The 533,622-nt window shown below is 43.0% G+C and overlaps 1 protein-coding gene, 1 non-coding gene and 1 pseudogene across 9 annotated transcripts; 1 reads left to right on the top strand and 2 right to left on the bottom strand.

Moving 5' to 3' along the window:
• Positions 1-49,292: 49,292 nt before the first annotated feature.
• LOC140730027 (cyclin-dependent kinase-like 4) lies at positions 49,293-89,807 on the bottom strand (annotated as a pseudogene).
• A 6,833-nt stretch (positions 89,808-96,640) lies between these two features.
• Positions 96,641-372,310, bottom strand: map4k3a (mitogen-activated protein kinase kinase kinase kinase 3a). Of its 8 annotated transcripts, none has more exons than XM_073051530.1 (35): positions 371,802-372,307; positions 313,301-313,358; positions 255,796-255,886; positions 244,201-244,265; positions 242,556-242,611; positions 241,799-241,846; positions 234,848-234,890; positions 233,321-233,393; positions 216,894-217,025; positions 212,088-212,150; positions 211,924-212,005; positions 211,725-211,835; positions 180,430-180,504; positions 174,900-174,978; positions 174,585-174,643; positions 173,905-173,967; positions 169,022-169,080; positions 165,670-165,708; positions 165,363-165,413; positions 163,683-163,725; positions 153,594-153,867; positions 151,420-151,541; positions 150,227-150,268; positions 136,215-136,299; positions 136,055-136,134; positions 135,644-135,704; positions 118,720-118,837; positions 117,213-117,271; positions 108,160-108,263; positions 104,252-104,423; positions 103,456-103,524; positions 101,308-101,400; positions 100,076-100,146; positions 99,577-99,632; positions 96,641-98,297 (listed from the first exon to the last, which is right to left on the bottom strand). In XM_073051530.1, the coding sequence occupies exons 1-35, from the start codon at positions 371,901-371,903 to the stop codon at positions 98,210-98,212; spliced, it is 2,886 nt and encodes a 961-aa protein (XP_072907631.1). In that variant the 5' UTR covers positions 371,904-372,307; the 3' UTR covers positions 96,641-98,209. The 8 variants fall into 8 exon arrangements, with proteins under 8 accessions (XP_072907631.1, XP_072907635.1, XP_072907632.1 ...); XM_073051534.1 differs by having other exon boundaries at positions 153,696-153,867; positions 371,802-372,301; XM_073051531.1 differs by lacking the exon at positions 165,363-165,413 and having other exon boundaries at positions 371,802-372,310.
• LOC140731297 (U5 spliceosomal RNA) lies at positions 259,067-259,181 on the top strand. The gene has a single exon (XR_012099774.1). It is a non-coding gene; the product is annotated as a U5 spliceosomal RNA (small nuclear RNA).
• Positions 372,311-533,622: the final 161,312 nt, after the last annotated feature.

The following is a 533,622-nucleotide window of genomic DNA, read 5'->3' as shown; positions in this document are numbered from 1 at the left end:
CTATTTTTCATATCAACAGCCCTTTTCCCTCCAGTAGGCAAGAAGTTAAAATGGGTACATGAGGTGGCGTAGATAAGATGAATGGTCACAATCTTTTTCCTAGAGGAGGGGCTCTAAAATTAGAGGGCAGAGGTTTAAGATCAGAAGGGAAACGTTTTAAAGGGTGCCTGAACAGCAAGTTTTTTTCACACGGAGGCTGGTGGGTGTATAGAATGAGCTGCCAGAGGAAACTGTAGAGACAGGTACAACTACAACTATTCTTTCTTTTTAAGTCTTTTTATTAGTTTTCTTTTTTTTTTAAATTTTATTTTATTAGTTTTTCAAAACATTTTACAAAATTAAAAACCCCAAATCCCAATGAGGAGCATTAATACAGAGCAAGGTTAAGCATACAATATCAATATGCTACAGAGGAAGAGAATTTAACAAAAAAGCACCTAAATTAAAGACAAGTGAGCTTAGTGTCCTCCCCAAACCCCACAACACAAGAAAAAAAACCAACAATTCCAGACCAACCACCACACAATATAGAGAGTATAAGTCCGGACAGTCAAACTCCCAGACTGTGAATACGCTTAGCAACAGAGGATAATAATGCCTACTACCAGAAAAGAAAGGGAGCTGAAAGCAAGGGACCGAATAGAAAAAAAAACCCTAGTCAAGAGGAAGGTTATGAAAGTACTCGATAAAAGGCCCCCAGATCTTATGGAACTTTAAATCCGAATTGAGAACTGAATAATGAACGAATATGAGTTTCTTGGAGGAAAGCAATGTCAGCTTTGAGTTGTTTAATATGTGAGAATACCTTCCTCCTTTTAACAGGGTGGTTCAGTCCCTTTACATTCCAGCTCACAAATTTAAGTGCACTAGCCATTATCAATTACTAATGCATAAAAGGCAGCAGGCATATAAAAAAATCAAGCGGTACAATAGCAGTCTGGGAGCAGAGATGTAAACATAGATTCGTAAGGTCAAAATATAAACATGTCCTAACCAATAAAGAAATGTTGGAACTGACACCCACACAACCCAAAACTAGACGGCTACCAAAACAAGTAGCTAGCTCTACCAAAGAAATTAACCCAAATACAACTTCCAGATCTGTGTCATTGACAGCAGTTCCGTATAAATGCTATAACAAACAGTAACTAGTTTATGCACTAGGAAACATAACTACAGATTAGAACACCTTCTGCCGAGATATACAACTTAATACAGAGAAAATCGGAAGAAAACCAAAACTAATCTACCCGCGAAATATTATAGAAGGATAAAGTAAGAGAAAGGGAAAAAAAGGTAAGAAGGAAAAAAAAAAAAAGAGGAAGGGGAAAATTGTAAATTCAAGACGAGTATTTATCAACCGTTTACCGAGAAGGGAGAAAAAAACATTCAGAGAATGGAAAAAAAAGGGGGTGAAGAAAAGAAAAAGATAAAATAAATAAGTATTTAAAACAGAGGAAAAATAAATCAGCAGTTGAACTGTGAACCCACAAACAGGGAGGCCTTCACTAAAGACTTCAAACCTCCAAAACAAGTTAGATTTAGTTGTAGAACTCTGTAGGTAAAGTTATACAGAGGTGAAAATAGATTACACACACACCAAATCCCGGGAGAGATTGTCAACAGCCTTTAGAGTTTCAGTGAATAATGTCTGAGTGATTCAAGTGAATTCTGAGTCCAGAGAAAGTAATTTTACTACGAGGAGTACTTATCCACCATTTTAGGAAGTCCGATCAGATTCCGAAGATGACTGGATAGCCGGAAGACTTGCCACAAACGCTTCGGCTTCCCTCGCTGATTTGAACCACTTGAATTCCCCGGTATTAAACTTGATTCTTAGGTCAGCAAGATTACGAAAGGAAGGTTTGAAACCACGATCAAAAAGCACTTTCATTACGCCTTTATACTCAGCGCGCATCTTTAAAGTCTGGGGTGCAAAATCTTCCACAAAGCGAATGGTTGTATCCTGGAAAGAAAAAAGAGCCTCTGTGATGTGCCTCCACAATCAGACTGTGTTTTACCTGGTATTGATGGAAACACAAGATTACTGGTCGTGGACGGGATCCCAGAATTCCGGGAGAGACATAGACTCTGTGTGCCCGTTCGAGCTCGGGCGAGTTTGGAAGCAGATCCTTCCCGAATATCTCACAGAGAAACTCGGCGAAAAACTTCACGGTTGACCCCTTCTCAGTTGCCTCTGGTAATCCCAGAATTTTGATGTTGCAGCGTCTGCTGCGATTTTCGAGATCCACCATTTTGGAAAGAAGTTTATTAGATTTTTCCTCAGAATTCTGATGTTGCAGCGTCTGCTGCGATTTTCGAGATCCACCATTTTGGAAAGAAGTTTATTAGATTTTTCCTCTAAGCTGGAACAGAGAGTCTCCAAGTATCGAACCCGACTTTCTAAAGCTTCAGAAGTCGAATCGATGCGAGATAAGTGTTCAGCATGTTTGTCCACTTTATCGTTGAACCGATCCAGTTTGTCTTCTAACTGTTTGAAAGCTGTTTTAATTTCCTTTAAGATTTCATCTCGGAGATTTGCAAACGCCTCCGACGAAGTCGTAGTTTCTTTTCTCCCGGATTTAGAACTCTTGCTAGACATTGTAGGTTAGATATATTCACAGGCAAGTAAGAGATACCGAAATAATTCCTATCTAAGCTTTATAAAATGGAGACATTTAGTGCAAAGGTAGCGACAGTAACGGAACAAAAGTTCGGAGCAGCTAAGCAATCGCCATCTTACCGGAAGTCCCCGTCTTTTTATTAGTTTTCAAACAAACGTAAGAAGAGAAACAACAAATACAGAGAGCTTGAGAGTACATAATTAACAAGGCTAAAATACAAATATAAGCAGTTAATAACCCAAATAACCTCCCAAACTCATAGTATGTTACAAAAAAATGGGAAAAAAACCACAAAAAAAACTAACCTAACCGACATGGGCTATTGTATCATATCAAGTATACACAGTAGTGTCAATAACTCCACACCTCTATCCAAATAATTAAAGATGATGAGAAAAAGGTTTGGGAAAGGTCAGTTTAACTCATATGAAAATGGATAAATGGTCTCCAGGTTTCTTCAAATTTGACTGAGGGGTCAAAAATGACACTTCTAATTTTTTCTAAACTCAAACAAGAAATAGTTTGAGAAAACAATTGAAATGTAGTTGGAGGATTAATTTCTTTCCAGTTCAACAGGATAGACCTTCTAGCCATTAATCTGACAAATGCAATCATCCGCTGAGCTGAGGGGGATAAACAACTATTATCCACCACTGGTAAACCGAAAATTGCAGTGATAGGATGAGGTTGCAATTTGATATTCAAAACTGCTGAAATAATACCAAAAATATCTTTCCAGTATTTTTGCAAGCAAGGGCAAGACCAAAACATGTGAGTCAATGAGGCTACTTCAGAGTGACATCTGTCACAGATTGAATTAATAGAAAATAGACAATAGACAATAGACAATAGGTGCAGAAGTAGACCATTCGGCCCTTCGAGCCTGCACCACCATTTTGAGATCATGGCTGATCAATTCCTATCAATACCCGGTTCCTGCCTTGTCCCCATATCCCTTGATTCCCCTATTCATAAGATACCTATCTAGCTCCTTCTTGAAAGCATCCAGAGAATTGGCCTCCACTACCTTCCGAGGCAGTGCATTCCAGACCCCCACAACTCTCTGGGAGAAGAAGTTTTTCCTTAACTCTGTCCTAAATGACCTACCCCTTATTCTCAAACCATGCCCTCTGGTACTGGACTCTCCCAGCATCTGGAACATATTTCCTGACTCTATCTTGTCCAATCCCTTAATAATCTTATATGTTTCAATCAGATCCCCTCTCAATCTCCTTAATTCCAGCGTGTACAAGCCCAGTCTCTCTAACCTCTCTGCGTAAGACAGTCCAGACATCCCAGGAATTAACCTCGTGAATCTACGCTGCACTTCCTCTACAGCCAGGATGTCCTTCCTTAACCCTGGAGACCAAAACTGTACACAATACTCCAGGTGTGGTCTCACCAGGGCTCTGTACAAATGCAAGAGGATTTCCTTGCTCTTGTACTCAATTTTCCAATTGTACAAGATTGGATACCAATTTTGGATACCAATACCAATTGGATACCAATTTCCTTGCTCTTGTACTCAATTTTCCAACATTCCATTAGCCTTCTTCACTGCCTGCTGCACTTGCTCATTCACCTTCAGTGACTGATGAACAAGGACTCCGAGATCTCTTTGTATTTCTCCCTTACCCAACTCTATACCGTTCAGATAATAATCTGCCTTCCTGTTCTTACTCCCAAAGTGGATAACTTCACACTTATTCACATTAAATGCCATCTGCCAAGTATCTGCCCACTCATCCAGCCTATCCAAGTCACCCTGAATTCTCCTAGCATCCTCATCACATGTCACACTGCCACCCAGCTTAGTATCATCAGCAAATTTGCTGATGTTATTTTCTATGCCTGCATCCAAATCGTTAACGTAAATGGTAAACAGCTGTGGTCCCAATACTGAGCCCTGTGGCACCCCACTAGTCACCACCTGCCATTCCAAGAAACACCCGTTCACCGCTACCCTTTGCTTTCTATCTGCCAACCAGGATTAACATGGGAATAAAATCGAGCAAGTTTGTCCTTGGACATATGAGCCCTATGTACCACCTTGAATTGTATTAGGGCATGTTTGGCACAAATAGAAGAGGAGTTAACTAACTGTAGAATTTTCTCCCACTGCTCTGTAGGTAAAAGACAATGAAGTTCTTTTTCCCATTCCTTCTTAATTTTATCTGACATCCCTGGTTGTATTTTCATGATCATATTGCAAATGACGGCTACTAAACCCTTCTGATGGGGATTTAACCCTAGAAATTTTTCCATAATATCAATTGGGCATAAATTCGGAAAGGACTGCAGCATATTATTCAAAAAATTTCTGATTTGTAAGTATCTAAAAAAATGGGTTTTAGACAAATTATATTTATTGGACAGCTGTTCAAATGACATAAAACAATTATCTGAAAATAAATCACGAAAACATGTTATACCTCTCGTTTTCCATAGCACAAAGGCTTGGTCCATAAGAGAGGGCTGAAAAAGAAAGTTAGATATAATAGGGCTTTATAAGATGGACTTATTCAAGCCAAAGAATTTACAAAATTGAAACCATATTCGTAATGTATTTTTAACTATAGGGTTAGTTATTTGTTTATTCAGTTTAGATAAGACAAAGGGAAGCGGAGATCCTAAGATAGAGAACAATGAAAAGCCATGTACAGATTTGCCCTCCAAATTTACCCATTGTGGGCTTTGTAATGCCACCAATTCCTGCATCTAAAATTCTGCCCTGTCGTAAAATCTTAGGTTTGGCAAAGCCAAACCACCTTCCTTCTGAGGTTTCTGTAAGTATTTTTTACTTAATCTAGGATTTTTATTCTGCCATACATATGAGAATATTTTGGAATCAATAATATAAAAAGAAGATTTAGGAATAAAAATTGGTAATGCTTGAAATAAATATAAAAATTTAGGTAAAACTATCATCTTAATAGCATTGATTCGACCAACCAATGACAAAGACAATGGGGACCATCTAGTAACGAGTTGCTTAATCTAGTCAATTAAAGGTAAAAAGTTAACTTTAAATAAATCCTTATGTTTCTTGGTAATTTTAAGACCCAAGTAAGTAAAGTTATCTGTAACTACTTTAAATGGTAGATGTTTATAGATTGGAACTTGCATATTTTACAGGAATAATTCACTCTTATTAAAATTCAGTTTATAGCCAGAAAAACTACTAAGGATAACATAACAGGAATAGATCTCTCAGGATCAGAGATATATAGTAACAAATCATCAGCATATAGTGATAGCTTATATGTCCCTTCCCCATGGGTAACACCAAAAATGTTAGGTGAGTCATGAATAGCAATGGCTAAGGGTTCCAAAGCAATGTCAAATTGTAGAGGACTTAAAGGACAGCCTTGCCTTGTGCCACAAAACAGCTGAAAAAAGGGAGATCTTTGATTATTGGTAAGAACCAAAGCCAAAGGCTTATAATATATTAATTTAATCCATGATATAAATGTCGGGCTAAAGTTAAAATTCTGAAGCGTAATAAATAAATATGGCCATTCAACTCTGTCAAACACTTTTTCAGCATCTAAGGAAATGACACATTCTGGGATTCTAGATGAAGGAGTGTAAGCTATATTAATTAATTTTCTAATATTAAAAGATGAATAATGATTTTTAATAAATCCAGTCTGGTCCTTAGAAATGATTTGAGGTAATATATTTTCCAATCTAGTGGCCAAAATTTTGGTAAAAATCTTGGAATCCACATTCAGCAAAAATATAGGCAAATATGATGCACATTCAATAGGGTCTTTGTCTTTTTTAAGAATTAAAGAAATGGAGGCGTCATAAAAAGATTGTGGTAATTTACCTACAGTTAATGCATCCTTAAAAAATTTACGTAACCAAGGAGAGAGTATAGAAGAAAATGATTTTAAAAATTTGACAGTATAACCAGGGGCTTTACCTGAATTCATTGAAAAAATAGCCTTTTATTTCAGTTTCTGTAATGGATGCATCTAGTAATACGCAATCCTCGGCTGTTAATTTTGAGATATTCAGTTTCCTTAAAAATTCATCCATTATGGAAGAATCAACAGAAGCTTCTGATTGATATAAAGAGTTATAAATGTCTTGAAAGCTTTATTTATCTCTTTATGATCAATCGTCAAAGTACCATCTCGTTTACGAATCTTAATGATATGCCTTTTAACCGAAGCAGTTTTCAATTGTTTAGCCAATAATTCACCAGATTTGTCCCCATGTATATAAAACTGAGTCCTAAATTTAGTTAATTGATTTTCAATCGAAGAGGATAATAGCAAACTGTGCTCCATTTGAAGTTCAACTCTCTTTTTATAAAGCTCCTTACTAGGAGTCACAGAGTATTGTTATGCCCGCAGCCCCCTCCTTTGTGAGAATCGCAAGGGCACTAGTGGGTTGGGTCAGAGGACCCAGGAAATGGGAGAGAGACATGCAGGATGCCTCGTTCCCCGGTGATGCAAAATAACGCGACATTGGCCATTGTCTCTTGGAGACACATTTGTGGATTGGGGACTATGCTACGTGCAAGCCCTCGGGCAAAGTGGGCTGGTTGAGAGAGAGATTGCATCACCCCCAACCTGATTGACATCTACTACCCTGCGAGTCAAGATAAAAGAGGGGCTGTAGAGACGGCCCTTCAGACGCACCAGAAGAAACGCTAGCGATCCCGTAATAGCGGGCAGCCATTTGAAGGAAGCCACGTGCGTTCGGTTCCCTTGCCTGGGAGCCGGTGGCTGGTACCACGGACGACAATTTTTGAACTAATAACGGGGAACCCACTCCCCCGACTCAACGGATCGGCCTCATAAAAGACACGGACAAGTTTAAGACTGTCTCTCTCACTACAACCCAAAAGAGCTGCATCTTTAATGACAATTGACTTTTATTTCTTCATCGGACAATACAGTAACCCCTAGACAAACAATAGAGTTATTTCTTATTGATGATTATGATTATTCCCGCACTTTTAGATTGAGTATTGACGACATATATTATCTGAATGTTTGTATTAATCTTATTTTTGTGCCCCTTTATAAATAAAAGCTATTAAAAATAGTACCATCAGACTTTAACGGACCTCTCTATCTTTGCTGGTAAGTGACCCAGTTACGGGGTACGTAACAGTATGTCTTATCAATTTCTTTAATTTTATCAACCAACATAAGTACTTCAGTGTTAATTCATTTTCTGACTCCCGTGGAGTATGAAATAATATGTCCATGGATAAATGCTTTAACAGTGTCCCATAATATTCCACTAGAAATCTCTTCTGTAAAGTTTGCTGATAAAAACAAATCAATTTGTTGTTTAATAAAGTTGAGAAAGTATGAGTCCTGAAGTAGAGTTGAACCGCCATGGTTTAATACTTGAGGATGAATCTGTTGTCTTCATAGATAGCTTCAAAGGTGCATGATCAGAGATAGTAATAGAGTCATAGTGACAGTCAGTAACGTCTGTAAGTAAACGATGATCAATAAAGAAATAGTCAATTCTTGAATAATTATGATAAACATGAGAGAAATATGAAAATTCTTTATCCTTGGGGTGTAGAAATCACCAAATTTCAGAGATTCCAGAATCAACCATAAAGGAGTTAATGAGAGAGGCCAATTTATTTGGAAGAACCTGAGTGGACTTAGATCTGTCCATCGAGGGATTTGAGCAACAGTTAAAATCCCAACCCATTATCAACATATACTCATTTAAATTAGGGAAGGATGTCAATAAACACTTTAAGAATTCAGGACAGTCAATATTTGGAGCATAAACATTAACTAAAACAACTTTTTGGTTAGAAAGTAAACCAGTAAGGAGCAAAAATCTACCTTGTGGGTCTGAAATTGTTTCATAATGTATAAAAGAGGTTGAGGAGTCTATAAAAATAGAAACGCCTCTTACTTCAGTTTGAGAATTCGAATGATACTGTTGGCCCTAAAACCTAAAAAAAATTGACTATCCTCCTTCCTCACATAAGTCTCTTGTGCAAAGATAATATTAGCATTCATTCTGTGGAATACATTAAATATTTTTTTCCATTTAATCGGATGATTTAAACCATTTGTATTCCAAGAAACAATCCATATTGCTAATATTTATCATAGCAGACGCACAAGGTTAAGCAGAAGATAAACTCATGAATCCAGAGGAGGAGAGCAGGTTCAAAGAGGAACCGGAAGTTACGACACTTCAGCCATTTTGGTAGTTTCCATGAAGGAAAAACTAAGCGAAAAGCAAAAGAGAATCCCCCCCCCCCCACCCACGTAAACCCAAGAGAAAGCCAGAGAGAGGCGAGCAGGCAAACTAACACTAATTTTACCCCCATCTCTCAAGAGGGTGACTCAGGGGGAAAAAAGTGAAAAAACAAACACAAACCACCCATATTCAAAAAATAAGTAAAGGGTTAGTATAACAGGGATTAATCCATAAAATTAATATTATTGAAAAAAAATGACAAGATTAAGAAAAAAAAGAAGAAAAATACTAAACCATTAAAACCTAAAACAGGACAGCATTATACTAATATTTCAAAAGAAAACCATCAGTCTTGTTCAGACACACCCGAACGGATGTGACGTGTCCAAGAACTGAGGTCTTATGGGAAGAAGAAACTACATCTTGGAAAGAAAAAGTTTTTTTAAAAACTGAATACTTCTGCATAAAAGATATAAAACAAAAATGTATACAAACTTAAAAAAACATTTAATTAGTAGCTTTCAAAACTAAAAGAATAACAGTAAAAAAACTCGAAGTAAACCAAAAACAGACTTTACTTGAACATGTAAAAAATACACTATCAGTCATCACATAAGGATCTTCAAATTATGAAAGGTCTGAATCTGTAAGCTAATTATTAGCTTAGAGGAAAATGCCAAAACAATAAAGAGCCATTAAAAACGGATAATAAAAATACAATACATTAATCAACTCGTAGTAGAAAGGTGCTGTTCTTCAAGAAATCTTTGGGCATCACTGGAGATTTAAACAGCCGACGAGAGTTATCGGGAAGAAGGACTCTCAGTTGTGCTGGAAATAACAGCACTTGTTTGTAGCCTTTCCGATAGAATTCCGACATAACCAGTTTAAAAGCCATTCTTTCCCTCAGAACTTCAGGACTGTAGTCTTCCAGAATACAAAACTTGAAATCTTGAAAGTTGATCATATCCTTCTGTCGGGCAGCTCGAATCAGGCCATCTTTAATATGAGCATAGTGAAGCCGGAGAATTACTGGCCGTGGTTTCTCACCTGGAGCTGGTTTTAAGCGAGAAATGTGGTGTGCACGGTCGGTTATTGAAAGGGTATCCAGAACATCTGAGCCGAAAACATCCATTAAGAATTTAGAGAAAAATACAACCAGATCACTCTTCTCAACATTTTCCGGGAGCCCGATTATCCGCAGGTTCTGTCTTCGAGATCAATTTTCAAGATCAATAATTTTGGATTTATAACGTTTCAACAGTTGAGAAGCTTTTGTTCCAAAGTTTCAATTTTACGTTCTCTCTGGCGTGCGGCATCTTCGAGAGCTGAAATTCTTGCTTGTTGTTGTTGAATATCCGATGTAAGTGATTGAAGACTTACGTCGACCGTCTTTAAAGTTTCATCAAGTGAAGAAAACTTTGGGGCGAGTTTATTTTCCAGTCTCTCAAGTCTCTCATCCATAAGTTTCCCGATTGCATCCAAAGTTAACGATTCTTTAGTCAGTTTCGCTTATTTAGCTTCTCGTGATTTCCCAGCCATTTTGACGAGTTGAAAAATAATTGAAAAAGTTGAAAAGTATATCTTAAATATCAACCCCTTTAGTGTAGGTATAAATAGGTCAGTTAGGGGATGATTGCAGGTAGAAAAAGTAAAAGGATTGGAACGAAGCCTAATTCAGCCTCACCCCATGAGCGCCATCTTGGGAGTCCCACAACTGCAACTATTGACAGATACAACATTGGGATCAGCTGATCAGCTGTACCCAGCAAATCATGACCTCTCTTCCTCTCTCTCTCTCTCTCTCTCTCTCTCTCTCTCTCTCTCTCTCTCTCTCTCTCTCTCTCTCTCTCTCTCTCTCTCTCTCTCTCTCATTGGAGGGGGAGAGCTTGTTGCCGATTTTCGAGTCAGAGAACTCAGAACGAAAAAGCAACGAGACGAGCTTTATCATCGCAAATCAGCAAGTTGTTTCGTTATGTCTCTCCTCCCGCTGTGAAGGGGGGGGCACCTCTCTTTCACTTTATTGGGGGAGAAAGAGCCTGGGGAATGTCGAAATGTCAGGTGAATGACTAGTTTTTGTTGTACTGTAGATCATGGTCTTTCTTGGGGGCTCGGTGGGTGGGTGGGTGGTGCTGATGTTTTTCGTTTGCTGAGGGAACTGAGGGAGAGAGACGTTTGAAGCTTTGCTGGTGCTTGTGCGTGGGGGGTGGGGGGCTTCGGGGTTCTAACGTTTTTACTGTCACTCATTCTATGGGCTGCTCCTCTGTTTTCGTGGATGTCTGTGAAGAAGAAGAATTTCAGGTTGTACATTGCAGACCTCTGAAATTAAATGGAACTATTGAAACTTAAATTATAATACTTAAGAAATAGGTAAATGAAAAACAAATGTTTCGAGGGACATAGGCCAAATGAAGGCGAGTGGGACAAGGTGAGATTACAGGGGATCTTGGTCATTAGCAAGTTGGTGAGGAGTGGTGGGTGGATGGATTCCACAGCAGACCAGAATGGGGTGACGCATTTTGGTAGGACTTACACAATGAATGGTCAGGCCCTGGGGAGTGTTGCGAAGCACAAGTGAATACATAATTTGTTGAAAGCTGCATCACAGGTAGATGGGATGGTGAGAAAGGTATTAGCACCCTGGCCTTCATCAGACAAGAGATTGAGTATCAGAGCTCGGACATTACGTTGCGGTTATACACGTCATTGGTAAGGCCACGCTTGGAGTACTGTGTAGAGCTTTGGTCACCGTGTTGTATAGGAATGACACGGTTCCACTGGAAAGAGTGCAGAAAGGATTCATGAGGATGTGGCCAGGACTAGCAAGCCTGAGTTATAGGGAGAGACGGGCAAACTTTTCCCTATAACTATATCATATAGGGGTGATCTTACAAAAGTGTCTAAAATTGTGAGAGGCAAAGATAAAGCACTTTATCCAGAGTAGGAGAGTCCAAACCGAGAGCTTTAGGATGAGAGGAGAAAGATTTAAAAGGCAGCTGAGGGGACCTGTTTTTAACACAGAAGGAGGTAAATATATGGAATGAGCCGCCTGAGGAAGTAGTTGAGGTGACTCATTCTATGTAAGGTAAAAGAGGCACTTGGATAGGCAGTCAGAGGAAATTGGATCTAGCTGGGTGGGCACCTTGGTCAGCATGGATTGGTTGGGATGAAGGGCCTGGGTCCATGTTGTATTGTTTCTGTGACTCTGTGACTCTCACATGGGCGGTGTGCACGAGCTGGACTGGAAGGCTTGTTCCCCTGCTGTATACATGCATGATTATAATTATCATTATATGACAGAATTCACCTGCAGTTTAAGGAGAAGCTAAAATCAGACATATCAATATTACAGTGCAGTAAAGGAAAGGCATGAGAGGGGATCTGGCCAAAGTTGATGGAAGGGAACACTAGCAAGGATGATGATGGCACATCAACAATCGCTAGCGTTTCTGGGGGAGATTTGGGAACACAGGATAGATACATCCCAAAGATGAAGAAATATCTAAAGGGAGGATGAGGCAATTCTGGCTGGCGGGGAAGTCAAAGACAGCAAAAGAGAGGGCATATAATATATCAAAAATTAGTGGGAAGGTAGAGGATTAGGAAGCTTTTAAAAACTTGCAGAAGGAAAAGGTGAATTATGAAAGGAAGCTAGCGAGTAATATCAAAGAAGATGCTAAAAGCTTTTTAGGTATATAAAGAGTAGATATAAAGAGAGTCAAGAGTAGATATAGGGCCTATAGAAAATGATGCTGAAGCTATTGTAATGAGAGACGCAGAGATGGCAGAGGAACTGAATGCATTTTTGCATCATTCTTCACAGTGGAAGATATCTGCAGTATACCGGACATTCAAGAGTGTCAGGGAAGTGAAGTTTGTGCAGTGAAAATTACGACTGAGAAGGTGCTCAGGAAGATTAATGGTCTGAGAGTGGATAAATCTCCTGGACCTGATGGAATGCACCCTCGGAAGGTGAAAGTGAAGTAAGTAGCTGGAGAGATTGCGGAGGCTTTAGCAACGATCTTTCAAGAATTGATGGAAACATAGAAATGTAGAAAACCTACAGCACAATACAGGCCCTTCGGCCCACAAAGTTGTGCCGAACATGTCCCTACCTTAGAAATTACTAGGCTTACCCATAGCCCTCTATTTTTCTAAGCTCCATGTACCTATTGAAAAGTCTCTTAAATGACCCGATCGTATCCGCCTCAACCACCGTTGCCGGCAGCCCATTCCACACACTCACCACTCCCATCGTAAAAAAAACTTACCCCAGGCATCTCCTCTATACCTACTCCCCAGCATGTTAAACCTGTGTCTTCTTGTGGCAACCATTTCAGTCCTGGGAAAAAGCCTCTGACTATCCACACAATCAATGCCTCTCATTATCTTGTACACCTCTTTCAGGTCACCTCTCATCCTCCAGATTGGACTGGATGACTGGAAAATTGCAAATATTACTCTGCTATTTAAGAAGGGTGGGAAGCAGCAGAAAGGAAACTATAGGCTTGTTAGCCTGGCATAGTGGTTGGGAAGCTGTTGGAATTGATTGTTAGGGATGACAAGATAGGCCAAAGCCCGCATGGTTTCCTGAAAGGATATCCTGCCTGACTAACCTATTGGAATTTTTTGAGGAAATTACATGGAGGGTAGACAAAGGAGATGTAGTAGATGTGGCATACTTGGATTTTCAGAAGGCCTTTGACAAAGTGCCGCACATGAGGCTGCTTAGCAAGATAAGAGCCCATGGAATTACAGGGGAGTTACTAGCATGGGTGGTGCATTGGCTGATCAGCAGAAAACAGAGAGTGGGAATAAAGGGATCATATTCTGGTTGGCTGCCAGTTACCAGTGGAGTTCCACGGGGTCAGTGTTGGGACCGCTGCATTTTACAATGTATGTCAATGATTTGGACTATGGGATTAATGGATTTCTGGCTAAATTTGCTGACGATACAAAGATAGGTGGAGGAACGGGTAGTGTTGAGGAAACAGAGAGATTGCAGAGAGACTTAGATAGTTTAGGGGAATGGGCAAAAATGTGGCAAATAAACTATAATATTGTAAAGTGTATGGTCATGCACCTTGGTGAAATAAATAAATGGCAGACTATTATTTAGATGGGGAGACAATTCAAAGTGCAGAGATGCAAAGGGACTTGGGAGTCCTTGTGCGGGATAACATAAAGGTTAACCTCCAGGTTGAGTCGGTGGTGAAGAAGGCAAATGCAATGTTGGCATTCATTTCTAGAGGTATAGAATATAAGGGCAGGGATGTGATGTTGAGGCTCTATAAGGCACTTGTGAGACCACACTTGGAGTATTGTGTGCAGTTTTGGGCTCCTTATTTTAGAAACAATATACTGACATTAGAGAGGGTTCAGAGAAGATTCACGAGAATGATTCCATGAACAAAAGGGTTACCGTATGAGGAATATCTTGCAGCTCTTGGGCTGTATTCCTTGGAGTTCAGGAGAATGAGGGGGGATCTCATAGAAACGTTCGGAATGTTAAAAGGCCTGAACAGATTAGATATGGCAAAGTTATTTCCCATGGTAGGGGAGTCTAGGACAAAAGGGCATGACCTCAGGATTGAAGGACATCCATTCAGAACTGAGATGCTGAGAAATTACTTTTGTCAGAGGGTGGTAAATCTGTGGAATTTATTGCCACGAGTGGTTGTGGAGGCCAAGTCATTGGGTGCTCCTTATACATATACATGACCAGATAACAACCCTGAGATTCTTTCTCTGAAGGCACACTTAGCAAATCCATCTATAGATTTAACTGTAAATGCCAGCAACTATAAACTGCAAACAAACTGTGCAAATGCAGATATAAATATGTAGCAAAAAATAATGAGCATGAAACAGCAAAATGACAGAGTCCCTTCAATGAGTGTTCAAAAGCCTGATGGTGGAGGGGTAGTAACTGTTCTCAACTACTGATCCAGAAACTATCCCTGCCCCACATAAATGAAGAAAATAAGTACCACATAGTGTTGAGGCCAGATATTTCCACTTTAGTCTCATCCGACCACAAGACCTTCTTCCACATTTTTACAGTATCTTCAAAGTGACCTTTTTTAAAGTCTTAGCGGGCAAGTATATGCTTTTTTGTAAGCACTGTGTGTGGTGTAAATCTCATACTGCACATCAGCTGGGTAACACCATCTCTGCTGTGAAGTATGGTGGAGGTACCACACGCTGTGGGGATGATTTTCAGCAGCAGGGACCGGAAATCTGGATCAGGATCAAAGGAAGATGAACGTTGCTAAATACAGAGAGATCCTGGATAAAAACTGCTGTCCTCTGCCAGAAAGCTTAAACTGGGGAGGAAGTTTGCCTTTCAGCAAGACAACGACCCAAAGCACACTGCCAGAGTAACCATGGAGTGGCTTCAAATGAAGAAAATTGATGTCATTGAGTGGCCCAATCGAAGTCCTGACCTTAACACAATCGAACATCTCTGCCAAGACCTCAAGATTGCTGTCCACCGCCATTCCCCAGCTAACCTGGCACAACTTGAGCAAGTTTGCAAGGAGGAATGGGCAACTCTTGTTCCATCACCTTGTGCAAAACTAATAGAAACTAATCCAAAAAGCTGTAATAGCTGTGGGAATTGGCCCAACAAAGTGGTGAGCTGCTTTTGAACTGCTGACATTTCAGGTTTTTTGTATTTTTACATGCTTTCATGCTTTACAGTTTTTTGAGCTCTACTGCGAAAAAAGGAAAGTGTGATTTACAAATAAAAATTCTCAACTAAATTGCTCAAAACCCCGGCTTGTAGTACTTGTTTATGTGAAAAGACTGACAGTGTGGTGACAGGTGTCATTCTGTTCCCTGACAATGTGGTGACAGGTGTCATTCTGTCCCCCTGACAGTGTGGTGACAGGGGTCATTCTGTCCCCCTGACAGTGTGGAGACAGGGGTCATTCTGTTCCCTGACAATGTGGTGACACGTGTCATTCTGTTCCCCTGACAGTGTGGTGACAGGGGTCATTCTGTCCCCCTGACAGTGTGGTGACAGGTGTCATTCTGTTCCCCTGACAGTGTGGTGACAGGGGTCATTCTGTTCCACTGACAGTGTGGTGACATGGGTCATTCTATCCCCCTGACAGTGTGGTGACAGGGGTCGTTCTGTTCCCCTGACAGTGTGGTGACAGGGGTCATTCTGTTCCCCTGACAGTGTGGTGACAGGGGTCATTCTATCCCCGTGACAGTGTGGTAACAGGGGTCATTCTGTTCCCCTGACAGTGTGGTGACAGGGGTCATTCTATCCCCGTGACAGTGTGGCAACAGGGGTCATTCTGTTCCCCTGACAGTGTGGTGACAGGGGTCATTCTATCCCCCTGACAGTGTGGTGACAGGGGTCATTCTGTTCCCGTGACAGTTTGGTGACAGGGGTCATTCTATCCCCTGACAGTGTGGTAACAGGGGTCATTCTATCCCCCTGACAGTGTGGTTACAGGGGTCATTCTATCCCCCTGACAGTGTGGTGACAGGGGTCATTCTGTTCCCGTGACAGTTTGGTGACAGGGGTCATTCTATCCCCTGACAGTGTGGTTACAGGGGTCATTCTGTCCCCCTGACAGTGTGGTTACAGGGGTCATTCTGTCCCCCTGACAGTGTGGTGACAGGGGTCATTCTGTTCCCGTGACAGTTTGGTGACAGGGGTCATTCTATCCCCTGACAGTGTGGTAACAGGGGTCATTCTATCCCCCTGACAGTGTGGTTACAGGGGTCATTCTGTCCCCCTGACAGTGTGGTGACAGGGGTCATTCTATCCCCTGACAGTGTGGTGACAGGGGTCATTCTATACCCCTGACAGTGTGGTGACAGGGATCATTCTGTTCCCCCGACAGTGTGGAGACAGGGGTCATTCTATCCCCTGACAGTGTGGTGACAGGGGTCATTCTGTTCCCGTGACAGTTTGGTGACAGGGGTCATTCTATCCCCTGACAGTGTGGTAACAGGGGTCATTCTATCCCCCTGACAGTGTGGTTACAGGGGTCATTCTGTCCCCCTGACAGTGTGGTGACAGGGGTCATTCTGTTCCCCTCACAGTGTGGTGACAGGGGTCATTCTGTTCCCCGGACAATGTGGTGACAGGGGTCATTCTATCCCCTGACAGTGTGGTGACAGGGGTCATTCTAGCCCGTGACAGTGTGGTGTCAGGGGTCATTCTGTTCCCCTGACAACGTGGTGAAAGGGGTCATTCTATCCCCTGACAGTGTGGTGACAGGTGTCATTCTGTTCCCCTGACAGTGTGGTGTCAGGGGTCATTCTGTTCCCCTGACAGTGTGGTGACAGGGGTCATTCTATACCCGTGACAGTGTGGTGACAGGGGTCATTCTGTTCCCCTGACAATGTGGTGACAGGGGTCATTCTATCCCCCTGACAGTGTGGTCACAGGGGTCATTCTGTTCCCCTGACAATGTGGTGACAGGGGTCATTCTATCCCCCTGACAAAGTGGTGACAGGGGTCATTCTATCCCCCTGACAGTGTGGTGAAAGGGGTCTTTCTATCCCCCTGACAGTGTGGTGACAGGGGTCATTCTGTCCCCCTGACAGTGTGGTGACAGGGGTCATTCTATCCCCCTGACAGTGTGGTGACAGGGGTCATTCTGTTCCCCTGACAGTCTGGTGACAGGGGTCATTCTGTCCCCCTGACAGTGTGGTGACAGGGGTCATTCTGTTCCCCTGACAGTGTGGTGACAGGGGTCATTCTGTCCCCCTGACAGTGTGGTGACAGGGGTCATTCTATCCCCCTGACAGTGTGGTGACAGGGGTCATTCTGTTCCCCTGACAGTGTGGTGACAGGGGTCATTCTGTCCCCCTGACAGTGTGGTGACAGGTGTCATTCTGTTCCCCTGACAGTGTGGTGACAGGGGTCATTCTGTTCCACTGACAGTGTGGTGACATGGGTCATTATATCCCCCTGACAGTGTGGTGACAGGGGTCGTTCTGTTCCCCTGACAGTGTGGTGACAGGGGTCATTCTGTTCCCCTGACAGTGTGGTGACAGGGGTCATTCTATCCCCGTGACAGTGTGGTAACAGGGGTCATTCTGTTCCCCTGACAGTGTGGTGACAGGGGTCATTCTATCCCCGTGACAGTGTGGCAACAGGGGTCATTCTGTTCCCCTGACAGTGTGGTGACAGGGGTCATTCTATCCCCCTGACAGTGTGGTGACAGGGGTCATTCTGTTCCCGTGACAGTTTGGTGACAGGGGTCATTCTATCCCCTGACAGTGTGGTAACAGGGGTCATTCTATCCCCCTGACAGTGTGGTTACAGGGGTCATTCTATCCCCCTGACAGTGTGGTGACAGGGGTCATTCTGTTCCCGTGACAGTTTGGTGACAGGGGTCATTCTATCCCCTGACAGTGTGGTTACAGGGGTCATTCTGTCCCCCTGACAGTGTGGTTACAGGGGTCATTCTGTCCCCCTGACAGTGTGGTGACAGGGGTCATTCTGTTCCCGTGACAGTTTGGTGACAGGGGTCATTCTATCCCCTGACAGTGTGGTAACAGGGGTCATTCTATCCCCCTGACAGTGTGGTTACAGGGGTCATTCTGTCCCCCTGACAGTGTGGTGACAGGGGTCATTCTATCCCCTGACAGTGTGGTGACAGGGGTCATTCTATCCCCCTGACAGTGTGGTGACAGGGATCATTCTGTTCCCCTGACAGTGTGGAGACAGGGGTCATTCTATCCCCTGACAGTGTGGTGACAGGGGTCATTCTGTTCCCGTGACAGTTTGGTGACAGGGGTCATTCTATCCCCTGACAGTGTGGTAACAGGGGTCATTCTATCCCCCTGACAGTGTGGTTACAGGGGTCATTCTGTCCCCCTGACAGTGTGGTGACAGGGGTCATTCTGTTCCCCTCACAGTGTGGTGACAGGGGTCATTCTGTTCCCCTGACAATGTGGTGACAGGGGTCATTCTATCCCCTGACAGTGTGGTGACAGGGGTCATTCTAGCCCGTGACAGTGTGGTGTCAGGGGTCATTCTGTTCCCCTGACAACGTGGTGAAAGGGGTCATTCTATCCCCTGACAGTGTGGTGACAGGTGTCATTCTGTTCCCCTGACAGTGTGGTGACAGGGGTCATTCTGTTCCCCTGACAATGTGGTGACAGGGGTCATTCTATCCCCCTGACAGTGTGGTGACAGGGGTCATTCTGTTCCCCTGACAATGTGGTGACAGGGGACATTCTATCCCCCTGACAAAGTGGTGACAGGGGTCATTCTATCCCCCTGACAGTGTGGTGAAAGGGGTCTTTCTATCCCCCTGACAGTGTGGTGACAGGGGTCATTCTATCCCCCTGACAAAGTGGTGACAGGGGTCATTCTGTCCCCCTGACAGTGTGGTGACAGGGGTCATTCTATCCCCCTGACAGTGTGGTGACAGGGGTCATTCTGTTCCCCTGACAGTCTGGTGACAGGGGTCATTCTGTCCCCCTGACAGTGTGGTGACAGGGGTCATTCTGTTCCCCTGACAGTGTGGTGACAGGGGTCATTCTGTCCGCCTGACAGTGTGGTGACAGGGGTCATTCTATCCCCCTGACAGTGTGGTGACAGGGGTCATTCTGTTCCCCTGACAGTGTGGTGACAGGGGTCATTCTATCCCCGTGACAGTGTGGCGACAGGGGTCATTCTGTTCCCCTGACAGTGTGGTGACAGGGGTCATTCTGTCCCCCTGACAGTGTGGTGACAGGGGTCATTCTGTTCCCCTGACAGTGTGGTGACAGGTGTCATTCTGTCCCCCTGACAGTGTGGTGACAGGGGTCATTCTATCCCCCTGACAGTGTGGTGACAGGGGTCATTCTATCCCCCTGACAGTGTGGTGACAGGGGTCATTCTGTTCCCCTGACAGTGTGGTGACAGGGGTCATTCTATCCCCCTGACAGTGTGGTGACAGGGGTCATTCTGTCCCCCTGACAGTGTGGAGACAGGGGTCATTCTATCCCCTGACAGTGTGGTGACAGGGGTCATTCTGTTCCCTGACAATGTGGTGACACGTGTCATTCTGTTCCCCTGACAGTGTGGTGACAGGGGTCATTCTGTCCCCCTGACAGTGTGGTGACAGGTGTCATTCTGTTCCCCTGACAGTGTGGTGACATGGGTCATTCTATCCCCCTGACAGTGTGGTGACAGGGGTCGTTCTGTTCCCCTGACAGTGTGGTGACAGGGGTCATTCTGTTCCCCTGACAGTGTGGTAACAGGGGTCATTCTGTTCCCCCGACAGTGTGGTGACAGGGGTCATTCTATCCCCGTGACAGTGTGGCAACAGGGGTCATTCTGTTCCCCTGACAGTGTGGTGACAGGGGTCATTCTATCCCCGTGACAGTGTGGCAACAGGGGTCATTCTGTTCCCCTGACAGTGTGGTGACAGGGGTCATTCTATCCCCCTGACAGTGTGGTGACAGGGGTCATTCTGTTCCCGTGACAGTTTGGTGACAGGGGTCATTCTATCCCCTGACAGTGTGGTAACAGGGGTCATTCTATCCCCCTGACAGTGTGGTTACAGGGGTCATTCTATCCCCCTGACAGTGTGGTGACAGGGGTCATTCTGTTCCCGTGACAGTTTGGTGACAGGGGTCATTCTATCCCCTGACAGTGTGGTAACAGGGGTCATTCTATCCCCCTGACAGTGTGGTTACAGGGGTCATTCTGTCCCCCTGACAGTGTGGTGACAGGGGTCATTCTGTCCCCCTGACAGTGTGGAGACAGGGATCATTCTGTTCCCCCGACAGTGTGGTGACAGGGGTCATTCTATCCCCTGACAGTGTGGTGACAGGGGTCATTCTGTTCCCCTGACAGTGTGGTGACAGGGGTCATTCTATCCCCTGACAGTGTGGTAACAGGGGTCATTCTATCCCCCTGACAGTGTGGTTACAGGGGTCATTCTGTCCCCCTGACAGTGTGGTGACAGGGGTCATTCTGTTCCCCTCACAGTGTGGTGACAGGGGTCATTCTGTTCCCCTGACAATGTGGTGACAGGGGTCATTCTATCCCCTGACAGTGTGGTGACAGGGGTCATTCTAGCCCGTGACAGTGTGGTGTCAGGGGTCATTCTGTTCCCCTGACAACGTGGTGAAAGGGGTCATTCTATCCCCTGACAGTGTGGTGACAGGTGTCATTCTGTTCCCCTGACAGTGTGGTGACAGGGGTCATTCTGTTCCCCTGACAATGTGGTGACAGGGGTCATTCTATCCCCCTGACAAAGTGGTGACAGGGGTCTTTCTGTTCCCCTGACAGTGTGGTGACAGGGGTCATTCTATCCCCGTGACAGTGTGGTGACAGGGGTCATTCTGTTCCCCTGACAATGTGGTGACAGGGGTCATTCTATCCCCCTGACAAAGTGGTGAAAGGGGTCATTCTATCCCCTGACAGTGTGGGTGACAGGGGTCATTCTATCCCCGTGACAGTGTGGTGACAGGGGTCATTCTGTTCCCCTGACAATGTGGTGACAGGGGTCATTCTATCCCCCTGACAAAGTGGTGACAGGGGTCATTCTATCCCCCTGACAGTGTGGTGACAGGGGTCTTTCTATCCCCCTGACAGTGTGGGTGACAGGGGTCATTCTATCCCCATGACAAAGTGGTGACAGGGGTCATTCTGTCCCCCTGACAGTGTGGTGACAGGGGTCATTCTGTTCCCCTGACAGTGTGGTGACAGGGGTCATTCTGTCCCCCTGACAGTGTGGTGACAGGGGTCATTCTGTTCCCCTGACAGTGTGGTGACAGGGGTCATTCTGTTCCCCTGACAGTGTGGTGACAGGGGTCATTCTGTCCCCCTGACAGTGTGGTGACAGGGGTCATTCTGTTCCCCTGACAGTGTGGTGACATGGGTCATTCTGTTCCCCTGACAGTGTGGTGAAAGGGGTCATTCTGTCCCCCTGACAATGTGGTGACAGGGGTCATTCTAACCCCCTGACAGTGTGGTGACAGGTGTCATTCTGTTCCCCTGACAGTGTGGTGACAGGGGTCATTCTATCCCCCTGACAGTGTGGTGAAAGGGGTCATTCTGTCCCCCTGACAATGTGGTGACAGGGGTCATTCTATCCCCCTGACAGTGTGGTGACAGGGGTCATTCTATCCCCCTGACAGTGTGGTGACAGGGGTCATTCTGTTCCCCTAACAGTGTGGTGACAGGGGTCATTCTATCCCCGTGACAGTGTGGTAACAGGGGTCATTCTATCCCCCTGACAGTGTGGTGACAGGGGTCATTCTATCCCCCTGACAGTGTGGTGACAGGGGTCATTCTGTTCCCCTGAAAGTGTGGTGACAGGGGTCATTCTATCCCCCTGACAGTGTGGTGACAGGGGTCATTCTATCCCCTGACAATGTGGTGACAGGGGTCATTCTATCCCCCCTGACAGTGTGGTGACAGGGGTCATTCTATCCCCCTGACAGTGTGGTGACAGGGGTCATTCTGTTCCCCTGACAGTGTGGTGACAGGGGTCATTCTATCCCCCGTGACAGTGTGGTAACAGGGGTCATTCTATCCCCCTGACAGTGTGGTGACAGGGGTCATTCTATCCCCCTGACAGTGTGGTGACAGGGCTCATTCTGTTCCCCTGACAGTGTGGTGACAGGGGTCATTCTATCCCCGTGACAGTGTGGTAACAGGGGTCATTCTATCCCCCTGACAGTGTGGTGACAGGGGTCATTCTATCCCCCTGACAGTGTGGTGACAGGGGTCATTCTGTTTCCCGTGACAGTTTGGTGACAGGGGTCATTCTATCCCCTGACAGTGTGGTAACAGGGGTCATTCTATCCCCCTGACAGTGTGGTTACAGGGGTCATTCTGTTCCCCCGACAGTGTGGTTACAGGGGTCATTCTGTTCCCCTAACAGTGTGGAGACAGGGGTCATTCTATCCCCTGACAGTGTGGTGACAGGGGTCCATTCTGTCCCCCTGCCATTGTGGTGACATGGGTCATTCTGTTCCCCTGACAGTGTGGTGAAAGGGGTCATTCTGTCCCCCTGACAGTGTGGTGACAGCGGTCAATCTGTCCCCCTGACAGTGTGGTGACATGGGTCATTTCTGTTCCCTGACAGTGTGGTGAAAGGGGTCATTCTGTTCCCCTGACAGTGTGGTTACAGGGGGGTCATTCTATCCCCGTGACAGTGTGGTGACAGGGTCATTCTATCCCCTGACAGTGTGGTGACAGGGGGTCCATTCTGTTCCCCTGACAATGTGGTGACAGGGGTCATTCTATCCCCCTGACAGTGTGGTGACAGGGGTCATTCTGTTCCCCTGACAGTGTGGTGACAGGGGTCATTCTGTTCCCCTGACAGTGTGGTGACAGGGGTCATTCTATCCCCCTGACAGTGTGGTGACAGGGGTCATTCTGTTCCCGTGACAGTTTGGTGACAGGGGTCATTCTATCCCCTGACAGTGTGGTAACAGGGGTCATTCTATCCCCCTGACAGTGTGGTTACAGGGGTCATTCTATCCCCCTGACAGTGTGGTGACAGGGGTCATTCTGTTCCCGTGACAGTTTGGTGACAGGGGTCATTCTATCCCCTGACAGTGTGGTTACAGGGGTCATTCTGTCCCCCTGACAGTGTGGGTTACAGGGGTCATTCTGTCCCCCTGACAGTGTGGTGACAGGGGTCATTCTGTTCCGCTGACAGTTTGGTGACAGGGGTCATTCTATCCCCTGACAGTGTGGTAACAGGGTCATTCTATCCCCCAGTGTGGTTACAGGGGTCATTCTGTCCCCTGACAGTGTGGTGACAGGGGTCATTCTATCCCCTGACAGTGTGGTGACAGGGGTCATTCTATCCCCCTGACAGTGTGGTGACAGGGATCATTCTGTTCCCCCGACAGTGTGGAGACAGGGGGTCATTCTATCCCTGACAGTGTGGTGACAGGGGTCATTCTGTTCCCGTGACAGTTTGGTGACAGGGGTCATTCTATCCCCTGACAGTGTGGGTAACAGGGGTCATTCTATCCCCCTGACAGTGTGGTTACAGGGGTCATTCTGTCCCCCTGACAGTGTTGGTGACAGGGGTCATTCTGTTCCCCTCACAGTGTGGTGACAGGGGTCATTCTGTTCCCCTGACAATGTGGTGACAGGGGTCATTCTATCCCCTGACAGTGTGGTGACAGGGGTCATTCTAGCCCGTGACAGTGTGGTGTCAGGGGTCATTCTGTTCCCCTGACAACGTGGTGAAAGGGGTCATTCTATCCCCTGACAGTGGGGTGACAGGTGTCATTCTGTTCCCATGACAGTGTGGTGACAGGGGTCATTCTATCCCCGTGACAGTGTGGTGACAGGGGTCTTTCTGTTCCCCTGACAATGTGGTGACAGGGGTCATTCTATCCCCCTGACAGTGTGGTGACAGGGGTCATTCTGTTCCCCTGACAATGTGGTGACAGGGGTCATTCTATCCCCTGACAAAGTGGTGACAGGGGTCATTCTATCCCCCTGACAGTGTGGTGAAAGGGGTCTTTCTATCCCCCTGACAGTGTGGTGACAGGGGTCATTCTATCCCCCTGACAAAGTGGTGACAGGGGTCATTCTGTCCCCCTGACAGTGTGGTGACAGGGTCATTCTATCCCCCTGACAGTGTGGTGACAGGGGTCATTCTGTTCCCCTGACAGTCTGGTGACAGGGGTCATTCTGTCCCCCTGACAGTGTGGTGACAGGGGTCATTCTGTTCCCCTGACAGTGTGGTGACAGGGGTCATTCTGTCCCCCTGACAGTGTGGTGACAGGGGTCATTCTATCCCCCTGACAGTGTGGTGACAGGGGTCATTCTGTTCCCCTGACAGTGTGGTGACAGGGGTCATTCTATCCCCGTGACAGTGTGGCAACAGGGGTCATTCTGTTCCCCTGACAGTGTGGTGACAGGGGTCATTCTGTCCCCCTGACAGTGTGGGTGACAGGGGTCATTCTGTTCCCCTGACAGTGTGGTGACAGGTGTCATTCTGTCCCCCTGACAGTGTGGTGACAGGGGTCATTCTATCCCCCCTGACAGTGTGGGTGACAGGGGTCATTCTATCCCCCTGACAGTGTGGTGACAGGGGTCATTCTGTTCCCCTGACAGTGTGGTGACAGGGGTCATTCTATCCCCCTGACAGTGTGGTGACAGGGTCATTCTGTTCCCCTGACAATGTGGTGACAGGGGTCATTCTATCCCCCTGACAAAGTGGTGACAGGGGTCTTTCTGTTCCCCTGACAGTGTGGTGACAGGGTCATTCTATCCCCGTGACGGTGTGGTGACAGGGTCATTCTGTTCCCCTGACAATGTGGTGACAGGGGTCATTCTATCCCCCTGACAAAGTGGTGAAAGGGGTCATTCTATCCCCTGACAGTGTGGTGACAGAGGTCATTCTATCCCCGTGACAGTGTGGTGACAGGGGTCATTCTGTTCCCCTGACAATGTGGTGACAGGGGTCATTCTATCCCCCTGACAAAGTGGTGACAGGGGTCATTCTATCCCCTGACAGTGTGGTGACAGGGGTCTTTCTATCCCCCTGACAGTGTGGTGACAGGGGTCATTCTATCCCCCTGACAAAGTGGTGACAGGGGTCATTCTGTCCCCCTGACAGTGTGGTGACAGGGGTCATTCTGTTCCCCTGACAGTGTGGTGACAGGGGTCATTCTGTCCCCCTGACAGTGTGGTGACAGGGGTCATTCTGTTCCCCTGACAGTGTGGTGACAGGGGTCATTCTGTTCCCCTGACAGTGTGGTGACAGGGGTCATTCTGTCCCCCTGACAGTGTGGTGACAGGGGTCATTCTGTTCCCCTGACAGTGTGGTGACATGGGTCATTCTGTTCCCCTGACAGTGTGGTGAAAGGGGTCATTCTGTCCCCCTGACAATGTGGTGACAGGGGTCATTCTAACCCCCTGACAGTGTGGTGACAGGTGTCATTCTGTTCCCCTGACAGTGTGGTGACAGGGGTCATTCTATCCCCCTGACAGTGTGGTGAAAGGGGTCATTCTGTCCCCCTGACAATGTGGTGACAGGGGTCATTCTATCCCCCTGACAGTGTGGTGACAGGGGTCATTCTATCCCCTGACAGTGTGGTGACAGGGGTCATTCTGTTCCCCTAACAGTGTGGGTGACAGGGGTCATTCTATCCCCGTGACAGTGTGGTAACAGGGGTCATTCTATCCCCCTGACAGTGTGGTGACAGGGGTCATTCTATCCCCCTGACAGTGTGGTGACAGGGGTCATTCTGTTCCCCTGACAGTGTGGTGACAGGGGTCATTCTATCCCCCTGACAGTGTGGTGACAGGGGTCATTCTATCCCCCTGACAATGTGGTGACAGGGGTCATTCTATCCCCCTGACAGTGTGGTGACAGGGGTCATTCTATCCCCCTGACAGTGTGGTGACAGGGGTCATTCTGTTCCCCTGACAGTGTGGTGACAGGGGTCATTCTATCCCGTGACAGTGTGGTAACCGGGGTCATTCTATCCCCCTGACAGTGTGGTGACAGGGGTCATTCTATCCCCCTGACAGTGTGGTGACAGGGCTCATTCTGTTCCCCTGACAGTGTGGTGACAGGGGTCATTCTATCCCCGTGACAGTGTGGTAACAGGGGTCATTCTATCCCCCTGACAGTGTGGGTGACAGGGGTCATTCTATCCCCCTGACAGTGTGGTGACAGGGGTCATTCTGTTCCCGTGACAGTTTGGTGACAGGGGTCATTCTATCCCCTGACAGTGTGGTAACAGGGGTCATTCTATCCCCCTGACAGTGTGGTTACAGGGGTCATTCTGTTCCCCCGACAGTGTGGTTACAGGGGTCATTCTGTTCCCCTAACAGTGTGGAGACAGGGGTCATTCTATCCCCTGACAGTGTGGTGACAGGGGTCATTCTGTCCCCTGCCATTGTGGTGACATGGGTCATTCTGTTCCCCTGACAGTGTGGTGAAAGGGGTCATTCTGTCCCCCTGACAGTGTGGTGACAGGGGTCAATCTGTCCCCCTGACAGTGTGGTGACATGGGTCATTCTGTTCCCCTGACAGTGTGGTGAAAGGGGTCATTCTGTTCCCCTGACAGTGTGGTTACAGGGGTCATTCTATCCCCGTGACAGTGTGGTGACAGGGGTCATTCTATCCCCTGACAGTGTGGTGACAGGGGTCATTCTGTTCCCCTGACAATGTGGTGACAGGGGTCATTCTATCCCCCTGACAGTGTGGTGACAGGGGTCATTCTGTTCCCCTGACAGTGTGGTGACAGGGGTCATTCTGTTCCCCTGACAGTGTGGTGACAGGGGTCATTCTATCCCCCTGACAGTGTGGTGACAGGGGTCATTCTGTTCCCGTGACAGTTTGGTGACAGGGGTCATTCTATCCCCTGACAGTGTGGTAACAGGGGTCATTCTATCCCCCTGACAGTGTGGTTACAGGGGTCATTCTATCCCCCTGACAGTGTGGTGACAGGGGTCATCTGTTCCCGTGACAGTTTGGTGACAGGGGTCATTCTATCCCCTGACAGTGTGGTTACAGGGGTCATTCTGTCCCCCTGACAGTGTGGTTACAGGGGTCATTCTGTCCCCCTGACAGTGTGGTGACAGGGGGTCATTCTGTTCCCGTGACAGTTTGGTGACAGGGGTCTTCTATCCCCTGACAGTGTGGTAACAGGGGTCATTCTATCCCCCTGACAGTGTGGTTACAGGGGTCATTCTGTCCCCTGACAGTGTGGTGACAGGGGTCATTCTATCCCCTGACAGTGTGGTGACAGGGGTCATTCTATCCCCCTGACAGTGTGGTGACAGGGATCATTCTGTTCCCCCGACAGTGTGGAGACAGGGGTCATTCTATCCCCTGACAGTGTGGTGACAGGGGTCATTCTGTTCCCGTGACTGTTTGGTGACAGGGGTCATTCTATCCCCTGACAGTGTGGTAACAGGGGTCATTCTATCCCCCTGACAGTGTGGTTACAGGGTCATTCTGTCCCCCTGACAGTGTGGTGACAGGGGTCATTCTGTTCCCCTCACAGTGTGGTGACAGGGGTCATTCTGTTCCCCTGACAATGTGGTGACAGGGGTCATTCTATCCCCTGACAGTGTGGTGACAGGGGTCATTCTAGCCCGTGACAGTGTGGTGTCAGGGGTCATTCTGTTCCCCTGACAACGTGGTGAAAGGGGTCATTCTATCCCCTGACAGTGTGGTGACAGGTGTCATTCTGTTCCCATGACAGTGTGGTGACAGGGGTCATTCTATCCCCGTGACAGTGTGGTGACAGGGGTCTTTCTGTTCCCCTGACAATGTGGTGACAGGGGTCATTCTATCCCCCTGACAGTGTGGTGACAGGGGTCATTCTGTTCCCCTGACAATGTGGTGACAGGGGTCATTCTATCCCCCTGACAAAGTGGTGACAGGGGGTCATTCTATCCCCCTGACAGTGTGGTGAAAGGGGTCTTTCTATCCCCCTGACAGTGTGGTGACAGGGGTCATTCTATCCCCCTGACAAAGTGGTGACAGGGGTCATTCTGTCCCCCTGACAGTGTGGTGACAGGGGTCATTCTATCCCCCTGACAGTGTGGTGACAGGGGTCATTCTGTTCCCCTGACAGTCTGGTGACAGGGGTCATTCTGTCCCCCTGACAGTGTGGTGACAGGGGTCATTCTGTTCCCCTGACAGTGTGGTGACAGGGGTCATTCTGTCCCCCTGACAGTGTGGTGACAGGGGTCATTCTATCCCCCTGACAGTGTGGTGACAGGGGTCATTCTGTTCCCCTGACAGTGTGGTGACAGGGGTCATTCTATCCCCGTGACAGTGTGGCAACAGGGGTCATTCTGTTCCCCTGACAGTGTGGTGACAGGGGTCATTCTGTCCCCCTGACAGTGTGGTGACAGGGGTCATTCTGTTCCCCTGACAGTGTGGTGACAGGTGTCATTCTGTCCCCCTGACAGTGTGGTGACAGGGGTCATTCTATCCCCCTGACAGTGTGGTGACAGGGGTCATTCTATCCCCCTGACAGTGTGGTGACAGGGGTCATTCTGTTCCCCTGACAGTGTGGTGACAGGGGTCATTCTATCCCCCTGACAGTGTGGTGACAGGGGTCATTCTGTCCCCCTGACAGTGTGGAGACAGGGGTCATTCTATCCCCTGACAGTGTGGTGACAGGGGTCATTCTGTTCCCTGACAATGTGGTGACACGTGTCATTCTGTTCCCCTGACAGTGTGTGGTGACAGGGGTCATTCTGTCCCCCTGACAGTGTGGTGACAGGTGTCATTCTGTTCCCCTGACAGTGTGGTGACATGGGTCATTCTATCCCCTGACAGTGTGGTGACAGGGGTCGTTCTGTTCCCCTGACAGTGTGGTGACAGGGGTCATTCTGTTCCCCTGACAGTGTGGTAACAGGGGTCATTCTGTTCCCCCGACAGTGTGGTGACAGGGGTCATTCTATCCCCGTGACAGTGTGGCAACAGGGGTCATTCTGTTCCCCTGACAGTGTGGTGACAGGGGTCATTCTATCCCCGTGACAGTGTGGCAACAGGGGTCATTCTGTTCCCCTGACAGTGTGGTGACAGGGGTCATTCTATCCCCCTGACAGTGTGGTGACAGGGGTCATTCTGTTCCCGTGACAGTTTGGTGACAGGGGTCATTCTATCCCCTGACAGTGTGGTAACAGGGGTCATTCTATCCCCCTGACAGTGTGGTTACAGGGGTCATTCTATCCCCCTGACAGTGTGGTGACAGGGGTCATTCTGTTCCCGTGACAGTTTGGTGACAGGGGTCATTCTATCCCCTGACAGTGTGGTAACAGGGGTCATTCTATCCCCCTGACAGTGTGGTTACAGGGGTCATTCTGTCCCCCTGACAGTGTGGTGACAGGGGTCATTCTGTCCCCTGACAGTGTGGTGACAGGGGTCATTCTATCCCCTGACAGTGTGGTGACAGGGGTCATTCTGTTCCCCTGACAGTGTGGTGACAGGGGTCATTCTATCCCCTGACAGTGTGGTAACAGGGTCATTCTATCCCCCTGACAGTGTGGTTACAGGGGTCATTCTGTCCCCCTGACAGTGTGGTGACAGGGGTCATTCTGTTCCCCTCACAGTGTGGTGACAGGGGTCATTCTGTCCCCTGACAATGTGGTGACAGGGGTCATTCTATCCCCTGACAGTGTGGTGACAGGGGTCATTCTAGCCCGTGACAGTGTGGGTGTCAGGGGTCATTCTGTTCCCCTGACAACGTGGTGAAAGGGGTCATTCTATCCCCTGACAGTGTGGTGACAGGTGTCATTCTGTTCCCCTGACAGTGTGGTGACAGGGGTCATTCTGTTCCCCTGACAATGTGGTGACAGGGGTCATTCTATCCCCCTGACAAAGTGGTGACAGGGGTCTTTCTGTTCCCCTGACAGTGTGGTGACAGGGGTCATTCTATCCCCCTGACAATGTGGTGACAGGGGTCATTCTATCCCCTGACAGTGTGGTGACAGGGGTCATTCTATCCCCTGACAGTGTGGTGACAGGGGTCATTCTGTTCCCCTGACAGTGTGGTGACAGGGGTCATTCTATCCCCGTGACAGTGTGGTGACAGGGGTCATTCTGTTCCCCTGACAATGTGGTGACAGGGGTCATTCTATCCCCCTGACAAAGTGGTGAAAGGGGTCATTCTATCCCCTGACAGTGTGGTGACAGGGGTCATTCTATCCCCGTGACAGTGTGGTGACAGGGGTCATTCTGTTCCCCTGACAATGTGGTGACAGGGGTCATTCTATCCCCCTGACAGTGTGGTGACAGGGGTCTTTCTATCCCCCTGACAGTGTGGTGACAGGGGTCATTCTATCCCCCTGACAAAGTGGTGACAGGGGTCATTCTGTCCCCCTGACAGTGTGGTGACAGGGTTCATTCTGTTCCCCTGACAGTGTGGTGACAGGGGTCATTCTGTCCCCCTGACAGTGTGGTGACAGGGGTCATTCTGTTCCCCTGACAGTGTGGTGACAGGGGGTCATTCTGTTCCCCTGACAGTGTGGTGACAGGGGTCATTCTGTCCCCCTGACAGTGTGGTGACAGGGGTCATTCTGTTCCCCTGACAGTGTGGTGACATGGGTCATTCTGTTCCCCTGACAGTGTGGTGAAAGGGGTCATTCTGTCCCCCTGACAATGTGGTGACTGGGGTCATTCTAACCCCCTGACAGTGTGGTGACAGGTGTCATTCTGTTCCCCTGACAGTGTGGTGACAGGGGTCATTCTATCCCCCTGACAGTGTGGTGAAAGGGGTCATTCTGTCCCCCTGACAATGTGGTGACAGGGGTCATTCTATCCCCCTGACAGTGTGGTGACAGGGGTCATTCTATCCCCCTGACCAGTGTGGTGACAGGGGTCATTCTGTTCCCCTAACAGTGTGGTGACAGGGGTCATTCTATCCCCGTGACAGTGTGGTAACAGGGGTCATTCTATCCCCCTGACAGTGTGGTGACAGGGGTCATTCTATCCCCCCTGACAGTGTGGTGACAGGGGTCATTCTGTTCCCCTGACAGTGTGGTGACAGGGGTCATTCTATCCCCCTGACAGTGTGGTGACAGGGGTCATTCTATCCCCCTGACAATGTGGTGACAGGGGTCATTCTATCCCCCTGACAGTGTGGTGACAGGGGTCATTCTATCCCCTGACAGTGTGGTGACAGGGGTCATTCTGTTCCCCTGACAGTGTGGTGACAGGGGTCATTCTGTTCCCCTGACAATGTGGTGACAGGGGTCATTCTATCCCCTGACAGTGTGGTGACAGGGGTCATTCTATCCCCTGACAGTGTGGTGACAGGGGTCATTCTGTTCCCCTGACAGTGTGGTGACAGGGGTCATTCTATTCCCTGACAGTGTGGTGACAGGGGTCATTCTATCCCCTGACAGTGTGGTGACAGGGGTCATTCTGTTCCCCTGACAGTGTGGTGACAGGGGTCATTCTATCCCCCTGACAGTGTGGTGACAGGGGTCATTCTATCCCCTGACAGTGTGGTGACAGGGGTCATTCTGTTCCCCTGACAGTGTGGTGACAGGGGTCATTCTATCCTCCTGACAGTGTGGTGACAGGGGTCATTCTGTTCCTCTGGCATTGTGGTGACAGGGTTCATTCTGTTCCCCTGACAGTGTGGTGACAGGGGTCGTTCCATCCCCCTGACAGTGTGGTGACAGGGGTCATTCTGTTCCCCTGACAGTGTGGTGACAGGGGTCATTCTATCCCCCTGACAAAGTGGTGACAGGGGTCACTCAATCCCCCTGACAGTGTGGTGACTGGGGTCATTCTATCCCCCTGACAGTGTGGTGACAGGGGTCATTCTGTTCCCCTGACAGTGTGGTGACAGGTGTCATTCTGTTCCCCTGACAATGTGGTGACAGGTGTCATTCTGTTCCCCTGACAGTGTGGTGACAGGGGTCATTCTATCCCCCTGACAGTGTGGTGACAGGGGTCATTCTATCCCCTGACAGTGTGGTGACAGGGGTCATTCTGTTCCCCTGACAGTCTGGTGACAGGGGTCATTCTGTTCCCCTGACAGTGTGGTGACAGGGGTCATTCTATCCCCCTGACAAAGTGGTGACAGGGGTCATTCTATCCCCCTGACAGTGTGGTGACAGGGTCGTTCGATCCCCCTGACAGTGTGGTGACAGGGGTCATTCTATCCCCCTGACTGTGTGGTGACAGGGGCCGTTCGATCCCTGTGACAGTGTGGTGACAGGGGTCATTCTATCCCCATGACAGTGTGGTGACAGAGGTCATTCTGTTCCCTGACAGTGTGGTGACAGGGTCGTTCGATCCCCCTGACAGTGTGGTGACAGGGGTCATTCTATCCCCCTGACTGTGTGGTGACAGGGGCCGTTCGATCCCCCCTGACAGTGTGGTGACAGGTGTCATTCTGTTCCCCTGACAGTGTGGTGACAGGGGTCATTCTATTCCCCTGACAGTGTGGTGACAGGTGTCATTCTGTTCCCCCCGACAGTGTGGTGACAGGGGTCATTCTATCCCCTGACAGTGTGGTGACAGGTGTCATTCTGTTCCCCTGACAGTGTGGTGACAGGGGTCATTCTATCCCCCTGACAGTGTGGTGACAGGTGTCATTCTGTTCCCCTGACAGTGCGGTGACAGGGGTCGTTCTGTTCCCCTGACAATGTGGTGACAGGGGTCGTTCTGTTCCCCTGACAGTGTGGTGACAGGGGTCATTCTGTTCCCCTGACAGTGTGGTGACAGGGGTCATTCTATCCCCTGACAGTGTGGTGACAGGGGTCATTCTGTTCCCCTGACAATGTGGTGACAGGGGTCATTCTATCCCCTGACAGTGTGGTGACGGGGGGTCATTCTGTTCCCCTGACAATGTGGTGACAGGGGTCGTTCTGTTCCCCTGACAGTGTGGTGACAGGGGTCATTCTGTTCCCCTGACAATGTGGTGACAGGGGTCGTTCTGTTCCCCTGACAGTGTGGTGACAGGGGTCATTCTGTTCCCCTGACAGTGTGGTGACAGGGGTCGTTCTGTTCCCCTGACAGTGTGGTGACAGGGGTCATTCTATCCCCCTGACAATGTGGTGACAGGGGTCATTCTATCCCCCTGACAGTGTGGTGACAGGGGTCATTCTGTTCCCCTGACAGTGTGGTGACAGGGGTCATTCTATCCCCGTGACAGTGTGGTGACAGGGGTCATTCTGTTCCCCTGACAATGTGGTGACAGAGGTCATTCTATCCCCCCTGACAAAGTGGTGACAGGGGTCATTCTGTTCCCCTGACAGTGTGGTGACAGGGGTCATTCTATCCCCCTGACAGTGTGGTGACAGGGGTCATTCTGTCCCCCTGACAGTGTGGTGACAGGGGTCATTCTGTTCTCCTGACAGTGTGGTGACAGGGGTGATTCTATCCCCCTGACAGTGTGGTGACAAGGGTCATTCTGTTCCCCTGACAGTGTGGTGACAGGGGTGATTCTATCCCCTGACAGTGTGGTGACAGGGGTCATTCTATCCCCCTGACATTGTGGTGACAGGGGTCGTTCTGTTCCCTGACAGTGTGGTGACAGGGGGTCGTTCTATCCCCCCTGACAGTGTGGTGACAGGGGTCATTCTGTTCCCCTGACAGTGTGGTGACAGGGGCCGTTCGATCCCCCTGACTGTGTGGTGACAGGGGTCATTCTGTTCCCCTGACAGTGTGGTGACAGGGGCCGTTCGATCCCCCTGACAATGTGGTGACAGGCGTCATTCGATCCCCCTGATAGTGTGGTGACAGGGGTCATTCTGTTCCCCTGACAGTGTGGTGACAGGGGCCGTTCTATCCCCCTGACAGTGTGGTGACAGGGGTCATTCTGTTCCCCTGACAGTGTGGTGACAGGGGCCGTTCGATCCCCCTGACAGTGTGGTGACAGGGGTCATTCTGTTCCCTGACAGTGTGGTGACAGGGGTCATTCTATCCCACTGACAGTGTGGTGACAGGGATCTGTTCCATTCCCCTTGTGTCCAAGTAAATAAACAGTAATTGAAGAACAAGTGAATGTTTACTGAGTCCAGTTAATCGTCGACAACCTCAATGGCAATATGCTGAGTCTACATGTCAGAAATGCATTTCCACAACAAAACTCATACATATAATCACAAACCAGAGAAATCCGAGTCGCACACAAGTTTGTTAAGGAATAAATTATGAAGAGATGGAAGGACAGGTGTGACGGAACTGGCATAATTTCTCCCCTGGGAGACCCTCTCAGTTTGATGTGGTGAATAGCCTCTTTCTACGTTGATCTAGAGATAAGGCAGCCATCGCAGGTTTTACAGTGCAGAAACTGTCACTTTGGCCCACTGACCCCACAATATTTACTTTGACTAATTAACTAACATCCTGTACATCACTGAGATGTGGCATGTAACCAGAGCACCTGGTTTAAAGGGAGATCTTGTAAATGTCACCGACAGCACTGGAGCTCTGGTGCTCGAGTGCTGAGACAACAGTTCCATGAGAATCGGACAGTGGAACCTATTTTGAATGCCAGTTGCAAATGTCAACAGCATATTTGAATTGACGCACATCTGTGCACATAGAATATCTTCGGACAGAGATCTCTGCATAGGCAAAGCAGTATGGCCACTGACAGGAACAGCTCACTTAACAGAACATTACAGCACAGCACAGGTCCTTCAGGCCACAAAGAAGTGCCAACCTTTGAACCTACTCTAAAATCAATCTGCCCCTCCCTCCTACATAGCTCTCCATTTTTCTATCCTCTATGTGCTGATCTAAGCTTTTCTTAAATGTCCCTAATGTGTCTGCCTGTACCACCATCCCTGGCAGGGTGTACCATGTACCCACCACTCTCTGTGTAAAAAACTACCTCTGACATCCCCCCCTCCCATTACTTTCTTCCAATCTCCTTAGAATCATGCCTCATTGTATTAACAATTTCCACCCTGGGAGAAAGTCACTGGCTGTCCACTCGAACTATGTCTCTTATCATCTTGTACATCTCTATCAAGTCACCTCTCATCCTCCTTCACTCCAAAGAGAAAAGCCCTTGCTCACTCAACCTACTTTCATGAGGCATGCCCGCTACTGCAAGCAGCATCCCAGTAAATCTCCACTGCTCCCTCTCTAAAGCTGCCATTTCCTTTCCATAATGAGGCAACCAGAACGGAACATAATATTCCAAGTGTGGATTTTATAGAACTGCAACATTACCTCATGGCTCTTGAATTCAATTCCCTGGTTAATAAAGGCCAACACACCACATGTATTTTAATAACCCTATAAACTTGCACGGAATCTATCAACGTGGACCCCAATATCTCTCTGTCCCTCCACACTACCAAGACTCATTTCATTAACCTTGTATTCTGGCTTCAAATTCAACTTTCCAAATGAATCGTCTCACAGTTTTCTGGGTTGAACTCCACCTGGCACTTCTGAGCCCAGCTCTGCATTCTGTCAATGTCCTGTTGCAAACTACAATGGCCCTCCATACTATCCACGACTCCACAGAAACATCTCCTTTAAAGGCATAATCTACTGTACTGATAACTGCTAGAGAAGATAGCAATGTAATCATCTTCTCATATTTTTCCACTCTTTGCTTTGGCCCTCTTCCCAGCTGTTGCAATATCCAGTTAGGCATCAGAGGCTCTGAATCTGTCCTGTCTACCCCATCATTACATCATTTATTAAAATTAAAAAGTAGGGATTTTTAAAAATGGGATTTATGTAGGTTTTGTGTAAATTAGTGGCTGATTTTTGGTGTAAACTCGCTGTGCTGAAGGGCTGTGACTCTATTAAATTGTCAAAGCCCCACCTCTACTTTTGCTTTAGCTCCGACCCTATGTGGAACATGACCTGGGATCTCTTGCACAATATCAGCCCTCAAAAATCACTTTTTTGAATGATCCAACCAAAGAGATAAACGTATTTCTTATGTCAAATCTGTTGCAAACATTTCTGTCCATGATGACACTAACAGAAGTAATCACTGCACATTGCCCAATAAGAAAAAATTCCATCCTCACACTGTGAACCATCATGTTGTGTGGAACTACAATTGTCTACATGAGACAGACTTAGAACACATGCCGCAGTTCAAAACTGGACATCCATAGGGCAGAAGAAATGTACATTTGCACAATCTATAAACACATGGTCCAACATACTCGGTATTCCAACATGAAAGTATACCGTTTACCAAAAATGTTATAACCATATAACAATTACAGCACAGAAACAGGCCATCTTTGCCCTTTTAGTCCATGCCAAACGCTTACTCTCACCTAGTCCCACCGACCTGCACTCAGCCCATAACCCTCCATTCCTTTCCTGTCCATATACCTATCCATTTTTTTAAAATAATAATACCGAACCTGCCTCTACCACTTCTACTGGAAGCTCGTTCCACACAGCTACCACTCTCTGAGAAAAGAAGTGTTACTCCTCGTGTTACCCTTAAACTTTTGCCCCCCAACTCTCAACTCATGTCCTCTTGTTTGAATCTCCCCTACTCTCAATGGAAAAAGCCTATCCACATCAACTCTATCTATCCCCCTCATAATTTTAAATACCTCTATCAAGTCCCCCCTTAACCTTTCTATGCTCCAAAGAATAAAGACCTAACTTGTTCAACCTTTCTCTGTAACCTAGGTGCTGAAACCCAGGTAACATTCTAGTATATCTCCTCTGTACTCTCTCTATTTTGTTGACATCTTTCCTATAACTCGGTGACTAGAACTGTACACAATACAAATTTGGCCTTACCAATGCCTTGTACAATTTTAACATTACATCCCAACTCCTATACTCAATGCTCTGATTTATAAAGGCCAGCATACCAAAAGCTTTCTTCACCACCCTATCCACATGAGATTCCACCTTCAGGGAACTATGCACCATTATTCCTAGATCACTCTGTTCTACTGCATTCCTCAATGCCCTACCATTTACCATGTATGTCCTATTTTGATTAGTCCTACCAAAATGTAGCACCTCACACTTATCAGCATTAAACTCCATCTGCCATCGTTCAGCCCACTCTTCTAACTGGCCTAAACTTCTCTGCAAGCTTTGAAAACCTACTTCATTATCCACGATGCCACCTATCTTAGTATCATCTGCATACTTATTAATCCAATTTACCAGCCCATCATCCAGATCATTAATGTAAATGACAAACAACATTGGACCCAGTAAAGATCCCCGAGGCACACCACTAGTCACCGGCCTCCAACCTGACAAACAGTTATCCACCACTACTCTCCGGCATCTGCCATCCAGCCACTGTTGAATTCATTTTACTACTTCAATATTAATACCTAACGATTGAACCTTCCTAACTTATAGTACAGTTACAACACTGATGTTTACTGTTCAACAGGGTGCAATGTCCAGGGGCATTCGGTTGACAAGGCAGGCCAACTCCAGTCGGGTTAATTATTGCCTAATCTGCCTACTCTCAATCATTAGCAAAGTGATGGAAGGTGTAGCTTGTGATGCTGCCAAGTAGTACTATAGTCGCCAGTAACCTGTTCACAGATCCTCAAGCTAAGGATTAAGCAGGTCTACTTGTCTCCATGATCTCAACACATCCTTTACACGGGCCAAGAGCTGAAGTGAGAGTCAATGGATATCAAGGGGTAAACACCCCAATGGCTGGATACATATCTCAGACAAAGGGAGATGGCTGTGGTTGCTGAAGGTCAATCATCCCAGCCTTAAGATATCACAGCAAAGATTCCTCTCAGCAGGTGTCCCAGTCTTGAGCAGTTGCTTCATCTGCAATCTTCTTTCCAACACATAGTTGAGAAAAAACAGCAAAAGATGTTTGTTGGTGATTGCATAATATTCAATTCAGTTCACAATTCATCAGAAAATTATGCCTGTATGCAAAAAGGCATAACTCCACCTTAGACAGTCCCAAGCCCAGCTGTGAAAAGCGAGTTAGGTATGAGACTACCAGCCCCATCCCATAACAACCCAGAGCAACAGATATGCCAATGACCTCATCCCTGGGAGAGGAAGGATTTTACCAAGAAGATGGGCTACACCTGGGTCAACTTGAAAGACTGGCCCAGGACTCTGGCAAGCTGTTGTTGACAGCGTATGCCCCAGTGGGAACAAGAAGAAGAAGAAGACAAAAAGGGATGAACAGAAGAATTAAGAATTCACAAGTGGCAAGTAATGTTTTTTCCATAAGAAACCTAGACTATAACTACTTCCAATGAGAAAGAGTATAATTTACCTTCTACTAATTAGAGAGGGATGGTGAAATTATGCATTCTCAGGTACAACTCAAAAAACTGAGTGAAAATCCACAACAACATAACAAGATTATAAAAATGAAAATACGATTCAACAGGAATAAAGAGAAATGTTGAGAAGGAGTCTCAAAGAGTCAGCTTTATAGATCAGAGGTGAAGAAAAATCTCTCTGTGAGTTGTAAAATTTATGAATCATCTCACCAATAGCCTGAACAAACTCCACAACTATACCTATTTCATTGTAAGACTGATTAATTTTGGGACCCTATGGGAATTAATGGTGGGGATGAAGCAGGCCAGCTGAGCTGAGATTGAGGATCAGCCATAATTAAAGTTAATATAAATTAGATTAGATTCAACTTTATTGTCATTGTGCTAAGTACAGATACAAAGCCAATGAAATGCAATTAGCATCTGACCAGAATTGCAAAAGAATAATGTTACTTACAAAATAACTGTGAATAAAAAGTAAGTGCTACAGCACACAATACTGAGACAGTACAATATGGGTGCAATACTGCTTAGCGCTGTGATGTGAGATTCAGCAGGGTCACAGCCTCAGGGAAGAAGCTCTTCCTGCACCTGCTGATGTGGGAGCAGAGGCTCCTGTAGCACCTACCGGATGGGAGGAGAGTAAAAAGTCCATAGTTAGGGTGAGATGCATCCTTAATAATGCTTTTCGCCCTGCCCAGGCAGCACTTACGGTAGATGTTCTCAATGGTGGACAATTGGGTGTTGATAATCTGCTGGGCAGTTTTCACCACATGCTGGAGTGCTTTGCGGTCTGATACAGGACAATTGCCATACCACACTGAGATGCAGTTGGTGAGTATGCTCTCAACGGTACAGTGGTAAAGGTCCATCAGTATCCTGGGACAGAGGTGAGCTTTCTCGATGCTCCGCTGGAAATAAAGGCGCTGTTGTGCCTTTTTGATCAGGATGGAGGAGTTCAGGGACCAGGTGAGATCCTCGGAAATGTGGACAGATTTGACCAGACAATAAACCAAACCTGCATCTTGCTTAGAAGTTACTCAACACTGGAGTAAGGCTGCAAATATCTGATTATAGTTTTCAGATACTGCTCCTTATATACTGATGAAAATGAGTACACTTTTAAATAGAGCCCCTTCAAAGGGTCAGAAATCACAACCTTCATTATCTTGATCTGAGGACATAGTCAGATGTTGTCCAGAAGTGACTTCATAATTAATTTTTGAACTAGCAATAACGATCACAGAAAGATGATTTGTGTTTGGCTTGCAATGTTTTGAGCTGCTGTAGATTGGACCTGCGATGACTGCATCCAGAGTGAGAGGAGCTTGAAACAGAAGATCCCAGGGGATCCCGGCAGAATGAATAAAGTGAGGATGCTCCCTAATCAGTACTGAGGAGTCTTTGTGAAAACTAGTTAAGGCAGAGCAAGCAATTTTGCTTTTGTCATACACTGTCCACAGCAGCTTTTGGCAACTCTGTTCTGTAAGAAATCAAGCAGAGTCTGTGAATATTTTTAAGGCGAGGGTGAACGATTTCCACAGAGAGAGAGGCAGGTAGAGTGGAGGTTTCAAGCAAATCAGTCATAATCTTTTTAATGGGTGGAGTAGACACAAGTGGCCTACTTCTGCTTCTAATTCATAGCAACACACACAAAATGCTGGAGGAACTCAGCAGGTCAGGCAGTGTCTATGGAGAGGAATAAACAGTCAACGTTTCGGGCTGAGACCCGTCATCAGGACTGGAAAGGAAGGGGACAGAGGCCAGAATAAGATGATATGGGGATGGCGGGGAGGGGAAGGAGTACTAACTGGCAGGTGATAGGCAAAACCAATTTGAGGGGGAAAGAGGGTGGCTGGGGAAGGGGGGGGGATGAAGTAAGAAGCTGGAAGGTGATGGGTGGAAGAGGTAAAAGGCTGAAAAAGAAGATTCATAGGAGAGGGCAGTAAACCATGGAACAAAGGGAAGGTGGAGGGGAACCCGAGGGAGGTGCTGGGCAGGTGAAGAGAACAGGAGGCATAAGGGAGAAGCCAAAAGAGAGAAGAGAGGGGAGAAGTTACCAAAGTTACAGAAATTGACGTTCATGCTATCAGGTTTAAGCTATCCGGATGGAACATGAGGTGTTGCTCCTCCAACCTGAGATTAGCCTCACTGTGTCCGCGGGGGGGCCATGGACCAACATGTTGGAATGGGAATTGGAAGTAGAATTAAACTGGGTGGTCACAGGGAAATCGGCAGACAGAGCAAAGAAGCTCAATGAAGCAAACCCCCAACCGGTAGGTTCTTGAGCGATGGGTGAGTTCCACCCCACACCCTCCACAACACCGAGAATTTTTACAATGTACCATAACTCTTTATACCTTATGGCCTCTGTCATTACTCTCCTTGCTTGTTTTATTTAATGGGAATGAATAACTATATTATGTGCTTTATTGATATTACCCAAGAAGTTGATTTTTTTTTACATTTTACACCTTTGGTTTTTTGCCCATTGAAATGCTGAAAGGTAGCTCTGTCAATACTGCAGGAGACCACCAGTGCTGGATTGTACTCCCAGTTCTGAAGTGGGTTTGCATACCACAGCGGCCAGACTTGGGCACGAGCTTTTATTGGGCCATTTGGAACATGGGCAAGAAATATGTTTTAAAAATCGGAACCTGTTAACTTAGAATTAATATTGAATTGTCATGACTTTGGAATTCACCAAGTAACTTGGATATATATACAGAAGTCTTAAAATAACTTCAGCTGCACACTAAAGCATCTTTAAATTGCTGTCAGCAAAATAAAATAGCCAGCTTTTTAGGTCCACTTGGGTTTTCCTAGATTTTAAGCAACACATAAAGTTCTTGCTTTCCAAACTTTCATTTCCAACATTTGAACATACAGTGTGAATAAAGAATTGTGCAACCCAAATTCTATAATTCCTGATAGAAATCCCTCTATTTGCTTTGCAGATTTGTGCAAGATTGTCGAGAGCATCTTCTGCAAGTTATGACGAACGCAACCTGATTTTTACTGGTCAGTGATTGATGCTGTAACTTTAAAAACTGTTCTTCTGCTGTCAAGCTGTTTCTAGTTTGATATACTTCTCTGAAATTGATTTGGGAATACAAATCTGGAAATCAGAGATTAAACAGCTGGACAACTGTCCTTTTCCTTCACCAATGCAATAAGGCTTTAAAATTGTTTTTGCAGTAATAATAAATAGAATTTATGATTTTAGATAACATTAGTCGCCTATCCCTGCTCAAATGTTTGAAGAAATTCTTTACTCTCTTGTCGGTAGCATCCTCTTCTGCCCTGAGTACTGTATTTCTCTAAAACAATTTTTTCTTATACCAATCCCTATCCTTTGCAGGTTAGTGAGTAATTCTGAAATAAAACTAAGTTCGGTAGAGCAGCACTTCTGGTAATAAACCAGTTCCCGAGATAGTAACTTTGCGATAATCTAGCATTTTTGTGACTCTTGACTAGCAGGGTTTCTGGACTGCTGGGAGTAATTCCTTTATTAAATAGCCTTTATTTTTAATGTTACATGGTATTTTATACATTTTCCAGTGAGGTTAAAGAGAGCATTAGAATCAGACAGCTGTTTCACCCCACCCTGGCAAGTTTCAAAGTCTAAAGGAAGCTTGGTATGTGGGGGCTTGGTGTGTTTAAAGGAAACAGGGACAGCACTGCAGATTGTTAGGATTTCTGAGCACAGATTGGAGTTTTACTGTGTTTGTCTAAAAATGCATTAGTAATCTTTTGTTACTTTGAGTACGCAGTGCAAAATACAGTACTTATAATCATTAAACTGTTCTCAATGTGGTGAATATTTAAAACCAAAGCTTCAATTTTCAGCTTGATAGCTGTTCTAGTCTAAGACAACAGCAGCAGCTTGCGATTGTACCATAGTTTTGGGTGGCAAATCCCCAAACTGCTGTACATGATTAATATCAGAACAACATTTGACTCAATGTCATATTACTTGAAGTGTTCAAAAGAATGGTTAAAACAATAGTTTCAAGGCGGGCTTTAAGGAGCCACATATGTGGAAATGGGATACTAGAGGCTAGTGCTTTGGCACAGCAGCCAAAATGATGGATGATACAGTAAGTTCCTTTTCAGATGAAATGTTGTTGCTGAGATGGAATGATTTAGTGCTAACAAAAAAAGATATAATTTCCAATTTTTCAGAGACTACATTGCAACTTCAACATTCACTCAGTCCCTTGGAAGAATGAACAACTTTGCTGAGGGATATACATACTTGTCAAGCAAACATGTGAATTACTGCATTGAAGTGGTTAGGAGTTGTCTTAATACTGAATCTCCTATTGACTTATTACTGAAAGTCCAATCTGTACTATCCAATCAAGACTTTATTTTCTTATACAATTTTTGTTAAATATGATTTGCATTGACTATGTAGTGGCAATTACAATACCTTCTACTAAGGCTAGTAAAGTGTCTCAACATAAATTTGGAACTATGACTGAAGATGTTGATATCTTTCTGGGCTTCCACACCTCCAGCTCATCACAAAGGCTTTGCTGGCATTTTACTTTTCATGTAGGATTTCTCATACTGGTAGTTCAACCCCAGATTTCCTTGCATAGCATTCACAAAAAAGCTTGGATATAGGACACTAAGAAATATACAGGGTATGGGCATTTGTACACTCCTGGAATGCTTTGATAACTAACAAAAGTGAGATGAGACAACATCAAAGTTGGCCCTCAATACATGTACTGAGCACAGGTATTTTAAAGATCTAAGATTATCTGTATTTGTCATGGGTAGATTGAAATATACAGAGAAGTATGTTTTTTTGTGTCAACGATCTACACAGTTTGGCAGTTAAGCAAGAGTCCCAACGTTGCATGTCCACAACTCACTAACCCTAAATGTATGTCTTTTAAAATGTGGGATGAAATTGGACCACCCAGAGGAAGCCCACGTGGTCACCAGGGTGGTATAGATGGAGTGTATTCTGCCTGGAAGTTAGTGGCGTTCCACAGGGATCTGCTCTAGGACTCCTGCTCCTTATGATTTTTATAAATGACTTGGACGAAGAAATTGAAGGCTGAGTTAGTGAGTTTGCAGAAGGCACAGAGGTTGGTGGAGTTGTGGATAGTGTGGAGGGTTGTTGTAGGTTGCAAGGGAACATTGACCAGATGCAGAGCTGGGCTGAGAAGGGACAGATGGAGTTCAACCCATAGGTGTGAAGGGATGAATTTTGGAAGGTCAACTTTGAAGGCAGAATACAGGGTTAATGTCAGGATTATTGACTGTGGAGGAACAGAGGAATATTGCGGTCCACATCCATACATCACCGTGGAAGTTGATAGAGTTGTCAAGAAGGCACATGCCATTTTAACCTTCATTAATCAGGTCAAAAGCCATAAGGTAAAGTTACAGCTGTATAAAACCCTGGTTAGATCACTCTTGGAATATTGTGTTCAGAACTGGTCACCTCATTATAGGAAGGATGTGGAGGCTTTAGAAAGGGTGCAGAGGAGATTTACTAGGATGCTGCTAAGACTAGAGGTCACATTTTATGAAGGTAGTTCAAGCAAGCTAAGATATTATGTTTTTGGAGTGAAGGAAGGTGAGTTAGAGGTGTAAAGATGATAGGAGGCATAGACAGAGGTAACTGGAGAAAAGCACAGTGCGGGATGTCAGAGTTTGATGGCCGGGCTCATGGAATGCCCTGCCATGGATTGTGGTAGAGGCATTTAAGAAACTCTTTCATGAGCATATGGATGATAGGAACATTGAGAGTTATGAAAGAGGGAGGGTTAGGTTGATCTTAGGGCGGGTTAAAAGATCAGTACAACATTGTGAGCTGAAGGGCCTGTACTGTGCTGCAATTTTCTATGTTCATGAGGAGACCATAACTTCTTACTGACGGCGACAGGAATTGAACCCCAATCAGCGATTGCCAGCTCCATAAAACACTGCACTCTCTGCTTCCCCACTGTGTCGCATACAAGGGGAAAAAATTCCTCCTTTGTATATGCTAAGATGTATGATACAAAATAGAAGTTTGCAAGACAAAATTTGATTAGTCTGGATTTGGGAAAGTTTTAAGGAAGTACAAGGGAACAGGTCCACAGCATTACTTTGAAAACTTACTGCGAGTACCAGTCTACAGACTTGTGTGTAGATAATGCTGAAAAAATTGTTTACAAGAATACTGCAGTAAATATTATATTTGATTTCTGAAGGGAACTTGAAAGGTAATTTCTTTGTGCAAGTAGGGAACCTTCTTTTAGGCCAGGTTACAATTAGCACTAAGAGTTGGAAATAAAGACAAGAATTATCGCGAGGGAGAGAGAGAGAGACTAGAAAAGCTGTTGGATGTCTATAGTTCCCTCCGGGAAGTATATTGTGTGGAATGGCTTAGTGATTGGTTGCTAGTGGAGTCAAGGGGTATGGGAGAAGGCAGGAACGGGGTACTGATTGTGGATGATCAGCCATGATCACATTGAATGGCGGTGCTGGCTCGAAGGGTCAAATGGCCTACTCCTGCACCTATTGTCTATAAGTATTATTTTGTCATTTTTTACTATATTATTAATTATTTTCATTCTTTCTGGTATTTTATTCTTTATATAACTAATAAAGTAATTTCTTATAACCTTTCACACATGTACAGTGATCCTTGTTTACAGATAATTCTTGCTACTGAATCAGAAAAGAACAAGGAACAAAATTTTGAAATATTTTAGTTATGCCTTCATGGTAATAGACTTTAACCTGTGTAGGCAAGGGGAAACATTGCTACCCTAGGCTTTAAGTTTTAATTTTCACAAAGGAAAAAATAATAATTTGAAACCAAAATCTCAAGAAATTACTTTCTCAAATATGTTTGCCACATGTAAAATCTAAATATTAATTTCCAAAAATTTACCAGTCTGAGTTAATATATTTGAATATGAAGTGTACATAGTATTCTGGGATAGAGAATTCCAAAGATTCACAAGGAAATGACTAAATAAATAAATTCCCTTCCACCATTCCTAAATGGACTGCCCTTTTTCCTTAGATTATACCGACTAAGTTCAGGACCACTCCAGCCAGTGTAAATGGCTTCTCAACATCATACCTGTCAAACCCACTGAAAATCACTTCTCTATAGGATCACTTTTTAGTCTTTATATTCTAGAAAGTGTGAGTCATAGCTTACAAACAGGCCCAACTCATCCATGCAACCAAAATGCCCATCTAAACTGATACCAATGCCTGCGTTTGGCCCAGGTATCTGTCCAAGTTTCTATTAAATGTTGTTATTGTACTACTTTCTCTGGCAGCTTGTTCCATATACACGTCACTCAATGGAATAAGTTTCCCCTTAAATTCCAATTAAATCTTTTCTTTCTCATCTTAAAGCCTTACGAGCCTGATTGAATTTTTTTGAGGATGTGACTAAGAACATTGATGAAGGTAGAGCCGTAGATGTATGTATATTGATTTGTTAAGGTATCCCATGCAAGGCTTATGGAGAAAGTAAGGAAGCATGGGATCCAAGGGGGCATTGCTTTGTGGATCCAGAACTGGCTTGTCCACAGAAGGCAAAGAGTGGTTGTAGACAGGTCATATTTTCCCAGGGCTGAAATGGTTGCCACAAGAGGACACAGGTTTAAAATGCTGGGGAGTAGGTACAAGGGTAAGTATTTTACTCAGAGACTGGTGAGTGCGTGGAATGGGCTGACGGCAACGGTGGTGGAGGCAGATATGATAGGATCTTTTAAGGGTCTTTTAGACAGGTATATGGAGCTCAGTAAAATAGAGGGCTATAGGTAAGCCTAGTAATTTCTAAGGTATGGACATGTTCGGCACAACTTTGTGGGCCGAAGGGCCTGTATTGTGCTGTAGGTTTTCTATGTTCTATGTTCTATATTCTACATGAGGCCGGTGACCAGTGGTGTGCCTCAGGGAGCTGATTTGGGACCCCTACTCTTCGTGATTTTTATAAATGACTTGGATGAGGAAGTGGAGGGAGGGGTTGGTAAATTTGCCGATGACACAAAAGTTGGGTGTGTTGTGGATAGTGTGGAGGGCTGTCAGAAGTTACAACGGGACATTGATAGGATGCAAAACTGGGCTGAGAAGTAGCAGATGGAGTTCAAACCAGATAAGTGTGAGGTGGTTCATTTTGGTAGGTCAAATATGATGGTAGAATATAGTATTAATGGTAAGACAGTGTGGAGGATCAGAGGGATCTTGGGATCCGAGTCCATAGAACACTCAAAGCTGCTATGCATGTTGACTCTGTGGTTAAGAAGGCATATGGTGCATTGGCCTTCATCAATCGTGGGATTGAGTTTAAGAGCCAAGAGGTAATGTTGCAGCTATATAGGACCCTGGTCAGACCTTATTTGGAGTACTGTGCTCAATTCTGGTTGCCTCACTATAAGAAGGACATGGAAACCATAGAAAAGGTGCAGAGGAGATTTACAAGGATGTTGCCTGGATTGGGGAGCATGCTTTATGAGAACAGGTTGAGTGAACTCGGCCTTTTCTCCTTGGAGCAACGGAGGATGAGAGGTGACTTGATAGAGGTGTACAAGATAATGAGAGGAATTGATTGTGTGGATAGTCAGAGGCTTTTCCCCAGGGATAAAATAGTTCGCATGAGAGGGCATAGTTTTAAGATGTGTGGAAGTAGATACAGAGGAGATGTCAGGGGTAAGTTTTTTACGCAGAGAGTGGTGAGTGCGTGGAATGGGCTGCCAGCAGCGTTGGTGGAGACGGAAACGATAGGGTCTTTTAAGAGACTCCTGCATGGCTGCATGGAGCTTAGAAGAATAGAGGGCTATGGGTAAATCCTAGGTAGTTCTAAGGTAGGGGTATGTTTGGCACGGCTTTGTGGGCTGAAGAGCCTGTATTGAGCTGTAGGTTTTCTGTTTTTCTGTGTTTCTAAGGTAATTTCTTATCATCTTTAACATGCATATTTTTCCTTTGTTTGCGAATATCTCTTGCTGTTGTATCAGAAAAGAACAAGAAATAAATTTAAATGTTTTTATCGTAGGCCAACAAATATTTATCTGTATCTTTCTCTCAACCCAGGACTGAAATTATTCATGGAAGCAATCTCAGCTTGGTCCAAACAATCCTATCTGAGGGCCAATGTTTTGTTATTTCTGATACATTTCCTCCCTGCCCCTCTCCCTTACCAACTTGCCTGCTAAAAGGCTATTATTTTCCTGCTCTCAGTCCCTCTCCATATTGTTAGCCATTTTACTCCAATTCTTTCCCCCAAATATACAGTGAATCATTCCATTCCTAATACTGTCCTCAAATACACTGCCACTTTCCTGTTTCTGATCTTTTCCCAGGAGATCACTAGTTTTTCCACAGCTGCTCCCTTTATGAGTACATCATCCATCTTTCTACAACCAATCCATTCTTATCAGACCGAACAACCCACCCAAATCAACCCCCCCCCCCCATCCAGTCCAGGTATATGACAAGTAACCTTTGATCCTGGAGTAATGTGTATCTCCTGATCTGTATCTGAGGCCCAAACAATGATTTTTTTTTTGTGTCATAGGTACCTTGACTACACCATTCTAGTAAATCCGCATTGCTGTACTAGGGCTTCTAGACACCTATTTCTGACCTTTAATCAACCCTAACCCTTCCATGCTAAGATGTCACTCTTAACTTCATAAGATTGCACTCTGTGTAACAAAATTTGAAATTCATACATTCACTTTTCCTTTATCCATCCTGAAAGTTACAGCTTGAAAAGTAAGAATTGAATTTGTAAAACATTATTTCCCTTTCATAAAGCTATATATAAATCAACCTAATAATATTAGGATATTTTAAATTGACTTGTATAACAAAATGATTATACCTTTTTCTTTTTTGATTCAGCAGCAAAAGGTATTCACAATCAAGAGGCACTATATACATACTTGCTAAAGGTCATAGAAAACTACTTTACTAAGGTTATATAAATAAATACAGAAAGAAAGTAGAATATTTGATAAAAATAAAGAAGGAAACAAAACAATATTTGTCAACCAATCAACGAATGGATCTATATAATGCTAGAGGAAACCTTGGGAGTCTGCAATCTTTCTCTGTCTCTTAGGGCCAGTCACAACCCTGCCTAAGACAAGATTCCAACTTGCACAAAGTTACCCCTTCTCATACCTTTCAATACTTAACATAATTCCCACCCAATATTTTTACATTTAGTCATGGTACCAGTTTATATCCCCTTATCTTTTTGTCACCTTCGATCTAGGTACATATCCCGAAGACAGAGACAGCGTGTCTGCAGAAAGACTTGCTCAACAGCATTATCTACTGTCAAGGCTGAATATCAGTGCCTCTGTACTGCATTCTCACAACATTCCCACGTTCCGAACAGGCACATTATGTTTTACAACCTTCATTTTGTTGTAACAACCTTATGCACACACTAAGGAGGAATCAAATATTGTTCAATTTCAGCTTACAACTTGTTACCACATATTATACCAAATTCCTGCATTTTTTGATAACCAGTGTCACATTTACCTAAAGCTTTAAACATGTTTTCAGGTTGACATACATGTTCCTACCTTTACCTTAAAAACCTTCCAGGTTGAAAACAGACTTCCACGATCTTTGGAAAAATTAGCTGATTTGATTAAAGATATGCTGCCAAAACGTGGATTGGGTCAGGCACCGTCATTGAAAATTTCTGGCAATTTTCAAGTAGCAAACTCATAGACATACAAAAGCATATCACACCTCTGTCAAAGAATTGAAATTGAACTTTTAATTCCATATTTAAAATAATCATATTTTGAGCTTAAGAAACACAAACATGAGATCTGTTCAAGATGTTGCTAAACATAAGAATAAAATTCACTGAATATAACATAACACATCTATAAAAGCACTTCAGCCATGTATAAATCTTCCCTGAGAACATTTCATTTATGTTTTTCCTTCATTTCAGAATCACACTGAAATTTGATGGGGTTGTTAGATGGTTGGAAGATGATCGTTGGAAGATGACGAACCTGCTTTCTGGGGTCTGCTGCAGGGGACCCATTATTACCTGAGAGCTGAGGCAGAAGCTAATGGAAAAGAAAATGACACAATAAGCAGACAGGAAGTGTATATCTTGTGAGCCTTGGTCCTTGATTTTAATCCCTTAGTTCCCCAAAGGGCAGGAAGTCTCAGCTGATTAAATGGAAATGTCTCCAGGTTCTCAGCCAGAGCAATACTGAAGGTCAGACTATAGAGAGTTTCATCTAAAAGCAGACAAGGCCCTACATCACCTGCAATAGCCAGAGCTAGTATTGCTATTCTTAATTCTTGTATAACCTCTATTCTGTGTGTTGTCTGAATCTATGTACCTGTGATGCTGCTGCAAGCAAGATTTTCATTGTACCTGTACCTCACTGTACTTATTCATGACAACAAACTCAGTTTGACTTGGCTTGATAGTGTCCTGTTGTACAACGACATGGAGAGAAAAAACTGACCGGAAGATGATGAGGTAAGTCTTAACAAATTCTCTTCTGCTTGGACTGTTTGTGGAGAGATGCCCCAGCCCAATCAATTGGAGAAATTCCACTCAAATTTCAAAGGAAATGCTAAGACCTGTCATCTCTTGATTGAAATCCCTTTCTCCCATTACATTCTGGGGATTGTTCTTGAGAATTCCTGACAGCAGCCACGTGGGAACAAATTTCCAAATTTGTCAGATGGTAAATCTGGAGATGTCAAGAATTCTGGAAATTAAACTAAAATAAACCACTGTGCTTAAGACCTACAGAGCAACACCAATCCACGTGGTCTCATTAACGGTCTCCCCATACCCCCATATCCTTTCTAAGCACTCATGGAACCATTGTGTTATTTAGTTAGTACTACTTTCAACTTGAATCAGTATTTGCCACAGTTTAATCAGATTGTTAATTTTGAGTTTGAATTTTTGCCTGATACAGCATAAGTTACAGATAAGAGCGCTACTGGAAGAATAAAGCTTACAATTTAATTGATTCCACGGAGTATAGTAAAAATTCAAGTTTTATAATTAATCCGCTGGATTGTTCATTTGCACTTGTCTAACTTTTTGAGACAAAAATGCACAGCAAAAAAAGTCATTTTAAAACCAATGAGGAGACTAAGTTTAAACCAGCAGATTTTCACTAGAAAAATTGTTAATACTGTGCAATTCTAATATTCCACTACACCTTTACTTCACAAAAATAAATGAATTAAAACTGTATTGGGGTACTAGTATGAATAACATTCTACCAGTTTGGCACCACCAAAGCCCCAAACTGCTGGATTAATGGATCCTCTTTAGAGCACAATCTTTAATCAATCTTCTTCACATCTTTTGTCTGGTAAAAAAAATTCAAAGACATGGATGCAACTGAATGAGTGTTACTTTTTTAAAAACATATTTTGTACTATTCTTCTGAGGATAGGCTTCAAAAGTCAGCCACAAGTTCAGTTGAATCAGTGGCCAGTGATAGAAGGAATGTTTTTGACATAAACTTGTTCGATCTGTAGTTTGGGCTGTCACAGAAGGCCAACATTTCAGAGGTGTTAAGTAGAAATGACTCAGAAGCAGGTATTTAAAGTCAAGGGGGAAGGATTTCAAGGCAGCTCTTCATGTTTTTGCTCAGGAGAGAGTTCACAGCATTTGGTGATGGGAGAAGTGGGGAGGAAATGGGCTACAGTTTTCATATTAACACTAGGGAAATGCTAGAATCTATTCTTAAAATTGGTAACAGGACAAATAGAAAACTGGGCAAGTTAATAGATTAATGAATGGGAAGTAATGTCAGCTAAATGGACAGAGACTTCTTTGACCTGGGCCTAATGGCCTATTTCATATTTCGGTTTCCGATGGCCTTAAATATTTTAATTATTTACAATTTGGCTCTGTGGGATTAAAATCACATTTTGCTGGAAATGCCCAAATGAAGAAATAACATCATCAGGCCATAACACGGGTGACTCACAACAAGTAGGGTCTGGTCAAAAGTCACCATTCATATGTTTTGGCCCAAAAGTTTTCTACAAATATAACTTATTCTAGGCAAAATTGCATAGCATTGAAAATAACCCATGTCATGTGACCCAATTTCTAGGTAAGTAACTCCTTAGGGTCAATGTCTATTTTTTTTTCAAATACACTAAATAGAAGCCCACAGAAATGTTTTTTTATATATTAAAGGCACTGTTTGTAAAGTGATAAATAGGCTAGCCACAATATGCTGTGTGTAAAAAAATCATAGCACATCCTTAATAAAAAGCCATGTTTAGTGCTAGCATCAGTGCTACATGGCTAACTGCTACTCAAATTAAAGAACTAGGTTTAGGCTCATCTTAGTTCAGGTCTGGTAGTATTATAACTTGAAGTATTATTGTCTAGCTAAGGAAAGATTATAGCAAATGTTAGCCAAAGCTATTGCTGATTGCCAGTTAATAGTTTTGCTGGTGGAGAACATGGAAGCTGAACTTGTTTATAACATCTATCTGGTAACATAAGAACATGAGATATAAAAGAAAAAGGAATAAAGGCAGGAATAGGCCATACATCCCCAACGTAGTGGTCAGCCATTCAGTAAAATTATAGGCTCATCTGACCTTGGAACATAAAGTAAAATTTTACCTCAAATTTGACTTTAAGATTTTAAAGTTATTTCATGTTATTTAAATTTAATTCAGTTTACTCACATCTCATTTATTTTTAAAACAGTCGATGTATAACTTATATGGTAAACTCAACAATGTATACCTGCTGTCTTTTTTGATTCCGGCCATCAAGCCACTGCTTGGATTTCTCATTTTCATATCTATATATATCAAAATAGGGGTTGTCAATCAACTCTTCACAGTTACATCTGTCCGCTGGATCCATTTTCAAACAACTCTAAATTAAAATGGACACAAGTCAACCACTACCACAATAAACAATGTCATTAATGTAATGCCAAGAAATTGGATCCATTAGAGTTTCTTTCTTTTATTCAATAGTGATTTTTCCTAGATTAGATTGTTTCAGTAATCATTTGTAGGTAAAAATGAACCTACCAGGAAATAGGGCATCAAACCAGTTACTTCTGAGTGTTATTCAGCTTAGCATGTCTACCTGGTATGTCTGTCAGGTATGATGTTGTACCTGGTACTGCGTTGAAAACTTGTGCCAATCTACAGGCTGGAGCATTCAAGGATATCTTCAGTCTTTCACTGCTGCAGTTGGAGGTTCCCACCTGTTTCAAAAGGGCGACAACCCTACCTATGCCCTAGACGAGTAGGTGAACTATTTCAATGATTATTAACTAGCTGTACTCACATCTTTTGTGATGAAGTGCTTATAGAGGTTGATCATTGCTAGAATTAGCATTTTTATAAGCAAGGACCTGGGCCAGCTGCAGTTTGCCTACAGCTAATGCTTTCCACTTGGCCTTGGCCTAGCTGGGCAACAGCAATACCCTCATCAGTCTGCTGTTTATTGATTACAGCTCAGTGTTCAACTCAATGATCCCCTCAGTAAGCTTCAAAATCTGGGCTTCTGCAACTGGATCCTTGACTTCCTCATCAGGAAACCACAGTCAGAACAGATTGGAAATAACACTCCTTACTGACAATCAACACCAGCACACCTCAAGGACGTGAGCTTAGCCTGCTGTTCTACTGTCTCTACACCCATGACTGTGGGGCTAGACACAGTTCAAATGCCATCTATAAATTTGTCAATAACACAACTGTTGTCGACAAAATCTCAGATGGTGACAAGGAGGTGTACAGGTGTGAAATAGATCAGCTAGTTGAGTGGTTTCACAACAACAATCGCACTCAATATCAGTAAATCAAAGAATTTATTGAAAACTTGATGAAGGGGAAGTTGAGGGAACACACACCTGTCATTATTGAGGGGTCAGCTGTGGAAAGGAGAGCAGTTTCAAGTTCCTGGATGTCAACATCTCTGGCATCTATCCTGGGCCCAACATACTGATGCAATTATAAAGAGGGTATACCAGCAGCTATGTTTCATTGGGAGTTTAAGGAGATTTGGTATGTCACTCTAGCAAGTTTCTACAGCTGACCGTGGAGAGCATTTTAACTGCCTGGTATGAAGGGGCCACTAGACAGGATCAGGAAAAGCTACTCAGCCAACTCCATACCAGACACCAGCCTCCTCACCATCCAGGACATCTTCAAAAGGTGATGCCTCAAAAAGATGGCATCCATCATTAAGGATCCCCACCACCCAGGACATACTCTATTCTCAGTACTACCATCAGAGAGGAGGTATAGGAGCCTAAAGTCACACACTCAACATTTTAGGAACAGTTTCTTCCTCTCCGCCATCAGATTTCTGAGCAGACAATGAACCCATGAATACTACCTCATTATTTTTGTCCCCTTTTTGGACTACTTATTTATCTTTTCAATAATATGCAGGATAACTTTTTATTATAATTTATAGTATATTTATGTCTTGCACTGTACTGCTGCTGCAAAACAATGCATTTCATGCTGTATGTTAGTGATAAAAAAAACCTGATTTTGATTCTGAAATGTTCCAATGGCATCTAATAATGCCACATATAGCACACTAACTTTACCTTCATTAATGGCATAAAGCCCAGCTTCTCAGTGGGTCTCAAGGGAATAATTACAGCAGAAAAGAAATTGCCATGTTTCCACTGGAAACGTCAACAATTCCTTTCCCCAAAAGAGGTGCTATGTTAAACATTCACACTAAACTCAAGATTACGTTGTCCTAAATGATTGCATTTGTGTCAATTTGGCAGCCACTCTACTGACATCAGGAGCTTAAGCCAGACAGCTTCAGAACTTATCGCAGGCTACCTAAGCATCACAGATGGTGTGGAAATGAAGAGTGGGAAATTTTATTCTGACATGCGCAAGGGTACTTGAATAATGAATCAGAATCAGGTTTAATAGTGTGTGTGTGTGTGTGTGTGTGTGTTTTTAAATTGAAGAGCAGTGCAAAAAGATAGTGTTATAGTCCGGTCCGGAGCCTGTATTCTGGGTCTTGATCCGGTCTGTGGACTCTGGACTCCGGGTCTTGTAGCCGTCCCTCCTTTCACCCTTAAGCCCAAATAGGATCAACTTGGCTTAAGGAGGTGCACCTGAGACTGATCGGCTGGCAGGTGTATATAAGGGGCTCTGGGACTGAGTCTAGTTGGGGGTTGTTCTGGTTGCCTGGCTTGGAGTAATCATCGAGTTCTGTAAGTCTGTTCTTGTAGTCACCCTGGACTGAGTTCCTTTCCTATCCCTTGCCTCTGTTGGGTAAGCAGGTTGGACTGCTGTTGCCTGGTGGGGGGGACTTTGACCCTTTCCTACCCCTCTCTTCTGATGGGTTGTGCCCTGCATCCTGCCCAGGTGCTCTGTATCTTGCCCAGGCCCCTGTGTTCCTGCCTGGGAGGTTGGGCCCTGCCCAGGAGTTATGTGGCCTGCCCAGGGGGCTATCCTCCCAGCATTCCTTGTCCCATAGACCCATCCTTTAACCTTTGCCATGAACTCCAGGGTCCAGCCTTTGCCCATGAACTCTCTGAACCCCAGGATCACTGTTGCATGCCATGGTCTCCCCATCTTGTTCTATCCTTTAGTTGTTCCTGTCCTGCCCCAGTACTTCAGTGCCTGCGTCCTGCACTTGGGTCCAGTCTCCATGTCCCCTTGTGACAGATAGGGGAAAAACACTGAGGTAGTGTTTCTGGGTTCATTCATTCTTGTGATGTCATTATGATAATGACTAGTCATACAGACTAAATAGAGGACCTTGGAGCAAGAGGCAGGAGGCAAAGATATTCCCATCACTGATAATCTGTTCCTGTACAGTCTTCAATAGACCTATGATGAACAAATAATTCTCCAGGTTTTCCAAGGCTGCCATTGCTGGGATATGAAATGATTCTGGAAGATTTCCCCATGTTCTGTTAGTTACACTGCTTCCTTAAGAATAAAGAGTGCACCCACTCTAGGTTTCCTCACCACAGGATCCATCCAACCAAGCAGGGCAGATCTCTGATACATTTAAAATTTGACAATCACTGCAGGATCAGAGAGGTCACTCAGACCCATGCTCTTGTGGAGCTGGTGTGTCAGGCACTGGGATTTCCAAGACTACAAACAGCCTGGTGACCCCACTCTGTTGACTGTAGGTAACCTGAACTTTGCAACAACAGAAGTTTCCACTCCCTTATAATGCTGGAAGGTGTGAGGTGCAGTTTGTAAACCAGCAAGAGTGAGAAGAGCCAAAAGAGCACCACCAGCCACATTCCCTATTCCCTAACAGTGTGATGTGGGGTGGGGTAACATTAACTGGAGAGACAAGAATGGAATCCAAACAGAAATTCTTTCCATTAAGAAGCTGCAACATTATAGTCTGCCATCGAAAGTAATCCATTCCACTCCAAACCTTAGCATCAATGTATTTCACAAGTAATCACCTACGAAAGCCCTACAAAAGCAGCCCTCTTGGTTCACTCCATATGTGCCAAACTATCTTTTGCCCATCTATCCCAATCCTATTTTCCTGCATTACCTCTCTATGACTTTCCATTAAAGCACCTGTCTAAATACCTTGCAAATATTATAATTGTATCTGCATCAATCACTCCTTTGGTAGCACATTCTATATAGCCACCAATTTCTGCATGAAAATCCTACCACTTTGATCTCCTTTAAATTCCTCCCCTTCAATTTAAACATGTGACCTTTATTTCTAGATTTCCCTACCCAGGAAAAAGACAGACTATCTATCTTGTCTATGCACCTCAAATTCTTATAAACCTCTGTAAGGTCACCTCTCTATCTCAGGTGCTAATGACTAAATCCAGCCTATTCAATCTCTTCCTGGCCCTTGCACTTGTCTACCTTCACAGAACTTTCTCTGTAACTGTGACATCGTATTCTGCATTCTGCGAATTTTTTAACTACATCAGTGTACTTATCAGATGGAATTATCTGTCTGGATGGCATGCGAGCAAAGATGTTTCCCTCTATCTCGGTACATGCAACAATAATGAATTAATTACCAATTACAAATACAGAATCTTGGAACAAGAACAAATTGTCTCTTAACTTACTGGGGGTAGGTACCTCCCACCAGCCTCTTCCTGTGGTGGTTCTTGTGGGTCCCCATGACTCCCAGCACAAAGCACCCACTTCCTGATATTTATACAAAAATATATGATCTCTTTATCTCTCTCTCTGACTTTTCCTCTCCATTGGTGGATATTATGTGTCTCTGGCTGTCATGGGAAGCATACCTTTCAAGGCTGATATCTTCTTAGACAACTATGGAGCAAATTATTGGATGCTGTATTAAATTGGGTGAGGTTCCATTGGGAGCAGCATAATTTTCATTTGCACTTTATTCTTGGCATAAACCACCTTAAAACTAGTCTAACACACACACAAAAAACTGGAAGATCTCAGGCAGCAACTGTGGAGAGACATTTGTTTTTGTGTATTGCTCTGGATATCAGCATCTGCACTCTTTTGTGCTTCCTAAAGCTGTTCTAATTCAGTTTTAGCTAAATTCTTGATTTTTACAGAGATACCCACTAGGTATTGCTTCTATACAGAGGGCCAGTTTAGGTTGCCAACCAATTTGTAGGCTTAATTTTCTAAAAGTAAATAAAACAGTAAAACAAAAACGTAGATTTTACATGTTTCTCACCTTCATGAAAGCCAGAGCATGAGGATTTAAGTCTGGAAACATCTCTTCTAGGGGCTCCTACAAAAATGGAAATATTCTATAAAATTATGAACATACTAATAAGACAATCTAACTGTGAAATTACTGCACTTAATATCATTAATCCTTGTGCAAGGATAGTTTTCAACACAATTGACTAAAATTTAGTGAAGCTTTTCCTAAGTTTAATGACAAAGGCAACTCAAATTCACACAAGGTCTACACTCCGCTACACTGCATCTTATAGATGCTTATTCATTTTAAAATTTAATCTCAATCACTTATGGAACTTTTAATAACCTCCATTGCCATTTCACAACTTGTAAACTGTGTACATTGGATGAATGAACATTTCAGGTTGCCCTTGTTATTTCCCAGGAGCATAGAACATAGAATAGTACAGCACATTACAGGCCCTTCGGCCCACAATGTTGTGCTGACTCTCAAACCCTGCCTCCCATATAACCCTCCACCTTAAATTCCTCCATATACCTGTCTAGTAGTCTCTTAAACTTCACTAGTGTATTTGCCTCCACCACTGACTCAGGCAGTGCATTCCACGCACCAACCACTCTCTGAGTGAAAAACCTTCCTCTAATATCCCACTTGAACTTCCCTCCCCTTACCTTAAAGCCATGTCCTCTTGTACTGAGCAGTGGTGCCCTGGGAAAGAGGCGCTGGCTGTCCACTCTGTCTCTTCCTCTTAATATCTTGTACATCTCTATTATGTCTCCTCTCATCCTCCTTCTCTCCAAAGAGTAAAGCCCTAGCTCCCTTAATCTCTGATCATAATCCATACTCTCTAAACCAGGCAGCATCCTGGTAAATCTCCTTTGTATCCTTTCCAATGCTTCCACATCCTTCCTATAGTGAGGCGACCAGAACTGGACACAATACTCCAAGTGTGGCCTAACTAGAGTTTTATAGAGCTGTATCATTACATCGCATCTCTTAAACTCTATCCCTCGACTTATGAAAGCTAACACCCCATAAGTTTTCTTAACTACCCTATCTACCTGTGAGGCAACTTTCAAGGATCTGTGGACATGTACCCCCAGATCTCTCTGCTCCTCCACACTACCAAGTATCCTGCCATTTACTTTGTACTCTGCCTTGGAGTTTGTCCTTCCAAAGTGGACCACCTCACGCTTCTCCGGAAGTGTGAGGAAGATGAGGAAATTAATCATTGGCACTGACCGTGGTCATGGACAGAGATCCTGAGGAAGGAGGCAAAGAACAGCTGACTCTCAGAGACCATATCCTTCCAGAATCAACAGAGCTTCATGCTCCTATCTCAACTGCTCTAAGGAGAAGTGTCTCTTTAGACTACATTATAGAGATCGTTTGTGGTCTATGACTAGTTTCTACTTTTCCTTTAACGCAGAAGATAGGTCAGAATGATTTCTTGCAGTTTTAAACATGTTTTTCAGAATCCAGGTGTCAATGGCAAGACAAAAGTCATGGCAAACTGCTTTCTTGAACCTTTGCAGATGGTGATATTGCCAAGTGCCAGCTGGCCTTGCCCTTCTTGGTGGGAGAGGTCACAGGTTTGGGAACATCTAATATACATTGTGCACAGAACAACAGTTTCTATCCCAATCAAATGAAACACCCTGGCTTCCTTTGCTGTGTACGTCTAGGGAAGACACTCTCAAGTCCCACCAAACGTGTGAGATTAACACAGCTCATCCCACCCCAAACCCTGGTTTGTGTGGATGCTGTGTAATTTGCTACTCTGTTACAAATTAGTACCATGAAATCTCAGACACTACACTGCATACGATTAAAGGACTTATATTTATGAATCTTAACTTAACTCAAGGGTTAATAAAGAATAACAAAAATGAAAAGGACCCATTTTAATTAAACAGTCAAATGTGCACAAGTTGGAGCTCATATTGAACTTCTCCGTCACTCACACGATGGGCCCTCGGTCAACATGAACGCCCTCACCACTTTCTGAACGTCGCTTGCAATCTGTCTCAAACACACGGGTCTCCCACTGGATCAGATGCTACGACCGGTTCTCCCCAGCACCTTCTCTCTCCATCTCCCGCCAAACACAAGCCCAAGACCAACCTTATTGTCCCTCACCGAGAAAACCTCATGCTAATTCAACCATCCTAATTGGATGGCACATTTCTCCCCACCCCTTATCTTCAACAATAACCCAAACAGGCTGAAAACAGAACAGGCTGCTCTTACAGAACTGCTAAATGAGACACATACAGCATAACAGTAAAAATATGAACCAGGGCATTACATAAATAATGCTCTTTTTGGATTATGTTTTAATTTCTGATAAGAAATTAATCTTCAGGAGACCTTGGCATTCTTCCATTCTCCACTGGTGACAAAGCAAGCAAAAGCAAGTAAATATTGTCTTAAAATTGCAGAAATGCACTTTAGTAACTCATGAACCATTGATTCCAAGGGATCAATCTTCTTGAATACATTATTCCAAATGGTAATGCACTCTGTAAATAATATTTGAGGGCATAGAATGTTTCCCTTTGAACAAAAATGACAAATTCAATCTTCAGGTAACTCTTGTTTTTATAGTAACAGAGCCTGAGGTTACTTTAATATTAAAGTCTTGGGCTATTACTTCACAAGTTATACATGACCTTTCCTAACTGAATCATCAGTATCCATCAGAGATACTGGCCAAAGACCCTTTTCTAGTGAAATTTTAATGATTCATTAAAATCCTTCAGGAAAGGACACCTCCTTCCTGCCCACTCTGGCCGCCAATGTGATTCGATTTTTAAGTGTCCCCACATCTCACAGGCAATAGCTGGACAGTAAATGCTGACCTTGCTAGTGAATGTCCACATCTTAGAAATGAATGAATTAAAAAAAAGAGAGCCCTGACATAATAGTTGACAATTGTGCCTCTCCAACCAATGGCAACAGTGCTTTTTCCAAAGCTGAGAAATGGCCTTACCTTTAGTTATGATGTCAGCAATTGACTTAGCAGCTACACTATCCTTCAATAATTTGTCAATTTTCTTCATGTTGTAGTCGGTACTCTGGATTAAAATAAGGACTTGCTGCACAATGCATTCATCTGTCAGCATTACTGTGTAATGTTTCAGCAAGTGTAAATATCTTACCATCTCAATTTTTGTAAGGTCAAATTTGCCAGTAAAATTCCTTTCAATATTTCTCTATGTGAACAGGGCAGCTTGCACCCTCCTCTCTTCAACGCCTGGGAATTTGCAGCAAAAGGTGTGGGGTCCTTTGACAGCTGAAGCCCTGGTGTTATAGGTTGGTGGCTAAACAATATTAGCTGTACAAAGATCCTTTGGGTATTTTGATGGGGCGCAACACTTTGCAATAAAGCAATGTCTTTTTAAAAAAATCCACCTTAACAACTTTAAAGTCTGCATCAAGGTAAGGTGCTGCAGAGTGTTAAGACCAAAATAATTTCTATGCTACAAACCTACCATATCTTCAGGATCTGGCTCAGGTATACAAACACCCAAGAAAAGCTGGTTACTCTGGAATACAAGCTCATGTCTTGGGATAAGTTTACCTAGTAAAAAAACATGTAAATGATGTAATACAGTATATATAAAATGCTGACATGTTAACAGAACGTAATTACATGATTGATCATTAGTTTACCCAGAGTCTTTATTATCAGGCAGATTTGGTCTATGTCTGATTTCCCAGGCCACAATACCTGTCCAGATATGAGCTCTGCAAAGATAGTACCTAGCGCCCAGATATCCACTGCAGCCTCATATTGTGTTTCTCCCACAAGTAGCTCAGGGGCTCGATACCACTGGGTCGCTACATTGTCTGTGTCAGCACCTCCTGGAGTCACTGCAGGGGAGGATAAAATTAATATATTCACTAATAAAAAAGGTCTAAAAATTATTTAGCATAGCAAAATGTTTTAATGCATTTTCTGATGGAACTCAATCCATGAATGTAACTTTGGAAGCATACACCACACTTCTGCGGAATGATTTTTGAATCTGCATGTGTATCACATGGTTACATTTAGAGGTGAATGTCTGTTAGAACATTATGCATTATTGATGATTCTCTCACAAACTAGTCATGAAATGATTTTCAAGAAGGGCATAGATGAGTAGTTCTCACCTGGAAAGTAAGGGAGGGCTGTGCATTTGTTGAAAATCCTGCAAAGATCTTAGATCTTAGCTGAGAAGCTGGCATATGGATCGTAATGCATGAAAATGTGAGGTAATCCATCTTGGGAGAATTTTTAAATAAATTATTATTTAAATGCAATTAAACTCCAAAATGTTGCAGAACAAAAGGTTCAGAGAGTCCTAGTGCATGAAATACAACAAGTTAACATGCTGATGGCTTAATACAATGTTAGAGCAGACACCAACAGAATCAACAAACTCACTCGCAAGGCCAGTGATGTTGTGGGGGTGGAACTGGACTCTCTGACGGTGGTGTCTGGAAAGAGGATGCTGTCCAAGTTGCATGCCATCTTGAACAATGACTCCCATCCACTCCATAATGTACTGGTTAGGCACAGGAGTACATTCAGCCAGAGACTCATTCCACCGAGATGTAACACTGAGCGTCATAGGAAGTCATTCCTACCTGTGGCCATCAAACTTTACAACTCCTCCCTCGGAGTGTCAGACACCCTGAGCCAATAGGCTGGTCCTGGACTTATTTCCACTTGGCATGATTAACTTATCATTATTTAACTATTTATGGTTTTATATTGCTATATTTCTTCACTATTCTTGGTTGGTGCGGCTGTAACGAAACCCAATTTCCCCTCAGGATCAATAAAGTATGTCTGTCTGTCTGTCTGTCTAGAATGTAGAACATAGATCGGTAAAGATCGGTAAATGTTGTGCCAACTCTGTAACCTTCGTTAATCCAAGATAAATCTAACCCTTCCCACCCACATAGTCCTCCATTTTACTTTCATTCATAGGCCTATCTAAAAGTCTCATAAATGTTCCAAATGTATCTCCCTCTCCAATCACCCTTGGCATAACATTCCACACACCCACCACTCTCTGGGCAAAAAAAAACTACCTCTGATACCTCTCTACGCTTTCCTCCAAATATCTTAAAGTTATGCCCATTTGTAAAAACAGTATCTACCCTGGGAACAGGTCTCTGGCTGTCCACTCTATCTATGCCTCATATCATCTTGTTGGGGTCTATCAAGTCACCTCTCATCCTCTTTCACTCCATTGAAGAAAAGCTCTAGCTCATTCAACCTTTCCTCATACAACATGCTCCCTAATCCAACAGCATCATGGTAAATCTCCTCCGCACCCTCTCTACAGCTTTGACATCCTTCCTATGCTGAGGTGATCGGAAATGAACACAACACTCCAAGTCTGGTCTAGCCAGGGTTTTATAGAGCTGCAATACTAACTCACGGTCTTGAACGCAATCTCCTGACTGTTGAGGGCCCACCCACCATATGCTTCCCTAACTACCCAATTAAATTGCACTGCAACCTTGAGGAGTCTATGGATGTGAACCCAAGATTCCTTTGCTCCACCACACTGTTAAGAATCCTGCCATTAACCCTGCATTCCACCTTCAAGTCTGATCTTCCAAAGTGAACCACTTCACACCTTCAACAGACTGAACGTCATCTGCCACTTCTCAGCTAGTTCTGCATTCTATCAATGTCCCTTGGTAACCTTTGTAATCTTCTACACTATTCACAACATCACCTACCTTCATGTCACTTGCAAACTTACTAACCTGCCCTTCCACTTCCTCATGTTAGCCCTTTTGCAATGGATATGGAATTTACAGAGCTCTAGTGAAACCACAGCTGAAGTACTCCATATTTTAAAATGCATGTGTTTGGATTGGGGCACTGCAGAATATGTTCCCTCGGTTGATTCACAGGATGAAGGGTCAGTGTACAAAATGAAGGTTAAGCAGGTTGGGCCAGTTCCTTTTGGGAGTAAAAATAGGTAATCTTATTGAAACGTATAAGATTCTGAAGGGACTGACGGGGCTGATGCTGATGGAATTTTTCTCCTAAGAGGGTTATCCAGAAATAGGGGACATTGTTTCAGATGGAGATGAGTAATTTCTTCTCCAAATAGGTTTTGAAGCTCACAAAGGCAGAGTCATATATCATGCATTAAACTGGGACAACCATGGATTTCCATAAAAGACCCAGAATTGTCAAATTTAATCCATATTGTGTCCATTGTGCATTCTATGCTTCTGCTCTAAAGAGGAAACAGCTAATGCTCTTTTAGCACTATGGAAGGGGGAGGTTCTGTATCGTGACTTCACCTGCATTATCCATGTGGCTGAATAAGTCAGAAGATGCATCAGTAAACTGGCTATCACAGCAGCCTTGTGAGAGTAGATGGGTCATGTGTATCTAATATTTCAGTAATATTTGAACAACCTTGAGTACTGTATACATATCGGTTGATTAAGCATTCTTGTTCATTTAAATAATTCATTTTGGGTTGTATGTATAAGTATGTGCATGCCTCACTTAAAGTAAACTCAAAGTTAGACTCACATTTCAGATTCCCATGTCTTCCTTTGAATTAGTTTAATGCTTTGAAGTTATAAAGTATAACAGGTCACAGCTGTCTAGAACAGACTTCCTGTTTATGACCCAAAGACAGCCAAGATTGCCCTCTTTTCTCTGACTTGTTTACATATTGTACAAAGCTTTTCAATGAGTCCTTCAACTAGGTAAAGATTATGAGAGAGTTGATTATTCCAGACAGCACTGGCACTCAGGCTAAAGCCTCCCTGTATACAGTCTTATTCTACACGAGACTGCAGAATTAAGGACATAGCTGGGCACAGCACAGAAACCATCTCCCCTCCATGGACTCACATCTCTTCACATCTCACCAAAATAATCAAAGACTCCACCCACCCCGGATGTTCTCTCGTTTTCTCCCCTCCCATCAGGCAGAAGTTTGGAAGCATAAACCAACAGAATTAAGGACAGTTTCTGTCCTGCTGTTATAAACTATTGAACAATCCTCTAATACAGTAAGATAGACTCTTGACCTCACAATTTGTCTTGTTATGGCCTTGTACCTCATTGTTTGTCTGCACTGCACTTTCTCTGTAATTGTAACACTTTATCCTGCATATTGAGGGATGAAATTTGCTTCATCTCAATTATGAAAAAGTCATTAGACCTGAGGTCCTCTCTGTGTAACCTAGAGCAGCTCAAAGTCAGAATCAGAATTGGTTTATTAACACTGACATATGTTGTAAAATCTGTTGTATTGTTGAATATAGTGGACTGGCACATTCCAAGATTGAGGACCATATGCAAAGGGATGTGCAAAAACTTCATACTTCTCAAAGGCACTATGGAGAAGGCAAATAGCTTAAGATCTTTCAACTATTTCACAGGGAGAAGATGGAATTCATGCACAAAATTCTTGGACTGTTTGTGAAATTTATGGAGAGGAAAAACTGATGCATTACTTTTAATGTGAATCATATACAGAGATAAATTTCAGATAGTTTGACATCTGCAGGTAGAGTGATCTTTTTTTAACTTTTATTGGCAACATATGAAGATATTGTATTGTAAGCTTGATAGTTTTATGAGTAAAGTATTTTGAGGGAAGAAGATAATGCTCCCTGACCTTTAGCATTATCATGGAAAAGGATAGAATCAGAGAGGACAGGAAAATTTTTAATTGGGGAAGGGCAAATTATGAGGCTATAAGGCTAGAACTTGCGGGTGTGAATTGGGATGATGTTTTTGCAGTGAAATGTACTATGGACATGTGGTCGACGTTTAAGGATCTCTTGCAGGATGTTAGGGATAAATTTGTCCCGGTGAGGAAGATAAAGAATGGTAGGGTGAAGGGACCATGGGTGACAAGTGAGGTGGAAAATCTAGTCAGGTGGAAGAAGGCAGCATACATGAGGTTTAGGATCAGATGGGTCTATTGAGGAATATAGGGTAGCAAGAAAGGAGCTTAAGAAGGGGCTGAGAAGACCAAGAAGGGGGCATGAGAAGGCCTTGGTGAGTAGGGTAAAGGAAAACCCCAAGGCAGTCTTCAATGATGTGAAGAACAAAAGGATGACAGGAGTGAAGGTAGGACCGATTAGAGATAAAAGTGGGAAGATGTGCCTGGAGGCTGTGGAAGTGAGCGAGGTCCTCAATGAATACTTCTCTTCGGTATTCACCACTGAGAGGGAACTTGATGATGGTGATGACAATATGAGTGAGGTTGATGTTCTGGAGCATGTTGATATTAAGGGAGAGGAGGTGTTGGAGTTGTTAAAATACATTAGGATGGATAAGTCCCCGAGGCCTGACGGAATATTCCCCAGGCCGCTCCACGAGGCGAAGGAAGAGATTGCTGAACCTCTGGCTAAGATCTTTATGTCCTCGTTGTCCACAGGAATGGTACTGGAGGATTGGAGAGAGGCGAATGTTGTCCCCTTGTTCAAAAAAGGTAGTAGGGATAGTCCGGGTAATTACAGACCAGTGAGCCTTACGTCTGTGGTGGGAAAGCTGTTGGAAAAGATTCTTAGAGATAGGATCTATGGGCATTTAGAGAATCATGGTCTGATCAGGGACAATCAGCATGGCTTTGTGAAGGGCAGATTGTGCCTAACAAGCCTGATAGAGTTCTTTGAGGAGGGGACCAGGCATATAGATGAGGGTAGTGCAGTGGATGTGATCTACATGGATCTTAGTAAGGCATTTGACAAGTTTCCACATGGTAGGCTTATTCAGAAAGTCAGAAAGCGTGGGATCCAGGGAAGTTTGGCCAGGTGGATTCAGAATTGACTTGCCTGCAGAAGGCAGAGGGTCGTGGTGGGGGGAGTACATTCAGATTGGAGGGTTGTGACTAGTGGTGCCCACAAGGATCTGTTCTAGGACCTCTACTTTTTGTGATTTTTATTAACAACCTGGATGTGGGAGTAGAAAGGTGGGTTGGCAAGTTTGCAGACGACACAAAGGTTGGTGGTGTTGTAGATAGTGTAGAGGATTGTCGAAGATTGCAAAGAGACATTGATAGGATGCAGAAGTGGGCTGAGAAGTGGCAGATGGAGTTCAACCCAGAGAAGTGTGAGGTGGTACACTTTGGAAGGACAAACTCCAAGGCAGAGTACAAAGTAAATGGCAGGATTATTGGTAGTGTGGAGGAGCAGAGGGATCTGGGGGTACATGTCCACAGATCCCTGAAAGTTGCCTCACAAGTAAATAGGGTAGTTAAGAAAGCTTGTGGGGTGTTAGCTTTCATAAGTCGAGGGATAGAGTTTAAGCGACGCGATGTAATGATACAGCTCTATAAAACTCCAGTTAGGCCACACTTGGAGTACTGTGTCCAGTTCTGGTCACCTCAGTATAGGAAGGATGTGGAAGCATTGGAAAGGGTACAGAGGAGATTTACTAGGATGCTGCCTGGTTTAGAGAGTATGGATTATGATCAGAGATTAAGGGAGCTAGGGCTTTACTCTTTGGAGAGAAGGAGGATGAGAGGAGACATAATAGAGATGTACAAGATATTAAGAGGAAGAGACAGAGTGGACAGCCAGCGCCTCTTCCCCAGGGCACCACTGCTCAGTATAAGAGGACATGGCTTTAAGGTAAGGGGAGGGAAGTTCAAGGGGGATATTAGAGGAAGATTTTTTACTCAGAGAGTGGTTGGTGCGTGGAATGCACTGCCTGAGTCAGTGGTGGAGACAGATACACTAGTGAAATTTAAGAGACTTCTAGACAGGTATATGGAGGAATTTAAGGTGGGGGGTTATATGGGAGGCAGGGTTTGAGGGTTGGCACAACATTGTGGGCCGAAGGGCCTGTAATGTGCTGTACTATTCTATGTTCTATGTTCTATAAGAATCACTCACAGGGCCTTGGTTAAAACTAATGGGGATTCATGCAGAATGATTCAATACATATGTTTACACATTGGACAATTTATTGTCAATGGCTCCATATGTGATATGACATGAAGACAAGGAGATTTTTTAAAAATCACACATAATACATTTATATGTGAACATATTTGGAAATAATTTGACTATAGATTGTTTGCAGGTAACCACTAAATTCTTGTTCAGTTCATAAAAATGTTGGATTTATTGTCGGTAACTTTATTTTTGTTATTTTTTTGTAAGTACCTTGTTTCATACTACTGCTTTGATCCAAAGTAATGGAAGCTACAGATCAATGAACTGCTCCTTTGTACAAGCCAATCCATGACTTGGAGATTAGAAAGTCTAGTTCTATGTGTTAATTTCCTAAAGTGTTTGGCAAAAGGCAAATATTTAAACATTAGGCAAGGATTTAATTGGCTGAAATGCCTATACCTATCAGACTCATATTATAATTGTACAAGATGAAGACTTATCTTAAAATAGGAAAAAAATATTCACATGTGAAGAGGTAATAAGGGATAGAAATTTAGGGGGAAAGTTAAATTGTTTTCCATATAATATTGAATTCATTTAGAATGTTTTTTTAATCAAAACATTCAATGTGAAGTACAACTTACTAAGCATTCGGGCAAATCCAAAGTCACATAGCTTGATAATCCCTTGTTTAGTAATCAGAATGTTTTCTGGCTTGACATCTCAATGAACATACTGGAAGAAACATTAAACTTTAACTCAACAATGAAAATAGTTTATTGCACTAAATAAGTTCCTCTTAATATTAAAATTATTGGAAAATAGCACAATTATAATCTATAAAATAAATTTTCTATTAATGATATTCACAACTGTCAACATACAGCTCTGTCTGGAAATAAAACAGCTGACACTTTGTAGGACCAATAGGTTTAGAAACATAGAAAACCTACAGCACAATACAGGCCCTTCAGCCCACAAAGCTGTGCCGAACATGTCCCTACCTTAGAACTACCTAGGCTTACCCATAGCCCTCTATTTTTCTAAGCTCCATGTATCCATCCAGGAGTCTCTTAAAAGACCCTATTGTTTCTGCCTCCACCACTGCTGCCAGCAGCCCATTGCATGCATTCACCATTCTCTGAGTAAAAAACTTACCTTGACATCTCCTCTGTACCTCCTTCCAAGCACCTTAAAACTATGCCCTCTTGTGCTAGCCATTTCAACCCTGGGAAAAAGCCTCTGACTATCCACACGATCAATGCCCCTCATCATCTTATACACCTTTATCAGGTCACCTCTCATCCTCCATCGCTCCAAGGAGAAAAGGATGAGTTCACTCAACCTATTCTCATAAGGCATGCTCCCCAATCCAGGCAACATCCTTGTAAATCTCTGAGGCAACCAGAATTGAGCACAATACTCCAAGTGGGGTCTGACCAGGGTCCTATATAGCTGCAACATTACCTTTCGGCTCTTAAACTCACTTCTCTAAGACTTACATGTAACACAAGCCCATCCAGTATACTGCAAGAAACAGAATGATTATCTGACAATAATAATGTCAATATAATAGTGACTTACATTGTGTTTATAACAAAAGCTAACAGCTTGAAGGATTTGCCACATAATGTTTTAACCATGACTTCTGGTAACCTAAACCAAAGATAGATAGATAGATAGATAGATAGATAGATACTTTATTCATCCCCATGGGGAAATTCAACTTTTTTTCCAATGTCCCATACACTTGTTGTAGCAAAACTAATTACATACAATACTTAACTCAGTAAAAAATATGATATGCATCTAAATCACTATCTCAAAAAGCATTAATAATAGCTTTTAAAAAGTTCTTAAGTCCTGGCGGTAGAATTGTAAAGCCTAATGGCATTGGGGAGTATTGACCTCTTCATCCTGTCAGAGGAGCATTGCATCGATAGTAACCTGTCGCTGAAACTGCTTCTCTGTCAAAGAGATATTTGACATCTTTAGGATCAGCAATTGTATCTTCTATGTTTATGCCCTTAATGTAATAAAACATATTAAGTTTTTCACACGTGTATGATTAAATAAAATTTGACACTGAATTACATTGGAACCCCCATACTTACACACATAATCAAAGACTTGGTCAAAGAGAAAGGAACTCAACAAGGCAAGTTACCATTGAAAATTGCAAGTTTTGTTACCCAGGTGTCCCAGTAATCCATGACTTTTTAAATCTCAGACAAAAATTATCTTAGTTCATGACAATTTGAATTGGCTTATTATTCATACTATTATTTATTACTTATTTATATATTATTATTATTATTATTATTATTATTATTTTACTTTTCTTTTTGTATTGGCACAATTTGCTGCCTTTTGCACTTTGGTTGCTTGTCTGCCTTAGTGTGTAGTTTGTTATTGATTCTATTGTGTTTCTTTGCATTTACTGTGAATACCTGCAAGAAAATGAATCTCATGGTAGTAAATGGTGACATACATGTACTTGATAATAAATTATTTTGAACGTTGAATTTGAACTTTATTATTGGCACACGTACCAAGGTACAGAAAAAATCTTTGTTTTACATGCATTCCGTATAGATCATTTCATTACAACAGTGTGCATCAAAGTAGTGTAAGGAAAAACAATTAACAGAACGCATAATGAAGTGTCTAGTGCAGGCAGACAATAATATGCAAGGAGTCTGTTCAGTAGTCTTGCAACACAGGCGAGAAGCTGTCCTTGAGCTTGATGGTGCATCTTTTCATGCTTTTGTATCTTCTGCCCAGTGGAAGAGAAATGCTGAGGTTGGGTGGGATTTTGATTATAGTGGGTGCCATAAGGGACCTTGACAAAGGCCTTGCCTTAGTCCATGTAAACAATATCCACTGGCCTACCCTCAACTACCCTCTTGGTTTCCTCCTTGGAAAACACCAAGAAATTTTTCAGACATAACTTGCCATGCTCAAAGCCATGCTAACTATGCCAGGTCAGACCCTGTTTCTCCAAACGTTGGTAGATCCTGTCCCTCAGAATCCCCTCTAGCAATTTACCCACCACCAATGTCAGACTCACTAGTTTGATGGCTCATGTTTGCTACACTTTTTAAACAATAAACCACATTAGCCACTCTCCGGTCCTCCAGAATCTCTCACTTGTGGCAGAGATGAAGCAAAAATCTCTTACAAGGACCTCCACAATTTCTTCTCTAGCTTCCCAACAGGTCCAAGAATAGACTAGGTCAGGCCTTGAGGATTATTAATTAAGAGACTCTTAGATACACATAAGACTATGTGGAGGAAGGGGTTATTGATCTTAAATTGGGTTAAAAGGTCATCACAATATCGTGGGCCAAAGGGCCTGTATCGTGCTGCAGCGTTCTATGTTCTATGATCCGTCTGGATAGTGCAGACAAAAGGTTTTCAGTTTCTCGGTGCATGTGACAATAATAAATCAATTCCAGTTCCTCTTGTGTAAAGGAGTATGGCTGTGATAGCAGGATATCAATCATTCCAGCCATGGTAGGTTACTGCAGAAATTCATCAGGGCACCTAAACATAATTTATTTCTGTGTTGCTCCTGCAAAAAGTACTTTATACCCTGGCTATGTATGCCCACGACTATAAACTTGAACTTAATAACTTGCAGCGTCTTCAGCTCAACCATCTTCAGCTACCTCATTGATAACCTCCCTTCTGTCCTAGCAATTGAAATAGGAATGTTCAATATTATTACAATATTTAATTTCATTCATAATTCCTCAGCAAATGAAAATGTCTTTTCCCGCATGCAGTAAAACCTAGACAATATTTAGGCCTGAACTAATAAGTGGCAAGCAAGAGTTATGCCATGCAATTACCAGTCAATGACTTTCTTAACAAGACAGAGTCTAGCCACTGACTCGATTTTCAATGGTATAACCTTCATCAATAAGATCCTCTCGTAGCAGATGCTGGGGGTCACCACTGTCCATATAAACAGTGTGGCTGTAAGAACACATCAAACACTGGAGCTGTTCATCATCTATAAGACACACATCTGAATCATAATGAAATATTTTCCACTTGAATAAAAAAATGCAGCCTAAATACCACCCAAAGAGATCACTAACATCAAGAACAAAACAACCCACTTAATTGTCACCATTGTCGCCATATCCACTATTCTAAACTTTCATTGCCTTCACTACAGGTACAATGTGTTTGTAGTGTACTCAATCCATGAAATTATTCACCTAGACTATTCTGACAAGAAGGCAGCAAGTGCAAGGGACCTAACCATCTGTAGATTCCAGTCCAGGTCACACACACCATCCTGACATAGAAATATGTATTCCTTCATCACTGCTGGGTCTAAACTTCGAAAAGCCCTACCCTAACTGTATTGTGGGAGAACCTTCACAAGAAAATAAAACATTCAGCCCACAATGTTACGTCAAACCAGTTAAAAAGCAAATCAAGAACACCCAAACACTAATCCCTCCTACCTACACCATGTCCATATTCTTCCATCTTTCTTTCATCTAAACGTCTCTTAAAAGCCTCTACCACTATACTAGGATGTGTTACTCTCTGAGTAAAAACTTGCCCCTCCTGGAGCAGTTTAAAAAGAAGCTTCACTATTACTTTTCAAGGGAAACTGGGGTGAGCAATAAAAGCCAGATTTGCCAGCAAGGACCATGTTCTAACAACTGAATATTTTTCAGAATAAACTTAGAATCAGAAGGCAGGGGAAGATAGCATATCACATCAAGGACCATGAAAGGTTTTACTGTAATATAACATACAATTCTCCAGGGCCATCTGCTTTTGTGGAAATTGAAAAGGAGTTGCCTGTCACCAGTCAATGAGAGGGTTAAATGATGAACAGCAGCTATCTTTTAATACTAGGTCATTTAAAGGCATCTCAAAAATCATAGTCTAGGATTCTTAGAGGCACTATACTCAAATTTCCCAACAAATTATAAGAGGTTCACAGACACGTCTTCAAACTTTATTTTTTTTAAAAGATGTAAGAAAATCCATTGGTTTGCTATCTCCAAGAGCCCCATAATGTGGACAGTTGTCTGCTGTGACCTTCACCATATTATTGTGGCTAGATTCAACATTTCAATGGAACAGGAGTAAGGACCTGTCTGCCAGGACTGAGGATTGACAGACTGTGTCATATTCTGCTGCTCAATCCACGAGTCACTGATGAACTACTGTTCATTAACAACTTAATGGTAAGTTGTCAGTTGTAGTAACTATTGAATTTGTTGTCACTTTCCAGGTCTTCCTGCTGTGCTCAGCACAACCAAATAGTCCTCTGCCTGGAGTTGCAGTGTTATCATTTTTTTTGGCCCAAGAAATCCTAATGGATCATTTAACCCAGGCATGGGCAAACTACGGCCCGGGGGCCATATGCGGCCTATTAAGCTTTTTAATCTGGCCCACAGAACTTGATGAAATTATATTAATAAACCTTATTAACGTTTTTTTCCCCGCAATTCTGGCGTTTTCGCCACAACAAAACTAAATCCAGACTTTGATGCGCTGGCTAAAAACGGAGACCAACAACACTGTTCCCACTGAAATTAAAAATAAGTTTCTTCGTTGTGTTATGTAAAAAATACATTTGAAAATATTTTTTTCAATAAGCCTTACATGTTACATGTCATTTCTGTTAAGTGATGGACATGAGTAGTGCGCAGGTGCACGTACGTTCTCAAAATAAAAAATGCGCTCCAGATCAAATAACGCGCTCCGCATACTGGTGCGCTGTCACTGTTCTGTCCTTGTGCTGGTCGTTGTTGAGTTTTGGCACAGGGGACAATTGAATAAGAAGGAGCAGGACAAGTAGACCTGCATCTCCTACCGTTTTTGAAATAAAGACAGTCAGGAGGAGAGTGATGATGATAATATCTTGAAGATAACAGAATTTTCAGTGCTTTAAAATAATAACTGTTACTATTAAAAAAAGTTGTATTTTATTCATTTAATTTTCAGTGTTTTAAAAGTCATTTCAATAAATAGCTAAATACCATGGGACTTCAAAGACAGATATTTTGTTGTAATGCATTTGTTCATTTTCAATTGAAATTAAAGCACATGTTTTCTACATATCCCATGATATTTTATTTTCTCTTATGACGTGTATTACCAAAACACTCCATCCATCTGCTCCTGGTCCAGCCCCCCTGTCAAATTTTAGAACCCTTTGTGGCCCACAAGTCAAAAAGTTTGCCCACCCCTGATTTAACCTAACTGATCTTTGTAAATTAAGAGGAGCTTTCATGAGACCAGGTGCTGTTTTTATCTCTTTTGTTTTGTTATTGATCAACTCAAAACCTTTGCTGCAGCGTGTCTTTGTGTAAAGACTCAATATTGATGAATGAAAGTAATAATACTAGTGTTGTATTTAGACCGTTCCAAAGCCATGTGATGAAAGAGACTGGTGGATATTGTCACAAAGAGAGTGTTGAGATTGGCCATAGTTCAGATAAATAAATATTGATAAATTGATGGTCTATACAAGGCACTACACTTCACGTGCTAGTACATCATGCAGCTTCACTGCATTTTCATAATTTATGCACAAAAATATTCATCTATATTGTGCTCAACAGCATTGTGCAATATGAACAAACTTATAGTTCTCAAGGACAGGAAAAGGAAAAGCAGTTGGTGTGAAAGGGAAAGCAAAGAAGCAAGCGATAAAGGAGGAACTGGAAGTTACTAAACAGGAGACGGAGAAGGGAAAACGGGAGAGAAATAATGAATAGTGCAGGATGTGGCAGGGTCTCAATATCCCTTTTCCTCTAAAGATGTACCTGACCTTTTGAATTCCTCAAGCAGTGCATGAAGAATAGTGGAAGAATTTTGAATCTTTGTTACTTTTTACATTGCAGAACTATCTTTCATTTTCATGAATATCAATGGAAATTAAACCGTTTTCTCCTACCATTTGCTTGATTTTTAAGTATTCTCAATCCTGGTTTAGGTATTTTTCTCATTTTGGTCCTGGTGATTTATATAACTAATGGACAACATAAATCATGCCGAGGTTTTTTGTAGACCCCAGCTTAAACACAAGCCTACAACAAGCCTGAAGTTGTACTAACTGGTCCAACCAGAAGGTGGTTTTAAACCATAAAGTGTATCCCAGATTATGCCAATTTGAGTAATGGAAATTTGCCCTTAACACAATTCACATCACTATTGAAATTTTTGAGATATGGTATTGTATTTAGTACTTGGTAAAAGGCCACTAGAATTTAACATACAGTACACCCCACATTATGAAGGGTTACATGCCTAGAAAACCACCTATATCATGACTTTTTACACAAACCCTTGAAAAAAATGACAAAATTCGTTGTTTTTTTATATTGTGTTTGTTTAGTTTCTTTTCGCAAATTCTGTAAGAGTACATTTTTATCAAATTGTTTCAAATTTTATGGTAGTGGTTTGTGAACTCCCTAAGGGTGAATTTCCATTACCCAAACTGCCATAACAAAGGGGTTCACTATATTTTACAAGGAAATTATTTTGGCATAAGAAGATAACCAATTTGTTTTTGCTTGGTAATCTGGTAAAAGGAAGATGCATGCCCTAGATTCAATGCAGTGCATAGTATCATGCCAAAGCCAATCTCTACAGAAATCCTTATGAAGTACCAGAGAATACAAGGTGCAGAATATAACGTGTTTGCCAGTCATCCTAACCTAAAGTGATAATGAAAAGGGAACACTTCTCACCTTCAATGTCATCTTTACTTTCACTTTCTATGTTACCTATTGCATAAATTATGACAAATGAGATAGGTGATGCAAAATTCTTGCTTAACTGTTAGGAAGAAGCAAAAGAGGATACAATAATGACTACAAAGAGCTTCTATGGAGATACACAGAATGTTACGAAGCCCACCGATCCCTAAATGTAGAGGGCAGCTAGCTAAGGTTGCTTTTGTTTATGGTTAAGATTGTCCAAGATTCAGGATTGTTTAATATCATTCCCAGTACACAAGTGTAAAGGAGAACAAAATAATTGCTACTCTAGATGTGATGCAGCACAAAAAATACACAATAAGATAAAGAAAACAATAATAAAAAACACAATAAATATAAATACATAAGATAGTATATATATAGATTGATTGTATATCCATAATGTGACACTAGGCACAGGAGTGTCTGCACATAAGGTGAATGATAGAAAATGATAAAGTAGTAGTGGTTGGGGATGTGGAGGAGTGGATTAACGGGTGGAGGTGTTGATCAGCCTTACTGCTTGGGGAAAGTAACTGTTTTTGAGTCTGGAAGTCCTAGTGTGCATGCTATGTAGCCTCCTCCCTGATAGGATTTGGACAAAAGTCCATGAATAGGGTGGGTGGGTCCCTCATGATGTTACTGGCACCTTTCTGCATATATGTCCTTGACGGCAGGTGGGCTGGTGCCAGTAATTCATTGGGCAGTTGTGACTATCTGTTGTGGAGCCTCTTGCCTGCCACAGCACAATTTCCATCCCAGGCAATGATGCAGCACTTGTAGAAGTTTATGAGTCTGGATGTGCAGAGTCCAGCTCTCTTCAGCCTCCTCAGAAAGTAGAGGCATTGGTGAACTTTCCTGATTGTGTAAGGATGTGTTCTGGGACCATGAGAGATTGTGCAAGATATGCAATCTCAGAAGTTTGAAACTGCTCAGATTCCACTGCTATGAGGCCAATGCAAAAAGGGGTGTGAAGTCAATAAACAGCTCCCTTGACTTGTTGGCATTGAGGAAGAGGTTATTTGCTTGGAACCAGGCCTTGAGCTCTTCCACCGCCTCTCTGTAGGCCGCCTCATCATTGTTGGTGATGAGTCCCACCACTGGTGAGTCTTCAGCGAATTTGACAATGTGATTACTCAGGTGCTTGGCCGTGCAGACACGTGTGAGCACTGTGTACAGCAGTGGGCTCAGCACACAGCCCTGGGGTGCCTATGTTGAGGGTGATGGGGAGGGAGGAGCAGTTGTGCATCCTGACTATGTTAATTAGGAAGTCCAACTCCCAGTTGCACAGTGGTGTTTGCTGACCAAGGTCTGTGGGACAATAGTGTTAAATGGTGAACTGAAATCCAGAAACAGCATGGGGCAGGGATGGAGTTTTTGATACATGCTATTATCAGCCATTCAAAGCACTTCATGATGATTGGCATTAGTGCCACTGAGCAGTAGTTGTTTCGTTCTGCAGCTGTAGCGATCCTCGGTAAAGGGATGACTGAGGCTGATTTGAAGCATGTGGGCACAGTGGCCTGGATGAGAGGTGTTGAAGATGTCTGTGAAAGCGTCGGTGAGCTGAGTACTCGGACTGGGAAGCTGTCTGACAGGGTTCGCTCTCTGCAGTCCTTCTCACGTCTGCTGCTTGCATAGTCAGTAATGCTTTTGATGCCCAGCCACATACCCTGGGGTGTGTTATCAGGCAGGTGTTTGGGAATTTTTTGGAGAATAGGTCTTTGCCCTCTTGATGCTGAAGGTGAGGTTTCTCCTGGCTGCTGTGAGAGCTGCTCTGTCTCCAGACTTGAAGGCAGTGCACCAGGCTATTAGTAGGGAGCACACTTCCACGTTTAGCCAGTGCTTCTAGCTGGGCCGTGAGATGACCGTTCCTGAGGTACCAACTTTGGCAGACACTGTCTGACGTAGCCAGTGACAGATGAGGCATATTCCTCAAGGTCTGTGTCTTCTCCTCTGAACATTATGCTAGTTATTCTGTTCAAAAGTCCTGAAGCACAGAGATTGCCTCATTAGGCCACACTGTGATGGTCCTCTCAGCTGGTTTCTCCGTTTTCAGCATTATGAATTATGAGTAGAAAATGCTTAGGAGAGGCTGTTTTCTGTGGAAGAGAGATGGTTAACTTATGTGTATAAAACTTTGAGAGGCCTAGATAGGGAAAACTGGAATGGTCTGTTTCCTTTAGCAAAGAAGATAATTATTAGGGCATTAGGATTTAAACTAATTGGTAGAACAAATACAGGGTGATTAAGGAAAAATGTTTTACTGATTAACAATTAATGGGGCATCTTGAACTCACTACCTGATGAGATAATGCAGGCAGAAATTATCATCACTTTTAAAAAGAACATCAAGACCACTTGAAGATCCAGATCAGTAGACAGCCAGTTAAGATTTTAGCATCAATGTAATAAATGCTTTAAAGCACGCAGCTGGAAAGTTTAACACCTGATATTATCTGTACGAAGACAGAAGCATACACTAACAAAGATCTTAATAGTTTTCTGTTGAAAGACTGCAAATGGAAAATGTATTTTAATTATATCGAGGATTCAATCAGTTTCATAAAATTTCTTCTTCAATATTCAGATCGTGCTCAACTGAGTAAAATCTTGACAGTCAAAATGGCAGCTTAGTTTGAATGCTTACCCTCTGGGATACCTCTCCAGCTCATTTAATACAGTGTGATCATAGTACCGTACTCATGCACGAGATGCAATTCACGTGTTTTTCTGAATACTTCAAGAAGGTTCACTAAGTTATTATGTTTTAATTGCTGTAGCAAAGACATAAATAAAATAAAATTAAATTCATCAATTTCACATACAGCAACTATGATATATTAACAATGAATGAGGTGATTTTCAATTGACAGACTAATAAACAGAGTTGGATTGGTCCTTTTATTTTCGTTGCTTATTTCATTTTACATACAACATCTTCATGTTAATTTTTACCATCCATTACTGAATATCTACTGTATGCTTTGTTTTTCTTTATTTTCCATTACTGATATCTCTCTTACTGATCCAGGATGTTTCCAAACAACCATGCAGTAGCAGTAGGTCATATGGTCCTTCAAATTATTTAATCAGATCATGGTGTACAGTATTTCTATTAACACATGGTAACCTATCACCCCTTGCTTGTGAAGTATCAATCTAACCCTGCCAGAAACATATTCAAACTACCTGCTTCTACTGCTCTTTTGAAAGAATTCCAAAACTTTGAGAGAAAATTTCACTTTGCTTTTACCTTAAGTGAGTGACACTTTATCTCTAAACCATGATCCTTAATTTTGGAATCTCCCCTAAGAGGAAAGATCTTTTTCAAATGCACCCTATGCAAATCCCTCAGCATTTTATATGTTTCAATTAAGGACATAAGAACATGAAAAATAGGAGCAGGAGTAGGCCATCTGGCCCATCGAGCCTGCTCTGTCATTCAATAAGATCAAAGCTGATCTGGCCATGGACTTATCTCAACCTACCTGCCTTTTCCCCCATAACCCTTAATTCCCCTGCTATGCAAAAATCTATCCAACCTTATCTGAAATAAATTTACTGAGGTAGCCTCCACTGGGCAGAGATTTCCACTCTCTGGGAAAAGCAGTTCCTCCTCATCTCCACCCTAAATTTACTCCCCTGAATCTTGAGGCAATGTCCCCTAGTCCTAGTCTCACCAACCAGTGGAAACAATATCTTATCTATCCCTTTCATAATTTTGTATGTTTCTATAAGATCTCCTCTCATTCTTCTGAATTCCAGCGAGTACAGTCCCAGGCTCCTCAATCTCTCCTCATAGTCTAACCCCCTCATCTCTGGAATTAACCTGATGAATCTCCTCTGCACCGCCTCCAAAGCCAGTACATCCTTCCTCAAGTAAGGAGACCAGAACTGTACCAGATGCAGCCTCACCAGTACCCTGTGCAGTTGCAGCATGACCTCCCTGCTCTTAAATTCAATCCCTCTAGCAATGAAGACCAACATTCCATTTGCCTTCTTGATAGCCTGCTGCACCTGCAAACCAACCTTTTGTGATTCATGCACAAGCATTCCCAGGTCCCTCTGCACAGCAGCGTGCTGCAATCTTTCACCATTTAAATAATTATCTGCTCTTCCATTTTACCTTCCAAACTGAAGTACCAACATTGTACTCCATCTGCCAGACCCTTGTCCACTCACTGAACCTATCTATATCTCTCTCTGCAGACTCTCTGTATCCTCTGCATAATTTGCTTTTCCACTCAGTTTAGTGTCATCAGCAAACTTAATTGCACTACACTCTGTTTTCTCTTCCAGATCATTAATGCACATCATAAACAGTTGTGGGCCCAGCACAACCCCTGTGGCACACCGCTCACCACTGATTGTCAACCCATGTATTCCTACTCTGCTTTCTATTGGTTAATCAATCCTCTATCCATACTAATACATCACACCCAACTCTATGCATCCTTATCTCATGGTTATCCATGTGGCACCTTATCGAATGCCTAGTCAAATAAACCCAAGTAAATAACATCTATCTGTTCCCCTTTACCCACTGCACTCATTATATCCGCAAAGGACTCCAGTAAGTTTGTCAAACAGGACCTGTCTTTGCTGAATCCATACTGCGTCTGCCTGCTGGATCCATTTCTTTCCAGATGCTTCACTGTTTCTTCTTTAATGATAGCTTCAAGCATTTTCCCAACTACAGATGTTAAACTAACCTGCCTTTTGCCTACATCCATTTTTGAACAGTGATGAGACATTCACCTTCTTGCAATCCGCCCAGACCTGCCCTGAGTCCAGAGGATTTTGGTAAATTATCACCAAAGCCTCAGCCATTCTTTCAGTACCCTGGGATGCATTCCATCAGGACCAGGGGACTTGTGTATCTTCTAAATGCAGACCTGAATTCTATCAGTATGCTCTCTCTGCTGCTCAATCTCTTTATCAAAACACTTTCACATTTTATCTTCCCAATGAACATTATCCTTATTATAAATTATATACAGCAATAGAAACTTTGTACATAAATACTGATCATGTAAATATTCCAAGATACATAAAGTGTAATCCCATTTTTGTTAAACATTCTGCATAAATAATGTCCTTTCATAAAATATGCTTAACATATTTTGTAAGGAGTGTCATTATACGGAAGGCTTCCTTTCTGCAGATGCACTTTGCTCATGTGCTACATGTGCTCATAGATTCTGTGTGTGCTTGTCAGCAACGTTCCCCTGACCTGTCTAATGTACAGCTAGATGTACGCTGGATATTATAAAGTAATTACTAAATAACACTTTTAGATTTGCTGAACTGAATTGCCTCTGCTAATCAGTACCTGTAAGGAAGGCCCTCTAGAACATAAACAGTTCCACGATACTATATTAAGGGAATTATCCCCACCCCAACATTTACCTTTCAAATGCATCTTCAATCTTCAATAAAAGGAATATTACTGGGGGCAAATTGGTAGTTACATTTCCTACGCTGAAATTGTAATGGCTTCACTGGTTGTAACACAATTGTAATTGTGAAAAGTGCTTTTGAATTGAGAAAAATCAAGCCTTTCATTAGGTGAACGAATAAATGGATTGGTCCTCATTTCTGTAAGATATTATAAAGTAATTACTAAACAACACTTTTAGATTTGCTGAACTGAATTGCCTCTGCTAATCAGTACCTGTAGAATAATTTGCCCAATACAGAACTTGCTTCATAGGATGGCTAACATGCAGCCTTCTCACAGGATTTAGCTTTGCTTTCATACTTTTACCATTCCTGAATGTTACTGATTTTTACTTTCCAATCAGAACGGCCCTGTGAAACAATTAGCTTCATTTTTTCTTCTTCCCAAGTGTCCAACTCACCTATGAACTAGAGGGGATGGTACAATGCTCAATTAACTATCAATTCACACACCTTTCAATATGGGTTGTTGACTGGAGTACTGCGCAGAAACAACAGAAGCATTCTCACGCAGGTCCGGTGAAGAGGTTTAAAAAGCAGGAAGTTTTTTCAGCGGGAGTCATTGATTAGAGTACCGCGCAGATACAACAGAAGCATTCCTGTGCAAGTCCGGTGAAGAACTTTAAAAACCCAGTCTCTTAAAAGGGGGGTACATTCTAGTGAAGCAGTCATTGTGGGACCGGCCATCGTCGGAGTGGTCTGAGTCAGAGTAGTAAGGCTTTGACTCAGCAGGGCTTCAGCGAGAACAGGCAGAGGCAAGGTAAGTAGGTAAATTCATTCCTTATTTCTTATTTCTTTTTCTGAATTAACTTTTGAGAGAAAATGGGATATGTCTACAGAGCCAGTGTTCTGTTCAGGGTATCAGATGTGGGATTTCCAGGAGACTTCTAGCCTCCCCGATGGCCAACACCTGCACCAGGTGCATCGAGGTACAGACTTAGAGACTGTGTTACAAAACTGGACGGCAGCTTGATGACCTTCGGCTTGTTAGGGAAAGTGAGAGGTGATAGACAGAAGTTTCAGGGTGGCAGTCACCTACAGGAGACAGATAAATGGGTAAATGTTAGGAGAGAGGAGGGAGAGTGTCACATAGTGGAGAGCACCCCAGTGGCCACCCTCTTAACAATAAGTACTCCATTTTGAATACTGTTGGGGAAGACAACCTACCTGGAGGAAGCAACAGTGGCTGTGCCTCTGGCAATGAGTCTGGTTCTGTGGCTCAGAAGGGCAGGAAACTGAAGAGGATGGCAGCAGCAATAAAGAACTCTATATTTAAGGGACAGATAGGTGGTTCTGTGGATGCGAAAAGGAAACATAGATGGCAGTTTGCTTCCCAGGTATCAGGGTCCATGATGTCTCTGAATGCGTCCACAATATCCTGAAAAAGGAGGATAACTAGCCAGAGGTCATGATACATATTGGTACCAACAACATAGGGAGAAAAAGGAAGGAGGTCCTAAAAACAGAATAGTAATCTCAGGATTGCTGCCTGTGCCACACAACAGTGAGGATAGCAATAGAATGAGGTGGCAGATAAATGCATGGCTAAAAAATTTGAGCTGCAGCAGGGTTTCAGATTTCTGGATCATTTGAGACCTCTTCTGGGGCAGGTGTGACCTGTACAAAAGGGACGGGTTGCACCTGAATCCAAGGGGGGCCAATATCCTTGCAGGCAGGTTTGCTAGAGCTGTTGGCAGTGGTTTAAACTAATATGGCAGGGGATTGGGAACCAGGATGATAGAGCTGAGGATGAGCCAACAGGTTTGCAAGTAGATGATGTAATATGAATGTTGTTGTTGTTCGTCCTTCGGAGTTGAAGACGACCACGACTTCTGTCAGGTGGAGGGTTTGTGACCGTGGGTCCGGAGGTGACTGGTGAGGCCAATCCAGGCCCTGAAAGCTCGCCCACATGTGGGACACACGAGGGTAGGTACTGCAGTGGAAGTGGAGGTAGCTCGAGCCTTGCATTTCCTCTGAGCCTCTGCGTTGCGTCTGATTTCTGCTGCATACGCTCCTTTAGTGGTCCTGCTCCACCAGGTTGGGCGGTCCAGAGCAAGCGATTCCCAGCTTGATGTTGAGGTCTTTGAGGGACACTTTGAGGCAGTCTTTGAAACGTTTCTTCTGCCCTCCATCTGAGCGCTCACCCTGGCACAGCTCTCCATACAGCAGCTGTTTTGGTAGTCGACTGTCAGACATCCTGACAACACGGCCAGCCCATCTGGCTTGGGCTTTCTGTAGGAGGGTGTAGACGCTGTGGGTGCTAGTCTGCTCCAGGAGCTCCGTGTCTGGGACTTCGTCCTGCCATCGTACGCGGAGAAGTCTGCGGAGGCAGCTCAAGTGGAAGTGGTTGAGCTGTTTAGCGTGTCTGCTGTAGACAGTCCAGGTCTCGTTGGCATAGAGGAGGATGGTAAGAATCACTGCTCGGTAGACCTTCAGCTTGGTGGTAAGGCTGAGTCCTCTCCGCTCCCATACATTCTCACGGAGTCTCCCAAAGGTGGCACTGGCTTTGGCAATTCTGTTGCTGATCTCTGCATCTATGTTCACCGCTCGTGATAGAGTACTGCCCAGATAAGTAAAGCTGTCGACTGCCAGTAGCTTCTGCCCCTTTACTGTGATGTGTGGTTCCTGGTAGGGCTTTCCAGGTACGGGCTGGTACATAACTTCGGTCTTTTTGGTGCTGATTGTAAGTCCAAGGTTGTCACAGGTTCGTGAGAAGCAGTCCATTTCTCGCTGCATCTTCTGCTCTGTGCCGGCGTTGAGGGTGTAATCATCAGCAAATAAGAGGTCTCTGATGACGGTCTCCTTTACCTTTGTAACAGCCTGCAGACGCCGGAGGTTGAATAGCCCACCACCAGTCCTGTACCTGACGTGTATACCATCCTGACAATCGCGGAAGGCATCAGTCAGCATAGCAGAGAAGACCATGCTGAAGAGTGTAGGGGCGAGAACGCATCCTTGCTTCACACCGTTCATCACTGGGAAGGCTTCTGACTCGTTACCATCATCCAAAACTTTCACCATCATGCCATCGTGGAACTGCCGAACAATCGTGATGAACCTGCTAGGGCAGCCAAACTTCTCCATTATCTTCCATAAGCCATCTCTGCTGACCGTATCAAATGCCTTGGTCAGATCGACGAAGGTCATAAAGAGGTCGCTGTGCTGCTCTTGACATTTTTCCTGGAGTTGGCATGCAGCAAATATCATGTCGACAGTTCCACGCTCTGCACGGAAGCCACACTGGCTTTCTGGGAGGAGACCTTGCTCAAGGTGTTGGAGAAGGCGATTAAGCAGGACGCGAGCCAAGATCTTCCCAGCTATGGACAGGAGGGAGATTGTCACAAGACTGGCGGTTGCCTTTCCTCTTGTAGATGTGGACTATGCTGGCATCTTTCAACTGTTGCGGGACCTTTCCTTCGTTCCACATAGACTGGAAGAGCTTAGTCAGCTTCTGCATCATGAATGGGCCTCCTGCTTTGTAGACTTCAGCAGGGATTGCATCTGATCCTGGTGCTTTGCTACAAGAAAGTTGCCTGATGGCTTTTCTGACTTCTTCTTCTGTGGGGAGGTTGTCAAGGTCCCGGTTGATCTCCACCTGAGGTAGGCGAGCAATGGCCTCATCATTGATTACGGCAGGGTGGGTGAGGACCTGGTTGAAGTGTTCAGCCCATCTCTCCAAAATCTGCTTTTTCTCTGTCAGCAGCCGAGTCCCATCTGCACTGAGGAGGGGGGAGGAGCCAGAGGACTGAGGTCCATACATAGCCTTCAAAGCATCGTGGAAACGCTTGGTGTCATGACTGTCTGCGTAGCCCTGGATCTCATCGGCCTTATTGCTGAACCAGACATCCTGCATCTCATGGAGTTTCTTCTGCACTTTCCATCTTGCACTGGCGAAGGCATCTATCTTTGCTTGTGATGTGGGATCGTTCTGGTGCGCTCTGAACAGTTGGTGTTTCTCTGACAACAATGCCTGTATCTCCTCGTCGTTCTCATCGAACCAGTCTTGATGTCTACGGATTGCTGGTCCGAGGTGTTCGAGAGCGGTAGAGTAGACTGCATCTCTGAACGCCGTCCACTGCTCTTCAATGCTGGTGTGGTCATCCTGGGGTGTGTCAAGCAGCCTGCTATCTAGGTCTTCACAAAATTCTTTTGCACCTACGCTGCTCTTCAGCTTGGAGACATTGAGCCTCTTTGCAGTCTTCTGACCTTGGGGTCTTCTCACAGGCAGGATGCGAAGTTTAAACTTGGACACTATGAGTCGATGATCTGTCCAGCAGTCAGCACCACACATGGCCTTTGTCACTGTCACGTCTTGCCAGTCCCTCTTTCTGGTGATGACATCGTCAATCAGATGCCAGTGCCTGGAGCGTGGATGCATCCAAGATGTCTTGTTACGGGTAGGGAGACGGCATAGGGTGTTGGTGATGACAAGGTCATGCGTAGCGCATGTCTTGAGGAGCAGCAGGCCATTGCTGTTACACTTGCCAATACCATGTCTTCCAAGAATCCCTTCCCAGGTCTGGTAACCTGTCCCCACTCTGGCGTTAAAGTCCCCAAGGACAATAAGCTTCTCTGACTGTGGGACTGCTGCTATGAGGGCGTCAAGTTCTTCACAGAACTTACCTTTGATGTCCTCGGGGTTGGTCATTGTTGGGGCATATGCGCTGATCAGCGTTGCACTCCTCTTATTGCCAAGTGGGAGCCAAAGCGTCATCAGGCGATCGTTGAGGCCCTCTGGAAGCTTGGCAAGTTTACGAGCGAGGTGGGATCGGAGGGTAGCCGATGGGCCTCAAACCCTCGGTGAGTTAGGGCTTGTCTACCTATGCTTGCGAAGACTGAATTCGGGGGACTACGCGGAGGAGACCACCACTTGGCGGTCCAACGAGTAGAAAGGCGGACGCAGCAAAGCGTTGTGGAGCGCAATCAGGGCACAGTGAGACACGTAAGACACTGCTGGCCATCCACTGCATCCCGACTTATCTCCAGCTGTCTCGACTCCATCTTGCAACTGGATACAGATAGGTCGGGATGAGAGAGTGAGGCTGACGATTTGCGCAACTCTCCCTCACTTTAATCCAAGTCAAGCGCAAGTCATGACTCCAAACCCATTCCGCTAAAAAACTTCAAGTCCTGTGGCGATGGGCGAGTGGCGAAGCGGCGGGTGTGGATACACTGGAAGCTGTAGTCACAAACCTGCACACAGGTGGCCCAGGGCATTGGGTCGTTCTCCGCTGGAATGAAGCAGCAGTGGAGCTCGGCAGCCCCCTGGGTGTCTGAACAGTCCTCTTTAGGAATCGCTCTGCTCACCTCCATGGAGGAAGGGGCTAGAAAAGGAGCCTCAGACATAGCCTGCTTCACCTTACCCTGTCCAGCACACCGCGGCTGGCGGGGATCCCAGTCAGCGGTCGAACTGCAAAGAAGACGAAAGTGAAGGTGCTCAACCTTAGCACGTGGAATGTGTGAACTCTGCCTGACGTCACCAAGGCTGTCAGACCAGAAAGAAGAACAGCACTGGTCGCCAAAGAACCAGCCCGCTATAACGTGGACATTGCAGCACTCAGCGAAACACGCCTAGCAGACAATATGAATGTAAGGAGGGACAAGCCAACAATTGGGTACAACTGCAGACAGAACAAAGTGTTAAGTTGTACCACAGAAGCAAAATTCATAAGGCAAAGAATGCAGGACTGAAGACGTTGTACTTAAATGCTTGTAGCATCGAGAAAAAGGTGGAAGAACTCGTGGCACAATTAGAGATTGGTCAGTATGACGTGGGTGTCACTGAGTCATGGTCGGAAGAAAGTCGAAGTTGGGAGTTTAATGTCAAAGGATATACTTTGTACCAAAAGGACAGGCAGGAAAGCATAGGTGGTGGTGTGGCTCTGTTGGTAAGAGATGGAATTATATCTTTAGAAAGAGGTGACATAGGGTCAGAGAATGTCAAATCTTTGTGTGTGGAGTTCAGAAACTGCAAGGGTAAAAAAAACCATTTTGAGAATCATATATAGGTCTCCAAATAGTAGCCAAGATGTGGGGCTGAGATTGCAAAAGGAGCTGGAAAGGGCATGTAATAAGGGTAATGACACAAATGTAATGGGGGACTTCAATATGCAAGGGGATTGGGAAAATTAGGTTGGTGCTGGAATGCAAGAGAGGGAATTTGTTGAATGCCTAGAGCAGCTGGTGTTCAAATCTAGCACAAAGGCTATCTTAGATTGGGTGTTGTGTAATAACCCAGATCTTATTAGTCATCTTAATGTAAATGAACCTTTAGGAGGCAGTGATCATAATATGATTGAATTCATACTGCAATTTGAGAGAGAGAAGCCTAAGTCACATGTATCAGTATCACAATGGTATAAAGGGAATTACAGAGGCATGAGAGAGGAGCTTGCCCAGGTGGATTGGAGGGAAATACTGGTGGGGATGACGGCAGAACAGAGGTGGCTGAAGTTTCTGGGGATAGTTCACAAGGCACAGAATAGGTATGTCCCATAGAAAAATAAGTTATCAAACAGCAGGACTAGGCAACCGTGGCTGACAAGGGAAGTTAAGGACTGCATAAAAGCCAAAGAAAGAGCATATGAGGTAGCAAAGTGAGTGGGAATTTGGATGATTAGGAAACTTTTAAAATTCAACAAAATGCAACTAAAAAAGCTAAAAGCAGGGAAAACATGAAATATGAGGGCAAACTAGCTGATAATATAAAGCAGAATACTAAAAGTTTTCTCAGTTATATAAAGAATAAAAGGGAGGTGAGAGTTGATATTAGACCACTGGAAAATGATACTGGTGAGATAGTAATGGGGGACAAAGAAATGGCAGATGAACTTAATGGGTACTTTACTTCAGTCTTCACTGTGGAAGACACTAGCAGTGTGCCGGAGGTCCGTGAGTGTCAGGGAGCAGGAATGAGTGTCATTGCTAATACAAAGGGAAAAATGCTAGGCAAACTGAGAGGTCTTAAGGTGGATAAGTCACCTGTGCCAGTTGGACTACATCCCAGAGTCCTGAGAGAGGCTGCTGAAGAGATAATGGATTAATTGGTCACGATCTTTCAAGAATCACTTGATCCTGGCATGGTCCTGGAAGACTGGAAAATTTCAGATGTCACTCCACTCTTTAAGAAGGGAAGATGACAAAAGAGAGGAAATTATAGGCCAGTTAGCCTAACCTCAGTGGTTGGGAAAGTGTTGGAGTCCATTATTAACGACGAGGCTTCAGGATACTTGGAGACTAATGATAAAATAAGTCAAAGTCAGCGTGGTTTCTGTGAAGGGATACCTTCCCTGACAAATCTGTTACAGTCCCTTCGAGGAAGTAACAAGCAGGGGACAATGGAGAGGCAGTGGATGTTATTTAATTGGATTTTCAGAAGGCATTTGATAAGGTTCCACACATGATGAAATCCTATGGCATTACAGGAATGATACTGGCATGGATAGAGGAATGGTTGACAGACAGGAGGCAGTGAGTGGGAATAAAGGGGTCCTTTTCTTGTTGGCTGCCCATGACTAGTGGTTTTCTTCAGGGGTCAGTATTAGGACCACTACTTTTCATATTGTTTGTCAATGATTTAGACAGTGGAACTGATGGCTTTGTGGCAAAGTTTGTGGATGATACAAAGATAGGTGGAGGGGTAGGTAGTGCTGAGGAAGCAATGCGATTGCAACAGGACTTAGACAAATTGGAAGAGTGGGCAAAAAAGTGGCAGATGGAATAGAGTGTTGGAAAATGTATAATACATTTTACTAAAACGAACCATAGTGCAGATTATTATCTAAATGGGGAGAAAATTCAAACATCAGAATGGACTTAGGAGTCCTCTTGTAAGACTCCCAGAAGGTTAATTTACATTTTGAGTCTGTGGTGAAGAAGGCATATTCAATATTGGCATTTATTTCAAGGGGAATAGAATATAAAAACAAGGAGATAATACTGAAGCTTTATAAGACTCTAGTCAGGCTGCACTTGGGAGTATTGTCAACAGTTTTGGGCCCTTTATCTCAGAAAGGATATATTGTCATTGAAGAGAGTCCACAGAGGAGGTTCACTAGGACGATTCTGGGAATTAACATATCAGGAGTGTCTGGCAGCTTTGGGCCTCTACTCTGGAATTTAGAAGAATATATGGGGATCTCATTGAAATCTACCAGTTGTTGAAAGGACTAGATAAGGTGAATGTGGAGAGGATTTTCCCTCTGGCAGGGGTATCCAGAACTAAAGGGCACAGCCTCAAAATTGAGGGGCAAACTTTTCGAACAGAAGCAAGGAGGACTTTTCTAGCTAAAGAATGATGCAACTAGGGAATACTCTGCCACAGACTGTGGTGGAGGCCAAGTCCATGGGTATAGTTAAAGTGGAAGTTGATAGATTCCTGATTGGTCAGGGCATCAAGACATCTGGTAAGAGGGCTGGTACGGGGTTGAATGGGGTCTGGGATCAGCCATGATGAATGGCAAATCAGACTCGATGGGCTGAATGACCTAATTCTGCTCCTATACCTTATGGTCTTATGGGTCTCTGGATTGTGCATCCAATAATTGAACTGCTATACCACCATGTGCACAGATGCATGTGATTATATTTCAGCGCACCCTTCATTCCTGATGGTGTCAGGTTATCATTATCCATGTTTTACAAAATTGCCTTGCTCCTTTTTAACTTCTTCTAATTTCTCTACATTTGAAGTCACTTATCCCACTTTGTCTATTTAGGTCTCAGCTGGAAAGGTTCTGATGAAGAATCTCAGCCCAAAACATCGACTGTTTACCCTTTTCCATGAATGCTGCCTGGCCTGCTGAGTTCCTCCAGCATTTTGTGTGTGTTGCTTTGTCTGCTTAGGTTAGGGCTTTGTTTACAGCCCAGGTTGTTCGATTCCTTGTGACGCGCTAACCCAAGCTTGATTTAACTTTTCTAATGAAACTGTGCTCGTCTCCTCAGAGGCAATTTAACATTTTAGATTGTAGGTACTCCAAAGGAAACCCATTTGGTCACAAGGAGAACATACAAACTCCATAAACACAGCATCCAAGATCAGGACTGGACTCAAGTCTCTGGCACTGAGGCAGTGACTCTACTAGATGTCCTCCTGTACTACTCCATGGATGACTCACACAGTGCAATCAAACCACAATTCACAAGATTATTTACTTTAATTGCAAAATTAGTCAACAGCCCTGAACAGTTCAAATATAAGAAACAGAAGCAGATAAAGATAGGATTACTAAACATGATGTAGAAATGTATTGTAAAGTGATCTAAGATATAAATGAAGATAATAATTTGGCATTTCTGTTTATCAAAACCAACACCAGTTATTTGAACAAACTGTTGAAAAAAGCTGCACTGATAAACTATATTTTAATGATAACAACTAAGTCCATAAACATTATTTGAAACCATACCTTTAATATGCGGATTTCCCTCATAGCTATCTTCTTTATGAAGGGATCATCTTCTGATTCCACAAATATCTTGATGGCTACAGCTTGACCTGTATCCTTGTTTCTGCTTTTGAATATAACACCATAACATCCTTCACCGATTTTTACAAGTTTCTCATACTTTTCCATTTGTTTCCAATGAATATTTGGGTATGTTATTTGATTATTGTCGTTACTGTAACTTTACATGCAATTCAAATTAAATTGCAAAGTAAAGCCCAGCACAAAAACAGATCTGATATTTTCTACAGAAGCATGTCAGATTGTTTCCAAAGATGGGTCAACTACTTGCAAGTAGAAAGAAAATATGTGAAATCACTGGAGAAACTAGAATCTGCAGATGCTGGAATTTGGAATGAAAAGGAAACCATCAGAGGAACTCAGCAGGTCAGGCAGGATCCAAAGAGGGAAGTGGACTCTACGGAAGCTTTCTGACCCACTAAATTCCTCCAGTTTTCCTGTATATAAAATCACTGTAGGCTTTAATTCATCCACTGTTGGGAGAGTACATACACTCACTCAGAGGCCACTGTATTAGGTATACCTGTACACCTGCTCAGTAATGCAAGTATCTAATCAGCTAATCATGTGGTAACAACTCAATGCATAAAATCATGCAGATATGGTCAGGAGGTTCAGTTGTTGATCAAAACAGAATATGATGGAAGTCATAGTAACTATTAGCATTAGAGAATAGAAGTTTCCAATTGTTCCTTGGTTTCTTTCCTATTTCTGGGCCTGCAAAGTGATGCTTTCTCACAGTTCCAGCAGCCCACCAACGGTGCTGTCCGCGAGGAGCTTACAGCTTCTCCAGGTGACTACATGGGTTTCCACACATGCTGATTGTGTTACTCCCCCCCCCCCCCCCACCACCCCATGTTGCAGACAGGTGGTGAAGAATCAGAGTTTAGTTTTTGCTGAGTGCTTTGAAGATGAAGAATGGCTGCAGAAACTAGACCAGTTGAACAAGACTCTGCAAGGCCCTGGAGAAAATGTTCTGATTTCAAGTGACAAGATTATTGGATTTAATAGGAAACTGATCCTTGGAAAAATCATTTTGCAAAAGGAAATCTTGAAATGTTTCCACTGCTGCTTGGGCTTGAGAGTGAGGAAAGATATCAGAAAGCCTTGAGTCTTATTGAAAACCACCTGGAAGAATTGCAGAACAAAATTGAACAGTATTGTTCCTTCTTTTCAACACAAGAGTATGACTGGGTGAGGGCTCCTTTCTCTGAATCGTCTGATCAGCCTGAGAACTTGACTTTGAGAGAAGAGGAAGAACTTTGTGAGTTGCAGTCTGATCGAGCACTCAAGATGAGATTTACTGACCTGCCCCTGGACAAGTTCGGGATTTCTGTTAGAGTACCCTGCCATTCATAAGAAAACAATGACCATTTTGCTGCCGTGTTCAACCTCTAATGTGTGCACAAGCTTTTTCTTGTTTCATTTCAGTTGAAGGTGAAATCCGTGTGTGCTTATCTCAAGTTTGGCCCAGAATTGAGAAATTTATTATGCTTGCCTTATGAATTTTTAAAACTTATGAAAGGGAAAGAAAAGTAAGCTAAAAATTCATTCTCTCCTCAAAAGAGCCTTGACAATTATTTTTGAATCATTGTATCTACAACTTACTGATCACGTTAACATACCGTGAGCTGTAGATATAATATTTTTTTATGCAGGGAGTCCCTGAGACCTGAAAATTATTTCAAGGGTTCCTCCAGGGAAAAAAGGTTGAGAAAGGCTGCTTTACAACATCTGGAGACACAGATATTCCTTCCAAAGTGAAGCAGCCATTCAGGCACACTTCCAATTCAGTGTATAACCACTGCAATTTCTGCTGGCAGTTTGGTCTCCTCTACACACTGGGAGGTCGTTGCTGAAGTATTCCCAGTCTACCAAATTGGTGACCCTGAACTTTCACATCGTCGGGACAAAGACAAAAATAAGCTCAAAGAACTGAAAACGTTTTTGAAATAACCGGTCCTTTCTGTCTGGGTCAAAGTTGGCCCTTGGTTGTCTATTAGGCCTCTCCACAGATATTGCCCGACTTCCTGAGTATTTTGGCATTTATTTGTGATTTCCAGCAGCTGCCATGTTTCGGGTAATTCCACTGCAGAGTACCGTTGTGAAATACGAGAAGTGGAAAGCGCTGAGTGTGGGAATTTGCCTCCGTGGGCCCGCCCGAAACAGCGGTCACCTCGCACCCACCGCCATCGCCAACGGCGACCTTTCCCGTCGAGGGACCGTAACGTGTCATTCGCGCCCACTGCATGTCGATCGCCGAAGGACCATCCCTCGCTGAGGCATTTCCCGGGAGACGCGGATGCTCGAGAGCAGCGGCGGCGACGGGAGGGAAGAGTGGGAGATGTGCCTGTGTCTAATATTTGGGGAGCAGGGGTTCAAGGCAGGGAGATGGTGTGAGAGGGAGACGGGGAGTGGAAGTGGCAGGGAGGGACATACATCCAGCCTGTCAAACCAGCCCCGCCATTCAATAATATCATAGTCATGGTCAATCCAGTCTTTCTTTCAACACCTCTGTCCCATTTGCCCTCGACTCCCTTGAAATTTAACCATACTTCCGGTCTCCGCCTTTCTAATATTTAATGGTTCTCTGGGGGAATGAATGATAAATATTCCTCTCAATTAGAAGAGCTTTTCATCTATGTCACTTCTCTGCTGTACTCCAATGTAAGCCAATTTCTTCATACATCAACACTTACATTCCCAGGAATCAACTTCATGAACTTGCTCTATAAATTGTAAATAAATCCTTCCCTACAAAGAAAGGCCAAAACTGTTGGCAGAATTCCAAGTACCTATGCCCTGTAAAGTTCAACCCACACTTCCCTATTTAGCTGAATGGAGTGTTGGTCTATTCCATGCCCTCTGCAATATACCAGCACTCCATCTGCCTAAGTACCTGCTGTATCCTTATGCCAACTTTGTGTGTTTCATGTGCGGAGGCTCTTAGATTCCTTTGTACCACAACATTTTGCAGTCTCACTATACTTAAATAATATGCTTCTTATTCTTCCTTCCACTGTGGAAACATTTTCCCATGGTCTATTAATGCTGTGTTCATAATACCATAAGATATAGGAGAATTTCATCATTTGGCCCACTGAGTTTCCTCTTCCATTCAGTCATGGCTGGTATTTGTTATCAATCTCATCCCCCTTAACACCTTCTCAGTCTCTTCCCTATGCCTTGGCCTCTGCAGCAACAAATTCATCAACTCGGGCTGAAGATCCTCCTCAGTTCTAACAGGACTTCCCATAATTCTCAGCCTTCCACTCTATGCAGTCCTTTCTATAATGCCCAAGGTAGAAGCAGAAAGTGGAGAGAATAGATGGCTAGGACTTGAAAACCTGATAAAGAGGAGCATAAATGATACAAATTCAAATGAAATAAAACTAATAATATTTCAAACAGTTTATATCAAATATCTGCTCAGATTCAATGAGTTCTTAAGTAGTCTGCCTGTATGCAGTAATCAGATGTAGTAGACTAAACAATAAGCATAACAGTATATTTAAAGAACATTGTTATAAATACAAGAGATTCTGCAGATGCAGGAAATGTTGAGTAACACAGCAAATCAGGCAGAATCTATGGAAGAGAAAGTTTCTGGCCAAGACCCTTTGTTAGGATTGGAAAGGAAGGGGGAGGAAACCATAATAAGTCGGTGAGGGGAGGAAAATGAGTACAAGCTGGCTGGTGATAGGTGAGACCAGGTGAGGTGGGTGGGGGGGGGGAGGGTTGAAGAAGAAGGTGGAAGAGGTAAAGGGCTAAAGGAGGAGGAACCTGTCAGAATAGGAGAATGGACCATGGGAGAAAGGGACATAGGAGCACCACAGAGGGGTGTTTGGCAGGTGAGAAGAGGTGAAAGGAAAAGGAAAGAGGGGGGAGAGGAGAAATGATCAGATGTTTGAGATGTTAATGCTGTCAGGTAGGAAATTACCCAGGAGAATGTGAGGTGTTGCTCCTCCAGCTGGAGTGTGGCCTCCACATTCAGTAGAGGCAGCCATGGACTGACATCTCAAAATAGGAAAGGGAAGTCAAGTTGAAATGGGTGGCCACCAGGAGACCCTGCTGTTCACAGCGGACAGAGTGAAAATGCTCGACAAAGCAGTCCTCCACTTCAACTTTTGTGCTCCATTTCCTCTCATTACCATTTGTCTTCAAAACCTATCAAGCCTGGCTTCAAATATTCTATTACTGAAGTAACAAATTTCAAATATTTATGATTTTGTAATAAGATGATGCTGTTTATTGACCATAGCTCAGCATTTAACACCATCATTCCTACAGTCCTGATTGATAAGTTACAGAACCTAGGCCTCAGTACCTCCCTCTGCAACTGGATCCTCGATTTCCTAACCAGAAGACCACGATCTGTGAGATTGGAAATAACATTTCCATCTTGCGGACAATCAACACTGACACACTACAGGGATGTGTGCTTAGCACACTACTTTACTCACTTCTACACCCATGACTGTGTGGCTGGGCATTGCTCCAATACAACCTATAAATTTGCTGATGACACAACCATTGTTGGCAGAATTTCAGATGGTGATGAAAGGGCATACAGGAATAAGATATACCAGTTAGCTGAGTGGTGTTGCAGTAACAACCTTACACTCAACGTCAGTAAGACCAAAGAGCTTATTGTGAACTTCAGGAAGGATAAGACGAGAGAGCACAAACCAATCCACATAGAGGGGTCAGAAGTGGAGAGAGTGAGCAATTTCAAGTTCTTAGGTGTCATATTCTGTAAAGTCCCAACCTGGATGCAAGACAGCGGCTATATTTCATTAGGAGTTTGAGGAGTTTTGGTTTGTCAACTAAAACACTCAGAAACTTCTACAAATGTACCGTGCATGGCATTCTGTCAGGCTGCATTGCCGTCTGGTATGGGGGGGGGGGGGGGGGAACTAGATAGATAGATAGATAGATAGATAGATAGATAGATAGATACTTTATTCATCCCCATGGGGAAATTCAACTTTTTTTCCAATGTCCCATACACTTGTTGTAGCAAAACTAATTACATACAATACTTAACTCAGTAAAAATATGATATGCATCTAAATCACTATCTCAAAAAGCATTAATAATAGCTTTTAAAAAGTTCTTAAGTCCTGGCGGTAGAATTGTAAAGCCTAATGGCATTGGGGAGTATTGACCTCTTCATCCTGTCTGAGGAGCATTGTATCGATAGTAACCTGTCGCTGAAACTGCTTCTCTGTCTCTGGATGGTGCTATGTAGAGGATGTTCAGAGTTATCCATAATTGACCGTAGCCTACTCAGCGCCCTTCGCTCAGCTACCAATGTTAAACTCTCCAGTACTTTGCCCACGACAGAGCCCGCCTTCCTTACCAGCTTATTAAGACGTGAGGCGTCCCTCTTCTTAATGCTTCCTCCCCAACACGCCACCACAAAGAAGAGGGCGCTCTCCACAACTGACCTATAGAACATCTTCAGCATCTCACTACAGACATTGAATGACGCCAACCTTCTTAGGAAGTACAGTCGACTCTGTGCCTTCCTGCACAAGGCATCTGTGTTGGCAGTCCAGTCTAGCTTCTCGTCTAACTGTATTCCCAGATACTTGTAGGTCTTAACCTGCTCCACACATTCTCCATTAATGATCACTGGCTCCATATGAGGCCTAGATCGAAGTAAGTTGCAGAAACTTGTAAAATGAGTCAGCTCCATCAAGGGTATCAGCCTCCATAGTACCCAAGACACCTTCAAGGAGCGGTGCCTTAGGAAGGCAGCATTCATCATTAAAGATCCACACTGCCCAGGACATGCCCTCTTCACACTGTTACCATTGGGAAGGAGGTACAGAAGCCTGAAGGCACGCACTCAGCAATTCAGGAACAGCTTCTTCACCTCTGCCATCTGATTTTTAAATGGACATTGAACAGCATCTCACTACTTTTTAATTTGTTTTTTCTGCACTACTTACTTTTAACTTAATTATTCAGTAGACATATATATATATATACTTAATGTAATTCAGTTTTTTTCTATATTATGCATTTCATTGTACAGCTGCCATAAACTTATTCACAACATATGTTGTGCTATTACGCCTGATTTTGATTACATAAGGACCAAAACTTTACACAGTACTTCAAAAGGTGGTTTCATAAAGTTCTCTAGAACCTCGGCAGGACTTCTATACTTTCATACTCCAATCCCCTTAAAATAAAACCTAAATTCTGCATCACAAATTAAACCACAAGGCAGAGGAGCAGAATTAGGCCATTCATTCCATCGAGTCTGCTCTGCCCAATCTTCACAGTAGTCAATATTTATAGTTTAAACTCTCCCTCCACTTACTGAACTTGTTTAATTTGCAGTCTCTGGGGACAGGTAGCAGCCAGTAGAGAAACCTAATGTGGAGCCACAAGTGGCCCAAGGAATATTGATAATTCTGTGACCCAGGGAGTATGTGTATTCTTCAAAATAAAGCAGTTCATGATCATATTTTCCATGCACGATCCAACGTAGCAAAATAGTATGTTTGTTGTAGTTGGAACTTGCAAATATCCATTGCACTGTTTGCATTCCTTCTGGTTACAGCTTAATGCAGAAATGCCATTCATTCAAAAGAAAGTAGATTGCATAATTCAGTGTTAAAATCTAATCTATTGAACTGACTTTAAAACATGGTTCTTTATGTTTTCACTGCCCTCTGATTATCACCACTCTGGTGATTTGACACTGTGTTAAATAGGCAGGTACTGTAAGTGCACAAAGACACGCACTATATAAATAATCTTGGCTGGCAGTTTTGATTAATTCTTAATATATTGCATGGCAATCAGTACGGAAATGTTTTTTGATCCAATTTAGGGCTGCAATTTGGTCACGAGCAAAGCAAAAGGTAACAAATAGATAAACTATTTCAGCCAACGTACTTTCAAAAAAAAACTTAGGTGTAACCTTTCAATGTAAACCCTTCAAATTTATTTTACAATATGTACATAACCAGAAACAATAGAATCTTATCAGTAATTTGGCTAATCAATACAAATCATAACTTTTGTTCCCAATGACCATGATCAAATGAAAACATGGAAATGTATAAAAACGTAACATGACTAACTGTGCAACTATGTTGATAATTTATACAAATATTAGACACTTCAAACTGACTGAGTCAGAAGAAAATCTCTAATACCAATAATGCTTTAGTGCTGAGTGTTTCCCACAAAAATAGTATCTACATGAGGTAGAAACACTTAACTAATTTTTGTTGTGTGTAAAGGAGCATATAAGAGTTTGGGGAAAAATGCTGATGAATGCATGTCGATTTGGCAAAATGAGGCTTATACAAGGAACAGTTTCAATTAACAAACTGAAAGTGGATGTTTCAAACCCCTACCATTTAGAAAAGTTAAGTCTTTGTTTAATTACAAAAATTATTGGCAGCTGAACATGTATAACAGGATGATATTAATGCAGTGGTATAGTGTTACATTAAAAGTTTGAATAATTTTATGAACAAGACTTGCTAAAGATTTTGTATGTTGGTACCATGGTTAAGTTTAAGCTTTTTTTTAAAACAGTGTTTTTATTTTCCCATATACAAAAGATAAGTTGTATTTGCTTTTGAAGTCATGCTAAAATAGGCCACATGACTTCAGAGCAGAGCAGAAAAAAAAATTTCTGTATTTAATTGTTGCTCTGTAAAATACAGATGTTACCGGGATAGTAAATGTTTGCTAACTCAATCCAAATTTCTTTGTATGTTTAAAATATGATAATATAAAAGACATCAACAGCCATTAAACAGTGGCACTTTTCTGCTGCGTTTGAAAATAGGACAATTAAATCCAAATGGATGCTCCACATATCACTAGGTAACTACATGAATAAAATACATCACATTTTCTCAGCATTACTGTGCAAACTTAATACCAGTGTACTTGCAAGAAATCTGTTAAAATCAACAAGCAAACAAATGAAAAGTTTGGATTACAACCTTCAAGATTATTCCAAATCATGTCTAAATTACACTTTAAAATACAACAGTGTTAGTCAGATGATTACATGGGTATACTGCTCATTTCTTGCTGCAAAATATTTACTAATCTCAACAGAATAAAGGAAAACCCAAATAATTCCTTAAAAGCAGTACCCAAATTAAGTTTTGCATCATGCAAACCTTTCCACATCTGTACAGTAAAGATACTTAACTGTACATCATATGCACTACTATCTACATTAATCTGTGCAGCTTCAACAAGATGAAGACACTGGAAAACTACACTTTTATGTACATAGATTACATATGGTAAACCAAGCACTTGTGTAGCATTCTGAAATTAAGGTGGCTGTGGCATTTAATGTCCCCCACGTTTGATGCCACAATAAATACACCATTGATTTCTTTATTGTCTATGACATAGACAGTATTGTGACTTCTGATCATTCTCAAACATTCTTCAATGCGAAAGAAACCAGTCCTGAAATTTCTTTTGTGCACTCTCATGCAAAAATCTGACACTAATTAATAGCTGTTTTCATGGCCAGCCAAGATGTACAAGTTACTATTGGCAGTCGGGTTGTCTGTCGGTCTACTTTCCAGCACCACAACTCTACAAAGGAAATACAAAGCATAGTTTATTAAACTTATTTTGTTATTGAATCAACATCCAAGTCAAACTTTATTTACAAAAATAGTACAACTTCCTCATGGCTTGCCCTTGGTTCCCAAGTTTAACAGACGCGTTCCTCCTGCAATACCGAGTTCACAGAGCGCAACAGTAATAATCAGGATATCTGAAAACTCAACATGCAGGAGCCAGAAGACAAAATGGGAAATAGAAATATTCTTAATATTTGCTATCCAGCAACTCATGAAAAGCCGTGTAAGGAGTGAAGAATCAACTATCTGTACTGTTCCAGGTTTAATCAGACATCAGCCTTGTCTGTTAGATGATCTTTTACAGTATAGGTAGAAAAATATTGATCAATTTAATTATTATTAAAATAATACACTAACTATATATATATGTGGAGAGAGAGAGTGAGAGATAGAGAGGGAGAGGGAGAGAGTGATGGAGAGGGGGGAGGGGGAGAGAGGGGGTGACAGAGGGAGAGAGACAGGGAGAGAGACAGAAAGCAAGTGACAGGAAGAGAGCGACAGTGAAAGAGAGAGCGAGAGTGACAGAGAGCAAGTGTGCGAGAGAGAGCGAGAGCAACAGTGAGAGCAAGCGAGAGAGAGAGAGAGAGAGTGACAGAGAGTGTGAGAGAGTGAGAAAGAGTGACAGAAATAGGGAGAGGGTGCGAGAGCAAGAGAGCATGAGGGAGAGGGTGCGAGAGTGAGAGAGCACGAGGGAGAGTGAGAGCGCATGAGGGAGAGGGTGCGAGAGTGAGAGAGCGTGAGGGAGAGCGAGAGAGAGCTAGGGAGAGGGTGAGGGTGAGAGCGGCTGTGGGGGGGAGAACCCGACAGAGAGGGGGGAGGTGACAGAGTGGGCGTGAGAGAGAGTGAGAGAGAGAGACACTGATACGAATCCACCTCAGATCTGCTGCATTATTATATTTTAATTCTGCTCAACTACACATCTGAATATGCATATTCCTACATCATAACTGCTCTATATCAAAATAAAATAATATATAATGATATGCTTATATTATATAAAATGATAATATTAAACTATAACCCAGTTTAACTTTCATCTGAGGCTTTCTTTGCCATCTGACAATGCAGAGAAACTCACATTTTATTTAAAATGTTGTGTTTCTTTAATACTTTGCCCAAAATTATTTATCTGCTGAGAGGATTCAATGTAATGTACACATACATTATTTTGAAATACTGAGCAAAAAATGTTTCTGTTGCATTATCAAACATTGTTAGTACCCGCTCACCTGTCAGAGCCTAGAAGTTTGAAGATTCTTGTATTATCACAGATTTCTTGTGTTATCTGTGGAAAAAGAAAATCCAACATTAACACTTGCAACATATTAACTAGATCTCTGTCTACACAAAACATATCTTACTACCTATTAATAGTAGTTAACAAACTCTAGTTGATGTCCGATTAATCCATCATTCTTTAGGTACAAAGTATTGTTCTGAGAATGTACTGAGTAATGATCTAATATAACAAAATATTGGGTGAGATAACAAACGTAAACATGTGATATATTATTTTATTGCCCCATCTGGATACTAGGACATAAACATATCCAGTAAAAGTGTTACTCAAAGCTGACTGGGAATCCGTGGTAGTTACAGAAGAGTCCATAAAGTTTAATGATGTTAACTGAACGGTAAAATGCTGTACTAGATTACACTTACATTTTGCCAGTTTTTTTTTCCCCAAGAGCAGGGTAAAGTACAAAAGTCAGAATGCTTTTTCATTACCTCATTTGACTTAAAACTTCTTCCCTGCATGCCATGTTTCCAGAAAGCAAGCACACTATCCTGTAAACAAACTAACCAAGGGAGAAATGACAAATTATTTCTTTGCCAAATTCTAGCTTGTCAAAACCAGTCTAAATGTAAAACATAAGTAATAGAATTCAACAAAAACACATTCTTAAGGATTGAAAAGGGTGATCTGCGATGTTAAGTTAAGCAGAAATGCAGTTTGAAAAAAATAATTCAACCCATTTCACATTCAGAAAATTTTTGACTAAATGACGGATTCACTCCTTTTCCTCACTGCATGATGGGTAATCCGTATACCATATCATTGACCATCTCGACCAATCAGCAGTGGGAACAGATAAGCAAGCTAACCCAATCAATGTATGTCAAAGAAGGCATGTAATACATATTACCATAAAGAATATTCTCATATTCTCTCTCTCTCTCTCTCTCTCTCTCTCTCTCTCTCTCTCTCTCTCTCTCTCTCTCTCTCTCTCTCTATATATATATATATATATATATATATATATACATATATGAGAGACACAGAGAGAGAGAGAATATGAGAAGAGAAAAATATATATATATATATCTATCGGTAGCACTTTCACTTCATAAGATTAAAAAATTAAAAGGGCTTGCTCTGGGATGACTACAAAACTAAAACTCTTCATGGGCCTTCGCTTCATCCTCGTTTTCATTTGCTTTTACTCTGAATAGAAGTTTTCAAAAGGAGGAATTGCCAAACACAATGAAAAGCTGTAGCTACTGAATATACAGTACATAGTTCAGATTTTGTTCTAATTGTTCCATCAGTAACAGAATAACTAAACTGTTGAATGCAGACTGATCAACATAATTTCAGCAGATGGATGGCAGGTGGATTTCAGAAGTCATAATGAATAGGAATAAAGGGAATCTGGAAGGAGTTGTTAATTTTCCCTGTGCAGAAGATTGATTTTAAGGGCATGCTTTTGGTGGACATGAAAACTGTATTTCACATTTAGTCTGTTTGGTGCTCATTACTGAAAACATTCATATCAAAAATGATTGAACAAAATAGGTAAATAGCTCTAATATAATGCCTTTTGGTTAAGATAGTTCATCAATCCAGCATGACCAATGTGCTTAATTAGCAATAAATAAAACAGAAATCACACATGTACTTATCCACATTGTTTCACTGTAATCATTATTCTCACAAAGGATTAACCAGAATTTCTTACCTATAGACTCAATTTGAAAAGTAAATGTTAGCTCTGAAGACAGTTTTCTGCTGGATTTCAATCTACCTCGAAGATTTACAATCTTTAAACATCCTACAATATTGAAATAATAGAATAGCATAAGAATCTGAATAAAACAATTTATATTTCCCAAGGTAATTACTATTAAAAACAAGTCCTTTAAGTATTCTGAGTACCTGTAAAATTTTATTCCTGCCAATTAACTCAGAGGAGATATTTACAAAAGTTGACAGTTCACCCACAGAATTAAAATTCCTTTTAAAATTATGTTCAAAGCATCACAGGCTGAAGTCAGGATTTGTCTGATCTCCACTACATTTTATAATATCAAAACTAAGATTATGTGGCTATTGTTCAAATCAGCAATATATCAATATTCCATCTACTTTTTAATGTTATGGTCTCTAGTGAATGAAAGGTAAGTGTACTTTATTCTAGGAAAAGAAATGTTGAAGATTACCTCTGGTTCATCTGTTAAGTATAGTAAAATTAATTATGTCATGCATACTGATGCCTGTATTCAAATATCAGATGTGGTTGTCTTTCACAATGTCTAGTCTGTCAGAAGGCATGGGAAACTTGAATATTTTTTTGGCCATTACTATGGGTTCAACAAAAATACCCTGGTAGATTATTTCCAAGCTTAACCTAGCACTACATTTTAAGTCCTTTCAAGAAACAGTATCTTTGAAAATGTCATATTAATAAAATTATTTATTTAAATGTTACATTTTTGCATCTTATATACACAAGATTATTATCCTTGGAAGAAGCTCAAAATGAATGTTTCTTGTACATTTATGTCCCAAAATCATTGCCTGCTCTGAAGTATCAGATTTCCAAGGAACATTCATGGGACAGTTGAGGATTTAGAACCATAGAACACTACAGCACAGTACACTTCAGCCCTCCATGTTGTGCCGACCCATATAATCCTTAAAAAAAAGTACTAAACCCACACTACCCCATAACCCTCTATTTTTCTTTCATCCATGTGCCTGTCCAAGAGGCTCTTAAATACCCCTAATGTTTTAGCCTCCACCATCATCCGTGGCAAGTCATTCCAGGCACTCACAACCCTCTGTGTATAAAACTTACCCCGATGTCTCCCCTAGACTTCCCTCCCTTAATTTTGTACATATGCCCTCTGGTGTTTGCTATTGGTGCCCTGGAAAACAGGTACTGACTATCCACCCTATCTATGCCTCTCATAATCTTGTAGACCTCTATCAAGCCCCCTCTCATTCTTCTATGCTCCAAAGAGAAAAGTCCCAGCTCTGCTAACCTTGCTTTGTATGACTTGTTCTCCAAACCAGGCAACATCCTGGTAAATCTCCTCTGCACCCTCTCCATAGCTTCTACATCCTTCCTATAATGAGGTGACCAGAATTGAACACAATACTCTAAGTGCGGTTTAAAACAAAATTCAAAATCTTTAAGGTTAAAAAGTGGAAAGCGAAGTTTACATTGCAGAGCTCTTCAACCCCTCATCTAGTAGCACAATGGTGTGGCTACTAGAGCTGTTGGCTCTAAACTCCAATGACTTGGTTCAATTCTGATCTCAGGTACTGCCTGTCTGGAGTCTTCTCATTTTCTGTGACCACATGAGTTTCCTCCAACATTTCAGAAATGTGTGGGTTGGCAGATTAAATGATCACAGTGAATTGTCTCTGGTATCTCGGTGAGTGATAAAATCTGTGTGGTGTTGATTAGAATAAACTGAGATTAGTGTTGGTTGAATATAAATGGATTCTTGATGGGTCAGCACAAGACTTGATGGGCTGGGGCAGGGCATTTCCATGTCCCTCCGTATCTCAGGCTAATTGGGTGAAAGATTTCTAGTTAAGGGTTTGCATCTTAGCTGATACAAATATGAAGCAGCATTAATGGAACAATCTGGCTGTAACTCAGAACAAGCATAGCATGGGACACTGAGGATAGTTTAAAAGTTACTTGTTGGGGAATGATTGCTAACATGACACCTCATCACAGAATCACACAGACCATTCAAGCTTTTAGGCCTGCAGTACCAATTCACTCAAAAATTTTGACAGTTTTTAATACAGTAAATGGGTTCAGAACAAAGTTAAGAAATAAATGTAAAATTATTTTGCTTTGGAAACTTACGGTCCATGCAGACTATTATTGTATCTCTTTCAAGCTGAGTGACATGGATGACATTTGCCTGTGGCGTATCTGTGAAAAATATTATCAAAGAATTATACATAGTCATTTTATTTACAGAGGTTCTTTAAGCGTTTATTTTCCCCGAAACAGACTAATGTCTCTGACCTTTAAAGTTTGTATTTCCTTTCATGAGCGATGTTATTCTTAAAAAATAATTACCATTTTGATTGTACTATTAATTGAATTAAACAAGCACATACTACATTAAGCAGTAAACAGACAGTATATACTACATTGTGTGTGATACTACATTAAGTTACAGTTAAAAAAGACAAGCCACAAAAATAAACTTTCAAATGTCAATTTTGAATCTTTAATAGAAAAAATACAGTATATCTAAGTGAAATTACTTAATTCCTCTAAACGAAGAAGGAAAATAAAGCAGCTAATAGTTTATTTAATCCATAACTTTAATACTTCAATTCCATCCATGTTTTTAATAAATAAAAACTTGGTGGGCCCATGTAGAATTAAGTTCACAAGTTCTCCTCATTCCAATGGCTTCCGAGCATAGTTGTTTTTATTCTGCGCAGTGATTTAGAAAACTACACTTTTCTTTACAAAATCAAAATGATCATAACCTCAGGAAAATAATCCATGCGCAACTCCAGACAAATGTAATGGGAGGCAATCTGGTCCAACGCTCTGCCAAAAATGACAAAGAAAATCCTTCCAATGTCTTTTAAACCTTGAGTATTAGCTGAACTTTGGCTGGTAATTTCCAGAGCTGACATACCTGTTTCTGTAAACCAGGACGAAGTTGAGTTTGGATTGACAGTTTCAAATCGCACAACTTGATTAAGTTCTGTTCCTTTACTGACAGCAACACATAATAATGGGTACTCTTGTTCTGGAACCACCAGCAATTCAAAGACTTTCAAAGGATTTGGAAGAGGAAAGTCAACATTCTAGGGTAAAAACAGAGAAAATACATTTTTCCCCCAAAGTTCAAGGCTTTGTACAATACATATTGCCTTACAATTGAGGGTACTAAGACTGCAATAAATTGATATTTTGGTGAAAGGAGTTTTCATGCAGAAAATCTTTTGATCCAGACATTACAATACACAATGCACTTACTTTTGCAATTAACTTATATTTCCTTTCATGAGTGATGTATTTTTCTAAATAATTTTGGCATTAACTTAAACTCCTTTGATTAATACTATAACCATATAACAATTACAGCACAGAAACAGGCCATCTCGTCCCTTCTAGTCCGTGCCGATGCTTACTCTCACCTAGTCCCAGTGGCCCACACTCAGTCCATAACCCTCCATTCCTTTCCTGTCCATATACCTATCCAATTTTGCTTTAAATGACAATACCAAACCTGCCTCTACCACTTCTACAGGAAGCTCATTCCACACAGCTACCACTCTCTTGAGTAAAGAAATTCCCCCTCGTGTTACCCTTAAACTTTTGCCCCCTAACTCTCAAATCATGTCCTCTTGTTTGAATCTACTGGTTGATTTACATTAATAATTTATACCCCCTTCTAAGCTAATCAAACAAGATCAGTTCAAGATAATTAAAAAACCTGCTTATATTTGAGTATAGCCTTTAGAAACTGTCCATTTCTGATAAGTATAATTGAGGCTTGAAAGTAAAAGTTAAATCAAAGCAGACTTAAAAATGGGATCTAAGGAAAATACAAAATATGTTTGTAAACTGTTGAAGCATTTTACCAAACTTTAAAAAAAAATATTTCCAGATTTTCAATTTTGTGATGGAATAGCCAGCCTAAAACACTGGCTCCATTTCACTCAACATGGTTGCAACTGGGTCTACTGAGTGCTTCGAGTGCTTAGGTTAGCTTTTTCGGTTTTCATATTTACAGATATTCATCTGCATATAAACTAACTACAGACGAGAAAAGGTAGGTTCACCCCATTACAGAAAGGCCCAACAGTAGCCTTTTCTTCCAGCATGGCCCAGGAATCATAGCCAGTCTCAATCTTTAGCACACACATCCACTCCGCCCCTACCCAGAGATTATCCATCACTGTTCCATAAAATTCCGACCATCCACGCCTGTCATTAATTTCCCTCTTTTAACATTTCACATCCGAAGAACAACATTCATGAATAAGTACGTGGTTTTCATCTATTGTGTGCCAACTGATAATGGAGATCAAATTGTTAAAAAAAAATTAGTATGAACAACGTAACAACTCTACTCGGTACACAAGACTTAATCTTTGGTGATAATTTGCCATTTTGCCTGCTTTTCTCACAACCAGGTCGAGAGCCAAGAGGGTCCTTTTACATCATGGAGTATCTATTGTGGTTTCGGGTTAATTGGGCCATCGGTTAATCAGGACAGCCTCTTTTTTGGGACCACTCTGAAAGAACAAAAATGAATTGAGAAAATATCCAGGATTCCTTTTGTTATTTGGGACACTATCCCACTTAATTGGGGCAGGAGAATGTAGCCAAAAAGGTTCTAACCCACATTAGTCTCATTCACTTGTGTGGTCATTAGATGCTACATTGTGCTTAGAGCAAAGTTTTAAAATAGCGTGAAGTGCATGTTTGTGTTCAAAAGCAGTGATTTTTATCATTTACTGTTGTCGAGAAATAAGCAATAAGATACAAAATATGAATTTGAAGGTATCAACAATCATTTTGAATGTTACAATGAAAAAGATTTAGAGTATGGAATTGTCAATAGCATTGTATGAAGGCAGTCCATTACCTACACTAGACATCTGCACTAATTTTGTTCATTGCGTACAATGGATGAATTCCTCTGTCAATAATTATTAGGAACTAATACACAGTTCTATACTGTAATATATTTCCCCCCCTCACTACAATCTCCCCCCCCCAGCCCTACCTTTCTTTCTCTTTTATTTCCCATAATTCTCCACCTTCCCCCTAGCCCATTTCCCTCCAGCTTATCACTTCCCAGCTCTCTACTTCATCCCTCCCCCCACTTCTTATCCCCCTTCGACCATCCCATGTTACTTCACTCCTGATGAAGGGTTTCGGCCCGAAACGTCGTCACTACCTCCTCCCATAGATGCTGTCTGACCTGCTGAGTTCTGCCAGCATTTTGTGTTTTTTATTTAATTTGCTCTGTATTTCATTTAAATATATAATTTACTACTCAGTTTGCCTTCCTTATGCCTTTTTTAAAAAACGATTTCCATGAAACTTTGGCTAATTGGAACAGCTGCTTAACTGATCTAAAATGTACTCGTCCCGATATATCCCAATTAACCAGAATCCACTGCATTTCCATATTTCTTCAGCCCATCAAATCTATTCTGGTTCACAGAGCAATTCCATTCCCTACTGCCTTTCTCTGTAACCTGTTCTTTCCCACAGGTCTCATCAACTCTCCTCCCCATAAACACAAGGCAATTTACAGGCAGCCTCTACTGATTTGGGGAGAGAGGGGAAACTCATACAGACACTGGGAGAATGTGCAAACCCCATACATTCGGCACCCAAGGTCAGGATCGACGTTCCCTTTAAATTTTTTATAGCTTTGCACACCAACTGTTGCTCTGAGTAGGAAATTTTAACAGCATGAAAACTGCATGGCACTTTAAAGTTCCTTGTAGTATGCATACTATGAATATTTAGAATGAAAACTGAAAAATTACATACCTTTGATTTAACTTAGATTATGACTTTTTTGAAAAATTACTTACCAAAAAAGTCAGAATATAGAGCTTTTCAAATCAAACACAAACCAGAACTCACAACACAAGTGAATGATGTCAGGCAGTCAAAACAACTGACAGGCAAAATGGCAAAAGTGAAATGTTTTGACTATATGGAGTTGATGTTCAGTGGACCGGCAGTTTATTAACAATGAGCTACTGACTTCCATTCTATGTTTGCTACAAGTTGTAATAGTGTTGTAACTTGAAACACTGACAATGTAAATACATTGAAGCTCTAAAATGCTTCACAGTAAAGGTTGTGGTACGTTTATTATTTAGAACATTTATGGATTATATTCATTAACACATAATTACAGGGTATTTCACAGTTGTATTAACAGATTTCAAAATTATATTAACATTACATGGAAGAAAATTCCAGCTGCGCAGCATCAAAGGCTATGCACGTGGGAACATTTCAGTTACTCCACAGCCACACAGCTTCGAGGGAACAGTGGTCAGGATTGAACCTCGATCACTGGTGCAGTGAGACGGCAGTACTATTAGCTGTGGCACAGTACTAAGCCAAAGGGAAAAAAGGTCAGGTTTTTCAGTAACAATAATCTTTAACAAACTATTTCTATTGCATACAAGATTAGTAAACAGTGAAAAACAGACTCCCTGGAGACAGCTTCAAGTTCAGAATTATTTGGTTTATGCAAAAAAAGTTTCACAGTACAGATTATTGATTGGTAAGGTTATGGGGAGAAGACAGAAGAATGGAGTTGAGAGGGATAATAAAATCAGCCATGATAGAATAGCATAGCAGACTTGATGGGCCAAATGGCCTAATTCTGCTCCGATGTCTTATGGTCCTATAATATCCATCAAACCAAAAACCCATTTAATAGTTGTTAGATCTCTTATATTGTAGTCCCCAGGCAAGTTTCAGTTGCATCTGACAGGAAACAGAGCTTAGACTAGATGAGCAATGTGAGCTGCGGAACTTGTAATCTGTGCCACTTACTTTGATCAACATGAACTTCTGCATCTGCTCGACCCATTCCAATAAAACGATGCTGGATTGCAATGCACCACAGAGATACTTGTGTCCTGTGTAAGGATTCCTCACTGTAACAAACAACTGCATTTCTCAATTTCTGTACACAATTTACTGCACTAACCAATCAACATTATAAAAAGTTGCATTATTTTTTAATTTTTTTTTAAATATTAGTTTTTCTATACATTTTACAAATTAAAAACCCCAAATCCCAATGAGGAACATTAATACAGTGCAAAATTAAGCATACAATGACAATATGCTACAAAGGAAGAGAATTTGACAAAAAAGCACCTAAATTGAAGACAAGTAAACTTAGTATCCTCCCCAAGCCCCACAACACAAAAAAAAAACAACTCCAGACCAACCACAACACAATATAGAGAGTATAAATCAGGACAATCAAACTCCCAGACTGTGAATACACTTAGCAACAGAGGATAATAATGCCTACTACCAGAAAAAAAAGGGAGCTGAAAGCAAGGGACCAAAAAGAAAAAAAAACCCTAGTCAAGAGGAAGATTATGAAAGTACTCGATAAAAGGTCCCCAGACCTTATGGAACTTTAGATCCGAATTAAGAACTGAATAATGAATTTTTTCGAGGTCCAAGCAGGCCATAATGTCGTTAAGCCATTGAGCATGAGTGGGCGGGGCAACATCTCTCCATCTAAGGAGGAACAAGCGTCTAGCCAGGAGAGAGGCAAAGGATAATATTCGGCATTTGGTCGGACTCAGACGTAAATCTGTCTCGCCCCAGAAACCGAACAAAGCAATTAAGGGGTTTGGTTCTAGGTGCTGATTCAGAATACACGATAACGTAGTGAAGACACCTTTCCAAAATTTCTCCAAGCTAGGACAGAACCAGTACATATGGATGAGAGGCCACGCCCCTCTTGCATTTATCACAGGGCGGACTAATGTTAGGGTAGAATTGAGATAGTTTAGATTTAGACATATGGGCTCTATGAACAATCTTAAACTGTAAAAGGCAATGGCGAGCACAAAGAGAGGTTGAGTTAACTGATTTGAGAATCGAGTCCCAGCTCTCATCGGATAAGGAGGTATTTAAATCCTGCTCCCAGGCCATTTTAATTTTATCCACAGGGGCCTGTCGTAAGGCTGCTAATTTATCTTGAATAATTGATATTAAACCTTTACCTAGTGGATTAATGGAAAGAAATAAGTCCATAGCATTTTTTGCAGGCATTTCAGGAAAGTTAGGAATTAAAGGAGCAATAAAGTGTCTAATTTGGAGATATCTAAAAAAATGAGCATTGGGCAGATTGAACTTAACAGAGAGCTGCTGAAAAGAAGCGAAGCAATTATCAATGAAAAGATTTTCAAAATGTCTAATGCCCTTCCTATACCAAACATGGAATGCTGAATCGTACGTAGTAGGTAAAAAAAAGTGATTATGTGCGACAGGGCTGGAAACGGAAAAACCATGGAAACCATAGCATTTCCTAAACTGAGCCCATATACGCAAAGTGTGTCTAACAAGAGGATTAGCTATTAATCTGGACAGACTACTAGGGAGTGCAGAGCCAAGAAGCGCAGAGATAGATAATTCTTTAGTGGAGCTCAACTCCATTGCCACCCAATTAGGGCACTCGGGTTGGCCGTGGAAGAAAGACCAAAAGGTAGCACAACGTATATTAGCTGCCCAATAATATAAACGAAAGTTAGGTAAAGCCATGCCACCCTCTTTTTTAGATTTTTGGAGATGGATTTTATTAATTCTAGAGTGCTTAAAAGTTACATTATTTTATTACCACCTTGGTTAAGGCATCAAACACTACTTCTATAAAGATTTTAATAAAAGAATATACAGATAGCCTTCATGAAGAAATTAGTTAAGATTTCAGTAAAGCATAATAATGAATATGCAAAATTCTTGTAAAATCTTCATTGATACAGTGCTTTGCAAAAGTATTCAGCCTTTGTTCACATAAATGAGTATTACAGCCAAGGATTTTGATCAATTTAACTGAGAATTTTTATTTGTGAATCACACGCTCCTTTTTTTCACAGTGGAGCCCAATAAACGGAAAATTGTAAAGCACGAAAAATTAAAAATGGAAAAAAATGTAAATGTCAGCAGTTGAAAACTATTCATATCCCTGTTCTCAGTACTTAGTTTAACACCTCTCACGCCTAGTACAACCAGTAGTCTTTATTTATTTATTGAGATACAGCACAGAATGGGCCCTTGAGCCATGCCACCAGCAACTCTAGCTTAAAAATGGGACAATTTACAACCACCAATTAACCTACCAACCACTATGTTTTGGACTGTGGGAAGAAACCTGCACACCCACAGCAAACCCAAGTGGTCACCAGAAGAACAGTTGGGTGTTTTGGATAGGTCTCTATTAGCTTTGCACAATGTGATGGAGCAATATTTGTCCCTTCCTCCTTGCTCAAGCTGTGCTAGGTTAGTTGGGGAGTGGATGGTGGACAGCAATCTGACAGAGATGCTTGACTGGGTTAAGGTCAGGACTCTGACTGGGCAACTCAAAGGTATTAATTTTTTCCATCAGAAGCAACTCCATGCTGCTCTGTTAGCATGCTTTGAGTCATTGTCCTGCTGAAAGACGACCTTCCTCCCCAGCTTTCTGGCAGAAGCTAGCAGGTTTTTATCCAGGATCTCTCTGTGTTTAGGAGCATTCTTCTTCCCATCAATCCTGACCAGATTTCCAATCCCTGATGCTGGAAAGCACTCTTTAGCATGATGCTCCCTCTGCCATACTTCACAGCAGGGATGGTGTTACCTGGTTGATGTGCAGTATTAGATTAACACCACACATACCACTTAGTGTTGAAGCCAAAAAGTTCCACTTTAGTTTCATCTGACCACAAGACCTTTTTCCACATCTTTACAATATCTTCTAAGTGACGCTTTGCAAAATCTTTACTGGCAAGGATATACCATTTTTTTAAGCCAGTGCTTCTTCCTTGCCATTGTTTCATAAATATCCTTTATCTGTAAGGCCTTAGAAATTGTGGAGCCTTGAACTTCATCTCCAGTTGCAGCTGCTGACTTCTGCAGCTCACTCAGTGATGGTCGGCCTCATAGAGGCCTCTCTTACAAGTGCCTACGACTAAGTTTGGGGGGGATGGCCTGACCTAGGCAGTGTGGCTAAGGTTTCATATTTTTTCCATTTTTGTTTTTACGATGAGTTCAGTGCCAGTGAGATGGTCTTGTACTCTTCCCTAGATCTCTGCTTCTTTATGATCATTTCCCTCACTTGCCTTGAATGCTCTTTTCTCTTCATTTTGTTTTGGTCTGATGAAAATCTACCATACTGTTGGACCTTGCATAGAGAGAAGATATTTATTCTTATAAATTCATTGAAAACAGGTGATCCTCCAATTTTCTACATCAGCAAACTGGGTGAGTGGTAAGATGATTGCAGTATTGCATCTGAGGAAAGTCAGCATTGTAATTACAAAGAAGACGAGAACTTCTTCAGCCTCAATTTTGGTTTCTAATTTTTAGTAAATTACTGAGAGGTTTTAGTACTTTTCTTTTGATTTGACTTGAGGCAAAATGTTTTGTGCAATAGCTCAAAAATCCACATCAATAGATTTTAAATTTAGAAAACGTGATAGTAAAACGTGAGAATAGTTGTGAGGGCTGAATACATTTTCAAGTTACTGTATGTGCTTGAACCTTGAAGTGCAATGATAAATATTACTTCAAGAAATTCTGGAATTGTTTAGAGATTCATCCTGTGGATAATTCTCATTGTTCCCTTTGGTGGAAGTGATTGGGATAGATGTAGATAAACGACAAAGAAGTACATCCCAATTTTCCCTGATGGTTCAGTAAATAGCAGCTGAAGCAGAGACTGAGGAGAGCAGCATGGTAGTGCAGTGGTTAGTGTAGCACTACCACAACACAAGCAAGCCACGTTCAATTCCCACTGCTGCCTTCTCCCTAATAAATTGGTGGGTTTCCTCTGGGTGCTCCAGTTTCCTTCCGCATTGTTGAGACACACGGGTTAGTAGGTTAATTGGTCATATGGGTGTAACGGGGGCAGTGCAGTCTTGTTGGGCCAGAAAGGCCTGGTACCGTGGTGTATCTCCGCAGCTGATTCCCCATTGTTGCACCTCCAAAGGGAAACGTTAATTTCTGTTAAAATAGTCTCCAAACCATGGACAATGGTGGGGATGATTAATTCTTAAAAATGCCAATTGTGATTGGCAGATTAAAATATAATGGGATTTGACTCTTGTTCCCAAACTATTGACATTTAATTACCAGTTATACGCAACAACTAACTGGCAGTCAGCTATTTGGAATAATCAGTATCTTTAAATAAAAAAAGTGGAGAAAACTAGCAGAAAAGAAAAATGACCTCAGACAAGTAGTCACAGCATCTGTTATTTTAAATTTAAAGTGAACCTGATGAAATGGAATTTGAGCTGTACTATTCAGTGAATGCAATTTCCCCTGTACTAAATGTCATTCATGATAAACACAGCATCAACTGAAGTGTTTACATCTGAAAGCAAGTTTAATGTCTCAGCACACGATTAAACCATGATGACCATCAGTCTAACATGCAATCTTTAAAATTTAAACAATATAAATGATTTCATCCAAGTGACATGTTAGAGGGTGTTTAAATGAACTTAGGAACTGGAAAACCAGATGTACTCAGTATCTCCTGCCCACGTCCCACAAAAGCACCAAGCACCACACGCCATTGCATGTACCCACACTTCAAGGAGCCACATAGAGGAACTCCTCAACATTCTCACATATCAACAGTAAGCAAAACAGTCTTGGGGGTCCTGTCTCTGGAATCAGTATTCAGACATATTTGTCCAATAAGATCAATAAATATTTAGGACAAAGATCCAGAAGACTTCGGAGTAAAATGCTATAGGAAAGGGATTCTGCTACTTTATTAGATGACTCAAGATGGCAAGCAGAGCTAAATCAGGAAACAAAGGGCAGGCGGGGCTAAACCAGGAGACAAAGGGGGTGGAGTTAAACCAGGAAACAAAGGGGACGGGGCTAAAGCAGGAAACACAGGGGGCGGGGCTAAAGCAGGAAACAAAGAGCAGACGGGGCTAAACCAGGAAACAAAGGGCAGGCGGGACTAAACCAGGAGACAAAGAGGGTGGAGTTAAACCAGGAAACAAAGGGGAAACGGGGCTAAACAAGGAAACAAAGGGGAAGCGGGGCTAAACAAGGAAACAAAGGGGAAGCGGGGCTAAACAAGGAAACAAAGGGGAAGCGGGGCTAAACAAGGAAACAAAGGGGAAGCGGGGCTAAACAAGGAAACAAAGGGGAAGCGGGGCTAAACAAGGAAACAAAGGGCAGGCGGGGCTAAACCAGGAAACAAAGGGCAGGTGGGTCTAAACCAGGAAACAAAAGGGGTGGGGTTAAACCAGGATACAAAGGGGAGGCGGGTCTAAACCAGGAAACAAAAGGGGTGGGGTTAAACCAGGAAACAAAGGGGAGGCGGGTCTAAACCAGGAAACAAAGGGCAGGTGGGTCTAAACCAGGAAACAAAAGGGGTGGGGTTAAACCAGGATACAAAGGGGAGGCAGGTCTAAACCAGGAAACAAAAGGGGTGGGGTTAAACCAGGAAACAAAGGGGAGGCGGGTCTAAACCAGGAAACAAAAGGGGTGGGGTTAAACCAGGAAACAAAGGGCAGGTGGGTCTAAACCAGGAAACAAAAGGGGTGGGGTTAAACCAGGATACAAAGGGGAGGCGGGGCTAAAGCAGGAAACTGTTGGTCAGAAAGTACTACAATCTACTAATCAGTGAATAGTAATAGGGCAAGGGTTGTAGTAACAGAAAGAACCAAGAGCCTTTGTGCTTGCCATTGCCATTTTGTGAGACTGTCCTTGCAGTGCCATTTTGTGAACAGTTTAGTGAACTGATTCTTTTTACAGGATAACTTAAACCAGAGCAGCTACGTGTCAACATACCCAATGTTGTGCTGAGACCATTTTCAGATAAGAAGCTCTTTATTATGTAACATGCAGGCTCACAGAAGAAACAGCCTGTTATTTGGTTGATCTGGTTAGACTGCTTTGAACCACTGTGTTGGATAAAGCAAAAGTCATTCCCTAAAGGACAAGGCTTGAAGAAGAGCCACAAAGCAATACGACTTGTATTCCTGGGCCACTTCCAATCAGAGGCTGACACAAGTCAGTGAGGTGATGTTGAGTCAACGAAACTGAAACACCATTGATTGATCTGATAACGAAAAGACTGGAGGACGTTGGGAGCACAGGCAGCAAAAACTCCGGGAGATTTGTCCGTAAATACTCTGCTTAACTGATCATTATTGAGGTTAATCCTCAATTCTTTTTTAACCGGGGCAGTGGGGGGGGGGGGGGGCAGGACACCAAGGGTGGTGGGGGCCAGGCTGGGGTACCAAGGAAACTACAAGCCTGTGATCTTTGTGTCAGTTGTGAGGAACTTGGAAAAAATCTTTAAGTGTAGGATTTATAATCACATGGAAAGACAGGGACTGATTAGGGAGAGTTAATATGATTTTGTGCAAGGGAAATCCTGCCTCACAAATCTGATCATTTTATTTAAACTGAGGTTACCATGAAAATTAATCAAGACCAAGTGAAAGAAGCAGAATATGTGGACCTTAGCAATGAGATTCCACAAAGTAGACTGGTTCAGGAAATTAGGGAAAATGAGGTACATGCTGTTTAGTAAACTGAATCCAAAGCTGGCTTGATGATAGGGGATACTGAGCACCATTGGGTACATTTACTTGGACTGCAGCCACATCAAGCAGCACCCTAACATGCTCTCTCCTTGCTACTACCATTAAGCCTTGGGCCCACACCACAGGTTCAGGAATAGTTACTACCCTACAATTGTCAAGTTCCTGAACTGATGTGGGTAACTTCATTCTCCACTACCCTGAACTGATTGTAGGACCTACAGACACATTTTCAAAGATTCTTTATAACTCATGTTCTTAGTATTATTTATATTTGCACATATGGATCAAAACATACATTGAAATGTGTCTTTTGTTTCGAGGATGTGCTGGGGATGTCCTGCAAGTGTCACCACACTTCTAGCGCCAAAATAGCATGCCTACAACTCACTAACTTGTAAGTTTTTGGATTGTGGGAGGAAACCAGAGTACCCATAGGAAACCCACGCAGTCACAAGCAGAATGTACAACTCTTTATAAACGGCAGTGAGAATTGAACACCAGTCTTACAGCTGGCACTGTAAAATGTTTTGTTAACTGCTACGGTGCTGCGCTATCACACGGTGGTAAAGCAAGGAAATATCTGTGAACGGAAATCACCCGTATTTTCAGTTTTGTTTTACTTTACAATTCCATCAGTCATTATCTTTTTAACCTCATGTTTTCATTTATTTCCCACTCATACCTCCTCCAGACAGACCAAACCTTCAACCAGCCTCACTCAGCTGACACCATCACTTGGGTCATTCAGTTCCCTTTCGTAGTTTTATTTAGAGGTACAACACAGACCAGGCCCTTCCATTCCAACAAGCTGCACTGCCTAGCACCCTAACTAATTAACCCTTGCCTAATCACAGGGTAATTTACAATGACCAATGAACCTATGTACCGATATATCTTGGGACCCTGGGAGGAAACCGGAGCACCCAGAGGAAACCCAGGCACTTAAGGGAAGGATGTATAAACTTCTTACATACAGCATTGGAACTGAACTCCGAACTCCAACAGCCCGAGTTGTAATAGCATTGTGCTAAACACTATGCTTTGACCTCCACCCCATTGCAGGTATTTCCTTGGCTGTTTCTACCCCTCTCCCTTCTCTGCAATAAGAAACTTCTCCCATTTCTCAAGTCATTGACTTGGATAATTAACTCTCATTCTCTGTTTACTCATTTTTGTTTTAATTTTGTCCAAAATTTTGCTTTAATTTCAGTTTCTCATCTGCAATTTTTATTCATATCTGCAATTTTTTTCTACAAATAGGAAATTTGGTCTGTTACGACGTATGGAATTTTGTTTAAAATGGTCTTTCAATCTGGGTTCAGAAACAGTTGTGAGCTAATCTAAATTTGTTTTTGTCTTTTCAACTCCTTTGTGTTAATCATTTGATTAATTAATCACCATGGCACTGTCAATATAGAAATAAAATTATGCAAATTAATGAACTACATGGAACACATATGTATCTAAAATAATCTGAGTAAACTTGAAAATCACTGGACTGCAATTTCCATGACATAAGCACAACTCCTTGACATGTTTTATTTTCTTGTAACAACTCTACTTTTAAATGTCAAATGATCAGTAACTGTTTTCATGTTCTCGTACACAAACCACTGGAAGTTCGGAGACAAGTAGGTTTAGCAAAGGATAGCAAATAGGCCTTTTCCACAAAATGAAATGTATCATAAAAGATGAGATTTTGTAGAAGTTGTATGCACTTTTAAATTAAACCCCCTCAGGTAAAATGTTTTCCCTGAGACACAGAGATTATCAGGATTTATTGATGAGGTAAGAAAGCAGTTGAGAATAGACTGAATAAACTACACCTGAATTCTCGTTTATTGATTTATTCAGTGATACGCACAGAACTGCCCCTTCTGGCTCTTCAAACCACACCGCCCAGCAAATCCCGATATAACCCTAAACTAACCACAGGACAATTTATGATGACAACTGAGAAGAATCAAAATAGATCACAATGAAAAGAACAAACTTAGGAACAGGGTTTCTGCTGAGATCCCATTTTCCCCAGTTTACAACCTTAGAACAAGATTGGCCATTTAAGGCTAACATGGAAAGTTTTGTTCTGAATTTTTTTGTAATTTTTTAAATCTGAAATTGCACAGTCATTCAGCACGTTTGGCCAGATATGAGCATCAAGAGAGTCAACGGACATGAGTAAATACAACTAATGGTCAGACATGAACTTACTAAAGTATGGAGCAGGCACAAGATGGAACATTTCTTATGTTCCTTTTCTCTACTTGGCTAAAAACAGCACAGTAAATGGAGAAACATCCTTACCCACACAACATTTTTGGCAGCCTTTTGTATCTGGAATTTTTGTAGATACGGCATATTTCCTACAAAATAAATGTAAGCATTTATACATAAATGTTACTATCAACTTGACAAATGTCAAATTCTATCACACAACTATCACTCTTCCTCGGAGGAAAGTGCAGATGTAAAGCACTAGGTGCACCTTCGGCATCTCTTCCATCATCCACTATTACAGCTTAAGAAAATACGGTTGATAATTATGGAATTCTCCATTTTCCTTAGTGTTTCCTTCACTGGTGCTGTTTGAATACAAATCAAACTCAACTTTATTTCGTCACTATTTAGCAGTTAATTCATTTTTAAAATCAGTCACTTCTCTATCTGATTCTCTCTATTTGATCATTATTCAAGTGTAGGTTGCTTGTTTTATAAAGGTACACCTTAATCCAGTCTCATCTCCAAACCAGCCTAAAAGGTTACAGCAACAAACTAATACACGTTGAGTACCCCTTATCCAAAATGTTTGGGGCCAGAAGTATGTTGGATTTTTTTCCAGAATTTTGAATATAGAAGATTGACATAATTTCCAGTTCTAAATTTATATGCTACCTGCAAGCAGTCTTTGCCTTAGCAGGTCAGGCAGCATCCATGGAAAGGAACAGTCATTGCTTCAGGCCAAGACCTTTCTTCAGGACTTCATGGTGCCACCTGACTTACTAAGTGCCTCCAGCATTTTGTGTATGTTGCTTCAGACTTACAGCATCTGCAGAATTTCTTGTGTTAAGTCTTTGTCTTACACTTGTTCATCACATGCACTCATTGCGAAAATGATTACATACATTAATAAATATAACGTGTGCAGGGTAACAAAAGCAGCTCAGCACCAGCGGGAAAATACCTGAATCAGTTGTGCAACAACAAACAATGGCAGGCTTTCGGTCCCCACCTACTATGCTGTGTTTCAATTAAAGGGTTACAGTACACTGTATTGGTAATCTTTTTAAGTTTTACGTAAGATATAAAAACAACCAGCATCGTAGACTTGCTCTGGTGTTAGATTTTCGTTATTAGCAGACACTTGAAAAATTTGTGCCTTTTCCCAAACTTCTGCAATCAGTATACTGAAAATTCACAATTGCCCTCAATTTTCAGTTTGTCATGATAGATCTTTGCTTGTTTCATAATCACCATACTGTTAAGCAGCATATGTTCACTCCAATGCTGACGAAAGATGGTCCAAGATCTAAAATTTTCATTTTTGCAGTATTTTTCTATTTCGTCATTAATTTCTGTTCCTTACATATGTGAAGTCATTTCTCAGAACTGTCTGCTGCGTAGAGATCTGTGCATTGCCTGGGAATCTTCCCAGCGTCTTATGGAATTTTCCATTTGTGACGTCACATCAGCGCCCCAAAATAAATTGAATTTTGGAGGTTTTCAGAGTTTGGAATTTTGGATAATGGGTACTCAACTTACACTTCTCGATGCAATAAAAAAACAATTAACTACAGTAAGAGTCCCCTCTTACCTTGGAAGTATCCTGTCTGGAAGCTTATAGGCAGGAATGGATACTGGCAATTTTTGCATTTGTCTGGCATATTCAAAAAGACCCAACAAGTTGTGAGAATAAAGTTGTGAAGCTTTTCCTAAAAACAGAAAAAAAATTACTTGAAGAATTACTGAACGTCATTTACATATTTAATCAGATAACAAGGAGGAAGCTCTTTAAAGTTATATATCCCATTTTTTAATTTCACACTGAAGAAAATTCAAATTCAATACCACACATTCAATTACAGGATGTGGAAAGCAATGCCAAGACTAGCATTTAATTCCAAACCCGAATTACCCTCAAGAAGGTTGTGAGCTGTTTTCTTGAGCCACTGCAAACTGTGTGATGAACAGATACCCAAATTGCCTTTAGGAATTCCAGGATTTTAACCCAGTAACAATGAAGCAATATCATTACTTTTGCTGGCTGGGATAGAAGAAAGAACAACAGACCTCAGGAACTATCCCTTCAGCTCTTGTCTTCACCAACTACATAACTAATCCCATCTGCCTGTACATGGCCTGTATCCTGCTGATCCCTGTCTTTACACATGTCTGATCTCTTATATGTTGAAATTTGGCATCTCCCAATGCAACAGGGAGAATCTTGCAGGAAATGGCTTTCCCAACCTCCTTGGTGGTAGAGAGCATGAATTGGGGCTATACCTCTACTTTCTTAGTTGTTTTCACAGATTCAACATGTTCGAAAAAAACTTCTAGAGCTGCACAGTGGACAGTATCCTGTCTAGTTGTATCATGTCCTGGTATGAAAGCACCAATGCCCAAGAACACAAAAGCCTAACAAAACGCAGTAGATATCACCCAGGTACCTCACAGGTAAAGCCCTCCACACCATGGAGCACATCTTCAAGCAGCAATGCCACAAGAAAGCAGCATCCATCAAGAACCCCCACCATCCAGGCCATGCTTTCTTCTTGCTGTTGCCAGCTGGAAGGAGGCACAGGAGCCTCAGGTCACACCGCACCAGGTCCAGGAACAGTTATAATGCCTTCAACCATCAGACTCCTGAACAAGGTGGATAACTTCACTCACGTCAAACTGAACTGATTCCAAAAACCATGGACTCACTTTCAAGGACTATACAACTCATGTTCTCAGTATTAACCATATAACCATATAACAATCACAGCACGGAAACAGGCCATTCCGGCCCTCCTAGTCAGTGCCGAACTCTTAATCTCACCTAGTCCCACCTACCCGCACTCAGCCCATAACCCTCCACTCCTTTCCTATCCATATACCTATCCAATTTTACCTTAAATGACACAACTGAACTGGCCTCTACTACTTCTACAGGAAGCTCATTCCACACAGCTATCACTCTCTGAGTAAAGAAATACCCCCTCGTGTTTCCCTTAAACTTTTGCCCCCTAACTCTCAAATCATGTCCTCTCGTTTGAATCTCCCCTACTCTCAATGGAAACAGCCTATTCACGTCAACTCTATCTATCCCTCTCAACATTTTAAATACCTCGATCAAATCCCCCCTCAACCTTCTACGCTCCAATGAATAGAGACCTAACTTGTTCAACCTTTCTCTGTAACTTAAGTGCTGAAACCCAGGTAACATCCTAGTAAATCTTCTCTGCACTCTCTCTAATTTATTGATATCTTTCCTATAATTCGGTGACCAGAACTGTACACAATATTCCAAATTTGGCCTTACCAATGCCTTGTACAATTTTAACATTACATCCCAACTTCTGTACTCAATGCTCTGATTTATAAAGGCCAGCGTTCCAAAAGCCTTCTTCACCACCCTATCTACATGAGACTCCACCTTCAGGGAACTATGCACTGTTATTCCTAGATCTCTCTGTTCCACTGCATTCCTCAATGCCCTACCATTTACCCTGTATGTTCTATTTGGATTATTCCTGCCAAAATGTAGAACCTCACACTTCTCAGCATTAAACTCCATCTGCCAACGTTCAGCCCATTCTTCTAACCGGCATAAATCTCCCTGCAAGCTTTGAAAACCCACCTCATTATCCACAACACCTCCTACCTTAGTATCATCAGCATACTTACTAATCCAATTTACCACCCCATCATCCAGATCATTTATGTATATTACAAACAACATTGGGCCCAAAACAGATCCCTGAGGCACCCCGCTAGTCACCGGCCTCCATCCCGATAAACAATTATCCACCACTACTCTCTGGCATCTCCCATCTAGCCACTGTTGAATCCATTTTATTACTCCAGCATTAATACCTAACGACTGAACCTTCTTAACTAACCTTCCATGTGGAACTTTGTCAAAGGCCTTGCTGAAGTCCATATAGACTACATCCACTGCCTTACCCTTGTCAACATTCCTCGTAACTACTTCAAAAAATTCAATAAGGTTTGTCAAACATGACCTTCCACGCACAAATCCATGCTGGCTACTCCTAATCAGATCCTGTCTATCCAGATAATTATAAATACTATCTCTAAGAATACTTTCCATTAATTTACCCACCACTGATGTCAAACTGACAGGTCTATAATTGCCAGGCTTACTTCTAGAACCCTTTTTAAACAATGGAACCACATGAGCAATACGCCAATCCTCCGGCACAATCCCTGTTTCTAATGACATCTGAAAGATCTCCGTCAGAGCTCCTGCTATCTCTACACAAACTTCCCTCAAGGTCCTGGGGAATATCCGGTCAGGACCCGGAGATTTATCCACTTTTAAATTTCTTAAAAGCGCCAGTACTTCCACCTCTTTAATTGTCATAGGTTCCATAACTTCCTTACTTGTTTCCCACACCTTACACCATTCAATATCCTTCTCCTTAGTGAATACCGAAGAGAAGAAATCGTTCAAAATCTCTCCCATCTCCCTCGGCTCCACACATAGCTGACCACCCTGATTCTCTAAGGGACCAATTTTATCCCTCACTATCCTCTTGCTTTTAATATAACTGTAGAAGCCTTTCGGATTTACTTCCACCTTATTTGCCAAACCAAACTCGTAACTTCTTTTAGCTTTTCTAATCCCTTTCTTAAGTTTCCTTTTACATTCTTTATATTCCTCGAGCAATTCCTTTACTCCATGCTGCCTATTATTTATTTACTTTTTTTTTGTTTGTGCAGATTGTCTTCTTTTGCACATTGGTTGGTTGTCAGTCTTTGCGTGTAGCTTTTAATTGATTCTACTATATTTATATGTTCTACTGTGAATGCCTGCAACAAAAATACACTTAGGGTAGCAGATGGTGGCATATACATAATTTGATGATAAATTTACTTTGAAATTTTGAACCTTAGCACAGTTCAACAATGCATTTGTAAATGGTAGCATACCACTCACAGGTGTGCGAGAGATAGAGAAAATTAATGCTTAAAGTAGTAAATTGGTTGCTGATTAAACTTTTTTTAAAACTGAGTTTATTTTTGAGGGAGACTTACTTTGCTGTGTCTATATACTCTGGTAGGAAGCCGATATCAGATCACAATTTATAATAAAACAGAAAATGATGAAACGAAGGGAACAGAGAACTGATCTGGCCAGATGCCAAACAGCATGACTTTGCTCTTCCTATGGCTAACTATAGCTCAGGGTCAGTTCACATGGTTCACAGACACTAACTGATCATGGATCTGAACAGTAGAAGAAGGCTGATGTCATCCAGGTAGAGGGACTCTTTGATTTGATGGCCCCACTGATAAAGATGATTAAAGATTAACTTTATTTGTCATTTGTACATCGAAACATTCAGTAAAATGTATCACTTGCCTCAAAGACCATATAGTCTGAGGACTGTGCTGGGGGTAGCCTGCAACTGTCACATTTCCTGCATGAAAACAGCACGCCCACAATTAATTAACCTTAACCCTGTGTCATCTTTGGAAGAAACTAGAGCACTTGGAGGAAACTTAGAGCAGCGAGAATCAAATCTGGTATCGTCAGCCTCTTATACCCACTTCCTTCTTGATGAATTTGGCAGAAGACTCTGTGCATCAAAAAAACAAGGCATGGGAGAGCAAGCAACCTTGCCCAACTCCAAACTTGTTGGAGATGCTCTTTATTTTTCACCCAGTTATTTGGACTGTGCTACAGATGTTTGTGTAGGACAATTAATTACATCCAATTCCTGATTCCCTCCCATTTTGGAGAGTACATTCATTATGCAGCACCATTAATCTACTGATGAAACTCCATAACCTGAGAACAGGTTGGGAGTGGACCCTTGTCTAGTCAGCATGAACCAGAAGGCCATTGACAGGATATCACACATGTACATGGACCTACAAAAACATAAGATAATGCAGATGCTGGAATTTGAGGCAAAAAGATGCTGAAGGAACTCAATGGGTCAAACACCGCCTGCTGTAGTGGAGGTGAAGCAATTGTAAATGCTTTGGGCTAAAACCCTGCTTGACGACACCCCTGCTTCTACCACCATACTGACAGGTAATCCTTGACCTGCTGAGTTCCTCCAGAAGACTGTTGATTTTTCCTCAGATTTAGTTGAGTGAAGGCCTTTTCTCCTTGGAGTAACGGAGGATGAGAGGTGATCTCATAGATGTGTACAAGACGATGAGAGGCATTGATTGTGTGGATAGCCAGAGGCTTTCTCCCAGGGCTGAAATGGCTAGCACGAGGAGACACAGTTTTAAGGTGCTTGGAAGTAGGTCCGGGGGGTGGATGTCAGAGGTAAGCGAGTGGTGGGTGCATGGAATGCACTGCCAGTGAAGGTGGTAGAGACAAATACAAAAGGGTCTTTTAAGAGACTCTTAAAAGTACATGGAGCTTAGAAAAATAGAGGACTATGCAGTAGGGTAATTCTAGGCAGCTTCTGGAGTAGGTTACATGGTTGGCACAAGATTGTGGGCCAAAGGACCTATAATGTGCTGTAGATTTCTATGTTCTATTCCAGCATCTGCAGTCTCTACAGTTTCTTAAATTGTTTATCCTGCCTTGTCATCTGTAAATATACACTCAGTGGCCATTTCATTAGGTACCTCCCGTATCTAATAACGTGGCCACAGAGTACATCTACGTGGTCTCCTGCTACTGTAGCCCAGCCACTTCAAGGTTCAACATGTTGTGCATTTAACAGTGCTGTGCTCTTGTGCACACCACTGTTGTAATGTATAAAAACACAAAATGTTGGCAGAACTTGGCAGGCCAGACACCATCTATGGAAGGAGGTTGCAACAACGTTTCGGGCCAAAACCCTGATGAAGGGTTCCGGCCCGAAATGTTGTCACTACCTCCTCCCATAGATGCTGTCTGGCCTGCTGAGTTCTGCCAGCATTTTGTGTTTTTATTTATTTCCAGCATCTACAGATTCACTCATGTTACTGTTGTAATGTATGGTTATTTGAGTTATTCTTGCCTTCCAGTCAGCTTAAAGCTATTCCACTCTGACCTCCCACATTAACACGGCATTTTTGCCCATAAAACTGCCGCTCATTGGATATGTTTTGTTTCTCGCACCATTCTCTATAAACTCTAGAAACTGTTGTGCATGAAATCCCAGATGATCAGCAGTTTCTGAGATACTCAAACCAACCAGTCTGGCACCATCATCCCCTTAGTCACTGAGATTACATTTCTTCCCCATTCTGATATTTAGTCTGAACAAGACTGAACCTCTTGACCATGTCTACATGCTTTAATGCATTGAGTTGCTGCCACATGATTGGCTAATCAACAAGGTTTACAGGTGTACCTAATAAACTGGCCTCTGAGTGAAGATCTACAACACAGCATGGTCTTTATGTTCTTACATTTCCTCTCCTCATACTTCCCATGAAAATACCATACTTCACACTCTGCTGTATTAAAGTCCATCTCAAATATCTACCCTTTCTGACACCCTGGTTTCTTGTGGTCCATTAACATTCACCTTGTTACTAAAATTTTACATTTTATATCTTTTACAGATGTTAACTTTATATTGTATATCCTATTCCTTATTCCAGTCTAAACTGACATTCAACATAATGTTGTGGCCAAGATACTTTAAAGGCACATGAAATCGTGAGCTAAAAAACTGCAGTTGTGTAGGTCCGTTCCAGTATCTTAAAACAAACAAGATAATTTGCTTGCGATTCAGAATTTTGATGTGATGAGAGTTTCTACATCAAGCAACTTTTCAAAGATTCCAGATTGAAAGTACTTTTTATTATCGAAGTCTGTACGGAGTACACAACCCTGAGATTCGTCTTCCCATAGACAGCCACAAAACAAAGAAATCATGGAACCCATTCAAAGAGAAAACACCGAAACCCCAATGTGCAAAAAAAGTACTAATCACGCAAATGGGAAAAACCAAGTGAACAACACAGAATATAAAACACCAAACCACAAAAGCAATCGAAAGAGTCCAGAGATGTTCAGTTCACCTCAGTTCAATCTAGCGTTGTGTCGTTCACTGACTGCAGGCCACAGAGCCAGTCTACCCCGATCAAAATTGCACAAAATAGCAACGAAGAGAAAGAGGCAACCACAAACGTGTGACATGAACTACAGAGTTCAATCCACAAACCACATCAGTTAAACCTTGCCCAAGACTCAAGATTCCCGCACCATCGAGCAAAAGAGCAGGAGAGACCAATTGAACATAGGCATCTTCCTCCGGGAGCAGCAAGCGAGTGAGACCAGTTAAAAGCAGCCAGATGGCAATGAACACCCACTTGTCTTCTACTCTGTCCTCGTTGATTTCAATCTTCCTCAATGCTTTAATCATTGAGAAATGCAGTCAATCATAGGCTCATGTCCCGTCTCCACACTTCTTGGACTCCAGGCTGCACACCTCGTTTGAAACCTCATCTTATTCCCTCGGAGACATTCTTTTCCTCCCTTTACTGATTTGTGTCACGAGTTCACTGACCTTGTTTCAAATGCCACGGGCATTCAGATAAAGTTACTTACACTCAATGTCCTGTTAGAATCTAGAAACCTTCACATTCTTTCTGTATTTCCACCCTTACTCCTCTCCTTTCGAACCTTTGCTTTGGTCTTTGCAATGCTTCCTTCTTGTCTTGTCGTGTGGATTCCCATCCTCTTGCCATATTAACTTAACCCTTTCCCAATAGCAATAGGCCTCCCAACAACCTGGAATAAGACCGTACCAAGTCAGTAAGGATGACGTGAAGCCACTGCTGTAGGACCACTCATAACAGACAGACTAGCTCCAGATGACGTTTTGGGCTAAGACCTTTCATCAGGACTGGAAAGGGAAGGGGAAAGAAGCCAACATTGGGTGCGTGGAAGAGAAGGAGTATAAGCTAGAAGGTGATAACTAAAGTCAGGTGAGGGGAAAGGTGGGTGGGAGATGGGAGATGAAATGAGAAGGTGAAAGGTGATGGGTGGAAAGTTAAAGAGCAGAAGGAATCAGACAGGAGTGGAGAGTGCACCAAGGGAGAAAGGGAAGGAGGAGGGGCATCAGAGGGAGGTGATAGGCAGGTGAGAAGAGAAGGGGAGAAGAGGGGAGCTAGAATAAGGAATGGAAAAGATGTGAGGGGGAGGGAGGAGAAATTACCAGAAGTTAGAGAAATCATGTTCATGCTGTCAGGTTGGAAGCTACTCAGGCGGAATATGAGGCGTTGCTCCTCCAGCCTGAGAATGGCCTCATCATGGCAGTAGAAGAGGCCATGGACTGACATGTCAGAATGGGATTGGGGAGTGGATTTAAAATGGTTGGCCACTGGGAAATCCTACCTGTAGTGATGGAGCGAAGGTGCACAACAAATCAATTTTGTGTCTCACTGATGTAGAGGCTGCTACGCTGGGAGCAAAGTAGCTATATATTTTTTAAATCTGGTAGTTTCAAAGCCAAAAATATTAAATAATTAAAATTCCAATTAACAGGATTTAAATTCCTTGGCTGCCATGAAGGGTGTGTGGGTGGTGAGATATAAATCTCAGTTGATAATACGGATATTACCATTAAGGTCAAATTTTAGTTTCTATCTAAGAGACATTTAGATTGGCACATGAATGTGAGGGAAATGGAAGAATATGGACATTGTGTAGGCAGAAGGGATTAGTTTAGTTATTTGATTACTGGTTCAGCACCACACTGTGGGCCGAAAGGCCTGTTCCTGTGCTGTACTGTTCTGTGTTCTACTACCGTACTGTTCCGTACCGTGATGCCGGTGGCTATGGCCACCCAAGGAGGACGGCATCAGAGGCGGTGTGCAGTCCAACAAACGGTGCAAGTGATTTTCTTGAATGTTTTTCTTGTGATCACAAGACCCTGTTGGACACTTGTAATGTAGAACACTGCAAGTCTGGTTCGCTGGTGAGACCGACGGCGGGGGAGCTATGTAGCCTCAGTTGTTGCACGGACCAGGCCCTCATGCTGTTGCAGCCGCCCAGGGGAGGAGACGCCAGTGGTGTGCGGTGTGGCTGGTCCCTCCCATTAGTGCTGCCTCCAGTGTTCGCTTGGTGAACACAAGCTGGATTGCACTCGTCCGCAACTACACTACTGCATGAAGAACTGCTGCATACTTGTTCTTGCAGAACTGTGGCTCCAGAACAACAACCCTCTACAGGCCATGACACTCAGGGACTTGGGCTATATATGTTTGTATGACTGTATGTTTACTGCTCTCTTATATGTGCTTTGCACTGTGTGCGACTGCCAGTACTGTGTCTTGTGCCTTGGCCCCGGAGGAACACTTTTCCGCTGTATTTACGTGGATGGCTGAAAGACAATTAAGCTTAAGCTTGAAACTGAACTCCAGCTTTATGTTCTATCACTACCGACAAGCAACTACTTGCATACACTTTTATACTGAACTAAACGTGGCTTCTGGCTCCAACAAATTTTCATGCACAAAGCATGAAATTGTTTTTAAAACATTATTCAATTTAAAACTGAGATGATGTATTTGAAATTAGTAGCAAAAGAGTCCTAATTCTCAGAATCAGACGCCTTCCTTGCTCTGACCACACAGCATGTCTTCTTTTAAGATGTACATTCCATCTGGCACAGTGGGATAACACAGTTATTCCTGGGAAGAGGGCGATATCTATAGACTCCATAACCACTTCACACAGGAAGTCACAAGGCCAGTAGACTGGCACATATATCTATGCTAGAGCTCTGCCAGGAATGTTATTTGGAACTAAATGACAGAACTTCCTCTGAGGATCAAAATATCTCCCCAAATGTTGTTCAAGATCCCTGAAAGGTTCCAGTTGCAACATCTCAAGCATACCAACTGGACCATGCCACCTACCTGCAGCTACCATCGACAGGAAGATACAGAAGCCTGAAGTCCCTCACCAGCACGTTCAAGAACAGCTACATCCTTTCAACCATTCTGTTCTTGAACCAACCTGTACAACCCTAATCACAAGAGTTCAGCAACACCATAATCACTTCGAACTAAAGTGAACTTTTATTTGTTTCAACTGTGGTCTTTCTTCTAAACAATTGTACGTTTTTTTTTAGTGAATCTTGCTTATATGTGCCTGTGATGTTTTCACTGGACTTGTACATATGACTGACCTTCACCAATCTGGCTGCCATATAATACAACTTACTATTAAAAACTCATTCTATCAGGTAGGCCACCAGTACCTTAGGACGATGTAACATAAAATATCTCCTCTGTCATTTGTTTAATCAAATGCCTGTTAATCATCTATGACAGTATGCCCCAGCTTCCCTTAACCCTAATGCCTTTTCATGTCAATATTATCTTATTCTGACACATAGGTATGGTAAACCAACACAACTGGTTTGTGCATCATCTCAGATGGACTGGAACCTCATGCGATACCAAAGTGTCAGAAAAGAGTACAAGAGTAAAGCAATGTAAATAAACACTTCAAAATTTACACAACTACCCTAACTTTACAAGTCACCTCAGTCAACATCATAGAGTCATAAAAGGATAGAGCACAGAAACAGACCGGCTGACTGTCCATTCACTGCCCACTTACATTCATCTCATTCCCCTTATTATCCAATCAACCCTCCAGACGTTATCACGGACCAACATGCTAGGGGCAATTTACAATGGCCAATTACACTACCGCTCGTGGAAGGAAATTGAAGCACCCGGATGGAACCTACACAGTCAGAGGCAGAACGTGCAAACTCCCCACAGACAGCAATGAAGGTCGGGGGGGTTGGGGGCAGAGGTCATACCAGGTACACTCAGGTACTGCTACACTTCCAGCAAAGCACCGAACCCGATGTGCATGACTCATCTCGGTGCCAAGTCCATGAATGCATTCCAAGCATTAAGGGATTAGTACGTCCTTGTTGCTTTTTGTTACTTTAAGCTTTTTGCAAACATTAATTTATCCACCAATAACCAATGGTAACGTGTGACCTCCAAGCATGATCAAGTTATTCCAAATGAGCTCCATCATAAACAAAAGGATGAGGAAATGGGAACAGTCAGCCAGAAAAGCTCCATCTTTGGGGATGGGTGGGGGGCTGGTGAGGGAGATGGACAGGGAACTGTACAGCGGGATGAGAGGTAGACCGAATGTCAGTACTTGTTAGAAGGCTGGAGCAGGGACCCGTTCTCCATTGTGAGTGCCAGCAGCTACTGCAAGGCAACTAAGTTTATGGGACTGTTGCAGCAGTTACTGTGGCAAATGCTGACAGGACTTGAGTCAACATGGCACCTGGTAGATAGACATCAAGGCAGAGGAGTTCCAAGGCCTGTCCAACTAACTCGGGTACGAGGGTGCATCACTCTAAGTGCCAAACAGTTTTGAGAGGTCAAGAATAGTTTCTTTGGTAGCGAAATCTAGGCCCGAAACCAATCACTGGATGGCGGGGCCCGGGTTCTAATGGAAGGCACGATCTGCTGTTTGGACAATTTAAGTGCCAGCCCAGATAGACTGGAAGGCAGGGTGCCTAGAGTCAGGCCAGGTTTCATCATTCTGGATGCCAAGCCAGTTTGGAGAGGTTGAGAACACCTTCAGAAGCAAAATCTAGGCCCGATGAGATTCGTCGTAGTGGAGCCTGGGTCCTAATGTGAGGTACAATCCACTGTTCAGACGATTTAAGCGCTGGCCCAGATAGGCTGCAAGACTGCCCCCGGCTGCTCTGCTTCATGTCTACAAACTTTGCGGCCATTTGCCCCACTAACAAGATGACTTGAATTCCAAGGCTTTGGACCTATTCTGGGGATCAGGATCTAAGGACTCCATTTGATTCAGAATGCTGTTGTTGTGCTTGCTTCTATTGTTTGCATAATTTATTTTTTTCTGCACATTAGGGTTTTTAAAAAAAAATTGGGTTATTTCAGGTTTCTTGCTTTGTGACTGCCTGTAAGCAAACTAATCAAGGTTTGATAATAAATGTAATTTAAATCTTTGGATCTTGGAAATGTTGATTTCCTCTCCCAATGAATATTACAAAGCATGCAAGAACTTGAACTTGTCCACCTTGGCAAACCTGCTTCAAACCAGGTGTACATTCTGATGAAATACTGAGTCAGGATGCACAGTGCTGAACCAGGCAGCATCATGGGAGAATCTCTTCACGGGTGCTGCCTGACTTAATGAGTATTTCTAGCATTCGCGAAGATGTATAGGTCTCACTTTTCTTTCTGCATGTCAGGACAGGTCCATCAGGAGGAAAAAATGTCAATTTATGTCAGATTCATATTGGGCTGCAGGTGATTAGGTTTAATTTCAAGTAGGCTTCTGATTCTAACTTGTTGGAATTACATGCCCCCTAGTGTGTGATAACATTAATTGCAGCTGCTCCCACACAACAAAGAAACAAGTACGGGTCCCTACATGGTGGCGAGGCACTTTGGGTTAATTAGATTGGCAAGGTATTAGAAGAATATGTTAATAAGGCATGGCAAAGGGAAGTGGAGCAAGAATTCTTTTAATCCAATAAAAGCTCTTTTCTTGTATATGAATAGATAACAGACAGACAAGTAGACTGGCTTTCTCCATCAAGGAAAATGCCTCTAGTACTAAGGGAAGAAGCCAGGAGAGCAAGTGTAAGTGTGACAGTTCATGTCTTTGTCCCTAGTATATCACAGCCTTTCCCCATCAGCAAAATAAATTAACCATACGTATAGAACTACAGTGCTTTTAACAAATTAGCACTGCCACAGAGGGGACAGGTGAAGCTCGCTGAGTAATACTGTGCTCAGAGTGTGGGTGTCATCAGGAAAGCAATGACTTCACAAAATCAGAATCAAGTTTATTATCACTGAAATATGTCATCAAATCTGTTGTTCTGTGGCAGCAGTACAGCGCAATATATAAAATATAAATAGATAGATAGATACTTTATTCATCCCCATGGGCAAATTCAACATTTTTTCCAATGTCCCATACACTTATTGTAGCAAAACTAATTACATACAATACTTAACTCAGTAAAAATATGATATGCATCTAAAATCACCCTCTCAAAAAGCATTAATAATAGCTTTTAAAAAGTTCTTAAGTACCATAAATGTATATGGTATACCTTTATATACCATAAATAAGAAATATATACATTTTAAAAATTAAATAAGCAGTGCAAAAATAGTGAGATAGTGTTCACGGGTTGTTCATTGTCCAATCATAAATCCGATGGTGAAGGGGAAGAAGTTGTTTCTAAAATGTTGAGTGTGTGCCTTCAGGCTCCTGCACTTCCTTGCTGATGATAGCAATGAGAAGAGGGCATGCCCTGGGTGGTGAGGGACTTTAATGATGGATGCTGCCTTTTTGAAACATCATCTTTTGAAAATGTCCTTGATGGTGGGGACAGTCTCGGTAGTAAAGGAAAGCACAGGCGTACTTCCATGGTTCATTTAGCAAGAGTTTACAATGAGGTAACTGAGTCTGCTCCGCCATTTCATCATGGCAGATACATTTCCAATCTCCTCCCTTCAGCTCGTATCCCATCATGCCCTGAGTAATCAGGAACCTATCAAACTCTGCCTTAAATATACCCAATGACTCGGCCTTTACAGCTGCCTGTAGCAAAGAATTCCACTGATTCACTACTCCCTGGTTAAAGAAATTCCTCATCTCCATTCTAAATGGGTGTCCCTCTATTCTGAGGCTGTGCACCTTGGTCTTAGACTCCTACACCACAGGAAACATCTTCTTCACAATCACTCTATCGAGGCCTTTCAACATTTGATAGGTTTCAATGCGATTCCCCCTCCCCCCATTGTTCCCAATTCCATCGAGTACAGGCCAAGAGCCATCAAACGCTCCTTTCATGAATCATTCTTGTGAACTTCCTTTGAACTCTCTCCAATGTCAGCACATCATTTCTTAGATAAGGGCCTAAAATTGCTCAGAACACTCCAAGTGAGGCATCACCAGAATCTTATAAATCCTCAATATTACATCCTTGCTTTTATATTCTAGTCCTTTCAAAATGAATGCTAACATTGCATTTGCCTTCCTCACCACCAACTCAAACCTTCAAATTAACTTTTAAGTAATCCTGCATGAGGGCCCCCAAATCCCTTTGCAACTCAGGTTTTCGAATTCTCTCTCCATTTACAAAATAGTCTGCGTTTTTATTCCTTCTAACAAAGTGCATGACCATACACTTCCTGACACTATTCCATCTGCCACTTCTTTACCCATTCTCCTAATCTAAAAGTCCTCCTGTAGCCTCGCTGCCTCCTCAACTACCTGCCCTTCCACCCATCTTTGTATCGCCCACAAACTTGGCCAACAAAGCCATCAATTCTGTCATCCAAATCACTGACATATAATGTAAAAAGCAGTCCCAACACAGACCCTTGTGGAACACCACTAGTCACTGGCAGCTAACCAGAAAAGACTCCCTTTATTCCCACTCTGCCTCCTTCCAAACAACCAATGCTCTATCCATGCTAGTATCTTTCCTTTAAAACCATGGACTCTTAACTTATTAAGCAGCTTCATGTGTGACACCTTATCAGAGGTCTTCCGAAAATCCAAGTACACAACATCCACTGATTCTGCTTTGTCTATCCTGCTTGTTATTTCTTCAAAGAATTCCAACAGATTTGTCAGGCAATATTTTCTCTTAAGGAAATCATTCGGATTTTGTCCTATTTTATCATATGCCTCCAATGTCTTCCCAACCACTGAGGTCAGACTAACTAGCCTGTAATTTCCTTTCTTCTGTCTCTCTCCCCTTTTGGAGTAATATTTGCAATTTTCCAGTCCTACAGCAGATATCCTTTTTTTTATTGTTTTTTAATGCATTTTCTACAATACTACAGATAAGAAAAAAAAAACCCAAACCAAAATAAAAAAATTAATACAGTGCGAAAATAAACATACAATAATAATATAATACAAAAAAGATAATTGAAAAAGCACCCAAATTGAAGTCTTGTAAAGTTAGAATCCTCCCCAAGCCCCACAGCAAAAAGAAACTCCAGACCAACCACAACACAATATAGAGAATATAAATCAGGACAATCAAACCCCCAAAACTGTAAATACGCTTGAAAACAGAAGGTAATAATGCCTACTACCAAAAAAAAGCTGAAAGTAAGGGACTGAAAAAAAACCTTAATTAAGAGGAAGGTTATGAAAATACTCAATAAAAGGTCCCCAGACCTTATGAAACTTTATATCCAAATTAAGAATTGAATAATGAATTTTTTCAAGGTCTAAACAGGACATAATATCGTTAAGCCATTGAGCATGCGTGGGCGGGGCAACATCTCTCCATCTAAGGAGGATTACAGCAGATATCCTAAGGGCAGATAATTTAAGGGAATGTACTCTGTTGAAAACTGAAACAAAGGAGGGTCAAACTGGATGAGTCCCATCAACTCTTTATCATGGCAAACATTTTGGAAGTCACTAAGAGTTCTATTGGCAACATACAGTGGTGTAGAAAGCTTATATATCCTGAAATGTGATCAGATCTTCAGGCAGGTCCTAAAACCAAATAAAGACACAAAACAAAACACAAACAAAATTATACTTGTTCATTCACTTATTGAGAAAAATTATCTAATATTACATGTACTTGATGGAAAAAGCATCTAAACCTTTGCTTTCAGTAACTGGTGTGCCCCCTTGTTCAGCAATAACTTCAACCAAATGTTTCTGGTATTCTGCACATCAGCTTGGATTAATTTTAAGCCATTCCTCCTTACAAAACTGCTTCAACTCTGGGATATTGATGGGCATCCTTCCTTGAACTACTTGCTTCAGGTCCTTCCACAACGTTTCTATAGGGTTATGATCAGGACTTTGACTCAGCCATTCCAAAACACAAATTTTCTTCTTTTTTAAACCATTCTGCTGTTGATTTACCTTTGTCTTTCAGATCATTGTCTTATTGCATTATCCAACTTCTATTAAGCTTCAGGTGAGACAGCTACCCTAACATTCTCTTGTAAAATGTCTTAATACAATCTTGAATTCATTGTTCCCTCAATGACTACAAGCTGTCCAGGCCCTGAATCAGCAAAGCAGCCTCAAACCATGATGCTCCTTCCACCATGCTTCACAGCTGGGATGAGGTTTTGGTGTTGGTGTGCAGAGCCCTTTCTTCTCTAAACATTTCTACCAATAAGTTAAACTTCTGTGCCACCTGTCCACAGAACACTGTCGCAGAAGCATTATAGAACACCCAGGTGGTCTTTTGCAAACTTAAGACATGCAGCATATCCACCATGGAGTCCTTCCACAAACACCTTTTTGTTCATTGTTCTTCTTATAATGGACAAATGATCAGAAATTTCTGCAGGTCTTTTACTGCTACCCTTGGGTTTGTTCCTTTTTACCTCCTTCGGCATTGCACCTTGTGCTCTTGGTGTGATCTCTGCAGGATGCTCACTCCTAGGGAGAGTAGCAACAGTACGGAGTTTCCTCCATTTGTAGATAAATTCTCTCACTGTGGGCTAATGAACACTCAAGTGTTTAGAAATGCTTTTGTAGCCTTTTCCAGCTTCATGAGTCTCTACAATTCTTCTACTAAGGTCCTCTGAAAATCATTTTGATCAAAGCATGGTGCACATAAACAGATCTTTCTTGAGAAGAGCAGGCTCTGTCGGAAACCTGACTTTGTGTGCCTTTTTTTAATATACGGCAGGGCATTTCTTCAATCCACACCTCTAATCTCATCCCATTGATCGGAACACCTGTCTCCAAATAGCTTTTGTAGAAGGTTCATATACTCTTTTCCAACAAATACATGTAATATTGGATAATTTTTCTTAATAAATAAAATAAAAAGTATAATGTTTTTTGAGTGAGCAAACACGAGGAAATCTGCAGATGTTGGAGATTCAAACAACAACACACACAAAATGCTGGTGGAACACAGCAGGCCAGGCAGCATCTATAGGAGAAGCACTGTCGACGTTTCGGGCAGAGACCCTTCGTCAGGACTAACTGATGGGAAAGATACCAAGAGACTCTTATCTTAATATCTTAGTATCTTTCCCTTCAGTTAGTCCTGACGAAGGGTCTCGGCCCGAAACGTCGACAGTGCTTCTCCTATAGATGCTGACTGGCCTGCTGTGTTCCACCAGCATTTTGTGTGTGTTGATGTTTTTTGTGTTATTTATTTAATTAGGTTCTCTTTATCTAGTTTTAGGACCTGTGTGAAAATGCGATCACATATTTCTGCAGAAATAGAGAAAATTCTACAGGGCTCACAAACTTTCTAGCACCACTGTAAACCTCTGCAAGTAGTCTTAAAGCAAGAGAACCTCAGCCAAACTGGTACGAACAAGCCATTTGCAGACATGTAAGCCAAATACAGGAAACGCCGAAAATCTGACATAACAACAGAAAATGTTTCAGTCAAGTACTAGCTCAGGTAGCATCTATGCAGTAAGTCTCCTTTTTACATTTTGAAGTAAAAAAGGAACTTTCAGAAATCGAAAATAACATTTGCAAAAAAAAATTTGAAAAAGTGCTTAAGAACAGTTTAAAAAGATTAAAACATTCCATTTGAAAAAGTTCAACTTACCAGATATCGATAATAACGAATTGTTCATCACATACAACCATGTGCACCTTCTCTGTACAAGCTAGAATGAAAATACAAGCTCTTTGAAATAACAGATTACATAACTTAGAGATTAAAATGAGTAAAATATGCTTCCTATTAACTCCACCGTGCACAGTCCCAAGGAGGAGGCTAGCAACTCCATCCCATAAAAGCCTAGAGCTACAGAAACTCCAAAGACATCATTCTTGGGAGAGAAAGGATCTGTGTGTCAGCAGGTTATGCCCCAGTAGGGGTGATGGGTTTAAGAAGAAGATGCTTCATTCTGCCACCACTTCACACAGTAAAAAAACACACCAATTCCTTTTACAACTTTATTGTAGTAAACTAATTAAATGCTTAAGTAATTTAATTTGAAGACAAATTGCTTACCTGTTCCATTGATGTCTCATGCAATTCATTGAGGTTTAAAGTGTAAATGCCTTCTTCAGCACCAAATATCAGGTACTGGTCTGCAAATGGAAAAAAAAATGCATAGATGTGGAAAACAAAAGAAAGAATTGCACCTTTTATTTCTGAAAATGATAAATACCTCTTGTATCTGGATTAATCCATGATGTTGCACAGTGGATTTTCAGAGGGCAACCATTAAAAACCTTAGAGAAACATGCACCCATCTGAAAAAGATAATTCCCATTTTATTTAAAATGTCTTACAAAATCCAGTTACAATAATGTTTTATTTGCAAATACATTAGGATACTACACCAGACATTTTCTTTCATAACTGTATTGTGGTTGTTTGGCTCCTACATAACTTGGTAATTAATTCACTTCTCCAAGGAATACTTCACAGTATTTGCTCTTTTCCCCTGCCATTAACATTCTAAGCATTTCACAAGTAAATACAAAGATAGGTAATGCATAACTTCCTGAAACAGCAATCACAATGTTTTAATTTCGCAATTAGTAAACCCTGGAAAAGGTACAGGGAAAAAAATGTTCAAACTGCAGCCACAGCAAAATTCCATCACTATTAGTATTTAATTCTCATCCACCATGCTACGCCCATGTATTATGTCATGTTATTTGTTAAATAAATCAGTTCTGTATTTTGATTCCTCTAGCACCTAATTCCAACTTTTACCTTGTTCTGCAAACTTATTTCTTTATGTAGCATTACTACCTAAAAAAATCAGAACAAAATAATATGAACTATATTCCAGGCTTGTAGAGTGAATTTCAATTACAATTTATTTTATTTATAAATGTCATGCATTTTGATAATGCCAGTACTCTTCCATATGACCATATAACAATTACAGCACAGAAACAGGCCATCTTAGCCCTTCTAGTCCGTGCCGAATGCTTACTCTCACCTAGTCCCAGTAGCCCGCACTCAGCCCATAACCCTCCATTCCTTTCCTGTCCATATACCTATCCAATTTTACTTTAAATGACAATACCGAACCTGCCTCTACCGCTTCTACTGGAAGCTCGTTCCGCACAACTACCACTCTCTGAGTAAAGAAATTTCCCCTCATGTTATCCTTAAACTTTTGCCCTCTAACTTTCAACTCATGTCCTCATTTGAATCTCTCCTACTCTCAATCAACTCTATCCATCCACCTCATAATTTTAAATACCTCTATCAAGTCCCCCCTCAACCTTCTATGCTCCAAAGAATAAATACCTAACTTGTTTAACCTTTCCCTGTAACTTAGGTGACCAGGTAACATTCCAGTAAATCTTCTCTGTACTCTCTCTATTCTGTTGATATCTTTCCTAAAATTCGGTGACCAGAACTGTACACAATACTCCAAATTCGGCCTCACCAATGCCTTGTACAATTTTAACATTACATCCCAACCCCTATACTCAAAGCTCTGATTTATAAAGGCCAGCATACCAAAAGCTTTCTTCACCACCCTATCCACATGAGATTCCACCTTCAGGGAACTATGCACCATTATTCCTAAATCACTCTGTTCTACTGCATTCTTCAATGCCCTACCATTTACCATGTATGTCCTATTTGGATTATTCCTACCAAAATGTAGCACCTCACACTTATCAGCATTAAACTCCATCTGCCATCGCTCAGCCCACTCTTCTAACTGGCCTAAATCTCGCTGCAAGCTTTGAAAACCTATTTCATTATCCACAACGCCACCCACCTTAGTATCATCTGCATACTTACTAATCCAATTTACCACCCCATCATCCAGATCATTAATGTAAATGACAAACAACATTGGACCCAGTAAAGATCCCCGAGGCACACCACTAGTCACTGGCCTCCAACCTGACAAACAGTTATCCACCACTACTCTCTGGCATCTCCTATCCAGCCACTGTTGAATCCATTTTACTACTTCAATATTAATACCTAACAATTGAACCTTCCTAACTAACCTTCCGTGCGGAACCTTGTCAAAGGCCTTACTGAAGTCCATATAGACAACATCCACTGCTTTACCCTCGTCAACTTTCTTCGTAACCTCTTCAAAAAATTCAGTAAGATATGTCAAACATGACCTTCCACGTACAAATCCATGCTGACTGTTCCTAATCAGACCCTGTCTATCCAGATAATTATATGTACCATCTCTAAGAATACTTTCCATTAATTTACCCACCACTGACGTCAAACTGACAGGCCTATAATTGCTAGGTTTACTCTTAGAACCCTTTTTAAATAATGGAACCACATGAGCAATACGCCAATCCTCTGGCACCATCCCCGTTTCTAATGACATTTGAAATATTTCTGTCAGAGCCCCTGCTATTTCTACACTAACTTCCCTCAAGGTCCTAGGGAATATCCTGTCAGGACCCAGAGATTTATCCACTTTTATATTCCTTAAAAGTGCCAGTACTTCCTCCTCTTTAATTATCATAGTTTCCATAACTTCCCTACTTGTTTCCCTTACCTTCTCCTTAGTGAATACCGAAGAAAAGAAATTGTTCAAAATCTCCCCCATCTCTTTCAGCTCCACACATAGCTGTCCACTCTGATTCTCTAAGGGACCAATTTTATCCCTCACTATCCTTTTGCTATTAATATAACTGTAGAAACCCTTTGGATTTATTTTCACCTTACTTGCCAAAGCAACCTTGTATCTTCTTTTAGCTTTTCTAATTTCTTTCTTAAGATTCTTCTTACATTCTTTATATTCCTCGAGCACCTCATTTACTCTATGCTGCCTATATTTATTGTAGATATCTCTTTTTCCCAACCAAGTTTCCATTATCCCTTGAAAACCATGGTTCTCTCAAACTTTTAACCTTTCCTTTCAGCCTAACAGGAACATAAAGATTCTGTACCCTCAAAATTTCACCTTTAAATGACATCCATTTCTCTATTACATCCTTCCCATAAAACAAATGGTCCCACTCCACTCCTTCTAAATCCTTTCGCATCTCCTCAAAGTTAGCCTTTCTCCAATCAAAAATCTCAACCCTGGGTCCAGTCCTATCCTTCTCCATAATTATACTGAAACTAATGATATTGTGATCACTGGACCCGAAGTGCTCCCCAACACATACCTCCGTCACCTGACCTATTTCATTCCCTAACAGGAGATCCAACACTGCCCCTTCTCTAGTTGGTACCTCTATGTATTGCTGCAAAAAACTATCCTGCACATATTTTACAAACTCCAAACCATCCATCCCTTTTACAGTATGGGCTTCCCAGTCTATGTGTGGAAAATTAAAATCTCCCACAATCACAACCCTGTGCTTACTACAAATATCTGCTATCTCCTCGCAAATTTGCTCCTCCAATTCTCGCTCCCCATTAGGTGGTCTATAATACACCCGTATAAGTGTTACTACACCTTTCCCATTCCTCAATTCCACCCAAATAGTCTCCCTGGATGAGCCCTCTAATCTATCCTGCCAGAGCACCGCTGTAATATTTTCTCTGACAAGCAACGCAACACCTCCCCCTCTTGTCCCTCTGATTCTATCACACCTGAAGCAACGAAATCCAGGAATATTTAGTTGCCAATCACACCTCTCCTGCAACTATGTTTCACTAATAGCTACAACATCATATTTCCAGCTATCAATCCATGCTCTAAGCTCATCCACCTTTTTTACAATGCTCCTAGCATTAAAATAAATGCTTTTAAGAAATTCTCCACCTCCTCCTCTCTGTTTATCTCTAACAGTACAAAGAGCTTTACTGTCTTCTTTTTCTTCCTACTCCCATACATCTGTTCCTACACTCTGGTTCCCCTCCCCCCTCGTATCTAGTTTAAATCCACTGGAGCCTCTCTAACAAACCTACCTGCAAGAATATTTGTCCCCCTCCAGTTCAGATGTAAACCGCCCGGCCGGAACAGGTCCCACCTTCCCTGGAAAACTGCCCAATTATCTATAAATCTGAAGCCCTCCCTCCTGCACCATGTCCTCAGCCACGTGTTGATCTGCACTATCTTACTATTTCTAAACCCACCTGCACGTGGCACTGGTAGCAATCCTGAGATTGCTATCCTTGAGGTCTTGTCTTTTAACTTGGCACCTAGCTCCCTAAACTCACCTTTCAGGACCTCCTCACTCTTCCTACCCATGTCATTGGTCCCTACATGGACCACGACCACAAATGAGTGTGGTTTTGGAGTGAGGCTGCCACCATATGCCACTCTATTATCATCTCACATAATCAGAATCCAATTAGTTATCACTTATGACATGTGACATAAAATTTGTTGTTTTGTAGCAGCACAGTGAAATGCATTTTATATATATACACAGTACTGTGGAAAAGTCTTGGGCACCCTAGATTTTATAATATAAATTATATTTAAAATGTTTATTTTTTTATCTTCAGTATTAGTGTCAGTAGAAAAGTGCAAATTTTAGAATTCCAAATACTCATTTTCCAAAAAATTAAATCATACAGAATTTGTTTGTATTTCATTAAAGTAAGTAACATATTAAGTAATGCACCACTTTTCAAAGAAAAACTTGATTACTTTGTAGTTATATAGCCCAGTGCATGATTAAACAAAGATACAAAAAGGATGCTGATGATCAATGACATAATGAGCAGAATGAACTAAACAGATTAACTGAAACAGAAATGGGTGTAGAATGAGGGGCGACTTCATTGAAACCCATCGAATCGGGAAAGACCTTTGACAGGTGGATGTGGAGAAGATGTTTCATATGATGGGATAGTCTAAGACCAGAGGACATAAGCTCAGAATAGAGGAATGTCCCTTTAGAACAGAGATGAACAGGAATTTCTTTAGCCAGAGAGTGTATTTGTTGAATTCTTTGTCACAGGTATCTGTGGAGACCTGGTCTTTATGTATATATAAGGCAGAGGTTGATAGATTCTTGATTGGTCAGGGCATGAAAGGATATGGGGAGAAGGCAGGAGATTGGGGCTGAGAGGAAAACTGTATCAGCCATGATGAAATGGCGAAGCAGACTTGATGGGCCAAATGGCCTAATTCTGCTCCTATATCTTATGGTATTATAAATGAAACTGGGTGAAAGACAACCAAACTGAAGGTGAGGGTGTGGGAGATGTGACAGTTTAATCATCAATTCTTTCACCTAGGCAAGAGTAAACATAGCAACAAGACACCAAGTTGTCATCCTGCATCAACAAGGTCTCTCCCAAGCAGAAATTTCGTGGCAGACAGGAATTTCAAGATGTGCTGTACAAGTTCTTCTGAAGAAACACAAAGAAACTGGCAAGGTTGAGAACCAGAAATGTAGTGGTTGGCTACAGAAACTGAGTGCAGCAGGTGGGAGATATCAAACTGACGTCTGTTCTAAATCAAAAGTAGTCCAACACTGCTCTATTCTCTGAACTAACAGAAACCACTGGAAGTCATGTACACCTCTCTACAGTCTGGGGAATTCTTGTCAGAAGTAGTTTCCATGGAAGAATTGCTGATAAAAATCTTTTCATCCAAAGTGGAAGCAAAGCCTAGAGATTCACCTATGCACAAAAACACAATGACTGGGGTGCCTAACAATGGTAGCAAGTACTTCGGACTGACAAGTCAAATTTTGAAATTTTTGGCTCAAGTAGGAGGCCAGTTCTTGATAGAAGACCTGGAGAGCACTACGTGGATGAGAGTCTGTAGCCAACAATGAAGCATGGAGGAGGTTCCCTGCAGGTTGGTGCTGCATTTCTGCAAATGGAGTTGGTGATCTGGTCAAGATCAGCGGAATCCTCAATGCCATGCAGATTCTCATTCATCACGCAATACCATCAGGGAGGTGTCTGATTGGTTTCAACTTCATTCTGAAGCAGGACAATGACTCTAAATACATGGACAGGGTCATAAGGAACTATCTTTAGTGAAAATAAACAAGGAGTTCTGCCATAGATGGCACGGCCTCCACAGATCTCAACATCATCGAGGCTGTTTGGGATTACCTGCAGACACAGAAGCAGCAAGTGAGAAAGCCAAAATCTGCAGGAGAACTGTGGCAAGTTGTCCAAGGTGCTTGGGACAACCTACGAGCTGAATTTTTTGATATTTAGAAACTTCTCATTATTTTTGAAAACATCTTCACTTTACAGAATTTTATTTACATGTGCCTAAAACCTTTTCACAGTACTGTGTATATGTACGTATGTGTATGTATGTATGTGTGTAAATTAAATTAGAGCAAGAACAGACAAATATATTGAGGAAGTACTCATGGGTTCATTGTCCATTCAGAAATCTGACAGTGGAAGGCAAGAAGCTGTTCCTAAAACATTGAAGGTGACTCTTCAGACTGCTGTACCTCCTCCTTGGTGGTAGTAATAAGAGGGCATGTTCTGTGTGGTGGGGGTCCTTAATGATGGATGCAGCCATTCTGAGGCATCAACTTTTGAAAATGTCCTCAGTGCTGGGGAGGCTATAGACCAAAAATTCTTAAAAATTAACTATTGCAATAAAAAAGGAGAATGAGATAGTGCTCATGGACCATACAGAAATCTGATGACAGAGGGGAAGAAGCTGCTCCTAAATCATTGAGTATGTCTCTTCTTCCAATATCTACCAAGGACTTCTAGTTTCCATTCTAATTATTTTATTTGTGCTATAGAAACATACATTCTTATGTACATACATGGTATTACTAAATTCAGTACTGAAATGAATTCACAATCCTTGTTGCAAGCAAATTCCAATGCCCTCAAAGCAAAATGACTGCTTAACATTTCCCTTGGGCTATAAGAACGGATGGAACACATTTTAATCTGATTCAGTAAAAAATCACAACTATTACTTTCTCACTTCAGGTCTAAGCTGCACCTTCTGTAGATTCTTACTTTTAAATTAGACATGGAGCCTAAAGAAGCTGTTTCCCATGTGTAATATTTTGAACAACTTCATGACATCTCATTGACTTTATAAGAATTATTTTTATAAGTAAAAGCTCAAGATAACTAAAGTAAAAATACTACGCAATGGAAGCTGTACAAACCTGAGCAGTGAAACAAATACTTATGTCAATTTGCAAATGACTCATGTGCTTGTGAAAGTGTTTTGCTTTAACTCTAGAGCTGTGGTGCCGATCGTGGTAGAGCGTGGCTGAAAAGGAGCATAATCAGCATCATACTTGAATTGAGTTTGTTGCTCCAGGAATTCAACTCAACCTGCTTTCCCCCACAGCCTTTAATCGGGCTACCCCCTCCTACAATGAAATCTGTACTAGTCAAAGTAAATTTATCAAAGTACATATATATTACCATAGACAACCCTGAGATTCATTTTCTTGTGGGCACACTAGATAAATCCATAATAGAATCAATGAAAGACCACATCAACTTGGGCATTCTTCCAGTGTGCAAACCACAAGCAGTGCAAATACAAGAAAGAAAGAAAGAAATAATAATAGTAAATAAATCAGCAATAAATATCGAGAACATGAGATGAAGGCACCTTGAAAGTGAGTCCATAGGTTGTGAGAACATTTCAGTGATGGGGCAAGTGAAGTTATCCTCTCTGGTTCAAGAGCTTCATGGCTGAGGGGTAATAACTATTTCCAAACCTGTTGATGAGTCCCACACTACCTGTACCCTCTTCCTGATGGCAGCAGCGAGAAAAAAGTATGGCATGGGTGATGGGGTGGGGGGGTGTCCCTGTCAATGGAATCTACTAGATTAAATCCCTGCAAGAAAGTTTAAAGCATTCAGAATTTGTTAAAGCGGCCTTCCAATTAATAGCAGGTAAGTCGTGGAAGTGTTAAATCTCAGGAAAAGCATTTTCAGAACACTGTTTTCTAGGCCACATCAAATTCATGCTGGCTCCTTGTGGAGGAATCTATATGAGCCACTACCTGTTGTGACAGTAAATTATGTTGATCTACAGGGTCACAGGATGAATCCACTGAGTTCTTTGGTCTTAGGTTTCACCATAGTGGAACATTACAGTTAAACAACCTTTCAAAGTAAATTTATTATCAAAGTACATGACACACCATCATCTCATCACCCTGAGATTAATTTTCTTGTGGGCATTCACAGTAAATCCAAGGAACACAACAGAATCAATGAAAGACCAAACTCAACAATGTGCAAATACAAAAGGAAAATAAATAAGCAATAATTATCAAAAACATGAGATTGAATGCTTGAAAGTGAGTCCATAGTTTGTGGGAACAGTTCAGTAATGGAGCAATTGAAATTGAGTGAAGTTATTTCCTTTGGTTCAAGAGCCTTATGGTTGAGGCACACTAACTGTTCCTAACATAGTGGTGTGGGACCTGAGGCTCATGTACCTTCTTCCTGATGGCAGAAGCAAGAAGAGAGCGTGGCTTGGGTTATGGGGGTCCTTGATGATGGATGTTGCTTTCCTGCGTCAACACTCTGTGTAAATGTGCTCAATGGTGCGGAGGGATTTACTCCTGATGGACTGAGCCATATCTACTACTTCTTGTAGTGTTTTCTGTATAAGGGCACTGGTGTTTTCATACATGCTATGGTGCAGCCAGTCAATGTACTCTCCACCACACACCAATAGAAGCTTGTCAAAGTTTTAGATGTCACGCTAGATCTTTGCAAACTTTAAAGAAGTAGAAGCACTGCCATGCTTTCTTCATAACAGTGCTTACAAGCTAGGTCCAGGACAGATCATCTGAAATATAACACCAAGGATTTTAAAGTTAATGACTCTCTCCACCTCTGATTCCCTGATAATGACTGGCTCACGGAACTCCAGTTTCCTCCTCCTGAAGTCAATAATCAGCTCCTTGGTCTTGCTGACATTGAGTGAGAGGTTTTTTGTTGTGACACAAATCAGCCAGATTTTCAGTCTTCCTACTACCTGCTGATTTGTCACCACCTTTGATTTGACCAATGACAGTGATGTCATCAGTGAACTTACACGGAGCTGTGCTTGGCCTCACAGTCGTCAGTATAAAGTGAGTAGAGCAGGGGGCTAAGCACACACACTTGTGGTTGACCTGCGCTGATATAGAATGCAGAATGTGGACTAGATGCTGTTGCCAATTCGAACAGACTGGGGTTTGCAGGTGAGAAAGTCAAGGATGCAATTGCACAAGGTGGAATTGAGGCCTAATTCTTGGAGCTTATTGACTATTAATTTCTTCCATCCTCTCTCCTTTTCTAACCTTACCCCCACCTCCCCTGAATGCACTGCCCTCTGTGCGAATCCCAACCTCACCATCAAACCTGCAGAGAAACCGGGGTGCTGCTGTAGTGTGGCTGATTGCCTCCATCTTGCCGAGACCAGGTGGCATCATTTACTGACCTTTTTTAAAACAGACTCCTTTCAGGACCACCATCACCAACCTCATCAACTCTAGAATCTCCCATTCACAGACCTCATGGCTCCCTTACCCCGCACTGCCTTCTATCCAAGATCTACAAACCTGACACTCCAGGTAGGTCCTTGTTTCTGCCTGCTCCTGCCCCACTGAACTCGACTCCGTATACCACACTCCATTTTATCCCCCTTGGTTCAGTCCCTTCCCACCTACATCCGCAACACTTCACACGCTCTCCATCTCCTCAACAACTTTCAACTCGCTGACCCTCACTACCTCACTTTCACTTTGGATATACAGACATTTTACACTTCTACCCTCTATTAAGAAAGTCCTAAAGCTCTCCACTTCTTTCTTGACAGCAAACCAACAACCACCCACCTCCATCTGGCGGAACTGGTCCTCACCTCAACAACTTTTCTTTCGTCTCCTCTCACTTTCTCCAGGCTCCAGATACAGCCATGGGCACCTGCACGGGTCCCAACTATGACTGCCTTTTCATTGTCTATTCACCATTCCCCATCCTCCATACAGGGCTCCAAACATCCTTCCAAGTGGGCCAACACTTCACCTGCTGGGGTCATCTACTGTATCCAGTGCTCCCAATGTGGCCCACTGCTTTGATGAGCATCTCTGCTCAATCCTCAAAAACAGAACTTCCATTTTAATTCCTATCCCTATTCCCATTTCAATATGTCAGTCCATAGCCTCCTCTTCTGCCACAATGAGGAAGCTCTCACGTTGGAAGACCAACACCTCATATTCCACCTACGTAGCCTCCAACCTGATGGCATGTACATCGATTTCTCCAATGTGGTAATTTCCCCCTCCCCCTTTCCTCCTTTTCAATTCCTCACTGTGACCTCTTTCCTCCTCCTCACCTAGCTTTCAACTCCTCCTGGTACTCCTCCTCCTTCCCTTTCTCCCATGGTCCACTCTCCTCGCCTATCAGACTCCTTCTCCAGCCCTTTTCATTTTCCACCTATATCACTTCCCAGCTTCTTACTTTATTCCCCTGCTCCCCACCCATCTGGCTTCACCTATCACTTTCTAGCTCTCCCCCACCTTCTTACTCTGGCATCTCTCCCCTGCCTTTCTGGTCCCAATGAAGGGTCTTGGCCCGAAACGGCAAATATGCTGCCTGACTTGCTGAGTTCCTCCAGTATTCTGTGTGTGTTCTGGTATGAAATTCTGTTGTTGATTTTATCCCATGACCACAAGGAGGCGATGGGGAGCACTGCAGCCAGGGAAAAATTTACCACCGGGATGCAAGTTACTAGTCACGGAAAAACATTAAAAACAATGAGTGCATATGAGTGGGGAAGAAAAAGAAAAACTTAATGTGGATCACATATGGTGAATTAAAACACAAATTTATTAAAATGATAGGCACTGAAACACACTGGTAAAAATAAAAAGGCTACAGCTAAGTATTTCATCTGAAGTTACATTAGGCGAAAGTGAAATGCAGTCATGTGGAAAGTGCCCAGCAACAGAATGATTCAGGAAGTATAGAGTTCAGGACACAGCTTAGCACATCACCGAAACCAGCCTCCCCTCCATGGCCTCTATCTACACTTTGCTGCCTTGGTAAGACCACATCCACCCTAAATATTGCTTCTTCTTTCCCCCCACCCCCCACCCTGCCATCAAGCAGAAGACACAGAAGCCTGAAGGCAGGCACCAAAAGGCTCAAACTCCGTTTCTATCCTGCAGTTATTAGACTAATTTATGATAAAATGAATTCTTGATCTCACCATCTACCTTGCACCTTATTGTCTGCCTGTGCTGCATTTTCCTTGGAACAGTAACACTTTATTCTGCATTCTTTTTCTCTTGAACTACATCAGTTGTGATGAAATGATTCCATATGGATGGCATGCCAAACAAGATTTTCACTGTCCTTCAGTACATGCGACAATTATAAACCAGTTCAATTCAATAGTTCTTCAATATCTGGAAAAGCACTTTAAGGCAGTGGTGGTTTGTGGTTAACCAACACTGCTTTTTGTCTGAGAGCACACTGCAGCAGAATTCTGAATTCCACATCGGGACTGAATTTAAATTCCATCAGTTCCCATGGTGGTGGTGGGGAAGCATTTGAATTCGTGCTCTCTGGATTGCTAACCATTCTTTATCTGAACTATAGCCTAATTTCTGACAGCAGGAACAGAAAGTAGTTTGATAGATGGGCATTATTTATTGTTTTGTTTCTAACAATAAAGTGGACTACTCCTTTACAATAAATGAACACATCCTGTGGGGTAATTTGCGTTAATCACTGTTTCTCAGATTGGCAACAACTCAGAATCACTGGCACCACCCCAGCATCATGAAGACCAACAGGAAATAAACAACTTCCTTTCTCTGTTTCCTTTACATTCATAAAATTTAATTAGTATCTCTCTAATGTTTAATAGATATAGAAAATTAATTAAGAGATCATTTTAAAACTATATTTGGAAAATTATTTCTACCAAAATGGTATATTTTCCTTTTAAAATGCTACTTCAAGCAATTGCAGAAGTTGTATATGAGATAGTGTTATCAAAATAACAACCAGACTAATAACTCACATAGTATTTAGGCAAATGAGACAAATATATGGTTACATTAAATCGGGGGTCCCAACCTTCTTTATGCCATGGACCAATACCATTAAACAAGCTATCTATGGACACCAGGTTGTGAACCCCTGTTTCCCCAGCTGTGCCACTCCATTCACTTAAATGTTTGCTTCAGCACTGAAATGCACTAAATGGGATGTGTGGTCAAAGGATTTCCACGCTGCATACAAGCAAACCCCTAAAAGAATTACCGTAGATTCCGGACTACAGAGCGCACCTGATTTTAAGCCGCTGGCACTAATTTTAGAAATAAAATCATTTTTTTAAATGTAAAGGCCGCACCGGATTTTAGGCCGCACCGGATTTTCGGCCGCAGGTGTCCCACGTTGTAATATGAGATATTTACACAGAAAGATATTACACGTGAGGATTTTTTTAACTTTTAATTAAATCCATATGGTAACAAAAACAAATACATATTGCAAATGCTTTTTTTCGAACCGTGCCCGTACGCGGCTACTTTTAAATATACGTTGCGTATACTTCTTTACTGAACAACATTCCAATATCTCCTAACGACTGGTAAAAAATATATATACTGCAGCCTACCAGGAAAAGTTATTGATACCTTTAACTTAAAAGCAGAGTTCGCTCGGATCCAAAGCCGCTCGCGTAATCCGCTCCCCCCCTCCTTTCCGTTTCATCGCAAACGGCATTTAAAAGCAGATTTCGCTCGGATCCAAAGCCGCTCGCGTAATCCGCTCCCCCCTCCTTTCCGTTTCATCGCAAACGGCATTTAAAAGCAGATTTCGCTCGGATCCAAAGCCGCTCGCGTAATCCGCTCCCCCCTCCTTTCCGTTTCATCGCAAACGGCATTTAAAAGCAGATTTCGCTCGGATCCAAAGCCGCTCGCGTAATCCGCTCCCCCCTCCTTTCCGTTTCATCGCAAACGGCATTTTCCCACAAGACGCCGCGAAACCGGGTGTGACGTCATAGCATCCCGCGATGTAGTACAGAAAACAAATATAGTTTAAACTAAGTAGGGTAGGTAGCACAATGCTTCGAGTGTTTTCCATGTTGATGAGGGTGAGTACAAATGACTGATTTACAATAATTTAATTGTGAAAGTGCGCTTGATTTATCGTACAATTTCATTGGACCTCTGTGAACTACTCATCAATTTTATTGGTCTACTGTTACGAGGCAAAATGTTTACGAGGCGGCATGAAAAAAATAATGTATTAGCCGCTCTGGATTATTGGCCGCAAAGTTCAAAGCTGTTCAAAATGTGGGAAAAAAGTAGCGGCTTAAAATCCGGAATCTACGGTAGGTCAATGCTACAAACTACCTTACTGTGTTAAATACATCCAGCAATTCTCGTTAGTGCTGAAAATGATTATAAATGCAGAATCTCCTTTTATCTGGTTTTAGTTATTGTTAGTGATTAGAAATATGAACATTTAATGTTTAAATTTTTAAAAGATCACCGATATTTTGTGCTCCCTTCCCTTTCTCACTTGGTCCACTCTCCTCTCCTTTCAGATTCCTCTTTCTTCGGCCCTTCTACCTATCATCTCCCAGCTTCTCACTTCACTCCCTCCACCGCCACCTACCTACCTTCTGCTTCACCCGATTTCACCAATAACTTTCTAGCTTGTACTCCTTTCCCCTCCACCACATCCCTTCTCATCCTGGTTTCCTCCCTTTCCTTTCCAGTGCTGATGAGGGTCTCAGCTCGAAACGTCAACTCTTTACTCTATTCCACAGGTGCTCCTTGACCTGCAGAGTTCCTCCAGCACTCTGTGTGTGTTGCTCTCAATCTTTCTACATCTGATTGACCTGCAGAGTTCCTCCAGCACTCTGTGTGTGTTGCTCTCAATCTTTCTACATCTGATTGACATTCACCCACTCTAATTTACGATGTTTGCATTCTTTAACTTCAGTTCTTCAATGTGACAAGGAATAGAAAGTTGCTTTGTCTGGATAACCCCATAAAAATATGCAACCAAAGGCAAACATCATTAAGTCCCCTGCTGCATAAAATTATGCTCCTTTCAGCCTCAAGAATCCTAATTACAGCATTTGATAATTTTACAATGGGCAGAGAAAAATCGCTGGCAAGTTAAATGTAAAGTGTTTTCTTGGTCAAAATAAACTCAACTCTGGTGTTCTTTCAGCAGTTTCAACTTGTAATGAGAGACAGACCAAATCCAGATCAATTTAACAAGCCTTTCAAGCATCCAGAACCTATTCTTTCTATCATGCTTCTACCAGTGGACACTCACATGCACTTTTGGCGTTGGAGGAAGACCATTACTGATAGGTTTCTGTAAAGAAAAAAAATAAGCACAAATCAGAACAAAGACCCACTTTCTGACAGTATGATCACACTAATCTATATTACAAAAGGGCAAGAAACTTCATATATTGCTTTTTATTGCCCTACGCAGATGGATGGGCAACATATTACTGATGTCTGAATGCAGCTGCAACTGACCTTCAATCCACTTCAGTACTCTGCATAATGGTATTAACGACTAGATAAATAATGCATATTTTGGGAGCTTAGGAAGTCCCTAAATGCGGATCAAATGTCACAACTGAGATTTATTTGTGAGGCTTTGGAATAGCTCAACAAAAGATGAGGGAAATAATAAAAAACTAAAACCAAAGAACTACTCAACATTGATTCAGACATGACAAAGGTGTTCATATCCGATGACCAACTTCTACATTGGGAGAGCTGTTCCATCTTGTAGATTAGACAAGCAACAGTCCAACACAGAGTCAAACTCTGTAATTTACCTTCCAGCCAGCATCCCAGAATCTTCCCCATAATCCATATTATTAAACTTTTAGCCAGGATAATGCCAACTTGTCATGAGTCAAGTTAAGCCTTTAAAAAGCTTCATGTAGTAAAAGTCAGATCTCATAACCTCTCAATACTATTTATTCCATTTGTCACAGATACTTGTTTGTATTTTTTCATTGTTCTTCTAAACTAGGCTCCCATTATCTTCACAAATTGAGGTTCATGAGAGCCAAAGGTCATGGGTGTGAATCTCAGCCTTAACCAACCATTACTGAGCAAGCTGACATCCCAAGACCATTCCGTCACGTTTCACAACAGGAACATTTTGCAATAACTTGGTGTGGGAAACAACAGAATCTTTACCACATTGGAAGTCATGCACGCTCTTCCTGAGCATGAGGGAAATCAAATGCAAATTCCGAAGGCAGAAACAAAAGTCGAAAAGAGAAATGGAGGAGGGAAAATTGCTATGTTGCTTTCAAGGAAATATCATAACACTGATCACTATGTAATGATGCCCTTTGGATTATGAACTTCATTCTCTCTCCAATAAAGAAACGTAAGGGTGTATTGCAGGTGTCATTGTGGTATCATTGCAACCACTGAAAAGGGAAAGCCCTCCCAGAACTGCACGTGACAAACTTCACAAAGCAGTAAAATACTCACAGGAAGGTCCTTCTTATCCTTCCTCGGAGGAAGCCCTGGTGGATAACTACTTCTGTTTTCATAATGCTGTTGAGGGCTGCTGTCCTTCTCCCCATTCACCTGCGTGGAGCTTACCCCATTTGCTGAATAGAGAAATACATACATTCAATAAGCATCAACATCATATCAGAAATAGTGAAACACAAACATCAAAAAAATCTTCAATGATAGACTTGTGGCCAAAGTAGCAAAGGCACATTTTTGGACTGTACAGATATTTATCATCCAGCTGAAAAATAATCTCTGACGGGTTTGCAGTTTACCGTAAGGAAGGTATACAGCTGTTGAAAGAACCCTGGGGAAAAACCCTTGTTGAGATTGTGTTACAGCCACACTTACTTTCATATGCAGATGCCAAAGCCAAGGATGCTGCAACTGGGGTAACGAGATCTGTGCCTTTTTACTTTTATAGCACACTTTTCCATCATCAAAGTTTCATGGCCCAGAGTGAGCAGGCAGTCAGCTAGTGGGCATCAGTTCGGTAGAACATGCAGCTAAACATTCTTGTTGCATGGTATACAAAGCAAACATGCAGCAACTGCAAAGCAATACTCAGGTAAGATTTGCCAAAAGCTTCTGCATAATGTAAACTGATTAAAGAGCAAAGTGCAATGATTGGAAGCAGAAGTGGCAGTGCCCTGTTCCCAATGTCAACATCTTCAGAAGTGCACAAAGTGATAAGGAACTCAGCAGGCCAGGCAGCATCTATGGAGAGAGATGGACAGCCCATACTTTCTCCATAGATCCAGCCTGACCTGCTAACAACCTCCAGATGCCAGCATCTTTTGCATGGTCAATATCTTCATTGCAGTATTTTCTCCAAAACAGGTTGATATAAGCTTGTGCTCAACAAAATATGATAATCATAGTTAAAAGGATAAGAAAATTTAGATATATTATCTCTCAAAAATCCAGAACTTCAAGGGACTCTAATAAAAATTGAAAGACAGGGGCAAGTGGAAACACCACTTTAAACATGTTTTGGTTTTAAATGTTAAAAAATGCATCTGCCTGGATTTATATTTATGGAACATGTCATAGAATCTTAAAAGATTGTCAGGACAATTTTCAAAATCATTTTTTTCTGTGGCTTGGAACTCTAAGTTCATTCTGATTTTCTGATACTGCAGCCCTCCACTCCTAAAGGCACTGACTTTTTGCCAGCATAAGGCTGGTTATGCACAAGTCGTCTTCTAATATCATCAGGTTCCATTCAGCCTTTATGACTTTGTAATATTCTGGTTCTCTAATTCGTCATATTCAAATTCCTTCATTGCCCCAACCTTCCATTTTTCCTGTAGACCCACTGAATCTACAGCACTCCTAGAAGGGTATAATCCTCCAAATAACTAGATATTTCACAATCCACCTCAACAATGAATGCACTTTCAAAGGTGCGTCATGAAATCCCCTCCATCAATCTGCCTGCTCTATTCTCCTCTAACAGTTCCAGGAAGTTCAGCTCAAATTGTATTTGGATTTATCTGACTGCACTTCTCTATGTTCCTCTAATACAGGGATTCCCAACCTGGGGTCCGTGGACCACTTGTATTGGTCCATGGCATAAAAATGGTTGGGAACCCCTGCTCTAATGGAAGACATTATCTAAATTGATGTGAATACAGCCATTATCTGCAAGTCTCGATTCTAAACACTAATAAATATTAGAGGCCAAAATATTCCGACCTAGATGTACCACTATAGTCTTGGATGAAACAGAGTCAAAGACCACTGTCATCGGATGAAGGGGAGCCCTGGGCACCTGCCCAGCATAGACCTACAAAAGTCTGTAGCCCCAAGAGAGAAGAGAACATGCAACAAAATTTGGGCCACTGTTTTGCTAACAAATATCAGAATATTTAAATGGTTCTCAATATAAAGTTCATAGAAGATATGATTTTGCATAATTAATATTGAATGGAGAAGCATGTTGAGAGTTATTTCAACATTACCAAATTACACGTCCTTTACTTATGCAAAACGAAAAGGAACTTGATAAAATGGAAAGGATGACTGAAACTAGGCTCAAAGATACACATTTCAGCTGTATCTAGTTATGTTACATGAAGATGAAGAGCTGGCTTAATTCTCATTACTTTGCAGAGAGGTGGTAATTGGAAATGCCTTACTCTCACCAGCCCTATCATGTAAGTCTTCCAGCCACCTCTTGAATAGCTTAAAGGCTCCTGTATACTCCTCCGCATCACTCGAGCTCTCGTTATCCTTGTTGTCATTACCTAGGGCAGTGTTCCTGGTATAATTGCTGTTGGGAGGTAACCGGGGAGGGGGAGGTCTTGGGGGCACTTGAGTGCTCGGCCGTGCAGGGCTGTCAAGTGGACATCTTTTGATTGTTCCTTGATTCTCTTCTTCAGTGTAACTGCTTTCCTGTGGTACGTAGATGGACTTTGGCTGAAAAGAATGAAACAAAACCATTTGATTAAAGGAAGATCTTTACAATTGAAAACAACAGAAAATGTACAGGTGCACAACAATACACAGAGATATCAAAGTGTACAAGTGCATGCAGAAAATACAACTGACCTAACATTAAAAAATATCAATGTAACATTATCAATAAAAATAGGATAAGGCTGACATACAGAGTCCAGCTTCAAATGTGATAAGATTTTCATTCATTCAAGGTGCTAACAGACTATTTGCCTATGGATTTATACCTCTCATAACTGTCTGACAGAGATAAGCAGAAAGCAATGTAAGAATGTTTGACAAATTTAAAAAAAACAAGAACTTACAATTCACCTGTTTATCGCTACGTGGAAATAATTATTTTGGTGGGCTGAAATGTTTTTTATTTTAATTTTAGTACTGAAATACCACTGGGGGCAGCATCGCTCATTTAATGACTAAATTCAAATAAAGATAACAAAAGAAGTTGCAATTCCGACAATTAAGATATTTTTACATCTCAACACTCCACAGTGTAACATACTGTGCAGCATCAGTGAAAACTTGCGTAAAATAAAATGACATCATTGGACATTAATCAGCAAGTTAATTGGATGTTTTGTTTTTAAAAGTGTTCCCTGTCTCCCAGTCTGTGATTTTTTACAAACTATCTCTGCTTTCAATTATTTTGGAATTGGAACATCAACTTCAAGTTGAATTAGACCTTTGTACATGATCTAGGCAACTTCTCAAACTTCATTGTTCTAGGTCTTGCTTGGTCAGCATCATATCCAATCTCAGCTTTCCTTTTCACCCAACTCAAAAGCCAGTTAGCCAACAAATACAACTTTCTGCTTTTGGAACCCTGCTCTCTTTTTCTGTCCTAGTGCTAGAAAAACTGTTTTTGGTTACTTTTACGACCAGCATCCCTTTCCTAAAATCATTATGACTTATTGATGCTCTCAATTACTCCATAAATACACTGAAATCATTACATTATGAAAATTAAATTAAACTTATCTACCAAGTCCAATCAATTATTACAGTTGCATTATTAACAGTTAACTGTTGCAAGCTCTGCTTTCCACCAAGCATAATCAAATGTGACACATTACTTTGGGCTATTGAAACTTGGATTTTAAAAAATAAAACCACAGTGACACAAGAAAAGATTCCAACTTGGAGAAAGGCCAATTTTGATGATATCAGAAAGCATCTGACAAGTGTTTTATGGGACAGGTTGTTTTCTAGCTAAGGAGAGCTTGGCAAATGGGAGACCTTCAGGGGACAAAATTCATATGTCCCCTCTCAGAATAAAAGGCAAGGACAGGTTTAAGGAACCTTGATTTTCGAGGGATACTGAGGCCCTAGTTAAAAAGAGATGCATAGCAGGGATAGGCATCAAGGAACAAACAAGATACTTCAGGAGTATAAGAAATGGCAAGAGAACACAGGGAGAAGGCACCAGTGGAAGTGTGGGAGAGAACAGGGGCACAGCAAGCGTGGTGGAATCTGTTCTGAGTTGGGGGCTGACTCACCCATTGGTGCTGCCCTCTAGTGTTCGCACTGTGGAATGACAAGCTAGATTGCATTCATCCGCGGCTGACACAGCACAAGATGAGGAACAGCTGCATAATTGTTCTGGCAGGAACGTGGCTCCAGCACAACATCCCATACATCATCAGTCTTCAAGCCAAGTCACTCAGGGACTTGTGCTAATTTTTTTTTATGACTGTATGTGCTATGGCAATTGTATTTGCTGTGTGTGACTCCATGTACTATGTTTTGCACTTTGGCCCTGGAGGAACGACTCAATTAAAAGTATACATGCATATGATTGAAAGACCGTTGAACTTGAGGGAAATCAGGAGGGCTAAAAGAAGGCATGAGGTTGCTCTAGCAGACGAGGTGAAGGAGAAACCCAAGGGCTTCTACAGATATATTACAAGCAGAAGGGAAAAAATGGCCAAACTTGGCCCTCTTGAAGATCAGTGTGGTTATGCATGGAGCAGAAAGAGATGGGGAGATCTTAAATGGATATTTTGCATCTGTATTTACTCAGTAGATGGACAGAATATATAGAATAGAGGGAAAACAGCAGCCAGGTATGGACCATATATAGATCACAGAGAAGAGGGTATTTTCTGTTTTAACACAAATTAGGGTGGATAAATCTCCAGTGTCAGACAATGTGTCCCCTCAGACCTTGTGGGGGGTGCCAGAGGACTTAAGGATAGCTAATGTTCTTCCATGGTTTAAGAATGCCTAAGAATAAGCAGGGAAGTTATATAGGGAAGTTACTTGACAGATAGACCTCAGTATGTGCGGTTGGGAGACTGTAGGTCTGACACGGTGGTCAGCAGCACAGGGGCGCCGCAGGGAACCGTACTCTCTCCGGTCCTGTTCACCCTGTACACATCAGACTTCCAATATAACTCAGAGTCCTGCCATGTGCAGAAGTTCGCTGATGACACGGCCATAGTGGGGTGTGTCAGGAATGGACAGGAGGAGGAGTATAGGAAACTGATACAGGACTTTGTGATATGGTGCAACTCAAACTACCTGCGTCTCAATATCACCAAGACCAAGGAGATGGTGGTGGACTTTAGGAGATCTAGGCCTCATATGGAGCCAGTGATCATTAATGGAGAATGTGTGGAGCAGGTTAAGACCTACAAGTATCTGGGAGTACAGTTAGACGAGAAGCTTGACTGGACTGCCAACACAGATGCCTTGTGCAGGAAGGCACAGAGTCGAATGTACTTCCTAAGAAGGTTGGCGTCATTCAATGTCTGTAGTGAGATGCTGAAGATGTTCTATAGGTCAGTTGTGGAGAGCGCCCTCTTCTTTGTGGTGGCGTGTTGGGGAGGAAGCATTAAGAAGAGGGACGCCTCACGTCTTAATAAGCTGGTAAGGAAGGCGGGCTCTGTCGTGGGCAAAGTACTGGAGAGTTTAACATCGGTAGCTGAGCGAAGGGCGCTGAGTAGGCTACGGTCAATTATGGATAACTCTGAACATCCTCTACATAGCACCATCCAGAGACAGAGAAGCAGTTTCAGTGACAGGTTACTATCGATGCAATGCTCCTCAGACAGGATGAAGAGGTCAATACTCCCCAATGCCATTAGGCTTTACAATTCTACCGCCAGGACTTAAGAACTTTTTAAAAGCTATTATTAATGCTTTTTGAGATGGTGATTTAGATGCATATCATATTTTTTTACTGAGTTAAGTATTGTATGTAATTAGTTTTGCTACAACAAGTGTATGGGACATTGGAAAAAAAGTTGAATTTCCCCATGGGGATGAATAAAGTATCTATCTATCTATCTATCTAGGCTGACGAGCGTGACATCAGTAATGGGTAAGTTATTGGAAGGTATTTTCAGGGACCAGATACTTAAGTATTTGGATAGACAGGGACTGATTAGGGATAGTCAACATGGCTTTGTATGTAGTGGATCATGTCTAACCAATCTTAGAGAGCTTTTTACGAAGGTTGTCAGGAAAGTTGTTGAAGGAAAGTCAGGAGATTTTGTCTGCATGAACTTTAGCAAGGCCTTTGACAAGGATGGCATTCAGGATGAGATAATAAACTGGATTCAATATTAGCTTTGCAGGAGATTGGTAGTAGAAGGTTACTTCTTACAGCAAACAACATTATGAAGGACCCCATGCACCCCTCATACAAACTTTTCTCCCTCCAACTGTCTGGGAAAAGGCACCAAAGCATCCAGGCTCTCATGACCAGACTATGTAAATTTCTTCCCCCAAGCTATCAGACTCCTCAATACCCAGAGCCTGGACTGACACCAACCTACTGCCTTATTGTCCTGTTTATTATTTGTTGTAATGCCTGCACTGTTTTGCATACTTTATGCATCCTGGGTAGGTCTGTAGTCTAGTGTAGTTGTATTTTTTTCTCTCTGTGTTGTTTTTTACGTAGTTTAGTCCAGTTTTTGTACTGTGTCATGTTACACCATGGTCCTGAAAAACATTCTCATTTTTACTGTGTACTGTGCATAGCCGTTATGGTCGATATGACAATAAAAGTGACTTGACTTGACTGGAGGCCTGAAACTAGTGGTGTGCTACTTGTTGTCTGTCATCTAAATCAATGACCTAGATGATCATGTAGTAAACTGTATCAGATTTGTGTGTGACACCAAGACTGGGGGTGTTCTAGACAGCAAGGAAGGCTACCAAAGCTTGCAGGGGATCTGGACCAGGTGGAAAAATCGGCTAAAAATAGTGGATGGAACTTAATGCAGACATGTGTGAGGTGTTGCACTTTGGGAGGTCAAACCAGGGTAAGACTTACACAGTGAATGGTAGGCACTGAGGTGTGTAGTAGAGGAATACAGATTTCTAATTCCTTGAAAGTGGCATCACAGGTAGATGGCATCATAAAGAGAGTTTTTGGCACAATGGCCTTCATAAATCAAAGTAGTGAGTACAAGAATTGTCTAAGATGTCGGTGAGACCTAATTAGGAGTATTGTGTGCAGTTTTGATCACCTATCTACAGGGAAAATATCAATAAGATTGAAAGAGTGAATAGAAAAATTTTCATGGATATTTCTGGGGTCTTGAGGGCATCAGTTTACTGAAAGGTTTGGACTTTATTCCCTGGAGCATAGGAGAATGAGAGGAGATTTGATATAAAACCATAAGGGGTACAGATAAGATAAATGTAAGCAGGCTTTTTCACTGAGGTTGTATGTGATGAGAACTAGAGGTCATGAGTACAGGGTGAAATATTTAAGAGGAAGATGAGGGGGAATTTCTTCACTCAAAGGGTGGTGTAAATGTGGATTGAACTGCCAGAGGGAGTGATGAATGTGGATTTGATAACAACATTGAAGAGAAATTTAGTTAAGTATATGGATGGGAGGGGTAGGAAGGGATATCTATGATCCAGGTGTCGGTCAATGGGACTAGGGAGAATATTAGTTCAGCACAGACTAGGTGGGCAAAGACCTGTTTCTGTGCTGCAGTGCTCTGTCTCTAAAATAGGAGCAGTGCAGACCATCATTAAATGTCATCACAAATGATCACTGCCATGCCTCATCACTTATAGCCCTCAATCCCACAATCTTATAACAGTGCATCTCCCCCCTCTTCAACCATCTCTGATGATTTAACCTCTACAATCCTCTGAGGCAGAGAATTCCAGAGATTCACCACCTTCTTGAGGAGTTCCTACACAACTCAATTTAAATCAGTGATGCTATACATTGTAACGATGTCCCCTTGTTCAAGATTCTCCCTTTAGAAGAAACATCTCTATATCAATCCTATCATGCTCCCTTGTGATATTACAAGGGATATCACATGTTTTATGATATATATGATATATATCCTTGTGATATATATGTTTCAATAAGATCACCAATATCATCCTCCCTTCCCCAACCAAATAACATTGATTGAACATCTTTTGCCACTCTTTCCAGAAATTAGACTAGTGAATTTTTTTTCTGCCTCCAATCACAGCAATTTCTTTCTTAAATACAGAAACAAAATTTGCACACAAGACTCCAGGTGTGACGTCATTAGTACCCTGTACCATTTTTACTGTTACCCACCTCTAACTTCTGTGAAATAAAGGCTAATATGCTATTTGTCTTCTAATTTTTTGTGATCAGTGACAAGACCAAGATTCCTCTCCTTTCCTCGCATGCAATCTTTCTCTATTTACATAATACTCTGCACTCAGATTCCTCTTGCCAAAGTGCATGACCTTACATTCTCCTACATTAAACTTTAATTGCCAAATTTTTGTGCATTTATTGAACTATCTCTATCCGTTTGCAGAGTCCTAAAATCACCATCACAACATGCCTGTTTTCATGTTACTGGTAAACCTGGATATCTAACACTCTTTCCCATCCTCTAGGTCATTATGATGTTCGTGCCATCTGGTTGGAGGCTACCCAGATGGAATATGAGGCATTGTTCCTCCAACCTCATTGTGACTGTAGAGGAGGCCAGAGATCAACATGTTGGAATGGGAATGGGTGGCCACCAGGAAAACCTGCCTTTTGTGGCACTGGAAACACTGGATACAGTAGATGACCCCAACAGACTCGCAGCTGGAGTGTCACCTCACCTGCAAGGACTAATTGGGGAAAGGTGGCGAGGGAGGAGGTGTAGAGTCAGGTGTAGCACTTGTCCTGTTTGCAGGGATACGTACCAGGACTGCTAAGAACTAAAACTGAAAGTTCCCAGCCTGAAAAAGACCTGTTTGTTCCAGCTCACAACCATCACACTTCTTCCAATACCATTAGCTCTAGACTTGTGCACCATGGGGATATTGACCTTATGCATGAAGCACAAGTTAGCAGGCAGTTGCAGTAAGTGTTTGGGAGGGCAAGTGGCATACTGACAGCTTGGCAAATGAAACACATACATCTACTAGACTATTCTCCATTGACTTGGCTTGCTACATCCTTGAAAAACTTTTGCAAATTTCTTAGACATAATTTACTCATCATAAAACCCCACTGATGATTTGATTACATTGAGCTTCTTTAAATAACTTGCTATTTTTCATCAATTACAGACTCCCAGCATTTTGCCAATTTTCAGATGTCAAGCTAATGGGCCTTTCACAGCCTGTTTTTTGCCCCCCCCCCTCCCTTCTTGAACAAGGGAGTCACCTTTGTAGGTTTTGAATATGCTCCCACCTTCAATGAACTAAGCGAATTTTGAAAAAATTCACTCAATGGCTCCACAGGTGCAGATCACTGGCCCCGGGAATTTGTCTGCAATTAGACCTATTCGATTTCTCAATATTCCGTCTCTCGTGGCAGAGATTGTTACATGTTCGCCCAAACTATCTGAAACTGGTCAGTTTCTTCAGGTCAAATATCTTTAGGATATTTGCATTGGTGTCCACCATGTAAAATATCAATTTAACAGCCACATTTCTGTGTTTCCAGGTATTAAGGGGTTCCACACTGAGAACAGTACAGCCCTTCAGCCCACAATGTTGTGCCTATCTTTTAACCTATTCCAAGATCAGGCTAATGCTTCCCTCACATATAGCTCTCCATTTTTCTATCATCCACATGCCTATTTAAAGAGTCTCTTAAATGTCCCTGATGTCTCTGCCTCTACCACCTCCCCCAGTAGCACATTCCACATACCCATCACTCCCTGTGTAAAAAAATCTACCTCTGACTTCCCCCTACACTTTCCTCCAAGCACCTTAAAGTCATGCCCTTTTGTAGAAGCGACTTCAATCCTGGGAAAAAGTGTCTGGCCATCCATCTTTATATGCCTCTTATAATCTTGTATAATTACTCATCCATTGACTTAGCCCTCAGCCTATTTAACCAATCCACTTCAGACTCTACCTACATACTCCTGCAACTGCCCTTACTTAAACTGTGGACAATGTTTATGAACCCTGGGTTTTCCCTTCAAATTCTATCACAATTCCCAACATATTCTGCTCTCTACTCCCTAAGGGATCTAATAACTTCCATTAATGCCAGCTCATTACACATGACTAAATCTAAAGTAGTCCATTTCCAGGTGGCCCTGCACTGTACAGTGGCAGGGAACAATCCCTGACACAATCCACAAGTTCCTTTTCCATCATACCTTTGCCAGTTTAAATAGTTCAATCAGTAAGCAGCTTCAATTTGCACAGTTACTGCACCTCCCTTCTGACATGTTTTGATACGTTCCTACTTGTGCTTTGGCCCATTGAGAAGCAACACCCTGAGGATCTATAGGAAACCCATACCCTTGTCTTCTTTCCCTGCTGTTCATCGCTTCCACTCAAACAGGCTGTTGTCATTTTGTTGCTGTTGTTCTGTGAATATGGTGACCACTGGAAGTGTGGCGACACTTGTGGGCTGCCCTTGTACATCCTTAGGCTGTGTTGCATGTCACTGTACACATGATACTGAATTGGAATCTGAACATCACTATCCACTGTGCCAACTCCTCCCTCATTTGACATACTTCACCCCTTTTTGCCTATTGCTTTGAATTCTTGAATAACCTTCAATATTGGGTTCACAGTCCTGTTTGTCCTGTAACATCTGTTAATGCTATTTAATCAAAGTCATGTGCTGCTATTTCTGATTTTCAATTCATCTACCTTATTCCAAATCCTATGTGCACTCAGATTAAGGACTGAAGATTCTGACCATCTTTACTTCCTCAACACTGGGGATTTAGCCTGCCCAGCACAGAAGGCATCTTCAAAAAGCAATGCCTCAAAAAGATGGGATTAATCATTAAGGACCCCCATCATCCAAGAGATGTCCTCTTCTCATTGCCACCATCAGGGAGGGGTTCAGGAGTCTGATGACACATTTTAGGAAGTTTCTTCCCCCACCATCAAATTTCTGAATGAACAATGAAGCAACCCACAAGCACCAAACCACTATTTTTGCTCCCTTTTTTCGCACACTTATTTAATGTTTTTAATCTACATTTCCTATTGTAATTTATAGTATTTTTATGTTTTGCACTGTACTGCCTCTGCAAAACAATATATTTCATGACCTATGTCAGTGACACTAAACCTTCTGCATACCTGTTCTTATATTGTCTGCCTCTTCCTGTCATCCTTTACTTTTCTTTTTCCCATTCACTATCCTGTAGCAATGCTAAATCTCTTTTTGGGTTATTAAAACTTCTGATGGTAGAACTCTCCTTCTGCACTATTAGTTTAAAGCCCGTTTGATATCAGGATTTATTTCTTCTCGACGCAAAATAAGACCACTTCCAGGAATACCTAAACATATTTCCAAATGTGTATTCATCTCATTCAAGATCCTCACAGAGCAATTTCCGGGACTTTGCCGGCAAAAGTATGAAGTTGGTAACCTCTGCATACACATAGTGCAATCCAGGAGTCCTGACCTTAGTGCTAGTCCACAGTTTATCTCTTCCACTATACTCTTCATTCCTCAGCATTAATTTAGAAGGAAAATTGTTCTCAAATCCTAATCTTCGTCTCATATTTGGCATGGGATTTCAGAACGAATGTAGGGCCACAATGTAGAAAGGCAAGATGATGTTCCTCTATGTTACATAGAGTTTGGTTGGGGTTATTTTTCAATATCTTAAAGTTACTCCTAAATGTTTATGGTTGGTTTTCCAGAATATAAGTTTATAATTATTTTCAGGTGCTGATTTAATTTCTTTAGTCATTAAATAACAATTAGAAACATTCAACAAGTCTGACAGTTCGAGCAGCTTGCAAAACCTGGGGGGTGGGATTTAGCCAGCTACTAAGGGGAATTGTGTGAGAAAGGGTGGCTCTTTTCTTCATCATTAAATGCCCTGCTGTCACTCAATTCAGGGATGCTTCATGCCAAAATGTGGGGCCCACTCTACCACACCCAGTACATTCAGGCAACTACAAGCAGAAAGCAGAAAATAAATTCCTGCCCCTTTTAACAAGATTTGCTGAACTCCTATGTATATTTTTCAGCTTCACAGTTTCCTTGACATTCCTGAGTCATACGTCAACATCAGGCTAAATATAGTGTCAAGTTTGTTCACAACCAGAATGGCTCAGCCAACACATCTTTCAGCTTTTACAGGCTTTAGAAGATTAAACCTTTTTTGAGCATAGAATGAATATTAGAACTACCTTGCATCTAGGAAAATTATATTCAAAGAAAATCAAATAAGTTGTAAGTGCCACTACTAGAGTAGTGTCTGGCTTTCTTTTCTTACCATAATATTGATAAAGTGGCCACTAGTATGATTTTTAGTTATTCTAGGACTACCTCAAGTTCTACGTTTGGGTTATGACATACATAGCACACAGGAATGTCACTAACTTACCTTGGGAGGAAGAGGTGGTGGCACTCTGGGTTTCATCGTTGAACTAGAAATTCAAAATAAAACCAGTGTTTAAGCAAGTGAGATGAAGTATTGCATTCAACAGTTCATAGATTTTTGCATGCCAACTAGCTAAAATGATTAAAGGCTTTTGTGAAAATGAAGATCAACATAAAGTCAAGTCTGGTTCCACTAGATAGTGAATTCCACATTACAACAGATAATAGAACATTCTCACAGCATATTAAGGCCTCACATCCGTATGAGCTTTTGAACTGCACGTGCTCATCTCAAATGAAACACCTGCCCCTCCATCTCCTCTGCAGAATCTGGAAAATTTCTGAATCATTGTTCACTAACAATTACACTTCCTGCCATGCAAGACTAAATAGCTAAGGTTTTTTTTTAAAAAAAATAAGCTTTTGTGTAAAAACAACTGTCTTCAAAATCAGTTGTAAAAAAAATCACCATCATTCTCGGGTACCTTTCCCTCCCTTAACCAAATGCAAGGCAACAACAACATTTATTTTGTTGATAATTACTTCCAGAAAAAAACACTTTCATCGCTGCTTAGAAAAGAAACTATTTGTTTAATTTGTTCTTCAGTGAAGCTGAGTTTGTGTGGTATATATCTACAAATCTCTTTTGTCAAATAATTACTTTTAAGTAGCACTTATTATGAAGGGAGAATTAAACATTTCTATTCTTGCTACTCACAAGCCCTAGATATTCTGGCACACACCATGCAGCCCAGCTACAATGACATAAAGAAACTAGTTTCTTTCTCTGCTGTAAAACAAACAAAGATTGTCTATAAATTGTCAAATGCAGAAGAAGTCATAGGACAAAAGAGAAAGAGATTTAAATTGTACTGAAGACTCCGGACAATGGTGAGAAGGGAGGCTGGTGTCAACATTCCTGAATCTAAATTGTGAGAATTAAAGACCAGTTTTGGATTTAATCTAATTTAAAATGAATTTAGATTGCAATCTTCAATCCTGATTATTACTTCATTCAACTCTCCAATTATATCACAGGAAGGAAACAAATCAGCTAAATCTCAATGGAAACCAAAAGCCTTCAAAGCTGAAGGTTACATCTATATCAAGCTCATTAATTCTGCTGTCAGGTTTGTTCACATCATCGCAACCAGAGCAATCTATCTAACACAAAACCCATTTACGATGGAAATAATTATCCCATCAGTGACTAATATTATTTTCTTCATTCAAATATTTTATTGTCAGGTTATTACAGGAAAATGAACTAGGAGAATTCCCTGTTCCACTGATACTGGCATGCTTTATCATGTTATTCTCAATTTGTTTGATTTTCCTCTCACTACACAAGCATTCTGGAAGTTTTGAGAATGGAATTTACTTCAACATTCAATCTGTCAATTAATTCAGTTTTCAGAAGGCTAACAAATGATACACAACACGATAAAGCAAAACAGCAAACAAAATAATGGATGTATTTTGACAGGTAATACTGCAAAGCCACCACACCATCAAAAGAAAAATATAGCCAAGCAGGATGGAGATTAACTATACCAGAAGTTTAGCTAGTTTGAATGTTAATTTATTGAATGCCACACAGAACTCGAGATTATTCCAATTTAGCCTCTTATTTCCATTCAAAATAAAACCTAATTCAGCTAAACTAGAACAAGAAAAGACTTACTGTTCAGTTTCATCATCATCACCATCATCATCTAAATGTGCCACGTGTCCCCTAAGGAGAGGAACAAGGTACTTATGGCTCAGTAGATTTCAGTGGAATTATTTCAGCTTAAGTAGAAGAACTGTGGCATGCACTACCTTTAGGGATTGGAGACATCTTTTTTTAAATGTTTTTATTCATCTGAATGGCTGAGAAAGTTAGATTTCTACAAAATCAATTTGACAAGCATTCAAGCAAATCATTACTAAAAATCACAATTTTTTAACAGGAGGACTTTATTTTAAAAAGGCAATAAGAGAAAAATTACCGCTGATGCAGTTCCTCTTCCACCGACTTTAGAAGACTCCTTTAAATTTTAAAACAAAAAGGTTTTCTCTTAAACATCACGGAGTAGATAACAAAACATCTGCAGCTTTAAAATTAAAATGCACCATATAAATGCAAAAATTGTACAGAATGTCAACAATAGTGTAAAATATTTTGGCAATAATGCTTAAGGCTACTTTTTGTTTACTCATAGTATAGCCTTGTTCAGAACAATTCATCTTCCATTCAAAAATATAACAGTGATCACAGTAACTATTTTACCTAGTCAATCAAGCAGTACAATTTGTTGGTGCTGACCAGCTTTTGACACTCAATAAATCAGCTGCAGGACACTCTAATGGAGCAAGCTAAGCATATCCTATGGCTTATCGATCAATTTCCCTTGCAACAAATCACTGTATAAACAAAGTTGAAATTTTCAGCACTTCATACCCTTTCTAGTTATAACAGATAATAATTTTATAGATTATTTTGCACAGAATAGTGTTCTTGAACTCAAGCACCAATGCACTGGGAATAAAGGGCCATTTGTGACTTTGCAGAGAACCATAAAAACAGAAATTAATAGAAAAACTCCACAGATCAGGCAACTCTGTGGGGAGGGAAACAAAGTTAACATTTCAATCAAATGCTGACCTACTGAGTATTTCCAGCATTTTTGATATGTAGAATCTGCATTTGTTTTACCTTCACATCAACGGAACAATTTGATTAGAGAGTGGAGTAGGATGTGATGTCAAACTTAAAGCTCCAGATGTACTCAAGGACCACTGTGTCAGAATGTCTATTCACAGATACATAATCAGCAGCTAGCGCTTCCAGTTCACTGGCTATGGCATTTCCAATCGGAAACATAAGAACACACTGAATGCATCATCTGTTGTGAAAGCTGATGCCCCGATTAGGAACAGGCTTCCTTAAAATAGTTCAATTAGTGATCTATTAAGAATACCATCACATCCCCACAATCTGAGTAATGTCAAAAAGAACCCGATTTTGCTCAATAAATGTTGAAGATAGCAGATCAGACCCTTGATCTGCAAATAAAACCTGATTTAAAGGTATGCATCACCAGCACCAGCCTACCCACTATCAATGACACAGGAGCAAATTCTGAAATCGGAGGTGCAAAGGGACCTGGGAGTCCTTGTACAGTACTCCCTAAAGGAAGCCGAATGCATTATTAGCTTTCATTTCGAGGGGACTGGAATATAAAAGCAAGAATGTAGTAATGCTGAAGCTTTATAAGGCATTGGCCAGATGGCATTTGGAGCAGTGTGAGCAGTTTTGGGCCTCTTATCAAAGAAAGGTTGTGCTGGCATTGCAGAGGAGGTTTGCAAGAATGATCCCAGGAATGAAAAGGTCAGTATATGAGGAGTGTTTGATAGTTCTGGGCCTGTATTCTCTGGAGTCTAAAAGAATGAGGAGAATCTCACTGAAACTTATCGAATATCGAAAGGACGAGATAAAGTGGATGTGGAGATGATGTTTCCAGTAGTGTGGGAATCTAGGACCAGAAGGCACAGCCTCAGAATACAAGGACACCCCTTTAGAACAGAGATGAGGACTAATTTCTTTAGTCAGAGGGTGGTGAATCTGTGAAATTCATCACTACAGATAGCTGTGGAGGCCAATTCATTGGGTATATTTAAAGTAGATGTTGATACGTTCGTGATTAGTGATGGCTTCAAAGGTTACAGGGAGAAGGCAGGATAATGGGATTGAGAGGGATAATAAACCAACCATGATTGTATGGCAGAGAAGATTTGATGGGTCAACTGGCCTAATTTTGCTCCAATGTCTTATGGTCTAATGTGTACAGAAAAGTGCCAGAAAAAGGCCAGTAATATTGTGAGGGATCCCACCCACACTGCTTATGGACACTTATCCTACTCCCACCCATGCTCAGACCAGAAGGCTCAAAAACATTTACTTCCACAAAGCCGTCAGGCTGATCACCACCTCCACACATTAACCACTCCATCCACCTCCAAATCCACATAGCCATGCCCCTCAGCACCCTCACCCCCACCCGTGACTGCCACTTTACACTTACACTCCACACCTCGTACCCACACTGAGTCAGCCATTGTCCGACTGTGTTTTCACATGTCCTGCTGCTACCTGGAAGAGTTCCTCTTGCCAAGAGTCACTTGGTCACTTTATCTAATTTCCTGTCAGAGGCTCAGATACTCCTGCACCTAGAGTCACTTTATGTACATTGCGTCCAGAAGCCAACCTTATGTATATACACCCACATTCAAGTTATTTGTACATTGTGCTTTATAGGACTGTTTTTATATCTATTGTTTTATTATGCTTATTTTTGCTTCATCGCATCTTCCTTGCTCCTTCACAGTCATGTACTGCAGAATGAGAATAAACAATCTTACATCTTGAACTAAGCTCAGCAGCGAAGAAAGATCCTCCACCCTTCCTCACAAAACATTCTGAAATTTAACATTTCATGTACTCCCCCTTTCCTGTCCTGATGAAGGGTCTCTATCCAAAACATCAGATGTTTATTCCTCTCCATAGATGCTGCCTGACTTGCTGAGTTTCTCCAATATTTTATGTCTGTTGCTCCATTAATCTGTCAAATGTATGATCCACTTTATCAATCATCAGTGCTTTTTTTGGTAAAGCATTACAATTCACATCAGTTTTATTTGGTGGTGGAAATTTCATCTGAGTCACAAGCCCAAGGATCCCAAACTAAACTCAAGAATTTGGGCACAATATAAAACCTGTCTGTAGCATAGTGGGGACACTGCACATTTCAGATCAGTTGTGAAACCATACCCACCTCTCCTCTCCGATGAATATGGAAAATCCCACAGCAATATTTAAACAGTGAAGGATTTTGCCCAATGCCCTGACAAGTGCTCACTCAAGCAATGCTTTCAAAGCAGTTAAAATAATCAGTTGTTGCTGCATGTGAGGACCTGGCCTACATAATAAGAGATACTAACTCAAATAGAATCTGTTCACGCACTCTGGGTTGATACATAAATAAAAGCTCATCTCTCCTGCTAGTGATTTAGGAAAGCATACAGTACATATCCTCAAGTCTAAAACAGGGATTCTCAACCTGGGCCCTACAGACGCCTTGCTTAATGATATTGGTCCAAGGCATAAAAAGGTTTGGGAACCCCTGGTATAAAATACAGTTGTTATTGCCTATCTTTGCAATGCACAGAAAGGATAAAGGGGTATACTTCTACATTCTTCCAAGGCATTTAAAAATGTACAATATCTATTTTTTAAAATTATTTAGCCAGGCATAACACATACAGTAAAATACAAAGCAGAATCAACTGTATAAGGCTTACTTATTTCCACTAAAAAAATAACTGCTTTGGGGTCCTTGGCCATATTCCAGCTGTAGATCCTGCAGTTAAAAGAAAACAAAAATCAAGTAAATATGATTTATGTCCACTATAATGTAAAACACAGAACAGCCTTATGCACCTCTAACAAAGACAAAAATTAATGGAAGAGTGATTCTGTGTTAGACAGGATAGAGTTGCAAAAAGATTGAAGCAAAGAAACTGAACTCTAAACATTGAAGCTATTAGCACAATTCACTGGCAAGTATGTAAATTTGATTTGTTCACAATCTATGTACAATAGCTAATATTAGGCACATTGCTCTAGTGAACCTCAAGAAGAAATCAACCATGAAAGACAAGTTTAGCTATGAGTAGGGCAACTGATTGACACTGTCCATTAAAAAATGCCCAATTTCCATAGGTGAGAATAACTTTCCCCAGTAAGATCATTTGCTCAACAGCACTTCAACTTAAGCCAGCAGAATGCTTGAATGCTTTCTCTCTACCTCAGTCAGCTCATTCACAAAGTGAAGACAGTTGCTGCAGCTTACAGCGATGGTTGGCTAGATAATACACCTGCCAAGTTCAGAAGGTGTAGGTTCCACACAAACTCCAAAGTTTTCAATTAAGCCTGCCAATCCACGGCAGCACTGACACATGCATACTGTGTCAGATGAGGCTTGCAATATAGGTGGACTTTGAATATCCCATGGCACTATTTGAAGGGCAGCGGGGCAGAATCAGAATCAGTTCTCACAAGTAACCTGCTCATCATTTTGCCCTATCATCTAAATCAGGTTCTTTCGCAGGACCTAACTATGGACAAGATGTTTGCCTTGGTCAGACATTAGATCTTTTGTTCTCTCTTTTCAGCACCACCCGACTGACAATTGATTTTCTCATGCTGCGAATCACAGCAATCAGCTTGGGTCTTCATCTTTATCCCAGTGGGCTGACAAATCCATGAAGCTGGCACATTAACACATGCTGCTGAGTTAGTTACAGGAGAGAACAAAAACTGAGGGAAAATGTTAAAAAACAATTCCAATAACCCAACCCATCAGACACCTAGCCCATCATTTGCCCTAGCCATGAGCCAAATCACAGATTTTCACAGAATTCATACCTGAGCATTTGAAAAGTGAGCACATAGCAATACTTTATTTTAAGGGGACATCAACATGAAGACTATTCTTGGTATTGCATTGTGATCCATGGAAAATCAGAAGGAAACTGCTTGGAAGCTTTAGTCCCATCTGTCTCAATTCTGTATGTATCATTTCAAAAGGGTCAGTAGTACTTTAGTCCTTAGAATTGTAAAAGATTTTAAAATGCAAGTTCTCAGAAAGGAAGATTCAATGAAAACGGTGATGCCCAAACTATTAACCTTCTTTTTAAAAATTATGTTGCATTCTACATTTTTTTTGTCATTTTCATTCCAAAACGTCCACCATCATCCCAGTGCCCAAAAAAATCAGCTGTGAAGTGCCTGAATGACTACCGCCCTGTAGCGCTGACACCCATAGCCATCAAGTGTTTTGAGAGAATTGTGCTCTCAAGACATTAAAGCTATAATCCCACCTGATCTGGACAAGCACCAGTTTGCCTACCGGGAAAACCGCTCCAGAGGATGCAATCACAACAGCCCTCCATATTGCTCTGACTCACTTAGAGGAACCGAACACTTATGTGAGGATGTTAGTTGTGGACTTCAGTTCTGCATTTAACACAGTCATCCCCATAAACTGGTCAGCAAACTTAACACTCTTGTCCTTGGTTCCTCCCTGTGCTCATGGGTCATGGACTTTCTCACAGACCGACCACTGTAAGTCAGAATTGGTAAGCACACCTCCACCACCCTCATCTTCAAAACAGGCACCCCGCAGGGCTGTGTGCTGTGCCCTTCATACATGTCTGCACCCCCATCTACACCTCTGACTCAATAATTAAATTTGCGGACAATACCACAGTAGCTGGCCTGATCTCAGACGAGGATGAAACAACCCACAGGCTTGAGGTGGATCATCTGACAGAATGCTGTAAGGACAACGACCTGGTCCTTAACACTTCTAAAACAAGAGATGATCATTGACTTCAGGAGATCAAAGGACAGAGTACACACCCCCTTCCATATACATGGAAAGGTAGTGGAAAGTGTGGAAAACCTAAAGTTCCTTGGAGTTATGTTGTCAAAACAGCTGACATGGACCACCAACACCTTGCTGCTTGTAAAAAAGGCACAACAAAGACTCTTCCTCAGAAAGCTGAAACAGGCCAAACTCCCACAAAAGCTGTTGCTTAACTTCTACAGAAGTACAACTGAAACCATTCTGACCAACAGCGCCACAGTGTGGTATGCCAGCTGCACAGCCACTGGTGAAGGCGGCCCAGCGAATTGTCAGGATGGAGCTCCCAGGACTGGACACCATCTATTCCAGCAGACTCAGGAGGAAAGCAATCAGCATAACCAGAGACATGACACCCCGACCACTCCCTGTTTGACCCACTGCTGTCCAGCAAAAGGTTCAGGACACTAAAAGCCAGAACAAATAGACTGAGGAACAGCTTCTACCCCAGAGCTGTGGCCTCCATCACACCACTCCCACAGAACAGTGACTGAAACTGTGAGCACACACAAGGACTCAAATACTCGCACTAACAGCACTTTGTGCATTACTGTGATATTCTGGTGCTGCTGCAACTTATTTTTTGCTACTATCTATTTAATACTGTTTTTCTATTACTGTCTTGTTTTTATCTACCGCTTTACTTAATTGCCTGAGAGTAAGCCAAATAGAGTTTCATTGTGTCTATGTATAACAACAATAAAGATCATTCTAATTCTAAAATTTCTATCCCTTTACCTCCATGTTCCCTATTCCACAGCTACAATTGCTACCCCACCCTTACACAGTACGAGTGTGGATTAATGGAGAACAGCTTCTTTATGTCTCACTTTAATGAACTCGGTCAGCAAAGACCGCAAGCCACTCAAGAGTGCAAGGTGACACGTTCAAACTCAGTACAACCCTTCAAAATATCACAAATTAAGAGCATCAAACCATCAACCTGCGTAGGGAAGGTTCAGCAAAAATTGGGATTCATTTCAGCATCGAAGTTGATGAGCTCAGAGAAAAGATTCTTCCCTGAACCTGCCATCAGTCTTTAGATTAACAGTGATTAAAAATAATTAAACATTTCATAGCTATAAACCCATTGATGTTTGCTGTCTTCCCCTTTAAATAAAGCATTACTGAATCATGACATTACATCACAGAAAGAGTAAGAACAATGAGACCTGCATCTTCTCTTGAATATGTTGGTAGGACAATATATCATTTCAATACCACTTAGCTCAGAAATACTTACATTTTGTTTTGCCTTATACCATGCTTATTTAGTATTTAGGTGGTTAACAGAGAAGATTAAATGTTTAAATTTTTTTTACATTATTTTCCTTTGAAAAACAAATGAATTATCACAATTGAAGCTTCAGTCATTTATTTTCCAAAACAATGTTAAAGACATTTTGCCCAAATTATTTATTAATCTAATATCAAGGGAAGAGGTTTGTTTTAAAACCCCAGGTACTTCCATTCTCTTAGACCAGAATGACAATTTCACATCAGATGTACATTCCTGAGGGATGCCTGAAATATATGGGTTTCAACATGAATACAAGTATTGGTATTGCGTTGCGACTGAAGGAAAATCAGAAGGAAACTGCTTTTGCTAGCTTTAGTCCCAAGAAAAGCTGGGTTCAATCCTGAGCTTCGTGGGGTTGGTATGTGCTCGTTGTAACTACGTTGGCTTCCTCCAGCTGTTCCTTGCCCATAAGCCAATATATGCTGGCTGGTAGATTAGTTGGCTGCTGTAAATGGTTACTGTGTGCCAATGGATGACAGAAGGAACAGGCTGGAGTTAATGGCATTAGAGAGAGGATACACTGAGGAAAATAAGCAGAGGAATTTAATTGATGATACTGCTCTGCAAGTTGATATAATCTCAATAGGCCATATATTTCCTACAACATGGAAGGAGGATATATGAAACTTAATGAGCAAGTTGAGTCTAAACTGCTCACTCTTCATTAATTATTAGTGTTTTTCCCTATTCCCACTCCAATGTTCAACAAGTCCAACAGGTCCAGTACTGTCTGGCACTATATTCTCACTAAACTAAAGATCACCAAACAACTGATTTTAAAGCATTCAATTGTTGGCAAAGTCACTCTTCAAATCAGTACAAGCACTCCAATTAACTTAAAAGTACAGAACTTGCATTATGTTAATTTGTGATTACAGAGATCATTCCAGAGAGTGCATTAGATACCAAAAGGTGAAGACTCCAATTTCTATACCTCACTACTTTTTTTATTTGTGTTTTTTTTTCGCATTACTTATTTTAACAGGCAGGCAAAGGATTGGTTTCACGAAGATAAAGACACTAGACAAATGACAAATCTTCCTTTGAATATAAATAGAAAGTATTTTTAAAGACATTAAAATTAACAAGGATTTTTTTTCAGCAGACATAATTTATGCACCATTTTAAAATATAATTGTATAGGTTATTCCTATCGAGTAATACATCAATACTACACAATAAAGAAGAGATTCATGTCAGGGACTATAGTAAAATTAAATAAATCATAAATAAGCATGGTAATGCAAGTATATGGATACTCCCAAATGCAAATTCTAAACATCAATGTATTAAAGTTCAAACAGCTTTACATTAAAAATTAATTACAGGATAGCTGTTGAGTAGGTTTTATGTTCCCTAGCATGACCTATGAAAGAATCACAAAAGATGAGGTTTAAGAGAGAATGATTGACAGGAAGCAGACACCTGAAAATGACAGACAGGAATGTGAAAAATACCAGATTAGATCTTGCTGTGTAGTAGATCTCTTCTGAAATGTCGAAAAAATCATCACAGTTGGGCTGTTCAGCAGACAAAGATCAAAAAAATCTGTTACTTATATTAAGCCCAAGAAACAACCAAAAGGAAATCATTTGCTATTAAATTTCCCTTAAACTTAACCATCTAACCTCAGGAACACTTACATTAAGCAGAAAGGTACACGGATAGGAAAGGTTTAGAGGGATATGAGCCAAACACTGGAAGATGCGATTAGATTAGATGGGAATTTTAGTTGGCAAGGACCAGCTGGGTCAAAAGCCTTCTTTCTTTGCTATATGACTCTATTAGAACTAATCTCTGCATTATGTTTGGGATATATATTTAGTTATAGCTTAGTATACAAGATATTTTGAACATGACTATAAGGATCCATGTCAGAAGGTTATGCATAATGCAACTCTTCAATGGACTGAATCTTAAAAATAAACCTGCGTAAAAAATACTATGTCTTATTTCTATCACTGTTTTAATCACAACTTGCTATGAATCCTGTAACTTCAGAAAAGGTGGAGCTGTTTTCATCAGTTAAGATTCAGAATTAAAAACCTCTTAATCACATCACATCTGTGAATACAGGTATGTATACGTAATTAATTTAATTGCTTAAACAGTGTCCAAACCCAAGTACCTTACTTACAAGTTCATGATGAGGCTCGGTCTCCTTTCGCATTGGTGGATCAAATTTTATTTGTCCAACTGCAAAGAAGTTGACAGTCAGACCATCATACATTGCAAAAACACAAGAGTGCAGTCAGTGCAAATACCAAAGAATTAAACTGCAGCCAAAGCACAAGGGAATGGGGAAGAGGAGGCTAGTAGCACAAATGAAATTGGAGACGGGGTGTAGGTAGAGACAAAAAGTACTTAAAAAATTGAACTTTTAAAATTTCCAAAAAAATTGTAGCAATTCATCTTTTCTCCTGAAACGTCCATTAGGAGATTTAGAACTTACAGTTAATCTCTGACCGTGTCTTCTCTTCCCTCACGTTTCTGCTAGTAGACTGAATTCGATGAGGAACCGAAATTGGAGGCTGAAGAGAAAAAGAACACAAAGTTAGGGCTCTTTTTATAGATATTACTAAATTTTCCACTATAAATTGTTTCCACTGATAAAATAGCTACCTTTTTACTCCATGTTACATATAGTACCTATACAAAACAGGATTACCAGGCCTAACCTAGAATCTGTTTTACTGTAAGTTACATGCAGTTAGTTATTTCAGAAAAGAGGCATGCGTGGAATATAGATTCCCAACATTGGATCATATTCATAATGCACATTTAATATCAACCACATATTCTTTGTATATTTACTAAAGAATTGATAAAAGTTTACTCTACTATCTCTTTAATCACTCTACTTTTGATTTAAGTCATTTATCTGGGGGCACTTCTTAAATGAAAAAAGTCTGGAAAAACTAGTATGTTTCCATATCAATATTTCCTTTACAGTTAAACTGAGCAGCTTTAATCAGAAATGTACTTGTATTCATTAATTAAAATAGAAAAGGGCACATTGTCAGACCTCAACATTTCACTTGATTACGCCACAGCAAGTGTTTGAAATATAAATCTATGCTCTAACATGCTGTATTAGAATTGTTGACCAATTAATAACTAATTAAACACTGAAGTTTAACTTTCAGCATAATTTAACAACATTGCATTGTCTCTTGACTAAATTCATATCAAACGTAACAATGTGAAAAATAACCAATAGATTCTGAGAACATCTCTAATTGAAATAAAATTTAATTTAATAAATGCATAGGGTACACATGAAGTGTTGTTGTCCAATTGGTTAAGAAAGAGAAAGTTCAAGGGTTGCTATCTACTTTGTGCTGTTTAGTTAGTGACATCAATAATGGGCGATGTTTAGGAGAAGAGAAAATGGTTAGCATTTCCTGGAAAACCACATACAAGTGTGGAGTAATAGGATTGAATTGAACATAGCCACTTAAACTACTGATAATCATGATGTTTACAGCAAACAATGGTAACTTTAATGAGATATTGGAGGATGACTGATGTCATTTAATCACAAATTAGTCATAAGTAATCAAGTTTTCATAAAGAAAGAAAAAAAGACTGGAACAGAAAACAGCACTGATAGCTTTTTGGCCCTATTCCCACTCTATCCCAGAATCCCGTGATGCTGTGTCGAGAAAGCTATCTAGCTCCTTAAGAATATTCAGTGCTTTGGCCTTCACAGGTAGAGTATTCCACACGCTCATCACTCTCCAAATGAACGTGTTTCCCACTGGTTCTCCTAAATGCGTTACCCAATTTCCCCGAGTATGTGAGCTCTCATTCTGGACCTCAAGCCAGCTTTCCTGCAGCTGTTATGTCTGAATTTTTTGAACATTTTAATGAGATCCTGTTGCCTAAACTCCAGTGAATACACATTTGGTGGATCTGATCATTCCTCGCAAAATATCACGAGGTAGTATGCACAAAATTGGCCGGAAGCAAAGGAGTCAAAAGACCAGCATAAACAATAAGAACGATCAAAAGTGCTGCCTTCCCTTCCATTACATATCAACTATCAAAAAGCTATTTTTAATGAAAGGAAGAAATTGGCCCATTTTAATATTTTAGTACACCCAGTGTTCTAAGTAGATCTGCAATTGAATTGAAGTGAATTTGGGACTACACCATACACATCACAAACAATCTGCAATTGATTTCAATTCATAATGACTCAGTACATAATCACGCAATCACTTTAATGTTAATTACATCAACAACCTCTTTCAGGTTTGAAGCATCTGCAGTTTTCAAATTTTCAGCATTTTTAATCAACCCTGTTTGAACAGCTATTCATCAAAAGAACAGAAATCAAACAAATAAAAGCAATTAAGAACTCTCTCAAAATACAGGCAGCAAATGTTCATGTTTCTTTACAAATAGGTCACACTGGTATAAAAAAGAACAGTTCAATCTGGTACTTTACGCTGACTTAACGTACCACAAATTTTCATCAAGTTAGAACTAGATATGACTGCACAAATAGATTTAGATCAATCCCATGTTTCTATAATGGAGGAAGGAATGTTAAATATGCAAGCAGTATAATGATACAAGAATATTAACATAATTGTATACAATTCATGCACCACAGCAATGTACTTTAAACTGTGTTTTCGCGAACAGTGGATGCCACATTTTCTCAAGGAAATTGTTATGCAATACAAAAAAAATGTTAAGGTTCAATATAAAATGCAGGAAGAAGTAGAATCAAATTCAATACAAGCTAATATTTGGCATGAACTCTCAAAGCAAAAATAAATAGATTAAGTTTCACTTCATTGCCCAAGTGTTTGAGTTTGCCAACTGATGTGCATTCATCACAATTAACTGCAGGAAAATCGATATGACACATTCACTTTGTTTATTTTGTTAAGCATACAATTGATTCAAGCTCACATCTCCATTATTCTTTAGCGGGAGCCCATTCAAGAAACGGCTGCATTCAATATATAGTGCAACAATTTATTTTTTTTAAATAAAATCTTATGGACCATATATTTTAGTAGATAAATGCCTGGGAACTCATCTCCTGTAACCTATATAAAAAAATTACATGCTTGCAAGAGCATTAAGCACAGTAAATATCTTCCTGATTTATTCCACTAGCGATACTAGTGAATATCTGAGATAAAGGTTGATTGCAGGGGTTGGTATTGGTTACGCTACCTTCACATTAAACCTTAAATGATCTGGATGTGGCCAAGCCTACAGACAATACAAAGATAGGTGGAAGTGCAGGTAGTGTTGAGGAGGAAGGGAGTCTTCAGAAGGACTTTGGCAGATTAGGAGGATGGGCAAAGGAAGAAGTGGCAGATGGAATTCAGTGTAGGGAATTCTTTGTTCATGCAATTTGGTAGAAGGAATAAAGATGTCTGGACTACATACTAAACGGAGAACAAACCCAGAAATTGAAAGTGCAAAGGAACTTGGGAGTTATAGTGCAGGATTCCCTAAAGGTTATCTTGCAGGTTGCGTCAGTAGTAAGTTAAGCGAATGCAATGTTAGCATTCATTTCAAAAGGACCAAAATATAAAAAAGCAAAGATGCAGTTCTGGTCAGGTCACATTTGGAGCATGTGAGCAGTTCTGGACCCCATATCTAAGAAAGGATGCACTGGCATTGGAGAGGATCCAGAGGAGGTTAACAAGAATGATCTCAGGAAAGAAATGGTTAACATATGAGGAGCATTTGATGGACCTGGGCCTGTATTTGCTGGAGTTTAGAAAAATGAGGGAGGGATCTCATTGAAACCTACTCAATATTAAAAAGCCTAGATAAAGTGGACATGAAGAGAATGCTTCCAATAGCAGGACAGTCTACGACCAGAGGGAACAGCTTCAGAATACAAGAACGTCCTTTTAGAATACAGATGTGGAGAAATTCTTTAGCCAGATGGTGGTAAATCTGTAGAATTCATTGCTACAGACCGCTGTGGAGGCCAAGTCATTGGGTATATTTAAAGTGAAGGTTGATAAGTTCTTGATTAGTAAGGGTGTCAAAGGTTACAGGGAGAAGGCAGAAGAATGAGGTTGAGATAGCAAATAAATCAGCCATGATCTAATGGCAGAATGTACTTGATGGACTGAATGGCCTAATTCTGCTCCTTTGTCTTAAGGTCTTAGAGAGAACAATATACTGACACAACTACATTGCACATCTGCTGCTATTAACTGGGGATAAATATCCAAGCAATAATGAACTGCTTTCCAATCACCTCTAAATTAATGTGCCAGAACTAATAAGCTACAAATTTTACTTCAAGCATTTGTTATAATTCTATATTTTTATTGTGATTCTAAATTATTAAAAATTCATACAGTTTTCATCATGGCAATTTTACAGCAAGACAGTCATTCCAATTCAATCACAAGCAAAGTTACATTGACAAAACAGAACAACGGCATTACTTGGACATTTGCCTGTAGTTGTGTGTATGCAGATACACTTGCATGTATGGAGCCTAGTGATACAAATGGACATTTCAAGAGCTCCAGCTGATTAGTTTAATATCCAAACCTTGAGCTGATTAGTTTTATATCCAAATGTCCATTACTCACAACTACTTGCTTAGATATTTCAATTACATCATTAATGCTATCAAATGATACAGCAAATAAGAGTGTTATTTGTCCAAGAAATTACAATAGGACAAGAGAAAACTAATACTCCTGGGCTGATCCTATCTGGGAATATCAACTTCCAACTGCTCAAGATCATAAATGCAGGAACTTTTCAGACTCCTAAGTTCACAGCAATGTATTTGCAACAGGTTGAGATGGATGGAAAATAAAGTTTTGCACATACATTTAAGAGAAATCTGGCTAGCTACAAAGACAGGAGGGGTATGTAGGGCTATCATCCAGTTGCAGGTCAATGGGATTAGATGGACTAAGGGCCTGTTTCTGTGCTGTAGTGTTCTATGACTCAATTACTCTATTTTGGGTCTGATTAAACAATTTGGCTTTGTAGGTATTAAATTATTTTAGCTTTTTTGAAGAAACTTACAATTAACTCAAATACCAATATCACAAGTAGCCATATTTCACACACAATAATTGATTTAATAAAGTTAAGGACAATTGATACAGCTCATTTCTACTGAACTGGCCAATAGAGAAATAATTTGCCAACAAGTGCTCTTCATTTTTAATAACAAAAGAATACTCCAATACTTCTTCCAAAAAGTTCTACAACCTTCACAAAAAAAGTAACAAAAAGACAGAGTACAAGGACCACAGCATTGTCCTAAAGCCCAAACTTTACCATGCACCATATTCCTTTTCAGAAATGTGAAAAGTTACGATATCAGAAATCTTTAACAAGGTGGTATCATAGATAGAAAAAATATTTTGTTCTATTGCTTAAAATAAACATCAGTCTTGAGATGGAAAGAAAATATGCCAGAATTTTACTCCATTAGCCAAATCCATATAAACTCATATCTGACTCAAATAATTTGATCGAAGTATAAACATTCCAATGCATCACACAGAAATCTTTCAACATTGTAAAAGCCTGGTAGTGTTTTTACACTATTAACTATATGCAACATATTTCAAATGTATTTAGTAGAATATAGTGGTTACAAACTTTAATACAAACTTATACTTGAGGCCTGGTTAAACCTTGATATAAGGATTAGAATTAGTTTAAGTTTGTAATAAGGTTTGGAATGCTTGCATTTTTTCTAAACAAAGTATTAAATTTGCAGTAGCATTATCAGTGCAAGCGCTTGTAGATCTGAGTTTTGCTGCAAACAAGCTAGTTAAAAGCATGATTATAATTTTGTAACTGTTGCATGGTCTGGGAGGACTATTAAATAAGTTGATTATAAGACCAATCATTTTTAAACAGCTGTATATCTGCAGCAACAGGATGGCAGCAGTAAGTTTCAAGTAAGCAAATACACAGCCGAGGTTAATGGAATGCTCTGCAGGATATCAACAAAGTACCTTATTACGAGCAGCAAAACGTGCGGCTCGGCGTGCAAGAGGAGAAGCAGGTGAAAAGATTCCCAAAAATTTTAGCTGAGTTGGGAGAACAGGAAAAAAGATCAGAACAATCACAATAAATGAGGATGTGACTTCTACAAATAAAGTTAATTACGTAAAAAATGAGTGGAAAAGCCATTGTAATGCAGTGTCCCATTTAGAGGTTTATATTACCAACTGTATTAACCACATACAAGTACACCAGCACTCACCAACATTTAAACAAACCAGTTAAATTAGACTTGAAGACCTTTCTCAAACAAAGTTTGATTTTGAAATGCCAAACTCAGATTTGAAAGTATCTGAAACAGGCTCTCAGGTCAGAGGGGTGGGATTTACAGCTTCGTTTGCAACAAAGCATATAATTGTACAAAAGATTGTCCTTTCATTTACAAATTGTGTATAAGAATATCTTATCCCATTGAAAAACAACTTTTCCCAATTTGTAACCATTTAGAAAATACTCCACTTTCTGCTCTGTGCAGTTTTCTCACATTATATTCCATCTGCCATGTGCTTGCCCTCTTTGAAGCCTCCCTATATCTTCCTATCCGTTCACGATCTAACTGTATCAGAAAGCGAGCTAGGTAATATGAAATAACGGCAGTAAACTGCAAACTCGATACTGATAAATTACAACAAGCTGCTAGAATACATACGGCAGATGGAGTATAACGTGGGGAAATGTGAGGTGATGTATTTTGGTAGGAAAAATGAGGTGAAGCAATACAACATAATGCTGCCCAACCTGCTGAGTTCCTCCAGCTTGTTGTGTGTATTGCTTTGACAACAGACAATAGACAATAGGTGCAGGAGTAGGCCCTTCGAGCCAGCACCGCCATTCAATGTGATCATGGCTGATCACCCACAATCAGTACCCCGTTCCTGCCTTCTCCCCAGCATCTGCAGTGTACTTTGTGTTTACAACATAATGTATATTGTTTTAGGAAGTGTATTAATGCCCAAGTTATTGAAAATGGCAAGACAGGTTGAGAAGGTAATAAGGCTCACAATTCTGGGCTTTATCAACAGTGGAAATGCAAAAGGAGATGTGCTGAAAGTTTGTAAACACTCGTCCAAATGGTCTACCAGGCCCAATTCTGGTCACATCATTATATGAAGAATATGAAGGAGTCCAGAGAAGATTTATGATGGGATTGCAGTTACAAAGATAAATTTGAGGGACCGGAGTTTCCTTTAGAGAAAACAAAGGGGAAAATCAGACGCAAGTGTGTAAAATGCCAAGGGGTGAGTATTGGGAGATTGCTCCTTTTGGCAGAGGGATTAAGCACTAGCCCTCACAGGCATGAGATAAAGGTAAAATGAATTAAAAGTTACGAGGGAATTCCTTTCTCTTTACCCAGTGTAGTTGGAATCTGTAACACAGTCTGCATTGGTCATGGAGGCAGATTCCATTGCAGTCTTCAGGAAGAACCAGATAAATCTACGACGTGGAAAAATTTACAAAGCTACAGAATTGACTAGGCTGGTGGTTGGGGGTGGGTAGAAGTAATGAGTCCCACTGGTAGAGACCGACGCCAAATGGCCTCCTCCCTGTGGACTATGATTTCACAGTGCCTTTAGCCAAACTGTTGATATACAACATAGATAGCTGGAACAATCCCTATAATAAATATCCCACTAATCACAATCTGTCGTCCCAAGAAAGACTAATTTATTCTCACACTTTGCTTTCTGTCTGACAAACCCTCCTCAACTCTGCGCAATTCATTACCCTGAATTCTATATGCAGTTTCAGGTGGCAGGAGCTGTTACATGGAGTGAAAGATGGCGGATTTAAAAAGCTGTGTCTTTTCAGTTTCAAATAGCAAGAGCCTAAAAGAGGTGCAACTGTGAATTGACTGGGTAGTTAAGGCTCAAAAGAGGATGTACTTTTTGCAGCAGCTGGTAAAATTTGAACTCTACACTGTCATCATAAAGTATCCTCACATCAGCCATTACTGTTCGGTTCGGTGCAGCAACCTCTTACAATATGTAAACTATAGTGAACTGTCAAGTCAGCAGAAAAGGTGATTGGCTGCAGTCTACCACCTCTAGCAGTAAAGCCCCTGGATCAGACGCAATACCAGCTGAGGCCCACACTGAAGATGCTGCAGTGCTAACAGAAAAGCTCCATCAGCTCTTACAAATCGTGGCAGTAAGAGACAATTTCACAGGAATTTAAAGACGTATCTATCATCCACCTGTGTAACAGAAAGGGAAACAACAGTCTTGCAACAACTATCAGGGAAGATTCTTGCTGGCTATCGCAGCCAAGATCTTCGCCAGGCTTCTTCTCAACCGTTTCACATCACAGCTTGACCATGGTCTCCTACCAGAGGGCTAGTGAGGATACCAGAAAGAGCATGGGATAATTGACATGCTGTTTGCCGCAAGAGGAATTTCAGGAGTAAAACACTGAACTTTACAACATCTATGTCGATCTAAGGCTTTCAACATAGTTAACAGAGAGAATCTGTGGAAGAGCAACGTCCAAGGAAATTCATCACCATGGTGCTGCAATTACATGATGGGCTGCAACTTGGTGCCAACGCTATTTAGTCTGTTTTCTACCATGCTGACTGATGCCTTTAGAGACAGCGACGTAGGCATTGGCATTAGATTCTGCACTGATGGGAAACTGTTCAACCTCAGGAAGCTTCAAGCAAAAACTAAAGTTATGACAGATATCACCAGACTTCCTTTTGTCACTGCACTGCAAACAATTTAAAACACTTTTTATAATACTGTTTATATCATAAATATATGCTAGTATTTATGTATTTATGCACATTTTATCCATGTTCATGCTTTAAACTCTAACTTTATTGTTTATATCATTCTTTAGTCTTTGTAACTGTTGAACATGGCTGCATTTTGTTGCATGTTCCACCCTGACCAACACACCAGAGCAAATTCCTAATACCTATAAGTAAATATATATGGTGAATAAAGCTGACAGATTATCCTTGAATTGCTAAGGGCCAATAAAAGGAAGTTAGGTTCAAGCAGAGCGGTATTGTTGAAGTGAACAGGGTTAAAGTTCAGAGCTGAGGCATTGGCTCGGGGGTTTTGGCAAGTAGAGGCAGAGGTTCTGGTAAGTTTCTCTTCCTTTCTTCTGCATTGCAATTAGAGCAATGGGAATGAGTGGAATACTCCTCTTGTGGGATTTGGGAAGACAGGAAGTCCTCCAGCATCCTTGCTCTGATAACTACACCTGCAAGAAGTGCATCTGGCTGCAACTCCTTACTGACTGTGCTAGGGAATCGGAGCTCGAGCATTTAGGAGACAGAGAAGTTTCAGACAGGCAGTTACTCCTAAGTTGCAAGATGCAGGTCAGTGGGTGACCTTCTAGAGTGGCAGATCAGCAAGTGGAGGGGCTGTAGGGATAGCATGTGTTAACTCTAAATGAAAAGACAGAATCCAAAAGGCTGAGCATGGAGGGACTAATGTTCAGAGCTGCGTAGACTTCAGTGAAGTATCGCAAGTAATGCAAATAAACTTAGAGCATGGATAAGCACATGGAATTACGATATTATAGACATTAGTGAGACTTAGTCATTGGGAGGGTAGGTCTGGCAGCTCAATCTCCATTTCTCCTTCTAGTTCCCCGCTTACCCATTCCCTTTCCCTCACCTGCCCGTCACCTCCCTCTGGTGCTTGCCCGCCATCCCTTTCTCCTATGATCCATTCTCCAGTCCTGTCAGGCTCCTCCTTTTTCAGCCCTTTGCCTTTTCTACCTATCATCTTCCAGCGTCTCACCTCATTCCCCCTTCCCAACCTGGTTGCACCTATCAGCTGTCAGCATGTATTCCTTCCCCTCGCCCCACCTTATACCACTCCCCTTCCTTTCCAGTCCTGATGAAGGACCTCAGCCTGAAACATCAACTGCTTATTCCTCTCCAGAGATGCTGCCTGACCTGCTGAGTCCCTGCAACATTTGTGTGTGGATAGTTCAATGTCCAGGGGTTCTGTTGTTTTAGACATGATAGAGGGGAGATCTTAGAGGGGGAGGGGTGGCATTACTCAGTGGGGGAATGTCATGGCAGTGCTCAGAGAAGAGGCTGGAGGGCTCATGTACTGAGGTAATATGAATGCAACTGAGGAATAAGAAAAGGGATGACCATGTTAATGCGATTTTACTACAGACCTCCCAATAATCTGTGGGATTTAGAGGAGAAAATGTGTAGAAGTAGCATAAACTGCAAGAAAGGTAAGGTTCTGATAGTAGGTGATTATAACTTGTTGCATATTGACTAAGATTCAGACTATAAAAGGACTGGATGGGATAGAGTTTGTCAAATGTGTTAGAGGTCCCAATACGAGAGGGTACAATACTGGTTCACAAAGGATGAGATAGGGCAAATGACAGAGTAACGTTGAATATTCATCTTCAGACTCCTGTACATTCTCCCTGATGATAGTAATCAGAAGCCTAGTTTGGAGTATATTGTGCAGTTCTGGTCACCTACCAATAGGAAAATTTACAAGTCCTGAGAAAATTTTCAAGGATGTTGCCGAGATTTGAGCAATAGGGAAACGTTGAATAGGTTAGATTCAGACTTTATTCCCTGGAGTGTTGGAAATGAGGGGAGATTTGATATAAAAAATTCTGAGGGGTACAGACAGGGTTAATCCAAATACGTTTTTTTCCTGAGGGTGAGACTAGAACTAAAGGTCATAGGCTAAGGGTGGAAAGTGAAATATTAGAAGGAACCTAGGGAGGAATTTCTTCACTTAGAGGTGCAAGTATGGAACGAGTTGCCAGCAGAACTGGTAGAAGAGGGTTCAATTGCAACAATTAAGATAAGTCTGGGTAGGTGTGGAGGGCTGTGATCTACATGCAGATAGATGGGATTATGCAGAAAAACAAGTTGGCACAGTCCAGTTGGACTGAAGGGGCTATTTTGATGTTGTAGTGCTCTATGACTATGCTCTGATCTTGCTGACCATCCTCTTAAACTGATCTTCTTCAAAGCCATCTGAAAATTTAAATGTACCTCATCACTAGGTTTGTTTAATTATTGTTAAAAATCATGTTCTCTTAAAGAAATCCAAAAGATTACCCAAACACAAGCCTTTCCATTTGTAAATCTTTGCTTTGTTCACTCAATCCTTTTATTCTTTAGAGGGTGCTCTTTGTTATACCATTATTGAATCCAGCATTTTCCCCTTTAATGGATTAGTAGCTTTTGCCCCCTTCCTTCTTTTCTCTCACACTTCCTTCGTAAATAGCAGGGTCACTTGTTATTACACTCCAATCTGCAGATACCACTCCAAAACTACCAGTAATTATGGCTTAATCTGTAATTAGAAATTCATTTAAATCATGTGCAACATCACTAAATACTTCAGGATTTTTTTTGACAGCGACAAACTCAAAAATGTCTTTCATTCCCATTAATTCAACCACTTTCCCTTGATTCTGGTAGCAAAAACTTCAATAGAGATCAGACTATGGTGAAGGAAATCTAGAAATCACAGTACCTTTCAAGGTATAAAATTAAAGTCAGAAATGTTGCTGTCAATTTAAGAGCAAAACCAGGCTGAATTATCCTTAACCTCATGCCCAAGTCACTTGATTCCACCCTCTCCTTCTGCCCTTAGGAAAAGAAAGCTAGAAAGCAGCAAAGTCACACTTCACTGGAGCAAACAATTTCAAAGGTTACAGGGAGAGGCAGGAGAATGGGGTTGAGAGGGATAATTAATCAACCATGATGAAACGGCAGAGCAGACTCGACAGGCCAAATGGCCTAATTCTGCTATGTCTTATGGTCTAAATTGAAGCTAAAATATACCAATGTACATTTTATAAGAGTCATCTTGCTATCATGTGAAAGGGAGCATGCTTTGAACAAAATGTACACTTTAGTTATATAGAGCAGGGATTCCCAACCTTAATGTTAGGGGTCCATGGCATAAAAAAGGTTGGGAACTCCCAAAATAGATATCACCCAATTATCCATTCTATGCACACATATTATTTGCACAACTCTGGGGGGAAAATATTGAAGATCTCCTACTTTTAAAATGTGTCCCAACTATTTCAGAAAGCTTGTTTTGAATTGTTCAAATTTAATTGTCATTTAACCATACACGAATACCCATGAATACAGCCAAATGAAACAGCATTTCTTTGGGGCTAAGGTGCAAAACACAGTACCAACAGTCATACATAACACAAGACACATAAGATAGCAATAAGCATACTGTCACACAAAACTCTAGCCCAAGTCACTGACTCCATGAATGCTGCATGCCATAAATTCCAAATGCATTAGAATTCCCATGTTTGCTCTATAAACAGAAGGGGAGCAGGAAGTAAATCCTGACAGAAAGTACAGGATGGCAGAGGAAAGGAACCTTGAATTAGAAAGTTTCAATATCTTCAACTTACAGAGGGGACATGAATATACTGATCAAGAAAATGAATGTGAATTCACAGGTTTATACAGTTATATAATTAATCTGATTGTCAAGCACATTATGCTTGAAAGGTAAATTATCCAAATGAACAGAAAACACAACAGGAGCCATCAAAAAACTGCTCAAGCCAAAAGGTTTTCTGACATAGCACCTTCAGGTATGTGCTTATTAAATAACCGAGCCACACATATATTTAGGTATCATAATGCCACAGATTTGATCTACAATCAGTCACTACACAGGCAACAGACAAAAGAAGGCAAGCCCCAAGGTGTACCTATTGTAACATTAGTGTGTTAAGTGAACTGAATCCAACTCATTCCCTCCATAGTCAAATTCCACATCTGAGAAAGGCCATTAAGGAGTAGGATCCTTGCCCAATATTCTTACCTTTGAAGCTCCAACTCCAAGATTACAGCTCAGACTTGGTTGTTTTTTTAAAGTTTGTAGGGTTGGTATTGGGAAAAGAGAGGAGAGTCAGAGGTCAGATTAAGGTTTAGTGACAGGGAAGTGGAAGAGTTGGAGGTCCAGCCCCCGCTCTAAGCTTGAAGTCCTGCAACATGGAGGGGTGACGAAGGCCATTTACAGTCCAGGCCTCCGCTCCACACGTAAAGGCCAGCAACATAGACAGGTAATGAAGGACCCCATGGATGTTCTATCTGTACTTGTGAGGTGGAGGCACAAGAGCCTGGAGTTCGGGGTCCCACCACAGACTAGTCCAGGGGTCAATGCCGAAGAGCAGAGCCCAAAGGTCGAACAGAAGCCAAAGCCTGAAAATCAGAAATCTGTCCTGGAGTTTGACGGTTGTCTGTGTGTGAGAATGGGTGGGAGAGAGGGGACAGGGAGGAAAGGGGCTTGTTTTGCTGCTGCTGTTTTATTTGCTTGTTGTGTTCTGTGTTGTTCACATTGTGGGCAATCTACGTTGGCCCGAATGTGCGGTGACACTTGCGTGCTACCCCCAGCACATCCTTAGGTTATGTTACTTGTTAATGCAAAATACACAATATGTTTCATAGAACATAGAACACCTACAGCACAATACAGGCCCTTCGGCTCACAAAGTTGTGCTGAACATGTCCCTACCTTAGAAATTACTAGGTGTTTTGATGTACATGTGATAAATAAACAAATCTGAATTCCCTTTTCCCAGCTTCCGATACTAAGCCTCATCTTCCACCTCAATGCAACACTAACCACCTTATACTAGGCCATGATATAACACCTAACCAGATAGAATCAAAGGGTTAAAATTTCAGAAACATACCTCAAAAGCAGTTCAAGCATAATTCACAAGTGAACACAAGGAAAACTGCAGGTGCTGGAAATCCAGAGCAACAAACACAAAATGCTGAAGGAACTCAGCAGCTCAGGCAGCACCGATGGAGGGAAACGAACAGTTGATGCTTCAGGATGAGACCCTTCATCAGGACTGGAAAGAAAGAGGGCAGCAGCCAGAATAAAAGGGTGGGGGAGGAACGGAGCTGACCGATCGTGGGTGAATCCAGGAGGGAGGCAAGGTAGGGAAGTGGGTGAGGGTCAAAAAAAGGGAAAGATGTGAGAAGCTTGGAGATGATAGGTGGAAGTGGCAAAGAGACTGGAATAAGGAAGAATATAGGAGAGGACAGTAGACCATGTAATTAAGGAAGAGAGGTTGAGAACAGGAGGGAAGAAGAAGCAGGTGATGGGCAAATTGTGGGGATGGGGAGGGGAAAAGAAGGGGTAAAGGGGAAAAGGGAAATGGGGGGGGAAACCAGGAGGGCTGTTTTTTGCAAACCAGGACAGAACTGTTTTTTGCAAGTTAAAGAAATCGATGTTGATGCTGTCAGGTTGGAGACCACCAAGATGGAATATGAAGTGTTGCTCCTCCAACCTGCACTTGGCTTCCGCGAGGTAGTAGAGAAGGCTGTGCTGTGGGACCCAGAAGTTAGAGAAATCGATGTTGATACCATCAATTTGGAGACTGACAGGTTAGCCACAGCTGGCTTGGAAGATGTATTGTTTCACAGCAGGAACCTCAAGGACCCAAGCTTACTATGTTTTTTGGGATGGCAAGGGAAAGAGGTATAGAAACAGACATCGAGGAATAGAGCTAAATAAATAAATAATACAAAAAAGATTTAAATTAGTTTCAGAAAAAAAGCAGCACTTATTGTTTCCCTGTTAAAAGCCAATTCAAGCTGCAAATTTTATTTTTAGGTATAGAATGTGGACAGTGACCAGCACCTCCAGTCACAAAGAAATGATGGTAATGTTAACAAAATTGTCCAGCTCTACAAATAGCAGAATTACATGCTTGATTTCAAAGCTGAATGTAGAATCAGTAAGCTAGCAAGACACACAGAAAAAGAAAACATTTTATTTAAAGTCAGGTGCTCATTCATGCCTTCATTTCTACTGATCCAAAGAGGGGATAAATATTCTAAATCTGGTCTGACCAATACCTTTAAAGCTTCAGCATTACATCCTTGATTTTATGATCTAGGCCTCTCAAAATAAATGCTAGCATTGGATTTGCTTTCCTTTCCTACTATCACCCAGATCATTGACATTTAGCATGAAAAGAAGCAGGCCCCAAACCAACCCATGTAGAACACCACTAGTAGTCACCAGCAGCTAACTAGTAAAGGCCCCCTTTATTTCCAGACACACCAGAGATCGGGCACTGGTGTTAAGACTGGAAGGAGTAGCCCTGAAAACTTTGAACATTAATTCCAGATCTTGTGCAGCTAGATCCTGGACTTCCTGTCAGATCGCCGGCAGGTGTAAAGAGTGGGCTCCCTCACCTCTGCCTCTCAACACAGGAGCCCCTCAGAATGGTGTCCCAAGCCCCATCCTTTACTCTCTGTATACCCATGACTGTGTCACCACCCACAACTCCAATCTGCTAATTAAATTTGCTGATGATAATACACTGATTGGCCTAATCTCAAATAATCATGAGGCAGCCTGCAGGGAAGAAGTCATCACCCTTTCACAGTGGTGTCAAGAAAATAACCTCTCCCTCAATGTTGCAAAAACAAAGGAGCTAGTTGCAGATTATTGGAGAAATGGCTAACCTCTATTGACACCAATGGATCTGGGGTTGAGAGGGTGAACAGTTTTTAGTTCCTCGACCTACACGTCACCGAGAATCTCACGTGGTCTGTACATACTGGCTGTGTGGTGAAAAAAATTACAACAGCACCTCTTTCACCTCAGATGGTTGAAGAAGTTTGGTATGGGTCCCCAACTCCTAAGGACTTTCTACAGGGGCACCATTGAGAGCATCCTGACTGGCTGCATCACTGCCTGGTACGGGAATTGTACATCCATATAACCATATAACAATTACAGCACGGAAACAGGCCATTCCAGCCCTCCTAGTCCGTGCTGAACTCTTAATCTCACCTAGTCCCACCTACCCGCACTCAGCCCATAACCCTCCACTCCTTTCCTGTCCATATACCTATCCACTTTTACCTTAAATAACACAACTGAACTGGCCTCTACTACTTCTACAGGAAGCTCATTCCACACAGCTATCACTCTCTGAGTAAAGAAATACCCCCTCGACTGCAGAGAGTGGTGTGGACAGCCCAGCACATCTGTAGATGTGAACTTCCCACTATTCAGGACACTTACAGAGACAGGTGTGTAAAAAGGGCCTGAAGGATCATTGAGGACCCGAGTCACCCCAACCACAAACTGTGGCTCTGCTACCATGTGGGAAAAGGTACCGCGGCATAAAGCGAGGACCAACAGGTTCCTGGACAGTTTCTTCCACCAGCCCATCAGACTGATTAACTCACACTGATACAATTGTATTTCTATGCTATATTGACTGTCCTGTTGTACATACTATTTATTACAAATTGCACACTGCACATTTAGACGGAGACGTAACGTAAAGATTTTTAATCATGTATGTGAAGGATGCAAGAAATAAAGTCAATTCAATTCAATGAGGTTTCAGGCATCAGGTCAAATTCAGGTAAGGAAACTTCATCTCCTCCTCAAGATTATCATCTCCCATCTTCCCTCAGCAGATGAATTGTATTCCTCCATGTTGAGAAATACTCTAGGAGGAAGCCAGAATACAGAACTTACTCTGAGAAGGGAAACCTGAATGTCTATCACCAAGAGTGACTTCAGCAGCAGCAACAAAGAACCAGCCAAGGGTCCTTAAGGATCAAACGGCCATATTGGGTCTGCCATGCGTACTGAGTGAACAGACATTGCAGCCAATCTACCTATGGCAAATGTATATACAGCTTTGGGGAAGACTATCCTACCAATCCTTCCAAACCCTGAAGCTCCTTGCCCAACAGCATAATACAAAAGTTTTTACAGGAAGACCAACTGCAGCTATTCAAGAAGACAACTCAGCACCACTCCCTCCAGGGAAGGATGGGCAACAATTTTTAAAGGTCCCCATTTATGAAGCACTGTGACCCAGCAAAACTTCAGGACCAGCAGTAGCCCAACTGACAGAATCTGCACCACGGTCTTTCCACTTCAAACCCAAAATCTGGGCCAACGTTCCATGCACATTTACAACACACTGTACAGTCAGAAGCAGAAACCACAGGCAGAAGAAACAATCATCAAAAAGGCAAGCTGGATTCAAAAGTGAAAGTAGTACAACAAAACAGATAATTCAATCTCCGAGTACTGTGCGAGAAATACAACCAACATCAACAGGACATCTTTCTTATGTTCACAGACTTCACGGCATTCGATAGGGTGTGGCATGATGCACTCTGGGCCACAATGAAGAGATACAACACAAGCCAGAAGCTGATCCAAACCATCAAGCAGCTCTCCACCAAAGCAAGCAGTGCGGTACTCATTCAAGGCACAGTTGGAGAGTGGTTCCATACATTAGTTGGAGTCCAACATGGCTGCCTCCTTTCACCCATGCTGTTTAACATTTTTGAAACATAGAAACATAGAAAATAGGTGCAGGAGTAGGCCATTCGGCCCCTCGAGCCTGCACCGCCATTCAGTATGATCATGGCTGATCATCCAACTCAGAACCCTGTACCTGCTTTCTCTCCATACCCCCGATCCCTTTAGCCACAAGGGCCATATCTAACTTCCTCTTAAATATAGCCAATGAACTGGCCTCAACTGTTTCCTGTGGCAGAGAATTCCACAGATTCACCACTCTCTGTGTGAAGAAGTTTTTCCTCATCTCGGTCCTAAAAGGCTTCCCCTTTATCCTTAAACTGTGACCCCTCGTTCTGGACTTCCCCAACATCGGAAACAACCTTCCTGCATCTAGCCTGTCCAATCCCTTTAGAATTTTATACGTTTCAATAAGATCCCCCCTCAATCTTCTAAATTCCAGTGAGTATAAGCCTAGTCGATCCAGTCTTTCTTCATATGAAAGTCCTGCCATCCCGGGAATCAATCTGGTGAACCTTCTCTGTACTCCCTCTATGGCTAGAATGTCTTTCCTCAGATTGGGGACCAAAACTGCACACAACATTCTAGGTGCGGTCTCACCAAGGCCTTGTACCTCCCTGCAGTAGAACCTCCCTGCTCCTGTACTCAAATCCTTTTGCTATGAATGCCAACATATCATTTGCCTTTTTTACCGCCTGCTGTACCTGCATGCCCACCTTCAATGACTGGTGTACAATGACACCCAGGTCTCGTTGCATCTCCCCTTTTCCTAATCGGTCACCGTTCAGATAATAATCTGCTTTCCTGTTCTTGCAACCAAAGTGGATAACCTCACATTTATCCACATTAAATTGCATCTGCCATGAATTTGCCCACTCACCAAATCTATCCAAGACACCCTGCATCCTCTTAGCATCTTCCTCACAGTTAACCCCGCCGCTCAGCTTCGTGTCATCCGCAAACTTTGAGATGCTGCATTTAATTCCCTCGTCTAAACCATTAATATATATTGTAAACAACTGGGGTCCCAGCACTGAGCCTTGCGGTACCCCACTAGTCACTGCCTGCCATTCTGAAAAGGTCTCGTTTACTCCCACTCTTTGCTTCCTGTCTGCCAACCAATTCTCTATCCACATCAATACCATACCCCCAATACCGTGTGCTTTAAGTTTGCACACTAATCTCCTGTGTGGGACCTTGTCAAAAGCCTTTTGAAAATCTAAATATCCATGCTGACTTTGTCCGATGATTTCACCTCTTTCCAAATGTGCTGTTATCACATCTTTGATAACCGACTCTAGCATTTTCCCCACCACCGATGTCAGACTAACCGGTCTATAATTCCCCGGTTTCTCTCTCCCTCCTTTTTTAAAAAGTGGGGTTACATTAGCCACCCTCCAATCCTCAGGAACTAATCCAGAATCTAAGGAGTTTTGAAAAATTATCACTAATGCATCCACTATTTCTTGGGCTACTTCCTTAAGCACTCTGGGATGCAGACCATCTGGCCCTGGGGATTTATCTGCCTTTAATCCCTTCAATTTACCTAACACCACTTCCCTACTAACATGTATTTCCCTCAGTTCCTCCATCTCACTAGACCCTCGGTCCCTTACTATTTCCGGAAGATTATTTATGTCCTCTTTAGTGAAGACAGAACTAAAGTAGTTATTCAATTGGTCTGCCATGTCTTTGTTCCCTATGATCAATTCATCTATTTCTGACTGTAAAGGATCTACATTTATCTTGACCAATCTTTTTCTTTTCACGTATCTATAAAAGCTTTCACAGTGAGTTTTTATGTTCCCTGCCAGCTTTCTCTCATAATCTTTTTTCCTTTTCCTAATTAAGCCCTTTGTCCTCCTCTGCTGGTCTCTGAATTTCTCCCAGTCCTCAGGTGTGCTGCTTTTTTTTGCTAATTTATGTTTCTTCTTTGGACTTGATACTATCCCTAATTTCGCTTGTCAGCCACGGGTGCACTACCTTCCCTGGTTTATTCTTCTGCCAAACTGGGATGAACAATTGTTGTAGTTCATCCATGCAATCTTTAAATGCTTGCCATTGCATATCCACCGTCAACCCTTTAAGTATCATTTGCCAGTCTATCTTAGCTAATTCATGTCTCATACCTTCAAAGTTACCCTTCTTTAAGTTCAGAACCTTTGTTTCTGAATTAACTATGTCACTCTCCGTCTTAATGAAGAATTCCACCATATTATGGTCACTCTTACCCAAGGGGCCTCGCACGACAAGATTGCTAACTAACCCTTCCTCATTGCTCAATACCCAATCTAGAATGGCCTGCTCTCTAGTTGGTTCCTCGACATATTGGTTCAGAAAACCATCCTGCATACATTCCAAGAAATCCTCTTCCTCAGCACCCTCACCAATTTGGTTCACCCAATCTATATGTAGATTGAAGTCACCCATTATAACTATTGTTCCTTTATTGCACGCATTTCTAATTTCCTGTTTAATGCCATCCCCAACATCACTACTACTGTTAGGTGGCCTGTACACAACTCCCACCTGCGTTTTCTGCCCCTTAGTGTTATGCAGCTCTACCCATATCGATTCCACATCCTCTAGACTAATGTCCTTCCTTTCTATTGCGTTAATCTCCTCTCTAACCAGCAATGCTACCCCACCTCCTTTTCTTTTCTGTCTATCCCTCCTGAATATTGAATATCCCTGGATGTTGAGCTCCCATCCTTGGTCACCCTGGAGCCATGTCTCTGTGATCCCAACTATATCATATTCATTAATAACTATCTGCACATTCAATTCATCCACCTTGTTACAAATGCTCCTCGCATTGACACACAAAGCCTTCAGGCTTGTTTTTACAACACTCTTAGCCTTTATACAATTATGTTGAAAAGTTTTGCTAGAGTAAATAATGACAGATATTGGCACAGACCATATTGGCACAGTCAGTATCGGAGGGGAGTTCATAACCAATCTCAGGTTCACCGATGGCATTGATGGGCTTGCAGGAAGAGAGGATGAGTTGGCCTGCCTTGTCAACCATCCGGACAATACATCTACCAGATATTGCATGGAGATCAGCATAGAGAAAACCAAGCTAATGAGAAACAGTGAAGAGCCAATCATGACAAAAATCAGTCAGTGGACAAGACCCAGAGACTGTCAAATGACTCAATTATCTTGGTGCCATCATCAACCAAGAAGGATCAAAGTCTGAAGTCCTTGCAAGGACAGTCCAAACAACAGCAATGCTGGCTAAACTAAAACTAATCTGGAGAGACAATAACATCACTCTCAGATCCAAGTTGAAACATGCACTTGCACTCTGCATCTTCTTACACACGTGGATCAGGGACTTTGACAGCAGAACTGCAAAAGAAGATTCAAGCAACTGAAATGAGATACTTCAGGAGGCCCCTCAGCATCTCCTATACAGACCATGTCTCAAACAATGAAGTACGGAGAACCATCACCCAGTACATGAGACACTATGAAGATCTACTGTCCATAGTAAAGAGGAAACTGAGATGGTATGGCCACATAAGATCAAGAGGACTCTCAAAGACCATTCTTCAGGGAACAGTGCAGGGGGGAAGAGGGGCAGACGGGAAGAAATGAACAGACAACATTGCAAAGTGGACTGGAGAGAGCTCTGCCACAGCCCAGGCACTCGCCCACAACCGTGAGAGATGGCGGCAACTGGTGCAGCATTCATCTGTACAGCGCCCCTACTAGCCAGGCAGGTTGTGGGATCCATAACTATAACTTTCAGAGGTGCTCTTTTAGAAGTGAAATTAAACAAATTCCTCTTGCGACTGCTTGCCCCATCTGCCCTCTCATGTCAATGCAACATCACTTTGCTTGGAGTACTGATTGCACTTCAAAATTATTTCATTGGCTGATAAGTGATATTGCGTGTCCTGAAAGGGACGTAAAAGGTGCAACACAAATTCAAGTCTTCCTTACGTTTTGTCCATTTGACATTGCTATTGCACTGTACAAATAAAACAATGCATAATGTTGTAGGGATTCATGATCTTGTGAAACTATACAGCATTCTGCAGCCTAGACTGCTAAAAGCACACTGTTCTCTTTGAATGGTTTCATTGTGAAACACAATTGCCAATTGACACGCAGTGATACCCCAAGAACAATAAATGAAAAGTGTTTGGCAGCATTGACTGACAATGGGCCAGAATCACAGATGAATTATCTAATCATTAAAAATAATTGTCATGGGCTCTTCTGCATTCAACTCAACAAATAAACTAATTCAAATTTCAGCCACCTTCAAAATGTAGGAAGTCAAAGAAAATCCTCCGTTTAGCTTTAATGTAGTTTGTTATACACACATCCTGGAATTGTGACTTAATCCTACACTTTGATTCAGAGACAAGTGTTAACTGTTGAGTCATCCTTGGACTTCAGAATTTTTCTGCCCTTTTCCCAAGATATGCCTCATTACCTACAAGGTCAAAATTAAGGAGTCTCATGACAATTTCGTAGTATTTTACATGAGTACACTTGGGACTTTGGTGTACTGGTGCATGAACCACTACAAACTAACACGCAAGCATAGTATATTCAGAAAGTAAACAGTGCCTTTTGCTTTGGCTGCAAAAACGGCTGAAGTAGTCAAGTAAGGAAATGATTATGCTATTGTTAAGATCACAGCAGGAAGAGAAAGTGTAAGCTTGGTGTACTCTGCTGACACTTACCTTGAAATCAATACAGTGTAGATTCAATGAATTAAGTGCTGGGATTAGAGGTTAATTAGAATTGATCAGAATCACTGAAGAATAAGAGGATTTCATTGAGATGTACATGGTTCTGACAGGAAGCGGAAGGCTAAGATTACAATTCCTTTGTCTAAAGAAATTGAAATTGCCATCTAAGTTTAGAAGAGATATGGTGTCTAGGAATGAGGAGAGAATTTTTAAAAAATATTTTTATATGTAAAATCAGGATTTTTGTTTACTTGACGCTGTGAACCTTCTATCACTAAGATTTCTCAAGGCGGATATAGAGATTTTTGATTGAAGATAATCAAATGATATGGGAATTGGAAAGGGAAGTAGACAAAGACAGGATCATGTCATGATTTTGTGGTGTTCAAGGGGCCTACTTTTACTACTGTCTCTGATGTGTTTTAAAATAGATGTACTGTCATTTAAAAGAAATAATTTTTAAAGCAGTTTTATCAAATCTACAATCAAGTTTCATCATCATGCATATACAAAACATTAAGTAATTCAATGGTGGTCAAACATATAGTGCCTTAAAAAAGTATTCAGCCCCCAACCCTTTGTTCACATAAACAAATATTACAACCAAGGACTTTGATCAATTTAACTGAGAATTTGTATTTGTGAAAACACATGCTCCTTTTATTCTCCCACAGTGAAGCCCAAAGAACAGGGAAAATTGTAAAGCACAAAAGATTAAAAAATTCAAAAACTGAAATGTCAGGAGTTTAAAAGTATTCGTCCCCCTTTGCTCGGTACTTAGTTGAACCACCTCTCGCAGCTTTCACAGCCAGTAGTCTTTTTAGATAAGTCGCTATTAGCTTTGCACAACATGATGGAGCAAGATTTACCCATTCCTACTTGCAAACTTGCTCAAGTTGTGCCAGGTTAGCTGGGGAATGGCGGTGGACAGCAATCTTGAGGTCTTTGCAGAGATGTTCGATTGGGTTAAGGTCAGGACTCCGATTGGGCCACTCAATGACATCAATTTTCTTCATTTGAAGCCACTCCATGGTTACTCTGGCAGTGTGCTTTGGGTCATTGTCTTGCTGAAAGGCAAACTTCCTCCCCAGTTTAAGCTTTCTGGCAGAGGACAGCAGGTTTTTATCCAGGATCTCTCTGTATTTAGCAACATTCATCTTCCTTTGATACTGATCCAGATTTCTAGTCCCTGCTGTTGAAAAGCATCCCTAGAACATGACTCTACCTCCACCATACTCTACAGTAGGAATAGTGCTACCTGGCTGATGTGCAGTATGAGAAAACGTCACTTAGAATTTACTGTAAAAATGTGGGAAACGGTCTTGTGGTCGGATAGGACTAAAGTGGAACTTTTGGGCCTCAACACTAAGCAGTATGTGTAGCTTAAATCTAATACTGCATATCAGCCAGGTAACATCATCCCTTCAAATGAAGAAATTTAATGTTAATGAGTGGCCCAGTCAGAGTCCTAACCTTAACCTGATCAAGCATCTCTGGCAAGATCTCAAGATTGCTGTCCACCATCACTCCCCAAACAACCTGACACAGCTTAAGCAATTTTGCAAGGAGGAATGGGCAAATCTTGCTCCATCATGTTGTGTAAAGCTAATACTAGCTATAATAGCTGCAAGAGGTGGTTCAACTAAGTACTGAGTAAAGGCGATGAATACTTTTGAACTGCTGACAGTACTGTTTTAACTTTCTCATGCTTTATAATTTTTCTGTTTATAGGGCTCTACTGTGAAAATGGAGCATATGGTTTACAAATAAAAATTCTCAGTTAAATTAATCAAGGTCCCTGGCTGTAATACTCATTTATATGAACAAAGCTGACTATTTTTTCAGGGCACTGTAATAGCTAAGACACAAACAAATCATCTCTTCAGATTTGCTACACTTTAACATCCCTCATCTTAGAAAAGATGTGATGGCATTGGAGAGGGTTCAGAAGAGGTTCACAAGGAGGATTCCAGGAATGAAAGGGTTATTATTTGAGGAACGTTTGATGGCTCTGGGTCTGTACTCGCTGGAATTCAGAAGGATGAGGGGGGATTCCATTGAAACTTTTTGAATGTTGAGACAGAGTAGATATGGAAAGGGTGTTTTCCATGGTGGGAGAATCTAGGACAAGAGAGCACAGCTTTAGGATAGAGGGGTGCCCTTTCAAAACAGAGATACAGAGAAATTTATTTAGCCAAACGGTGGTGAATTTGTGAAATTTGTTGCCACATGCAACTGTGGAGGCCAGGTCATTGGGTGTACTTAAGGCAGAGATTCATAGGTTCTTGATTGGACACGGCATTAAAGGTTACAAGGAGAAGGCCGGGAACTGGGGTTGAAGAGGAGATTTAAAAAAAGATCAGCCATGGAGCAGACTCGATGGGCCAGATGGCCTAATTCTGCTCCCATGTCTTATGGTCTTATTTCATCACTTTACAGTCAACAGAAGAGCAATGGCACACAGGAAGTTGCAGGGTTGCACCCAGATTCTCCTGTTCTGAAGACATCCAAATATTGAATATGTTATTTCATAAGCCACCACGTGGACTCAGTGTGCACCAAATGCTATTACAGTTGCCCTTCCCTTTGAGCACATGGAAAAGAATGGTGACAATATTGATTCAAGACTCCATTTTCCAGGTTGATCATTTATTTACCCAACTTTTTTATTATTATTATAATATATATATATATGCTTATTCTAGGAGCTTTTCACTATGTCTTGATTACGAGCCAGTTTACAAAAATGGATCCAGTTCCCTACTTAGCTCATGACTGTCTTTTCAGCATATTAAAAAATATCACATTTTGAAAGTATGAAAATAGGTGGAAAACATTCCCTTTAAGACTGTGGCTCTAGTGAGGTGCTATTTTGGGAGTGTTATTCTCATTTCCAAACAGAGCTCCAAATCTGTCACATACTCAACTCTTTCAGCAAAAAGTCTGTGCAGAGGCTGAAGAAGTTTATAAGCACATCAGAGCTTGCAAGTATTTATGGAAAACAATGTAAATGGGGACTAAAGATAACTGTGAAGTAGTCAGCTAATGCACAAGCAATGATTATTTGTTAAATATCCTCATACAAGTAAATTCAGCTAAAATTGTTCCAATTTAACATCAAGGTCCATCTGATATACTCCAGCAATTCATAGGCAATTGATTTTGAGAGCAAAAGACATACCAATGGCAGGGTCAGGGGCAGACAGAACAAGCTTGATGATCCTGACCAGCTGTAAAACACTAAGTAGATCACAAATTGCTGCTGAGTGAGGTGTAATCCGAATCCATTACTTAAAATGCTCTTGGTTCTACTCTTCATGATAGACTAAGCGCCTCTTTCAAAATGAAGCCAAATCTTTTTCTGTACTGTTATCTCCCAAGGAAGATGCAGCTTTGACATTATAGTTTCATTAGTACGGATCCCTCCTTCCTCCTTGTTCCCACCTGTGACAAAACAGTTAATTCTGGTTAACTGGGACACATTGGGACCAGTACATTTAAGACGCTGCCCCAACTAGCTGTTTCATGGAAATAGTTTAAAAAGACAAGCTACTGTTTAACTGAGTAACAATTTAAGTACTTAAATGAAATATAAAACAAATTAGAACACTACCAATACCTCCACAGTACTTCAAAACTATGTATTAGTTCCTAATAGATATCAATGGAGGAATTCATTCATTGTATGTTGTGTGTTCTTTTGATCGACTGTAAATGAACAACATCCACACAGACACCCAGTGCAGACAATGAACTGCCTTCATGCAGTGCTTTCAACAGTTGCATCTTCAAAATCTTCATTTTCATTGTAACATGCAAGCTGGTTGTAGTTACCTAAATGTTCATCATAGTTCCTAACTTAAAGTAGTAACATTGTTTCATTTTCACTCCCAGCTGTTTCAGACATCTCCAAGCCTGAAACTGCAGTGAGCAAAACGGTTTTGAATTGTTTTATTGCTTATTTCTTGCCAATGAGCAGTGACAAAAATCACTGCATTTTAAAAAAAAACACACAACTTGTGCTATTTAAAAACTTTGCTCTAAGCATGGCTAAGATCCACACAAGTATACGTCTGACACTAGTTAGAAAAATGTTCAGCAGCAGTCGCCTGTCCCAATTAAGCGGCATGGTGTCCCAAATAAACAAAGCGAATCCCAGCAATTTTCTCAATTCATTTTTTTCTTTCAGAGCTGCCCAATTAAGCAATGGCCCAATTAACCAGAATCCTCTGTATATGAAATGTTTAATATAACAAGAACTCGCTCAAGTTTGGCTCCAAAAATGCAGAGATATTCAGCCACCACACCAACAACTAGTTTTAAGGCTGTCTGTCTTTAAGCTAGAAAGGATACAAAGAAAATTGATAAGGATGTTATTGGGCCTAGAGATCTTTGAGTTACAAGAGGAAGCTGGGACTTATTTCCCAGGAGCATTGGGGGCAAAGGGGTTTATATAGGTTTACAGGGTTATAGTCTTATAGAGTTTATAAAATCATGAGAGGCATAGATAAGGTGAATGGCCACAGTTTTTTCCCCCTCCCAGGGCAGGGGGTTCTAAAATTGGAAGGCATAGGTTTAAGGTGAGAGAGGAAATATTTAAAAGGTATGTGTGGGACAATTTTTCCACACAGAGGGTGGAGTGTATATAGAAAGAGCTGCCAGTAGAAGCTGTAGAAGCAGGAATAATTACAACATTTAAGGTTTAGAGAGATATGATCCAAACTCAGGCCAATGGATCAAGGGCACCTTGATTAGCTTAGACTGAAGAGCCTTTTCTCTATGCTGTACAAATTTATGGCTCTATATATGCAGCAAAATAAATTAATTGTGAAAAGATAGTGGCACTTTACTGCCCATGATAGTATTTTGATTGTACAGCTGAAGTAGCTGGGTCCTAAACTATCAAGGATTTTGTATTGCAAAGTTCAGCTGCTGGCAAACAGCAATTTCTTACACAAGTGTGTGGCATCCATTTAGGCAGGCAGCACTAGCTCACAATCTTCAAGTAAAATTGATTACTCTGAGGGCAGATTGGGTGGCTACTTTACAAAACTCCACAGCTTAATCAGCATGGATAACCTGAGTTTTTAGCTGCCTGTCACTTTTATTCACCATCATCGAAGGCCTACTCTACTTTCCTTCCATTATCATCCTCGCTCTGTCACATACACTCAGTGGCCACCTTATCAGGTATACCTGTGCACCTGCTCGTCAATGCAAATATCTAATCAGCCAATCACGTGGCAGCAACTCAATGCAGACATGGTCAAGAGGTTCAGTTGTTTTTTCAGACCAAACATCCAAACATCCAAACAGGTAAGAAATTGGATTTAAGCGACTTTGACCGTGGAAAGATTGAAACTCTGATCTCCTGGGATGTTCACACACAACATTCTCTAGAGCTAACAGCAAACAGTGCGAAAACCAAAGAACATTCAGAGAGCTGCAGTCCTATGGGCAAAAACAGCTTGTTAATGAGAGAGGTCAAAGGAGAACGGCCAGACTGGCTCAAGCTGACAGGAAGGTGACAGTAACTCAAATAACTATGTGTTACAACAGTGGTGCACAGAAGACATCTCTGAAGACACAATGCATCAACCCTTGAAATGGACGGGCTACAGCAGCAGAAGACTACAAATATACACTCAGTGGCCTCTTTAGTAGATACAGAAGGTACCTAATAATATGGCCACTGAGTGTAAATGCAAGGTATTAAACAGATAGCACAAGTAAATCATCTGTAAGCTCATTTGGGGTTTAGGATGTGACAAACAGGATGCTGGAACTTTTGTTGAGAGGAAGGGAAAAGATAGAAGGGTAAACATGACAGCTCGTGTTTGCATAGGAAAGTGCTGTCAGAAAGGTGGTCACCACCGAAGATAGAAGAATATAAAGTTGGATAGAGCTTTAGTGACACAATAGAGCAGGGGTTTGCAACATTTCTTATGTCATGGATTAATACCATTAAGCAGGGGGTCCATGAACCCCATGCTGGGAAACACGTCTGTGAACAGTGTTCAGTCCTGTTTCCTGAAGAATGATGAAGCTGTATGCTAGATTATTTCCTGTGACGGGAATCAGTCCTGAGAAGAAATATCAACTAGAGTGATCGATTAGGGGAAATGTCAAAGACCCTGTGTATGTTGATAACATGATATTGGAGGCATTGGAAATTAAATGAGGCAGAACAATAAAAGAATGCAGAATAAACTATTACCGTTACAGAGAAAGTGCAGTGTGGAGAGACAGTAAGGTACAAGACCGTGATGAGGTAGACTGTGAGGTCAGGTGTCTAATTCATTGTACAATGATCTTATAGCAGGATAGAAGCTGTTCTTGATGGTGAAGAGGATGACCCAGTGATTGTGTAGACTGGTAGAATGTAAGAAAAGGGAACTCCATCCTGTTTCTGGAAAAGAGTCATCAGGACCCTCAGCTGTGGCAGTACCACTTCCATCACATCAGGTCCGACTCTTTCTTCTGCCGAAGATAGTGTGCTCCTGATCCTCATATTCCAATTAGCCTGAGACATTAGCTCTTCCTCTCTCCAGAGATACTGCCAGCCTGAGTATTTCCACCATGTTGATTTATTGCACATTTCCAACAAATGCAATATTGTATGCTGGGATTACTGAAATTTGGCCATCCTTATGCACAAATCACCAAGAGTTTGCACAGAGATGTCCAAAGAAAAAAAGAGGAATTATGCTGGCCTTCACATGGAGGTTAGAGTAAAAAAAAGACTCACTAAAGTCACTCATTAAGTGACACCATACCTGGAGCACTGTGCAGTTGTGGTCCTTGGAGACAACTTACAAATAGAAACCATTTTGTGGCAAGGGGCGCCAGCCCAGAGAGGAATGATGAAGTGGAATGGGCTACACTCACCAGAATTTAGGAGAATGAAATGCAATCTCAATGTAACTGCTGACATACTGTTTTTCTTGGATGGAGAGTCTAGAAAAATGTGGCATAATGTTCAGATAAGTGGCAGATATCTATGACTGAAGATTCAGAGGTCTGTCAGTCTTGGAGATCTATGAGTGCTCACTCAGAGTGTATTCACTGCTAAAATCATTAGATTTTTTAAAATTCAGGACAATTCAAGGTACATGGGGATCCAGTGGGCAAACAGAATTGAGGGTCTTGTCAGGTGGCAAAGACAGAAAGGGCTTTCTTATCTACTCCTTTTCTATTTCTTATGTCTTCTTTAAAAAAATACCATTCAGTAATACAACTGTGAAACACAGTATTGTCATTAAGTATCACAATTACTTACTACCTTTAGACAGGCCTAAACGGCACCTTACAAGCAGCAGCCAAGAGCTATCAGAATTTTTAATACTGGTCTCTGCAACAAAGCATAAAGCAAATGAAAAATGGAAGCTTTCTAAGAGCCAGACGTACACCATGGACCAGTTAACCTATTTTGTGCTGTACGATTCCAACACTGGATTTAGTCCCTTATCAGCAACAATACAGCCACACTCACAACTGAAACAAAATCTTATTAGTTAATGGTCAGTTACAAAGTTAGGAGGCTCAAAACATCACTCTGAAAATAAAGATAATTAGCAAATTGGTATTAAATGAAGATGATACAATGAATACAATTTTTGAAATTAATCCCATTTTAAATTGGGGTCAAACAGGTAATGGAGATACCGATGAAAGAATACGCCCCATTAAAATAAGTACTAAAGAATCACTTGGTGGCAGTTTGAGCCTCTGTTCTAGATTAATTTCAGTGAGCCTACAGAGATCACTTGTATCAAAAAAAAACTAAATATCGCTGCTCAAACCCAATTTGTACTTCTATTTCACTCTTCTGCTTCCCCTTGATCTTTTGTCTTGCTTTAACATTTCTCTCACTTTTTTTCTTGTCTGCCTACCCACATTTTATGGTTTTTCCATTTAAAAGTGCCCAGTGACCAGATTTAATCTTTCCATCTTTCATTGCACAGCTATCAACGGTCTGGATAGGAACACATCTCTCCCAAGTGCAACCCAAAATTGCACAGGATATACCCACGATAAGATGCCTCATCTACAAACTATCCCTGTGCAAAGAAAGGGAGATAGCAGCCATTACATTCATAAAAGGAGAGGAAGTTTAGGTGTAAGTGGCCGGGGCTGGAGTGGGGAAATGAAAGGGAACAGTACATGGAATGTTGGTTAAACTGAAAAAATATAAGAAGGGAGAAAGAAAGTTGGGTGACATTAAGAGAAAGGTGATGGATGACAGTAAAGTAGAAGAGAGGGAGTCTGAAGTTGGCAATGAGACACAGAATAAATAGCAGCATAGCAATACAAAGAATATAGTAGGTGGAGACCCCAAAGAATACAGAACATTAAGGGAGAATTGGGTGACACTGGAAGAGCTCCCACACTCATTGTTGACATCAAAGTTCAAAGTAAATTTATTTTCAAAGTACAAATGTCACTATAAGCAACCCTGGGATTCACATTGTTGCAGGCATTCACAGTAAATACAAAGAAACACAATAGAATCAATGAAAGGCGTCACATAACAAGACAATAAACTGTGCAAATACAAATAGAAGGGAAAATAATAACAAATAAATAAATAATAAACATTGAGAACATGAGATGAAGGGTCCTTGAAAGTGAGTCCACAGGTTATGGGAACAGATCAATGATGGGGTGAGTGAAGTTATCCCCTCTGGTTCAAGAGCCTGATGGTTGAGGGGTAATAACTGTTCCTGAACCTGGTGATGTGAGTCCTGAGGCTACGGTACTTCCTTCCTGATTACAGCAGCAAGAAGAGAGCATGGCCTAGATGGTGGGGGTCCTTGATAACAGATGCTGCTTTCTTGCAACAGCATTCCATGTAGATGTACTCAATGGTGGGAAGCGATTTACCCATGATGGACTGGGCTGCATCAACTATTTTGTGTTTCAAGGACATTGGTGTTTACAACCAGGCCTTGATGCAACCAGTAAATATATTCTCCACCGTACATCTACAGAAGTTTGTCAAAACATTCAGGCTGCTGCTATCAGAAAGGCACTGAACTGTTCCCCACAACCTACGCACTTACTTTCAAGGACTCTTCATCTCATGTTCTCGATATTATTGGTTATATATTTATTTATTCATTTATTAATATTTCTTTGTTTCTTTTTGTATTTACACAGTTTTTCTTTTGCAAAGTTGTTGTTTGTCCATTCTATTGGGTGCAGTCTTTCATTGATTCTGTTGTATTTACTGCGATTGCCACAAGAAAATGAATGTCAGGGTTATGTCTCTGTACTTTGACAACAGATTTACTTTAAACATGCAGAATCTTCACAAACTTCTAAAAAAAAAAGCAGTGGTGCTGCTGTGCTTTCTCCCTAATATCCCTTAGGGACAGAGGACAGACAGTCTGAAATGGGAACACCAAGGAACTTAAAGTTGCTGACCCACTCCACCTCTGATCCTGCACTGATGACTGGCTCATGAACCTCTGGTTTCCTCCTCATGTAGTCAAAAAATCAGCTCCTAGGTTTTGCTGACATGAAGTGAGAGGTCATTGCTCCGGCACCACTCAGCCCTCCTATGCTGAGTTGTCAAACAACAGTGCTGTTGTCAGCAAACTTAAATATGGCACTGGAGCTGTGCTTAGCCTCACAGTCTTAACTGTAAAGTGAATACAGCAGGGGGCTAAGCACACAGTCTTGTTTTTGGAGCCAAGAATCTTATTTACGTGGTTTCAAAATGGTAGACAGTTAAGTCAGGAAAAGGAAGCAAGATTAGGACAATGCCTCAGAACTTCAGAACCTGGAAATAACTTCACTTGTTCTCTAAGTTGATTGGAATGAGGGCTTTGCAGGAAACACCTGCAGGCATCAATGCCTGAACAAGGGTAAATCCAAAATGAAATAAGATTCAGCACAAAACATTATTTTTCACTTGAGGGAAAAATCGTTACATGACCTGTGAGCCTTTTTAAGTTGGATGGCATGGAATATTTTGAAGCAGCTCAAGAGTATTATTTGGACATTGCAACAGAGGTATCTGATCTCAAACTGTTTCATGGGAATAACAGTGCAGCAAATCATGCCCTGGTACCTCACCATGAACCCATTCCTAGGAAGGCATCAGCACTTAGTAAGAGCTATACATTGTTGACAACATTGTCGTACCAGGAACCTGCATGTTCTCTGCTCTCCCCATCACTGTTAAGCTGCCATACTGAGAATCTGGTGCAAATCCAGCAAGGAATTCTCTTCCACAGCTCAAGTGCAGAGAAGCTGCCAACGAAAGATAGCATTCAATGAGATCAGAAGAATAGTACCACCTCTCAGGCTGTACCCTGGCCAGATGGGCGAGCGTAGGCCACTACTGAGAAACCTGTTCCACGTTGATGGTTTCCTCAACTGCATGTGTTGGAGATGATGGCTGTCTCTCTGTGTGGTCACGTAACTTCCTCTGGCCTGGAAACCTTTCTACGGCAAGTTCAAGTGAGAGGACAAAACAACACATCCCACAAAATGTGGATAGATTATAGGATCCAGGCAGTTTCTCGACACTAGTTGCAGCTGTTGTAAGACACCGCACAGTCCACAATCACCAGCCAGGGTGCAGTCCTGAGTCCCCATCTCAGTGCCCAGTGATCACGTCACTCAACACAGCCCATCAAACACCACCTCTCACAGAGAGCCTCTCTACCAACCATGAGGGGATTCACTACCTGCAAGGCAGGAAGCAGCTGAGAGGATGCTGCCTTCTTTCAAGAAGCAGATTACACTACATAACTCCGAGTGTGTAGCAAGTCAGCCCACTGTAGGATTGGGCTAAATAGAGAACCAACTGTTTCATTTTAATGAAAACAACATACACTGGGAGTGGGAGGGATATTAACATTATTTGTTCAACCAACTTAACATTTCCAGCTAACTTCTTAAATGCTGTAATTGTTACTTTCACTAATGTTTGATGGGTGAGCGCAAAAAAACTGAAGGCGTTGCTTCCTCTTTAAAACAAGACTGCAGAATCACTGTCGGTTTCTGGAACCATTCAGAAATGTCTAAGGGTAAGATGTGCCAATGAAGTATTGTGCAGAGTCCGCTACTCCTTGGCTTCTTACATTCCTGCGTATTCAAACTGCCGTACCAGACCATGATGCACCCAACACACAAAATGCTGGAGGAACTCAGCAGGCCAGGCAGCACCTATGGAAAAAAAAGGTAAGTCAACATTTCGGGCCGAGACTCTTCATCAGGGGGAAGGGTCTCAGCCTAAAACGTTAACTGTTTACCCTTTTCCATAGATGCTGCCTGGCCTGCTGAGTTCCTCTAGCATTTTGTGTGTGTTGCTTGCATTTGGATTTCCAGCATCTGCAGATTCTCTCATCCATGATGCAACCAGTCAGGATTCATCCAACACTACACATGTAGATGTCTGTTAGTGTTCGATGACAAGCTGAGCCTCCTTAACCTTTTAAGAAAGGAAACACACTAGCATGCTTTCCTTATGATTATATCTTATGTGCAGGGCTAGGGTCAGGTCATCAATATGTTAATACTCAGGAACTTAAAGTTTCTGACTCTATCCATTGCTGACCCCTAATGCAGACTGGAACATGTATGCCTTCCTTCACCTTCCTGAAGTCAGCTCTTTAGATTTGCTGATGTTGAGCAAGAACTTGTTTGTGCAGCACCACTCAACAGGGTGACCCATCTCGCTGCAGTAAGCAAACTCATCGCCACCTATGAAAAGAAAAATATCTAGGGTGCCTAAGGCTTTTGCATAGTACTGTATGATTTGTCTACCAGAGTAGAGTCATCATTGAATTTGAAAATAGCACTGGAGCTGTGCTTTGCCACACAGTTACGTGTGTGTGGAGAGAGTAGTGCAAATGGATGAGCACACAGCCTTGAGGTGCGCTTGTGTTGATAGTCAGCAGGATTATCCAAAACTCCAGCTTCCTATATTTTACCATTCCTCCATCACCTGTTCTCCAACCTTTACAGGCTTCCCAGGTAAACAATGCTTCAATTTTAAAGTCTGTTGTTACCCACCTTTCCAATCACTCCAGGCCCATTCACTTGAGGAATATCTGCATTTCTTCAATTCTTTTTGATCATTCCAGATTTAGCTACCCTTGCCACTGTCTTGGATAGCAACTTAAACCTAACTTAACTGTTATTTCCTTAAGTTTCTCCAAATTTCCCAAATAGTCACTGTTGCAGAGTAAATTAATGAAAAACAATTTTCTTTGAATGAGATCAGACAGCTACAAAACTAGCTTTGGTACTTTTGACTTTATAGTTTCATCTCCATTATTCCTTCATGCCAACTGATTACATGCTACCTAGGCACAGAGAGCAGACAGCTGACAGGCTGACTTGTGTTTGTTACTAATGCAAATGTCAGTTGGAAATTACACTTTGGTTTTAAAGATTCCTAATTGTATAAACCAGCCAATGGACACTTTGATGAATTCAAGTATTGGTACCAATTCCAATACTGCAACAGATTTAATTAGGACAGATGACAATGCAATTGCTAATATTACACATAGTCAGCATACTTTGCCAATTGGAATAAATCAAACAGAAGTTTCATTTACAATTGATTCAATAACCATTTGCAATGTGTACAGCAAATCTTCGGCTTCCATAAGGCAACCTCTCCATGGAGTCAAGTGCTGCCCTAAAAGCAGCTGCAGAGGCTGAGCACTGCACTGATGTCAGTGGATTTTCCTGGCACTGTCCCATTGTTAGTCTGGGTCCCCCCCCCCCCCACCCCCATATGAGCTTTCATATGCCAGTTAATCAAACAGATAAGTAATTAAGGTAAACTTATTACCCTAAATGGAGAGAAAATACAAAAAAAAAGAGATGCAAAGGGACTTGGGAGTCCTTGTGCAGGATTCCCTAAAGATTAACTTGCATGCTGAGTCAGTGGTGAGGAAAGCAAATGCAATGTTAGCATTCATTTCAAGAGGACTAGAATATAAAAGCAAGGATGTTGAGACTTTAAAAAGCACTGGTGAGGCCTCACTTGGAGTACTGCGAGCAAGTTTGGGCCCCTTATCTTAGAAAGGATATGCTGAAACTGGAGAGGGCTCAAAGGAGGGTCACAAAAATGATTCCAGGATTGAATGGCTTGTCATATGAGGAGTGTTTGATGGCTCTGGACCTGTATTCACTGGAATTCAAAAGAATGAGAGGTGACCTCACTGAAACCGATCAAACGGTGAAAATCCTTGATAAAGTGGACGTGGAGAGCATGGTTCCTAAGGAGGGAGAGTCTAAAACTAGAATAGAGGGGCTTCCTTTTAGAACAGAGACGAGGAAGAATTTCTTTAGCAAGAGAGTGGTGAATCTGTGGAATTCTTGCCACAGTCAGCTGTGAAAGCCAACCCTTTATGCATATTTAAAGCAGAGGTTGACAGATGCTTGACTGGTCAGGGCATGAAGGGATATATTGAGAAGGCAAGAGATTGGGGCTGAAAGGAAAAATGGATCAACCATGATAAAATAATGGTGCAGACATGATGGGCCAAATGGCCCAATTCTGTTCCTATATCTTAAGGTCTTAAGAGTATTACATTATTATATATACTGTCTTTTTGCATGTATGCAAGAAGAGCTGTCATAGTGTTTTGAGCTTCTGTGCATGTCCCTCACAGAACTTGGAGATTTACTGTATATCAATTTGTAGGATTTTTAAAAATGTCATTGATACTATTTAACAATTGCTGCAAATGAACTGTACATATTATTTTACCACAGACACTTCACCTTTTGGTAAAAGAGGTGAAGGAAAGAAAATGACTGAAAATTTCTTATTTTGGACCTTATTTCAATATTATTTGCCATGAGCTTATTCAATACACAATGTAATTTAGCAAATGACAACTTTCCATATTTAGAAGAAATGATGAATCAACAGATTATGTAAAAATCAAGTAACCAAGTGGTAAAAGATGGAATATTGGAGCTATTACTAGATACTTAAAAGCTTTTATTGACATGGACATAAGCCCCAGATGATGCACCTGAGAGAGCCTTGCCATTACTGTGCTCTCCATCAGTGGAGACAAGACGAGACCCGGCTGAGGGGCTGCTCCTTAATCAGTCTCTCAGGACAGACAATTAGGTTAAACATAAAGATGAACTTCATTTGTTACATTTACTTTGAAACATACAGAGAAATATGTTGTTTGTTTCAACGACTGACACAGTCCAAGGATTATGCTGGGGAGAGCTTGTAAGTGTTGCCACACTTTACATGCCCACAATTCACGAACCATAAGCCAAGCACCTTCAGAATGTGGGAGGAAACCAGAGCACCTGGAGGAAACCCGAGCACCTGGAGGAAACCCATGTGGTCATGGGGAAGACTCCAGCTCTGTGGTATGATAATGCCTGGACAGAAATTCTTTTAACACAGGCTGGGGAGTGCACTCCAGCTTCAACACAGTCATAACAGAGCAAAATCTTACTTCATGGTAATGAGACCCCAGGTCATTTTACACCAGGTCCTGCTGCACAGATGTCACACAACCACAAATGCAAGTATATTGTGACCACACAAACAAATAGAGAGACACACAGTTCCACCCTCCGCACCCTTTTCCTTAACCACACTTCCTTCAAAACCCCACTCACCCCACCCTCATCTGTTCCCATCTTTATTCTTTCACAAGCCTCCCTATCCACTTCTTCCATTTAGGTCCATTCTCAATTTCCTGCCCACCCATTCCTTCAATTCCCATTCCCCACTGTGATGGATCACTCTCTCCAGTGCCACTGGCTGGCATTTCCCTCTTGCTGTTCCCTCTCCTTGACCAGCTGAGTACATGAATAGATTCAAGATTCAAAAACTTTATTGTCATTCTAACCGTACATCAGCTCTGCAGGGCAGAATGAGACAGCGTTTCCCAGGGGCAAGTATAAATATAAAATAAATTATTTTCATCAGAAAGAACTAGAAGCTCACAAACACTTTAAGTAGGACATTACTATTCACTTCTTTTAAAATAAAACCATAGGTAAACTTTTACTCAGATTTAAGTACATCTGTCTTTAATTAAATGAGCACATTGGTTTCAACATATACAAAACAAATAACAACTACTACACAAAAGACTTAAAGTCAGATTTCTGTTTTCTTTAAGCCTTGTAACAACCCTGCTTCACAAATTAGTCCAAAGTCTGCTATTCAGATGACAAAAGTAAAAATGTCATAAGTTTCACCAAAAATTTTTTTACCTCAGGATCATCATCATCAAAATCATGGAAACTGGAATGATCTGGGTTGTTCAATTTATCAAGCAATTCAATAGCAAGAGTACGACTCAAAGACTGTGTCACAAATGGATGCTGAAACACAATTAAAAAGCAGAATGTAAGGTCATTATCAGAACGTTAGTTACACACAGACTAACAAAACAAAGCATAATAAACTTACCTGCAATAGTTTCTCAGCAGTTGGTCTTTTCTTTGGATTTTTTGTAAGTGCCAGCTTTACAAACTGATGGAAGTTAGTAGACCTGAAACAGCAACATTCTGTAATGAACCAACTTCGAAACAGTAGACTTGTAAAAAGAACGACAATCTCTAAATGCTCCCTACCATTTTATCTTGTCCTTCAACTTTGGGGGCTGGAAGTTGCTTTTTGTCATCAAAAACAAAGCCCTAAAAATTAATCAGAAAGCCATACGTTATAAAAATGAAGATCCATCATTTCTCAAGTAGGAGAGGTTAAATATGTAATTTCTTTGTTTCAAATGTTAGGGGATGGCAGTGGGGGATGGGGAGATAAAGGAATCAGGCTACCTTCACTTTCAATGTGGCACTGCTGTCATACAGACTTTCAAACTTTTATTTAAAAGGATAACAGAAAGTATTATCTGGAAGAGTAAAAGGGTTTAAGAATCCACAATTTAGGAGAAGATACTTGTTCACTTAAGTCCATGTCAATAATGCCACAGCATTTCTGCAGAAGGCACTTATCACTAAGTGAAGTAAATCCAAAATAAATTGGCCAAAGGGTTTTGTTTGCTTTAATATCCGCAACCGAGGGATACAATTTAATTTTCTGCTTTCATTCCAACACAAAGCAACCACAGCTTGAATAGCCAGAGATGAAAATATGGAAATGCAAGGACTATGCTGGAGCATCATTATCTTTAGCCAGTGCAAAACTGAACCGACTCCCCAAAGATGGCCAACTATTGTGGGCAACCAGCAGGTGGTATGTTTACCAAATCTTTAAAGGGTAGTGGGAATAATTAAATCCACAGAGCAATTTCATAGCAGATTCATGCAGCAGCTGTAGAATCTTTCTTTAAAAATATCCTCTGCAATAGTAACATTAAAATGTAAATAACCTGATAGCTATTTCATACCCATGAGGAATGAGGTAATATGGGTCAAAGACAAAACAGATATGTTGTGCTTGATTCAGATTCATCAAAATACCAAAAAGTCAATTTTTGATCATACAACATCAAGATGGTGCTTACACATTTCAAATTGATCAATGTCAGTATTCTCAGCCATGCCTGCCTTTTCGTTGGCTACATAAACAGTCCATGTTCTGAGCCGTCCCCAGTAATACTCCCAACACTTCTTCTGCTACATTGACAGCTGTTTTGGTGCTACTCCATGCACCCATGCTGAGCTTGTCAATTTCATCAATTTTTGCCTCCAACTTCCAGCCTGCCCTTAAATGCATTTGGTCCATTACTGATGCCTCCCTCCCCTTTCTCGAACTCTCTGTTTCATTCTCTGCGGACAAACTGTTGACAGACATTTTTATCAACCTACCAAATCCTTCAGTTATCTTCACTACATCTCTTCCCACCCTGCCTCCTGTAATACTATTCCCTTTTCTCAGTTCCTTCACCTCAGCTGCAACTGATTGCAGGACAAGGCTTTCCTTTCCAGGACAACTGTCCACCTCCTTCAAAGAACAAGGTTTTCCTCCACCACCACTGAGGCTGCCATCACCTGCACCTCCTCCATTTCTGAATGTCAGCACTCACCCCATCTTCCCACCTCCTTAACAGTGATCGTTCTTGTCCTTACCTACCACCCCATCAGCCTCCACATTAAACACAACCACCTCCACAATTTCTGCCATCTCCAAAGGGATCCTACCACCAAACATATCTTTACCTCTGCCCCACTCTGCACTTTCCAAAAGGATTGCCCTCTCCATGATTCCCCTGTCCATTCATCCTTACCCACTAATCTCCCTCCCGGCACTTATCCCTGCAAGCGGCTAAAGTGCTATATCTTCCCATACACCTTCTCTGTCACTTCCATTCAGGACCCCAAACAGTCCTTCCAGGTAAGACAACACTTCACCTGTGAATCTGTTGGGGTCATCTATTGTGTCCGGTGCTCCAGAAACAGCCTCCTCTACATTGGTTAGACCCATTGTAAATTGGAGGACTACTTCATCCAATACCTCCACCCCATCTGCCAAAAGAAGAACTTTTCAGTGGCCAAACGTTTTAATTCCAATTTCCATTATGACATGTTGGTCCATGGCCTCCACTTGTGCCATGATGAGGGTGGAGAAGCAACACCTTATGTTGTCTGGGTAGCCTCCACCCTGATGACATGAATATCAATTTCTCTCCTTCCGGTTAAAAAAATTCCCTCCCCCTCCCCTCTTCTTCTATTCCCCACTCTGGCCTCTTACCTCTTCTCATCTGCCTATTACCTCACCCTGAGTCCCCTCCTTCCTTTTCTCCTATGGTCCACTCTCCTCTCCCATCAGATTCCTTTCTCTCCAGCCCTTATCCTCTCCTACCAACCTGGCTTCACCTATCACCTTCTAACTATCCTCCTTCCCCTCCCTCCATACTTTCATTCTGTCATCTTCACCCTTCCTTTCCTGTCCCGAAGAAAGGTTTCATCCCGATACATCAACTGTTCATTCATTTCCATAGACGTTGCCTGACTTGCTGAGCTCCTCCAGCATTTTGTGTGATGCTTTGGAGTTCCAACATTCTAGATCTAGTCCCTTTCTGCTTCCTCTCTAGAACTCAGATCCCTGATCCTATCTTTCATCCCAACAACTTCCAGATCCAGTGAATCAGCTGAGCATTCCCTACACTCCCAACATACAGTAACGTCACCAGCAAACACATAATCCTTCACCTCTCAGCATTCTGAAGATTATTCATACCAAGGCATATCCCTGTACAGCCCTTTAAAAGCTAAAGCATGAGCTGTAAATGCCCTTTAAACTTTCCGCAACCTAGGAAAACCTCAAAAGTACCAAATAATGATGTACTTGCAACTTCATGTTTAGTGCCCTGCATTCATTACTAACAACGTGGTCTTTTCAACAAACAAGCAAACACACACTGAGTGACTGCGAAGTAAGGTACCTCCATTTAGTCTGCAAACATGCCAATGTCAATCCAATCTGGGGTTTTTTCCCCTTTCCATTCCACTGTCACTCTTACCCTTACCCTTGTTTCCATTGTATCACATCCTGGTATGAAAGCACCAATGCCCATGAATGGAAAAGTCTACAAAAAGTAGTGGATGCAGCCCAGTCCATCACAGGCAAAGCCCTCCCCATCAGAGCACAGTTACAAGGAGTGCTGCTGCAGGAATGCAGAATCCATCATTAAGGACCTCCATCATCCATCCATGCTTTCTTCTCACTAATACCATTGGGCAGGAGCCTTAAGTCCCACACCCGCAGGTGCAGGAACGGTTATCAAGCGCTGAAAGCAATGTGGATAACTTCACTCACCTCAACACTGAGCTGATTCCACAAACAGACTCACTTTCCAGGACACTATAACTCTGTATTATTAATTTACTTGTTTATTATTTGCACAATTCATCTTATTTTACATATTGGTTGTTTATAAGCCTTTGTTATAGTTTTTTTTAATAAATTATATTGCATCTCTATTTTCCTGTATATGCCAGCAAGAAAATTAACCTCAGGTAGTATACAGTGACATACAAGTACTTCGATAATAAATTTCTTTTGAACTTTGTTCTTTTGCCCTGCACTGTCAGCCAGCTACAGTTCCACCATCAATATCAAGTTAATTTCTCACCATGAATCCTTTCAACATCGTAGTTTTATTTCAGATTTCCTTTTGTGATTTCAGTTGAGGATACTGTTTCATGTATGAGGCCTCCTAATTTGTTTCTTTCTCTGTCCCGTTAACACCTTTTTTAACCCTTGTTTTCTCAGCTCCTTTGTCACTTAATTTCTTCTGCCTTCCAACCCATTCCAACTAATTTGAAAACCAACTCTTTGGAAATCCCAATGGTTCAGCATCTATCTCACCAGGTAGGTATTTGCACACTCCTTAACACTCACTGGACCCTGATTCGAAGGCTTTCTTTCAACTTAGCTGGTTCACTGGTACACTTATAACAATACTGTATAACATCAAAAAGAAACATTTCAAAAGTGTGTTGTGGCATTAATAGAAATAACATCCAACACAAGTAAGTCTAAGAACAAGAAATAGAAGTCCTGAAAATCTGCCTCACTGGTACAAAAGTCCCAATTATAATCGGAGTTTTATTGTAAATACTTGTCTAGGTTGATCCCCTCCCAACTCTGAGCTTCTTAAAATGCTTCTAAATTCATTCAGTTCTTAAAGAAAACCACTGGCTTGGACATTAACTGTTCGTCTACCAATACTGCTTGATTCACTTCTAGCATACTGTAATTAATATTTTAAAAAAGATGACAAGTCAACAAGTCACTAAATTATTATTTCCAAAAAAAATTCTAATTTAGAAAGAAAATTCACAATAAAGCTAAATATTGGGAGTGTTGTGTTTAAATTCAACATTGTCATCAAATTATATAATCTTTCTGCTGATGACAGAGAGGGTTTCATTCTTCATTTTAACAGGATTTTAAATTTCCAAAATCACACAAATATGGACTAATAAAATTATTAGCAGAACCAACGTTAGTGCATTTGTCTGTTTCTCTGTAAAGAACACTGGAATCTTTATCACTGGATACTGTCACACAAGTTAATGCAATGGTCAGTTTTCTGCAAAAGAAGCACTTTTCTTTCATAAATAAAACAAATTTTAGACATTTTGATCAGAAAATAATCTCTGTTAGACATGCAATCACATATGACCAATCATGCCTGAATTGTCACTTATTTTCAAGAATACTATAGCCTAAATAGGGCATTACTAGTAAAGTAGCTACACCACATCTATTAAAGAGGGTCAATAACGGCTCTGTTCCAATCACATCATAGGCAAAGAACAAAACTTGCACCTGCTTTGCTGCAGAGATGTTTGTTAAAATTACACTTTCAGAATCTATGGCTTCTCAAACCAAGTTACCAATAAAAGTTACTGAGAATATTTTGCCAGTGTGAAGACAGGGTTGAAAATCCACAAGGCAACAGTTCTCACCTCATTGGATGCAGGTCAAACATTGGTGGCTGAAGCTCAGCGAGCTCAATCCCAGTTATACCAACCGCCCAGATATCACACAATTGGTTATATCCACCTTTCCTCTCCACTGCTGCAACTTCTGGGGCCATCCTGCAGTACAAAGTTCACACACTCAGTTGTTTAGTACATTTCCACAAAAATTTAAATTAAGAAGCAAACAAAATCAATATTTCAGAACCAGATACAATTTCACTTTCTAAGTCAACACAAGTGAATCTGCAGATGCTGGAAATAAATAAAAAACACAAAATGCTGGCAGAACTCAGCAGGCCAGACAGCATCTATGGGAGGAGGTAGTGACAACGTTTCAGGCTGAAACCCTTCATCAGGAGTGCTGATGTTTCATGAAGTTATCTCCCAGCAAATACTACAGTGGTGAGTTACAAAATCAATTCCACACTTTTTGGTAATGGTATATAGTTTAGCGATCAATAATGTTATTTTATGTATCACAAATCCACTTCAATTAGCATTAATGGAGTTGTAATGACCTACAAATCATAATGTTAGTTCTAATCAACAATGACTCATTCAGCCCTTCTGAAAAGCCATAGAGGCATTTTCACCCGGAATGAATCATACCCTTGGGCAAAAGAACCGGTTTTTTTTTCTGCACAGCTACACAATTTCCTGGGATAGACTTTGCCTAAGATTGAGCAAGATCCAAATGTCACTGGCATTGCTGGATACATTTCAGAGAAACAGGCATCAAATCTGCATACAACAGTGCAAATACCAACATGTTCATTGACAAGCATAAGATATTCAAGTACATCATGAGCCTTTAATTAAAGTAGACATGCTGAATATCAATAAATATTACCTCAAAAAGATAACTAATAGTCCTCCTTTAGGCAATAGAGATCATGTTAACATCTAATAAAAGCAAACCCTACAATATTTTCTTCTACAATGGGCATATACAGTGGCATGCAAAAGTTTGGGCACCACTGGTCAAAATTTCTGTTACTGCGAATAGCTAAGCGAGTAAAAGATGACCTGACTTCCAAAAGGCAAAAAAGTTAAAGATGACACATTTCATTAATATTTTAAGGAAGATATATTTAAAGAAGATATATTTTTATGATGAAGGGTCTCGGCTCGAAACGTCAACTGTACTTCTTCCTATAGATGCTGGCTGGCCTGCTGCGTTCCACCAGCATTTTGTGCGTGTTGCCTACTTTCTTATTTCCATCTTTTACATTTTCAAAGTAACAAAAAAGGAAAGGGGCCTGAAACAAAAGTTTGGGTACCCTGCACGGTCAGTACTTAGTAACATTGTCTTTAGCAAGTATCACAGCTTGTAAGCGCTTTCTGTAGCCAGCTAAGAGTCTTTCAATTCTTGTTTAGGGGATTTTCGCCCATTCTTCCTTGCAAAAGGCTTCTAGTTCTGTGAGATTCTTGGGCCGTCTTGCATGCATTGCTCTTTTGAGGTCTATCCACAGATTTTCAATGATGTTTAGGTCGGGGGACTGTGAGGGTCATGGCAAAACCATCAGCTTGTGCCTCGAGGTAGTCCATTGTGGATTCTGAGGTGTGTTTAGGATCATTATCCTGTTGTAGAAGCCATCCTCTTTTCATCTTCAGCTTTTTTTTAAACAGACGATGTTTGCTTCCAGAATTTGCTGGTATTTAATTGAATTCATTCTTCCCTCTACCAGTGAAATGTTTCCCGTGCCACTGGCTGCAACACAAGCCCAAACCATGATCAATCCACCCCCGTGCTTAACAGTTGGAGAGGTTTCTTTTCATGAAAGTCTGCACCCCTTTTTCTCCAAACATACCTTTGCTCATTGCGGCCAAAAAGTTCTATTTTAACTTCATCAGTCCACAGGACTTGTTTCCAAAATGCATCAGGCCTGTTTAGATGTTACTTTGCAAACTTCTGACACTGAATTTTGTGGTGAGGATGCAGGAAAGGTTTTCTTCTGATGACTCTTCCATGAAGATCATATTTGTGCAGGTGTCGCTGCACAGTAGAACAGTGCACCACCGCTCCAAAGTCTGCTAAATCTTCCTGAAGGTCTTTTGCAGTCAAACGGGGGTTTTGATTTGCTTTATAGCAATCCTACAAGCAGTTCTCTTGGAAAGTTTTCTTGGTCTTCCAGACCTCAACTTGACCTCCACCATTCCTGTTAATTGCCATTTCTTAATTACATTACGAACTGAGGAAATGGGTACCTAAAAACGCGTTGCTATCTTCTTATAGCCTTCTCCTGCCTTGTGGGCAACATTTGTTTTAATTTTTAGAGTGCTAGGCAGCTGCTTAGAGGAGCCCATGGCTGCTGATTACTGGGCCAAAGTTTGAGGAGTCAGGGTATTTATAAAGCTTTGAAATTTGCATCGCCTGGCCTTTACTAACGATGACTGTGAACAAGCCATAGCCCTAACAAACTAATTAAGGTCTGAGACCTTAGTAAAAGTTATCTGAGAACTCAAATCTCTTGGGGTGCCCAAACTTTTGCATGGTGCTCCTTTCCTTTTTTTCAGTCTAAAATCGTACAAAACAAAAATAATACACTAATCTTGTTTAAAATGTTGAAAAGAATGTTCCATCTTTAACTTTCTGACTTTTGGAGATCAGTTCATCTTCTACTCACTTAACTATTCACAGTAACAGAAATTTTGACCAGGAGTGACCAAACCTTTGCATGCCACTGTATATACCTGGCAGACATACTGAAATATGAAGTATATGAAGTTAGGATGGCTAGTCATGGAGAGGTTTTCAGAGTGCTTCCCATATAGCACCATCCTTTAAGGTAATTCAAGAGAGATTGAGATTGTGTGAAGGTACAGCATAAAAGTCACCCTTGTATGGTCTTATCACAATGTATAAAGCCCCAAGTGCTGGTTACTTATATTGATAAGCTGAATCAGTCCCCTAATCCTTACAAACATGCAGCAAGGCCCAACAGAGCTATGACAAAGGATAGATAGAAACATAGAAAACCTACAGCACAATACAGGCCCTTCAGCCAGCAAAGCTGTGTCGAACATGCCCTTACCTTAGAACTACCTTGTCTTACCCTTAGCCCTCTATTTTTCAAAGCTCCAAATAGCCATCCAGGAGTCTCTTAAAAGACCCTATAGTTTCTGCCCCCAACACCACCACCACCACCACCAGCAGCAGCAGTAAAAAAAACTTACCCCGACATCTACTCTGTTCCTACTTCTAAGCACCTTAAAACTACGCCCTCTCGTGCTAGCCATTTCAGCCCTGGGGAAAAAACCTCTGACTATCCACACAATCAATGCCTCTCATTATCTTGTACACCTCTATCAGGTCACCTCTCAACGTACATCAATTGTACACCTCTCAACACCTCTTGATGCTTTCCAAAAGCTCATCCTTCGTCACTCCAGAGAGAAAAGGCCGAGTTCATTCAACCTATTCTCATGAGGCATGCTCCCCATTCCAGGCAACATCCTTGTAAATCTCCTCTGCACCCTTTCTATGGTTTCCACGTCCTTCTTGTAGTGAGGCGACCAAAATTGAACACATTACTCCAAGTGGGGTCTGACCACGGTCTTATATTGCTGCAACATTACCTCTTGGCACTTAAACTCATTTCCACGATTGATGAAGGCCTACACACCATATGATCCACAAAGCAATGTCCCCTTGGATCCCATGCCTCCTTACTTTCTCAATAAGCCGTGCATGGGGTACCTTATCAAAAGCCTTGCTAAAATCCATATACACTACATCTACGGCTCTACCCTCATCAATTTGCTTAGTCACAACCTCAAAAATTTCAATCAGGCTCCTAAGGCACGACCTGCCTTTGACAAAGCCATGCTGACTATTCCTAATCATATTACGCCTCTCCAAATGTTCATAAATCCTGCCTCTCAGGATCTTCTCCATCAACTTACCAACCACTGAAGTAAGACTCACTGGTCTATAATTTCCTGGGCTATCCCTACTCCCTTTTTTGAATAAGGGAACAACATCCACAACCCTCCAATCCTCTGTAACCTCTCCCGTCCTCATTGATGATGCAAAGATCTTTGCCAGAAGCTCAGCAATCTCCTCCCTCGCCTCCCACAATAGCCTGGGGTACATCCCATCCAGTCCCGGTGACTTATCCAACTTGATGCTTTCCAAAAGCTCCAGCACATCCTCTTCCTTAATATCTATATGCTCAAGCGTCCCTAAAATCGCCAAGATCCTTTTCCGTAGTGAATACTGAAGTATTCGTACCTCTGCTATCTCCTCCAGTTACACACACACTTTTCCACTGTCACACTTGATTGGTCCTATTCTCTCACGTCTTATCCTCTTGCTCTTCACATACTTGTAGAATGCCTTGGGGTTTTCCTTAATCCTGCTCACTAAGGCCTTCTCATGGCCCCTTCTGGCTCTCCTAATTTCATTCTTCAGCTCCTTCCTGCTAGTCTTATAATCTTCTAGATCTCTATCATTACCTAGTTTTTTGAACCTTTCGTAAGCTCTTCTTTTCTTCTTGACTAGATTTACAACAGCCTTTGTACACCATGGTTCCTGTACCCTACCATCCTTTCCCTGTCTCATTGGAACATATCTACACAGAATCCCATGCAAATATCCCCTGAACATTTGCCACATTTCTGCCATGTTTCCCTGAGAACATCTGTTTCCAATTTATGCTTCCACATTCCTGCCTGACAACCTCATATTCCTCCTTACTCCATTTAAGCGTTTTGCTAACTTGTCTGTTCCTATCCCTCTCCAATACTATGGAAAAGGAGATAGAATTGTGATCACTATCTCCAAAATGCTCTCCCACTGAGAGACCTGACACCTGACCAGGTTCATTTCCCAATACCGGATCAAGTACAGCCTCTCCTTTTGTAGGCTTATCTATATATTGTGTCAAGAAACCTTCCTGAACACACCTAACAAACTTCACCCCACCTAAATTCCTCACTCTAGGGAGATGCCAATCAATATTTGGGAAACTAGTATCTCCCACCGCAACAACCCTATTATTATTACTCCTTTCCAGAATCTGTCTCCTTATCTGCTTCTTGATGTACCTGTTACTATTGGGTGGTCTATATCCAGTAGAGTTATTGACCCCTTCCTATTTCAAACTTCCACCCACAGAAACTCCGTAGACAACCCCTCCATGACTTCCTCCTTTTCTGCAGCCGTGACACTATCTCTGATCAACAGTACCATGCCCCCACCTCTTTTGCCTCCCTCCCTAAAATAGGATAGGTGTGAACATTTAAACAATGGTTACCCCATACTGCAGAAACTGTAAAACATACATTAAAAGGATGCACGCACTATTTCAAGCACGCCAACTGCTGCTCACAGATCTATCAAAAATCTTTAACATGTTAAACATCGCAAGGGCCAACTCCCAAAATCCTCAGTTAAGTAGTATCAAAGAACACTCACTAGTCTTCAGCATATATCACTGGGTTACCCAATATCTACATCAAACTGAATACCAGAAAGGCATTAACCTCTAGGGGTGTAGTGAACACATTTTTAAAACTATACTTTGCATTTTCATCATTATTTAGAAATCAGAAGGTAGAGCTTAGAAGGGTTAATGGCGTCTAACAGTGACTCCTTTGTTTGCATCTTCGGAAACAGCTCTATTTCTGTCTTTAATATCTCTGTTTTTCCTTTTCAGGGTTCTTTTGAAGACCCTGACCTGGAGTTACACGCTGACTACGGTTCTTTGCAGGAATGGGACCCACTCTCGGGGTTCCATAACTGGCCGTTGTTCGGCATGCCAAAGGCTCCGCCCGAGAGTCCGGCTCGGATTCGGAAGCCTAGGATCTTGGGACTCTGGAGACGGACAGTTCAAGGGTCAGTGTCACGACAGGAGACCCGTGTGTCATCGGGGGAGTCGAAATATCTATGGCTGTGAACCTGGAGACCCGGGATCTTTGCGATCTTCAGGCACAAAGCTAAAAAAAAAGCGACGTAACGGACTTTTAACATCATAAACCAGCGAGTGGTATGTCTTGCCACTCTCCGGGAAAATAGAGACACCTCCTTCTCCCTTATTAGGGAGAGAGAGAAAACCTGCTGTATGTCAAATACCGGGTGAAATGCAAAGTCTTTGGGGTAACTGCAAGTCTGTGTCATTGTTATTGCTTTGCTCATGCTTGAATGCTCGGTGACAATGCCGATGCTTTTTTTGCCAGTGGGCATGGGGGGGATTGTTGCTTGCTGCTGCTGCTGCTTATGCGCGGAAGGGGGGAGCTGGGGGGACTTTGGGTTTTTAACATTTAACTGTCATTCATTCTTTGGGGCACTCCTCTGTTTTCATGATGGTTGGCGAAGAAAAATCATATCAGGATGTATATTGTATACATCTCTCTGACATTAAATTGTACCTTTGAACCTTTGAAATCCAGTGCAGAACAAGCCCTTCTGGCCCAACGAGCTGCACTGCCCAGTAACCCACCTTCTAAGAATAGCATAATCACAGAACAATTTACACTACAAATTTGTTGAGGTTGCCTAGTGTATCTGATGCAGCCTCCTCCAGTCTGGTGAGACCTAATGTAAATTTGGGGACCACTTTGTCAGACATCTCTGTTCCATCCTCCAAAAGTGGAACTTCCCAGTAGCCAAACAATTTAAATCCTATCCCCATTCCAGTTCCTACATGTCAGTCCACAGCCTCCTCTTCAGTCACAATGAGGCCACTCTCAGGGTGCAGGAGCAACACTTCATATTCTGTTTGGGTAGCCTCCAACCTGATGGATTAAACAGCCATTTCTCCTTCCAATAATTTATTTTTTCTCCCCCCTCTTCTATTCCCTACTCAGGCCTCTTACCTCTTCTCTTTACCTGCCTATCACTTCTGTCCTTTCTCCCAAGGTCTACTCTCTTTTCCTATCAGATTCCTTTTTTTCAAGCCCTTTACCTTTCCCACTCACCTGGCTTCATCTTCTAGCTAATCTTCATTCTCCTCCTGTCCCTCCATGTTTTTATTCTGGTGCCTTCCCCCTTCCTTTCCAGTCCTGAAGAGGATTTTGGCCAAAACATCAACCATTTCCATAGATGCTGCCTGACCTACTGAGTTCCTCCAGTATTTTGTGTGTGTTGCTTTGGATTTCCAGCAGCAGCATAATCTCATGTTTACAATTTACAATGACCAATTTACTATTAACCAGTGTGTCTTCAGACTGTGGGAGGAAACTGGAAATTTGCAGGCTTACAGGAAGAACATACAAGCTTCGTGCAGATGGCACAGGAACTGAATTCCGAAACACCCTGAGCCATAACAGTTTCGTGATAACTACTACACTACCATGGCATATAAAACCAACAATCTCATCTCAACGAAGAAGCAATGCATAAACAGGGCATACATTGTCTTTACGTATATAAAATCACCTCTCCCCTTCCTATTATCTAGGCGCACCTGACACTCTTTACAGGTGAGGCATCTTCCAATCTAATGTACAATACAATGTGATCACCTTCACATTGCAGTACAGGTGATAACTTTGCAAAGTAGTTGCACTCAACCTGTAGATGTCATCCCCAAAGCTCCTTACTTGCCACTTGATTTCTCCATCCATTATTACTTGGACATATTTATCTGTGGCCCCTGCACTGTTATAACAAGGTCCAACACAAGCTTGAGAAACAACATGTCATCCTGTTAGGGCAAGCTACAGCCTTTTGGACTCTAGTATTACAATACTGTGCAAAAGTCTTAGGCACATGTAAAAAATTCTGTGAAGAGAAGATGCTTTCAAAAAAATGAAAAATTTCTAAATATCAAAAAATGTACTACAAACAGCAGTAAACTGTAAAAACCTAAATCAAATCAATATTTGGTGTGACCACCCTTTGCCATTAAAAGTGCAACAATTCTCGTAGGTGCACTGCCATGCAGTTTTATAGAAAATCAGCTGATAGGTTGTTTCGAGCATCTTGGAAAACTTAACACAGTTCTTCTACAGACATTGGCTGTCTTGCTTGCTTCTGTCTCTTCAGGTAATCCTAGACAGCCCCTGAGATCTGGGCTTTCTGGAGTCTATACCATCTGTTGCAGAACCCCTTGTTCTTTTTTTTTTTGCTGAAGATAGTTCTTTATGAACTTGGTCGTGTATTTGGAATCATCGTCCTGCTACAGACTGATCAGACACACCTCTCTGATGGTATTGTGTGATGGATGAGAATCTGCATGCACTTCTCAGCATTGCAGATTCCATTATTTCTGGCCAGATCACCAACTCCATTTATAAAAATGCAACACCAAACCTGCAGAGAACCTCCGTCATGCTTCCTGTTGGCTGCAGACACTCGTCCATGTAGCACCCTCCAGGTCTTCTACCTACAAACAGCCTCCTGTCTGAGCCAAAAAATTCAAAATTTGACTTGTCAGTCCAAAGCACTTGCTACCATTGTTCAGCCCCACCAGTCTTTGTGTTTTTGTGCATAGGTGAATCTCCTGGCTTTGTTTCCACTTCAGAGGAAGGGCTTTTTTGGTAGCAACTCTTCCATGAAGACCATTTCTGACAAGATTTCTCCAGAATATAGAGGGGTGTACTTGAGTTCCAGTGGTTTTTGTCAATTCAGACCTGATAGCAGCGCTGGATGTCTACCAATTTAGAATGGACGTCAGTTTGATGTATCTCTTGTCTGCTGCACTCCGTCTCCGTGGCCGACCATTGCATTTCTGGTCCTCAACCCTGTCAGTTTCTTTGTGCTTCTTTAGAAGTGCTTGGACAATACATTGAAACTTCTGTCTGCTGCAAAATTTCTGCTTGGGAGAGATCTTCCTGATGCAGGATGACCACCTTGTGTCTTGTTGCTATGCTCACTCTTGCCAAGGTGCAACAACTCATGATTTGAAGGTTAAATTGTCATATCAGCCACACCCTAACCTTTTAGCTTGGTTGCCCTTCGCCCGGTTTGATTCCTTCTACACCCATTTCTACTTCAGTTAATCAGTTTAGTTCATTCAGCTCATTATGTCATAGAACATTACATCATCCTGTTATATTTGTTTAATCATGCACTGGCTATATACCTCCAAAGTAATCAAGTTTTTATTTGAAAAGTGGTCCATTACTTAAAATGTTACTTTCTTTAATGAAATACAAACATTTCTCTAACATTTCATTTTTTGGAAAATGAATGTTTGGAAAAATACAATTTGCTCTGTTCTATGCACACAAATACAGAAGGCAAAAAGTAAACATACATAAAAAATTTAGGGGTGCCTAAGAATTTTGCACAGTACTATAGATCCAAAGTTCAAAGTAAATTCATTATCGAAGTACATAACACGTCACCACATAAAACCCTGAGATTCATTTTCTTGTGCACACACTCAATAAATCTAATAACCTTAACAGAATCAATGAAAAACCAGACATCAACAGGGCAGACAACCAGTGTGGAAAAGTCAATAAACTGTGCAAACACAAAAAGAAAGAAAAGAAAAATAAACAGTTCAGCGATGGGGCAAATAAAGTTCAGTGAAGATATGAAGTTATTCTCACTGGTTCAACCTGAGAGTTGAAGGTTAAATAGCTGTTCCTGAACCTGGTGGTGTGGGTCCTGAAGCCCCTGTGCCTTCTTCCTGATGGCAGCATCAAGAAGAAAGCATGACCTGAATTGGGTGATGGGGGTCCCTTACGTTGGAGGTTACTGTCCCGAGACAATGCCCCGTGTATATGTGCTCAATGGAGGGGAGGGCTTTACCCATAATGGAATGAGCCATATCCATTACTTTTTTTTGGAAAGATTTTTGTTTAACAGAATTGGTGTTTCCATACCAGGTAGTGACGCAACCATTAATATACCACTATAGAAGTTTGTCAAAGATTTAGATGTCATGACAAATCCTTGCAAACTTCTAAGGAAGTAGAGGCACTGCTGTGCTTTCTTTGTAGTTGCACTTATGTGCTGGGCCCAGGACAGATCTTCTGAAATGATAACACCAAGGAACTAAGTCTTTGATCCTCTCCATCTCTGATCCTCCAACGGGAACTGGCTCATGGAACTTTGGTTTTCTCCTCCTGAAATCAATAATCAGCACCTTCGTCTTGCTGACACTGAGTAAGAGGATGTTGTTATGGCACCACTTACCCAGATTTTCAATCTCCCTCCTATATGCTGATACATTATCACCTTTGATTTGGCCTATGACAGTGGTGTCGTCAGCAAACTTAAATATGACACTAGAGCTGTACTTAGCCACACAGCCTTGTGGTACTCCTGTGCTGATGCAGAATGTGGAGGAGATGTTGTTTCCAATCCAAAACAGCTGGGGTCTGCAAGTGAGGATATCGAGGATTCAAATGCACAAGGGGGCATTGAGGCCAAGGTCTTGAAGCTTATGGATTAATTTTGAGTGGATGATAGTACTGAATGCGAAGCTTTAGTTGATAAAGTATCCTGATGTATGCATCTTTGCTGTCCAGGTGTTCCATGGTTAAGTGAAGAGCCAATGAAATGCTATCTGCTATGGACCTGCTGTGCTGGTTGGCAAATTGGAGCAAATCCAAATCACTTCTCAGGCAGGAGTTGATATGTTTCATCACCAGCCTGTCAAAACAATTCATCACAGCGAATGTAAATGCTACTGGACGATAGTCACTGAGGAAGGTTACCATATTCTGCTCAGGCACTGGTATAATTGAAGCCTGCTTGAAGCAGGTGGGTACCTCAGACTGCTAAGTGAGAGGTTAAAAATCTCAGTGAACACTCCAGTCAATTGAACAGCGCAGGTCGTTAGTACTTTGCCAGGTACCCACCCTGAAGGATGCTCTCACATCGGCCTCAGAGAGTGAAATCACAAGGTCACTAAGGGATGTGAGAGTTTGTGATGGTTCCTCCATGTTTTGATGATCAAAATGAGCATAGAAGACTTCCAGCTCATTTGGAAGCGAAGCCCTGCCACAAATGTAGGGCATACTTTGTTGATTCAAGTTTAGTCCAGAATTGCCACTTTGCCCGAGATGGCTTCCCAAGATCATACCTGGGCCTCTTCTAACTTTCTTAGTCACCAAGAAATGCCACTGATCTGGCCCTCAGCAGATTGCAGATCTAATAGTTCATCCAGGGTTTCTGGTTGGGGAAGACTCTGAATGACTTTGTAGGGACGCACTCGTCGGTGACACCTGCGTACAATGCTCCCATCGTTGACATCTTCTGGATAAACCATGAAACCATCTATTTCATTTCTTTTATGTCTTTTATGTTTGTTTTTCATCTTGAATGTGATTCTGGAACTGTTGGAGCCTGTGATTTGCAGTCTGGAGATCGTTTGGGTGTTTCTCCGAGAGGATTCGAGAAGGCAGAGGCAGCGTGCACGAACCTCGTGGCAAGAAGACTGTGGGACAGGATATGACCCAATGTTTGACTCCATTTTGCCAATTAAACCTTCCATTGTTCACCGATTAAAGAGGTAAGGGAGATTGAAACAGAGGCCAAAGCAGAAGGCGAGTGTTGGCTACCTGTGTTTTGATCGCTGGTGGGATCACTCCGCTGCCAGACAGGGGAGACTGCCTTTTGACAGCTGGTGGGATCACTCCGCTGCCAGACAGGGGAGACTGCCTTTTGATTGCTGGTGGGATCACTCCGCTGCCAGACAGGGGAGACTGCCTTTTGATCGCTGGTGGGATCACTCCGCTGCCAGACAGGGGAAACTGCCTTTTGACAGCTGGTGGGATCGCTCCGCTGCCAGACAGGGGAGACTGCCTTTTGATCGCTGGTGGGATCACTCCGCTGCCAGACAGGGGAGACTGCCTTTTGATCGCTGGTGGGATCACTCCGCTGCCAGACAGGGGAAACTGCCTTTTGACAGCTGGTGGGATCACTCCGCTGCCAGACAGGGGAGACTGCCTTTTGACAGCTGGTGGGATCGCTCCGCTGCCAGACAGGGGAAACTGCCTTTTGATCGCTGGTGGGATCACTCCGCTGCCAGACAGGGGAGACTGCCTTTTGACAGCTGGTGGGATCACTCCGCTGCCAGACAGGGGAGACTGCCTTTTGACAGCTGGTGGGATCGCTCCGCTGCCAGACAGGGGAAACTGCCTTTTGATCGCTGGTGGGATCACTCCGCTGCCAGACAGGGAAGCTTGTGTGACCTGTTGCTGTGCCCAGAGAAAACTCAACTTTTGTGTATTTTGGATCATGAACTTGGACTATGGCTATTTTCACAGTCTTATATTCTGTGTTTTTCACCTGATCTTTCTTGTTTTTGTGTGTGGAGAAGGAGGATTTGGGGGTTGATGCGCCTGATCAGGATTTTGTTCGTCTTTTTGTGCCGGGGGGGTGGGAGGGTGATGATCGTGCTGCCATTCTCTTCATTTTTTCTCTCTGGAGTAGCTATCTGGAGAAGAAGAATTTGAGAGTTGTATACTTTGATAATAAATGAACCTTCAAAGTCCGTGATAACCACAGTGTATTCATTCAGATCCACTGACTCGAAGCTATCCTGTAGCTGCTCCTTTGCCTCCCATGACCATGTCATCGTTGTCCTAATCTCTGGAGCCTTGCTCTTTAGTGTCTACCTGTCGGCAAGTTGAAGGACAGCCAAGTGATCAGATTTGCTGAAATGCAGTCTGTGCATGGAATGATAGGCATCCCTTGTCCTAGTATAGCAGTGGTCTAGTAGACTTCTGGTGCTACAAGTTACATGCTGACTGTAATTGGGCAGATATTTCTTCAAACAAGCTTGATTGAAATCTCCAACTATGATAATGAAATGCGTCGGGCAAACTGTTTCTTGTTTGCTGACAGCATCATGCATTATTTCAGGTGGTATTACACTGCAGTCAGGATCATAGAGGGGAACTCTCTTGATGAATAGAACAGGTAGCATTTGATTATTATGTGTTCAAGGTCAAGGAACATGAGTATGACAAAACCATCACATCAGAGCACTAGATTTTAACATGAAATACACTCCCACTTTTTCCATTTCCGAATCGGCAGTTCGATTTAGATAGATAGATAGATAGATAGATACTTTATTCATCCCCATGGGGAAATTCAACTTTTTTCCAATGTCCCATACACTTGTTGTAGCAAAACTAATTACATACAATACTTAACTCAGTAAAAAATATGATATGCATCTAAATCACTATCTCAAAAAGCATTAATAATAGCTTTTAAAAAGTTCTTAAGTCCTGGCGGTAGAATTGTAAAGCCTAATGGCATTGGGGAGTATTGACCTCTTCATCCTGTCTGAGGAGCATTGCATCGATAGAAACCTGTCGCTGAAACTGCTTCTCTGTCTCTGGATGGTGCTATGTAGAGGATGTTCAGAGTTATCCATAATTGACCGTAGCCTACTCAGCGCCCTTCGCTCAGCTACCGATGTTAAACTCTCCAGTACTTCGCCCACGACAGAGCCCGCCTTCCTTACCAGCTTATTAAGACGTGAGGCGTCCCTCTTCTTAATGCTTCCTCCCCAACACGCCACCACAAAGAAGAGGGCGCTCTCCACAACTGACCTATAGAACATCTTCAGCATCTCACTACAGACATTGAATGACGCCAACCTTCTTAGGAAGTGCATTCGACTCTGTGCCTTCCTGCACAAGGCATCTGTGTTGGCAGTCCAGTCCAGCTTCTTGTCTAACTGTACTCCCAGATACTTGTAGGTCTTAACCTGCTCCACACATTCTCCATTAATGATCACTGGCTCCATATGAGGCCTAGATCTCCTAAAGTCCACCACCATCTCCTTGGTCTTGGTGATATTGAGACGCAGGTAGTTTGAGTTGCACCATATCACAAAGTCCTGTATCAGTTTCCTATACTCCTCCTCCTGTCCATTCCTGACACACCCCACTATGGCCGTGTCATCAGCGAACTTCTGCACATGGCAGGACTCCGAGTTATATTGGAAGTCTGATGTGTACAGGGTGAACAGGACCGGAGAGAGTACGGTTCCCTGCGGCGTCCCTGTGCTGCTGACCACCGTGTCAGACCTACAGTCTCCCAACCGCACATACTGAGGTCTATCTGTCAAGTAGTCCACTATCCAATCCACCATGTGAGAGTCTACTCCCATCTCCGTTAGTTTGTGCCTTAAGATCTTGGGCTGGATGGTGTTAAAGGCACTAGAGAAGTCAAGGAATGTAATCCTCACAGCACAACTGACCCCATCTAGGTGAGAGAGTGATTTGTGCAGCAAATACGTGATAGCATCCTCCACTCCCACCTTCTCCTTATACGCAAACTGAAGAGGATCCTGGGCGTGCCTGGTTTGTGGCCTCAGATACTGTATTATCAGCCGCTCCATGGTCTTCATCACGTGCGACGTCAAGGCAACAGGTCTGAAGTCATTCAACTCCTTTGGTTGTGGTTTCTTCGGTACCGGGACAATACAGGATGTTTTCCACTGTCTGGGTACTCTTCTCTGCTCCAGGCTCATGTTGAAGATGCGCTGTAGTGGTTCTCCCAGCTCAGTCGCACAGGCCCTCAGTAATCGTGGGGAAACTCCATCCGGTCCAGCCGCCTTGCTGGTACAGATCTTCCTCAGTTGACCTTCCACCTGTGCAGCCGTTATCCTGTGTATTGAGAAGCCGTTGGGTCTGATCACCGTATCTGGCATACTCTAAGTACTATAAAACACAACAATTCCTCATTTCCCCGCGATAGAGCACCTGTACCCTTGAAGTCCTCAATTTTGTTCTCAAGTGACTGCACATTTGCCTTTAGGTAACTTGCTTTCTCTCCACCCGTATCAGAATTGGCCATTGATAACAGTCATTCACCTGTTTTCATTCTCCACTGGTATGGTGCGGGGCATGTCCCATATAAGTCAACAACACATACACAAAGAAGTGTCATGTGCTTAAATTGCCACATTAACTCATTTGTTCTCATCCTATCAGAAATATTCCCTTTATTGTACACATACCTCTACCCAACCTCTATTACTGAAAGCCAATTAGCTTTCTCTTTTCTCAGACCTGAAATATTAGCTGTGTCTCTATCCACAGACGTTTCCTGCTCTGCAGAGTGTTTTCAATATATTTTTTTTATTAATGGAGAGAAACCTTGGATTTGTCCAAAGAATCGCTCGTGCAAATCTCTGAAGGCTCATCAACAAGTGCATACTGTATCAAATAATCCTGCTGCAGATTATAGCTCATTATTTTCTAGAAATTTTTATCTTGTTAACTTTCACACATAAAGAGAACCAATACAGTGGTACAGAACAGAGCAAACTTCCACACTTGATATTGGCAGTCGTCACAGGCAGCTTTAAATTATTGGGTGGTGTGGGGTGGGGGGGGGGGAGCTGAATCTATTCTGGCTTTGAGTGCAGAAATCTGGGCCTAGGTCCCTTTCTGACAAACTTGTTAAGAAGGGAAAAGGAAAAAACAAACACAAAGAGTAGTACAATTTTAAAAAACACAATGAAAAATGATCCATGTATAGAAATGGCCACCTCATCTTCATAGGATGTGATTAATTTATCCATTTATATTATATACCTTGAACTAAAGATTAATAATACATACAAAATAGGAGTTGACCACAGAGGCTGACCAGTTTCATACTTTCCAGTTTGACTGCAAATGACTTTCCACATTATGGCAAATAAAACAAAAATAAAGTACTGCTAAAGAATACTTCCAGGTTTTGTAAAACATTTCAAAGATGACTGTCCTTCAAACTACATCACCCGGATCAGGTAATTACCAAGCTCACCAGTACAATATAAAGCAAGCATGCAGCACATTTTATCCACTCACAAGGCCAGCTAGGACATTGTCTTCATTAGAACAATTAACAATTCCTAATTAATTAAGATGGTAGTTGGGATGTTCAAGAGATGAAGGATGCTGAATAAATTGCCTTCTATGAACACATTCTGATTTACTTTGAAGAATGCTCAGAAAGTCAGTCAGCCAGAAAAATGAAGACTTCCCTGATCTGCTGCCAATCTAAGATCTCATAGTATATGCCTTGTTAATACAATTTAGATTCAAATGTGAACAATAAACTTCAAATAAAAACAAACATTTGACCTACAAGAGTATCAGGGGATGCAGGGAAAGAGTGAGAAAGTAACATCAAGTTCTGCAATAGATCAGCCTCAATATTATTAAATACGATTCAAGAAGGCACTCTTGTTCCTCTTTCTTACTTCCATATAAAAGAAGAATGTAAAAATATCTGATAACTAGCTGAAGAATAACTTTGGAATAAATAGGATACCATGGGTGCTGTAGAATGAGGAAGTACTAAACTTACTAACTTAATTTATGAATCTTGAGGTCAAACACTGGGATATATCAAAATCTGTATAAGTAAAGAGAAATCAATTTCTGTAGTCGGCTGTAAATTTTAACATATCCGCTGTGCTTAATTATCCCTACAGCATTAACACCTCATAATCACAAATAAATAAATCACAAATAGAGAAAAATGACATTACCAATATGGAGTACCAATAAACGATTTCCTTTTTGCTATAGTTGCAGTAATCTGTGCAGAAACTCCAAAATCAGCTGTAATGCAAAAAGCAGGATAACAATTACATTAAAAGATGTTCCATTTATTTAACCTGTTTCTAGTCTTTGCATCCTTCCCTGATGTGCCAGTGCCAAGGGTCTACATTTTAATTGTTTCACTCAGGTCCTTTCTGCAACCAACATGATATCAGGTCATTCTGATGTCTCTACTTCCTCAGAAAGCTAAAGAAATTTGGCATGTCCCCGTTCACCCTCACTAATTTTTATCAATTCACCATAAAAAGACATCCTTTCTGGGTGCATCACAGCAAGGCATGGTAACTGCTCTGCCCATGACCACGAGAAATAGCAGAGGTGTGGACACAGCTCAGCACAACACAGAAACCAGCTTCCCCTCCATGGGCTCTGCCTACACTTCCCACAGCTTCAGTAAAACAGCCAACATAATCAAAGATCCCGTTCAACCCAGAAATTCTCTCTTCCTTCCCCCTCCCATCAAGCATAAGATACAAGAGCCTAAAGGCTGAAAGCTTCTTTCCCGCTGCTAAGAGACTGTTAAATGGTGCCTAGTTTGATAACATGGACTCTTAACCTCACAATCTAACCTATCATGGCCTTGCACCTTACTGTTTTGTCTGTACTGCACTTTCTCTGTAACACACTATTCTGGATCATGTTATTGTTTTCCCTTGTACTAACTCAAAGTACTGATATTATGAAATGATCTGTACCAATGGCACTCAAAATAATTTTTCACTGTACCTATCATTTTTATTCACCAATTTGTGATACAGCACTGTGCAATAAAAACAGTGCAATGCTTTCCATTCACTTCTTATTGAGAAACCCAAGTCACATTGAATTGTAGGTATGCAACAAATATTTTAAGGGACTTGCAAACAAAGGCCCTTCATTAAAATCTGACTTTTATTAAAGCTGCAATTGTTATAGTGAAACAAAACAAAACTCCCTTTGCACTATAAATTTAAACAGGGAATTACTGGAACAGCTCCATTAAACCAGAATGAATAGACATTCAGACCAAGATATCTGAAATTTCATCCCTTAATCTTTCTCTTTTTGCCTTTAAGAATAATACTTTTGGTCATCATGCTATTTCACTCGGTGCCCAATTTAGTGAACATTCCTGTGACTAAGTATTTTACAAATAAGTCATTCTATTGTAGATTTATAAACAAGTTTAAATCTTTTTTTCAACCCTGACAGTTTAGATCTTTTCAAAACCTGGCTTACAATTTCTGTTCCACTCTTCCTGATCTGCTTTACAAATGCGAGCACTCTGATTTTCCAATTTCCTTTTATCCTTCGACTTCTTTACTCTCATTTTTAAACCTTGCATTTGGAATAATATTCATGAATATGAACAAGCCACAATATGGAAACCCCAATTCCATTTACATTAAAAATTTGCAATAGCCAGTAACAATCATTAATAATTTATTAATTCTGAAAAGAGAATATATTCTTACCTAATTTCACATGGCCATTATCTGTCAGAAGAATATTTGCCCCCTTAAATGGGAAAATGTAAAATTCAATATACTAAATACTTTGCTTACATATTTAATATCATATAGTTAGTTTCCAACTGATATCAAGTAATCGTATTATTATAAATAGAATTACACATTTTTACAGAAATTTCTGGGTGTTAGTTGTTTAATAGTTCGTTGATTCACGGTAGCAAACTTAATGGACTACAAATGTACACATCACATTCAAAACACTGATGTTTCCTTTATCCACAAGTGTTCCTTAACCTGCTGAATTTTTCCAATACTTTGTTTTTGCTTCAGATTTCCAGCATCTCTTTTCCTCCCCCTGATTTTCTTATCATATCATTTGTTCTTAATCAACTCAGGAATGTAAAACAAACATACATGGGAAACAAAATCACTGCAATTGTTGGGCATCTAAAGAAGTACTAAAAACAAGTTAGGCAGTAGCAGATTCTAATTTGGACCAAAATATCAATAAAAGTCTAAGCAAGAATATCAAAGCATTTCTCCCTGATAAAATACAACATTATGATTAATATGGATGAAAAAGTATGCGACTTCAACATTCTGATTAAATCAACCATTGAAATTATCTCTACTTCACAATAGAGTCTGACACTTTACAAACTTGGTTACAAAGCCAAGGCCCTTCTCATCCATGTTGCGACCATGAATGAGTAACACTATTGTGGGACTGATGATAACAGGATTCCCTCTAAAGTCTTCCAACTTGACTGTATTACCTATCCAAACTACCATGTTTGGTTGTGTGATACATACCAAAAATTGCTCAGAGCCCTCTGTGATAATTTGTGTTTTACTCTTCATTATTTAAAATCCACTCAATCCCAACACTTTTTTCCCCAGGTACTGTCTTTTGCTCACATATTTCTCTTCCTTCAGAATTTCAAACTCCGTTATATTTCACCTTGCAAATGTTCCCCTGTACTCAATGCTCTGATGTCTGCCTTTAATTTACCTCTCTGTACAAACCAAATTCATAATCAGCCAATCTTTACTATCTCACCTGGCTTCTAATTCTCTCATCTCAATCTCTAACAGCCAGCTTTCATTTCTACTTTAACAATCTTCCATGTCCACTCTTACGGATCTTTCAAATATCCCTCATAATGCCACTTTCACACTACCACCTATCCAAACTTTGTTATCCTACTCACCAGGAAACTTCTGCAGCTACTGATTCATTCAATTACACCCTCAATCTCCACCAGAGAATTGAAAGTCTATATCACCAGCTAAGTCCATTCTCCTTCCTTGCACGCACTGTTCCTCCACCTTCGTTGCATTAATTCAGAACTAGCCATACACCCCAGGTTTTCTGGATTATATAAAGCATCATTTACAGTTTCTAACTTCTGGCAAAACAGCTCATTACTCCAAGATCATTCTGTAAAGATAATCCTTAAATACTTTTCGTCCCTCCTAACCACCTGCTGAAAGCACTCCCCTGTGATCTTTTCACTTTCACATAAGAAAAAGCATGGGTCTGCTTGCACTGAGATCATCTGCCCAGTCACCATTTTTCATCAAAGGCTGCTTTGCCTTAAGCATGCATCTTCCCCAGATTCTCAATTCTCCCTCATTCTTCCCCACCCCCATCTCATGATCTCTCCCAGCTCATATGCACATGACCTACACTGTGCGCGTTCCACATCCTCTAAGCTGGCCATACAACTTCCATTCCGAGTTTCCATGTTGTATGATTTAGATAATGGTTCACTTTGTAAATTAATAGTGCTCCTCAAATGTAACACCTTTATCATTTCTCTTTTGCTTTCATTTGTGTCATACATTACTTCATTTTCAACCTGCTCTTCTTCTACAATTGTGCCTGTATCTTCTCAGATCAGTGCCCACATTCTCTGTAACTGCCTCCCTTCTCTTCAATCTTTAACACAGTTGAAGATACAATCATCCTCCATTGTCTTTCCAAATGAAATTCCCGTTTCATGGTTCCACATTCTGTCTACGAGATAGATAAAGATCTCCTGCCACTACTTCCATTTCGTCAAAGATCTATTCTTGAATTCACCCATTTTAAACCTACAAATCTTTTGGCAGCATTATCAGAAAACAAAACACCAGATTCCTCATGAACACCAATGTCATTCAGCCCTCTCTCAGTATTGTTTGCAGCCTGCTTGTGCAATATCCTACTTTGCATAAGCTGTTAGTTTCCCTTTAGTAATCAAGACTAAGACACTCAAACAGCATTCCTCTTTCGTCATTTCCATCAACTTGTCTCACCACAGTCTCATAGTGAAACTACCTTTATATACCTCAGTTTCTTATTAATTCCTGCAGAATCTATTTTAAAAAGCCTTTTGACTATTTAACTACTTGAGAGACAGCCAAGATGGTAACAGTGAACAGGGGTTAATAAAATTCAGCGATTTAAAAAATTTATTTACTCAGTGAACTTCCATGTGTTTATTGAAATAAAACAGAATTCCTGAAATAATGTATTTGTGATTCCATTGTATTGTTGTGTTGGATATACTGTAGATATTAATGTATACCACCCCCCCCCCCCCCCCCCAAGACAGCATGTTTCTATTTCTGGGTCACAGAGAGGCCATGAGATTCCCAACAGAATGCAACAGACCTTTGTTAGTCAACATTCCTCTGACAACAGCAAAGCTAAGAGACAAATTTTGAAAAAGGACCAGGCGCTGGAGAACTGTGTAAAGTGCTGCTCTGGGAGTTAGAAAAGGAAATTGAGTGAACACATTGGAGAAGTCTGCTCAAGCCTTTGTGTATGCACTATGGGGAGTTAAAGTTGTCCACCAACATTAGCATTATTATCAAGTTGTACCGTACAAAGTTTTAAGATTTCCGTGACAAGATATGGCTAGCTAAAGCATCACTGTTCAGAATTTGCTGCTGTTAGAATTAATAAATACAATGATTTAAGTTCATCCAGGTCAAGTTAGGTATATAGTACCACATAACAATTGATTAGATGTTAAATAAAATTCAGTTGCAATTATTGTATTTCATATCCTATTTGTATTTAGGTTCTTTCCAAAAATTCAGTAACTAATTTACTCCCATAACACAGCAATTTTATTTTTTTTTAAATCTCAGGTGAAAATTATTATATATCAACCTTTTGAAATATAATCTCTATTCATAAAACACAGACCCTCCATGCTCTTATTTCGTAGCATGCTTATCCAGTTTATCTTTAAATACAGCAAGATTATTTGCCCTAATCACTCCTTGCTAATTATAATTTTTACATTACTGTTTCTTCTTGGTTTAAGAAGTGTCTTCTAAATTCCTCATTGTACTTATCAGTGACAATCAGGGACACCCACTGGTGGAAAGATAGCCTTAAGCCTATCCAGGAGATTATTACATAGCTTTAAATAATTCAGTCGGGTCATTCTGCATCTCTCCCATCTCGACATAAAATAGTGACACATACAAAATGCTGGAGGAACTCAGCAGGTCAGGCAGTATCTATGGAGAGGAATAAACAGTTGACATTTCAAGCCGAGACCCTTCATCAGGATTGGAAAGGAAAGGGAAGAAGCCAGAATACGGAGGTGGAGTGAGGGGGAAGAGGACTAGCTAGAAGGAGATAGATAAACCCAGGTGGGTGGGAGAGTGGGTTTGAAGTGAGAAGCTGGGAGGTAATAGATGGAAAAGTTAAAGGGTTGAAAAAGAGTCATAATAATAATGATGATAATTATTATTAACACGTAGAGTCTGAATACAAGTATAATATTATCCTTGTAAAGCTCTCTTTTTTTTTTAAACAACTTATTAAATGCTTTTTGTTTCAATTAAGATATTCATAAGAGGGAAAACAATAAAAGTTCACAAAATGTATTCCTGGAGTAGATTATTTATTCTATGAGGGAAGACTTGAAGGAAATTTATATTAGGCAAGAAACGGTGTTGGATAGACTGTTGAGTCTGAAGGCTGATAAGTCCCCGGGACCTGATGGTCTGCATCCCAGGGTACTTAAAGAGGTGGCTCTAGAAATCGTGGACGCATTGGTAATCATTTTTCAATGTTCTATAGATTCAGGAACAGTTCCTGCTGATTGGAGGGTGGCTAATGTTGTCCCACTTTTCAAGAAAGGAGGGAGAGAGAAAACAGGGAATTATAGACCGGTTAGCCTGACGTCAGTGGTGGGAAAGATGCTGGAGTCAATTATAAAAGAGGAAATTACGACACATTTGGATAGCAGTAGAAGGATCAGTCCGAGTCAGCATGGATTTATGAAGGGAAAATCATGCTTGACTAATCTTCTGGAGTTTTTTGAGGATGTAACTATGAAAATGGACAAGGGAGAGCCAGTGGATGTAGTGTACCTGGACTTCCAGAAAGCTTTTGATAAAGTCCCACATAGGAGATTAGTGGGCAAAATTAGGGCACATGGTATTGGGGGCAGAGTACTGACATGGATTGAAAATTGGCTGGCTGACAGGAAACAAAGAGTAGCGATCAACGGGTCCCTTTCGGAATGGCAGGCTGTGACCAGTGGGGTACCACAAGGTTTGATGCTGGGACCGCAGCTGTTTACAATATACATTAATGATTTAGATGAAAGGATTAAAAGTAACATTAGCAAATTTGCTGATGACACAAAGCTGGGTGGCAGTGTGAAATGTCAGGAAGATGTTATGAGAATGCAGGGTGACTTGCACAGGTTGGGTGAGTGGGCAAATGTATGGCAGATGCAGTTTAATGTGGATAAATGTGAGGTTATCCACTTTGGTGGCAAGAACAGGAAGGCAGAGTACTATCTAAATGGAGTCAAGTTAGGAAAAGGGGAAGCACAACGAGATCTAGGTGTTCTTGTACATCAGTCAATGAAAGCAAGCATGCAGGTTCAGCAGGCAGTGAAGAAAGCTAATGGCATGCTGGCCTTTATAACAAGAGGAATTGAGTACAGGAGTAAATAGGTCCTTCTGCAGCTGTACAGGGCCCTGGTGAGACCCCACCTGGAGTATTGTGTGCAGTTTTGGTCTCCAAATTTGAGGAAGGACATTCTTGCTATTGAGGGAGTGCAGCGTAGGTTCACAAGGTTAATTCCCAGAATGGCGGGACTGTCATATGTTGAAAGATTGGAGCGACTGGGCTTGTATCCACTGGAATTTAGAAGGATGAGAGGGGATCTGATTGAGACATATAAGATTATTAAGGGATTGGACACGCTGGAGTCAGGAAGCATGTTCCCGCTGATGGGTGAGTCCAGAACTAGAGGCCACAGTTTAAGAATAAGGGGTAGGCCATTTAGAACTGAGATGTGGAAAAACTTTTTCCATGCAGAGAGAGGCGGATATATGGAATGCTCTACCCCAGAAGGCAGTGGAGGCCAAGTCTCTGGATGCATTCAAGAGAGAGTTAGATAGAGCTCTTATAGATAGCAGGGTCAAGGGATATGGGAAAAGGGCAGGAAAGGGGTACTGATTATGTATGATCAGCCATGAATGGCGGTGCTGGCTAGAAGGGCCGAATGGCCTACTCCTGCACCTATTGTCTATTGTCTATTGACTAAGGAAAGCACACCCTATACGCCAGCAGTTTAGAAGAAAGAGAAGTAACCTAATCAAAACATGCACAATTCTGACTGTTTGACAAGTTAGATGCAAGGATGAGGTTTCTTTCTCCAGTTGAATTCCATAGAACCAAATAGAACAATCTCAAAATCAGTGACGGATATAAGCCAAAACAAAATTCTTTCACACAGAGCATGGTGAATCTTTGGAATTCTTTACTCAACAGAGTAAATGTGGAGATTCAGTCACTAAGTACATAAGGGGATAAGGATCAATGTGAGAAAATAACAATGAGATAAGAGTAGCCATGATCTTTTAAACGGCCTATTCCTCTATTCCTTTGGTTCTATATCGCTTTCACAGAATGAAGATCATAGGTATGTGCAGCTCTCCAAAACAGCATAACCAGTGACTGATACATTTCAGTTCAATCATCTGAGATATTAATTCCAGTTCTTTGTTGTGCTTGAAAAAATACAAGAATGTTCGTTGTTAATTTCCTGATTTATGCAACTGTATGTCAACCCCCTTCTACCAGATAACCTAAGCAGTACGTGGCCTCTTCAAGCTTCCTATCCTAATGTAATATTGACTGTGGTCTATTTTGAAACCTAATTTGATAATAACACTGCTTACTCATAATCATTTTGTATTTTGTTGCTTATTTCTTTAGCAAGAACTAAGCCACCAATTACACTACAGAGTACAATTTTAAATTATGCTTCTGATTCCAGAGACAGGTCGTTTTGTAAATTGAAAATGGCCATGTTACAGATACAAGTCAATGCATAACACCATTTCAACGTTTGCCTGTTTAGGTTGCTACCTTTAGCTCCTATTCTTTCCAACTTGCCTTTAATTCTGCAAAATATGAGAAATGACGACTGAAAGAAAAACATTTCTGGAGGTTTGGCATGAAACGACTCAAGCAACTTAATGAGTATTGTGGACCAACTATTTTGGGCTTTGCCCTCCTAATCAACTATAGCTCAAATCATTTGATAAACTCTAATTGGAATTGAAAGTTCAAGTACAAAGATTAAATGGCAAACCATGGGAGTACTGGAAGTGCCTTAGCTTGTGAAAAGCCACCTGTCTTCTGAGCAAACTTTGAGGTCCAATATTGAATATTTATATTAACTTGGCAAGGTGAATATAGATGTGGAGGAGACAGTCAGAGGCAACATTACTCCAGAGAATTATGGAGAATCACAAGCGGCGATCTAGTACAAGAGATTTTAAAACTTATACTCTTGCACATTCTACTTTAATCAAGTCAGTAATATACAGAAATTACAGAAATGAAAGAAAACTTGGCATGCCTTGCAATAAAAATTGATCGACAACCATTCAACAAAAGTTATCAACAATTCATTTATTTACCTTTATGTCTCTGTGCATTTTTCCTTTGCTATGAAGATAATATAAACCCTAACAAAAAAAGAATATTTAATGAAGTGTATTGTTATCATTTTCAGCTAATCAAGCAGATTTCAAGACACACTTGAATATTGTTATTGATGAATGGAAATGCAAACTGGGATATTTATTCTATTTAACAGATTCAAAAAAGCCCTTAATGATTTTCATTTCAGTTAAGAATTTACGGGGGCTGGGAACAAATCCTTAGAAATAAACCCAGCAGTTTAGGTGTGATATTAGCCAATTATCTTCCCTCAACTAGTTGAAATCTAGAACAATTACCCATCACAATCATTCCTCCCTTGGGAATAAAGTCCTAATCTATTCAAACGTTTCCCTATAACTGAGGTCCTCATGTCCTTGCACCATCTTTTCCTATTACAAATAATCAAGATCTTGTTTAACTTATGGTAATTATCACTTTAGGTACTATGGAAAACTATAAGAACACAGGGAATCAAATATGACCAATTCTTTCTTCAGTGTTGTAAGGCAGGATATTAGATACATAAACCATATCCCCTAGTTAGATGAAGGCAATTATACTAGCAACCATCCTAATCCTAAATGAGATAAACTAGCAGATAATCATTCATCTTGGAACTTTCCAGGCTGGAATCCGCCATACCAGACTAAAACTAAAACTAAACAGTTGACAACCATTCCAAGTGAAATTAGGAACTTCAGAAAAAATTATAGAAAGACTCAAATAAGTTACCTGTAGTGTTTCTCTGCACACGTAAGCTATCTGTAGTTCTGATAAAGGTCCTGTCACTTTTTAAAAAAAGCATAATCAATGTATGATACTAGTTTAAAATCATAAAGCATGCTCAATTACATTCAAACGTCTCTAAAAATTATAACATGAAAGACAAGGCTCTACATTTAGAGTATTTGCTTCATTTAACCTTGCCCCTTTTCAGAATCCGATATGTCAGCTCATCCATCTTCTTCCACCCTGTATCTCTCCATTTTAAATGAATTAGAAAGTCTCATCCCTTCCTAAATGCTTGACAATGACCATTAATTGAGTGGTTTAAAGTCAGAATGAAAAAATCTTTTTCAGTGATCACATTTGATGAATTGTCAGATCTGTTACATCCTCTGTTACATCCACTTCCGGAACTTTGACAGAGTCAGGAACAGTTATTACCATGCAACCATCAAGTTCCTCAACCAGTGTGGATAACTTCACTCACCCCAACACTGAACTGATTCCACAACCTATGGACTTACTTTCAAGGATTCTATAACTTATGCTCTCAAAGTTTGGTTGTTTATTTATTACTTTTTTTTTGCAATTGGTACAATTTGTTGTCTTTTGCACATTGGTTGATTGTCCGTCTTTGTTGTGAACAGTCTTTCATTGATTCTATTGTGTTTCTTTGTATTTACTGGGAATACCTGCAAGAAAGAGAGTCCAGAGGAGGTTCACAAGAATGATTCCATGAATGAAAGGATTAACGTATGAGAAGCATTTGATGGCACTGGGCCCATAATCACTGGAGTTTAGAAGAATGGGGTGGGGGGGGGGTCCTCATTGAAATCTGTCGAATATTGAAAGGCCTAGATGGAGTCGATGTAGAGATGATGTTTTCTAAATGGGGGAGTCCAGGACCAGAGGGCACAGCCTCAGCATACAGGGACATCCATTTATAACAGAGATGAGAAACAAATTCTTTATCAAGGGGGTGGTGAATCTGTGGAATTCATTACTACAGATGGCTTTGGAGGCCAAATCATTGAATATATTTAAAGCAGAGATTGATAGGTTCTTATTTAGTCAGGGTATCAAAGGTTACTGGGAGAAGGTAGGAGAACAGGGTTGTGAGAGTAGACTCAATAGGCCGAGTGGCCTAATTCTGTCCTGTCTAATGGTCTTATAGTCTAAAATGAATCTCAGAGTAGTATATGGTGGCACGTATCTATTTTGATAATATATTTACTTTGTACTTTGAAATCCATACTGCACACTCTCTGGGGTGTCAGGATTATAGCACCATAGAATTTCCAACAGTTTTTAAGTAATGAGGTTTATAAAGTTGAGAACCAAATTTGTAACAACAGCAATCAATTGTTAATTTACTGAAAATATTAAGCAGGATTACAAAATAAATATTTACTAAGGTTAAAAAAAACAGCTCTCAGGCACAAAATGTGATTGTATAAAGGAATATGTAAAACATACCATACTGTTACATTTGATGAAAACTATGTTTCATAAAAATTATATTAGAGCTCATTATGAGTGAATAAATTACGTCTTGGATGTAGAGTTTTCATTTGGGGGAAAACATTTGTAATTTTCACACATTTCTATTTATTATTCAAGCATCATTTTAAAAATAGATTTGCATACTCACCATGATAAATATCTTGTAATGACCCACCACCACAAAACTCCATACAGATCCATAACTTGTCGCGTCTGAATTAAAGGAAAAAGACAACTCCATTTCTCAATTCCGAACAATCATACCCCTCAAGACTTTGCACACAGTCATAAAAAGCAAAAGTTTTTACTACGGCTTTAGGGAGCACTTCTAGTATTGAAGTCTTAAGATCCAGCATTTCTTTGAAATAGTTTCCTAGGGTCTGGGATGACACCTTGCCCACCCTTCAGCTGCAGTAACATTAAAACATGGAATACACAAGTACAGCAGAGTACAGGCCCTTCAGCCTAAAACGTTGTGTATATACATACTCAACGATCAATCTAACCCTCCATTTCTCTTACATCCAATTGTCTAAGAGTCTCTTAAATGTCTCTATTGTATCCACCTCTACCACCATTCCATCTATGCATTCCAGGAACCTAAAACCCTGTGAAAAAAAATCTTCCTCTAATATCTGTCTTAAATTTTCTTCCACTCATCTTAAACACATGCCCTCTAACCAGTGCTGCCCTGGGAGAAAGGTACTAGCTGTTCACACTATCTATGCCTCTCATAATCTAATACACTTCTGTCAAGTCACCTCCCATACTCCTTCACTCGAAAGAGAAAAGCAGTAGCTCCCTGAACATTTCCTCATAAGACATGCCCTCTAATCTAGACAGCACCCTCCCTAAAGCTCTCACATCAATAACATGAGGTGACAAAAATTTAACACAGTACTCTGAGTGGTCTAACCAGAGTGTCATAGAGCTGCAACATAACCTCACACTCCTGAACTCAATCTCAACTAATGAAGGCCACTGCCCCATGCCTTCTTAACCTGATCACGTGAAGGTGTTGGGGATCTGGTTCGGAGGGGCCGAGGCGTGCAATAAGAACTGGCAGGAGCGGACTGCCAAGGTGAAACAGAAACTGGGACTGTGGGGAGGGCGCTCCCTATCGATAGCGGGCAAGAACATGGTCATCAGGTGTGAGGTGCTCTCAGGGCTGCTGTACTTGGTGCAGGTGTGGCCAGTCCCCCGCTCCTTCAGCTTGGTAATCACCCGAGCTGTCTTCAGATTCATCTGGAGATCCAAGGTGGAGCGGGTCAGATGGACCACCATGCACAAGTCCCTGGACAACGGGGGCAAAAACATTCCCAATGTCGCCCTCACCCTGATGGCCAGCTTCGTGTGTGGATGCATCAGGTTGTGTGTGGATCCCAGGTACGTGGGCACCAAGTACCACTATGTGCCCAGGTTCTACCTGTCGCCCTGGCTACGAAGGATGGGTCTGGCCCCTTTCCCACGCAACACCCCTGTCAGCTGGTTGTTGCTGCCATACCTGTCCTTCAGAGAGAAGTTCTTTCAGGTCAACGCCTTTGACCACAGGGCCATCAGGCAGTGGTCAGCACGTAAGGTCCTGCAGGCACTACAGGAGAAGGATGAGATGGACACAGTGGGGTGGTTCCCTGAGCAGACGGTCCAGTTCATCTGGCAAAATGCCTCATCGCCAGACCTCACCAACAGGCACCAAGACCTCGCCTGGCTGGAGGAGAGAGAGGCCCTCCCAGTCTGATCCCTCCTGTACGCCCGGTACGTCGTCTCCACACCCCTCTGCCCACGGGAGGACTGCAGTGAGGAGGAGTCGGTGACCCACCTCTTTGCACACTGTGGGTTCGCGGAGGAGGATGGAAGGGACAGTGTCGAGGTTCATCCCCAGCAGCTGCGTAACAGAGGACTCTCTGATCTACGGGCTGTTCCCGGGGACGCACACAGAGACCAACATCCGGTGCTGCTGGCAGATTATCAACTCGGTCAAAGACACTCTTTGGTCGGCCCGAAACTTGATGGTCTACCAGCACACGGAGATGTCCGTGGGGGAATGCTGCCGACTGGCACATTCTCAGCTGCAGGAGTACGTGCTGAAGGACGCACTCAAACTTGGTGCAGCCACCGCAAGGGCCCAGTGGGGAAGGACCACAGTCTAGTGGCTTTCTCCCGCGAGAGTTGAGGGGTAGGGTGTTGGGGTGTATACCCCTAAACAAGTGTATGTAAATATGGAATAACAGAGTGCCAAGTGGGTGGCAAAAAGTGTGAAAATGTAAAGACTGTAATGGAAACATTTGTAAAGGATTGAGACTTAAATGGTTTATTGTATACAATACTATTTTTGAATTAAGTATATTTTGTTTTAAAAAAATGCCTTTTTAACCACCCTAGCAACCTGCGCTAGGGTGACCCCAAGATCCCTCTGTTCTTCCACATTGCTAAGAATCCTGCCATTGACTCATTCTCCACCATCTAATCACACTTCTCTGGATTGAATTCCATCTGCCACTTCTCCACCCACTCTGCATCCTGTTTATATTCCATTGTAACCTATGACAACCATCTCCATCCACCACACCTCCAACATTTATTTGTGTAACCAGCAAACTTACTGAACCACCCCTCCACTTCCTCATCCAAGTCATTTATAAAAATCACAAAAAACAGGAGCCAAGAATAAATCCCTGTGGAACACAGAGATGGGAAAATCTGCAGGTGCTGGAAATCCAAGTCACACACACAAAATGCTGGAGAAACTCAGAAGGCCAGGCAGCATCTATGGGAAAGAGTAAGCAGTCAACATTTTGGGCCGAGACCCTTCATTGGGACTGGAAAACAAAATGAGAAGTTAGATCAAGAATGTGGGAGGAGGGGAAGAAGAAGTACAAGGTAGTATAGGTGATAGCTGAAACCGGGGAAAAGGGAAGGTGAAGTACAGGGCTGGGAAGCTGATGGTGAAGAAGATAAAGTGCTGTAGAAGGGGATATCTGATAGGAGAGGGTAGAAGACCAGAGAAAAAAGGGAAGGGGGAGGAGCACCAGAGGGAGGTGATGGGCAGGTAAGGAGATGAGGTGAGGGGGGAAATTGAAATGGAAATGGTGGAGGGGTGGGGGGGTGGTGTGGAGAACAATTTCCAGGAGTTTGAGAAATCGGTGTTCATGCCATCAGGTTGGAGGGTTACTTTGTCAAACATCTTACTAAAATCCATACACACATCACACCCACCGCTTTACTTCCATCTATTTGTTTTGACACCTCCTCGACAAAACTCAATTTGATTTGTGAGGTACAACATAGCCTTCACACAAAGCTATAATGACTATCCCTAATAAATGCTTCACCAAATGCTTATAAATCCTATCCCTCAGAGCCCTCTCCACTAGTTAGCCCACCACTGACATACAACTCACTTGTCTATAATTCCCAAGATTATCGTTTTTTTTTCTACTACCAATTATATTAAGAAGTCTGGTTCTAGTATAGTGATTATAACTTTTAAAGTTTGGGTGGGTTTTTTTATATATATCCTTTATATATGGAGTGGTCTTCCGCTGATATGGCGGTAGGGTTAGTTTCATTTTTGCTTTTTCCCAGCCTTTTTTTGGCTCTGGTTTTTTTTTCTCTTTCTTGAGTGGAAGGGGGGTGGTCTTTTTTCTAATTCTATATTTTTTTTATCAGTTTTTTTTAGTTTTTTCATTTGGGCTGATTTTGAACTACAAATATGTCCGCGATGTCGTCACTTCCGGGTCCGCTTTTTATTTTTGTTCTTCTTCCGGGGGCATGAGTTTGTAATTTGGTTAACCCTTTTTATACCAAAGGGTTGATTTTAGAACTATGGCTCAGACCATTAATTTTGTTTCTTGGAATACTAATGGTTTAAACCATCCGATTAAACGAAAGAAGATTTTCAAAGTATTCCAAAGACTTAATGCTCATATCATTTTTGTACAAGAAACTCATGTGAGGAAGGAGGAGAACTATCGCTTTTTTAGGTTTTGGCGGGGTCAACAATATCATTCGAATTCGAATGCCAAAGTAAAGGGAGTTTCAGTTTTTATTGACTCCTCTATTACATTTGTCCAACATGATATCTTTTCGGATCCGAATGGTAGATTTTTGTTAATTACGGGTTTACTTTTTAATAAAAAGGTTGCTATGGTTAATGTCTATGCTCCAAATGTGGATTGTCCTGATTTTTTTAAGTCCTTATTTACTTCTTTACCTAATCTAAATGAATATAAGTTAATAATGGGTGGTGATTTTAATTGTTGTTTAAATCCTTTGATGGACAAATCTATATCTACTCAGACTGTACCCAATAAGTCGGCCACTTGTATCAACTCTTTTTTGACTGATAATGGAATTTTTGATATTTGGAGATTTCAGCATCCTAAGGACAAAGAATTTTCTTTTTTCTCACATGTTTATCATTCTTATTCGAGAATTGATTATTTTTGTATTGACTCTTGTTTGATTCCTTCGGTAAATGGTTGTTATTATGATAGTATAGCTATTTCTGACCATGCTCCATTAAAACTTTCTATTAAATTTATGGACACAGTTCATAATGCTAGACAATGGCAGTTTGATTCTACCTTATTGCAAGATCCGGACTTTATTAAATTTATGAATGAACAGATCGATTTCTTCTTCTCAACCAACTCCACGGAAGATATTTCTTACGGAACACTTTGGGACACTTTTAAAGCATATATACGTGGACAGATTATTTCTTATTCTGTTGGTCTGAGAAAACGCATAAAGAAGGAAACTCTTTTATTGGTTGATAAAATTAAAGAGATTGACAAGAAATATTTGATTACTCCTAGTAAGGAGCTTTACAAACAAAGGGTTGAACTTCAAACAGAATATAGTTTATTACTTACATCTTCGATTGAAAATCAACTGATGAAGTCCAGATCTGATTTTTATATACATAGTGATAAATCGGGTAAACTATTAGCTAGTCAATTGAAGAATGCTTTGGTTAAACATCAAATTACTAAGATCCGTCAGCAAAATGGGGATTTGACAATTAACCATGATGAGATAAATAAATCATTTCAAGATTTTTATACTTCCCTGTATCATTCTGAATTTCCTCAGGATTGCAGTGCCATGTGTGATTTTCTTGGGAAATTGAATTTCCCAGGATTATCACCAGATAATATTTCAATATTGGAAACTCCTATGACTGACGCAGAAATCAAAGGGGTTATTTCTTCCATAAATTCAGGGAAAGCACCTGGTCCGGATGGGTATACAGCAGAATTTTTAAAATGTTTTTCCACTACTTATATAAGGTTTTATAAGGTTTTTGAAGAAGCAATTAGATTGGGCAATTTGCCACAATCTTTTTATAGAGCTTCTATTTCTTTAATATTGAAGAAAGATAAAGACCCTACTGATTGTGCATCCTATAGACCAATATCCTTACTGAATGTAGATTCCAAGATTTTTTCCAAGTTACTTGCATCCAGACTGGAGAAGTATTTTGGGAAATAATCCCCAAATTATTTCGGAGGATCAAACCGGTTTTATTAAAAATCGTTATTCTTTTTTTAATGTTAGGAGGTTATTGAATATTGTGTATACTCCTTCACATAATATTTCAGAATGTGTTATTTCATTAGATGCGGAGAAAGCATTTGATAGAGTTGAATGGCCATACTTATTTAATGTGTTGGAGAAGTTTAATTTTAGTCCGACATTCATTTCCTGGATTAAACTGATTTATCATACCCCAGTAGCCTTGGTGTTTACTAATAATCAAAGATCTCCCTTTTTTCGTTTATTTCGGGGCACTAGACAAGGCTGTCCTCTTAGTCCACTATTATTTGATATTGCTTTAGAACCCTTGGCAATTGCTATCAGAGAATCACAGGATATTCTTGGTATTAATCGTGGGACAGATATTCATAAGTTATCTTTGTATGCAGATGATTTATTATTATTTATTTCCAATCCTGAGAAATCTGTTCCTGTAGTTTTATCATTGTTGGCTCAATTTAGTGATTTTTCTGGGTATAAGTTAAATTTTAATAAGAGTGAATTGTTTCCTTTAAATAGACAGGTCCCAATTTATGGAAACTTACCTTTTAAATTAGTTAATGATTCTTTTATTTACTTAGGGATTAAAATCACAAAAAACAACAAAGACTTATTTAAGGTTAATTTTGTACCCTTAATTGATCAGATTAAATGCTTGTTTACTAAGTGGTCACCATTATCTTTATCTCTGATAGGTCGAATTAACACTATTAAGATGGTTATTTTACCTAAGTTCTTATATATTTTTCAAGCGGTACCAATTTTTATTCCGAAATCTTTTTTTACTAATGTTGATTCAAAAATTTCCTCATATATTTGGCAGAATAAAAATCCTAGGTTAGGTAAAATATACTTACAGAAGGCAAAGAAGGAAGGTGGATTAGCATTGCCCAATTTTAGATTTTATTATTGGGCAGTTAATATCAGATATTTGATATGTTGGTTGAAAGATTGGGATGGATCTTTTAGCCCTCATTGGGTGAGCCTGGAAATTAAATCAGTACCAGGTTTTGCACTGGGTTCTATTTTGGGGACTTCTCTCCCTTTTGCTCTTTCTAAATTGCCGAAACGAATTGACAACCCGATAGTTAAACATACTTTACGTATATGGTTTCAATTTCGGAAATTTTTTGGGTTGACTCAGTTTGTTTTAAATATTCCTATTGTATCCAGTTGTTTTTTCCACCCTTCAATTATAGACCAAGCTTTTTTGGCTTGGAAGACTAAAGGAATACTACGATTTTCTGGCTTATTTTTGGATAATTGTTTTATGTCTTTTGAGTAATTATCTAATAAATATAATTTGCCTAGATTTCATTTTTTTAGATATTTACAGATTAGGAATTTTTTAAATACTGTACTTCCTACTTTTCCAAACTTTGTGTCTTCAGGCATTTTGGAGAATTTGTTTGAATTAAACCCCTTTCAGAAAGGGCTTATATCAAAACTTTATAATATAATTATGAAGATACGTTCAGAGCCCCTTTATAAGACAAAAAATGATTGGGAAAGAGAGCTCAACATTATTATTCCTATTGAGAATTGGGATAAAATTCTTCAATTAGTTAATACATCATATATATGTGCTAAACATTCATTAATACAGTTTAAGGTTGTACACAGGGCTCATATGTCCAAGGATAAATTGGCTCATTTTTATTCCTATATAAATCCTATTTGTGATAGATGTCAATCTGAAATAGCATCTCTAACTCATATGTTCTGGTCGTGTCCGCTTTTGAAAAAATATTGGAAAGATATTTTTGATATTATCTCTGCGGTATTGAATATTGATTTACAACCCCATCCTATTACCGCAATTTTTGGTTTACCAATGATGGACTCACTTCATTTATCTTCTTCCGCTTATCGAATGATTGCATTTCTTACACTAATGGCTAGAAGATCTATTTTGTTGAATTGGAAGGAAATTAATCCTCCTACTGTATTTCATTGGCTTTCTCAAACTATGTTATGTTTAAATTTAGAAAAAATTAGAAGTGGTGTATTTGACACTTCTACTAAATTTGAAAAGATATGGAGACCATTTATTCAATATTTTCATATGATGTAATAGGACCCTGTTCCAGGCCTATTTGATTTTCCAGTTTTGATTGCATATATGTCAAGAGGATCGGAGTTGACGACACTGATGATTTTGTATTTTTGTCAGATATTATAAACAGCCCTTTTTTTTCTCTTTTTTATTTTTTCTTTTTCTCTTTTTTTTGCTTTTTTTCTCTTCTATTAGTTATTAGATTTTTAGATTAGTTTTTTGCATAATGATTTTTTTCTTTTTTTCTTTTTCTTTTTTTATTTTATATTATGATACACTTAGGTTTGCCTTATCTATTTGTATATTGTATCATTTACGAGTTGGGAATACTCATTTATACTGTAATCATTGCTCTTGTAATCTTTTATAGTTAGTTGAAATATGTATGCGTGTAATCTCATTATCTATGTATCAATTTTATTTTGTTGTTATTAATAATGATAATAAAAAGACTCCAAAACTTCCACGTGGGAAAGCACATCAGTTCCCTACAGGATCATGTGATTCTAGACTTCAGATTCTCACCTTTATGCATCCAAGTATTCATTTTAACAAGCTGACCAAATATGTGGACAGGAAACTAACTGCTGATACATGCATTGCTTAGTGATTTATGACCTTGAATAAAACCATTTTCATAAGCCTGCAGAGTCACCCTCACAGAAATACTCAACATTCATCGGCATGCAATTCCCAATCTTGATACACAATTGGTTGGTGTAGATCGTTTGGTTGTCCTGTTTTCCGTGAACAACAGCTTGTACTTATATGGCATCAGCAATCTGGTAAAAAGTTCCCAAGGCACTGCACAGTGTTATGAATGTACCACAGCTCTGAGGGGCCGAAGGGTGCGGGACCAGCCTCTTCCTTCCGGAGAATCGCAAGATCGCTATTAATTCGGGTCTTGGACTCAGGAAATGAGAGACAATGCAACGGATTTGACCATTGTTCTTAGAGGCACCTGTGTGAATTGCAACTCTATAGTGCGTGCCAGCTATCAGGGACATGGACGCCCTCGGGCAATGTGGGGGTGGGGATTGTATCACCCTACCTTGATTGACATTTACAAATCTGCCAGCCATGATAAAACAGAGACTGCGGGAGGCGGTACTCCAGCGACGCACCAGACGAAGACACCATCACTGATCGTTCCCATAAGAACGGGAAGCTGCTCGGGAGCCACGTGTGATTTGGTTCCCCTAGCTAGGGAATCGAGTGGCTAATAACCCCGAAAAGGATTCCGAACTGACAACGGGGAACTCACATTCCCGAACACGATTTGAGTCCAACAGGCTGGCAAGTTTATTTTCTCTCTCCAACCCGTGAACACCCAGCGGTCCCTCAAACGGCTAAAAGCCTTCATGAACTGGCGAGACTTTTTATATTTCCATCGGACAATCATTTTACCCCTAGACAAACGATAGAGCTACTTCGAATTGTTGATTATTACTATACCCGTGCTTTAGATTGAGTATTGACGACGTATATTATCTGAATGTTTGTATTAACCTTACTTTTGTGCCCTTTTATAAATAAAAACGTTTAAAAATGGTACCATCAGACTTCAGCGGACCTCTCTATCTTTGCTGGTAAGTGACCCAGTTATGGGGTTCATAACAACAGAAAAATTATCAAACATGATATTTAAGAGGCCAGAATGGGAAGAACACGCATCTCGGAGGGCTGAAGAATATTGCAGAAATGGAGAAGGCAAGCATACTGACAGTTCTGAAAACAAAAACATAATTTTAAACCAGTTGATACAGTTCCAGAAGCACAGGCATGATTAGTGAATGAAGTGACAGAGGCAGCCAAGTAGAGCTAAAGGTTGAACAAAGGGGGCTTTTGATGCCAGTGTCAAATCTCGAGGTAACACAATATGACTGAGGGTTTCAGCAACAGATTGGCTAAGGTAGAACATAAAAAACAGGCAGATGAAAATCAACAATCAGATGAAAATGTACAAGCCAAAGCTCAGGATCAAAACAGATCTATTCTGAAAGTTCAGAAACATTTTATCAAGTAGTTCCACTTTTCCCACTTGAGTGGTTTCATCCTCAAGGCTATTAGATCTGTCAAAAACAATTTGCCCTTCATAAAACCAGGACTAATCATAATGATTTATCAAATGCCTAGCTGCACATCTTTGATGATGAATATAGCCTGCAGATTCTGGTCTCTGTGATACAGTCTTCCTGGATTGTTCCAGAATCCAGGCAACTTTAAAAAATCATCACTAATCATTCAATTGTTTCTGCATTCACTTCTAAGAGTGCCGAAAGCAGACATGGGATTTGTATGAATTTAATCGCCCTAACTTCTCTACACAGTTCCTTTTTAATTACTGTCATTAAACCCTTATTTCCTTTTCATTTGGTTACAATTATCATGTATACTGCCGTAAAGGCAGAGATAGATTTCTTCCACTACTCTGCGACTTCTTCATTCCCATTATTCTTTCTACCTTTGTCTTCAAAGGACCTACATTAATGTTTATGATTCACTTTTTAAAAAACACATTTTCTCTTTTGCTAATTTGTGCTAATTTACTCCCATATTTCATCTTCTCTGTGTTATCAACCTTGTTTCCCAAAACTCCTCTTAACTGAAATGTTGTAAGCTTTTTAACTATCATCCTTAACTTCTTCATCTAATGGTTGATAAATCAATTTTTTTAAACAATTAACTGTGGAACTCCGATCCCTTAAGGATTTTGTATTTTTCTAATATTTGCTGTTCACTATTTATTGACTGAAACTGGCAAACAGATCTTAATTTCCTGATTGCTGTCTGTGTCTGTCTCCCTCTCCCTCTCAAGCTGCAGACAAAATCTTTTCATGCTTTGATCATTCTGCGAATAAGACCATAAGACATACGAAGTGAATTAGGCTCCACTATTCAATCATGGCTGGGTTTTTTTCAACACCATTTTCCCACCTTCTCACTGTAACTCTTAACCCCACCCCCAATTGAGAACCTAATTTCTGCCCAAAAAGCACCCAAAAGATTGGCTTTCACTCTCTACCTGAAGAAACTCCTCCCTTTAAATCTATTATCGTTTTTCGTAACTGACCCTTATCTCTTCCCTCCCACCTTCTTGGTTTAAAAGCCCGCTCCATAGTCCTACTTATCCAATCTGCCAGGAAACTGATCAAAATCTTGCTTAAGTAGAGCTTGTTACAAGGGAGTACAGTACTGTCACTTACCTCTCTACTATTGCCAGTGCTCCACCAGGTCACAACTATTTTTTAACCTATGACTCAAATGTTTTCCAGGACAAGTGGCATCCCTTTACTCATTACTTCCCAAGTCCAATGAAGCTTTCTCCTCTTTCTAAACTACAATCAAAATACCTGAACATATTTTAAATGCAGGCACATGTAAATAGGGAATTTATACATTTTGCACTATGTCTCAACCTTTCTTCCTCCATGTCACAATCAATGTGGCCCCACTGCATTTTGCTCCTTTACCACAGAATCCTTTTCTTGTAAACTCAAACAAATAGGTTTTTTATATTTTGCACTGTACTACTGCCACAAAATAAATAGTGATAGTGCACCTGATTCTCGGTGACACAAGAGACTGCAGATGCTGCATTCTAGAGCAAGAAAGAAACTGTTGAAGGAACTCAATGGGTCAAGCAGCACCCGTGGAGGGAAATGGACAGGCAAGCATTTGGGCTGCGACCATTCAAGCTGGACATGAAGATGTCTAACTTGAAATATTACTTGCTCATTTCCCTCCACAGATGCTGTCTCAGTTCCGCCAGCAAGTTGTGGGGTTTTTTTGCTACAATCTCCTTCAAGCTCACACTTCCCTGTATCGAGACACTGACCTTAAATTTCTTTTCTCTCCTCAAAGCTTTAAGTCTTTCTCAAAATTCTTCCAGCACCTTTATTGCTTTGTATTTACTTCCTCAATTCTGTTTATCACTGAGGAGCTTGGGGTACTTATTATATTGAAGCTGCCATATATAATTATTTTGCTGTTGGACACCCAAATTTGAAACTGAGGTTCATTAATAATTCAAGTGTTCATTCAATAATTCAATAATTAATAACTTCAAGTGCAGGTTCATATGAAAGCACAATAAAGATAGCTGTTACATAACAAGTAGTGAAATATGTAAACTGCTGCAAATACCTGCGGTAACTGCCAAAATACGCGACGATATTTGAGTGCTTACAGTCTTTCATCATAATAATCTCCTGCTGTACAATGGCAAAGTCTTCACCTGACAAGGAAACATTTTAATTAAACATTAATTGACCAATGAATGTCAAACTTCCACTCTAAAACACTAACAATTCAGCATAAATAATTCACATGTTCTGCCAACTAAACAAGTAACTATTGTTAAGAATTGTTAAGCAGTGGACATCCTTCAGGATTTATTGAGGTAGCAGCAAATAATTTAAAAAACAAGAACCAGCTTTGTCACTGTTTCAAATATGGCACACATCAATACTTAAAGATCATTGAAGCCATTTGTACATATATTTGTTCTGTCAAAGAACATTTGAAGTACTTGTACATCTAGAGGGCCATACCTCAATATAGTGTTCAAAGAACAAATATTTTGGGTGTCTGGAATCCCAAAGGTATTTGAATATTCAAAGTTGCCTGGTCAGTTAAAATGCAATCCTGTAGTACATATGTAGTTCTATGAACCACTTATCTATACTCGAACACTGAAGTAAACTATGTAACAGCAACTTTGAATCTGCATTTAATCACCTTTTGTTATTTTTGTGCTTAAAAGAGTAAAAAACCTCAAAGTACTTTATTGAGATGGGAGATCCTGATACCATCAGCGAAATGGTTTGATTAAAAGTAGGATGATCTATCTGCAGCTAAGAATTGTAACATTAACGTATACCAGAAGACTGCATCACTTTAGGAAGAGGAATTTCTTAATTAAGAGGCCAGTGAATATTGTGAATTCTCTCAGAGAACAGTGAAGGTACAGGAGCCTTCAGTCCCACACCAGCAGGTTCAAGCACAGTGTTTCCCTACAGCCATCAGGCTCCTGAACCAATGTTGATAACTTCACTCACCTCAACCTATAGACTCACTCTCAAGGTCTGCCCAACTCATGTGCTCAATATCATTTATTATTTATTCTGAGGAGTCGGTGACCCACCTCTTTGCACACTGTGGGTTCGCGGAGAAGGTGTGGAGGAGGAGGGAAGGGGCAGTGTCGAGGTTCATCCCCAGCAGCTGCGTAACAGAGGACTCTCTGATCTACGGGCTGTTCCCGGGGACGCACACCAAGACCAACATCCGGTGTTGCTGGCAGATCATCAACTCGGTCAAAGACGTTCTTTGGTCGGCCCGAAACTTGATGGTCTACCAGCACATGGAGATGTCCGTGAGGGAATGCTGCCGACTGGCACACTCTCGGCTGCAGGAGTACGTGCTGAGGGACGCACTCAAACTCGGTGCAGCCACCGCAAGGGTCCAGTGGGGAAGGACCACAGTCTAGGGTCCTTCTCCCGTGGGAGTTGAGGGGTGGAGGGTTGGGGGTATAACCCCTGAATGTAAATATGAAAGAACAAAGTGCCACGTGGGTGGCAAAACTTTTGAACTTTGAAAATGTAAAGACAGTAATGGTACCAACTGTAAAGAATTGAAAGTCTTTGAATGGTTATTGTAAATAATTTTATTTTTGAATAAAGTATATTTTGTTTAATAAAAGAAATTTGTATTTGAAGTCTGCCATCATTTGCATATTGTTTTTTGTCCGTCTTTACGTGCAGGTTTTCATCAACTCTATTGTTTTTCTTTGTAACTACCGTGAACACCCACCAAAAATGGAATCTCGGGGTAGTATATGGTGGCATATATGTATTTTGATTATAACTTTACTTTGAAATTTAAACCATCTGCTGAAGCTGTAAGGCTGTAAAAAGGAGGGTCACCAAACCCTCAGCTGCCAAGAGGCTGAATGCTGAACCTGTTTAGAGAGGCCAGTCACATAAAAATTCTGCCCAACTGGAAATACATCAAAGCCCAAAGAATGAGACAAGGGGAGAGAGACCTTTTGAAGGAACAATCATAATAATTTTTTGCCCAAGATGTGCTGAGGCAGAATCATTGCATCTCAGGGTAAGGGAGGTGGATTTTTTGTTTCCAGGAGAGTGAAGGGTTATGCTGAGCCAGAAGGAAAGAGAGCTGAGGTCAGGTCAGAGCAGCCATGAGTTTACTGAAGGGGGTCAGGCACGAGGGGCCAAATGGCCTCCACTTGCTCCTTGTTTTATGGTCTGAATTTACCGGCATTTTCTGTATTTATTTCTGATCTACAATATCTGCACTTTCTTTTCCCTCTGTAACTGGTTGTGTTTTCCATAACATAATGGAAGAGAAGTTCAGTCAGTACTTGATCACGCTGGTAAACAGACAGACAGACATACTTTATTGATCCCGAGGGAAATTGGGTTTTGTTACAGCCGCGCCAACCAAGAATAGTGTATAAATATAGCAATATATAACCATAAATAAATAATTAAATAATAATAAGTTAATCATGCCAAGTGGAAATAAGTCCAGGACCAGCCTATTGGCTCAGTGTGTCTGACACTCTGAGGGAGGAGTTGTAAAGTTTGATGGCCACAGGCAGCAGGAATGACTTCCTATGACGCTCAGTGTTACATCTCGGTGGAATGAGTCTCTGGCTGAATGTACTCCTGTGCCTAACCAGTACATTATGGAGTGGATGGGAGACATTGTCCAAGATGGCATGCAACTTGGACAGCATCCTCTTTTCAGACACCACCGTCAGAGAGTCCAGTTCCACACCCACAACATCACTGGCCTTACGAGTGAGAGTAAATGCTCTGGTAATGTCCCTCTGAGGTGTGTACACATACACATCTTTTGCTACTAGTGCACAAAGGAATTTCAACTGCACACAAAACACATGTTTTGACATGTTAGGTGGATTTCACGATCGTACACCATCACATTTCCTTTTCCAGTTTCTGACGCAGACAGTATTGACGATGTGGAGCTTGCAATGATTTGTCTGCAGATTTTACAACTGGCTTATTTATGCTGTTTTTATTGAAGTTGTACAGTGTGCGCATTTTGTCACTGGCAAAAAAACTACACAGCCTAAGATTTTTGCACACACTGTTCATTACAAATTAGAGGGAACATTGCCTCCAAAATCCTGATGGTTGGTGAGTGCTTCCAATGATGCCCCGCCTACTTATTTACATACCAGAATGCTTTGTGCAAACTGAAATTAGTTTCATGCTAAGATTTGTAAATTAACTTTTTTAGTGTTTGGAAAAATTATGTAATATCATGGTTGCTCTTCTATCACGGTTTCAGTTACAATGGTAGTTGGTCGTATTAACTTTAGAGGGGTAGGGGATGTGTGGGGAGAGAATGGCGAAGACTCAGTGTCAGTTCACTCTGGTTTCTCTTCAGATCGAATAAATCTTTCGCCTTTTACTAAAGATTTCCGTGGAGAGGAACACTCAGAGTCTCAGACAATTTTTTGTTGCCCTGCTTTAAGTAGGGTTTGCTTTATATGAAAAACAGAAAAGAATGCTTATTGTCAGCATCAGTTTGTGGTGAGGCTGCACACAAACCTTCTGATTGGTCAATTTAGCATAATCTCCAACCCAGCCAACCCCATTCTTTCATGGCCTTCAGTCCCAAAACATTGACTCTTTTCTGAGTTCCTCCAGCATTTTGTGTGTGTTGCTTAGTTTTCATGTCTATGATTCGTGTATCCTGATACTGTTACTGTTCAAGTCCTCAAAAGTTTTATAGTACCTAAAGGTGGATTGATTTCACCACACATTTCATGAGTACAGAGAATATGAGAAAACTTGGAAGATGTTGAATTAATGTAAATATTTGCATATTTCAAAAACTAGTTCATTTTTGAAACAAACTTTTCAACCCGATGGCCTCCCTTGGGTGACTACATCGAGCTGTGGCTAGTATATACAAACACATGTGTCATACTGCAATGGACTTTGTCAAGTTCATCCCAAGCAGCTGCACACCATGGGGGCTTTCTCACCTCTGGCTTTTTTTAAGTACAAATACTGAGACGAATGTCAAGTGCTGCTGGAAGATCAACTCAGTGAGTGCAAGATACCTTGTGGTCTATCCAAAGCCTGTTGGTTTTGTAGGTAAGAACCACAATCCACTTGCAACTAGACACCACAGTACAGTACACTAGTAACTAGACATCAAAGGCCTGTGTAAAACTCTCTCTAGTACATGAAGTTTGTATCATCCAAGTAGGTCACATGAGAGTTGATGGCACCTGGTACACAGAATGTGTTGAAATACTACAAACGTATAGGCAGCCATGCATTGTTTTCTTTTGTATGCTTGTACATATTTTAATGAAAGTTTATTATTGAAATATTAAAAATCCATTATCTGATACATGCATTATCTACGGGCCATATATATTAAATGAATTTCAAATACAGCACTCATCAGTATTTTAGAAGAGAAATGAGACATCCTTACTGTAAATCACACAGGAAAACACAGATAAATATTTTGTATATGTCTTTTCAATTGGGAAAGTGGTCCTGACTGGTTATTCCTTTTTTTTAATATAATAAACTTTATTCATTATGGAAAAAAAATTACAAGAATAAATCATGCCATGCCTTTTCATTCATTTACAAAGTCAAATGCTTTCATTACATTCCTACAAACCAATCAACAGCACTCAAGTGGCCCCATGGGGTGGTATCCTATTACAATAATTGAGGGCTCTCTCCTGCAATGCAACTCATCCTTCTCCAGTAGCAGAAGAACCCTACACCGTGATCCTTCCCCACCGAGCCCTTGCTGTGGCTGCAGCAAGCTCAGTGTGACCCTCAGTACGTTCTCAGTTGACAGCATTCCTCCACGGACATCTCAATGTGCGGGCAGGGCAACCACTTTTGGGCAGACCGAGTGTATAATCAGCCAGCAGGACTTGATATTCGTCTCCAGTCCATAGACCAGAGAGTCCTCTGTCACACACTTGCTCAGGATGAACCACGACACAGGCCCTTAAACCGTTCTCCAGACCCTCTTCACAAACCCAGTTTGTAAAGAGGTGAACTACTGTCTCTTCTCCACTATAGTCATCCTAAAGGCTACACGCTGTGTAAGTGATGCCCTGGACATGCAGGAAGGATGCGACTGGGAGGGCCTCTCTCACCACTAGCCAAGCGACATTTGAGCGCCTGTTGGTGAGGCATTCTGGACAGTCTGCTCAGGAAATAATCCACTGTGTCCATTAAGTCCTTTACCTACAATGCCTGCAGGATGTTCTGTGCTGACCTTCTGGTTAAAGGTATTGATCCAGAAGAACTTTTCTGAAAAGGACAGATATTGCAGCAACGTCAATCTGTTCGGGACACTGCTCAGCAACAGGGCCAGACCTATTTTTCGCAATACCGGAGACAGGTAGAACCTCGGCACATAGTGGTATGTGATGCCCACACACAAACTCCATTGTTCAGGGACTTGTGCATTGTGACTCATCTGACCTCCTCCACCTTGGATCCCCAAATGAATCTGAAGCCATCTCGGATGACTCCCAAGCTGGATGAGTAGGGGTCTGGTCACATCTGCACCAAGTACAGTAGCCCTGAGAGCACTTCTTACCTGATGATCAGGCTCTTCTCAGTTACCAACAGGGAGCACATTCCCAATTTCTGTTTTACCTTCCCATACCGCTCCAGCCACGTCGGCCCCTCCAAACCAGATGCCCAGCATCTTCACGTAATTGGACCTGATGGTGAAGGGGATACTGGATCACTTGGGCCAGCTGACAAAGAGCATCCCTTAGTGCAGTTAACCCTGGCCCATGATGCCAACTCAAACAGGTTGCAGATGCTTTTGAATCTGTGAAATGATATCAGATCCAAGCAGAAGACAACTTTTCCATAAACATATTATCAGAAAGAATTGTTTTACCAAACAAAACTTGGAGAGCGTGTGCACCTAGATAGCCATCCCACAATAGTGGCCATTTGAAGTGTCAACAGGAAAAAACCTCTACATACATTGATTTCTGAGAAACCGCTCGAGATTTGTGTCATTCTGATATCTACAATCACATGGTTCATTCAATATCACAACATTAAATAACTAATTTACATTATGTACATTATGTACTATTTTGGAAGAATTGGAGCTTTGCTTTCTGTCTAATATAACAATGTTCCTTTAAACAGCTACAAGTCCTAATTAACATTAACATTGCAGCGAAAACATCAAATTCTGTGTCAATTATCCAAGTAACAACCTTTATCTTTCTAAAGTTGCCTCAGAGGCCCTTGCATAATCAGAATTTGAGACAGCAAAACAAAACCTCACCAGGTTAAACGTAAACTACTTAAAGCTTTAACTTAAATCTAGTTTTGTTGTAGTAGCAAAAAAAATTGAACACAGCATTCAAATTCCTTCAAGAAAACAAAATACAAAGGTACACTTTTCCATAACCTGAACATCAGTGGGAGAGTTTGTTCCCCCACCCCCACCCTTCAGAGGGGAAAAAACTGCAATCAAGAAAAATGTTTGGCTTTATTTAGCTTGAGTCTCAGGCTGTAAAATTATGTAGGCATAGACCGATAAATTTCTAAATCCTGGTCCCTTGGGGGAAAAAAAATTATAAAATAACATTCATTAACAAATCTGCCTTCACAGAATGATAGCATGATTTAATCAGCTGAATTGTATCGCCACATTGCTGTTGGCTCCCTGTAGCACTCTCTGACGAGGGGACCATATACGGTCTTTCCCGGTGAAAACCAGAAGATACGCTGAGAAGTAGGGGTGCTGGATGAGTTTTCCTGGCCATGGTGTCAACATGGTTGGAACAGTGAGGGTGCAGAGAAAAGCCTAGTAAGAATGTGGCAGAAAGAACTGAAAAACATCACAGAGCAGAACATAACTTGTATGCAGATTGGCGAGATTATTATTCTTCACTTGCCTTAAATCAGTTCTAAAGTTTTCCACAGAAGTGTTTCATTAGAATGGAAATTAAACCATTTGCAAATATTAAATTTGAATAGCTAACTCATCATAAAGAGTACACAACTCTCACCAATGTTTGGCAAATACAGTAACTATCAGAATGTTTATTTTATTTTTCTCTTGCGATGTCAGTGTCTTTATTCTCTGTCCACAACTGACCAAGAGAATATGCTAAAGGACCATCTGAAATATCTTTTTGATATCATTTTAGTATAACCCACTGGCCTATAGCTCAGAGCCCAGTTATAAGAACTGAGAAATAGAAGGAGGAGTAGGCCTTCTGGCCAGTTGAGCCTGCTCCATCATTCAATAAGATTATAACTGATCTGGCCACGGACTCATCTCCACCTACTTGCCTTTTCCCCATAACCCTTAATTCCCCCCACTGTGCAAAAATCTTTAAAAAAAAAAGTAAAGGTGCATGTGAGTAAAGGAGACAGACATCAGAAAAGATAGCTACAGCTTCCTTCCCTAAAGCATGTCACCATATATTACCTTGAGCCCATTTTCTTGCAGGCATTCACAGAGCAGTGAAATACAACAGAATTAAAGAAAAACTACACTCAGAGACTGACAAACAACCAAAGTGTAAAAGACCAACTGTGCAAATAAAAATAGATAGACAAATAACACCAAGAACATGAGTTGTAGAGTTCTTCAATGTAAGTCCATTCTTCTGGTATCCATTCAGAGTTGAGTTTAGTAAAGTTTCCCACACTGGTTCAGGAGTCTGAACGTTGTAGTTAATAATTGTTCCTGAACCTGGTGTGGGACCCAAGGCTTATGTACCTCCTTCCTGATGGTGGCAGTGACAAGAGAGCGTGGCCCTTCTCTCCATGCACCTGCCTTGTTAAGCGTTAAGGTGAATTAGTTGGTCTGTTAGAGGAAAACCTTTATTTCCAAATTTACAAAACAATCCAATTTAAATTCCAATTGCAACACACACAAAAGGCTGGAGGAACGCAGCAGGCCAGGCAGCAACTATGTAAATGACTGAACAGTTGACACTTTGGGACAAAACCCTTCTTCAGGACTGAGAAGGAAAAGGAAAAGATGTCAGAATAACAAGGTAGGAGGGAGGGGAAGGAGGCTAGATGGAAGATGATAGGTGAAGCCAGGTGGGTGGGAAAGGTCAAGGGTTGGAGAAGAAGGAATCTGAGAGGAGAGGAAAATGGACCAAATGAGAAAGAGGAGGAGGGAGGGACCCAGGGGGAAGTAATAGGCAGGTGAAAAGAGGTGAAAGATCAGATTGGGAATGGGGATTTGTTTACCAGAAGGAGAAATCGATATCCATGCCATCAGGTTGGAGGCTACCCAGGCGGAATGCAAGCTGTTGTACTTCCACTAAGGGTGGCCTCATCTTAGCACAGGAGGAGTCAATGGACCAACACATCAGAACAGAGATGTCCCACTGTCAGTCTGAAATCTTATCTTTTCTGTATTATTAATCCAGGCCTCTTGACCAATAGCACAGCACCACACAAAATGTAGATAATAAATTGATTTAGTTGGAAATGAGGCAAAAATCATGGAACGACTGGTCAAAGTACAAATCAACCCCAGATTATAACAGGGTTAGGTTCCTTCATAGCAGAGGATGCTAGCAGCTGACAAATCCATCCAGCCAGTCTCCCGACCATTCACTCGTATACACGGGCTGTACACAGTTAGGTGTTCTCATGCTGGGGTGGTCCTGTATGTATGTCATCATTATGATTAAAACAAACCCAAAAGATAGTCTGATTTACAGTGGCATGCAGAAGTTTGGGCACCCCTGGTCAAAATTTCTGTTACTGTGAATAGCTAAGTGAGTAGAATATGAACTGGTCTCCAAAAGTCATGAAGTTGAAGATGAAACATTCTTTTTAACATTTTAAGCAAGATTAGTGTATTATTTTTGTTTTGTACAATTTTAGAGTAAAAAAAAAGGAAAGGAGCACCATGCAAAAGTTTGGGCACCCCAAGAGATTTGAGCTCTCAGATAACTTTTACCAAGGTCTCAGACCTTAATTAGTTTGTTAGGGCTATGGCTTGTTCACAGTCATCATTAGGAAAGGCCAGGTGATGCAAATTCCAAAGCTTTATAAATACCCTGACTCCTCAAACCTTGTCCCAACAATCAGTAGGTATGGGCTCCTCTAAGCAGCTGCCTAGCACTCTGAAAATTAAAACAAGCCTGATGCATTTTGGAAACAAGTCCTGTGGACTGATGAAGTTAAAATAGAACTTTTTGGCCGCAATGAGCAAAGGTATGTTTGGAGAAAAAAGGGTGCAGAATTTCATGAAAAGAACACCTCTCCAACTGTTAAGCATGGGGGTGGATTGATCATGCTTTGGGTTTGTGTTGAAGCCAGTGGCACAGGGAACATTTCACTGGTAGAGGGAAGAATGAATTCAATTAAATACTAGCAAATTCTGGAAGCAAACATCACACCGTCTGTAAAAAAGCTGACGATGAAAAGAGGATGGTTTCTACAACAGGATAATGATCCTAAACACACCTCAAGAGGCACCAAACTGAAGGTTTTGCCATGGCCCTCACAGTCCCCCGACCTAAACATCATCGAAAATCTGGATAGACCTTAAAAGAGCAGTGCATGCAAGACAGCCCAAGAATCTCACAGAACTAAAAGCCTTTTGCAAGGAAGAATGGGCGAAAATCCCCCAAACTTTTGCATCAAGCCCTTTTCCTTTTTTGTTGTTTTGAAACTGTACAAGATGGAAATAAAAAAGTAAACTTGCTTAAAATATTAAAGAAATGTATCATCTTTAATCTTACGCCTTTTGGAAATCAGGTCATCTTTTACTCGCTCAGCTATTCACAGTAATAGAAATTTTGACCAGGGGTGCCCAAACTTTTGCATGCCACTATATGTTGTTTCAATCAAGTGTTTTCTGCTCAACTATCAGGATTTAGAACCACTGTTTACTAGAAACACGTACCTCATAGCAAGACAGCAATACGTTTGTAAAAGCAAAAAAGCAGAAAGATACAGCCTAAGTTAATTGATATCAAATACATACACACTCGGATAAAAAGCGAATTCCGGTTAAGGCAGGGATACCACACTGTAGGTAACTGAATCAAGTGCAAAAGAACTGACGTACTCAAATTATTCAGCTTTGATTCATATATAAAAAAACACATTAATACTGGAAAGGTAACCATAGTTTTAACATTGCTATCACACAGGGAGACTCCCCACTTCTCTAGACATGCATTGCTGATGCCAGTCAACTGAAGTTAACATTTTCTCCCAAGAAAATAGCAGCAGCCATCTGGCCTTCTCATACAGATACAAAGTCCCTCCATTGCACAATTCATGATCCTAAAGTTTTCACTTTCTCCACTATCTGGAAAAGTAGGACTTAAATCCAAAATTATTTAATCTAAATATGGGACTTGATCCAAAATTAAATACATTTGCATTTGATATTATAAAACTGTTGATTGTAAAACCTTCTGGTGCTTTTTCATAGTTGAACATGTAAATATCTCCAAGATAACTTTATAGATGCCTTTCAAAGCTGAAAAAAAAAATGAATGACTCTCATCCTTCCTCATAACCTCAAACTCCCAAACTAGAAATCAACTTCATTGTTCTTCGGGCAGGACAGTTTGAATCCCTGAGCAGAGAACAGTATGATAGTATAACTGATTATTTATTTTTTTGGCTCAGAAACTGAAAGCATTTCAACTATTTTCCCTCCTTTATTGTCACTGAAGTTTTTCCAGAACATTTAGTTGCTGTTATTATTAACTGCTCCAAACTTTCTTTGCAGGAATTGCAAGTCAGACCAACCCCAAGCTGATGTGCTTGAAAGAACAGACACAGCCAAGTTATGCCGTTGATTTGAGTTGCTTGGTCTTCCATCAGAACCAGCACACACAGTAAAACAGAATGGTTAAGATGAACTAAAACTAACAAAATATGAATGAATTACTCAGCAAATCAGGTTTCTTTATATATTAGATTTATTTGTCACAATCACATCAAAACATACAATGAATTACATTGTTTTTGCATCAAAGACCAACAGTCCGAGGATTGTGCGAAGGAGCAGCCCACGGTATCAGCCTTAACCCGGAGGTCATAAACAAAAGAGATTCTGTAGATGCTGGAAATTCAACATGACATACACAAAATGCTGAAGGGGTGCAGCAGGTCAGGCAGATTCCAGGGAAAAGAACAAATAGTTGACATTTTGGACCAAGACCCTGCTTCACGACTGGAAAAGAAGAGGGAAAATGCCTGAATAAAAAAGTGAGGAGAGGAGAAGGTGCTTGAAATGTGGGAAGAAAACAGAGCATGTGCAAGAAACCAATGTAGTCACAGGGAAATCATATAGACTCCTTACAGACAGCAGCTGAAATTGAACCCCATTGGTGATCACTGGCGCTGTGAAGAAATCACATAGACCAAATTACCACGAAGCCACTCGCATGCCTTTATAGAGAAAGTTCACATTTCCAACTGATGACCTACTAATGAGAACAGCTTAAAATCATTCACTTGAAACATTAGCTTTCTTCATAGATGTGGCAATATAATATAGAGAACTTTTTGTTCTATTTCCAATGTTCCAGTATTTAGATTATTTCACATTGTAATATTTTGCTTTTTACAATTACCAAAAAAAGAATGCAACAATTAAAAGGTAAAAATGGCCAAAAGCACATATTTGAGGCATTGGGATTATGCAATGAAATGGCATTGCCAATGCACCATATAATTTAAAAAAACTCAAGGTAGTTTGACTCCCCAACCCAATTCTTTGATCTTAATCACTCTCTAATACAGTCAGTTTCTTGCCTGCGTTCAGGATTTTCCTTTAATTCCCATCTCACACATTAATGGAAACCACAGAAAGGGTGCAGAGGAGATTTACAAGGATGTTGCCTGGATTGGGGAGCATGCCTTATGAGAATACGTTGAGTAAACTCAGCCTTTTCTCCTTGGAGCAACGGAGGATGAGAGGTGACCTGATAGAGGTGAATAAGATTGTGAGAGGCATTGATCATGTGGATAGTCAGAGGCTTTTTCCCAGGGCTGAAATGGTTGCCACAGGAGGACACAGGTTTAAGGTGCTGGGGAGTAGGTATAGAGAAGATATCAGGGATAAGTATTTTTTACTCAGAGTGGGGAGTGCGTGGAATGGGCTGCCGGCAACAGTGGTGGAGGCCGATACGATAGGGTCTTTTAAGAGACTTTTGGATAAGTACATGGAGCTTAGTAAAATAGAGGGCTATGGGTAAGCCTAGTAATTTCCAAGGTAGGGACGTGTTTGGCACAACTTTGTGGCCCAAAGGGCCTGTATTGTGCTGTAGGGTTTCTATGTTGCTATGTAATCTTTACGGATGAATAGAGATCAAGAGGAAAACTGGGCGCTGTCAACAAACATACAGAAGCTCGTTTGCCATTACACGTGGAATCTAATAGTCTTGGCAGAAAGAGACCATTTGGGACCCTTTAAAAGTGCAGTAACTATAAACAGCCTCAAATTCCACAGACTTCTCTCCTTGGAGTTTAAAATCATTTATTCATTTGTCTTGCTTACTCCTCCCAACTCCTCAGAGCATTTTCTCACTATCTGTGGACAGAATTTTGTTCACCACTTCTGCAGTCACTTCCTCAGTGATACCTTCCATTAGTTGATGCCTTTACAATCTACAAGGTCAATTTTAATGTATTTAAATTTCTTAGTTATGATCTTTACATTTATCCAAATCCTTGAAAGGGCCTGCCATGGAACCCTGGAGAAATTCCATGTCAGAGGCATCCTCTCCTTTTGTCAGTAAGCTTGAAATACTGTCATGGCCAAAAAATGTTAACGTCCCATTTTATCAAATCGACAGTTAAAACAGAACCAGGATGTGTGAACAGTAACAAAGTAGTACCACTGGGTGACAGCAGAGCAACTGATTATTCTCAGCAATTGACATTCATGGGATGACAAAAACAGTATCTTTTCTTTTTCAAAAATAAACTGTATTCATAATATAGCTATATAAAAAGTAAGAAACAATACATCTTTTGCCGCTCATGGTCATTACATTCAAAGTTAACTTTTAAAAAATAAATTCAACTTCTTTAGCCTTTGCCACCTCTTTGCCACAGCAATCCTGTTAGTCACCACTTCCATTTCTACTTCTGACACCTCTTCAAGTAAGTTCTTGTCCAGTTCTTTATTGAAACCTTAATCGCCTCCTAGCATCCTTTCCAGTAGTGAATTTCACAATATTAGTATCCGCCGCATGCAAATAATTTTTCTAAACCACCACCTTAAGTCTAATCCTCTGGTTCCACCAGAAGAAAAAGTTTTCCCATTTACCTTCACCAGGCCCTTCACGATCTGCACACCATCAAATCTCCTCTCAACCTGCTCTGCTCTAAACAAATCCTAGCTCTCCAGTCTAGTCACTTTATAGAAGTGCCATTCTAATAAACCTTCCCTGTAATATTTAAGTTCTTAATGCCGTTCTTAATCAGTAGAGCCAGAATTAGACTGCATTACTCAAAGAATCTAATATCATGCCACCCAAACTTGCAAAATGAAAGGTACAACAAAACCTACACAATTCAACATCTGAATTATTTCAAATGCTGGGACATAGTGTTACAGCTGTGGAGGACATTGGTGAGGACACACCTGTAATTCTACCATTATAAGCTAGTGCAATGTTTCAGAATCTATGTAGAGAGCAGCGTTATCCATTGCCCAATGAAATAATTAATATTTTGCATAACATTCCGACTGAGATGGCCTAACATTCTATATAACCTGTTGAGTGTAATTGCTTGTAATTTATGGAATATATCCATTTATTATCCACAGCTGATTCCCACTATCAGAAATAAAATTCATTAGTCAGGAGATTGACTTCAAGAGCTGTGAGGTAATGTAGCAGCTCTATAAAACCCTAGTTAGACTACACTTGGGAGTATTGTATAGAAGAGATTTTTTTTCTTATTATTAATGATGATAAAAATGTCACCAGAATTCCAGTTATATTAGGAATATTCTAGTTATATTCCAGGAATAAAGCAGAGTATTTTCTAAATGAAAGCATTACTGTACTGAAAACTCTCTCAGGGCAAGAGAGATCAAGGTGCCCCGCTCAAGAAGTACAAAGTCCAACCTAAGCAGCAGCTCTCTCACGCAAATATCGAGGTCAACGAGTGGCAGCAGCTGGCTTGTGACAGAGACCACTGGAAAACACCGATCCACGGAGCAGCCAAGAACTTTGAGGAATCCAGAAGAGCGACTGCTGAAGAGAAGTGAAGACGCAGGAAGGATCCTACTACCCAAGCGCCCATATCCCAGCTGTTCTCTCTCTCTCTACTGCCCCAGGGTCTGTAGCTCCAGAATTGGCCTCTACAGTCACCAGCAATCATGCTGTTGCTCCTGAGGATCCTTCTTCCCTCCTCATCTTTGCAAGTGAAGAACCAGCCATCGTTTTTTAAACAGGCAGCAAATTCAGAAATCAGAGATGCAGAGGGACTTGCAAGTCCCCGTGCAGGATTCCCTAAAGGTAAACTTACAAGTTGAGTCGGTAGTAAGGAAAGCAAATGCAATGTCTATGCCCCCCTGCTCATTCAAATACCTGTCTAGATGCCTCTTAAGTGTTACAGTTACTGACTCCACACCTCCTCTGGCAGCTCACTTCAGCTAACAATTCTGTGTGAAAAATATATACTCTCCAGATCTCCTTTAAACCTTGTCCCTCTAGCTTTGGGCACCCCTACCATGGGAAACAAACAATCCCCATCTACCTGATCAATGCTTCTCATTATTCTACATACCCTTGTTATGTCACTTCCCCGCCTCCTTCAATCTAGGGAAAACAGGCCCAGCTTTTCTTATCTTTCCATATAATGAAGCTTTCCAACCCATGCAACATCCTTATCATTATTTTCTGCACCCTGGCTTAATCATTTTTTTCCTGCAGCGTAGTAACCTGAAATAGACCCCATATTCCAAATGCAGCCTAACCAACATTTTGAACATCTCTAACAACTCTTACTCTTAGTGTCTCAGTTGATGAAGGCAAGCGTGCCATGTCTCTTCCTCACCACACCATTTACATGTGTGGCCTTTTTCAGAGAAATTGACACTTGTACTTCAAGGTCTCTCTGTTCAACACAAGCTGCTATTCACTGTGCAAACTAATCTAACTTCCAAAATACACGTTTCTGGAGCACAGAACATAGATTACAACACAGCTCACAATATCGTGCCAACCTTATAACCTACTCCCAAGATCAATCTAACCCTTCCCTCCTACTTGGCCCTCCATTTTTCTATCATCCATGTTTCTGAGAGTTTATTAACCACCCCTAATGTATCTGCCTCTGTTACATACCCCGTAACCGGGTCACTTACCAGCAAAGATAGAGAGGTCCGTTGAAGTCTGATGGTACTATTTTTAACAATATTTATTGATAGAAATACACAAAAATAATATCAATGCAAACACACAGATAATATACGTCGTCAATACTAAATCTAAAAGCGCGGGTATAATAATAAGAAATAGCTCTATCGTTGTCTAGGGGATAATGTATTGTCCGATGGAAATATAAAAGTCACTTTAGTTCAGTCAAGCTGTAGGCTGCAGCCTTTGGTTGGAGAGAGAGACGGGTTAAAACTTGCCCATTCCTTTTATGATGTCAATCCTTCGAGAGTCGTTGGGAGTTGAGTTCCCCGTGGTTAGCTAAAAAACCGTTTTTCCGTGGCAAAGGCCACCGATTCCGGGCAAATGGAAGCGGACGCACGTGGCCTTCCACCGGCTTTCGCTATTACGGGATCGCTAGCGTTTCTTCTGGTGCGTCTGAGGGGCTGTTCCCACAGACCCTCTTTTTATCCTGACTCACAGGGTCTCAGTTGTCAATCAGGTTGGGATGATGCAATCCCTCCACCAACCTCCCCCTCGGTTCATTGCCTGGGGCTTCGATGCATAGTACAGAATGCAATACACAAGTCCGTCTCCAAGAGACAATAGCCGGTATCAATGGGTCCGCCTTTCGGAGGCCAGGACACATTCCAACCCTTTTGTGGATTCTGCATGTCTTTCTCTCATTTCCTGTGTCCCCTGAACTGACTTAATAGTGATCTTGCGATTCTCACAAAGGAGGGGGCTACCCCGCACCCTTCGGCCCCTCAGAGCTGTGGCACATTCGTAACACCTCCACCCCCACCCATGAAAGGGCATTCCACATACCCACCACTCTGCAAAAAAAACTATCTCTGATATACCCCATACTTTCCTCTGATCATATTAAAATCTGCCCACTCATATACCCATTTCCGCTCTGAGAAAATGTCTGTTTTCCACTCTATCTAAGCCTCTTATCATCTTGTACACCTCTATAAAGTCAACTCTCATCCTCCTTCACTTCAAAGAGAAAAACTCGAATCGTTCAACATATCCTGATAAAACAAACTCTCTAATCCAGAAAGAGAGATTAGAGATATCCCTCAGTTCCTCCACTCTGCTCGAAATCCTGCCATTAATCCTGTGTTCAGCCTTCAAATTCTAACTTCCTTTTTCTTTTTAAATCTTTTTATTAATTTTAAACAAACATAAATGAAACATGAATAGAGAGTTTGAAAGTACATAATTAATAGGTTAAGTATACATTCATATAGATGATAATCCATATATAACCTCCCAAACTCATAGTAATTACGAAGGGAGTAAAAAAAAGGGAAAAAATCCCCAAAAAAGGGGAAAAAACCTAACCAACATGGGCCATTTGCATTATGTCAAATATACACAGTAGTGTCAATAACTCTGCACCTCCATCCAAATAATTAAGGATAATAGAAGCAGGGTTTAGGAAAAGTCAGTTTAACTAATACGAAAATGTTGGATAAATGGTCTCCAAGTTTCTTCAAATTTAACTGAAGAATCAAAGACAACACTTCTAATTTTTTCTAAGCTCAAACAAGAGATAGTTTGAGTAAACCACTGAAATATAGTTGGAGGATTAATTTCTTTCCAGTTCAATAGGATAGATCTTCTAGCCATTAATGTAACAAATGCAATCATCCGTCGAGCTGAGGGGGATAAACAGATATTATCCACCATTGGTAAACGGAAAATTGCAGTAATAGGATGCAGTTGCAATTTGATATTCAGAACTATTGAAGTAATACCGAAAATATCTTTCCAATAATTTTGTAAACAAGGGCAAGACCAAAACATGTGGGTCAATGAAGCTACTTCAGAATGACACCTGTCACAGGTTGGATTAACATGAGAGTAAAATCGAGCAAGTTTATCCTTGGACATGTGAGCCCTATGTACAACCTTAAATTGTATTAGGGCATGTTTAGCACAAATAGAAGAGGAATTGACTAATTGTAAAATTTTCTCCCACTGCTCAGTGGGTGTAAGACAATGAAGTTCTTTTTCCCATTCCTTCTTAATTTTTTCTGATACTTCTGGCTATATTTTCATGATCATATTATAAATGGTGGCTACTAAACCCTTCTGGCAAGGATTCAGAGCTAAAAAAAATTCCGTAATGTCCATTGGACATAATTTCAGAAAAGACTAACATATTATTCAAGAAATTTCTAACTTGCAAATATCTTTAAAAAAAATGAGTTTTAGGTAAATTATATTTATTTAATTTCAAAGCTGTTTGAAGAGAGCTGTTCAAAGGACATAAAACTATTGTCTAAAAATAGATCACAAAAACATGTTATATCTTTTGTTTTCCATAATACAAAGGCTTGATCCATAAAAGAGGGTCGAAAAAAAAAGTTAAGATATAATAGGGCTTGATAAGATAAACTTGTTCAAGCCAAAAAATTTACGAAATTGAAACCATATTCGCAATGTATGTTTAACTATGGGATTAGTTATTTGTTTATTCAATTTAGATAAAGAAAAAGGAAGTGAAGATCCTAAAATTGAAAACAATGAAAAGTCTTGTACAGATTTACATTCCAAATTTACCCATTGTGGGCAAGATGCTATAATCGATCCTTGTGTTCAAAATATTAAATATCGAATATTGACTGCCCAATAGTAAAACCTCAGGTTTGGCAAAGCCACCCTCCTTCTTAGGCTTCTGTAAATATTTTTTACTTAGTCTAGGATTTTTATTCTGCCACAGATACGAAGATATTTTAGAATCAATAATATCAAAAAAAGATTTAGGAATAAAAATTGGTAGTGCTTGGAATAAATATAAAATTTTGGATAATACTATCATTTTAATAGCATTAATTCGACCAACCAATGACAAAGATAATGGGGACCACCTGGTAACAAGTTGCTTAATTTGGTCAATTAAAGGTAAAAAAATTAACTTTAAATAAATCCTTATGTTTCTTGGTAATTTTAATACCCAAATAAGTAAAATGATCTGTGACAACTTTAAATGGTAAGTGTTTATAAATTGGAACTTGCATATTTAATGGAAATAATTCACTCTTATTAAAATTCAGTTTGTAACCAGAAAAGCTACTAAACTGAGCTAGCAAGGACGAAATAGCAGGAATAGATCTCTCAGGGTCAGATATGTATAGTAACAAATCATCAGCATATAATGATAACTTATGTCCCTTCCCCACAGGTAATACCCAAAATATTAGGTGATTCACGAATGGCGATAGCTAAAGGTTCCAAAACAATGTCAAATAGTAAAGGACTTAAAGGACAGCCTTGCCTCGCACCACAGAATAACTGAAAAAAAGGAGATCTTTTATTATTGGTGAAAACCTAAGCCAAAGGTTTATAATATATTAACTTAATCCATGATATAAATTTCGAACTAAAATTAAAATGCTGCAACGTATTAAATAAATATGGTCATTCAACTCTATCAAATGATTTTTCAGCATCTAAAGAAATGACACATTCTGGTATTTTGGATGAAGGAGTATAAATAATATTAATCAATTTTCTGATGTTAAAAGATGAATAACGATTTTTAATAAATCCAGTCTGATCTTCACAGATAATTCGAGGTAATATATTTTCTAATCTAGTGGCCAAAATTTTACTAAAAATCTTAAAGTCCGTATTCAGCAAAGATATAGGCCGACAGGATGCACATTCAGTGGGGTCTTTACCTTTTTTAAGAATTAGAGAAATAGAGGCATCATAAAAAGATTGTGGCAATTTACCTACAGTTAACACATCTTTACAAATTTTACAAAGCCAAGGAGAGAGTATAGAGGAAAAGGATTTTTAAAATTCCGCAGTATAACCATCCGGACCAGGGGCTTTACCTGAATTCATTGAAAAAATAGCCTCTTTTATTTCGGTTTCCGTAATAGGTGAATCTAGAAATACACTATCTTCTGTAGTTAATTTTGGGATATTCAATTTTCTTAAAAATTCATCCATTATAGAAGAATCCTCAACAAATTCTGATTTATAAAACGAATTATAAAAATGTTGAAAGGCTTTATTTATCTCTTTATGATCAATCGTCAAAGCGCCATCTCGTTCACGAATCTTAGTAATTTGTCGTTTAACCGAAGCAGTTTTCAATTGATTAGCCAATAATTTGCCAGATTTATCTTCATGTACATAAAACTGGGTTCTAAATTTAATTAACTGATTTTCAATCGAAGAGGATAATAACAGACTATGCTCCATTTGAAGTCCAACTCTTTCTTTGTAAAGTTCTTTGCTAGGGGTCACTGAATAAATCTTATCAATTGCTTAATTTTATCAAACCAATGTTAATATTTCCGAATTAGTTCGTTTCCTAACTCCAGCAGAGTATGAAATAATCTGTCCACGAATAAATGCTTTAAAAGTGTCCCATAATGTTCCACTAGAGATCTCTTCTGTAAAATTTGTTGAGAAAAACAAATCAATTTGTTGTTTAATAAAATTAAGAAAGTCTGGGTCCTGCAATAAAATAGAGTTGAACCTCCAAGATTTAGCATTAGAAGATGAATCCATTGTCTTAATAGATAGTTTCAAAGGTGCATGATCAGAAATGGTAATAGAATAATATTTACAATCAATATCTGTAAGTAAACGATGATCAATAAACAAGTAGTCAATTCTTGAATAATTATGATAAACATGGGAAAAGTATGAAAATTCTTTGTCACTGGGATGTAAAAAACGCCAAATTTTGGAGATTCCAGAATCAACCATAAAGGAATTAATAAGAGAGGTCAATTTATTCAGAAGAGCTTGGGTGGGCTTAAATCTATCCATCGAAGGGTTTAAGCAACAGTTAAAATCCCCACCCATTATCAGCATGTACTGATTCAAATTAGGAAAGGATGTAAATAAACACTTAAAAAATTCAGGACAGTCAGTATTCGGAGCATAAACATTAACTAAAACAACTTTTTGATTAAAAAGTGAACCAGTAATAAGCAAAAATCTACCTTGTGGGTCCGAAATTGTTTCATAGTGTATAAAAGAGGTTGAAGAATCTATAAAAATGGAAATGCCTCTTACTTTGGCTTGGGAATTCGAGTGATACTGTTGACCCTTCCAAAACCTAAAAAAGCATTGACTATCCACCTTCCTCACATGAGTCTCTTGTACAAAGATAATATTAGCATTCATTCTGTGGAATACTTTGAATACTTTTTTCCATTTGATCAGATGATTTAAACGATTAGTATTCCAAGAAACAAAATTAATAATCTTATCCATATTGCCAATATTTATTACAATTAACATATAAGGTTAAACAAAAGATGACCTCATGAATCCAGAAGAGGGAAGTAAGTTCAAGGAGGAACCGGAACTCATGACACTGCAACCATTTTTGTAGTTTCAAGTCAGCCCATGAAGTAAAACTAAGCGTGAAGCAAGCAAAAAGAAAAGTCCCCCTCCCTCCACCCTCAAAACCCCACGAAAAAAGCCAAAAAGAGGCAAGCAGGCAATCTAAAACTAATTTTACCCCCATGTCTCAAGACGGCAACTCCAACAAAAAAGTTTTTTAAAAAAATAAAAACCACCCATATTTTAAGAAAGGGTTAATATAACAAAGATTAAACTATAAAATTAGTGTTTTATATTTATATATATATATATATATATAAAACAAAAGGATTAAAAGAAAAAAAAACTAAAACGTTAAAAGCCATAAATGGATAATATTGTATTAGTATTTTAAAAGAAAGTCCTTAAACTTATTCAGCCACATCCGAACGGATGTGATGTATCCAAGCACTAAGGTCTTTTGGGGAAAAGAAACGACATCTTAGAAAAGTTTATTAAAAAAACCTAATATTTAAGCGTTAAAAATATTTTAAAAATGTATATGAACTTAAAGGAAGAACCTAATGAGTTACCTTCAAAACTAACAATAATATAAAAAAAACGAACTCAGGATAAACCAAAAAAAACGGACCTTTACCGTGTGTAAGAAATACACTGTTAGCCATCACACAAAAATCATCAAATTATAAAAGATCCAAATCTTTAGGCTAATTATTAGCATGAAGGAAAGAAAATTTAATACAAATAGTAAAATTACAATACATTAGTCAACTCGTCGTAAAAAAAGTACTATTCTTCAAGGATTCTTTGAGCATCCGCTGGAGATTTGAACAGCCGATGTGTCCCATCTTGGAGAGCAACTCTCAATTGTGCTGGAAATAACAGCGCTTGTTTGTAGCCTTTCTGATGAATTTCCGACATAACCGATTTAAAAGCCATTCTTGCCCTTAAAACTTTGGGACTATAGTCTTCCAGAATATGAAATTTAAAATTTTTAAAGCTGATCATACCCGTTTTCCAGGCAGCCCGAATCAAACTTTATTTGGTATGAGGATAATGAATCCGGAGGATCACTGGTCGTGGTTTCGTACCTGAAGCTGGTTGAAAACGAGAAATGCGATGTGCACGGTCGATTATTGGAGGGGTATCCAGTACTTCTGAGCCGAAGACGTCCATTAAAAATTTAGAGAAAAATACAGTCAGATCACCGTTCTCAAAATTTTCCGGAAGCCCAATTATCCGGAGATTTTGTCTTCGAGAACGATTTTCAAGATCAGTGATTTTAGATTTCTAATGATACAGCAGTTGAAAAATTGAAGCTTGCTATTGCTGCAGAATTTCAATTTTGCGATCTCTCTGGCGAGCGGCATCTTCAAGAACTAAAATTCTTGCTTCTTGTTGTTGTAAATCCAGTGTAAGTGATTCAAGTTTTGCATCGACTGTCTTTAAAATTTCATCGAGCGCAGAAAGCTTTGGGGTTAATTTATTCTCCAGTTTTTCAAGTCTCTCGTCCATAAGTTTCGCCATTGCTTCCAAAGTTAACAGTTCTTTCGTCTGTTTCAATTCCTTAGGTTCTCGTGGTTTAGACATTTTAATGAGTTGAAACCCCTTTAGAATAGGTATAAACAGGTCAATTAGGGGGTGTTTGTAGGTAGAAAAAAGTAAAAGGATTGGAGCGAAGCCTAAAACAGTCTCACTCCATAAGCGCCATCTTGAGACCTCCCAAATTCTAACTTCCAAAGTGAATTTCTTCACACTTCTCTGGGCTGAACTGCATCTGCCACTTTTCAGCCCAGTTCTGTATCCAGTCAATGTCCTGTTGCCCCCTGACAACTTTCTACATGATCCAAAACTACACCAACCTTCATATCACCTGAAAACTTACTAACCCTTCCACTTCCTCATCCAAGTCATTTATAAAAATTAGAGCAGGGGTCCCAGAACAGAACATTGCAAATGGAACACCACTGGTCACCAAACTTCAGACAGAATATGCTCCATCTACAACCAGAGGCCTTCAATGGACAAGCCAATTCTGAATCCACACAGCCAATTTTCCCTAGATCTCATGCACCTTGACTTTCTAAAAGAGCTGACCATAGAGAACCTTATCAATTGCCACACCCACTGCTCAACCATCATCAATGTGCTTTGTCACATCCTCAAAGAATTCATCAGGCTCCTGAGGCATGGCCTACCCCTCACAAAGCCATGTTGACTATCCTTAGTCAAACTATGCTTCTCCAAATGCTTGTAAATCCTCTAATTTTCTTCAAAAATTTGCCCACCACTGAAGGAAAACTCAATGCTCTATATAATTCCCACCATTATCCATACCCCCCCCCCCAACTTCTTGAACAAAGGAATAACATTTGCCACCTTCCAATTATCTGGTATTACACTTGTGGCCAGCGAATTCCATCTAATTTATTACCAGACGTCACGGACCCTGATTTTGCAGGTAAAGACTATTGGCTTTTTTTGGTATTTCTGTGTAACTAACAGCACTGTGCTAAAAGTTACCAAATTTCTCCCAGATGCCAGAGTTCTCATGGAAAAGGGAATTTCAGTTACTTGCAAAGCAGGGATCCCCAAACTTTTTTTTAAAAAACCAATGGCCATTAACAAGCACATACTTGCTCTCCTGTGTCTAACGGAGCAAGAAATGTGACTACTTGCTTTTTTCTGACTATACAGACAATGTCTGTGCTGTGTATCTAATATTTCAGTAATATTATAAATACTGTTTGATTAAGCATTCTTTATTGTTTAAATAATTCATTACGGATTATACGGTATGTAAAATTACGTGAATTGCATACATCATGATGCTACTTGATATGTGTGTGCCTTGCTTAAAATAAAAATAAACAACACATTTATCTCCTGGCTCCTTGTTTTCCTTTTAACTAGTTTTTGTGTTTTGGAGTTACAAAGCATAGCAGTCTGGAGTCATACTGGAGGCAACAGTGTGTATGTTCCAACAGGCAGAAGTACATTAAATAGTCTTGGACCTGACCTTGATTTGACAACCGTTCACAAATGCTTGTGCTGCTGAATATTCCTTGCAAACATGAAAAATTGTTACTTGGGGTTGCTTAAAGTATACCATCAAATCACTTTCACTAAAGTTATTATTCAATGCTCTGATTGTCTGACATTAAGGAGTTCTATTTGTACAGATTCTGGTGCTAAATCAATACAGACAGGAAATGTACTTTCTAAAGGCTGTAATCAGTGTCATACCACTAGAATCTCTCTGAAACTGCACTTGTAGCAGTGCTGATTTGGTACAAGGAATAATGACATGGAATATTTTTTTCTAAACAGACTCTGCTTTCAAAACAGAAAGCAAATTCAGAAATCAGAGGTGGAAAGGGACTTGGAAGTCCATGTGTAGGATATCCTAAAGGCTAACTTGCAGGTTGAGTTGGTGGTAAGGAAAGCAATTTCAATGTTAACATTCATTTCAAGATGATTAGAATATAAAAGAAAGGAGGCAATGCTGAGGCTTTATAAAGGCAGACCACAATTGGAATATTGAAAATTTTTGGTCCATTATCTAAGAAAGGATACACAGGCATTGAAAAAAGTCCAGAGGAAGTTCACAAGAATGATCCCAGGAATGAAATGGTTAATGTATGAAGAGCATTTGATGGTTCTGAGTCTGCATTTGCTGTAGTTTAGAATAATGAAGGGGGATCTCATTGAAAACTATCTAACATTTAAAGGCCTAGAAGATACAGTAGACATGGAGAGGATGTTTCCTTAAGTGGGGGAATTTAGGAGCAGAGGACAGCCTCAGAATACACAGACATCCCTTTAAAACAGAGATAAAGAGGAACTTCTTCAACCAGAGGATGCTGAATCTGTGGAATTCATTGCCACAGATGGCTGTGGAGGTCAAGTCATTTGGTATATTTAGAGTGGAGGTTGATAGGTTCTTGATTAGCAAGGTTACAGGGAAATGGCAGGAGAATGGGGTTGAGAAGGATAATAAATCAGCCAATGTGGAATAGTGGAGCAGACTCAGTGGGCTGATTGTCCTAATTCTGCTCCTTATGGTAACAGTATCAATGGGACCATCACTCAAGTTCTCTACCCTTCCAGTAATTGTGCCTGCTGACAGACTCGACACTTTAAGGAGATGGTTGCTGGAGCACAGCTTCCTCTATAAATGGCTTCAGTCAGCTGAGACAGTCCTGGCTCTTAGGGTAATGCTTTCCTCCAATTTCCTCTTGGAGGTTTTGCAGTCCTGTTATGGATATTTTCCCCCCAACTGCTCAAGTTTTCACCTATACATTCAGAGAACTTGTCCTGGTCCCATAATGCCTTCTAGTCATATATACCTTGTAAGAGCAATGGTTTCTTAGCATCTTAAGGGATTAATTTTCATATGAGGGACACTATTATTACCCTGAGCACTTTACATTAAACTAGCAACATTCTGCATTGATCAAATGCATTATGGGTTCTTATTTTTCTGCTGTGCTGAGTCAATTTTTTTATCCTTTCTATAGGCTGAACCTTAATACTTAAAAAGCTGCTCTGTGCATCGAATCCTTTAAGCGTTTGTCGGCACCAAACAAAAACAATTCACTGGGCTGCATTTGGTTCACTGGCCAATCTTTGGGGGCCCCTTCTTATAACTAAAGTTGCAAATGTAAATGGACACCTGGTCTGCTCAGACAGGAATATTCTCCCTTTGATTTTAATGAAAAAATAGACTTCCAAACTAAGTTATAAACAATCTCAATTAGTTTATATTTTTAATTTTTTCAAAGTATTTAAGCCTTTTCCACTGTAGTGTACTGCATTCAATGTTTACAATGTGCTCTTTACACTGCAATAATGAAACACAGATTGATTACGAAGCACCTCTTCACCCCACAGGGGTGATCATAGGTTTACTGTCGCCTGGCACTTCAATTCCCACTACACTACATCCCATTACTCTATGGCCTTCTGTCACAGTGAGGCCCAACATAAGCTCAAGGACCAGCACCTAATTTTCTGTCTGAACACAGCATGACCTTCTGGACTCCACTGAAATCAATAACACTGGGCAACTTGATTTTGCAGTTTGCATCAATCATCCTTCATCTTTTTTCTTTTTCCTTTTATTTCTCCAAGGAAGTGGAGGACATACCCAACCTGGCCTATTGGATTATTCCTCCCCTGCTCCCACCCACCTACACTTCCTCTCTTTTTCCCCACGTTTTTATTCTGGCATCTGCCCCTTCCTTCCAGTCTTGATGAAGGGTCACAGCCTGAAATTTATTCCCCTCCATAGATGCTACCTGACTTGCTGAGTTCCTCCAGCATTGTGTCTGTTCCTCAATTTCTTGTAGAATCTCTTCCCCCTGCATTTCACAACTCATTCATTTCTCTGTTCTCACTCTCTCACTGCTCCCATTCACTCATTGGCCAAATAACCTTGTTTACAGCTCATATGCATGATGTCCCTCAACAATTTTTATAGATGCATCTTATATGAATGCATCATAGCCTGGCATGACAACTCCTCTGCTCAGCACAGCATGAAATTGCAGAGGTGTGAACACAGCTCAATTCATCACAAAAACTAGCCTCCTCTCCACAGACCCTGTCTACACTTCCTGCTGCCTCGGGAAAGCAGTCATGAATTGATCTGTATGTCGGTACTCAAGACAAGCTTTTCACTGCACCTCAGTAACACTTACAAAATGCTGGAGGAATTCAGCAGGTCAGGCAGTATGCTTGGAGGGCAATAAACTCAACATTTTGGGCCGAGACTCTTCATCAGGATTAGAAAAGAAGGGAGAAGAAGCCAGAATAAGGTGGTGGGGAGAGGAAGGAGCACAAACTAGAAGATGATAGGTAAAGCCAGCTGGGTGGGTGAGGGCAGGATACAGTGAGAAACTGGGAGGTGATAGGTGGAAAAGATAAAGAGCTGAAGTAGGAATCTGACAGGAGAGGAGAATGGACCATGGGAGAAAGTGAAGGGGTAGAGCAGTGGAGGAGGTGACAAGCAGGTGAGAAGAGGTGTTGAGAGGGGAACCAGAGTGGTGAGTGGAAGACTAGGAAAGGGGGAGGGGAAAGATTACCAGAAATTGATATTCATGCCATCAGGTTGAAGGTTACCCTGACAGAATATGAAGTGCTGTTCCTCCAACCTGGGAATGGCCTCATTGTGGCAGTAGAGGAGGCCATGGACTGACATGTTGGAATGGGAATGGGGATTGGAATTAAAATGATTGGCCACCGGGAAATCCTCGTTGTGAGTCCCACTGATGTACAGGATGCTGCATCGGGAGCACCAGATACAGCAGACAACCCCAACGGACTTGAAGTGTTGCCTCACCTGAAAGATCTGTTTGGGGCCTTGAATGGAAGTGAGTGAGGTGGTAAATGGACAGGGGTAGCACTTCTTCTGTTTACAAGGTCAAGTGCCAAGAGATCAGTGGGAAGAAACAAATCCCAGAGAGAACAATTGCTGTAGAGAGCAAAGTGGGGGTGGAAATGAAGTAAAGATATTTGGTGGAAGGATTCTATTGAAGATGGCAGAAGTTGCTAAGAATGATGTGCTGGATGCGGCAGCTCATGGGGTGGTAGAGAAGGTCGAAAGGAACTCCATTCGAACTTCCCCACTTATCTTCCTCCTTGGGTAGAAGGTACAAAAGCTTGAAGACTCACCCCAACAGGCTCAGGGATAGCTTCTATCCAGCTGCTTTAAGACTCTTGAACAGGCCTCTTGTACAATAAAAGACAAATTCTGGATATCTCAATGGACCTCGTCATGGCCGTTACACCTTTTATGTCTAGCTGCACTGCAATTGTAACAATATTGTATGCTCTGCATCATTTCACTGTTTTTCCCTTTGTATTTCCTTAAGGTTGTTATAACCAGGGGTGGTAAGGGAGTAAGGCTCCCTCTACCTATTAAATGCTCCCAATGGCATGCACCTCAAATAGCCTCTGACAACCAAGTCCAGCTCCTGGCCTTCACGTGCAGCTTAGTTACTAAGCCCAGCGGAAGCGTTTCTACTGACGGGAGAAGGGCAAAGGCAGGTTACTGCACCTTAATACTCAACTGTGGTTGGCAGATCATCTAGAAAGGAAAACTCTGATCTCAAACCTCCACTGCCTTGTGGCAATACCCACTCATGGGGAAGCCTTCGGGAGTAAACTCCAAGGGAAGAATCCAGAGCTGGAGTCCCCAAAGCAGTCCTACATTTCAATAATGACTGGGAACTCCTGCGACACTGCTGGTACCAAATTGTATTGGTTTCTGCCATTCCTTTGGGTTCATCAGATGCATGAAGAGAGGGAGCTTGCTCTCCACATTGTACTGCCCAGGCTTATGTATCTAGACAGCTAGGGTGCAAGATCCATGGTCAACTCTGATTGACAGAGGTCTTGGACTCAGACCTTGATGTACTTGTGTTTTGTGAAATGGTCTATACGGATGGCATGCAGAACACTACCTTTCTCTTTGTCTTGATACAAGTGACAATAACAAACCGATTACCCTATAACGACAATCCCTTCGTCACACCCTCCCTGGAGCTTTACAAGCTTTGTTTGTTCTGATGAAGGCTCTCAGTCCAGAAACATCGACTCTTCCTCTTCCCATAGAGGCAGCCTGATGTACTGAGTACTTCCAACATCTTCTGTTTTCAGTTTAGGGAACCAGATAGTTCAGTGCATCACTCCTTCATCTGCTAGACCAGGGGTTCTCAACCTTTTTTATGCCATGGAACGCTACGATTAACCAAGGGACCTGTGGACAGCAGGTTGAGAACCCCTACAGACCCTTTGTGATCTATGCAGGTATGAAGACCCTATCATTAACCTTACACGTAACAGAATATTGCCATTGAGATAGTGAGAAGGTAGGTGGGGAGAGATGATAATAGAAGTATAACCAAATATGTTCACCTGCATGAAAATATATTCATTTTATATTCAATCCAAACACAAGAGATTCTGCAAATGCTGGAAATCCAGAACAACACACACAAAATGCTGAAGGAACTCAACAGGTCAGGCAGCAACGATAAGAGTAGAATAAAGAGCTGACTTCTCAGGCTGAAACTCTTCATCAGGACTGATCAATCCAAAGGACACCTTTCCTCAGCTGCGGAGTCCAAAGGACACCTTTTCTCAGCTGCGGAGTCCAAAGGACACCTTTTCTCAGCTGCGGAGTCCACAGAACAAATTACATTGAATAAATCTGCTGTACGCCAAACCAAGAGTGAATAGCCTGTACTTAGTACGAACAAAATGACCATCACCTTCTATCCAATACCTGATCAGAAACTCTTCTGGATTAGTGTGGATATAATCAGGTCACAGGAACAAAAGTAATGTAAGCCAAGGCAGCCATCTGGCCTCCACTCCTGCTCTGCATGGCTGTTTTACATTTGCACAACTTGCTTGCACTAACCCATCGTTTACAAAATTAAAGATAAGCAAACAAGTAACATATGGAATCTAATCCATAGAGGTCATACGTTATGCATTTGGGAGGGCAAACAAAGCAAGGGCCAGAGTGGGAGACCACTTCACCGAGCACCTATGCTCCATCCAATTTTAATTCCACTTCTTATCCCCATATGTCTATCCATTGCCGCCTCTACTGTCGCAATGAGGCCACACTCAGGTTGGAACAACACCTGGTATTCCATCTGGGTAGCCTCAGACCTGATGGCATGAATATTGATTTCTTGAACTTCTGGCATTTTGTGTGTTACTTGGATTTCCAGCATCTGCAGATTTTCTCTTGCTTGTGAAGGGGTTGCACAATGCAGAATAACTGAGGGATACAGAGCAGCAACAGCAGAGGAGTGTGTGCCAAAAGCACAAAGAAGGCAAGCACAAAAGGTTATCACAAAGGCTTAAAGTATACTTCTCTTTGCTAGTCGAAGCAAAGAGCAAACTGCAGAGAGGTTATCCTACATCTGGAGGGCACTTCTGGAGGACTTTTCTTCCAATTGCATTACAGTAAGGATGTGAAAGCACTTATGATGTTTCAAAGAAGATATACAAAGGTATTACTAGGGATGGGGTGTTTAATTACAAGAAAACATTGGATTGCTTGGGGTTACTTGGTTTGAAAGTGAAATTCAACAGAGGTGCGTGACATCACAGGTTACCTCTGTGCCTAATTAAATGGCCACTGGGTGTAGTGGTTGTCTCCTGCTGTCACCCATCCACTTCAAGGTTTGACATGTTGTGCATTTGTAGACGCTCTTCTGCACACCGTTGTCGTAACACGTGGTTATTTCAGTTACTGTTGTGGTCCTGTTAGCTTGAACCAGTCTAGCCATTCTCCTCTGACCTCTCTCGTTAACAAGGCAGTTTCACCCACAGAACTGCCACTCACTGGATACTGTTTATTTCTTGAACCATCCTCTGTAAACTTGGGACTGCTGTGTGTGAAATCAGTTTCTGAGATACTCAAACTACCTTGTCTGGCACAAACCTGCATGACAGCTCCAATACCATATTTAAGATTGCCGACAATGCCATGTTCAATGGCTGAATCTGCATATGGGAGGGAGATTGAAAATCTGGCTGAGTGGTGCCACAAAAACAACCTCTCACTCAAGGTCAGTAGGACCAAGAAGATTATTGACTTCAGGAGGAGGACACCAGAGGTCCATAAGCCACTCATCAGGGGAACCAGAGGCGGAGAGGTTCAGCAAATTTAAATTCCTCAATATTATCATTTCAATGGATGAAATGGGTCCAGCAGATAACTGCCATTGCAAAGAAAGCATGGCAGTGCCTTTAATTTTGCATATCTTATTTTCAATGGTGATTAAAAATGGGGATAAACATGAGATTAAAAATGAAGGGGACATTGTTCAACTGGTAGCCAGTGGTGGGTAGACCAGTATAGGAGTAATGATGGGTAAATTGGAAATAGAATTGTTTTATTGCTGTCACATGTACAGAGATACAGTAAAAGCTTATCTTGCAAACTGTTCATACAGATCAAATGACTGCACAGTACATAAGGAGTTAGAACAAAATGAAACAGTAACAATGCAGAGTAAAGTGCAACAGCTACAGAGAAAGTGCAGTGCCAGTAAACAATAAGGTGGCATGATCATAAGAAGTTAGATTGTGAGGACAAAAGTCCATTTTATCATGAATGGATGGAACTGAAGTAGTTTAAGCTACGACACAGGCAATAGTAGTTGGAAGTAGAAGTAGTTTGTGGAGAAAGGGGAAAACAGACAATTCTATCAGAATGCTATTTCTACCAAAATCTTTTTCTATATTTAACCTCTCTACTTATTCTCTTTCAGCTATTCCTAACACATTTTATTCATGCATAAAGCTACACACGAGGTGAAAGTGGACTTCAGCACTAGTGTGCTGGGTTAGTTGCATCAAAGATTATTTTAAAAATCCAGATTTTCAGATGACTAATTGCTGAAGAATGAATTTTATCTTGCATCAGCAACATTTTCCCTCAAAACAATTTTTAAGACCGCAGAGCTCAACTTAAGTGATCTTTCAGGATGAATTATGACTGCATCCACTCCAATTCGGTGGGCTTTGAAGTGGTTGATCAGGCCAATGCGGGACCCACAGATTCAGCTACAGTAAGAAAAGTTGTGTGCCACATATTTGTTTAAAAGGGCAAGCAGCCAGAGAAGTGTTTTGAGAGATGCTGCAATCCTTCCACCATTACGCAGGACTCCATGAGCTCCTGTTTCCTGGAGAAGTTTTTCAATGCCATCTCAAATACACCAACTCCATGTTAAATGGTCATGAGTTAGTAATTGCCATGAAATATTACACATTTTCAAGGATGCTTCAACAACATCCTCTAATCCAGCTGGCAATCTTTATTCATGACATAACCTTGAATGGAGAAATTTCAGGAAATCTGATCACTTGGCTGTCCTACCTGCACACAGAGAGAGGCTAAAAAGCAAGGCTCCAGAGACAAGGGCAACAAAGAAGTGGTCGCAGGAGGCAGAGGAGTGGGTACGGGATTACTTTGAGTTGGTGGATTGGGCTGTGTTCAAGGACTCATCTGTGGATGTGGATGAATACAGTAGTTGTCACTGACTTTATAAAAACAGTTGTAGATGAGTATGTCCCCACAAAATCAGCCAAAGTCTTCCCCAACTAGAAGCTGTGAATAAACCAGGAGATCTGCATTCTGCCAAGAGTCAGATCACAGCCATATAAGTCTGGCAAACAAGAAACTTACAAGAGGTCCAGATACAATCTGCGGAAAGCCATATCACGAGCAAAGTGGTAATTCCAGACTAAAACTGAATCAATGCAGGATGCTAAATAGTGTGGTAGGGCTTGGATGTTATTACCTCTTGCAAAGTGAAATCATGCAACATTGGAGACAATAGGGCTTTGCTTCCAGTTGGGCTCAGTACCTTCTACGCTTGCTTTAACCATCAACACATGGAGGAACCTTCAAAAACTCCTACAGCCCCCAATAACAGTACGATTTCAGTCTCTGAGGTCAACGTGAGAGCATCCTTCAGGAGGGTGAACCTAAAGAAAGTATCCAGCCCAGATAAGGGCTGCTAAAGACCAGTGCTGCTCAACTGGCTGCAGCATTCACCAATATCTTTAACCTCTTTCTTTGGTAGTCTGAGGTACCCACCTGCTTCCAGCAGGCCTCAATCATTCCAGTGTCCAAGAATGTGGTAACCTGCCTCAATGATTATCATCCGGTAGAATTTAGATCCACTGTAATAAAGTGTTTTGTGAGATTGGTGATAAAGCACGTCAACTCCTACCCAAGAAGTGACTTGGATCTGCTCCAATTTGCCTAGCAGAACATCAGGTCCACAGCAGATGCTAATTCATTGCCTCTTCACTCAACCCTGCAATATCTGGACAGCAAAGATGCATACATCAGGATGCTCTTCACTGACTAAAGCTCAGGATTTAATACTATCATCCCCTCAAAACTAATCAGTAAGCTTCAAGACCTTGGCCTCAATACCTTCTTGTCTGATTGGATCCTCAATTTTCTCACTTTCAGACCCCAACCAGTTCAGATTAGCAACAACATCTCCTCCACAATCTCCATCAGGACAGGTGCACAACAAGACCGTACGTTTATCCCCCCTGCTCTACTCACTTTATGACTGCAAGGCTAAGCACAGCTCCAATGCCATATTTAAGTTTGCTCATGGCAGCACTGTAGTTAGCTAATCAAAGGTGGTGACAAATCAGCATATAGGAGAGAGACTGAAAATCTGGCTGAGTAGTGCCACAACAACAACCTCTCAGTCAATGTCAGAAGATCAAGGAGGCTTTAGGAGGAGGAAACCAGAGGTCTATTAGCCAATTCTCTTTGGGGAATCAAAGGTGGAGAAGATCAGCAACTTTAAATTCCTCACTGTTAACCATTTCAGAGGATCTACACTAGGTGCGGCACATGAGTGCAATTAAGAAGAAAGCATGGCAGTGTCCTTACTTCCTTAGAAGTTTGCAAAGACTCTGCATAATATCTAATACTTCGACAATCTTCTACAGATGCGTAGTGGAAAGTGCATCAGAGCCTGGTATGGAAACACCATTGTCTTTGAATGGGAAATCCTACTAAAGTAGTAGATATGGCCCAGACCACCAGAGGTAAAGCCCTCCCCTCCACTGAGCACATCTACATGGAGCACTGTGATAGGAAAGCAGCATTCATCATCAGGGACCCCCTGCACACAGGTTATGCTCTATTGCTGCTGCCATCAGGAAGGTGAATCAGGAGCCTCAGCACTCACACCTCCAGGTTCAGGAATAGTTATCCTTCAACCATTGGGGATTACATCATTCAACTTCAGTTGTCCCATCAAAAACTATGGATTCACTTTCAAGGATGCTTCAACTCATGCTTTTGATATATACTGCTTATTTATTATATTGCTATTATTATTTTTCCTTTCTTTGGTATTTGCAGTTTGTTGTCTTTTGCACATTAGTTGTCTTTCCGTCCTGTTCATGAGCAGCGAAGATCACGTCTGCTGAGCCGCTAAATTTCAGGAATTCCACTGGAATTCCAGAAGCAATTCTTCAGCAATTGCAAAGAGATAGCTGACGAATACCTTGACATCTGCATGTTACAGACAGCATCGAGACCAATGCTGCCCACGCCACACCCCCCCCCCCCCACAACAGGAGTGGCCACAATCAGATTTTTCTACTTATTTTAAAACTGTCATGATTAAAAAGTCCAAAGTCCTCGGACATTTTATCCTCTATCTAGCCATGGGAGATAGATGTTTCCACCAGGGATATGTTGTGCTCTTGAGCCTTTGTTTATCGGTGGCACGCAGCTTTGATTTTGTGTTGGTAGAGGCAGATGACAAGGGTAGTTTGCATTGCTTGCTACAGGATGAATCCCAGAGTGCACATACTGAGTTATGGGTGACAAGTTCTTTAAAATGTCCCTTCCAATAGGCACTGACTGATTCTCTATTCTTGACAAGTTCAACTGCATTCTTGGATCAGGACAGGCCCTTGATGGCATAGGATGTAGACTGTCTTACAACACTCAAGATCTGCGCAAGTCATGGTTATCAGCAAATTGCTGGAACTACCACACTTTTTCCACCCATCATCTGTTCTTTGGATCACAGGTTTTCTGTTTGACCTTAGCCTTCTGGTAAATATTTTATAATTAGCAATAGCTGTCCTCAAAGGAGTTAGAGTGTGTAACTTTCTACTTACCATAAGGCAAGGTGAACAGTACATAGGCATTAAAGAGCACGCAGGAAATACACAAAAGAGACAAGAGGAAAAGAGATCAGTGGATAATATTGTGAAAGCTAAGCATCATTTTAGCTAGTTTATCCAAATTACTGATATTGTTCTTACTATTCCTATACAAATTCCACTATGCAAGGCACCTTGACATTGAGGAAACACACCCAAGTAATCACAGAAGCATAAAGCCAAAGAATGTACAGACCAGCTAGCAGATGTTCTCACTGACATCTTCAACATCTCCCTGAGCAGCGCCACCGTCCCAACGTGCTTCAAGGCCACCACCATCGTCCCCGTGCCGAAGAAGTCTTCAGTGTCCTGCCTAAATGACCACTCACATCCATCATAATGAAGTGTTTCAAGAGGCTCGTCATGAGGCATATCAAGACCCTGCTGTCCCCCTCACTGGAGCCACTGCAGTTTGCTCACCGTCCCAACTGCCAACAGACGACGCCATTGCCATCACCCTCCACCTGGCCCTCACCCAAATGGACACAAGAGACATGTACGTTCGAATGCTGTTCATAGACTTCAGTTCAGCATTCAACACAATCATCCCTCAGAAATTGATTGGAAAGCTGAGCCTACTGGGCGTGAACACTTCCCTCTGCAACTGGATCCTAGACTTCCTGATTGGGAGACCTCAGTCACTCCGGATCAGGAACAGCATCTCCAATACCATCACACTGAGCACAGGGGCTCCCCAGGGCTATGTGCTCAGTCCACTGCTGTTCACTCTGCTGACCCACAACTGTGCTGCAACACACAGCTCGAACCATATCAACAAGTTCGCCGATGACACAACCATGGTGGGTCTCATCAGCAAGAACGACGAGTCAGCTTAGAGAGAGGAGGTGCAGCGGCTAACGGATTGGTGCAGAGCCAACAACCTGTCTCTGAATGTGAACAAAACAAAAGAGATGGTTGTTGACTTCAGGAGGGCATGGAGCAACCACTCCCCGCTGAACATCAACTGCTCCTCGGTAGAGATCGTAAACAGCACCAAATTTCTTGGTGTTCACCTGGCAGAGAATCTCACCTGGTCCCTCAACACCAGCTCCATAGCAAAGAAAGCCCAGCAGTGTCTCTATTTTCTGCGAAGGCTGAGGAAAGTCCATCTCCCACCCCCCATCCTTACCACATTCTACAGGGGTTGTATCGAGAACATCCTGAGCAGCTGCATCACTGCCTGGTTCGGAAATTGCACCATCTCTGATCACAGACCCTGCAGTGGACAGTGAGGTCTGCTGAGATCATTGGGGTCTCTCTTCCTGCCATTACAGACATTTTTACACTACACACAGCATCCGCAAAGCAAACAACATTATGAAGGACCCCACACACCCCTCATACAAACTCTTCTCCCTCCTACTGTCTGGGAAAAGGCACTGAAGCATTCGGGCTCTCACGACCAGACTATGTAACAGTTTCTTCCCCCAAACTATCAGACTCCTCAATACCCAATGCCTGGACTGACACCTTACTGCCCTATTGTCTTGTATTATTTATTGTAATGCCTGCACTGTTTTGTGCACCTTATGCAGTCCTGGGAAGGTCTGTAGTCTACTGTAGTTTTTTTCTGTATTGCTTTTTTTTAAACTTAGTTCAGTCTAGTTTTTGTACTATGTCATGTAACACCATGGTCCTGAAAAAACATTGTCTCATTTATACTATGTACTGTACCAGCAGTTATGGTCGAAGTGACAATAAAAGTGACTTGACTTGACTTGAAAAATTAAAATGTCAAACCACAAGATGGGCAGCTGACTGAAGACTTAAGTCAAAGTGGATAGGAGACGTTCAAGAGGCATGTTGGCCTTCATAACAAGTGGAGTTGAGTATAGGAGCAAAGAGGTCCTTCTGCAGTTGTACAGGGCCCTGGTGAGACCACACCTGGAGTATTGTGTTCAGTTTTGGTCTCCAAATTTGAGGAAGGACATTCTTGCTATTGAGGGGGTGCAGCGTAGGTTCACGAGGTTGATTCCCGGGCTGGCAAGACTGTCATATGTTGAAAGATTGGAGCGACTGGGCTTGTATACACTGGAATTTAGAAGGATGAGAGGGGATCTGATTGAAACATATAAGATTATTAAGAGATTGGACATGCTAAAGGCAGGAAATATGTTCCCGATGTTGGGGGAGTCCAGAATCAGAGGCCACAGTTTAAGAATAAGGGGTAGGCCATTTAGAACGGAGTTTGGGAAAAACTTTTTCACCCAGAGAGTTGTGGATCTATGGAATGCTCTGCCTCAGAAGGCAGTGGAGCCAATTCTCTGGATGCTTTCAAGAAAGAGTTAGATAGAGCTCTTAAAGATAGCAGAGTCAAGGGATATGGGGAGAGGGCAAGAACGGGGTACTGACTGTGGATGATCAGCCATGATCACATTGAATGGTGGTGCTGGCTTGAAGGGCCAAATGGCCTACTCCTGCACCTATCATCTATTGTTTATAAATGCAGCAGTTGCCGCAGAGACTCCCAGAGTTGATCACCCGGACAATGTTTCTTATGTCATGGTCACCAATGGTGAAGCATGAGCAAGAGGCTTGAATTAGAGAAGCAATTATTCAGAATGTTACAGGTTTAGAGATTATAGAGGTAAGTAGGAATAAGATTTTGAATTAAAAGCAAATTGAGATTTGCTTGAGCAGGAGACAATGTAGAACAGCAAACAAAGGAAAGATCAGCACAATAAACCTGAGGCCAGTTAAGATTTAGGCAGCTTGAACATAGCTTTGCATTTGAAACACTTTAAGGAAGAAATTCAGCAGATGAAATACAGGTAGGAAGGTAAACAGAAGCAAACATAAAGGAGCCCCAAGCTGCTTCTGAGTCCTTAAGCTAGACACCAATTTCTCCTTTGCAAAACTCCTAGGTTTCAAAATAAACTCAATCATTAGTGATAAAGAAATTGATAATGTCATAATGAAGTGACATAAAGGAAAATAGATCTGGGGGATTTAGCTTAATAAGTTTAAAAGCCACTACAATAACCCCATGAAACTGGATGCAGCATCAAGATAAACATAAAACTGGTATCATTTTATTCCATGTACATTAACCTACCCTCCAATGCAATAGCTGAGTGTTAACAGAGAAGGCAGGGAAATGGGGTTAAGAGGAATAATAAAATCAGCCATTATAGAATGGCAGAGCAGACTCATTGGGCCGAATGGCCTAATTCTGCTCCTATGCCTTACAGTCGTGTGATCTAATGGTTAATTTTGATGGATAGATACAATTTCTAAACCACTGGTTTGAGTTACCACAGTTCGACCCCAAATTCTCTCACATTGTAAATATTTGTATTCATGATAATTGCATAATCAATTCAATTGTAAGGATAAAAGTACGAAGATTTTATGGAGATGTTTGATTGCTTTAAAAAGGCAAAATCTACATTTAGGAACTTGCACCCCATGTCTGTTTTGGAGGTGATTGATAGTTCAGTCGTAAAGATGAACGGTTTATCACAAAGACACAAGCTGTGCCTCGGCCACAGAAAATCTTACCCCCCCCCCCCCCCCCATACGGTGCTAAGCTGCAGTGCCCATCGAGTTTGCAACTCAGATTTAGTTTTTTTTATTAGGTTCATAGGGATGGTTTTGGGGAGAGAGGAGTTAGGGGTCAGGTTAAGGATTCATTGTAAGCATATTATGTTGGAGCAGGAATGTGTGGTGACGCGTGCAGGCCGCCCCCAGCATACCCTCGGGTGTGTTGGTTGTTAATGTAAATAACACATTTCACTCTATGTTTCAATGTACAGGTAATAAGTAAATTTGAACCTTGAATCTTGAAGCAATTTCTACTGTTACAATTAATTGTCATCTTATTACAACTGGAGATTCAGAACATATCTTGCAAGGATCTCAAATAGTGACAGATTAGTAAGTGGTTGCTATTAAGGGAAGGGAGGTGTCGGACATGGACCTGGTGAATTTGAGGGCAGGGTGGAAGTTGAAGGCAAAGTGGATGAAGCCGACAAGTTCAGCACGGGTGCAGGAAGCAGCACCAATGCAGTCGATATAGTGTAGGAAAAGTGCGGGATGGTCCCCAGTGTAGGTTTGGAACACAGACTGTTCCACATAGCCAACAAACAGGCAGGGATAGCTGAGGACCCATGTGACCCTTCCCTTTCTCAATCTCACTGTCTCTATTTCCAGATTCAGCTTAACCATCGACATCTATTACATAGCTACCTGGATTACACCTCGTCCCATCCTACTACTTGTAAAAATGTCATCCCCTTTCATCGATTCCTCCGCCTCCACTGCATCTGCTCTCAGGATGAGGCTTTTCATTCTAGAACTAAGGAAATGTCCTTCTATTTCAAAGAATGGGGCTTCCCTTCCTCCACCATCAACACTGCCCTCAACCACATCTCTTCCATTTCATGCACATCTGCTCTTAGCCTGTCTTCCTGCCACCCTATCAGGGATAGAGTTCCTCTCGTCCTCACCTACCACCCCACCAGCCTCCTTGTCTAGCACATAATTTTCCGAAACTTCCACCTCCTCCAACGGGTTTCCATCACCAAGCATATCTTTCTCATCACCCCCCCCCCCCCCACTTCCTGCTTTCTGCAGGGATTGCTCTCTAAGTGACTTCCTTGTCCATTCGTCCCTCCCCACTGATCTCCCTCCTGGCACTTACCCTTGCAAGCAAAACAAGTGCTACACCTGCCCCTACACCTCCTCCCTCACTACCATTCACGGCCCTAAACAGTCCTTCCAGGTGAGGTGACACTTTACCTGTGAGTCTTTTGGGGTCATTTACTGTGTTAAGTGCTCCCAGTGTGGCCTCCTGTGTATCGGTGAGACCTGTAGACTGGGAGACCACTTCACTGAGCAGCTACACTCCATCCGCCAGAACCAGTGGCCGCCCGCTTTAATTCCACTTCCCATTCCCTTTCTGATATGTCCATCCATGGTCTCCTCCATTGTTGTGATGAGGCCACACTCACGTTGGAGGAACAACACCTTGTATTCCATTTGGGTAGCATCTAACCTGATGGCATGAATATCGATTTCTCAAACTTCCAGTAATGAACCCCCACCCCCCAACCCCACCCTCCTTCTCCATTTCCCATTGCCTTTTCCCTCTCTCACCTCATCTCCTTACCCACACATCATCTCCCTCTGGTGTTCCTGCTTCTCTTCCCCCCTTTTTTTTTCTTTCTTCCATGGCTTCCATCTCTTTCACCAAACAACTTCCCAGCTCTTTACTTCATCCCTCCCCCTCCAGGTTTCACCTATCACCTTGTGTTTCTCTCTCCCCTCCCGCCACCTTTTAAATCTACTCCTTAGCTTTTTCTCTCCAGTCCTGCTGAAGGGTTTCGGCCCAAAATGCTGACTGTACTTTTTTCCATAGATGCTGCCTGGCCTGCTTACTTCCTCCAGCATTTTTTTGTGTGTGTGTTGCTTGGATTTCCAGCATCTGCAGATTTTCTCTTGTTTGTGGTTAGCAAGTTCTCAGATGACAGGGAAGGCAGACTGTCTACAGTAACAAAGACAATTCTTCATAGAATCAGAATCAGGTTTATTATCACTAGTATGTGATGTGAAATTTGTTAACTTAGCAGCAGCAGTTCAATGCAATACATAATATAGAAGAAAAAAACCAAAATAATAATAATATAGATTAATTACAGTATATGTATATTGAATGGATTAAAAATAGTGCAAAAAACAGAAATAATATACTTCTAAAAGTGAGGTAGTATCGAAGGGTTCAATGTCCATTTAGGAATCGGATGGCAGAGGGGAAGAAGCTGTTCCTGAATCGCTGAGTGTGTGCCTTCAGGCTTCTGTATCCCCTACCTGATGGTAAGTGAGGAAAGGGCATGCCCCGGGTGCTGGAGGTACTTTATAATGGACGTTGCCTTTCTGAGACACCACTCCTTGAAAGATGCCTTGGGTACTTTGCAGGCTGATACCCAAAATGGAGCTGACTAAATTTACAACCCTCTGCAGCTTCTTTCAGTCCTGTGCAGTAGCCCCTCCATACCAGACAGTGATGCAGCCTGTCAGAATGCTCTCCACGGTACATTTATAGGAGTTTTTGAGTGTATTTGCTGACATACCAAATCCCTTCAAACTCCTAATGAAGTATAGCCGCTGTCTTGCCTTCTTTATAACTGCATCAGTATGTTGGGACCAGATTAGATCCTCAGAGATCTTGACATCCAGGAACTTGAAGCTGCTCACTCTCTCCACTTCTGATCCCTTTATGAGGATTGGTATGTGTTCCTTCGTCTTACCCTTCCTGAAGTCCACAATCAGCTCTTCCGTCTTACAGATGTTGAGTGCCAGGTTTTTGCAACGACACCACTCCACTGGTTGGCATATCTTGCTCCTGTACGCCCGCTCATCTCCATCTGAGATTCTACCAACAATGGCTGTATCATCAGCAAATTTGTAGATGGTATTTGAGCTCTGCCTAGCTACACAGTTATGGGTATATAGAGAGTACAGCAGTGGTTTATCTAAAAAGAGACATTTGGCTCTGGAACACTACAATGTTCACCAGTATGAAAGTTAAGAAAATGCATTGATGAGAGAATATTGGAAATGCCCATATGGTCATTGTGAATGAACCTTAATGATGTTATATAAATATCATATACCTTTACCACAATAGTAAAATAAACACCTTGTATGGCTTTTGCTTGATACCAAAATCTTGCTTATGTGAGCAACTTTAAAACAGGGGTTTCCAACCTTTTTTATGCCACAGACCTCTACCATTAACCAAGGGGTCCATGGACCCCAGGTTGGGCACCCCTGCTTTAAAGGCGTGGTACAGGGTTAAGAAGAAAATGTTTAAACATTTTGTCTGCATCTTCATGAAAAACAATACAAAATGTCTTCTGAAAATAGCAGAGGGCCAAGGAAGGAAGAACAAAGAGATGAAAGGAACTAATTAATGCACTTTAAAAGTTCCAGAGAAATTTGTGATGCTTAAAGCCAATTCCCCAAGGTTTTCAACGATGTGAATTTGAAGATAGACAATATTGGTTATCATCCTGCCAAATTCCACAGAATCTAAAATAGTTCTAAGATGCTAAGTATAACTCCACTAGTTATGAAGAGGTGAGTGAAGACACTGAAGTCTGATAGGGGTACGAAAGTTCTGGGGAATAACAAAACATTATCATCACTAATACATCAGTGCTAGCCATTACACTCCTCAAATGCATGTCTGCTCATTTGCTCATAGTTAACAAATAACAAAAAGTTTCAATACCTATAAACAATTATTTAACCTAACAAACTAGTTTGATTTGCAAGCAGTAATCAGTTTTGAAATCATTAGGTGCAGCTGTGTAAACAAAGACTGCTCTCTCAACAGAACAATATGCAAATTGTGAATCACTCAACACAAGTGGTCTGAAATCTGCTGACTATACTTGTAAGGAGAATGCTTGGCTATTCACTATGTACCCTACATAGACAAAACCCCATAAAAAATCGAAATGAGGTTGAGGCTGTGAGCGCAAGCAAATCTGTGGATAATAAGGGGCATGGTCCTGAAGCAACTGCAGTTAAAAACATCAACGTTGCAAACAGAGTCTGATTCAATCCCATAAACACAAGAGATTTTAAAGATTGAGAAATCTTGAGCAACATGCACAAAATGCTGGAGGAACTCAGCAAATCAAGCAGCATCTATGGATAGAAATATTATGAAATGTCAACTATCCCTTTGCCTTCACAGATGCTATCTGAACTGCTGAGGCTCTCCAATGGCCTGATTTTTGTTCTGGAAGCCAGCATCTAGTCTCGTTTCTCTGTGATACCTACCCACTGAGGAGAAAGCACAGAACTTAATGAACAGTAGAATGCCATCTAACCTCTTCAGCTTAGCCCACCACACAAAAAGATCATAAGAAGAAAGAGCAGAATTAGGCTACTCAGCCCATCAAGTGTGGTCCACCATTTGATCCTAGCTGATTTATTATCACTCACAAACCCATTCTTCTGCCTTTTCCCTGTAACCTTGGTTGCCTTTACGAATGAAGAATCTATCAAACTCTGCTTTAAGTATAAACAATGACTTGGTTCCCATAGAAGTCTGTGGCACGATTCACAAGTCTCTAGCTAAAGAAATTCTTCATCTCTGTTCTAAAGGGACATCCTTCTCTTCTGAAGTTGTGCCCTCTGGTCCAAGACTCTTCCACAATTGGAAACATTCTTTCCACATCCACTAACTAGGCCTTTCAATATTCAATTGATTTCAATGAGTTTTCCTCTCATTCTTCTAAAATTCAGCAAGTACAGGCCAAGAGGCATCAAATCTTCCCCATAGGTTAATTCTTCCATTTAGAAACATAGAAAATAGGTGCAGGAGTAGGCCATTCGGTCCTTCAAGCCTGCACCGCCATTCAGTATGATCATGGCTGATCATCCAACTCAGAACCCTGTACCTGCTTTCTCTCCATACCCCCTGATCCCTTTAGCCACAAGGGCCATATCTAACTCCCTCTTAAATATAGCCAATGAACCAGCCTCAACTGTTTCCTGTGGCAGAGAATTCCACAGATTCACCACTCTCTGTGTGAAGAAGTTTTTCCTCATCTCGGTCCTAAAAGGCTTTCCCTTTATCCTTAAACTGTGACCCCTCGTTCTGGACTTCCCCAACATCGGAAAAAATCTTCCTACATCTAGCCTGTACAATCACTTTAGAATTTTATACGTTTCAATAAGATCCCCCCCTCAATCTTCTAAATTCCAGTGAGTATAAGCCCAGTTGATCCAGTCTTTCTTCATATGAAAGTCCTGCCATCCCAGGAATCAATCTGGTGAACCTTCTCTGTACTCCCTCTATGGCTAGAATGTCTTTCCTCAGATTAGGGGACCAAAACTGCACACAGTACTCTAGGTGCGGTCTCACCAAGGCCTTGTACCTCCCTGCAGTAGAACCTCCCTGCTCCTGTACTCAAATCCTTTTGCTATGAATGCCAACATATCATTTGCCTTTTTCACCGCCTGCTGTACCTGCATGCCCACCTTCAATGACTTGTGTACAATGACACCCAGGTCTCGTTGCATCTCCCCTTTTCCTAATCGGCCACCGTTCAGATAATAATCTGTTTTCCTGTTCTTGCAACCAGTGGATAACCTCACATTTATCCACATTAAATTGCATTGCCATGAAATTGCCCACTCACCTAACCTATCCAAGTCACCCTGCATCCTCTTAGCATCCTCCTCACAGCTAACCCCGCCGCCCAGCTTCGTGTCATCCGCAAACTTGGAGATGCTGCATTTAATTCCCTCGTCTAAACCATTAATATATATTGTAAACAACTGGGGTCCCAGCACTGAGCCTTGCGGTACCCCACTAGTCACTGCCTGCCATTCTGAAAAGGTCTCGTTTACTCCCACTCTTTGCTTCCTGTCTGCCAACCAATTCTCTATCCACATCAATACCATACCCCCAATACCGGATGCTTTAAGTTTGCACACTAATCTCCTGTGTGGGACCTTGTCAAAAGCCTTTTGAAAATCTAAATATCCATGCTGACTTTGTCCGATGATTTCACCTCTTTCCAAATGTGCTGTTATCACATCTTTGATAACCGACTCTAGCATTTTCCCCACCACCGATGTCAGACTAACCGGTCTATAATTCCCCGGTTTTTCTCTCCCTCCTTTTTTAAAAAGTGGGGTTACATTAGCCACCCTCCAATCCTCAGGAACTAATCCAGAATCTAAGGAGTTTTGAAAAATTATCACTAATGCATCCACTATTTCTTGGGCTACTTCCTTAAGCACTCTGGGATGCAGACCATCTGGCCCTGGGGATTTATCTGCCTTTAATCCCTTCAATTTACCTAACACCACTTCCCTACTAACATGTATTTCCCTCAGTTCCTCCATCTCACTAGACCCTCGGTCCCTTACCATTTCCGGAAGATTATTTATGTCCTCTTTAGTGAAGACAGAACCAAAGTAGTTATTCAATTGGTCTGCCATGTCTTTGTTCCCTATGATCAATTCATCTGTTTCTGACTGTAAAGGATCTACATTTATCTTGACCAATCTTTTTCTTTTCACATATCTATAAAAGCTTTCACAGTGAGTTTTTATGTTCCCTGCCAGCTTTCTCTCATAATCTTTTTTCCTTTTCCTAATTAAGCCCTTTGTCCTCCTCTGCTGGTCTCTGAATTTCTCCCAGTCCTCAGGTGTGCTGCTTTTTTTGGCTAATTTATATGTTTCTTCTTTGGACTTGATACTATCCCTAATTTCCCTTGTCAGCCACGAGTGCATTACCTTCACTGGTTTATTCTTCTGCCAAACTGGGATGAACAATTGTTGTAGTTCATCCATGCAATCTTTAAATGTTTGCCATTGCATATCCACCGTCAACCCTTTAAGTATCATTTGCCAGTCTATCTTAGCTAATTCATGTCTCATACCTTCAAAGTTACCCTTCTTTAAGTTCAGAACCTTTGTTTCTGAATTAACTATGTCACTCTCCGTCTTAATGAAGAATTCCACCATATTATGGTCACTCTTACCCAAGGGGCCTCGCACGGCAAGATTGCTAACTAACCCTTCCTCATTGCTCAATACCCAATCTAGAATGGCCTGCTCTCTAGTTGGTTCCTCGACATATTGGTTCAGAAAACCATCCTGTATACATTCCAAGAAATCCTCTTCCTCAGCACCCTCACCAATTTGGTTCACCCAATCTATATGTAGATTGAAGTCACCCATTATAACTACTGTTCCTTTATTGCACGCATTTCTAATTTCCTGTTTAATGCCATCCCCAACATCACTACTACTGTTAGGTGGCCTGTACACAACTCCCACCTGCGTTTTCTGCCCCTTAGTGTTATGCAGCTCTACCCATATCGATTCCACATCCTCTAGACTAATGTCTTTCCTTTCTATTGCATTAATCTCCTCTCTAACCAGCAATGCTACCCCACCTCCTTTTCTTTCCTGTCCATCCCTCCTGAATATTGAATATCCCTGGATGTTGAGCTCCCATTCTTGGTCACCCTGGAGCCATGTCTCTGTGATCCCAACTATATCATATTCATTAATAACTATCTGCACATTCAATTCTTCCACCTTGTTACGAATGCTCCTCGCATTGACACACAAAGCCTTCAGGCTTGTTTTTACAACACTCTTAGCCCTGAAACAATTATGTTGCAAAGTGGCCCTTTTTGCTTTTTGCCCTGGATTTGCCTGCCTGCCACTTTTACTTTTCACCTTACTACTTTTTGCTTCTACCCTCATTTTACACCCCTCTGTCTCTCTGCACTTGTTCCCATTCCCCTGCCACATTAGTTTAAATCCTCCTGAACAGCAGTACCAAACGCTCCCCCTAGGACATTGGTTCCAGTCCAGCCCAGGTGCAGACCATCCTGTTTATACAGGTCCCACCTCCCCCAGAACTGGTTCCAATGCCCCAGGAATTTGAATCCCTCCCCCTTGCACCATTTTTCAAGCCACATATTCATGTGAAATATCCTCCTATTTCTACTCTGACTAGCACGTGGTACTGGTAGTAATACAGAGATTATTACCTTTGTGGTCCTACTTTTTAGTTTATCTCCTAATTCCCTAAATTCACCTTGTAGGACCAAATCCTGTTTTTTACCTATATCGTTGGTACCTATGTGCACCACGACCACTGGCTGTTCACCCTCCCACATTCCAGAATGTCCTGCAGCCGCTCAGGGACATCCTTGACCCTTGCATCAGGGAGGCAACATACCATCCTGGAGTCTCGTTTGCGGCCGCAGAAACGCCCATCTATTCCCCTTACAATCGAATCCCCTATCACTATAGCTCTCCCACTCCTTTTACTTCCCTCCTTTGCCGCAGAGCCACCCATGGTGCAATGAACTCGGCTGCTGCTGCCTTCCCCTGATGAGACATCTCCCCCAACAGTATCCAAAACAGTATATCTGTTTAGGAGGGAGATGACCTCAGGGGACTCCTGCACTACCTGCCTACTGCTCCGCTGTCTAGTGGCCACCCATTCCCTTTCTGCCTGTGTAGCATTTACCTGCGGTGTGGCCAACTCACTGAACGTGCTATTCACGACTTTCTCAGCATCGCGGATGCTCCAGTATGAATCCAATCACAGCTCCAGACGCTCAATGCGGTCTGCCAGAAGCTGCAGCTGGACACACTTCCTGCACACACAGTCGTCAGGGACACTGGAAGTATCCCTGATTTCCCACATGCTGCAGGATGAACAAACCACGGGGCCAATCTCAGCTGCCTTGACCTACCCAATACTTGCCTCAACTTTTGAAACTTTCTCCTTTGAAAGGAACTTACCCGGCCTTACCTCACTTGGAGTGAGGCTCGTCCTCAGCCTCTTCTCGTCGAAGCCTCTCGAGTCAAAGCCTCAAATCTCCACTCCTTCACTGGCCGCTTTCTGGGTTCATTCTCGTAAACCTCCAATCAACCCCTCTCCAATGCTAGCACATCCTTCCTTATATATAGGGGCCAACGCCGCTCACAATACTCGAAGTACAGTCTGACCATTGCTTTATAAAGCCTCATTACATCTCTGCTTTTATATCCTAGTCATCTTGAAACAAATGCTAGCATTGCATTTACTTTCCTTACTACTGTTACATACCCCATGGGTATCTTGTGACTGTCTTATGACCATGATGGTGGGGTGATGTAATTTCCCGCCAGTGTGAGGTCACGTGATGTAATTTTCCCGCCAGTGAGGTATAAAATGGGAAAGCCTCGCTGTGAGTCAGGTTAGTTCATTGTTTAATTCGTCAGTTACTCCGTTATGCTGCATATACGTCTCATGACGCAGTTTTGTTTTAAAGTGGAGTTTTACTTTTTACTGTAAGTTGTGCCGGCAGTTTTTAAAATCACTGCCAGTTATGTTTGATGTATCTTCGATTTAATTTTAAAGTCTAATTATTAGAGTGTGAAGATTTACCGAAGTATGGGAACCCGAAGGATCGCGTAAAGTTGGTATCATCGGCAATAATACAGGATCGACCTTATTGGATTTTCGTTCAAAGAGATAGCAACCTGCATCCAAGATAATCCCTGCTGTAAGAGCAGAAAGGATTAGGGCAGTGTTATTCACCAAGGAAAAGGTCAGTTCCGTTAAGCCATTTTTATTTCCTTAGTTCAGCAGACAAGGCATATTTCGGCTTGGATCAGCAGTAACGTCACGTCGTCGAGGAACTCGTTACTTCAGGAAAGTCTCTCCTAATTGACTGTCTAAATCACTTGAACATTTGCATTTATCACTTTGTAACACTTACCCAACAGGCTGGTATATGTCTAGGGGAAAATGAGATCCAGCCACACACCAACCCACCTCCCGTACATGCAGGTGCTGTGAGAATCGAGTTTATGCCTCACGCCGCTCACCGTATCAACTTCACACCAAATACCGTTATGACATACACTTTATAGAATTTACTAACATTAACTAAAGTAGTATTAGGCAATACAATATATATATATATATATATATATATATATATATATATATATATCTATATATATATACACAAGGAAAGAAAAAAACAAAAGGCGCCAACTTATCAAAGTTCAGTCAGTGTAGTGCACATCGTAGGAGCTCAATCAACGAATCATCCGACAGCCACGTCGTCACCCCTGGGACCACCCGGCGGTCTTACGAGCCGTCTAGTGCCAGTCGCGGTGGTCCTACGAGCCGTCCAGCACCCGTCCACCTTCCTCGTCCGTCTCTCCTGCCGACTCCCTTCACCCCCAAGCCCGCGCAACCCCTCCCCCAAGTTCCCAGCCTCACAAAACACAATAACATTCCCCATTGATTAACAAATGAATACAATTACCATATCAGCCATTCTAAAGCGAAACAACGGCGAGAGAAACATTTAACAGACAAAGAAACATTCCTACTCGTAACAAACCAAAGAAGCCCTTTTTAGTAACATACACCGGACATTGTACAACTTTAAGAACTGTGTTCACATTTATCGCTTTAAGAACTATTCAAGTTGCCGTACAGCAGTTAACTTCCGGTTAAGTTACTCGTCTGTTTACTTTTCATTTGTTGTTGAGCTGAGTTTAAATAAATGTTTCTTTGTTTATAAAAAACCTGTCTCAATTCTATATTCATTGTAACCGTATCATAACACTACTGACTCAATCAACAAGATAACATTTAAAGAATCCAAGACTAGGACCACATAGTCCCTCTCCACCTCTGATTCTTTTAATTTGCCAGCTGTTTAGGAAATAGTCTACAGCTTTAATCCTCCTACCAAAGCTCAAGACCATTACACTTCCCTGCACTATATTCCATCTGCCACTTCTTTACCTCTCCAACTCCTTTTGCAGACATCCTGCTTCCTCAGCATTACCTGCTTTCAAACTATCTTTGTATCATCCGCAAACCTGGCCACAAAGACATCAATTCATCCAGATCATTAACATACAACCTGAACAGTAACATACCCAACACCAACCCCTGCAGAATACCACTAATCACCAGCTGCCAACTAGAAAAGGCCCCCTTTATTCCCATTCTTCTGTCCTGCAATACCATGGGCTCTTAGCTCGTTTAGCAGCATCACGTGCACCACCTTGTCAAAGGCCATCTGAAGATACTGACTGATCTATACTGACATCAACACGTCTTGTACATAATTCCCAAGAGCTCAAAGTCACAGAAGGAAAAAAAATGCTGATTCATCTCAGAATAAAGAGACCAACCCTACTTCCTGAAATTACTGCCCCAAGTTTAAGTCTCTTTTTTCTTTTCTCAGAGAATCTTAGAAGTTTCAAAAGTCTCACCTCTTATTCTTCTAAACTCTAGATATAGATATTGGGATTTGAGGTGATAGTGGAAGAAATGGAAAGGAAGCCATTTCAGGCGATTGTCTCTCCATAAATGAAAAGCTGAGAATAAATCCAGGCAACTAAGGCTGGGTCAGATTACTTGCTGTGCAGTAAAATTTAGGATGCACGTGTCAAGTACAGAATTGGGGTTGAACAGTTTTTCAAGTTCACTGTTGTCTGTCTATATATACACAACTGAATGAAACAACGGTGCACCCACAATATATATACCACACAGCACAAAACTCAATGAATTTTGGTTAACTAGGACACACCAGGACCAGTACATTTTGGCCCAATTAAGTAGCTGCCCCAATTAGCCAACCTTTCATTAAATAGTTTAAAAAAAAGTATTTTTTTTTTAAAAACTACAAATTTGACCAAGTAACAAATTATTTAAGTGAAATACAGAACAAATTAGAACACTATTGCCCCAATTAAACGACAGAATGTCCTAAATAATCAAAGGGAATTCCAGCTATTTTCTCTGTTTTTGTTCTTTAAGAGTTATCCCAAATAAGTGGCTGCCCTGGTAAACCATTAGCCCAATTAACCAGAATCATTGTCTTACCACAGAGTATAAAATATAACTCAAAATGCATGAAGTGTGCAGCACAGGTAAACAGTAAACAGCGCACTATCCCAGTGATGAGAATTCAGTGGTAGCAGGACAGCCAGAGGGAAGCAGCTGTTACCCTGTCTGACAGTTCTAATCCTGACACTCTTGTACCTCCGACCTGATGGTAGTGGGCCAAATAAATTGTGGGATGGGTGGTAGGAATATTCACCAATACTCTTGCTCTTCATATATAATGTTCCCAGTAAGTATCACAAGTAGGGTGGAAAGACACCTTCCATTATTAAGAACAATATTAAGGACCTCTAACACCCAGGGCATGCCCTTTTCTCATTGTTACTATCAGATAGGAGGTACAGAAACCTGAAGGCACACACTCAGCAATTCAGGAACAGCTTTTTCCCCTCAGCGTCCGATTCCTAAATGGACATTGAACCCGTGAACACTAACTCACCTTTTTAATATATATTATTTGTTTTTGCAGTATTTTTAATCCATTCAATATATGTATACTGTAACTGATTTACTTATTTGTCTTCGTCTTCTATATTATGTATTGCATTGAACTGCTGCTGCTAAGTTAACAAATTTCACGACACATGCCAGTGATAATAAACCTGATTCTGATTGTACTCTTGACAGTTTTTAATTATCCTCTATAATTATCCTCATAACTTGCAGTTCGATGACTTGTAACTTCCAAGTCACACAATGATGCATCCGGACAGGACAATCTCAATGGTGCTCCAGTAGAAAGTTCTTAGAATGAATTGGAATCAATCTTTATTTCATCAAGATTTCTATTTCTCTTTCCAACATCTTTCTTTGAACATAAAAGATTCTACAGATGCTGGAAATCCAGCATCTATGAAAAGGAATACAAAGTCAACGTTTTAGGCCGAGACCCTTCTTCAGGACTGGAGAGGAAGCGGGCAGAAACCAGAATGAAAATGTAGGGGGGAGAGGAAGGAGTGCAAGCTAGGAAGTGATAAGTGAGACCAGGTGAGGGGAAGGTAGGCAGATGGCAAAGCCGGGGGGGGGCGAACTGAGAAGCTGGGAGGTGATAGGTGGAAGAGGTAAAGAGCTGAAGAAAGAATTTGATAGGAGAGGAGAGCAAACCATGAAAGAAGGGAAAGAGGAAGGGCACCAGAGGAAGGTGATGGGCAGGTGTGGAGAAAGGAAAAGATGAGAGGGGATTGCCCCACTTAAACATCCTCTCTACAGTCACTCTATCTAAACCTTTAAATATTCAATAGATTTAAATTAGATACCTCCCTCCAATTCTTCTAAATTCCAGCAAGTATAGGCTAGAGCCATCAAACACTCCTCGCACATTAACCCTTTCATTCCTGGATTCATTCTCAAGAACCTCCTCTAGACCCTTTCCAATGCCAGCACATCCTTTTTTAGATAAGGAGCTCAAACTGCCACCATATTCCAAGTGCAGTCTGACCAATGAAGCCTCAGCACTGCATGCTTGCTTTTATACTCTAGTCCTCTCAAAATGAATGCTAACATTGCATTTGCCTTGCTTACCACTAATTCCATTTACTGACCACCCTTCACTGCCAGTGAAAGGCTAAAAGAAAGCCACATTGTTAAGCAGCAGCAGCAGATGGCAAGGGGATTTCAGGGGGTCATCCTAACATTACAATTCTTTCCAACCACGAACAATGTACAAACAGCAAGGAAATGGACACCTGCTGCCTTGGGCCTTCTTACTGGTAGAGGATGGAAGTCTAGGAAGCTCACTTGGACTATCCTTGGCAAGTAACTGGAATCCATTTCTAGATAGTACAAGTCACAATCACTGTGTGGAAGTGTGGGTGGAATAATGTTTGAGGTGGAGGAGGAGGAGCCAGTCAAGGCAGTCATTCTGTTCTAGATGGTGTTGAGCTTTTTCCACTTTTGATGGAGCTACATTCATCTGGGAAAATGAAAGGTATCACATTTCAGTGTGGGCAGGCTCCTTTAAGACAATGTAAAAACTTAGCTACACTAACTTGAAACTGATAGTATCCAACTAACATATCAGTTTTGGGGTTCAAATAAAGTGCAATTTGTCAAGCTTGCATCACATTGGACTGGGTTGGATCTTAAGTCTGGTATTAAAAAAATGTGCTTGGACTCAATTCTGCAGGTTCACTGAAGTTTTAATTTTATACACATGCATTATTTAGTGCGAAAGAGTGTCAGGAAGTTCAAGAGAAGGACCTGGGCTAAAAGTGGGTCCAAATTCAGAGCTTGGGCTCATCCAACATTCTCCTCATTCGATTGCTACATCAGCACACAGAGCAGTTAAACACACAAGTCTGGAGCCACACTGAGTCCACGAAATGTACTGGCATCAGATTAACACAGGCCTTTCCCATCTGTTGAGGAATCAGCGCTCCTCCATATGGGTGGGCTACACCACAAACTTCCACCCTTGAAGGACATCCGTAAGTTAGATGACAGGCTTTTACAAAGATCAATTACTTTAGAGGGCACAATTAGAGAGCCTAGAATTAAAATTACGGTCATTAATTTTATTTATTTATTTTTTTAAAATATTTTTTATTAGTTTTTCTATACATTTTACAAATTAAAAACCCCAAATCCCAATGAGGAACATTAATACAGTGCATAATTAAGCACACAATGACAATATGCTACAAAGGAAGAGAATTTGACAAAAAAAAACACCTAAATTGAAGACAAGTAAACTTAGTATCCTCCCCAAGCCATTAAATTTTTTTTATTGAATTTTCAAATGGTTACAGAAGGAAAAAAATTATCAATCCTTCCCCCCTCCCCCTAACATATCCCTGTAGAAAGAGAAAAAAAAAGAAAGAAAGAAAGAATGCCCGAATATTGGAAGATCCCCACATGCTCCATGGAGTTCATAATAGCTTTAGTATATATATTTCTTTCTTTCCCCAAATAACCAATAATTTTATCTTCGGAGTACCTATATATTTAATCCTATCTTTTGTAAATAAGGGCGCCAAATTTTCAGAAATATTTCGTACTTATCTCTTAAATTATAAGTAATTTTTTCAAATAGAATGCAGCTAAAAGCTATATCTATTTTCATTTTCTTAATGTATGTTAAAATTCTTTTTCTTTTCACCGGTCCATTAAGCCCATTAACATTAAAACTTTAAAAATTCAGTAAATTAGACATTATTTTTAACAGGGTTACTCCAGTCTATAGTAATACCTAACTTTTCAACTTTCGTAGTACCTTGGGGAATCTTTTAAAAATTCTCAGTGTTGCTATGTGTCTCTCCCCCCCCCCCCCCCCCGATCGTCCAGGCAAAGAAAGAAAGATTAAAGAAAAATAGATTATAAAGAAAAAAGAAAACAAAATACCCCCCTACTAATGTTGTGAATAAAGAAAAAACACAAAATTACCCCCTCCGTTGTGCGGGTCATGGCAATCGCCATGATTACACACGTGAGTCCCGTAGCAATCGATCCAAAGTTCCCCCAGCTCCCCCGTAACATAAAAAAGTATATATAAGAGAAGAAAAAATATCACTACTCTCGATTAATATTTCTCAAATTTTTACCTTTCTCCTCCTGTATCATATAATTAAGAATATATTTAAATATTCTTCTGTCCTTAAACATCCATCAATTCCATTCACTGTCCCTGTCTTCATCTTTAATCCATTTCACTTTTAAATCTTTGGCTGTGGTTAGTGAATATTTGGGAGTTCTTGTGCAAATTCTTCCGCATCCCGATAATCAGTAAAAGATCTTCTTTTTCCGTCATCCAAAAAAATTATCAGGGTTGCCAGGTGGCGCAATATAAATTTATAACCCTTTTCCCATAAAACTTTTTTCGCTGGGTTAAATTCCTTCTTTCTCTTCAAAAGGTCATAACTTATATCAGGATAGAAAAGAACTGTTTTCCCTTCTATCATCAATGGCCCGTTTCTCTTTCTGGCACGTTGGGCAGCCGCCTTCAGGATCTTTTCTTTATCTTGATATCTTAAGCATTTTATCAAGATTGATCGTGGGTTTTGATCAACTTGAGGTCTTGATCTTAAGGCTCTGTGAGCCCTTTCAATTTCAATTAACTGGGTTCCTTCTTCCATTTCCAAAATTTCCAGAATCCATTTTTGAAAAAAATTTATTGGATCCTCTCCCTCTATACCTTCTTTAAGTCCAACAATCTTAATATTATTTCGTCTGTTAAAATTTTCAAGTACATCCACTTTTTCCAACAACTGTTTTCTTTCTGATGTCCAGGCAGAAATATTATCTTCCATTTTATTCACTCTATCAATGGTGTCTCCTGTTATTTCTTCCAAGTTTTTAATTTTCTTGTCCATTTTGTCCTGTCTTTTCACCATTTTATCAAACATAATCTTCATATTTTTAATATCTTTTTTATTACTTTTAATGCTTTTAATTCATGCATTATTTGCACCAAAGATTTTTTTATGTCTCCAATATCAGCTCCAACCTCTTCCTGTTGCTCTTCTTTGTTTGTCTCTTCGTCCGATTTATCCAGAGAATCTGATTCACTTTCACTTTCAGTTCCGATCATAGCTGGGATTTGTAGTTTGGGTTGCTCGTGTTTGCGCATGGCCCTTCCTTCACGCATGCGCAATTCCTGTTGCTCTTTTTTTTTGGAAACGGTTAATGTTGCCGCAGTTTCCTGTTCTGTATCGCCGGAGGTAAAATGCACTTGAGCCCGAGGCTCTTTCATGGCTGCTGGCCTTGATTCTTTTCCAACTTGTGTTGTCTTCAAAGTAGTAGCTTTCTTCTGCTTCTGTTTAGGAGACACATCTTAAGACAATCCTAAGTAATTTTTAACAAGTATTTACTAACTTTTCTTCACTTAAACCTTATTTTACTGGTTTTTTACGGGAGAGCTGGATTTCCATGTCTCGATCCTACGTCATCACCTGACGTCCCCCCCGGTCATTAAATTTTTTGAATTTACATTGCACAGCTGCTGAGAAGAGGTTTAAACACACATCTGGATTTTAGAATTGCACTTCCAAACATTACACTTTCTATTTTCATTAAAAGCCACCTCCAAAATCACAAACAAAATCTTTCACAATTTTCTAGTCAGGATGTGGAAAAGCCTCTCTTTTCCCCAAAATACAATTACTCTGGTATATTTTGTTTTTAAGTAACATGGCTGAAAATGGATTGTGACTCAAGAAATGAATGCAATTCTTGCTTAATGAGCACAAGCAGAATCTTGTAATTTCAACACGGAGATGCATCAGCAAGGTTAAAAACCACTGATCTTCTGCACCCATGCATTCCATTTTAGTTAACTAGTAGAAACACAACCTCTTCATCATGACAATGTACATCCTTTAATAATCACAACTCTAGAAGTTTAGGTTACAACGACTTACTTGTGGATTGCACCACAGGCACTGGAAGCCTAGAGCCAAATAATTGTTTACATATTAAAATATGTACATGCTTGTGCAATTACTGGTAATTATATCATTTAAACTTTGAAAAGCAGCCATGGGGATCTGTCACTGTTAAAAAGGGTCTTGAAGGCAGAAAACATTGTTTTGGATCTGTACACAGAGAACTTTGTTTTAAGCAGGGAAAGCGATAATGGGAAAGTAAGAAATCACTTCTTCAAGCAGACAATGTTTACAACTTGGAACTCATTGCAGATGTATAGGGAAAGCTGATGAGGAAGGCAAATGCAATGTTAGCATTCATTTCAAGAGGACTAGAATATAAAAGCAAGGATATACTGTTGAGACTTTATAAAGCACTGGTGAGGCCTCCCTTGGAGTATTGACAGCAGTTTTGGGTCTCTGATTGAAGAAAGGATGCGCTGACACTGGAGGGGGTTCAAAAGAGGTTCATAAAAATGATTCCAGGATTGAATAGCTTGTCATATGAAGAGTGTTGGATGGCTCTGGGCCTGTATCCACTGGCATTCTGAAGAATGAGGGGTTTCCTCATTGAAATCTACCGAATGGTGAAAGGCCATGATAGAGTGGATATGGAGAGGATGTTTCCTATGCTGAGAGAGTCTAAGACTAGAGAACACAGCCTTGGAATAGAGTAGCGTTCTTTTAGAACAGAGATGAGGAAGAATTTCTTTAGCCAGAGAGTGGTGAATCTATGGAATTCTTTGCCACAGGCAGCTGTGGGGGCCAAGTCTTAATGTATATTTAAGGCAGTGGTTGATGGATATTGATCAGTCAGGGCATCAAGGGATACAGGAGAAGGCAGGAGATTGGGGCTGAGAGGGAAATTGGTTCAGCCATGATGAAATGGCAGCACGGACTCAACTGGCCAAATGGCCTAATTCTGCCCCTATATCTAATAGTCTTATGGTCTAAAATGGCCAGGGCTTTCAAAAATCATTGAGATAAGCACAGGAGAAAATAATTAGCATGCTGTCACAAAACAGAACTTTCTGGATTGCTCCACAAGGACCTGACATGAACTTGATGGGGCAAATGGTCTCCTGCAGAAATTATTCTATTTTCCCCGCTTATTTGAATTTTTTAGCTTTTAACTTTCAATATCTCTCTCTATCATACTGTTTTTTTTTAATCCAGATCTTACTGGTCCTCGCTGAACATTCAGTGGCCATTTTATTAAGTCCACCAGTGTACACCTGCTCAATAATACAAATATCTAATCAGCAACTCAATGCACAAAAGTACACAGACATGATCATGAAGTTCAGTTGTTGTTCAGAATGGGGAAGAAATGTGATCCAAGTGACTTTGACCATGGAATGTTTGTTGGTGCCAGACAGAAACTGCAGATCTCCTGGGATTTTCATGTACATCTTATAGGGTTTAGAGAATGGTGCAAAAAAAACCCAAAAAACATGAACTAAGTGGCAGTTTTATGGGTGAAAATGCCTTGTTAATGAGAGAGGTGAGAGGAGAACAGTCAGACTGGCTCAAGCTGACAGGAAGTCAACAGTAACTCAAATAAGTATGCTGTTACAACAGTGGTGTGCAAGAGTATTTCTGAATGGAAAACAAGTGGAACTTTGAAGTGGATGGGCTACAACAGTAGAAAATCACAAACATACATTCAATGGCTACTTTATTAGGCTACTGGGTGTATTTCACCTGTCATTGGATCTTTTTAAACTTTTGATGTGTCCCTCTATCATGTTGTCATATTTCTTTATCCAGATCTTACGGGTCCTTGCTGATTGCTTATTTTTCTATTACTTCATGTAAATAGATGTTGGAACTTAACAGGAGAAGGGGAAAACATTTTTCCACTAGAATAAGAAAAAAGCCATCTGCCTATTTAAGTCATTCCTTCTGCCAAACATTCGGGAAACCATTGTCAAGGTTTAATTTCTCTACAATAGCAGGCATTTTAATCTTCAGTACCATGTTGACTGGTGTAACAGCTGGATTTTTTTTGATCCAGGAAGCATTTGAAACCACAATTTTAACAGAGGATTTGATCATCACACGTATCCTTAAATAACTAAATTCCGGTCCTTGACTACTGATATCTGGATTAAAACATCAGTGTTATTTATACATCAAACTAAATGCAACCATTAATGAAAGCATTTGCACTACTGCATCACTGAAAGGATGGAGAAATAAATGAGAAGGAATATATACCCAAAATAAGTTTTCCCTAACAGGGCTGGTAAATTATACATTATCGAAAACTTACTCAAGGAAAAGGTTTACTGAAGGCTGAATGCTGAGCAGTATTTACAGCCAATAGAATTCTATCTGGTGTCTTGTGAGAACCAACTTACAAAGTGCAGTTTATTACTTCCAGCGTAAATTACTTACCAGGCTCCAGCTTAATAACTTTTATAGCTGCTAACTCTCCAGTATTGACATTCCGAGCCTAAAACAGAATACAAGAAACAAGTTTTCAATATTCTTATTAACAATCCAAATAAATCTTTAAATTACAATTATAATACATCATTGGAATTTCTGCAATTGGGATGCCACCCCCCCTCCATCTATTACTCCCATCACTGTAAACACTTTAAACAGTTTTTAACACTGGTAACATTGTAAATACACGTTCGTGTTTATGCACATCTTATTCTATTATCTGTACTTCTAACTTTATTTTTATGTAATACTTTATTCTGTATTATTGTTGAATGTTGTTTTTGGTGTAAGCCCTGCCAATACAACACATCAAATTCCTAGTACATTTAAATATTGCAAATAAATTTGATCCTATATCCTTAATCATTCTTCAAGCCAAAATATGTCAAACAATTAGTAGCAAAAAGCACAGCAGGGAATCAGTCTCCTTACTATATTCAACAAACCAAAAGAAATGAGCAAACCTAATATCTATTTAATACAATACCCATGTTGGACAATTATAATAAGAGCAAAGGTTACAAGTACATTCCTCCATTTGAGTTAGCAAACCACACATCAACTCCAATGTATATACAAGCAAACTAACATTAGATATGCTGACAAGGGAATTCCCAACTGCCTCATCTTTATAAAGGTCAGTACTTCTCACAAAGAGGGACAGACCATCCCAATCCATTTTAATTTTACAGTTGTTTTTGTTGAACATAATGAACACTTGTATCTACAAGTCTTAAGCTCCAGGGTACAACGTCTCTTATTTCAAGTATGCACTTACCCTCCCACGAGAACAAATCTCAGATCTTTAAACACTCTGACTGTAGTAACCATTTTGCTGAAAGGACAACTTACTGCCAAATAGAGATCGATAAATGATTTTGAGTGCAATAACTCCATAAATGAGCTTATCCACTGAAGCCCAATAATGCGAATCCAATCTAATTCATACATTTATCAATTTTATAAAGGAAAGCTGAAATTAAACTAACAAAATGTATTCATTTACAACGGTAGCTATAAATCAAAGTAAACAAAACTATGCTCACAATCATTCTAATTCAATCTTCATCAAGTCTTTTCATGTTCGGATTTTACCCCCATTGCAAGGCACTTTGAACTACATCATTTGTATGAAAGGCACTCTATTAATAAGCTGTTGTTATTATTAAGTTTTAGTGATACAACATTTAAATTGGCAGTTAGAGCAGCTCATCTTTTATGACTATTTTAACAGCATTATTAATACATAATATTTTAATGCCTAGTTATACTGATATTATCTTTAAAAAACAATGGTACGGACTTCTTTACAGTCAGCAGCACTTGATGCTGACTGAAGTTGTGCAGAAAGGCCAAAGGCAAAGATTTCATCTCCCAAGCACAGCTGCAGTCAGGCATCAGGTGTCAGAGTTCTGTGCCATACAGTCATTGTGATGTTATTGTCAACATCGAAGCCCATCAAAGTGAAGAATTGTCACACGGGGATAGAAACAGCTTTGTAATAGCATTTTAAGACAGTATGCACAGCCTGAATCATACAAGGTTATGTGCCAACAACACACACAGAATGCTGGTGGAACACAGCAAGCCAGGCAGCATCTACAAGGATACATTGTCGATGTTTCGGGCCGAGACCCTTCATCAGGACGATGCTGCCTGGCCTGCTGTGTTCCACCAGCATTTTGTGTGTGTTGTTTGAATTTCCAGCATCAGCAGATTTCCTTGTGTTTGAAGGCTATGTGCCAATACTTTTAAATTTTTGACATTTAAAAAAATTAAAATGCCTATCTGAGATAACACTGCCATATGCAAAATTAGTTATCTTAGGGTCAGAAGTATTATTATGACCAATTACAAGTTTTAAAACTCAATTGAAGCTCAAAGTTTAATTTTAAAAATACATTAAGACTAGATTGTATGTACGCCAATCTCTTCAACTGATTCTAGAGAAAACTGCAATGACCCCATGGAAAAGCATGAAATGGCAGAGAATTCTGGATTTTCTTATTTAACTATGCACACATACTCCAGACACTGCTGCTGCTGCTCTTCCTCCCCAACAGTTACCGTATATAGCCAGTTGTTTCCCCTTGAACTCTGAGGCAAAATACAGTGTTTGTGCTTTTATTTAAATAAGAACAGCTTTCCTGGTAGGACCTTAAAAAAAAGAAAAAAGCAAGCCCTAGCCGGCCGGCTCTCCCGCCCATTCTGCTCTCCAATGGACATTAATTGGACTACGTCTGTGGCAACAAAATACTCGGCGGGAGGACAGAAACAGACGGAATCCCGGATGCCACCATTCAGCTGTTTATTTATGTAACAGATTTTCCCCCAAGCCATTGGATTACCAACCTACTGCCCTCTGCTGTGCCTATTGTCCTGTTTATTATTTACTGTAATGCCTGCATTGTTCTGCATACTTTATGCAGTCCTGGGTAGGTCTGTAGTCTAGTGTAGTTTTTGTGTTGGCTTACATAGTTCAGTGTAGTTTTTGTATTGTTCATGTAGCACCATGGTTCTGAAAAATGATGTCTCAGTTTTACTGTGTACTGTACCAGCAGTTATGGTCAAAATGACAATAAAAAGTGACTTTACACTCCCTGCTTCTTTGCCAATAACCATACACGCCTTCCCTTCCTATTTATCCATTTCCTTTATGAAAGTTAATACTGAACCTACCTTGATTTGTCTTCCTACTGTGAATGACAGAAGGTTTTATTGGAATAAACAGAAACTTGCACGATTTTGAATAATTCAAATCAAATCTCTTAACCTTCTTTACCTTAAGAGGACAGCCCCAGCCACTCCACTATTAAAAATAAAATTCCTTCAAAAACTCTTTTTAAAAAACATCACTTTCAAACATGATGCCTTTACTAAAACTTAACATAAATGGTTTCAACAGGAATCATGTAAGCATTACGGTTTAGCACACCTGCTTTTGTTCTCTTTAACTCCTAATAAAGATTCCTTCATTTTCAAAAAAAATATGACTTTCTAGCTCATCCTACCATTTCCAATGCTCTGAGATTAATTGTACTGCAGGAACTTGGGAGATGGAGGGGTAGCCTCATATACAGGACTGTGCAAAAGTCTTTAGGCACATACATACAGCTACGGTGCCCAAGACTGCTACACAGTACTGTAGTGTTATGTTTTGCACTGTACTGCTGCCACAAAAAACAAATTTTGTGACATATGTGAGTGATAAGCCTGATTGTTATATGGGTCTCTTCTGTGGACTGAGTGGAAAGAGCAGGGAGAAGGAAGCCATGTTTGGGAAAAGGGGATAGGAGGAGGAGGAAAGGGGAAGCACCAGATTTTGGATTGTAGGTTACAATGCTAAAGTTACATCTGTACCACCCAGGAACCAGACAGTCTCGATTTAATACTAACAAAGCCAAATTTTCAGGAGTACTCTGCATGTACATTATTGCCCAGGCAGGAAATCCTAAATGTCAAGCGCCACTAGAATCTACAACTTTAATTAAACAGAAAATGACACACTAGCTATTGTAATTCATCTTTTTGTTGATAGCTTTAGCACATTGCGAATAAGGATTTATAACCAAGATAAATTCTGAGCAAAGGAACACAAAGTGACTAAAAATAACTATAAAAGCACCCTTACTAACTTAACTGCAGAGCAATTTTCATTGCAGCAAAACTACTCAAAGTCCAAAGACTGAAGCGTGGATTTCTCATTCCAATTAACTGGTACAATCCACACTGCCTGTAATTTGATTTCTAAGTTAATTACCTGTACTTGATAAATTTAGAAATTTTGTTTCACTTGATTGCTTACAATTTTCAATGCAAAACTACATGGACATTGAGGCTAGTATCAGAGAAAACCATACCCTAGCTGGAGGACTATCTGGAGCATAAATCAAAGATCAGCTGGCCTACAAAGCCAATTTCTGTGCTGTTAGTTCTACAGTACATTGTCAACAAGGATGATTTATAAATAGCCAATCTTGCTGGAATAACTCACTTACATTAAACCAGAAATTGCTGAAAATACTCAGCAGGTCAAGCAGCATTCTGGAAAGAAAAACTCTGATCTGACAAACCCAGTGAGTTGTGGTCAAGGGTCAGTGACCCAAAACATTGACTCTTGTTTTTTTCTCCTCACAGAATGCTGCCTGGCCAATTAAGTATATCCAGCACTGTTTTTATTTTAATTTTTCAACATTTGTAGTTCTCAATAATTAATTTGCATTCTTTGTTACACAAGTTATTTCATCCCTGCCATAATATGCAGATATAATGTTGACTAGATTGATTTGAAAGTGCAAAGTAAATGTATTATCAAGAAACATACGTCACATGTGAGATTCATTTTCTTGCATGTTCACAGCAAATACAAAGGAACTCAATGGAAAGCTACAAAAGCTGCCAAACAACAACATATGCAAAAGATGATAAATTGTGCAGATACAAAAATAAAAACAAAATTAGAACTGTTCCCAAAATGTTCCCCCACTGAAAATTTACTTGGCCAGGCTCATTCCCAAGTACAAGGCCCAGTATCCCTGTCTTCAACCATCTTTAGTTTTTTTGGACAAAAATTGACATAAGAATTAAATTACCAATTTCTACTACAGCAAAGACATATTTTCTACCGAATATATGGTAGAACAAAAACTAAAGTACCAATTAATCACTTAAATAACAGGAGTTACTTAAAAATTAATAGATACACTGTTTCAGTTTGAACATCAGTCTGCTCCTCAACTAAAAAGCAGTTTCCATAATCAGATAAGTGCATGTTTCATTCAAAACAGAATCTCTACATATTCCACAGTAGGTATTGTGCAGTTTTATAAGTAACCTCTACTCAGTGAATATCATTTACAATGAACTTGTGCCTTATCCAAAAGATTAAAAATGACATGCACAGCAATCACACTGGTTTACAGGTTGCGCACGCGCTCACACACGCACACACAATTAAGTAGCTAAGTAACACAAGTTGGGAAAAACGCAGCAAGGCAAACTGCATCGGCAAAAGAATAAACAAAAAATTCTGCAGATACTGCAAATACAGAGAAGTGCACACAAAATGCTGGAGGAACTCAGCTGGTCAGGCAGCATCTAAAGAAAGGAATAAACAAATGACATTTTGGACCAAGACCCCTCAACAGGACATCAGGTACAAGAATATTATGGGCTGGAGGGCTTATCCCTGCGATTTTCTTTGAATCTGAGCATAATTTAAGATAGAGGGTTAGTAGGGAGGAGAGAAACAAAAGCAGAAAGATATCAGAACTAGTGAACATTCTTTGCTCTTATTCCAGATTTTTAGTATCTGCAGTATTTTGTTTTTATACTACTTAAATAACATAATATTTTTAAAAATAAAAACAAGTCTGCAAAATAAATACAGATTCCTAAGCATGTTTAGTGGATCTAATTAGCAAGAATGATCTGGAATGTCACCTGTTTACACAAGTTTACTTAAATGCTGCTGTAAAGTAGGGGTTCCCAAGCTGGGGCCCACCAACACCTCAGTTAATGGTAAGGGCCCACGGCATAAAAAGATTGGGAATCCCTGTTGTAAAGAAATATTGATCCCCAATGCTGAGCAACCAAATTATACCAAATTGCAATTGATACCAAATCAAAGCACTTTTTTTTTTAAAATGGCACCCCAAAGCAATGAGGTTTGATCAAAATGAAATGAATTTGCTAGAGGCAAAGACAATTTGTTGACAGACATAAATAGCAAACATTGAACTTTGAAAAACTTATCCAACACAGAGAACTGGTTATTTTAAGCATTTGGTTAGAAGGTTAAGATGCTGCAGTTGGATCTGCATCACCCACTAGAACAAAATAATCTCCATTTGAACCAACAGTCAAATTTTCAAGGGCAATCTTGCATGAAACTAGAAAATATCAAACTCCACTAGACTCTGTAGACTTAATTAACATCAACAAAATGGCCCTTAATGCAGAGCTCTTGAATTCTCCAAGGTATAACTGGCTGAGCCAATTGTAAAAGTCCTAATTGTTAATAATGTTCTATTTCAGATACTTTTATTGATGCACTCTGAAGCATCAGGGGGACCCAAGTGAAAACTCTTTAACAGTGGAAATGCAATTGCGTTTTTACACTGAAACAAATGAGAATGCCTTCTCATTTTACGCATTTTCTCTTACAAAACATATTCCAGGAACATGATATTTTTGTAAAGTGTCAAGAAGCTATATCTCTATAAAATTATACTTCACAATATGACAGCCACATGTACAAAAGGTGAACAATAATTGTTATTTAAGCAAAGAGGAGGAATCAGAAAAAAGTAACTAAATACAAAAAAATCAAAAGCATTCTGCAGTAAGCATTTCTTCAAATTAAGTAAATACTGCCTCAAAAAAATCAATTTAAAGTGCCCTGTGCTTTGAACATGGTATCAACTATATTAAACTTAATAAAGAGTGGAATGATATTAACTGATCACAAACTGATTTCATAAGTAATGATATCTCAACTAACTGAAAAACTAAAAATAATCAAACTGCATTCAAATAAAAACAACAAAACTTATTGAAGATCTAACATCTTAGTGTAACTTTGCTAGAGAACAAGGCGATGATAGCTCTGTTCCAAACTGCTTCATTCTCCTACATTCATATTCATAAACAAGCTTGCTATCAATAAAGTTGGACCCAAATATCAAATGTTTTGCAGACAGGCAATAAACATTTCTTTCACACTCTAAGTGTAATTAAAAATATATTCTGGATAATTAACCAGCAAATAATGATTTAAGCCTGGATCAAAATTCTGTTTATAATAATGAATTCATCTCAGTCAGCAATTTTTCCTGGTTTAGTGGGAGAGAGTGGAGAAGAAACATAGAAAACCTACAGCACAATACAGACCATTCGGCCCACATAGTTGTGCCAAACATGTCCCTACCTTAGAAATTACTACGGTTACCTACAGCCCTCTATTTTACTAAGCTCCATGTACCTATCTAAAAGTCTCTTAAAAGACCCTATCGTATCCACCTCCACCACCGTTTCCAACAGCCCATTCCATGCACTCACCACTCTGCGTAAAAAAACTCACCCCTGACATCTCCTCTGTACCTACTCCCCAGCACCTTAAACCTGTGTCCTCTTGTGGCAACCATTTCAGCCCTGGGAAAAAGCCTCTGACTATCCACACAATCAATGCCTCTCATTATCTTGTACACCTCTATCAGGTCACTTCTCATCCTCCATCGCTCCAAGGAGAAAAGGCCGCGTTCACTCAACCTGTTCTCATAAGGCATGCTCCCCAATCCATGCAACATCCTTGTAAATCTCCTCTGCACCCTTTCTATAGTTTCCACATCCTTCCTGTAGTGAGGCGACCAGAACTGAGCACAGTACTCCAAGTGGCGTCTGACCAGGGTCCTATATAGCTGCAACATTACAACTGATGAAGGCCAATACACCATATGCCTTCTTAACCACAGAGTCAACCTGCGCAGCTGCTTTGAGCGCCCTATGGTCTCGGACCCCGAGATCCCTCTGATCCTCCACACTGCAAAGAGTCTTACCATTAATACTATATTCTGCCATCATATTTGACCTACCAAAATGAACCACTTCTCATTTATCTGGGTTGAACTCCATCTGCCACTTCTCAGCCCAATTTGCATCCTATCAATGTCCCGCTGAAACCTCTGACAGCCCTCCACACTATCCACAACACCTCCAACATTTGTGTCATCAGCAAACTTACTAACCCATCCCTCCACTTCCTCATTTAGGTCATTTATAAAAATCATGAAGAGTAAGGATCCCAGAACAGATCTCTGAGGCACTCCACTGGTGACCGACCTCCATGTAGAATATGACCCGTCTACAACCACTCTTTGCCTTCTGTGGGCAAGCCAGTTCTGGATCCACAAAGCAATGTCCCCTTGGATCCCATGCCTCCTCACTTTCTCAATAAGCCTTGCATGGGGTACCTTATCAAAAGAACAAAAAGGAAATCAATTATTAAGATAGATTACTTAACAAAGAGTAAACAGATGTAAGAAATTAAAAGTAACAGTTGCAATATCATAGGAAACAAAGTTTTCTGCATTCTTTCTCCACTTCGCTTCTCCTTTAACTTTATCATGATTAGATACCAGGATATCTCATACTCCATCTCAGACATGTCCCCAAACAACACAAATGAGTTACATCATTAATTGCTGGATATAATCAAACCCAAGGTCAGAACATTCATAAACATTGGAAAACTATCGAGGCCAAATACAGAAGCATGATTTTCCTTCCCAACACACCACTGCGTTAGGTTCATTGTCACCTTGAGTGACATAAGAATCAGTGGTGTACTCCTGAGTGGACATGAAAAAAAAAGGTTACAGGACAACAAGTAGAGTAACAGGATGAATAAATATGTGACTCAAAGGACAGAATGGCTTCCTTCTATATCAGGAAGACAGCATCCCTACTCAACACAAACAATTCCAGATGAAGAGAAGGTTAAAGAAAACTCAATTTTCAAATCTCAACTAATATGAAATGGTTAATATATCCTTCTACTAAGAAAAAGACTGATCTCCCATCTTGCATAAAATACAGGGCTAAGAGAAAGGAGTAAACTATCCAAAAGACTGGTGCCAACTTAGTCACAAATACAAATTTAACTGATGACAAAATACCACAGATGATTTGAAATACCTGCAATGTACCATACAGCTGTTTTCCAACTGTTAGTAAATACACAATAACAATAATAATCTGTTAGTGAAATGATATTTTAAAACATAAGCTATTATCTGTTCAGAGCAACACACAAAATGCTGGAGGCGCACAGCAGGTCAGGGAGCATCTATGGTGAGGAATAAACAGTGGATGTTTCGGACCATGACCCTGCATCAATCAGGATGCTGCCTCTCCTGCCGAGTTTCTCTCATATTGTGTGTGTGGGTCTGGATGTCCAGCATCTGTAGAATCTCTTGTCTTTACAATGTGCCACCTCTGTTCTGCCATTTTATAGTTTGGCATTACTTAACTTTCAAGCTCTTTGAAATCTAATATTTTCCAGTATTGTATCTAAAGACATATTTCAGCCAATGTAAGCGAATAAGAAAAATATTCCACCAGTTCATAGCAATAACGTCACTCCTGACTAAAAATATGGTCGGCAGTATGGGAAGCTGATTTCAAATCGCCAAACTTACTTTATGAAGTGCTCAGCAAAAGAAAATGAAAAATTTCAACATCACTGATTCAATGAGTAGAAGAGCACAGATAGAACAAAACAGCACAGTACAAGCCCTTCAGCCCACAATGTTGTGTCAACCCTTAAACCCTGCCTCCCATATAACCCTCCACCTTTTAATTCCTCCATATACCTGTCTAGTAGTCTCTTAAATTTCACTGGTGTATTCCCACAAATTTCTATTGAAGATCAACAGATGCTTGATGCTCCAATTACCGAGCATGACATTCAGAAAGCTATTTTATCAATGCAATCAGGTAAAGCTCCTGGACTTGATGGATATTCGGTGGGATTTTACAAAAAATTTGAAAGATTACTTTCCCCGTATCTTTTGGAAATATCTCATGAATCCTTTGAGAAGGGTAATTTACCTTATTTTTATGAGGCATCTATTTCCTTAATCCTTAAAAAAGATAAAGATCCTGTTGAATATTCATCATATAGACCTATTTCATTATTAAATGTGGATGCAAAAATTCTCTCTAAAATAATGGCTAATCGCTTGGAAAATATTTTAACTAAGATCATTTCTATGGATCAAACGGGCTTTATTAAAGGCCGTTACTCTTTTTCTAATGTTCGGAGATTGATAAACATTATATATTCACCATTATCTAAGCAACCTCAATGTATTATCTCTCTCGATGCAGAAAAGGCATTCGCTAGAGTTGAGTGGCCATATTTGTTTAAAGTATTAGAAAAATTTGGTTTTGGTATAATTTTAATAGGTGGACTCAAATGATTTACAAGAACCTTATTGCCACTGTCATTACTAATAATTACAGATTTTTTTTCCCACCTTCTCATGGTTCTAGACAGGGATGTCCTTTAAGCCCTTTATTATTTAATCTTGTATTGGAGCCTTTAGCTATAACATTACGTGAAGCTAAAAATATTCATGGTATCTCTATGAATGGAAACATACATAAGATCTCTTTATGCAGATGATCTTTTGATTTTTATTTCGAATCTTGAGGAATCAATTCCTAATCTTTTGGAAACACTTTAGATTTTGGTAAATTTTCAGGATATAAACTTAACTTGAATAAAATGCCATAAAATTTCCATTAAATGCCCCTGTTAGTATATATAATGATATTCCTTTTAGTATTGTTAATACATTTAGACAGATTCAATTTATTGTCATTTATAAACCACAAAGACAATGCAGTTAAAAAATGAGACAACATTCTCCGGAATGATATCACGAAAAAGCACAAAACAGACCACACAAGAAAAACCACATAATGTTTGGTAATCCCCAATCCAGAGTCCAGAGAGGCCGCTGCACATCGATATCGTGCTACCATCTTAGCACGTTCCCTGGAAAGGAACTACAAACCCATCAGACAAACCTAAAGCTACAAGACCTACACAAAACCACATAGATTACATATAGTTATAGTTAACATATAGTTTCAACAGTGCAGACAATACCATAATTGATAAAAGACCAACTGACAAAGACCACATAATTATAGCACATAGTTTCAACAGTGCAGACAATACCATAATTGATAAAAGACCAACTGACAAAGACCACATAATTATAACACATAGTTTCAACAGTGCAAAGCAATACCGTAATCTGATAAAGAGCAGTCCATGGCACGGTTTAAAGAAAGTCTCAAAGTCCCGACAGCCCATCAGCTCACGCAGATGGTAGAAGAATGAAAAACTCTTTCGCCATGAACCTCCAGCGCCACAGCTTGCCGATACAGCACTTTGGGAGCTCCGACCAAAGCCAACTCCGAGTCCGTCCGAAAACTTCGAGCCTCCGACCAGCCCTCCGACACAGAGCACCATCTCTGCCGAGCGCTTCGACCCCGGCACTGGCCGCCAAGCAACAGGCAAAGCCGAGGATTCTGGGCCTTCCTCCCAGAGATTTTTCCGATCACACAGTAGTAGCGGCAGCGAAACAGGCATTTTAAAAGTTTCACCAGATGTTCCTCCGTGCGTCACACGTCCATCTCCATCAAATCAGGATTGTACATGGCCCCTACTTACAAATAACGGATATTCATTCCTGGAGTGGCCGCTGCGCGCTGTGTCGCACCGCCATCTTGGCTCGATATTTAGGTATTATAATTACTAAAAATATAAAGATCTTAATAAAGCTAATATAGTTCCTTTAATGGATTCCATGAAACAATTATTTTCTAGATGGAATCCACTTACTCTTTCTTTAATAGGTCATATCCATGCTGTGAAAATGATGATTTTACCTAGATTTTATATATTTTCCAAAATAAACCCATCTTTTTAACAAAAAAAATTTTTGATCCAATTGACTCTTATTTCTTCCTTTATTTGGAACAATAAGAGACCAAGAATTAACAAGTATCATTTACAAAAATCCAAAAAAGATGGTGGACTTGCACTTCCTAATTTAAGACTATTATTGGGCTGTGAATATTAGACAATTATGTTTTTTGTTATACTGGCTCGATAAGAGCCAAAAACCACTATAGGATGATTTGGAATTAAAAGCTGTTAAACAATTTCATTTAAATTCAATATTAGGAGCTCCATTACCTTTACAGCTCTCTAAAATTCCAAATTTAAATCTTTACCCGGTTATTAAACAGTCCCTACGGATTTGGGTTCAGTTACACAATTTTTAAAATTTTAAACAATTTAAGTTGTCTAGTTTTTTTTAAAATATCAAAACTTTTCATTTAAACCTTCAATAACCGACCCCATTTTTCTTCTATGGAGAAATAAAGGGATCCGTTCTTTTACAGATTTATTTTGTGACGGTCGATTGATGACTTTTTATTAAAGAGTTAATTAACAAATATTCTCTCGCTCATACACATTTTTTGCATTATTTTCAGGTTAGACATTTTTTACAACAATATTTACCTAAGTTTCCATATTTACAAGAATCTGATTTGTTGGATACCATTTTGAAGTTGAATCCTTTAGTGAGAGGTTCCATTAGCAGAATTTATAATTTATTTTTGTTACAAAAAGAGAACCTACCGCTAAAGATTAAACAAAATTGGGAGAGAGAACTTAATATGACCTTTGTTAATGAAGATTGGCTTTGAGTTTTAAAAAACGCAAATTCTTCTTCTACATGTGCCAACCACTGTTTAATTCAATTTAAAATTGTTCACTGCTATTGTTTAACAAAGGAGAGACTATCTAAAATATTTCCTAGTATAGACAACAACTGTGATAGATGTAAAACTGAAGTAGCTACTTTGTCACAGATGTTCTGGTCATGTTCTTCATTAAAATTGTTTTGGAAATCTTTATTTTCTACAATTTCTAAAGCTCTGAAAATTAATTTACAACCTAATAGATTGACTGTTCTATTTGGAATAGTTCCATATCATATTCAGGGGATTTCATCTTCAGATCAACATGTAATTACATTTGTTACATTATTGGCAAGAAGGAGAAGGGCTATTTTATTAAAATGTAAAGATATCTCTTCCCCTACATTAATTGAATGGTTTTCTCAAGTAATGTCATGTCTCAGTTTGGAAAAAATTAGAAGTAGAACTTTTGATCCCCGATTCAATTTTGAGAGAAGATGGATTTCTTTTGCCAAATATTACCATCTAATTTGAACTATTCTATATAGTCTCCTTCCAATTTTATTTTTTTTATATAAACATGAATTGGCGATTGATGACTCTTTTTCTTTATATATTTAGATGATGGTTAAACGTATTGCCCCAAGGGGTTGATTCCTAATGGGTTCCCCCCCTTTTTTTTGTAGTCATTGGGTTTTTTTTCTAATTAGACAGGGTTCTTTTTTTCCCTTTTTCCCATTTTTATATATTACGATCAGCTTTTTTCTTCAGCTTTATTAATTGTATACATATTAATCTGTTAAAGTTTTGTATCATTTTATAGCTGTAGAAGATTATGTACCAATAAATAGATTTTAAAAATGAAATGAATAATATCCCCCTTGAACTTTCCACCCCTTATCTTAAAGCCACGTCATCCTCCTTCAAAGAAAGGGGCTTTCCTTCAACCACCACCACCAGTGCTGCCCTCACCCACATTTCTTCCATTTCATGCACATCTGCCCTCACCCCATTCTCCCGCCACCCCACCAGAGATAGGGTTCCTCTTATCCACACCTACTACGCCAGTAGCCTCCGTGTCCGGCACATAATTCTCCGTAACTTCCACCATCTCCAACAGGACCCCACCATCAAGCACATCTTTCCCTCCCCCCACTTTCCACAGGGATCATTCCCTATGTGACTCCCTTGTCCGTTCATCCCTTCCCACTGATCTGCCTCCTGATACTTATCCTTGCAATCGGAACAAGTGCCATACCTATCCCTACACCTCCTCCCTCACTAGCATTCAGGGCTCCAAACTGCTCTTCCAGGTGAGGTAACGCTTCACCTGTGAATCTACTGGGGTCAACTACTATATCTGGTGCTCCCTTTGTGCCCTTCTGCATATCGATGAGACCCAACGTAGACTGGGAGACCGCTTCATCAAGCACCTAAGCTCTGTCCACCAGAAAAGGCTGGATCACCCACTCTCAATTCTACTTCCCATTCCAACATGTCAGTCTATGGCTTCCACAGCCGCAATGAGGCCATTCTCAGGTTGGAAGAGCAACACCTTATATTTCATTTGGGTAGCCTCCAACCTGATGGCATGAATATTGATTTCTCAAACTTCTGATTATTGCCCCTCACCTTCATCATTCCCATCTCTCAACTTATCTCCTTACCTGCCCATCACCTCCTTCTGGTGCTCCTCCACGTTCCCTTTCTTCCATGGTCTTTAACCTTCTCCTATCAGATTCTCCCTTCTCCAACTCTTTAATCTCTTTCACCTATCAGCTTCACCCCTCCCCCCTCCTGGTTTCACCTATCACTTACCACCTTGTACCTATTCCTCCCTTACCCCCACCTTCTTGCTCTAACTTCTCATTTTTTTCCAGTCCTAATGAAGGGCCTCAGCCTGAAATGTTGACTGGTTACTCTTTTTCATAGATGCTGCCTGACCTGCTGAGTTCCTCCAGCATTTTGCGTGTGTTGTTACAGACAAAGGTTACATTTTCTTTTCAAACTCTGCTCCATTTCTGGTACTTGAAGCTTTTAAACCCTCTCAAACAAGGGGATCGTAAAACAATGCAAACATATACAAAAGCTCCATTATTTGAAATTAGCCCTTAAACATCTGCTGACTATATGGAAGATCATATGGAAAATTTGTCAGAGCTACACATGCTTCAACAGATTCAAGTCATGAAGGGAAGATATTTCAACTCCAAAATCATTTATATGCAAATAAATTATCAAGCTTTCTGTATTCCTTCCCAAATAGGTGCCATACGGCAATTACACTCTGTAAAATGAAGTAAGTTCTTGGACCATCAATTTTAACCTCAATGAAATCTGGTTTCTTCAATTTCAAAGCAATACATAACTGAACCTTTCCTCATTGCTTTATTTTCCAGTTCATTCTCACAATTCCTCGTGCTCAATACTTTATTCACATACTACAGTATTATTGGAGATAATGCTCTTGCTTTAATCAACGTGTTATACCAATCTTTATAGTATGTGTAACCTACCTGCTCTCTTTATGTATCAGCCAAAAAACAACTATCATAATAAGTACTGTATTCACGTGTCCTACTAGCTTCAAGTATCTGTGGATTTCTATTCCTTGGTTCTTCAGTTTAATTTATTATGCATTCCCTTGACTTACCAAATGCATTATGTCACACTTTGCCAAAGAGATTCTTATTTTCCTAATTGCTGCAATTCTGTCTTGCTCAGCACATGGCCATTTCTTGTACCTTCTGCAAACTACTTCATCATGCCTCTTACAGTTAGGTTTAAATGCAAAAGTGTAAACACAAAGCCATACAGCAATTTTATTGCCAGCAGCCGTCCATGAAATACACAGTCTTCATTCTCCATTTCCTGACACCAATCTAACTTTGGAATCAACTTGCCATTTACCTTTTTATCTTCTGGGCTGTTACTTTACTAATGTGACTTTGACAGAAATCTCTCTGAAAGTTGCCTCTCCAAAAATAAGATCAGGTTTGTTAGGCACAAATCTCCAATTGAATTCATACACTATTCTTGATTAATCAGCCTTTTTGCTACTGTCCTTCAGAATCTTTTTGCTAGTTATGTAATCAGCAACAAATCCATTTGACTTGCCTATAACTACTCACTAATATTTTAATAATGGTTCATTTTTAGGTATTTCTCCAGTTCCTTACCTGTGGGATTAGAAAAGCCACTAACAAATCTTCACCATTTCTTCCATTCAGTCAGATGCAGCTCATTTGGAAGTGCCCTAGACTCAGAATTGAACAGTTCAACTTTATACTCCAGAAACTAAGCACAAAATCTGGCCTGAAACTTGCAGTCTCCGGAAGCTCTGATTGCAAAGGTATCTTTTCCATCAGGACTTTATCTGTTCTCTCATTTAGACAAAGGATCCTACGGAACCTTTGAATATGAGCAGAAGCATTCTCCCTAGTGTTTTGGTACATATTTATCCCTCAATCGATAATATATTATTTGTGAGAGGCAAATTGTGCACAAATTGACTGTTGCATATTCTACATCATAACTGTAGTTTTGGAAGTTCTTAACCATCTGTAAAGCACTTTGAAATATGCCAAAGGCACCACACAAGTACTTATTCTCCCAACAACCAGATAAAGGTTTTTCAGAATCAGTTGTGAAATTTGTTGTTTTACAGCAGTATAGTGCAATATACCATAAATTACAACAAGAAATATATAAAGGCATTAAGTATTTAAGTAAGCAAAAAGTGAGCAAAAATAGTGAGGTAGTGTTTAAGGGTTCATCATCCATTCAGAAATCTGATAGCTGAGGGGAAAAAGTTGTTTCTAAAACGTTGAGTACCTCTCTTCAGGCTCCTGTACTTCCACTTTGATGGTAGTAATGAAAGGCGGCATATCCTGGATAGTGGGGGAACTTAATGGTTGCCGCCTCTTTGAGGCATCGCCTTTAGAAAATGTCCTCAATGCTGGGGATGCTGGAGCCCATGATGGAACTGGCTGAGTTTACCACCCTCTGCAGCTTTTTCCAGCCCTGCACACCAGTTACAACACTCTACACAGTACATCTGTAAAAATTTGGTAGTATATGCCAGGAAGCTTTACTTGCAAGAATACTAAGCCTTTACATTCTCACTATCTCTTTCCTCATTACATTAATCTCAGACATTTCACATTCCCCAAATGCAATTAATACATCATCTTCCCTCTGTCATTAGCAACTATATATAATATATACAGTCGGCCCTCCTTATCCGCAGGGGATTGGTTCCGAGACCCCCGCAGATACTCAAGTCCCTTATTTAACCTGAATCAGTGCAGCAGTCTTTAGGACCCAGCAGAACCCCAGACTTTATTTAACATGCTCAGTGCGGTGGACATTAGGACCTGGCGTAGCTCTGAATCCGCGGTGTTTCTGTTCACGAACATAATCACGATCGCAATTGAAGGTGGAAGTAATAAAGCGATCGGAAAGAGGTGAAACGCCATCGGTCATTGGAAAAGCGTTAGGCTACAGTCAGTCAACGATCGGAACAATTTTAATGGAGCATTTGAAAGGCCCTGCCCCGATGAAAGCTACAATTATTACTAAGCAATGCAGTGGTTTAATTATTGAAATACATACGTTTCTTAAGTGTTTTATATGCATAGAAAGGTCAAATATATACTATATACTAAGAAAAACGTTTGACTAACTGACGCTAAATAAAACCGGATGCACCTGTTCCAACTTAAAGACGGACTCAGGAATGGAACTCATTCATAACCCGGGGACTGCCTGTACTTTTAAGTCATTTCTAGATTACTTATAATACCTAATACAATGTAAACACTTTGTAAATAGTTGTTATACTGTATTGTTTAGGGAATAATGACAAGAAGAAATAGTCTGCACATGCTCAAACAACGAGTGCCGGAGAGAACTTCTGGGTTTTCCCAATCCGCGGTTGGTTGAATCCACACATGCGGAATCTATGGATAAGGACGGCCGACTGTAATACATATTTTTAAAATATATAAAAACATGGTATCACTATGAACCCATGGTAATGTGAATTTTAATTGCTAGGTCACAGGAAAGTAATTGCAATCCCAGCAGAATGTAAAAGATTTTGAAAATCTGTCTGATAACAGACATACTAAGGAGGGAACAACAGATATTGAAAAAGGTTGGAAGACATCTTTGACAAATTGTAGCTGTGAGCGTGGTTGGAGAGACTGGAGCAGGAGTTGTGGAAATCTGTTCAAGTGGTGTATTTGGTGTCCTCTATATAATAAAACTGCTCCAAAATGATGTAAATGCTAATTTCACTTACAACAGAGGTATCACATAGTGCAGGTATTACAGATGTCCCCAATAACCACTTCATTTCAAGGCTGCAGTGTATCTAACAGAGCCTGCTCTAATAATTTTTATCTGAAAATGGAGGAATACACGACTCAGACAAGTGTTACTGGTTGCGTCACATGTTTTATGAATCACTAAGCCCTAGTTCCTCAAGGAGAATTCTCAACATTCAAACAGGAATAAGAACTTGCTCAAGTACTTTGAAATTAATGCATGTTCCAAGAGCTCGAAGAGAAATAAATCTCATTTATTTCAATTCTTAATAAAAAGAATTGTTTGCCCACATTTTTTGGAAGGGCAAGGAAAATGAAATCTTCACCAGAGGCAAATATACATTGCCTGAATCCCTCAAGGAAGTCAAATCAGATTTTAGTTGAGACAATAAATCAAAAGGCAATATAAAATATTGCACAGAAATTTCCAATGATGATTCTACTGGCATTCTGGCTGACACAAAATCCAATCTGGTTGTTTACTTTATAAATACAAGAGATTCTGCAAATGACAGAAATCCAGAGTAACGCAGAAAATGCTGGAGAAGCTTAGCAGGTCAGGCACCATATATAGAGAGGAATAATGAGTCAACATCTCAGTCCAAGACATTTTTCTTCTCCCTTCCTTTCCAGTCCTGGTGAAGGGCTTTAGCCATTTACATAGATGCTGCCTGGCCTGCTGAGCTCCTCCAGCATTTGTGGGTATAACACTGGTTGTTTACTTTACTCATATTTGCAAGCTACACTTACAGCAGCTTGAGTCCCTACTAGATCATCTCATCTGGAGCAAACACTGGCCAGGAAACAAGATTTCTCAATATAGAACCCAAAACATTATATGCTTTCATGAATAAATGCCCAACTTTTTCTGATAAGATAATGAAACTAGATCACACCACTGAAGTTTTAGGAAAATGTATCTACAATTGTCTATTGCTGCTCAGGCCTGAAGATAACTATTGGCTCACAGGTGAAACATTTCTACCATGTATGAATTTAATGCTGTTTAAATTTTTAATTGGTTATTACAAAACAGTGAGAAAATCACTTACTTTAAGCGTGAAAACTTCCTGTACTAGAAGCTGATACGCAGCAAAGTGCAAAGTGAACAAGAATATCTTGCAGGTCAAATTTAAGCTTTTGCAATCAATTCTGGTATTGATCTGCAGTTCTTTTCCTTCAATGTTGTGAACACATTCAAGATGAAAACCAAATTTTTTTATTAAATACGTGCATCACAAAATATGTACAAGGGTAGCATTAAAAAAAAAGGAGCTGAGCTCTAGAATAATTATTTCCTTAAAGAATGGGGATCAGGTTCAAAATCAATCAGGGTCTATCAAAACCAGAAACCCTGGATCAACAGTTCTGTGCATGCTGCACTTACCGTGCAAGACAAAGCTTATGTCACCGGTAACCAACAGGAACTCAAAATTGCAGCTATGACCTGCACAAAGTCATCAAGGCAGCGAAACAACAATACAGGGACAAGATCCAGACACAGCTCTCCACCAACAACACACTCAGCTTATGACAAGGTCTGCACACCATCGCAGACCTCAAAGTTAAAAGCAATGGTACTACCAACATCGCTGCCTCTCTCCCAGATGAGCTAAATCTTTTTTTTCCCCCACTCAGTTCAATGTCGCCAACACTGAGCCCCCGAGGACACCAGCTGAAGTTCTATAGGAGAATGGTACTCATCGATTTCTTCGGCGAGTCTTGGTCATCTCTGAGGCCAAAGTATTCAGGTGTTTCCAACAAGTAGGCAGTCGCAAGGCTGTGGAACCCAACGGCATCCCAGGGTGGGTACTCAGGATGTGCACAGCACAACCGGCAAGTGTGTTTACAGACATTTTTAATCTCTCTTTCTCCCAGTGTAGCATGCCCTCCTGCTTCAAAACATCCACTATTGACCCTGTAACTAAAAAGACCAAGGTAACATGTCTGAACAACTGGCGCCATGTTACACACACCTCAATAATAAGCAAATGCCTTGAGAGGCTGGTCAAGGATCTACATCTGCAGCTTGCTACCACCCACACTGGACTCCCTACATTTCACCTACCGACACGACGGATCGACAGATGACACTGTCCTTACACACTTGGAGAAGAGGAATGCTTACATAAGAATGCTGTTCTTCAACTACAGTTCATCATTCAGCACCAGAATTCCCTCCAGGCTTGACAAGAAGCTCAGAGACCTCGGCCTTCACCCTGCCTTGTGCAGCTGGATCCTGGACTTCCTGCCAGATCGCCAGCAGGTGGCAAGAAAGAGCTCCCTCACCTCTGCCCCTCAACACAGGAACCCCTCAGGTCTGTGTCCTAAGCCCCCTCCTTTACTCTCAATATACCCATGACTGTGTCACCACCCACAGCACCAATCTGCTAATTAAGTTTGCTGATGATACTACATTGAATGGCCTTCTCTCAAATAATAACGAGGCAGCCTACTGAGAAGAGGTCATCACCCTGACACAGTGGTGTCAAGAAAACAACCTCTCTCAATGTTGCAAAAAAAACAACGAAGGAGCTGGTTGTGGACTACAGTAGGAATGGAGACAGGTTAGCCCCTATTGACATCAATGGATCTGGGGTTGAGAAGGTGAAAAGTTTCAAGTTCCTTGGCATACACATCACTGAGGATCTCACATGGTCTGTACATACCAGCTGTGTGGTGAAAAAAGCACAACAGTGCCTCTTTCACCTCAGATGATTGAAGTAGTTTTACATAAGTCCCCAATTCCTAAGGACTTTCTACAGGGCACAATTGAGAGCATCCTGACTGGCTCTGCATCACTGCCTGGTATGGGAACTGTACTTCCCTTAATCACAGCAGGACTCTGCAGAGAGTGGTACAGACAGCCTAGCACATCTGTAGCTGCGAACTTCCCACTAATCGGGACACTTACAGAGACAGGTGCGTAAAAAGGGACTGAAGAATCATTGGGGACCCAAGTCACTCCAAATACAAACTGTTCCAGCTGCTCCCATCCAGGAAGCGGTACCACAGCTTTAAAGCCAGGGCCAACAGGCTCCGGAAAAGCTTCCTCCACCAGGCCATCAGATTGATTATTTAACGCTGATACAATTGTATTTCAATGCTATATTGACTATCCTGTTGTACATACCATTTGTTACAAATTACACATTGCACAGACGAGACATAATGTACAGGTGTTTACTCCTCATGTAAGTGAAGGAGTCAATTCAATAGCCCAATTGACTACTTTTAATCCTATGGCCTTCCTTAAAGTACAATTTGTTCTGAGATACACAAATTGAAGAGATCGTCTTAAGTCTTCAAGTTCTGACTTAAGGATGAAAATATAGTGCTCTCCATGAACTCAATTCTTGAACTAGTGCACAATGTTATATTACATTAAAGACTTCACTTTTTGAAGTCTTGATTAAATATTAACATTTAACATCAATTACTCCTCATTGGTAAACCACAGCTGATGGGAGCATCAATATCAGCAGTGTCAACTTAATGACCAAAATCAATCAAACTGGAAAATGAATGCATTCTCTTCATATGCAATGCTCCATGTGGATGGAGACAGTTGAGCAGCTGGAACTGCACCCCAAAATAATTTACTCGAGAGCTTTGTTCATTTTATATCTTTAGTTTTGACAGGTTCCTATATTTTCTTAAATAGTTTCACTTGAACATTTTATTTTGCAGAACCATCATTCTCTTTTCTCAGTTCATCTATTTTGTTATCACAGTGTGTTTATCCATTAACTTCCTCAATACTATTTACAGTGGGCAGGTATATTCAGCAGCCACTTTATTAGGGCATTAACGAGGTATACTTTATTAAGTGCATTTGCTCATTAATGCAAATATCTAATCAGCCAATCATGTGGCAGCTACTCAATGCATAAAAACATGCAGACATCAAGAGATTCAGTTGTTCAGGCCAAACATCAGAAAAGGGAAGAAATGTGATCCAAATGCCATGAAATGACTGTTGGTGCCAGATGGGGTGGTTTGAGTATCTCAGAAATTGCTGGTCTCCTGGGATTTTCACACACAAGTCTCTAGAGTTTACAGAAAATGGTGTGAAAAACAAATACATCCATTCTGTGGGTGAAAACAGCTTGTTAATGAGAGAGGTCAGAGGAGAATGGCCAGACTGGTTCAGACTGAGAGAAAGGTGACAGTAACTCAAATGACCACGCATTTACAACAGTGATGTGCAGAAGAGCATTTCTTTAATGCACAGTATGTCAAAAATTGAAGTGGATGGGCTACAGCAGCAGAAGACCGTGAACATACACTCAGTGGCCACTTTATTGTGGCACAAGGAGGAGTTTCACCAGGAATGCACAGAAATCCAGATATACATTTGTATATTGATTTTACTGCAGAAAATAAAGCCCAAGGTGGCATACAAAAACAATGTCAACAGATCTCGGTGACAATTATGAACCTAATGGGTTTTATATTTTAAAAGGAGAAAATAAAGAGCTCACAATCACAACAGAGGCAACAAAAGCATGTGTCACCAATTCTAGGAATCTGTTGAGGTATATATCAAAAGACAGAAGTAGTAAGGCACAGCTATGGTGGGATGAACAGGAATGAATCTGGAATGTGCTGCGAGGCAAGTGGCTTTGAAGACAGTAGAAGAAAGGCAACTGGGTTGAGTAGTACTCGGTTAGGCTCAACTGAGTTGATAAACATTGGCATTTTGGATGAACTTGAGGTGCAAAGAGGTAGGGGAGGAATGGGGAGACAGGATATTTACTGTAAAGAAGAGAATGAAGAAAATAAGATTGTAATTGATGAAGTCACTTGACCTGTAAGGAAAAGAATCAGCCAGCTGGGAAGGCAAAAAATGGCAAAATTAATTAAGAGGCCTGCAAAGTACGTTAACTGTTTACACCACAGATGCTGCCCAGCCTGTGGGGTATACATTGCCTACCAATGACCTGTAAGTATTTGACTTGACTACTCAGACAGCAACATCTAAACTTCAGATTGCTATCAGCGAGAAGGGGTAAGCACCAATTGCAGGATCTCCTACAAATCATTATTTCCAAGTCACCATCACCACACTCCCTCAGTATCGCTAGGTTTAAATCCTGAAAATCCTTACTCTAGCACTGAGAGTCCTTTCAACTGGACTGCCATGGTTCAGAAAATGGCTCATTACTACCTACTCAAAGGCAAGTAGGGACAGGTAATTAATTCAATTCTTGCCAATGATGCAAGATCCCAGAAAAAAAATCAAATTTGAAAAACAAAGGCACTCATGTGTTTGGCACAGGATTTCACTGCCCTCACAGGCCTTCGATAGAGGCAAAGGTGTGGTCCAGATTAACAGAAATATACCACAAAAGTGTCTTTCACTACATTCTTCACCTACAAAGAATGCATGCATACTTTCGTAAAACAACTCCCTTGATCATTCATTTATCACTACACTTTAAAAAAATAGTCAAACCCCTGCATTTTGTTGTACTGTTCATGAACCAGACCTCTTTAAGGGACTGGAGCTGGAGAGGGTCAGTAACATTAAACTCTTTGGTGTAATCATATCAGAGGGCGTGTCCTGGGACCAGCACATAAATGCCATCACAAAGGCGGCATGACGGTGCCTCTACTTCTTTGAAGTTTGCATAGATGCAGCATATCATCTAAAACCATGACAAACTTCTAAAGATGCACAGTGGAAAGTACCCTGACTGGTTTCATTGCAACTCGGTATTCAAACATCCATGCTCAAGAACTGAAAAATCTACAAAAAGTGATGGATATAGTCCAGTCCATCACAGGCAAAGCCCTCCCCACCACTGAGCACATTTAGGAGCACTGCCACAAGAAAACAGCATCCATCATCAAGGACCCTCACCATCCAGGCCAAGCCCTCTTTTCGTAGCTGCCATCAGGAAGAAAGCCAGAAGCCAGTCCCATGTCACCAAGTTCAGGACAATTATTACTCTTAAACCACCAGGCTCCTCAACCAGAGTGGTTTGAACTGATTCCACAAATTATGGACTCACTTTCAAGAACTCTACAACTCATGTTCTCAGTATTATTTGTTTACTTATTTATATTTTTATTTGCATAATTTATCTTTTGCACCTTGGTTGTTCGTCAGTCTTTGTGTGTAGATCTTCACTGATTCAGTTGTATGCTATCTGCAAATGCCTGCAAGAAAATAAATCTCAAGATAGTATACAGTGACATGTATGTATAATAAATTTACCTTGAACTTTGCAAACTGGAACACTGGTGTCAGTATTATGACATACGAATAACAACTTCAAGAGGATAATAAACTGTCATGAGATAGAAGAATTCCCTTATACAAAAAATTGTAATGCTGTGTAGAGTTTAAGCTTGCCAACATTCTTTTGACAAACTTGTCATTTCAAGCCTGTCTTTCTCTGCTGAGTAGATATATGAATTTTGAAACAGAGCCAGAGTTGCACAGCACAGAAACAGACCCTTGACTGGCCATTTTGCCATCTACACTTTTGCCGACATTAGGATCATATTATTCTATACATTGTCTATTTAAATGCCAATCTAAATGTCTCTTAAATTAAATCTCATGATCTTATCCAATTCCACCATCACCCCTGGCAGCAAGTCCCAAATAGATAGATAGATAGATAGATAGATACTTTATTCATCCCCATGGGGAAATTCAACATTTTTTTCCAATGTCCCATACACTTATTGTAGCAAAGCTAATTACATACAATACTTAACGCAGTATAAATATGATATGCATCTAAAATCACCCTCTCAAAAAGCATTAATAAATAGCTTTTAAAAAGTTCTTAAATAGTTTACTAAAATACATTGAATGGTAACTTAAGCTCAGTCCTAACCCCGGCACTTTAACATATCTTACCCCTGGCAGTTGAATTGTAAAGCCGAATGGCATTGGGGAGTAATGATCTCTTCATCCTGTCTGAGAAGCATTGCAACGATAACAACCTGCCGCTGAAGCTGCTTCTCTGTCTCTGGATGGTGCTATGCAGAGGATGTTCAGGGTTTTCCATGATTGACCGTAGCCTACTCAGCGCCCTTCGCTCTGCTACCGATGTCATACTCTCCAGTTCTGTGCCCACGACAGAGCCCGCCTTCCTTACCAGCTTATTAAGACGTGAGGCGTCCCTCTTCTTAATGCTGCCTCTCCAACACGCCACCACAAAGAAGAGGGCGCTCTCCACAACTGACCTATAGAACATCTTCAGCATCTCACTACAAACATTGAATGACGCCAACCTTCTAAGGAAGTATAGTCGACTCTGTGCCTTCCTGCACAAGGCATCTGTGTTGGCAGTCCAGTCTAGCTTCTCGTCTAACTGCACTCCCAGATACTTGTAGGTCTTAACCTGCTCCACACATTCTCCATTAATGATCACTGGCTCCATATGAGGCCCAGATCTCCTAAAGTCCACCACCACCTCCTTGGTCTTGGTGATATTGAGACGCAGGTAATTCGAGTTGCACCATATCACAAAGTCCTGTATCAGTTTCCTATACTCTTCCTCCTGTCCATTCCTGACACACCCCACTATGGCCGTGTCATCAGCGAACTTCTGCACATGGCAAGACTCCGAGTTATATTGGAAGTCTGATGTGTACAGGGTGAACAGGACCGGAGAGAGCACGGTCCCCTGCGGCGCTCCTGTGCTGCTGACCACCATGTCAGACCTACAGTCTCCCAACCGCACATACTGAGGTCTATCTGTCAAGTAGTCCACTATCCAAGCCACCATGTGAGAGTCTACTCCCATCTCCGTTAGTTTGTGCCTTAAGATCCTGGGCTGGATGGTGTTAAAGGCACTAGAGAAGTCCAGGAATGTAATCCTCACAGCACCACTGACCCCATCCAGGTGAGAGAGGGATTTGTGCAGCAAATACTTGATAGCATCCTCCACTCCCACCTTCTCCTGATACGCAAACTGAATATAGCAATCACTTCAAATTCCCTTTAAAACCCCTTGCTCTCACCTCAAATTAATGCCTTCTTGCTTTTGATACTGTATTCACCTATTAAAAATTAAAAATTTTCCACCCAGTATGTTATTCAGTAACGAGACAATAGACAATTAGGAAAGAAAGGCGATCCTCCACATCAGCAATTCACAGAACAGCACCAGGCCCTACGGCCCACGATGCTGTGCCAACGTTTTAATCTACTCTAAGATCAATCTAACCGCTCCCATTTACATAGCCCTCCGCCTTTCCATCATCCAGATGCTTAAGTTTCTTAAATGACTCCAGTTTAACTGCATCTACCGCCCTGGCAGCACGTTTCACACACCTATCACTCTGTGTAAAAGGCTCAACTCTGACACCACCCCCATAACTTCCCCCAAACACTTTTAACATTATATCCCTTCATGGTACCCAATTCCACCATGGGAAAAAGTCACTGGTTATCCACTCTACCTATGCCTCTTATCGTCTTGTATATCTCTATCAAGTCACATCTCATTCTCCTTCACTCCAAAGAGAAATGCCCCAACTCACTCAACCCATTCTCTGAAGACTTGCTCTCCAATCCAGAGAGCATCCTGATAGATCTCTTCTGCCCCCTCTGTAAAACTTCCATATCCTTCCAATAATGAGTCAACCTGAAGTGAAGACAATATTTCAAATATGGTCTAACCAGAATTTTATAGAGCTGCAATATTACCTTGCCTAGATCCCTCTACTTCTCCACAATGCTAAGAATCCTGCCATTAATTTTATATTCTGCCTTCAAATTAAACTGTCTAACATGAATTACAATCATATTTTTCCAGGTTGAACTCCACCTGCCAATTCTCACCCAGATCTGCATCCAATCAATATCTGTTATAAACCTCGACAACCTTCTACATTATCCACACCACCACCAATCTTTGTGTCATCTGAAACAATGACCAACCCACCCTTCCACTTCCTTATCCAAGTAATTTATAAAATCCACAAAAAGCAGGGGTCTTTTCAACAGCATTAATGATAAAGTAAGAGGCCACTTTATTAGGTACACTGCTTATTAATGCAAATATCTAATCAGCCAATCACGTGGCAGCAACTCAATCCATAAAAGCATGCAGACATGGTCAAAAGATTCAATTGTTCAGGTCAAACATCAGAATGGGGAAGAAATGTGATCTAAGTGACTGACCATGGAATGATTGCTGGTGCCAGACAGGCTGGTTTGAGTATCTCAAAAACAACTGACTTTTTCATGCACAACTGAATTTTCATGCACACCAGTTTCTAGACTTTACAGAGAAGGATGCAAAAACAAACATCCAACAGTTCGGTGAGCAAAAACACCTTGATAATGAGAGAGGTCAGAAGAGAATGCCCAGGCTGGTTGAAGCTGACGTGAAGGCAACAGTAACTCAAATAAGCATGAGTTACAACAACAGTACGCAGAAGAGCATCTCTGAATGCACTACACATCAATCCTTGGGGTAGATGAGCCACAGCAGCAGAAGAACACGAAAGTACACTCAGTCACCACTTTACAGAAGGTACCTAATAAGGTGGGCTCTGAATGGATAGAAGTATTATTAAAAGCTACAATGTCAGAACCAAAACAGATTTGGTTTCCCCAGACTCTACTAAGGAATAGCATAAAAATCTTTCATGTACCAGAAAGCACCATGGCCTTTATAATGAAGTCCCAGGAAAGAATTTGGAATCAATAACAGTTGGTCTCAATATAACAGATCTGCTCTGGCATTACCACAAGGATAGGACAGCATTCGGAAAGGATGCACCAACAGATACACCAAGAATTCAAAGAAACAGCTCATTCACTGAATCAACTCAATAGTTTGATTTTCTTGCTACAACCTACAAGTTGGTGAAATTCTCATGATAAAAAATTAGATTTATAGCAAATAACATTATGCATAAAATTGTGAATACTATTAACATGATACATTGCATGAGCAAATCAGAAATGCATGGGTTAGTACATGAAATGAAGTTAATTTGTCTCAAAAGATTTATGCTCCACGTAGCTCCTACTGAACTACATTCCTCTCCAACATGCATTTTAATTCCCCATATCCTTGTGAATTTCTCTTTAAATGTTTAAAGAGAGAGTAGTACATGTTATTTACAACCACAAGATTAGATCACACATAGCATGGCTCAAGTAGCATTCAGATTGATATATACCATCCAGACCATGCTTGCTTCTTGTTGTTGACACCAGGAAGGAGGTACAGGAGCCTTAGGTCCCACACCATCAGGTTCAGGAATAGTTAGCACCCTTCAATCATCAGGCTCCTGAACCAACAGGGATCAGTCACCTAAACACTGAACTAATTCCACAACCTTGACTCACTTTCAAGGACTCCTCAGCTCAGTACTTTTTTTATTTGCACAATTTGCCTTCTTTAGCACACTTGCTGTTTGTATCTTTGATTATTATACTTTTCTTTCATAAATTCTATTTTTTTATTTTCCTGTAAAAGACCACAAGAAAATGAATCTCAAGTAAAAGGTAACATATACGTACTTTGATAATAAATTTACTTAGATTTTCTGTTTCATGATATGATCAACGTTAGAATCGAAATCAGGTTTATTATCATTTATATTTATCATGTTTTTTTGCTTTGCAGCTAGAATATAGTGCAATACAAAAACTATTATAAATTACAAAATAAACAAAGAGTGTACAAAGGATAACAAACTAGTGTTTGTTCATGAGCTCATGAACAGTTCAGAAATCTTATGGTGCAAGGTTAGAAGCTGTTCCTAAGTTGTTGAGTGTGGGTCTTTAGGCTCCAGCACCTTCTCTCCAATGGTTGTAATGAGAAGCAGGCATGTCCTGGATGAAGAGGGCCCATCTTCTTGAGGCACTATCTCTAGAAGATGTCCTCAATTGTGGGGAGAGTTGGGCTTGTGTTGGAACTGACTAAATCTACAACCCTCTGCAGTCTTTTCCATCCTGTGCTTTGCAGCCTCATCAGAATATTTCATAACTTCCAGTTTAAAATGGTGCTGCGGACGAAGTGCTACAACTTACTGGCGGTTAACAAAACAAGAAATACAACTGAATACTTTATAATTACAACCCTTTCTGAAAAGGCCAAAGCATAGAAACATAGAAAACCTACAGCACAATACAGGCCCTTCGGCCCACAAAGCTGTGCCGAACATGTCCTTACCTTAGAAATTACCTAGGGTTACCCACAGCCTTCTATTTTTCTGAGCTCCATATACCTGTCCAGGAGTTTCTTAAAAGACCCTATTGTATCCACCTCCACCACCGTCAACGGCAGTCCATTCCACACAATCACCACTCTCTGCGTAAAAAACTTACCTGATAGCTCCTCTGTACCTACTTCCAAGCACCTTAAAACTGTGCCCTCTCGTGTTAGCCATTTCAGCCTTGGGAAAAAGTCACACGATCAATGCCTCTCATCATCTTATATATCTCTATCAGGTTACCTCTCATCCTCCGTCACTCCAAGGAAAAAAGGACAAGTTCACTCAACCTATTCTCATAAGGTATGCTCCCCAATCCAGGCAACACCTTTGTAAATCTCCTCTGCACCCTTTCTATGATTTCCACATCCTTCCTATGGTGAGGTGACCAGAACTGAGCACAGTACTCCAAGAGGGGTCTGACCAGGAGCATGCAGGTAGGAGCAGAGGAGAGGGAGATTTGAGGCCCATCCACCCAAACAGTGAGTGAGGTTTGATCAAGCTAAGCAGTGGGCCGATTTGGAAAGGCCAGGAAAAGGCCGAAATGTGGCAGCAGACTCCAGGCCCAGAGTGCATCGAGGCCTGGATCTCAGAGAGAGGAATGACCTGATGATTTAAACACTAGGCCAGATGGATTGAAAAGGCAGGGTGTCAGGAGCAGAGGCGAGAGTCAGGCCAATTCTGCTCATTGCTCCATAAGATTTATTCCACTCTTCACTGAGCTGTGGCTAAGGCTGAGGGCCTGCTCCGGGCTTCGCTACATTTCCTCCATTACGTGCTGAACCGAGGCTGAGGGTGTGGGCCTGGTCCGGGCTTCACTACATTTCCTCCATTACATGCTGAACCGAGGCTGAGGGTGAGGGCCTGGTCCGGGTTTCACTACATTTCCTCCATTACATGCTGAACCGAGGCTGAGGGTGTGGGCCTGGTCCGGGCTTCACTACATTTCCTCCATTACATGCTGAACTGAGGCTGAGGGTGTGGGCCTGGTCCGGGCTTCACTACATTTCCTCCATTACATGCTGAACCGAGGCTGAGGGTGTGGGTCTGGTCCGGGCTTCACTACATTTCCTCAATTACATGCTGAACCGAGGCTGAGGGTGTGGGTCTGCTCCTGCTGCTCCAGGCTTCATGTTCGAAGACTTCCTTTCATTCTAAATGCTATGTAGAGTTTGTGTACCTTTATTGCTTGCATGCCTTGTTTCTTTTTCCTCTCTCTGCACATTGGGTGTTTGTCAGTCTTTTTTTTAAATGGGTTCTTTTGAGTGTCTTGCTTTGTGGCTGCCTGTAAGAAGACGAATCTCAAGGTTGTATAATGCATATATACTTTGAAGCAACATCAGAATATTCCCCATAGTACATTTGCAGAAATTTGCATACTTTGCTGACATAACCCATTCTCAAACTCTTAATAAAGTAGAGTCACTGGCTTGCATTCTTCCCAGTTGCATCAATGTGTTGGGCCCAGAATAGATCCTCTGATATGTGGATGCCCAGGAACTTGAAGCTGTTCACCCATTCCACTGCTGACCCCTCAATGAGGACTGGTGTATCTTCTCCTGACTTTCCCTTCCTGAAGTCCACAATTAGCTCCTAAGTCTTGCTGACCTCCATCGAGAGGTTGTTGTAGCAGCAGCACTCAATTTCCTGTACACCGCCATTTCCACCATATGAAATTCCACCAACAACAGTGGTCTCAATAGTAAATTTAGAGATGGCATTTGAGCTGTGTTCAACCACACAATCACAAATGTAGAAACGATGCAGCAATGGAGTAAGGATGCACCCTTGAGGTGCACACGTGTTGATTATCAGCAAGGAGATGTTATCATCAATCCACGCTGACTGTACTATCCCAATAAGAAATTCAAGGACCCAGTTGCAGAGAAAGGTACACAGACCTAGGTTTAGAAGCATATTGATTTGAGTGGGAAGATGACAGTGTTGAATGTCTAGCAGTAACAGCAGTCTAATGTACGTTTTGCCCTTGTCTGGGTGCTCCAAAGCAAAATGCAAAGCCTGTGAAGATGCATTTACTCTAGACCCATTGCAACAGTTTGCAAATTGCAGTGGGTCCAAGTCCTTGCTCAGGCAGGAGTTAACTCTAGCCAACCTTTCAAAGCACTTCTTCACAGTAGAAGTGAATGCTACCGGGTTATAGGCATTGGAGCAGCTCGCCTTATTCTTCTTGGGCACTGGTATGATTGCTGCCCTTTTGAGGGAGGTGGGAACCTCTACCACAGCACTGAGAGGTTGAAGATATCCTTTTCAATCCATCTGGCCTAGTGTTTAAATCATCAGGTCATTCCTCTCTCTGAGATCCAGGCCTCGATGCACTCTGGGCCTGGAGTCTGCTGCCACATTTCGGCCTTTTCCTAGCCTATCCAGTAGGTTGGCAGAGATTTTCGTTAACATGCTTAGGTACACCATTGGAGCCCAGCCCCTTGCAAGAGTTCACCATCTTGAAGAATGATCTAACACTGGCCTCCAAAATATAAATTACAGGGTCACCAAATGCTGTAGGGATGTGCCCTGGTGTAATGTATTCTCCTTTTTAAAGCAAGCCACTGAACTCCTCAGGAAGAGAAGCATTTATGCTGTTATTTTTTGTTTTATAGGAAGTAATGGCATACATGTTCTGCCACTATCTCTCGACTTTTGCATGAAATTATCTTTTTGCTCTTATATGGGCTTACACAGGTCGTACCTGAATTTCTTGCAAGATTCTGGATCACTTGCCTTGAACTTTCTAGCCCTCATGCAGGGTTTCAGGTTTGTTCTTGAAGGCACATACTCAACACGGATCTTGATGAAGTCAGTGATGGCCACGGCATATTCATACAGATGTGCAAAATGAATTCCTGAACATGGTGCAGTCAACCGATTCAAAGCTCAGTCACCTCCTTTGACCAAGCCTTTGTGATTCTCCCCACTGATACTGCAATCCTCAGTCTCTACCTATATGCTGGAAGTAAAAGAACAGTGGGAGATCGAGCTTGTCAAAATGTGGGTATGGGACGGTGCAACACATTTTTAATTACTACGTAACAGTGATTAAGTGCATTGAGCTCCTCTAGTTTGGAAGCGAAATGTTAAAGGCAGTTGGTCTGAAACTTCAAGATGCCCTTGCCGAAGTCCTGCGATGATTGAAAAGGCACAAGGGTGCTGTGTCTTATGACTACTGATCATGGTGCTCAGCTCTTCGCATGCCAGCTTGACGTTAGCCAGGAGTGGAATCTTCACTGCCACCAGGATGAGGCTGGAAATCCTCTTCAGCAAATAGAACAGATAACACTAGACACCAGATGTTCCAGCAGGACTCAGAACTGTCACATCAGTGCACCACAATGAGTTAATCATGCAGCAGATGCCGCCTTCACCTGATTCCACCATCCAACCCATTGGGCTGCAGCACTGCGTTTGGAATCTCAGTGAAGCAGAGTACACAACAGTCCTCGAGGTCCCTCTGGTACTGCAATCTAGCTCTGAAATCTTCCATTTTATTTTTGTCTCTATGATAAATTATCAGCAGAGGAAATAACTTGACACAATCAAAAGACTAAAATTTCCTTTAAAATGTCATTAGTTCCAATGCCAAACTACTATTAAATCCAGCATTCCTCTACAAACCCTGAAATCTAGAATTTGCTAGTCACCCTCCAAAGAGCAATTCTCCAAATTCACGGTGATAATGAACTATCTCACCAGTTACAATGCAGAATCTGCCTGTTAAATTTATATTAGATTAGGCCTTGCATAGGAACACTGAGTCTATTGATTTGAATTCAGAATTAGGACTTCAAAGTAAATAAGGTAACCTTACTTTAATGAATTACAATGTACTTAGTTCCTAAGGGTTTATAGTGTTTACTGTATTCAATTTCTTTTATTAAATTGTAAACATTTTTGACTTACTTATATTTAAAGTTAGTCAGACATTCTCAAATATTTCAAACTGACAATTTTAACAACATTAAGCCTGAAAGCTTGGTTTTACGTGTGGTCAAAGCCTTACTGTTGCAGAATTTATATGTTCAGTATCGAGGCGTTGCAGAGAGATGCCCTTGATGTTCAATGCAACATCATAGATTTAGCTATGCTCATAAATTGAAAAACTGCAGACTATCTGTGACATCAACCACACAAGGATCATTTTAAACAACATTTAGGCCACACACTTGTTGAGCTGCCCTAAGTTCCTTTGCCTGACATTGGATACACAGGGCTTTCCTGCCAGGCAAGTGCAGACATGAGAAAACTCACTGAGGCAGGCTGGGTCAAAGCATCCTGTGGATCAGATACAGCAACATACAGCTGTATGTTGTGCACCACTGCTATAGATAGAAAAGCTAAAAGAGGATGGGATACCACTAGAAAGCAATCTCTAATGCATATGACCAGGATCAACTGACACCAGTGTACACAAGAGCTTTTAAGGTTGGCACGCTATATCTTAGAGACTTTCCAAACTTCTCATTGCAATCATGCACTTTAGCAACATTAGGATTACATGAATTGCAATCATTTGGAGGGCAAGTACATGGAAGAAACTTGAGAACAGACATTATTGATTGATTCATATAAAAATGCTCACATGAACTATCTCTGTACATGTGTAGAAAGGAATATTAAAACCAAAGTCCCAAACAACTATTCATACAACACAGATCAGAAAAGTTTTAGTGTATTTTAATCCAGTGTTGCATCATTGAAACATACGAATCCTTTTCACAATCTCACCCTCCTGGAAGTCAGCTAATAAGTTCGTTCAAACCTCAGTGGAAAAAGCCTGCTTGCAGTTTCTCTATCTCTTACCCACATAATTTGGTATACTTCTATCAAATCTCCTCCCAGTCTTCTACATTCTAAGGAATAAAGTCCTAACCTATTCATTCTTTCTTTATAACTCAGGTCTTCCTGAGCCAGCAACATCCTTGTAAATTTTCTCTATACTCTTTCCACCTTGTTTACATCTTTCCTGGTGGTAGGTGACCAAAACTGCACACTGTAATGAGGATTAAAATGTATCTTTCGTCTGGATGCAAAACAGTGTTTATACATATAAGTATGTGACTTCTCAATTTTCATTCTAAATATTCATAGTATACGTATTACAAAAAAAATGTAAACAGCCATACAATTTTCAGGGCATGAAAAAAGTTCCTGCTCAGAGAAATGGTTGGTCCGTGCAGCTGTAAAAAAAAATTAAAGGGAACGTTGACTCCAAATCATTTATGTACCCTCTCTGAACTCAATACTTTACATATCCTTCTCCTTGGTGAATTGAGATGGCAGACATTTTAGAACATTGAGTAGTCCCACCCACGGATTATCCCTTTGGCACCAGAGAGTGTATCACCCCTTGTGTGCAGCTCTGGAGATGAATCATCAAATATTCCTGTTTAGGACTACCACAGCTGAAATCCAGTCACAGCCCAATCATTGCAGGGGACTCCAACCAGACCAGTTTGAGGAAGTCACTGACCAACTATCACCAACATATCACCTGTGAAACCAGAGGAGGTAACACACTTGACCACTGTTACACCACCACACTTTAGAAAGTCCAACCACAGTACCAGTTGTGAGGACAATGAAGATAGGGAGATAGAGGAGAGCTTACAAGACTACTTTGAGTCAGTGTGCTACACCATATTCATCTTCAGATCTGCAGTGTAAAGGGTGAGCAGTTTCAAGTTCCTCAAAATAAGGTTCTCCAAATAGTTGAGAACTGAGAGCATGAAACTTGATATTATTAATTGCTGCATTAAAATTATTTAGTAATTTGCGCGGCCAATCACTTAGGCTTTTGCGACAACAAGTTGCCTGTGACTTAATGAATGGCAAATATGCTAGGGACAGCTTTTTTTTTAAAAAAAAAAGAAAGTAATAACCCCACAGTGGTGTCCTGTCATTGATGGCACTCCATCTGTAGCACAAGCAAGAACACTGGTGAGCAGAGTGTCCTTCTCTTTGAAAAATTGTTCTGCAACCAGAAACATTAACTCCCCCTTCATATCCGTTCTAGTCCACTTGCAAATAACAACTTTTGAACCATGCTTCATCTTTTATGAAGCAAACATAACCCAGAATTAAAGATTTGTTGCCTGGCAAAGTTGACTCATTCAACTGCAGAACAAATTTTTTTGTCTAATAAGTTGCACAATGTGTCTTCCACGTTCTCAGACATTTCATCTATTTGTCTTTGAACAGAGTTGTCACTGAGTGTTATCACTTTAATTATTTGGTCTGATGACTTGGGCAAACTGTACTCAGAACCTCCCTTACTGCTGGCAGAGTCAGTACTTCTCCAGTTGTCTGGGGTTTTCCAGGTTCAGCAATGAGCAATTGAAATATTGTATGAAGCACACAACCACCACTGTTTTGTTGTGAAGTGCTGGCAAATATGTTTTAAAGTGTTTTCCGTTTCTGAAAGTTTGCACAAAGTGACTGATGATATGCCAAGTTCCTGTTTGCTTGTATCCTTTTCAAATGTTCAAGGAGCCTAGATTTGCAAGAAGCATTGCCTCATTTGAAAACTTTCACACAACAGATATATTGGCTGCTAATTGTTTGGTGCTGATATAAATCATATTTCAAATATTCCATATTGTACTGTACACTTTTTCTTTTGATCTTTTGCAATTTTCATTATGGATTAATGACCACAGTCAACCATCTATTGATTAAGTCCAACCTCAAGCACTGTGATCAATAAAGGGCAAAGTTATGACATCATCACAGCTTAGGAAAAACCTGACTCTGTCTGAAGGTACATGAAGTAGAGCAGCAATATTTCGGTTGGACCATGGGCTAGGGAAATGCAGTCAAGTCTATTCAAAAGGGCAGACTCTGAACTTTACCCCAATGTACGCTATGTCCTAATTCAGAGGAATCGCATCACTGCATGATTAGAGCATAGAAATCACACTAGCTAACACTATACTACAGTGGTGAACAGCAATAATGCACGGGCCAGGTCCACAAATAACATGATTTCTTCAGCCAGATTTCTCACGCAATGCCAAATACAGAAGAGTCACATTGCTTTTCAACAACTATAATGCGCTTCAAGAAAAATCTAAGAGACAGTGGGTTAGCAAGATATGATCATTTTACCAATTATGAGGCACTGAGAAAAAAAGTCAAATGGTTTCATTTCTTTAAGCCTGTAATCCCTCAGCTGCTCCCCTTGCAACCGAGTACAGCCCAAAGACCCTTTGTTGTTATTGCCCCCTTAGAAACTCCGAGGGGAGAGGGAGGGGGCTACCTTGACCTATTGACCATTTTGGGAACCAGTGCTCTGGAAAATGTATAAAGAACGAACTGAAGAGCTTCCTGAGCATCACTGTCCAGTATGGAAGGGCCAATAAACAGGATCAGAAAACCATCCAGAGTGTTGTAAACTCAGCCAGCTCCATCATAAACACTAGCCTTCCCAGCACTGAGGATTATTTTCAAAAGGTGATGCCTCAAAAAGGCAGCATCCATCATTAAGGGCCTGCACCATTCAGGACATGCCCTCTTCTCATTACCACCACCAGGCAGGTATAGGGGTCTAAAGACATACGATCAATGTTTTAGGAACATTATTTTAGCTTCTTTCCCTCTGCCATCAGATTTCCGAATGGTCCATGAGTCCATGAACTGGAGTGCCAGTGAGAAACCTGATTCTGATTCCTTGAAGGGAGCCATTCTTTCCCCGTCTAATATCTTCCTTTAAATAAAGTATATAGGGATTTTCCTTAATCTTACTTGGCATCAATATTTCATGGCCCCATTTTGCCTTTGTAATTTATTTCTAAGTTCCCTCCTACACACTTCTCACAAGGTTTTCAATCCCTATTGCCTAAACCTGCCATACAAATGTTTCTCATCTCCAACCAAGCCTTCAATATTCTTTAACATCCAAGTCTTGCCATCTTTGCCTTTCACCTTCACTAGAATGTGCTAGCTTTAATTATCTTTGAGAAGAATCCCACTTGCCAGTTGTTGCCCATCTGCAAACAACTGCTCTCCATCTACTTTTGCCAGGTTCTCTTATGCTATTGAAGTCAGTCTTTATCCAATTCAAAACCTTGAAAACCAAACTCATACCTTCCCCAACTGCTTAGAATTATGGTCACTGCCCTCAAATTGCCCCTCAACCAACACTTCTACCTCCCATCCAGTTTCTTTTCCCAAGGGAAGGGCAAGTACTGCCCTACCTCAATTAGGATTCTGCAAGATGCTCAGAAATGGCAATTCTTGGACACACTTAACAAGTCCACCCTATCCAAGCCCTTTGCACCAACACGATTGCAGAAGTTAAAAGCTCCCACTATTTAACCCCAATGCTCTTATAACTTTCTGTGATTTGCTTGCATGAATCCCCAGATCTATTTATTGGGACTTTTTTAGCCAAGTCTAGTTTCTGCACTTTATGTATCCAAGCCCTCTCAACAAGTGACAGCCAGAGCCTTCCAATCTCCTCTACCATTCATGCCAGTCGCTTCCTGGTCAGTCTGGTACCTAACAATTTTAGCCTTCCCACACATTTCCCCTACTTTATTAAGTAAGATTGACACAACTGGATTAAAAAGTGGTAACATTTGTTTGCTTGTGTAAGCAGGTAATTTTCACTGACTATCCTGAATTATCTTTGAATCATTTGGCTTGTTACACTCGTTCTAAAGAGCTATTGGGAATCAACCATGTAGTCACAGTTCTGAATCACATGAAGATGACAGATTTTCTCACTTCACATCATTACCATCCTTGTTAAAATTTATATTTCCAGATATGATGGTGAAGAAAGGCTTTCCAGGGCCAGCATGGTAGCACAGAGGTTAGCACAAAGCTTTGTAGAACCAGCTATAAGATCCGGTTCAATTGGCACCACTGTCTGTAAGGAATCTGTACATCTTCCTGTGACCGTATGGGTTTGCTCAGAGTGCTCCAGTTTCCTCCCACATTTCAAAGACCTACAGTTAACTAAGTTATGGGCATGTTGCTGCTGCCAGAAGCATGGCAATACCCAAGGGCTACCCAGCACAATCCTTGCTAATTTGATTTGACACAAACAACACAACTGACTGCACGTTTCACTGGGTCAATGTTAATGTGACAATAAAGCTAATCTTTTAATCACAACCAAACAAAAATAACTAGAGGAGTGGCTGGCCCTAGTGTGCCAAACTTGTACTCTAAGTTCACAGCTATTTTGTATCGCTCATATCAAACATTAAATCAGGTGAAACATCCAGTAATCTAAACTGGTGTTTCTGTATACACATGAATCTCCAGTCCTCAGATTTGAACAAAACTACTGCTCTTCCATTGATACAAGCAACTTAGCAAGAACAGGGGCATCAAAGACCAAACCAATACAATGAATAATACTGGATAGATACCCAGAAAAGGATTGGGGGTGGGGTGTGTTGGTGCAAAGATAGAATCTTATATTTAAATTGCTTTAGGGTTTACTTCATAAGAAAATACCATTACAGCAAACCAAGGGTGCTTTCTGTAAGGGCAAGGTTCCTCACGTGCTGGAATTTTTGAACAAAGAACATGATTCTGGAAGTATTCAGGTCAAGAAACAGCTGTAGAGTCAAGGGGTGCACGTTTCAAGTCAGGACTCTGCATCAAGACATAAAAACTAAGCATCCAAACATCCGTGTGACAATATATTGAAGTTCTTTTGTCCTGATCTGCAGAGCATATATCTAACAATGCTGACTCAAAATGTTTTTTCTGTCAGACTGTGCCATACCACCTATCACTCATGGAAACTTCACGCCTCCATATTTAGCATTTCATTCGCCACAACTCCCACCAGCTCCAGTGCAACCCTACCACTAAAGCTCATTTTACCTTCCTCCCTACCCCCTCTACTTTCTGTAGGGATCACCATCTACGCGACTTCCCCGTCCATTCAACCTTCCACACTGAATCTCCCACCTGGTACTTAATGCCACAAGCGAGACAAATGCTAAATCTGTTTCTACACTTCCACCTTCACTGCCATCAGAGCATCAAACAGAACTTCCAGGCAAGGCCACACTTCACTGTCGGGATCCTCTTCTGTAACAGGTGTTAAAGGTGTGGCCTCCTTCATATCAGTGCGACCCAATGTGGACTGGGTGATCACTTCATCAAAAACCTTCACTCTGTCCACCACAGGTTCTCCTAGTGGCCACAGAGTTAAATTTGACTTCCCATTCCTATACTAAAATATCAGTCCATGGTTTCCTCTATTGCCATGATGAGGTCAAACAAAGGGGAAGAACATCTTACATAAACATCAACATCTAGGGTAGCCTCCTATCTGATGGCAGGAACATCAATTTCTCAAACTTTCAGAAATTTCTCCCTCGTTCCCCTTCTCTTTTTTTCCATTCCCATTTTGGTTAACTCCTCACCCCTTTCTACCCCTCCTACACATCTCCAATGGCTACGTGATATTATGTCTCATTTAAATTTAGAAAAGATCCACTACTCAGTCTTAAATTCGAAAATATCTTTTTATGATATCTGGGGACCTTTCTTAAATTACTTTTCCAATTTATAAAGTTTAACAGTGCACAGACTTATGTATATTTTTATCTTCTCTTCTTAAGCAAATGTTTTTTTTCTAATTATACATTATCATCCATCAGCTTTTTTCTTTGGCAGTTGGTAGGGGGTTGACTTTTTTTATATAAAAAATCTCTTTTATGATGTATGACCTATCTTTAAATTTTTGATTAGAGTGATTTTTGATTAAATTTTTGATTACCTTTATGTGATATGCTATAACATTTTGATCAATTTTATAACATTTTGATCAATTTTATATGAATGTACACAAGTTATGTTGAGATGTATCTATGTGTGGCACTCTGTAAATCTTGTTTTTTTTCCTTCTGAATAAAAATACTGTAAAAGAAAAACTCCTCACCCCTTCTCTTCTCACCTGCCCATCACTTCCCTTTGGTACCCTCTCCTCCTCTTTTCCATGGTCCACTGTCTTCTTCTATCAAGATTCCTCCTTCTTCAGTGCTTTGTCTCTTCTACCTATCACCTCCAAGATTCTTACTTCATTCCCCCACCCCCCACCTTCTGCCTCCTTCCTTTCAAATCCTCTCCAAGGGTCTCTGCCCAAAACCTCAATTGTCTATTTCCCTCCACAGATGCTGTCTGACTTGCTGAGTTACTCCAGCTTCTAGTGTGTGTTTGCTGAAGAATACTTGTGCTCAGTTAGAAATGTCAACACTGTGCAGTAAAAGGAAATGGTGACTCCCCCAGCAGAGTGTCAGAGTTATTTGGCAGAATGCCTCACCACCAGGAATTTTAAACATGCAAGTATGAAATGCCCTGTCAGAGCTTTCATACGCAACTGGAGTCTTGGCTCCACTGTACTCTGCCCTAAAGACATCGAGTGCAGGTTAAAGATTGACACCCATACCCTTCTAGAATGTACATGTTTAGAAGCTTTGGAAAGAAAGCCAGTGTTCTTTCCCAAGAATAAGATTCAATGTAAACAGCCATATGACACAGAACTTTGATGGACACACACCAAGACAAACAAGAACTGCAGCTGGAAATTAACAGCTTGATGAAAGCTACCCTTTCATCTGCTCTAAAACTTAATTTTCATGTGATTTGCAACCAAATGCTGAAGACAGACAAGTTCTGACATCCAAAAGTCACTGCAAGAGTACATTAGAAAAACTACAGATTAAAGTCTTCCAACCATCTCACAAGGGGCAGGAATGATGCAAAGACCCTCAGTCATATTGTCTTGAAATGCAAGAACAATTAAAATTGATTTTATGCTTACATAACTGATATTTAATATGCAAAAGAGTGCATTGCGTATATCTGGAAATAGTATGAAAAAATTAGCAAACAAAAATCAGAAAAACAATTTGGTTGAAAAATTAAATCTTGATAATGATTGCAAACAGCAAAAAAATTTCCAATGGGTATGGATGAGGCCATAATGTCTAATCATCATTTTCAGATTCTTCACAATTAATAATGTGACAGAAAGAATCGCCAACAGCTGAATACTAGGGAGACAGCAGCAGCTAGCAATAACTAAAAACACTTCATCACTGATGTTGAGGGAGGGTTATAGAAAAACCTTGAAATTATTGTCCTAATACCTGGTGTACAGCAGGGTAACTAAAAACTTGGTTGTAAAGCAGCATAACTCTATCATTGCTTCCTTCCTGAGATTAAACAACCATGCAGCACAGAAGGCCACCCAACCCATCAGGACCTTCAGTAGAGCCATTCATGCTCTTGCCCCAATGCCCTGGAATTTTCTTAACCCAATATGTCTCTGCTTCTTCCAACAGCACTGGAGAGGGCAAAAGCACTTCAAAGGATGGTGGCAGGACTGGCAGCAATATGGCACATGTGACTAATGGCGACATCTTGCAGACAGTTAAAAAAATACTGGACACTCACCTTCTAGATATACTACTACTACTTCTGAACTGTGATCAATTGCAGCCTGTAATTTTCCTTTTAAAAATGTACTCTTGGTCGACTGAATGATCTGGCATTTCTGTGACCTCCTGGGGGATTCAACATGCAGTGCCACAATGGCCATCCCTGGGGATCACTGTGTCGATTCCTATTGGTGGAGCGCAAACCCATCAACAGCACCATTACTCTGTGCCAAATGAAGCTTCAAGCAAGACTAAAATTGTCGAGGACAGGAGCGGAAAACGAACACTTAGGTCCCACACTGCAAGGTTCAATTGCCTCTCTGACGCATGGATGTTGACTCACTTTTGGCTACGGTTTGATATTTAATGTCCACGGCAATGAACATGCTTCACTATTTCCTCAATTTGATTGAGGTGTTTTGGTGCAGAACTAGATCTGGGGCTGCAGCTTGCAGCCTCAGATATAGTACTGAACTGAGTGACTTACACAGAAACCCTACGGCACAATACAGGTCTTTCAGCCCACAATGCTGTTCCGAACATGTACTTACTTTAGAAATTACCCAGGGTTACCCACAGCCCTCTATTTTTCTAAACTCCATGTACCTATGCAGAAGTCTCTTAAAAGACCCTATCGCATATGCCTCCACCACCGTCACCCCATTCCACACACTCACCACTCTGTAAAAAAAAAAGCTACCCCTGACATCTCCTCTGTACCTACTCCCCAGCAGCTTAAAACTGTGCCCTCTAGTGTTAGCCATTTCAGCCCTGGGAAAAAGCCTCTGACTATCCACATGATCAATGCCTCTCATCATTTTATATACCTCTATCAGGTCACCTCTCATCCTCTGTCACTCCAAGGAGTGAAGACATGCTCCCCAATCCAGGCAACACACTTGTAAATCTCCTCTGCACCCTTTCTATGGTTTCCACATCCTTCCTGTAGTGAGGCAACCAGAACTGAGCACAGTACTCCAAGTGGGGTCTGACCAGAGTCCTATATAGCTGTAACATTACCTCTTGGCTTCTTAACTCAATCTCACAGTTAATGAATCTCACAGTTAATGAAGGCCAATATACTGTATGCCTTCTTAACCACAGAGTCAACCTGCGCAGCAGCTTTGAGTGTCCTATGGCCTTGGACCCCAAGATCCCTCTGATCCTCGACACTGCCAAGAGTCGCACCATTAATACTATATTCTACCATCATATTTGACCTACCAAAATGAACCACCTCACGCTTATCTGGGTTGAACTCCATCTGGCACTTCTCAGCCCAGTTTTGCATCCTATCCATGTCCCACTGTAACCTCTGACAGCCCTCCACCCAACCTTTGTGTCAACAACAAATTTACTAACCCAACCCTCCACTTCCTCATCCAGGTCATTTATAAACATCATGAAGAGAAGGGGTCCCAGAACAGATCCCTGAGGCACACCACTGGTCACCAACCTCCATGCAGAATATGACCCATCGACAACCACTCTTTGCCTTCTGTGAGCAAGCTAATTCTGGATCCACAAAGCAATGCCTTCTTGGACCCCATGCCTCCTTACTTTCTCAATAAGCCTTGTATGGGATACCTTAACAAATGCCTTGTTGAAATCCATATACACTACATCTACTGCTCTACCTTCATCAACGTGTTTAGTCACATCCTCAAAAAATTCAATCAGGCTCGTAAGGCATGACCCGCCCTTGACAAAGCCATGCTGACTATTCCTAATCATATTATGCCTCTCCAAATGTTCATAAATCCAGTCTCTCCATCAACTTACCAACCAGTGAAGTAAGACTCATTGGTCTATAATTTCCTGGGCTAGCTCTACTGCCTTTCTTGAATAAAGGAACAACATCTGCAATCCTCCAACCCTCTGGAACCTCTCCCATCCCCATTGATAATGCAAAGATCATTGCCAGCAATCTCCTCCCTCGCCTCCCACAGTAGCCTGGGGTATATCTCATCCAGTCCCGGTGACTTATCCAATTTGATGTTTTCCAAAAGCTCCAGCACATTCTCTTTCTTAATGTCTATATGCTCAAGCTTTTCAGTCCGTTGTAAGTCATCCCTGCAATCGCCAAGGTCCTTTTCTGTAGAGAATACAGAAGCAAAGTTTTCATCAAGTATCTCTGCTATCTCCTCCAGTTCCATACACACCTTTGACTTTCACACTTGATTGGTCCCATTCTCTCGTGTCTTATCCTCTTGCTCTTCACATACTTGTAGAATGCCTTGGCGTTTTCCTTAATCCTATCCGCTAAGGCCTTCTCATGGCCCCTTCTGGCTCCCTTAATTTCATTCTTAAACTCCTTCCTGCTAGCCTTATCTTCTAGATCTCACTTATTACCTAGTTTTTTTTAACCTTTTGTAAGCTCTTCTTCTTGACTAGATTTACAACAGCCTTTGTACACCACAGTTCCTGTACCCTACCATCCTTTCCCCGTCTCAATGGAATGTACCTATGCAGAACACCACACAAATATGCCCTGAACATTTGCCACATTTCTGCCGTACATTTCCCTAAGAGCATCTGTTCCCAATTTATGCTTCCAAGTTCCTGTCTGACAGCTTCATATTTCCCCTTATTCCAATTAAATGCTTTCCTAATTTGTCTGTTCCTATCGCTCTGCAATGCTATGGCAAAGGAGATAGAATTATGATCACTCTCTCCAAAATGCTCTCCCACTGAGAGACCTGACACCTGACCAGGTTCATTTCCCAATACCAGATCAAGTACAGCCTCTTCTCTTGTAGGCTTATCTACATACTGTGTCAGAAAACCTTCCTGAACACACTTAACTCCACCCCATCTAAATCCCCTGCTCTGGGGAGGTGCCAATCAATATTGGGGAAATTAAAATCTCCCATCATGATAACCCTGTTATTATTACACTGTTCCAGAATCTGTCTTCTCATCTGCTCCTCGATGTCCCTGTTACTATTGGGTGGTCTATAAAAAACTCCCAGTACAGTTATTGACCCCTTCCTGTTTCTAACTTCCACCCACAGAGACTCCATAGACAATCTCTCCATGACTTCCTCCTTTTCTGCAGCGGTGACACTATCTCTGATCAGCAGTGCCGTGCCCTCACCTCTTCTGCCTCCCTCCCTGTCCTTTCTGAAACATCTAAAGCCTGGCACTCTACGTAGCCATTCCTGCTCCTGAGCCATCCAAGTCTCTGTGATGGTAACAACATCATAGCTCCAAGTACTGATCCGCTTTGTTCTCAATACTCCTTGCATTAAAATAGACACATCTCAAACCATCGGTCTGAGCGCATCCCTTCTCTATCACCTGCCTATCCTCCCTCTCACACTGCCTACAAGCTTTCTCCATTTGTGAGCCAACCGCTCTTTCCTCCGTCTCTTCAGTTCAGTTTGATTCCCACCCCTCAGTAATTCTAGTTTAAACTCTCCGCAATAGCCTTAGCAAACCTCCCTGCCAGGATATTGGTCCCCCTGCGATTCAAGTGCAACCCACCCTTTTTGTACAGGTCATGCCTGCCCCAAAAGAGATCCAGAAATCTGAATCCCTGCCCCCTGCTCCAATTCCTCAGCCATACATTTATCCTCCACCTCAGTCTATTCCTATATTCACTGTTGCGTGGCACGGGCAGTAATCCTGAGATTACCACCTTTGAGGTCCTGCTTCTCAACTTCCTTCCTAATTCCCCGTAGTCTGTTTTCAGGACCACCATCCTTGTCCTACCTATGTCGTTGATACCAATATGTACCACGACCTCTGGTTGTTCTTTCCACTTCTGGATATTGTGGATGTGACCTGGCACCTGGGAGGCAAAATACCATCCGTGTTTCTTTCCTGCATCCACAGAATTGCCTGTTTGACCCCCTGACTATAGAGACCCCTATCACTGCTGCCATCCTCTTCCTTTCCCCACCCTTCTGAGCCATAGGGCAAGACCCCGGGCTTGGTGGCTGTGGACTCACTTTTGGGAATTCTGCTGTTTGATGTTTAATATTCTGTGTGTTATTTGTTCACTTTTTGTTGTTTGTGCAATTAATTTTTTTCACACGTTTGATGGTCTTGTGTGGGGTTTTCTTTAAATGGTTCTATAGTGTTCTTTGTTTTGTAACTGCCTGCAAGAAGATGAATCTCAAGGTTGTATACTGTATACATGCTTTGATAATAAATGTACCTTGAACTTACAAACTGAATTGCTTGGTGGGGGGGAGGGGTGATCAAGGTCAGCTCGGGATCGAGCAGCAGATGTTGTCTACAAGAACTTCAATAAGGCATGGTAGGTTGATCAGGAAGTTTAAGATGCATGGGATCCATGATGACTTGACAGTCTGGATTCAGAACGGGCTTGCCCATAGGAAACAGGATAGCGGTAGAAGTGCTGACTGGGGGTCCATGACCAATGGCATTCTGCAAGGATCTGTGCTGGGACTTTCATTGTTTTGAAATATATATACCGTAGATGTCGGATTATAAGCCGCTACTTTTTTCCCACATTTTGAACAGCTTTGAACACTGCGGCCTTTACTACGGTGCAGCTAATGCATGATTTTTTTTCATGCCGCCAAAAACATTTTGCCTCGTAACAGTAGACCAATAAAATTGATGAGTAGTTCACAGAGGTCCAATGAAATTGTACGATAAATCAAGCGCACTTTCACAATTAAATTATTGTAAATCAGTCATTTGTACTCACCCTCATCAACATGGAAAACACTCGAAGAAAAGCATTGTGCTGCCTTTATGGCAGTTATTTAGTTTATAATATTTTCGCTTAGTAATTCATTTGTTAGTATTTTCTAGTTAAATTTAGAAGTACTACATCCCGGGATACTATGACATCACATCCGGTTTCGCCGCGTCTTGTGGGAAATACCGGTTTGCGATAAACGGGAAGGTGGGGGCATTAGACCCGAGCGAAACACTGCTTTTAAGTTAAAGGCGATCAATAACTTTTCCTGGTAGGCTGCAGTATATATTTTTTTTACCAGTCGTTAGGAGATATTGGAATGTATACGCAACGTAATTTGTGTGTTACCGATACGTATGTATATTTAAAAGTAGCCGTGTTACAGGCACAGTTCGAAAAAAAGCATTTGCAATATGTATTTGTTTATGTTACCATACGGATTTAATTAAAAGTTAAAAAATCCTCACATGTAATATCTTTCTGTGTAAATATCTCATATTACAACGTGGGACACCTGCGGCCTAAAATCCGGTGCGGCTTGTACAAGTACAAAATTGATTTTCTTTCTAAAATTAGAGCCAGCGGCTTTTAATCAGGTGCGCTCTGTAGTGCGAAATCTACGGTAAATGAATGACTTCAATGAAAATATAGATGGGTTGGTTAGTAAATTTACAGACAATGTAAAAATTGGAGCTGCAGGCAGTGAAGGAGGCTGTTAAAGGACACAGTGGGAGAGAGCTCAGTTACAGTTATGGATGGAGAAGTAGCCGATGAATTTTTATGCAAGCAAGGATAAGCTGTTGCACTCTGGGAGGTTGAAATTAAGGGGTAAATATACAGTTAATGGCAGGACTTTAATAGCATTCATGTACAAAGGGATCTTGAGATCCAAATCCATACCTCCCTGAAAGTGGCAACACTCATTGATTGAGTGGTGGAGTATATAATATAAGAGTCAGGATGTCATGATGCAGTGTACAGAACTGTAGTTAGGATGCTTTTAAGGAGTATGGTGTGCAGTTCTGGTTGTCCTATTGAAAGATGTAAAGGCTTTGTAAAGGGTACAGAAGGGATCTATCAGGATGGTGCCTAGGTTAGAGGGTATTAACTGCAAGGAGAGATTGTTTAAACCTGGATATTTTTCTCTGGACTATCAGAGGCTGAGTGGAAACCTAATACAAGTTTATGAGAGGCATAGATAGGGTAGACGGTCAGATCTCTTCACTGGGGGAAAAATGCTGGAATTCCAGAGCACATAGCTTTAAGAGGGAAAGTTTAAAGATAGTTTATTTTTTTAAAGAGACGCACACATACCTGGAACACTGCCAGCAGTGGTAGTGGAAGCAGATACCATAAGGGTGTTCAAGAGGCTTTCAGATAGGCAGAAGAATATGCAGGAAGTGATGGGATATGAATCATGCAGACAGAAGGATTAGTTTAATTTGGAATCAGGCCTGGTACAGACATTGTGGGCTGAAGGATCTGTTCTTGTGCTGTGCTGTTCTATGTTCTAGGTCACTACCAAATCTGTTCCCACCATGCTTTCAGAAGGCAACTCACAAATCACAATTCTGAGAAAAAAATATATATACCACAGTCCTGATGAAGGGTCTTGGCCCAAAACATTAACTGTTTACTCTTTTCCATAGAAGCTGCCTGGCCTGCTGAGCTCCTCCAGCATTTTGTTTGTTGCAAAAATATATATTCTAATCTTTCATTAATAATCAATTTTCATACAGGGATTTCTTCAATTACTTTTTTTGTCAATGAAAATAACCTATCATCTTCATGTTATCAAATCAATAGAGGCATAGATAAGTTGGGTAGTCACTGTATTCCACCCCCAGGAAAAGACATGAACTTGAGATGAAAGAGGAAAAATGTACAGAAGATCTGGCTGGCAAGTTCTTACATACATAGGGTGGTGGGTATATGGAACGAGTTGCCAGAAGCAGTTTTAATTGCAATGTTTTAAAGACATACTGAATAACATCACAGAGCATCACTGCTTCTGATAATTCAGAATTCAGCTCCTTTTCCAATAATGCTATCTTACAAAGGTAAATGGATCATTTTCGAAATGCACAAATGCTTGAGGAACTCAGCAGGCCAGGCAGCATCTATGAAAAAAGGTACAGTTGACGTTTCAGACTGAGACCCTTCAGCAGGACTGATTTTCATCCTGCGCACGGACTGTTTGATCTGCTTCCGTCTGGTAGGCGCTTCAGATCCCTCCAGACTAAGACTAATAGGCACTGGAGAAGTTTTTTCCCTACTGCGGTCACTTTGCTGAACAGTTAACTGCCGGTTAACTGTCGGCTAACTATTACTTGGATTGCATTACCTGTATGTATAATCTATATTTTCATTTATATTTATCATTATTGTTATGAGCAGAGAGACAACATCTGCCAGAAGTAAATTCCTTGTATGTGTATAGGTACTTGGCGATTAAAGTCTGATTCTGATTAATAACAAGTAGTGGGTAATATCTGGCTACATGAATGTAAACCAATGACTGTACCAAGATAGAAGTCATATCATCCCCAAGCTCCCCCCAGAAAAGTCCCAGAACATCTCAACTTCTCAATTAAAACAGCACAGGAAAAACAGGACATTCTAATACACAAATCACTGCCAAAAAATATTCAAGGAACTTGACATACAGTAAGTCAGTGTGCTGCCTTTATGGCAGTTATTTAGTTTATAATATTTTCGCATAGTAATTTGTTAGCATTTTTCAGTTAAAGTTAGGATTGTTTAAATGAATTGATTTGTCTGTAATACATCGCGGCTGCGATGACGTCACATCCGGGTTCGCCGCGTCTTGTGGGGAATTACCGGTTTGAGATTCACGCAAGGGTGGGGGTCACTCACATGTGCGACCATAACGCTGACTAGGGTCTCTCTATGCACCAAAGACACAGTGAAAGCAACGCTGTAAGTCATTAGATAATCGGTATTTTGAGTTAAAATGTTAACGCCGATTCTGTTAAAAGTAACGACGGTCGGTAAGGTTTACCTTTTCGTCAGTTAAAGAGTCGGGATAGTTTGTATTGAAGTGTATCTAAAGCAGCCAATGGAGCAGCTAGATTCTGACTGTATGCTGCACTTTAATGTAATGTAGTTATTGTAGTTTTACCTTTGCAAGTATTCACAATGTAAATGTGATATTTAGAAGGGAACAAACACTGTACCAATCTTGTATTGTTTTTCAACAGTTTTCACCATGCGTTAATGTGAAGAGTGAACAGTAAATGGTTAATCTTACTGCGGTCTCGTTTGCATTGATTCTGGTTTATCTCGACGTTTACCTCGGCGTTACTTCACACCCGAGCGAGAACGTTACAGTCAGGACAGTCTAATTTGCTTGAGTGTTATCCCTGCTACCGCACTAAATATTCCAACCTTCCTCCAGCATTCTGCTGTGATTACAGTTCATGATCCCCAGAATGCAAAGTATTATTTCAACACAATAGTGCAGTGGTTAGCACAATTCTTTACAGTACAAGGCATCTAGGCTTCAATTCCCACCACTGCCTGTAAGGAGCTTGTCTGTTTGCCCCGTGATTGAGTGGGTTTCCTTCCAAGTGCTCCGGTTTCCTCCCAAAGTCCAAAGACATAGCAGATTAATTGGTCATTGTAAACGTACCATGATTAGGTTATGGTTAAATCGGGGGTTGCTGGGGCCTGTTCCACACGGTATCTCAATAAATAAAAAATAACAATATCTGCGTGATATCACATAATCATCACCACTTTCCAACTGAAAAAGCCAAGAATAGCAATGCCAGAGCTCCCAGGACCGCTGCACACCACTTCAGAATCGCTGTATATCACTATTCCTTTATCGGACCTGGATCTGGAAAATTCCTAGTCAAATTACCTGTGGGTATCTGGAAGACATCACCACTTCAGGGAACTCAAGGACTATCAATGAAAGAACCTAACAGCGCCAAATCCAAAGAACAAAATACATAAAAATGAAATTTCAGGAAAGAAACAATTTTCAACAAATATATATTTAATTGGTACATAATAATTCAAATGCAATTCTGCCCTAACCCACCTGGACAGCCCCAACTCTTACGTCAGAATGCTGTTCATTGACTTTAGTTTGGCTTTCAATACTGTGATCCCCTCCAAGCTGATCGCCAAACTTCGCCAGCTTGGTATCAGCTCATCCCTCTGCAATTGGGCCTTGGACTTTCTGACTAACAGACCCCAATCTGTTAAATTAGACAACCTCTCCTCCTCCACTCTCACCCTGAACACCAGCATGCCTCAGGGCTGTGTGCTGAACCCTCTTCTGTACTCCCTTTTCACCTATGACTGCGTTCCTATACATGGTTCTAACTCTATAATCAAGTTTGCAGACAACACCACGGTGGTTGGCCTGATCAGAGGGGATGACGAGACAGCCTACAGGGACGAGGTCCAGCACCTGGCCGTGTGATGTGCCTACAACAACCTGGCCCTCAACACCCAGAAGACCTTGATGTCCATATTTCCAAGGATCTCACCTGGTCCCTGAACTCCTCCATCCTGATCAAAAAGGTGCAACAGCACCTTTATTTTCTGAAGACCATCAAGAAAACTCACCTCCATCCCAGGATACCGAAGGACTTTTACCACTGTACCATTGACAGCATACTCACCAACTGCATCTCAGTGTGGTATGGCAATTGTCCCGTATCGGACCGCAAAGCACTCCAGCATGTGGTGAAAACTGCCCAGCAGATTACTGGCACCCAATTGCCCACTATTGAGTACATCTACCATAAATGCTGCCTGGGAAGGGCGAAAAGCATTATCAAGGATGCATCTAACCCTAACCATGGACTTTTTACTCTCCTCACATCCGGAAGGCACAACAGGAGCCTCCGTTCCCATACCAGCAGGCACAAAAAGAGCTTCTTCCCTGAGGCCGTGACCCTGCTGAACCTCACATCACAGCGCTAAGCAGTATTGCACCCATATTGTACTGTCTCAATATTGTGTGCTGTAGCACTTAATTTTTATTTTGTAAATAACACTATTCTTTGCATTTCTGGTTAGATGCTAATTGCATTTCATTGGCTTTTTATCGGTACTCGGCACAATGACAATAAAGTTGAATCTAACCTAATCTAATCTAAAATGAAGCAAAGCAACCTGTTCAATTAGCTCGGTTTTCAGATGTAAACACATCCATATACGTACCCTGGGACAGGTTTGGACTATTAACAGGGTCAAAAATGTTTTAAGTTTTCAAATGGAGCTTTTTTATGCATGGAAGTCATAAGGGTGAGACTGTCTCAGTTCTGATTGCCTCTTGTTACAGAATAGTCTAATGGGCTGACATCACTACCTTTAAAAATAGCTTCCTTTGATAAAAGTAAATAACTAAAAGTACTCAGAGTTTATTGTTTTCGAACAAAATATAACTTATTTTCCATTTCATTTCATCGTGCAAGGACGATGAAACATTTTACATGCCCATTCACCTTCCCACTCACCCAAGAGTTACATCAAACGTACATTATGCTTCACTCCACAACCACTTATCCATTCTTAAGCACTGACTTAGAGGTAAAAATCATAGTAGCATACATCTCTGCCAACCTGGATTCTGATCTCAACGAATTTGAATCAACCTAGTCAAATTACTAGCACATAAACCAAGAATTGGATTCCTAATTGTCCAATGACCCCCGCTGGATTCATACATATTTGGCTGCCAAATGACAACACAGTGGAAGATCAAAACCGCCACCCCCCCCCACCACCTCCACCCCTCTCCCTCTTCATTATCATATGAAACTAATATTCTGCAAATCTACAGATGCTGGCAGTCTAAGTTATTGGCAGGGGAATGCAAGTACTTAACAAAAACATTCATTCTGCCAACTTATGGATGATACTTTAATTTCACATACCTGCAGTGAAATGACAATGTGAAATGCCCTTGCTTGAGATACACTCAATTTAGAAATTTTCTAAATTCCTCATTTTTGAGAGCAGTCCCATAAATTAAACTTTAGTACATAAAGCACTGAAAAATACTTTTGACATTATCATTGAGCCACCTCAGTTTTGATTTTAAGATCACACATAAAATACTGGAAAAATTCAATATGTCAGGCAGTATCTACGGAAAGGAATTAACAATCGACACCTCAGGCTGAAACCTTTTATCAGGACTGGAGAGGAAGGAGTAGAAGCCAGAATAAGGAGGTGGGGGAAGGGGATAAGCTTATTTTTTTTAATCCTTGTTTCCTCTCCATAACCTACACATCTTCCATGAGATACTGGTGAGAAATGATTGCAGTTCTTCAGATGAAACCAAACCAAATCTCTGCGAGACAATAGACATCCACTTCTCTGAAATGTTTTCAAACTGGCATTAAACTTGCCAATAAATTATTGTTTGTTCTCGTCTACTAGCTATTCCTACAAAGGGCTAGAGGTCATTTGTCTTACAGAGATTGGGTTAGATTCCATCTGAAGACTGCATTCAAGTTCAATTTCAAGTTTATTGTCATTCAGACACGCACATCAATACAGCTAAATGAAACATCATTCTTCAGGGGCAAACATGCAAAACACAGTACACAGAGTTACACACAGCAAATATAATTACAATCCAACCCATACAGTCATAAAATAATAGTAGCACAAGTCCCTGAGTGGTGTAGCCTGAAGATTGACAGGTTGACAAGTGTGAGGTGCATGTTTATGTAAAACAGTATAATGTTACTGGCACTATTATAATAAAACAAATAGTTGTTTAAATATGTGAAACTGCAGCAATAAAAGATGAAAAGTGACCAGTGCAGGGTGTGAGTGGGTGTGTTAGTGGGGGGGGGGGGGGGGGGGGCGGTGGGGCCGGCAACAGCAGGGTTTCTGATTCTACAAAATCCCTCTACCTCTCACTTGAAACTTTTCATACTGGCATAGAAAAGGTATCTTCAGCAGCATCTTGATTGCTGTCTCCTATCATTCCTATCATAAACAGCAAATAACTACATTTCTGAAGTAAATCAATGCAGGATATGACATGCCAAAGGAGCAGTATCTATGATTCACCATGACTATATTGTCTCCTAGCCTCTGCCAATTCTCCTTCAAGCCAAAACACAGCCTCCATTTCCACACACTGTTATATGAACAGAGTTGGATTTTTTTTCCCCAGTAGATTTGTGGAGGTCCAGGTAATTAACATCGATAAACACTCACTTATCTGTGATTTCACCTACCATCAAGTTTAATTAGATATGATGGAGAATGCTGGAAATCTGAAACACAGGAAAATGAAGTGGTTCTGTGTTGCACATTTACTATGCTTATTGTGGTAACTAGTCACGTGGATGGGGGTGCGGTAAAAGAGAAGGGAAAAAGTTACGCACTCATACTTTATTCTGGTCAGTTTTAGAGCTGTGGACCAACAATGTAATTACTTTTGTTAGCTTCCCTTAATTGCATCACTTCCAAATTGTTTTGCTAGCTGCTTAAGAAAGGATCAAATACATTTCTTTAACTTTTTGGAACATTATTATTGGGTTGATCAGAGAGTGCATTATAAAAAATAACTCCGTGTTAAGGCACCAGCAGCAACATCGATTTATTCGAGTTGCCGCTACAACTGCATCTAACCTAAATAAAGAGAATTGGCCAAGTAATTTTATTACTTTTTACAATTACAATTTATTACAATTAATAAATTGGCCAAGTAATTTTTTAATCAAGTAACCATCTGTCAGGAACCATTATATCCACACATACAATTTTAAAATGATTATCCTCTACTCACTGAATTCTTCTACAGAAATTATTCTACTTTTATTCGTACAGATTGTATAAGTTTCCATTTCCCCTACTCTCCAATCAGACTGTGCGTAATATACCTTGTCACACCAACATTTTGAAGCTGACAGTGTTTTTAATAAACACATTGCTTCTGTTTTTCTTTCATTAAACTCAGCTCACTCTTTATTCACTTAAAACTCTGGTGTTTCTTACTTTCCAGTTCTGATGGAGGGTTTTGGTGTCAACCTATAACTGTTACCTGCTCAGTTGAGGAAAAACACCAGAGACACGAAATTACTTCTGAAGCAGCTTTTATTCAGAGAGGAGTTCGCAGCCCCACACACTTCAGGCGTACGGTCGCCAACTCCCAATTTGTCGGCTTACAAAGGTCATACTTATACCCAAAAGCAGGGTACTACATTTGCAAATATGGTTACCGACTCGAATTCATCAATTGGCTATTGCATAGCTAAGCATGCAAGATACTCAGAATTAGCAAAGGTTAAAGCGTAATACCTAGAATTAATACTGACATACTTCAAAACACTTGAAATGGGTATCCTCAAAATACTCTGCCAAGCACATTGTCTTGAGATCGCAGATTCCCTTTTCCTTGTGGTCTCCACGTCTGGCCTGGCACCTTATTTTAGCTACCTCTCCCTACTTCCCCAATGACGTACCTCTCTCGTCCTGTCTACATATTTTGCTACACTTACCCCTCGCCCACCCCCTCTACACGTACCCCTTACCCTTTTCACATTCTCATTGGGATGCAAAATGTTAATTCCATTTTTGTTTTCATGGATTGCTGCCTGACTTGTTTAAATACTACCAGCATTTCCCTTGATTTCAGAATTCCACCATCTCCCACATTCCAAGCTGCACGGTAAGGTTGTGGTTAGCACAATGCTTTACATTACAGGAGATTCAGGTTCATTCCCCACCACTGACTATACAGTGTTTGTATATTCTCCCGTGACCGCATGAGTTCCCTTCGGATGCACTGGTTTCCTACCACTGTCCAAAGACATACCAGTTAGTAGGTTAATTGGTCACTGTAAATTGTCCTGTGATTAGGCTACAGTTAAATCAGGGGTTGCTGGGCAGCACAGCTCAAAAAGGCCAAAAGGGCCTGTTCTGTGATGTATCTCGATATATAAATACATTCAAGAATCAGTGCCACTTTCCCCCAATCAACTGCCCAGTCTGTTACTGATCCTAGTAATATCCTGACGAACAAAATTAAGATTATGCATCTACAATCTCCTAGATTTTTCACTCCTACATAACCCTCCATTTTTCTATCATCCATGTGCCAATCTAAAAATTTCTTAAAATGACCATAATAAAGCATTTCACAAATCCTGAATGCTTGGCTGATCCAGAAGGTCAAGGCACATGGAATCCAAAGGCTACTTGGATCCAAAAGTTGAATTAAGCACAAAGATTGTGCACAATTGAATTGAGGCAGGGGGTAGTGGTAAAAGGGTGCTTTTCTGATTAGATGTCTATGGTCAGCGTGTACTATAATGATTAGTGGAGGGACCCTTATCACTTTATTTATATGAAAAATTTTGGATGTGAATTTAGGAGATAATAATAGCAAGTTTGCAGATGGCAATAAAAGTGATGTTGTGAATATCCAAGAAAGGTTGTAAGTTTTTAAATTTCCATTCAATAGTTGTGTCTAAAACGCAATTAAGTGCAGCAATTTGTAAAAGGTAAATCAGACACAAACCCATTTAATTCCCAATATCAGAATGATATAAACTGAAATACCAGGTGACAACTAACAAGAAGCATCTTTAAAATGTAATAGTCTAAACAATATCCAGAAGTATAATCCAAAATCTGTTCTGCTTTTAACATCATGCGCAACATGTCTATCATTTTCATTTGGTTATACCTATTAAGTGACTTTACAAAGTTTAAAATAAATTTATTATCAAACTATGTATACCATATGCAACCTTGGGATTCATTTTCTTGCAAGCAGCCACAGGTAAATAAAGTACAATGGCATTCATGGAGAAACCATACATAACAAAGGTCTCTGAAAGTGAGTCTACAAGCTGAGTAGTCAATTCAGCGCTCTGGTGAGTGAAGCCATCCATGCCAATCCAGGAATCTGATGGCTGCTGGTTGTAGAGCAACAACTGTTCCTGAACCCAGTGGCATGGGACCCAAAACTCTTGCATCTCCCACCCGATGGTAGTAGCGAGAAGAGAGGGAAGAATTTTTCAAATGCCTTTCATGGATTCAAATCCAATATGGCATGTGCCAGTAAAGCAAGATCCCTTCATAATGGACATAGAAATATCTTGATGGATACCATAGTCATTAAAAAAAAATCAGCAATTAAAAAAAAAGCCCAAACCAGACAAACCATAATTTCTTTTCTCCAAAGGATAGACCTGACCAGGAAATGTCAACATTTCCCTGCAAAAGTGCCACAAAGTTCAGAGATCCTGCATAAATACTAAAACCCAAGATTCACTGTCTTTTCACATACTAAACCACTGGATTCCAGATGCTGGCAACACAGCACAAACCTAAGGTTTAAGTGTTCACAGGAAGAAATCTGCTCTTTGCATCAGGTTGGATGAGGCACACCTTTCACAATCGAGAATAATTAAAAATGTAAATTCACATAACTGAGTTTACCTAATAATATTAAAATGCTTATACTTTAATCTGATAAAAATTGGTATTTTAATTGTTTACATTTTTTTTTAAGTCATTCAGTCATCCAAGACTTTTGACTTTTTCAGTTAAGCTGAAGGCTTGCCCTGCGTTTTTCTCAACTGCTTCAACAGTGTGCATTGTTCCACAGTACCATACTCAACCCAAGCATTACAATGTACAAGGCCTTGCTAATGAAGACTGGGCAATACTTCGCAACAGGCTGGCAAACTGCAAGTGTGGGAGGTGTTCAAACTTGTATTGGGTCAAGTTTTTAAGTAGATAGACAACGAAGCATAGATATTAAGAAAATTTGGAAGATCTTCTCAGATCCCATTTTAATTAATATTTTATCTCCATTAATCGTCCTGAATTTGCTGTAATAGCAACAGGAGTTTAAAATTAGAAAATTTTGTGCACATTTTGTACCTATCAATAAGATTGAAAAAGTACAAGGAAAGGATGAATAAGGTATGACTTCATTCCCTGGGAAGTAGGAGAATGAGGGGAGATTTGATAAAAGGTATACAAAATTATGAAGGGTATAGATAGGGTAAATGCAAGCAGGCTTTTTTCCATCGAGGTTGGGTGAGACCTTGGTCATGGGTTAAGATTGAAAGGTATAATGCTTAAGGGGAACATGAGGGAGATCTTCTTCACTCAGAGGGTGGTGAGAGTGCGCCAGTGGAAGTGGTGGACCGGGATTCAATTTCAACATTTAGTTGATAAGTACACAAATGGGAGGAATATGGAGGGCTATGGTACAGTTACAGATCAATGAGATTAGGCAGAATAATAGTTTGGCATGAACTAGATGGGTCGAAAGGCCTTTTTCTGTGCTGTAGTGTTCTATAACTCCATTTGCTGTGGGAAATAAAAACAAAACTGGTTGCGAGGAACAAAAGTGCGAGATTGAATGCAGCATAGCCAAAGGATGACAAACCCAATGAAACTGGGCCCACACGAACAGGCTGCAGAACATTACCAAGAGCATCTGGATCATGCCTGGCGAGTCCATTCTGAAATCATTGCATAAATATGACAGTCTCGTAAACTACAATCTCACTGCTTTCAAATAAGCTAAGTAATACAAAATATGGCAAACAAGAAACTGCCTACTGGCCAAAGCATTTCAAGCTACTTAACTAGAGGTTTAAGATTCCATGAAATCCCTAGGGTAAATTAATAAGAAATATTGCCCTTGAGCAACCCACTAAAATGAATCCCTGACTGGTTCAAACTCCTAACAACTGTTTTGCAAGATGCAAGCAGTTGGCATAAGGTTACTAATTCAAAATACCTGACCTAGCTATCAAGTTTTAAAAGGTTGAGGAACATATGGTAAACAACTATTCAACTTCTTTTTCTTACAAAGGTTAGTGCAGCAACACAAATCCAATCAAGTATTCTTCCACAGCACAAAATATCCACCACAATGTTATATACACCCATATAAAATCTCAGGAGCAGTGTCATCACTGCCTACTCCGAGTAACCTTGACACAGTAGCCAGACTGAAGATTCAGTACTGCTTCAGGAATGGGAGGGCAGAGGACAGGTCCAAATATGGACTGCAAGCTTATTTTCCTGAAGGGAAACCAGTATACAAGTAGACAATAACTTCAACCTTTTGTTCCCAGACTGGAAACAACGCTGGATTAACCTTCAAATGCCCCCACACCCACACACCCCCACACCCCCATAAGACCTGGGTTGTTAGTATCTGAATCGCTTGCCCAGTATATTGTGAATGCTGTGTGGGGAAGCGAGGGGGATCAGGGATTTCCTTGGGCTACTGTGGAGATGCGCCAGCTTCTGCTGCGTACTTTATACCAGCAATCGGCGCAGCCGCGGCTACTGCACACGGTGTTTGGCCACTAATCCGGTGCCTCTCCCACCGAGAGAGAGATAAACAAGACAAGCTCCTGTACAGGAGGGGCGGGGAAGTGCCGATTTGCCAGCTTGTGGTCCGGCCCACACCACTCGGGGGGCACGAAGGCCAGCCCCGAATCACCCTTCCCCGGGCCTACTGCAGCCTGGGGCTCGAGTCCCTAGCGCTCACTGACCTTGTAAACATCGCCATAGGTGCCGCTGCCGATCCTCTGGATCAGCTCGAAGTCCTCCTGCGGGTTCCTCCGGGACAGGTCGAAGCTGCCATGGGAAGTCATCCTGGAGCTGCGGCCGCCGCCTCCTCCTCTTGCCTCCCGTTCGCGCCCCCCGAGGCCCGGGGGCCCGAAACAACTAGAACAAGCGCGGGGCTTCGGCGACGCCTTCCTGCGGCCGCTGGAAGCGCCTCTCGCTCATTCCAGCCTGCCTCACATGGAGCCCGCGTAACGACGGAGAGGAGCACCACCCGCTGGCGGCTCTGATCGGGCCTGGCTGCCCTGCCCTGCCCTGCCCTACCCCACCGGGCCGGGCGAACGGCGGCGACAGTACCCACAGACCCAGCGACCGAGCGACCGAACCCGGTTACAGACTCTCCGCCTCACAAATCACGCTCCACCACTACCAGCGAACATGGCCACTGCGCATGCGCGCCCGCCGGGGGCAGGGCGGCGTCTGGGCTTGGTACAGTACAGCCCGAGTGTGCCAAGTTGCACTGCGTCCCGGGCGAACTCCTACATGTCCTACACGGATTTATAGCATGTATATTGTGCTGAACTACATATACCTGTCTGGACACGCCCCTCTGCTGACTGCTCCTGTGGCTCCACCCACAGACCCCTGGATAAAGGCGATTGGAGACACTGCTCCTCCCTCAGTCTCCGAGATGTTGTGTGGTGGTCTCTTGCAGCTAATAAAAGCCTATCGTTCGCCTACGGTCTTCAAGAGTTATTGATGGTGTATCATATATGAATTCTTTTTTTTCATATATACAGACACGCAGCGTAGTTCAATACGGGAGGCTAGTCCTCCTACTCTATCTGCACTGCTTCTTTGCAAAAATGTCCCATTAATGAGTACGTTTCCTTTCCTATTCTTTCCTTATGCAAACATTTGTTCTATATTGTCCAAATTAAGTGCCTATGTTAATAGACGACACAGACGTGCATACCTTAAGAAAGTGCATATGAATTCTGAGGAATCTGAGAATAAGCATTCCCGTCGTGTGTGACCAATAAACTCTTCTCGGGTTTCTGTACCCGGCTGGAAGTCTGAGAACAGTTCAGAACATTGTGCCCACTTTACCTGCGCTGGTTCTGTGTGAATAACACCCTTCAGTGAGCCTTCTCTTTGCCCATATTAATGCACGGACAAACATTCGTGCACATTTTATGTATTGTCTAAAATGAGTGGTTCAGAGAAAATGGGGATTTTTAAAAAAAATTTCGAATAATATAGAGGCACAAGAGACAGCAGAGGCTGGAATTTTGCGCCAATCCTGACGCAGGGTTTCAACCCGAAACGTCGACATTCTTTCCCCCTCCCCCACAGACGCTGCTCGATCCGCTATGTTCATCCAGCAGATTGTTTGTTGCTTTCAGATAATATATTTTAAGTATTCTCAAGGCGTACAAATAACAGAAAATCAGGGAAAAGATATTTTATCACCACGTGATTGACCCTCTCCATGCCCTGACTACATGTCAGATTCAGGTCAGTTACTATGTCCATTCGGACTGAAGGAATACAACAAGTTAGACAGCATCTATGGGGAGAAGTAAACAGTTGACATTTCGGGCTGAGACCCTTCCTTCATTGGGACTGTCGACTGTTTACTTCCCTCCGTAGATGCTGCTTAACTTGGCTGTGTACCTCCAGAATTTTCAAGATTCAAGATTTCAAGATTCAAAAACTTTATTGTCATTCTAACCGTACATCAGCTCTGCAGAGCAGAATGAGACAGCATTTCCCAGGAGCAGTTCAATCATAACATAACAAACGCAACACTAAATAATAAACATAATAATAAATAGTAAAACACAACAGCCACATGTCAGTTAAAATCAAGTTATAAGTGTCCAATGCAAGTTAAAAGTGTCCAAAGCAGAGTCAGGTAGAGCAGCTATTTAGCAGTCTGACTGCCTGTGGGAGGAAGCTGTTTAGTAGCCTTGTGGTTTTAGTTTTGATGCTCCTGTAACGTTTGCCTGATGGCAGAAGAACAAACAGTTCATGGAGAGGGTGTGAGGGGTCTTTAATGATGTACCGTGTCTTCTGGAGGCATCGACTCTGAAAGAGGTCTTGGACAGAAGGTAGGGAGACCCCAATAACCTTCTCTGCTCCCCCAACCACCCTCTGCAAGGCTTTTTTGTTGGCAGCACTGCAGCTGGAGTACCAGGTTGTGATGCAAAAGGTCAGCACACTCTCAACCACGCCTCTGCAGAATGTAGTTAAGGTGTTAGCGGGGAGTGATGCTTGTTTAAGCTTCCTCAGAAAGTGCAATCTCTGCTGGGCTCATTTCACAATCCCAGTGGTGTTCCTGGACCAGGTGAGATTGTCCGAGATCTGCACGCCAAGGAACTTGATGATTTCCACTCTCTCCACTGTGGAGCCGCTGATGCTGAGGGGTCTGTGCTCAGGCTGAGACCGTCTGAAATCGAGCCTGTTGCTCAAGATTTACAGCATCTGCCGAACCTCTGTATTGAGACTGGGAATGGGTCGTGTCACGCCGGGCAAGCGGAAAACAACAGAACATGGTCAGGGCAACCGAAAGGAGGAGGGAGAATCAGCAAAGTGAGTGAGAGAGGAGGGAGCTGAGGCAGAGTGAGTGAGAGAGGAGGGAGAATAGGATTAGTGAGAAGAGGGAGAATAAGCAAAGAGAGAGGGGAGAATAGGCAGAGTGAGAGAGAGAGGAGGGAGCTGAAGCAGAGTGAGTGAAAGAGGAGGGAGAATAGGCAGAGTGAGTGACAGACACAGAGTAGACACAGGCAGATTTGGGCAGATGGCTGACGGGTTGAATTTGGGTAGCTGTGACTGTTCTCAGAAAATGCTACATATACAAACTGATGGTTTCTTTAATCCCGTCCAGCTATTCGTTTCCATCCACATGATCATGCACGGTCATCTCTCATCCTTTGTTCATCCATTCCACACATCCAATTTTAAGTGTAAGAACGAAAGTGTTAAGCAATAAGTCATGGATAAAGCACAGTCCATCACAGATAAAGCCCACCCCGACATTCAGCTCACCTACAAGAGATATCCATCATCAAGGACCCCCACCATCCAGCCCATGCTCTCTTCTTGCTTCTGCCATCAGGAAGAAGGTCCGGGAGCATTAGGTCCCACACCAGCAGGTCCAGGAACAGTTATTACCCTTAATCCATCAGGCTCCTGAACCAGTGTGGGTAACTTCACTCACCACAGCGCTGAACTGATTCCACAACCCAGGGACTCACTTCCGAGGAGTCTATAACTCATGTTCACACATTGTTTATTACTTATTTATTTATGTATTATTATAATTTTTCTCTTTGTATTTGCATAATTTGTCATTTTTTGCAGATTGTTTGTCTTTGTATGTAGTTTGTTATTGATTCTATTGTTTTATTGTGAGAAAATGAATCTCATGTTACTATACAGTGACATGTACTGTACATATTTCGATAATTAATTTGCTTTGAGAGAGCATACATTTTAAGTAATTAATTTGTCTTGGTATTTCCCAGGAAAAATAATGTTGTTGAAGAGGGATTTAAGAATTTAATCAAAGTAGGCTGTTTGGCTCCTTATGCATTCAATAGCTGAATTTTTTAGCAAAATCATCTACACTAACCTGATGACACTTGATTGGCTTCACATTAAAATCTGTAAGTGTTGGGCTTGAATATATTCAGTGGCGGAGCATCTGCAGCTCTGCGTCGTTCTGCGGAATACTGTGGGCATGTCACGTTGGCACCAAAAAGTGTGGTGACACGTGTGGGCTGCCCCCAGCACATCCTCAGGCACGCTGGTTATAAACACAACTGACACATTGCACTGCGTTGTTTCGATGCACACATAACAAATGAGATTTGAATTCAGGAATGTATCTCCTTTGGGTGTAGAAATTCCATTTCTTCTGGCTTCTTAATGGACAACCCCTGATTCTGAGACAGTGACACTTTGTTCTATATATATACCAACCAGGGAAATCATCACCCTGCACCAACACTATCAGTTCCTGTGAGAATTTTGTACAGATCACTTGCCAGTCTTCCCAACAGCCGAGTACAGAGCCAATCTGCTCAAACTCTACTCTTTTGACAAACTCACTTTCTCAAGAATCAGCCTGGTGAACAAATGTTGTACTCTGTCTATTAAAAGTACATCGTCTGCTTTGGATTGGGTGCTGTGTAATGAACCTGAGGTGATTAGGGAGCTAGAGGTAATGGAACCCCTTGGAAGCAGTGATCATAATATGATTGAGTTCAGTTTCAAATTTGAAAGGAGAAGCTGGTATCAGGTGTATCGATATTTCAGTGGAACAAAGGAAATTACTGTGGTATGAGAGAGGAACTGGCCCAAGTTGATTGGAAAAGTAAGCTAGATGGAGGGACGGTAGAGTAGAATTGGATGAAATTCCTACAAGAAATAAGGAAAGTGCAGAAAAAATATATTCCAAAAAAAAAGAAAATCATGAATGGAAAAATGCCACGAACGTGGCTAGCGAGAGAGGTTAAGGCTAAAATAAAAGCAAAAAAGTACAAGGAAGCAAAAATTAATGGGAAAACTGAGGACTGGAAGACTTTTTAAAACTTACAGAAGGAAACTAAGAAAGTCATTAGGAAAGAAAAGATGAATTATGAAAGGAAGTTGGCAATTAACATAAAAAAGGATACAGAGTTTTTTTAAATGTATGAAGAGTAAAAGAGTGACACGGGTAGATATAGGACCAATTGAAAATGATGCTGGAGAAATTATAATGGGTAACAAATAAATGGCAGAGGAACTAAATGAGTATTTGCATCAGTCTTCACAGCAGAAGACAGTAGTAACATTCCTGATAGCCAGAGGTCTCAGGGAATAGAATTAGGTACAGTCAAGATTACTAGAGAGAAAGTGCTTGGGAAGCTAAATGGACTAAGGATAGATAAGTCTCCCGGACAGGATGAGATGCACCCACAGGTTCTGAAGCAGGTGGCTTTGGAGATTGTGGAGGCATTGGAAATGATCTTCCAGGAATCAATAGACTCCAGCATGGTTCCGGAGGACTGGAAGGTCGCAAATGTAGTTCCGCTGTTTAAGGAAAGAGGGAGGCAGCAAAAAGAAAATTACAGACCTATTAGTCTGACATCGGTAGTTGGAAAGTTATTGGAGTCGATCCTCAAGGACGAGGTTATGAAATACCTCAAGGTGCATGACAAGATAGGCCCAAGCCAGCGTGGTTTCATGAAAGGAAAAGGAACAGCCTCACCAACCTATTGGAATTTTTTGAGGTAATCTCAAATAAGATTGACAAGGGAGAGGCTGTGGATGTTGTGTATTTGGATTTTCAAAAAACCTTCAATAAGGTGCCTCATAAGAAGCTGCTTAATAAGATGAGAGCCCATGGAATTACAGGAAAGATATTGGAATGGGTGGAGCATTAGCTGATAGGCAGAAAGCAAAGGGTGGGAATAAAGGGATCCTATTCTGGTTAGTTGCCGGTTACTAGTGGTGTTCCACAGGGGTCGGTATTGGGGCCGCTTCTTTTTACACTGTATATCGATGATTTAGATTATGGATTAAATGGTTTTGCAGCTAAGTTTGCAGATGACACCAAGATAGGCGGAGGAGCAGGAAGTGTTGAAGAAACAGAAAGGTTGCAGAGAGACTTGGTCAGTTTAGGAGAGTGGGCAAAGAAATGGCAGATGAGATACAATGTTGAGAAATGTATGGTTGTACATTTTGGAAGAAGAAATAATCGGGCAAATTGTTATTTAGATGGAGAGAAAATTCAAAAATCAGAAGTGCAAAGGGACTTGGGGGTCCTCGTGCAGGATACCCTAAAGGTTAACCACCAGGTTGGATCGGCAGTAACGAAAGTGAATACTATGTTGGCATTCATTTCAAGAGGAATAGTGTATAAGAGTAAGGAGGTGTTGATGAGGCTCTATGGGGCACTGGTGAGACCTCATTTGGAATACTGTGTGCAGTTTTGGGCCCCCTATCTTAGAAGGGATGTACTGATGTTGGAGAGAGTTCAGAGAAGATTTACGAGGATGATTCCTGGAATGCAGGGGCTAGCATATGAGGAGCGTTTGTCGGCTCTTGGACTGTATTCATTAGAGTATAGAAGAATGAGAGGGGATCTCATAGAAACATTTCGAATGTTGAAGGGATTGGACAGAGTAGATGTGGAAAGGCTGTTTCCCTTAGTGGGTGAGTCCAAGACAAGAGGACACAGTCTTAGAATTAGACGTTACCCATTTAAAACAGAAATGAGGAGAAGTTTTTTTAGCCAGAGGGTCATGGATTTATGGAATTCGTTGCCACATACAGCTGTAGAGGCCCAATCATTGAGGGTGTTTAAGGAGGAGATTGATAGGTATCTAATTAGTCTGGGTATCAAGGGACATGGGGAAAAAGCCGGAAATTGGAACTAGATGGGAGGATAGTTTAGCTCATGGTGGAGTGGCGGAGCAGACTGGATGGGCCGAATGGCTCCTTTGTCTTGTGATCCTTCATTAGGTTGTGAGACTAGATCCAAAGTGAAGATTCCGAAAGTGTATCACTGAAGTAACACATTTCTATACTTCAACACTCCTGCAATAAAGGCTAACGTATCTTCCTAATTCCTAATATCTTCCTAATTGCTTACTGTACATTTCAATATTAGCTTTAAATGATTCATATACAAGGATGTCAAAATTCCTCTAACACCAAGATATTTCAGTCTCTCACCATTAGAAAACACCCTCCATTTCTATATTTTATATACCTGGGGGTGTCCTTACATTTCTCCATATTCAACATGTCTTCTTGCATACTCACTTAATCTGTCATATTACACTTAATCTTCCCATCCACATCATTGATATAGATCATGAACAGGCTGGACTCCAGCACCAATACCCTGATGCATTCCAGTAGTCACATCCTCCCAACCTATAGCTGACATGTTTAATTCTACTTTTTATTTTCCTCAGTCATAAGACATAAAAAAAGGTGCAGAATTAGTCCATTTGACCCATTGAGTCAGCTCTGCCATTTTCCCTCTCAGCCCCAATCTCCTGCCTTCTCCTCATACCCCTTCAGGCCCTGACCTATCAACCCTGAATCTATCCATATCTGCCTTAAACATACGTAAAGACTTGGTCTCCACAGCTGCCTGTGGCAATGAATTCCACAGATTTACCACTCTCTGGCTAAAGAATTCCTCCTCATCTCAGTTCTAAAAGAAGAAGAAAGCCGTTAGCCAGCTGGTGGCGTAGTGGCATCAGCACCGGATTTCGGAGCAAAGGCTCCCGAGTTCGAATCCAGCCGGCTTTCCATCCGTGCTGGGTTGAGTGTCAAGCTGACAACTCGGCGTCATAAAAATAAGAAAGCTTGATAAAAAAATGCCGTCACGACGGCATCCCAATGACTGCAGTTCTAAAAGGATGTCCCTTTATTCTGAGGCTGTGTACTCTCCCACCATAGGAAACATCCTCTCCACGTCCACTCTATCAGGGCCTTTCACTATTCGATAGGTTTCAATTTGGTCACTGCCTCATTCCTCTGAATTCTAGTGAATACAGGCCCAGAGCCATCAAATGACCAGCCTTCATATAACAAGCCATTCTATCCTGGAATCATTTTCATGAACCTCCTTTGAACCCTCTACAATGTCAGTATGTCATTTCTAAGATAAGGCACCCAAACCTGCTCACAATCCTCCAAGTGAGGCCTCACCAGTGCTTTTTAAAGCCTCAATATTACATTCTTGCTTTTATATTCTGGTTTTTGTGAAATGAATGCTAACATCACATTTACCTTCCTCACCATAAACTCAACCTGCAAATTAAACTTTAGGGAATCCTGCACAAGAACTCCCAAGTCCCTTTGTACCTCAGATTTTTGAATTTTCTCTCCATTTATTTTTTCTACCAAAGTGCATGACCAGACACTTCCCAACTCTTCCACTTCTTCGCCCATTCTCCCAATCTGTCTAAGTCCTTCCGTAGCCTTTCTACTTTCTCAAAACTACCTCCCGCTCCACCTATCTTCATATTGTCCACAATCTTAACAACAAAGCCATCAATTCTGTCATCCAAGTCATTGACATATAATATAAAAAGAAGTTGTTCCAACACAGACCCCAGTGGAACACCACTAGTCACCAGCAACCAACCAGAAAAGGCTCCCTTTATTCCCACTATTTGCCTCCTGCCAATCAGCCACTACTTTATCCATGCTGGAATCTTTCCTGTAATACCATGGGCTCTTAAAATTATTAAGCAGCCTCAGGCACCTTGTCAATGGCCTTATGAAAATCCAAATACACAACATCAACTGATTCTGCTTTGTCTATCCTGCTTGTTATTTCTTCAGAGAATTCCAACTGATTTGTCAGGCAAGATTTTCCCTTGAGGTTGACAACAGCCTACAAGTACCCTGAAACCACATCCTTAACTATCAACTCCAACATCTTCCCAACCAATGAGGTCAGACTAACTGGCCTATTAATATTTCCTTTCTTCTGCCCCCTCCCTTCTTGAAGAGTGGAGTGACATTTGCAATTTTCCAGTTTTCTGGAACCATTCCAGAATCAAGCGATTCTTTAAAGATCATTACTAATGCCTCCGCTATCTCATCAGTCACCTCTTTCAGAGTACTGGGGTGTAGTCCATCTGGTCCAGGTGACTTTTCTACCTTCAGACCTTTCAGTTTCCCAAGGTCCTTCTCCCTAGTAATGGTAACTTCAAACACTTCATGACCCCTAACATTCTGAAACTTCCACCATACTGCTGGTGTCTTCCACAGTGAAGACTGATGCAAAATACTTATTCAGTTCATCTGCCATTTCCTTGTCCCCCATTTCTGAAGAAACGTATCTGAAGAAGCATTGGGTATCCTCTTTAATGTTATTGGCTAGCTTACTTTTGTATTCCATCTTTTCCTTCTTAATGACTTTTTAGATACCTTCTGGTGGTTTTTAAAAACTTCCCAAACCTCTAATTTCCCACTAATTTCTGCTCCATTATATGGCTTCTCTTTGGCTTTTATGTTGGCTTTGACTTCTCTTGTCAGCCACGGTGCTAGTCATAGTGTAGTAGAGCTATACAGAACAGAAAAAAAACTTTTGGCACAACTCAGAATCAGAGTCAGATATTTAATCACTTGCATCATACACTAGGGTGCTCTCTTTAGTTACCTGATAAGCCATCTATTACCTAGCCTTTGGCCAGGGATAGATGTCATCTGGTGCCGCCCAACCTTCGTAGAGGGTTTTGACCCTTGACCACCACACTCCGCAGCTGGTGGGTCAGCAGTGGTGACCAAGTCACTGCCCACCTGCTCCTGACTTCCAGCTCAACTCCTCTCACCTGCTCCTTATCCAGCAAGAGGCTCTTTTTGCTTCCTCCCCCATCCTGTGAGCTGCTCGGTTCTTGCTCTTTTCATCAAGGCCTAGCGCAGACAGCAACCTCCATGCCGACCTTGCCAGGAACCCCCTACAGCCAAACTGCACGGGGAATAGCCACATCTGCCATCCTGCACTCCTGGGCTAAGAACTGGTACTTCAGGGCCTTCCTCTCATGAGCCTCCTTACATCCTTCCTCCCGTGGTACTGTGAGCTCCACCAGGATGATTTTCTTGCCTTCAGTGGATCATTGTACAATGTCTGGTTGAAGTGTGGTTTGCACATCTGGGATCTGCAGCTTCCACCCCACATCGACTCTCTTCTCCCATGATTTGACAGTTTGCAGCAGATTGGATTTTGGCCTCTTTGATATGTCTGGTGTGGCCTGATTCTGATGGAATTGATGGAACAAACACCAGTCCTCACCAAAGGATCAGCGGTGGAAAGGGGAGCAGTTTCAATTTCCTGAGTGTCAACATCTCTGAGGATCTATCCTGGGCCCAACATATTGATACAAATACAAAGAAGGCACGACAGTGGCTGTATTTCATTTGGAGTTTGAGGAGACTCGGTCTGTCACCAAAGACTTTAGCAAATTTCTACAGATGTACCATGGAGAGCATTCTATCTGGCTGCATCACCATCTGGTATGGAGGGGCCACTACACAGGATCAGAAAAAGCTGCAGGAAGTTGTAAACTCAGCCAGCTCCACCATGGGCACTAGTCCCCCTACATCCAAGAAAACTTCAAAAGATGATGCCTCAAAAAGGCTGCATCCACCATAAAGGAACCCCATCGACCCCATCTTCTCATTGCTGTCATCAAGGAGGAGGTACACACACATACACAGAGCCTGAAGACACACACTCAATGTTTTAGGAACAGTTTCTTCCCCTCTGCCAACAGATGTCTGAGTAGACAATGAAGCCATGTACACTACCTCACTACTTTTTCTTTTTTTGAACTACTTATTCAATGTAATTTCTATATAGAGTATATATACAGTAAATGTTTTTTCTTATTGTAATTCATAGTTTTTTATTATTATGTATTGGAATGTACTGTTGCTTCTAAACAACTAATTTCGTGACATATGCCTGTGGTATTAAATCTGATTCTGACTTTGAGATTCTGCTAACAACACTGGTGTCATTGGTGAGTTTACAGATGACATTTGAGTTATGCTTTGCCACACAGTCATAAATGTGGAGCAAGTACAGCAGTGGGCTCTGCACACATCCTTGAGGTGTGCCAGTCTTGATTATCAGTGAGAGGAAGTTGTTATTACCAATCCACACTGACTGGGTTGTCCTAATAAGGAAGTCAAGGATCCAGTTGCAGAGGGAGATACAGAGGTCCGGGTTTTGAAGCTGAGGAGATGATGGTGCTGGGTGCTGAGTGCTGAGCTGTAATCAATAAATGGCAGCCTAACTTAGGGAAGTCCAGGTGCTCCAAGGCCAAGTGGAAAGCCTGTGAGACTGTACCTGTTGTTGACCTATTGTGCTGTTAAGTAAATTGCAGCGGATCTAGGTCCTTGCTCAGGTAAGAGTTAATTCTGGCCATGACCATCCTCTCAAAGCACTTAATCATAATAGATGTGGGTGCAACTGTGCAATAGTCATGGTGGCAGCTCACCCTGCTCCTCTTGGGCACTGGTATGATTGATGCCCTTCTGAAGAAGCTGAGTCTTCTGACTCCAGCAGTGAGAGATCAAATATGTCCTTAAGCATTCTAGACAGTCAGTTGGCACAGGTTTTCAGTGCCCTGTCAGATACACCACATTGACCTAACACTTGGCGTGGGTTCATACTCTTGAAGGATGATCTGGTATCAGCATCCATGACAGAGATCACAGGGTTGCCAGACGCTGAGGAGATTTGCTTAGCTGTAGTGTTATTTTGCCTTTTACAATGTGCATAATTTTTTTAAACAAAAGATGCTTTATTCAAAAATAGAATTATTCTCGTTGAACCATTTGATGACTTTCATTCCTTTACCGACGTTTCCATTATGATCTATTCATTTCCACACTCTCAGCCACTCGCGTGGCACTATGTTGGTTCATCTTTACACACCATTGTTGAGGGGTATACTCTGCCACTCTACCCCTCAACTTCTGCGGGAGAAGAACTCTAAACTGTGGTCTCACCGGGACCGTGCGGTGGCTGCACCAAGTTTGAGTGCGTCCCTCAGCACGTACTCCTGCAGCCGAGAATGTGCCAGTCGGCAGCATTCCCCCACGGACATCTCCATGTGCTGGTAGACCATCAAGTTTCGGGCCGACCAAAGAGCGTCTTTCACCGAGTTGATGATCTGCCAGTAGCACCGGATGTTGGTCTCGGTGTGCGTCCCCGGGAACAGCCAGTAGATCAGAGAGTCCTCTGTTACGCAGCTGCTGGGGATGAACCTCGACACTGTCCCTTCATCCTCCTCTGCGAACCCACAGTGTGCAAAGAGGTGGGTCACCGACTCCTCCTCACTGCAGTCCTCCTGTGGGCAGAGGGGTGTGGAGACGACGTACTGGGTGTACAGGAGGGATCAGACTGGGAGGGCCCCTCCCTCCGCCAGCCAGGCGAGGTCTTGGTGCCTGTTGGTGAGGTCTGGCAATGAGGTATTTTGTCAGATGAACTGGACGGTCTGCTCAGGGAACCACCCCACTGTGTCCATCACATCCTTGCCCTGCAGTGCCTGCAGGACCTTACGTGCTGACCACTGCCTGATGGCCCTGTGGTCAAAGGCGTTGACCTGAAAGAACTTCTCTATGAAGGACAGGTATGGCGGCAACAACCAGCTGACAGGGGTGTTGCGTGGGAAAGGGGCCAGACCCATCCTTCGTAGCCAGGGCGACAGGTAGAACCTGGGCATGTAGTGGCACTTGGTGCCCACATACCTGGGATCCACACAAAACCTGATTCAGCCACACACGAAGCTGGCCATCAGGATGAGGGCGACATTGGAAACATTTTTGCCCCCATTGTCCAGGGACTTGTGCATGGTGGTCCGTCTTGACTCGCTCCACCTTGGATCCCCAGATGAATCTGAAGGTGATTTCCGAGCTGAAGGAGCGGGGGACTGGCCACACCTGCGCCAAGTACAGCAGCCCTGAGAGCACCTCACACCTGATAACCAGGTTCTTGCCCGTTATCGATAGGGAGCGCCCTCTCATCAGTCCCAGTTTCCATTTCACCTTGGCAGTCTGCTCCTGCCAGTTCTTGTTGCACGCCTCGGCCCCTCCGAACCAGATCCCCAGCATCTTCACGTGATCTGACCTGGTGAAGGGGACGCTGGATCGGTCGGGCCAGTTGCCGAAGAGCATGGCTTCGCTCTTCGTGCGGTTGACCCTGGCCCCCGACGCCAGCTCAAACTGTTCGCAGATGCTAATCAGCCTTTAAACCGACCTTGGGTCAGAACAGAAGATGGTGACGTCGTCCATGTACAGGGAGGTTTTAACTTGGGTCCCTCCACTGCCTGGCAGCGTCACCCCTCTTATGCCCTCATCCCTCCTGATGGCTTCGGCAAAGGGTTCTATGCAGCACACGAACAAGACAGGGGAGAGCATAAATGCATCAGGGAATGAAACACTGCTGGCATTTAACCATATAACCATATAACAATTACAGCACGGAAACAGGCCATCTCAGCCCTTCTAGTCCATGCCGAACGCTTACTCTCACCTAGTCCCACCTACCTGCACTCAGCCCATAACCCTCCATTCCTTTCCTGTCCATATACCTATCCAATTTTTTTTTAATGACAAAATTGAACCTGCCTCTACCACTTCTACTGGAAGCTCGTTCCACACAGCTACCACTCTCTGAGTAAAGAAGTTCCCTCTCGTGTTACCCCTAAACTTTTGCCCCTTAACCATTACAATTTATAATAACCATTTATACCATTAGGTTTCACCTTATAGGAAGTAATGGCATGCAGACCCTGCCACAGTTGTTATACATCTAATTGTGTCGTTAACTTCACACAGAATAGCATTTTTGCTCCCACATGGGTCACAACCGGACTTCTCATAGAGTTCTGAATCACCGGTCTTAAACGCCACAGCCATAGCCCCCAGCGGAATGCAGATCTCCTAGTTTGGGAAGATATGGTCTGCTCTCAAAGACATACACTCATCCACGTCAACTAAGTTGCTTAACTGTGCTGATCAACTTGCCTGCATTTGGCCCATATCCATCTAACCACTCACTTTCTATGAAGCTGTCTAAAATCTTCTGAGTATCATTATTGTATTTGCCTCTACTACTTCCTCTGGAAGTTCATTCTCTATATGTACCGCCCTCTGAGTGAAGGTCCCTTTTAAATCTTACACCCCCCCCCCCAACTTTAAACCTATGAGTTTAAACCTTTGAGATTCCCATCAGCTGGGGAAAAGACTGTGACTGTTCCCCTTATATATTCCCCTCATGATTGTATAACTCTCTTTAAAGTCACCCATGCTCCACAAAAAAATGCCCCAGCGTATCCAGCCTCTCCTTATAACTCGAATCCTTCAGTCCCTTATTAATCTTTTATTCACCCTTCCAAGTTAATGACATCCCTTCTGTAGCAGGGCAACAAGAACTGCTTACAGTTCTCTAAGTGTGACCTGGCCAAGGTCTTACACAACTATAAAATGGTATCCCATCTCCAGTACCCAACAACATGGCCAACAAAGGCAAGTGTGCCTTCTTCACCGCCCTGTTCACCTGCATTGCCATATTCACAGAAAGGAAATTAATACATTACCTCACATATTTTGTTCAGTAATTGGTTTATTATTTTCACCTGTACCAAGATACAGCAGAAAAACTTTATTTTGCATGTCATCCCGGCGTAAGTACATTGAAGTCGTACAAAGGGGGAAAGCAATAAATGGATGCGGAATACAGTTGTAGAAAAAGAGCAGTGTGTGTAAGGCACAATAAGGTCAGGAGGTAGATTGAGCGATCACGACTTTATCGTACAAGAGGTACATTCTACAGTTTTATAACAGTGGGATCTAGCTGTTCTTGAAACTGGTGCTGCATGTTTTCAGTCTTTTGCCCACTAGCAGATAACCAGGCTGTTGATTATGGTAACGGCTTTCCCAAGTGCAGACCGAGTCAATGGAGTGGAACCACCAGGAGTTTAACCCGCTGATAAGGGGGAGCTGTTGTTGTCTGGTGTACTGACCTCTACCTGGCCGAGGCACAGCGACAACTCTCTGATTCCTCCTCTTATTTACCCCTTGATCATGATCCCACTAAGGAGCACCAGGCCACTGTCTCCTATACTATCACCAACCTTATCAGCTCTGGAGATCTCCCATCCACTGCCACCAGCCTCATAGTTCCCACAACCCGCACTTCCCATTTCTACCTCCTACCCAAGATCCACAAACCTGCCTTTCCAGATAGACCTATTGTCTCAGCTTGCTCCTGCCCCACTGAACTCATTTCTGCATACCTTGACACTGCTTTATCCCCCCTCGTTCAATCTCTTCCTACCCATGTTCGTGACACTTCTCACGCTTTGAATTTTTTCAATGATTTTAAGTTCCCTGGCCCCCACTGCATTATTTTCACCATGGACGTCCAGTCCCTATATACCTCCATCCCCCAACCGGACGTCTCAAAGCTCTTCGGTTTTTTTTGGATTCCAAACCTAACCAATTCCACTCTACCTCCACTCTCCTCCGTCTAGCAGAATTAGTTCTTACTCTCAATAATTTCTCCTTTGGTTCCTCCCACTTCCTCCAAACCAAGGGTGTAGCCATGGGCCCCCACATGGGTCCCAGTTATGCCTGCCTTTTTGTTGGCTTTGTGGAACAGTCCATGTTCCAAGTCTATACAGGTATCCGTCCCCCTCTTTTCCTTCACTACATCAACGACTGCATTGGCACTGCCTCCTGCACGCATGCTGAGCTCATTGACTTCATTAACTTTGCCTCCAACTTTCACCCTGCCCTCAAATTTACCTGGTCCATTTCTGACACCTCCCTCCCCTTTCTTGATCTTTCTGTCTCCATCTCTGGAGACAGCTTATCTACAGATATCTACTATAAGCCTACAGACTCTCACAGCTACCTGGACTATTCCTCTTCCCACCCTGTCTCTTGCAAAATTGCGATCCCCTTCTCACAATTCCGCCATCTCTGCCGCATCTGCTCTCAGGATGAGGCTTTTCATTCCAGGACGAAGGAGATGTCTGCCTTTTTTATAAGGGGCTTCCCTTCGTCCACCATCAACTCTGCTCTCAAATGCATCGCTCCCATTTCCCGCACATCTGCCCTCACCTCATCCACCCACCACCCCACTCGGGATAGGGTTCCCCTTGTCCTCACCTACTACCCCACCAGCCTCCAGGTCCAATGTATAATTCTCCGTAATTTCCACCACCTCCAACGGGATCCCACTACCAAGCACATCTTTCCCTCCCCACCTCTTTCTGCTTTCTGCAGGGATCGCTCCCTACGCGACTTCCTTGTCCACTCGTCCCCCCCATCCCTTCCCACCGATCTCCCTCCTGGCACTTATCCTTGTAAGCGGAACAAGTGCTACACCTGCCCTTACACTTCCTCCCTCACCACCAGACAGTCCTTCCAGGTGAGGCGACACTTCACCTGTGAGTCGGCTGGTGTGGTATACTGCGTCCAGTGCTCCCGGTGTGGCCTTTTATATATTGGTGAGACCCGACGCAGACTGGGAGACCGTTTCGCTGAACACCTACGCTCGGTCCGCCAGAAAAAGCAGGATCTCCCAGTGGCCACACATTTTAATTTCATGTCCCATTCCCATTCTGATATGTCTATCCATGGCCTCCTCTACTGTCAAGATGAAGCCACACTCAGGTTGGAGGAACAACACCTTATATACCGGCTGGGTAGCCTCCAACCTGATGGCATGAACATTGACTTCTCTAACTTCCGTTAATGCCCCTCCTCCCCTTCTTACAGCATCCCTGACAATATTTAGTTATTTGTTTTTTCTCTCTCTGCCCAGCACTCTGCCTGTTCTCCATCTCCCTCTGGTGCTCCCCCCTCCCCCCCTTTCTTTCTCCTGAGGCCTCCCGTCCCATGATCCTTTCCCTTCTCCAGCTCTGTATCACTTTCGCCAATCATCTTTCCAGCTCTCAGCTTCATCCCATCCCCTCCGGTCTTCCCCTATCATTTTGCATTTCCCCCTTCCCCCACTACTTTCAAATCTCTTAGTATCTGTCCCTTCAGTTAGTCCTGATGAAGGGTCTTGGCCTGAAACGTTGACTGTGCTTCTCCTTATAGATGCTGCCTGGCCTGCTGCGTTCCACCAGCATTTTGTGTGTGTTGTTCAATGGAGTGGAAGCTTGTTTGTGCGATGGACTGGGCTGCATTCACAGCTCAGTGATTTCTTGTGATCTTGGGCAGAGCAACTTGATGCATCCACATAGGATACTTGCTGTGGCACGTTGATAAAAACTGGTGAGGGTCATCGGGGATGTGACGAATTTCCTTGGCCTTCTGAGGAAACAGAGGTGCCATTGCATTTTCTTGGCCGCAGCATCCATGTGGTTGGACCAGGACAAACCATTGGTGACAATCTCAGCCACCTCCACCTCAGCACCTCTGATGCATAAACTCCCTCAGCTTTCTGAAGTTGATGACCAGCTCTTTTGTTTGGCTGACACATGGAAAAGATTGTTTTCATGACACCACGCCTCCATCCTGTACTCCGTCCTGTCACTGTTTGAGATCTGGATCACTATAGAACATAGAACCTCACAGCATAGTACAGGCCCTTCAGCTAACAATGTCGTGCTGACCTTTTAACCTACTCTAAGATCAATCTAACCCTTCCCTCCTACAATAGCCCTCCATTTTTCTATCATCCATGTGCCTATCTAAGAGTTTGTTAAGTACCCCTAAAGTATCTGCCTCTACCACCCCTGGCAGGGCATTCCATGCACTCACCACTCTCTGTGTAAAGAACTTGCAGTCCTGTCCTAAAGTCTTAGGCACTATAGTACATTTATGTGTCTAAGACTTTTGCACTTACTGTATTTGTCAACTTCGAATGGAGAGAGAGTTTGTAAATCTGGCAGGAGCAAAGGATATTGGTAATGGTGAGGGTGAAGCACCGTAGGAGGGGTGTGGGACAGGAGACAGAGAAGGAGTGCCAGGGGCGAGGGTTGGCACGGGTGCAGACATACCCAGCCCTGAGACACCAGGCAAGGCCATCTGATTCCAAACAATTTGGTTTATTGATCATTACAGCATGTCTCTCTAGTGCTTCCTGATCCCTATCTTCTCCCTTCTCCTTTTCCTAAACCATGATTCCCCTCTCCCTGCCCCCTTCCCACTCTCAGTCCACAATAGAGAATATATCAGAATCAGGTTTATCATCACTCACATATGTCATAGAATTTGTTTTTTTTTCTGTGGCAGTGGTACAGTGTAATACATAAAATTACTACAGTCCTGTGCAAAAGTCTTAGGCAACCTAGCTATATATATATATATATATATATGTCTAAGATTTTTGCACAGTTCCGTACCTCTGACACGCCCAATCCACATGATACTATGGTGATGCAGTTTGCAAACTTAGCAGCACAGTCATGAAAGTATACGGAGTAAAGATCTGAGGATGTGGCCTTGTGGTGCAGCGGTGTTGAAGATAACTGAGGAAGTGTGGTTACCTACCCTTACTGATTGTGACCTGCTGGTCAGGAAGTCAGTTGCAGATGGAGATGTTGTGGCCTAGAGTCTAGGAATTTTAAGATTTTGAGATGACTTGTCTGAAATTATGATGTTGACGGAGAACCTAGATTCAATAAGTATGAGCCTGACTTTGGTGTTGTTGTTATCAATATGTTCCAAAGATGAGTGGAAGGTCGGGGAGATGACATCCATCATGAACTGCCTCGGTGGTAGGCAGAATACAAAGGGTTAAGGTTTTTTGGGAGCTGGATGTGTGCAATGACCACCGTCTCAAAGCACTTTGTGATATCAGATGTCATTGCCCCCAGGCAGAGGTAATTCACATCCGTTACCTATTGTATCTTTGACACTTTGATAGTGGTCTTCCTAAGGTAGATGGGAATCTCTGATTGGGGTGCAGAGAGGTTAAAGAGATCTGCTCCTGCCAGCTGATCTGTGCAAGATCTGAGAACGTGGCTGGGATCTCCATCCAGGCTGGATGTTTTCCATGGACTCACTCTCAGGAAGATTGATGACTGTGGGTACAGGTGTGGTAGAGACTGTCTGGTTTGAAACATTGATAGCTTTATCAGTGACTTTCTGAAAGTCAAAATACATGACATCAACTGACGCATCCCGGTCTATGCTGCTGGGTCCTCGCTCACAGAACACACACAGATTTGTCAAGACATTTAAGAGAGAATGGGAAGAGATAGTACAACAGAGGGTAACACCTTAGTCCAGATAGTAACGCTGCCACACATTAAAATACGGCGTAGATGTGGAAGTAGAGGCTTTCATGCAAACATCCAAATATTGATTTTAAAAAGAAAACCATGTCAACAAAAATGTGATTTCTGCTGAACAAAAGGGAGTTGGGAAAAAAAAACCCAAACGACCCTCAATTTTTCTATCCTCTGTGTTCCCAGGGACGCACACTGAGACCAACATCCATTGCTGCTGGCAGATCATCAACTCGGTCAAAGACGCTCTTTGGTCGGCCCGAAACTTGATGGTCTACTAGCACATGGAGATGTCCGTGGGGGAATGCTGCCGACTGGCACACTCTCGGCTGCAGGAGTACGTGCTGAGGGACGCACTCCAACTCGGTGCAGCCACCGCAAGGGCCCAGTGGGGAAGGACCACAGTCTAGGGTTCTTCTCCTGTGGGAGTTGAGGGGTGGGAGGTTGGGGGTATACCCCCTGAATGTATATATGAAAGAACAGAGTGCCACATGGGTGGGAAAACATTAGAACTTTGAAAATTTAAAGACAGTAATGGTACCAACTGTAAAGAATTGAAAGTCTTTGAATAGTTATTGTATATAATTTTATTTTGTATAATAAAAAAAAAGAGTCTCTTAAATGTAAGGTCCTGCAGGCACTGCAGGAGAAGGACATGATGGACACAGTGGGGTGGTTCCCTGAGCAGACCATCCAGGATGGAAGGGGCGGTGTCGAGGTTCATCCCCAGCAGCTGCATAACAGAGGACTCTCTGATCTACGGGCTGTTCCCGGGGACGCACACCAAGACCAACATCCGGTGTTGCTGGCAGATCATCAACTCGGTCAAAGACGTTCTTTGGTCGGCCCGAAACTTGATGGTCTACCAGCACACGGAGATGTCCGTGGGGGAATGCTGCCGACTGGCACACTCTCGGCTGCAGGAGTACGTGCTGAGGGACGCACTCCAACTCGGTGCAGCCACCGCAAGGGCCCGGTGGGGAAGGACCACAGTCTAGGGTCCTTCTCCCGTGGGAGTTGAGGGGTGGGGGGGCGGGGTGTATACCCCTGAACAAGTGTATGTAAATATGAAGTAACAGTGTGCCACCTGGGTGGCAAAAGTGTGGGAATGTAAAGACTGTAATGGAAACATTTGTAAAGGACTGAGAGTCATTGAATGGTTTATTGTACATAATTTTATTTTTGAATAAAGTATTTTTCGTTTAAAAAGAAGTCTCTTAAATGTCCCTATTGTACCTGCCTGTACCACCACCCCTGGCAGTGCGTTCCAAACACCTACCACTCTCTGTATAGGAAATTTACTTTTGATATCCCCCATACTTTCCTCTAAACACCTTAAAGCTATGTGTCCTCATGTTATCCATTTCCACATTAGGAAATAGGCACTGGCTGTCCACTCAATCTATTCCTCTTATCATCGTATTCGCCTCTATCAAGCCAACTCCCTCACTCCAAAGAGAAAAATGCCTAGCTTGCTCATCCTTTCCTCATAAGTCATGCCCTCTAATTCAGATAGCGTTTTAGTAAATCTCCTCTGCACCTTGTTATAATGAGCTGACCAGAAATAAACACAGTACTCCAAGTGTGGTCTAGCTGGAGTTTTACGGGCCTGCAACGTTACTTCACAGCTCACTAATGATATGGAAAATTAGTAGAATACTTAATTAAGTGTGAAGTAGAGAAGTATAGGGAGACTGAAATATACTGAAGAGTGGTTAGTACAGATTCTTTTTTTTTGTAATTTATTTTTTTATCGAAGTTCATCATCAAACAAACATTTCCATAAGATGTATTTCAGACATTGTACATATAAATCATATATATCACAAATCTCCACAAAGTATTTATCTGGGGTATACACTTATAGAAAAGAGTGGAAAGAAAAAACAAGCAAGAGGAAAGAACTATGTACAAGTAGGGAGTGATTTTTTTTTTACAACATATTCATTGATTTGTGAGAATAAAATCAGGCCTATGAGGCATTATGTAGTTAAACCATTTTTCCCAGTATGAATCAAATTGTTCCAGCTTATGATTAACAGATGCTGTTATCTTCTCCATTTTGTAAATGCCCATTGTAATTTCCATCCATGCATTTAAAGTTGGGCTCTTCTATGATAACCATTTCCTAGTAAGAGTCTTGTTACCAGCCACCAACAATATATTCATTAAATATTTATCTCTTTTCAACCATTATTGAGGTATATATCCAAAATATATGGTCTTACTCTCTAAGGGTATTTCACATTTAAAGATGCCTTGTAGGGCATTGTGTATCCCCCTCCAATAATTTTTGATAACAGGGCCGTCCCAAAAGATATGATAATGATTTGCATTTTGATTTCCACAATTTCTCCAGCAACGGAAGAGATTATACTCATTGATCTTCCAAGAACATGCAAGACAGAGAACATGGTGTATTAGGATTTCCAAAAGACTGCTGATAAGACACTGCACAGAAGACTCAGAACTGGAGGAGTGAAGCGGATGATAAGTAGATAACAAATGAGTAACAGCAAAAGAATGAAAAGTGGTGTGCCTAAAGGAGATTGCTTCAACTGGTAAAATATGCTTTTCCACAAGGTTTGGAGCTGGGACTACTGTCATTCACAATTTGAAACAACTATTAGAACTCAAGAGTCATTGTAATATTCACAGAAATGTCATTAAGCTGGGGGATGTATTTACTGTACTACAGTTAGGTACCTCCTGTACCTAATAGAATGGCCACTGAGTGTGTGTTCATGGTCTTCTGCTGCTGCAGTCCATCCACTTCAAGGTTCGACTTGCTGTACATTCAGAGACACTCGTCTGCACACAACTATCCTAATGATGGTTATTTGAGTTACTGACACTTGCCGTCAGCTTGAACCAGTCTGGCCGATCTCCTCTGACCTCACTCACTAACAAGGCGTTCTCACTCACAGAACTGCCACTCACTGGATGTTTTTGCATATTGCACCATTCTCTGCAAACTCCAGAGACTGAAAATCCAGGAAATCAGTTTCTGAAACACTCAAACAACCCCATCTGGCATAAACAATCTTTCCACAGTCAAAAACACTTAGATCGCATTTCTTCTCCATTTTGTTCTAAACAACAACTAAACCTCTTGACCATATTAGCATGCGTTTATGCATTGAGTTGGTGCCGCATCATTGGCTGATTAGATATGCATTAATGAGCAGGTGCAAAAGTCTACTTAATAAAGTGGCCACTGAGTGTACGTAAGCGACGGATGAATCTGGAACTAAAAGAAAACCAAACTGCTGGAGAAACTCAGCAGTATCCCTGAAGGCAAAGTGATTGTCAACATTTTAGGCTTGACCCAACTGAATTGTCTGGTGCCCATGTACTGCTTGTAGAATACTTGTTTTAATGTCCTAAGTAAGTTCACCCTGGATTTGACCTTTATTTGAGTGTTTTTGTCCACAGATGGTGAGGTATTTTGTTGTTTTGCCACAACAGTACAGGGTGCTGTATGGGGCATCCAGGGAGGGGTAGCACCTCTGGTGAAAGGGCTTGTTGTGACCATTCTGGGGCAGCTCACTCAACTCACCAGACACTCAGCTCTCAGCTGAGGCTCCAAGTAGAGGTTTGCATGTGGCAGCAGCCATACACTGTTACACCACTAGTCAGGCTAAGTCAAGTGAGGGTAGCTGGTAGCCTCACACCCTGGTGAGATAGAGACATGCCTGTCCTAGCATGCAAAATCAGCTCCAGCGGACTGGGCAGATGAGATCTACTGAGTAATGAATGATGAAGTTTGCGCAGGTTTGACACATCATCTAAAACTTTGGCAAACTTCTATAGACGCACAGTGTAGATTTTATTTATTTGTTTGTTTGTTCAGTGATACAATGCAGAACAGGCCCTTCCAGCCCTTTGGGCCATGCCAGTCAGAAACCCACCTACTTAACCCTAGCCTAATCGTGACACAACTTACAATGACCAATTCACCTACTAATGGGCATGCCAGGAAACCCACGGGCACGTGGGAAGGAACGTACTTCCAGATGACACCAGGATTGAACTCTCACCTCCGATGCCCTGAGCTGTGACAGCGTCAAGCGAATGGCCATGTCACAGTTGTGCCTGTTCAGGTGGTCTGCATGTCCTGACACCTTCCTGGGTGGGATAATGGAGACGCTACAGCGAACTGGGATTATCCCAACTGGTCACATCACGGCCTGGTATGGAAACACTAAAGCCCATGAATGGAAAAGCCTACCAAAAGGTAGTGGAAGCAGCCCAGTCCATCACAGGAAAAACCCATTGAGCACATCGACAATGAGTACCGCCACAAGAAAGCAGCATCCATTGTCAGGATCCCCCCGTATTCAGGCCATGCTGTCTTCTCGCTGCTGCCATTGGGCAGGAGGTACAGGAACCTTAGGTGTCACATCACCAGGTTCAGGAACAGTTATTACCCTTCAACCATCAGGCTCCTGAACCAGTGTGGATAGCTTCCCTCACCTCAGCTCTGAACGGATTCCACAACCTATGGACTCGCTCTCGAGGACTCTACAACTCACATTCTCAATATTATTTATTACTTATTCATTTTTTTTGTGTTTGCACAGTGGTCTTTTCTGCAATGATCGTTTTTGTCTTTATTCATCTGCAATGTTTCATTGATTCTGTTGTGTTTCCACTGGGAAAGCCCGTAAGAAAATGAATCTCAGGGTGGTACACAGGGACGTACAGGTACTTTGATAATAAATTTACTTTGGACTTTGAATGAAAGGTAGATACGTTGAAGGAGAGGCTTGTCAAGCACATGGAAGAGAAAAGCTTTGAAGGACATGTCATGTTCCATGTGCTACGATATGCCATTGAGGTTAGAGAAGGAGCTGTAGGTGAAGATTATTCATATACGTTAAATGCCAGCAAGAACCCATCATGCCGAATCTGCTTCTGTGTTGTATCTAATTTGTATCACCTTATAACATCATTCAAACACATGCTTATAGATGTAAATGAAAGAGGGAAAGATGTTGGAAACATCGACATTTTGATTTTCATTACAGCTGCTGCCTGACTATCTGAATATTTGTACTGACTATTTTTAAACTACACTACATCAAGCAAAGAGTTGAAGGTGGAATGTATAACATAGCCCACAGCAAAATATCTATTCTAATGAGAAATGAAGTTGGCTCTTTCAAAAATTACAATGGCTTAGAAACTTAATTAGGAAACGTTTGTTGTTTCAATTGTATAAATTGCACATGAAAAGAATTTTGCTTGTGAACATCCATCATCGAAGATCCCCACCATCCAGGCCATGCCGTCTTTTTGCAGCTATTGTCAAGCAGGAACTACAGAAACCTGAAGTCCCATGCACACCAGGTTCAGGAATAGCTACTTCCCTTCAACCATCTGGTTTTTGAACCAGCCTACAACCCCAACCACCACTACAACTCATCAACACTCTGACCACTCTGCAGTACAATGCACTTTGTTTGCTTTTTCAAAGTAAAGTTCAAAGTAAAAGATTATCCAAGTACATATATATCACCAAATACCACCTAGGAAGTCTTTCCTTGCAGGCAGTCACATTAGAACAAAAAAGTTCAATAGAATCAATGTAGTGTTCTCGCACAGGTGTGAAAGAAATCTGAACTAAACACCAAGCATAAACCAATCAATGAGGCGGTCCCAGTAAGATTAACCATTTACTGTTCACTCTTCCACATTAACGTATGGTGAAAACTGCTGATAAAACAATATATATACAGTATTTGTTTCCTTCTTGACATCACATTTACATCATAAATACTTGCAAAAGTAAAACTACAACAACTATATTACATTAAAGTGCAACATACGTATCTACCTACGCCATCGACTGGCTTTAAATACACTTCAACACAAACTATCCGCAACTCTTTAAATAACAAAAAACATAAGCTTTATCAACCGTCATTACTTTTAACAGAATCGGCGTTAACATTTTTAATTCAACATATCAATTATCTCATGAACTTACGGCGTTGCTTCACTTGTTTTTAGTGCGTAGAAAGAAAACTTTTCTCACGCTGATCCTGCCCACATAAGCCCCCTCCTTCCTGTTTCTCCAAACCGGTATTTTCCCACAAGACGCGGAGAAACCGGGTGTGACGTCATCACATGCCGCGATATATCACAGACAACGAATTTACTTTAAACAACCTTAACTTTAACTAGAAAACGATAACAAATGAATTACTAAAGTGAAAATATAATAAACTAAACAAATGCCTTAAAGGCAACACAATCAATAAAAACGACACATAGAGACTGACAATTTGTGAAAATACAAAAGGAAACTAGTAACAGTAATAATAAATACAGAAATAAATAAAACTGAGAACATGAGTTGTAGAGTGCTTGAAAGTAAGTCCCAAGGTTGTATTCAGTGATTATTTCAGTATTGTGAAGAGTGAAGTTATCCCCGCTGGTTCAGGAGCCTGGTGGTTGGAAGGTAGTAAATGTTCCTGAACCTGCTGGTGTGGAATCTAAGGCTAATTGTGCTTTTTCTTCCCATAAACGTTATGTATAATTTATGTTTATCTTGTGAATGCTGTTTATGCACTTGAAATGCTGCTGCAAGTAAACTTCTCATTACACCAGTGCACACGTATACTTGTCTACATGTCAAATCGACTTTGACTTTGAAATTATTTGCTCCCATTTCCAGTGGAAGACCACAAATCAGGAATTAGGACCAAGTAATTTTTTTGTATGGTTCTCTCTAATACAGGTATAATTTCTCCATTATATTTCATACATGTGATGGTATCATCGGTAGACTCAGCACACGTTTCTGAATTCCTGGCGAAAATCAGCTCAAAATATTACAGATTATGACCTTAATTTTTCACTGACCGTAAGATAGGATTGCATCCAACAGAAAGTCAGGATCTATACCTGACTATAAAGGACTTCAATGGATCATCAGAGTGCTGATGCAAAGTTGCAACTTGGAACTTCAAGAATCTTCTGCCTCCTGCCAGCGCTGCTCAACCTGCTGTGTTCTTCCAGCTGATGGTGCATTGCCTTCCACCATGCTTGCCTTCATACTGGCACCTATGTGCTGCCCATTTGTGGACAGGCAGCACCCATAAAAATCACAGCATTTCTGCAGCTCGGTGCGGGGTGCGCAGTCACAACGTTAGGTCCATTCGTGGCCCCAGGCTGGATCAAGCCGCACTATTGCCCAGCACTGCTTAATTTAACACTCCCTTGACTCTGTCCCAACTTCAGTCTAGCTTCTTAAGAATCTTATAAGCTTCAGTAAGATCAGTCCTAATTCTTCTCAACTCCAATGAGTAAAGTCTTTAACCTTTCCTCCTTGGGCAAGCCCTTGAAACCTGAGATCATCCTGGTGGACTTGAACCACTCTTATCTTAAAGAAATAATATCGCATCTTAAAGAAAGGGATCAGCTTTGTTCATGGAATTCGATATGTGGTCAGGTGCCTTCTATAGCTGTGATTTCCCTACTTTTCTACTCCAAACCCCTTGAAGCGAGGGCCAATATTTCGTTAGCCTGCTCAGCAACATCATAGAACCTAGAACACAGAACATAGAACACTACAGCACAGTACAGCCCTTTGGCCCATGATGTTGTGCCAGCCTTGAACCTATTCTAAAATCAATCTAATCCTTCCATTTTCTGTGTTATACTGTTCTATGTTCCCTTTGTGGGGAACATTAAAAAGTGTTGGATCAGCCTCTGTAAATGCAACTTTTAATACAGTGGATTCCAGTTAATCAGGGCAGCCACTTATATGGGACAACTCTTAAAGAACAAACTCTAATTGAGAAACTAGCAGAGATTCTCTTCATTTATTTGGATGACCATGCTACTTAATTGGGACAGTTTCTAACCGGCACCAGTCGCATGCACTTCTGTGGCCGTTAGACACCACACCATGCTTGGAGCGAACAGTTTTTAAATACTGTTAGTTGTGTGTGTTTGTGTTCAAAAAACCAGTGATTTTTGTCACTGATCAGTGGCAAGAAATAAGCAGTAAGACAATTCAGAACTGTTTTGCTTACTGCAATTTCTGGCATTCAGGCTCGGAGATGTCAGAAACAGCTGGGAGTGAAAATGAAATGTCACCACCTCAACAAGTTAGGAACTATGAAGAATTTGAAAGTATCGTCAATCATCTTGAATGTTACAATGAAAGTGAAGATATGGAGGATGAAATCATCGAAAGAATTGTGTGAAGGTTTCCATTATCTACACCAGGTGTCTATGCCGTATTTTGTTCATTTACAAAATGTTGAGAGGTGACCTGATGGAGGTGTATAAGATGATGAAAGGCATTCACCGTGTGGATAGTCAGAGGCTTTTCCCCAGGGCTGAAATGGCTAACATGAGGGGGCACAGTTTTAAGGTGCTTGGGAGTAGGTACAGAGGAGATGTCAGGGGTAAGTTTTTCATGCAGAGAATAGTGAGTGTGTGGAATGAGTTGCTGGCGACAGTGGTGGAGGCGGATACAATAGGGTCTTCTAAGAGACTGCTGGATAGGTACATGGAGCTCAGAAAAACAGAAGGCTATGGGTAACCCTAGGTAATTTCCAAGGTAAGGACATGTTCGGCACATCTTTGTGGGTGGAAGGGCTGGAATTGTGCTGTAGGTTTTCTATGTTTCTACAGTCAATCAGAAGGATACGGCAGCTTACAGTGGATGGACTCCTCTGTTGATAGCTATTAGGAACTAATACACAGTTTGATAATAGTGTTCAAATATTTTTTGCATTTCATTTAAATACATAATTTGTTACTCGGTTAAATAATAGTTTGTCTTTTTTATACCTTTTCAGCTATTTCCAGGAAACTTCGGCTAATTGGGGCAACCGCTGAATTGTGCCAAAGTGTACTGGTCCTTATGTGTCTGAATTAACGGGAATCCATTGTATTAGGCAACAAACAACCGATGACCTTACCCAAAATCTGTGCTCTAAAAGCTAACTGCTTTTCTTTTCCAACATATCAGTTTTCTGCAGGATAGATTCCACTATACGTAATGATCTCTTTTAAAGAGATTTACTGTGGCGATAACTTTCCATTTAACTCCCAGTTTGCATCAGCATGCACATGCAATTGACTAGCCTTCCTCTCTGTGAATATTACAGGCTAAATAGTCCAAATAAATACTCACATGTGCCAAATAAAAAACCACCTGAGATATGGCAGCTAAAAGTTAATAAGTCCTACAGGATTCAGTAAGCAGGCAGAAGTCTAAGATTGTAAGTAATGAAATTCTCTCGACTTCGGTAACCCAAAACAAAAACATTCACCAAAAGACATAACCTGGTGACGGAGTCATTTTAAACCACAGAGCACAAAACAGAAACAGTACAGCAAAGTACAGGCCCTTTGGCTCATGATGTTGCACAAACCCTTTAACCTGCTCAAAGATCAATCTAACTCTTCCCTTCCACATATCTCTCTATTTTACTATCCATGTACCTATCTATGAGTTTCTTAAAAGCCCCTAATGTATCTGCCTCTGCCACCACCCTTGGCAAGCTGCTCTACGTGTCCACCACTCTCTGTGTAAAAACTGCCTACCTCTGACGTCCTGCAATACTTTCCTCAGATCCCCTTAAAATTATGCCCTCCCCTCATATTAGCTTTTTCTACCGAGGGGAAAAGTCTCTGGCTGTCCACTTAATCTTTTCCTCTTCTCATCTTGTACACCTCTATCAAGTCAGCTCTTATCCTTGGTCACTCCAAAGAAAAAAGCCTTGGTTCACTCAACCCAGCCTCATAAAACATGCTCTCTGAACCAGGCAGCAACCTGATAAGTCTCCTCTGTACCCGCTCCAAAGCTTTGATATCCTTCCTATAATGAGGAACCCACAACTGAACACAATACTCCAAGGGTTATATAAAGCTGTGATGTTACCTCATGGTTTTTCCTTACATAATATTAAACTTAAAGACATCTCAGAAACTGATTGGAAAGCTGAGCCTACTGGGCCTGAACACCTTGTTACGAAGGTGAAGCAACTCTGAGGGGCCGAAGGGTACAAAGTCGCCCCCTCCTTTTTGAGAATCACAAGATCGCTATTATTTTGGGTCTGAGATCCAGGAAATGAGAGAGAGACATCCAGAATACACAAGGTTTGGAATGTGTCCTGACATCAGCGGAACGGAACCACAGATAACTGCCATTGTCTCTTGGAGACGGAATTGTGTATTGAGTACTGTACTATTCATTGAAACAGAGTGGTCTGGTTGAGGGATTGCATCATCCCAACCTGATTGACATCTGAGACCCCGTGAGTAAGGATAAAAGAGGGTCTGGGGGAACACCCCTTTAGACGCACCAGGAGAAACGCTAGAAATCCCGTGACAGTGTTTACTAGCGAAAGCCGGTGGGGGCTCATGTGCATCCTCCCTTTGCCTGGGGTGGCGAGCTCACCACGGAAGAACAGTTTAGCTAAAGGAGAGGCCACACTTGAACGGCCACACCAACGGGACACCCGACGGATCGAAATCATAAAGGAAAGCCGGCAAGTTTTTCTCCTAAATCTCTCTCTCTCTCTCCAACCACTGCAACACAGCGGTCCCCAACGGCTGCAGCCTGCATGAACTGAGTGAACTTTATATTTCCATCGGACAATACATTATCCCCTAGACAACGATAGAGCTTATTTCTTATTGATTATTATTATATCCGCACTTTTAGATTTAGTATTGAGGACGTACATTATCTGTATATTTGCATTGATATTATTTTTGTGTATTTTTACTAATAAATACTGTTAAAAATTGTATCATCAGACTTCAACGGACGTCTCTATCTTTGCTGGTAAGTTACCCAGTTACAGGGTTCGTAACAACGTGGGGCCTCGTCTCGAGATTTGATACCAAATTGGTGGGCCAGTAAATCGGGCTTTTAATTCCAAACTTGGATCTGGTTGCGCGGGTAACCAGACGGGAAACCAGCAAAGATGGACGTAGAAGAATTCATAGAAAACCCGACTCTGGAGGTGCTAGAGGCTGCCACAAAGTCGGACTTGATAAATATTGCAAAAGGACTAAATCTCGCAGAGGAGAGGTTGTCAATGAAAAAGCGGGAGGTGCGGAGGGCCATAACTCAGTATGATATTGTGAAGAATGTGTCTTCGGCTGAGATATTGGAAAATATCCCTGAAAAGGTACCAGCTAGTGGGATGGCTCAGTTAGAGTTGGAGAAATTAAGGTTGGAACATGAAATTAAGTTAAAAGAGCTGGAAGCAGCTGAAAAGGAGAAAGAAAGAGCCAACAAGCAAAGGGAGAATGTGCCCCAGCTAAAGGAGTTAGAGGTGAAAAGGGAGAAGGAAAGAGCTGAGAAGCAGAGGGAGTATGAAATTAAGTTAAAACAGCTGGAAGCAGCTGGAAAAGCGCAGGAAAGAGCTGAAAAGAAGAGGGAGTATGAGGAGAAGGAGAAATAGAGCCAACATGAGCTGGACCTGGAGACGTTCAGGCAAGAGCGAAGAGCTCAAGGGCCAGACCGAGAGGAGGGATTTAATGTTAGTAGGGAGTTTAGGTTAGTACATCCGTTCGAGGAGACAGATGTTGATAGTTATTTACACACAGATCCATCACCTCCTCAGAAACAGTCACACAGAGATCCATCACCTCCTCAGAAACACGCACACACAGATCCATCACCTCCTCAGAAACACTCACACACAAATCCATCACCTCCTCCGAATCACTCACACACAGATCCGTCACCTCCTCAGAAACACTCACACACAGAACCATCACCTCCTCAGAAACACTCACGCACAGATCCATCACCTCCTCAGAAACACTCACACACAGATCCTTCACCTCCTCAGAAACACTCACACACAGATCCGTCACCTTTTCAGAAACACTCACACACAGATCCATCACCTCCTCAGAAACACTCACACACAGATCCATCACCTCCTCAGAAACACCCACACACAGATCCATCACCTCCTCAGAAACACTCACACACAGATGCATAACCTCCTCAGAAACACACACATACAGATCCATCACCTGCTCAGCAACACACACATACAGATCCATGACCTCCTCAGAAGCACTCACACACAGATCCATCACCTTTTCAGAAACACTCACACACAGATCCATCACCTCCTCAGAAACACTCACTCACAGATCCATCACCTCCTCAGAAACACACACAGATCCATCACCTGCTCAGAAACACACACAGATCCATCACCTGCTCAGAAACACTCACACACAGATCCATCACCTACTCAGAAACACTCACACACAGATCCATCACCTCCTCAGAAACACACACAGATCCATCACCTTTTCAGAAACACTCATACACAGATTCATCAACTCCTCAGAAACACTCACTCACAAATCCATCACCTTTTCAGAAACACTCACACACAGATCCATCACCTCCTCAGAAACACTCACTCACAAATCCATCACCTTTTCAGAAACACTCACACACAGATCCGTCACCTCCTCAGAAACACTCACACACAGATCCGTCACCTCCTCAGAAACACTCACACACAGATCCATCACCCCCTCAGAAACACTCACACATAGATCCATCACCTCCTCAGAAACACTCACACACAGATCCCTCACCTCCTCAGAAACACTCACACAGAGATCCATCACCTCCTCAGAAACACTCACACACAGATCCATCACTTACTCAGAAAAACTCACACACAAATCCATCACCTTTTCAGAAACACTCAGACACAGATCCCTCACCTCCTCACAAACACTCACACACAGATCCATCACCTCCTCAGAAACACTCACACACAGATGCATAACCTCCTCAGAAACACTCACACACAGATCCGTCACCACCTCAGAAACACTCACACACGGATCCATCACCTCCTCAGAAACACTCACACACAGATCCCTCACCTCCTCAGAAACACTCACACACAAATCCATCACCCCTTCAGAAACACTCACACACAGATCCATCACCTCCTCAGAAACACTCACACACAAATCCATCACCTCCTCAGAAACACTCACACACAGATCCATCACGTCCTCAGAAGCACTCACACACAGATCCATTACCTCCTCAGAAACACTCACACACTGGTCCATCACCTCCTCAGAAACAATCACACACAGATCCGTCATCTCCTCAGAAACACTCACACACAGATCCATCACCTTCCCAGAAGCACTCACACACAGATCCATCACCTCCTCAGAAACACTCACTCACAGATCCATCACCTCCTCAGAAACACACACAGATCCATCACCTGCTCAGAAACACACACAGATCCATGACCTGCTCAGAAACACTCACACACAGATCCATCACCTACTCAGAAGCACTCACACACAGTTCCATCACATTTTCAGAAACACTCATACACAGATTCATCAACTCCTCAGAAACACTCACTCACAAATCCATCACCTTTTCAGAAACACTCACACACAGATCCATCACCTCCTCAGAAACACTCACTCACAAATCCATCACCTTTTCAGAAACACTCACACACAGATCCGTCACCTCCTCAGAAACACTCACACACAGATCCGTCACCTCCTCAGAAACACTCACACACAGATCCATCACCCCCTCAGAAACACTCACACACAGATCCATCACCTCCTCAGAAACACTCACACACAGATCCCTCACCTCCTCAGAAACACTCACACAGAGATCCATCACCTCCTCAGAAAGACTCACACACAGATCCATCACTTACTCAGAAAAACTCACACACAAATCCATCAACTTTTCAGAAACACTCACACACAGATCCCTCACCTCCTCAGAAACACTCACTCACAGATCCATCACCTCCTCAGAAACACTCACACACAGATCCATCACCTCCTCAGAAACACTCACACACAGATCCATCACCTGCTCAGAAACACTCACACACAGATCCATCACCTCCTCAGAAACACTCACACAGAGATCCATCACCTCCTCTGAAAGACACACACACAGATCCATCACCTCCTCAGAAACATTCACACACAGATCCATCACCTACTCAGAAACACTCACACACAGATCCATCACCTGCTCAGAAACACTCACACACAGATCCATCAACTCCTCAGAAACATTCACACACAGATCCATCACCTCCTCAGAAACACACACAGATCCATCACCTCCTCAAAAACACTCACACACAGATTCATCAACTCCTCAGAAACCCGCATAGATCCATCATCTCCTCAGAAACACTCACACACAGATCCATCACCTCCTCAGAAATACTCACACTCAGATCCCTCACCTCCTCAGAAACACTCACACGCAGATCCCTCGCCTCCTCAGAAACACTCACACACAGATGATTCACCTCCTCAGAGACACACACAGATCCATCACCTCCTCAGAAATACTCACACTCCGATCCCTCACCTCCTCAGAAACACTCACACGCAGATCCCTCACCTCCTCAGAAACACACACACACAGATCCATCACCTCCTCAGAAACACTCACACAGAGATCCATCACCTCCTCTGAAAGACACACACACAGATCCATCACCTCCTCAGAAACAAAGACACACAGATCCATCACCTCCTCAGAAACACTCACACATCGATCCCTCACCTCCTCAGAAACACTCACACACAGATCCGTCACCTCCTCAGAAACACTCACACACAGATCCATCACCTCCTCAGAAACACTCACACACAGATCCATCACCTCCTCAGAAACACACACAGATCCATCACCTGCTCAGAAACATTCACACACAGATCCATCACCTCCTCAGAAACACACACCGATCCATCACCTGCTCATAAACACTCACACACAGATCCATCACCTCCTCAGAAACACTCACACACAGATCCATCACCTCCTCAGAAACACTCAAACTCAGATCCATCACCTCCTCAGAAACACTCACACACAGATCCATCACCTCCTCAGAAATACTCACACTCCGATCCCTCACCTCCTCAGAAACACTCACACGCAGATCCCTCACCTCCTCAGATACACACACACACAGATCCATCACCTCCTCAGAAACACTCACACAGAGATCCATCACCTCCTCTGAAAGACACACACACAGATCCATCACCTCCTCAGAAACACACACAGATCCATCACCTGCTCAGAAACACACACAGATCCATCACCTGCTCAGAAACATTCACACACAGATCCATCACCTACTCAGAAACACTCACACACAGATCCATCACCTCCTCAGAAACACACACAGATCCATCACTTCCTCAGAAACACGCACAGTTCCATCACCTGCTCAGAAACACTCACACACAGATCCATCACCTCCTCAGAAACATTCACACACAGATCCATCACCTCCTCAGAAACACACACAGATCCATCACCTCCTCAGAAACACTCACACACAGATTCATCAACTCCTCAGAAACCCGCATAGATCCATCATCTCCTCAGAAACACTCACACACAGATCCATCACCTCCTCAGAAATACTCACACTCAGATCCCTCACCTCCTCAGAAACACTCACACGCAGATCCCTCGCCTCCTCAGAAACACTCACACACAGATCCATCACCTCCTCAGAGACACACACAGATCCATCACCTCCTCAGAAATACTCACACTCAGATCCCTCACCTCCTCAGAAACACTCACGCACAGATCCATCACCTCCTCAGAAACACTCACACACAGATCCATCACCTCCACAGAAATACTCCACTCAGATCCCTCATCTCCTCAGAAACACTCACACGCAGATCCCTCGCCTCCTCAGAAACACTCACACACAGATCCATCACCTCCTCAGAAACACTCACACACAGATCCATCACCTCCTCAGAAACACTCACACACAGATGCATAACCTCCTCCGAAACACTGACACACAGATCCGTCACCACCTCAGAAACACTCACACACAGTTCCGTCACCTCCTCAGAAACACTCACACACAGATCCATCACCTCCTCAGAAACACTCACAAACAGATCCATCACCTCCTCAGAAACACTCACACACAGATCCATCACCTCCTCAGAAACACTCACAGACAGATCCCTCAACTCCTCAGAAACACTCACACACACATACATCACCTCCTCAGAAACACACACAGATCCATCACCTGCTTGTAAACACTCACACAGAGATCCATCACCTCCTCAGAAACACTCACACACAGATCCATCACCTCCTCAGAAACACACACAGATCCATCACCTGCTCAGAAACATTCACACACAGATCCATCACCTCCTCAGAAACACACACCGATCCATCACCTGCTCATAAACACTCATACACAGATCCATCACCTCCTCAGAAACACTCACACACAGATCCATCACCTCCTCAGAGACACACACAGATCCATCACCTCCTCAGAAATACTCACACTCAGATCCCTCACCTCCTCAGAAACACTCACACACAGATCCATCACCTCCTCAGAAACACTCACACACAGATCCATCACCTCCACAGAAATACTCACACTCAGATCCCTCATCTCCTCAGAAACACTCACACGCAGATCCCTCGCCTCCTCAGAAACACTCACACACAGATACATCACCTCCTCAGAAACACTCACACACAGATCCATCACCTCCTCAGAAACACTCACACACAGATGCATAACCTCCTCCGAAACACTGACACACAGATCCGTCACCACCTTAGAAACACTCACACACAGTTCCGTCACCTCCTCAGAAACACTCACAAACGGATCCATCACCTCCTCAGAAACACTCACAAACAGATCCATCACCTCCTCAGAAACACTCACACACAGATCCGTCACCTTTTCAGAAACACTCACACACAGATCCATCACCTCCTCAGAAGCACTCACACACAGATCCATCACCTCCTCAGAAACACTCACACACAGATCCATCACCTCCTCAGAAACACTCACACACAGATCCTTCACCTCCTCAGAAACACTCACATACAGATCCGTCACCTTTTCAGAAACACTCACACACAGATCCATCACCTCCTCAGAAACACTCACACACAGATCCATCAGCTCCTCAGAAACACACACATACAGATCCATCACCTGCTCAGCAACACACACATACAGATCCATGACCTCCTCAGAAGCACTCACACACAGATCCATCACCTTTTCAGAAACACTCACACACAGATCCATCACCTCCTCAGAAACACTCACTCACAGATCCATCACCTCCTCAGAAACACACACAGATCCATCACCTGCTCAGAAACACACACAGATCCATCACCTGCTCAGAAACACTCACACACAGATCCATCACCTACTCAGAAACACTCACACACAGATCCATCACCTCCTCAGAAACACACACAGATCCATCACCTTTTCAGAAACACTCATACACAGATTCATCAACTCCTCAGAAACACTCACTCACAAATCCATCACCTTTTCAGAAACACTCACACACAGATCCATCACCTCCTCAGAAACACTCACTCACAAATCCATCACCTTTTCAGAAACACTCACACACAGATCCGTCACCTCCTCAGAAACACTCACACACAGATCCGTCACCTCCTCAGAAACACTCACACACAGATCCATCACCCCCTCAGAAACACTCACACATAGATCCATCACCTCCTCAGAAACACTCACACACAGATCCCTCACCTCCTCAGAAACACTCACACAGAGATCCATCACCTCCTCAGAAACACTCACACACAGATCCATCACTTACTCAGAAAAACTCACACACAAATCCATCACCTTTTCAGAAACACTCAGACACAGATCCCTCACCTCCTCACAAACACTCACACACAGATCCATCACCTCCTCAGAAACACTCACACACAGATGCATAACCTCCTCAGAAACACTCACACACAGATCCGTCACCACCTCAGAAACACTCACACACGGATCCATCACCTCCTCAGAAACACTCACACACAGATCCCTCACCTCCTCAGAAACACTCACACACAAATCCATCACCCCTTCAGAAACACTCACACACAGATCCATCACCTCCTCAGAAACACTCACACACAAATCCATCACCTCCTCAGAAACACTCACACACAGATCCATCACGTCCTCAGAAGCACTCACACACAGATCCATTACCTCCTCAGAAACACTCACACACTGGTCCATCACCTCCTCAGAAACAATCACACACAGATCCGTCATCTCCTCAGAAACACTCACACACAGATCCATCACCTTCCCAGAAGCACTCACACACAGATCCATCACCTCCTCAGAAACACTCACTCACAGATCCATCACCTCCTCAGAAACACACACAGATCCATCACCTGCTCAGAAACACACACAGATCCATGACCTGCTCAGAAACACTCACACACAGATCCATCACCTACTCAGAAGCACTCACACACAGTTCCATCACATTTTCAGAAACACTCATACACAGATTCATCAACTCCTCAGAAACACTCACTCACAAATCCATCACCTTTTCAGAAACACTCACACACAGATCCATCACCTCCTCAGAAACACTCACTCACAAATCCATCACCTTTTCAGAAACACTCACACACAGATCCGTCACCTCCTCAGAAACACTCACACACAGATCCGTCACCTCCTCAGAAACACTCACACACAGATCCATCACCCCCTCAGAAACACTCACACACAGATCCATCACCTCCTCAGAAACACTCACACACAGATCCCTCACCTCCTCAGAAACACTCACACAGAGATCCATCACCTCCTCAGAAAGACTCACACACAGATCCATCACTTACTCAGAAAAACTCACACACAAATCCATCAACTTTTCAGAAACACTCACACACAGATCCCTCACCTCCTCAGAAACACTCACTCACAGATCCATCACCTCCTCAGAAACACACACAGATCCATCACCTGCTCAGAAACACACACACACAGATCCATCACCTCCTCAGAAACACTCACACACAGATCCATCACCTCCTCAAAAACACTCACACACAGATCCATCACCTCCTCAGGAACACTCACACACAGATCCATCACCTCCTCAGAAACAATCACACACAGATCCATCACCTCCTCATAAACACTCACACACAGATCCATCACCTCCTCAGAAACACTCACACACAGATCCATCACCTCCTCAGAAACACTCACACAGAGATCCATCACCTCCTCTGAAAGACACACACACAGATCCATCACCTCCTCAGAAACATTCACACACAGATCCATCACCTACTCAGAAACACTCACACACAGATCCATCACCTGCTCAGAAACACTCACACACAGATCCATCAACTCCTCAGAAACATTCACACACAGATCCATCACCTCCTCAGAAACACACACAGATCCATCACCTCCTCAAAAACACTCACACACAGATTCATCAACTCCTCAGAAACCCGCATAGATCCATCATCTCCTCAGAAACACTCACACACAGATCCATCACCTCCTCAGAAATACTCACACTCAGATCCCTCACCTCCTCAGAAACACTCACACGCAGATCCCTCGCCTCCTCAGAAACACTCACACACAGATGATTCACCTCCTCAGAGACACACACAGATCCATCACCTCCTCAGAAATACTCACACTCCGATCCCTCACCTCCTCAGAAACACTCACACGCAGATCCCTCACCTCCTCAGAAACACACACACACAGATCCATCACCTCCTCAGAAACACTCACACAAAGATCCATCACCTCCTCTGAAAGACACACACACAGATCCATCACCTCCTCAGAAACAAAGACACACAGATCCATCACCTCCTCAGAAACACTCACACATCGATCCCTCACCTCCTCAGAAACACTCACACACAGATCCGTCACCTCCTCAGAAACACTCACACACAGATCCATCACCTCCTCAGAAACACTCACACACAGATCCATCACCTCCTCAGAAACACACACACATCGATCCCTCACCTCCTCAGAAACACTCACACACAGATCCGTCACCTCCTCAGAAACACTCACACACAGATCCATCACCTCCTCAAAAACACTCACACAGAGATCCATCACCTCCTCTGAAAGACACACACACAGATCCATCACCTCCTCAGAAACAAAGACACACAGATCCATCACCTCCTCAGAAACACTCACACATCGATCCCTCACCTCCTCAGAAACACTCACACACAGATCCGTCACCTCCTCAGAAACACTCACACACAGATCCATCACCTCCTCAGAAACACTCACACACAGATCCATCACCTGCTCAGAAACATTCACACACAGATCCATCACCTCCTCAGAAACACACACCGATCCATCACCTGCTCATAAACACTCACACATAGATCCATCACCTCCTCAGAAACACTCACACACAGATCCATCACCTCCTCAGAAACACTCAAACTCAGATCCATCACCTCCTCAGAAACACTCACACACAGATCCATCACCTCCTCAGAAATACTCACACTCCGATCCCTCACCTCCTCAGAAACACTCACACGCAGATCCCTCACCTCCTCAGATACACACACACATAGATCCATCACCTCCTCAGAAACACTCACACAGAGATCCATCACCTCCTCTGAAAGACACACACACAGATCCATCACCTCCTCAGAAACACACACAGATCCATCACCTGCTCAGAAACACACACAGATCCATCACCTGCTCAGAAACATTCACACACAGATCCATCACCTACTCAGAAACACTCACACACAGATCCATCACCTCCTCAGAAACACACACAGATCCATCACTTCCTCAGAAACACGCACAGTTCCATCACCTGCTCAGAAACACTCACACACAGATCCATCACCTCCTCAGAAACACTCACACAGAGATCCATCACCTCCTCAGAAACATTCACACACAGATCCATCACCTCCTCAGAAACACACACAGATCCATCACCTCCTCAGAAACACTCACACACAGATTCATCAACTCCTCAGAAACCCGCATAGATCCATCATCTCCTCAGAAACACTCACACACAGATCCATCACCTCCTCAGAAATACTCACACTCAGATCCCTCACCTCCTCAGAAACACTCACACGCAGATCCCTCGCCTCCTCAGAAACACTCACACACAGATCCATCACCTCCTCAGAGACACACACAGATCCATCACCTCCTCAGAAATACTCACACTCAGATCCCTCACCTCCTCAGAAACACTCACACACAGATCCATCACCTCCTCAGAAACACTCACACACAGATCCATCACCTCCACAGAAATACTCCACTCAGATCCCTCATCTCCTCAGAAACACTCACACGCAGATCCCTCGCCTCCTCAGAAACACTCACACACAGATCCATCACCTCCTCAGAAACACTCACACACAGATCCATCACCTCCTCAGAAACACTCACACACAGATGCATAACCTCCTCCGAAACACTGACACACAGATCCGTCACCACCTCAGAAACACTCACACACAGTTCCGTCACCTCCTCAGAAACACTCACACACAGATCCGTCACCTCCTCAGAAACACTCACAAACAGATCCATCACCTCCTCAGAAACACTCACACACAGATCCATCACCTCCTCAGAAACACTCACAGACAGATCCCTCAACTCCTCAGAAACACTCACACACAGATCCATCACCTCCTCAGAAATACTCACACTCCGATCCCTCACCTCCTCAGAAACACTCACACGCAGATCCCTCACCTCCTCAGATACACACACACATAGATCCATCACCTCCTCAGAAACACTCACACAGAGATCCATCACCTCCTCTGAAAGACACACACACAGATCCATCACCTCCTCAGAAACACACACAGATCCATCACCTGCTCAGAAACACACACAGATCCATCACCTGCTCAGAAACATTCACACAGAGATCCATCACCTACTCAGAAACACTCACACACAGATCCATCACCTCCTCAGAAACACACACAGATCCATCACTTCCTCAGAAACACGCACAGTTCCATCACCTGCTCAGAAACACTCACACACAGATCCATCACCTCCTCAGAAACACTCACACAGAGATCCATCACCTCCTCAGAAACATTCACACACAGATCCATCACCTCCTCAGAAACACACACAGATCCATCACCTCCTCAGAAACACTCACACACAGATTCATCAACTCCTCAGAAACCCGCATAGATCCATCATCTCCTCAGAAACACTCACACACAGATCCATCACCTCCTCAGAAATACTCACACTCAGATCCCTCACCTCCTCAGAAACACTCACACGCAGATCCCTCGCCTCCTCAGAAACACTCACACACAGATCCATCACCTCCTCAGAGACACACACAGATCCATCACCTCCTCAGAAATACTCACACTCAGATCCCTCACCTCCTCAGAAACACTCACACACAGATCCATCACCTCCTCAGAAACACTCACACACAGATCCATCACCTCCACAGAAATACTCCACTCAGATCCCTCATCTCCTCAGAAACACTCACACGCAGATCCCTCGCCTCCTCAGAAACACTCACACACTGATCCATCACCTCCTCAGAAACACTCACACACAGATCCATCACCTCCTCAGAAACACTCACACACAGATGCATAACCTCCTCCGAAACACTGACACACAGATCCGTCACCACCTCAGAAACACTCACACACAGTTCCGTCACCTCCTCAGAAACACTCACACACAGATCCGTCACCTCCTCAGAAACACTCACAAACAGATCCATCACCTCCTCAGAAACACTCACACACAGATCCATCACCTCCTCAGAAACACTCACAGACAGATCCCTCAACTCCTCAGAAACACTCACACAGAGATCCATCACCTCCTCAGAAACACTCACACACAGATCCATCACCTCCTCAGAAACACACACAGATCCATCACCTGCTCAGAAACATTCACACACAGATCCATCACCTCCTCAGAAACACTCACACACAGATCCATCACCTCCTCAGAAACACACACACACACATACATCACCTCCTCAGAAACACACACAGATCCATCACCTGCTCGTAAACACTCACACAGAGATCCATCACCTCCTCAGAAACACTCACACACAGATCCATCACCTCCTCAGAAACACACACAGATCCATCACCTCCTCAGAAACATTCACACACAGATCCATCACCTCCTCAGAAACACTCACACACAGATCCATCACCTCCTCAGAAACACACACAGATCCATCACCTGCTCAGAAACATTCACACACAGATCCATCACCTCCTCAGAAACACACACCGATCCATCACCTGCTCATAAACACTCATACACAGATCCATCACCTCCTCAGAAACACTCACACACAGATCCATCACCTCCTCAGAGACACACACAGATCCATCACCTCCTCAGAAATACTCACACTCAGATCCCTCACCTCCTCAGAAACACTCGCACACAGATCCATCACCTCCTCAGAAACACTCACACACAGATCCATCACCTCCACAGAAATACTCACACTCAGATCCCTCATCTCCTCAGAAACACTCACACGCAGATCCCTCGCCTCCTCAGAAACACTCACACACAGATCCATCACCTCCTCAGAAACACTCACACACAGATCCATCACCTCCTCAGAAACACTCACACACAGATGCATAACCTCCTCCGAAACACTGACACACAGATCCGTCACCACCTTAGAAACACTCACACACAGTTCCGTCACCTCCTCAGAAACACTCACAAACGGATCCATCACCTCCTCAGAAACACTCACAAACAGATCCATCACCTCCTCAGAAACACTCACACACAGATCCATCACCTCCTCAGAAACACTCACAGACAGATCCCTCAACTCCTCAGAAACACTCACACACACATACATCACCTCCTCAGAAACACACACAGATCCATCACCTGCTCGTAAACACTCACACAGAGATCCATCACCTACTCAGAAACACACACAGATCCATCACCTGCTCAGAAACACTCACACACAGATCCATCACCTCCTCAGAAACACTCACACACAGATCCATCACCTCCTCAGAAACACACACAGATCCATCACCTGCTCAGAAACACTCACACACAGATCCATCACCTCCTCAGAAACACACACCGATCCATCACCTGCTCATAAACACTCATACACAGATCCATCACCTCCTCAGAAACACTCACACACAGATCCATCACCTCCTCAGAAACACTCACACACAGATCCATCACCTCCTCAGAAACACTCACACACAGATCCCTCAACTCCTCAGAAACACTCACACACACATACATCACCTCCTCAGAAACACACACAGATCCATCACCTGCTTGTAAACACTCACACAGAGATCCATCACCTCCTCAGAAACACTCACACACAGATCCATCACCTCCTCAGAAACACACACAGATCCATCACCTGCTCAGAAACATTCACACACAGATCCATCACCTCCTCAGAAACACACACCGATCCATCACCTGCTCATAAACACTCATACACAGATCCATCACCTCCTCAGAAACACTCACACACAGATCCATCACCTCCTCAGAGACACACACAGATCCATCACCTCCTCAGAAATACTCACACTCAGATCCCTCACCTCCTCAGAAACACTCACACACAGATCCATCACCTCCTCAGAAACACTCACACACAGATCCATCACCTCCACAGAAATACTCACACTCAGATCCCTCATCTCCTCAGAAACACTCACACGCAGATCCCTCGCCTCCTCAGAAACACTCACACACAGATCCATCACCTCCTCAGAAACACTCACACACAGATCCATCACCTCCTCAGAAACACTCACACACAGATGCATAACCTCCTCCGAAACACTGACACACAGATCCGTCACCACCTTAGAAACACTCACACACAGTTCCGTCACCTCCTCAGAAACACTCACAAACGGATCCATCACCTCCTCAGAAACACTCACAAACAGATCCATCACCTCCTCAGAAACACTCACACACAGATCCGTCACCTTTTCAGAAACACTCACACACAGATCCATCACCTCCTCAGAAGCACTCACACACAGATCCATCACCTCCTCAGAAAAACTCACACACAGATCCATCACCTCCTCAGAAACACTCACACACAGATCCTTCACCTCCTCAGAAACACTCACACACAGATCCGTCACCTTTTCAGAAACACTCACACACAGATCCATCACCTCCTCAGAAACACTCACACACAGATCCATCAGCTCCTCAGAAACACACACATACAGATCCATCACCTGCTCAGCAACACACACATACAGATCCATGACCTCCTCAGAAGCACTCACACACAGATCCATCACCTTTTCAGAAACACTCACACACAGATCCATCACCTCCTCAGAAACACTCACTCACAGATCCATCACCTCCTCAGAAACACACACAGATCCATCACCTGCTCAGAAACACACACAGATCCATCACCTGCTCAGAAACACTCACACACAGATCCATCACCTACTCAGAAACACTCACACACAGATCCATCACCTCCTCAGAAACACACACAGATCCATCACCTTTTCAGAAACACTCATACACAGATTCATCAACTCCTCAGAAACACTCACTCACAAATCCATCACCTTTTCAGAAACACTCACACACAGATCCATCACCTCCTCAGAAACACTCACTCACAAATCCATCACCTTTTCAGAAACACTCACACACAGATCCGTCACCTCCTCAGAAACACTCACACACAGATCCGTCACCTCCTCAGAAACACTCACACACAGATCCATCACCCCCTCAGAAACACTCACACATAGATCCATCACCTCCTCAGAAACACTCACACACAGATCCCTCACCTCCTCAGAAACACTCACACAGAGATCCATCACCTCCTCAGAAACACTCACACACAGATCCATCACTTACTCAGAAAAACTCACACACAAATCCATCACCTTTTCAGAAACACTCAGACACAGATCCCTCACCTCCTCACAAACACTCACACACAGATCCATCACCTCCTCAGAAACACTCACACACAGATGCATAACCTCCTCAGAAACACTCACACACAGATCCGTCACCACCTCAGAAACACTCACACACGGATCCATCACCTCCTCAGAAACACTCACACACAGATCCCTCACCTCCTCAGAAACACTCACACACAAATCCATCACCCCTTCAGAAACACTCACACACAGATCCATCACCTCCTCAGAAACACTCACACACAAATCCATCACCTCCTCAGAAACACTCACACACATATCCATCACGTCCTCAGAAGCACTCACACACAGATCCATTACCTCCTCAGAAACACTCACACACTGGTCCATCACCTCCTCAGAAACAATCACACACAGATCCGTCATCTCCTCAGAAACACTCACACACAGATCCATCACCTTCCCAGAAGCACTCACACACAGATCCATCACCTCCTCAGAAACACTCACTCACAGATCCATCACCTCCTCAGAAACACACACAGATCCATCACCTGCTCAGAAACACACACAGATCCATGACCTGCTCAGAAACACTCACACACAGATCCATCACCTACTCAGAAGCACTCACACACAGTTCCATCACATTTTCAGAAACACTCATACACAGATTCATCAACTCCTCAGAAACACTCACTCACAAATCCATCACCTTTTCAGAAACACTCACACACAGATCCATCACCTCCTCAGAAACACTCACTCACAAATCCATCACCTTTTCAGAAACACTCACACACAGATCCGTCACCTCCTCAGAAACACTCACACACAGATCCGTCACCTCCTCAGAAACACTCACACACAGATCCATCACCCCCTCAGAAACACTCACACACAGATCCATCACCTCCTCAGAAACACTCACACACAGATCCCTCACCTCCTCAGAAACACTCACACAGAGATCCATCACCTCCTCAGAAAGACTCACACACAGATCCATCACTTACTCAGAAAAACTCACACACAAATCCATCAACTTTTCAGAAACACTCACACACAGATCCCTCACCTCCTCAGAAACACTCACTCACAGATCCATCACCTCCTCAGAAACACACACAGATCCATCACCTGCTCAGAAACACACACACACAGATCCATCACCTCCTCAGAAACACTCACACACAGATCCATCACCTCCTCAAAAACACTCACACACAGATCCATCACCTCCTCAGGAACACTCACACACAGATCCATCACCTCCTCAGAAACAATCACACACAGATCCATCACCTCCTCATAAACACTCACACACGGATCCATCACCTCCTCAGAAACACTCACACACAGATCCATCACCTCCTCAGAAACACTCACACAGAGATCCATCACCTCCTCTGAAAGACACACACACAGATCCATCACCTCCTCAGAAACATTCACACACAGATCCATCACCTACTCAGAAACACTCACACACAGATCCATCACCTGCTCAGAAACACTCACACACAGATCCATCAACTCCTCAGAAACATTCACACACAGATCCATCACCTCCTCAGAAACACACACAGATCCATCACCTCCTCAAAAACACTCACACACAGATTCATCAACTCCTCAGAAACCCGCATAGATCCATCATCTCCTCAGAAACACTCACACACAGATCCATCACCTCCTCAGAAATACTCACACTCAGATCCCTCACCTCCTCAGAAACACTCACACGCAGATCCCTCGCCTCCTCAGAAACACTCACACACAGATGATTCACCTCCTCAGAGACACACACAGATCCATCACCTCCTCAGAAATACTCACACTCCGATCCCTCACCTCCTCAGAAACACTCACACGCAGATCCCTCACCTCCTCAGAAACACACACACACAGATCCATCACCTCCTCAGAAACACTCACACAGAGATCCATCACCTCCTCTGAAAGACACACACACAGATCCATCACCTCCTCAGAAACAAAGACACACAGATCCATCACCTCCTCAGAAACACTCACACATCGATCCCTCACCTCCTCAGAAACACTCACACACAGATCCGTCACCTCCTCAGAAACACTCACACACAGATCCATCACCTCCTCAGAAACACTCACACACAGATCCATCACCTCCTCAGAAACACACACACATCGATCCCTCACCTCCTCAGAAACACTCACACACAGATCCGTCACCTCCTCAGAAACACTCACACACAGATCCATCACCTCCTCAAAAACACTCACACAGAGATCCATCACCTCCTCTGAAAGACACACACACAGATCCATCACCTCCTCAGAAACAAAGACACACAGATCCATCACCTCCTCAGAAACACTCACACATCGATCCCTCACCTCCTCAGAAACACTCACACACAGATCCGTCACCTCCTCAGAAACACTCACACACAGATCCATCACCTCCTCAGAAACACTCACACACAGATCCATCACCTGCTCAGAAACATTCACACACAGATCCATCACCTCCTCAGAAACACACACCGATCCATCACCTGCTCATAAACACTCACACACAGATCCATCACCTCCTCAGAAACACTCACACACAGATCCATCACCTCCTCAGAAACACTCAAACTCAGATCCATCACCTCCTCAGAAACACTCACACACAGATCCATCACCTCCTCAGAAATACTCACACTCCGATCCCTCACCTCCTCAGAAACACTCACACGCAGATCCCTCACCTCCTCAGATACACACACACATAGATCCATCACCTCCTCAGAAACACTCACACAGAGATCCATCACCTCCTCTGAAAGACACACACACAGATCCATCACCTCCTCAGAAACACACACAGATCCATCACCTGCTCAGAAACACACACAGATCCATCACCTGCTCAGAAACATTCACACACAGATCCATCACCTACTCAGAAACACTCACACACAGATCCATCACCTCCTCAGAAACACACACAGATCCATCACTTCCTCAGAAACACGCACAGTTCCATCACCTGCTCAGAAACACTCACACACAGATCCATCACCTCCTCAGAAACACTCACACAGAGATCCATCACCTCCTCAGAAACATTCACACACAGATCCATCACCTCCTCAGAAACACACACAGATCCATCACCTCCTCAGAAACACTCACACACAGATTCATCAACTCCTCAGAAACCCGCATAGATCCATCATCTCCTCAGAAACACTCACACACAGATCCATCACCTCCTCAGAAATACTCACACTCAGATCCCTCACCTCCTCAGAAACACTCACACGCAGATCCCTCGCCTCCTCAGAAACACTCACACACAGATCCATCACCTCCTCAGAGACACACACAGATCCATCACCTCCTCAGAAATACTCACACTCAGATCCCTCACCTCCTCAGAAACACTCACACACAGATCCATCACCTCCTCAGAAACACTCACACACAGATCCATCACCTCCACAGAAATACTCCACTCAGATCCCTCATCTCCTCAGAAACACTCACACGCAGATCCCTCGCCTCCTCAGAAACACTCACACACAGATCCATCACCTCCTCAGAAACACTCACACACAGATCCATCACCTCCTCAGAAACACTCACACACAGATGCATAACCTCCTCCGAAACACTGACACACAGATCCGTCACCACCTCAGAAACACTCACACACAGTTCCGTCACCTCCTCAGAAACACTCACACACAGATCCGTCACCTCCTCAGAAACACTCACAAACAGATCCATCACCTCCTCAGAAACACTCACACACAGATCCATCACCTCCTCAGAAACACTCACAGACAGATCCCTCAACTCCTCAGAAACACTCACACACAGATCCATCACCTCCTCAGAAATACTCACACTCCGATCCCTCACCTCCTCAGAAACACTCACACGCAGATCCCTCACCTCCTCAGATACACACACACATAGATCCATCACCTCCTCAGAAACACTCACACAGAGATCCATCACCTCCTCTGAAAGACACACACACAGATCCATCACCTCCTCAGAAACACACACAGATCCATCACCTGCTCAGAAACACACACAGATCCATCACCTGCTCAGAAACATTCACACAGAGATCCATCACCTACTCAGAAACACTCACACACAGATCCATCACCTCCTCAGAAAAACACACAGATCCATCACTTCCTCAGAAACACGCACAGTTCCATCACCTGCTCAGAAACACTCACACACAGATCCATCACCTCCTCAGAAACACTCACACAGAGATCCATCACCTCCTCAGAAACATTCACACACAGATCCATCACCTCCTCAGAAACACACACAGATCCATCACCTCCTCAGAAACACTCACACACAGATTCATCAACTCCTCAGAAACCCGCATAGATCCATCATCTCCTCAGAAACACTCACACACAGATCCATCACCTCCTCAGAAATACTCACACTCAGATCCCTCACCTCCTCAGAAACACTCACACGCAGATCCCTCGCCTCCTCAGAAACACTCACACACAGATCCATCACCTCCTCAGAGACACACACAGATCCATCACCTCCTCAGAAATACTCACACTCAGATCCCTCACCTCCTCAGAAACACTCACACACAGATCCATCACCTCCTCAGAAACACTCACACACAGATCCATCACCTCCACAGAAATACTCCACTCAGATCCCTCATCTCCTCAGAAACACTCACACGCAGATCCCTCGCCTCCTCAGAAACACTCACACACAGATCCATCACCTCCTCAGAAACACTCACACACAGATCCATCACCTCCTCAGAAACACTCACACACAGATGCATAACCTCCTCCGAAACACTGACACACAGATCCGTCACCACCTCAGAAACACTCACACACAGTTCCGTCACCTCCTCAGAAACACTCACACACAGATCCGTCACCTCCTCAGAAACACTCACAAACAGATCCATCACCTCCTCAGAAACACTCACACACAGATCCATCACCTCCTCAGAAACACTCACAGACAGATCCCTCAACTCCTCAGAAACACTCACACAGAGATCCATCACCTCCTCAGAAACACTCACACACAGATCCATCACCTCCTCAGAAACACACACAGATCCATCACCTGCTCAGAAACATTCACACACAGATCCATCACCTCCTCAGAAACACTCACACACAGATCCATCACCTCCTCAGAAACACACACACACACATACATCACCTCCTCAGAAACACACACAGATCCATCACCTGCTCGTAAACACTCACACAGAGATCCATCACCTCCTCAGAAACACTCACACACAGATCCATCACCTCCTCAGAAACACACACAGATCCATCACCTCCTCAGAAACATTCACACACAGATCCATCACCTCCTCAGAAACACTCACACACAGATCCATCACCTCCTCAGAAACACACACAGATCCATCACCTGCTCAGAAACATTCACACACAGATCCATCACCTCCTCAGAAACACACACCGATCCATCACCTGCTCATAAACACTCATACACAGATCCATCACCTCCTCAGAAACACTCACACACAGATCCATCACCTCCTCAGAGACACACACAGATCCATCACCTCCTCAGAAATACTCACACTCAGATCCCTCACCTCCTCAGAAACACTCGCACACAGATCCATCACCTCCTCAGAAACACTCACACACAGATCCATCACCTCCACAGAAATACTCACACTCAGATCCCTCATCTCCTCAGAAACACTCACACGCAGATCCCTCGCCTCCTCAGAAACACTCACACACAGATCCATCACCTCCTCAGAAACACTCACACACAGATCCATCACCTCCTCAGAAACACTCACACACAGATGCATAACCTCCTCCGAAACACTGACACACAGATCCGTCACCACCTTAGAAACACTCACACACAGTTCCGTCACCTCCTCAGAAACACTCACAAACGGATCCATCACCTCCTCAGAAACACTCACAAACAGATCCATCACCTCCTCAGAAACACTCACACACAGATCCATCACCTCCTCAGAAACACTCACAGACAGATCCCTCAACTCCTCAGAAACACTCACACACACATACATCACCTCCTCAGAAACACACACAGATCCATCACCTGCTCGTAAACACTCACACAGAGATCCATCACCTACTCAGAAACACACACAGATCCATCACCTGCTCAGAAACACTCACACACAGATCCATCACCTCCTCAGAAACACTCACACACAGATCCATCACCTCCTCAGAAACACACACAGATCCATCACCTGCTCAGAAACACTCACACACAGATCCATCACCTCCTCAGAAACACACACCGATCCATCACCTGCTCATAAACACTCATACACAGATCCATCACCTCCTCAGAAACACTCACACACAGATCCATCACCTCCTCAGAAACACTCACACACAGATCCATCACCTCCTCAGAAACACTCACACTCAGATCCCTCACCTCCTCAGAAACACTCACACACAGATCCATCACCTCCTCAGAAACACTCACACTCCGATCCCTCACCTCCTCAGAAAACCTCACACGCAGATCCCTCACCTCCTCAGAAACACACACAGATCCATCACCTGCTCAGAAACACTCACACACAGATCCATCACCTCCTCAGAAACACACACCGATCCATCACCTGCTCATAAACACTCATACACAGATCCATCACCTCCTCAGAAACACTCACACACAGATCCATCACCTCCTCAGAAACACTCACACACAGATCCATCACCTCCTCAGAAACACTCACACTCAGATCCATCACCTCCTCAGAAACACTCACACACAGATCCATCACCTCCTCAGAAATACTCACACTCCGATCCCTCACCTCCTCAGAAACACTCACACGCAGATCCCTCACCTCCTCAGAAACACACACACACAGATCCATCACCTCCTCAGAAACACTCACACAGAGATCCATCACCTCCTCTGAAAGACACACACACAGATCCATCACCTCCTCAGAAACAAAGACACACAGATCCATCACCTCCTCAGAAACAAAGACACACAGATCCATCACCTCCTCAGAAACACTCACACATCGATCCCTCACCTCCTCAGAAACACTCACACACAGATCCGTCACCTCCTCAGAAACACTCACACACAGATCCATCACCTCCTCAGAAACACTCACACACAGATCCATCACCTCCTCAGAAACACACACAGATCCATCACCTGCTCAGAAACACTCACACACAGATCCATCACCTCCTCAGAAACACACACCGATCCATCACCTGCTCATAAACACTCATACACAGATCCATCACCTCCTCAGAAACACTCACACACAGATCCATCACCTCCTCAGAAACACTCACACACAGATCCATCACCTCCTCAGAAACACTCACACTCAGATCCATCACCTCCTCAGAAACACTCACACACAGATCCATCACCTCCTCAGAAATACTCACACTCCGATCCCTCACCTCCTCAGAAACACTCACACGCAGATCCCTCACCTCCTCAGAAACACACACACACAGATCCATCACCTCCTCAGAAACACTCACACAGAGATCCATCACCTCCTCTGAAAGACACACACACAGATCCATCACCTCCTCAGAAACAAAGACACACAGATCCATCACCTCCTCAGAAACAAAGACACACAGATCCATCACCTCCTCAGAAACACTCACACATCGATCCCTCACCTCCTCAGAAACACTCACACACAGATCCGTCACCTCCTCAGAAACACTCACACACAGATCCATCACCTCCTCAGAAACACTCACACACAGATCCATCACCTCCTCAGAAACACACACAGATCCATCACCTGCTCAGAAACACTCACACACAGATCCATCACCTCCTCAGAAACACACACCGATCCATCACCTGCTCATAAACACTCACACACAGATCCATCACCTCCTCAGAAACACTCACACACAGATCCATCACCTCCTCAGAAACACTCACACACAGATCCATCACCTCCTCAGAAACACTCAAACTCAGATCCATCACCTCCTCAGAAACACTCACACACAGATCCATCACCTCCTCAGAAATACTCACACTCCGATCCCTCACCTCCTCAGAAACACTCACACGCAGATCCCTCACCTCCTCAGATACACACACACACAGATCCATCACCTCCTCAGAAACACTCACACAGAGATCCATCACCTCCTCTGAAAGACACACACACAGATCCATCACCTCCTCAGAAACACACACAGATCCATCACCTGCTCAGAAACACACACAGATCCATCACCTGCTCAGAAACACTCACACACAGATCCATCAACTCCTCTGAAAGACACACACACAGATCCATCACCTCCTCAGAAACACACACAGATCCATCACCTGCTCAGAAACACACACAGATCCATCACCTGCTCAGAAACACAAACAGATCCATCAACTCCTCTGAAAGACACACACACAGATCCATCACCTCCTCAGAAACACACACAGATCCATCACATGCTCAGAAACACACACAGATCCATCACCTGCTCAGAAACACACACAGATCCATCACCTGCTCATAAACACTCATACACAGATCTATCACCTCCTCAGAAACACTCACACGCAGATCCCTCGCCTCCTCAGAAACACTCACACACAGATTATTCACCTCCTCAGAGACACACACAGATCCATCACCTCCTCAGAAATAATCACACTCCGATCCCTCACCTCCTCAGAAACACTCACACGCAGATCCCTCACCTCCTCAGAAACACACACACACAGATCCATCACCTCCTCAGAAACACTCACACAGAGATCCATCACCTCCTCTGAAAGACACACACACAGATCCATCACCTCCTCAGAAACAAAGACACACAGATCCATCACCTCCTCAGAAACACTCACACATCGATCCCTCACCTCCTCAGAAACACTCACACACAGATCCGTCACCTCCTCAGAAACACTCACACACAGATCCATCACCTCCTCAGAAACACTCACACACAGATCCATCACCTCCTCAGAAACACACACAGATCCATCACCTGCTCAGAAACATTCACACACAGATCCATCACCTCCTCAGAAACACACACCGATCCATCACCTGCTCATAAACACTCACACACAGATCCATCACCTCCTCAGAAACACTCACACACAGATCCATCACCTCCTCAGAAACACTCACACACAGATCCATCACCTCCTCAGAAACACTCAAACTCAGATCCATCACCTCCTCAGAAACACTCACACACAGATCCATCACCTCCTCAGAAATACTCACACTCCGATCCCTCACCTCCTCAGAAACACTCACACGCAGATCCCTCACCTCCTCAGATACACACACACACAGATCCATCACCTCCTCAGAAACACTCACACAGAGATCCATCACCTCCTCTGAAAGACACACACACAGATCCATCACCTCCTCAGAAACACACACAGATCCATCACCTGCTCAGAAACACACACAGATCCATCACCTGCTCAGAAACATTCACACACAGATCCATCACCTACTCAGAAACACTCACACACAGATCCATCACCTCCTCAGAAACACACACAGTTCCATCACCTGCTCAGAAACACTCACACACAGATCCATCACCTCCTCAGAAACACACACAGATCCATCACCTCCTCAGAAACACTCACACACAGATTCATCAACTCCTCAGAAACCCGCATAGATCCATCATCTCCTCAGAAACACTCACACACAGATCCATCACCTCCTCAGAAATACTCACACTCAGATCCCTCACCTCCTCAGTAACACTCACACGCAGATCCCTCGCCTCCTCAGAAACACTCACACACAGATCCATCACCTCCTCAGAGACACACACAGATCCATCACCTCCTCAGAAATACTCACACTCAGATCCCTCACCTCCTCAGAAACACTCACACACAGATCCATCACCTCCTCAGAAACACTCACACACAGATCCATCACCTCCACAGAAATACTCCACTCAGATGCCTCATCTCCTCAGAAACACTCACACGCAGATCCCTCGCCTCCTCAGAAACACTCACACACAGATCCATCACCTCCTCAGAAACACTCACACACAGATCCATCACCTCCTCAGAAACACTCACACACAGATGCATAACCTCCTCCGAAACACTGACACACAGATCCGTCACCACCTCAGAAACACTCACACACAGTTCCGTCACCTCCTCAGAAACACTCACACACGGATCCATCACCTCCTCAGAAACACTCACACACAGATCCATCACCTCCTCAGAAACACTCACAGACAGATCCCTCAACTCCTCAGAAACACTCACACACACATACATCACCTCCTCAGAAACACACACAGATCCATCACCTGCTCGTAAACACTCACACAGAGATCCATCACCTCCTCAGAAACACTCACACACAGATCCATCACCTCCTCAGAAACACACACAGATCCATCACCTGCTCAGAAACATTCACACACAGATCCATCACCTCCTCAGAAACATACACCGATCCATCACCTGCTCATAAACACTCATACACAGATCCATCACCTCCTCAGAAACACTCACACACAGATCCATCACCTCCTCAGAAATACTCACACTCAGATCCCTCACCTCCTCAGAAACACTCACACACAGATCCATCACCTCCTCAGAAACACTCACACTCAGATCCCTCACCTCCTCAGAAACACTCACACACAGATCCATCACCTCCTCAGAAACACTCACACTCCGATCCCTCACCTCCTCAGAAAACCTCACACGCAGATCCCTCACCTCCTCAGAAACACACACAGATCCATCACCTGCTCAGAAACACTCACACACAGATCCATCACCTCCTCAGAAACACACACCGATCCATCACCTGCTCATAAACACTCATACACAGATCCATCACCTCCTCAGAAACACTCACACACAGATCCATCACCTCCTCAGAAACACTCACACACAGATCCATCACCTCCTCAGAAACACTCACACTCAGATCCATCACCTCCTCAGAAACACTCACACACAGATCCATCACCTCCTCAGAAACACTCACACACAGTTCCGTCACCTCCTCAGAAACACTCACACACGGATCCATCACCTCCTCAGAAACACTCACAAACAGATCCATCACCTCCTCAGAAACACTCACACACAGATCCATCACCTCCTCAGAAACACTCACAGACAGATCCCTCAACTCCTCAGAAACACTCACACACACATACATCACCTCCTCAGAAACACACACAGATCCATCACCTGCTCGTAAACACTCACACAGAGATCCATCACCTCCTCAGAAACACTCACACACAGATCCATCACCTCCTCAGAAACACACACAGATCCATCACCTGCTCAGAAACATTCACACACAGATCCATCACCTCCTCAGAAACATACACCGATCCATCACCTGCTCATAAACACTCATACACAGATCCATCACCTCCTCAGAAACACTCACACACAGATCCATCACCTCCTCAGAGACACACACAGATCCATCACCTCCTCAGAAATACTCACACTCAGATCCCTCACCTCCTCAGAAACACTCACACACAGATCCATCACCTCCTCAGAAACACTCACACTCCGATCCCTCACCTCCTCAGAAAACCTCACACGCAGATCCCTCACCTCCTCAGAAACACACACAGATCCATCACCTGCTCAGAAACACTCACACACAGATCCATCACCTCCTCAGAAACACACACCGATCCATCACCTGCTCATAAACACTCATACACAGATCCATCACCTCCTCAGAAACACTCACACACAGATCCATCACCTCCTCAGAAACACTCACACACAGATCCATCACCTCCTCAGAAACACTCACACTCAGATCCATCACCTCCTCAGAAACACTCACACACAGATCCATCACCTCCTCAGAAATACTCACACTCCGATCCCTCACCTCCTCAGAAACACTCACACACAGATGATTCACCTCCTCAGAGACACACACAGATCCATCACCTCCTCAGAAATACTCACACTCCGATCCCTCACCTCCTCAGAAACACTCACACGCAGATCCCTCACCTCCTCAGAAACACACACACACAGATCCATCACCTCCTCAGAAACACTCACACAGAGATCCATCACCTCCTCTGAAAGACACACACACAGATCCATCACCTCCTCAGAAACAAAGACACACAGATCCATCACCTCCTCAGAAACACTCACACATCGATCCCTCACCTCCTCAGAAACACTCACACACAGATCCGTCACCTCCTCAGAAACACTCACACACAGATCCATCACCTCCTCAGAAACACTCACACACAGATCCATCACCTCCTCAGAAACACACACAGATCCATCACCTGCTCAGAAACATTCACACACAGATCCATCACCTCCTCAGAAACACACACCGATCCATCACCTGCTCATAAACACTCACACACAGATCCATCACCTCCTCAGAAACACTCACACACAGATCCATCACCTCCTCAGAAACACTCAAACTCAGATCCATCACCTCCTCAGAAACACTCACACACAGATCCATCACCTCCTCAGAAATACTCACACTCCGATCCCTCACCTCCTCAGAAACACTCACACGCAGATCCCTCACCTCCTCAGATACACACACACACAGATCCATCACCTCCTCAGAAACACTCACACAGAGATCCATCACCTCCTCTGAAAGACACACACACAGATCCATCACCTCCTCAGAAACACACACAGATCCATCACCTGCTCAGAAACACACACAGATCCATCACCTGCTCAGAAACATTCACACACAGATCCATCACCTACTCAGAAACACTCACACACAGATCCATCACCTCCTCAGAAACACACACAGTTCCATCACCTGCTCAGAAACACTCACACACAGATCCATCACCTCCTCAGAAACACACACAGATCCATCACCTCCTCAGAAACACTCACACACAGATTCATCAACTCCTCAGAAACCCGCATAGATCCATCATCTCCTCAGAAACACTCACACACAGATCCATCACCTCCTCAGAAATACTCACACTCAGATCCCTCACCTCCTCAGTAACACTCACACGCAGATCCCTCGCCTCCTCAGAAACACTCACACACAGATCCATCACCTCCTCAGAGACACACACAGATCCATCACCTCCTCAGAAATACTCACACTCAGATCCCTCACCTCCTCAGAAACACTCACACACAGATCCATCACCTCCTCAGAAACACTCACACACAGATCCATCACCTCCACAGAAATACTCCACTCAGATCCCTCATCTCCTCAGAAACACTCACACGCAGATCCCTCGCCTCCTCAGAAACACTCACACACAGATCCATCACCTCCTCAGAAACACTCACACACAGATCCATCACCTCCTCAGAAACACTCACACACAGATGCATAACCTCCTCCGAAACACTGACACACAGATCCGTCACCACCTCAGAAACACTCACACACAGTTCCGTCACCTCCTCAGAAACACTCACACACGGATCCATCACCTCCTCAGAAACACTCACAAACAGATCCATCACCTCCTCAGAAACACTCACACACAGATCCATCACCTCCTCAGAAACACTCACAGACAGATCCCTCAACTCCTCAGAAACACTCACACACACATACATCACCTCCTCAGAAACACACACAGATCCATCACCTGCTCGTAAACACTCACACAGAGATCCATCACCTCCTCAGAAACACTCACACACAGATCCATCACCTCCTCAGAAACACACACAGATCCATCACCTGCTCAGAAACATTCACACACAGATCCATCACCTCCTCAGAAACATACACCGATCCATCACCTGCTCATAAACACTCACACACAGATCCATCACCTCCTCAGAAACACTCACACACAGATCCATCACCTCCTCAGAGACACACACAGATCCATCACCTCCTCAGAAATACTCACACTCAGATCCCTCACCTCCTCAGAAACACTCACACACAGATCCATCACCTCCTCAGAAACACTCACACTCCGATCCCTCACCTCCTCAGAAAACCTCACACGCAGATCCCTCACCTCCTCAGAAACACACACAGATCCATCACCTGCTCAGAAACACTCACACACAGATCCATCACCTCCTCAGAAACACACACCGATCCATCACCTGCTCATAAACACTCATACACAGATCCATCACCTCCTCAGAAACACTCACACACAGATCCATCACCTCCTCAGAAACACTCACAAACAGATCCATCACCTCCTCAGAAACACTCACACACAGATCCATCACCTCCTCAGAAACACTCACAGACAGATCCCTCAACTCCTCAGAAACACTCACACACAGATCCATCACCTCCTCAGAAACACTCACAGACAGATCCCTCAACTCCTCAGAAACACTCACACACAGATACATCACCTCCTCAGAAACACACACAGATCCATCACCTGCTCGTAAACACTCACACAGAGATCCATCACCTCCTCAGAAACACTCACACACAGATCCATCACCTCCTCAGAAACACACACAGATCCATCACCTGCTCAGAAACATTCACACACAGATCCATCACCTCCTCAGAAACATACACCGATCCATCACCTGCTCATAAACACTCATACACAGATCCATCACCTCCTCAGAAACACTCACACACAGATCCATCACCTCCTCAGAGACACACACAGATCCATCACCTCCTCAGAAATACTCACACTCAGATCCCTCACCTCCTCAGAAACACTCACACACAGATCCATCACCTCCTCAGAAACACTCACACTCCGATCCCTCACCTCCTCAGAAAACCTCACACGCAGATCCCTCACCTCCTCAGAAACACACACAGATCCATCACCTGCTCAGAAACACTCACACACAGATCCATCACCTCCTCAGAAACACACACCGATCCATCACCTGCTCATAAACACTCATACACAGATCCATCACCTCCTCAGAAACACTCACACACAGATCCATCACCTCCTCAGAAACACTCACACACAGATCCATCACCTCCTCAGAAACACTCACACTCAGATCCATCACCTCCTCAGAAACACTCACACACAGATCCATCACCTCCTCAGAAATACTCACACTCCGATCCCTCACCTCCTCAGAAACACTCACACGCAGATCCCTCACCTCCTCAGATACACACACACACAGATCCATCACCTCCTCAGAAACACACACAGATCCATCACCTGCTCAGAAACACAAACAGATCCATCAACTCCTCTGAAAGACACACACACAGATCCATCACCTCCTCAGAAACACACACAGATCCATCACATGCTCAGAAACACACACAGATCCATCACCTGCTCAGAAACACACACAGATCCATCACCTGCTCGTAAACACTCACACAGAGATCCATCACCTCCTCAGAAACACTCACACACAGATCCATCACCTCCTCAGAAACACACACAGATCCATCACCTGCTCAGAAACATTCACACACAGATCCATCACCTCCTCAGAAACACACACCGATCCATCACCTGCTCAGAAACACTCATACACAGATCCATCACCTCCTCAGAAACACTCACACACAGATCCATCACCTGCTCAGAAACACTCACACACAGATCCATCACCTGCTCAGAAACACTCACACACAGATCCATCACCTCCTCAGAAACACACACAGATCCATCACCTGCTCAGAAACACACACAGATCCATCACCTGCTCAGAAACACACACAGATCCCTCACCTGCTCATAAACACTCATACACAGATCCATCACCTCCTCAGAAACACTCACACACAGATCCATCACCTGCTCAGAAACACTCACACACAGATCCATCACCTGCTCAGAAACACTCACACACAGATCCATCACCTCCTCAGAAACACACACAGATCCATCACCTGCTCAGAAACACACACAGATCCATCACCTGCTCAGAAACACACACAGATCCCTCACCTGCTCAGAAACACTCACACACAGATCCATCACCTCCTCAGAAACACACACAGATCCATCACCTGCTCAGAAACACACACAGATCCATCACCTGCTCAGAAACACACACAGATCCCTCACCTGCTCATAAACACTCATACACAGATCTATCACCTCCTCAGAAACACTCACACGCAGATCCCTCGCCTCCTCAGAAACACTCACACACAGATGATTCACCTCCTCAGAGACACACACAGATCCATCACCTCCTCAGAAATACTCACACTCCGATCCCTCACCTCCTCAGAAACACTCACACGCAGATCCCTCACCTCCTCAGAAACACACACACACAGATCCATCACCTCCTCAGAAACACTCACACAGAGATCCATCACCTCCTCTGAAAGACACACACACAGATCCATCACCTCCTCAGAAACAAAGACACACAGATCCATCACCTCCTCAGAAACACTCACACATCGATCCCTCACCTCCTCAGAAACACTCACACACAGATCCGTCACCTCCTCAGAAACACTCACACACAGATCCATCACCTCCTCAGAAACACTCACACACAGATCCATCACCTCCTCAGAAACACACACAGATCCATCACCTGCTCAGAAACATTCACACACAGATCCATCACCTCCTCAGAAACACACACCGATCCATCACCTGCTCATAAACACTCACACACAGATCCATCACCTCCTCAGAAACACTGACACACAGATCCATCACCTCCTCAGAAACACTCACACACAGATCCATCACCTCCTCAGAAACACTCAAACTCAGATCCATCACCTCCTCAGAAACACTCACACACAGATCCATCACCTCCTCAGAAATACTCACACTCCGATCCCTCACCTCCTCAGAAACACTCACACGCAGATCCCTCACCTCCTCAGATACACACACACACAGATCCATCACCTCCTCAGAAACACTCACACAGAGATCCATCACCTCCTCTGAAAGACACACACACAGATCCATCACCTCCTCAGAAACACACACAGATCCATCACCTGCTCAGAAACACACACAGATCCATCACCTGCTCAGAAACATTCACACACAGATCCATCACCTACTCAGAAACACTCACACACAGATCCATCACTTCCTCAGAAACACGCACAGTTCCATCACCTGCTCAGAAACACTCACACACAGATCCATCACCTCCTCAGAAACATTCACACACAGATCCATCACCTCCTCAGAAACACACACAGATCCATCACCTCCTCAGAAACACACACAGATCCATCACTTCCTCAGAAACACGCACAGTTCCATCACCTGCTCAGAAACACTCACACACAGATCCATCACCTCCTCAGAAACATTCACACACAGATCCATCACCTCCTCAGAAACACACACAGATCCATCACCTCCTCAGAAACACTCACACACAGATTCATCAACTCCTCAGAAACCCGCATAGATCCATCATCTCCTCAGAAACACTCACACACAGATCCATCACCTCCTCAGAAATACTCACACTCAGATCCCTCACCTCCTCAGTAACACTCACACGCAGATCCCTCGCCTCCTCAGAAACACTCACACACAGATCCATCACCTCCTCAGAGACACACACAGATCCATCACCTCCTCAGAAATACTCACACTCAGATCCCTCACCTCCTCAGAAACACTCACACACAGATCCATCACCTCCTCAGAAACACTCACACACAGATCCATCACCTCCACAGAAATACTCCACTCAGATCCCTCATCTCCTCAGAAACACTCACACGCAGATCCCTCGCCTCCTCAGAAACACTCACACACAGATCCATCACCTCCTCAGAAACACTCACACACAGATCCATCACCTCCTCAGAAACACTCACACACAGATGCATAACCTCCTCCGAAACACTGACACACAGATCCGTCACCACCTCAGAAACACTCACACACAGTTCCGTCACCTCCTCAGAAACACTCACACACGGATCCATCACCTCCTCAGAAACACTCACAAACAGATCCATCACCTCCTCAGAAACACTCACACACAGATCCATCACCTCCTCAGAAACACTCACAGACAGATCCCTCAACTCCTCAGAAACACTCACACACACATACATCACCTCCTCAGAAACACACACAGATCCATCACCTGCTCGTAAACACTCACACAGAGATCCATCACCTCCTCAGAAACACTCACACACAGATCCATCACCTCCTCAGAAACACACACAGATCCATCACCTGCTCAGAAACATTCACACACAGATCCATCACCTCCTCAGAAACATACACCGATCCATCACCTGCTCATAAACACTCATACACAGATCCATCACCTCCTCAGAAACACTCACACACAGATCCATCACCTCCTCAGAGACACACACAGATCCATCACCTCCTCAGAAATACTCACACTCAGATCCCTCACCTCCTCAGAAACACTCACACACAGATCCATCACCTCCTCAGAAACACTCACACACAGATCCATCACCTCCACAGAAATACTCACACTCAGATCCCTCATCTCCTCAGAAACACTCACACGCAGATCCCTCGCCTCCTCAGAAACACTCACACACAGATCCATCACCTCCTCAGAAACACTCACACACAGATCCATCACCTCCTCAGAAACACTCACACACAGATGCATAACCTCCTCCGAAACACTGACACACAGATCCGTCACCACCTCAGAAACACTCACACACAGTTCCGTCACCTCCTCAGAAACACTGACACACAGTTCCGTCACCTCCTCAGAAACACTCACACACACATACATCACCTCCTCAGAAACACTCACACACAGATCCATCACCTCCTCAGAAACACTCACACACAGATCCATCACCTCCTCAGAAACACTCACACTCAGATCCATCACCTCCTCAGAAACACTCACACACAGATCCATCACCTCCTCAGAAATACTCACACTCCGATCCCTCACCTCCTCAGAAACACTCACACGCAGATCCCTCACCTCCTCAGAAACACACACACACAGATCCATCACCTCCTCAGAAACACTCACACAGAGATCCATCACCTCCTCTGAAAGACACACACACAGATCCATCACCTCCTCAGAAACAAAGACACACAGATCCATCACCTCCTCAGAAACGAAGACACACAGATCCATCACCTCCTCAGAAACACTCACACATCGATCCCTCACCTCCTCAGAAACACTCACACACAGATCCGTCACCTCCTCAGAAACACTCACACACAGATCCATCACCTCCTCAGAAACACTCACACACAGATCCATCACCTCCTCAGAAACACACACAGATCCATCACCTGCTCAGAAACACTCACACACAGATCCATCACCTCCTCAGAAACACACACCGATCCATCACCTGCTCATAAACACTCACACACAGATCCATCACCTCCTCAGAAACACTCACACACAGATCCATCACCTCCTCAGAAACACTCACACACAGATCCATCACCTCCTCAGAAACACTCAAACTCAGATCCATCACCTCCTCAGAAACACTCACACACAGATCCATCACCTCCTCAGAAATACTCACACTCCGATCCCTCACCTCCTCAGAAACACTCACTCGCAGATCCCTCACCTCCTCAGATACACACACACACAGATCCATCACCTCCTCAGAAACACTCACACAGAGACCCATCACCTCCTCTGAAAGACACACACACAGATCCATCACCTCCTCAGAAACACACACAGATCCATCACCTGCTCAGAAACACACACAGATCCATCACCTGCTCAGAAACAGTCACACACAGATCCATCAACTCCTCTGAAAGACACACACACAGATCCATCACCTCCTCAGAAACACACACAGATCCATCACCTGCTCAGAAACACACACAGATCCATCACCTGCTCAGAAACACACACAGATCCATCAACTCCTCTGAAAGACACACACACAGATCCATCACCTCCTCAGAAACACTCACACACAGATCCATCACCTGCTCAGAAACACTCACACACAGATCCATCACCTGCTCAGAAACACTCACACACAGATCCATCACCTCCTCTGAAAGACACACACACAGATCCATCACCTCCTCAGAAACACACACAGATCCATCACCTGCTCAGAAACACACACAGATCCATCACCTGCTCAGAAACACACACAGATCCCTCACCTGCTCAGAAACACTCACACACAGATCCATCACCTACTCAGAAACACTCACACACAGATCCATCACCTCCTCAGAAACATTCACACACAGATCCATCACTTCCTCAGAAACACACACAGATCCATCACCTGCTCATAAACACTCATACACAGATCCATCACCTCCTCAGAAACATTCACACACAGATCCATCACCTCCTCAGAAACACTCACACACAGATCCATCACCTCCTCAGAAACACTCACACTCAGATCCATCACCTCCTCAGAAACACTCACACACAGATCCATTACCTCCTCAGAAATACTCACACTCCGATCCCTCACCTCCTCAGAAACACTCACACGCAGATCCCTCACCTCCTCAGAAACACACACACACAGATCCATCACCTCCTCAGAAACACTCACACAGAGATCCATCACCTCCTCTGAAAGACACACACACAGATCCATCACCTCCTCAGAAACAAAGACACACAGATCCATCACCTCCTCAGAAACAAAGACACACAGATCCATCACCTCCTCAGAAACACTCACACATCGATCCCTCACCTCCTCAGAAACACTCACACACAGATCCGTCACCTACTCGGAAACACTCACACACAGATCCATCACCTCCTCAGAAACACTCACACACAGATCCATCACCTCCTCAGAAACACACACAGATCCATCACCTGCTCAGAAACATTCACACACAGATCCATCACATCCTCAGAAACACACACTGATCCATCACCTGCTCATAAACACTCACACACAGATCCATCACCTCCTCAGAAACACTCACACACAGATCCATCACCTCCTCAGAAACACTCACACACAGATCCATCACCTCCTCAGAAACACTCAAACTCAGATCCATCACCTCCTCAGAAACACTCACACACAGATCCATCACCTCCTCAGAAATACTCACACTCCGATCCCTCACCTCCTCAGAAACACTCACACGCAGATCCCTCACCTCCTCAGAAACACACACACACAGATCCATCATCTCCTCAGAAACACTCACACAGAGATCCATCACCTGCTCAGAAACATTCACACACAGATCCATCACCTCCTCAGAAACACTCACACACAGATCCATCACCTACTCAGAAACATTCACACACAGATCCATCACCTGCTCAGAAACACACACAGATCCATCACTTCCTCAGAAACACGCACAGTTCCATCACCTGCTCAGAAACACTCACACACAGATCCATCACCTCCTCAGAAACATTCACACACAGATCCATCACCTCCTCAGAAACACACACAGATCCATCACCTCCTCAGAAACACTCACACACAGATTCATCAACTCCTCAGAAACCCGCATAGATCCATCATCTCCTCAGAAACACTCACACACAGATCCATCACCTCCTCAGAAATACTCACACTCAGATCCCTCACCTCCTCAGAAACACTCACACGCAGATCCCTCGCCTCCTCAGAAACACTCACACACAGATCCATCACCTCCTCAGAGACACACACAGATCCATCACCTCCTCAGAAATACTCACACTCAGATCCCTCACCTCCTCAGAAACACTCACACACAGATCCATCACCTCCTCAGAAACACTCACACACAGATCCATCACCTCCACAGAAATACTCCACTCAGATCCCTCATCTCCTCAGAAACACTCACACGCAGATCCCTCGCCTCCTCAGAAACACTCACACACAGATCCATCACCTCCTCAGAAACACTCACACACAGATCCATCACCTCCTCAGAAACACTCACACACAGATGCATAACCTCCTCCGAAACACTGACACACAGATCCGTCACCACCTCAGAAACACTCACACACAGTTCCGTCACCTCCTCAGAAACACTCACACACAGATCCATCACCTCCTCAGAAACACTCACACACAGATCCATCACCTCCTCAGAAACACTCACAGACAGATCCCTCAACTCCTCAGAAACACTCACACACACATACATCACCTCCTCAGAAACACACACAGATCCATCACCTGCTCGTAAACACTCACACAGAGATCCATCACCTCCTCAGAAACACTCACACACAGATCCATCACCTCCTCAGAAACACACACAGATCCATCACCTGCTCAGAAACATTCACACACAGATCCATCACCTCCTCAGAAACACACACCGATCCATCACCTGCTCATAAACACTCATACACAGATCCATCACCTCCTCAGAAACACTCACACACAGATCCATCACCTCCTCAGAGACACACACAGATCCATCACCTCCTCAGAAATACTCACACTCAGATCCCTCACCTCCTCAGAAACACTCACACACAGATCCATCACCTCCTCAGAAACACTCACACACAGATCCATCACCTCCACAGAAATACTCACACTCAGATCCCTCATCTCCTCAGAAACACTCACACGCAGATCCCTCGCCTCCTCAGAAACACTCACACACAGATCCATCACCTCCTCAGAAACACTCACACACAGATCCATCACCTCCTCAGAAACACTCACACACAGATGCATAACCTCCTCCGAAACACTGACACACAGATCCGTCACCACCTTAGAAACACTCACACACAGTTCCGTCACCTCCTCAGAAACACTCACAAACGGATCCATCACCTCCTCAGAAACACTCACAAACAGATCCATCACCTCCTCAGAAACACTCACACACAGATCCATCACCTCCTCAGAAACACTCACAGACAGATTCCTCAACTCCTCAGAAACACTCACACACACATACATCACCTCCTCAGAAACACACACAGATCCATCACCTGCTCGTAAACACTCACACAGAGATCCATCACCTCCTCAGAAACACTCACACACAGATCCATCACCTCCTCAGAAACACACACAGATCCATCACCTGCTCAGAAACACTCACACACAGATCCATCACCTCCTCAGAAACACTCACACACAGATCCATCACCTCCTCAGAAACACTCACACACAGATCCATCACCTCCTCAGAAACACTCACACTCAGATCCATCACCTCCTCAGAAACACTCACACACAGATCCATCACCTCCTCAGAAATACTCACACTCCGATCCCTCACCTCCTCAGAAACACTCACACGCAGATCCCTCACCTCCTCAGAAACACACACACACAGATCCATCACCTCCTCAGAAACACTCACACAGAGATCCATCACCTCCTCTGAAAGACACACACACAGATCCATCACCTCCTCAGAAACAAAGACACACAGATCCATCACCTCCTCAGAAACAAAGACACACAGATCCATCACCTCCTCAGAAACACTCACACATCGATCCCTCACCTCCTCAGAAACACTCACACACAGATCCGTCACCTCCTCAGAAACACTCACACACAGATCCATCACCTCCTCAGAAACACTCACACACAGATCCATCACCTCCTCAGAAACACACACAGATCCATCACCTGCTCAGAAACACTCACACACAGATCCATCACCTCCTCAGAAACACACACCGATCCATCACCTGCTCATAAACACTCACACACAGATCCATCACCTCCTCAGAAACACTCACACACAGATCCATCACCTCCTCAGAAACACTCACACACAGATCCATCACCTCCTCAGAAACACTCAAACTCAGATCCATCACCTCCTCAGAAACACTCACACACAGATCCATCACCTCCTCAGAAATACTCACACTCCGATCCCTCACCTCCTCAGAAACACTCACACGCAGATCCCTCACCTCCTCAGATACACACACACACAGATCCATCACCTCCTCAGAAACACTCACACAGAGATCCATCACCTCCTCTGAAAGACACACACACAGATCCATCACCTCCTCAGAAACACACACAGATCCATCACCTGCTCAGAAACACACACAGATCCATCACCTGCTCAGAAACACTCACACACAGATCCATCAACTCCTCTGAAAGACACACACACAGATCCATCACCTCCTCAGAAACACACACAGATCCATCACCTGCTCAGAAACACACACAGATCCATCACCTGCTCAGAAACACAAACAGATCCATCAACTCCTCTGAAAGACACACACACAGATCCATCACCTCCTCAGAAACACACACAGATCCATCACATGCTCAGAAACACACACAGATCCATCACCTGCTCAGAAACACACACAGATCCATCACCTCCTCAGAAACACTCACACACAGATCCATCACCTGCTCAGAAACACTCACACACAGATCCATCACCTGCTCAGAAACACTCACACACAGATCCATCACCTCCTCAGAAACACTCACACACAGATCCATCACCTCCTCAGAAACACACACAGATCCATCACCTGCTCAGAAACATTCACACACAGATCCATCACCTCCTCAGAAACACACACCGATCCATCACCTGCTCATAAACACTCACACACAGATCCATCACCTGCTCAGAAACACTCACACACAGATCCATCACCTCCTCTGAAAGACACACACACAGATCCATCACCTCCTCAGAAACACACACAGATCCATCACCTGCTCAGAAACAGACACAGATCCATCACCTGCTCAGAAACACTCACACACAGATCCATCACCTACTCAGAAACACTCACACACAGATCCGTCACCTCCTCAGAAACACTCACACACAGATCCATCACCTACTCAGAAACACTCACACACAGATCCATCACCTACTCAGAAACACTCACACACAGATCCATCACCTGCTCAGAAACACACACAGATCCCTCACCTGCTCAGAAACACTCACACACAGATCCATCACCTACTCAGAAACACTCACACACAGATCCATCACTTCCTCAGAAACACGCACAGTTCCATCACCTGCTCAGAAACACTCACACACAGATCCATCACCTCCTCAGAAACATTCACACACAGATCCATCACTTCCGCAGAAACACACACAGATCCATCACCTGCTCATAAACACTCATACACAGATCTATCACCTCCTCAGAAACACTCACACGCAGATCCCTCGCCTCCTCAGAAACACTCACACACAGATGATTCACCTCCTCAGAGACACACACAGATCCATCACCTCCTCAGAAATACTCACACTCCGATCCCTCACCTCCTCAGAAACACTCACACGCAGATCCCTCACCTCCTCAGAAACACACACACACAGATCCATCACCTCCTCAGAAACACTCACACAGAGATCCATCACCTCCTCTGAAAGACACACACACAGATCCATCACCTCCTCAGAAACAAAGACACACAGATCCATCACCTCCTCAGAAACACTCACACATCGATCCCTCACCTCCTCAGAAACACTCACACACAGATCCGTCACCTCCTCAGAAACACTCACACACAGATCCATCACCTCCTCAGAAACACTCACACACCGATCCATCACCTCCTCAGAAACACACACAGATCCATCATCTCCTCAGAAACCCGCATAGATCCATCATCTCCTCAGAAACACTCACACACAGATCCATCACCTCCTCAGAAATACTCACACTCAGATCCCTCACCTCCTCAGAAACACTCACACGCAGATCCCTCGCCTCCTCAGAAACACTCACACACAGATCCATCACCTCCTCAGAGACACACACAGATCCATCACCTCCTCAGAAATACTCACACTCAGATCCCTCACCTCCTCAGAAACACTCACACACAGATCCATCACCTCCTCAGAAACACTCACACACAGATCCATCACCTCCACAGAAATACTCCACTCAGATCCCTCATCTCCTCAGAAACACTCACACGCAGATCCCTCGCCTCCTCAGAAACACTCACACACAGATCCATCACCTCCTCAGAAACACTCACACACAGATCCATCACCTCCTCAGAAACACTCACACACAGATGCATAACCTCCTCCGAAACACTGACACACAGATCCGTCACCACCTCAGAAACACTCACACACAGTTCCGTCACCTCCTCAGAAACACTCACACACAGATCCATCACCTCCTCAGAAACACTCACACACAGATCCATCACCTCCTCAGAAACACTCACAGACAGATCCCTCAACTCCTCAGAAACACTCACACACACATACATCACCTCCTCAGAAACAGACACAGATCCATCACCTGCTCGTAAACACTCACACAGAGATCCATCACCTCCTCAGAAACACTCACACACAGATCCATCACCTCCTCAGAAACACACACAGATCCATCACCTGCTCAGAAACATTCACACACAGATCCATCACCTCCTCAGAAACACACACCGATCCATCACCTGCTCATAAACACTCATACACAGATCCATCACCTCCTCAGAAACACTCACACACAGATCCATCACCTCCTCAGAGACACACACAGATCCATCACCTCCTCAGAAATACTCACACTCAGATCCATCACCTCCTCAGAAACACTCACACACAGATCCATCACCTCCACAGAAATACTCACACTCAGATCCCTCATCTCCTCAGAAACACTCACACGCAGATCCCTCGCCTCCTCAGAAACACTCACACACAGATCCATCACCTCCTCAGAAACACTCACACACAGATCCATCACCTCCTCAGAAACACTCACACACAGATGCATAACCTCCTCCGAAACACTGACACACAGATCCGTCACCACCTTAGAAACACTCACACACAGTTCCGTCACCTCCTCAGAAACACTCACAAACGGATCCATCACCTCCTCAGAAACACTCACAAACAGATCCATCACCTCCTCAGAAACACTCACACACAGATCCATCACCTCCTCAGAAACACTCACAGACAGATTCCTCAACTCCTCAGAAACACTCACACACACATACATCACCTCCTCAGAAACACACACAGATCCATCACCTGCTCGTAAACACTCACACAGAGATCCATCACCTCCTCAGAAACACTCACACACAGATCCATCACCTCCTCAGAAACACACACAGATCCATCACCTGCTCAGAAACACTCACACACAGATCCATCACCTCCTCAGAAACACTCACACACAGATCCATCACCTCCTCAGAAACACTCACACACAGATCCATCACCTCCTCAGAAACACTCACACTCAGATCCATCACCTCCTCAGAAACACTCACACACAGATCCATCACCTCCTCAGAAATACTCACACTCCGATCCCTCACCTCCTCAGAAACACTCACACGCAGATCCCTCACCTCCTCAGAAACACACACACACAGATCCATCACCTCCTCAGAAACACTCACACAGAGATCCATCACCTCCTCTGAAAGACACACACACAGATCCATCACCTCCTCAGAAACAAAGACACACAGATCCATCACATCCTCAGAAACAAAGACACACAGATCCATCACCTCCTCAGAAACACTCACACATCGATCCCTCACCTCCTCAGAAACACTCACACACAGATCCGTCACCTCCTCAGAAACACTCACACACAGATCCATCACCTCCTCAGAAACACTCACACACAGATCCATCACCTCCTCAGAAACACACACAGATCCATCACCTGCTCAGAAACACTCACACACAGATCCATCACCTCCTCAGAAACACACACCGATCCATCACCTGCTCATAAACACTCACACACAGATCCATCACCTCCTCAGAAACACTCACACACAGATCCATCACCTCCTCAGAAACACTCACACACAGATCCATCACCTCCTCAGAAACACTCAAACTCAGATCCATCACCTCCTCAGAAACACTCACACACAGATCCATCACCTCCTCAGAAATACTCACACTCCGATCCCTCACCTCCTCAGAAACACTCACACGCAGATCCCTCACCTCCTCAGATACACACACACACAGATCCATCACCTCCTCAGAAACACTCACACAGAGATCCATCACCTCCTCTGAAAGACACACACACAGATCCATCACCTCCTCAGAAACACACACAGATCCATCACCTCCTCAGAAACACACACAGATCCATCACCTGCTCAGAAACACTCACACACAGATCCATCAACTCCTCTGAAAGACACACACACAGATCCATCACCTCCTCAGAAACACACACAGATCCATCACCTGCTCAGAAACACACACAGATCCATCACCTGCTCAGAAACACAAACAGATCCATCAACTCCTCTGAAAGACACACACACAGATCCATCACCTCCTCAGAAACACACACAGATCCATCACATGCTCAGAAACACACACAGATCCATCACCTGCTCAGAAACACACACAGATCCATCACCTCCTCAGAAACACTCACACACAGATCCATCACCTGCTCAGAAACACTCACACACAGATCCATCACCTGCTCAGAAACACTCACACACAGATCCATCACCTGCTCGTAAACACTCACACAGAGATCCATCACCTCCTCAGAAACACTCACACACAGATCCATCACCTCCTCAGAAACACACACAGATCCATCACCTGCTCAGAAACATTCACACACAGATCCATCACCTCCTCAGAAACACACACCGATCCATCACCTGCTCATAAACACTCACACACAGATCCATCACCTGCTCAGAAACACTCACACACAGATCCATCACCTCCTCTGAAAGACACACACACAGATCCATCACCTCCTCAGAAACACACACAGATCCATCACCTGCTCAGAAACAGACACAGATCCATCACCTGCTCAGAAACACTCACACACAGATCCATCACCTACTCAGAAACACTCACACACAGATCCGTCACCTCCTCAGAAACACTCACACACAGATCCATCACCTACTCAGAAACACTCACACACAGATCCATCACCTGCTCAGAAACACACACAGATCCCTCACCTGCTCAGAAACACTCACACACAGATCCATCACCTGCTCAGAAACACTCACACACAGATCCATCACCTCCTCTGAAAGACACACACACAGATCCATCACCTCCTCAGAAACACACACAGATCCATCACCTGCTCAGAAACAGACACAGATCCATCACCTGCTCAGAAACACTCACACACAGATCCATCACCTACTCAGAAACACTCACACACAGATCCGTCACCTCCTCAGAAACACTCACACACAGATCCATCACCTACTCAGAAACACTCACACACAGATCCATCACCTGCTCAGAAACACACACAGATCCCTCACCTGCTCATAAACACTCACACACAGATCCATCACCTGCTCAGAAACACTCACACACAGATCCATCACCTCCTCTGAAAGACACACACACAGATCCATCACCTCCTCAGAAACACACACAGATCCATCACCTGCTCAGAAACAGACACAGATCCATCACCTGCTCAGAAACACTCACACACAGATCCATCACCTACTCAGAAACACTCACACACAGATCCGTCTCCTCCTCAGAAACACTCACACACAGATCCATCACCTACTCAGAAACACTCACACACAGATCCATCACCTACTCAGAAACACTCACACACAGATCCATCACCTGCTCAGAAACACACACAGATCCCTCACCTGCTCAGAAACACTCACACACAGATCCATCACCTACTCAGAAACACTCACACACAGATCCATCACTTCCTCAGAAACACGCACAGTTCCATCACCTGCTCAGAAACACTCACACACAGATCCATCACCTCCTCAGAAACATTCACACACAGATCCATCACTTCCTCAGAAACACACACAGATCCATCACCTGCTCATAAACACTCATACACAGATCTATCACCTCCTCAGAAACACTCACACGCAGATCCCTCGCCTCCTCAGAAACACTCACACACAGATGATTCACCTCCTCAGAGACACACACAGATCCATCACCTCCTCAGAAATACTCACACTCCGATCCCTCACCTCCTCAGAAACACTCACACGCAGATCCCTCACCTCCTCAGAAACACACACACACAGATCCATCACCTCCTCAGAAACACTCACACAGAGATCCATCACCTCCTCTGAAAGACACACACACAGATCCATCACCTGCTCAGAAACAAAGACACACAGATCCATCACCTCCTCAGAAACACTCACACATCGATCCCTCACCTCCTCAGAAACACTCACACACAGATCCGTCACCTCCTCAGAAACACTCACACACAGATCCATCACCTCCTCAGAAACACTCACACACCGATCCATCACCTCCTCAGAAACACACACAGATCCATCATCTCCTCAGAAACCCGCATAGATCCATCATCTCCTCAGAAACACTCACACACAGATCCATCACCTCCTCAGAAATACTCACACTCAGATCCCTCACCTCCTCAGAAACACTCACACGCAGATCCCTCGCCTCCTCAGAAACACTCACACACAGATCCATCACCTCCTCAGAGACACACACAGATCCATCACCTCCTCAGAAATACTCACACTCAGATCCCTCACCTCCTCAGAAACACTCACACACAGATCCATCACCTCCTCAGAAACACTCACACACAGATCCATCACCTCCACAGAAATACTCCACTCAGATCCCTCATCTCCTCAGAAACACTCACACGCAGATCCCTCGCCTCCTCAGAAACACTCACACACAGATCCATCACCTCCTCAGAAACACTCACACACAGATCCATCACCTCCTCAGAAACACTCACACACAGATGCATAACCTCCTCCGAAACACTGACACACAGATCCGTCACCACCTCAGAAACACTCACACACAGTTCCGTCACCTCCTCAGAAACACTCACACACAGATCCATCACCTCCTCAGAAACACTCACACACAGATCCATCACCTCCTCAGAAACACTCACAGACAGATCCCTCAACTCCTCAGAAACACTCACACACACATACATCACCTCCTCAGAAACACACACAGATCCATCACCTGCTCGTAAACACTCACACAGAGATCCATCACCTCCTCAGAAACACTCACACACAGATCCATCACCTCCTCAGAAACACACACAGATCCATCACCTGCTCAGAAACATTCACACACAGATCCATCACCTCCTCAGAAACACACACCGATCCATCACCTGCTCATAAACACTCATACACAGATCCATCACCTCCTCAGAAACACTCACACACAGATCCATCACCTCCTCAGAGACACACACAGATCCATCACCTCCTCAGAAATACTCACACTCAGATCCCTCACCTCCTCAGAAACACTCACACACAGATCCATCACCTCCTCAGAAACACTCACACACAGATCCATCACCTCCACAGAAATACTCACACTCAGATCCCTCATCTCCTCAGAAACACTCACACGCAGATCCCTCGCCTCCTCAGAAACACTCACACACAGATCCATCACCTCCTCAGAAACACTCACACACAGATCCATCACCTCCTCAGAAACACTCACACACAGATGCATAACCTCCTCCGAAACACTGACACACAGATCCGTCACCACCTTAGAAACACTCACACACAGTTCCGTCACCTCCTCAGAAACACTCACAAACGGATCCATCACCTCCTCAGAAACACTCACAAACAGATCCATCACCTCCTCAGAAACACTCACACACAGATCCATCACCTCCTCAGAAACACTCACAGACAGATTCCTCAACTCCTCAGAAACACTCACACACACATACATCACCTCCTCAGAAACACACACAGATCCATCACCTGCTCGTAAACACTCACACAGAGATCCATCACCTCCTCAGAAACACTCACACACAGATCCATCACCTCCTCAGAAACACACACAGATCCATCACCTGCTCAGAAACACTCACACACAGATCCATCACCTCCTCAGAAACACTCACACACAGATCCATCACCTCCTAAGAAACACTCACAAACAGATCCATCACCTCCTCAGAAACACTCACACTCAGATCCATCACCTCCTCAGAAACACTCACACACAGATCCATCACCTCCTCAGAAATACTCACACTCCGATCCCTCACCTCCTCAGAAACACTCACACGCAGATCCCTCACCTCCTCAGAAACACACACACACAGATCCATCACCTCCTCAGAAACACTCACACAGAGATCCATCACCTCCTCTGAAAGACACACACACAGATCCATCACCTCCTCAGAAACAAAGACACACAGATCCATCACCTCCTCAGAAACAAAGACACACAGATCCATCACCTCCTCAGAAACACTCACACATCGATCCCTCACCTCCTCAGAAACACTCACACACAGATCCGTCACCTCCTCAGAAACACTCACACACAGATCCATCACCTCCTCAGAAACACTCACACACAGATCCATCACCTCCTCAGAAACACACACAGATCCATCACCTGCTCAGAAACACTCACACACAGATCCATCACCTCCTCAGAAACACACACCGATCCATCACCTGCTCATAAACACTCACACACAGATCCATCACCTCCTCAGAAACACTCACACACAGATCCATCACCTCCTCAGAAACACTCACACACAGATCCATCACCTCCTCAGAAACACTCAAACTCAGATCCATCACCTCCTCAGAAACACTCACACACAGATCCATCACCTCCTCAGAAATACTCACACTCCGATCCCTCACCTCCTCAGAAACACTCACACGCAGATCCCTCACCTCCTCAGATACACACACACACAGATCCATCACCTCCTCAGAAACACTCACACAGAGATCCATCACCTCCTCTGAAAGACACACACACAGATCCATCACCTCCTCAGAAACACACACAGATCCATCACCTGCTCAGAAACACACACAGATCCATCACCTGCTCAGAAACACTCACACACAGATCCATCAACTCCTCTGAAAGACACACACACAGATCCATCACCTCCTCAGAAACACACACAGATCCATCACCTGCTCAGAAACACACACAGATCCATCACCTGCTCAGAAACACAAACAGATCCATCAACTCCTCTGAAAGACACACACACAGATCCATCACCTCCTCAGAAACACACACAGATCCATCACATGCTCAGAAACACACACAGATCCATCACCTGCTCAGAAACACACAGAGATCCATCACCTCCTCAGAAACACTCACACACAGATCCATCACCTGCTCAGAAACACTCACACACAGATCCATCACCTGCTCAGAAACACTCACACACAGATCCATCACCTGCTCGTAAACACTCACACAGAGATCCATCACCTCCTCAGAAACACTCACACACAGATCCATCACCTCCTCAGAAACACACACAGATCCATCACCTGCTCAGAAACATTCACACACAGATCCATCACCTCCTCAGAAACACACACCGATCCATCACCTGCTCATAAACACTCACACACAGATCCATCACCTGCTCAGAAACACTCACACACAGATCCATCACCTCCTCTGAAAGACACACACACAGATCCATCACCTCCTCAGAAACACACACAGATCCATCACCTGCTCAGAAACAGACACAGATCCATCACCTGCTCAGAAACACTCACACACAGATCCATCACCTACTCAGAAACACTCACACACAGATCCGTCACCTCCTCAGAAACACTCACACACAGATCCATCACCTACTCAGAAACACTCACACACAGATCCATCACCTACTCAGAAACACTCACACACAGATCCATCACCTGCTCAGAAACACACACAGATCCCTCACCTGCTCAGAAACACTCACACACAGATCCATCACCTACTCAGAAACACTCACACACAGATCCATCACTTCCTCAGAAACACGCACAGTTCCATCACCTGCTCAGAAACACTCACACACAGATCCATCACCTCCTCAGAAACATTCACACACAGATCCATCACTTCCTCAGAAACACACACAGATCCATCACCTGCTCATAAACACTCATACACAGATCTATCACCTCCTCAGAAACACTCACACGCAGATCCCTCGCCTCCTCAGAAACACTCACACACAGATGATTCACCTCCTCAGAGACACACACAGATCCATCACCTCCTCAGAAATACTCACACTCCGATCCCTCACCTTCTCAGAAACACTCACACGCAGATCCCTCACCTCCTCAGAAACACACACACACAGATCCATCACCTCCTCAGAAACACTCACACAGAGATCCATCACCTCCTCTGAAAGACACACACACAGATCCATCACCTCCTCAGAAACAAAGACACACAGATCCATCACCTCCTCAGAAACACTCACACATCGATCCCTCACCTCCTCAGAAACACTCACACACAGATCCGTCACCTCCTCAGAAACACTCACACACAGATCCATCACCTCCTCAGAAACACTCACACACCGATCCATCACCTCCTCAGAAACACACACAGATCCATCATCTCCTCAGAAACACACACAGATCCATCACCTGCTCATAAACACTCACACACAGATCCATCACCTCCTCAGAAACACTCACACACAGATCCATCACCTCCTCAGAAACACTCACACACAGATCCATCACCTCCTCAGAAACACTCAAACTCAGATCCATCACCTCCTCAGAAACACTCACACACAAATCCATCACCTCCTCAGAAATACTCACACTCCGATCCCTCACCTCCTCAGAAACACTCACACGCAGATCCCTCACCTCCTCAGATACACACACACACAGATCCATCACCTCCTCAGAAACACTCACACACAGATCCATCACCTCCTCAGAAACACTCACACACGGATCCATCACCTCCTCAGAAACACTCACAAACAGATCCATCACCTCCTCAGAAACACTCACACACAGATCCATCACCTCCTCAGAAACACTCACAGACAGATCCCTCAACTCCTCAGAAACACTCACACACACATACATCACCTCCTCAGAAACACACACAGATCCATCACCTGCTCGTAAACACTCACACAGAGATCCATCACCTCCTCAGAAACACTCACACACAGATCCATCACCTCCTCAGAAACACACACAGATCCATCACCTGCTCAGAAACATTCACACACAGATCCATCACCTCCTCAGAAACACACACCGATCCATCACCTGCTCATAAACACTCATACACAGATCCATCACCTCCTCAGAAACACTCACACACAGATCCATCACCTCCTCAGAGACACACACAGATCCATCACCTCCTCAGAAATACTCACACTCAGATCCCTCACCTCCTCAGAAACACTCACACACAGATCCATCACCTCCTCAGAAACACTCACACACAGATCCATCACCTCCACAGAAATACTCACACTCAGATCCCTCATCTCCTCAGAAACACTCACACGCAGATCCCTCGCCTCCTCAGAAACACTCACACACAGATCCATCACCTCCTCAGAAACACTCACACACAGATCCATCACCTCCTCAGAAACACTCACACACAGATGCATAACCTCCTCCGAAACACTGACACACAGATCCGTCACCACCTCAGAAACATTCACACACAGTTCCGTCACCTCCTCAGAAACACTCACACACAGATCCATCACCTCCTCAGAAACACTCACACTCAGATCCATCACCTCCTCAGAAACACACACAGATCCATCACCTGCTCGTAAACACTCACACAGAGATCCATCACCTGCTCGTAAACACTCATACACAGATCCATCACCTCCTCAGAAACACTCACACACAGATCCATCACCTCCTCAGAAACACTCACACACAGATCCATCACCTCCTCAGAAACACTCACACTCAGATCCATCACCTCCTCAGAAACACTCACACACAGATCCATCACCTCCTCAGAAACACACACACACAGATCCATCACCACCTCAGAAACACTCACACAGATATCCATAACCTCCTCTGAAAGACACACACACAGATCCATCACCTCCTCAGAAACAAAGACACACAGATCCATCACCTCCTCAGAAACGAAGACACACAGATCCATCACCTCCTCAGAAACACTCACACATCGATCCCTCACCTCCTCATAAACACTCACACACAGATCCGTCACCTCCTCAGAAACACTCACACACAGATCCATCACCTCCTCAGAAACACTCACACACAGATCCATCACCTCCTCAGAAACACACACAGATCCATCACCTGCTCAGAAACACTCACACAAAGATCCATCACCTCCTCAGAAACACACACCGATCCATCACCTGCTCATAAACACTCACACACAGATCCATCACCTCCTCAGAAACACTCACACACAGATCCATCACCTCCTCAGAAACACTCACACACAGATCCATCACCTCCTCAGAAACACTCAAACTCAGATCCATCACCTCCTCAGAAACACTCACACACAGATCCATCACCTCCTCAGAAATACTCACACTCCGATCCCTCACCTCCTCAGAAACACTCACACGCAGATCCCTCACCTCCTCAGATACACACACACACAGATCCATCACCTCCTCAGAAACACTCACACAGAGATCCATCACCTCCTCTGAAAGACACACACACAGATCCATCACCTCCTCAGAAACAAAGACACACAGATCCATCACCTGCTCAGAAACACACACAGATCCATCACCTGCTCAGAAACAGTCACACACAGATCCATCAACTCCTCTGAAAGACACACACACAGATCCATCACCTCCTCAGAAACACACACAGATCCATCACCTGCTCAGAAACACACACAGATCCATCACCTGCTCAGAAACACACACAGATCCATCACCTCCTCAGAAACACTCACACACAGATCCATCACCTGCTCAGAAACACTCACACACAGATCCATCACCTGCTCAGAAACACTCACACACAGATCCATCACCTCCTCTGAAAGACACACACACAGATCCATCACCTCCTCAGAAACACACACAGATCCATCACCTGCTCAGAAACACACACAGATCCATCACCTGCTCAGAAACACACACAGATCCATCACCTCCTCAGAAACACTCACACACAGATCCATCACCTCCTCAGAAACACTCACACACAGATCCATCACCTCCTCAGAAACACTCACACTCAGATCCATCACCTCCTCAGAAACACTCACACACAGATCCATTACCTCCTCAGAAATACTCACACTCCGATCCCTCACCTCCTCAGAAACACTCACACGCAGATCCCTCACCTCCTCAGAAACACACACACACAGATCCATCACCTCCTCAGAAACACTCACACAGAGATCCATCACCTCCTCAGAAACACACACAGATCCATCACCTGCTCAGAAACATTCACACACAGATCCATCACATCCTCAGAAACACACACTGATCCATCACCTGCTCATAAACACTCACACACAGATCCATCACCTCCTCTGAAACACTCACACACAGATCCATCACCTCCTCAGAAACACTCACACACAGATCCATCACCTCCTCAGAAACACTCAAACTCAGATCCATCACCTCCTCAGAAACACTCACACACAGATCCATCACCTCCTCAGAAATACTCACACTCCGATCCCTCACCTCCTCAGAAACACTCACACGCAGATCCCTCACCTCCTCAGAAACACACACACACAGATCCATCACCTCCTCAGAAACACTCACACAGAGATCCATCACCTGCTCAGAAACATTCACACACAGATCCATCACCTCCTCAGAAACACACACACACAGATCCATCACCTACTCAGAAACATTCACACACAGATCCATCACCTGCTCAGAAACATTCACACACAGATCCATCACCTGCTCATAAACACTCACACACAGATCCATCACCTGCTCATAAACACTCACACACAGATCCATCACCTCCTCTGAAAGACACACACACAGATCCATCACCTCCTCAGAAACACACACAGATCCATCACCTGCTCAGAAACACACACAGATCCATCACCTGCTCAGAAACATTCACACACAGATCCATCACCTACTCAGAAACACTCACACACAGATCCATCACTTCCTCAGAAACACTCACAGACAGATCCATCAACTCCTCAGAAACATTCACACACACATCCATCACCTCCTCAGAAACACACACAGATCCATCACCTCCTCAGAAACACTCACACACAGATTCATCAACTCCTCAGAAACCCGCATAGATTCATCATCTCCTCAGAAACACTCACACACCGATCCATCACCTCCTCAGAAATACTCACACTCAGATCCCTCACCTCCTCAGAAACACTCACACACAGATCCATCACCTCCTCAGAGACACACACAGTTCCATCACCTCCTCAGAAATACTCACACTCAGATCCCTCACCTCCTCAGAAACACTCACACACAGATCCATCACCTCCTCAGAAACACTCACACACAGATCCATCACCTCCACAGAAATACTCCACTCAGATCCCTCATCTCCTCAGAAACACTCACACGCAGATCCCTCGCCTCCTCAGAAACACTCACACACAGATCCATCACCTCCTCAGAAACACTCACACACAGATCCATCACCTCCTCAGAAACACTCACACACAGATGCATAACCTCCTCCGAAACACTGACACACAGATCCATCACCTGCTCGTAAACACTCACACAGAGATCCATCACCTCCTCAGAAACACTCACACACAGATCCATCACCTCCTCAGAAACACACACAGATCCATCACCTGCTCAGAAACATTCACACACAGATCCATCACCTCCTCAGAAACACACACCGATCCATCACCTGCTCATAAACACTCACACACAGATCCATCACCTCCTCAGAAACACTCACACACAGATCCATCACCTCCTCAGAAACACACACCGATCCATCACCTGCTCATAAACACTCACACACAGATCTATCACCTCCTCAGAAACACTCATACACAGATCCATCACCTCCTCAGAAACACTCACACACAGATCCATCACCTCCTCAGAAACACTCACACACAGATCCATCACCTCCTCAGAAACACTCACACTCAGATCCATCACCTCCTCAGAAACACTCACACACAGATCCATCACCTCCTCAGAAATACTCACACTCCGATCCCTCACCTCCTCAGAAACACTCACACGCAGATCCCTCACCTCCTCAGAAACACACACACACAGATTCATCACCTCCTCAGAAACACTCACACAGAGATCCATCACCTCCTCTGAAAGACACACACACAGATCCATCACCTCCTCAGAAACAAAGACACACAGATCCATCACCTCCTCAGAAACACTCACACATCGATCCCTCACCTCCTCAGAAGCACTCACACACAGATCCATCACCTCCTCAGACACACACACAGATCCATTACCTCCTCAGAAACATTCACACATCGATCCCTCACCTCCTCAGAAGCGCTCACACACAGATCCATCACCTCCTCAGAAACACTCACACACAGATCCGTCACCTCCTCAGAAACACTCACACACAGATCCATCACCTCCTCAGAAACACACACACACAGATCCATCACCTCCTCAGAAGCACTCACACACAGATCCATCACCTCCTCAGAAACACTCACACACAGATCCATCACCTCCTCAGAAATACTCACACTCCGATCCCTCACCTCCTCAGAAACACTCACACGCAGATCCCTCACCTCCTCAGAAACACACACACACAGATCCATCACCTCCTCAGAAACACTCACACATCGATCCCTCACCTCCTCAGAAGCACTCACACACAGATCCATCACCTCCTCAGAAACACACACAGATCCATTACCTCCTCAGAAACATTCACACATCGATCCCTCACCTCCTCAGAAGCGCTCACACACAGATCCATCACCTCCTCAGAAACACTCACACACAGATCCGTCACCTCCTCAGAAACACTCACACACAGATCCATCACCTCCTCAGAAACACTCACACACAGATCCATCACCTCCTCAGAAGCACTCACAGATCCATCACCTGCTCAGAAACACACACAGATCCATCACCTGCTCAGAAACACTCACACACAGATCCATCACCTACTCAGAAGCACTCACACACAGTTCCGTTACCTTTTCAGAAACACTCATACACAGATTCATCAACTCCTCAGAAACACTCACTCACAAATCCATCACCTTTTCAGAAACACTCACACACAGATCCATCACCTCCTCAGAAACACTCACTCACAAATCCATCACCTTTTCAGAAACACTCACACACAGATCCGTCACCTCCTCAGAAACACTCACACACAGATCCGTCACCTCCTCAGAAAAACTCACACACAGATCCATCACCTCCTCAGAAACACTCACACACAGATCCATCACCTCCTCAGAAACACTCACACACAGATCCCTCACCTCCTCAGAAACACTCACACAGAGATCCATCACCTCCTCAGAAACACTCACACACAGATCCATCACTTACTCAGAAAAACTCACACACAAATCCATCACCTTTTCAGAAACACTCACACACAGATCCCTCACCTCCTCAGAAACACTCACACACAGATCCATCACCTCCTCAGAAACACACTTATCCATCACCTCCTCAGAAACACTCACACACAGATCTGTCACCTCCTCAGAACCACTCACTCACAGATCCATCACCTCCTCAGAAACACTCACACACAGATTCATCACCTCCTCAGAAACACTCACACACAGATGCATAACCTCCTCAGAAACACTCACACACAGATCCGTCACCACCTCAGAAACACTCACACACGGATCCATCACCTCCTCAGAAACACTCACACACAGATCCCTCACCTCCTCAGAAACACTCACACACAAATCCATCACCCCTTCAGAAACACTCACACACAGATCCATCACCTCCTCAGAAACACTCACACACAAATCCATCACCTCCTCAGAAACACTCACACACTGGTCCGTCACCTCCTCAAAAACAATCACACACAGATCCATCACCTCCTCAGAAACACTCACACACGGATCCATCACCTCCTCAGAAACACTCACAAACAGATCCAACACCTCCTCAGAAACACTCACACACAGATCCATCACCTCCTCAGAAACACTCACAGACAGATCCCTCAACTCCTCAGAAACATTCACACACACATACATCACCTCCTCAGAAACACACACAGATCCATCACCTGCTCGTAAACACTCACACAGAGATCCATCACCTCCTCAGAAACACTCACACACAGATCCATCACCTCCTCAGAAACACACACAGATCCATCACCTGCTCAGAAAAATTCACACACAGATCCATCACCTCCTCAGAAACACACACCGATCCATCACCTGCTCATAAACACTCACACACAGATCCATCACCTCCTCAGAAACACTCACACACAGATCCATCACATCCTCAGAAACACACACCGATCCATCACCTGCTCATAAACACTCACACACAGATCCATCACCTCCTCAGAAACACTCATACACAGATCCATCACCTCCTCAGAAACACTCACACACAGATCCATCACCTCCTCAGAAACACTCACACACAGATCCATCACCTCCTCAGAAACACTCACACTCAGATCCATCACCTCCTCAGAAACACTCACACACAGATCCATCACCTCCTCAGAAATACTCACACTCCGATCCCTCACCTCCTCAGAAACACTCACACGCAGATCCCTCACCTCCTCAGAAACACACACACACAGATTCATCACCTCCTCAGAAACACTCACACAGAGATCCATCACCTCCTCTGAAAGACACACACACAGATCCATCACCTCCTCAGAAACAAAGACACACAGATCCATCACCTCCTCAGAAACACTCACACATCGATCCCTCACCTCCTCAGAAGCACTCACACACAGATCCATCACCTCCTCAGAAACACACACAGATCCATTACCTCCTCAGAAACATTCACACATCGATCCCTGACCTCCTCAGAAGCACTCACACCCAGATCCATCACCTCCTCAGAAACACTCACACACAGATCCGTCACCTCCTCAGAAACACTCACACACAGATCCATCACCTCCTCAGAAACACTCACACACAGATCCATCACCTCCTCAGAAGCACTCACACACAGATCCATCACCTCCTCAGAAACACTCACTCACAGATCCATCACCTCCTCAGAAACACACACAGATCCATCACCTGCTCAGAAACACAGACAGATCCATCACCTGCTCAGAAACACTCACTCACAGATCCATCACCTCCTCAGAAACACACACAGATCCATCACCTGCTCAGAAACACACACAGATCCATCACCTGCTCAGAAACACTCACACACAGATCCATCACCTACTCAGAAGCACTCACACACAGTTCCATCACCTTTTCAGAAACACTCATACACAGATTCATCAACTCCTCAGAAACACTCACTCACAAATCCATCACCTTTTCAGAAACACTCACACACAGATCCATCACCTCCTCAGAAACACTCACTCACAAATCCATCACCTTTTCAGAAACACTCACACACAGATCCGTCACCTCCTCAGAAAAACTCACACACAGATCCATCACCCCCTCAGAAACACTCACACACAGATCCATCACCTCCTCAGAAACACTCACACACAGATCCCTCACCTCCTCAGAAACACTCACACAGAGATCCATCACCTCCTCAGAAACACTCACACACAGATCCATCACTTACTCAGAAAAACTCACACACAAATCCATCGCCTTTTCAGAAACACTCACACACAGATCCCTCACCTCCTCAGAAACACTCACACACAGATCCATCACCTCCTCAGAAACACACTGATCCATCACCTCCTCAGAAACACTCACACACAGATCTGTCACCTCCTCAGAACCACTCACTCACAGATCCATCACCTCCTCAGAAACACTCACACACAGATTCATCACCTCCTCAGAAACACTCACACACAGATGCATAACCTCCTCAGAAACACTCACACAGAGATCCGTCACCACCTCAGAAACACTCACACACGGATCCATCACCTCCTCAGAAACACTCACACACAGATCCCTCACCTCCTCAGAAACACTCACACACAAATCCATCACCCCTTCAGAAACACTCACACACAGATCCATCACCTGCTCAGAAACACACACAGATCCATCACCTCCTCAGAAACACTCACACACAGATCCATCACCTCCTCAGAAACACTCACACACAGATCCATCACCTCCTCAGAAACACTCACACTCAGATCCATCACCTCCTCAGAAACACTCACACACAGATCCATTACCTCCTCAGAAATACTCACACTCCGATCCCTCACCTCCTCAGAAACACTCACACGCAGATCCCTCACCTCCTCAGAAACACACACACACAGATCCATCACCTCCTCAGAAACACTCACACAGAGATCCATCACCTCCTCAGAAACACACACAGATCCATCACCTGCTCAGAAACATTCACACACAGATCCATCACATCCTCAGAAACACACACTGATCCATCACCTGCTCATAAACACTCACACACAGATCCATCACCTCCTCTGAAACACTCACACACAGATCCATCACCTCCTCAGAAACACTCACACACAGATCCATCACCTCCTCAGAAACACTCAAACTCAGATCCATCACCTCCTCAGAAACACTCACACACAGATCCATCACCTCCTCAGAAATACTCACACTCCGATCCCTCACCTCCTCAGAAACACTCACACGCAGATCCCTCACCTCCTCAGAAACACACACACACAGATCCATCACCTCCTCAGAAACACTCACACAGAGATCCATCACCTGCTCAGAAACATTCACACACAGATCCATCACCTCCTCAGAAACACACACACACAGATCCATCACCTACTCAGAAACATTCACACACAGATCCATCACCTGCTCAGAAACATTCACACACAGATCCATCACCTCCTCAGAAACACACACCGATCCATCACCTGCTCATAAACACTCACACACAGATCCATCACCTGCTCATAAACACTCACACACAGATCCATCACCTCCTCTGAAAGACACACACACAGATCCATCACCTCCTCAGAAACACACACAGATCCATCACCTGCTCAGAAACACACACAGATCCATCACCTGCTCAGAAACATTCACACACAGATCCATCACCTACTCAGAAACACTCACACACAGATCCATCACTTCCTCAGAAACACTCACAGACAGATCCATCAACTCCTCAGAAACATTCACACACACATCCATCACCTCCTCAGAAACACACACAGATCCATCACCTCCTCAGAAACACTCACACACAGATTCATCAACTCCTCAGAAACCCGCATAGATTCATCATCTACTCAGAAACACTCACACACCGATCCATCACCTCCTCAGAAATACTCACACTCAGATCCCTCACCTCCTCAGAAACACTCACACACAGATCCATCACCTCCTCAGAGACACACACAGTTCCATCACCTCCTCAGAAATACTCACACTCAGATCCCTCACCTCCTCAGAAACACTCACACACAGATCCATCACCTCCTCAGAAACACTCACACACAGATCCATCACCTCCACAGAAATACTCCACTCAGATCCCTCATCTCCTCAGAAACACTCACACGCAGATCCCTCGCCTCCTCAGAAACACTCACACACAGATCCATCACCTCCTCAGAAACACTCACACACAGATCCATCACCTCCTCAGAAACACTCACACACAGATGCATAACCTCCTCCGAAACACTGACACACAGATCCATCACCTGCTCGTAAACACTCACACAGAGATCCATCACCTCCTCAGAAACACTCACACACAGATCCATCACCTCCTCAGAAACACACACAGATCCATCACCTGCTCAGAAACATTCACACACAGATCCATCACCTCCTCAGAAACACACACCGATCCATCACCTGCTCATAAACACTCACACACAGATCCATCACCTCCTCAGAAACACTCACACACAGATCCATCACCTCCTCAGAAACACACACCGATCCATCACCTGCTCATAAACACTCACACACAGATCTATCACCTCCTCAGAAACACTCATACACAGATCCATCACCTCCTCAGAAACACTCACACACAGATCCATCACCTCCTCAGAAACACTCACACACAGATCCATCACCTCCTCAGAAACACTCACACTCAGATCCATCACCTCCTCAGAAACACTCACACACAGATCCATCACCTCCTCAGAAATACTCACACTCCGATCCCTCACCTCCTCAGAAACACTCACACGCAGATCCCTCACCTCCTCAGAAACACACACACACAGATTCATCACCTCCTCAGAAACACTCACACAGAGATCCATCACCTCCTCTGAAAGACACACACACAGATCCATCACCTCCTCAGAAACAAAGACACACAGATCCATCACCTCCTCAGAAACACTCACACATCGATCCCTCACCTCCTCAGAAGCACTCACACACAGATCCATCACCTCCTCAGACACACACACAGATCCATTACCTCCTCAGAAACATTCACACATCGATCCCTCACCTCCTCAGAAGCGCTCACACACAGATCCATCACCTCCTCAGAAACACTCACACACAGATCCGTCACCTCCTCAGAAACACTCACACACAGATCCATCACCTCCTCAGAAACACACACACACAGATCCATCACCTCCTCAGAAGCACTCACACACAGATCCATCACCTCCTCAGAAACACTCACACACAGATCCATCACCTCCTCAGAAATACTCACACTCCGATCCCTCACCTCCTCAGAAACACTCACACGCAGATCCCTCACCTCCTCAGAAACACACACACACAGATCCATCACCTCCTCAGAAACACTCACACATCGATCCCTCACCTCCTCAGAAGCACTCACACACAGATCCATCACCTCCTCAGAAACACACACAGATCCATTACCTCCTCAGAAACATTCACACATCGATCCCTCACCTCCTCAGAAGCGCTCACACACAGATCCATCACCTCCTCAGAAACACTCACACACAGATCCGTCACCTCCTCAGAAACACTCACACACAGATCCATCACCTCCTCAGAAACACTCACACACAGATCCATCACCTGCTCAGAAACACTCACACACAGATCCATCACCTACTCAGAAGCACTCACACACAGTTCCGTTACCTTTTCAGAAACACTCATACACAGATTCATCAAATCCTCAGAAACACTCACTCACAAATCCATCACCTTTTCAGAAACACTCACACACAGATCCATCACCTCCTCAGAAACACTCACTCACAAATCCATCACCTCCTCAGAAACACTCACACACAGATCCGTCACCTCCTCAGAAAAACTCACACACAGATCCATCACCTCCTCAGAAACACTCACACACAGATCCATCACCTCCTCAGAAACACTCACACACAGATCCCTCACCTCCTCAGAAACACTCACACAGAGATCCATCACCTCCTCAGAAACACTCACACACAGATCCATCACTTACTCAGAAAAACTCACACACAAATCCATCACCTTTTCAGAAACACTCACACACAGATCCCTCACCTCCTCAGAAACACTCACACACAGATCCATCACCTCCTCAGAAACACACTTATCCATCACCTCCTCAGAAACACTCACACACAGATCTGTCACCTCCTCAGAACCACTCACTCACAGATCCATCACCTCCTCAGAAACACTCACACACAGATTCATCACCTCCTCAGAAACACTCACACACAGATGCATAACCTCCTCAGAAACACTCACACACAGATCCGTCACCACCTCAGAAACACTCACACACGGATCCATCACCTCCTCAGAAACACTCACACACAGATCCCTCACCTCCTCAGAAACACTCACACACAAATCCATCACCCCTTCAGAAACACTCACACACAGATCCATCACCTCCTCAGAAACACTCACACACAAATCCATCACCTCCTCAGAAACACTCACACACTGGTCCGTCACCTCCTCAAAAACAATCACACACAGATCCATCACCTCCTCAGAAACACTCACACACGGATCCATCACCTCCTCAGAAACACTCACAAACAGATCCAACACCTCCTCAGAAACACTCACACACAGATCCATCACCTCCTCAGAAACACTCACAGACAGATCCCTCAACTCCTCAGAAACATTCACACACACATACATCACCTCCTCAGAAACACACACAGATCCATCACCTGCTCGTAAACACTCACACAGAGATCCATCACCTCCTCAGAAACACTCACACACAGATCCATCACCTCCTCAGAAACACACACAGATCCATCACCTGCTCAGAAAAATTCACACACAGATCCATCACCTCCTCAGAAACACACACCGATCCATCACCTGCTCATAAACACTCACACACAGATCCATCACCTCCTCAGAAACACTCACACACAGATCCATCACATCCTCAGAAACACACACCGATCCATCACCTGCTCATAAACACTCACACACAGATCCATCACCTCCTCAGAAACACTCATACACAGATCCATCACCTCCTCAGAAACACTCACACACAGATCCATCACCTCCTCAGAAACACTCACACACAGATCCATCACCTCCTCAGAAACACTCACACTCAGATCCATCACCTCCTCAGAAACACTCACACACAGATCCATCACCTCCTCAGAAATACTCACACTCCGATCCCTCACCTCCTCAGAAACACTCACACGCAGATCCCTCACCTCCTCAGAAACACACACACACAGATTCATCACCTCCTCAGAAACACTCACACAGAGATCCATCACCTGCTCTGAAAGACACACACACAGATCCATCACCTCCTCAGAAACAAAGACACACAGATCCATCACCTCCTCAGAAACACTCACACATCGATCCCTCACCTCCTCAGAAGCACTCACACACAGATCCATCACCTCCTCAGAAACACACACAGATCCATTACCTCCTCAGAAACATTCACACATCGATCCCTGACCTCCTCAGAAGCACTCACACCCAGATCCATCACCTCCTCAGAAACACTCACACACAGATCCGTCACCTCCTCAGAAACACTCACACACAGATCCATCACCTCCTCAGAAACACTCACACACAGATCCATCACCTCCTCAGAAGCACTCACACACAGATCCATCACCTCCTCAGAAACACTCACTCACAGATCCATCACCTCCTCAGAAACACACACAGATCCATCACCTGCTCAGAAACACACACAGATCCATCACCTGCTCAGAAACACTCACTCACAGATCCATCACCTCCTCAGAAACACACACAGATCCATCACCTGCTCAGAAACACACACAGATCCATCACCTGCTCAGAAACACTCACACACAGATCCATCACCTACTCAGAAGCACTCACACACAGTTCCATCACCTTTTCAGAAACACTCATACACAGATTCATCAACTCCTCAGAAACACTCACTCACAAATCCATCACCTTTTCAGAAACACTCACACACAGATCCATCACCTCCTCAGAAACACTCACTCACAAATCCATCACCTTTTCAGAAACACTCACACACAGATCCGTCACCTCCTCAGAAAAACTCACACACAGATCCATCACCCCCTCAGAAACACTCACACACAGATCCATCACCTCCTCAGAAACACTCACACACAGATCCCTCACCTCCTCAGAAACACTCACACAGAGATCCATCACCTCCTCAGAAACACTCACACACAGATCCATCACTTACTCAGAAAAACTCACACACAAATCCATCGCCTTTTCAGAAACACTCACACACAGATCCCTCACCTCCTCAGAAACACTCACACACAGATCCATCACCTCCTCAGAAACACACTGATCCATCACCTCCTCAGAAACACTCACACACAGATCTGTCACCTCCTCAGAACCACTCACTCACAGATCCATCACCTCCTCAGAAACACTCACACACAGATTCATCACCTCCTCAGAAACACTCACACACAGATGCATAACCTCCTCAGAAACACTCACACAGAGATCCGTCACCACCTCAGAAACACTCACACACGGATCCATCACCTCCTCAGAAACACTCACACACAGATCCCTCACCTCCTCAGAAACACTCACACACAAATCCATCACCCCTTCAGAAACACTCACACACAGATCCATCACCTCCTCAGAAACACTCACACACAAATCCATCACCTCCTCAGAAACACTCACACACAGATCCATCACGTCCTCAGAAACATTCACACACAGATCCATTACCTCCTCAGAAACACTCACACACTGGTCCGTCACCTCCTCAAAAACAATCACACACAGATCCATCACCTCCTCAGAAACACTCACACACAGATCCATCACCTTCCCAGAAGCACTCACACACAGATCCATCACTTCCTCAGAAACACTCACTCACAGATCCATCACCTCCTCAGAAACACACACAGATCCATCACCTGCTCAGAAACACACACAGATCCATGACCTGCTCAGAAACACTCACACACAGATCCATCACCTACTCAGAAGCACTCACAGACAGTTCCATCACCTTTTCAGAAACACTCATACAGAGATTCATCAACTCCTCAGAAACACTCACTCACAAATCCATCACCTTTTCAGAAACACTCACACACAGATCCGTCACCTCCTCAGAAACACTCACACACAGATCCGTCACCTGCTCAGAAACACACACAGATCCATGACCTGCTCAGAAACACTCACACACAGATCCATCACCTACTCAGAAGCACTCACACACAGTTCCATCACCTTTTCAGAAACACTCATACACAGATTCATCAACTCCTCAGAAACACTCACTCACAAATCCATCACCTTTTCAGAAACACTCACACACAGATCCATCACCTCCTCAGAAACACTCACTCACAAATCCATCACCTTTTCAGAAACACTCACACACAGATCCGTCACCTCCTCAGAAACACTCACACACAGATCCGTCACCTCCTCAGAAAAACTCACACACAGATCCATCACCTCCTCAGAAACACTCACACACAGATCCATCACCTCCTCAGAAACACTCACACACAGATCCCTCACCTCCTCAGAAACACTCACACAGAGATCCATCACCTCCTCAGAAACACTCACACACAGATCCATCACTTACTCAGAAAAACTCACACACAAATCCATCACCTTTTCAGAAACACTCACACACAGATCCCTCACCTCCTCAGAAACACTCACACACAGATCCATCACCTCCTCAGAAACACACTGATCCATCACCTCCTCAGAAACACTCACACACAGATCTGTCACCTCCTCAGAACCACTCACTCACAGATCCATCACCTCCTCAGAAACACTCACACACAGATTCATCACCTCCTCAGAAACACTCACACACAGATGCATAACCTCCTCAGAAACACTCACACACAGATCCGTCACCACCTCAGAAACACTCACACACGGATCCATCACCTCCTCAGAAACACTCACACACAGATCCCTCACCTCCTCAGAAACACTCACACACAAATCCATCACCCCTTCAGAAACACTCACACACAGATCCATCACCACCTCAGAAACACTCACACACAAATCCATCACCTCCTCAGAAACACTCACACACTGGTCCGTCACCTCCTCAAAAACAATCACACACAGATCCATCACCTCCTCAGAAACACTCACACACGGATCCATCACCTCCTCAGAAACACTCACAAACAGATCCAACACCTCCTCAGAAACACTCACACACAGATCCATCACCTCCTCAGAAACACTCACAGACAGATCCCTCAACTCCTCAGAAACATTCACACACACATACATCACCTCCTCAGAAACACACACAGATCCATCACCTGCTCGTAAACACTCACACAGAGATCCATCACCTCCTCAGAAACACTCACACACAGATCCATCACCTCCTCAGAAACACACACAGATCCATCACCTGCTCAGAAAAATTCACACACAGATCCATCACCTCCTCAGAAACACACACCGATCCATCACCTGCTCATAAACACTCACACACAGATCCATCACCTCCTCAGAAACACTGACACACAGATCCATCACATCCTCAGAAACACACACCGATCCATCACCTGCTCATAAACACTCACACACAGATCCATCACCTCCTCAGAAACACTCATACACAGATCCATCACCTCCTCAGAAACACTCACACACAGATCCATCACCTCCTCAGAAACACTCACACACAGATCCATCACCTCCTCAGAAACACTCACACTCAGATCCATCACCTCCTCAGAAACACTCACACACAGATCCATCACCTCCTCAGAAATACTCACACTCCGATCCCTCACCTCCTCAGAAACACTCACACGCAGATCCCTCACCTCCTCAGAAACACACACACACAGATTCATCACCTCCTCAGAAACACTCACACAGAGATCCATCACCTCCTCTGAAAGACACACACACAGATCCATCACCTCCTCAGAAACAAAGACACACAGATCCATCACCTCCTCAGAAACACTCACACATCGATCCCTCACCTCCTCAGAAGCACTCACACACAGATCCATCACCTCCTCAGAAACACACACAGATCCATTACCTCCTCAGAAACATTCACACATCGATCCCTGACCTCCTCAGAAGCACTCACACACAGATCCATCACCTCCTCAGAAACACTCACACACAGATCCGTCACCTCCTCAGAAACACTCACACACAGATCCATCACCTCCTCAGAAACACTCACACACAGATCCATCACCTCCTCAGAAGCACTCACACACAGATCCATCACCTCCTCAGAAACACTCACTCACAGATCCATCACCTCCTCAGAAACACACACAGATCCATCACCTGCTCAGAAACACTCACACACAGATCCATCACCTCCTCAGAAACATTCACACACAGATCCATCACCTGCTCAGAAACACACACAGATCCATCACCTCCTCAGAAACACACACAGATCCATCACCTCCTCAGAAACACTCACACAGAGATCCATCACCTCCTCAGAAACACACACAGATCCATCACCTGCTCAGAAACACTCACTCACAGATCCATCACCTCCTCAGAAACACACACAGATCCATCACCTGCTCAGAAACACACACAGATCCATCACCTGCTCAGAAACACTCACACACAGATCCATCACCTACTCAGAAGCACTCACACACAGTTCCATCACCTTTTCAGAAACACTCATACACAGATTCATCAACTCCTCAGAAACACTCACTCACAAATCCATCACCTTTTCAGAAACACTCACACACAGATCCATCACCTCCTCAGAAACACTCACTCACAAATCCATCACCTTTTCAGAAACACTCACACACAGATCCGTCACCTCCTCAGAAAAACTCACACACAGATCCATCACCCCCTCAGAAACACTCACACACAGATCCATCACCTCCTCAGAAACACTCACACACAGATCCCTCACCTCCTCAGAAACACTCACACAGAGATCCATCACCTCCTCAGAAACACTCACACACAGATCCATCACTTACTCAGAAAAACTCACACACAAATCCATCGCCTTTTCAGAAACACTCACACACAGATCCCTCACCTCCTCAGAAACACTCACACACAGATCCATCACCTCCTCAGAAACACACTGATCCATCACCTCCTCAGAAACACTCACACACAGATCTGTCACCTCCTCAGAACCACTCACTCACAGATCCATCACCTCCTCAGAAACACTCACACACAGATTCATCACCTCCTCAGAAACACTCACACACAGATGCATAACCTCCTCAGAAACACTCACACAGAGATCCGTCACCACCTCAGAAACACTCACACACGGATCCATCACCTCCTCAGAAACACTCACACACAGATCCCTCACCTCCTCAGAAACACTCACACACAAATCCATCACCCCTTCAGAAACACTCACACACAGATCCATCACCTCCTCAGAAACACTCACACACAAATCCATCACCTCCTCAGAAACACTCACACACAGATCCATCACGTCCTCAGAAACACTCACACACAGATCCATTACCTCCTCAGAAACACTCACACACTGGTCCGTCACCTCCTCAAAAACAATCACACACAGATCCATCACCTCCTCAGAAACACTCACACACAGATCCATCACCTTCCCAGAAGCACTCACACACAGATCCATCACTTCCTCAGAAACACTCACTCACAGATCCATCACCTCCTCAGAAACACACACAGATCCATCACCTGCTCAGAAACACACACAGATCCATGACCTGCTCAGAAACACTCACACACAGATCCATCACCTACTCAGAAGCACTCACACACAGTTCCATCACCTTTTCAGAAACACTCATACAGAGATTCATCAACTCCTCAGAAACACTCACTCACAAATCCATCACCTTTTCAGAAACACTCACACACAGATCCGTCACCTCCTCAGAAACACTCACACACAGATCCGTCACCTGCTCAGAAACACACACAGTTCCATGACCTGCTCAGAAACACTCACACACAGATCCATCACCTACTCAGAAGCACTCACACACAGTTCCATCACCTTTTCAGAAACACTCATACAGAGATTCATCAACTCCTCAGAAACACTCACTCACAAATCCATCACCTTTTCAGAAACACTCACACACAGATCCGTCACCTCCTCAGAAATACTCACACTCCGATCCCTCACCTCCTCAGAAACACTCAAACGCAGATCCCTCACCTCCTCAGAAACACACACACACAGATTCATCACCTCCTCAGAAACACTCACACAGAGATCCATCACCTCCTCTGAAAGACACACACACAGATCCATCACTTCCTCAGAAACAAAGACACACAGATCCATCACCCCCTCAGAAACACTCACACACAGATCCATCACCTCCTCAGAAACACTCACACACAGATCCATCACCTCCACAGAAATACTCCACTCAGATCCCTCATCTCCTCAGAAACACTCACACGCAGATCCCTCGCCTCCTCAGAAACACTCACACACAGATCCATCACCTCCTCAGAAACACTCACACACAGATCCATCACCTCCTCAGAAACACTCACACACAGATGCATAACCTCCTCCGAAACACTGACACACAGATCCGTCACCACCTCAGAAACACTCACACACAGTTCCGTCACCTCCTCAGAAACACACACACACGGATCCATCACCTCCTCAGAAACACTCACAAACAGATCCATCACCTCCTCAGAAACACTCACACACAGATCCATCACCTCCTCAGAAACACACACAGATCCATCACCTGCTCGTAAACACTCACACAGAGATCCATCACCTCCTCAGAAACACTCACACACAGATCCATCACCTCCTCAGAAACACACACAGATCCATCACCTGCTCAGAAACATTCACACACAGATCCATCACCTCCTCAGAAACACACATCGATCCATCACCTGCTCATAAACACTCATACACAGATCCATCACCTCCTCAGAAACACTCACACACAGATCCATCACCTCCTCAGAAACACTCACACACAGATCCATCACCTCCTCAGAAACACTCACACTCAGATCCATCACCTCCTCAGAAACACTCACACACAGATCCATCACCTCCTCAGAAATACTCACACTCCGATCCCTCACCTCCTCAGAAACACTCAAACGCAGATCCCTCACCTCCTCAGAAACACACACACACAGATTCATCACCTCCTCAGAAACACTCACACAGAGATCCATCACCTCCTCTGAAAGACACACACACAGATCCATCACCTCCTCAGAAACAAAGACACACAGATCCATCACCTCCTCAGAAACACTCACACATCGATCCCTCACCTCCTCAGAAACACTCACACACAGATCCGTCACCTCCTCAGAAACACTCACACACAGATCCATCACCTCCTCAGAAACACTCACACACAGATCCATCACCTCCTCAGAAGCACTCACACACAGATCCATCACCTCCTCAGAAACACTCACTCACAGATCCATCACCTCCTCAGAAACACACACAGATCCATCACCTGCTCAGAAACACACACAGATCCATCACCTGCTCAGAAACACTCACACACAGATCCATCACCTACTCAGAAGCACTCACACACAGTTCCATCACCTTTTCAGAAACACTCATACACAGATTCATCAACTCCTCAGAAACACTCACTCACAAATCCATCACCTTTTCAGAAACACTCACACACAGATCCATCACCTCCTCAGAAACACTCACTCACAAATCCATCACCTTTTCAGAAACACTCACACACAGATCCGTCACCTCCTCAGAAACACTCACACACAGATCCGTCACCTCCTCAGAAAAACTCACACACAGATCCATCACCCCCTCAGAAACACTCACACACAGATCCATCACCTCCTCAGAAACACTCACACACAGATCCCTCACCTCCTCAGAAACACTCACACAGAGATCCATCACCTCCTCAGAAACACTCACACACAGATCCATCACTTACTCAGAAAAACTCACACACAAATCCATCACCTTTTCAGAAACACTCACACACAGATCCCTCACCTCCTCAGAAACACTCACACACAGATCCATCACCTCCTCAGAAACACACTGATCCATCACCTCCTCAGAAACACTCACACACAGATCTGTCACCTCCTCAGAACCACTCACTCACAGATCCATCACCTCCTCAGAAACACTCACACACAGATTCATCACCTCCTCAGAAACACTCACACACAGATGCATAACCTCCTCAGAAACACTCACACACAGATCCGTCACCACCTCAGAAACACTCACACACGGATCCATCACCTCCTCAGAAACACTCACACACAGATCCCTCACCTCCTCAGAAACACTCACACACAAATCCATCACCCCTTCAGAAACACTCACACACAGATCCATCACCTCCTCAGAAACACTCACACACAAATCCATCACCTCCTCAGACACACTCACACACAGATCCATCACGTCCTCAGAAACACTCACACACAGATCCATTACCTCCTCAGAAACACTCACACACTGGTCCGTCACCTCCTCAAAAACAATCACACACAGATCCGTCACCTCCTCAGAAACACTCACACACAGATCCATCACCTTCCCAGAAGCACTCACACACAGATCCATCACCTCCTCAGAAACACTCACTCACAGATCCATCACCTCCTCAGAAACACACACAGATCCATCACCTGCTCAGAAACACACACAGATCCATGACCTGCTCAGAAACACTCACACACAGATCCATCACCTACTCAGAAGCACTAACACACAGTTCCATCACCTTTTCAGAAACACTCATACACAGATTCATCAACTCCTCAGAAACACTCACTCACAAATCCATCACCTTTTCAGAAATACTCACACACAGATCCATCACCTCCTCAGAAACACTCACTCACAAATCCATCACCTTTTCAGAAACACTCACACACAGATCCGTCACCTCCTCAGAAACACTCACACACAGATCCGTCACCTCCTCAGAAACACTCACACACAGATCCGTCACCTCCTCAGAAACACTCACACACAGATCCATCACCCCCTCAGAAACACTCACACACAGATCCATCACCTCCTCAGAAACACTCACACACAGATCCCTCACCTCCTCAGAAACACTCACACAGAGATCCATCACCTCCTCAGAAACACTCACACACAGATCCATCACTTACTCAGAAAAACTCACACACAAATCCATCAACTTTTCAGAAACACTCACACACAGATCCCTCACCTCCTCAGAAACACTCACTCACAGATCCATCACCTCCTCAGAAGCACACACAGATCCATCACCTGCTCAGAAACACACACAGATCCATCACCTGCTCAGAAACACACACACACAGATCCATCACCTCCTCAGAAACACTCACACAGAGATCCATCACCTCCTCTGAAAGACACACACACAGATCCATCTCCTCCTCAGAAACATTCACACACAGATCCATCACCTCCTCAGAAACACTCACACACAGATCCATCAACTCCTCAGAAACATTCACACACAGATCCATCACCTCCTCAGAAACACACACAGATCCATCACCTCCTCAAAAACACTCACACACAGATTCATCAACTCCTCAGAAACCCGCATAGATCCATCATCTCCTCAGAAACACTCACACACAGATCCATCACCTCCTCAGAAATACTCACACTCAGATCCCTCACCTCCTCAGAAACACTCACACGCAGATCCCTCGCCTCCTCAGAAACACTCACACACAGATCCATCACCTCCTCAGAGACACACACAGATCCATCACCTCCTCAGAAATACTCACACTCAGATCCATCACCTCCTCAGAAACACTCACACACAGATCCATCACCTCCTCAGAAACACTCACACACAGATCCATCACCTCCACAGAAATACTCCACTCAGATCCCTCATCTCCTCAGAAACACTCACACGCAGATCCATCACCTCCTCAGAAACACTCACACACAGATCCATCACCTCCTCAGAAACACTCACACACAGATGCATAACCTGCTCCGAAACACTGACACACAGATCCGTCACCACCTCAGAAACACTCACACACAGTTCCGTCACCTCCTCAGAAACACTCACACACAGATCCATCACCTCCTCAGAAACACACACAGATCCATCACCTGCTCAGAAACATTCACACACAGATCCATCACCTCCTCAGAAACACACACCGATCCATCACCAGCTCATAAACACTCATACACAGATCCATCACCTCCTCAGAAAAACTCACACACAGATCCATCACCTACTCAGAAACACTCACACACAGATCCATCACCTCCTCAGAAACACTCACACTCAGATCCATCACCTCCTCAGAAACACTCACACACAGATCCATCACCTCCTCAGAAATACTCACACTCCGATCCCTCACCTCCTCAGAAACACTCACACGCAGATCCCTCACCTCCTCAGAAACACACACACACAGATCCATCACCTCCTCAGAAACACTCACACAGAGATCCATCACCTCCTCTGAAAGACACACACACAGATCCATCACCTCCTCAGAAACAAAGACACACAGATCCATCACCTCCTCAGAAACACTCACACATCGATCCCTCACCTCCTCAGAAACACTCACACACAGATCCGTCACCTCCTCAGAAACACTCACACACAGATCCATCACCTCCTCAGAAACACTCACACACAGATCCATCACCTCCTCAGCAGCACTCACACACAGATCCATCACCTCCTCAGAAACACTCACTCACAGATCCATCACCTCCTCAGAAACACACACAGATCCATCACCTGCTCAGAAACACACACAGATCCATCACCTGCTCAGAAACACTCACACACAGATCCATCACCTACTCAGAAGCACTCACACACAGTTCCATCACCTTTTCAGAAACACTCATACACAGATTCATCAACTCCTCAGAAACACTCACTCACAAATCCATCACCTTTTCAGAAACACTCACACACAGATCCATCACCTCCTCAGAAACACTCACTCACAAATCCATCACCTTTTCAGAAACACTCACACACAGATCCGTCACCTCCTCAGAAACACTCACACACAGACCCATCACCTCCTCAGAAATACTCACACTCCGATCCCTCACCTCCTCAGAAACACTCACACGCAGATCCCTCACCTCCTCAGAAACACTCACACGCAGATCCCTCACCTCCTCAGAAACACACACACACAGATCCATCACCTCCTCAGAAAAACTCACACAGAGATCCATCACCTCCTCTGAAAGACACACACACAGATCCATCACCTCCTCAGAAACAAAGACACACAGATCCATCACCTCCTCAGAAGCACTCACACACAGATCCATCACCTCCTCAGAAACACACACAGATCCATCACCTGCTCAGAAACACACACAGATCCATCACCTGCTCAGAAACTTTTACACACAGATCCATCACTTCCTCAGAAACACGCACAGTTCCATCACCTGCTCAGAAACACTCACACACAGATCCATCAACTCCTCAGAAACATTCACACACAGATCCATCACCTCCTCAGAAACACACACAGATCCATCACCTCCTCAGAAACACTCACACACAGATTCATCAACTCCTCAGAAACCCGCATAGATCCATCATCTCCTCAGAAACACTCACACACAGATCCATCACCTCCTCAGAAATACTCACAATCAGATCTCTCACCTCCTCAGAAACACTCACACGCAGATCCCTCGCCTCCTCAGAAACACTCACACACAGATCCATCACCTCCTCAGAGACACACACAGATCCATCACCTCCTCAGAAATACTCACACTCAGATCCCTCACCTCCTCAGAAACACTCACACACAGATCCATCACCTCCTCAGAAACACTCACACACAGATCCATCACCTCCACAGAAATACTCCACTCAGATCCCTCATCTCCTCAGAAACACTCACACGCAGATCCCTCGCCTCCTCAGAAACACTCACACACAGATCCATCACCTCCTCAGAAACACTCACACACAGATCCATCACCTCCTCAGAAACACTCACACACAGATGCATAACCTCCTCCGAAACACGGACACACAGTTCCGTCACCACGTCAGAAACACTCACACACAGTTCCGTCACCTCCTCAGATAAACTCACACACGGATCCATCACCTCCTCAGAAACACTCACAAACAGATCCATCACCTCCTCAGAAACACTCACACACAGATCCATCACCTCCTCAGAAAAACTCACAGACAGATCACTCACCTCCTCAGAAACACTCACACACACATACATCACCTCCTCAGAAACACACACAGATCCATCACCTGCTCGTAAACACTCACACAGAGATCCATCACCTCCTCAGAAACACTCACACACAGATCCATCACCTCCTCAGAAACACTCACACACAGATCCCTCACCTCCTCAGTAACACACACAGATCCATCACCTGCTCAGAAACATTCACACACAGATCCATCACCTCCTCAGAAAACACACACACACAGATCCATCACCTCCTCAGAAACACTCACACATAGATCCATCACCTCCTCAGAGACACACACAGATCCATCACCTCCTCAGAAATACTCACACTCAGATCCCTCACCTCCTCAGAAACACTCACACACAGATCCATCACCTCCTCAGAAACACTCACACACAGATCCATCACCTCCACAGAAATACTCCACTCAGATCCCTCATCTCCTCAGAAACACTCACACGCAGATCCGTCACCACCTCAGAAACACTCACACACAGTTCCGTCACCTCCTCAGAAAACTCACACACGGATCCATCACCTCCTCAGAAACACTCACAAACAGATCCATCACCTCCTCAGAAACACTCACACACAGATCCATCACCTCCTCAGAAACACTCACAGAGAGATCCCTCACCTCCTCAGAAACACTCACACACACATACATCACCTCCTCAGAAACACACACAGATCCATCACCTGCTCGTAAACACTCACACAGAGATCCATCACCTCCTCAGAAACACTCACACACAGATCCATCAACTCCTCAGAAACACACACAGATCCATCACCTGCTCAGAAACATTCACACACAGATCCATCACCTCCTCAGAAACACACACCGATCCATCACCTGCTCATAAACACTCATATACAGATCCATCACCTCCTCAGAAACACTCACACACAGATCCATCACCTCCTCAGAAATACTCACACTCCGATCCCTCACCTCCTCAGAAACACTCACACGCAGATCCCTCATCTCCTCAGAAACACACACACACAGATCCATCACCTCCTCAGAAACACTCACACAGAGATCCATCACCTCCTCTGAAAGACACACACACAGATCCATCACCTCCTCAAAAACAAAGACACACAGATCCATCACCTCCTCAGAAATACTCACACTCAGATCCCTCACCTCCTCAGAAACACTCACACGCAGATCCCTCGCCTCCTCAGAAACACTCACACACAGATCCATCACCTCCTCAGAGACACACACAGATCCAACACCTCCTCAGAAATACTCACACTCAGATCCCTCACCTCCTCAGAAACACTCACACACAGATCCATCACCTCCTCAGAAACACTCACACACAGATCCATCACCTCCACAGAAATACTCCACTCAGATCCCTCATCTCCTCAGAAACACTCACACGCAGATCCGTCAACACCTCAGACACACTCACAAACAGATCCATCACCTCCTCAGAAACACTCACACACAGATCCATCACCTCCTCAGAAACACTCACAGACAGATCCCTCACCTCCTCAGAAACTCTCACACACACATACATCACCTCCTCAGAAACACTCACAGACAGATCCCTCACCTCCTCAGAAACTCTCACACACACATACATCACCTCCTCAGAAACACACACAGATCCATCACCTGCTCGTAAACACTCACACAGAGATCCATCACCTCCTCAGAAACACTCACACACAGATCCATCAACTCCTCAGAAACACACACAGATCCATCACCTCCTCAGAAACACACACAGATCCATCACCTGCTCAGAAACATTCACACACAGATCCATCACCTCCTCAGAAACACACACCGATCCATCACCTGCTCATAAACACTCATACACAGATCCATCACCTCCTCAGAAACACTCACACACAGATCCATCACCTACTCAGAAACACTCACACACAGATCCATCACCTCCTCAGAAACACTCACACTCAGATCCATCACCTCCTCAGAAACACTCACACACAGATCCATCACCTCCTCAGAAATACTCACACTCCGATCCCTCACCTCCTCAGAAACACTCACACGCAGATCCCTCACCTCCTCAGAAACACACACACACAGATCCATCACCTCCTCAGAAATACTCACACTCCGATCCCTCACCTCCTCAGAAACACTCACACGCAGATCCCTCACCTCCTCAGAAACAAAGACACACAGATCCATCACCTCCTCAGAAACACTCACACATCGATCCCTCACCTCCTCAGAAACACTCACACACAGATCCGTCACCTCCTCAGAAACACTCACACACAGATCCATCACCTCCTCAGAAACACTCACACACAGATCCATCACCTCATCAGAAGCACTCACACACAGATCCATCACCTCCTCAGAAACACTCACTCACAGATCCATCACCTCCTCAGAAACACACACAGATCCATCACCTGCTCAGAAACACACACAGATCCATCACCTGCTCAGAAACACTCACACACAGATCCATCACCTACTCAGAAGCACTCACACACAGTTCCATCACCTTTTCAGAAACACTCATACACAGATTCATCAACTCCTCAGAAACACTCACTCACAAATACATCACCTTTTCAGAAACACTCACACACAGATCCGTCACCTCCTCAGAAACACTCACACACAGATCCATCACCTCCTCAGAAATACTCACACTCCGATCCCTCACCTCCTCAGAAACACTCACACGCAGATCCCTCACCTCCTCAGAAACACTCACACGCAGATCCCTCACCTCCTCAGAAACACACACACACAGATCCATCACCTCCTCAGAAACACTCACACAGAGATCCATCACCTCCTCTGAAAGACACACACACAGATCCATCACCTACTCAGAAACAAAGACACACAGATCCATCACCTCCTCAGAAGCACTCACACAGAGATCCATCACCTCCTCAGAAACACACACAGATCCATCACCTCCTCAGAAACACACACAGATCCATCACCTGCTCAGAAACACACACAGATCCATCACCTACTCAGAAACACTCACACACAGATCCATCACTTCCTCAGAAACACGCACAGTTCCATCACCTGCTCAGAAACACTCACACACAGATCCATCAACTCCTCAGAAACATTCACACACAGATCCATCACCTCCTCAGAAACACACACACACAGATCCATCACTTCCTCAGAAACACGCACAGTTCCATCACCTGCTCAGAAACACTCACACACAGATCCATCAACTCCTCAGAAACATTCACACACAGATCCATCACCTCCTCAGAAACACACACACGCAGATCCATCACCTCCTCAGAAACACTCACACACAGATTCATCAACTCCTCAGAAACCCGCATAGATCCATCATCTCCTCAGAAACACTCACACACAGATCCATCACCTCCTCAGAAATACTCACACTCAGATCCCTCGCCTCCTCAGAAACACTCACACACAGATCCATCACCTCCTCAGAGACACACACAGATCCATCACCTCCTCAGAAATACTCACACTCAGATCCCTCACCTCCTCAGAAACACTCACACACAGATCCATCACCTCCTCAGAAACACTCACACACAGATCCATCACCTCCACAGAAATACTCCACTCAGATCCCTCATCTCCTCAGAAACACTCACACGCAGATCCCTCGCCTCCTCAGAAACACTCACACACAGATCCATCACCTCCTCAGAAACACTCACACACAGATCCATCACCTCCTCAGAAACACTCACACACAGATGCATAACCTCCTCCGAAACACTGACACACAGTTCCGTCACCACCTCAGAAACACTCACACACAGTTCCGTCACCTCCTCAGATACACTCACACACGGATCCATCACCTCCTCAGAAACACTCACAAACAGATCCATCACCTCCTCAGAAACACTCACACACAGATCCATCACCTCCTCAGAAACACTCACAGACAGATCCCTCACCTCCTCAGAAACACTCACACACACATACATCACCTCCTCAGAAACACGCACAGATCCATCACCTGCTCGTAAACACTCACACAGAGATCCATCACCTCCTCAGAAACACTCACACACAGATCCATCACCTCCTCAGAAACACACACAGATCCATCACCTCCTCAGAAACACACACAGATCCATCACCTGCTCAGAAACATTCACACACAGATCCATCACCTCCTCAGAAACACACACCGATACATCACCTGCTCATAAACACTCATACACAGATCCATCACCTCCTCAGAAACACTCACACACAGATCCATCACCTCCTCAGAAACACTCACACATAGATCCATCACCTCCTCAGAAACACTCACACTCAGATCCATCACCTCCTCAGAAACACTCACACACAGATCCATCACCTCCTCAGAAATACTCACACTCCGATCCCTCACCTCCTCAGAAACACTCACACGCAGATCCCTCACCTCCTCAGAAACACACACAGATCCATCACCTCCTCAGAAACACACACAGATCCATCACCTCCTCTGAAAGACACACACACAGATCCATCACCTCCTCAAAAACAAAGACACACAGATCCATCACCTCCTCAGAAACACTCACACATCGATCCCTCACCTCCTCAGAAACACTCACACACAGATCCGTCACCTCCTCAGAAACACTCACACACAGATCCATCACCTCCTCAGAAACACTCACACACAGATCCATCACCTCCTCAGAAGCACTCACACACAGATCCATCACCTCCTCAGAAAAACACACACACAGATCCATCACCTGCTCAGAAACACACACAGATCCATCACCTGCTCAGAAACACTCACACACAGATCCATCACCTGCTCAGAAACACACACAGATCCATCACCTGCTCAGAAACACTCACACACAAATCCATCACCTACTCAGAAGCACTCACACACAGTTCCATCACCTTTTCAGAAACACTCATACAGAGATTCATCAACTCCTCAGAAACACTCACTCACAAATCCATCACCTTTTCAGAAACACTCACACACAGATCCATCACCTCCTCAGAAACACTCACTCACAAATCCATCACCTTTTCAGAAACACTCACACACAGATCCGTCACCTCCTCAGAAACACTCACACACAGATCCGTCACCTCCTCAGAAACACTCACACACAGATCCATCACCCCCTCAGAAACACTCACACACAGATCCATCACCTCCTCAGAAACACTCACACACAGATCCCTCACCTCCTCAGAAACACTCACACAGAGATCCATCACCTCCTCAGAAACACTCACACACAGATCCATCACTTACTCAGAAAAACTCACACACAAATCCATCACCTTTTCAGAAACACTCACACACAGATCCCTCACCTCCTCAGAAACACTCACACACAGATCCATCACCTCCTCAGAAACACACACAGATCCATCACCTCCTCAGAAACACTCACACACAGATCTGTCACCTCCTCAGAACCACTCACTCACAGATCCATCACCTCCTCAGAAACACTCACACACAGATTCATCACCTCCTCAGAAACACTCACACACAGATGCATAACCTCCTCAGAAACACTCACACACAGATCCGTCACCACCTCAGAAACACTCACACACGGATCCATCACCTCCTCAGAAACACTCACACACAGATCCCTCACCTCCTCAGAAACACTCACACACAAATCCATCACCCCTTCAGAAACACTCACTCACAGATCCATCACCTCCTCAGAAACACTCACACACAAATCCATCACCTCCTCAGAAACACTCACACACAGATCCATCACGTCCTCAGAAACACTCACACACAGATCCATTACCTCCTCAGAAACACTCACACACTGGTCCGTCACCTCCTCAAAAACAATCACACACAGATCCGTCACCTCCTCAGAAACACTTACACACAGATCCATCACCTTCCCAGAAGCACTCACACACAGATCCATCACCTCCTCAGAAACACTCACTCACAGATCCATCACCTCCTCAGAAACACACACAGATCCAGCACCTGCTCAGAAACACACACAGATCCATGACCTGCTCAGAAACACTCACACACAGATCCATCACCTACTCAGAAGCACTCACACACAGATCCATCACCTCCTCAGAAACACTCACACACAGATCCCTCACCTCCTCAGAAACACTCACACAGAGATCCATCACCTCCTCAGAAACACTCACACACAGATCCATCACTTACTCAGAAAAACTCACACACAAATCCATCAACTTTTCAGAAACACTCACACACAGATCCCTCACCTCCTCAGAAACAGTCACTCACAGATCCATCACCTCCTCAGAAGCACACACAGATCCATCACCTGCTCAGAAACACACACAGATCCATCACCTGCTCAGAAACACACACACACAGATCCATCACCTCCTCAGAAACACTCACACAGAGATCCATCACCTCCTCTGAAAGACACACACACAGATCCATCACCTGCTCAGAAACATTCACACACAGATCCATCACCTCCTCAGAAACACACACCGATCCATCACCTGCTCATAAACACTCACACACAGATCCATCACCTCCTCAGAAACACTCACACACAGATCCATCTCCTCCTCAGAAACACTCACACTCAGATCCATCACCTCCTCAGAAACACTCACACAAAGATCCATCACCTCCTCAGAAATACTCACACTCCGATCCCTCACCTCCTCAGAAACACTCACAAGCAGATCCGTCACCTCCTCAGAAACACACACACACAGATCCATCACCTCCTCAGAAACACTCACACAGAGATCCATCACCTCCTCTGAAAGACACACACACAGATCCATCACCTCCTCAGAAACAAAGACACACAGATCCATCACCTCCTCAGAAACACTCACACATCGATCCCTCACCTCCTCAGAAACACTCACACACAGATCCGTCACCTCCTCAGAAACACTCACACACAGATCCATCACCTCCTCAGAAACACACACAGATCCATCACCTGCTCAGAAACATTCACACACAGATCCATCACCTCCTCAGAAACACACACCGATCCATCACCTGCTCATAAACACTCACACACAGATCCATCACCTCCTCAGAAACACTCACACACAGATCCATCACCTCCTCAGAAACACTCACACACAGATCCATCACCTCCTCAGAAACACTCACACTCAGATCCATCACCTCCTCAGAAACACTCACACACAGATCCATCACCTCCTCAGAAATACTCACACTCCGATCCCTCACCTCCTCAGAAACACTCACACGCAGATCCCTCACCTCCTCAGAAACACACACACACAGATCCATCACCTCCTCAGAAACACTCACACAGAGATCCATCACCTCCTCTGAAAGACACACACACAGATCCATCACCTCCTCAGAAACAAAGACACACAGATCCATCACCTCCTCAGAAACACTCACACATCGATCCCTCACCTCCTCAGAAACACTCACACACAGATCCGTCACCTCCTCAGAAACACTCACACACAGATCCATCACCTCCTCAGAAACACTCACACACAGATCCATCACCTCCTCAGAAACGCACTGATCCATCACCTCCTCAGAAACACTCACACACAGATCTGTCACCTCCTCAGAACCACTCACTCACAGATCCATCACCTCCTCAGAAACACTCACACACAGATTCATCACCTCCTCAGAAACACTCACACACAGATGCATAACCTCCTCAGAAACACTCACACACAGATCCGTCACCACCTCAGAAACACTCACACACGGATCCATCACCTCCTCAGAAACACTCACACACAGATCCCTCACCTCCTCAGAAACACTCACACACAAATCCATCACCCCTTGAGAAACACTCACACGCAGATCCCTCACCTCCTCAGAAACACACACACACAGATCCATCACCTCCTCAGAAACACTCACACAGAGATCCATCACCTCCTCTGAAAGACACACACACAGATCCATCACCTCCTCAGAAACAAAGACACACAGATCCATCACCTCCTCAGAAGCACTCACACACAGACCCATCACCTCCTCAGAAACACACACAGATCCATCACCTGCTCAGAAACACACACAGATCCATCACCTACTCAGAAACACACACAGATCCATCACTTCCTCAGAAACACGCACAGTTCCATCACCTGCTCAGAAACACTCACACACAGATCCATCACCTCCTCAGAAACACTCACACACAGATGCATAACCTCCTCCGAAACACTCACACACAGATCCATCAACTCCGCAGAAACATTCACACACAGATCCATCACCTCCTCAGAAACACACACAGATCCATCACCTCCTCAGAAACACTCACACACAGATTCATCAACTCCTCAGAAACCCGCATAGATCCAACATCTCCTCAGAAACACTCACACACAGATCCATCACCTCCTCAGAAACAAAGACACACAGATCCATCACCTCCTCAGAAACAAAGACACACAGATCCATCACCTCCTCAGAAATACTCACACTCAGATCCCTCACCTCCTCAGAAACACTCACACGCAGATCCCTCGCCTCCTCAGAAACACTCACACACAGATCCATCACCTCCTCAGAGACACACACAGATCCATCACCTCCTCAGAAATACTCACACTCAGATCCCTCACCTCCTCAGAAACACTCACACACAGATCCATCACCTCCTCAGAAACACTCACACACAGATCCATCACCTCCACAGAAATACTCCACTCAGATCCCTCATCTCCTCAGAAACACTCACACGCAGATCCGTCACCACCTCAGAAACACACACACACAGTTCCGTCAACTCCTCAGAAAACTCACACACGGATCCATCACCTCCTCAGAAACACTCACAAACAGATCCATCACCTCCTCAGAAACACTCACACACAGATCCATCACCTCCTCAGAAACACTCACAGACAGATCCCTCACCTCCTCAGAAACACTCACACACACATACATCACCTCCTCAGAAACACACACAGATCCATCACCTGCTCGTAAACACTCACACAGAGATCCATCACCTCCTCAGAAACACTCACACACAGATCCATCACCTCCTCAGAAACACACACAGATCCATCACCTGCTCAGAAACATTCACACACAGATCCATCACCTCCTCAGAAACACACACCGATCCATCACCTGCTCATAAACACTCATACACAGATCCATCACCTCCTCAGAAACACTCACACACAGATCCATCACCTACTCAGAAACACTCACACACAGATCCATCACCTCCTCTGAAACACTCACACTCAGATCCATCACCTCCTCAGAAACACTCACACACAGATCCATCACCTCCTCAGAAATACTCACACTCCGATCCCTCACCTCCTCAGAAACACTCACACGCAGATCCCTCACCTCCTCAGAAACACACACACACAGATCCATCACCTCCTCAGAAATACTCACACTCCGATCCCTCACCTCCTCAGAAACACTCACACGCAGATCCCGCACCTCCTCAGAAACAAAGACACACAGATCCATCACCTCCTCAGAAACACTCACACATCGATCCCTCACCTCCTCAGAAACACTCACACACAGATCCGTCACCTCCTCAGAAACACTCACACACAGATCCATCACCTCCTCAGAAACACTCACACACAGATCCATCACCTCATCAGAAGCACTCACACACAGATCCATCACCTCCTCAGAAACACTCACTCACAGATCCATCACCTCCTCAGAAACACACACAGATCCATCACCTTCTCAGAAACACACACAGATCCATCACCTGCTCAGAAACACACACAGATCCATCACCTGCTCAGAAACACACACAGATCCATCACCTGCTCAGAAACACTCACACACAGATCCATCACCTACTCAGAAGCACTCACACACAGTTCCATCACATTTTCAGAAACTCTCATACACAGATTCATCAACTCCTCAGAAATACTCACTCACAAATCCATCACCTTTTCAGAAACACTCACACACAGATCCATCACCTCCTCAGAAACACTCACTCACAAATCCATCACCTTTTCAGAAACACTCACACACAGATCCGTCACCTCCTCAGAAACACTCACACACAGATCCATCACCTCCTCAGAAATACTCACACTCCGATCCCTCACCTCCTCAGAAACACTCACACGCAGATCCCTCACCTCCTCAGAAACACTCACACGCAGATCCCTCACCTCCTCAGAAACACACACACACAGATCCATCACCTCCTCAGAAACACTCACACAGAGATCCATCACCTCCTCTGAAAGACACACACACAGATCCATCAACTCCTCAGAAACAAAGACACACAGATCCATCACCTCCTCAGAAGCACTCACACACAGATCCATCACCTCCTCAGAAACACACACAGATCCATCACCTGCTCAGAAACACACACAGATCCATCACCTGCTCAGAAACACTCACACACAGATCCATCACCTGCTCAGAAACATTCACACACAGATCCATCACCTACTCAGAAACACTCACACACAGATCCATCACTTCCTCAGAAACACGCACAGTTCCATCACCTGCTCAGAAACACTCACACACAGATCCATCAACTCCTCAGAAACATTCACACACAGATCCATCACCTCCTCAGAAACACACACACACAGATCCATCACTTCCTCAGAAACACGCACAGTTCCATCACCTGCTCAGAAACACTCACACACAGATCCATCAACTCCTCAGAAACATTCACACACAGATCCATCACCTCCTCAGAAACACACACACACATATTCATCACCTCCTCAGAAACACTCACACACAGATTCATCAACTCCTCAGAAACCCGCATAGATCCATCATCTCCTCAGAAACACTCACACACAGATCCATCACCTCCTCAGAGACACACACAGATCCATCACCTCCTCAGAAATACTCACACTCAGATCCCTCGCCTCCTCAGAAACACTCACACACAGATCCATCACCTCCTCAGAGACACACACAGATCCATCACCTCCTCAGAAATACTCACACTCAGATCCCTCACCTCCTCAGAAACACTCACACACAGATCCATCACCTCCTCAGAAACACTCACACACAGATCCATCACCTCCACAGAAATACTCCACTCAGATCCCTCATCTCCTCAGAAACACTCACACGCAGATCCCTCGCTTCCTCAGATACACTCACACACAGATCCATCACCTCCTCAGAAACACTCACACATCGATCCCTCACCTCCTCAGAAACACTCACACACAGATCCGTCACCTCCTCAGAAACACTCACACACAGATCCATCACCTCCTCAGAAATACTCACACTCCGATCCCTCACCTCCTCAGAAACACTCACACGCAGATCCCTCACCTCCTCAGAAACACACACACACAGATCCATCACCTCCTCAGAAATACTCACACTCCGATCCCTCACCTCCTCAGAAACACTCACACGCAGATCCCGCACCTCCTCAGAAACAAAGACACACAGATCCATCACCTCCTCAGAAACACTCACACATCGATCCCTCACCTCCTCAGAAACACTCACACACAGATCCGTCACCTCCTCAGAAACACTCACACACAGATCCATCACCTCCTCAGAAACACTCACACACAGATCCATCACCTCATCAGAAGCACTCACACACAGATCCATCACCTCCTCAGAAACACTCACTCACAGATCCATCACCTCCTCAGAAACACACACAGATCCATCACCTTCTCAGAAACACACACAGATCCATCACCTGCTCAGAAACACACACAGATCCATCACCTGCTCAGAAACACTCACACACAGATCCATCAACTCCACAGAAATACTCCACTCAGATCCCTCATCTCCTCAGAAACACTCACACGCAGATCCGTCACCACCTCAGAAACACACACACACAGTTCCGTCACCTCCTCAGAAAACTCACACACGGATCCATCACCTCCTCAGAAACACTCACAAACAGATCCATCACCTCCTCAGAAACACTCACACACAGATCCATCACCTCCTCAGAAACACTCACAGACAGATCCCTCACCTCCTCAGAAACACTCACACACACATACATCACCTCCTCAGAAACACACACAGATCCATCACCTGCTCGTAAACACTCACACAGAGATCCATCACCTCCTCAGAAACACTCACACACAGATCCATCACCTCCTCAGAAACACACACAGATCCATCACCTGCTCAGAAACATTCACACACAGATCCATCACCTCCTCAGAAACACACACCGATCCATCACCTGCTCATAAACACTCATACACAGATCCATCACCTCCTCAGAAACACTCACACACAGATCCATCACCTACTCAGAAACACTCACACACAGATCCATCACCTCCTCTGAAACACTCACACTCAGATCCATCACCTCCTCAGAAACACTCACACACAGATCCATCACCTCCTCAGAAATACTCACACTCCGATCCCTCACCTCCTCAGAAACACTCACACGCAGATCCCTCACCTCCTCAGAAACACACACACACAGATCCATCACCTCCTCAGAAATACTCACACGCAGATCCCGCACCTCCTCAGAAACAAAGACACACAGATCCATCACCTCCTCAGAAACACTCACACATCGATCCCTCACCTCCTCAGAAACACTCACACACAGATCCGTCACCTCCTCAGAAACACTCACACACAGATCCATCACCTCCTCAGAAACACTCACACACAGATCCATCACCTCATCAGAAGCACTCACACACAGATCCATCACCTCCTCAGAAACACTCACTCACAGATCCATCACCTCCTCAGAAACACACACAGATCCATCACCTTCTCAGAAACACACACAGATCCATCACCTGCTCAGAAACACACACAGATCCATCACCTGCTCAGAAACACACACAGATCCATCACCTGCTCAGAAACACTCACACACAGATCCATCACCTACTCAGAAGCACTCACACACAGTTCCATCACCTTTTCAGAAACTCTCATACACAGATTCATCAACTCCTCAGAAATACTCACTCACAAATCCATCACCTTTTCAGAAACACTCACACACAGATCCATCACCTCCTCAGAAACACTCACTCACAAATCCATCACCTTTTCAGAAACACTCACACACAGATCCGTCACCTCCTCAGAAACACTCACACACAGATCCATCACCTCCTCAGAAATACTCACACTCCGATCCCTCACCTCCTCAGAAACACTCACACGCAGATCCCTCACCTCCTCAGAAACACTCACACGCAGATCCCTCACCTCCTCAGAAACACACACACACAGATCCATCACCTCCTCAGAAACACTCACACAGAGATCCATCACCTCCTCTGAAAGACACACACACAGATCCATCAACTCCTCAGAAACAAAGACACACAGATCCATCACCTCCTCAGAAGCACTCACACACAGATCCATCACCTCCTCAGAAACACACACAGATCCATCACCTGCTCAGAAACACACACAGATCCATCACCTGCTCAGAAACACTCACACACAGATCCATCACCTGCTCAGAAACATTCACACACAGATCCATCACCTACTCAGAAACACTCACACACAGATCCATCACTTCCTCAGAAACACGCACAGTTCCATCACCTGCTCAGAAACACTCACACACAGATCCATCAACTCCTCAGAAACATTCACACACAGATCCATCACCTCCTCAGAAACACACACACACAGATCCATCACTTCCTCAGAAACACGCACAGTTCCATCACCTGCTCAGAAACACTCACACACTGATCCATCAACTCCTCAGAAACATTCACACACAGATCCATCACCTCCTCAGAAACACACACACACATATTCATCACCTCCTCAGAAACACTCACACACAGATTCATCAACTCCTCAGAAACCCGCATAGATCCATCATCTCCTCAGAAACACTCACACACAGATCCATCACCTCCTCAGAGACACACACAGATCCATCACCTCCTCAGAAATACTCACACTCAGATCCCTCGCCTCCTCAGAAACACTCACACACAGATCCATCACCTCCTCAGAGACACACACAGATCCATCACCTCCTCAGAAATACTCACACTCAGATCCCTCACCTCCTCAGAAACACTCACACACAGATCCATCACCTCCTCAGAAACACTCACACACAGATCCATCACCTCCACAGAAATACTCCACTCAGATCCCTCATCTCCTCAGAAACACTCACACGCAGATCCCTCGCTTCCTCAGATACACTCACACACAGATTCATCAACTCCTCAGAAACCCGCATAGATCCATCATCTCCTCAGAAACACTCACACACAGATCCATCACCTCCTCAGAGACACACACAGATCCATCACCTCCTCAGAAACACTCACACATCGATCCCTCACCTCCTCAGAAACACTCACACACAGATCCGTCACCTCCTCAGAAACACTCACACACAGATCCATCACCTCCTCAGAAATACTCACACTCCGATCCCTCACCTCCTCAGAAACACTCACACGCAGATCCCTCACCTCCTCAGAAACACACACACACAGATCCATCACCTCCTCAGAAATACTCACACTCCGATCCCTCACCTCCTCAGAAACACTCACACGCAGATCCCGCACCTCCTCAGAAACAAAGACACACAGATCCATCACCTCCTCAGAAACACTCACACATCGATCCCTCACCTCCTCAGAAACACTCACACACAGATCCGTCACCTCCTCAGAAACACTCACACACAGATCCATCACCTCCTCAGAAACACTCACACACAGATCCATCACCTCATCAGAAGCACTCACACACAGATCCATCACCTCCTCAGAAACACTCACTCACAGATCCATCACCTCCTCAGAAACACACACAGATCCATCACCTTCTCAGAAACACACACAGATCCATCACCTGCTCAGAAACACACACAGATCCATCACCTGCTCAGAAACACTCACACACAGATCCATCACCTACTCAGAAACACCCACACACAGATCCATCACCTACTCAGAAACACTCACACACAGATCCATCACCTACTCAGAAACACTCACACACAGATCCATCACCTACTCAGAAACACTCACTCACAGATCCATCACCTCCTCAGAAACACACACAGATCCATCACCTTCTCAGAAACACACACAGATCCATCACCTGCTCAGAAACACACACAGATCCATCACCTGCTCAGAAACACTCACACACAGTTCCATCACCTTTTCAGAAACTCTCATACACAGATTCATCAACTCCTCAGAAATACTCACTCACAAATCCATCACCTTTTCAGAAACACTCACACACAGATCCATCACCTCCTCAGAAACACTCACTCACAAATCCATCACCTTTTCAGAAACACTCACACACAGATCCGTCACCTCCTCAGAAACACTCACACACAGATCCATCACCTCCTCAGAAATACTCACACTCCGATCCCTCACCTCCTCAGAAACACTCACACGCAGATCCCTCACCTCCTCAGAAACACTCACACGCAGATCCCTCACCTCCTCAGAAACACACACACACAGATCCATCACCTCCTCAGAAACACTCACACAGAGATCCATCACCTCCTCTGAAAGACACACACACAGATCCATCAACTCCTCAGAAACAAAGACACACAGATCCATCACCTCCTCAGAAGCACTCACACACAGATCCATCACCTCCTCAGAAACACACACAGATCCATCACCTGCTCAGAAACACACACAGATCCATCACCTGCTCAGAAACATTCACACACAGATCCATCACCTACTCAGAAACACACACACACAGATCCATCACTTCCTCAGAAACACGCACAGTTCCATCACCTGCTCAGAAACACTCACACACAGATCCATCAACTCCTCAGAAACATTCACACACAGATCCATCACCTCCTCAGAAACACACACACACAGATCCATCACTTCCTCAGAAACACGCACAGTTCCATCACCTGCTCAGAAACACTCACACACAGATCCATCAACTCCTCAGAAACATTCACACACAGATCCATCACCTCCTCAGAAACACACACACACATATTCATCACCTCCTCAGAAACACTCACACACAGATTCATCAACTCCTCAGAAACCCGCATAGATCCATCATCTCCTCAGAAACACTCACACACAGATCCATCACCTCCTCAGAGACACACACAGATCCATCACCTCCTCAGAAATACTCACACTCAGATCCCTCGCCTCCTCAGAAACACTCACACACAGATCCATCACCTCCTCAGAGACACACACAGATCCATCACCTCCTCAGAAATACTCACACTCAGATCCCTCACCTCCTCAGAAACACTCACACACAGATCCATCACCTCCTCAGAAACACTCACACACAGATCCATCAGCTCCACAGAAATACTCCACTCAGATCCCTCATCTCCTCAGAAACACTCACACGCAGATCCCTCGCCTCCTCAGATACACTCACACACAGATCCATCACCTCCTCAGAAACACTCACACACAGATCCATCACCTCCTCAGAAACACTCACACACAGATGCATAACCTCCTCCGAAACACTGACACACAGTTCCGTCACCACCTCAGAAACACTCACACACAGTTCCGTCACCTCCTCAGATACACTCACACACGGATCCATCACCTCCTCAGAAACACTCACAAACAGATCCATCACCTCCTCAGAAACACTCACACACAGATCCATCACCTCCTCAGAAACACTCACAGACAGATCCCTCACCTCCTCAGAAACACTCACACACACATACATCACCTCCTCAGAAACACACACAGATCCATCACCTGCTCGTAAACACTCACACAGAGATCCATCACCTCCTCAGAAACACTCACACACAGATCCATCACCTCCTCAGAAACACACACAGATCCATCACCTGCTCAGAAACATTCACACACAGATCCATCACCTGCTCAGAAACACACACCGATACATCACCTGCTCATAAACACTCATACACATATCCATCACCTCCTCAGAAACACTCACACACAGATCCATCACCTCCTCAGAAACACTCACACACAGATCCATCACCTCCTCAGAAACACTCACACACAGATCCATCACCTCCTCAGAAACACTCACACTCAGATCCATCACCTCCTCAGAAACACTCACACACAGATCCATCACCTCCTCAGAAATACTCACACTCCGATCCCTCACCTCCTCAGAAACACTCACACGCAGATCCCTCACCTCCTCAGAAACACACACACACAGATCCATCACCTCCTCAGAAACACTCACACAGAGATCCATCACCTCCTCTGAAAGACACACACACAGATCCATCACCTCCTCAAAAGCAAAGACACACAGATCCATCACCTCCTCAGAAACACTCACACATCGATCCCTCACCTCCTCAGAAACACTCACACACAGATCCGTCACCTCCTCAGAAACACTCACACACAGATCCATCACCTCCTCAGAAACACTCACACACAGATCCATCACCTCCTCAGAAGCACTCACACACAGATCCATCACCTCCTCAGAAAAACACACACACAGATCCATCACCTGCTCAGAAACACACTCAGATCCATCACCTGCTCAGAAAGACTCACACACAGATCCATCACCTACTCAGAAACACTCACACACAGATCCATCACCTGCTCAGAAACACTCACACACAGATCCATCACCTCCTCAGAAACACTCACACTCAGATCCATCACCTCCTCAGGAACACACACAGATCCATCACCTCCTCAGAAACACACACAGATCCATCACCTCCTCAGAAACACTCACACACAGATCCATCACCTCCTCAGAAACACTCACACACAGATCCATCACCTCCTCAGGAACACACACAGATCCATCATCTGCTCAGAAACATTCACACTCAGATCCATCACCTCCTCAGAAACACACACAGATCCATCAACTCCTCAGAAACATTCACACACAGATCCATCAACTCCTCAGAAACACTCACACACAGATCCATCACCTCCTCAGAAACACACACAGATCCATCACCTCCTCAGAAACACTCACACACAGATCCATCACCTCCTCAGAAACACTCACACACAGATCCATCACCTCCTCAGGAACACACACAGATCCATCACCTGCTCAGAAACATTCACACTCAGATCCATCACCTCCTCAGAAACACACACAGATCCATCAACTCCTCAGAAACATTCACACACAGATCCATCACCTCCTCAGAAACACACACAGATCCATCACCTGCTCATAAACACTCACACACAGATCCATCACCTGCTCATAAACACTCACACACAGATCCATCACCTGCTCAGAAACACTCACACACAGATCCATCACCTCCTCAGAAACACACACAGATCCATCACCTGCTCAGAAACACTCACACACAGATCCATCACCTGCTCATAAACACTCACACACAGATCCATCACCTGCTCAGAAACACTCACACACAGATCCATCACCTGCTCAGAAACACTCACACACAGATCCATCACCTGCTCAGAAACACTCACACACAGATCCATCACCTGCTCAGAAACACTCACACACAGATCCATCACCTCCTCAGAAACACACACAGATCCATCACCTGCTCAGAAACACTCACACACAGATCCATCACCTGCTCATAAACACACACACACAGATCCATCACCTGCTCAGAAACACTCACACACAGATCCATCACCTGCTCAGAAACACACACAGATCCATCACCTACTCAGAAACATTCACACACAGATCCATCACCTCCTCAGAAACACTCACACACAGATCCATCAACTCCTCAGAAACATTCACACACAGATCCATCACCTCCTCAGAAACACACACAGATCCATCACCTCCTCAGAAACATTCACACACAGATCCATCACCTCCTCAGGAACACACACAGATCCATCACCTGCTCATAAACACTCACACACAGATCCATCACCTGCTCAGAAACACACACAGATCCATCACCTGCTCAGAAACACTCACACACAGATCCATCACCTACTCAGAAGCACTCACACACAGTTCCATCACCTTTTCAGAAACACTCACACACAGATCCATCACCTCCTCAGAAACACTCACTCACAAATCCATCACCTTTTCAGAAACACTCACACACAGATCCGTCACCTCCTCAGAAACACTCACACACAGATCCGTCACCTCCTCAGAAACACTCACACACAGATCCATCACACCCTCAGAAACACTCACACACAGATCCATCACCTCCTCAGAAACACTCACACACAGATCCCTCACCTCCTCAGAAACACTCACACAGAGATCCATCACCTCCTCAGAAACACTCACACACAGATCCATCACTTACTCAGAAAAACTCACACACAAATCCATCACCTTTTCAGAAACACTCACACACAGATCCCTCACCTCCTCAGAAACACACACACACAGATCCATCACCTCCTCAGAAACACACACAGATCCATCACCTCCTCAGAAACACTCACACACAGTTCCGTCACCTCCTCAGAAAACTCAGACACGGATCCATCACCTCCTCAGAAACACTCACAAACAGATCCATCACCTCCTCAGAAACACTCACACACAGATCCATCACCTCCTCAGAAACACTCACAGACAGATCCCTCACCTCCTCAGAAACACTCACACACACATACATCACCTCCTCAGAAACACACACAGATCCATCACCTGCTCGTAAACACTCACACAGAGATCCATCACCTCCTCAGAAACACTCACACACAGATCCATCACCTCCTCAGAAACACACACAGTTCCATCACCTGCTCAGAAACATTCACACACAGATCCATCACCTCCTCAGAAACACACACCGATCCATCACCTGCTCATAAACACTCATACACAGATCCATCACCTCCTCAGAAACACTCACACACAGATCCATCACCTACTCAGAAACACTCACACACAGATCCATCACCTCCTCAGAAACACTCACACTCAGATCCATCACCTCCTCAGAAACACTCACACACAGATCCATCACCTCCTCAGAAATACTCACACTCCGATCCCTCACCTCCTCAGAAACACTCACACGCAGATCCCTCACCTCCTCAGAAACACACACACACAGATCCATCACCTCCTCAGAAATACTCACACTCCGATCCCTCACCTCCTCAGAAACACTCACACGCAGATCCCGCACCTCCTCAGAAACAAAGACACACAGATCCATCACCTCCTCAGAAACACTCACACATCGATCCCTCACCTCCTCAGAAACACTCACACACAGATCCGTCACCTCCTCAGAAACACTCACACACAGATCCATCACCTCCTCAGAAACACTCACACACAGATCCATCACCTCATCAGAAGCACTCACACACAGATCCATCACCTCCTCAGAAACACTCACTCACAGATCCATCACCTCCTCAGAAACACACACAGATCCATCACCTGCTCAGAAACACACACAGATCCATCACCTGCTCAGAAACACTCACACACAGTTCCATCACCTTTTCAGAAACTCTCATACACAGATTCATCAACTCCTCAGAAACACTCACTCACAAATCCATCACCTTTTCAGAAACACTCACACACAGATCCATCACCTCCTCAGAAACACTCACTCACAAATCCATCACCTTTTCAGAAACACTCACACACAGATCCGTCACCTCCTCAGAAACACTCACACACAGATCCATCACCTCCTCAGAAATACTCACACTCCGATCCCTCACCTCCTCAGAAACACTCACACGCAGATCCCTCACCTCCTCAGAAACACTCACACGCAGATCCCTCACCTCCTCAGAAACACACACACACAGATCCATCACCTCCTCAGAAACACTCACACAGAGATCCATCACCTCCTCTGAAAGACACACACACAGATCCATCACCTCCTCAGAAACAAAGACACACAGATCCATCACCTCCTCAGAAGCACTCACACACAGATCCATCACCTCCTCAGAAACACACACAGATCCATCACCTGCTCAGAAACACACACAGATCCATCACCTGCTCAGAAACATTCACACACAGATCCATCACCTACTCAGAAACACTCACACACAGATCCATCACTTCCTCAGAAACACGCACAGTTCCATCACCTGCTCAGAAACACTCACACACAGATCCATCAACTCCTCAGAAACATTCACACACAGATCCATCACCTGCTCAGAAACACACACACACAGATCCATCACTTCCTCAGAAACACGCACAGTTCCATCACCTGCTCAGAAACACTCACACACAGATCCATCAACTCCTCAGAAACATTCACACACAGATCCATCACCTCCTCAGAAACACACACACACAGATTCATCACCTCCTCAGAAACACTCACACACAGATTCATCAACTCCTCAGAAACCCGCATAGATCCATCATCTCCTCAGAAACACTCACACACAGATCCATCACCTCCTCAGAAATACTCACACTCAGATCCCTCGCCTCCTCAGAAACACTCACACACAGATCCATCACCTCCTCAGAGACACACACAGATCCATCACCTCCTCAGAAATACTCACACTCAGATCCCACACCTCCTCAGAAACACTCACACACAGATCCATCACCTCCTCAGAAACACTCACACACAGATCCATCACCTCCACAGAAATACTCCACTCAGATCCCTCATCTCCTCAGAAACACTCACACGCAGATCCCTCGCCTCCTCAGAAACACTCACACACAGATCCATCACCTCCTCAGAAACACTCACACACAGATCCATCACCTCCTCAGAAACACTCACACACAGATGCATAACCTCCTCCGAAACACTGACACACAGTTCCGTCACCACCTCAGAAACACTCACACACAGTTCCGTCACCTCCTCAGATACACTCACACACGGATCCATCACCTCCTCAGAAACACTCACAAACAGATCCATCACCTCCTCAGAAACACTCACACACAGATCCATCACCTCCTCAGAAACACTCACAGACAGATCCCTCACCTCCTCAGAAACACTCACACACACATACATCACCTCCTCAGAAACACACACAGATCCATCACCTGCTCGTAAACACACACACAGAGATCCATCACCTTTTCAGAAACACTCACACACAGATCCGTCACCTCCTCAGAAACACTCACACACAGATCCATCACCTCCTCAGAAATACTCACACTCCGATCCCTCACCTCCTCAGAAACACTCACACGCAGATCCCTCACCTCCTCAGAAACACTCACACGCAGATCCCTCACCTCCTCAGAAACACACACACACAGATCCATCACCTCCTCAGAAACACTCACACAGAGATCCATCACCTCCTCTGAAAGACACACACACAGATCCATCACCTCCTCAGAAACAAAGACACACAGATCCATCACCTCCTCAGAAGCACTCACACACAGATCCATCACCTCCTCAGAAACACACACAGATCCATCACCTGCTCAGAAACACACACAGATCCATCACCTGCTCAGAAACATTCACACATAGATCCATCACCTACTCAGAAACACTCACACACAGATCCATCACTTCCTCAGAAACACGCACAGTTCCATCACCTGCTCAGAAACACTCACACACAGATCCATCAACTCCTCAGAAACATTCACACACAGATCCATCACCTCCTCAGAAACACACACACACAGATCCATCACTTCCTCAGAAACACGCACAGTTCCATCACCTGCTCAGAAACACTCACACACAGATCCATCAACTCCTCAGAAACATTCACACACAGATCCATCACCTCCTCAGAAACACACACACACAGATTCATCACCTCCTCAGAAACACTCACACACAGATTCATCAACTCCTCAGAAACCCGCATAGATCCATCATCTCCTCAGAAACACTCACACACAGATCCATCACCTCCTCAGAAATACTCACACTCAGATCCCTCGCCTCCTCAGAAACACTCACACACAGATCCATCACCTCCTCAGAGACACACACAGATCCATCACCTCCTCAGAAATACTCACACTCAGATCCCACACCTCCTCAGAAACACTCACACACAGATCCATCACCTCCTCAGAAACACTCACACACAGATCCATCACCTCCACAGAAATACTCCACTCAGATCCCTCATCTCCTCAGAAACACTCACACGCAGATCCCTCGCCTCCTCAGAAACACTCACACACAGATCCATCACCTCCTCAGAAACACTCACACACAGATCCATCACCTCCTCAGAAACACTCACACACAGATGCATAACCTCCTCCGAAACACTGACACACAGTTCCGTCACCACCTCAGAAACACTCACACACAGTTCCGTCACCTCCTCAGATACACTCACACACGGATCCATCACCTCCTCAGAAACACTCACAAACAGATCCATCACCTCCTCAGAAACACTCACACACAGATCCATCACCTCCTCAGAAACACTCACAGACAGATCCCTCACCTCCTCAGAAACACTCACACACACATACATCACCTCCTCAGAAACACACACAGATCCATCACCTGCTCGTAAACACACACACAGAGATCCATCACCTCCTCAGAAACACTCACACACAGATCCATCACCTCCTCAGAAACACACACAGATCCATCACCTGCTCAGAAACATTCACACACAGATCCATCACCTCCTCAGAAACACACACCGATACATCACCTGCTCATAAACACTCATACACAGATCCATCACCTCCTCAGAAACACTCACACACAGATCCATCACCTCCTCAGAAACACTCACACACAGATCCATCACCTCCTCAGAAACACTCACACTCAGATCCATCACCTCCTCAGAAACACTCACACACAGATCCATCACCTCCTCAGAAATACTCACACTCCGATCCCTCACCTCCTCAGAAACACTCACACGCAGATCCCTCACCTCCTCAGAAACACACACACACAGATCCATCACCTCCTCAGAAAAACTCACACAGAGATCCATCACCTCCTCTGAAAGACACACACACAGATCCATCACCTCCTCAAAAACAAAGACACACAGATCCATCACCTCCTCAGAAACACTCACACATCGATCCCTCACCTCCTCAGAAACACTCACACACAGATCCGTCACCTCCTCAGAAACACTCACACACAGATCCATCACCTCCTCAGAAACACTCACACACAGATTCATCACCTCCTCAGAAAAACATACACACAGATCCATCACCTGCTCAGAAACACACTCAGATCCATCACCTGCTCAGAAACACTCACACACAGATCCATCACCTACTCAGAAACACTCACACACAGATCCATCACCTCCTCAGAAACAATCACACACAGATCCATCAACTACTCAGAAACACTCACACACAGATCCATCAACTACTCAGAAACACTCACACACAGATCCATCACCTCCTCAGAACCACACACAGATCCATCACCTGCTCAGAAACACTCACACACAGATCCATCACCTGCTCAGAAACACACACAGATCCATCACCTGCTCAGAAACACTCACACACAGATCCATCACCTGCTCAGAAACACTCACACACAGATCCATCACCTGCTCAGAAACACACACAGATCCATCACCTCCTCAGAAACACTCACACACAGATCCATCACCTCCTCAGAAACACTCACACACAGATCCATCACCTCCTCAGGAACACACACAGATCCATCACCTGCTCAGAAACATTCACACTCAGATCCATCACCTCCTCAGAAACACACACACACAGATCCATCACCTGCTCAGAAACACACACAGATCCATCACCTCCTCAGAAACACTCACACACAGATCCATCACCTCCTCAGAAACACTCACACACAGATCCATCACCTCCTCAGAAACACTCACACACAGATCCATCAACTCCTCAGAAACACTCACACAGAGATCCATCACCTCCTCTGAAAGACACACACACAGATCCATCAACTCCTCAGAAACAAAGACACACAGATCCATCACCTCCTCAGAAGCACTCACACACAGATCCATCACCTCCTCAGAAACACACACAGATCCATCACCTGCTCAGAAACACACACAGATCCATCACCTGCTCAGAAACATTCACACACAGATCCATCACCTACTCAGAAACACACACACACAGATCCATCACTTCCTCAGAAACACGCACAGTTCCATCACCTGCTCAGAAACACTCACACACAGATCCATCAACTCCTCAGAAACATTCACACACAGATCCATCACCTCCTCAGAAACACACACACACAGATCCATCACTTCCTCAGAAACACGCACAGTTCCATCACCTGCTCAGAAACACTCACACACAGATCCATCAACTCCTCAGAAACATTCACACACAGATCCATCACCTCCTCAGAAACACACACACACATATTCATCACCTCCTCAGAAACACTCACACACAGATTCATCAACTCCTCAGAAACCCGCATAGATCCATCATCTCCTCAGAAACACTCACACACAGATCCATCACCTCCTCAGAGACACACACAGATCCATCACCTCCTCAGAAATACTCACACTCAGATCCCTCGCCTCCTCAGAAACACTCACACACAGATCCATCACCTCCTCAGAGACACACACAGATCCATCACCTCCTCAGAAATACTCACACTCAGATCCCTCACCTCCTCAGAAACACTCACACACAGATCCATCACCTCCTCAGAAACACTCACACACAGATCCATCAGCTCCACAGAAATACTCCACTCAGATCCCTCATCTCCTCAGAAACACTCACACGCAGATCCCTCGCCTCCTCAGATACACTCACACACAGATCCATCACCTCCTCAGAAACACTCACACACAGATCCATCACCTCCTCAGAAACACTCACACACAGATGCATAACCTCCTCCGAAACACTGACACACAGTTCCGTCACCACCTCAGAAACACTCACACACAGTTCCGTCACCTCCTCAGATACACTCACACACGGATCCATCACCTCCTCAGAAACACTCACAAACAGATCCATCACCTCCTCAGAAACACTCACACACAGATCCATCACCTCCTCAGAAACACTCACAGACAGATCCCTCACCTCCTCAGAAACACTCACACACACATACATCACCTCCTCAGAAACACACACAGATCCATCACCTGCTCGTAAACACTCACACAGAGATCCATCACCTCCTCAGAAACACTCACACACAGATCCATCACCTCCTCAGAAACACACACAGATCCATCACCTGCTCAGAAACATTCACACACAGATCCATCACCTGCTCAGAAACACACACCGATACATCACCTGCTCATAAACACTCATACACATATCCATCACCTCCTCAGAAACACTCACACACAGATCCATCACCTCCTCAGAAACACTCACACACAGATCCATCACCTCCTCAGAAACACTCACACACAGATCCATCACCTCCTCAGAAACACTCACACTCAGATCCATCACCTCCTCAGAAACACTCACACACAGATCCATCACCTCCTCAGAAATACTCACACTCCGATCCCTCACCTCCTCAGAAACACTCACACGCAGATCCCTCACCTCCTCAGAAACACACACACACAGATCCATCACCTCCTCAGAAACACTCACACAGAGATCCATCACCTCCTCTGAAAGACACACACACAGATCCATCACCTCCTCAAAAGCAAAGACACACAGATCCATCACCTCCTCAGAAACACTCACACATCGATCCCTCACCTCCTCAGAAACACTCACACACAGATCCGTCACCTCCTCAGAAACACTCACACACAGATCCATCACCTCCTCAGAAACACTCACACACAGATCCATCACCTCCTCAGAAGCACTCACACACAGATCCATCACCTCCTCAGAAAAACACACACACAGATCCATCACCTGCTCAGAAACACACTCAGATCCATCACCTGCTCAGAAAGACTCACACACAGATCCATCACCTACTCAGAAACACTCACACACAGATCCATCACCTGCTCAGAAACACTCACACACAGATCCATCACCTCCTCAGAAACACTCACACTCAGATCCATCACCTCCTCAGGAACACACACAGATCCATCACCTCCTCAGAAACACACACAGATCCATCACCTCCTCAGAAACACTCACACACAGATCCATCACCTCCTCAGAAACACTCACACACAGATCCATCACCTCCTCAGGAACACACACAGATCCATCATCTGCTCAGAAACATTCACACTCAGATCCATCACCTCCTCAGAAACACACACAGATCCATCAACTCCTCAGAAACATTCACACACAGATCCATCAACTCCTCAGAAACACTCACACACAGATCCATCACCTCCTCAGAAACACACACAGATCCATCACCTCCTCAGAAACACTCACACACAGATCCATCACCTCCTCAGAAACACTCACACACAGATCCATCACCTCCTCAGGAACACACACAGATCCATCACCTGCTCAGAAACATTCACACTCAGATCCATCACCTCCTCAGAAACACACACAGATCCATCAACTCCTCAGAAACATTCACACACAGATCCATCACCTCCTCAGAAACACACACAGATCCATCACCTGCTCATAAACACTCACACACAGATCCATCACCTGCTCATAAACACTCACACACAGATCCATCACCTGCTCAGAAACACTCACACACAGATCCATCACCTCCTCAGAAACACACACAGATCCATCACCTGCTCAGAAACACTCACACACAGATCCATCACCTGCTCATAAACACTCACACACAGATCCATCACCTGCTCAGAAACACTCACACACAGATCCATCACCTGCTCAGAAACACTCACACACAGATCCATCACCTGCTCAGAAACACTCACACACAGATCCATCACCTGCTCAGAAACACTCACACACAGATCCATCACCTCCTCAGAAACACACACAGATCCATCACCTGCTCAGAAACACTCACACACAGATCCATCACCTGCTCATAAACACACACACACAGATCCATCACCTGCTCAGAAACACTCACACACAGATCCATCACCTGCTCAGAAACACACACAGATCCATCACCTACTCAGAAACATTCACACACAGATCCATCACCTCCTCAGAAACACTCACACACAGATCCATCAACTCCTCAGAAACATTCACACACAGATCCATCACCTCCTCAGAAACACACACAGATCCATCACCTCCTCAGAAACATTCACACACAGATCCATCACCTCCTCAGGAACACACACAGATCCATCACCTGCTCATAAACACTCACACACAGATCCATCACCTGCTCAGAAACACACACAGATCCATCACCTGCTCAGAAACACTCACACACAGATCCATCACCTACTCAGAAGCACTCACACACAGTTCCATCACCTTTTCAGAAACACTCACACACAGATCCATCACCTCCTCAGAAACACTCACTCACAAATCCATCACCTTTTCAGAAACACTCACACACAGATCCGTCACCTCCTCAGAAACACTCACACACAGATCCGTCACCTCCTCAGAAACACTCACACACAGATCCATCACACCCTCAGAAACACTCACACACAGATCCATCACCTCCTCAGAAACACTCACACACAGATCCCTCACCTCCTCAGAAACACTCACACAGAGATCCATCACCTCCTCAGAAACACTCACACACAGATCCATCACTTACTCAGAAAAACTCACACACAAATCCATCACCTTTTCAGAAACACTCACACACAGATCCCTCACCTCCTCAGAAACACACACACACAGATCCATCACCTCCTCAGAAACACACACAGATCCATCACCTCCTCAGAAACACTCACACACAGTTCCGTCACCTCCTCAGAAAACTCAGACACGGATCCATCACCTCCTCAGAAACACTCACAAACAGATCCATCACCTCCTCAGAAACACTCACACACAGATCCATCACCTCCTCAGAAACACTCACAGACAGATCCCTCACCTCCTCAGAAACACTCACACACACATACATCACCTCCTCAGAAACACACACAGATCCATCACCTGCTCGTAAACACTCACACAGAGATCCATCACCTCCTCAGAAACACTCACACACAGATCCATCACCTCCTCAGAAACACACACAGTTCCATCACCTGCTCAGAAACATTCACACACAGATCCATCACCTCCTCAGAAACACACACCGATCCATCACCTGCTCATAAACACTCATACACAGATCCATCACCTCCTCAGAAACACTCACACACAGATCCATCACCTACTCAGAAACACTCACACACAGATCCATCACCTCCTCAGAAACACTCACACTCAGATCCATCACCTCCTCAGAAACACTCACACACAGATCCATCACCTCCTCAGAAATACTCACACTCCGATCCCTCACCTCCTCAGAAACACTCACACGCAGATCCCTCACCTCCTCAGAAACACACACACACAGATCCATCACCTCCTCAGAAATACTCACACTCCGATCCCTCACCTCCTCAGAAACACTCACACGCAGATCCCGCACCTCCTCAGAAACAAAGACACACAGATCCATCACCTCCTCAGAAACACTCACACATCGATCCCTCACCTCCTCAGAAACACTCACACACAGATCCGTCACCTCCTCAGAAACACTCACACACAGATCCATCACCTCCTCAGAAACACTCACACACAGATCCATCACCTCATCAGAAGCACTCACACACAGATCCATCACCTCCTCAGAAACACTCACTCACAGATCCATCACCTCCTCAGAAACACACACAGATCCATCACCTGCTCAGAAACACACACAGATCCATCACCTGCTCAGAAACACTCACACACAGTTCCATCACCTTTTCAGAAACTCTCATACACAGATTCATCAACTCCTCAGAAACACTCACTCACAAATCCATCACCTTTTCAGAAACACTCACACACAGATCCATCACCTCCTCAGAAACACTCACTCACAAATCCATCACCTTTTCAGAAACACTCACACACAGATCCGTCACCTCCTCAGAAACACTCACACACAGATCCATCACCTCCTCAGAAATACTCACACTCCGATCCCTCACCTCCTCAGAAACACTCACACGCAGATCCCTCACCTCCTCAGAAACACTCACACGCAGATCCCTCACCTCCTCAGAAACACACACACACAGATCCATCACCTCCTCAGAAACACTCACACAGAGATCCATCACCTCCTCTGAAAGACACACACACAGATCCATCACCTCCTCAGAAACAAAGACACACAGATCCATCACCTCCTCAGAAGCACTCACACACAGATCCATCACCTCCTCAGAAACACACACAGATCCATCACCTGCTCAGAAACACACACAGATCCATCACCTGCTCAGAAACATTCACACACAGATCCATCACCTACTCAGAAACACTCACACACAGATCCATCACTTCCTCAGAAACACGCACAGTTCCATCACCTGCTCAGAAACACTCACACACAGATCCATCAACTCCTCAGAAACATTCACACACAGATCCATCACCTGCTCAGAAACACACACACACAGATCCATCACTTCCTCAGAAACACGCACAGTTCCATCACCTGCTCAGAAACACTCACACACAGATCCATCAACTCCTCAGAAACATTCACACACAGATCCATCACCTCCTCAGAAACACTCACACACAGATTCATCAACTCCTCAGAAACCCGCATAGATCCATCATCTCCTCAGAAACACTCACACACAGATCCATCACCTCCTCAGAAATACTCACACTCAGATCCCTCGCCTCCTCAGAAACACTCACACACAGATCCATCACCTCCTCAGAGACACACACAGATCCATCACCTCCTCAGAAATACTCACACTCAGATCCCACACCTCCTCAGAAACACTCACACACAGATCCATCACCTCCTCAGAAACACTCACACACAGATCCATCACCTCCACAGAAATACTCCACTCAGATCCCTCATCTCCTCAGAAACACTCACACGCAGATCCCTCGCCTCCTCAGAAACACTCACACACAGATCCATCACCTCCTCAGAAACACTCACACACAGATCCATCACCTCCTCAGAAACACTCACACACAGATGCATAACCTCCTCCGAAACACTGACACACAGTTCCGTCACCACCTCAGAAACACTCACACACAGTTCCGTCACCTCCTCAGATACACTCACACACGGATCCATCACCTCCTCAGAAACACTCACAAACAGATCCATCACCTCCTCAGAAACACTCACACACAGATCCATCACCTCCTCAGAAACACTCACAGACAGATCCCTCACCTCCTCAGAAACACTCACACACACATACATCACCTCCTCAGAAACACACACAGATCCATCACCTGCTCGTAAACACACACACAGAGATCCATCACCTTTTCAGAAACACTCACACACAGATCCGTCACCTCCTCAGAAACACTCACACACAGATCCATCACCTCCTCAGAAATACTCACACTCCGATCCCTCACCTCCTCAGAAACACTCACACGCAGATCCCTCACCTCCTCAGAAACACTCACACGCAGATCCCTCACCTCCTCAGAAACACACACACACAGATCCATCACCTCCTCAGAAACACTCACACAGAGATCCATCACCTCCTCTGAAAGACACACACACAGATCCATCACCTCCTCAGAAACAAAGACACACAGATCCATCACCTCCTCAGAAGCACTCACACACAGATCCATCACCTCCTCAGAAACACACACAGATCCATCACCTGCTCAGAAACACACACAGATCCATCACCTGCTCAGAAACATTCACACATAGATCCATCACCTACTCAGAAACACTCACACACAGATCCATCACTTCCTCAGAAACACGCACAGTTCCATCACCTGCTCAGAAACACTCACACACAGATCCATCAACTCCTCAGAAACATTCACACACAGATCCATCACCTCCTCAGAAACACACACACACAGATCCATCACTTCCTCAGAAACACGCACAGTTCCATCACCTGCTCAGAAACACTCACACACAGATCCATCAACTCCTCAGAAACATTCACACACAGATCCATCACCTCCTCAGAAACACACACACACAGATTCATCACCTCCTCAGAAACACTCACACACAGATTCATCAACTCCTCAGAAACCCGCATAGATCCATCATCTCCTCAGAAACACTCACACACAGATCCATCACCTCCTCAGAAATACTCACACTCAGATCCCTCGCCTCCTCAGAAACACTCACACACAGATCCATCACCTCCTCAGAGACACACACAGATCCATCACCTCCTCAGAAATACTCACACTCAGATCCCACACCTCCTCAGAAACACTCACACACAGATCCATCACCTCCTCAGAAACACTCACACACAGATCCATCACCTCCACAGAAATACTCCACTCAGATCCCTCATCTCCTCAGAAACACTCACACGCAGATCCCTCGCCTCCTCAGAAACACTCACACACAGATCCATCACCTCCTCAGAAACACTCACACACAGATCCATCACCTCCTCAGAAACACTCACACACAGATGCATAACCTCCTCCGAAACACTGACACACAGTTCCGTCACCACCTCAGAAACACTCACACACAGTTCCGTCACCTCCTCAGATACACTCACACACGGATCCATCACCTCCTCAGAAACACTCACAAACAGATCCATCACCTCCTCAGAAACACTCACACACAGATCCATCACCTCCTCAGAAACACTCACAGACAGATCCCTCACCTCCTCAGAAACACTCACACACACATACATCACCTCCTCAGAAACACACACAGATCCATCACCTGCTCGTAAACACACACACAGAGATCCATCACCTCCTCAGAAACACTCACACACAGATCCATCACCTCCTCAGAAACACACACAGATCCATCACCTGCTCAGAAACATTCACACACAGATCCATCACCTCCTCAGAAACACACACCGATACATCACCTGCTCATAAACACTCATACACAGATCCATCACCTCCTCAGAAACACTCACACACAGATCCATCACCTCCTCAGAAACACTCACACACAGATCCATCACCTCCTCAGAAACACTCACACTCAGATCCATCACCTCCTCAGAAACACTCACACACAGATCCATCACCTCCTCAGAAATACTCACACTCCGATCCCTCACCTCCTCAGAAACACTCACACGCAGATCCCTCACCTCCTCAGAAACACACACACACAGATCCATCACCTCCTCAGAAAAACTCACACAGAGATCCATCACCTCCTCTGAAAGACACACACACAGATCCATCACCTCCTCAAAAACAAAGACACACAGATCCATCACCTCCTCAGAAACACTCACACATCGATCCCTCACCTCCTCAGAAACACTCACACACAGATCCGTCACCTCCTCAGAAACACTCACACACAGATCCATCACCTCCTCAGAAACACTCACACACAGATTCATCACCTCCTCAGAAAAACATACACACAGATCCATCACCTGCTCAGAAACACACTCAGATCCATCACCTGCTCAGAAACACTCACACACAGATCCATCACCTACTCAGAAACACTCACACACAGATCCATCACCTCCTCAGAAACAATCACACACAGATCCATCAACTACTCAGAAACACTCACACACAGATCCATCAACTACTCAGAAACACTCACACACAGATCCATCACCTCCTCAGAACCACACACAGATCCATCACCTGCTCAGAAACACTCACACACAGATCCATCACCTGCTCAGAAACACACACAGATCCATCACCTGCTCAGAAACACTCACACACAGATCCATCACCTGCTCAGAAACACTCACACACAGATCCATCACCTGCTCAGAAACACACACAGATCCATCACCTCCTCAGAAACACTCACACACAGATCCATCACCTCCTCAGAAACACTCACACACAGATCCATCACCTCCTCAGGAACACACACAGATCCATCACCTGCTCAGAAACATTCACACTCAGATCCATCACCTCCTCAGAAACACACACACACAGATCCATCACCTGCTCAGAAACACACACAGATCCATCACCTCCTCAGAAACACTCACACACAGATCCATCACCTCCTCAGAAACACTCACACACAGATCCATCACCTCCTCAGAAACACTCACACACAGATCCATCAACTCCTCAGAAACATTCACACACAGATCCATCACCTCCTCAGAAACACACACAGATCCATCACCTGCTCAGAAACACTCACACACAGATCCATCACCTGCTCAGAAACACTCACACACAGATCCATCACCTGCTCATAAACACTCACACACAGATCCATCACCTGCTCATAAACACTCACACACAGATCCATCACCTGCTCATAAACACTCACACACAGATCCATCACCTGCTCAGAAACACTCACACACAGATCCATCACCTGCTCAGAAACACTCACACACAGATCCATCACCTGCTCATAAACACTCACACACAGATCCATCACCTGCTCAGAAACACTCACACACAGATCCATCACCTCCTCAGAAACACACACAGATCCATCACCTACTCAGAAACACTCACACACAGATCCATCACTTCCTCAGAAACACGCACAGTTCCATCACCTGCTCAGAAACACTCACACACAGATCCATCAACTCCTCAGAAACATTCACACACAGATCCATCACCTCCTCAGAAACACACACACACAGATCCATCACTTCCTCAGAAACACGCACAGTTCCATCACCTGCTCAGAAACACTCACACACAGATCCATCAACTCCTCAGAAACATTCACACACAGATCCATCACCTCCTCAGAAACACACACACACAGATTCATCACCTCCTCAGAAACACTCACACACAGATTCATCAACTCCTCAGAAACCCGCATAGATCCATCATCTCCTCAGAAACACTCACACACAGATCCATCACCTCCTCAGAAATACTCACACTCAGATCCCTCGCCTCCTCAGAAACACTCACACACAGATCCATCACCTCCTCAGAGACACACACAGATCCATCACCTCCTCAGAAATACTCACACTCAGATCCCACACCTCCTCAGAAACACTCACACACAGATCCATCACCTCCTCAGAAACACTCACACACAGATCCATCACCTCCACAGAAATACTCCACTCAGATCCCTCATCTCCTCAGAAACACTCACACGCAGATCCCTCGCCTCCTCAGAAACACTCACACACAGATCCATCACCTCCTCAGAAACACTCACACACAGATCCATCACCTCCTCAGAAACACTCACACACAGATGCATAACCTCCTCCGAAACACTGACACACAGTTCCGTCACCACCTCAGAAACACTCACACACAGTTCCGTCACCTCCTCAGATACACTCACACACGGATCCATCACCTCCTCAGAAACACTCACAAACAGATCCATCACCTCCTCAGAAACACTCACACACAGATCCATCACCTCCTCAGAAACACTCACAGACAGATCCCTCACCTCCTCAGAAACACTCACACACACATACATCACCTCCTCAGAAACACACACAGATCCATCACCTGCTCGTAAACACACACACAGAGATCCATCACCTCCTCAGAAACACTCACACACAGATCCATCACCTCCTCAGAAACACACACAGATCCATCACCTGCTCAGAAACATTCACACACAGATCCATCACCTCCTCAGAAACACACACCGATACATCACCTGCTCATAAACACTCATACACAGATCCATCACCTCCTCAGAAACACTCACACACAGATCCATCACCTCCTCAGAAACACTCACACACAGATCCATCACCTCCTCAGAAACACTCACACTCAGATCCATCACCTCCTCAGAAACACTCACACACAGATCCATCACCTCCTCAGAAATACTCACACTCCGATCCCTCACCTCCTCAGAAACACTCACACGCAGATCCCTCACCTCCTCAGAAACACACACACACAGATCCATCACCTCCTCAGAAAAACTCACACAGAGATCCATCACCTCCTCTGAAAGACACACACACAGATCCATCACCTCCTCAAAAACAAAGACACACAGATCCATCACCTCCTCAGAAACACTCACACATCGATCCCTCACCTCCTCAGAAACACTCACACACAGATCCGTCACCTCCTCAGAAACACTCACACACAGATCCATCACCTCCTCAGAAACACTCACACACAGATCCATCACCTCCTCAGAAAAACATACACACAGATCCATCACCTGCTCAGAAACACACTCAGATCCATCACCTGCTCAGAAACACTCACACACAGATCCATCACCTACTCAGAAACACTCACACACAGATCCATCACCTCCTCAGAAACAATCACACACAGATCCATCAACTACTCAGAAACACTCACACACAGATCCATCAACTACTCAGAAACACTCACACACAGATCCATCACCTCCTCAGAACCACACACAGATCCATCACCTGCTCAGAAACACTCACACACAGATCCATCACCTGCTCAGAAACACACACAGATCCATCACCTGCTCAGAAACACTCACACACAGATCCATCACCTGCTCAGAAACACTCACACACAGATCCATCACCTGCTCAGAAACACACACAGATCCATCACCTCCTCAGAAACACTCACACACAGATCCATCACCTCCTCAGAAACACTCACACACAGATCCATCACCTCCTCAGGAACACACACAGATCCATCACCTGCTCAGAAACATTCACACTCAGATCCATCACCTCCTCAGAAACACACACACACAGATCCATCACCTGCTCAGAAACACACACAGATCCATCACCTCCTCAGAAACACTCACACACAGATCCATCACCTCCTCAGAAACACTCACACACAGATCCATCACCTCCTCAGAAACACTCACACACAGATCCATCAACTCCTCAGAAACATTCACACACAGATCCATCACCTCCTCAGAAACACACACAGATCCATCACCTGCTCAGAAACACTCACACACAGATCCATCACCTGCTCAGAAACACTCACACACAGATCCATCACCTGCTCATAAACACTCACACACAGATCCATCACCTGCTCATAAACACTCACACACAGATCCATCACCTGCTCATAAACACTCACACACAGATCCATCACCTGCTCAGAAACACTCACACACAGATCCATCACCTGCTCAGAAACACTCACACACAGATCCATCACCTGCTCATAAACACTCACACACAGATCCATCACCTGCTCAGAAACACTCACACACAGATCCATCACCTCCTCAGAAACACACACAGATCCATCACCTACTCAGAAACACTCACACACAGATCCATCAACTCCTCAGAAACATTCACACACAGATCCATCACCTCCTCAGAAACACACACAGATCCATCACCTCCTCAGAAACATTCACACACAGATCCATCACCTCCTCAGGAACACACACAGATCCATCACCTGCTCATAAACACTCACACACAGATCCATCACCTGCTCAGAAACACACACAGATCCATCACCTGCTCAGAAACACTCACACACAGATCCATCACCTCCTCAGAAACACTCACACGCAGATCCCTCACCTCCTCAGAAACACACACACACAGATCCATCACCTCCTGAGAAATACTCACACTCCGATCCCTCACCTCCTCAGAAACACTCACACGCAGATCCCGCACCTCCTCAGAAACAAAGACACACAGATCCATCACCTCCTCAGAAACACTCACACATCGATCCCTCACCTCCTCAGAAACACTCACACACAGATCCGTCACCTCCTCAGAAACACTCACACACAGATCCATCACCTCCTCAGAAACACTCACACACAGATCCATCACCTCATCAGAAGCACTCACACACAGATCCATCACCTCCTCAGAAACACTCACTCACAGATCCATCACCTCCTCAGAAACACACACAGATCCATCACCTGCTCAGAAACACACACAGATCCATCACCTGCTCAGAAACACTCACACACAGATCCATCACCTACTCAGAAGCACTCACACACAGTTCCATCATCTTTTCAGAAACTCTCATACACAGATTCATCAACTCCTCAGAAACACTCACTCACAAATCCATCACCTTTTCAGAAACACTCACACACAGATCCATCACCGCCTCAGAAACACTCACTCACAAATCCATCACCTTATCAGAAACGCTCACACACAGATCCGTCACCTCCTCAGAAACACTCACACACAGATCCATCACCTCCTCAGAAATACTCACACTCCGATCCCTCACCTCCTCAGAAACACTCACACGCAGATCCCTCACCTCCTCAGAAACACACACACACAGATCCATCACCTCCTCAGAAACACTCACACAGAGATCCATCACCTCCTCTTAAAGACACACACACAGATCCATCACCTCCTCAGAAACAAAGACACACAGATCCATCACCTCCTCAGAAGCACTCACACACAGATCCATCACCTCCTCAGAAACACACACAGATCCATCACCTGCTCAGAAACATTCACACACAGATCCATCACCTACTCAGAAACACTCACACACAGATCCATCACTTCCTCAGAAACACGCACAGTTCCATCACCTGCTCAGAAACACTCACACACAGATCCATCAACTCCTCAGAAACATTCACACACAGATCCATCACCTCCTCAGAAACACACACACACAGATCCATCACTTCCTCAGAAACACGCACAGTTCCATCACCTGCTCAGAAACACTCACACACAGATCCATCAACTCCTCAGAAACATTCACACACAGATCCATCACCTCCTCAGAAACACACACACACAGATTCATCACCTCCTCAGAAACACTCACACACAGATTCATCAACTCCTCAGAAACCCGCATAGATCCATCATCTCCTCAGAAACACTCACACACAGATCCATCACCTCCTCAGAAATACTCACACTCAGATCCCTCGCCTCCTCAGAAACACTCACACACAGATCCATCACCTCCTCAGAGACACACACAGATCCATCACCTCCTCAGAAATACTCACACTCAGATCCCTCACCTCCTCAGAAACACTCACACACAGATCCATCACCTTCTCAGAAACACTCACACACAGATCCATCACCTCCACAGAAATACTCCACTCAGATCCCTCATCTCCTCAGAAACACTCACACGCAGATCCCTCGCCTCCTCAGAAACACTCACACACAGATCCATCACCTCCTCAGAAACACTCACACACAGATCCATCACCTCCTCAGAAACACTCACACACAGATGCATAACCTCCTCCGAAACACTGACACACAGTTCCGTCACCACCTCAGAAACACTCACACACAGTTCCGTCACCTCCTCAGATACACTCACACACGGATCCATCACCTCCTCAGAAACACTCACAAACAGATCCATCACCTCCTCAGAAACACTCACACACAGATCCATCACCTCCTCAGAAACACTCACAGACAGATCCCTCACCTCCTCAGAAACACTCACACACACATACATCACCTCCTCAGAAACACACACAGATCCATCACCTGCTCGTAAACACTCACACAGAGATCCATCACCTCCTCAGAAACACTCACACACAGATCCATCACCTCCTCAGAAACACACACAGATCCATCACCTGCTCAGAAACATTCACACACAGATCCATCACCTCCTCAGAAACACACACCGATACATCACCTGCTCATAAACACTCATACACAGATCCTTCACCTCCTCAGAAACACTCACACACAGATCCATCACCTCCTCAGAAACACTCACACACAGATCCATCACCTCCTCAGAAACACTCACACTCAGATCCATCACCTCCTCAGAAACACTCACACACAGATCCATCACCTCCTCAGAAATACTCACACTCCGATCCCTAACCTCCTCAGAAACACTCACACGCAGATCCCTCACCTCCTCAGAAACACACACACACAGATCCATCACCTCCTCAGAAACACTCACACAGAGATCCATCACCTCCTCTGAAAGACACACACACAGATCCATCACCTCCTCAAAAACAAAGACACACAGATCCATCACCTCCTCAGAAACACTCACACATCGATCCCTCACCTCCTCAGAAACACTCACACACAGATCCGTCACCTCCTCAGAAACACTCACACACAGATCCATCACCTCCTCAGAAACACTCACACACAGATCCATCACCTCCTCAGAAGCACTCACACACAGATCCATCACCTCCTCAGAAAAACACACACACAGATCCATCACCTGCTCAGAAACACACTCAGATCCATCACCTGCTCAGAAACACTCACACACAGATCCATCACCTGCTCAGAAACACTCACACACAGATCCATCACCTGCTCAGAAACACACACAGATCCATCACCTCCTCAGAAACACTCACACACAGATCCATCACCTCCTCAGAAACACTCACACACAGATCCATCACCTCCTCAGGAACACACACAGATCCATCACCTGCTCAGAAACATTCACACTCAGATCCATCACCTCCTCAGAAACACACACAGATCCATCTACTCCTCAGAAACATTCACACACAGATCCATCACCTCCTCAGAAACACACACAGATCCATCACCTGCTCATAAACACTCACACACAGATCCATCACCTGCTCAGAAACACTCACACACAGATCCATCACCTGCTCATAAACACTCACACACAGATCCATCACCTGCTCATAAACACTCACACACAGATCCATCACCTCCTCAGAAACACTCACACACAGATCCATCACCTCCTCAGAAACACACACAGATCCATCACCTCCTCAGAAACACACACAGATCCATCTACTCCTCAGAAACATTCACACACAGATCCATCACCTCCTCAGAAACACACACAGATCCATCACCTGCTCATAAACACTCACACACAGATCCATCACCTGCTCAGAAAAACTCACACACAGATCCATCACCTGCTCAGAAACACTCACACACAGATCCATCACCTGCTCAGAAACACACACAGATCCATCACCTACTCAGAAACACTCACACACAGATCCATCAACTCCTCAGAAACATTCACACACAGATCCATCACCTCCTCAGAAACACACACTGATCCATCACCTCCTCAGAAACATTCACACACAGATCCATCACCTCCTCAGAAACACACACTGATCCATCACCTCCTCAGAAACATTCACACACAGATCCATCACCTCCTCAGAAACACACACAGATCCATCACCTGCTCAGAAACACTCACACACAGTTCCATCACCTTTTCAGAAACACTCATACAGAGATTCATCAACTCCTCAGAAACTCTCACTCACAAATCCATCACCTTTTCAGAAACACTCACACACAGATCCATCACCTCCTCAGAAACACTCACTCACAAATCCATCACCTTTTCAGAAACACTCACACACAGATCCGTCACCTCCTCAGAAACACTCACACACAGATCCGTCACCTCCTCAGAAACACTCACACACAGATCCATCACCCCCTCAGAAACACTCACACACAGATCCATCACCTCCTCAGAAACACTCACACACAGATCCCTCACCTCCTCAGAAACACTCACACAGAGATCCATCACCTCCTCAGAAACACTCACACACAGATCCATCACTTACTCAGAAAAACTCACACACAAATCCATCACCTTTTCAGAAACACTCACACACAGATCCCTCACCTCCTCAGAAACACTCACACACAGATCCATCACCTCCTCAGTAACACACACAGATCCATCACCTCCTCAGAAACACTCACACACAGATCTGTCACCTCCTCAGAACCACTCACTCACAGATCCATCACCTCCTCAGAAACACTCACACACAGATTCATCACCTCCTCAGAAACACTCACACACAGATGCATAACCTCCTCAGAAACACTCACACACAGATCCGTCACCTCCTCAGAAACACTCACACACAGATCCATCACCTCCTCAGAAACACTCACACACAGATCCATCACCTCCTCAGAAACATTCACACATAGATCCATCACCTCCTCAGAAACACACACAGATCCATCACCTCCTCAGAAACACTCACACACAGATCCATCACCTCCTCAGAAACACACACAGATCCATCACCCCTTCAGAAACACTCACTCACAGATCCATCACCTCCTCAGAAACACTCACACACAAATCCATCACCTCCTCAGAAACACTCACACACAGATCCATTACCTCCTCAGAAAGACTCACACACTGGTCCGTCACCTCCTCAGAAACACTCACACACAGATCCATCACCTTCCCAGAAGCACTCACACACAGATCCATCACCTCCTCAGAAACACTCACTCACAGATCCATCACCTCCTCAGAAACACACACAGATCCATCCCCTGCTCAGAAACACACACAGATCCATCACCTGCTCAGAAACACACACACACAGATCCATCACCTCCTCAGAAACACTCACACAGAGATCCATCACCTCCTCAGAAACACTCACACACAGATCCATCACCTCCTCAGAAACACTCACACACAGATCCATCACCTCCTCAGAAACACTCACACTCCGATCCCTCACCTCCTCAGAAACACTCACACGCAGATCCCTCACCTCCTCAGAAACACTCACACAGAAATCCATCACCTCCTCTGAAAGACACACACACAGATCCATCACCTCCTCTGAAACAAAGACACACAGATCCATCACCCGCTCAGAAACACTCACACATCGATCCCTCACCTCCTCAGAAACACTCACACACAGATCCATCACCTCCTCAGAAACACACACAGATCCATCACCTGCTCAGAAACATTCACACACAGATCCATCACCTCCTCAGAAACACACACCGATCCATCACCTGCTCATAAACACTCATACACAGATCCATCACCTCCTCAGAAACACTCACACACAGATCCATCACCTGCTCAGAAACACTCACACTCAGATCCATCACCTCCTCAGAAACACTCACACACAGATCCATCACCTCCTCAGAAACACTCACACACAGATCCATGACCTCCTCAGAAACACTCACACTCCGATCCCTCACCTCCTCAGAAACACTCACAGATCCATCACCTGCTCAGAAACACACACAGATCCATCACCTGCTCGGAAACACTCACACAGATCCATCACCTCCTCAGAAACACTCACACACAGATCCATCACCTCCTCAGAAGCACTCACACACAGATCCATCACCTGCTCAGAAACACACACAGATCCATCACCTGCTCGGAAACACTCACACAGATCCATCACCTCCTCAGAAACACTCACACACAGATCCATCACCTCCTCAGAAGCACTCACACACAGATCCATCACCTCCTCAGAAACACACACAGATCCATCACCTCCTCAGAAGCACTCACACACAGATCCATCACCTGCTCAGAAACACACACAGATCCATCACCTGCTCAGAAACACACACAGATCCATCACCTCCTCAGAAACACTCACACACAGATGCATAACCTCCTCCGAAACACACACAGATCCATCACCTCCTCAGAAACACTCACACACAGATGCATAACCTCCTCCGAAACACTGACACACAGATCCCTCACCTCCTCAGAAACACTCACACACACATACATCACCTCCTCAGAAACACACACAGATCCATCAACTGCTCGTAAACACTCACACAGAGATCCATCACCTACTCAGAAACACTCACACACAGATACATCACCTCCTCAGAAACACACACAGATCCATCACCTGCTCAGTAACATTCACACACAGATCCATCACCTCCTCAGAAACACACACCGATCCATCACCTGCTCATAAACACTCATAAACATATCCATCACCTCCTCAGAAACACTCACACACAGATCCATCACCTCCTCAGAAACACTCACACACAGATCCATCACCTCCTCAGAAACACTCACACTCCGATCCCTCACCTCCTCAGAAACACTCACACGCAGATCCCTCACCTCCTCAGAAACACACACACACAGTTCCATCACCTCCTCAGAAACACTCACACACAGATCCATCACCTCCTCAGAAACACACACCGATCCATCACCTGCTCATAAACACTCATACACATATCCATCACCTCCTCAGAAACACTCACACACAGATCCATCACCTCCTCAGAAACACTCACACACAGATCCATCACCTCCTCAGAAACACTCACACTCCGATCCCTCACCTCCTCAGAAACACTCACACGCAGATCCCTCACCTCCTCAGAAACACACACACACAGATCCATCACCTCCTCAGAAACACTCACACAGAGATCCATCACCTCCTCTGAAAGACACACACACAGATCCATCACCTCCTCAGAAACAAAGACACACAGATCCATCACCTCCTCAGAAACACTCACACATCGATCCCTCACCTCCTCAGAAACACTCACACACAGATCCATCACCTCCTCAGAAACACACACAGATCCATCACCTGCTCAGAAACATTCACACACAGATCCATCACCTCCTCAGAAACACTCACACACAGATCCATCAACTCCTCAGAAACACACACAGATCCATCACCTGCTCAGAAACACTCATACACAGATCCATCACCTCCTCAGAAACACTCACACGCAGATCCATCACCTCCTCAGAAACACTCACACACAGATCCATCACCTCCTCAGAAACACTCACACTCCGAACCCTCACCTCCTCAGAAACACTCACACGCAGATCCCTCACCTCCTCAGAAACACACACACACAGATCCATCACCTCCTCTGAAAGACACACACACAGATCCATCACCTCCTCAGAAACAAAGACACACAGATCCATCACCCCCTCAGAAACACTCACACATCGATCCCTCACCTCCTGAGAAACACTCACACACAGATCCATCACCTCCTCAGAAACACACACAGATCCATCACCTGCTCAGAAACATTCACACACAGATCCATCACCTGCTCAGAAACACTCACACACAGATCCATCACCTGCTCAGAAACACTCACACACAGATCCATCACCTCCTCAGAAACACTCACACACAGATCCATCACCTCCTCAGAAACACTCACACACAGATCCATCACATCCTCAGAAACACTCACACTCCGATCCCTCACCTCCTCAGAAACACTCACACGCAGATCCCTCACCTCCTCAGAAACACTCACACAGAAATCCATCACCTCCTCTGAAAGACACACACACAGATCTATCACCTCCTCTGAGACAAAGACACACAGATCCATCACCCCCTCAGAAACACTCACACATCGATCCCTCACCTCCTCAGAAACACTCACACACAGATCCATCACCTCCTCAGAAACACACACAGATCCATCACCTGCTCAGAAACATTCACACACAGATCCATCACCTCCTCAGAAACACACACCGATCCATCACCTGCTCATAAACACTCATACACAGATCCATCACCTCCTCAGAAACACTCACACACAGATCCATCACCTGCTCAGAAACACTCACACTCAGATCCATCACCTCCTCAGAAACACTCACACACAGATCCATCACCTCCTCAGAAATATTCACACTCCGATCCCTCACCTCCTCAGATACACTCACACGCAGATCCCTCACCTCCTCAGAAACACACACAGATCCATCACCTGCTCAGAAACACTCACACACAGATCCATCACCTCCTCAGAAACACTCACACAGAGTTCCATCACCTCCTCTGAAAGACACACACACAGATCCATCACCTCCTCAGAAACACTCACACATCGATCCCTCACCTCCTCAGAAACACTCACACTCCGATCCCTCACCTCCTCAGAAACACTCACACGCAGATCCCTCACCTCCTCAGAAACACACACACACAGATCCATCACCTCCTCAGAAACACTCACACAGAGATCCATCACCTCCTCTGAAAGACACACACACAGATCCATCACCTCCTCAGAAACAAAGACACACAGATCCATCACCTCCTCAGAAACACTCACACATCGATCCCTCACCTCCTCAGAAACACTCACACACAGATCCGTCACCTCCTCAGATACACTCACACACAGATCCATCACCTCCTCAGAAACACTCACACACAGATCCATCACCTCCTCAGAAGCACTCACACACAGATCCATCACCTCCTCAGAAACACACACAGATCCATCACCTGCTCAGAAACACACACAGATCCATCACCTGCTCAGAAACACTCACACACAGATCCATCACCTCCTCAGAAACACTCACACACAGATCCATCACCTCCTCCGAAACACTGACACACAGATCCGTCACCTCCTCAGAAACACTCACACAGAGATCCATCACCTCCTCTGAAAGACACACACACAGATCTATCACCTCCTCAGAAACAAAGACACACAGATCCATCACCTCCTCAGAAACACTCACACATCGATCCCTCACCTCCTCAGAAACACTCGCACTCCGATCCCTTACCTCCTCAGAAACACTCACACGCAGATCCCTCACCTCCTCAGAAACACACACACACAGATCCATCACCTCCTCAGAAACACTCACACAGAGATCCATCACCTCCTCTGAAAGACACACACACAGATCCATCACCTCCTCAGAAACAAAGACACACAGATCCATCACCTCCTCAGAAACACTCACACATCGATCCCTCACCTCCTCAGAAACACTCACACACAGATCCGTCACCTCCTCAGATACACTCACACACAGATCCATCACCTCCTCAGAAACACTCACACACAGATCCATCACCTCCTCAGAAGCACTCACACACAGATCCATCACCTCCTCAGAAACACACACAGATCCATCACCTGCTCAGAAACACACACAGATCCATCACCTGCTCAGAAACACTCACACACAGATACATCACCTCCTCAGAAACACACACATATCCATCACCTGCTCAGTAACATTCACACACAGATCCATCACCTCCTCAGAAACACACACCGATCCATCACCTGCTCATAAACACTCATACACATATCCATCACCTCCTCAGAAACACTCACACACAGATCCATCACCTCCTCAGAAACACTCACACACAGATCCATCACCTCCTCAGAAACACTCACACTCCGAACCCTCACCTCCTCAGAAACACTCACACGCAGATCCCTCACCTCCTCAGAAACACACACACACAGTTCCATCACCTCCTCAGAAACACTCACACACAGATCCATCACCTCCTCAGAAACACACACCGATCCATCACCTGCTCATAAACACTCATACACATATCCATCACCTCCTCAGAAACACTCACACACAGATCCATCACCTCCTCAGAAACACTCACACACAGATCCATCACCTCCTCAGAAACACTCACACTCCGATCCCTCACCTCCTCAGAAACACTCACACGCAGATCCCTCACCTCCTCAGAAACACACACACACAGATCCATCACCTCCTCAGAAACACTCACACAGAGATCCATCACCTCCTCTGAAAGACACACACACAGATCCATCACCTCCTCAGAAACAAAGACACACCGATCCATCACCTCCTCAGAAACACTCACACATCGATCCCTCACCTCCTCAGAAACACTCACACACAGATCCATCACCTCCTCAGAAACACACACAGATCCATCACCTGCTCAGAAACATTCACACACAGATCCATCACCTCCTCAGAAACACTCACACACAGATCCATCAACTCCTCAGAAACACACACAGATCCATCACCTGCTCAGAAACACTCATACACAGATCCATCACCTCCTCAGAAACACTCACACGCAGATCCATCACCTCCTCAGAAACACTCACACACAGATCCATCACCTCCTCAGAAACACTCACACTCCGAACCCTCACCTCCTCAGAAACACTCACACGCAGATCCCTCACCTCCTCAGAAACACACACACACAGATCCATCACCTCCTCTGAAAGACACACACACAGATCCATCACCTCCTCAGAAACAAAGACACACAGATCCATCACCCCCTCAGAAACACTCACACATCGATCCCTCACCTCCTCAGAAACACTCACACACAGATCCATCACCTCCTCAGAAACACACACAGATCCATCACCTCCTCAGAAACACTCACACACAGATCCATCACCTGCTCAGAAACATTCACACACAGATCCATCACCTCCTCAGAAACACTCATACACATATCCATCACCTCCTCAGAAACACTCACACACAGATCCATCACCTCCTCAGAAACACTCACACACAGATCCATCACCTCCTCAGAAACACTCACACTCCGATCCCTCACCTCCTCAGAAACACTCACACGCAGATCCCTCACCTCCTCAGAAACACTCACACAGAAATCCATCACCTCCTCTGAAAGACACACACACAGATCCATCACCTCCTCTGAAACAAAGACACACAGATCCATCACCCCCTCAGAAACACTCACACATCGATCCCTCACCTCCTCAGAAACACTCACACACAGATCCATCACCTCCTCAGAAACACACACAGATCCATCACCTGCTCAGAAACATTCACACACAGATCCATCACCTCCTCAGAAACACACACCGATCCATCACCTGCTCATAAACACTCATACACAGATCCATCACCTCCTCAGAAACACTCACACACAGATCCATCACCTGCTCAGAAACACTCACACTCAGATCCATCACCTCCTCAGAAACACTCACACACAGATCCATCACCTCCTCAGAAATACTCACACTCCGATCCCTCACCTCCTCAGATACACTCACACGCAGATCCCTCACCTCCTCAGAAACACACACAGATCCATCACCTGCTCAGAAACACTCACACACAGATCCATCACCTCCTCAGAAACACTCACACAGAGATCCATCACCTCCTCTGAAAGACACACACACAGATCCATCACCTCCTCAGAAACACTCACACATCGATCCCTCACCTCCTCAGAAACACTCACACTCCAATCCCTCACCTCCTCAGAAACACTCACACGCAGATCCCTCACCTCCTCAGAAACACACACACACAGATCCATCACCTCCTCAGAAACACTCACACAGAGATCCATCACCTCCTCTGAAAGACACACACACAGATCCATCACCTCCTCAGAAACAAAGACACACAGATCCATCACCTCCTCAGAAACACTCACACATCGATCCCTCACCTCCTCAGAAACACTCACACACAGATCCGTCACCTCCTCAGATACACTCACACACAGATCCATCACCTCCTCAGAAACACTCACACACAGATCCATCACCTCCTCAGAAGCACTCACACACAGATCCATCACCTCCTCAGAAACACACACAGATCCATCACCTGCTCAGAAACACACACAGATCCATCACCTGCTCAGAAACACTCACACACAGATCCATCACCTCCTCAGAAACACTCACACACAGATCCATCACCTCCTCCGAAACACTGACACACAGATCCGTCACCTCCTCAGAAACACTCACACAGAGATCCATCACCTCCTCTGAAAGACACACACACAGATCTATCACCTCCTCAGAAACAAAGACACACAGATCCATCACCTCCTCAGAAACACTCACACATCGATCCCTCACCTCCTCAGAAACACTCGCACTCCGATCCCTCACCTCCTCAGAAACACTCACACGCAGATCCCTCACCTCCTCAGAAACACACACACACAGATCCATCACCTCCTCAGAAACACTCACACAGAGATCCATCACCTCCTCTGAAAGACACACACACAGATCCATCACCTCCTCAGAAACAAAGACACACAGATCCATCACCTCCTCAGAAACACTCACACATCGATCCCTCACCTCCTCAGAAACACTCACACACAGATCCGTCACCTCCTCAGATACACTCACACACAGATCCATCACCTCCTCAGAAACACTCACACACAGATCCATCACCTCCTCAGAAGCACTCACACACAGATCCATCACCTCCTCAGAAACACACACAGATCCATCAACTGCTCAGAAACACACACAGATCCATCACCTGCTCAGAAACACTCACACACAGATCCATCACCTCCTCAGAAACACTCACACACAGATGCATAACCTCGTCCGAAACACTGACACACAGATCCGTCACCACCTCAGAAACACTCACACACAGTTCCGTCACCTCCTCAGAAACACTCACACACGGATCCATCACCTCCTCAGAAACACTCACAAACAGATCCATCACCTCCTCAGAAACACTCACACGCAGATCCCTCACCTCCTCAGAAACACACACACACAGATCCATCACCTCCTCAGTAACACTCACACAGAGATCCATCACCTCCTCTGAAAGACACACACACAGATCCATCACCACCTCAGAAACAAAGACACACAGATCCATCACCTCCTCAGAAACACTCACACATCGATCCCTCACCTCCTCAGAAACACTCACACACAGATCCGTCACCTCCTCAGAAACACTCACACATCGATCCCTCACCTCCTCAGAAACACTCACACACAGATCCATCACCTCCTCAGAAACACACACAGATCCATCACCTGCTCAGAAACATTCACACACAGATCCATCACCTCCTCAGAAACACACACCGATCCATCACCTGCTCATAAACACTCATACACAGATCCATCACCTCCTCAGAAACACTCACACTCAGATCCATCACCTCCTCAGAAACACTCACACACAGATCCATCACCTCCTCAGAAACACTCACACACAGATCCATGACCTCCTCAGAAACACTCACACTCCGATCCCTCACCTCCTCAGAAACACTCACAGATCCATCACCTGCTCAGAAACACACACAGATCCATCACCTGCTCAGAAACACACACAGATCCATCACCTGCTCAGAAACACTCACACAGATCCATCACCTCCTCAGAAGCACTCACACACAGATCCATCACCTCCTCAGAAACACACACAGATCCATCACCTCCTCAGAAGCACTCACACACAGATCCATCACCTGCTCAGAAACACACACAGATCCATCACCTGCTCAGAAAGACACACAGATCCATCACCTCCTCAGAAACACTCACACACAGATGCATAACCTCCTCCGAAACACACACAGATCCATCACCTCCTCAGAAACACTCACACACAGATGCATAACCTCCTCCGAAACACTGACACACAGATCCGTCACCACCTCAGAAACACACACTCACAGTTCCGTCAACTCCTCAGAAACACTCACACACGGATCCATCACCTCCTCAGAAACACTCACAAACAGATCCATCACCTCCTCAGAAACACTCACACACAGATCCATCACCTCCTCAGAAACACTCACAGACAGATCCCTCACCTCCTCAGAAACACTCACACACACATACATCACCTCCTCAGAAACACAAACAGATCCATCAACTGCTCGTAAACACGCACACAGAGATCCATCACCTCCTCAGAAACACTCACACACAGATACATCACCTCCTCAGAAACACACACAAATCCATCACCTGCTCAGTAACATTCACACACAGATCCATCACCTCCTCAGAAACACACACCGATCCATCACCTGCTCATAAACACTCATACACATATCCATCACCTCCTCAGAAACACTCACACACAGATCCTTCACCTCCTCAGAAACACTCACACACAGATCCATCACCTCCTCAGAAACACTCACACTCCGATCCCTCACCTCCTCAGAAACACTCACACGCAGATCCCTCACCTCCTCAGAAACACACACACACAGTTCCATCACCTCCTCAGAAACACTCACACACAGATCCATCACCTCCTCAGAAACACACACCGATCCATCACCTGCTCATAAACACTCATACACATATCCATCACCTCCTCAGAAACACTCACACACAGATCCATCACCTCCTCAGAAACACTCACACACAGATCCATCACCTCCTCAGAAACACTCACACTCCGATCCCTCACCTCCTCAGAAACACTCACACGCAGATCCCTCACCTCCTCAGAAACACACACACACAGATCCATCACCTCCTCAGAAACACTCACACAGAGATCCATCACCTCCTCTGAAAGACACACACACAGATCCATCACCTCCTCAGAAACAAAGACACACAGATCCATCACCTCCTCAGAAACACTCACACATCGATCCCTCACCTCCTCAGAAACACTCACACACAGATCCATCACCTCCTCAGAAACACACACAGATCCATCACCTGCTCAGAAACATTCACACACAGATCCATCACCTCCTCAGAAACACTCACACACAGATCCATCAACTCCTCAGAAACACACACAGATCCATCACCTGCTCAGAAACACTCATACACAGATCGATCACCTCCTCAGAAACACTCACACGCAGATCCATCACCTCCTCAGAAACACTCACACACAGATCCATCACCTCCTCAGAAACACTCACACTCCGATCCCTCACCTCCTCAGAAACACTCACACGCAGATCCCTCACCTCCTCAGAAACACACACACACAGATCCATCACCTCCTCTGAAAGACACACACACAGATCCATCACCTCCTCAGAAACAAAGACACACAGATCCATCACCCCCTCAGAAACACTCACACATCGATCCCTCACCTCCTCAGAAACACTCACACACAGATCCATCACCTCCTCAGAAACACACACAGATCCATCACCTGCTCAGAAACATTCACACACAGATCCATCACCTGCTCAGAAACACTCACACACATATCCATCACCTCCTCAGAAACACTCACACACAGATCCATCACCTCCTCAGAAACACTCACACACAGATCCATCACCTCCTCAGAAACACTCACACTCCGATCCCTCACCTCCTCAGAAACACTCACACGCAGATCCCTCACCTCCTCAGAAATACTCACACTCCGATCCCTCACCTCCTCAGATACACTCACACGCAGATCCCTCACCTCCTCAGAAACACACACAGATCCATCACCTGCTCAGAAACACTCACACACAGATCCATCACCTCCTCAGAAACACTCACACAGAGATCCATCACCTCCTCTGAAAGACACACACACAGATCCATCACCTCCTCAGAAACACTCACACATCGATCCCTCACCTCCTCAGAAACACTCACACTCCGATCCCTCACCTCCTCAGAAACACTCACACGCAGATCCCTCACCTCCTCAGAAACACACACACACAGATCCATCACCTCCTCAGAAACACTCACACAGAGATCCATCACCTCCTCTGAAAGACACACACACAGATCCATCACCTCCTCAGAAACAAAGACACACAGATCCATCACCTCCTCAGAAACACTCACACATCGATCCCTCACCTCCTCAGAAACACTCACACACAGATCCGTCACCTCCTCAGATACACTCACACACAGATCCATCACCTCCTCAGAAACACTCACACACAGATCCATCACCTCCTCAGAAGCACTCACACACAGATCCATCACCTCCTCAGAAACACACACAGATCCATCACCTGCTCAGAAACACACACAGATCCATCACCTGCTCAGAAACACTCACACACAGATCCATCACCTCCTCAGAAACACTCACACACAGATCCATCACCTCCTCCGAAACACTGACACACAGATCCGTCACCTCCTGAGAAACACTCACACAGAGATCCATCACCTCCTCTGAAAGACACACACACAGATCTATCACCTCCTCAGAAACAAAGACACACAGATCCATCACCTCCTCAGAAACACTCACACATCGATCCCTCACCTCCTCAGAAACACTCGCACTCCGATCCCTCACCTCCTCAGAAACACTCACACGCAGATCCCTCACCTCCTCAGAAACACACACACACAGATCCATCACCTCCTCAGAAACACTCACACATCGATCCCTCACCTCCTCAGAAACACTCACACACAGATCCGTCACCTCCTCAGAAACACTCACACATCGATCCCTCACCTCCTCAGAAACACTCACACACAGATCCATCACCTCCTCAGAAACACACACAGATCCATCACCTGCTCAGAAACATTCACACACAGATCCATCACCTCCTCAGAAACACACACCGATCCATCACCTGCTCATAAACACTCATACACAGATCCATCACCTCCTCAGAAACACTCACACTCAGATCCATCACCTCCTCAGAAACACTCACACACAGATCCATCACCTCCTCAGAAACACTCACACACAGATCCATGACCTCCTCAGAAACACTCACACTCCGATCCCTCACCTCCTCAGAAACACTCACAGATCCATCACCTGCTCAGAAACACACACAGATCCATCACCTGCTCAGAAACACACACAGATCCATCACCTGCTCAGAAACACTCACACAGATCCATCACCTCCTCAGAAGCACTCACACACAGATCCATCACCTCCTCAGAAACACACACAGATCCATCACCTCCTCAGAAGCACTCACACACAGATCCATCACCTGCTCAGAAACACACACAGATCCATCACCTGCTCAGAAACACACACAGATCCATCACCTCCTCAGAAACACTCACACACAGATGCATAACCTCCTCCGAAACACACACAGATCCATCACCTCCTCAGAAACACTCACACACAGATGCATAACCTCCTCCGAAACACTGACACACAGATCCGTCACCACCTCAGAAACACACACTCACAGTTCCGTCAACTCCTCAGAAACACTCACACACGGATCCATCACCTCCTCAGAAACACTCACAAACAGATCCATCACCTCCTCAGAAACACTCACACACAGATCCATCACCTCCTCAGAAACACTCACAGACAGATCCCTCACCTCCTCAGAAACACTCACACACACATACATCACCTCCTCAGAAACACAAACAGATCCATCAACTGCTCGTAAACACGCACACAGAGATCCATCACCTCCTCAGAAACACTCACACACAGATACATCACCTCCTCAGAAACACACACAGATCCATCACCTGCTCAGTAACATTCACACACAGATCCATCACCTCCTCAGAAACACACACCGATCCATCACCTGCTCATAAACACTCATACACATATCCATCACCTCCTCAGAAACACTCACACACAGATCCTTCACCTCCTCAGAAACACTCACACACAGATCCATCACCTCCTCAGAAACACTCACACTCCGATCCCTCACCTCCTCAGAAACACTCACACGCAGATCCCTCACCTCCTCAGAAACACACACACACAGTTCCATCACCTCCTCAGAAACACTCACACACAGATCCATCACCTCCTCAGAAACACACACCGATCCATCACCTGCTCATAAACACTCATACACATATCCATCACCTCCTCAGAAACACTCACACACAGATCCATCACCTCCTCAGAAACACTCACACACAGATCCATCACCTCCTCAGAAACACTCACACTCCGATCCCTCACCTCCTCAGAAACACTCACACGCAGATCCCTCACCTCCTCAGAAACACACACACACAGATCCATCACCTCCTCAGAAACACTCACACAGAGATCCATCACCTCCTCTGAAAGACACACACACAGATCCATCACCTCCTCAGAAACAAAGACACACAGATCCATCACCTCCTCAGAAACACTCACACATCGATCCCTCACCTCCTCAGAAACACTCACACACAGATCCATCACCTCCTCAGAAACACACACAGATCCATCACCTGCTCAGAAACATTCACACACAGATCCATCACCTCCTCAGAAACACTCACACACAGATCCATCAACTCCTCAGAAACACACACAGATCCATCACCTGCTCAGAAACACTCATACACAGATCGATCACCTCCTCAGAAACACTCACACGCAGATCCATCACCTCCTCAGAAACACTCACACACAGATCCATCACCTCCTCTGAAAGACACACACACAGATCCATCACCTCCTCAGAAACAAAGACACACAGATCCATCACCCCCTCAGAAACACTCACACATCGATCCCTCACCTCCTCAGAAACACTCACACACAGATCCATCACCTCCTCTGAAAGACACACACACAGATCCATCACCTCCTCAGAAACAAAGACACACAGATCCATCACCCCCTCAGAAACACTCACACATCGATCCCTCACCTCCTCAGAAACACTCACACACAGATCCATCACCTCCTCAGAAACACACACAGATCCATCACCTGCTCAGAAACATTCACACACAGATCCATCACCTGCTCAGAAACACTCACACACATATCCATCACCTCCTCAGAAACACTCACACACAGATCCATCACCTCCTCAGAAACACTCACACACAGATCCATCACCTCCTCAGAAACACTCACACTCCGATCCCTCACCTCCTCAGAAACACTCACACGCAGATCCCTCACCTCCTCAGAAATACTCACACTCCGATCCCTCACCTCCTCAGATACACTCACACGCAGATCCCTCACCTCCTCAGAAACACACACAGATCCATCACCTGCTCAGAAACACTCACACACAGATCCATCACCTCCTCAGAAACACTCACACAGAGATCCATCACCTCCTCTGAAAGACACACACACAGATCCATCACCTCCTCAGAAACACTCACACATCGATCCCTCACCTCCTCAGAAACACTCACACTCCGATCCCTCACCTCCTCAGAAACACTCACACGCAGATCCCTCACCTCCTCAGAAACACACACACACAGATCCATCACCTCCTCAGAAACACTCACACAGAGATCCATCACCTCCTCTGAAAGACACACACACAGATCCATCACCTCCTCAGAAACAAAGACACACAGATCCATCACCTCCTCAGAAACACTCACACATCGATCCCTCACCTCCTCAGAAACACTCACACACAGATCCGTCACCTCCTCAGATACACTCACACACAGATCCATCACCTCCTCAGAAACACTCACACACAGATCCATCACCTCCTCAGAAGCACTCACACACAGATCCATCACCTCCTCAGAAACACACACAGATCCATCACCTGCTCAGAAACACACACAGATCCATCACCTGCTCAGAAACACTCACACACAGATCCATCACCTCCTCAGAAACACTCACACACAGATCCATCACCTCCTCCGAAACACTGACACACAGATCCGTCACCTCCTGAGAAACACTCACACAGAGATCCATCACCTCCTCTGAAAGACACACACACAGATCTATCACCTCCTCAGAAACAAAGACACACAGATCCATCACCTCCTCAGAAACACTCACACATCGATCCCTCACCTCCTCAGAAACACTCGCACTCCGATCCCTCACCTCCTCAGAAACACTCACACGCAGATCCCTCACCTCCTCAGAAACACACACACACAGATCCATCACCTCCTCAGAAACACTCACACAGAGATCCATCACCTCCTCTGAAAGACACACACACAGATCCATCACCTCCTCAGAAACAAAGACACACAGATCCATCACCTCCTCAGAAACACTCACACATCGATCCCTCACCTCCTCAGAAACACTCACACACAGATCCGTCACCTCCTCAGATACACTCACACACAGATCCATCACCTCCTCAGAAACACTCACACACAGATCCATCACCTCCTCAGAAGCACTCACACACAGATCCATCACCTCCTCAGAAACACACACA

This window comes from Hemitrygon akajei, chromosome 7, assembly GCF_048418815.1.
Source record: "Hemitrygon akajei chromosome 7, sHemAka1.3, whole genome shotgun sequence".
NCBI classification, from domain to species: domain Eukaryota; kingdom Metazoa; phylum Chordata; class Chondrichthyes; order Myliobatiformes; family Dasyatidae; genus Hemitrygon; species Hemitrygon akajei.
This window is presented reverse-complemented; position numbering and strand designations above follow the sequence as displayed.

Coding starts and splice junctions, on each gene's coding strand:
- map4k3a (XM_073051530.1), bottom strand. CDS start 371,903: ATGACTTCCCATGGCAGCTTCGACCTGTCCCGGAGGAACCCGCAGGAG. Junction 135,705..136,054: donor ATGAGACATCAATGGAACAG/GTAAGCAATTTG, acceptor TTTTCATTCTAG/CTTGTACAGAGAAGGTGCAC. Junction 108,264..117,212: donor CTGCCAAAAATGTTGTGTGG/GTAAGGATGTTT, acceptor TGTTTGTTACAG/TGAGGAATCCTTACACAGGA.